Below are 485,651 nucleotides of genomic sequence, written 5' to 3' on the forward strand. Positions count from 1 at the left end.
CAAAAATGGCATTAAACTCGACTTGGAAAACCTTTATCGCCAATCCATCAATACAGTTAACCGCAAAATGCAAACTGTTTTTATCAGTTTGTCGATCTATTTATAGTTATGGAGCACAGGTATGGGGAGGCGCATATTTCGAAGACGTCGACAAACTGTATCGCTATTACATAAAAAGAATATTAAGACTGCCAGAAAGCACTCCGAATTATATAATCGCACTGGAGACGGCATACGAACCGGGATTTATATATACGTATTCGCTTCACTTAAATTATCTAGCTAAGGTGTTATTTGATCTTGAAGGTCATAGACTGCCACATATGCTTGCTGTACAACTACGTAACAAAAACATTTCCTGGTACAAAGATTACATGCTAAGATTGGACGAGCATAATGTATGCAAGAGAAATGTCAACACAAGTAAAAACCATTGGACAGATGCAAGCGAAAAATTACTCCTGGAAATGAAGAACAGGACATACAACTTACATATTAAAAAAGCTAGTCGGAGTGAATATAGATTATTCAAGTTCCTTGATTTTACCGTTGGGCCCATATATTGCAGCAAGAATTACAATCAAGAATATATCACGCTGATTATGAAGGCTAGAGGTGACCTGTTTTGGCTAAATCAGAATAGGTATAGGACTACGAATGAGCAGAGGTGCTCCATGTGCAACATGGGAGAAGCGGAAACATTCGTGCATTTTCTAGGTCGCTGCCCCATATTAAGAAGTACACGAGCTAGACATTTTAACAAAACTGAAATGTTATTTGATGAAATTATTTCAATGCTAAACGGTGGTGAAGATTTTTGTTGGATTAGTTTATGTAGATTCTTGAAAGAAGCTCTCAAATACCGAAATATTCTAATAAATGAATTTAATTATTAACTTAACAAAAATATTATATATATAAATTACTCAATTCTCCAGCTGACGGGTTTTAAATAAAACCATGCTGAATAATTTCTTTATTTACTTTACGAAAAATTGTAATTGTATTTTACTATTTATAACGTTTTTTTTTGGAAAATAAATAAAAGAAATAATAATAATAAAAAAAAAATACAAAAAATATATATAAAAAATTATAGCAGCATCCAGGCATTGTGAGGAATAAAATGAAACCTAAGTCATGCGGCTTAGAGCTATTCGGGTTATTTGCAAAAATACAAAGAAAATATGACGAAAAAATAAAAATCATGTTATTCTAATTTTATTTTCTTGATGGTTTATATAGGAAAGGTTGAAGAAAAAATGTTTGAGTTCTTCGTAATTTTCGTCCAAATTTCACGCAATAATGAAGATATTCCGTTGCAACAAATTTTTCGTTTATAGTTTTCCTATTGGCGAATATTTTTAGAACATTATATTTAATCACAAGGAATTCCATTTGTGGCATAACATTAAAATAATGTTATATTGAATATTACAACATTTGAAACGCATATAAACCGCGTAATAGTGAAAATGACATGATGCGCAACCGATTTTCCAACACAGCGAATCAATCCCTTTTATTTGATGTACAGTTTGTGAAATTCTATTTGGCGGCCACGATGTAGCATCTGTTGCATATTAGGACGCAAAATACTGTAAAATGGTCATAATTTCCACGATGTTTATTTACATTTTATGCGCATCCGATTTCGATGATAACCTTTAAAAAATACATCATTTGATGCCGTTTCATTGCGATCCATCAAGAACCATAGATGTAGCATCGCACTTAATTTTTAGAAAAAATCAATTGTATCTCCGGATTAGCGATAGTTTTGAAATATATGTTTTCGCACATTTTAAATATGCGTTTCGCTCTATTTATCTCAGTAGGAATAACACATCTAAAACGCGTCTAAATACGTGATATTTTCAAAAAAAAAAAAAAAAATGTTGCAGATTTTTGAAATTTGAGGGGTATAATATCCGCCGATCTAGTGGATGGATTTAGACGCGCAAAGGCTTGTTAGATTCAGAAAATAAAAAAAAAACTAAATTCACGCGGGTTTCCACTGAAATCGAATGGCATTTGTAAATTTTGAATCCAAAAAACTGGTTTTTTAGAAAAATTTACGCCCAAAAATTTCGACTTTAAGCTGAGATTGTTGTGAAGCTTTGAAGGCTACACGCCCGAGTTGTACATAAAAAAATGCGTAATCGCGAGTACTGCAATCTCATGATTAGTTTTTAAACGAGTACAGTTGCGCGTCCCGATTAGAGCAAAAATTCAAAAAACCCAATTTTTCAGTCTTCAAATTGTCAGCATCCGTTTGAGATTGATGCAGTGGTTATATTAAAAAATCATACATTAGAAACTTCATCTCTGAAGTGTATTCTTTTTACTTCTTCTTTGGACATTATATTCTACATTGTATTGTAAAGCCACTAACTGAAAATTGATTTAAAAAACCCGTTTCCTTCAACGATTTTTTCCTATTTTTAACATTAATATGACCACAGCTTCTGCTCAAATTATAATTTTAAGAAACCCTTCGGTGAATCGGGCTAAAACAGTTTACAACTGTTCCCGAGTTACAGTACACCATACCTCGGTTTCAACATAAGTTAATTTTCTACAAAAAGGTCGATATATAAAATTGAAATTTGTTTGTACGTTTGTTGGTTTGTTTGTTTGTGCCTTATAGACTCGAAAACCGCTGAACAGATCTCAATGAAATTTTTAGGGTACATTGCTACATGGCCTGGAATGAAAATAGGCAATATCATTTTTTGAAATTTCGCGTTGATCTGGAGATATAGCATCAAAACCGGAGGTACCTACAGACAATTTAGATTTTGTAGGCAAATATCTTTAGAACTATTACAGATACAATCTCCAAATTTTGTATGTGTCACGGAATTTGATGTAGAATTAAATTTACCAAATTATATTCAAATCGATTCAGATTTGGATATAGCTCCCATATACATATATTTTCGGCCGATTTCTTTATTTTATGCACCAAACACGCTATATATGTCCAATTTCGCTGAAATTTAGAATGTGTGATGGATATTGGCCTAGAAATATATGTGCCAATTTATATCGAAATCGGATTAGATTTGGATATAGCTCCTATATATATTTCTGCCGACTTCATGTATTTGAGGCACTAAACACGCTATTTATATCCAATTTCAATAAAATTTGAAACGTGTGACTGAACTTGGTCTAGAAATACATGTGCCAAATTATATCGAAATCGGTTCAGATTTGGATGTAGCTCCCATATATATTTTCGGCCGATTTTTCGTATTTGATGCACCAAACACGCTATATATGTCCAATTTCGCTGAAATTTGGAATGTGTTACAGAACTTGGTCTAGAAATAAATGTGCCAAATTATATAGAAATCGGTTCAGATTTGGATATAGCTCCCATATATATTTTCGGCCGATTTTCCGCATTTGATGCACCAAACACGCTATATATATCCAATTTCGCTGAAATTTGGAATGTGTTACAGAACTTGGTCTAGAAATAAATGTGCCAAATTATATGGAAATCGGTTCAGATTTGGATATAGCTCCAATATATATTTTCGGCCGAATTTCCACATTTGCTACACCAAACACGCTATTTATATCCAATTTCAATAAAATTTGGAACGTGTGACTGAACTTGGTCTAGAAATACATGTGCCAAATTATATCGTAATCGGTTCAGATTTGGATGTAGCTCCCATATATATTTTCGGCCGATTTTTCGTATTTGATGCACCAAACACGCCATTTTTTTTTTTTCAAATTTCGCTGAAATTTGGAATGCGTTACAGAACTTGGTCTAGAAATAAATGTGCCAAATTATATCGAAATCGGTTCAGATTTGGATATAGCTCCTGTATATATTTTCGGCCGATTTCCTGTATTTATGCACCAAACTCGCTATATATGTCCAATTTCGCTGAAATTTGGAATGCGTAATGGTTTAGACATAAATGTGCCAAATTACATCGAAATCGGTTCAGATTTGGATATTACTCCTATATATACGAGTATTTCGGCCGATTTTCTGCATTTGATGCATCAAACACGCTATATGTGTCCAATGTCGCTGAAATTTGGGATGTCTGACGGAATTTGTTCCATAAATAAATTTGCCAAATTATATAGAGACCGGTTCAGATTTGGACACACTATATATGTCCAATTTCACTGAAATTTGGAAAGCGTGACGGAATTTGTTTTAGAAATAAATGGGACAAATTATATCCAAATCGGTTCAGATTTAAATATAGCTCCCATATATATTTTCGGCTGATTTTCTGTATTTTATGCACAAATCACGCTATGTATGTTCAATGTTAATAAAATTTGGAATGTGAGACGGGAGTTAGTCTAAAAATTAATTTGATAAATTATATTGAGATCGGTTCATATAGGAATATAGCTCCCATATATATTTTCCGTCGATTGCATGTTTTTGTATGTTAAATTTGAATGAAATTTTGAAGACTTAACAGTCTGTAGAAGTCATCATTATTTACACAAGTACTTATAGTTGGGAAGGCATTGACCAAGGCTACAGCTATTAAGTATCATATCTTTGAGAGACTTCTTAAGATTTATGTTTTATTATGATATATCTAAATCATTAGGAATACTTATAGGCGGAAAGGCTTTCGGAGGAGTGTTACCTCCTGAAACATACAAAAATACCATAGTAGCTTCATAACAACCCTGAAGAGGTACATAACGCCTTCAAATCTCCTATATTTATTCGTTAAAATATTAAAAACGTTAATATAATTATGCATTCCATTACATTTTATCGTAGTCGGAGCAGCAAAGCGCACCGGGTTCAGCTAGTGTATGTATAAAAATCCAATTGGCCAATTAATACGCTAGGGCACCATGTAATTTGCAATAATGCAACAACAGGGAATGGGAAAATGTAGTTCTCTACACAAAACCCATTATATATTAGGCAGTAGGCCCATTATATATTAGGCAGTAGGCCCGCTATCTAGCAGACACGTTATTGCAATTTGCATCAGGTGGAAGATCAGTAGTTCTATTTCCATATGTAGTCTACTTTGCTGGTATATGCCCTCCATGAAATAAAATATAGACCAAAATATTTTTTCTCTTTCGAGTTGAGCTGTTAGACCTAAGAGATACATTGACAAATTAGGAGTCTACCGAAGTTCCACGCATCCAACCATTACGCTACGTTTCACGGGTGGTTAAGCCGTATTAGGATGTTGTTTTTGTGGAAGACGAAGGCAAAGCTTGGTAACTAGTATATATATCTTTATATAACTTGTTTTGATATATGGGCAATATTATTGAAAATTTAACATCGTTGAAGCCAAGGTTTACCCCTTTATAACTCGCGAATAGTGGTTGTATATTGTACAATTTAAATGCTTTTGGATAAAATGAAATGTTTTTAGACTTGGCAAAAAATATTGGCCTTCAAAGTTGATTTGCGTGGAAGCTGTGGCTATATTTATGTTAAAAAATGGGTAAAAATGGGTTGAAGCCAACGTGTCTTTTTTTGTTTTCTCTCGATTTGTGATTAAACCACACTTTTTACGATTTTCCCGTTAAAGTAAAAGTAGAAGGCAACTAAATAAGGATCATCTCACTAGTGTATAACTTCTCAAAATTTGATCTGCGTCTACCATTAAATGATGCTGACATTTTGAAGCCAGATTTTAAGTGTTTTTTGAAAATTTCTTATAATTTCGTTCCGCAAACAGGTTTTTCAAAAAATCATATATAGGAATGAAGAACTCACGATTCTGATTTATTTGATATATGTGTCGTGAATGTAGCCTACACAGCTTCAGAGAAATCTGTATCCAAATACGAAAATTTTGTGTGAACAAATTTCTAAAAATCATATTTTTCGGGCCTAATTTTTACAATTGGCATTCGATTTACTCGTACTTGATTGCAAATTTTTGATTTTTACGTTGCGGATCTAATAAATCAATACTCGTGAAATTCCATCTACTAAAACGCGAGATACGAGAAATTCCAAGGTAGGAAAATCACCTAATATTGTTTTTGAAAATATCGCGCATTTTATCGCGTATTCTGTCGGCAGCATGCACTGCTATGAAAAAACTAGCGCAGGATCTTCCTTTTTGCGGAAACAAAGATTTAAAAACTTCACTGATAAGGGAACTACATTCATTTTATCCCAAAAATAGTGTGTGATGCTACATCCACGGTTCTTGACTGATTGCCTTGAAATAGGTATATATCGATGCAGATTTTCATGGTGACACTAAAACCGGATGCGGAACGAAATTGTATGAACTTTGGGAAAATTAGCGATGTTTTATAGGTTTTTTAATGCTAAGATACAGCCGATGCTACATCTTAGCGTCCAAATTATATTTCGAAAAATATATACAAATTAAAAGATATGGTCTTGCTGTACATGAAAATCACATGCGGACAAAACGATTTTGATAATTACGCGATTTACACATATTTTAATAATGCATATAAGTTAAAGCAGTTTATTTGAACTCTGTTTCCGTTTAAGAAGTCTAATGATTTATTTCAACAACCCGATAACTTTCCTCAATGGGAAACCTTCTATGTGAATGTAGATAAAGCAAAATCCACCCATTTTCTTGGGAGTTTCAAGAAAAATAAAAGAAGTACTCTTATAGAGTTTTTCCAATATTTTCGACTCTAGAATGCGTGTGAAAACTATTATTCCAAACCAAAATTAGTTTTTGTAACACAAATATGTGCTTATTTTGGCTATAATATCCTAAATACTATCCCGATGATTATAAGTTTGGTCTCATTTGATTCCCCGTGAAGTCTTTATTTAAAACTGTTACTTTTTTGTAATTTTTGACGGGTATATGGAGCTATATTTTCAAAAAATTCGGATTACATTTAAAATTTTGTAAATTTTTTGTAAATTCCGCGAATGCTGAGAAACATTTTACAAGTATTATGCAATCTACTTAATGGCGTCACTTCGTGATAACTTTTTAGTGACAATTGTGCTCAATAAAATAATTAGCGTGTTTATAATAATTTTTTCTTAAAAGCAGAAGTAAAACCGCGATAACATTTGTCCGCAACAACCAAAAATTTGCTCGCGAGCGGATTTGTACTAGGGAATTTTTTCTTAACCTATGTACCAAAAATCGTTAATGTAGCGCGAAAAGAAAAAATTCAATTTTTTGGAAATGGAATATGAAATAATTGGCAGTTTTGCCCATATATACTAGTTACCAAGCTTTGCCTTCGTCTGCCACAAAAACAACATCCTAATACGCCTGAAGTTATCGTGCGCAGAATTTGTCCGATCATTTTTGAACTTTTGTGGGGGAGGTACCTGAAGGAGTGGACCGATATGGCCTTTCTTCGAACTTAAACTAAGTTTGAACACAATATTACGAAGGTAAATTTTTGGAGCGAATCGGCAAATCTGTTCCAAAGTTATCTTGCGCCCCAACCACTACACACGGTGTCATAGGGGTTTTATGCAACATTCATGCTATTTTCTCAGGAAGTATGGACTTGCCCCTGATAAAACTTGTATTGTGGTATTGGGGGCAGTGAATACAAGTTTTTACAACAAAAATTAAAGCGATTCGAGGAACATTTTGCCCGTATGAAAGTGTATATACCCTCGTTAGCATAAATGCTGATGGTATAAAAATGGGATAACATTGCAGATGTTGTGGTGATGACAGATCTCAAAACCAAGCTTTTCCGAAATTTTGGTTTCATTACTTACTCCAATTCGTACATAATTGATAATACCCCAAATACTCGCCCTCATGAGATTGATATTTTATTAAGCAGTTTTTCATTTTATAACGTACTAGCCGGCCCGGTCCACGTTGCTGGCCCTTGGAACAGTTTTATGTTACCTTTTCTTAATTAAACAATATTTTTCTTGCGTCGCAAAATAGTCGGGAACTGCAAGTGACTATAAATAAAACATCTTCAGAAATGTTGGTGTCTATATGAAATTTTGACTGTATGTTAACTGATGACTTGGGGCATGCATTTATTTCATCTGCTGGAATAGTATAACTGGCAGTGTTTGTCTGAAATCTAAACGTGAATTGCTCTTAAATCCTTTAAGAATCGTTCTAAAGCTTCTTGGGAATTTTTATGTGTCATCGTACATGCGTTCCAGATGATAACTTCTATTTAATATTGCATGTGTGCAATTCAATCAAAAGAATGTCCAGTGGCAACTTAAGGGTCGACTGTGTCGTCCTTGCACCTTCTTATAATGTATACCTGATGAAGCAATAGCTATCGATTTGTTGCCTTCTAAACTGAAGACTTGCTTTCCAATAAGACCAAAGCTTCGTTATGCATAACATCCGGTATTTCCATTGATTTGTAACATATTTCAGAAATTGGGAGTGGTCGGATCTTACGGCTAAATTATGTACCCAGGGTTGGGGAAACGGACATAGCCCGTTTCCACCAGGAGCCTTTCCTGTATATCATCTGAAAATGGCATGCAAATCGGTTCGGAAGTTTTGGAGATATAACGTATTTAAAAAATGGGCGTGCTAAAGGGTTTTAAAATAAGGAGGGCATGGGGGAGGTAACCCGTCCCCTCTGAAATTAAAAAAATATATATAGCCTATTTTCACAACGGGTGTTCATGGTGGGCCATCGCTGTACATTCTCTGAAATTTTAAAGAAAATCGGCTCAGTAAAGCAAAGACAGAGTTTTAATAAAATAGGGCAAAGAGGAGGTACCCACCCCCACACAAATTCAACAAAATATATAGCCTATTTTCACCATCATCCCTATCCACTCCCTGAAATTTTCAAGAAAATCGGTTTAGAAGTTTTGGATATATAAGATATTTAAAAAGTGGGCGTAGTCTGGTCCCAAATGATTACATAGGGTCGGAGACACAACCACCATTGTCTCCAAATTACTTTTCTCTCCGATACGTTCGTCAGTTTTCCTAAAATAGCGTTTTTAAAAAATAGGCCCCGCCCCCTTCGAAATGCAAAAAAATATATAGCCTATTTTCACCACCGGTATTTCCTGTACATTCCCTGAACATACAAATATACAAACATACTAACATACACACATTGTCTTTTATATATAAGATTTTGCTTCTCTTGTAAACTTATGGTTAGATACGTCTTTGGGTATTTATGGTGACGATTTACACTTTATACGGTCTCCGACGAATATTTCAATGTGTTACAAACGGAATGACAAATTTAATTATACCTTCCGTATTATGGTGGAGGAGGGTATACAAATGAAATGGTTTCGTTTAACTTTACATAGACAACTTAACTAAATTACAACTTAATTAACAACTTAACTAATTACCAAGCAGAAAAATCTTTCCTCTGGCCATCACAGTGTTTTCAGAACAACAAAGCGGACACGTTTTTAATATTCACGAAACAAGATATGCAACTGTGATGCTCTGATTTTACATTCTTTTCAAGAAATTTAATTTATTTTCTGATGTAATTTTTCAACATTCATAAATAAATTTATGTACTTATTTCCCTTTAGGAATTAATAACTGGTGTACAGCATCCAGTTACAGAGCTCTTTAAATTGTATTTAGGGGTTTTCGTGTCCACTCATGTAAATGTCCATCGGAAAATAGCATTAATTCTAAATGTCGGTTCGAGTTTGAAAACTTTAAAAACGCCATTAGAACACAAACGCCAGAAGTACACAGAAACGCATTCGTTTGCCAATCATTGAAATTGTTTACGTTTGCACAGAAATGTTGTCGCAGTGTGAGAGTGTATGTCTTTATATATCCCAGCAAAAAAGTTTAGGACCGAAATGCTGCACAGTATTGTTTGCGTCAGTCAGGCTTGATTTTAGTTATCATTATTTTGTAATGCATTAAATAATGACTATTTCTTGTACCATTTCGGAGAATAGACAAATAGAGATTATTATTCTTATACGAGTAAATTTACCATACTCAAACATTTCACTTAATACGAAAAATTGAATAGTTTATCTCACGTTCGGAAATGTGTATTAGGATTACCAACTACTACACATTGAATTCATGGCTTTGGGTTTGCTGGGATGCCGTGGCAACCAACGAACGAAAACGGATATTTATCTCTGGACCAATGCCAAGTACATTTTCAAACAAAACTGAATAGCAATGCAAACCCCCCTTAGCGATTATTCGCAAGCGCAATGTAACACCACACCAAATAGATTCTATAGTTAGAAGGATGGATTCCATACTGAAGCACACAGAATTTAATTAGACACACTACCATGAAGTGGTTATGTATATTAATTACGTTGTTCCGTTTAAAAATAATATTGGATCTTTCATCTTTGGTAAAACTCCCATATGTATATTTAAATAATTACTTTTATTCGCTACATCAGAATATGAAGGGTATAATTATATTTGTCATAAAATTGTAGGTCGAAATAGCCATGTCCGTCTGTTGAAATCAAGATACAGCTCGCAATTTTTAAGCTACAGCTTTGTAATTTGGTATAGAAGTTTATATTACCCCTGGGATGTTTGGTATTGAAAGTGGGCCATATAAGTTCACTTTTTTAAAAAGCCCCCATAGAACGGTACCCGATTTTCGCTATATTGAAGATTTTAGCCACACCGAAATGGCTGAAATTTGGTACTTAGTCTTCGTTGGGGGTATAAAACTTTCCACCTGAAATTTGTCGGTATAGGTCCACGTCTTACGCATTTTCAAGGTTTTAGCTTTAATATACCACTGAAAAGGCTGGAATTTCGTATTAAGTCTTCGTTGGGGTATAAAACCTTCCACCGGAAATTTGTCAGTAAAGGTCAACGTCTCCATATAGACCCCAAAGAATGGTACCTCCCCATTTTCGGTATTTTCAAAGTTTTAGCTTTTATATACCACTGAAATGGCTGGCATTTGATATTCTATGAAGGTTAATATGAAGACGTGGACCTATACTGACACATTTATGGCGGATGTTTTATACACCCAACGAAGACTAAATACCAAATTTCATCTATTTCGGATGATAATGAGGACACAATCTTCAAAATACCGAAAGTCGGGAGGGACCCTTCTGTGGAGGCTATATCAAAACGTGGACATGTATTGACAAATGTCTAATTTCTGGGGAAAAGTTGTGTGGCCCCAAAGAAGACTAAATACCAATTTTCAGCCATTTCTTTGTAATAATCAGGCTAAACCCTTGAAAATTCGGAAAATCTAGAAGGACCGTTCTATGGGGGCTATACGAAGGAATGGACCTATACCAACACATTTCAGGCGGAAAGTTGTATACTCCATACGAAGACGAAATGCCAAATGTCAGCCTTTTTTGTGGGATATTGAGGCCAGAAGCCTCCGAATACCAAAAACCGGTAGGAAGCCTTCTATGGCGGCTATATGAAAAATGTGAAACTATACTGATAATTCTCTTCTCTTCAGTCATTTAGGACGATATTGAGGACACAACCTTTAAAATACCGAAAATCGATAAAGAGCGATATGTGAGGGCTATATAATGACGAGGACCTGCACCAACACATTTCAGGTGAAAAGTTGTATACCCCCAACAAAGACCAACTACCAAATTTCAGTGGTTTCTGTGGGATATTGAGGGCACAATCTTTTTATACACCCAACGAAGACTTAGTATCAAATTTCAGCCATTTCAGGAGGATATTGAGGTCACTACCTTCAAAATACCGATCATCGGGGGATACCGTTCTATGAGGGCTATATGAAGACGTGAACATATTCGGATAAGTTTCTGATGAAAACTTTAACATCCCCAGTAAAAACTAAATACCAAATTTCAGGTGGGCTAAAACCTAACAGAAAACTGAATGTTACCGGGGTTCTGCTCATCTGAATCTTTGGTGGATTTATCTGGTGGCAAGCACTTGGGAACAAGACACTACCCAACAAAAGAATCGTTACTAAATAAGGGTTTTTATAGTACTTTTTGGTAGTCGTAACTGCTTACAAAACCCCCTACTAATCCATTATTTTAACAAGGGCATGTCGCCCTGAATTTCTAGTTATTCTATGACCACTATAACTATAACTAGTAATTCTGTGGCCCCTAAAAGTTGAAAAATAAGCTAAAAATTTTCCATTTTTAGAACAGTTAAGGGAAATTGTTTTCAATTTCAACACACTTCATATTTTTATTTCATTTTATTTCGCTCTCTGCTGGATTTGATCATGCGAACTTCTAAATTATAGCCGAACACACTACACACTCGGCCACGCGTACGAAAATTAAGGGTTATTTAAACGCTAACATGTGCATTACCACCATCTGTTCTTTATTTTGTCAATAAAAAGCTCCCGTCCCGACGGTGAGCGTTGAACCCACAATCCTAGGGTTTATAGTCGGACACACAAGCTCTGTGTCACCGTACATAATGGCTAACGGATCCGAATTTTCGCTTGGTACCGTCAAAATTATCAAGTGTGCAAAGAGCTACGTCAATTCTTATCATCGCAGCATTCAAAAGCAACACTTCAGACCGCTTTGAATATGATCCTCGATCTCTAACCTTTGGATATCCTGGAGCAGTTTCAAGTTGCGAGAATGGCTTTTAGACTCCCAGAGTCAGGATCGTAGCAGTTTGGACATGTGAAGGTCTTAAACTTAATTGATAGTTGGCCTGAATCTGGCTGCAGAATATACAAATAGATACAAGACTCCCAGAGTCAGGATCGTAGCAGTTTGGACATGTGAAGGTCTTAAACTTAATTGATAGTTGGCCTGAATCTGGCTGCAGAATATACAAATAGATACAAGATGGAGGAAGGCACCGCGCGGGTGTCTACCGTGAAAATCCATTAATCGAACACCCATATAACTTTATCGATAGCTGTATCGTCTTCCAAGCGGAGTTTCTTTCTAAAAGGAAAACAGCAACGGAGGGCCCGGACTATATAAGACGATAGTCAGACAGCCCTAAAAGCTCTCAAGTCATTGCTGGGTTCCATCAGATGAAATAGCTCTGGGTGGCTAACAATTAAGCCACCGATGTGATACTAAACCGCCAAAATTCATGTGATCTACATTGGGACGGGCACCGCCGATGGCTAATGGAAACTGGATGTAGGATATGCAATCAATCGGGCCTACGATCTCTCATAGTAGAAATGAAATGGTAGAAATAAGATAGATATTCTAAAATTCTCATTAAACTATGTTTGTCTCATTATCCTGTTTAAATTTGCCACAGATATGCAATCAAGGCTTTAGAAAAATACGTACTACTCTCTTTGTTTCTATACCCTTCACCATAGCATGGAGGGTATATTCAGTTTGTTTCTCCGTTTGTAACGCATTCAAATAATCATTGGCAACTTATAAAGAATATACAGTCTGTCGCAAAAATTAGTACACACCAAACAAACAATTAGTTTTATTTGATAGACAAGAAGGTTGTCTTCCGCTATAACAATTAAAAGTGCGCAACATTTGCATACATTAGCAAATGTACGGTTCGGATCCCAAAAAGAACAAAATTTATGTCAGAAAAGTTAGTATACAACGGAGAATCCTCGCGGAACTGTGTACAAAATTCTTGATATTTTTGAACAAAATGAAACTAAATCTGTATGGTATAGCCCGCATATAATAATACCTCTCGATTTTTAAATATTTATAGGAATTTATCTTAACGCCATTTTAACTTTTTTCCTTCCTTATGAAATTATGAAATTAACTTACATTTAAATAACCTTTCCTTTTTACGATTTATGTTGAATCTAATTTCAATATTATAATTTATTACCAGAACATTCCAGAAATACACTACACTGAGTGTTTACTTTCATGGGAGAAAATATGTATCATCAATCACCAATTAGTGCCATTGTTGCGTTTGCAAAGATTTATGAACGAACGACGCCATTAACTCAGCTCTCATCCAACATCGCATTCACTTGTGTCTATGTAAATGTTGCCGCTGTTTTCCCCCCGAACAATGTTTTCACAGCATGTTACACATGATGATGACCATCAGTGTATTCATCCTGGCAAAATGGACGATTGCTAAAGGCACTGCATTGCAGTGAAAACAAATGATGACAATCAGCAGTTCAAGTTTTGCACTTTAACTAAACGATTGGAATAAGAAAGAGAGGAAGAGAGAGAGAGAAAAAGTAAAACTTGTGCAAAGTTACTTTTGTAAAAAATATTGAGATGTTCAAAGGCAAATGTTCCAATAGCTTTATACATTTCCATCAGCTTTATTTGCTTTGGAAATCAAATATGAAAAAATTACTCTTTGCCACGATTAATGTGACAGAAGTTTCTAAAGCAGAGAAGAAAAACCAATTCAATACTGTAGCGACATTATCGGTTTTACTACAGGGCATGCACAGGAAATTGTATTCCGTGCCAGTTCTTTGAATGTGGGGACAAGAAATATTTTTTGTCAATTCTACCATAAAAGATATTTGAGCAGCGAATAGAACAACTCTTATGTACCAACATAACAATAACGTAAAACTAAAAAAAAAACATCAGATGCTTTACATTTTTTTTACATTTTGTAGGTTTCGTTGCTTTCTTTCCTGCAAAGCATCATTCGTAACCAATTGAACAACACACCACAAACATATACAACAAGTCTGTCTTCAAAATATCTGCTTCATTTTTTTATTCCCTCCACCATAGTATGGAGGGTATATTAAGTTTGTTTTTCTGTTTGTAACACATCCAACTAATCATTTGCGACCATATAAAGGATATGTACATACATATATGGTAACATGGGGCGCCTTCGCCACGTTTTTGTTCAAAATGTTCGCATATCGGCATCATTAAAGTTTTTCCAAATATTATTTTTGGTAAGAATATTAGCATGTCTTGACTATAAGTTTTGATATATAAATGATTATAATTTTGATTTTAAAATATTATTTTTTAGAATTTACAAAATGTCTTAAAAGTGGCGAAGCTTCCCACTCATGGGGTAGCTTCGCCATCGACATAGGACATATATCAACGGACTCTAAAACTGGCATTTAGCATACTTCTTCCCCAAATATCAACATTATGCATAAAAGGAACATGTTTTCTATTTAATAATCAAAAATGATTCAAAAATTTACAAAAAGAAACATATTCTAGCCGTTAATTGAAGTAGGTACCTTGAATTTAGGCATAAAAATGAAATTTTTGCCAAATTAGATAGGTTTAGCACAATATTTGATTTCAACTTCACATTCTAGCGTGGTATATCAATAGCATAAACATTTTAAGTTAAATCTGACATATTTCTCACATTAACCCACAACACCCCTATCATGGCGTAGCCGCCCCACCCACTACATAGTTCATAATATGAATATATAGACATTTATAATTACTTTCATCATGCAAAATATTTGGATTTATATTCTTCAGTAGTTGTCTATTAACGGTATAAAATATAATTTTGATATCACAAAAGGTATACAACATATCACAAAATATACCTACCATGAATATTTTTCGCAATACCCCAAAAACATGAAACCGCGTGCATCAGCAATCATATATTTGATAGAAATGCCAATTTTTGGGAGATTATAGATCTTCGTTAAACTCACAATTTTCCCTTTAACGGCATTTCTGTACTTACTTACTTAGCTGGCCCATTACAGAACATTTGTTCTATAGGCCGAACTAAGAAAAGATCTCCAATTCTCTCTATTTGTTGCTTCGCTTTCTGGAATACCGCGCCTTTTCATGTCATCATCCACTTGTTTGCGCCATCTATTCCTTGGCCTGCCAATTCTGCGTGCACCGCCAAGCGGTCCGTGTTTATACACCTTTTAAGCGGGGTCATCATCGCTCATTCTTATGATATGGCCTAGCCAACGCAATCGCTGCATCTCGATACGTTTAACAATATTGATGTCGTTGTACAGCAGATACAGCTCGTGGTTCATGCGACGTCAATATTCACCGTCAACGCAGATTGGTCCGTAGATCTTTCGAAGAATTTTTCTCTCAAACACACCAAGCACTGCCATGTCTGCTTGCGCAAGTACCCCGGCTTCGGAGCCATACATCAGCACGGGTAGTATCAGTGTTTTGTAGAGCGTTATTTTTGTTTGACGAGATGTGGCTTTGTTTTTGAACTGCTTACTTAAACCAAAGTAGCATCTGTTGGCCAATACAATTCTTCTTTTTATTTCACAACTGATGTCGTTTGTTGTGTTTACGGAGGTGCCGAGGTAGACGAAGTCTTTAACTACCTCAATATTATAGGAACCAACTTCCACAGTCGGTCCGAGCTCAATGGACGCATTGCGCGTCGACACCATCAACTTGGTGTTCTCACCGTTTACCGCCAGACCCATTTTAGCAGATTCTCCTTCGACCTTCATAAAGGTATCAGTTACTTCTTTTACTGATCGGCCTATGATGTCTATATCATCAGCATAAGCAAGTAACATGTGACTATTGGTGTAGATTGTGCCACTTCTTTTGACGTTTGCCTCTCGTATAACCTCTTTTGGTACCAAACTCTTCGGAGAGGTTCTTTCCTATTTTAACTGAGGACTACGTGTCAGTTAAAGTCATTTTGCAAAGACGGATGAGCTTTGCGGGGATACCAAATTCAGACATGGCTTGGAATACCTTTGAACGCAGCGGGCTGTCGAAGGCTGCTTTATAATCGACAAAAAGGTGGTAGGTGTCGATCTGCATCTCTTGGGTCTTCTCCAGGATTTGCCGCAGGGTAAATATCTGGTCAATGGTGGACTTGTCAGGTCTAAAGCCGCATTGGTATGGTCCAATTATCTCGTTGACCATAGGCTTTAGTCGTTCGCACAATATCCCTGACACGATCTTGTAGGCAATAGGGAGTAGACTTATGCCCCTATAGTTAGAGCATACAGTCTTATCTCCCTTCTTGTGGACGGGGCACAGGATACTTAGGTTCCAATCGTCGGGTACTCGTTCTTCCTGCCAGATGGTGCTAACTACCTGATGAATACACCTTATCAGCGTGTCGCCTCCGGTTTGGAACAGCTCGGCTGGTAAGCCATCGGCTCCTGCTGCCTTATTATTCTTCAGCCGATTTATTGCTGTCTTTACCTCATCTTGGCTGGGTGGTATACATTCAATACCATCTTCTGGGATTGGGGCTGTGGTATCTTCGTCGTCTTCGCTGCTATTGGATACCAACAGTTTTGAAAAATGTTCTTTCTTTAAGCTGGTGCGTACCTTTGCTGCAACAAGGTAGTGGTCCGAATCAATGTTTGCGCCTCGGAACGATCGTACATCCAACACGCTCGATGAATGTCTTCCATCTATCACAACATGATCAATTTGATTTCTTGTTTTCTGATCTGGAGACAGCCAGGTGCCCTTATGAATATCGAGATGATTAAATCTGGTACTGCTAACTACCATGTTTTTTGCAGCTGCAAAGTCTATCAGCCTCATACCATTGTCAGATGTTTCACTGTGGAGGCTGAATTTCCCGACTGTTGGGCCAAAGATAGTCTCCTTTCCAATTTTGGCATTAAAATCGGCTAGAATGATTTTAATGTAATGGGCAGGGCAACTGTCATATGTTTCTTCTAAGCGCTCGTAAAATATATCTTTGGTCTGTTCTTCCTTTTCTTCAGTGGGAGCATGAGCGCAAATAAAGCTGATGTTGAAGAATTTAGCTTTTATTCGAATTGCAGCAAGTCTTTCATTCACTGGAGTGAAGCTGGATACCAGATGTTTTAGTCTCCGACTAACTACAAATCAGTGCGTCACCTTTAGGTGTTGTTGTGACGCCTTTCCCAATCCATCGTATTTCCTGTATGGCAGTAATATCGGCTTTGTACTTTCCAAGTACGTCTGCCAATGCGAAGACTGCACCTTCTCTATAAAGAGTGCGAACATTCCAGGTGCAGATTCGCAGATCATGGTCCTTAAAACGTTTGGGGGGTTTCTTCAACTTTAGAGGGGGTTGTTTTTCTTTTCTTTCGTTTTTTCATAGTATGCTGTTTTTTCTAGGGGAGGGTTACTAACCCGACGACCAAACCCAAGTTTTTAACGTTCTTATGGGAGAACGCGCGGCACATGTTAGCTCACTACCTTCAACGGGTGTTAAAGGCAGTTCCCCAGGTGACAACACGGGGAGGTCAGTGTCCACTTGAGATGAAAGAGGGACCAAGATAAATCCTGGGCTTTGCCATGTTAAAACCGGTCAGGACCGTTCTTTGGTATCTTCCATCCCCTACGTCGCCCTACGGCATTTCTGTAGCAGTTATAATTATCAAGAAAATCGATGCTGGCCAAGGCGCCCCAGTGGCGAAGCCGCCCCATGTTATCATATATTCTTGATCAGCGATTTAGCCATATCCGTCTATCTGTCCGTCTGTTGTAATCAGTCTAGCGTTCGCAATAATTGAGCTAGAGCGCTATATTTTTGCACCCGAGTGTCTTTTTTCTATAGGCAGGTCAAGTTCGAAGATGGGCTATATCGGACAACTTTTTGGTATAGCCCCAGTGTTGCCGAATTTGACGATTTATCGTCATTTTGACGATTTTTTTTCCCAAAATTGAAAAATGACGATTTGACGATTTTATGGTCCAAAATGACGATTTTTCACGTAATCCAGAATTGCATGAAATAAAAGACTATAACTATATTTTGACCAAAACTTCTCGAAAGACTTTAAGGAAAGCAATGTTCCAAACTCGATTTTATGAGCTTTTTTAACGTTTTATAGCAATTTCCAGGTGGATTGGCTATATTTAGGCACATATCTGGAATACAGGTTTTTTCGTCATCTTCGATTTACATTTAGGATTGTTAATGGATGAAAATCTTCCTTGAAAAGTTTTCGAGATAAAATACTTCCGATGCCCTCTTTAATGACAGTTTTTTGCCGATTTCCGAGTGCCCATCAAACAAAATGACAAACATGGACGATCACACTTCAAGCAAGCGATACTTGAGATAATCTGTCATTCAAAACTGACAATGTGTACCCAGCTTTACATTGCTGCATTACTGCAAAATCGATAACAACAGGGAGAACTATCATCTTCTGAAATCTGTTTATATAGCGGTACTTAAGTGAGATTGGGTTAGATTTATTGCTGTGGGTTGTATATTTTATGTTGTCAGTCTCATTGACAAAACTATCAGCGAAAAATCGCCCTAAAAGGTAACCAAAACTAGTTTTGGATCATGTTGACGATTTTTGACGATTTTCCAAATTTCGTTGACGATTTGAAGATTTTTTTGACGATTTCCGACCAAAAACTTTCGGCAACGCTCTATAGCCCCCATATAACGGTAACTCCCAATTTTCAGTATTTTGGGGAATTTAGCCAATTTTCAGTATTTTGGGGAATTTAGCCACATTTTTTGACCGAACTACTTGTAATTTCACGTTTGGGGTTCCCAGTGGTCACAAACAACACAGATCCATGTTTTGGTATAGCCCCCATATAGCGGTACCTCCCGATTTTCGGTATTTTGTGGTTTTTAACTACATTTTTTGACTAAACTACCTGCAATTGAACATTTGAGGTTCCCAGTGACCGGAAAATATCTCCACCAAAAACCGTCAACATATGTCCAAGTTTTGGTATAGCCCCCATATAACGGTACCTCCCGATTTTCGTTATTTTGAGAATTTTTGCTACAATTTTTGACCAAACTACCTGCAATTGAACATTTGAGGTTCCCAGTGACCGGAAAACATCTCCACTAAAAACCGTGAACACAGGTCCATGTTTTGGTATAGCCCTCATATAACGGTACCTCCCGATTTTTGTTATTTTGAGGATTTTAGCTACAATTTTTGACCAAACTACCTGCAGTTGAACATTTCAAGTTCCCAGTGACCGCAAAACATCTCCACCCAACACCGTCAACATAGGCCCATGTTTTGGTATAGCCCCCATATAACGGTACCTCCCGATTTTCGGTATTTTGAGGATTGTAGCTACATTTTGCGACCGAACTTACTGTAATTTGTACGTTTGAGGTTCCCAGTGGTCACAAAACATCTCCACAAAAAACTGTCCATGTTTTGTATAGCCCCGGTTATAAAGTTACCCCCCGGTTTTCGGTATTTTGAAGATTTTAGATAGCTTATTTTGGTATCAGTGATCACAAAATATCTCCGCCTAAAATTGTGGACAGGAGAGAAAATAATTATTACGTCTTAGTTCAGAACATTTTATGGTGGAGGGTATAAAAAGTTCGGCCCCGCCGAACTTAACGTTTTTTTACTTGTTTTTCTCTCTTCTTTTTTTCAGGTCACCATAGCATACAAACGACAACAAATTACTTTCTATCCAATATGTACCTTACCAATTTCATTACACCATCACAGAATCGTATTTTCGATTTCATTTTTCATGTTGAACTTTCGGACTGGTAGCCATTTGACACCATCCATAATTTTATGGCAAATGTAACTGTGTCGATATCCGCATCCGTCCTATTGACTATATGAAAGCAATGTGAAAGCAAAAACATGTTTACGAAGTTGTTTGTTTTTCAATGATAATTTAAATTGACACTTCTGGGAAATAGGGTGATACAATATTACCAATTGATATCTTCATTTTCTGTCAAAACATATTTTTAACAAGTAAGCCAAGGCTATAGTCGGCCTTGGCCGACCCTGTGATACCTTACACCACTACCCCTGGCAATTAGCTTTCCACAAATCAAAATTTCTTTATGGAACAACTAAACTTATTGTACACGGTGCGCCTTAACTAACTTTAAATGAAAGCTGCTTACACCCGGGAAGTTTTTGCGGATTTTGAAACCACAATGTTCATAGATGAGGAAAATCAAAAAACAAACAAAAATCGCCGGAGGGATTTTTAAATAAATCGCAGTCAAAGTTCACATTTTTAGAGTTTTCTAAGATTTTCACATTTTGGTTTGGAAACCGCAAGTCCTATCTAAATGGGATTAGAGAAAATATTGTAGCTGTGAAAATTCCCTACAAGATTGGCATTTATGATACTTTCGTAGGTTTTACTATTTTTGAAAATAGAAGTTCAAATTGGGACAATGTCAAATTTCACATTTTTAGGTTTATTTTAGGTTTTCAGGATTTTGCTTGGGAACGGCTTAAAGAACATTTTCTTTTTCTTTCTTTCTGAAAATCCTCTACAACATTCTCTTTAGTCCTATTTCGATGGGACTTGAAAATCTTGAAAACCTAATATAAACCTAAAAATGTGAATTTTGACCGCGATTTATTTAATAATTTTTTTTGTTCTTGATTTTATCTCATCTATGAACATTGTAGTTTCAGAATCCGCAAAAACTTCCCAGGTGTAAGTACCTTTCATTTAAAGTTGACTAACGCACCGTGTGTAAGAAATAACTTTGTGGAGTCAGGCACCGTACCACACCAAGCTTAAATAATAATATAATAATTGTATCACAACCATCCCAGAAGGGACAGAGCCGACCATGTGATACCCTACTCCACTACACCTGGACACTATTTTCAAAGGAATTTCTTTTATATGATTGCGACATATTTTGGCCGTCCTGTCACATATACATATATTGATATACATGGTAACATACCAGAGATATAGAATATACATACATACATAGACATACATGCCGTCATTACTGGAAACGTAAGGTATTATTTTCCGTATTTTATAATGTCCAATCGGGGCTTTTCGCTACATATTATTAAAACAAGTTAGGAAGTATCAGTCAGCTATGCCGACGGAGATATACCCTCAGCCTCGGACACAAAGAAAATAAGTAAACTCAATACTTATAACGTCCCCATGGTTTTTTTTTAATTTTTGGGCCAATTTCCCAATTTCCTCCACTGCCACCAACGTCGGACCGACACCAACAACAGCAACAACCTACACCACTATTCGCACAATACGAAGACGACCCGCTCTTAGCCGGTGATCTATCGCAACCCTCATCACTACGACTACGAGGCCTTGTATGCGAATGCAGCACCCAAGGGCCCTCGTAGTATCCATCGGCCGTTGTCTCATCGTCGTTGAAACAGAATTACTATTCGAATCAATTCAAACAGTTGATTGTCTAGTCATCCAGCAATTAGGACCTAAGCACAATCAAAGATGGTGTGGTGGCTCAGGGACTTTGACCCCCAAAAAAATTGTACCGTCGTAATACGGGCCACAAAGACAAAAAAGCAAAAAAATTTAAACAATCCGAGACGAGTCCTTAAACGGCACTCTTTCCAAAATTTGTGTGGTAGGCACCCGAAGGATTGTTCCGATTTAGTCCATATTTGGACGTAATCCAAGTCCCAAAGAATTAATACGATGTACATAATTAAGACCAAACCGGTTTCTACCTTCGAGAGTTATCTTAGGCACTAGTCAGTTTAGTTGGCGTCGTATCAGGAAGTATGGACTTGCCCCAAAAAAATTGCACCGTCGTAAAAAGGGCCGCAAGGCGAACATTTTTCAAACAAATTCAAATTTTTCAAGAAGAGCTGTTAAACTATACTTTTCCCAAAGGAGTGGGCCGATATTGTCCATATTTGAAACTGATACAGGGTGCGGCTAAAGTAACTATATGATTTGTTTTTTAAATAACTATTGAATGGAATGAAAAAAAACAAAATAATTTATGATAAAAAGAAAGTTTATTTTATGTCATTTTTTACATTAATTATGAAAAATAATATCAGTTAAATGAGAACCGTTTTCTCTAACGCAAAAATGTGCTCTTTTTATGGCATTTCGACGCTCTGTCGCATCAATATTTTCGGCCGATCTGCCAGTTCGAGGTCTGCCCGTACGTCTTGAATCTCCGACAGTGCCATATTCAGCAAAATTGGTGATTCAAGACGTACGGGCAGACCTCGAACTGGCAGATCGGCCGAAAATATTGACGGACGGACATGGGTAAATCGACTCCAAATTGTCGGAAATGGATTTCATCCAAACATACTTGAGGTCTAAAATCATTATTTCGATAATCTCGTTGGCCTAAATGTTGAGGGTATAAACAAATATTAAAAGAATTTTAGAAATAGTTTTCGGTGATTTTTATCGAACCGATCAATGAAAAAAGACCCATATTTCGAGGTACTATTATATTACATTTTACCAAAGGTATCCCAAAAACTTCAGGACCTCGTACAGCATTGTAATTTGTAACAATTTAAAAACCAGGAAATCCTTCTTTCATGATTTGAAAACTTTTCTATCGTAATTGCGACATTTTGTAACAAGAAACGCAAATGTAGTTCTATGCAGGAAAATCACAACAACAACAAAAAATTACTTATATGTTAGGCAGTAGTTCAGTTATATATTCATGTTGCTATATTCATGTTGGTTTTCAAGTTTATTTTTGTAGTTTGCCGATATATGTCTCCCAGAAATAAAATATGTATAGTCCTAAATTGAATTTGGATATTTTTTCCCCAAAAGTTTACCCGCTCAGTATCCAAAATTGTTGGCATCTTCGTTGACCAAAATTCTTACCTCGTGTAACAATTTGTCAGTATTAAACTACAACTGCGAACTCTAGCGTAGTTATGGTTACTATACACGCAATTAAAACTGTGGCATATCTGTTTATACTACACGCAGAGAACAAAATATGTTTGATCCAACAATATTCCAAGAGCAAAATATGTATTGTTAACATATTGTTGGATTCCTCATGTAGTATTTTAAATCCAAAAATAGTTTGTGTCAACTGAACAATATTTCTCTCTTTTCTTCGAAAATTTGTTTCTCTTCTCTCGCTATTCGATGCCGTGTTGAAAAAACAATTTTGGTGAGTTGTGGTGTGTTTGTATGACATGCTGCCTTTACCTTTGTTTTTGTGTGTATGTACTTGTGAGACTCTTGTTTTTATTTGTTTCTGTTTTGTTTCATTCTTCTTTCCTTTTCATGTTTGTTATGGTGTTTAATTATTCCTTATGTTGTGGTGGGTTCTTGTGGCTTTTTGTTTGTCTTTGTTGTCAGCCAATGCAGCAAACCATGTATTGTGTTCATCAATGATTGCAATATTATACGCGACATTTATATCCAAGTTATGCGAAAAGTGTATATGAGAAGTATATGCACTCAAATCAAAAATTTCTGGGCTGGTTTTCTGTATTGACAATACTTTTTGTAAACAAAATTAGATTATGATAGTTCCTACAATCGGTATTGTTAACGATTTTAACAATATTGCGGAAATTCGAAAGTTTTTTTTTGTTTTCTATGTTTGGAACAAAAGATGGTATTTTTGGATTTGGATTACAATGTTTGAACAAAACAAATACATTTTTGGAACCAAAACATATATTTTTGTTCCAACAAAAGCGAAATATATTTTTTCTCTGCGTGTAGGCTGTAACTTTGTTTTCTGAGCACGCAGATCAACATAATAGGCTTCTATGGAAAGGTCGTCTTTCATAAATAGCTCACGTGGGTGGGATGTGTCTACCAGGAATAAAGATATAAGATATATATTAAAATGTATCCAATTTTTACGCAAAAGTTACGGTCTATTTCACCCTCTAAAAACTATCTGATCATCCTGTAAAATTGCGAGCATCATTTCTGTCATAAGCTTACACCTTTTTTTTCAAAATTTCGCTCTGATCGGACGATGATTGCGACCTACAAAGCAGATACAAATTCGGATAAAAATTTTGTTTTTGGTCCATTTCACCCCCTAAATATTTCACGATCATCACCAATAACAATAGCGATTTCTGAAATTCTACTAAAAATTGGGCATTTTTGATCGAGAAACTTCAAATTCCTACGACTTCTATTCCATAATACGGGTCAATGATGGCATTAAGATAAGTTAATCATTAAAATATCAGGTGATTGTTATTGCTCTGGGTCTGAGCCATCATACTATCAAAAAAAAACGAGGTCCTTCCTATACACAGAAAGAAACTAGGTGGAATTTCTGTGGCAGGTATAATGAATATTATAAGGAAAAACCAGTAGACATTTCCCGTGGCAAAATAATCATTATTTGCAGGTTCTCGATGGCAGAAACTTTCACTTCTTGGTTCTCCTGAAAGAGAAGAACTTAATAGACCATCTGCATTGCCGAGGTGACCGCCTCATGGTATCAGAAAGTACAAAATATTGCGGTACAAAATTTAAGGTTATCTCCAGTTTATGTCTGTGTAAGAAATCTAACCTATTTTCTTTCTGTGTATAGGAAGGACCTCGTTTTTTCTTGATAGTATGTTGGCTCAGACCCAGAGCAATAACAATCACCTGATATTTTACTGATTAACTTATCTTAATGCCATCATTGACCCGTATTATGGAATAGAAGACGTAGGAATTTGAAGTTTCTCGATCAAAAACGCCCAATTTTCAGTAGAATTTCAAGTTTGTTTTGCACCATCTATCTTCATTCCTCCGTTTGTCTTTAGTTTTTTTTTTATAAAACTAAGAAGAAACTGTCAATTTATGCCAAATTGTTAACGTATTATAGACAATTAAAGTCCACAGCTTTCATAAGGTCTTATTTCCCCGGTATTAAAGTCATAGTTCTACCAATTTTAGCGTTTGAAACTTGAAATAGCTTTTATTTATTCCAATTTTAAAGAATCGTAACAGTAGCATTCAATATTTACATTTTTACTCAAGTTATTAAAAACGTGCTATTCCGATGAAACAATTTAAACCGTACAACTTTTGGGATTTTTGAAAGAAAATTAAAAAAAATTATAACGGTACGTTATCGAAGCCAAACTGTCTGTTGAAAGATACTTCATAAAATTACAAATCAAGATATATAAACTTTCCCGAGGTTATTCCACGGATATCGACTAAACTGAAGTAACAAAAAGCAATTTGAAATGTGCTATTGACATGAAACAGAGCGTATATTGATTTATACACACACACACATCGCTATATCGCTTTATCTCGTCGAGATATGAAAAATGGTTAATAACATTGGGGGTATAGGACGAATATTTTGCTGTGTTACATGAATTTTTAGCAAAACAAACTTATAATACCCGTCCCAAAGTGCACTATAGGTAATTTTCCCAGTATTTGAGGCAAGTCAATTTTGCATTGTGCATTGTGGAGTAGGGTATAAAAAGGAAAGTCCAATCGAAGAACAAAGTCCTGAAAGCGTTAACTAGGTTCCTGGTGTAAGGACAAAGGGACACTAACAGCCATATGCAAGGCTATCTGTAGCTCCATATCAAATTACACAGCCTCAATGTGTACATCTATTTTAAGTGACACCCAATGTCGAAATTTGCAATTTAAAACTTTTTCCGAACCCAAAATAAAACTAAATTTCTCAGCGCATGTGATAGTACTAGAAGGTCCAAGAGTTTGGGAATTTCATCTTGAAGACAACTTAAATGAAGGATAAGATAAAGACTAGTATGTGCAAGCACGGGGTCTAATGGTAAATCCGAAGAGGTGATCATGATATTTTAACTGTCAGAGTTGACAAACATTAACATGGATTGTGGAAAATGTACGGTACAAGAACAGAACAGAACTTCAGATTAGGACCTGGTCTCGAATCGCTTAGATTTTTGTTTACGCAAGTTGTATTCGCTGTCCTCTATACGACGCTGTAAGTTTCATTAGGGGCAAGTCCATACTTCCTGAGAAAATACCCTGAAAGTTACAAAAACCCCTATGACACCGTGTGTAGTGGTTGCAGCGCTTTCGTAATATTCTGTCCAAACTTAGTTCAAGTTCAAAGATGGATTATATCGGTCCACTCCTTCCGGTACCTCCCCCACAAAAGTTCGAAAATGTTCGGAAAATTTGTGCGTACGATAACTCTTGATGGGAGTACCCGATTTGGTCCATACTTTGCACATTATGAAATTTCTACCAGACTTAGATGAGGTTCCAACATGGACTCAATCGGTAAACTCCTTCGAGTACCTCCCACACAAAATTTCGGAAAAGTTCAGTTTAGGACCTGCTCTCGAATCGCCTTGGTTTTTGTTGTAACATCTTGTATTCACTGTCCCCTATACGAATGTACAAGTTTCCTCAGGGGCAAGTCCATACTTCCTGAAAAAATAGTCTAAAAGTTGAAAAACAAACCATAAGCCATATCTGTCCACTCCTTCAGGTACCTACCCCACAAAAGTTCAAAAATGTTCGGAAAAATTGGGCCACGATAACTCTTGATGGGAGTGACCGATTTGGTCCATACTTTACACATTCTCATAATATCTACCAGATATAGATCAGGTTCGAATATGGACTATATTTGTTCACTCCATCCCGTACCTCCCACACAAAATTTTGGATAAGTTCACTTTAAGACCTGCTATTGAATCACTTTGATTTTTGTTGAAGCAACTTACATTCGCTGCCTCAATTACGATGGTAAAAGTTTTTTTAGGGCAAGTCTATACTTCTTGAGAAAACAGCCCGAAGGGTGTAAAAACCCCCTATGGCACCCCCATGGTCTATGTCGGTCCATTCCTTTAGGTACCTTTTCCGCACAATTTTTGAACTTTAATCCTAATCAACATTTTTGTTGGTTCATACGACCAAAATTTTGAAACCCCCTAAATACATAAGTTTTTTTTTTTGTGAAAAAAGTGTTTCAATTTGTACAGGCTGAGGGTATATCTCTGTCGGCAGAGCCGACTGATACTTTTTTACTTGTTTTTAATTCTTTCTTACTTTCCCGAAAATTTACAACTTTTTCACTAAAGTTATGGGACCTCAGTAATCGTGTCCAATTTGTCCATTTTTTTCGTTGGAAAACTAAAAAAAAATTGTCTTCTCCTCATATACTTTATAGGGTAGGAAACGGTTATTTCAATGCGTTACAAACGGAAAAACAAACTTAATATACCCTCCATACCATGGTAGAGGGTATAAAAAACCTGAAAATTGGCGCTACCGTTCTGTGGGAGCTATATTAAAACGTGAACCTGTGTCGACAAATTTCTATGAAAATAGTTTCAATACCTACCAGCACACAAGTACTAATAAAAAACTCTACCAACCCTCGCCATATCTTGCTGTAAATTTATGGAGTTTACTCTTTATTCACATGACCTACTAAGTTCAATAATAAATCATGTAAGCACCATACAATTCCCAACAAACAAATAACGATTAATCTTAGTTTTCTTCCCATTTATTCTGTTACGTGGCCTTTGTGCAGCCAACCACAACCAACCACTCAAGGCATAAAGAAAGTATAATATTGACATTAATATGGATTTTGAGCTTTATCCTTGTCTACTACAGTCGAATATAATGAACAAGACGTAATTGAAATCCGTAGTCTTGCATATATGTAGGTACATACATACATACATACATGCAATATATGCAGATGACAGTGTAATAAAATGAAAACAGGATGTCATCCTGTTCCAGATTAATATAAAGGTAAATATGTATAACAAGGAGGGATAAATACACAGGCTCTCCTAAAACACTAACAAATGAATTGGGGTTGACGTTTTTTCTTTAGCATAAATGAAAGTCAATTTGTCAGAAAGCTTTCAAAGCTATGGAAAGTAATAACATAGCTTACCGCTTAATGACCCTTTGAATTTTTCCACATTAATGAAGGGGCAGAAAAAACAAATATATAATTCCATTTTTAGAGCTTGTCAATATGTCAAACAAATTTTTCCTAGATAAAGATTCAGTGGATACTAACTTAGAATTGACAATATTTTGCCATTATGCTCTGTAGTCACCAAGGCAAACAAGAATTTCAATTCTGATATCGAATTTTACATATTGCTGTAGGATAATGCTGCTAAAACCTTCCAAATGCAGAAATTTGCAATCTACTGTTCTGTGGGGGCTATATCAAAATGTTACTGAAAAATGTTGGGGAGAAAAATGTTTCCCCCTAAAAAAGTCTAGATAGTAAATTTCAGTCATTTCGATGAGATAATATGGCTAAAACCTTCAAACTACAGAAAACCGGCAGGTATCGTTATATGTGGGCTATACTGATAAACTCTCCGGGCAAAGTTTGTGTAGCCCCAAAGAAAACTAAATACCAAATTTCACCCACATGTGGTTACGACCTTCAAAACAGCGAAAATCGGAAGGTACTGTTTTATGGCTAACGTGGATCTATTCTGACAAATTTTTTGGTGAAAGTTTTTAGGTCCCTAAGAGGACAAAGTACGCTTCCATGAGGGCTATAAGAAGGTGTGGACCTATAGTGATAATTTTTTTCTGGAATAGTTTATAAATTTCTGCCATTTCGGTGTGATAATGAAGTTAAAACCACCAAAATACCGAAAGCGGGAGGTAACGTTCTATGGGGGCTATATGAAAGGATGGACCTATACTAACAAAATTCCAAGTGAAAAGATTCATACCCCAACGAAGACTAAATGCCGAATTTCAGCCATTTCGGTGTGATAATGAGGCCAAAACCCCCTAAACTATGGAGGCTATATGAAGGCGTGGGCCGATATACCAAACATCCTAAGAGTTATAGAAACTTCTATATAAAATTATAGAGCTTTATCTCAGAAATTCCGAGCTGTATCTTGATTTCAACAGACTGACCGACATGGTTAAATCGACTTAGAATTTTATGCTGATCAAGAATATATATACCTTAAAGGGTCTTCGACAAATATTTCAATCTGTTACAAACGGAATGACAAATTTAATTATACCCTTCATATTATTGGGAGGGTATAAAAATATCCAAATCAGTCCAGCCGTTCTCAACTGATGCAATACCAACGAACGACATTTGATTTTTATTTATAAAGATTTTCTGCGTGCAGGCTTTCTACGCATTGAGATTCAAAAATACCAAGTTAAATCCACTTCAGAAGGAAAATGTAGCAAAACCCTTTCCAAAACATGAATCAAATTATAGCAATCTCGGTTCGAAAATTTAACAAAAAAAAAACCGTCGAGTTTAGGCGAATAATTTCTCCAGTACTCTTTTATGGGGGATATATCAAAACCTGGATCTAAACTGTCAATTTTTTGCAAAGGATTTTTTTTTTAACATGTTGTAATGTTTTGTACCCCTACCGAAGACTCAATACCAAACTTCAGTTATTCCGGTTGAATAATATGGCTAAAACACTCAAGATACCGAAAATCGAGAGTACAGTACCAAAAAATTTCTGGAGCACAGGTTTGTGACTTCAACTATGACTAACAACCTCTTTATGTATGTCGATACGAAAAGAATTTAGTAGTATTTCATTAATTCATTCATTCATTCATTCATTCCTTCATTCATTCATTCATTCATTCATTCATTCATTCATTCATTCATTCATTCATGCATTCATTCATTCATTCATTCATTCATTCATTCATTCATTCATTCATTCATTCATTCATTCATTCATTCATTCATTCATTCATTCATTCACTCATTCATTCATTCATTCATTCATTCATTCATTCATTCATTCATTCATTCATTCATTCATTCATTCATTCATTCATTCATTCATTCATTCATTCATTCATTCATTCATTCATTCATTCATTCATTCATTCATTCATTCATTCATTCATTCATTCATTCATTCATTCATTCATTCATTCATTCATTCATTCATTCATTCATTCATTCATTCATTCATTCATTCATTCATTCATTCATTCATTCATTCATTCATTCATTCATTCATTCATTCATTCATTCATTCATTCATTCATTCATTCATTCATTCATTCATTCATTCATTCATTCATTCATTCATACGATATTATGGTTGACATAATATCGGAACGAAATGTCGGAGCGAAATCGGCTCGAGTTCGGTTGGGAGATACGGAAGGGAAATTTTTTCTTCCTAATCTTTATACAGATTTCGAACGATTTCGAAATAATGTCGTATGAAAATCGGATGAACCTTCCGAATTTTCGTACAGATTTCTGAACGAATTTGCAAATAATGCTGTATGAATTTCTCTGACGCCTTTTTATTTTACCAATTTTTGTTTGTTATGCTTTTTTATTGGAAGATTGTAATTTAAAATGTTTGTAATGATTTTCATTATTGATATTCAAATTGAAGCTCTACTTTATAGTCGTTATCGGACAGTAGATAATAGATAATATAATACCTGTCTACGGCATTATTTAGCCTGTGAACAAACGAACTTCTTAGCTGTTAAAGTCTATAAGACATGCAAAACCCCTCTCTTCTCCATTCCCCATTAAAATAATCAACATTCAGCAATGTTTCCTAAGGAAACATCAATAAGTCACATTATGTAGTTTTCTCCATGCTTCTACTGAATCCCCAATAACAGCGTAAAAAAGTGTCCTTCTCATAAGATCCAATCAAAACAAATCATAAATATTCTATTACAATATTTCGAGATTTTTTATTAAATAAATAAAGATTACAAAATGTCATCAATATTCATAATAAGTACATACATACATACATAGGTCTAAGTTCCGAATGTGTATTTGTCGCATCATTCTGATTTACATAAAAAAGAACAATCTCTCTCATTTTGTGAGCTTTATGTTGATGAAAGTTCAAATTTCCCTTTCAACTACCAATTACTCATGGGAAATTCAAAGGATAATATTCACAATCATATATGACAGACCACAAATCGTTACTCAAATACAAGCGTTATAAGATTTGTTTAATAGGGTGGGTATAATTTAGTAGCTTAAGTTTGATTATACCTTAACACAAAGGCTAACAATAATTTAAAAATTAAGTTTCATTGTTTTATTTATAAATACACCGAAAACTAGAAAATAATGTTTCGCTTAGCCTCAATAAGTACATTCTTCCTCATGATGGAATCTCTCAAATAAAACGCTTACCGTTTAATTTTGTCACAATTTTTAATTCAAAAGCAAGCGTTTTATTTGAGAGATTCCATCATGAGGAAGAATATACTTATTGAGGATAAGCGAAAAATTATTTTCTAGTTTTCAGTGCATTTATAAATAAATCACTGAAACTTAATTTTCTAATTATTTTTTACAGTGTTTTATAAAAGTTGCTTTGGTGTCCGTTTAATTCAAATCTAGTAACTCATTTTTCACACAGTTGCAGTTGACCAATCGAACTAAAACTTTGCACACTTTTCAGATTTGGATGACATTGAGGGATTTCATCATGAAAAATTGTTTTCTAGTTTCAAGTGCATTTATAAATAAAACACTGTAACTTAATTTTCTTTAATTATTTTTTATTGTTTTTAACTTTTTAGTAAATAAATTTTTTTGACCACTGAGAACCTCATAACAAAATTATAGCCAATTTAGGCCGAAAATGTAGATAAAAACTTTAAAATGCCTGAAATCGTGTGGTACCGTTATAAAAGGGCCATACGAAAACCTGACCCATGTCCACAATTTTTGGTGGAGAAGTTTCAGTACCATTGGGAACTCCAAATGCCAAGTTAAAGCGAAATTTGGGCTAAAAATGAAGAAAAAATCCTCAAAATACCTGAAATCGAGTGGTACCGTTATATGGGGGCTAAAGGCAAAAAATGGACCCATATTGATTTTCGTTTCATATTGTATTGTCATCCAAATCTGAAAACTGTGCAAAAGTTCGATCGGTTAACTGCAACTGTGTTAAAAACGAGTTACTACATTTGAACTAAATCTGATGGTACCGCTATATGGGGGCTATAGGAAAAAATGGACCCATAATGGTTTTGGTTTCATATTCATGTGTTGTCCTCCAAATTTGAAAAGTTAGTTATTGATCTATGTTTTAAGTATACATACATACATATGTTGCCACAAACATCCCCGAAGGGACAAGAGAGTCTTGTCTCATATTAATGTGTTCTCCCCGATTCATATTAGCTCAATGATATTGGACCTACTTTTTATAGCTGAATCCGAACGGCGTGTCATACGACACCACTTGTAGAGAAGTTTTACATGGCTGAAATACTCAGCAAATGTCACCAACATGTCGCCTAGTGGTCTCAGAGTTCGAGAGCTGACGCTGGAAGTTAATAGGTTGGGCGGTGAGCACAAGTGGCTAGATCGTCTGAAGAGTTGTAAAATTGGAGCAGGAATTAGTGAATTGTGTTCAATGGTTAAGTTATTCTCGTACCTTGGAAAGAAGGAAGATTCCTATTTTCACGTTCGGCGTTACTACGCTGACTGATCCTACTCTTCGGATCACAAGTTATTTTAATCGACAATTTTTCAAGCACCCTGAGAGTGACAGAACGAAGGCAAGAATAGTGCGTCGCATTCGATTTTTTCATGCAATGAATGATGTTGCAAAAGCCATCAGGCATGCTAAATCATCCGAAGCGTTGGGCCCTGATGGAATCTCCATGGTAATGCTGAAGCAGCTGGATAAGCCGGAAGTTGAGAATCTTATGAAAGTTCACAAAAAGTCGCTAGCCACCCACATTGTGCCTAAGGTCTGGAAAATGGGCAGGGTGGTCCCGCTACTGACGCCAATCAAATATGCAAGCGAAGGTGAATTCTAGAAACCGATTTTACTCTTGTTGCCAGTGGCAAAGACTGTTGTGGCTTTATTCCTCCCAGCATCAAAAATAGCTATACTGTTGCAGATCATCAACATGGGTTACGTAATTTGCACAGCTCTACAACAGCGCTGCCCGCTATCTAATAAGTCGGGGACTCAACCAGAGCGAGCCGTGTGATAGAACAGTGATGGTGGCGCTTGACTTATCAAAAGTCTCTGATACTGTCAAGCACGCTGTTTGAGGACATTAAGCAGTCTGCCCTCCGCCACAGTTTTAAATGTTGGATAATCAATCTTATGTGTGGACGCCACTCCTACGTGGAATTCCCCGTAGAGACAAATAGGGTAGAGTAATATCTCCGAAACCGTTTAACCTCTACTTTTCCTGCATTTCACCCCCTTCACACGGCATTGAGATTGTTACGTATACGGCGTCAAATACCTTCCGTAATCTATATATATAAATGAGCTTGGTGATAAGTGATTGACTGACTGACTGACTGACTCATCATCAACGCCCAGCCAAAACGGCTAAAGCTAGGAGCTTGAAATTTTACCAGTGGGTCACTGTTGATGCAAATGTGCGAGATAAGGCCGGGTTTTAGAAAATTCGTCCTGGAACCACAAAAAATAACAACAACAAAAATCCTTATTTTTCATTATCATTACGTACTTATTCACTTAGTTGGCCCTCTGCAAGACATGTGTCAAATTAACAATGCTATAACTTCATGATACCGTAAACGATCACACATAATTTCAAATTTTGTAGTTTACTTCTAGGCGCACTTATTTTATCGTAAACCACTAAATAATAGAAAGACAAGACATTTGTTATCTTCCATTGCAACAGATGTCGCAGTTGGTGATAATGATATAAACATCAATTACGCGAAAAATACAAACCGATCCTGATTTAGTTTTCACATAACAGGTGTCGCACAAAAGATTTTCATTCGTTAAAATACAGTTAGAAAAGATGATTACAAATGATGCATTTGTAAAAATTTTGATTTTCAATTTAAAATTAAAACAAAAATTCTTTCAATAAATGATGTTGGGTTTGTTGAACAAATGAGTTGCTGTTGAAGACAACATTAGGGGAATAAATTCAGAAATCGGCCAGAAATAACAACAACTAAAAACTGTATGGACCTCACTTTTTGGTAATAACTAAATGTTTGCAAACCAATGAAAGTGCAATAAAATTGTGCATATTACCACGATTTATTTGCAATTAAGAATTTTATCGTATATGGAGATGTACAGTCATAACTATTCAATTTCAAAATCTGTAATTTGAAGAAATCGCTAAATAATTAATGAAATCAATAATAGGCCCCAGGAATATAGGAATATAGGAATTTGGTATGGAAATCAAGGTTGGGAAGTGGTGCTTCTAAAAGGAAATGGTTTGCAAAATTACCAATCATGTGTACGAAAAGTACTAAATGGTACTAAATTTAGTACAATTTAGATTTGGGTGAACGTAAAGAGCTGGAAACCTGAAATTTGGAATTAAGGTTACTGTTGTAGTGTAGGATTGAGATGTGAGGGTAGTTTTGGAAATTCGTGCTTATGTGTACGAAAAGTACTAAATAGTACTAAATTTGGTACAATAGGAATTTGGGTGAACGGATAGAGCTGGAATCCTGATATTTGGAATTGAGATTACTGTTGGAGTGTAGGATTGAAGAACTTTTGGAAATTCGTACTTATGTGTATGAAAAGTACTAAATGGTACTAAATTTGATACAATGGGGATTTGGGTGAACGGATAATAGCTGGAATCTCGAAATTTGGAATTGAGATTACTGGTGGGGTGTAGGATTGAGGTAGTTTTGAAAATTCGTACTTATGGGTACGGAAAGTACTAAATGGTACTAAATTTAGTACAATTTGGATTTGAATGAACGGATAGAGCTGGAAACCTGAAATTTGGAATTAATATTACTGTTGAAGTGTAGGATTGAGATATGAGGGTGGTTTTGTAAATTAGTACTTATGTGTACGGAAAGTACTAAATGGAACTAACTAACTAACTAACTATAATGGGGATTTGGGTGAACGGATAGCGCTGGAATCTCTAAATTTGGAACTGAGATTACTGGTGGAGTTTAGTATTGTGGAAGTTTTGGAAATTCGTACATAGGGTACGAAAAATACTAAATAGCACTAAATTTGGTACAGTTTCGATTTGGGTGAACGGATAGAGCTTGATTCCTCAAATTTGGACTGAGGATCACTGATGAAGAGTAAGAAAGATGCTCCAAAGGGTTTTTGGAAACTTGAGTGTACGAAAAGTACTAAATGGTACTAAATTTAGTACAATTTGGATTTGGGTGAACGGATAGAGCTGGATTCCTGAAATTTGGAATTGATATTACTGTTGGAGTGTAGGACTGGGGAAGTTTTGGAAATTCTTACTTATGTGAATGAAAAGTACTAAATGGTACTAAATTTGGGACAATGGGGATTTGGGTGAACGGATATAGTTGGAATCTCGAAATTTGGAATTGAGATTACTGGTGGGGTGTAGAATTGAGGTAGTTTTGAAAATTCGTACTTATGGGTACGAAAAGTACTAAATGGTACTAAATTTAGTACAATTTGGATTTGGGTGAACGTATGTATGTAGCTGGAAACCTGAAATTTGGAATTAAGTGGTGGTTTTGGAAATTCGTACTTATGTGTTCGAAAAGTACTAAATTTGGTACAACAGGGATTCGAGTGAACGGACAGAGCTGGAATCCTGAAATTTGAAATTGAGATTACTGTTGGAGCATAGGATTGGGGAAATTTTGGAAATTCGTATTTATGTGTACGAAAAATACTAAATGGTACTAAATTTGTTACAATTTGGATTTGGGTGAACGGATAGAACTGGAATCCTGAATTTTAAGTATTTTAATTTTATTTATTTTAATTTAAAGTATGAATTTTTGTAAACGGAAAGAGTTAGAATTTGCAACCCGTTCGCGGTAGGCTGTAGAGGTAGAATTTGGATTTGGGTGACGGATAGTGTTTGAGTCCTGAAATTTGAAATTAGGATTACTATTGGAGTGTAGGACTGAGGTAGTAAGGGTACGAAAAGTACTAAGTGGTACTACCTGTGGTACAATTTGGATTTGGGGGAACGGATAGAGCTGGAATCCTGGAATTTGGTCAGACTGCTGTTGGAGTATAGGATTGAGATGGAAGTAGTTCTGAAATTCGTACTTATGGGTACGAAATTTACCAAATGGTACAACTTGGATTTGAGTGCACGGATAGCGCTGGAATCCTGTTATTTGGAATTATGGTTACTGTTGAAGTGAAGGATTAAGGTTGTTTTGGAAAATCGAATTGTACAGAATTTGGTATAATTTGTTTTTGTGTAAAGGGGTTTTTGAAATTCGTAGTAGAAAGTTACGAAAAGTGCTAAAGTGTACTTAATATGGAATCCATTGTATTAGGCAAACGCGAAGAGCTAGAAATCTGAAATTTTGAACGAATGGTCATTGATGGAGAGTTAGGAAGATGTACCAATGGGTATTTAGAAACTCGACCTATAAGTGTACGAAAAGTACTAAAAGTTTCTAAATTTGGTACCAATTGCATATTTTTAATGGATAATGCTAGAATCTTCAAATTTGGTATGGGAATCAAGGTTGGGAAATGGCGTTGAAATAAGGAAATGGTTTTGGAAGTTCGTATTTATGATTACGAGCAGTACTAAATTTGGATTTGGGTGAACGGATAGAGCTGGAATCCTAAAGTTTTGAATTAAGATTACTGTAGGGGTGTAGGATTGAGATAGTTTTGGAAATTCGTACCTTTGGGTACGAAAAGTACTAAATGGTACTAAATTTGGTACAATTTGGATTTGGATGAACGGATAGAGCTGGAATTCTGAAATTTGGAACTAAGATTACTGTCGGACAGTAGAATTGAGGTAGTTTTGGAAATTCGTACTTATGGGTACAGAAAGCACTAAATTCGGTACAATTTGAATTTTAGTAAACGGATAGTGTTGGAATTAGGAATTAAGATTACTGTAGGAGTGTAGTATTGAGGAAATTTTGAAAAGTCGTACGTATGGGTAAGAGAAGTACTAAATGGTACTAAATATGGTACAATATGGATTTGGGTGAACGGGTAGAGCTGGAATCCTGAAATTTTTGTTTGGGAAAGAAATGGTACTAAATTTGATACAATTTGGATTCGGGTGAATTAATAGAGCTGGAATCCTGAAATTTGGAATTACGATTACAGTCGAAGAGTAGGATTCAGATTGTTTTGAAAAAGCAAACTTATGGTTACGAAAAGCACTAAATGGTACTAAATTTAGTACAATTTGTATGTAGGTGAACGGATAGAGGTGGAATCCTGCAATTTGAAAGTATGATTATTGTACCCCTGTTGCGTTGAGGATGTTTTGAAAATTGGTACGAAAATTATAAATTGTTCTAAATTTAGTACAATTTTAATTTGGTTTAACGGATAGAGTTTGAATCCTGAAATTTTGAAGTAAGATTACTACTAAAGTGAAGGATTGAGGTAGTTTTGGAAAATCTTACTTATGGGAACGAAGAGTTCGACTTGATACTAAGTTTGGTACAATTTGGAATTGGACGAACGGATACAGCTGGAATCTTGAGATCTGTAATTATTATGGAATTTACTGTAATTATTTTGTATTAATGTTCGTGTATGGCTGAGATATGTCGTCGAAATACGTACCATAAGTATACGAAAATTACTTAATGGTACTCAATTTGTTTTTGGGTGTAGGGACAGTGCTGGAATTTTTATTTTTTGGAGTTAGGGTGTGTATTGGTGTGCAACGTTGATCTCGCTGTTAATGTGTAAGGGTGAGATACGGCTGATCTTTTTGAAAATCGAACTTAAGGGGTACGTACAGTACCAAGATAAAAATAAATATTTATTAAAATTGGTATTAGTGCGACCAAATTTTCAGTGTTTGTCATTTCCATATTATATATTGTTTATTTGTTTTTTTATATCCTTTCCGCATACGAAGTAGCGGGCATTTTGCTAGTGTTATTCATAAAAGGCTGAACTCTTATTTGATCGATCTAACTAACTTTACCACAAGAGAAATATGAAATTCTCCGCTAGCAAGTAAATCTACGGCCGCTCTGTTCACAACATGGACTGTGGAGATGAACACAGAGTTGTATGTCCAGGTCGATGGCAACAGACCACTAACTACCTATCTGCGACAAGCTGAGATGTGGGAACAAGTTCCTCAAGTCCCTAGCCGGCAGCACTTGGGGTGAAGACAATGAAACCTTGTTGGTCACATATAACGCGATATGTCGGTCTGTGGTAAGATATGCGGTGTTAGTGTGGTTGGCGAATATACATACATACATATGTGCAACGCGATGGAACACTATTCAAGCCTGCCAGAACGCCGCCCTGTAAACTGCAACAGGGTGCTGCATCATATCATCAGTAGACATTCTGCGTGAGGAGTCCAATATTCTTTTAGTATTATTACTTGATCGTGTTGTACCGTGAGAATAGGACCCCCACCCAGGCAATTCGGAAGGGATCTTCATGATCCATAAAGATACGTTATAACAGAGAACTGCTAGATTAGGAAGAATATCAAGCAGGTTTGGATAAAATTCGCACAGATCCGTTCCCGGATTACATCCCCAAATACCGCAGCTAAGGAGCGTCAGCTGCCTGCCACACAAGGATTCATGATACCGTGCAAACTATCCGCTCAGCATTCGGCACAGACCCGCACGATACACTGCACATTTTCAACTGCCCTGCCAAGCCTACTCAGCTAATTCCAGTAGATCTGTTGTCACATCTGATCGAAACAGCCACATTCCTACAACTGGAGATAAACACAGAGCCAGATTAAACAGGAAAAGTAGCATACAAACATATAAAATACTGTTACAACAACATAGGTCCATGTTTTGCAATATAACGGTATCACGCGATTGCCGGGATTTTGCGATTTTATCTAAATTTTTTGGCCGAAATAGAGATCATTTAACATTTGAGGTTCTTAGTGGCCATTATACTTCTACACCAAAAATTGTCAATATAGGTCCATGTTTTGGTATATACCCGATATAACGGTACCAACCGATTTTCGGAAGTTTAAGGATTATAGACGAACTATCTGTAATTTATCATTTGAGGTTCTTAGTGGTCACAAAACATCTCCACCGAAAATTGTTGACAGAGGTCAATGTTTTGGTATAGCCCCCATTTAACAGTACCTTTCGATTTTCGATATGTTGAGTATTTTATCTACAGTATTTAACCGAACTACCAGTAATTTGACGCATGAGTTTCCCAGTGGTCACACTAAAAATTGTCAATATAGGTTTTATGTTTTATTTTATCTTATTTCAAATATTTATTATAATAAACAATTACAATAAAATTATATTAAAACAAGTAAGAAAAGTCTATAGTCGGACGGAGCCGACCATGGGATACCCTATACCACTATCTCTGGACAATCGCTCGCCACGGAACATCTTTTCAATGATTGTGAAAATTTAATTATCAAATATAAGAGATGTAATGTATAATACTTATGACCAAAACCAAAAAGTTATCTGGCATGACAAAGACATTTTTGTAGAAGGAAAGGAAAATTTAGTTCACACAAATTAAAATGTAATGACACCCACTTATGTAGTACTACTACTTCCGTTGTTTAACCGCTTCGTTATTGAAATTTTTACCAATTTCACACAAAAGTTTCAGTCCATTTAACCCGCTAAGTATTATCTAATCTTCACGTTGGTTTGCACGCTTCTTCTTCATCATAAACTCAAACTTTGTTTAAAATTTTGCGGGTTATTATTTTGACCTACAGAGCCGCTACAAAATTGGTTACAATTTAGTTTTTGGTCCATTTCATACCCTGAACATTTCACAATCATCACCAAAAACTAATCATTTCTATTCTGGCCCGAACCCAATATCCTCAAAAAATTTGTTACAATCGGTCCATAATTGCGGCTTGTTTACAATATTTAATGGACGGACAAACATCGCTAAGTCGCTTTATCTCGTCGAGATATGAATTTTGGCATACCAAATAAGGGGTCTACGACGAATATTTCGTGGTGTTACATAAACTTTTGGAGAGACAAGAACCCATTATATATTAGGCAGTAGGCCCGTTATCTAGCACTTTATTGCAATTAACATCAGAGGAAAGGTCAGTAGTTTTTTCCCATATGTAGGCTACTTTGCGAAATATATATGTCCTCAAGGAATTAAAATATCGACCAAAAATAAAATTTTTATATTTTTCATACAAATGTAATGGTCCATTTCACCCGCTAAAGAATATCAGATCATCATTCAAAATTGTAGGCATCTTTTTCGACCTATAATCTTACCCGGTGCAAAATTTCGTGACTATTGATGTATAATTGCGACTTCTAGCGAGTTTATTATTGCACTACAAACAAATAACGGAATATATTAGGCTGTAACTCTGTTATCTGATCATGCACACCAACATAATTGGCATCAATTGAAAGGTCAAGCGTTCCACTTTCATGTATATCTCACTTGTCCGGAATGTCACTTCCAGGAATTAAGATATAAGCTGTATATTAAAAATTTTCACAATTTTCACACAAAAGTTTTGGTCCATTTAACCCTCTAAATATTATCCGATCGCCATCTTAAATTGCAAGCTTCGCCTTTGTGATATACTCTTACCTTATTTAAAATTACGCGTTGATCGGACTATTATTGAGACCTACAGAGCCGCTAGAAAATTGCATAAATATTGTGTTTTTGGTCCATTTCACCCGCTAAATATTTCACGATCATCACCAATAAGAATAGGGATCTATTCTGATCTGAACCCGACCTCCATACAAAATTTCGTGACGATCGGTCCATAATTGCGGCCTGGAGCGTGTTTACAATTTATAATGGACAGACGGACGGACGGACGGACGGACGGACAGACACACATCTCAAAATCGCTTTATCTCGCCGAGATATGAAGATTGGTATACCACATTGGGGGTCTCCGACGAATATTTCGCGGTGTTACATGAATTTTTACCAAAACAAACTTATAATACCCTTTTCCACATTGTGGTATAGGGTATAAATAGCACTAGCATCTAAGGCTATCGGCTAAAATGTAGGTCTATGTATTTTCGATATTTTGAGGATTTGTGCTGCATTTTTGTACCTGTAATTTAACATTTGAGGTTTCCAGCGGTCACAAAATATACCAAAAATTGTTAACATAGGTCCAACACGGCAAGCCAATGACATGCTCTTGTTGCAGTACTTGCTCGTGTGTTACCGCCAGAGTCATCATATGGTGGATACATTGATGTCAACGCCTGCACGTTGTCGTAACAACAGAGAATAACGAATTCAAATGAGAGTTATGTCAGCCGTTGTTTAACAAAGGGACATTATTATCCCATCAATTCTCTCTCATTTATTTTGGACACCAATGATTTGAATAGAATTCGAACAGATGCAGTCGCAGATGCCATAAACAGCTATCGTGTGAATGCGGTTCTCGGAGTACATCATCCACCTATTGCAGCTGAAGAACGTCAGCTGACAGACAAATCAGAGTAGGTTTAGCTCAACTACGTTCAGGACGGTGCAGCCGTCCAAATTCCTATAGGGTGAGGATTAATGACGCCATGCATAACATATGCCAAGCATGCGGTACAACCTCGTGCTTTATTAATACAACCAATTAAAGCAGCCACATTCCTAGACCTGCACCGAGCCATAGCCGGGTTAAACAGAAAAACTCTGTATTTTAAATTAAATTTGTCAATCCGTATGTGACACATGGAAATATTAGTCGGAGACCCTATAAACTATATATATATTTTTGATCAGCATACAATTTTAAGTCGACTTAACAATATCCATCTGTCCGTTAGTCTACTTGTTGAAATCAAGACACAGCTCGCAATATATATCAGACTAGCAAAATGCCCGCTACTTCGTATGCGGAAGGGATATAAAAAAACAAATAAACAATATATAATATGGAAATGACAAACACTGAAAATTTGGTCGCACTAATACCAATTTTAATAAATATTTATTTTTATCTTTGTACTGTACGTACCCCTTAAGTTCGATTTTCAAAAAGATCAGCCATATCTCACCCTTACACATTAACAGCGAGATCAACGTTGCACACCAATACACACCCTAACTCCAAAAAATAAAAATTCCAGCACTGTCCCTACACCCAAAAACAAATTGAGTACCATTAAGTAATTTTCGTATACTTATGGTACGTATTTCGACGACATATCTCAGCCATACACGGACATTAATACAAAATAATTACAGTAAATTCCATAATAATTACAGATCTCAAGATTCCAGCTGTATCCGTTCGTCCAATTCCAAATTGTACCAAACTTAGTATCAAGTCGAACTCTTCGTTCCCATAAGTAAGATTTTCCAAAACTACCTCAATCCTTCACTTTAGTAGTAATCTTACTTCAAAATTTCAGGATTCAAACTCTATCCGTTAAACCAAATTAAAATTGTACTAAATTTAGAACAATTTATAATTTTCGTACCAATTTTCAAAACATCCTCAACGCAACAGGGCTACAATAATCATACTTTCAAATTGCAGGATTCCACCGCTATCCGTTCACCTACATACAAATTGTACTAAATTTAGTACCACTTAGTGCTTTTCGTAACCATAAGTTTGCTTTTTCAAAACAATCTGAATCCTACTCTTCGACTGTAATCGTAATTCCAAATTTCAGGATTCCAGCTCTATTAATTCACCCGAATCCAAATTGTATCAAATTTAGTACCATTTCTTTCCCAAACAAAAATTTCAGGATTCCAGCTCTACCCGTTCACCCAAATCCATATTGTACCATATTTAGTACCATTTAGTACTTCTCTTACCCATACGTACGACTTTTCAAAATTTCCTCAATACTACACTCCTACAGTAATCTTAATTCCTAATTCCAACACTATCCGTTTACTAAAATTCAAATTGTACCGAATTTAGTGCTTTCTGTACCCATAAGTACGAATTTCCAAAACTACCTCAATTCTACTGTCCGACAGTAATCTTAGTTCCAAATTTCAGAATTCCAGCTCTATCCGTTCATCCAAATCCAAATTGTACCAAATTTAGTACCATTTAGTACTTTTCGTACCCAAAGGTACGAATTTCCAAAACTATCTCAATCCTACACCCCTACAGTAATCTTAATTCAAAACTTTAGGATTCCAGCTCTATCCGTTCACCCAAATCCAAATTTAGTACTGCTCGTAATCATAAATACGAACTTCCAAAACCATTTCCTTATTTCAACGCCATTTCCCAACCTTGATTCCCATACCAAATTTGAAGATTCTAGCATTATCCATTAAAAATATGCAATTGGTACCAAATTTAGAAACTTTTAGTACTTTTCGTACACTTATAGGTCGAGTTTCTAAATACCCATTGGTACATCTTCCTAACTCTCCATCAATGACCATTCGTTCAAAATTTCAGATTTCTAGCTCTTCGCGTTTGCCTAATACAATGGATTCCATATTAAGTACACTTTAGCACTTTTCGTAACTTTCTACTACGAATTTCAAAAACCCCTTTACACAAAAACAAATTATACCAAATTCTGTACAATTCGATTTTCCAAAACAACCTTAATCCTTCACTTCAACAGTAACCATAATTCCAAATAACAGGATTCCAGCGCTATCCGTGCACTCAAATCCAAGTTGTACCATTTGGTAAATTTCGTACCCATAAGTACGAATTTCAGAACTACTTCCATCTCAATCCTATACTCCAACAGCAGTCTGACCAAATTCCAGGATTCCAGCTCTATCCGTTCCCCCAAATCCAAATTGTACCACAGGTAGTACCACTTAGTAATTTTCGTACCCTTACTACCTCAGTCCTACACTCCAATAGTAATCCTAATTTCAAATTTCAGGACTCAAACACTATCCGTCACCCAAATCCAAATTCTACCTCTACAGCCTACCGCGAACGGGTTGCAAATTCTAACTCTTTCCGTTTACAAAAATTCATACTTTAAATTAAAATAAATAAAATTAAAATACTTAAAATTCAGGATTCCAGTTCTATCCGTTCACCCAAATCCAAATTGTAACAAATTTAGTACCATTTAGTATTTTTCGTACACATAAATACGAATTTCCAAAATTTCCCCAATCCTATGCTCCAACAGTAATCTCAATTTCAAATTTCAGGATTCCAGCTCTGTCCGTTCACTCGAATCCCTGTTGTACCAACTTTAGTACTTTTCGAACACATAAGTACGAATTTCCAAAACCACCACTTAATTCCAAATTTCAGGTTTCCAGCTACATACATACGTTCACCCAAATCCAAATTGTACTAAATTTAGTACCATTTAGTACTTTTCGTACCCATAAGTACGAATTTTCAAAACTACCTCAATTCTACACCCCACCAGTAATCTCAATTCCAAATTTCGAGATTCCAACTATATCCGTTCACCCAAATCCCCATTGTCCCAAATTTAGTACCATTTAGTACTTTTCATTCACATAAGTAAGAATTTCCAAAACTTCCCCAGTCCTACACTCCAACAGTAATATCAATTCCAAATTTCAGGAATCCAGCTCTATCCGTTCACCCAAATCCAAATTGTACTAAATTTAGTACCATTTAGTACTTTTCGTACACTCAAGTTTCCAAAAACCCTTTGGAGCATCTTTCTTACTCTTCATCAGTGATCCTCAGTCCAAATTTGAGGAATCAAGCTCTATCCGTTCACCCAAATCGAAACTGTACCAAATTTAGTGCTATTTAGTATTTTTCGTACCCTATGTACGAATTTCCAAAACTTCCACAATACTAAACTCCACCAGTAATCTCAGTTCCAAATTTAGAGATTCCAGCGCTATCCGTTCACCCAAATCCCCATTATACAAAATTTAGTTCCATTTAGTACTTTCCGTACACATAAGTACTAATTTACAAAACCACCCTCATATCTCAATCCTACACTTCAACAGTAATATTAATTCCAAATTTCAGGTTTCCAGCTCTATCCGTTCATTCAAATCCAAATTGTACTAAATTTAGTACCATTTAGTACTTTCCGTACCCATAAGTACGAATTTTCAAAACTACCTCAATCCTACACCCCACCAGTAATCTCAATTCCAAATTTCGAGATTCCAGCTATTATCCATTCACCCAAATCCCCATTGTATCAAATTTAGTACCATTTAGTACTTTTCATACACATAAGTACGAATTTCCAAAAGTTCTTCAATCCTACACTCCAACAGTAATCTCAATTCCAAATATCAGGATTCCAGCTCTATCCGTTCACCCAAATTCCTATTGTACCAAATTTAGTACTATTTAGTACTTTTCGTACACATAAGCACGAATTTCCAAAACTACCCTCACATCTCAATCCTACACTACAACAGTAACCTTAATTCCAAATTTCAGGTTTCCAGCTCTTTACGTTCACCCAAATCTAAATTGTACTAAATTTAGTACCATTTAGTACTTTTCGTACACATGATTGGTAATTTTGCAAACCATTTCCTTTTAGAAGCACCACTTCCCAACCTTGATTTCCATACCAAATTCCTATATTCCTATATTCCTGGGGCCTATTATTGATTTCATTAATTATTTAGCGATTTCTTCAAATTACAGATTTTGAAATTGAATAGTTATGACTGTACATCTCCATATACGATAAAATTCTTAATTGCAAATAAATCGTGGTAATATGCACAATTTTATTGCACTTTCATTGGTTTGCAAACATTTAGTTATTACCAAAAAGTGAGGTCCATACAGTTTTTAGTTGTTGTTATTTCTGGCCGATTTCTGAATTTATTCCCCTAATGTTGTCTTCAACAGCAACTCATTTGTTCAACAAACCCAACATCATTTATTGAAAGAATTTTTGTTTTAATTTTAAATTGAAAATCAAAATTTTTACAAATGCATCATTTGTAATCATCTTTTCTAACTGTATTTTAACGAATGAAAATCTTTTGTGCGACACCTGTTATGTGAAAACTAAATCAGGATCGGTTTGTATTTTTCGCGTAATTGATGTTTATATCATTATCACCAACTGCGACATCTGTTGCAATGGAAGATAACAAATGTCTTGTCTTTCTATTATTTAGTGGTTTACGATAAAATAAGTGCGCCTAGAAGTAAACTACAAAATTTGAAATTATGTGTGATCGTTTACGGTATCATGAAGTTATAGCATTGTTAATTTGACACATGTCTTGCAGAGGGCCAACTAAGGCCGCCATCAGACAATCTGCTTTTTCACATGTATGTTGTCACTTTGGGCGTACTAATATACAGAACAGCTGATGTCATACATGTGAAAAAGCAGATGGTCTGATGGCGGCCTAAGTGAATAAGTACGTAATGATAATGAAAAATAAGGATTTTTGTTGTTGTTATTTTTTGTGGTTCCAGGACGAATTTTCTAAAACCCGGCCTTATCTCGCACATTTGCATCAACAGTGACCCACTGGTAAAATTTCAAGCTCCTAGCTTTAGCCGTTTTGGCTGGGCGTTGATGATGAGTCAGTCAGTCAGTCAATCACTTATCACCAAGCTCTTTTATATATATAGAAGATAAAGCTTTACAATTTGGCACATTAGTTTCGATTACTCCTCGGATGTTTGGTATTGTACCTCCCGATTTTCGGAATTTTAAAGGTTGTGAACTCACTATCGCACCGAAATGCCTGAAATTTGATATTAAGTCTTCGTTGGGTGTATAAAACCTCCCACCTGAAACTTGTGGGTATAGGTCCCATAGAAGGTTGTGACCCAAACTATCGCACTGAAATTTGGTATTTAGTCTTCGTTTTGGGTGGGAACATTCAAACTGAAATGTGTAGGTATAGGTCAACGTCCTCATATAGCTCTCATAGAACAGTACTCCGGATTTTCGTTATTTTGAAGGTTATGGGCCCAATATGAAACCGAAATGGCTGAAATTTGGTATTTAGTCTCCGTTGGTGTAGGCCTACGTCTTCATATAACCCCCATAGAACGGAACCTGTCGATTTTCAATATTTTAAAGGTTGTGGCATCGCTATAGCACTGAAATCGCTGAAATTCGGTATTAGGTATTCGAAAGGGGTGAAGAACTTTCAACCAGAAATTTGTCGTATATATATGTCCACGTCTTCATATAGCCCCCATAAAACGATACCTCCCGATTTTCGGTAATTTAAAGGTTGTGACCTCAATATCGCACCACAATGTCTGAAATTTAGTATGTACTCTTCGTTGGGGGTATAGAATTTACTACCTCAAATTTTTTGTTGTATATCCACGTCTTCATATTGTCCCCATAGAACGGTACCTGCCGATGTTCGGTATTTTAAAGGTTGTGACCACACTATCGCTACGAAATTGGGTATTTGGTCTTCGTTGGGGGTAAGAAACATTCAACCTAAAATTTGTAGGTATAGGTCCACGTCTTCATATAACCCTCATAGAACGTTACCTCCCGATTTTCGGTATTTTGAAGATAGTGGCCTTAACATCCTACCGAAAAGGCTGAATTTGAGTATTTAGTCTTCGTTGGGGGTATAAAGTTTTTCACCTGAAATTTGTCGAAATAGGTCACCGTCTTCATATAGTCCCCATAGAACGGTACCTCCCGATTTTCACATCCAACCAAAATGGCTGATATTTAACATTTAGTCTTCGTTTGGGGTATAAACTTTTCCAACTGAAGTTTGTCGGTATAGGCGCCTTCGTATAGCCTCTATAGAACGGAACCTGTCGATTTTCGGAATTTTGAAGGTTTTAGCTTCATTATCTAACCGAAATGTCTGAAATTTAGTAGTACGGGTTTTCAGATTGAACAGTACTACGATACCGCTAGACGCAAAGTCTGTTAAAAGAATAGTCTACTGTAGCGACTGTATCTTTTTTTATACCCTCCACCATATGGAGGGTATAATTAAATTTGTCATTCCGTTTGTAACACATCGAAATATTCGTAGGAGACCCTATAAATATATTATTATTATATAATATATTATTGATCAGCATAAAATTCTATGTCGATTTGACCATGTCCGTCTGTCCGTCCGTCCGTCCGTCCGTCAGTCCGTCCGTCTGTCTGTTGAAATCAAGATACAGCTCGCAATTTTAAAGATAGAGACTCAAAATTTGGTACAGAAGTTTTTATTACTTGCAGGATGGTTGGTATTGAAAATGGGATATATCGGTCCACGTTTTGATATAGCCCCCATAGAACGGTACCTCCCGATTTTCGGTATTTTTAAGGTTTTAGCTTCATTATAATACCAAAATGGCTGAAATTTGGTACGTAGTCTTCTTTAGGGGTATAAAACTTTCCTCCAGAATTTTGTCGGTATCGGTCCACACCTTCATATAGCCCGAAAGAACGGTACCTCCTGATTTTCGGTATTTTTAAGGTTTTAGCCTCATTATCCTACCAAAATGGCTGAAATTTGGTACGTAGTCTTCTTTAGGGGTATAAAACTTTCCCCCAGCATTTTGTCGGTATCGGTTCACACCTTCATATAGCCCCCATAGAACGGTACCTCCCGATTTTCGGTATTTTGAAGGTTTTAGCTTCTTTATCCTATCAAAATGGCTGAAATTTGGTACGTAGTCTTCTTTTGGGGTATAAAACTTTGCCCCAGAATTTTGTCGGTATTGGTCCACACCTTCATATAGCCCCCATAGAACGGTACCTCCCGATTTTCGGTATTTTGAAGGTTTTAGATTCATTATCACACCTAAATGGCTGAAATTTGGTACTTAGTCTACGTTGGTAGTATAAAACTTTCCCCCAGAACTTTGTCGGTATCGGTCCATGCCTTCATATATAGCCCCCCATAGAACGGTACCTCCCGATGTTCGGTATTTTGAACGTTGTGGCCTCAATATTCCACCGAAATGGCTGAAATTTGGTACGTAGTCTTCTTTAGAGGTATAAAACTTTCCTCCAGAATTTTGTCGGTATCGGTCCACACCTTCATATAGCCCCCATAGAACGGTACCTCCCGATTTTCGGTATTTTTAAGGTTTTAGCCTCATTATCCTACCAAAATGGCTGAAATTTGGTACGTAGTCTTCTTTAGGGGTATGAAACTTTCCCCCATAATTTTGTCGGTATTGGTCCACACCTTCATATAGCCCCCATACAACAGTACCTCCCGATTTTCGGTATTTTGAAGGTTTTAGATTCATTATCACACCGAAATGGCTGAAATTTGGTACTTAGTCTACGTTGGTGGTACAAAACTTTACCCCAGCATTTTGTCGGTATCGGTCCATGCCTTCATATAGCCCCCATACCTCTCGATTTTCGGTATTTTGAACGTTGTGGCCTCAATATTCCACCGAAATGGCTGAAATTTGGTATTTAGACTTCGTTGGGGTACTCAAACTTCCCCTTTAAATTTGTCGGTATAGGTCCACGCCTTCATATAGCCCCCATGGAAAGGCACCTCCCGATTTTTCGTATTTTGAAGGTTGTGTCTTCAATATTCCACCAAAATGGCTGAAATTTGGTATTTAGTCTTCAATATGATATAAAACTGTTCGCAAGAAATATGTCTGTACAGGTCCACGCTTTCATATTGCCCCATTTCTGACTAAAATTCGTCGGTATAGGTCCACGTTTCGATTAGCCCCCATAGAACGGTACCTCCCGATTTTCGTAATACTGAAGATTGTGACGTCAATATCCAACCGAAATGGCTGAAATTCGTTATTTCGTCTTCCAAGAGTTATAAAATATTCCAGAAGAGTATTATCAGTATAGGTCCACGTCTTCCTATATCCCCATAGAAGCGTACTTCTTGATTTTCGGTATTTTTTAAGTTTTAGCCACATTCTCTTACCGAAATATAGGATATTTGGTATTTAGTCTTCTTTGAGCCTAAAAACTGTCCGTCAGAAATTTGTCGGTATATATCGACGTTTTGAAATAGCCCCCATAGAATGGTGCCTCACATTGTTTTACTGAAATTGCTGAAATTTTCATACACGAAAGGAAACTAATTATTCCATTTTACTTCAATACAAATTGTGGTGGAGGGTTTAACAAGTTCGGCCCTGCCGAACTTAACCCGTTCTTACTTGTTAAATTAATTTCTCGTTAGAATCGAGCTTAATGACCACTGATTTTTGCAAGGGAAAAAGGAAAACCGAAGATTCGAACCCACACAATCACCACTATGTGACATGTTTCGCCTTTGGAAGAGGCTCATCAGACGTATCGGCTGTGGAGCGGTTTCGTTATCATCTAACTTTTCCTCTTTCAAATGCAATTTGTTGATTCATTATATGGCATTAGGCATTTTTAAGATGTTAGCTATATTTGTAATCAAACTAGCTGAAATTTGACATTGAGGTTCTTTGTAATCACAAAACTTATTCACTATAATTGCCAATATACGACCATGTTTTGGTATAGGTCCCATATAGCGGAACTACTCAAAAGTTGACATTTGAGTTTCCCTGCGGTCACGAAACTTTTCCACTAAAAATTGTCAACACAGGTCCATGATTTGGTAAAGGCCCTATATCCTCCAGATTTTAGGTATTTTGTTTCTCGTATGAGCCCTACACCGCCCGCATACAAACATACATCACATATGCTCATTTTAAATCACAACAATAAGTTTTATGTCTATCTACCAGCTTCCATTCCTGTTTCTGTTAACATTTTGTTATTTTATGCCACTAGAAAAGAATTAAATTTTATTATTGTTATAATATTTTTCTTCTGTGCGGCAAGAAATAAAAAAACAGCTTGCCACTTTCGCAGCTACTCTCCCCCATCCTGTTCTGCATTAAAATTAACAATTTCCCTAGAACGCAAAACTAGATATTCATATTTATTATGTTGATCCTTTGATGTTGTCTATGATATCATGGATGTGCATACATACTTATATATGGATAGCATGCACACATACATACATATCTACATACAACATGTGTATTCATTTTTTTTATCACAAATCCTTATTTGGTATTTTGTAATATTCTCGTGCCACTTTGAAGTGTCGTCAATTGGTGTCAGTGACAGAGTTCAAGTGAATAAAGAGATGAGGAATAAAAAAGACAATGGGGAGTAAAATCGTTTGCTGGTTGCTCGTTGTTTTCTTTTATAGCCTTGAATATCTTCTGTTTAGGGGGATTACTGTAAATTCCTTTCAATAAGGCGCGTGTACACGATTTACATACTTTTGTAATGTGAGCGGAGAACGAATGTAAACAATATTGATTATATATTTGTGTGTGTAGTAAATCTTAAGCAATGAAAATGAAAAGTGGGGATAAAGGAATAATATATGTATGTATGTATATATCATCACCGATGGTATATTCAGTCTTCCTGAGGTAATATCCGATAGCCTGATGCTCATAGACTTCGTGGCTTTGAAGTACCAATACCAGATTTAATATCCTGACGTACACAAAGCTTTTTGGTTCTCGCCAGATCTAGCAACCAGAAATCAGATTAAACATGTTGTGACTGACACTCATTGTAGGGCTTACTTCGATAGTGCGACTGTAATTATTTTGGCTCAGTTTGCTTTGAGTCATCGTTAAAAGAAATGATGATCCGTGAAAAGCTTATGCACTGTGTAGTGATGTTGGGTATCACAAGGTCGACCGAGTCCTTTATCCTTTAATTTTTGTCACTTATTTTCCTTTTTATTTTGTTCATTCAACAATTTACGCTAATTTGGTCAGTTAATTGGAAAAGGTAATTTCCTAATTAGCATCCAAGCATAACAACCCATAAAAGTACAGCAAAATTAACTTGAATGGCGCCTTATTTACATAGAACGTCACGCCATTACCTAAACGGTCTTTTTTGATTGTAGTGTTTTCTTTTTGATAACATCAAGGTAAATTGTCAACATCTTATCTGTCACTACCACATGGTAGCAAGGTGTGAGACCTTTAACAGTTGGTTGTCATTTTTTTTGTGAATTTTTAATATTATCTTAATCACCTTTTGACATAAGTTTTGCACAAAAGAACATTTAAATAGTATATAAAGTACTAGTACACTATAAGGAAGCGTTATGTCGGAAGTTTTGCAAATGTTTATAATTACTGGATAACAGCGAGAGTCTGTCATTATGACGTTAGTTATATTGCCAGCACACAAGAGATAAGAATTGGAACGTGGTTTAAAGAAATTATTAAATTTGTCATTATAAACGCCGAACAACTGTCGTTAGTGAATAAATTATAAACGGGATATATGTAGCATCAAAATTAGTTAACACTGAATAGAGGACTTCAGATATTTCGGCGTAATATGCGGCAAAAACCTTTAAAATACAGAAAATCGGTCCTGGTTATACTAAAGGTGGACATGGGAATTTTATAGCTCAAAGGAAAAATAAATACTAAATATTAGCTCCTTCGGTGTGATGAGGCTAAAACATTGAAAATACCAAATATCGTGGACTTGCATTGACAAATTTCTGAGGGAAAATTGTGTAGCCTCTAGGGTTTTGGGTTTTCCCAGTTTTTATCATTCCCTGGAAACGGGAATCAACAAATCGCCATTCCCGGGAATCCGGGATTTCGCGGGAAATTTTAAAATACGAGAGTGGATCAATATTTCCGTTAATTTTTTATCTTCCTATAGTAACTTATATGAAATACAATTGTTTCAAAGAGTTGCGGGCTCAAAAAAAATGACACGTTTTCGCTCTATCGATTAAAAACGGAAAAATATGGAAAAATGCACAATGTTGCCCGGATTTTGCACACACTGACCATTTTCATTATTCAAAGCTAATGAAATCGCTCTATGGAAAGTGGAAAGATCAGAAATTCCAATTTTATGGACCTCGAAAATCGTATGTTTTATTCTTATGCTAGAAGATTGCTTGAAACAAGTAAGAAAGTATCAGTCAGCTGTGCCGACTGAGATATACCCTCAGCCTCGGACCTAAAGAAAAGAAGCAAACACAATACTTCTGACGTTTCTAGGGGCTTTTTGAGTTTTTGAGCCAATTTCTTAGGAAGTATGGATATTCCCCGGAAAAATTGTACCGTTTTAACTAGGGCCGCACACAAAACATGTTGCCAACATTTAAAAAAGAGAGTGTGGGAGATTTCTCCCTTCGACGGTTATCTTACGTACTACACAATGTAGTTGGTATCGGCAGGCTTTTTTTTGAGATTTTGGGCCTTTACCTCAGGAAGAGTGGACTTGCCCTCCCAAAAAAGTTGCGCCGTCGTAACAGGGCCTACAAGTAGAACTTTTTGGAAATAATTTCAAAACTATTGGAGATGAGCTGTTAAACTGCACCTTTCCTAAATTTTGTGTTCGAGGTACCCGAAGGGCTGGACCAACCTGATACATGACTAGATGAAATAATAATTATACCCTACACCACTATGTGGGGAGGGTATTATAAGTTGGTTTTGGCCAAAAAGTTTGTAACGCATCGAAATAATGGTAGAAACGAAACGTAGACCCATACTTATATATACCAAAATGAATGTCTCGACAAGCTGAGTTGATCTGGCTATGTGTGTCCGCCCGTCAGTCCGTCCGTCCGTCTGTCCGTCTGTCCATCTAAACCTTGTAATCACGCTACAGGTCGCAATTTTGATCGGATCGTCACGAAATTTCGGATGTTGATGGGGTTCCTGGAGGGGAAGAAGCCTATTGATTTTGGTGATGGTCGGATAATATTTAGGGGTCGGAATGGGCAAAAAACTTATGTTGATAAAAAGACAACGTTTTCTTCCAAAGCGAATATCTCAGTTTCTGTATGAGGTATACCAAAAGTACAACCTGACAATGAAAGTAGAAAATATCACCTTTCTAAAGTAGGTTCTCGTAGGTGATCAAACAACGAAGATATCACAATAGTCGAAAATAAAACCCAAATTTTCAGTTTTGCGATTTTAATTATAATGACGAATATCACAACTTTGGTTAGAGACTTTCCTAAAGCAAAGCCTGCCCATGAAAGTAGAAGATTCCATTTTTACAATGTTGTCAACTAGGTCGGCGTAGGTGACCAAATAACGGAGATATCGCAATAGTCGGTAATACATCCCATTTATCCATTTTTTTTGGAAATCACGCTACAGGTCACAATTTTGACAATAGGAAAAAGCCTATTGATTTTGGTGATGGTCGCATAATATTTACGGGTCGTAATGGGCAAAAAACTTATTTGGATAAAAAGACAAGGTTTTTTCCAAAGCGAATATCTCAGCTTCCATATGGGGTATACCAAAATCAAAACCTGACAATGAAAGTAAAAAATATCACCTTTCTAATGATGTAAAGTAGGTTCTTGTAGGTGATCAAACAAACAAGATATCACAATAGTCGCAAATAAAACCCAACTTTTAATTTTTGCGATTTTAATAATAATGACGGATATCACACCTTTGGTTGGGGACCATCTAAAAGCAAAGCCTGACTGAGAAAGTAGAAAATCCGATCTTTAAAATTATGCAAAGTAGGTTGGCGTATGTGGTAAAATAATAGAGATATCGCAATAGTCGGTAATACATCCCTTTTTTCCACTTTTTGTGCAATCAAACTACAGGTCGGAATTTTGATCGGATCATCACGAAATTAAATATGAATTATTTTAGTTCAGTTCGCCTTAAGTCATTTGGTATAAACGTCAGATAGGTGAAAACTTTCGTATCTCCCTAAAAGAAATGTTTTCGAGTGAAAAGATAATGCACAGAGGTAGTGGTGTAGGGTATCACATAGTCGGCCCCGTACCGACTATAGCCTTTTCTCACTTGTATTCCAACCTGATACATGACTAGATGAAATAATACGATATGCAAAGTTTGGACCAATCGGAAACTTCCTGCGGGAGTTATCTTGCCAATTTTCAATTTTAGTTGTTGCCGTGAAGGTTTCTTGGAGCTTGTAAGGCATTGTCTCAAGAAGTATGGACTTGCCCCCGACAACATTTGTACCGTCGTAAAGGGGGCCGAAAGGGCAAATTGCTAAAAAATTTATTCGAAAATATTCAGGAATATCCCGTGGTCCAAAATGCTCTTTATATATAGACGAATTTCCGGGGATTATTCCCACAAAAATTTAGATCCGTTAGTCGTTATGTAACCCATTACAAAGTAATGTATACAAAAATAACTACTTATATTACTCATTACTAAGTAATGAGTACGGTGGCACAGAGCTTGTGTGTCCGACTACAAATCCGATGGTTGTGTGTTCAACGCTCACCGCCGGCCGGGTACATAAAAAAACAAGTAAGCAAAGTCTATAGTCGGACGGGGCCGACCATGTGATACCCTACACCACAACCTCTAATCTAATATAAATCCATTGATATAAGAGAAGCCTCCCATGTCCCTACTGGGATGTTTGTGGAACAATTATATAAATAGTTCATTGTGGTTATATATTGTGATATCAAACATATATTTTATACCGGTAGAAATAACTAATATTGAATAGAAATTCAAATAAGTTGTATGCAAACAAATTCATAAATCCCAAAATTATTCATATTCAATTACACACCAAAGAATGTAGTATAAGTCAGCTGCGCTAACGGTGATATACCCTCAGAATCTGACCAGAAAAATATACAAGCACAATAATTATACCGTATAAAAATATATTGAATTTGTATCACCAGTTTGCTTCAAAATACGTGGAATCTGTAGGTATCGAAATGTAAGGCTATACCAAATCAAGTTTTGTAAGCTAACTTCTGAGTTTTGAAAAACTTTGAGAATTATTTTTTTTTTTTAGAAATTTTGTACCATTATCACAGGAAGTATGTACATACTCCGGAAAATTGTACCGTTGCAATAGGGACCATGAAAAGAACTTTCTTCAAAAAAAATCAAATAGATCCGAGACGGGTCCTCAAACTTCACATTTCCCAAATATTGTGTGGGAGGTACTCGAAGGACATAACTGGATGAAATAATAGTATGTGCAAAGTTTGGACCAATCAGAAAATCCCCTAAGAGTTATCTTGAGGATTTGACATTTTTTTAGGTTTCTTGTTTGTTGTTCATTGCTTCTTGGAGCTTTTTCGCCATAATCTCAGGAAGTATGGAATTTGCCATTGCAATTGTACCATCGTAAAGGGGAACGCAAGGACAAGCTGCTGAAAATATTCAAAACGATTCGAGGGGACTCTTAAATTTCACTTTTCTTAATTTTGTGAGGGATGTACTTGAAGGTGTGGACCGATCTATATCTGGAAAGAAATAATAATATATTGAAAGTTTGGACCAAATCGATTGCTCACTTCGACAGATATCGTTTCCACAATTTTTCAGACAAATTTTGAACTTTTGCCCGAAGGAGTGAACCGATATAGCCCATATTTGAAATTAAACTAAGTTTGGGCAAAATATTACGAAGTGTATAGTGCGCACCAGCCAGCTAGACAGTAAGAGAGACAGATGGACGGACCGGGCTAAATCGACTCCAAATTGTCTGAAACGAATTTCGTCCAAATATACTTGGGTCTAAAACCATTATTTCGATGAGGCACATCTTTGGTCGTATTTTGTAGATATTCCCTTTGCCCTAAAGGCCGAGAGTATAAAATAGTTGGCGAAGCGACCAAATGCTGCAATATGTGTATGAAAAATCCATTTGGACAACTGAACTGAAAAATTCTTTGTCATGATAGATACAATTTGTAGCGTGGGAGGAAATTGTGGTTCTCTACACAAAACCCATTATATTTTAGGCAGTAGGACCGTTATCTAGAAGACACATTATTGCAATTTGCATCAGGGGAAATGTCGGTAGTTATTTTTCCATATGTAAGCTACTTTGCCGGTATATGCCCTCCAGGTGCTAAAATATGGACCAAAAATCAAATTTGTATATTTTTCATACAAAAGCAATGGTCTATGTCACCCGCTATATAATATCAGATCATCACGCAAAATTCTAGGCATTTTTTTCAACCTAAAGTCTTACCTCCAGCAAAATTTCGCGACTATTGAGCTGTAATTGCAACCTCTAGCGTGTTTATGATAACACTACAAACAAAAAACTGGATATATTTGACTGTAACTCTGTTATCTGATCACGTACATCAACACATCAATAGAAAGGTCAAGCGTTCCTCTTCCAAGTACAGCTTACTTGCCCGGAATGTCTCTTCCAGGAAAAAAGATATTAGCTGTATATTAAAACTTTTCACAATTTTCACACAAAAGTTGTGGTCCATTTAACCCTCTAAATATTATCTGATCGCCATCTCACATTGCAAGCTTCTTCTTTGTCATATACTCTTACCTTACTCTTACCTTCAAAATCGGATAAAAATTATGTTTTTGGTCCATTTTACCCGCTAAATATGTCACGATCCTCACCAATTAAAATAGCGATCTATTCTGATGTGAAACCGATCTCCATACCAAATTTCGTGGCGATCGGTCCATAATTGCGGCCTGGAGTTTGATTACAATTTATAATGGACAGACGGACACACGGACGGACGGACGGACGGACGGACACACATCTCAAAATCGCTTTATCTCGCCGAGATATGAAGATTGGTATACCACATTGGGGGTCTCCGACTAATATTTCGCGGTGTTACATGAATTTTTACCAAAACAAACTTATAATACCCTTTCCGCATAGTGTTGTAGGGTATAACAAAGAACAGTTGCTAAAAAAAATTTTAAAAAATTTCTAAAAAAATTAAAATCGATCCGAAAGTAACTCTAAAACTTCACGTTTTCCGAATTTTGTTTGGAACTGGTCCTATGCCTGGAACTAATATTACCATATGCAAAATTATGACCGATTCGGTTATTCCCTTCCAGAGTTATTGTGCGCACCATTTTAGCGATAATTGTTGAATTTTTGTGAGGAAGGTACCGGAAGTAGTGTGCCACCGATACGGCCCAACTTCGAACTTAAACTAAGTTTGAAAAAATCTCGAATGCCAAATTTTTGACCTGATCGAAAGTTATCATGCGCACCAGCCAGCAAGCCGGACCCTCTTTAGCCCAATGGTTGAGGGTATAAGAATGGGACTTTAAACTAGAAAATATTCTTTCGCACATAAACCAAACAGAATAAAAATCCGTCGTTATAGTCCATGTTTTTGGTACGGCTCTTATAACTTTTTCCCTGTAAACACTTTTGTAGATAAAAGTTATTTCCAAATCTTTTCTAATTTATTGATTCTGTAAAATCTAATCGAATTCTGATTCTATGGTATAAAAGTGATGGGCATATCTAATACATTCATTCAATATTAGTTGTGATAAATATAAAAAGATATTTCCCGATTTCCCGGGAAATATGATTTTGTTTCCCGGCCAAAACCCTACTAGCCTCAAAGAAGACTAGATACTAAATTACATCTATTTCGGTGTGATGTGCGCCTAAAACCTTTAAAATACCTATACTAAAAAATGTGTGGCGAAAAGCTATTTCAGTGTAATAATGCGGCTAAAACTTTGAAAATTCCGAATATCGGAATCCAGACAACGCGATAATCCGGACACTAACATTGTCCGGATTATCGAGATTATTCTACTCTACAATTTTAGTGTCCGGAATACCAATTGAACTTCTTTATATCCTCCAAATATAAAGAACTTATCTATATAAATAAAAATCAAATGTCGTTCGTTGGTAATGGCATCAGTTGAGAAACGCTGGACCGATTTGGATAATTCTTTTTTAAATGTTCGTCGTAACCCGACATATGTAGGTTTTTATGCAAAGAAAATTTAACCACGCCCACTTTTTCAATTTTCAACTTTAATCTTTTCTACAAAAACTACTGAACTGATTAGTACATATTAGAGTGGTTTTACAAAATCGATGTCGGATTTTTTTATGCGGCACCCCTCTATATTGTTTAAGATTACCAAAGTTTAAGCACATTCCGAATATGTTAACACGTGCCACTGGGGCCTCAAAATTTCCATAGTAATTTGTATGGGACCAAATGTGAATTTTCACGAAATTGCTCTAAAGTCTACATATATTGCCGAATCGATGAGACATTTTTACCAGTTCCTTGCTGTGGCTAGTAAACGAATCCTACAAAGATTTTTTTTTTTGAAAATCGGGAAAGATTTTGATATAGCTTATATTGAAATCCAGCCGATTTTCACAATTTTTTGTAAGATTGCTTGTTAAGCCACAGAAATGAACTGGTAAAATTTTCTCTTCGATTGGACAATAAATATGGCCTTTAGAAAAATTTCGTGAAAATTCACCTTTGGCCCCATACAAATTACTACGGAAACTTTGAAGCCCCAGTGGCACGTGTTAACATATCCGATTGTGCTCAAACTTTGGCAATCTTAAAATCTAACAAACTAAACACTTTAGAGGGTTGCTGCATCAAAAATTCCGACATCGATTTTTTTCCCTTTGAGTTAAACCAGTCTACTACATATTTTGTTGAATTTCGGAAGGGGCGGGGAACTTCCCCTATACCCTATTTCTTTAAAAATGCTATATTTACAATAATTACGAATGTATCGGTTTGGAAATTAATTTGCGAGACAATTGTGGTTGTGTCTCCGACCTTACCTACATATTTGGGGCCCAAAAACTTGACCACACCAACTTTTTAAAATATGTTAGATCTACAAAACTACTGAACTGATTTTCTTGAAATTGTCAGGGAATGTACAGGGATGGCCCCGAAACAGGATACATATTTTATTTAATTCCAGAGGGGGCGCGGTACCTCCCCTATGCGAAATTAAAAAAAAAAACACTATATTTGCAATGCATTGGTTTAAACATTTACGAATTAATCTAAAGGGTGTTTTTTAAGCTAGATAGAACTTCAAATTTTAAAAAGTAACACAAAAAAATAAATTTTGATGAAACTTTTTTTTTATTTTTTTCAGTATACTCTGACAAATCATCATGAATAGACTCACGCTTGAACAACGCTACGAAATTATCCAAATTTACTTTGAAAATCAGTCGTCGATTCGCGCAACTTATAGACGACTTCGTCATTTGTATGACGTTCAGCGATGAGGCGCATTTTTGGCTTAACGGGTTTGTTAATAAGCAAAATTGCCGCATATGGAGTGAGACCAATCCACAAGAGACCCTACAGACTCCATTATATCCAGCAAAATGCACCGTATGGTGCGGTTTTCACGCTGGTGGCATCATCGGACCTTATTTCTTCAAAAATGAGGCCGGAGCTCGCGTTACGTTCAATGGAGATCGTTACCGCACCATGATCAATAATTTTTTTGTTTGAAAATATGGATGACATTGATCCGGAGGAGATGTGGTTTCAACAGGATGGCGCTAGGTGCCATACGGCGAACGCAACCATCGACTTATTGAAATCAAAATTTGGCGATAAGCTGATTTCGAGAAGTGGACCTGTCAATTGGCCTCCAAGGTCGTGCGATTTGACACCTCTCGATTATTTCCTGTGGGGCTACGTGAAGTCACTGGTTTATGCTGATAAACCAGCAACAATTGATGCCTTGGAGGCCAGCATTGTTCGTGTTATTCGTGACATACGGCCAGCAGTGCTCGAAAAAGTGGCCAAAAATTGGACGTCCAGAATGCACTTCGTCAAGAACAGCCACGGTGCCCATTTGCCCGAAATCATTTTCAAATGTTAATGTCACGTATTGATCTTTTGAATAAAGAAAAAATTTGATTACAATTTAATTTTTTGTGTTATTTTTTACAATTTCAAGTTCTATCGGGCTTAAAAAAACACCCTTTACAATCCAGGTATTTCTTTGGGGCCTAAAGACCCGACCACGCCCGCCTTTTTCAATATGTTTTATCTCCAATACTTCTGAACCAATTCCCATGAAATTTGCAGCAAAAGCTCATTGTTTTCCGTTGTTATGTAGATTTTATGAATTTCGGATGAGGTGGGGTACCTTCCCCACGCCTTTCTTTTAAACGATATATGTATAAGCCAAACCTATGATTATATCAGTTTCAGCATAAATTTTGGGAGGCAATGGGTTTGTGTGTATACTAGGTATATATTTGGAGACAAATTACGGGATCACGCCCACTTTTTAAATATGTTATATATTGAAAACTAATGACCACCCCCATTTTTTTCAATACATTATTTTTTGAAAACTACTGAACATAATTTCATGCAATTATTCGAAAATATTCAGGAATATCCCGTGCTCCAAAATGCTCTTTATTTATAGACGAATTTCCGGGGATTATTCTCACAAAAATTTAGATCCGTTAGTCGTTATGTAACCCATTACAAAGTAATGTATAAAAAAATAACTACTTATATTACTCATTACTAAGTAATGAGTACGGTGGCACAGAGCTTGTGTGTCCGACTACAAATCCGATGGTTGTGTGTTCAACGCTCACCGCCGGCCGGGTACTTAAAAAAAAAAACAAAGAACAGTTGCTGGTGGTGTAAACACATGTACTCGCTTAAGCAACCCTTAATGTTCGTACCCGTGGCCGAGTGTGTAGTGTGTTAGGCTACAAAGCAGAAGTTCGTGTATTCAAATCAGGGAGAGGGCGAAATAAAAAAAAATATGAAGTGTGTTGAAATTGAAAACAAATTCCACCTCAACTGTTCTAAAAATAGAAAAAATAACTTTTTAATATATAGCTTATTTTTCAACTTCCAGTGGCCATGAAATAACTACTTATTCTAGTGGTTACATTGGTCATAGAATAACTAGTCACTTAGTGCGACATGCCCTTGTTAAAATAACGGGTTAGTAGGGGGTTTTGTAAGGGGTTACGACTACCAAAAAGTACTTTAAAAACCCATTATTTTTGGAGGACTTTTTTGCTGGGTTGTTTTATAATCGCTATATTAGCTAAACTTATGAGTGCATCGACTTGCAAATTAATTTTCGAGACAACGGTGGTTGCGCTTCCGACCAAGAAAAACGATATTTTTACATATTTCCTTAAATGGAGAGGCTCAACGGTCCATCAGCCATGAAAAATTAAAACATATAAGTCTCAATAAGCGGATGAATTCGACATAACCATTTTTAACTTTTATAATTAGTTCGCTTTAAAAAAAGACAGGGGACATGGACGATAATAAATCCTAAACCGCATCAATGGGCGAAAAAATTCGACAAAGTCCGTGTGAGCACAGAAAGGTTACCGACAAAATCTGTAGATACATTCAAAATCCTCCTTGGTTTGACAATGGACCGAAGAAGTGAGGTAGAAAATACCAATTTTTGAATTGTCAAGCATAAAGTCCATAAAAAGTTGTCAATTAGACTCATTACGACGGGCCAGCAACGCGGACCTGCTAGTTATGAATAAAAATGCTATTAGAATGTGTTCCAAAATTCCGAGTTATTAACTCAAATAGATCTTCTTGGGTTACGCCCGAAATAACACGTATGAAAAATTCAAGAAACAAACTGTTTCGTAATTTTAAAAGGTCCGACTCTTCAATTAATTATTCTAATTATTCTATAGCCCGATCTAAGTTCACTTTAGAATCTCGCATTGCTTATAAATCTTACCTTGTAAAGATGAAAATGGATTTAAAACCAATCCTAGGTCATTTTATGAAATTGTCAATAAGAAAAGGAAGTCCTCCTCTAAACCCTCAGTCATAAACATTAATAATAATAAAGAGTGTGTCAGTGAGAAAGATATTACAGACTGCTTTGCCAATTTCTTTTCGACTACATACTCTGATCAAAAATACCAACAGAATATTCCGTACCCTATCATATTATCTCACTTAACCACATATCAATGCCTTTCCTCCAGGCCAATCAAACCTTAAAAAGTTTACGTTCTTTAAAACCTAATAATAGTCCAGGTCCCGATGGGATTCGCGCAATCAGTCTAAAACACTGTTCAAGTACATCATCAAACATTTGATTTTATTCAATTATTCCATACAATTTGGTAATTTCCCCTCAACCCACAGTGCGAAATATGGGCACTATAGTGGAACTTTACTCATAACTTTTAATGTGAAGAACGTAGGTTACTAAAATTTTCCAAAAATGTTTCTTATAGTTGAGGGTCGTATGTGGATAAATATGGACCACATAGACCTGCGGTTTGCTATAGCCCCCACATATCGGTGGTGACAGTTTTTACGTATTAGGTTAATTTTTCAACCGATTTTGCTGCAAATTGGTATATTGGGGTTTCAGTGGATGGAGAACATGTGTACAAAATATTGTCAATATGTGTTCGCGTATTGGTATAGCCCCCATTGAGCGGTACCAGCCAATATAACATATTTTACAGATTCCAAGCACATTTACCAATCTATTTGTTTGCATTTTGGCATTTTATGTTCTCCGTATGTAAAAAACCGTTTTGCGAAATATTAGCAACGTATTTCCTCGTTTTGCTATAGCCCCAATATGAAAGGGCACCGAGTTTGGTTTACTTTAAAATTTGTCTTCATTGCATAGGAAGTATTCTAAAAAAACAATTCAGAGCATAGATCCTTGCTTTGGCCCCACCCCCCAAGCATCCACATACATTAGTAAATGAAAATAAAAAAAATTATTTTTTATTTTTATTTTTAATATAGTTTCATTGATATAACATAAATTTTGTTTTTTCAAAATAGTCTGGCTTAATCCCATTGTTGTTGTTTTATTATTTTAAAACAACTAATTTATTAGTGGAAAAAGGTTTGGCATTGTTCGCCAAGGGGTAAGGCAGGGAATACTAGTTTCGATCCACGCCACTGGATCTCATCAGTTCCCTTGTTTCTTGTTTGTGGATATTCTCCACCGAAGTTATTTTTCAATAACTTCTTCAACAAGAAACTTTTTATACCCAAACATCAATCGTCAGCTCGAAGTATAAAGGTGAACAAAGAAAAAACTTCTCATTGAAAACATTTCTATTTTGAAAAAACAAAATTGTTTTAGCTATCCCAATAAAAACGACGCCACCAATGTTCGATATAACATAAATTTTACAAATTGAACGTTTCGACTGACGATATGTTTATCTTATAACACCTTCAAATGGCAAATTACAGGTAGTTCTGTTAAAAATTGTAGCTAAAATCCTCAAAATACCGAAAGTCGGGAGGTATCGTGGATCCACGATCTCATTTCAAATTCTAAACCTCAATCTTCGTCTAGTTCATCTTTTAATTGCGCTATTCAGAATTTCCTTACAAGTGCCAAAACCGAAAATATGATCCTACCTTTGTAATTAGACAAAATAAAACAGCGACTTAAATACATACATATAGGATCTACCACATTTATATTTCTATATCACACACACTCATTACATCTATTAAACATAAATCATGCAGCTTCTGTTGCTACACCACACACGGAGTATAGATGCACACTTTCTTAGATTGTTGGCAAATTTATTGGTCCAATAGAGATATCCTGCATTTTTGGCTTGCCGAGCTATTACATAAATGTTATTCATATCCTGGAATAAAACCACCAAAGTCTATGTCAATCATGTATTGTTCATTTTCCTCCTAACTTTACTCACATAAACATTTGATGCTTTCAATTCTTTCGTACCGGATCGACCCGAAACTATAGCTAGCGGCTGCCAACCCAGCATCAAACCTGTGCTTCTACGTAGGTTTCTATGCTGCAACAGCATATGTTGTTACAACAACATTTGATGCTTTACCCTTGTGTAACGCATTGTTGGGGTACTTGCGGATACTTATTTTCGGCACATTCCTCCAAACAGCCGTCCTTTTTTCCAGATTTATGCGATTTATGTTCAGTAGTTGCGAAGGAATTATCTTTTTAACACAAAAATTCATTAATAAATATTAAAAGCATAATATTTGACATTTTTCTTTCCATCGATATTCGTCGGTATGTGCTAACGATTTCTACAATCGGTAACATAAACCCTGTAGGAAGCCTGGGGGCATGTGTTGACATGTCCCCACTTTGTCTACTAATATGGTGACTTTGTCAACATGTTGTCAACAATTGATACTTTTACCTTAATAAGAAGAAGCATTCTTAACATTGACAGCTGATAGCCCAACAAAGCGTCTTTTTATTTTTTCATTTTCTTAATTGTTTGGTGGTTCGTAAAAAGTGTTCTTGTGAAAAATCAATAAAAAAAAATTGTAAAATACCGAGTGTTTAAATAAAAATATATATTTTCAATACCAACAAGTATGAGCAAAAGAAATTATAAAAGACAAGTGAAAAAACAGGCAATTTTATATCAAATTAGAAATTGTGAGACGGCTGAAAACATATGTGGTGAAACATCGACAATTAGAGATTTTGTGGAAGATGTCGACAACATTGTGGAGTCTCATGAAAATATTGTTCCGTCCTTTGAAAATTTGTTGACACCGAAATTAACTTTGCGGGAAAAATTAAAAAATTGGTATATAGAAACCGCGCCTTCCAGAAAATGCTTGGAGCGGCTGCTAGCAATATTGCATGAGGAAGGTTTAGAGGTTCCGCTTTCAGCAGCAGCTTTAGTGGGCAAAAAAACACAGGTTTCTATTAGAAAAGTGTTTCCTGGTAGTTATTGCCATATTGGCATTGAGAATCAACTGAAAAAAGTTGAAAACGTCATAAAAAAAGTATGACGAAATTCAACTGGACATAAACATTGATGGAATTCCATTATTCAAAAGTTCCAGAATCCAACTGTGGCCAATTCTGTTGAAAATAGTTAATTCTGCGGAGAAAGTGAAACCATTTCCTGTAGGAATATATGTGGGTCATACCAAGCCGACATGTGTGAAAGAGTTTTGTAAAGACTTTATGCAGGAAGCTCTTTTGCTGAAAAACGGATTAATTTTGAACGAAAAGAAAATTAACGTTGTGTTCCGCTGTTTATCATGCGACACGCCAGCTAAAGCCTTCGTTTGCGGTGTCCCAGGTCATACTTCAGCTCACGGTTGCACTAGGTGTACACAAGTTTCTAAGAAAATTGACAATGTGCTTACATATAGTACTTCTAGTGGTACTTTAATTTCTGATGAAGACTTTACATGTCGTAAATATCCAAAGCACCACAGCCAAATTTTTAAATATGAGAAATCTCCACTGGAAGAAATTGGTTTTAATATGGTAACACAAACCCCATTAGACAGTATGCACCTTATCGATCTAGGAGTAACAAAGAAAATGCTGATTCGAATCATCAATAATAAAACTCAGGAAAAACCTTCAAAGGAAAATATCTCAAAAATATCGTCAGAACTTGTGAAATTAAAATTTTGTTTTCCAAAGGAGTTCCCACGGAAACCTAGATCTTTCGATGAAATTCACCATTGGAAGGCCACTGTATTTCATCAATTCCTCGCCTATACAGGCATAATTGCTCAACAACGTACATACCGATATTTACTATGAATTTTTGATTTTACATTGCGCATATAGGCTACTTAGTAGTCCGAGACATATTTGCAGTAATGTAAACACAGCTCACGAACTTCTGGAGTTATTTGTTCAAAATTTCCCTATTGTATTTGGTGCGAACAGCGTTTCTTTCAATGTACACAATTTATTGCACTTAGCATCTTGTGCCGAGATGTATGGACCTCTCACGTCATTTTCGGCCTATGATTTTGAAAATAAGCTTCAAACTTTAAAGAAAACATGTGCGAAAGCCATCATCCATTCTTCAACAAATTGTACAAAGAGAGAAACACGAAGTATATGTAGAAACCCAAACAGACAAATTTAAGTACAAAGGAGATATAATTGTAGAAGCCTTTGTTAACGATTGCTTAATTTCATGCAAAGAACCTAATAATTTGTGTTCTGTGAAATCGGATATTTCTATAAAAATTGAAGGAATAATAAAGGAAGACCACGTCTATGTGGAAGGGCGGCGTTTGTTGGACATGGAGAGTTTTTTTCAAGAACCTTTACAATCCTGTGATCTAGGCATTTTTAAAACTAATTTGCTGTTAGGTGAAAAGGAGAAATTTTTATTGTCTGATGTCCAGTACAAATATGTATGCTTGCCTTTCTCTACCAACTTTATAATAATACCAATTCTCCACAGTTGCCTTCCACAAAAATGTCGAACGAACAACCCCAACATTCCAAAGGAAAACTGAAATATTTTTCTCCACCAGGTAATTTTTAACATTACTTTCTCAAAGTTTAGTGCATACTAATGACAAACATCTATTCTTCCAAGATAATTCAAAAAAACAAGGTAACTCCAAATGTCAAGGATGTGAAGAATTGTCAAAAAAGGTCGATTTATATAAAGGTTTGTTTACAATGTCCGTAAAAATTCTTGATTTATTTATATATGTATGTTTTTAGATGCTACTCAAAAACAATACAACACCATAGTCGAAATATTGGCAGAACATAAAGTTTTATTGGATCGCATTGCTAACTTAAACGCGATCACTTCCAATATGATGAGCATTTTCCCAATCAACACCGAAGAAAAACTGAAGGAATTTGATACTATATTATCGACTCAAGCAGACCCATATGTTAGTATTTATCTTTACTGTAGTACCAAGACAATGAACAAAATTTATCTTCTGTTTTTTATTTTATAGAAACGACAGATGAAAACACTTCTTGCTGGCAATGCTGAACGAAACTTACATCTGATATTTGGACATGATATAATAATGAGTTACAATGTTGAAGGATTATTTGGCAAAAATAGATTGCGTGATTTTTCCAATGTCTATACAGCTATAATAGGTAAGCAAATTTATGGTTTTTTTGTTTATAAGTACATGTTTCTTCTTTTCAATTCCTAGATGTTATATCAACATTCAGTGAATCAGCTGATAAGACTTTAAGATCAGCTTTCCAACGGCAGAAAAAGAAATTTTTTAAACAGACAAGTCGCAACAAAGAAAACCAAAAACACGATGATAATTCTGACAATGAAAATTAACTTATTTAAAAATTTATTATTAAAATGTTAAAAGGTTTAGCCAGCCTTTAAAATATTGGCTTTTTTGTGCTTATGTAAGAATATTTGCCTTGCCCTTTATAAAGATAAAAAAGACTGTAATACGCAATTTGTACCTTTTAAGACTTTTCAAGATTATATGTTTTTTCTTTAATAAAATATAAAATTTAAACAAAAGTTTTTTGTCTAATAGTCCTTATTGCGTACCTATATTATCGTATAGTAAGTAAATTTACTAAATATATTGCATTTCAAATGTCATTTCTAATGTCTATACTGACTCACTACCTCCAATGTCTATACTGACTCACTACCTCCATTGTCTATACTGACCCACTACCTCTAATGTCTATACTGACTCACTACCTCCAATGTCTATACTGACTTACTACCTCCAATGTCTATACTGACTTACTACCTCCAATGTCTATACTGACTTACTACCTCCAACGTCTATACTGACTCACTACCTCCAATGTCAACACATGGTTCCTCAGGAACTACTGACTTACTATTGACTTACTAGTTCCATTGTCAGTACTGACTTTCGAATGACACGTTCATACAAAATGTCTATAGGAAATTACATTAGTTGTCTACAGTTTGTCAGTAGTACTGTTGACAATGTCAGTAGTAAGTCAGTATAGATTCACTATTGACATTTCCTACAGGGAAGTTACAGAATAGCACATTCGTTAATTCAACCGAATATTTTCGTTAACTAGCGATGTCGGTTCGATATTAAAAAAAGTTACAGAATCGCACTACTGGTGCAACTAAGCTTTGACTTAGGTACTTAACGATGTCCTGAAAAAACTGCTAAAATTTGACCATTTTCTTCTATAAAATGTGAATGAAATTCGCAGGAATAGTCATAAAACAATTAAAAGCTACATTTTGGGATAAACGAAACCAACATTGACGTCAAATGCCGGTCCTTCTATCAAATTTTCAAAAAATATATACATATATAAGAATATTCCAATGACTTTCTGAAAATGTCGCATATCTTTCAAGCCTGCGCAAACCTGCAGCTATTTTATAGTTTGTCCTTAGAAAAATACCCTACCTCTCAGAAAATGTTCGATTTTTTCTGCAATTCACCACAATACTTTAAAAAACCTCCAAAACTTATGAAAAAAACAAGTAAAAAGTCGTTAAGTTCGAACTTTTTATACCCTCCACCATAAAATAGTCTTAATTAAAATGGAATAATTAGGGTCCTTTCACAATTTTAGGTGGAACAACTTTTCGACAATGGATAGAATCCTACTGCCTCCCACTATTGCTTAAATTACACTGTGAACACAAATGTTGGGGCAGAGATAATTCCTTTTGGAGATGAAAGCCCTTGGTGTGTTTCTATTAAAAACCCCGAAGGACAGATGCGCCGTGAGTCGAACTTCCGCGTTATGGCGTGATGAAGTTTTTGCAAGAGACCCTGTAAGCCATCATGAATTAGCATTATATCTTTGTTTGTTGTTTTTGTAGAGCACTTAAGCAGCAGTGAACAAAGATATACCGCTAATTCCTGATGGCCCACAGGGTCTCTAACAAAAATTTCATCACGCTATAACGCGGAAGTTCGACTCACGGCGGATCTGTCCTTCGGGGTTTATAATGTGCCCCAGACTTTCACCTCCATTTTGTTGCACAGTGTTATCTAATCTAATCTAAAAAAATGTGTTAAGCTAGGTGAAAGGTAGGTACCACAGATGCTATATCAAAGAGTCAACCTATCTAAAAATTTTTTGGCGGAAAAGTTTTATAGCTGCAGGGAACTTCAAGAGTCAAATTGAGGGTAGTTTCATCAAAACAATGTAGACAATTGTAGCTGAAATTTTCAAAATACCGATCATTACAGCTAGTTCGGTTAAAAATTGCAGCAAAAATTCTCAAAATACCGAAAAGCGGGAGATACCGTTATATGGGGGCTATACCAAAGCATGGACCTATGTTGACGATGTTTCGTGGAGATATTTCATGACCACTGAGAACCTCAAATGGCAAATTACAGCTAGTTCGGTTAAAACTTTTAGCTAAAATTCTCAAAATACCGAAAATTGGGAGGTACCGATATATGGGGGCTATACCAAAACATGGACCTATGTTGACGATGTTTCGTGGAGATGTTTCATGACCACTGAGAACCTCAAATGTCAAATTACAGCTAGTTCGGTTAAAAATTGTAACTAAAATGCTCAAAATACCGAAAATCGGGAGGTACGGTTTTAAGGGGGCCATACCAAAACATGGACCTATGTTGACGATGTTTGGTGAAGATATTTCATGACCACTGATAACCTCAAATGGCAAATTACAGCTAGTTCGGTCAAAAATTGTAGCTAAAATTCTCAAAATACCGAAAATCGGGAGGTACCGATATATGGGGGCTATACCAAAACATGGACCTATGTTGACGATGTTTGATGGAGATATTTAATGACCACTGAGAACCTCAAATGTCAAATTTCAGATAGTTCGGTTACAAATTGTGGCTAAAATTTTCAAAATACCGAAAATCGGAAGGTACCGTTATATGGGGGCTATACCAAAACATGGACCTATGTTGACGATGTTTGGTGGAGATATTTCATGACCACTGAGAACCTCAAATGGCAAATTACACCTAGTTCGGTTAAAAACTGTAGCTACAATTCTGAAAATACCGAAAATCGGGAGGTACCGATATATGGGGGCTATACCAAAACATGGACCTATGTTGACGATGTTTGGTGGTGATTTTCCATGACCACTAAGAACCTCAAATGTCAAATTGCAGATAGTTCGGTTACAAATTGTGGCTAAAAATCTCAAAATACCGAAAATAGGGAGGTACAGTTATATGGGGACTATACCAAAACATGGACCTATGTTGACGATGTTTGGTAGAGATATTTCGTGACCACTGAGAACCTCAAATGGAAAATTACAGCTAGTTCGGTTAAAACTTCTAGCTAAAATACTCAAAATACCGAAAATCGGGAGGTACCGGTATATGGGGGCTATACCAAAACATGGACCTATGTTGACGATGTTTCGTGGAGATATTTCATGACCACTGAGAACCACAAATGTCAAATTGCAGATAGTTCGGTTAAAAATTGTGGCTGAAATTCTCAAAATACCGAAAATCGGGAGGTACCGTTATATGGGGACTATACCAAAACATGGACCTATGCCCATATCCTTTGGGATATAAGTTTGTTCATCACTAGGAACCCTAAGTGCCAAATTATAGCTAATTCGGTCTGCAAATGTGGCGAAGAACGTCAAAATACCTCAAATCCGGAGGTACCGTTATATGGGGGCTATACCAAAGAGTGGACCGATATAGCCCATCTTCGAACTTGACCTGCCTATGGAAAAAATACCCTCGCGTGCAAAATTTCAGCACTCTATCTCAATTATTGCGGACGCTAGAGTGATTACAACAGCCGGACAGACGGACGGACAGACGGACATGGCTAGATCGTCTTAGAATTTTATCCTGATCAAGAATATATATACTTTATAGGGTCGCAAATGATTAGTTCGATGTGTTACAAACGGAATGACAAACTTAATATACCCTCCATACTATGGTGGAGGGTATAAAAATGTAAAGAACTTGGAAACATGCTAAGTCGACTTAGCATACTATTGTTTGGAGGCGTCGAAGTTTTAAGTGCATTTCTAGTTGTTTCGCGGGGTAAGTCACAAAACTGAATATGCGGTATTTATCGTGGGATACTTAGCAATGGATCCCAACAATAATATCGTTAGTTCTATGTACTTTAATTTTTGAGTAAAGTTCCACTAAAGTTCCCATATTTCGCACTGTGCAACCGGGAAAAGTTTTTTCCTAATACCTCTGAACAAGTCTGGTAGCTTGTCTGATGTCTCAAATTATAGGGGAATAGCAAAATTAAGCGCTATTTCAAAATTGTTTGCAAAGCACGTAACTGAAGTAATTTCACTTGAAGTCCAACCCATTCTCAGTCCCTATCAACATGGCTTTTATAGCGGTCTCTCTACATCAACTAATCTTATTCATTTTACATCTGCTGTTATAAATGGGTTTGTCCAAAGAAAACATTCAGATAATACCCAGCAACAATTCGGATCCGTTAGTCATTACGTAACTCATTACAAAGTAATGTAAACAAGTTTCTTTTCTCATTACAAGTAAACTGAAAAGTAATGGGTTACTTCTTAAACAAGTAAACAAGTATCAGTCGGCTTTGCCGACAGAGATATACCCTCAGCCTGTGTATATTGAAAAAAATTTTTTTCCAAAAAACGCGTGTATTTAGGGAGTTTTAAAAATTTTGGGCGTTTGAACTGACAAAAATGTTGATTAGGATTTAATATCAAAAGTTTTGCGGAGGAGATACTAAAAAGAATGGATCTCCAGCCACTACATATGGTACCATAGGGGTTTTTTAGAACTTCAGGGATGTTTGCTCAAGAAGTATGAACTTGCCCCTGAAACAACTTTTACCATCGCAATTGAGGCAGCAATGCAAGTTGCTTCAACAAAAATCAAAGTGATTCGAAAACATGTCTTAAAGTGAACATGTATCCGAAATTTTGAGTGGGAGGTACCGGATGGAGTGGACAAATATAGTCCATATTTGAACCTGATCTATATCTGGTAGATATATTAGGATGTGTAAAGTATGGACCAATTCGGTCACTCTCTTCAAGAGTTATCGTACGCACAATTTTTCCGAACATTTTTGAACTTTTGTGGGGGAGGTACCTGAAGGAGTGGACCGATATGGCTTATCTTCGAACTTAAATTATGTTTGGACAAAATATTACTATGGCCAAACTTTGGACCGAATCGGCAGACCTGTTCGAGAGTTATTTTGCCCTCCAACCTCCTCACACGGTGTCATAGGGGTTTTTTGCAACTTTCAGGCTATTTTCTCAGGAAGTATGGACTTGCCCCTGATGAAACTTATACCGTCGTATGGAGGGCAGTGAATACAAGTTGCTAAAGCAAAAATCAAAGCGATTCGAGAGATGTTCCTAAACTGAACTTTTCCAAAATTTTGTGTGGGAAGTACCCGAAGGAGTGGACCTATTGAGACCATATTGGAACCTCATATTACTCTGGTAGAAAGTTTACACTATACAAAGTATGGACCAAATCGGTCACTCCCTTCAAGAGTTATCGTGCGCACAAACTTTCCGAACATTTTCGAACTTTTGTGGGTGAGGTACCGGAAGGAGTGGACCGATGTAGCTCATCTTCGAACTTAAACTAAGTTTGGGCGAAATATCACGAAAACCAAAATTTGAATCGAATCGGTTCATCCGTTCGAGAGTTATCGTGCGCTCCAGCCAGCGGGACAGACAGACAGAAGGACGGACATGGCTAGATCGACTCCAAATTGTCTGAAACACATTTCGTCCAAACATACTTGGGGTCTAAAACCATTATTTCGATGAGGCACATATTCATCGTATCAGAGTGTATATACCCTCCTTAGCCTAAAGGCTGAGGGTATAAAAATATTCCAATGACTTTCTGAAAATGTCGCATATCTTTCAAACCTGCAGCTATTTTATAGTTTGTCCATAGAAAAATATCCTACCTCTCAAAATGTGCGATTTTTTTCTGCAATTCACCACAATACTTAAAAAAACCTCCAAATCTTATAAAAAAATTATTTAGTAGACTTTTAAAAAAGCACATTTTTGTGGAACGAATAGCAACCAAACTAAATTAGATATTACAACTGTATAAACGCCAAATAATTAAAAAATTGTCGAGAATTATAACACCGACAAAAAATATGGTCAATTAGCTTACCATTTGTTTGTATCACTATATTACTTAAGCAAAGCTAGAAGCAATTTTTAAGGAAAATAAATATTGTAAAACAAAGTGCAAGTTTTAAGTGCATTTCTAGTTGCTTCGCGGGGTAAGTCACAAAACTGAATATGAGGCATTTATCGTGGGATACTTAGCAATGGATCCCAACAATAATATCGTTAGTTCTATGTACTTTAATTTTTGAGTAAAGTTCCACTAAAGTTCCCATATTTCGCACTGTGCAACCGGGAAAAGTTTTTTCCTAATACCTCTGAACAAGTCTGGTAGCTTGTCTGATGTCTCGAATTATAGGGGAATAGCAAAATTAAGCGCTATTTCAAAATTTTTTGAAAAGCACGTAACTGAAGTAATTTCACTTGAAGTCCAACCCATTCTCAGTCCCTATCAACATGGCTTTTATAGCGGTCTCTCTACATCAAGATTAGTTATAACAGCAGTTCATTTTACATCTGCTGTTATAAATGGGTTTGTCCAAAGAAAACATTCAGATAATACCCAGCAAAAATTCGGATCCGTTAGTCATTACGTAACTCATTACAAAGTAATGTAAACAAGTTTCTTTTCTCATTACAAGTAACCTGAAAAGTAATGGGTTACTTCTTAAAAAAATTACAAGGCAAACCTACTTACTTTACTCCTCACTAACTAATGAAAACGGTGGCACAGTTTGTGTGTGTGTCCGACTATAAATTCTAGGGTAGGGATAGGTAAGTCGACTTTCGGTTAATCGATTAATCGATTTTTTGCAGTCAAAAATCTAAAAATCGTAGTCGACTTTTGTCTGGAAGGAAAATCGCATAATCGATTATCTTGTGATCGATTTTCGAGTTTGGCCATGGATTATGTGTGTTCGTTTACTCAAAATTTGTACAAATTAGTGATGACATACAAATATGTAATATAATGTAATTCATTTTAATTGACCTGATGGCTTAGAATTATTATAAAGTTGATTAATAAAATAAATAAATAAATTGTTACTGGATGTTGTTCGTTTACTCTACAGCACAATGCAAAAGACCTTACACGATTACAAGAAGTTACTGAACTTGTACAAATTTGTACAAATTGTTGAGTAAACGAACACACCTATTGTTTACTTGGCGGTTTTACACTTTTGGCGGTTTTACAGTTTCAAAAGAAAACTCGAAAATCGACGAATAGTCGATTATAATCGATTTTCTGCGGTTATGAAAAAGTCGAAAGTCGAGTTTTAAGACAACTGAAATAATCGCAAGACCGAAAAATCGCATTTTTAGATTTAGACCATAATCGAATAGTCGAAAAATCGATTATTGCTTTCCATTGCCTATCCCTATTCTAGGGTTGTGTGTTCAACGCTCACCGTCGAACCGCGACTTTTTGTTAATTAAAAATAACAGTTCGTGTTGCACATGTGCACTGCACATTTAAGTTCTTAAGCAACCCTTAATATTAGTGTGCGAGGCACAGTGTGTAGAGTCTTTGGCTAGAAATCAGAGGGTTCGTGGGTTCAATTCGGGCAGACAGCAAAATAAAATAAAGTAAAATAAAAGTAAGAAGTGTGATGGAATTAAAAACAAATTCTCTACATCAACTGTTCTAAAAATAAATTTTTTTCACCTTACTTTTCAACTTCTAGTGGCCACAGAATAACTAGTTATTCTATTGGTCATAAAATAACTAGAAACTGAGTGCGACATGCCCTTGTAAAAATAATGGGGAAGATAGGGGGTTTGTGAGTAGTTACGGCTGCGAAAAATTCCATACAAACCCATGATTTTGGTAGGACTTTTTTTGCTGGGTATTTATACCGATTTTAGTAAGGCATTTGATCGAGTTAATCATACGTTATTGTTATATAAGCTAAATCGTATTATCGTATTTAGCCGTAACTTGTAGAATTGGATTTCCTCTTATCTACAAAATAGATCTCAGGTTATTTCTTTCAAAAATTCTCTGTCTAATTCTATTAGTGTTCCATCAGGTGCCCCTCAGGCTAGTCACCTTGGACCGGTGCTGTTTTTATTATTTGTGAATGACTTGCGTCTCGCTATCCGTAACTCTCGATTTTCGATATTTTGAGGATTTTAGCTAATAGTTTTGACAGAACTGTTCGTACATTAACATTTGAGAGTCCTAGTGATTAAACAACTTTTCCATCAAAAATTGTCAACATAGGTCCATGTTTTGGTGTTGCCCCCCATATAGCCGTACCTCCTGATTTTCCGTCTTTTTGGGGTTTTAGCAACATTTTTACCGAAATTTTTATTGATATTTTTTATTTGACATTTCAGATTGTCAACACTTGTCAACAAGTGTGGACCTACTTTCATATAACCCCCATATAACGGTACCTTCGATTTGCGGTATTTTGATGATTTTAGGTAGACTTTTTATCGAGATAGCGCTCATTTGACATTTGAGGTTCCCAGTGGTCACAAAACTTCTTTGCCAAAAATTTTACGGTCGGATTCAAGACATTTTTATACCCTCAGTCTTTAGACTAACGAGGGTATAACACTTTCATACGGGCAAAATGTGCCTCATCGAAATAATGGTTTTAGACCCCAAGTATGTTTGGACGAAATCCGTTTCAGACAATTTGGAGTCGATTTGGCCATGTGCATCCGTCTGTCTGGCTGGGTGGAGCGTAAGATAACTCTCGAACCGATGAACCGATTTGGTCCACAATTTGGCTCTCGTTATATTTTGTCCAAACTTAATTTAAGTTCGAAGACGAGTCATATCGGTAAAAAATGTTTGAAAAATTGTGCGCACGATACCTCTTGAAAGAGTAACCGGTGTGGTCGACACTTTTCACGTCGTGAAACTTCTACCAGACATAGATGGAGTTTCAATATGGACTCTATCGGTCCACGCCTTAGGGACAAAATTTCGGATAAGTTCAGCTTAACACCTGCTCTCGAATCACTTTGATTTTTTATTAATTCTATTTCGAGTTGAGTTGTTAGGACGTAAGAGGTACATTGAAAAATTAGGAGTATATTGAAGCCCCACACATCATCCTAATGGGTCTCACGGGTGGTTAAGTCCGATCATTAGGCATATTAGGATTTTGTTTTTGTGGCAGACGAAGGCTAAGCTTGGTAACTAGTGTATATGCAATTCATTTTGATAAATGCAAATGCGATATTATGTTAGTTAATTGAAAATCAAAACTTTTCCTATAGTGTCAACTTGGTAATCGCATTTTTCAATGTTCACAAATACTATGGTAAGTTTTATTCCTACGTCATTTGTATTTGCTCTTCTATATAAAATATTTTTGATCATCAATTATTGTCTACTACTAAAGTTTTGACAAGTTGATGGTTGCTTAGAACGCTAAGACGCTGGCAACCTTGACACTTCGTTGTCGGGGACCCAGGTTCGAATCCCAGCCTGGCTCATGCTGAAATTATTTTATTTTTGCCTTTTTAGGATGAAGGTCACTTATAGTGATTGTATTTAATGAATTCTCTTTCGAGTTGAACTGTTAGTTATGACCTAAAAGGTACATTGAAAAATTAGGAGTCGTCCGATCATCAGGGATATTAAGATTTTGATTTTGAGGCAGACGAAGACTATTGATTTGATTTTTGTTGTAACAAGTTGTATTCGCTACTTCCATTACGACGGTAAAAGTTTTTTTAGAAGCATTTCCATACTTCCTGAGATAATACCCCAAAAGGTACAAAACAACCTTTATGCCACCATATGCAGTGGCTGCTGCGCACTATAACTCTCGAACCCATTTGGTCCAAAATTTTGTCTTCGTAATATTTTGTCCAAACTTAGTTTAAGTCGAAAGGCACCTCCTTCCAAAACTTAAAAAATAATGTCACGAAAAATGGTACGCACGATATCTCTTGAACGGAGCAACCAATTTGGTTCAAACTTTGGATCTTCTAATATTTTGCCCAAATTTAGGTTATCATCTAAAATGGTCTATATCGGTCTTCTCCTTAGAGTCCCTTTCCTACAAAAGTTCAACATTTTGTTTAAGTGCAGTTTAGGGTCTGTTCGAAGATCTTATGGAAATGCAACTTGTTTTGGTCCTGTTTACAGCGATATTATGACTCCCAAAAGAAGATCCACTTCCAAAACTGACTATGTTGATCCATTCCTTCAAGTACCTCCGCCGTAACCCCTTCGAACTTTAATTTTAATCTAATAATTTAATTCTAATTTTTGTCGGCAACTTCAAATATACAAAAAGGGCCACAAAATTTTGAAAACCCCTAAATACAAAATTTTTGTGAATGAAAGTTTCAATTCACATAGTCCCAATTTACATTAGGCGAGTTTACTTGCGGCAATTGTCAGTTTGATGGAGAGAGAGGTGAGGTATATGGTAACCCTTTGCCTCTCAACACCCTCTCTCACCCACAAACTGACAATTGCCGCAAGAAAACTCGCCTAATGTAAATTGGGACTTAGACTGAGGCAAACCTGACTGATACTTTTTACTTGTTAGATTCATTTTCTGGCATAATTTAGACATTTGGGGTATGCGTGGTGGAAAATTGTACCTGAACCTCAACCTGTACCTGAAATTGTGGACAAGAAAAGAAACTAACTACTCCATTTTTGCTTAAAATATTTATGGTGGAGTGTATAAAATTTAAGTCCACCACTTTTTTATTGACTCTTTTTTAGTTGATTTTGCTTTGCGCAAAACTGCATATGCGTGAAAGCTATTGGGGATTGTGAGTGGAAAAAAGCAAGCCCCACATCAAAAGTATCCATTGAAAAGAAAACAAGTAAGAACGGCGTTAAGTTCGGCCGGGCCGAACTTGTTATACCCTCCACCACAAGTTGTATTGAAGTTAAATGGAATAATTAGTTTCCTTTCGTGTATGAATAAGACTTAATACTAAGTTTCCGCAATTTCGGTAAAACAATGTGAGGCACCGTTCTATGGGGGCTATTTCAAAACGTCGATCTATACCGACAAATTTCTGACTGTAATTTTTAGGCTTAAAGAAGACTAAATACCAAATTTCCTATATTTTGGTAAGTGAATATGGCTAAAACTTAAAAAATACCGAAAATCAAGAAGTACGCTTCTATGGGGATATAGGAAGACGTGGACCTATACTGATAATACTCTTCTGGAATATTTTATAACTCTTGGAAGACGAAATAACGAATTTCCGCATTTTGGTTAGATATTGACGTCACAATCTTCAGTATTACGAAAATCGGGAGGTACCGTTCTATGGGAGCTATATCGAAAGGTGGACCTATACCGACGAATTTTAGTCAGAAATGGGGCAATATGAAAGCGTGGACCTGTACAGACATATTTCTGGCGAACAGTTTTATATCACATTGAAGACTATATACCAAATTTCAGCCATTTTGATGGAATATTGAAGACACAACCTTCAAAATAAGAAAAATCGGGAGGTACCTTTCCATGGGGGCTATATTAAGGCGTGGACCTATACCGACAAATTTAAAGGGGAAGTTTGAGTACCCCCAACGAAGTCTAAATACCATTTCGGTGCAATATTGAGGCCACAACGTTCAAAATACCGAAAATCGGGAGGTACCGTTCTATGGGGGCTATATGAAGGCATGGACCGATACCGACTAAGTTCTGGGGGAAAGCTTTATACCACCAAAGTAGACTAAGTACCAATTTTCAGCCTTTTCGGTGTGATAATGAAGCTAAAACCTTCAAAATACCGAAAATCGGGAGGTACCGTTCTATGGGAGCTATATGAAGGTGTGAACCGATACCGACAAACTTCTGGGGGAAAGTTTTATACCCCCAAAGAAGACTACGTACCAAATTTCAACCATTTTGGTAGGATAATGAAGCTAAAACCTTCAAAATACCGAAAATCGGGAGGTACCGTTCTATTGGGGCTATATGAAGGTGTGGACCGATACCGATAAAATTCTGGGGGAAAGTTTTATACCACCAAAGTAGACTAAGTACCAAATTTCAGCCTTTCGGTGTGATAATGAAGCTAAAACCTTCAAAATACCGAAAATCGTGAGGTACCGTTCTATGGGAACTATATGAAGGTGTGGACCGATACCGACAAAATTCTGGGGGAAAGTTTTATACCCCCAAGGAAGACTACGAACCAAATTTCAACCATTTTGGTAGGAGAATGAAGCTAAAACCTTCAAAATGCCGAAAATCGGGAGGTACCGTTCTATGGGGGCTATATGAAGGTGTGGACCGATACCGATAAAATTCTGGGGGAAAGTTTTATACCCCCAAAGAAGACTACGTACCAAATTTCAACCATTTTGGTAGGATAATGAAGCTAAAACCTTCAAAATACCGAAAATCGGGAGGTACCGTTCTAAATGGGCTATATGAAGGTGTGGACCGATACCGATAAAATTCTGGGGGAAAGTTTTATACCCCCAAAGAAGACTACGTACCAAATTTCAGCCATTTTGGTAGGATAATGAAGCTGAAACCTTTAAAATACCGAAAATCGGGAGGTACCGTTCTATATGGGCTATATGAAGGTGTGGACCGATACCGACAAAATTCTGGGGGAAAGTTTTGTACCCCTAAAGAAGACTACGTACCAAATTTCAGCCATTTTGGTAGGATAATGAAGCTAAAACCTTAAAAATACCGAAAATCGGGGGTACCGTTCTATGGGGGCTATATCAAAACGTGGACCGATATATCCCATTTTCAATACCAACCATCCTGCAAGTAATAAAAACTTCTGTACCAAATTTTGACTCTCTATCTTTAAAATTGCGAGCTGTATCTTGATTTCAACAGACAGACAGACGGACGCACTGACGGACGGACGGACGGACATGGTCAAATCGACATAGAATTTTATGCTGATCAATTATATATATACTTTATAGGGTCTCCGACGAATATTTCGATATGTTACAAACGGAATGACAAATTTAATTATACCCTCCATATGGTGGAGGGTATAAAAAGAAACATGCTACTTGGGCAATAGGTCTAACCGTAACGATGGTTCGAAATCTACAAATTAATCATTTCAATCCCAATGACATTTACATGAAATAACACTTCTGGAGCACGTTGAATAACTGCCGTATCATTCTCTAATCGGTGAGAAGATTTGTTTGAGATAACAAAATCCACGTCGAAAGCAAATGATATCAGAATAAAATAGATTACGATGATAATGATGTTGATGATGATAATGATGGGGATGGCTGATCTTGTTTGATTTCGCTGCAGCTGCAGATGATGTCCAAGATAAGATTTAACAAGGGAGATTGGTAGATAAGCTGATGGGGAGGAAAATGAAGCTAACAGCAGCAGACACATGGATAAAATTGTACTTTCTTTGAAAACAATCTTCGAAAAAACGAGGGAAAAAGTTTAGATGAATTACATTTATTAAACAAAAGCAACAACAGCAAGCGTTTATTTACCTTGCTTTATAATTATTTAAACAATTTATCAAGAAACACAACAGAACACAACAACAACAAAAAACCTCACATTTATGGCAGCCTCTTTAAAAAACGATGATGATGACGATTATGATGATGAAGATGGCTTGCATGAAACGAAAAAAAAACAAAATAAAATGAAATGAAATGAAATGAAATAAAAATAACGCCACTAACATGAAATGAATGAAATTGTCGTCGTCCATTTCATTTACCAGGTTTTAAAAATGCTTGTAAAGTTTCCAGAGGAACCAGTCCAGACGTGACATTCAAACCGATACAAAGCCATTGTCAGAACATCTCTTTCCTATCGTAATTAATTGAAAAGAACATCATCGGGCGGAACAAAGAAAATTTAAATCCCAGCTGCCCCCACCCTTCCATTACTCAATATTCATTTCATCAGCACTATCCATAGTAACAAAATAAAAAAAAATAAAAAACAGAAAACAGAGAAATCAAAAGGCATATTCATTAATGGAAGAAAATAAAACAGAAAAAAAATAACGATCCTTAATTGAAATTCCCAACAAAGGCAGAAGATATTAATACAAAAAAAGTCTGAGTTTTTAGTGAATTTTTTACCCCAACAAAAGAAAAATAAAAATTAATTGAACCATAGAAAGAAATAAAACAAAAATCAATAACAAAGTATAGTGCAACAAAACAGCCATTGTCACAAATTTTCCACAGTTATAAAAATTTAAAATAAAAAAAAAACCAAGTGGATAAATAAGGAAAAAGTGAATAAAGAAATAATTGTCAATTTAAGTTTGCTGGTGAAATTGTAAAATATTTTTCAAATCATCTTCACAAAGATTTTGCTTTTAAATTATGGCTGTCACAGATGTTAAAAACGATGACGATCCCAATACCAACAACAATTCTGATCAAAATAAAGGTATTTACACTCATTATCAACAAAATAATAATATAAATTATAATAATTAGGTACATATAACATTTGAAATTATTTTGTTAATAACTAAAAAATTTATAATGTGATATTTTTAATAATTATAAGAATTAAGTAAATTACTCTTATGTATGTTTCGAAACTGTTGCGAAATTTTATAAAACTGTTGGCATTTATATTTTAATAATTTTTCAAAGGTCATTAGTTCAAAAAGTTCATTGAAACTTTGACACTTTGTGATGTCCACCATAGAAAATGATAGTTCCGAACCAGTGACAAAAATGGAAAAAAACGATATGTATACACAAATTTCATCATTATTATTTTAAATTTTTAATTAAAAATTCGCTCGGAATTTTCCGTTACTCAATAATAGGTTTGTCTGGTTACCCTAAAATTTGTAACAATTTGTACCAATTGTTGCTGGAAGTCGTCTGTTAACACAAAAAGTTGAGAGCGATTCGAGAGAGACAGTTTGACAGTAAAAGTACTGAGAGTTTGCAAATTCTTGCTGGACAAATTTCTTCCGGCAACCACTTGCAAATCTTTTCTTCCTGAAAACAATCAATCATGTGTTTTTAATTATTCGGTGATTTATGTTTGTGCAAATTGACAACAATTTTATTGTGGAAATAGCAAGCTTAATTGTGTTTTTTTTTTTTTTTTTGTTTTGGAAAACAAAGTTGCAAAATCGAAAATTCCTTTTTTCGGTCATTTTATTTTTTAATTTAAATAAAATATAACATATTTGCTTGCTTTGGTTCTTTTAATGGCCGCAAAATTGGTGTGTTTTGGCAAATCAGCTGATTGCTTGCAAGTTTTTGCAGGGAAGGTGTTTGTTTACTCCTTACTCTCTGAGAAAGTTTTTTGCTGGACAATTCTTGCTGGGAAAGTAACCAGACAGACTATTGCAGATATATTTGATGATATCGATAATGTACTTCTCCCAAACCGTGATAGAGGAAGTTTCTCACAAAAATCCCTTTGTAACGCCTCCAAAACATATAGTTCGTCTGACTAACATTTCCAAGTTATGCAGATTCTGGACGATCGACTTACATAATTAAACGATAGCCTACTGGATTAATTTAAAACCATGCTAAAGACAAGTAAGAATGGCGTTAAGTTCGGTCGGGCCGAACTTGCTGTACCCTCCACCACGAGTTGTATTGCAGTAAAATGGAACAATTTATGAAGAAGACTAAATACCAGATTTTATTGTTTCGGTAAAACAATGTGGCTTACCTTAAAAATACCTAAATTCGGGAGGTACCATTCTATGTTGCCTATATCACAACGTCGATCTATACCGACAAATTTCTAAATACCAAATTTCCGATATTTCAGTAAAATAATGCGCCAAAAAACCTTTAAAATACCGAAAATCAAGAGGTACGCTTTTATGGGGGATATAGGAAGACGTGGACCTATACTGATAATAATTCTGATAATTCTTAACAATACTGATAATTCTCTTCTGGAGTATTTTATAACACCATGGAAGACTAAATAAAAAATTTCAGTCATTTCGGTGGGATATTGACGTCACAACCTTTAGAATTACGAAAATAGGGAGGTACCGTTCTATACCGATTAATTTCAATCGGAAAGGTTTTTACCTCCAACGTAGACTAAATACCAAATTTAAGCCATTTCTGTGGATTATTGAGGCCATAACCTTCAAAATACCGAATATTGGGAGATACAGTTCTATGGGGGCTATATTAATGCGTGGACCTATACCGGCAAATTTAGAGGGGAAAGTTGAATACCCCCCACCAAAAACTAAATACCAAATTTAAGCCATTTCGGTGGGTTATTGTGACCACAACCTTCAAAATACGGAAAATCGGGAGATACCGTTCTATGGGGTCTATATTAAGGCCAGGACCTGTACCGACAAACATATGGGGGAAAGTTTTATACCCACAACGAAGACTAAACACCAAATTTGAGCCATTTCGGTGGAATATTGAGGCCACAACCTTCAAAATACCGAAAATCGGGAGGTACCGTTCTATGGGGGCTATATTAAGGCATGGACCTGTGCGGACAAATTTCTGGGGCAAAGTTTTTTACCCACAACGAAAACTAAATACCAAATTTGAGCCATTTCGGTGGATTATTGAGGCCACAACCTTCAAAATACCGAAAATCGGGTGGTACCGTTCTATAGGGGCTATATTAAGGCGTTTACCTGTGCGGACAAATTTCTGGGGGAAAGGTTTTTAACTCCAACGTAGACTAAATAACAAATTTCAACCATTTCTGTGGAAAATTGACGCCATAACCTTCAAAATACCGGATATTGGGAGGTACAGTTCTATGGGGGCTATATGAAGACAAAGACTAAATACCAAATTTCAGCCATTTTGGTGTGATAATGAGGCTACAACCTTCAAAATACCGGTGGTACCGTTCTATGGGGGCTATATCAAAACGTGGACCGATATAGCCCATTTGCAATACCAAACATCCTAGTAGAAACTTCTATACCAAATTACAAAGCTCTATCTTTAAAATTGCGAGCTGTATCTTGATTTCAACAGACGGACGGATGTTGTAATATTGACTTAGAATTTTACCCTGATCAAAAATATGTATACTTTATAGGGTCTCCGATGAATATTTCGATGTGTTACAAATGGGATGACAAATTTAATTATACCTTTCATAATATGGTGGAGGGTATAATAAGATACGGAGAAACGTATACTAAACGAACTTGGTAGAAGACTGTGTGATCTCGGGACTGATCTCAACTAACTTAATAATCATGTCCTTCGCTTGGAAAAATATTCTTAAGATCTAACTTTTCTAAAATCCGAGAATGGGAACGTGTTAGAAATCATTAGCATCATCTGCGAATCCTTGATCGTCACAAAACCCAAGGTAAACCCATGCATCCCTTTCGATAGTAATAACACTAAAAATTGGGGGGTTAAATTTATATCGCCGTACGACAGTGGTCTACTATTACAGTACAATCGCGAGAATTCGTACCTCGATAAATCGAAATTCTCGATAATTCGTATAAGCTGTTGGTCCCTTGAAGTCATTTCCTTCGCATTTTAAGCTCGCTAAATCGAAAACCTCGATAATTCGCATTTTATACGAATTATCGATGCCGTTCCCTTGGATTACATTATCGAGATTCTACTGTACCTCCTATTGGGTTTAGATTAAACTTCTAAATTTATATCAATAAAAATTTGTCGAACACTAATTATAAATATCTTCAAGAACCTATACATTTAAAGAACAATTGAAAACAAGTTAAGATCGAGCCGAACTTTTTATACCCTCCAACAACAGTTCTATTAAAGTTAAATGGCATAATTAGTTTATGAAAGCACGAAGCTCCTCCACCACGTTGTCCTACCATAACATTGCCCTGTATTGACCCTTTTCCGATAAAATTTTTGTATCCACATTTGGTCCAAAAATGTGACAAAGAACTCACGAAATACAAAAAACAAGTAAGAAAAGTCTATAGTCGGACGGAGCCGACTATGGGATACCCTATACCACTATCCCTGGACAATCGCTCTCCACGGAACTTATTTTCAATGATTGTGAAAATTTAATTATCAAATATCAGAGATGTAATGTATAATACTTATGACCAAAACCAAAAAGTTATCAAGCATGACAAAGACATTTTTGTAGCAGGAAACGAAAATTTAGTTCACACAAACTAAAATGTAATGAAACCCACTTATGTAGTACTACAACTTCCGTTGTTTAACCGCTACGTTATTGAAATTTTTACCAATTTCACACAAAAGTTTCAGTCCATTTAACCCGCTAAGTATTAACTGATCTTCACGTTGGTTTGTACGCATCTTCTTCATCATAAACTCAAACTTTGTTTATAATTTTGCGGGTTATTATTTTGACCTACAGAGCCGCTACAAAATTGGTTAAAATTTTGTTTTTGGTCTATTTCATACCCTGAACATTTCACGATCATCATCAAAAACTAATCATTTCTATTCTGGCCCGAACCGAACCTCCTTAAAAAATTCGTTACAATCGGTCCATAATTGCGGCTTTAAGCTTGTTTACAATTTTTAATGGACCGACACACATCGCTAAATCGCTTTATCTCGTCGAAATATGAATTTTGGCATAATAAATAAGGGGTCTAGGGCGAATATTTCGTGGTGTTACATAAACTTTTGGAGAGACAATATGTAGCATGGGATAAAAATGTGGTTCACTACACAGAACCCATTATATATTAGGCAGTAGGCCCGTTATCTAGCAAACACTTTTTTGCAATTTACATCAGAGGAAAGGTCAGTAGTTTTTTTCCATATGTAGGCTACTTTGCGAAATATATATGTCCTCAAGAAATTATAATATCGACCAAAAATAAAATTTTTATATTTTTCATACAAAAGTAATGGTCCATTTCACCCGCTAAAGAATATCAGAGCATCATTCAAAGGCATCTTTTTCGACCTATACTCTTACCCGGTGCAAAATTTCGTGACTATTGATGTATAATTGCAACTTCTACCGAGTTTATTATTACATTACAAACAAATAACGGAATATATTAGACTGTAACTCTGTTATCTGATCATGCACACCAACATAATTGGCATCAATTGAAAGGTCAAGCGTTCCACTTTCAAGTATATCTCACTTGTCCGGAATATCACTTCCGGGAATTAAGATATAAGCTGTTTATTAAAAATTTTCACAATTTTCACACAAAAGTTTTGGTCCATTTAACCCTCTAAATATTATCCGATCGCCATCACAAATTGCAAGCTTCTCCTTTGTGCTATACTCTTACCTTATTTAAAATTACGCGTTGATCGGACTATTATTGAGACCTACAGAGCCGCTAGAAAATTTGATAAATATTATGTTTTTGGTCCATTTCACCCGCTAAATATTTCACGATCATCACCAATAAGAATAGGGATCTATTCTGATCTGAACCCGACCTCCGTACAAAATTTCGTGACGATCGGTCCATAATTGCGGCCTGGAGCGTGTTTACAATTTATAATGGACAGACGGACGGACGGACGGACGGACAGACACACATCTCAAAATCGCTTTATCTCGTCGAGATATGAAGATTGGTATACCACATTGGGGGTCTCCGACGAATATTTCGCGGTGTTACATGAATTTTTACCAAAACAAACTTATAATACCCTTTTCCACATTGTGGTATAGGGTATAAAAATCGGGCTATACCGCTATATGGGGGTTATATTAAATCGTGGATTTATACCGCCAATTCTCTTTAGGAATGTTTAAGCCATTTCGGTGTAAGAAAGAAGTCAGTCACAACACTTCTCCACCACTTTTTGTCGATATACCCCAAACTTTAGTATAGCCCCCCCCCCCACATAATGGTACCTCCCGATTTTAGGCATTTTAAGGATTTTAGCTACATTTTTCACCAAACTACCTGTTATTTGGCATTTGAAGTTCTCTGTGGTCACAAAACTTCTCTATCAAAAAATTTAAACACAGGTCCAAGTTTTGGTTTGGCCTCCATATTACAGTACATGCCGATTATCGGTATTTAGAGAATTTTAGCTACGTTTTTTAGCGAAATAGCGGTAATTTGACATTTGCTGTTCTTAGTGGTCGCAAATCTTCTAGACCAAACATTGTCAACATAAGTCCATGTTTTGGAATAACAGGACCACAAGCAGTAGCATCAGTATAAATTTTCAGAGGATCTTCGAACAAATCCTAAATTGCACTTAAACAAAAATGTTGAACTATTGTGGGGGAGGTACCCTAAGGAGAAGGCCGATATGGACCATTTTAGAAGTTTAACTAAATTTGGACAAAATACTTGGAGATCCAATGTTTGGACCAAATTGGTTGGTCCGTTCAAGAGATATCGCGCGTACCATTTGAGTGAGGTACCAGAAGTACCGCATGTTGTGGACCTATATTGCACATCTTCAAATTTAAACTAAGTTAGAACAAAATATTACGAAGGCCAAATTTTGGACCAAATCGCTTGATCAGTTGGATAGGGGTTCTTTACACCTTTCGGACCATTTTCTCAGGAAGTATGGACTTGCCCCTAAAAAAGCTTGTACTATCGTAATGGGGACAGTGAATACAAGTGGCTACAACAAAACTCAAAGCGATTTGAGAGCAGCTCTTAAAGTGCACTTTTCTGAAATTTTATTTTTATTTTAGTCCATATTCGAATTTTTTAATAAGATCGAAGAAATATTACAATGTGCAAAGTATGGACCAACTCGGTTTCTGCCTTCGAGAGTTATTGTGAGCACCATTTTAGCGAGAGTTTTGAACTTTTGTGGGGGAGGTACCGTAAGGTGTACACCGATATTGCTCATCTTCAAACTTATGAAGCGCCAAAAATTTGGTCTGCTGACCACGTATTGTACTGTCCCCCCCAATTTGCCGAATTTTCCGGGCTGCTTCTTCAATTCCCAGATCCCATATTCACTAAGATTTTAATCCATATTGCCAAGTTTGATATTTTTACGAAATTTAAACGCCTCTCCGATTTTTTCGAAACCTAACAAGGTTTCCGTTAAGGTAATGCTATACACAAACAAGTAAAAACGGCGTTATATCCTCCACCACGAGTTGCATTGAAGTAAAATGGAACAATTAGTTTTCTTTCGTTTATGAAGAAGACTAAATACCAAATTTCAGCAAGATCGGTAAAACAATGGGGCCAATGTTGAAAATACCGAAATTCGGGAGATACCGTTCCATGGGGGCTATATCAAAACGACGATATATTGACTCAAAGAAGGCTAAATACCATGTTTCCGATATTTCAGTTAAACCTTCAAAATACCGATAACACTGTGCAACATTTTTAAGGTGATTTTGTGCAAACAATTCGAACTGTGGATTTTTTGAAAGTACAGACCTAAACGACCCTAGTTGGGTTTTGTTGTGTCAGATCCAGCTCGTATTTTATGGCCCCATATAAACATGGTTAAATATTGCGTTTTTAAAGAAATTCGGGGCTATATCTCTGAAACCAATGCGAATTTCCTTCTGACATCTGAAGCAAATTTGTAGATAAGGACAAGAATAAAAAATTTGGAGAAATAATGAACTCGAAAAACTACATTTATTGCCACAAATTTCAAAATATATGCAAAAATTCCACAATTTTTATATTATATTTTCTTTTGGAAAAATATTCCCGGGATGTAATATACAACTCTTCAGAATATGTCATTGTTGTAAAATGCCTCTATGCCGTTGTTTTCAGTACATTTTTCAACGACGATTTAATAAAAATGTCAATAATGTAGTGAAATCCGAAATGCGAAAATATACTGTTGGTGTGAACTGGGTTTGAAATACGTGTTGTAAAAGATAGGATGCAAAATACCGCTGAAAAAACATAAAGAAAGCATTTTAGAGTTTCAGAATGTTCTAAAGAATTGTTGAGAACTTTATTTGGAAGATTTTTCAAAAGGTTACTTGGTTCAACTCCCAATAGTTTAGCCGATACTGACCAGAATTTCAGCAATTATGTAAGATTTTCTATATTTTATAGATTTTGATGCCGTAGATGGAGTTTTTTCAAAAGATAAGTTCTACTAGTTTAGGGCTACAATATTGCTAAAGATAGCAAGGCCAAATTCCTATTCATTTCTGAGATAAAGGCCTGATAAATGCAAAAAAGCGTAGATTTAGCCCGGTTTAGATGAGGCCATAAAATCCGAACTGGATCTGACAGGACAAAACTCTACTAGGGTTTTTGTAGTCTAAATATGTACTTTAAAAAATGCATACTAGAAGTTGTTTGCATTTTCAGTGTTGCATAGTGTAATTAAGAGGTACGCTTCTATGGGGGATATAGGAACCCGCGGACCTATACTGATAATTATCCATGGAAGACTAAGTAACAAATTTCAGTCTTTCGGTGAGATATTGACGTCAAAACCTTCAGAATTACGAAAATCGGGAGGTACCGTTCTAAGTACCAAATTTCATTTTCATTTATTTATTCAGTAATAAAGAAGCCTAGGTCAGCCATTTCTGTGTGGCAATGAGGCTAAACCCTTCAAAACACCGAAAATCGGAAGGTATATTCTATGGGGGCTATACTAAGGCGTGGACCTATTCCAACAAATTTCTGGATGAAAGTTGTATTCCCCCAATGAAGACTAAGTACCAAATTTCAGCCATTTCTGAAGAATATTGAGGCCACAACCTTCAAAACACTGAAAATCGGGAGGTATATCCTATGGGGGCTATATGAAGGCGTGGAACTATACCGACAAATTTCATATGGTGGATTATTGTGGCCACAACCTTCAAAATACCGAACATCGGGAGGTACCGTTCTATGGGGGCTATATGAAGGCGTGGACCTATACCAGCAAATTTGTGGGGGAAAGTTTTATACCCCCAACGAAGACTAAGTTTGGTAATTTCAGGTATTTCTGTTTAAAAATGAGGCTAAAATCTTCAAAATACCGAAAATCGGTCGGTACCGTTTGAACCGAGATATCCCATTTGCAATACCAAACATCCTAGGAATAATAGAAACTTCTATACCAAATTACAAAGCTCTATCTAAAAATTTGCGACCTGTATCTTGATTTCAACAGACGTACGGACGGACAGACGGACGTCATTATATCGACATAGAATTTTACCCTGATCAAGAATATATATACTTTATATAACTTATATATAACTTTATAGGGTCTCCGATGAATATTTCCATGAGTTACAAACGGAATGACACAATTTAATTATATCCTCAATATTATGGTGGAGAGTATAAAAACGTCTAGCTGACGTTGTTTTTATCATGCCAATCTTAAAATATTTGTGTTATATTTTCTTTTTTATATCGTCCTTAAGAGTTCCATGTAAAGAACTGTTTTGTAATTTATCGTTAATTTATATTGTACACATTTGTTTTTTTATACACATAAATTTAATTGAAATAAATTGAGGTTTGTACAAACTCGTTTACAAAGAGTCGTATATTCGTAAGATGAACATCAGAATAAACAAAATGATTTTATTATTTTGTAATTTTGGCGGTACATCTTTTCATTTCGCACTCAAATTTCCTAATAATTTAAAACGTGACAATTTGTTGTCAGTATTAGCAGCTTATCTTTCGTTGGTAATAAATATGATCAAGTTAAGAAAATAAAATGTTCTTTATACATATCTGAATAAAATTTCCTAATTATTCATTTATAAATATTGCAGTATAATGAACCCGAATTACTCAAAACTTATTGATATTTAACAAAAGATAATTAACATATTGTTAAAATGAAAATTTTAATATAATTAAGAAGAAACTGTTTCTAAGCGGAAGAAAAATGAAAGCGAAAAAAAGATGCCGACATACTTTGTAAAAGATTTTAATATTTTTACAGGAAAGTTCAATTTACGAATTTTCGGCTGCGCTTGCACAGTCGTAGGTAGGAATGTCGCTAGTTCGGATTAAAGAACAAGTACACGAATATAAGATTTATCTAAGTCCATATCAATAAAGAAAATTTCCGAAAATTTAGTCACCATGGTGAATGAAGACAGATAGAAGGCACTACAGACATAAAGTACAGCAAAAATAAATGTTCGTGGAAATTGAAAAAATTATGAAAGTATAAATCAATTTGCCCACATAAATACGTACATACATATGTATATTGCAGGCAAAACTGTAAAAAATAAAAATCACGTCACACTATGTCGCGAGTTCATGTAAACGGTGACCAAAAATAAAAGGAGTTGGCGTAGGTTGATGAATTTTGGTTGATGAATTTTGGTAGAGGTCAAAAAATTGGTATAGCCCCCATATAACCCTACTCCCCAATTTTCGATATTTTGATTATTTTAGCTAAATTTATAGACCAAATTTGATGAATTTTGAATTGCAGGTTTACCAGTTGACAAAAAAAACTTTCCCGATAAAAATTATGGGAATAACTCCAAGTTTTGATATAACGGTACCTTCCTATTTACGCTATTGTGAAGATTTTACCTAAGTTTCTCGACCAAATTGGGTGAATTTTTGCATTGAGGCATCCCAGTGAACAAAAAACTTTTCTAATAAAAAGTATGAGCATAGGTCCACGTTTTGATATAGTCCCCATAGAACGGTACCGCCCGATTTTCGGTATTTTGAAGATTTTAGCCACATTATCCAACCGAAGTTATTTAGTCCTTTGCAGGGCTGCGAAATACGTACAGAGAATTGTGGGTATTGGTCCACGTTTTGATATAGCCCCCATAGAACGGTACCTCCCGATTTTCGGTATTTTGATGGTTTTAGCCACATTATCCACACGAAATGACTGACATTTTGTGATTAGTCTTCATATATTTTTGTGGACTTTTTGATACATCAACAATTTGTCATTAAATAAGAGAATTTTCAATAAAAATTTTTTGACCGTTTAATGGTCCATTTTTGGTTAAAAATCGAATTTTCGAATTTGACTGTTTTCCATTTTTTTTAAATTGATATTTTTAAAACTCTTTCGTTGCAAAAATATTCAATATGATAAAGTACAAAGCAAAACACTTGTTTCAAAATTCTCTTAATTTATTTCTATCTCATAATTTTACCCAACTATACATCAGACGTACAGCAAAAACGTCATTCGCACATTGGGGTTATTTTCTCTGTAAACCATGCTATAAAAATTCAATATGCTAGAGAATAACATTTCTTTAAGCCCAATTTGTACTTTACCTACAATTGTAATTTCTTATGAATTTTTAAGCTTATTTTGCTTTCATAATTTCTTAACAATAAAACATAACAAAAACGCGTTCATAAACAAAATAATGTGGTTTTGGTTGAAGTTCACGCACGTCACTGTGAAACCAGTTTGAGGCCAACAAAAAATAAATACATTCTTTTCCCTCAACACTGCAGCTGGCCGTTGACTGCCAAACACGTTTATGTTAATTAACCTCTAATTTATTTCCAAGCTCAGGTATGAAAAAAAAATTGGTAACAAAATGTAACAAGCATCACTCAGATATTATTGTTGTTTCGATAATTCCATAGAATTAGAGGAAATAAAATCCGAAATAAATTAGGCTTGTCAAATTTTAATTATTTAAGGGCATGAATGAGGGTTATCAACCAATTTTGCTCTTCTTCATCTTTCACTACTCATTTCAATAACGGTACGGAATATGTCAGGCAATTTTTTTTAAATGGCATAATGTGAATATTTTTGCTACTTGGAAAAAGCAGCAAAAACGATGCTTTCGGTTTAAAAATAAAATCGAATGTCGTTCGTTGACTATTGCATCGGTTGAGAACGGCTGGACCTCTATAATTTTTTTTGTTTTGTTTTTTTTTTTCGAAAAATTGACCACGTACTCTTTACGCTCACTTTTTTTAATGTCACATCTACAAAAGCATTGAACCGATTTTTCTGCAATTTTCAGGGAATGTACAGGGCTATACCCCCCCCCCCCCTATTGTTCAAAAAAATTGTGCGATAACTCTTGAAGGGAGTGAGCGATTTGGTCCATACTTTACACATCCCAATATATATACGAGATGTACATCAGGTTCGAATATGGACTATATTTGTCCACTCCTTCGGGTGCTTCCCACACAAAATTTCGGATAAGTTCACTTTAAGACCTGCTGTCGTATTATCACTTTGATTTTTGTTTAAGCAACTTGCATTCGCTGCCTCAATTACGACGAAAAACATTTTTCCAGGGGCAAGTCCATACTTCTAGAGAAAGCAACCCGAAAGGTGTAAACAACCGCTATGGCACCATATGCAGTGGATGGAGCGCACGATAACTCTCGAACTGATCAACCGATGTGGTCCTAATTTGGGCTTCGTCATATTGAGAACCAATTTGTGAGCATTTACCAACCAAGAGAGGAAATATGAGAGCAAATATTGGAATATGGGGAAAAATAGTGGCTTTCGGATGGAAATAAGAAACTGTGCATGTATCTTATGGAGGTACCTGAACAGTATGAAAAAACTACATTACGAACGAAAATATGTAAAAATTCTTGAAATATTTTTTTCTGTGTAGCAAACTAATTATTCCATATTAGTTCAGAATATTTCATGTCGGACGTTTTTTACTTGTTTTTCATTAGGTAAGTACCTATACGAGGGTTGCACGATAAGTTTCTGGCCTAACGATGAAAACGCGAATATTTACAATCAACAATATTTTTATTGTATTTGAGCGCTTTTACAGCATCTTCTGGCGACGAAAATCATATGTTATATACATTAAATTGAGATAGAAATCATGTAAGGAGTATAGCAAATCATGGACCAATATTGACAATTTTTCTCGGGGAGTTTTACTATGCTATAAGAACACCTAGTACCGGATTACAGCGAATTCGGTTAAACAATGTGTCCATAACAGTGAAGTACCCCAACTCAGGATGATTCGTTATATGGGAACCACACGAAAACGTGGACCAAGGACTCCAATATTTTTGATAGAGAATTTTAAGGCCACGAGGACCCATTGATAAAAATTTCAGTTCGATATATTATCTAGAAGTATTTTTGTCACATCTTCCCATGTAAGTCCCACCACTGTGCACTGCACAGAGGGGAAATGTATGTTAAAAGTTGATTAAAACTCCTAACACGCTCATTTGTAGTCCGATTGACGTAAAATTTGGCACAAATCATATTTTCGGTCTAAAGACTAACTATACAGAAAATAGTGAGAATTGGTCCAGATTTAGATACAGCTCCCATATATATTGGCATCCGAGTTTAGATAAATCATACACAAAAAGCGTTATATACATTTGATAGATCCGGAAAGTTAAATAATGCGTCCAAACTTAGCTGATGTCAAAGTATTCCTAATTTGGTCCAAATCAGTCCAGATTTATTTGTAGTCCCAACATATAGTTTTTATTTAAATTTTTGTTAATGTTGCACCGAAAATGTATCCTAAATTTTCACTAGGACTATGTTGATAGAATTTAGATCAAATCGGTTCAGATGTACATGTAGCTTCCATATATATTTTTTAAACAACAGACAAAAATATTGATTTTAAATTATTGTTTTTTTTTTGAGTGGCAAAATTTGTTTAAACTATTTAAGTCAAGATATATTCAATTATATTCCCCAACCTAACACCTCATAAACTTATAAGTTTTGGTACATATATGATAATCTTAAAAAAAATCAAATTTATTATGTAATATTATAAATACATATATATTTAAACTATTATATAATTGTGAAAATTAAATATACCAATGAATTTGAGTTCTTAAAGATGGTCCTGTAATAACGACAAAGCAGTTGTTGTAAAATGTTGCCTATTTCTCTTGGAAACAATACGTGTTGATACAAAGAAAGGAACCAAGGTAAGAAGAAGCCTGTACAAAACATCCATATTGCAGTCAATTCTGGAAAAAATTCGTATGACTTGTTGTCTATATAAATGAAAATGCTTGTTTCTAGCCTCCGCGGCTTCTTCGGACAATTGCCCTATAGGAACAATGGCATTGTATATCACTGCAGGAGCATGAATTAATATCATATGCACAGTTGTGGACATCGGATGCCAGGGGTACAAATCAACATACAATTTTGCCGTTTCCATTGTAAAGAACTAAATTTATCAATATTAATTTTTGTAAAAGGTTGCTTCAAAATTTTGAAATCATTATTCATATTTTACTTGAAAATAAATCGCTTTTTTCTGAATGTCGCAAACATAGAATTTAGTTTTTATGGTGAATCTGATGTATTCACAAATAAAATAAGAAGTCTTGGCGAACGCTGAAAACAAAATATTTATACATTTTGAAAAATATCTTGCATTATTTTTTTTTGCATATAATTTTTATATTTTGAGCCTAAGTTGAGAAAAATAGATTTTTTCGGAATGGCGCAAATATGCGCAATTTTTTATGATTGAATCTGATATTTGAGACTCAAGCGCATAAAACATTAGAAGAAACTGTGGTCGGGAAACGACGGGAAAATAGACTTTTTCTCTATTGAAATATTAGTAATCTTAAAAACTATCATAAAAAATTTGCATAAAAGAAGATATGTATCAACATTATTAAAGAGCAAAGATGTAAACACAATCTGAAAATTTTAAAAGCTAATCTTATTCGGAGACTGTACAAAAACAATAAATTTTGAAATACATAAATTTTCGCGAAAATAATTTCATATTAATGTTCACCTAATTTCTTAGTATTCGAAAATTTACTTTTTGTTTTCAGTATGGCTGGGTTCAATCGACTGCTTTATTGGATTGGTTAATCTTACAAAGTCGACGATGGTTATAGCACATGCAGAAAAGAGTCAGGTCGTCGTTTATCAACATTTTTTTCTTAAAAAATCGATTTTCATATTTTGAGTTTTGAGCAACTTTAGGCCTATGTTTCCCCTCTGTGCACTGGTTTGAATCGATGTGTGAGAGCTCGCATTGTCTTGATCAGTGTGGTCATTTTAGCATTTTTGCAGCTAAATTTAGCATTATTTTTTTGTATTTAGCCGCAAAATTTCCATTTAGCATTTAGCATTTTTCTTAGCTTTTTTCAATATTAATTTAGCATTATTCTATCCACGAAATCTGAGGTATTTTAGTACCTTTTTATAAAATGTGGATAAGCAAATACAATAAAACAAGTAAAAACGTTAATATTGCCGGGTCGAACTTGTTATACCCTCCACCATGAAATCTTCAGAACTGATATGGAATAGTTAGCATCCCCAAATACTAATAATTCAGTCTTCTAAAAACTTGAAACTACATGAAATAGAGCGGAACCGTTATATGTGGGCTATAACACAACATGGGCATTAGGGATATAACTTTTTGCATTTTTTTGCAAATATCAAAAATACCACCACATAGCCTTGAAGAGCATAAAAAACTATTATGAAATAAGGTGTAAATTTTTCTCTATCGCGAAAAAAGTTTCCGCACCAAATGCATTGAAGTTCAGTAATGCATTTTTTAATTTTATCTGTTATAACAACATATTTGCTTTTCATTAAAATTTTTATTTTTTTGTAATCTAATTTAAAATCATTATCAAACCGTTCTGGACCAATTTGTTCTCAAATCGCGACATTTCGGAGCATATTAGGAACTTTTGACACTATTGCAATTTTTCGTTTTTCTTTATAAACTCGTGAATTTTATATTTATATTTATTGTACCTAGCGGACAAGAGAATATGGTGTCATTTGCAACAAATTCGCGAAAGTTACAGACCGTTTTAATGACTTTGCCTGTGAGAATTGTATTTATTTTCTATAAATATTTATTCTAACAAAGCAAATTTAAAATTTTAAGTAGAAAAAATATCAAAAGGGTTTTTGTAATCACGGTCGGTGCGGGAACTTTTTTCACTGAATCGATCTTAGAAACGCGTTTTCATTATTAGGACAAAATTCCCCACATGGTACTAGTGTTGTATTTTTGTAGAAAACAAATACGACTCTCACAGGCCAAGTCAACAAAAACAGCCTGTAACTTTCGCGAATTCGTTGCAAATGACTCCATATTCTCTTGACCGATAGGTAAAAAAATATAAACATAAAATTCACGAGTTTATAAAGAAAAACCAAACATTGCGATAGTGTCAAAAGTTCCTAATATGCTCCGAAATGGCGCGATTTGAGGACAAATTGGTCCAGAACGGTTTGATAATGATTTCAAATTAGATTACAAAAAATAAAAATTTTAATGAAAAGCAAATATGTTGTTATAACAGATAAAATTAAAAAATGCATTACTGAACTTCAATGCATTTGGTGCGGAAACTTTTTTCGCGATAGAGAAAAATTTACACCTTATTTCATAATAGTTTTCCATGCTCTACACGGCTATGTGGTGGTATTTTTTTGGTTATAGCCCTAATGGGCATATGCACTAAATTTTCGATGAGGAAGTTCTTACCTACTGCGAACTTTAAATACCAAATGACATCCAATTTTGCCCGAAAATGTAAAAAACAAACTAAATCCGATGTGACTGTGATTTATGGTGAAGGAGTTGCTTAACCACTTTGAACCAAAATGACACCCAAAAATAATTTAAATCAGTCGGTACCTTTTTATGGGGCATATTCCAAAACATTGACCTATGTCCCCAATTTTTAATGGAGACGTTTTTTGACAACCCTAAATTCTTAATTTCGGCTTATTCGGTCTGAAAATGTAGCTAAAAACATAAAAGATACCCGAAATCGGTTGGTTCCGTTATATGGGGCTATTCCAAAAACAAGAACCTATGTCCGCATTTTTTGGTAGATAGGTTTTTTTACGACAAGGAACCCTAAATACCAATCTATAACTAATTCGGTCTGAAGATGTAGCTAAAAAATATTCCATAACGTGGACTCTTCGTCCAAACTTTTGGCGGATAAGGTTTTTGGAACCTTAAATACCAAATCATTGCCAGTTCAGCCTGAAAATGTAGCCAAAAACAGCATTATACTTGAAATCGGCCGGTACAGTTTTATAGGGGCTGTATCAAAATATGGAATGATATAGTCCATCTTCGAACTTGACCTGCCTGCAAGCAAAAGACGGATCTTTCCAAAAATTCAGTGTCCTATCTCAATTTTTGTGGATGCCAGAATGATTACCACAGACGGACGGGCATGCATAGATCGACTAAGAATTTTACTCTTATTATGAATATAGGGTCGCAAATAATTATTTCACTGCGCTACAAACGGAAAAACAAACTCAATATACCCACTATACTATGGTGGAGGGTATATTTTATTAAAAAATAACGTTTTTAAATTTAGCATTATTTTTTAGCATTTTAATATTTATTTTAGCATTTTTTAGCATTATTTTAATGCTGATTTAGCTGCAACACTTTTTTAAATCTGGTCACACTGGTCTTGATGCAGAATGATACGTCCTCTCTTTTTCGTTTTTCGAATTTCTCCGGAGGCTTCAGGCCAGAGCTCCGAATACTCGCTCTAGTTCGCTCAAATTCCACTCGCGGGTGAAACTCTTCTTGAATTCGAGCAATTTGAGGGGGTCAAATTGCAACAAAAACTTACCCCAACATCAAATAAACTTGCCCCACCTCCACCAAAAAATTGCACCCATAAAAAACTTACCACCCCCCCCCCAAATTTTCACTCGCGAGTAAATCGGAGCTCTGCTTCAGGCAAACAAATTGTAGTGTACCACTCAGAATTAACCTCCTACGTTGCTCAAGCTGTATAGTCGCCATATGGTAGGTTTTACCGAAGAAACAGGGGACCATTTGCTTCGAAGTTCTTCTTCCATGAACAACTGTCGTTGGATTTGGCTCGCATTCGAAAACCCACAAAGACGATTGCTGTTCAGGTTCGTATGAAAGTTTCAACGTGTGGCTTAAGAGATAGATCCAAGATTCGTCGTCTGTGACGTATTTATTCACAATTTCTTTGCACACAAGATCCTATTTTGAGCGATTGTTAAATTGTGCTGGATCTAACGAAAAATTCCATTTTTGTGGCCAGGTGTTCATGCGATATAAAATGCTAATTGGTGAAAGAAATGTCCAAGGATGTCTATATCTCACGATATAAAACATGGCGCTCTTTCATTATCTTTCATGCACGTGGTAATTTTTTCTGGCACAAGGGCAATTTTTTGTCGAACCTTACGACCTTCGTTTTTAAGCGAGTGTCGACCACGATTGAATTCATTAAACAAGTTTTTCATAGCGCTATGAATGGTATTTTATACAAAGATTTAAGATCGATGCACTCTTGCCGTGATTATCCACGTCGAAATTTGTGAAAAATTATCGGACGAAAACGTTCACAAGTAAAATCAATTTTTTTTGCAAAGTGATTTTTTCAAGTCACTGAAAACAACACAACACATGGTCGTATGTCAAACTATCCTGAGCACGTTTAGACTAAAAACTGTCAAACTGTCAAAATGTCAAATGGCACCAGGCAACACGCAGTCTTGCCTAGGCCAGAAAGTTATCGTGCAGCCCTCGTATAAAGGTTTAAAAATGTTGTATGTAAAAACAAGTAAGAACGGCGTTAAGTTCGACCGGGTCGAACTTGTTATACCCTCCACCACAAGTTATATTGAAGTAAAATGGAATAATTAGTTTCCTTTCGTGTACGAGGGCGGTTCGGAAACTTCTTAGCTTATCAATGAAAGAGAATAGTTAGTTTTTCAAAAATATGTTTATTTTTCATATAATCTCCTGAAACTTCAATACACTTAGTGCAACGCTTTTCTAGCAATTCTATACCTTGATTAAAATAGTTTTCCTCAAGGTCTTCAAAATAGTGGTTTACAACTGTAATTGCATCTTCATTTGAGGTAAAACGCTTGGCAGCAAGGAATTTTTTTAGATTTGGAACAAGTAAAAGTCACTGGGAGCTAAATCAGGAGAATAAGGTGGGTGGTCAAGCAACTCGTACTTTAATTCGTTGATTTTAGCCATTGTTAAAACACTCTTGTGCGCTGGTGCGTTGTCTTGATGAAAAATTATTTTTTTGTGTTGTAAGCCAGGACGTTTTTCTCGAATTTGTACAGTTATTTGATCCAAAAGGTTTGCAATAGTACTCTGAATTTATTTTTTACCCTTTTGCAGATAGTCAATCAATAAAATACCTTTGAAGTCCCAAAAAACCGTTGCCATAACCTTACCAGCCGATTGAATTGCTTTTGCCTTCTTTGGGGGCACTTCCTCCAGCTTCAGTCCACTGTTTGGATTGTTCTTTTGTCTCTGGAGTATAGTGGTGAATCCATGTCTCATCAACAGTTATGAAACGACGCTTAAAATCCATTTTATTTCGCTTAAAACGATCCAAACAAGCTTGAGAAATGTTCATTATTATGCGTTTTTGATCGACTGTTAAGAAATGCGGCACCCATCTTGCAGAAAGCTTTTTCATCTGTAGTTCTTCATGCAAAATTAAATGGACTCGATCATTTGAGATGCCCATCATATTAGCAATTTCACGCACTTTTATTCGTCGATCATTTAATACCATATCATGCACTTTGGCTACAATTTCTGTTGTTGTTGCTGTTTTTGGACGTCCACTACGAGGTTCATCTTCAATGCTTGTACGACCGCGTTTAAATTCAGCAACCCAATTTTTTACTGTTGCATATGAAGGAGCACTTTCACCTAACACATTCACCATATCATTATGAATTTCTTGTCCCGATAAACTTTTTTATGTAAAAATTTAATGACAGCACGCATTTCTATATTTTTCCATTGTAAAAAATTGCGGATGCGTCTTTTTTGAACATCTGTTTTTATATGACGGAGTTGCCAGATCGAAACAAAATTTAACATGTGTTCATAACAGAGATGGAAGTTTCTAAAACACCTAACTTTTTTCTGTTTATACCGCGCTTTTTGTGCTAGGCTAAGAAGTTTCCGAATTGCCCTCGTATGAAAATTTCAACAATTTCGGTAAAACAATGTGAGGCACCATTCTATGGGGGCTATTTCAAAACGTCGATATATACCGACAAATTTCTGACGGACAGTTTTTAGGCTCAAAGAAGACTAAATACCAAATTTCCTATATTTCGGTAAGAGAATGTGGCTAAAACTTAAAAAATACCGCAAATCAAGAAGTACGCTTCTATGGGGATATAGGAAGACGTGGACCTATACTGATAATACTCTTCTGGAATATTTTATAACTCTTGGAAGACGAAATAACGAATTTCAGCCATTTCGGTTGGATAATGAGGCTAAAACCTTAAAAATTCCGAAAATCGGGAGGTACCGTTCTATGGGGGCTATATGAATGTGTTGACCGATACCGACAAAATTCTGGAGGAAAGTTTTATACCCCTAAAGAAGACTACGTACCAAATTTCAGCCATTTTGGTAGGATAATGAAGCTAAAACCTTAAAAATACCGAAAATCGGGAGGTACCGTTCTATGGGGGCTAATCGAAACGTGGACCTATACCGACGAATTTTAGTCAGAAATGGGGCAATATGAAAGCGTGGACCTGTACAGACATATTTCTGGCGAACAGTTTTATATCATATTGAAGACTAAATACCAAATTTCAGCCATTTTGGTGGAATATTGAAGACACAACCTTCAAAATACGAAAAATCGGGAGGTGCCTTTCCATGGGGGCTATATGAAGGCGTGGACCTATACCGACAAATTTAAAGGGGAAGTTTGAGTACCCCAACGAAGTCTAAATACCAAATTTCAACCATTTCGGTGGAATATTGAGGCCACAACGTTCAAAATACCGATAATCGAGAGGTACCGTTCTATGGGGGCTATATGAAGGCATGGACCGATACCGACAAAATTCTGGGGGATAGTTTTTTACCACCAATGTAGACTAAGTACCAAATTTCAGCCATTTCGGTGTGATAATGAATCTAAAACCTTCAAAATACCGAAAATCGGGAGGTACCGTTCTATGGGGGCTATATGAAGGTGTGGACCGATACCGACAAAATTCTGGAGGAAAGTTTTATACCCCTAAAGAAGACTACGTACCAAATTTCAGCCATTTTGGTAGGATAATGAAGCTAAAACCTTAAAAATACCGAAAATCGGGAGGTACCGTTTATGGGGGCTATATGAAGCTGTGGACCGATACCGACAAAATTCTGGAGGAAAGTTTTGTACCCCTAAAGAAGACTACGTACCAAATTTCAGCCATTTTGGTAGGATAATGAAGCTAAAACCTTAAAAATACCGAAAATCGGGAGGTACCGTTCTATGGGGGCTATATGAAAGTGTGGACCGATACCGACAAAATTCTGGGGGAAAATTTAATACCCCTAAAGAAGACTACGTACCAAATTTCAGCCATTTCGGTGGAATATTGAGGCCACAACGTTCAAAATACCGAAAATCGGGAGGTACCGTTCTATGGGGGCTATATATGAAGGCATGGGCCGATACCGACAAAGTTCTGGGGGAAAGTTTTATATCCCTAAAGAAGACAACGTACCAAATTTCAGCCATTTTGATAGGATAAAGAAGCTAAAACCTTCAAAATACCGAAAATCGGGAGGTACCGTTCTATGGGGGCTATATATGAAGGCATGGACCGATACCGACAAAGTTCTGGGGGAAAGTTGTATATCCCTAAAGAAGACAACGTACCAAATTTCAGCCATTTTGGTAGGATAATGAAGCTAAAACCTTAAAAATACCGAAAATCGGGAGGTACCGTTCTATGGGGGCTAATCGAAACGTGGACCTATACCGACGAATTTTAGTCAGAAATGGGGCAATATGAAAGCGTGGACCTGTACAGACATATTTCTGGCGAACAGTTTTATATCACATTGAAGACTATATACCAAATTTCAGCCATTTTGATGGAATATTGAAGACACGATGTGTTACAAACGGAATGACAAATTTAATTATACCCTCCATATGGTGGAGGGTATAATTATACATATCAAGAAAAAAAGAAGTTAGTTAGTTTAGATCAGTGTCGACCACAATATTTCCATCAATACTAAATCATATGTCTATGCATGGGTGCAAAAAACAACAAAAACATGATATTCATCGTTTGTTTATGTATACTTACACTGTACGTGAGGGAGAGAAGCAAATGCAAAAACAACTCAGTGGGCGCCCTCACTATACAAAAAAGCAAAGAAGCTCGCCCCTGGTTTAGATAGTGGCTACGCCCTTGGGTATATGTCCTCGTTAGATTAAAGGCTGAGGGTATAGAAACTGTCATAAAAGTTAACAACACTATTGCTATCTTTAGGACTTACCGACAGTTTTATTTTTTGTCGCTAACATAACGACAAATTTATTACAAAGTTATAAATATTTTAATTCTACCGAGTTACGAGTTTAATTCTAAAGAGTTACGGAATTCCAAAAAGAGATACGGAATCACAAGCAATAAAAGCTTCCCCCAGTAATTTGTACGTTGAGGTCCATGTTTTCATATAGCCCCTATACAACGGCACCGCCCCACGTTCTGTATTTTCAAGGTTTAAGCCGCAAAATCCTGCCGAAATGTTATACAATATTAATATATAAAATTGGCAGTATAGGTCCCCGTTTTGATATAGCTCCCATAGAACGACGCCTCCCGATTTTGTCATTTTGAATGATTAGCCACATTATCTAACCCAAAATAGCTGAAATTTGGTATTTACTCTCCGTTGGGCAAATCATTGCTGAATATCCACGTTTGATTACACTGTGCAACAAAATTCAATTTTTTTTCAAAATGATGGGAAAATCGAATAGATTATGAAAGTAAAGCTAAAAATATGAGACACGTGTATCGGCGTTTTAAAAGTTTACGTCGGAAAGTAACCAAAATAGGCGGGGCAAGTTCCGCCCATTTTTAATTTTTTCGAAATATTCGAGTTAAGATATCTTTGAATCCTTGCATTTTAGGTATATAGTGTCTTTGGCAACTTTACAGAGGAGTATGTGGGAAATATTTTTGTTAAAAATTTTAACCCTCATGCGGTTCATCAAAGGGGTCTTTTTTGTCCTTTTTTCAAAAATCCTTCAAAAACTCCTTAAAAATGTGATTGTATCAAATCCAAATATTCTACAAAATTGTTCGCCATAAAATTTTACTATAGGTCTCAGAATACACCAAATCTGTAACTGTTGTCTAATCGCCAGGAATCTCTAAAAATGAAAAACACGTTTTAGGGTTAAAGTCGGACTTCATCTGAGTTTATTCAAAATTGTCCCACAAAACATACTTTTAGAGAGATGATGTCAGAGACAAAAAAATTCTTCGTCAAATTTCACTATGGGTCACCAAAGAAATGAAATGTCCATTTACATTTTATAGCATGAAAATATCAGTATCAATTTTGCTGGAAAAACATGAAAATATTTCCAAATTTTTTTGATGAAAATTTTTTCCTTCTTTTTTAGAGTTGGAACATGGAAGTAATATGAAACTTGGTTATAGGTGAAAAGTGTCAAAGGATGAAAAATTCTACACCAAATTTCACTATGAGTTTCAAAATAAACTATATATCTATGTATACTATTTCCTTAAAAAAAATAGATTACAAACTTATATATATTAGGATGAAATTATATGTTTTAATTTTGGACTGTTAATTTTACATAATTCCATACTGGATCAAACTCTAGCAAAATCCTTTACTTTTTGGGAATATTGTTAAAGAAAGAAATGTTCCAAATGAAATTTCACTATGGGTCTCTGAATAAAAGAAATATGTAACCATAGCATATAACATTCTTAGCAGCACTTGTTTTTGATATATATGTTTTAGGGCCATATTTCCCAATTTTCATACAGATTGTCGTTGTGATTGGATACTGTAAATATCATATTGATGGGTTTTCGTTGTGAATTCATACAGAAGATGTTGTACGTTCCATTCATAATGCTTTTGAAATATTTGTGGTGCATATATATTTGGAATATAAAAAACCCACATTGGACCTGCCCAAATTGCGTATTTTTAGTACTTTCAACTTTAGTTCCGTAGTTTGGATAAGCCATTGGTTGCTTATATTGTAACTGAAAATACATTAGAGGTCTACAGCTATGGTCAAGTGAAAATATAGGTGTCATATGGGCTCTCACATGCACAATTTGGTGTGGTCCAAAAACTACAATGATGGGACTAACTCCTACTTTGGTGGCATTTACAGAATTAACACTAGCATTTGACATAAATAGCTGCATAATGAATGACCATAACGAACCCAGTTACGATATAGTCATTTATGTCAAATGCTAGTGTTAATTCCGTAAATGACACCAAAGTAGGAGTTAGTCCCATCATTGTAGTTTTTTGGACCACACCAAATTGTGCATGTGAGAGCCCATATGACACCTATATTTTCACTTGACCATAGCTGTAGACCTCTAATGTATTTTCAGTTACAATATAAGCAACCAATGGCTTATCCAAACTACGGAACTAAAGTTGAAAGTACTAAAAATACGCAATTTGGGCAGGTCCAATGTGGGTTTTTTATATTCCAAATATATATGCACCACAAATATTTCAAAAGCATTATGAATGGAACGTACAACATCTTCTGTATGAATTCACAACGAAAACCCATCAATATGATATTTACAGTATCCAATCACAACGACAATCTGTATGAAAATTGGGAAATATGGCCCTAAAACATATGTATATATCAAAAACAAGTGCTGCTAAGAATGTTATATGCTATGGTTACAGATTTCTTTTATTCAGAGACCCATAATGAAATTTCATTTGGAACATTTCTTTCTTTAACAATATTCCCAAAAAGTAAAGGATTTTGCTAGATTTTGATCCAGTATGGAATTATGTAAAATTAACAGTCCAAAATTAAAACGTATAATTTCATCCTAATATATATAAATTTGTAATCTATTTTTTAAGGAAATAGTATACATAGATATATAGTTTATTTTGAAACTCATAGTGAAATTTTGTGTAGAATTTTTCATCCTTTGACACTTTTCACCTATTACCAAGTTTCATATTACTTCCATGCACCAACTCCAAAAAAGAAGGAAAAAATTTTCATAAAAAAAATTGGGAAATATTTTCATGTTTTTCAGCAAAATTGATACGGATATTTTCATGCTATAAAATGTAAACAGACATTTCATTTCTTTGGTGACCCATAGTGAAATTTGACGAAGAATTTTTTTGTCTCTGACATCATCTCTCTAAAATTATGTTTTGTGGGACAATTTTGAATTAACTCAGATGAAGTCCGACTTTAACCCTAAAACGCGTTTTTAATTTTAATAGATTCCTGGCGATTAGACAAGAGTTACAGATCTGGTGTATTCTGAGGCCTATAGTAAAATTTTATGGCGAACAATTTTGTAGAATATTTGGATTTGATACAATCAAATTTTTAAGGAGTTTTTGAAGGATTTTTGAAAAAGGACAAAAAAGACCCCTTTGATGAACCGCATGAGGGTTAAAATTTTCACCAAAAGTATTGCACACATACTCCTCTGTAAAGTTGCCAAAGACACTATATACCTAAAATGCAAGGAGTCAATGATATCTTAACTCGAATATTTCGAAAAAATTAAAAATGGGCGGAACTTGCCCCGCCTATTTTGGTTACTTTCCGACGTAAACTTTTAAAACGCCGATACACGTGTCTCATATTTTCAGCTCTACTTTCATAATCTATTCGATTTTCCTCATCATTTTTTTTGTTGTCGCACAGTGTTATTGGCGTGGTGTGGCGGAGAAGTTTAATAAACCAATTATTTCATTTAACTTCAATACAATTCGTGGTGGAGGGTATAAAGGTTTGGACCAGCCGAATTAAACGCCGTTTTTACTTTTAGTTATTTTGGGTATTTCCTTGAGTGTAAAAAGTTCAGCTTGTACAAACATAACACCGTTTATATTTGTATAATAAAACATTAAATGCGATTTATTACTATGGTATGTTTATTACTAAATATTAATGTTTATATAACGGTTAGATTTTAACCAAATAACATTGTTAATAAACCACTCCGAATGCGGCCAAAATTCAATTCAACAAATCACTTAGCTGTTGTATCTTCCAATAGAAGCAATTCATCCAACGTTACATTGAGATCTTTTAAGTTCCTCTCTACCCAATCGTCTACTTTCTTAACCATTTCCGGAGACAATTCTTCTTTGTAGGCATTCATTTGACCCTTTCGTATAAAATTAAACCTAAGGAAAATAGAGAAATTATTCATATCAGCTTCTTCCACTATGTACGATCACGAAAACTTACTCTTGCCCCTCTGGTTGCAGACCATGCTTTGCGCGAACCTGCTGAAATTCCCATACGTGATTTGTTTTTGGATTCTTTTTCATTTCCTCAAATGACAAATGTTTCAACATTTTCTCCATGGTGGTCTCGTCAATAGTTTTATTCAAAAACAAACAGACGTCCGTAATCACCTGCCGTAAATTCATTTTCATGCGCTCAAAACTGGTGTAGAAAATCCATGGTTCATGACGTAGAGCATAGAATTCGGTTAAATGGAGAAAGGGGTCATGCAATTTGGTGCCCTCAATTTCCTCCAATACATAGCTGTCCAGTGACTTATCGACAAATGCACCAACATTGCGTGCATGATAATATTCCGAGACAAGGGCATCTTTAATGTTGCGGGACACATAAACAACCTGGGAAAGGGTGAGGCACAAAAACAACAACAACAATCATTATTATTATTGTTTCCACACAAAAAACTCTTTGCAAAACATACATACCTTGGGTTTCTTATCCCATACTTGATGAGGCAGTAGCGGTAAACTTAAATGTGTTTTTATGAGGCGAGGTCGGCTCAGTTGCTCAATGGGATTAAAACAATTTTCCAAATCGTTGTTTACCATATAATCGAATCTGAAAAAGGGAATAATTATTATTAGCATTTTTGATTTTTTTTCTCCTCAGCCAAGAATCGTCTTTCCTACTCCATGTATGGCGAACGCAACTCCAAATGTTCCTTTTTGGCCGTTTCAAAATCAAAATTGTTTAGCACCAACCACAGTAGTTCCTGCATCCATGTTGTACCACATTTTGGTAGTGTAACCAGCCACACATCATCTGGCAGCACCTCAACATGTTGAACTTTCTTTATGTATTCTAGACGATCGGTGCGATAGTGCAGTTTACGTTTAGACCAATCTTTTTGTAATAGCTGTGTTGGATAGCGCTCTGGCTGATAATCGGTCAGTGGCATTCCCATTTTAAGTGCGGCGAACGAGTAGAGTGCAACTAACCAACAACACCCATTCAATGCTAGATAACAACTGAACAGATGAACAACAATCTACTCCACAACAACTTGCTGGTTGGCAATCAGACAAGAGAGACAGACATACAATAAAAACTTTAAGTTTATTTGTTTGCATTGTGAGTAGTGAGTGCATAATTTGTGGGTCTCTCATTTCGTGTGGTGAGCAGTGTGACCATATTAGCATTTTTGCGACTAAATTTAGCATTATTTTTATACCCTCCACCATAGTATGGAGGGTATATTAAGTTTGTCATTCCGTTTGTAACACATCGAACTAATCATTTGCGACCCTATAAAGTATATATATTCTTGATCAGGATAAAATTCTAAGACGATCTAGCCATGTCCGTCTGCCCGTCTGTTGTAATCACTCTAGCGTCCGCAATAATTGAGATAGAGTGCTGAAATTTTGCACCCGAGGGTCTTTTTTCTATAGGCACGTCAAGTTCGAAGATGTTTAGGTATAGTCCATGTTTAGGTATAGTCCCCATATAACGGTACCTCCCGATTTTCGGTATTTTGAGAATTTTAGCCACAATTTTTAACCGAACTATCTGCAATTTGACATTTGAGGTTCTCAGTGGTCATGAAACATCTCCACGAAACATCGTCAACATAGGTCCATGTTTTGGTATAGACCCCATATATCGGTACATCCCGATTTTCGGTATTTTGAGAATTTTAGCTAAAATTTTTAACCGAACTAGCTGTAATTTGCCATTTGAGGTTCTCAGTGGTCATGAAACATCTCCACGAAACATCGTCAACATAGGTCCATGTTTTGGTATAGACCCCATATATCGGTACCTCCCGATTTTCGGTATTTTGAGAATTTTAGCTAAAATTTTTAACCGAACTAGCTGTAATTTGCCATTTGAGGTTCTCAGTCGTCATGAAATATCTCCACCAAACATCGTCAACATAGATCCATGTTTTGGTATAGCCCCCATTTAACGGTACCTCCCGATTTTCGGTATTTTGAGAATTTTAGCCACAATTTGTAATCGAACTATCTGCAATTTGACATTTGAGGTTCTCAGTGGTCATGAAGCATCTCCACCAAACATCGTCAGCATAGCTCCATGTTTTTTTTTATGGCCTCCTTATAACCGTACCTCCCGATTTTCGGTATTTTGAGCATTTTAGTTACAATTTTTAACCGAACTAGCTGTAATTTGACATTTGAGGTTCTCAGTGGTCATAAAACATCCCCAACGAAACATCGTCAACATAGGTCCATGTTTTGGTATAGCCCCCATATAACGGTATCTCCTGCTTTTCGGTATTTTGAGAATTTTGGCTGCAATTTTTAACCGAACTTGCTGTAATGATAGGTATTTTGAGAATTTTAGCTACAATTTTGTCTATTCAATAATAATCGTCAATATAGGTCCATGTTTTGGTATATCCCCCCATATAACTGTACCTCCCGGTTTTCGGGAATTTTCAGTGGTCACGAAATTTCTTCACTAAAATTCGTCAACATGGGTCCATTTTTGAGGGTCTACATTGTTTTGATGAAACTACCCTCAATTTGACTCTTGAAGTTCCCTGCAGCTATAAAACTTTTCCGCCAAAAAATTTAAAGATAGGGTGATACCTTTCACCTAGCTGAACACATTTTTTTAGATTAGATTAGATAACACTGTACCACTGTATTATGAACCCCGAAGGACAGATCCGCCGCGAGTCGAACTTCCGCGTTATGCCGTGATGAAATTTTTGTTAGAGACCCTGTGGGCCATCAGGAATTAGCGTTATATCTTTGTTCACTGTGGCTTCAGTGCTCTACAAAAACAACAAACAAAGATATAATGCTAATTCATGATAGCTTACAGGGTCTCTTGCAAAAACTTCATCACGCCATAATGCGAAAGTTCGACTCACGGCGCATCTGTCCTTCGGAGGTTTTAATATACACACACCAAGGGCTTTCATCTCCAAAAGGAATTATCTCTGCCCCAACATTTGTGCTCACAGTGTAATTTAAGCAATAGTGGGAGGCAGTAGGAGTCTATCCATTGTCGAAAAGTTGTTCCACCTAAAATTGTGAAAGGACCCTAATTATTCCATTTTAATTAAGACTATTTTATGGTGGAGGGTATAAAAAGTTCGGCCCGGCCGAACTTAACGACTTTTTACTTGTTTTTTTTTTTTTTTTTTTTGTATTTAGCCGCAAAATTTTCATTTAGCATTTTTTATACCCTCCACCATAGTATGGAGGGTATATTAAGTTTGTTTTTCCGTTTGTTACGCATTGAAATACTCATTTGCGACCCTATAAAGTATATATATTCTTGATCAGGGTAAAATTCTAAGTCGATCTGAGCACGTCCGTCCGTCCGTCCGTCCGTCCGTCTGTGGTAATCACTCTAGCATCCACAAAAATGGAGATAGGACGCTGAAATTTTGGGAAAATGCGTCTTTTGTTTGCAGGCAGGTCAAGTTCGATGATGGGCTATATCGGTCCACGTTTTGGTATAGCCCCCATATAACGGTACACCCCGATTTACGGTATTTTGACGTTTTTAGCTACATTTTCAGACCGATTTGGCTATAATTTGGCATTTAGGGTTCTTAAGTGTCAACAAACATATATAACAAAACTTGTGCACATAGGTCCACGTTTTGGTATAGCCCCCATATAACGGTACCCCCCGATTTGCGGTATTTTGACGTTTTTAGCTACATTTTTAGACCGATTTAGCTATAATTTGACATTTAGGGTTCTTAAGTATCAATAAACTTATATAACAAAAGTTGTGGACATAGGTCCACGTTTTGGTATAGCCCCCATATAACGGTACCCCCCGATATACGGTATTTTGACGTTTTTAGCTACATTATCAGACCGATGTAGCTATAATTTGACATTTAGGGTTCTTAAGTGTTAATAAACTTATATATTAGAAGTTGTCGACATAGGTCCACGTTTTGGTATAGCCCCCATATAACGGTACCCCCCGATTTACGGTATTTTGACGTTTTTAGCTACATTTTCAGACCGATATAGCTATAATTTGACATTTAGGGTTCTTAAGTGTAACTAAACTTATATAACAAAAGTTGTGGACCTAGGTCCACGTTTTGGTATAGCCCCATATAACGGTACCCCCGATTTACGGCATTTTGACGTTTTTATCTACATTTTCAGACCGATTTAGCTATCAATTGTCAAAAATGTCAATAAACTTATATAACTAGTGGACATAGGTCCATGTTTTGGAATAGCCCCCATATAACGTTACCGCTCGATTTCAGGTATTTTGAGAATTTTACCAACAAGTTTTAACCGAATTATCTGTAATTTGAACATTTGACATTTGAAATTCTTATTGGTCACCACACCTCTCCACCAAAAATTGTCAAGAAAGCCCCCATATAACGGTACCTCCCGATTTTCAGTAATTTGATGATTTTAGCTACAATATTAAACCGAACTAGCAGTAATTTGACATTTGAAGTTCTTAGTGGTCACAACACCTCTCCATCAAAAATTGTCAACATAGGTCCATGTTCGGATATAGCTCCCATATAAAGGTACCTCACATTTTTCAGTAATTGGCAATTTTAGCTACAATTTTTACCGAACTAACTGTAATTTGACATTTGAAGGTTGTAGTGGTCACCACACATCTGCATCAACAATTTTCAACATAGCCCCAATATAACGATACTTCCCAATTTTCGGTACTTTGTGGATTTTACTTAAAATGTTTAACCGAACGTAGGTCCATGTTTTTGTATAGCCCCAAAACAAACCTCCCGATTTTCCGTACCTTAGCTTTATTTTTTTGACGAACTTTCTGTAATTTGAAATTTAAAAGTCAACAAAAATTCTGCAACAAAAATTGTTCATTTAAGTTCATATTTTCGTATAGCCCAGATACCTCCGAACTAGCTGTTAATGACATTTGAAGTTCCCACGTTATGTACCGATTTTCGATATTTTGAGGATTCTAGCTAAATTTTTTAACCGAATTAGGAGTTATTTGACATTAAAGGCTCCCATCAAAAACTGTCAACATAGACCCATGTTTTATTATAACCCCTATATAACAGTACCTCCCAATTTCTAGCCCACCAAAAATTGTCAACAGTTAGATATAGGCACCATAAAAAAGGCCTCCCGAATGAAGCATTTTATGTACATTATCTGACATTTTAACGTACTCACTTAAAGTTGGGGACAGGAATGAATATTTTATGGTGGAGGGTATGAAAAGTTCGGCCCGGCCGAACTTAACGCTTTTTTACTTGTTAATTATTAATTTAGCATTAATTTAGCATGGGTGCCACCGTGGTTCAATGGTATGCACACCCGCCTTTTTGGTTTACTAGTTATTTAAAAATAAAATATGCCATCACAGCTCAATGGAAAAACAACGAAGTTTTTCTTTGGTCTGTTTTAAAGGAATGAAAATGTGAATTATATTGTGTTTGCATTTAACCGGATTTAAAGAATCCACAGGGTTTCAAATGTCATTTCCATAGCGCAAACGTCAAATAAATCCTCAGGAAGAAAGTTTACCAGACAAAAAGCTTTAATGCAAACACCGTTTAAGCAAATAAAATAAATGAAGTATAAAACGTTAAGTTTGGCCGGGCCGAACTTGTTATACCCTTCACCATGAACAATTCTGAACTGATATGGAATAACTAGTTTTTCTGTTGGTTGAAAGTACCAATGTCACTATTCTAGTTGGAAAAGTTTTTCGACCACTGGGAACTCCAAATAATTGTGTCAGCTAAAAAGTGAAACTACCTTAAATCGGGCGATACCCTTATATGGGGGCTATAATTTTCCTATGTCCTTAATTTTTGGTTGAGAAGTTTATTTACCACTGGGAACCCTGTATTATTATAGCTAATTCGGTCTATAAAAGTAGCTAAAAACGTCAATATACCAGAAATTGGGTGGTAATGTTAAGAGTTGTGCCAAAGGAACTATATGGAACTATCTCGTTCACTTCGCAGTTCCAATGGCCCACATTTTTTCTTTAAACCCACTGCGTATACTTAATATCACACGTTACATTTCATGATGTTACTCATACGTTTTGGAACTAGTACAAGAAACTAGATTACCCAACTATAGTAATGTTATATGGGGACTATTCCAAAACGTGGATCCTATGCCCACAATTTTTGGTGGAGAAGTTTTTTGGAACCATAAATACCAAATAATAGCTAATTCCGTCTGAAATGTACACAAAAACAACAAAAGAAATCGGGCAGTACCGTTATATGGGGGCTAAACCAAAATATGATCCGATACAATCCATCTTCGAACATGACTTGCCTGAATACAAAAGACGAATCCTTCCAAAATTTTAGTGTCCTATCTAAAGTGATTACTACAGATGGACGGACATTCATATTTCCACTCAGAATTTTACCCTGATCAAGAATATATATAAGGTCGCAAATGACTATTTCAATAAGTTACAAACGAAAAGACAGCCTTAATATACGTTCTATACTGTGGTGGAGGGTATTTTTTATTAAAAAATAACGTTTTTAAATTTAGCATTATTTTTTGGCATTTCATTATTTATTTTAGCATATTTTTGGCATTATTTTAATGTTGATTTAGCTGTAACACTTTTTTAGATCTGGTCACACTGGTGGAGAGTTATAATGCAAAGGTATATCGGAGAGTCATTTAGATTATTACAATAAGTATTAGCTCTATAACTTAAACAAGAAAGGCGTTTAGTTCGGCCAGGCCGAACTTTTTATACCCTCCACTGCGAACTCTATTGAAGTAAATATGGACACATTTCAGTTGGAAAGTTGTATACCCTATTGAAGACTAAATACCAAACGTCAGCCATTTCGATAGGATATTGAGGCCACAACCTTCAAAATACCGAAAATCGGGAGGTACCGTTCTATGGGGATTATCTGAAGACGTGGACCTACACCTACAAATTTCAGTTTGAAAGTTTTATACTCTCAATCTGTCTGTTCGAAGATGCTTTAGAAATATATACCGATGCTGTTCTTTGTGGTCCTCTTTGCAGCGATATTATGTTTTCTGTGGACAAGTCTATGGACGCGATATCTATTGAAAAGATATTGCTCCCAAAATAAGATCCACTTCCATAATGGACCAAGTCGGTCCATTCCTATAAGCACCTCCTCTGCTACACTTTTGAACTTTAATCCTAATCCACTTTTTTCTCGGCAAGCTCAAAAGTCCAAAAAGGACCAGGTGACACTATTCTCGCAGTTCGCCAGACATAACCGATACCTGGAAAATAACGTTACCAGGCAACCCGTAATTTCTCCCATAATTGTCTCCATTAGCATACCGCCGGATTTCATCACCTCTGAACGCCGCACATTCGTCAATAATGGGAAAGCTAATTGGCCGAGTTTCAGAGAGTTCACTAATCACCGCTTCAGAGATCTACCCATTCCTTCTGATGTTCGGGTAAGGGAAAGGACAATTTTTGGTGGAGAAGTTTTGTGACCGCTGGGAACCTCAAATGTCAAATTACAGCTAATTCGATTAGAAATTGTAGCAAAACTCCTCAAAATCCCAAAAATCAGAAGGTAGCGAAGTTATTTTTTATGGAGATGTTTTACGATCACTGGAAATCTCAAATGTCAAATTAAAGATATGTCAATTAAAATTCTAGCTAAAATCTTAAAAATACCGAAAATCGGAAGGTACTGTTATATGGGGGCTATACCAAAAATCAAAAGGTACCGAAGGTATTTTTTATGGAGATGTTTTACGATCACTGGAAATCTCAAATGTCAAATTAAAGATAAGTCGATTAAAATTATAGCTAAAATCCTAAAAATACCGAAAATCGGAAGGTACTGTTATATGGGGGCTATACCAAAACATATGCCGATATAGCCCATCATCGAACCTGACCAGCCCATTGGAAAAACAGACTTATAATACCCTTTTCACACTATAAACAAAGATGTCAATATTATAAGATAGGAAAAGTCAATTGTGAAAAATTAACTGTAGAGGGAGTTAACCTCTGTTGCTAGGATATCATAGCAACATTCTGTTAAACGAAAACTGTTACTCATTGGAATATTGACAAGAAAAACATTAAAACTCAAGTTTGACGGCATTCGCTTTTGAGTTTTTCACTGAATGAACAATAAAAAAAGAAAAGAAATACATTTCAGCCACAAAACACGACATTAATGTTTTTTGCCGCGAGAAATGGGAATCAAAAACGATTGGCATTGCTGTTATCAATTCCAGTGAGTTGTGTAGCCATCTGAAACCAAAATGTGGAACTATTAGCATATGTTTTTGGAAAATGCATTTCTTCTAGTCTTAACTTCTCTACGTTTTTGCTATGTACAAAGATGTCAATATTATAAGATAGGAAAAGTCAATTGTGAAAAATTAACTGTAGAGGTAGTTAACCTCTGTTGCTACGATATCATAGCAACATTCTGTTAAACGAAAACTGTTACTCATTGGAATATTGACAAGAAAAACATTAAAACTCAAGTTTGACGGCATTCGCTTTTGAGTTTTTCACTGAATGAACAATAAAAAAAGAAAAGAAATAAATTTCAGCCACAAAACACAACGTTTATGTTTTCTGCCGCGAGAAATGGAAATCAAAAACGATTGGCGATTTAATGGGGTTTTTATCATTAACATACCCCTGTTGTTGGTAAAATGTTTACATATTTTGTTTCATAAACATTTGTGCATTATGCATCTTTTCCAGTCTTTACAGTTCTATGTCTTTGGTATAAATACACTCGGGTATCACTAGATTTATTACAGCAGACGGACATGCCTAGAAATCGATATAACGAAGTCCGCCTCTACGATCATCGGTATTTGTGTTAAAATCAAGTTGCAACACACTATATTTAAGATACACGCAGAAAAATATATGTTAGAAATATGTTTGGATCCAAACAAATATTTGTTTGGGGCTGATTGCAAACAAATATATGTTTGGATTTAAACATAATTTGTTTGTGTCTAAACAAATATATGTTTGCAACATTTTGTAACATATCTCAATTTAATATGTTTGGGTACCAACATATTTTTTATGTTAGAACATATTTTTTGATGGGTGGAAAGGATTTTTGTCAAAGAGAGTAACAACAGGTAATAAAGAGCTGTGTACATGGTGTAATGCGTAAAACACGCGTGTTTCGTGCTTTGTTGTTGTTAACCAACGTAGCAAGCGAAGAGGAAAAGAAAAAAATGGTATTAATTATATTGGTCTTTTTCGTCAGTGTTCTAGAGAACATCGCTGAGTAAAGACGGTAAAGTGAGTGAATAAATCAGTGTTTTGTCCTTTCTTAAAGAAATTGTGCTTTTTAGTAAATTAAATGTCCAATACATTTTATAATTGAAAGAAAAAGGTGAATGGAAATATTTTATTGGACAAGAAAGAAATCGCAATTAATATTGGTAATTACATCATACATTTTTCTTTTTAAAAGTGCGACTTTTTATAATTTATTTCATTCAGTTTTTCTTTTATTAAAGTGTGTTATGTATTTCCTTGGAATTTTGTATGTACCTATGTGTCTTTGTTGCTTTGCTTTTTTTCTATGCCCTTCAATAACAAACACCCCCATTTATAAATGTGTTTACATGTTAGAAATAGCCAGTGAGCGCTTGCTGAGAGCAAGTGAGCATACACTGCAATGTGTTTCACATTGACATTTACGCTCCCTTGCTCTCAGAAAGCGCCCACTGGTGCATGTGTTTGTTTTTTTTTTTTTGGCTTTTGGGCATTGGTTCTCAGAAATGTTGGTGTAATATACTCTTTCCATTGCTAAACAATGGCATCTCAAAAATAAAGAGAGAATACGTGTGGTTTGTTTATACTTTTAAGTATGAGGGCGAGCATAGCTGCTTTTGGGTTTATATTTGTTTGCATCCAAACATATAATTTGTTTGCACCCAAACATATATTTGTTTGCAAGACCCAAACATAGGTTATGTTTGGGACATAAATGGCTGAAATTTGGTATTTAGTCTTTGTTAGGGCTACAAAAGTTTCCCCTAGATATTTTTCTTTACAAGTCCACGTTTTCATATAGCCTTCATGGAGAGGTACCTCCAGATTATCGGTTTTATCCTCATAATCCTACCGGAATGGCTAAAATTCCGTATTAAGTTTTCGTTGAGGCTACAAAATATTTTCCTTGAAATTTTTGGGTACAGGTACATGTTTTAAGAGAGTTCCAATAGAGTGGTACCTCCCGATTTTCTTTCTTTTAAAGGTTTTAGAGTCATTAACCTACCGGAATGACTAAAATACGGTATTTAGTCTTCTTTGAGGCTACAAAATGTTTCGGTTTCGGTTATCGGTTTTATCCTCATAATCCTACCGGAATAGCTAAAATTCCGTATTAAGTTTTCGTTGAGGCTACAAAATATTTTCCTTGAAATTTTTGGGTACAGGTCCATGTTTTAAGAGAGTTCCAATAGAGTGGTACCTCCCGATTTTCTATCTTTTAAAGGTTTTAGAGTCATTAACCTACCGGAATGACTAAAATACGGTATTTAGTCTTCTTTGAGGCTACAAAATGTTTCCCCAGAAATTTGTGGGTACATGGTACTACGGCATTTTTAAGTTTTAAACCTCATTATCCCTCCGAAATGGCTGAAATTTGGTCTTCGCTGGAGCAACAAAAGTTTCCCCTACAGATTAATCTTTACAGGTCAACGTCTTAATATTGCCCCCACAGGACAACGTTTTGATATAGACCCCATAGAAAGGTACCTCCCGATATTCGGTCTTTTTGCAAGTTTTAGCCTCATTATCCCTGAAAAGTAGCTGAAACCCGGTATTTGGTCTTCGTTGGAGCTACAAAAATTTTCTTAGAAAATTGTCGCTACTAGTTCACTTTTTGATGTAGCCTCCATAGTGCGGTTCCACTCGATTTTCGGCATTTTAACATGTTTAGTCTGATTATCCCTCTGAAGTGAGTGAAAATTGGTGTTTGATCTTCGTTGGACTACAAAAGCTTTCCTTAGAAATTTGTCGCTCCCAGTCGACGCTCCAAAATGGCCACCAAAAAACTGCACGCAGAGAAAAAATATTGTTGGAACAATTATATTCTAAGAGCAAAATAGTGTATTTTAAAATTCTTAAAATATGTATTGTTGGCGCAACAATATATTTTGTGTCATCATGTTTGCTAATAAAAAATATATGGTTGAAACAACAATATATATTTTCAGATTTTTAAAATACACTATTTTGCTCTTAGAATACGATTGTTCCAACAATATCTCTTCTCTGTTTGTGTACCCCCGATATTCGGCATTTCTAAGTTTAAGCCTCATTATCCCTACGAAGTGGCTGAAATTGGTTTTTGGTCTCCTTTGGGAGTACAAGGGTCGGTACAGGTCCACTTTTTAATATAGCCCACATTAAACTGCAACTGCCGATTTTCGGTATCTTGAAGTTAGTATCTGCGTTTTCGGTCTTGGCTGCAATTTAGCATTTACGTTTCCTTGATGCCAGGATATTTCTTCACCAAAAATTGTTTTGGTGAAGCCCTCACATAACGCCACTTCTCGATTTCAGATATTTTTAAGTTTTGATTCAAATTTCCGACCCAAAATCGCTATAAGAGGTAATTCCATCTGGCCAAAAAACCTCTCCACCGCAAACATTGCTGCTTTCGTAACGGAAAGAAAACTAACTAAACACCTAATAACCTCGGAGACCATAAACAGAATTATAATCATTCCATCCTGAAGTTATAGATCTAACCGTACAGTGACACTTAAAAAGTCCCACAGTAATCTTCTTCCCTAACTTATGGAGAGAGAAGAACCCCTACCCTAGGTTCTACGTTGGCAGATCGCAAAACAGATTTCTTCAGATATTCTACATCCAGGTTAAATAAACCATCTGCCGAGAGCCTTCTCAAGGTGGATCATACGACGTTTGCCGATGTGCTGGTAATCGATGTCCTAACAGATTCACCAATTGATAAATCGATCGATTTATCCCTAGCTTACGAGTTGATGGTGGGTGAGAGCCTTAAGGGCTGCATGCCTACCGACAAATAAAGTCAGCGGTCTTGTAGAACAACTTTCAAGTTCTCAAACCAACTCGGCTGCATTCTTGCTATCAGGATATTTGCTCGAAATATGCTACAGCTATCGTTAAGCTGATAAGAGTGTTTGAATAGGGAATTTTCGCAATAGACACCGGCGTCCGTGCCCTCCTCCATCTTGGATCCATCTGCGTATATTGCTTGGAATAATTATAGAGGGTGAGTCAAACCAGAAAAAGGTGGTCATATATTCGCTTGTGTGATTACTGTCGCCAGATTCATGTTGACTATTAATTTAGCCTAAGACCAGAACATCCAGAGGTTGAAGTTTCAGAATTACCTTTAACGCTGCCAGCAAGTGCTTTTGAGTGCTCAGGTGATCAGAGTTAGTCCATGTACCGTTGCTCCGCTTAATACTACCTATGGATTCGGATTCTTAGAAAGTATCATGCAAAATTTTGTCGCTTCGTCTACCCCCTCTCTAGCCACAATAAAGCTGATCCAAATATTTCGCCTAGATTTATTAAAATTCACCTTATGTACATCTCAATCAGTAATGAATGAGCTTCGTCTTACTGGCTTTTTTATGTGATCTCTTAGCTGTAGGACAAAACCGAATTAAAATTTATTTTTAATACAACTCCAACAATTTAATTCTTTGTTACATTATTTAACAACAACAATTCATCTAAAGTTATGTTTATCTTCTCAAGATTATTATCCATCCAAAGGTCTAATTTTTTTACCGTCTCGTTGGATAATTCTTCTTTGTAAGAGTTCACCCGGCCTTTGCGTATAAAATTAAACCTATCGAAAAAAAATATTCATCAGCAGTATTAAAAGATAAAATAATTTCATTTAATTTCAAATCACTACTTACTTAGGCTTCTTCTGTTCAATTCCATATTTACTCCATATCTGTTCATATTCCCATAAATGATTTGTTTTTGGATTCTTTTTCATTTCATCAAAGGATAAATGTTTGAGCATTTTACTCATTGTCTCATCATCGATAGTTTTATTGAGAAACGTACAAATGTCCAATATCACTTGACGTAAATCCCCCTTCATACGTTCAAAACTTGTATAAAAAATCCACGACTCATTACGCAGTTCATAGAATTCAGCTACGTGTAGGAATTGCACATCAGAATCTTCACTTTCAATTTCGCGAAGAACAAAATTTTCCAGGGTATCGTTATCAACGGAATCAAAATTGCGCATGTGATAATAGTCGGAAACGGTGGCGTCCTTTAGATTTCGAGCTACATAGACTATCTGAAATGGAAAAAGCCAAGAAGAAGTAATTTTTTTACGATTATTTCTTTTAACAAAAAAATGGCAGCCACATGAATAACCCAGTACAAAATAATACAAACTACATTCCGCCTTACCAGTATATAACAAAACAATGGGTTATTTCTCTAAAATAGTACAAGGTGATACTGCTTATTTTACTGATTACCAATTAACGAGTATGGCGACACAGAGCGCGTGTGCCCCAAAAGAAATTTCAGCTATTTCGGTGTGATAATGAAGCCAAAATATTCAAAATACCGAAAATCGGGTGGTACCGTTCTATGGAGGCTATATCAAATCTAGGACCGATATAGCACATTTCCAACACCAAACATCCTAGGAGTAATAGAAACTTCTATACCGTATTTGGTATATATATATATATATATATATATATATATATACTATATATCCGCTATAGAGCGCAATATTATATACCATATAATGGTACCTCCCTATTTTCGGTATTTTGAGAATTTTAGCTATTTTTCTTTACCGAACTACCTGTAATTTCACGTTTGGGGTTCCCAGTGGTTACCAAATATCTCCACCAAAAACCGCCAACATAGGCCCATGTTTTGGTATAGCCCCCATATAACGGTACCTTCCGGTATTATGAGGAGTTTAGCTAAAATTTTTGACCGAACTACCAGTAATTTGGCAGTTGAGGTTTCTAGTAATCACGAAATATCTCCATTAGAAACTGTCAACATAAGTTCATGTTTTGGTATAGCCCCATATAACGGTACCTCGCGATTGTCGGTATTTTGTAAATTTTAACTACATTTTTTGAACAAACTATCTGCAATTGAACATTTGAGGTTCCCAGTGATCACGAAACATCTCTACTAAAGACTGTCAACATTGGTTTGAGGATTTTAACCGAACTACCTGTAATTTAACATTTGAGGTTCCCAGTAGTTTCCTCTCCTCCAAAAACTATAAACATACCTCCTCATTGTACCTCCCCATTGTCGATATTTTGGGGGTTGTAGCTGCATTTTGCAACCGAACTACCTGTAATTTGACGTTTGAGGTTCTCAGTGGTCACAAAACATCTCCACCAAAAACTGTCAATATAGATCCATGTTTTGGTATATCCCCCATCAGGGACGTACGCAGGATTTTATTTCGGGGGGGGCCCAACTTGACCAAAAATCATGAAAATTAAAAATGTTGTGTATCGTTACGTAAAGCTATTTTTAAGGGTTAAGCCGATAGCCGTAGTCGCTAGTGCTTTTAGCTATAAGTTTATTATAATTTTTAATTGTAATAAATATTTAAATAAATAAATAAATAAATATTTTTAAGGGTTTTTAGTTGATTTTATGTATATTCAATAACCACAAACTATATACATTCAATAGAGGGAGATCACAATATTTTAGATACAAGATTGAAATTTGGAACTGCTTATAATATACTAGTCATTGGATGTTTAGAATTGAAAACGAACCATATCAGACCACGTTCGGTATAGTTTCCATACTAAAGTTTTTAACCAAATTATCAAAAAGAATTGAAGCAATAACTAAAAAATCTTTCAAATGAATATTACCCATATAGATGTACGTTTTGGTGTATCCCAGATTTTTCAACCACATTAGCTCTTATTTGGCATTTTGGGTTCTAAATCCCGCAGCGAATAGCTTTCGAAAGATTTTCTGTAATTCGAGGCTATTAGCATAGTATTTAAAAATATCGTCAGTAATATGGATTTTGGAAATCCTTTTGGTGGGAGAACTTCCATGAAAAGAGTGGTGAAAATAGATCCACGTTCGAACACAGGGATTGCATTCGCGAATATGTCGAAAAGATATATACAGTGTTTGGAGGATATAAACAGTTCGATCCGACGCCGTTTCTTCTTTAAAGTACATATATCACACACTAACTTCAGTGCCATTAAAAAAGTCTTGTATTATTGTAAGAAAATAATATTCTTTAATGTCATAAAACACCAAAACTTTACTATTTTACCAGAAGTGATAGAGTCCGTGAAAGGAGCCGGGCGTTGCAATCTATGACTCCGAATCCAACTCGAAGTATTGTTTGAGACTACGCAAAAACATGGTCGAAAAAATATCTCTAAAAAGAGCTCGGCAACATTTTAGCTAAATTCTAAAGAAATAGGTTAAGTCGAAAAACTCCATCTAATACATCAATTGTTGTTGTTCCCGCTTATTTCTATCTTAATTGTACGACTAGATGTTTATGGACTCGATGACCTTTAAAACTTTCCAACGACCAATCACTTCTGTCGGCCCAGCGGAGACAAACTGATGAAAATTCATAACTTTTGTTTTCTGTAAAACAAGTAAAAAGTAACAGTCGGGTTTGCCTACAGAGATATACCCTCCGCCTGTATGGGTTGAGACTTTTATATATAGACAGAGCGAATACGGGCTACATAGCCAATTTTTTTCTATAAATTGTGTAGCCAAGAAGTTTCAGAATTTCGTCTCCGGTTTTGGACGTATAAACTTTCCAACAATAATTTCGAAACATTTGGGGTGTATAACTTCACGATTGTTGGCGTTACGAATCAATGCTTATGTTGTGCTCAAAAATGTGACTTCTATGAAAGCGCAAAATGTTTGCACTTTTGTACAACCGACACCGGAAAGTATCGACTGATATAGTCCATTTAGTTGGTCGGCGCACAATGGTTCAGGAATCGATTTTCCTGGCCAAAAATCAAAATTTTGTTTTGCCAAAGATATTTAATATCTATATGGGATTCGATAGTAAACATATTGAAACTAAGAAAACCAAAAAATTAGGCCCAAATATTGGAAGGTGTGGGCGTGGCGTGCCCCTAAAGACGAGCATTTTCCCCATTTTTGGGAAATACGTAATTTTTGCAAATTTCTGTAGAAAGACGAAGCTATTTCTCTGAAACTATAACAGTTATTGTATTCATTGTTTTTTTATGAGGTAGGCAGGATTGTGGCCTTTAAAAATCGTTTTAGTAAATTACCGTAACGTTTACACAACATGATCTATTTTATTTTTCCTCGCGTACTAAATTTTATGAAATTCCAAATTTAGTGGACTAGAACTTTTGTGGAACAACATGGAACAAAGTTCTGTTTTCACAGAAAGATGCCCGAAAGTCTCCTCTTCCAGCTCTTATATACTTGTTCCGTCCGTTTAACACTTTTTCCAATTTATTGAAATTACATGGGTAAAAATGTGTGTTTTTTCTACACAGTTTTTTGATACAAATTACAACTTTTTTGAGTATATGAGTTTTTACACGAGTTATATACGTTTTATTAAAACCCAAGGAGAAATTTTTAATTTTTGAAAAAAAAAATTAAATTTTTTTTGTATTTTTTTTTACAAATTTTTTAAACAAATTTTTCGACATTTTTTCGAATTTTTTTTTTTAGTTTTTTTTTTGTAATTATTTTGTTTATTTGTTGGTATTTGACCATCTTTAATACATAGGAAGATATAAAAACCACAAAAACACTCATATTTTGATGAAAAATAGTTAAAAAACTCAAAAGTTTAACTTTGACCTTGAATTTCTCTGCAACTACCAGACCGAACTTGACCGCTTATAATTCGTCTGAAAGCTGATTGTGTTATCTGTCAAACAAAAAAAGAAATATGAATATATCTCTATCCGTTCAAAAGTTACAGAATTTTGGCCAGGAAAAAACGATTCTGAACCACTGTGCGGCGTAAGATTTAGAGCTTTTGGACCAATCCTGACATACCATGGACTTACGCACTAAAAATACAATATCGCTGTATACAAGACCGCAAGAAGTACCATTGGTCAAAAAGTGCAATGGCTCATCGAACAGCCCTTAAACTACACTAATGTTGAACTTTTGTGAGGGATGTATCCGAAGATGTTGTCCCAAATAGACCCTCTTGGTACTTGATATATGTACGTAATTTTAGGATGTTTATAGTTTCGGTCAAATCGGATAATTGAAATTTTGTGTTGGAGGTATCTGAAGGAGTGAATCGATATAATCCATATTCGAACCTACTCTAGCTCTCGCAAAAATCGAATTGGACTTTGCTCAAGATTTTAGGGAAACATTTTGAAGTCTGGTGCCCTAAGGAAGTTTGGACAAAATATTGTGCGATCCAAAATTTGGACCAAATCTGCTGATCTGTTCGAGAGATATAATGAGCACGAGCCTGGAACTGGAATAAATCGACTCCAAATTGTTTGACGCGGGTTTCGTCAAAACATATGATTAGTCTAAGAACATTATTTCGATTAGGTAAAGTTTTATCGTGATGGTTGAATATCACGGTGCTCTTGAACCAACGTTAAATGAAAGGAGTTTACAACTGGGAAGTTTTTGAGGATTCTGAAACAGCAATGTTCATAGATGAGAAAAATCCAAAAACAAGAAAAAATCGCTGGAGGGAATTTAAAATAAGTTCACATTTTTAGGTATATTTTAGGTATTCGCGATTTTGCTTGGAAACCGCTAGTCCTATCGAAATGGGGCTAAAGAAAATGTTGTAACTTTGAAAATTTGTTTGATTTGTTCCTAGGTTTTACCATTTTTGAGATAAAGAAGTTCAGGTCACATTTTTGGGTTTTTTGTTAGGTTTGCACGATTTGCTTTAAAACGGTAAGTCTTATCGAAATGGGACTACAGAAAGTCGTATAGCTGTGAAAATTCTCTACAAGATTGGGATTCGTAATTTTTTACTCGGTTGTACCATTTTTGAGATATATAAGTTTAAGTTAGAAAATTGTAGTCATGACATTGTTTTATAAGGAGAATTGTCACTCAGTGAATTGTCCCAATTTGAACTTCTATATTTCAAAAATGGTAAAACCAACGAAAATGTCGTACAAAAACAATATTGTAGAGAATTTTCACTGCTACAACATTTTCTTTAGTTATATTTTGATATGGCTTTTGGTTTCCCAGCAAAACCTTCCAAACCTAAAAAACCCTAAAATTGCGATTTTTTTATTTTCTGATCTAAGCTTCAACAGCAACGTGATTTACAATACAAATAACAGCATATTTTAATACAATACCATATAACCAAAGTTTAAGCATTAATTTCGTTTACAGTTGTTTTCAGCTACAAATTTGTTACTGATAGGAAAAAATTCAGATTGGCATGCTATTTATAGCAGATATTATCACTTTATAATACACAACAATACATTTTTCTCCATTATTGTATTCCACTGTTTAGCAACAAATTGATATAAACTAGGAATACAACATTTTGATTAAGGCAGTAAAACAATTTTCTAAATGGTTTTCGAGATATACTCCACGAAAAATCTTTGGTATGTCGTACATATTGTCCAATAGACATTTCATTTTATGTACTTCTAATCCGCACAATACTGAATTTGTAATCGTTTTAAATACAAAATGAGTTTAAAGCCTCAAGACCTTTATATTCATTACAGAATTTCAAAACACTGGCATGGCATAAAGAAGGAATTCAGTTTTACTGGAAGTTTCTCTAAAAAGAGTATTCACACAAAAAGATTAAATATTTCTTAGACAACTTGTGGACAAAGTACATTTTCAGTACAGAACCTTCAGAACAATATCAGTTTTCATTTCAAATTTCAAAAACAAAAATTATTTTAGAGAAAAAATCGTAATAATTTGTTAAAGTAGCTAAAAATTTGTTTAAGTAGCGCGATTATGTTTCTGCTGAAGACCATATAAGGCATCTGAAATTAACATTATATCTTTGTTAACAGTTGTTTTAGCTTATTTATGAAATGGCTTGACTTCAGTCAAATCGAATGAGGATTATTTTCGTAGAGCATTTCGACCTTCTAACTCGCTTCCTTCAATGTCCTTTTCGTCCCTTGTTTCAAGAACCGCTATAAAAGTACCACATGATGACGTTTTTCAGCTTCGAAATGTTCTTTAAAAATGTCGCTCAGAAAATGTTATGTACGACCCTGATTGACAACTAATCGATTTTGTCGCGTTTTCGTGGTCCGTTGTTTGAGCTGTTCGATACAATGCTCAATCACGTCAATGGTATTACGATCTATTGTCCTATCGCGTAGTACGACTCTGGCACACAATTTTATTTTTGAAAGTTTTTTTAGGATATTTTTTATGCAATAACTTAATAAGTAAACGAATACACATAATGATAGAATTAAACCGGTGTAATTTAAAATTTTTGATGCCATATTCAGCAATGTTGAACCCAATAGTAAAGGCATTTTCAAAAATAAAATTGTGTACCAGAGTGGTACTACGCGATCTGACAATAGATCGTAATATCGTTGACGTGATTGAGCATAGTAACCAACATCTCAATAAACAGGACTGCTCCAATTATGTAATAAGTGTGTCCATTGAAAATTCCACAAGCAGCAAATCGTGAACCACTTCATTATGTAATACAATTAGCCGCTGTTATTACTAGTAATTTTTTTAGAGTTAATTCTCTCTTTAGCATTATTTCGCTATAACCTTAATTGATGTCCAAAACTTATGAAATGTTTAAGTTCAAGGATGCAAAACATTCAGGGAGGTACACTTATATGTCATTACTAAGGATTAGAATTTAAGTAAAAAATCGTTGAAAACCCATATAATTTTTTATTTATTTCTCTTTCCAAAATATTCTCGCTTTTTTCTTTTAATAAAAATAAAGGTTTCATTCAATTTGGAAATGGTTTCCTTTGATTTGGAAAAGGTTTCATTTAATTTGGAAAAGGTTTCATTCAATTTGGAAAAAGTTTCATTTAATTTGGAAAAGGTTTCATTTAATTTGGAAAAGGTTTCATTCAATTTGGAAAAGGTTTCATTTAATCCCAAGAAGGTCTATACCGAACAACACTTTCGGGTAACTCAAAGAAGCTCAGAACTGCAATTAAGGGGTAACCCCCAGTTGTAAAGCCCAATTAAAGCCATTTTTCATGATTTTTTCCAAGAAAACTATGAAAAAATGTTAGTAGATGTTTTTCATCTGAAAGAGCATATCTTAATCTACTTTCTGATTTTTTCTTGTAGAAAAATATTACGTAGTTTTGTGGCAATTGACCGTCTACCAAACCATGTGTTTGTTAAAGCGTTTTGTGGTCATCGATCGTCATATATTTTTATATGCTTATTAAGAACATAAAGATCTAGCCCTTCAAGAGATATTGACCCAAGTTTAGGGGCAGTTCGAGGATTATTTGGAAATTTTCTTCGAAGGTAGTCTTTGTGATTCTAATTACAATGATATAATATTGGACAAGTCTATGCCATCTGGCGAAATGATGAAAAGGTTCTACAAAATTTCACGGTGACCAACAAAAATGGATGGTTGGCACAATAACTATCGAAAGAATTTATTCCCAAACTTAGATCAAGTTCAAGATTAATCCAATTTATGGCCAGTTTTGGATCGCGTTGAAATTTTAATAGCTGGTAAACGTTGTGGTCGTTGCTATATCATTATAGACAACATCAAATTCTCAACGGTGGCAAAATACCCCTTAGTAATGCTGGCGACATTTTCTGAGTACTTCAACCATGAATAACTTCTCTTCAAGTGGTAAGAGTGCCGTTCGGACTCGGCGATAAACTGGTGAATCGACGTGCACTCATTGATATGTTACTATAATTACTATAATTACCTTTGCCTTCTTCTGCCACAGTTGATGCGGCAGTAGCGGTAAACATAAATGGGTCTTTATCAAACGCGGACGCTTCATGTTTTCTATGGGTTTAATTGCCGATTCCAAATCTCCATTTAGCATATAATCAAATCTGCAAAAAACACACACACACACACAATTATCGAAATAAATCCAATCACTTCACCTATCCACAACTTACTCCAAAAACGGTGAACGAATTTCCAAATGTTCCCGTTTAGCGGCTTCAAAGTCGAAATTATTCAATACCAACCACAACAACTCCTGCATCCATGTTGTACCACATTTTGGCAGTGTCACCAACCAAACATCATCTTCATATACCTCCAGATTGTATACCTTTTCCACAAATCCATCACTAACACCCCAGTATCGCAACTTACGTTCGGACCAATTTTTCTGCAGCAAATTTGTTGGATAACTTGCAGGTCTATAGTCAAACGATGTCATTGTATATGGAAATGAAATTCCAATAAACATAATTATAATAAAATTTAAATAATTTTTCATTATAATGATGTGTTTGTTGTTGCACCCGTTGTCTTGCTTAAATCGTTGAATAGTGACTATCTATTGTTGAGAATTGTTTGAATTGATTTTAATAAACTGTGATTAAAAAAGAGAGGAATAGTATAGCTCTCCTAATGTATCTCTTGTTGTACAATGTACATACATATGTATATACATATGTGACCTATACGGTCAATTGATGAGTGTCATTATCAATTTGTCCAGCTTGCATTTTTATCGCTTCACGATTGTGTTAGACACAGGCCTGTTGAGACTAGCTCAAATCACATCACATGCCGGCGCCGGTGTCTACTGCGAAAATCCTCATATAAGCTTTACGGTAGCTGCGTTTCAAGCAGAGATTCTTGCCTAAAACAAGTGAAAACGACGTTAAGTTCGGCCGGGCTGCCGGCCTCCACAAACCAGGTTTCTGCTAATTCGTTTGGATAATGTTTCTAAAACCCGAAATTCAGACGATACAGTTCTAAATGTCAAATTATATGCAAATGGTGGAACTATGTCCATATGTTTTGGTAGAGGAGTTTTTTGATCACTTCGAACCCTAAATACCAAATTACATAAAATTTATGACGGAAAACATCGATAAAAATGTAAAAATACCAGAAATCGGGCGGTTTTCCTCTATAGACACTTTTAAACTTGATGTACGGTGTTCAAAGTGTACGATGTTCAGCTTTCTTAATAAGTCTATTCCAGCGTCGCCCATAATATTTCCATTAATCCTAAAGCATGTGTGAATGCATGGGTGAAAAAAACAAACAACCACATGATGTTCATCGTTTGTTTATGTACACGTACCCTGTACGTGATAGAGAGAAAAGCAAATGCAAAAACAACTCAATGGGCGCCCTCACTATACTGTCTTTCCAAGAAGCGCGTCCCATAAGTAATCGCGCTAATGAGTCATTTTAGTTGATGATGGCAGGGTTGTTTAGAGCTTTTGGGCCATTGTTTCAGGAAGTATGGGCTTGCGCTCAAGAAAAATTTTACTATCGTAGTAAAGACCTCGAGGACAACCTGCAGCGAAAAATATTTAAAATGATCTAACAGTACTTTTGTGAAATTTTTTGAAATTTTGTGCGGAATGTATCCGAAGTTGTGGACCGATTTTAGTACCAAATCAGTTTCTTCCTTCGAATGTTGTCGTGTGTCTTATTTTAGAGGATAAAAATATTATTGTTGTTGTTGTTGTAGAAACGGAAATATGTTCATTCGTATCGTGCAGTCCCAATCCACATACGAGTATGTATGGGTATCGTGCTTGTCAGTTGCGTAATTGGTCTAAAACCACTCGTGTTTGTCTTGGCAATGATCTCAGAGTACGACATTAACACTATACGTTTGAACTGCCTGTGCCACTGCATCAATGTGAATGCTATCCAAGGCTGCCTTATAAGCTCAAAACCGTGGACCTCTCTATTCAGAACATAAAGATCTATCCTGACAAAGCCTGTCTACTAGATTATGGCAGGTATGCTCATGGCGGTAACACCTAATCAGATACCATATCGGCAACTTCTTGTTTTGGTGATTCGCCGGTAATCTCTTCGTTTCCCCATGAAGATGGGGAATATCCTTCACTCCGTAGCGCTAATATTTACATTAGGGTTATGACTTTTTACAACCTCGTATTCCTCTATAATATTTTGATGAGTTTTTACCTAAGATTGCATAAAATCTTAATTAGAAAGTGATTCGACGAAAAAATCTTCCGCACACAAAGCTTTTAAAGTTTTTATTTTTCACAACTTTTGACAATTTTTTGAAGTCACTGTCAGATATTTAACTGAAAACAAGGTATAGGGGCACACGACATAACCGTTTGTTTCTCCCTGATTATACCCTCAGCCTTTAGGCTAGAAAGGGTATATATACACTTTGTTACGAAGAAAAATGTGTCTCATCGAAATTACGGTTTTAGACCCCAAGTATGTTTGGACGAAATTAGTTTCAGACAATTTGGAGTCGATGTAGCCATGTCCGTCCGTCTGTCTGGCTGGCTGGTGCGAACGATAATTCTCGAACGGATCAACCGATTCGAACCAAATTTTGGATAGCGTAATATTCTGTCCAAACATAGTTTAAGTTCGAAGATGGGCCATATCGGCCCACTCCTTCGGGTACCTCCCCCACAAAAGTTCAAAATTTTTCTATAAAATGGTGTGAACGATAACTCTCGAAGGGAGCAATCGATTTGGTCCAAACTTTGCACATCGTATTATTCCTTCCATATATATAAATATATATATTTTTTTCTTGCGCAAGTCCATACTTCCTGAGATATTGGCCTAAAAGGTCCAAAAAACCAAAATGCCAAATCCGGAAGATAATTATTGCGTGGGGTTTCTGATTGGTGCAGACTTCGCACACCGTATGATTTCATCCAGTCATGTATCAGGCTGGAATATGGACTATATCGGCCCACTCCTTCGGGTACCTCCCACACAAAATTTGGATAAAGTGAAGTTTAAAAGCTCTTATCGCATTGTTTTGATTCTTTTTTCAGTAGGTTGTTCTAACGGCCTCATTTTTTTTGCCTCTCTTTCAGCCCATATATACTTTTGTACCCGTAACATTCCGTCCGTTTAAAACTTTTTTTTAATTTGTGAAATTAAATGTGTGTTTTTACATACCGTATAAATTATAGCTTTTTTACACTAATGGGCATTTTTTTCAAATATATGAGTTTTTATGAGTTATATGAGTTCTATGAAAACCCAAGGAGTATTTTTTAATTTTGGAAAAATTTTTTTTCAATTTCCTTTTTAATTTTTTGTATTATTATTGCTTGTTTATTTGTGTTTGACCTTTTTTAAATAGTTAGAACATATGAAAAACTCAAAAATACTCATAAAAAAAACTCATAATATGCAAAATATGAAAAAACTCAAATTTTTAAATTTGACCTTGAATCCCTCTGTAGCTACTCTACGAAATCGAATGTTTTTAAAGCACCGCAAAGCTGATTATGTTATCTGTCGAACAAAAAAAGAATTATGAAAAAATCTTTATCCGTTCAAAAGTTACAGAGATTTGACCAGGAAAAAACGTTTCTGAACCACTGTGCGGCGGTCGGAGGTTATGAATTCGGGTAGTCTCTTAACGGAGGTTTTCTGAACCAAACGAAATGACCGGTTGCCAGGACACGTCATTCATCAGACCCGATGTCACATTGGTGATGTCTGGTGAGCTGTGGGAATCTGCTTTTAACCTCGCAGGAGGGGCTTTGTTCAAAATGTAAAGCTATAAATGTGCTCGACCAGCGCTGTACCCCTCTGGTCTTTCTCTAGGACGGAATGCCAAAATGCAAAATGTGAATTGAAATCCTTGATGCGGATCTGCCAAACGGAACAAATCCATGGCTATTTTTCGACAAGGAGGGCGGCGCTGCCACATAACACAAAAGCGTGTAGAGTAAACTTATTGTAAAACTCGTACTTTTAAGTACTCCCACTCACGAGTATTTTTTCACTCTCGAGTAAAATCGAGCAAGCCGAAGCTCTGCACAGAAGCAGCCTTCGTGGTTTTTGTGGGGCAGTTACCTGAAAAAGTGGACAGATATGTCCATCTTCGAACTCGATCTAAGTTTGGGCACACATTTGGGACATTTTTGATTTTTCGAAGAATATGCATATGGTAATATTCAAAAAAGTTTTACAATCGTTGAAGTTGAGGTTCACCATTTAATAAGTCGCGAACTGTTAATATATTTTATAAAATATGAATACATTTATATATATTGAAGTGTTCAAGCTACGATCTCATAATATGGACCATAACAAATAATTTTCGTGGAAGCTGCGCTGGTGGTAATATAAAAAAATGGGAAAAATGTGTTGAAGTTTACAAGTTTTTTTGTGTTCTTTCTTGATTTCTGGCCAAACCACGGAAAATTCAAACCTCTGCTCAAAGAAAGAACTAAAGAGTACCCCTTAGGCAATATGGTTCTAGTGTATGACTTTTCGATATATACACTGCATCCCCCTAAAATCGATGCTGACATTTTGAAGTTTTGATTTCAGTGTTTCTCGAATTTTTCTTATAATTAGATGGTGCAACTAGGTAATAATCGAAACTAGTTTATAGGATTGTAGAACTCGCGATTCCACGTCGTTCGATGTATATCTCATGAGTGTGCTCCATACAGCTTCCTAGTAATAGGAGTCCAAAGGCGAAAATTTGGTGCGTAAATTTTCTGAAAAAACCTATTTTTTGGCTTTAAAATTTACAGCTGTCGTACAGGTACCCCTGAACCCCGCGTGATTTTAGTTTTTTTACGTGCCGGATCTAATGAGCTCTTCCGCGGTCGAATCCATCCACTAAAACGCCGGATATAGATACCTTGAAAGTAGGAAAATCTGCAAAAATATATTTTGACAATTCCGCGAATTGAACCGCGATTTTCTTTGATTATTTTTGCATAAATGTAATCCTTTATACGCGATTATAATATTTGCCAAAAAGGTGTGTCACAAATTGCAAAGATTCAGGAGTAATATCCCTATTTATCCCAAAATAGAATGCGGTGGCACATTCGCAGTTCTTGACGAATCTGTCTAAAATAATTTATATTGACGTATTTTTAATAGGGGGCCATTGAAATCGGATGCACCTTATCATCATATGCATATCGCGTAATTTTGGCCCACTTGAAGGTTTTTTGAATAGTAAGATGCAACTGATGGCACACTTTGGCCGCTGGATGAAACATGGGAAAATCCATGCATATTGATAGACATGGACTCCCTGTATCCGAAAAGCACATGCACCTCAACCGATTTAAACCAATTCGCGAATTATACGGTTTTTAACTTCTATGTTTTTTCTTTGATTGTAATTTCAATATTACTCTCTACTTCTTATTTCTATTGCTTATCACAGAAAGCAAATATACTTTCACGATGACTAATTACTTTTCTCGTAGAAGTTTAAGCAAAATACTTCAGGATTTGAATCGAAATTTAGCGAAATAATAGAATAACTCCCAACATTTATTTTTCAAATTTTTCGCATTTAACCAAAAATATATTTTTGAAATAATTTCCAACAATAAGTTTCCGTTCTTTGTTGTTGCTGTAATATGCAAGTTATAAACGCGATCTTTATAATTTTGGTCTCACATCTTTCTACGCGTTGTCTAGATTCTGTACGTATTTTTAAATTATTTTTTAGAGATTTTTTGGACTCTGATTTAGAATAAATAAAATTTATTCCAAGATTTCGTCAATATTTTTTGATTTTCCGCGAAAATAAAAATAAATTTAGCAACTATTTTAGCATCTACGGATAGATATCAAATGCTGCTAACGATTCATATATACATGTTCTTATTACAACACAATAGGAATTTTTAAATATTTTTTCTTTACAAGAGAGTAAAACCGCACATAACTTTTGAGTGCAGCATCCAATTTTGTGAACGCGAACAGATTTGAAACTACGATTTTTTTCGTAACCCATGTACCAAAAATGGCGGATGTGCTCGCCAAAAAAGTTTTTAATTTTTTTTCTATGTAATTGTAAAGGAAATTTGAAATTTACCATATACCCTCTCTAGCCTAAAGGCTAATCCCATAGTTTTTCCTGTTACTCCTCTTCAGAGCATAGAGCTTTCACTTAGTTGTCGTCCTACACGATTTTTTTTCATCTTCCCATGTAAGGTTGCTTGGTCTTAGTTATGTTTTTTTCGCCGGCAGGTGTTTCTTGGTCGCCCTTGATTTAGTGAATCTTGAGGATTCCATTTAAGAGCCATCCCGGTTAAAACCATGAACAATTCTCCTTACCCAGCAAAAATTCGGATCCGTTAGTCATTATGTAACCCATAACAAAGTAATGTTAACAAAAATAACTAATTATATTACTACTTACTAAGTTATGAGTACGGTGGCACATTGCGTGTGTGTCCGACTACAAATCAGAGGGTTGTGTGTTCAACTCTCACCGCCGGCGGGGTACTTCTTGTTAAAAAAAGAACAGTTGGTGGTGCACATGTACGCGTTTAAACAACCCTTAAAGTTCGTGTGCGTGGCCTAGTATGTAGTGTGTTCGGCTACAAAGCTGAAGTTTGTGTGTTCAAATCCAACAAAGAGCTAAATAAAATAAAAATATGAAGCGTGTTGATATTGAAAATAAATTCTATTCCAGATGTTCTATAAATAAAAAAATATTTTTTTTTTCTTATAGCTTATTTTTATACCCTCAGCATGTATGCTAACGAGGGTATATATGTACACTTTCATATGGGCAAAATGTGCCTCATCGGTAATGGTATTAGACCCCAAGTATGTTTGGACGAAATGTGTTTCAGACAATTTGGAATCGATTTAGCAATGTCCTTCCGTCTGTCTGTCTGGCTGGTCCAAAATTTGGCCTTCGTAATATTTTGTCCAAACTTAGTTTAAGTTCGAAGATGGATTATATCGGTCCACTCCTTCTGGTACCTCCCCCACAAAAGTTCGAAAATGTTCGGAAAATTTTTGCACACTATAACTCTTGAAGGGAATAACCGATTTGGTTCATACTTTGCACGTCGTGAAATTTCTACCAGACTTAGATGAGGTTCTGGTATGGACTAAATCGGCCCTCTCCTTCGGGTACCTCCCACGCAAAATTTCAGAAAAGTTCAGTTTAGGAGCTGCTCTCGGATCTCTTTGATTTTTGTTATAACAACTTGTATTCACTGCTCCCATACGATGGTACAAGTTTCATCAGGGGCAAGTCCATACTTCCTGAGAAAGTAGCCTAAAAGTTGCAAACAGCCCCTATGACACCGTGTGTAGTGGTTGGAGCGCAAGATAACTCTCGAACGGATCTGCCGATTCGGTCCAAAAGTTAACCTGCGTAATATTGTGTTCAAACTAAGTTTAAGTTCGAAAATAAGCCATATCGGCCCACTCCTTCAGGTACCTCCCCCAGAAATGTTCAAAAATGTTCGGAAAAATTGTTCGCACGATAACTCTTAAAAGTAGTGACCGATTTGGTCCATACTTTGCACTTCGTGAAATTTCTACCAGACGTAGATGAGATTCCAATATGGACTCTATCGGTCCACTCCTTTGAGTACCTCCCACACAAAATTTTGGAAAAGTTTAGTTTATGAGCTGCTCTCGCTTCGATTTTTGTTGTGACAACTTATATTTGCTGCCCCCATTACGGCAGTACATGTTTTATCAGGGGCAAGTCCATATTTCCTGAGAAAACAATCAGAAGTTGTAAAAAAACCCTATGACACCAAGTGTAGTGGTTAGAGAGCACGATATCTCTCGAACTGATCAACCGATTTGGTCCAAAATTTGGCCTTCGTCATAAGTTGTCATAGTTTCAGTTCGAAGATAAACAAAACCGGTCCACAATTTCCGGTCTTCCCCCAAATATTTAAAAAAAAAATGTGACTTAAATGGTATGCACGATATCTATTGAACAAATTTGGTCCAAACTTTGGATCTCCTAATATTTTGTTTAAATTTAGTTTAACTTCTAAAATGGAGGCAAAAATGGAGGAGGAAGTACCCTACTCAAAAAAAGTTCAACATTTGTCTCTTAATGCAGTTTATGGTCGGTTCAAAGATCCGATGCTGTTCGTTGTGGTCCTGTTTACAGCGATATAATGTTTTCCGTGGACATGTACATACATACTTCCTGGCGTACTGGTCCAAAAGTTATACGATGACCCAATGAAATGACTAGTGGGCGTGATATCTATCGAAAAGATATGACTCCCAAAATAAGATTTATTTCCATAATGGACTATGTCGGTCCATTCCTTTCAGTGCCTACTCTGCAACACTTTTGAACTTTAATCCTTATCCATATTTTCGTCGGCAAGTTCAAATGTCCAAAAAGGCCACAAAATACAGAAAGGACCCTAAATACATTCAATCGAACCATAGATGAAAGTTTCAATTCACATAGGCTGAGGGTATATCTCTGTCGGCAAAGCCGACTGATACTTTTTTACTTGTTCAACTTCCAGTGGCCATAGAATAACTAGTTATTCTAGTCGTCAAGGAATAACTAGTAATTCTGTGCGACATGCCCTTGTTAAAATAATGGGTTAGTAGGGGGTTTTACAAGTAGCTGCGACTGTCAAACCCATTATTTTGGAGGATATTTTTGCTGGGAAGTTGTGTTCATCTCCATTTTATACGTTTAATCGTCTTTTGTATGGATTCCTGATTCGTTAAATAACATAGCTATATGCTACTGGTGTTGGGCCAGAATATCCTGAGGCATTTTTTTGTGAATATCTGTATTAGACACAAAGCAAGATTTCTCTGTTTGGTTTTCCTGGATATGTGTGACCTTCTCCATAAGGTTGCAGCCGAATGCTGCTCTCGCTTTGTTTAGCCTATTGTTTACGTATGTTTCTGAACCAATATTCGTTGGTACAATGCGTCGCAGATAGCAGCAGCATTGACCTTAGACGTAGAAACTCTTCGTTATTCTTCCAATTAAAAACTCCCAGCTCTGTAATTAGAGATAAGGCCGACTAATGCAGTTTAGATTATATTTTTTGGGGAAATAAATTTTGCACTTTATCAGTATACGATCGAAAGTTGTTGAAAATGGAAGAAATTGAAAACAAGTCATCTGCAAATTTCGAACCTGTCAAAGTTCAATCAGTTTACCATTGAAAGTCGTAGAAAACGGACGAATGTGAAGGTGAAGGTCTTCTGAAATGTTGGAACCTGTCGAAGTTAAACCAAAAACTTATCCCACAAATCTTTTACCCCAAACATATTGGGATAAACGAGTTTGTTATGTACGCGGTGAAATGAATAAATTCCTTGATAAGGTTCATGATGTGGAAGTGTACGATGATGATGTGTGGATAGTTACGTTGCCAAAATGTGGAACAACTTGGATGCAGGAACTACTGTGGCTTGTTATGAATGATTATGATTTCGAAACAGCAAAAAATATCGATTTGGAAAAACGTTCGCCATTTATGGAGTGAGTTGAAAATGGTGCCAATTCTCAATTATTTGGTAACTGTAATATTTTGTTGTTGTTCCATTAAAAGATTCGATTATATTTTTCATCGTGACTTGGAGAGATCTCTAAAGCCTGTTGAAAATTTAAAACGTCCTCGTTTGGTAAAAAGCCATTTGGCCTTACCGCTGTTGCCAGCACAAATTTGGAAGAAGAAACCCAAGGTAATTTTTTATGTTTCGAATTTTATCAAGTTCCTTACTCAAAGATGTAATCCGTAGTTCAAAAGTGGATCTGGCAATCATTTTAAAGAAATAGCTTCTATAATAGCTTTGAGCTCAAAGTTCACTACTGTCGCTTCCCTTCGTTGCCTAAGTAATTAAGAACTAATTTTTAATATTTTCCTAAGGTCGTTTATGTAGTGCGCAGTCCTAAAGATGCCTATGTTTCGGAATATCACTTTTTCCGTCATATGGGTGTGCTGCCGCCCCAATGCTCCCTAGAAAATTATATTAATGGACGAATGTATGACAAAGATTGCAATGAACAATTCGATAATATGTATGATTTTTATAAGTTGCGTTCCGAACCATGGCTATTCTATACCAGTTTCGAACAAATGAAATTGAATTTACGCCAAGTTATTTTGGATGTTTGTAAATTTTTGGGAAAATCCATTGATAACGACAACTTGGAACGCATGTTGAAACATTTATCATTCGAAGAAATGAAAAAGAATCCACGAACTAATCATTTATGGGAAATAGAACAAGTTCGTAAACTTACCAAAAAGGAAGATGGTGATTTTAAGTAAGTGGCGAAAAAGCAAAAAAAAAATAAATACGTTGAGATAATTGTTTCGCATCAAATACAAATTTTCTGTTTTTTCTATTTTCCTTTTAGTTTCTGTCGCAAAGGTGAAACAAACTCATACAAAAAGGAGTTATCGCCAGAGATGGTTCAACAATTGGATGCCTTTGTACAGGAAAAAATATCGAATTATAACATAACTTTAGACGATTTGTTATTGTTAAATGAAAATCGTGAAAAGGTGGTTTCTAAAAAAGTTAGCCAATTAACTCGATTTTGGGAAGAAAAGGTACACGAGCATGCAAAATTGCAATACCGTAAATAGAAGTTCCAAATGTCGAAAATTATTTAGACACATCTAAAATGTCTAATTGATTGGTGGAACTTCACTAGATATAATTTTTCTATAAAAAACTTCTTAAGTATTATGTAGTTCAATTAATGAAATTAAAATAAAATTAAATGATTTAAAATAAAATAAACAAGTAAGAACGGCGTTAAGTTCGGCCGGGCCGAACTTGTTATACCCTCCACCACAAGTTGTATTGAAGTAAAATGGAATAATTAGTTTCCTTTCGTGTATGAAAATTTCAGCAATTTCGGTAAAACAATGTGAGGCACCATTCTATGGGGGCTATTTCAAAACGTCCATATCGACACCTCCAAATAATAGTATGCTAAGTCTAAAAAGTGAGTTTTGCAGGAGAAGCTCTCAAAGTTTGGAAATTTTTTTTAATTTCAGTACTAGCTAAGTCAATATTTGTTTATAACTTCTGTTCGGATTGACCGATCATTACCAAAATTAGACAGAATTTAAGTTAATGGACGTTCGACACCTCCAAATAATAGTATGCTAAGTCTAAAAAGTGAGTTTTGCAGGAGAAGCTCTAAAAGTTTGGAAATTTCTTTGACCTTCAGTACTATGCTAAGTAAATATTTGTTTATAACTTCTGTTCGGATTGTCCGATCATTACCAAAATTTGACAGAATTTAAGTTAAAGGACGTTAAATATAAAAATGTAAAGAACTTGAAAACATGCTAAGTCGACTTAGCATACTATTGTTTGGAGGCGTCGATATATACCGACAAATTTCTGACGGACAGTTTTTAGGCTCAAAGAAGACTAAATACCAAATTTCCTATATTTCGGTAAGAGAATGTGGCTAAAACTTAAAACATACCGAAAATCAAGAAGTACGCTTCTATGGGGATATAGGAAGACGTGGACCTATACTGATAATACTCTTTTGGAATATTTTATAACTCTTGGAAGACGAAATAACGAATTTCAGCCATTTCGGTTGGATATTGACGTCACAATCTTCAGTATTACGAAAATCGGGAGGTACCGTTCTATGGGGGATAATCGAAACGTGGACTTATACTGACGAATTTTAGTCAGAAATGGGGCAATATGAAAGCGTGGACCTGTACAAACATATTTCTGGCGAACAGTTTTATATCATATTAAAGACTAAATACCAAATTTCAGCCATTTTGGTGGAATATTGAAGACACAACCTTCAAAATACGAAAAATCGGGAGGTGCCTTTCCATGGGGGCTATATGAAGGCATGGACCGATACCGACAAAATTCTGGGGGAAAGTTTTATACCACCAACGTAGACTAAGTACCAAATTTCAACCATTTCGGTGTGATAATGAATCTAAAACCTTCAAAATACCGAAAATCGGGAGGTACCGTTCTATGGGGGCTATATGAAGGTGTGGACCGATGCCGACAAAATTATGGGGGAAAGTTTCATACCCCTAAGGAAGACTTGGTACCAAGTTTCAGCCATTTTGGTAGGATAATGAGGCTAAAACCTTAAATATAACGAAAATCGGGAGGTACCGTTCTATGGGGGCTATATGAAGGTGTGGACCGATACCGACAAAATTCTGGAGGAAAGTTTTATACCACCAACGTAGACTAAGTACCAAATTTCAGCCATTTAGGTGTGATAATGAATCTAAAACCTTCAAAATACCGAAAATCGGATGGTACCGTTCTATGAGGGCTATATGAAGGTGTGGACCGATACCGACAAAATTCTGGGGCAAAGTTTAATACCCCTAAAGAAGACTACGTACCAAATTTCAGCCATTTCGGTGGAATAGTGAGGCCACAACGTTCAAAATACCGAAAATCGGGAGGTACCGTTCTATGTGGGCTATATGACGGTGTGGACCGATACCGACAAAATTCTGGATGAACGTTTTATACCCCTAAAGAAGACTACGTACCAAATTTCAGCCATTTTGGTATGATAATGAAACTAAAACCTTAAAAATACCGAAAATCGGGAGGTACCGTTCTATGGGGGCTATATCAAAACGTGGACCGATATATCCATTTTCAATACCAACCATCCTGCAAATAATAAAAACTTCTGTACCAAATTTTGACTCTTTATCTTTAAAATTTTTGACTCTCTATCTTTAAAATATCTTGATTTCAACAGACAGACGGACTGACGGACTGACGGACGTTCGGACGGACAGAAGGACATGGTCAAATCGACATAGAATTTTATGCTGATCAATAATATATATACTTTATAGGGTCTCCGACGAATATTTCGATGTGTTACAAACGGAATGACAAATTTAAGTATACCCTCCATATGGTGGAGGGTATAAAAATAATTTACAAATTCCTTAAAAAAAGACATTTTATGTACCAGTAAGGAAAAGATCAAAGTCGAGCGGGGCGGACTATATGATTTTCTACACCACTGTGAATATGTTAAAAATGGAATAATTAGTTTCAATTCAGTAATGAAAGTACTTAGCTCCAAAATTTTGCAAATATAGGGTGTTTGGTACATTAAATACATGAAATCGGCCGAAAAAACATATGGGAGCTGTATCCAAATCTGAAACGATAATCACTAAAAGCAATAGCGTTTGTCCTTTCGACTGAAAGAAATGACCATCCTCTACTTTCACTCAGATAGGATAAAAAAATGCGACCTGTACTTTGATTACAAAAATACATGGAATACAAAAATACATTACACAATATGGTGTACTACACAGAAAAAACAAATTCATTCAATTTATGAATAGTGTTCAAAAATTGTTTCCAATGTTCAGATTTTTACATTGTATGAAATTCATAAAGCAATAAATACTGGTTTCTTTTTTGAATGAAACTTAAACATGGAATATATGTCTATTTTTTGAACCAATGAACCAATTCATTCATTTCAAAATAATCTTCTTTAAATCAAGAAAAAAGTTACTTATATTCAAAACTATGTTTATATTTTTTATAAATTTATTTTTTCTATAAAAATTTTGTTTTAGTTTTTTTTTTTTTAATTTTGTGATTATTTTGTTCTTTAAACGTTTCTTTTCTAATTGATTTTTTCTAATGAATTATGTATCTTGTAAATCAGAACAATGTGAAACATATGTACATACATATTGAGTCCATCAGCACTAGCTTGAGTTATTAGATTTTGCATTTATATTAAAGAAAAATTGTATATGCGAAATAATGCTATTGATATAGTGAGTGTTTTCCGACAACACACGAAATCTGTAAATGTTTGGTTTGTTAGTGTGGTAGTGGTCGCGTTTTAGGCTGTTGTGCTTTGTTGACACGGAGTCCATTTGCGTGTAGATACGATGGAGGGGAGGAAAGACAAAAACAATAGAACCAAACCACAACGTCTTTATAGCATAGCCGACCAAGAAGAGCGAGCGCTTAAATTGTTTATGTGTGGGTAAAATTACACTGACAGAACAGGGTGATGATTTTCATATTGAGTGTGAAATGAAAAATATATTGTTGGCGCGTTCGCTTTGTATGACTTCAATTGAAAATAATATAAATAACTTCATAATTTGAAAAGTATTTTTCTTCATATGTTAACTTTTTTGAGAGAAAAACAAATTGTATATAAAAATGATTTTTTAAGACTTTCTAAGCATACATAAATTTTTTATTGTTGCATTGCAGACGAGGCATTCTGCGTCATTAAAAATATTAATACAAAACAAAAATCATTTTCAAATTCTTCCCTCCACATATTTGCTGTACAACTGCAAAATCTTTTCTGTGTACCCAAAAATAAACAAATAAAGCGGCATCAACCTGCTTGCATGAAATTCAGTACAAGACTGAAGTAAAAAAATCAAAACATTTGCTCTCTTACTTTGCGTTCGGGTCGCGTGTGTGTGATTTGTCGAAAAACTTCGTAACCAAATCAATACCCACGAACGGGTTTGCTTTATAGGCAAAGCACAAAAACCGGTTTTTGCAAAAAAAAAAAAAATAATGGTGAATGTAGGGGAAACTAGCAAATTTATTTTTGTATTTTAAAAAAATTCATACTTTTGCAAAAATAGTATTGTGTACATGAATACAAAAATTTGTCCATTCACTTTAAAAGAGGTGTGTTCAAATTATGGACAAACAAAAATAATTATGTACGGAATTAGTAAACAATTCATATTTTTGTTTTTTCTGTGTAAAGAACTGTTTCCCACGGCAATCCCAGAAGAGTGGAAACATAATTTTTTATGGAAGAGTGCATTTCGATTCGGTTTATAGCTCAATAATATGAGACCTCCTTCTTTCTTACGAAATAAATCAACTTAAAATATTCTAACCTTCCAAATTGAACAGTGACATTATCGTTGTAGTTTGATTTCTTGATATGTAACTCACACTTCCCATCCCTGACATTAAAATAATAATAATAATATCAACGCACTGGTCAGTGCGATAAATAAAAGAATTGCACACGACATCTTGACACCCGATAAGATTTGAACTAAACATGTGCACAAACGCCATAAACCATAAAATATTCTGAACTAAAACGGAATAATTATTTTCTTTCCTGTTCACAATTTTAGGCGGAGATATTTTGTGATCACCTAAATAAGGTAAAAAAAGCATAAAAATTTATTCAATCGGTCGGCGACCTTATATGGGGCTATATCAAAGTGTGGAGAAGTTTTGTGACCACTGGCAACCTCAAATGTCGAATTGCAGATACTTGGGTCATAAATTGTAGCTAAAATCCCAAAAAAAAACGGAAATCAGGAGGTACCTTTATATGGGGTCTCCACCAAAACATGTACATATGTTGACAGTTTTTCGAATTACAGATACCAAAATATGGATCTAAGTTGAAAATTTATATAGGGGGCTATACAAAAACATACACCTATGTGGACAGTTTTTGGTGGAGATGTTGTGTGACCACTGTGTGTCGAAAATTGTAGCTAAAATACCAAAAATCGGTAGGTACCGTTATATGATGGCTATACCAAAACATGGACCTTTGTTGACAGTTTTCAGTGGAGATGTTTTGTGATCACTAGGAACCTGAACTGTCAAATTACAGGTAGTTCGGTCGCAAAATGTAGCTACAATCCTCAAAATACCGAAAACCGGGAGGTACAGTTATATGGGGCCTGTTCCAAAACATGGACCTATGTTTACAGTTTTTGGAGGAGATATTTTGTGACTACTGGGAACCTCAAATGTTAAATTACAGGAACACACAAAAAAATGGCCTCTCTAACATATCGCACCTGTTCAACAAAAGGGTAGTAACTCAAAATTTGGAAATCTTCCCTTTTTAATAAAAAACCATAGATAATGATCAACTCCATCCACTGTAAAAATCTCACATTGGTTTGTCTACTCTTTCGTCAAAAAATACCGTTATTCCACTCTTCGTGTCTTCAGAGTTACTGGTTAAGTATGAACAGGTTTTTGTCTCTACTAAAAAGTAAGAAATTTTGAGTTGCTTCCCTTTTGTTGATCAGGTGCGATATGTCCCAAACATATTTTATATTTGTTTGCAAGCAGTCCCAAACATAACAACGCCTTTCATAAAGCAAAAAAATACTGGGTTTTCTGAGAGATTAAAAGAAACAATTTTGACGAGTTTTTGTTTTTATTGACTAACAACCACCACACAAAACCAAACAAAGCTGAGACAAATGTTGCTGCTTTTTATTTATTAATTCTTTTAGTTTGTAATATTGTAACTTACCGTTTCTTCTAAAGATTTTCACTGTAGTTGTTATCGTCTTGTAAGCATAGCAGAACAATATGAATCATATGTACATACATGTTGAGTCTATCAGCGATGGGTTGAGATATTAGATGTTGCCTTTATACATATTAAAGAAATTACAAATTTGTAGTTGCGAAGTATTTGACTATACGAACTTTGCTTTTTCGACACCAAACGCACTGTAGTGGTTTGGTTTATCACAACAATTGTTGTGACAGCGGTAGTTGTTGTGTGTGTTGTTTGTTGATAAAGTCGCAATGTTATCGTGAGACGATGGTGGGGGTTGTGTTGTGGTTTGTTGATACATTGTCAATGTGATGGTGATACCGATGAAAATGTAGGGAATAACAGCCCAGCAAAACAATGGTACCGACATCGTAACGAAATCGGAACAATACACATGCACACAGTTCTTTATTATAAACCAGCATTCCGCAGCTGTGAGAGCCCTGTTGTTACTCTCTTTGACCAAAATCCTCTCCACCCATAAAAAATATGTTCTAACATAAAAAATATGTTGGTACCCAAACATAATAAATTGAGATATGTTACAAAATGTTGCAAACATATATTTGTTTGGACACAAACAAATTATGTTTGGATCCGAACGTATATTTGTTTGCAATCAGTCCCAAACAAATGTTTGTTTGAATCCAAACATATTTCAAACATATATTTTTCTGCGTGGGTAGTTCGGTTAAAAATTGTAGCTAAAACCCTCATACGACGAAAATCGGAAGGTACCGATATATGGGGGCTATAGCAAAATATGGACCTAGGTTGACAGTTTTTAGTGGAGATATGTGTGATCACTTAAAACCTCAACCGTCAAACTACGGGTACTTCGGTCAAAAATTGTAGCTAACGTCCTCAAAATTTCGAAAATCGGGAGGTACGGTTATATGGGGGCTATACCAAAACATGGACCTATGTTGACAGTTTTTAGTGGAGATGTTTTATGATCACTAGGAACCTCAACTGTCAAATTACAGGTAGTTCGGTGAAAAATTTTACCTAAAACCCTCAAAATACCAAAAATCGGGGGAACCGTTATATGGGGGCTATACCAAAACATGGACCTATGTTGAGATGTTTTGTTGTTGTTTTGTGACCACTGGGAACCTCAAATGCTCAATTGCAGGTAGTTTGGTCAAAAAATGTAGTTAAAATCCACAAAATACCGAAAATCGGGAGGTACCGCTATATGGGGGCTATACCAAAACATGTACCTATGTTGACGTTTTTTAGTGGAGATATTTTGTGACCACTGGGAACCCCAAACGTGAATGAAATAAATTATAAAAAGTCGCAATTTTAAAAAGAAAAAAATTATATAGAATTCACTCAGTGATGTTCTCTAGAACACTGATGAAAAAGACTAAGGGGTAGTTTACACTACATGTAAATGTCATATGACATGAAATTTTCCATCGTTTTATATTCGCTAATATGTGTAATATTGGAGATTTTCCTTACGCCATTTACTCTGTGCGTCCACACCATCAAAAATCAAAAAAAACTACGTCTCCACATTGGGTAAATATGGAATGTTTTTATTTCGTGTCATATGACATTGATAGGTAGTGTAAACTACCTCTAACATAATTAATACCATTTTTTTTCTTTTCCTCTTCGCTTGCTAGCTTGGTTAACAACGCATTACACCATGCACACAGCTCTTTATTATAAACCAGCATTCCGCAGTTGCGAGAGCCCTATTGTTACTCTCTTTGACATAAATCCTCTCCACCCATAAAAAATATGTTCTAACATAAAAAATATGTTGGTACCCAAATATATTAAATTGAGATATGTTACAAAATGTTGCAAACATATATTTGTTTGGACACAAACAAATTATGTTTGGATCCAAACATATATTTGTTTGCAATCAGTCCCAAACAAATATTTGTTTGGATTCAAACACATTTCTAACATATATTTTTCTGCGTGAGGCTATCCACAATATTTTATTATTATCTATACTTATAAAAGAGTTCAGTAATGATGACTCACTGATTCACTGACTGACTGATTCATAATCAACGCCCAGGCTAAACGGCTGGAGCTAGAATCTTGAAATTTTTTCCTTGGTCCTTGGTCCCAAGGTGTTAGATTAGGCTGGATTTTTGAATATTCGAACTAGAACGGTACGAAAACTACTAAATATGGTACCCTTAGTATTAGGCAAACGCGAAGAGCTAGAATTCTGAAATTTGGAATGAGGTTCACTGATGGAGAGTTAGAAAGATGTACCAAAGGGTTTTCGGAAATTCGAACTATACGTATACGAAAAGTACTAAAATGTACTAAATTTAGTACCATTTGGTATTACGTGAACGGATAGAGCTAACATCTTGAAATTTGGAATGAAAATCAAGGTTTAGAAGATGAGTTGATATAAGGAGGTGGTTTTGAAAATGTGTCCTCATGTGTACGAATAGTACTAAATGGTGCTAAAATGGATAAATTTGGATAAAGTTGGAGTGTAGGGTACGAAATAACGTACAATTTGGATTGGGAAAGGATGGAGCTGGAATCCTGAAATTTAGAATTAGGATTACTGTCGGAGTGTAGGATAGAGGTATTTTGGAAATTCGTACTTTTGGGTACGAAAAGTACTAAATGGTACCAAATTTGGTACAATATGTATTTAAGTGATCCGGTAGAGCTGGAATAGTAAAATTTGGAATTATTGGAGTGTGGGATTGGGATACTTTTGGAAATTCGTACTTATGGCGACGAAAAAAACTAAATTCGTACTGAGTGGTACTAAATTTGGGACAATAGGGATTTGGTTGAACGGATCGAGCTGGAAACCTGAAATTTGGAATTGAGATTACAGTTGGAGTGTAGGATTGGGGAAGTTTCGGAAATTCGTACTTATGTGTATGGAAAGTACTAAATGGTACCAAATTTGGTACAATATGAATTTAAGTGATCGGATAGAGCTGGAATCTTCAATTTTGGAATTAAGATTACTGTTGGAGTGTAAGATTGAGATAAGTTTGGAAATTCGTACTTATGGGTGGTAAAAGTACTAAATTTGGTACAATTTGGATTTGGATGAAAAGGAAGAGTTGGAATTCTGAAATTTGGAATTAAGATTACTGTTGGAGAGTAGAATTGAGGTGGTTTTGGAAATTCGTGTTTATTTGTACGAAACGTACTAAATGGTACTAAATTTGGTACAATTCTGATTTCGGAAAATGGATGAACCTGGAATCCTGAAATTTGGTATAAAGATTACTGTTGGAGTGTATGGTTGAGCTAGTTTTGGAAATTCGTACTTATGGGTACGAAAAGTACTAAACTGTACTAAATTTGGTATAGTTGAGATTTGGGTTAACATATAGAGCTGGAATTCTGAAATCTGATATTACAATTACTGTTGAAGAAATTGAATGAATGAATGGTAGTTTTGGAAATTCGTTCTTATGGGAACAAAGAGTACAAAATGGTACTAAATTTGGTACAATTTGGATTTGGAAGAACGGATTGAGCTGGAATCCTGAAATTTGGAATTAAGATTACTGTTGAAGTGGAGGATTGAGGTAGGATTCGAAATTCGTACTTATGCGTACGAACGGTACTAAATGGTACTCAATTTAGTACAATTTGGGTTTGGGTGAACGGATAAAGCCTGATTCCTCAAATTTGGATTTTTTATAAACTATGAGTGTACGAAAAGTACTAAATTTAGTACAATTTGGATTTGGGTAAACGGATAAAGCTGGAATCCTTAAATTTGGATGAATTAATAGAGCTGGAATCCTGAAATTTGGAATTACGATTACAGTCGAAGGGTAGGATACAGGTAGTTTTGAAAAGTCGTACTTATGGTTACGAAAAGTACTAAATTTGGTACAATATGGATTTAGGTGAACGGATAACGGTAGAATCCTGCAATTTGAAATTATGATTATTGTAGGCCTGTTGAATTGAGGAAGGAAAATTCGTACATATGGGTACGAAAGTTCTAAATTGTTCTAAATTTGGTACAATTTGGTTTAACGGATAGGGCTGGAGTCCCAAAATTCGGAATTAAGATTACTGTTAATGTGAAGGATTGAGGTAGTTTTCGAAAATCTTACATATGGGTACGAAGAATACGAAATGGTACTAAGTTTGGTACAATTTGGAATTGCACAAACGGATACAGCTGGAATCTTGAGATTTGGAATTACGATTACTGTTATAATTTTGTATTAATGTCAGTGTAGGGTTGAGATATGTCGTCGAAATACGTACCACAAGTATACGAAAAGTACTTAATGGTACTTAATTTGTTGTTGTGTGTAGGGACTATGCTGGAATCTGTATTTTTTTGGATTTAGGGTGAGTATTGGTGTGCAACGTTGTTCTCGCTGTTAATGTGTAAGGGTGATATACGCTGATATGTTTGAAAATCGAACTAAAGGGATACGAACAGTACTAAAATAAAAATAAATATCGATTAAAACTGGTATTAGTGCAACAATATTTTCAGTGTTCGCCATTTCCATATTATATATTGTTTATTTGTGTTTTATATCCTTTCCACATACGAAGTAGCGGGCACTTTGCTAGCAATAATTTATAGAGATGCGACATATTTTATCGTCCTTCGGAGAGTAATTTGAATTGAACAATGAACAAAAATCGTTGTTCGTTCTTAAAATTTTGTATGGGAAATGAAGTAATTTGGTCTGTTCCTTTACTTTTGAAAATGGTAAAACCGGCAAAAGTAGTAAAAATTTTAAACTACTCCCATATAAATTGTATGATTTCAGAAGTAAAGGAACGCTTTTCGAGTAAAAAGTGGTAAAAGTTGAAGATTCTTGCACGTAAAGGAACAGAGCTATTATATCGTAATTTGGGTTCGAATAGGGGATAATGAGGCTAAAACCTTTAAATTATCGAAAATCAGGAAATACCGCTGGGAGCCTCAATTCTGCTAAAACCGTCAAAATACCGAAAATTATATGGGGGCTATACCGAAACACGACCTATATTGGCAATTTTTGGTGAAGATGTTTTCTGCCCGCTAGGAACCTTAAATGTTAAATTCTACCTGCACAGTCACAAATATAGCTATAATCTAAATACCGATAATCGGAAAGTTTCGTTATATGGGGGCTATACCGAGACATGCACCTACGTTGAACATTTTTGGTAAAGTAGGTTTGTGACAACTGGGAGGCTATATGGGGGCTATACCAAAACATAGACCCATTTTGACAATTTTTGGTAGAGATGTTTTGTAACCTCTGGCAACCTTAATCGTGAAATTACAGATACTTCGGTCAAATATGTTGCTAAAACCCTCAAAATACCGAAAATTGGGAGATACCGTTATATGGGGGCTATACCGAAACCTGGACCTATTTTCAAAATTCTTGGTGGAGATATTTCGTGAACATTGGGAACTTCAAATATTAAATTGCGGGTAGTCCGGTCAAAACATGTAGCTAAAATCCTCAAAATACCGAAAATCGGGAGGTAACGTTATATGGGGGCTATACCGAAACATGGGCCTAGGTTAAAAATTGTCGGTGGAGATATTTTTCGACCTCTGGGAACCTTAAATGTCAAAATACGGAAAATCGGGAGGTACCGTTATATGGGGGCTATATCAAAACGTGGACCTATTTTAAAAATATTTGGTGGAGATATTTCGTGAGCTTTGGGACCTTAAAAAGTTAAATTTCAGGTAGTCCGGTCAAAAAATGTAGCTAAAATCCTCAAAATACCGAATATCGGGAGGTACCGTTATATGGGGGCTATACCAAAACATGGACCTATGTTGAAAAATTTTGGTGTAGATATTTTGTGACCACTGGGAACCTCAAATGTTAAATTATAGGTAGTCCGTTCAAAAACTGTAGCTAAAATTGACAAAATACAAAAAATCGGGAGGTATCGTTATATGGAGGCTAAGCCAAAACATGGACCTATGTTGTCAATTTTTGGTGGACAGATATTTTGTGACTACTGGTAACCTTAAATGTTAAATTGCATTCAAAAACTGTAGCTAAAATCCTCAAAATACCGTACAGACGGAAATGGCTATATCTACTCAGAATTTTATCCTGATCAAGAATATATACCTTATATGGTCGCAAATGATTATTTCAATGCGTTAAAAAAGAAAAACAAACGTAATATACCATCCATACTAGTGTGGAGGGTATAAAAACTCTTGTATACTCAACGAATTAAAAATTCCCACCTCTGCCAATAAAGATAAGGGCAACTTTTATAGTTTACCATAGCAGATTATAAATTTTGCACGGAAATCAATGTTTTAAGAAATGGAACAAAGTGAAATAAGGTCATCCATCTACAATGTTGGAACCAGTAAAACCAGTTTATCAGTTTACCACTGAAAGTCGTAGAAAACTAAACAAAAGTGAAGCTCTTCTGCAATGTTGGAACCTGTCGAAGTTAAACCAAAAACTTATCCCACAAATCTTTTACCCCAAACACATTGGGATAAACGAGTTTGTTATGTACGCGGTGAAATGAATAAATTCCTTGATAAGGTTCATGATGTGGAAGTGTACGATGATGATGTGTGGATACTTACGTTGCCAAAATGTGGAACAACTTGGATGCAAGAACTACTGTGGCTTGTTATGAATGATTATGATTTTGAAATGGCAAAAAATATCGATTTAGAAAAGCGTTCACCATTTATGGAGTAAGATGAAAGTGTTGCAATTTCCTGCCATTATAATTATTATATCTAGTTGTTGTTGTTCCATTCCAAAGATTCGATTATTTTTTCTATAATGACTTGGAGAAATCTCTAAAGCCTGTTGAAAATTTAAAACGTCCTCGTTTAATAAAAAGCCACCTGGCCTTACCTCTGTTGCCGGCGCAAATTTGGGAGAAGAAACCCAAGGTACTTTTTTCCTGTTTTAAAATTTATGAAGTTTCTTAGTCATAATAGTGCCGCCTAATTCAAAAGTAGTTCTGGCATTCCCGTATTTTTAAAGGATAATGCCTTCAAGAATTTCTTTCAGCTTAAATTTCAAAAAAGGCGCTTCCCTTCATTGACTTACTAATTAACAACTAATTTTAATATTTCAATTAAGGTCGTTTATGTAGTGCGCAATCCCAAGGATGCATATGTTTCGGAATATCATTTTTTCCGTCATATCGGTGTTGTGCCGTCACAATATTCCCTAGAAGATTACATTAATGTGCGAATGTATGACAAAGATTGCAATGAACAATTCGATAATATGCATGAATTTTATAAGTTGCGTTCCGAACCATGGCTATTCTATACCAGTTTTGAACAAATGAAATTGAATTTACGCCAAGTTATTTTGGATGTTTGTAAATTTTTGGGAAAAACCATTGATGACAATACCATGGAACGTATGTTGAAACATTTATCATTCGAAGAAATGAAAAAGAATCCTCGAACTAACCATTTATGGGAAATAGAAGAAGTTCGAAAAATTCCCAAAACGAATGATGATGGTTTTCAGTAAGTAGATCTTGAAATTGACTGGCTATGGCAAATATTAAGAAATAATATTTGTTAATATTCATTTTATTTATAGTTTCTGTCGTAAAGGAGAAACACATTCATACAAAAAGGAGTTATCACCAGAGTTGGTACAACAATTGGATGCCTTTGTGGAGGAGAAAGTATCGAATTACAATATAACACTCGATGATTTGTTGTTGTTAAATAAAAATTAAATAAGTTTTAGTTTGTAAATAGAAAAAGCTTACACAAGCATAGCCGGCCGAACTTTTTATACCCTCCACCATACATTATGTAAAAGCCCTATTTTATCCATTTAGGTTGAACAATATGTACAAAACTTAAAAGTACCAAAAATCGGTCGCTTTTCGTTCTATGGGAACTATAACAAAACATGGACCCATTCCGCCAATCCTCTGCCAGAATATGTGATACCCCCAACGAAGTATATAGTCTTCAGCCAAATCCAATTTTTAGCCATTTCGGTGAGATAATTATGCTAAAAACTCGAAAATCCCGAATATATCAAAATGTGAAACTATAGCAACAAATTTCTGGTCGAAAGTTTTGTACCTCCAACGGAGACTAAATACGAAATAAATTTAAGCCATTTCGGTGTGATAATGAGGCTAAAGCCTTGAAAATGCCAAAAACTGGAAGCTTCCGTTCTATGGGGGCTATATCAGAACGTGAACCTATAGCAACACATTTCTGGGGGAAAATTAAGTGCTCCCAATGAAGACTAAATACGTCATTACAGCGCCATTTCCGTGTGATAATTAGACTTAGGGTGGCGTAGTGCAGTGGATACACGAAAAAAAAGCCACCCTGAAAATTTTGATTAAAAGCTTTATCACCATATTTTTGTCGAATGGTGATAAAATATTACGAATATATAGGGAAAATGTTTATCAAACATGAAAATGTTACTAGAAAGCGATCGATAAACGATTTCAAACAAAAAATGTATTGAAATTTGTTTATGGTTATTAATGAATTTCTGTTGTTAAAATGGGTTTCAACGTTTGTCGCATGTTCTCGCTCTCAAGCTGTGTTTTTTCATGAGATGTGAGTGTCGTTGCTATGTTTATGGCAGGGACGAGCTTTTTTGCTTAGATCGTATAGTGAGGGCGCCCACTGAGTTGTTTTTGCATTTGCTTCTCTCCCTCACGTACAGTGTAAATTAATGAAAACAAACAAAAACATAATATGGTTGTTGCTTTTTTCACTCATACGTTCATACATGTCTTCGCTTTGGTTGTATTTCTGTGGTCGACGCTGGTTTATGGGGATTTTTGCGGAATGGAGGAATGATGCGTTTGTTTGGCATTTGGTTTGCTTATCTACTTGTGCTCGGGTGAAGGCTTGTGTGTATACAATAAGTTTCTTATTGTTTTTCATGAACCTAACAAACGAAGAGGGAAGGAAAAAATGGCACGAGTTCTCATGTTTTGTGTCTTTTAGGTTTGTATTTAACAAAACAAAAAAAAAAAACAACGAAATAATTGTAAATATGAACATTTTTTATCGATTGAAAAAAAGGAATTCAACAATTTTTTTAATCAAGAAAATATTTTGTTTTTATCAAGCAAATGTGGAATATTTTGAAAATATTTTTGTCAATATGTGAAATATTTTATCAGTTCAAGATAAATAAATTCGATAAATATTTTAGTCAATATTACAATTTTATTTTATCAAACTGCATTTTTACTTTGTGATCAAATAATTTTATCGAATTTTGTCAATATGACAATTTTTTTATTGCCGGAAAATCGATAAAGTTTTGGTTGAATAGTGTAGTGTGTCAGACTGTGTGCCTCCTTTCAAAGTGATTTTCGAGTATTTATAAGAGGAGGCTTACATCCCCCTCCGCCATAGTATGGCGGGTATATAAAGTTAGTGTTTTCGTTTGCAACGCATTGAAACAATCATTATATGTTTCCATATCCGTTTGTTGTAAACACTCTGGCGTCCACAATATTTGAGCTGGAACGCTATATTTTGCATCCGAGTGTCCTTTTCCATAGGCAAGGTAAAAAAAATATTTGTTTAAAAAATTAAAATCATAATTATTAGAATGAAAATTTTATTAAAAGGCCTTTAGAAAGGTTCCGGTTAGATCTTTATAGTTAGTTTGATTTTTATGGGCATGTGTATTAGGGATGCACAAAACAGTACTCTAGCGTAAATTTCATTTCGTTTTGGCGCTGAGCGCCTCATATATTCCTGATCAGGATAAGATTCTTAGTCGATATGCCCGTCTGTTGTAATCACTCTGACGTTCACAATAATTGAGGTAGAACGCCACAGGCAGGTCAAGTTCGAAGATGGGCTATATCGGCCCACGTTTTGGTATAGCCCCCATATAACAGTACCTCCAGATTTTCTGTATTTTGAGTATTTTAGCTACATTTTTTAACCAAACTAGCTGTTATATGTCATTTGAGGTTCTCAGTGGTCACGAATCTTTTTCACTAAAAATCATCAACATAGGTCCATGTTTTGGTATAGCTCCCATATAACGGTACTTTCGGATTATCGGTATTTTGAGAGTTTTAGCTACAATTTTTCACCGTACTAGCTCTTATTTGGCATTTTTGGTTCTCAGTGGTCACTAAACTTCTCCACCAAAAATGTTCAACATAGGTCCATACTTTGATATAGCTCCCATATAACAGTACCTCTCGATTTTCGGCATTTCGAGGATTTTAGCTAAAAATTTTAACCGGACTGGCTGTAATTTGACTTTTGAGATTCTTAGTGGTGACGAAACTTCTCACTAAAAATCGACAAGATAGGTCCATGTTTTGATATAGCCCACATATAACGCCTCCCGATTTCCGGTGTTTTGAGGATCTAAGCTGCATTGTTTGACAGAACTAGCCGTAGTTTGACATTTGAGATTCCCTGTAGTTACAAAACGTTTCCACCAAAAACTTTCGAAATAAGTTCACACTTTGATATAGACTCCATATAACGGTACCACCCGATTTTCGGTATTTTGAGGATTTTAGCTAAAATTTTTAACCTAACTAACTGTAATTTGACATTTGAGGTTCTTAGTGGTAACAAAACTTATCCACAAAAAATTGGCAAAATAGGTCCATTGTTTGGTATAGCCCCCATATAACGGTTTCTCCCGATTTTCCGTATTTTGAGGGTCTTTGCTACATTGTTTGAAGGAACTACCAGTAATTTGGCATTTGAAGTTACCAGCAGTTACACAATTTTTCCTTCTCAAAATGTCAAGATAAGTCCGCACTTTGATATAGGCCCCATATTACCACCTGATTGAACACATTTTTTAGATTAGATTAGATAATTTAGGCATTTGGGGTATGCGTGGTCAAAAAATTTTTTGCAGCTAAATTTGTGAACAGGGATGGAAAATAATTATTCCATTTTAATTAAGAATATTTGATGGTGGAGGGTACAAAAAGTTCTTAAACTTAACGACTTTTTATTGATTAGATTAGATAATTTAGGTCGAACAATTTGTGCACCTAAAATTGTGGACAGGAAATGAAAGTATTTATTCCATTTTAGTTAAGAATATTTTATTTTAATATTTTTTTTTTGGTGGAGGGTATGTTTTTGTTCAGCAAAACTTTTCAGTATATATTCAAATTTTTTTGACTAACGGTTCCAGAGATATCACGCCTTGAAAAAGTCAAATTCTGTAAAAACTATATGCAAAGTAATAATCATAACTTCTTTAATATTGGTCCGGATTTAATAAAAACACTGGGTGTCAAATGGCTATTCCACTGCGTTATACGTCAAAATTTATCCTCCTAAAGAAGTTTAACCCTAAAAGTATGCAACAAAAATTTAATTTATGTTTACCTGTTAAGGCGATGATGATTATATGTTTTAATTTTGTTATTTTCTCTTTCGAGACGAGCTAATTCATCAGAAGGTTTTTGTAAATGAAAAAGAATGTCAGAGAAATTGTCATCACAAACCACTACACTACATGTTTCGCACTTTGGTGAGAAGCGCTCATCAGGTGTATTTTGTGCGGCAATCTGACTATGTCTCTACCCTAAATTTTTCCTTCTATATATGCTGAATTTATTGCAAATTTGCAATTAGGAATTCAATGCACCGGATTTTTTAAGACAGATGGCATTGCCAACTCTAACAATCTTATTCATTTACGAGTTTTTTGCAGGGCGGACTTTATTTCCACACAGCTGCAATTGTCTCCCACATGTAGTCACATTTAACTGCCCAGCTAACAATTTTTTCCGAGGGCTCTGATATCAGATTTTTTCTGAGATTTTCTGAATTTTTTTTAGAAATGTGGCCGATTTCTCTAATATTTTCCTAGAAATTGGACCGATTTTCTATAAGTTTATTTTAAGAATCTCTGCACATTTTCTAAAGAATCTTAAGAATCGTCATTCCGAATTCGTTCCGATTTCTAATGGATTTTCTAAGGGAATTTTTTTTCGGTTGATGTCGAAGAACAAAATGACTGGTCATAAAATTCGCATATACAAATTTACAATTTTTTTAATATAAATGCAACATATAATAATTCAAGCTAGTGTTGATAGCTTCGACATACTTCTGCACACTGTTCTACTGTTAATCATAAAATGATAACAACAGGCAAAATCATTAGAAAGTTTGAAATTATAATCTTCCATAAATAGTACATTAAAAGAAAATTGTCTCTGAGTGGGGCTTGTTCGGTACAGTACGACACGTGTTGTGTCAATATCAAAGGCGTCAGCGTCAGAATTGTTTCCGATTTTTTTCAGAAAATCTGAACTTTTCTCCGAATTTTTCCAGAATTTCCTTCCGAATTCGGACGGATTTTCTTAAGAAAATCTAAATTTTTCATCGAATTTTCCAGAATTTACTTCCGAATACGGACCGAACTCGTCGCGAAACACTAATATTTTTTAAGAATTTCCTTAGAAAATTCTTTCCGAATTCGGTGACACGTCCATACAACTTTCGTACCGAATTCGATACAAATTCGGCATCAGAATCGGATATTTTTTCAGAAATTCTGTCCGAATTCGATACGAATTCGGAAAAAAATGTTAGCTGGGTGTACTAGACTGGGAGACAATTGCAGCTGTGTGGAAATAAAGTCCGCCCTGCAAAAAACTCGTAAATGAATAAGATTGTTAGAGTTGGCAATGCCATCTGCCTTAAAAAATCCGGTGCATTGAATTCCTAATTGCAAATTTGCAATAAATTCAGCATATATAGAAGGAAAAATTTAGGGTAGAGACATAGTCAGATTGCCGCACAAAATACACCTGATGAGCGCTTCTCACCAAAGTGAGAAACATGTAGTGTAGTGGTTTGTGATGACATTTTCTCTGACATTCTTTTTCATTTACAAAAACCTTCTGATGAATTAGCTCGTCTCGAAAGAGAAAGTAACAAAAAAAAAATTTAATTTGTTTACGAAATTTTACGGTATCAAAAATTATGTCAACAATGCATAAAAGTGGTATAGATTCAACACGCACTACAATAGAAGAGATAAGGTTTTTTGTTATTTTTTGTCATTCCAGAAATTTTTCATTTTTCACAACCTAAAATGCTTTTTGGTTTTAAGAAAATAGTATTTTATTTTTTTTTTTTATTTTTATTAATTTAATTAACTAAGCTACATATGGTAAAAACCAAAAATGTTTTACATTCGATGAATCCGAGTATCACCCAATCAGAATTCGCGAACTGTTAACATACTCTATATAGTATGACTGAAATTCTTTAAAATTAAGTGTTTTAGGAGGTATCCCATAACGACGACCGTTAAAATTAATTTTCGTGGAAGCCAACACATCATTGTAGAAAAATGGGTTGACGACAACAAGTTTTTTATGTTCCCTTCCGATTTCTGGCTTAACCTTACATTTTATAGACCTATGCCCAAAGAAAGACTCAAAGAATAAATACTTCATGGACAATATGATACTAGTATCTGATTTTTCGATATATCAACTGCATCCACCTAAAATTGATGCTGATATTTTGAAGCCGGAATTTCGGGGTTTTTTAAATTTCTTAATAATCCGGACGCGCAACAAGATAATGTTCAAAACTCATAATAGGATTATAGAACTCGTGATTTTACATAGTTTAATGTATATCTCATAAGTGTGCATCCTAGTAATTGGAATCTAAAGGCCAAAAATTGATGCGTGAATTTTCTTAAAAGAACCTATTTTTTGCGTGTAAAATTTACAAGTGTCATTAGGGTTATGACTTTTTGACATTTTTTCTCAAAAATAATTTACTGTAGTGAGGTAGGTACCGCTATATGGGGGATATACCAAAACCTGGACATATGTCTACAATTTTTGCTGGGGAAGTTTCAGTACCCTTGGGAACCCCAAATTGCAAATAACAGCCAATTGAAGACAAAATCCTCAAAACAACTGAAATCGGGTGGTGCCGCTATATGGGAGCTATAGGAAAAAATGCGCATATATATTGAAATGTGTACAAAGTTTCAGTTAGATTGGTCAACTGCGTTAAAAATTAGTTACTAGATTTGAACTGAATTGGCTGGTACCGCTATATGGGCGGCTATAGGAACAAATAGACTCATATTGGTTTTGGTTTCATATTCATGTATTGTCATCCAAATCTGAATAGTGTGCAAATTTTTCGTTCGATTGGTCAACTGCAACTGTCGTAAAAATTAGTTACCAGATTTAAACTAAACGAACACCACAGCAAGTTAAAATAAAACACTGTAAAAACACTGTAAAAAGGTCCCGCACAAACCGATTATAATTTTTATGATATATGAAATAATGTTATATCTATATACATATCGTCTGCTACGTCGGAAAAGGTCGTAAGTCCACAAAACGTACAAATTTGAGTACGAAAAGGTCGTAAGTCCACAGGAAAATTTATACTTTAAAAGAATACTACAGCTAATGTAGTTGAGATATAATGTTCAACGTCATCCATGGTTGGGGTACAATGTAAAGAACTAGCCTACACCTTTGGATGATAATCGGATGATATTTGGCGGAGCCTGCGGACCAAACTTTTGAACAAAAATGTGATAAATTCTATATTGCAACGAAAATTTACATTTGAAATCTATTTTCTTCTATAAGCGAACTGATTATGGAAGATGGACTTTTCCTTGGACTTGGCCTTTTCATTGATACAAATTGGGATGCTGTATGTGTTCAAATACCTCATATATTGAAAAATTTCTAAAAAAATCAAAATTTTTTACTGTTTTTACTGTCGTATATCTTACTTAACTTTATCAACTGGTAATTTGTGGTTTCTCTAGGGACATTTATTCACATAAGATTAGTTTGTATTCTGAATTCAATAAAGTAATACCTTCTAACGGAGCAATGTTTTTTAATCAAATATGATTCTAAAATAATAATTGATTGAAATGTTATTAAACTAAGAAGACATCATGATTCTTGCTAACAAAGAGCAGTATGAATTTGGAATGGAATTAGACGATGGTTTCATTGGTCTAGTTCCCTATGGTTTTCACGGTGATTCTGAAAGCTCTGATGATAAAATTCCTAAACGCAGGAAGACATTACATGCTGAAGATTCTACATGGTTTGCAGACAAAAACAAAAGATGCTGGGAGTTGGGGCAGAAATACTTGGGAAGACAAAAAAGAACACTATTTGGGATTATAATGTAGCTAAGAAACCACGTACATTAACGGAATTAATCATGAAATTTAATTGAAGGAAAAGGTCGTAAGGCAAAAATGCAAGGTCGTAGGTACAACGTGTCATGTTTTATATTAAATATCAGCCGAACCGGTCCACGTTGCTGGCCCTTGAAACAGTTAATGTTACCTTTTCTTATGTCAATTATATTTTTTGCATCGCAAATTAGTTGGGATATGCAAGTGACTATCAATTACAAGAACGTCGTTAAATTCGGCCAGGCCGAACTTGTTATACCCTCCGCCATGAGTTGTATTAAATTTTACTACAATTAGTTTCCTTTCGTTTATTTAGTTTCCTTTCGTTTATGAAGTAGACTAAATACCAAATTTCAGCAATTTCGGTAAAACAATGTGGCTAACCTTCAAAATACCAAAATTCGGGAGGCACCGTTCTACCCCAAACGAAGAATAAATACCAAATTTCAGCCATTTCGGAGGAATACCGGAAATCCTGAGGTACCGTTCTATGGGGGCTATATGAAGGCGTCAATACCAAACATCCTAGAAGTAATAGATACTTCTATACCAAATCACGAAGATCTATCTTAAAAATTGTATCTTAATTTCAAAAGACGGTCATGGTTATACCGACTTAGAATTTTACTCTGATCAAGAATAATAAATAGGGTCTCCGCTGAATATATCGATATGTTACAAACTGAAAGAGAAATTTATTTATTGCTAAAATATGTACCCAGGATTGGAGAAACGGAATCGTTCGTAAGTTTTATATATATAGCGCATTTAAAAAATATGGCACAGGTGCAACCCGCTCCTCCGAAATTCATCAAAACATATAGACTTATTCCACCAAGGGACATCCCTGTGCATAATCTGAAAATTACATGGAATAAGTTCTTAGGGTCGGAGATTCAACAACCGTTGCCTCGCAAATTATTTTCTGACCGATACTTTCATAACCTTTACAAAAAGCGTTTTTTAAAAAATAGGGCCTGCCCCGCCCCCTCCGAAATTCAAAAAATATAAAGTCTTTTTTCACCTTGGTTGTTCCTTGTACATTATCTGAAATCTTCAAAAAAATCGGTTCAGCCGTTTTTGAGTTTATGCGGAACATACAAACATACACACATTGTCTTTGACATATAAGATTTCACCCAAATAATAATTATCTCATCACCATGTTAACTTGCAAGCTTATTCTTTGTCTTAAACTCAAATCATTCTTAAAATGTCGCTCCGATCGGAATATTACTGCGATCTACAGGACAGCTACAAAGTCGGGAAAAAAATGTGGATTTGGTCAATTTCACACCTTTCGATCATAACCAACATCTAATGGGGTCACTTCTGGTCGGAACCCGATCTCACCACAAAATTTCGTGACGATCGGTCCAAAATTGAGGCCTGGAGTTTTATTACAATTGTTAATGGATGGACGGACGCACATAGCTAGATCGCTTTATCTCGTCAAGATATGAAAAAATGGCAAGGAGAGGGAGTCAACGACGAATACTTCGCGATGTTACACGAATATTGAACAAAACAAACTTATAATACCCTTTCCACATTGTTTTGTAAAGTATAAATATTTTATTTTAAAAACGTCCGTAAATTGTAGGAAAAGGTCGTAAGTCCCTACAAAAATACAAAACTGTACAAGGAAAAGGTCGTAAGTCCAAAGACATCCAATTATCTCCCAAACGCGACGGAATTTTATCAAACAAATTACGGGTATTGAAGCGGAATAAATAAACGAAGAATTCTGCCTTTACCACCATAATAAAATCTTTAATACAGAAAGCGCTGGAATGTTTTTTCTTCCTCCTGAAAAATTTATTGAGAGGGACTTACGACCTTTTCCGACGGAGCAGACGATATATGGGCAAAACTGCCAATTATTTCATATTCCATTTCCAAAAAATTGAATTTTTTCTTTTCGCGCTACATCAACGATTTTTGGTACATAGGTTAAGAAAAAATTCCCCAGTACAAATCCGCTCGCGAGCAAATTTTTGGTTGTTGCGGACAAATGTTATCGCGGTTTTACTTCTGCTTTTAAGAAAAAATTATTATAAAAACGCTAATTATTTTATTGAGCACAATTGTCACTAAAAAGTTATCACGAAGTGACATCATTAATTAGATTGCATAATATTTGTAAAATGTTACTCAGCATTCGCGGAATTTACAAAAAATTGACAAAATTTTAAATGTAATCCGACTTTTTTGAAACTAAAGGTCCATTTACCCGTCAAAAATTACAAAAGAGTAACAGTTTTAAATAAAGACATCACGGGGAATCGAATGATACCAAACTTATAATCATCGGGATAGTAGTTAGGATATTATAGCCAAAATAAGCACATATTTGTGTTACAAAAAACAAATTTTGGTTTGGAATAATAGTTTTCACATGCATTCTAGAGTTGAAAATATTAGAAAAATTCTATAGAAGTACTTCTTTTATTTTTCTTCAAACTCCCAAAGAAAATGGGCGGATTTTGCTTTATCTACATTCACATAGAAGGTTTCCCATTGAGGAAAGTTATCGGGTTGATGAAATAAATCATTAGTCATTTTAAACGGAAATAGAGTTCAAATAAACCGCTTTTACATATACGCATTATTAAAATATGTGTAAATCGCGTAATTATCAAAATCGTTTTGTCCGCATGTGATTTTCATGTACATCAAGACCATATCTTTTAATTTGTATATATTTTTCGATATATAATTTTGACGCTAAGATGTAGCATCGGCTGCATCTTAGCATTAAAAAACCTATAAAACATCGCTAATTTGCGCAAAGTTCATACAATTTCGTTCCGCATCAGGTTTTAGTGTCACCATGAAAATCTGCATCGATATATACCTATTTCAAGGCAATCAGTCAAGAACCGTGGATGTAGCATCACACACTATTTTTGGGATAAAATGAATGTAGTTCCATTATCAGTGAAGTTTTTAAATCTCTGTTTCCACAAAAAGGAAGATGCTGCACTAGTTTTTTCATAGCAGTGCAAGCGGCCCCCAGAATACGCGATAAAATGCGCGATATTTTCAAAAACAATATTAGGTGATTTTCCTACCTTGGAATTTCTCCTATCTCGCGTTTTAGTAGATGGATTTTAACGAGTATTGATTTGTTAGATCCGCAACGTAAAAATCCAAAATTTGCAATCAAGTACGAGTAAATCGAATGCCAATTGTAAAAATTAGGCCCGAAAAATATGATTTTTAGAAATTTGTTCACACAAAATTTTCGTATTTGGATACAGATTTCTCTGAAGCTGTGTAGGCTACATTAACGACACATATATCAAATAAATCAGAATCGTGAGTTCTTCATTCCTATATATGATTTTTTGAAAAACCTGTTTGCGGAACGAAATTATAAGAAAATTTCAAAAAACACTTAAAATCTGGCTTCAAAATGTCAGCATCATTTAATGGTAGACGCAGATCAAATTTTGAAAAGTTATACATTGGTGGGATGATCCTTATTTAGTTGGCTTCTACTTTTACTTTGACAGGAAAATCGGGAAAAATGTGGTTTAATCACAAATCGAGAGAAAACAAAAAAAGTCACGTTGGCTTCAACCCATTTTTACCCATTTTTTAACATAAATATAGCCACAGCTTCCGCGCAAATCAACTTTGAAGGCCAAAATTTTTTGCCAAGTCTAAAAACATTTCTTTTTATCCAAATGAATTTAAATTGTACAATATACAACCACTATTCGCGAGTTATAAAGGGGTAAACCTTGGCTTCAACGATGTTAAATTTTCAATAATTTTGCCCATATATAATTGAAATTTGTTTGTCTGTTTGTTTGTTTGTTTGTGCCTTATAGACTCGAAAACCGCTGAACAGATCTTACTGAAATTTTTAGGGTACATTGCTACATGGCCTGGAATGAAAATAGGCTATTCATTTTTTTGAAATTTCGCGTTGATCTGGAGATATAGCATCAAAACCGGAGGTACCTCCAAAAAATGTAGATTTTGTATGCAAATATCTTTAGAACTGTTACAGATACAATCTCCAAATTTTGTATGCGTGACGGAATTTGATGTAGAAATAAATTTACCAAATAATATTCAAATCGGTTCAGATTTGGATATAGCTCCCACATACATATATTTTCGGCCGATTTCCTTATTTTATGTACCAAACATGCGATTTATGTCCAATTTCAATGAAATTTGGAATGTGTGACGGAACATGGTCTGAAAATAAACGTGCCAAATTATATCAAAATCGGTTCAGATTTGGATATACCTCCCATACACATATATTTTCGGCCGACTTCCTTATTTTATGCACCAAACACGCTATATATGTCCAATTTCGCTGAAATTTTGAATTTCTCAGGGAATTTGTTCTAGAAATAAATGTGCCAAATTATATTGAGATTGGTTCAGATTTGGATATAGCTCCCATACACATATATTTTCGCCCGATTTCCTTATTTTATGCACCAAACACGCTATATATGTCCAATTTCACTGAAATTTGGAGGGTCTGACGGAATTTGTTCTAGAAATAAATGTGCTAAATTATATCGAAATCGGTTCAGATTTGGATATAGCTCCCATATATATTTTCGGCCGACTTTCCGCATTTGATGCACCAAAAACGCTATACGTGTCCAATGTCGCTGAAATTTGGGATGTCTGACGGAATTTGTTCCAAAAATAAATGTGCCAAATTATATCGAGACCGGTTCAGATTTGGACACACTCATATGTCCAATTTCACTGAAATTTGGAAAGCGTGACGCAATTCGTTCTAGAAATAAATGGGACAAATTATATCGAAATCGGTTCAGATTTGAATATAGCTCCCATATATATTTTCGGCTGATTTTCTGTATTTTATGCACAAAATGTGAATGTCAGTCGGGATTTGGTCTAAAAATAAATTTGACAAATTATATCGAGAGCGATTCATATAGGAATATACGTTACGTATGTTCAATTTCAATGAAATTTTGAAGACTTAGGAGTCAGTAAAAGTCATCATTATTTACAGAAGTACTTATAGTCGGAAAGGAATTGACCAAGGCTATGGCTATTAAGTATCATGTCTTTGAGAGACTTCTTAAGATTTATGTTTTATTATGATATATATTAGGAATACTTATAGGCGGAAAAGCTTTCGGAGGAGTGTTACCTCCTGAGACATACAAAAATACCATAGTAGCTCCATAACAACCCTGAATAGGTATATAACGCCTTCATATCTCCTATATTTATTCGTTAAAATATTAAAAACGTTAAAATAATTATGGCATTCCATTATATTTTATCGTATTCGGGGCAGCAAAGCGCACCGGGTTCAGCTAGTATAATATAAAATTATATATTTATAATACGATGATAAAATTAGTGAGAAACAACGGTTATGTCATTTTGGTTATGTCGTGTGCCCCTATACATTGTTTTCAGTTAAATATCTGATTACAGTGACCTCAAAAAAATTTTCAAAACTTCTGAAAAACTTTAAAAGCTTTTTGGGTGGAAGCTTTTTTCGTCGAATCACTTTCTAATTAAGATTTTATGCAATCTTAGGTAAAGACTCATCAAAATATTAATTATTATGCGAGTAATATAAGTTTTTTACCAAAAAAGGATGTGGAGGCACATCCGCATGATGTATTTCTGATGGGTGCTACTGAAATCGGATGCGCATCAAAATCGTATGCATATTGCGCGACTTTTACCCACTTTAAGCTTTTTTGCATCTTATGATGCAACCGACCGCTGGGTGAAACATCAAAATATGCATAAATATTGAAAGAGATTGATTCGCTGTAACCAAAATCGGATGCGCATCAACCGACTTTAACTAATTCGCGAATAAAATAATGTTCAAATTTTTTTGAATGATTGTAATTTCAATATTACTCTTAATTTCCTATCCTTATAAGTTATCACAGTAACCAACTAAGCTCTCGCGATAGTAAAGCATATTTCTTGATTAAGTTTTAGCAGTACACATTAATTATTGTATGGAATTTTAGCGAAATAGTTGGAGAACTCCCAAATATATTTTTTTTCTAATTTATATTTGATGTATATTTCGGCTAAAGGTCAGTGAAAAGACGTTGTTTGTGTTTAGTTTTAAATTTTTATATTTTTATTTTTGTTCCAATATTTCGGTTGACCTCGTCAACCATCTTCAGGGATAAACTACAAAATGAACAATCATTTACAATTTGATAATAACAATTATAACACAAAGATTACATTTAAAGAGAAAAGCCTCTGCTTTCTTACGCCGTTTGAGCTAAACTAAGTTTTTCTTTCTTGTTGTCTTGAGTGCTTGTTGACTATGTTCCAGTATATGTGTGCACAGTGGTCAAACAAAAACAAACATTGTTCCACAACATCCCATACGGGACAAGGGAGACTTCTCTCATATCAATGAGTGCACCCCGATTCATATTTAGCTCAATGATATGGGACCTATTGTTTATCGCCGAGTCCGAACGGCGTGTCTTAAGACACCACTTGTGGAGAAGTTTTTCAAGGCTGAAATACTCAGGAAATGTCGCCAACATTACTGAGGGGTATATTGCCACCGTTGAAAAATGTTTGATGTTGCTTGGCCGAGGAATCAAACCCCCGACCTTCTGCGTGCAAGGCGGGCGTGCATACCATTGCACCACGGTGGCACCCAGTGCCCAGTGCACAGTGGTCAGTATCAGTTTTATAGTTCATTCTAATGTTTGTAGGGATATTTATTATGTGCAACATTTCTAAAGTATATCGTCTTTTGTAATTGCTTTCTTGCGTTAATATATCCACATCTTTGAAATTTGGCGTATGTCCAGTTAATGTGCAATGTGCTGCTAAGGCCGTCTTTTGTTCTAAGGGTTTGTCCGTATTTTGATCCGACATATGTCCGGAAAGTCTGGTTTTTAGTTTTGTTTTAGTTGTACCAACATATACCTTAGGGCATATGTTGGTTCCGTCTCCATTGCACTTGATTCTGTAAACAACATTTCACTTATCCTCCTTTTTTAACTTTGATTTTGTTTTGCTAAATATGTTGTTGACGTTGTTCAAGGACTACGAACAACGTCAACAACATATTTAGCAAAACAAAAGAGCTAACTGGTAATTGTCCTTATTATATATTGGAATTCTTAAACCTCTCCGAGAATCCAGGTACATATGTAAACGCTTTGTATACTTTTGCTTCTTTGGTTTCCTTGACAATTCTATGTTTTTCTTTCGTATGTTTTATTAATTCTTCGACAGTTTTATGTGAGAACTCATTTTAGAATGTCGTAAATCTTTTGTTCGTTTGCCTGATGAAAATGTTCGTCACTTATGCTTAATACTCTATTAATAAAGTTTGTGGCTGTGTTGATTTTTACTCTTCGTGGATGTTTAGAGTTGAAATTTATTAGACGTCCTGTGAGGGTTGGTTTTTGGTACCAGTCTAGTGATAATGAGTTTCCTTGTCGAATTATGATTGAGTCCAAGTACTGCAGATTTTTATTTACTTCCAATTCATGGGTGAATTGTATGTTTTTGTCAAAGGAATTTAGGATATTTAAAGTGTTGTCAATTTCGGTTCTCTTCACAATGCAGAAAATGTCGTCTACGTACTTCGTTATTAGTTTTGGTTTATTCGTCATCTTTTCTATTGCAGCGTCTAATAATTCCTCCATTACGATGTCCGCAATAATCGGTGACGCTGATGATCCCATTGGAAGTCCCTTTCTCTGCTCGTACACCTTGTCATTATACATAAAATATCTAGAGTCTTTGATACAAAGAGTCAATATTTCCATAAAAACGTCCTTAGGTATTTTGGTGTCTTCACTTATAAGATTCCACTGTTCCTTTATTGTCCTTAACGCTAAATTTATAGGCACGCTAGGGAATAACGACACAACATCAAATGATATTAAAACTTCGTCCTGATTGATAAATGTATTTTTAATTCTCGATTTTAGATCCAATGCGTCTTTGATGTTGTATTTTGAAGGTCCGGTCAGATGTTTTAAAATTGCTACTATATATTTGGAAAGTCCATACGTCGGTGAATTAATAGATGAGCAGATAGGTCTTAGTGGTATTCCCTCTTTGTGAATTTTAGGGAGGCCATATATTCCTGGCGCAACTGCTGTGTTAGTGATCATCCTATTTTTCTCCATGGCATTAATTATATTCATATTAAATAATTTTTCCGTCAGTTTGTTGTTTTTGGTTTGTATGTTATATGTACAAATATCTCGCAGTATTTCTTTCATTTTTGCTTCATAATCATCTTTGTTCATCGCAACCGTCGTTCCCCCTTTATCGGCATTTAATATAAAAATGTCTTTATTTTCCTTGAGGAATTGTTTTGTTCTACCCACTGTGTCAATTACAAGTTTATCTGTTTTACTTAATTTAGTCCGTTGTAAGTGGTCGTCAATAAGAGAGACTATTTTCACTCTCGCATTTTCCTGATTCTCTTTGTTGTCAAGTGTTTGTATGCATTCTTAACTCTCAGCAATGACATTCAACAGGGGGAATGCTGTTGTACTTCGGACCCATCGACAGTAACCACTGCACATCATTCGGTATTGTTTTGTTTGTGGAGTTATAGAACCAGTCGTTGCTTTGCATGTTGAGTTGTTTTTGTTTTCTAATTTTACTAATCTAACCAACAAATATATTTGGAATAATATTTGAACAATAAGTTTTTTTCTCTATTGTTGTTGCTCCTATAATATGCAAATTTATATACCCAATCTCTATAAATTCGGTTTCATGCTTTTCTATGCATTGTCTAGATTTTGTAGATATTTTTAATTTATTTTTTAAGACGTTTGTACGGACTCTAGGACAGAATGATTTGGATATACCTCTACACCAAAAAATCGTAGATGTGCCCGCAAGAAATTTTTTTCAAATGGAATTTCAAAAGAAAATTGTTTTTTACCATATACAATTCGATGGTAGATCACAGTCCTTTCCCAAAGTGACGCCACGGATAAATCCTAACGTTGCCATGTTAAAGCCAAATTGTACTTTAACTTTTTATTTTTATTAATTTTATTAATTGACCTAAGGAGTTTTTTATTAAAAAATTATATATAGTGAAGTCCCATAGATCGACCACTATGCGACGATCGTTTCGTTAAATTGTTAAGTTGGCAGCATCGGGCATTTTACAAGTGTCTAGATAATTTTCGATATTTAAAACTTCTATTTACGGTATTGCAAGTTTGCATGTTCATGCGCCTTTTCTTCCCAAAATCGGGCCAAATGTCTGACTTTGTTGGAAACCAACTTTTCACGGTTTTCATTTAACAATAACAAATCATTCAATGTGATATTGTAATTTGATACTTTTTTCTGTACAAAGGCATCCAATTGCTGTACCATCTCCGGTGATAACTCCTTTTTGTATGAATTTGTTTCACCTTTGCGACAGAAACTAAAAGCACAACAAAAAACAAAATAAATTTTATATTTTATACTGTGTAAAAACCTTAACGTTTCTTAAAACTTACATAAAATTGTCACCTACTGCCTGGGTAATTTTTCGAGTTTGTTCTATTTCCCATAGGTGATTAGTACGTGGATTCTTTTTCATTTCTTCAAACGATAAATGTTTCAACATACGTTCCATGGTATTGTCATCAATGGTTTTTCCCAAAAATTTACAAACATCCAAAATAACTTGGCGTAAATTCAATTTCATTTGTTCAAAACTGGTGTAGAATAGCCATGGCTCGGAACGCAACTTATAAAATTCATACATATTATCGTATTGTTCATTGCAATCTTTGCCATATATTCTTCCATTAATATAATTTTCTAGGGAACATTGTGGCGGCAACACACCCAAGGAACGGAAAAAGTGATATTCCGAAACATAGGCATCCTTGGGACTGCGTACTACATATATAACCTTAAATGAGAATGTGGAATGAAATTATTTAATGTAACTGTTCATAGGCGGGAGCGGGCGTAATAAATTAGTCAATGAGTTGTTCCAGATTTGAATTTTGTAAATGTATCCAATATCTACCTACCTTCGCTTTCTTATCCCACAGTTGTGCTGGCAACAGAGGCAAGGCCAAATGACTTTTTATCAAGCGTGGACGTTTTAAATTTTCAATTGATTTTAGACTGCCATCCAAATCATGATTAAGTATATAATCAAATCTAAAAATAATGCAAATAAATGAAAATCTGTACAAAAATCACCGCAACACTTACTCCATAAATGGGGAACGCTTTTCTAAATCCAAATTTTTGGCCGTTTCAAAATCATAATCATTTATAACAAGCCAAACAAGTTCCTGCATCCAGGTTGTTCCACATTTGGGTAATGTAACTACCCACACGTCGTCATTGTACACCTCCACATCATGGACCTTATCAAGGAATTTACCCATTTCACCGCGCACATAACAAATGCGTTTATCCCAATATTCTTGGGGTAAAAGATTTGTGGGATAACGTTTTGGTTTTACTTCGATCGGCTCGATCATTGTTGCTTCCTACACTCACAGAACTTTCCTCTACTTTCTACAACTATTAGGGTTAAACTGAACTAACATAAAATTGATTTTACTAAAAATGCTAATCTCTTATCTATAAATTGCAAAGAACCGTTATCTATAATGACTGAGCTGGGTGTGTATAAATTTAGTTGAAAATGAACTATTTTCCAGAAGAGACACGCGGAAACTTATTTTTTTACGAAGAGAGGAGTTTTCGATTTTTAAATAAATGGGACATGGGACCTTCCTCTTATCACCGTATCGGCGTGGGCTTTTGAATATGCACGAAATTCAGACCTTGCTATCTCGCAAAGGGCGGCCCAAATAACGACATTTTTTTATCCAAAAACCTTATATATAAAAATTGATGTCGATCGGTTAACGTTAACCCGTGCCACCGAGGTGATCTTTGTATCCATAGTAATTTGTATGGGACCAAAGGTGAATTTTTACGAAAATGCCCTAAAAGCCGCATTTATGGTCCAATCGTTGAAAAAAATTTTACCATTTCATTGTTGTGGCTGAAAACAAGTCCTATAAAAATTTGTGAAAATAGGCTCGGATTTTACCACCCGATTTCAGATATTTTGAAGTTTTTAGTCACATTTTCAAACCTAATTAGCTATAATTTGACATGTAGGGTTCCTAGTGACTAAAAAATGTATATTCCAAAAATTATGGACATAGGTCGTTGTTTTCCTATGGCCCCCATGTAACGGCACCTCCCGATTTTCGGTTGAGAATTTAGCTACAATTTTTAACCGAACTGGCTGTAATTTGACATTTGAGGTTCATAGTGGTCACGAAAGTTCTCCACCAAAAACCGTCAACATAGGTCCATGTTTTGGTATAGCCTCCATATAAGGGCACCAACCGATTTACAGTATTTTGATGATTTTAGCTACAATTTTCAACCGAACTAGTTGTAATTTGATATTTGAGGTTCTCAATTGTCACGAAACTTCTCCATCGTCAATATAGGCCCGTCCATGTTTTGGTACAGTCCCCATATAACTGAACCTCCCGATTTTCGGAAATTTGAGGATATTAGATAGCTTTTTTGGCCGAACTACCTGTAATTAGACGTGTGAGGTTCCTAGTTTGCACAAAACATCTCCTCCAAACATTTTCACTAAAAAATGTTCAATATATTTCCACTTTTGGTATAGGACTCAACTAAGCGTACCTTCCGATTTTCGGGGTTTTGACAACATTTTTTACGGAACTTCGCGAAATTTCACATTAGAGGTTCTCTGCAGTCACAAAGGTACCTCCTGATTGAACTCATTTTATAGATCAGTAGTGCGATACTCTAACACATTTTTTGTGTTACCGACAAAAATCGGTAAAATTAAATGCTTATAATTTAGGTAATTAACGATGTTTTTCGGTAAGTTAGCGACGAATAAAAAGTAGCCGTAAAGTTCTACCGATAGCAAGAGTGCTGTCAACTTTTATTTGAACTTTTCATTCATAATTTTGCGTTTTAATGTAACCGATTTTTGTCGGTAACACAAAAATTGTGCTAGAGAATCGCATCACAGATTAGATAATTTAGGCATTTGTGGTATCCGTGGTCAAAAAACGTCTCCACCTTAAATTGTGGACATGAGAGAAACTAATTATTCTATTTTAGTTCCATATATTTTATGGTGGAGGGTATAAAAGGTTCAAACCGCCCGAATTTAACGATTTTTTACTTGTTTATATTTTGATGTGTTACTCACATCTTCCATCCCTGACATTAAAATGTGCCCGCACAAAAACATCAGCGGTCAGTATTATAACTTGGAGGAAGGCCAATGACAGCTTAACACCCGATAAGATTTCAAAATTTGAACACACACGTTCACTATGCCAACGGGTTTTTACCCTGTCACCATGACATATCAAATTATGTTGTTTATTAGAAATTCTATCCACCTTATCTTTATTATCTTGTAAAGAAAGTAAACAGTATAATAGATTGGCTCGACATCAGAATGGATTTCAATAAAAAGCTCGTATATATCATGGACTTTTTATACCCTCCACTACAGAATGGAGACCCAGCGAAAAGTTTCCCAGCAAAATAAATTGGAAGTAGTGCAATGTAGACTGCTTCTATCACGGCATGTTTTGATGCCGTTCAAACGGAGTCGTGAAAAAGGCACTCCAATCCTCACATTTTAACCGCATTTGGATGCAATCCAAAGAATCACATCCACTTGTCACATTTTAACAACATCCGGATGCAGTTCAACGGAGTCGTGAAAAAGGCACTCCAATTCCTCACAATTTAACAGCATCCGGATGCAGTCCAAACGGAGTCGTGAAAAAGGCACTCCGTTCGCTACATTTTATTAGCAGTTGTTAGAGATCCCTATATGTACATAAATCAGATTGTACATCTCTACAGGCAGCGGCTTTCATTTTCCAAAAAGAGATAAGCGTGTTAACATGTCCAAACATTTGTTAATACAAACTAAATAATCTATATATATAAAAAAGGATGATGTTAGTTACTACGCTTATAACTCAAGAACGGCTGAACAGATTTTGACAATTCGCACCAATTCGGAATGGTCTCATAGCAGAAAAGGATAAAACCTAAAAAAATCGCGAAAATTTGCGAACATTTTGCAAAAATATTTTTTCAATAAAGTAAATTTTTCCACAAATTTCTATCGAGTTTCGCGTTTGGAGTAAATCGTGGCACTTATTTGGACAGTTTTTGGCGAAAATTGCATTTGCACCTACTGTGAGGGTCCATTGTACGCGTCTGTTTTGTCAATTTTTGAAAGTTGTATAGAATTTTTTATTCACAATTAAATCTATTTTCATTTATGTTCTAGCGTCTTTTTAGGAAATTGACAGCGAAAAATTGTTAAAAGGGCTTAGTTTAAAGTTTGTAAAGATTAGTGGTGGTTTCGGTCAAATACCGATTGAAAAGACTAAGATGATAATGCCAAAATTGGTTTCCAAGGTTTTGAGGAAAAAGGTACAAATCCACAAAATTGGTGGGTTAATTGAAACATCAAGAGCTCAGAGGTAATTTCATTGGAAGTGAAGTTGTGGCATATATGTATACTTTTTAACCGTAGGTAAAAACATCTTCGAAAGATAAACTTCCGATGTATGCGGTATAATATTTAAGCTGTACCAGATATATTTTGATACTGTTTAGATTCTGTCATGATACAAAAAAATGATGCCCCCACTGTAAAAGGAGTATGAATTCAATCAATGTAGTTCCCGCAGAGCTGGAAGGCAATTACAAACGGCCAAATACATACATACAAACATAGATATGTACATTGGCACTGTTGGTACACTGTATGTATGTCATTCGAAAAAAGGATGATATTCAAAATTGGAAAAAACAAGAAATCGGAGGTACTGGAGATTTTTTTGGTCGAATTATCTGACAAATATTCTTTATCGGCGACATAATTAGTTTGTGATATTAATTTGACTATGTTATTTACGTCGAAATTAAATTAATAAATCGACGACAGTCACGTGTTAGTGTGACAAGACTTGAAGCATCCGAAACACACAAAGAACGGCAACTAATAGAATAGCTCTGTCCATGTTACCAGAGCCATTGCATCTAATACCGAATTTGCAGTGCAATTAGAATTCGGACATGGACCTATGTTGACAGTTTTTGGTGGAGATATTTTGTGATTACTAGAAACCTCATCGGTCAAATTACAGGTAGTTCGATCAAAAATTTTAGTTAAAATACTCAAAATACCAAAAATCGGGAGGTACCGCTATATGGGGGCTATACCAAAACATGGGCCTTGACTGTTTTTAGTGGATATACTTTGGAAACCACTGGGAACCCCAAACCTGATACTTGGTCAAGAAATGTAATTAAAATCCACAAAATACAGAAAATCGGGAGGTACCGTTATATAGGGGCTCTACCAAAACATGGACCTATATTAATAGTTTTTAGTGGAGATGTTTTGTGATTACTAGGAACCTCAACTGTCAAATTACAGGTAGTTCGGTTAAAATTTTTAGCTAATATTCTCAAAATACCGATAATCAGGAGGTACCGCTATATGGAGGCTATACCAAAACATGGACCTATGTTGACGGTTTTTGGTGGAGATGTTTTGTGACCACTGGGAACCCCAAACGTGAAATTACAGGTAGTTCGGTCAAAAAATGTTGTTAAAATCCCCAAAATACCGAAAATCGGGAGGTAGCGTCATATGGGGGCTATACCAACAAGTGTTCCGATATAACCCATCTTCGAACTTGACCTGCCTATGGAAAAAAAGACGCTCGGGTGCAAAAATATAGCGCTCTAGCTCAATTATTGCGAACGCTAGAGTGATTACAACAGACGGACAGACAGACAGACGGTCATGGCTAGATCGTCTTAGAATTTTATCCTGATCAAGAATATATGTGCAAATGATTAGTTCGATGTGTTACAAACAGAAAAACAAACTAAATATACCCTCCATACTATGGTGGAGGGTATAAAAACAGACGAAGGTGGTTACCTGATAACGATCGGATCAAAATGGGTAAATGGTTAAAATGGGTTAATTGATTAAAACGCAAATTTAAATAAGCACTATATTCAGCATTAAATTCAAATTCCTACGATCGCATTCCTTCCTTCAATTGCTGGAGTGAAATGTCGTGTTCAGTGGTGAAAACAAGAATTGCAGAAAAACATCGATTATGACACGAATGATATTATTTTAATTCACTGTGGTACCAAATATTTGCAATTATATCACAAAACGTGTTATTTGCTTAAAAATATATCTTAGTCCCGATTTAGAGTTACCTAATTTTTTTCGCGGCTATTGTCAGTTTATAGAAGAGAGAGTCGAGGAAAATAGAAACACTTTGCCTCTCACTACCCTCTCTCTTCGTCAAACTGACAATTGTAGAAAGTACAATTGTCTAATGTGCATCTGCTTCAAAGATCGTCCTAAACAGTTCAAAACAAAGAAATATTTGCCATTGAACAAGGTGATAGCAATAATAGTATTATAGGTTTGAACCAAAGCCATAAAGTTCTGTACCTAACAAACTGCGAGACGAAGTTCGCCGGGTCCCCTAGTAATTAATATTTAATTTGTGAACATTTTTCCGGCAACTCACCAGAAGAAAATTTCCGAATGGAGTGCTGTTGGAGTACGTGTCGAAATCTTAACTGGTGATGGGAAGACAACCCATTTAGCAAATGAAGCAAAAACAGTTCAGCTTGGAACAAATGCAAGCGGAGGAAACACGCATGTTTGCGATTGAATTCAATGGAGAATTTTCATCATTTGTGTTAATGTAATAAAGTTGTTAATATTTTTGTTTTGCACAAATAATAAATGCATTTTATTTGTTCTGGCATATTTTGTAATGGCTTGCACAATTTCCGCAGAATGCCTGTACCAAACACGTGCTTTGGACTGCCTCCTATTCTACCCCAAAGGGTTAGTTAAAATGCAATGCCAAAGGGTCAGTTAAAATGCAGTGCCAGAGGGTCAGTTAAAATGCAGTGCAAAAGGGTTAGTTAAAATGCAATGCCAAAGGGTCAGTTAAAATGCAGTGCCAAAGGGTTAGTTAAAATGCAGTGCTTTGGAGTGCATCTTTCAGTAGTCACGCTCTTGTAAAAATCATCAGTGAAAATGCATAATTTGATGCACATCCAGATCACTTGTACATATCATTTAACTGCATCTTTGGAGGCAAACATTTTGCTGGGTTGCCTCCAAAGAGGCAGTTAAATGATATGTACAAGTGATTTGGAAGTGCATCAAATTATGCATTTTCACTCATGATTTTTACAAGGGAGTGACCCCGGAAAGAGGCACTCCATTGCACCGCATTTTAACTGACCCTTTGGCATTGCATTTTAACTGAACCTTTGGCACTGCATTTTAACTGACCCTTTGGCATTGCATTTTAACTGACCCTTTGGGGTAGAATAGGAGGCAGTCCAGAGCACGTGTTTTGAATAACAAAATAAAATGCATTTATTATTTGTGTAAAACAAAAATATTAATACCTTTATTAAATTAACACAAATTATGAAAATTCTCTATTGAATTCAATCGCAAACATGTGTGTTTCCTCTTCTCTTCATTTAATCCAAGCTCTAGTGCTTTTGCTTCATCTGCTAAATGGGTTTGATATTGTCTTCCCATCACCAGTTAAGATTTCGACATGTACTCCAACAGCATTCCATTGGGAAATTTTCTTCTCGTGAGTTACCGGAAAAATGTTCACAAATTAAATATTATTTAGTTTGTATTAACAAATGTTTGGAAATGTTAACACGATTATCTCTTTTTGGAAATGTAGAGATGTACAAACTGATTTATGTACAGGTAGGGATCTCTAACAACTGCTAATAAAATGTAGTGAACGGAGTGCCTTTTTCACGACTCCGTTTGCACTGCATCCGCATGCTGTTAAATTGTGAGGAATTGGAGTGCCTTTTTCACGACTCCGTTGAACTGCCTCCGGATGTTGTTAAAATGTGACAAATGGATGTGATTCTTTGGATTGCATCCAAATGCGGTTAAAATGTGAGGAATGGAGTGCCTTTTTCACGACTCCGTTTGAACTGCATAAAAACATGCCGTGAAAGAACTAGTCTACATTGCACTACTACCAATTTATTTTGCTGGGGAGTATTTTATGCCCGTCCGTTTTTATACCCTCGGCCTTTAGGCTAACGACGGTATGAACAATTTGATACGACCAGAAATGTGCCTCATCGAAATAACGGTTTTAGACCGCAAGTATGTTTGGATGAAATTCGTTTTAGACAATTTTGAGTCGATTTAGCCTTGTCCGTCCGTCTGTCTGGCTGGCTGGCTGGTGCGAACGATAACTCTCGAATGGATCAACCGATTTGATTTAAAAAATGGTATCGCAAATGTCCAACCTTAGTTTAAGTTCGAAGATGATCATATCGGTCCACTCTTTCGGGTATCTCCGCAACAAAAGTTGAAAACTTTTCGCACAAATGAGGCTCATGATAAATATCGAAGACAGTAACCGAGTCGGTCCGACACAAAATTTCAGCCATTTTGTGTGGGATAATGAGGCTAAAATCTTCGAAATACCGAAAATCGGGAGGTGCCGTTCCATTGGGGCGTGGTCCTATACCGATAAATTTCAGGTGGAAATTTCAGCCCTTTTGGTGAGATATTGAGGCCACAGCCTTCAAAATACCGAAAATCGGGAGGTGTCTATGGGGACGTGGTCGAAACAGACAAATTTCAGGTGGAATGTTTTATACCTCCAACGAAAACTAAATACCAAATTTCGTTCATTTCGATGGGATATTGAGGCCACAGCCTTCAAAACAGCGAAAATCGGGAGATACCGTTCTATGGGGCCTATATGACGCCGTGGTCCTATAGCGACAAATTTCACGTGGAAAGTTTTATACCCCCAAAATTGCAGCCCTTTTGGTGAGATATTGAGGCTACAGCCTGCAATATACCGAAAATCGGGGGTACCGTTCTAGGGGGCTATATGAAGACGTGGTTCTATGCCGACAAATTCCAGGTGGAATATTTTATACCCCCAACGATGACCAAATACCAAATGTCAGCCATTTCGGTGGGATAGTGAGACCACAACCTTCAAAATAGCGAAATTCGGGAGGTGCCGTTCTATGGGGGCTATATGACGACGGGGTCCTATACCGCAACGCACTTATTACCACCACTGACCTCAGACGAGTTGTAAAGAATATCCCAAATGGACTAAAAACCAAAGTAGAACTGCTGCAAAGTACAATTGTAGTTGGCATGGAGTTGTCCAAGGCATTTGACATCGTCGATTAGAGGATATTTTCATACCCTCCAACATAGTAAGGAGGATATATTAAATTTGTTTTTTCCGTTGCGTTTTCGTTTGCGACCCTAACAACTATATACATTCTTGATCAGGATAAAACTCTGAGGCGTCTGTTGTAATCACTCTAGCGTCCGCAATAATTGAGCTGGAACGCTATATTTTTGATTTTTTTGTATTGAGGATTTTAGCTACATTTTTGGTCCAAACTACTTACAATTGAACATTTGAGGTTCCCAGTGGTCACAAAATATCTACACTAAAATTGTCAACATAGGTCCATATAACGGTACCTCCGGATTTTAGTTACGTTTTCTGACCGAACTCCTGTAAAAACAGGTCCATGTTTTGGTATAGCCCCCATATAAGTGTACCTCCAGATTTTCGGTGTTTTGAGGATTTTAGCTACATTTTTGGACCGAATTACCTGTTATTTCACATTTGAGCTTCCCAGTAGGCACAAAACATCTCCACCAAAAATCGCCAACATATGTTCATGTTTTGGTGTAGCCCCCATATAACGATACATCACGGTTTTCGGTACTTTATGGATTTTAGCTACATTTTTAGACAGAACTACTTACAATTGAACATTTGAGGTTCCCAGTGGTCACAAAATATCTCCACAAAAATTGTCAATATAGGTCCATGTTTTGGTATAGCACCCATATAACGGTATCTCCCGATTTTGGCTACATTTTTGAACCGAACTACCCATAATTTCACATTTAAGGTTCCCAGTACTCACAAAAGGTCTCCACCAAAAAATCGTCAACATAGGTCCATGTTTTGGTATAACGGTACCTCCCGAATTTCGTAAATAAAATATATTTGGTTTTAAGAAACTAAGAATTATCAAAGACATAAGCTATGTTCCAGAACTAAAAAGTTTTTACAATTTTTACCACTTTTACACATTTTGCGTTCCCGTATACAAAATTTATGTGAAAATCGTTTACGACTTTTACAACATTTACGACTTTTACCACTTTATAAAGTACGGGAACAGGCCAATAAATATAACAAGATAGGAAATTTTTTTTACTATCATTCCTCAGTGAATGGCTTTTGAATTTAACATAATGTAGTTTTACGATATGGTTAAATAACAGTATTTTCTTTTATACGTTTTGTACGTATTTAACCGAATTTAACGATCCAATTGGCATGGAATTCTTCTGGAATAGATCCTTGAATTCATTACACTTCACCCCGGTTATCTACCTCTCTGCTTAACTACCTTTCCCGTTTAAATGCCTCACAACCTAAATCCCCAAAGTTTTTTCATGTAGTACCCGTACACAAAATTTATATGAAAATCGTTTACAACATTTACGACTATTACCACTTTATAAAGTACGGGAACAGGCCAATAAATATAACAAGATAGGAAATTTTTTTACTATCATTCCTCAGTGAATGGCTTTTGAATTTAACATAATGTAGTTTTACGATATAGTTAAATATCATTATTTTCTTTTATACGTATTTAACCGAATTAAACGATCCAATTGGCATGGATTTCTTCTGGAATAGATCCTTGAATTCATTACATAATTTCATTTGTGATACCATTATATGAAATTTTCTTCCTTGGTTGCGATTTTAAATTACCTGCAACCTGCATTGTTTCTGTCAAGGGTAATGTTTCTATACATTGTTTCACAAACATTTTTTTGTTGCATGCATTTTGTCTAGTATTATTTCAAAGACATAAATACAACTAATAGCTATATTACATTACGTGTATTTCATGTGTATGTTTTGCATTTTTTACATCTACATGTTGTACACATAGTGTGATCCATATAAAAAATTTCATCTATCAAAATGATGTGTGAACCCATGTGTAACTTTTTCGTTTTAGAGCCCTTCCTATTTTGTATGTACAATAAATAGAAAACAGCTGATTTGTTTGTTTTGATGAAAGCAGAAATTTGCAAAATTAGCTTAAAGAAATAATTTCTTAAAGAAACTTAAATAAATCGATTTGATAAAGGATTTGTTTACATTTATAGGTTATGTCACACAAAAAAACATATACTGGTGTAATAGCAAAAATTATAAATCATATGTAAAATGTCATTTTCGCACACACAAAGAATTACACGAGGAAAAACAAATTCAAAACATACACATGAAATACACGTAATGTAATATAGCTATAATATGCCATTTAGATATGACACCATTAGCCGGATTTAGCGCATTATCAGGTTTTAATTGCTAAATCCAGCCAAAATCTACCAGATTTCCCATACAAAAATAAATCCTCCTATTGAGTGGATTTGTTTTAAATCTGGCATAAATCCTCGTATACAACTCTGTTTTTTGCAACATGTTGCTAGAAAATACAAAAAGTTGCAAGCTGGCACAAGAAACAAGGTAGATGCTTCGGTGAATTGCTACACTAAAAATAATAAGAAAAGTAAAAATTTGTAAACAAGACGGAAAAATCAAATTTGTTTTGATGTACAAAGTTGATTTTAATCAACCAAGACTAATATTTATTATGTCTAAACGATAAAATAATTCGTTTATTTATTTTAGATGGACAAACTGCGATAAATAATTCTTTATTTGCTCTTTAGTTAGCATTAGTAGCATAATGTGCTAACATTTTCAGTATTAAATAATAAATTTGTAATTTGACGTATGTTTTTTGAGACGAATTCAATTTACAAAAAATTATTTTGACGTTTCACATTCGTTCATATGGGCTGATGCATCTACCTTGGTAATTGTGCTATGAACAAAAATCAGCTGACTGCCATTTAAATCCTCCAAAATGTATATCTAAATGCAATGAGATTTGTACGGGATTTATTAAATCCAGTCAAGGATTTACGGCTAGTCTAAATGAGCTATAAGACTATACAAAATGCATGCAACAAAAAAATGTTTACGAAACTTTGTATAGAAACATTACCCTCAACATGTTGCAGTTAATTCAAAATCGCAACCAAGGAGGAACATTTCATGTAATGGTATCAGAAACGAAATTTATGAATTCAAGGATCTATTCAAGAATAATTCTATGTCAATTGGATCGGTAAATTCGGTTAAATACGTAGAAATGTATAAAAGAAAAAAATGTTATATCACCATATCGTAATATAATATTATGTTAAATTCAAAACCTATTCACTGAAGAATGATAGCAAAAAAATGTCTTATCGTGTTGTATTTATGTCTTTCAAAGACATAAATACAACTAAGACATGACAAAATGCATGCAACAAAAAAATGTTTACGAAACTTTGTATAGAAACATTACCCTTAACTGGTTGCAGTTAATTCAAAATCGCAACCAAGGAGGAACATTTCATGTAATGGTATCAGAAACGAAATTTATGAATTCAAGGATCTATTCAAGAATAATTCTATGTCAATTGGATCGATAAATTCGGTTAAATACGTAGAAATGTATAAAAGAAAAAAATGTTATATCACCATATCGTAATATAACATTATGTTAAATTCAAAACCCATTCACTGAAGAATGATAGCAAAAAAATGTCTTATCTTGTTGTATTTATGTCTTTGCTTATTTGTTCTATGTCTTTGGAATTATTTAGTATTTTCCAAGGCACATTTATATAAGGTAGAAGTGACAATCAACTGTGTTTGTTCTTTTTTTGTAAATTAGATTTTCAAAATGTAATAGGGTCTACTCATGAGATTTTAAACTTCGAAATTTGCTACCATAAAATACTTTTTTTCATCCTAAACGTGTGACAAAATTACCTACGACAGTTCTGAATGTTTATATTTACATTTTGATTCAAATTTGTTCTATTTTAGAGGATTTTCAAAATGTATCTACGTTTTTCCTGAGAAAATTTTTAGAACAACACTATTATTCAATATTTTCTTTGACATTAACATTGCAATAACAACAATGTTGTTTTTGTAAATTTGTTGGTGCCTTTGTATTTTCATTAATTAAATTAATGACATATAAGAATGACTGTTTTTCTATTACTAAAAATTATATTTAGCGAAGTCGTCCCATATAATAACCTCTATGCCACGACCATAAGGTCAACATCATCAGACATTTTATATGTGGCTAGACACTTCTCGACACTTGGAACACCTATGTATACGTACAGTATTGCAAATTTGCATATGCGAATTTAAATGGCAGCCTTTTCTTCCCACAATCCAATCATTTGTCTCACTTTTTTAGAAAACAATTTTTCACGATTTTCATTTAACAACAACAAATCGTCCAATGTTAAATTATAATTCGATATTTTTTCCTGTACAAAGACATCCAATTTTTGTACCACCTCCGGCGATAACTCCTTTTTGTATGAATTTGTTTCACCTTTGCGACAGAAACTAAAAGCAAAAAAAAATAAATAAAAAAAAGTTTTTTTTTTGTGCTGAGTAAAAACTTCAACGTCTTTTTTCTTCTTTGCAACTTACGTAAAATCACCGTCAGCTGCTTGTGTCATTTTTCGAATTTGTTCTATTTCCCATAAATGATTAGTTTTTGGATTCTTTTTCATTTCTTCAAACGATAAATGTATCAACATACGTTCCATGGTATCGCCATCAATGGTTTTTCCCAAAAATTTACAAACATCCAAAATAACTTGGCGTAAATTCAATTTCATTTGTTCAAAACTGGTGTAGAATAGCCATGGTTCGGAACGCAACTTATAAAATTCATACATATTATCGAATTGTTCATTGCAGTCTTTGCCATATATTCGTCCATTAATGAAATCCTCCAGAGAGCATTGTGGTGGCAAAACACCCAAATGCCGGGCGAAATGATATTCCGAAACAAAGGCATCCTTGGGATTGCGTACCACGTAGATAACCTTGAATGAGAATGATGAAATTATTTAAAGTAATTATTCATAGAGGAAATAAATTTGTTTCATATAGAATAACAGTTTATCAAACAACTTGTTTCCATTGAGGGCGAAACCTATAGCTCTGCGTGTTGCGTGTGCGTTCAAAAATACAAAAACAAAATACATGTATTTCAAATTGAAAACAACAACAAATACATGTATTTTGTTTTTGTATTTTTGAACGCTCACGCAACACGCAGAGCTATAGGTTTCGCCCTGAAATGAATTGTCGCAAATTTAAATTGAATAGAATGTGTATTTAAATGTTGCGGAGCACTGTTATGTCGGGGCAATTTTATTACTCAAATCTACCTTAGCTTTCTTATCCCAAAGTTGTGCCGGCAACAAAGGCAAGGCCAAATGACTTTTTACCAAGCGGGGACGTTTTAAATTTTCAATTGGCTTTAGACTTCCATCCAAATCGTGATTAACCATATAATCAAATCTAAAAATAAAACAAAAATTAATTCAGAAAAATACATACAAAAATCTATGCCACACTCACTCCATAAATGGGGAACGCATTTCTAAGTCTACGTTTTTGGCCGTTTCAAAATCATAATCATTCATAACTAGCCAAACAAGTTCCTGCATCCAGGTTGTACCACATTTGGGTAGTGTAACTACCCACACATCATCATCGTACACCTCCGCATCATGGACCTTATCAAGGAATTTACCCATTTCACCGCGCACATAACAAACGCGTTTATCCCAATGCTCTTGGGGTAAAAGATTTGTGGGATAACGTTTCGGTTTTACTACGACTGGTTCCATCATTGTTGCTTCCTGCACTCACAGAATGAATGACTTTCGTCTACTTTTTACAACTATAAAGGTTAAAGTGAGCCAAACAGAAAAAATGATTCCCCTAAAAATTTAAATCTTATCTTATGTCAACCCTTATCTATAATGCCTGAGCTGGATGTTATTAAATATATGTAGTTAAAAAATAACTATTTTCCACGAATAGCCTGTGGCAAAATAATTTTTATGGAAGAGTGCAGTTCGATTTGATTTTTATCTCAATGATATGATACCTTTTTCTTATCACAGAATGCTAATGGGGTTTTGAATATGTGCGAAGTAAATCAACTTTAAATATTATAACCTGCCGAATTAAACACGATTTGGTGGTTATAACATTAGGTCTCTGCTCTTGAAACTGAAGGCAGGTAGGATATAATTTCAAGTACCACGGTACGACCTTCTTCTCCTTAGTTTTTCATGGGAGGTTTGTCCTTCCCTTTCTAAGTGGACTTGTGTCAGTAATAGCATGTTTACATACAAGGGGATTTAATAAATCCATTTGATTTCAAATGTCAATTTCATTGCGCATAAGTCAAATAAATCCCCATAAAGAAGGTTAACACTGGGCAACATTTTCAAGGTGATCTTGTGCAAACAATTCGAACTGAGGATTTTTTGAAAGTACAGACCCAAACGACAAGAAACCCTAGTTGGGTTTTGTTGTGTCAGATCCAGCTCGGATTTTATGGCCTCATCTAAACATGGTTAAATATTGAGTTTTTAAAGAAATTCGGGGCTATATCTCTGAAACCAATGCGAATCTTCTTCTGACCTCTGAAGCAAATTTGTAGATAAGGACAAGAATACAATATTAGGAGAAATAATGAACTCGAAAAACTACATTTATTGCCTCAAATTTCAAAATATATGCAAAAATACCACAATTTTTATAAATTTCGCACCGTATCTCCAAAACCGTTATTTTTTCTGAATATTTTCTTTTGGAAATATTCAGAACATGTCATTGTTGTAAAATGCCTCTATTCCGTTGATTTCAGTACATTTTTCAACGACGATTTAATAAAAATGTCAATAATGTAGTGAAATCCGAAATGCGAGAATAAACTATTGGTGTGAACTGTGTTTGAAATACGTGTTGTAAAAGATATCATGCAAAATACCGCTGAAACAACATGAAGTAAGCATTTTAGAGTTTCAAAATGTTCTAAAGAATTGTTGAGAACTTTATTTGGAAGATTTTTTCAAAAGGTTACTTGGTTCAACTCCCAATAGTTTAGCCTATACTGACCAGAATTTCAGCAATTATGTAAAATTTTCTATATTTTATAGATTTTGATGCCCTAAATGGAGTTTTTCGTATGTGTTTTTTTTTTCAAAAGATAAGTTCTACTAGTTTAGGGCTACAATATTGCTAAAGACAGCAAGGCCAAATTCCTATTCGTTTCTGAGATAAAGGCCTGATAAATGCAAAAAAGTGCCGATTTAGCCCGGTTTAGATGAGGCCATAAAATCCGAACTGGATCTGACAGGACAAAACCCAACTAGGGTTTTTGTAGTCTAAATATGTTCTTTCAAAAAATCCATATTAGAAGTTGTTTGCATTTTCAGTGTTGCATAGTGTAATACGACAAAAAGCGTAAGTGTGTATGGCATTAAAGTTCGCACTAAAGAAAGCTTTAGCATATTTATTCCTTTTCATCCAGCATAATCTTGGTAATTTTTTATTTTATAATTAACATTCATACCTCCCATCTCTGACATTAAAATGTTTACTGTATTTGCAGTGCACATTTTGCACGCACAAAAACATTACCGGTCAATATGATAACTACAAGAAATACAAATGACACTTTAACATTCGATAAGATTTCAAAATAGAGATTTGAGCACACAAGTTCACTATGCTAGCGGGTGCTTTCTCTATAACCATGACATTTCAAATTATATTGTTTATTAAAAGTTCTATCCACCGTCTTATCTTTCTTTTCGTGTAAACTCTAGCTATGTTCCAGAACTAAAAAGTTTTTACAATTTTTACGACTTTTACACATTTTACTCGAAAAAGCGTTCCCGTTCACAAAAAAGTTGTAAAATGTTCACTTCTCTTTAAACAAAAATGACGCTGAATGACGCTCTCTTTAAAAACTTTATACACGACAAATTTGGGCAAAGACATAAAGTAATAAAGACCTGACAAAATGCATGCAACAAAAAAATGTTTACGAAACTTTGTGTAGAAACATTACCCTTAACAGATTGCAGTTAATTCAAAATCGCAACCAAGGAGGAACATTTCATGTAATGGTATCAGAAACGAAATTTATGAATTCAAGGATCTATTCAAGAATAATTCTATGTCAATTGGATCGGTAAATTCGGTTAAATACGTAAAAATGTATAAAAGAAAAAAATGTTATATCACCATATCGTGATATAACATTATGTTAAATTCAAAAGCCATTCACTGAAGAATGATAGCAAAAAAAATGTCTTATCTTGTTGTATTTATGTCTTTGTTTGGGCGAGTAAAAAAATAGTAACATGGTTGCCGGCGTCTGATTGGCTGATACGCCGACTTTGACATTTGTTCCACTTTTTTTTGACGTATTTTCCATTTTTCCGTTCCCGAACTATTTCAAAAAACTTGTGTGTGAGAACAAATTTTTTGCAGTTCTCTCTTTTACGAGTTTTACTATTAAAAAGTACGGGAACGAAGCTTCTATAATCGAGTGGGTCGATAACAGAATGGATTTCAATCAACATATCGCATGTACGCTGCAATTTCCGGAGGTGCTGAAGTTTTGCCAAATATTCTTACAGGAGACAACAAGTAAAAAGTCGTTAATTTCGAACCTTTAATGCAGTGTTCACCAGCAACAACAAATTCAGTCGCTGCGTTTGTGTTGGGCACACACACAAGATTATCTATCCCTCTCTAGATAAACATAGTGTGCGTTAATTCATTGGTCCTTGGTCACACTAGATGGTTTCATTGAAACAATTTCATGAAATCCAGGGTTCCTAGGTCGATGTCCATACTAGAGTAAAATCATGAAGTTGCTGTAGTGGGGAACTCGGTTTAAGAATCCCTAAAAGTTTCAATGAAACCACTCTAGTGTGACCTTCGACTTGCTAAAACAAAGAAGACGATCGGTGATGAGAGTATCGTTGGAACTCGCCACAATTGAGATTGTGTGTGTTCACACAGACACGGGTCGCGAGTGGTGATTAACACTGCTTTAATGTCAAATTACAGATAGTTCGGCCTGGCCGAACATAACACCTTTCTTACTTGTTTATTCAAGATTTTTATCAGCTTTTTCTTACCGTATCCGCGTGGTGTTTTGAGTATGTACAACATTAATTAACTTTAAATATGAAACATAATTGGGTGACTATAACAGAATGTCTCTCATCTTGAAGCTGAAAGTCTGATAAACTTCCAAGCTTCACGTTTATTGACGACAGTTATGTGACATAATTTATGAGGGGATCTTTTTCAACGGAATTATGGCCTTCCGCCTATAAAACCACCGGCTGTATTTTGTATTTATGCATTAACACAGTTATTAATTCTCACCACGTAACCGATGAAAAGCATGATGAAATTATAAGGTAATGTAATGAGGCAAACTGACTGCGCCCAGTCGGTCTAATTCATTGTTATTGTGAATTATTCGTATTAAAAGGTAAATAAAAAAATTGTTTGAAAGCTTAAAGTAATTTTAATCAAAATAGTTACACACCTCCCACCTCTGACGTTACAAATTAAGTTCAATGCACCACAAAACTATTATCGATCAGTCAGTCTAATAACTACAAAAACTGCAAATGACTTAACGTAACATCCGATACGATTTCCAAATAGAGATTTGAGTACATAATGGGGTTGCTTCCTAGTCACCATGACATTTCAAACTATAGGTCTGTCTGGCCTCAATATCTCACCAAAAGAGCTGAAATTTGGTATTTAGTCTTCGTTGGGGGTATAAAACTTTCCAAGTGAAATTTGTACGCATATAGCCCCCATAGAACGGTACATCCCGATTTTCGCTATTTTGAAGGTTGTGGTCTCAATATCCCTCCGAAATGGCTGAAATTTGGTACAAAGACCACCTTGGTGGTACCAAACTTTCCACCTGAAATTTCATATAGCCCCCATAGAACGGTACCTCCCGATTTTCCATTAAATTTAATTGTTCCACAAACATCCCATACGGGACAAGGGAGACATCTCTCAGATCAATGAGTGCACCCCGATTCATATTAGCTCAATGATATGGGACCTACTGTTTATCGCCGAGTCCGAACGGCGTGTCTTAAGACACCACTTTGTAGAGAAGTTTTACATGGCTGAAATACTCAGGAAATGTCGCCAACATTACTGAGGGGTATTTTGCCACCGTTGATAATTTTGATGTTGACTGGCCGGGGAATCGAACCCACGACCTTCAGCGTGCAAGGCGGGTGTGCATACCATTGCACCTCGGTGGCACCCAATTGTTCCATTTTACTTCAATAAAACTCGTGGTGGAGGGTATAAAAAGTTCGGTCCGGCCGAACTTAACGCTTTACTCTTACTTGTTATACATATATTTAAGAGTTATCAGTTTGCAAGTCGTATGTTTCCATTCCTTGGGTGAGTACAGCGGCGCCCAACGTTGACAATTTTGGAGAGAAAAGATAGCATGCGTTTTTGTGGCATATAATACAGAATCTCGGCCGAGTCGACGTATTAACGTATACAAATTTTATTTTTATATGGTTTAGCCTGGTCCTGAATTAAGCCAAAATTTATATTACTTTTATTGAGGAGGTTTATTTGGATGACATGAATCACAGGCCCCCCAACAAACTGTTTTATTGGGAGTCGGTAATGGTTTCGACTCCCCCTACTGTGTCGCTCGTGGGTGTTTAACCCCCGGTCCTCGGCGATTCTTGCCCTTCCTGCCCTTTGTTTTTGTCAGACTGGCCAGGGACAGATCGTCAAATCGCACCACAAGGAGATCCACCCTTTTTTACCAATATTAAACACATTTCTTAAAAATCCACTCTTTTAATTCGAATGGTTCCTAAAAGATTTTATTTTTATAATTTATTTTTCTCTTTCCTCTCTCTCTCTTCCAGAACTTTCCACTGAACCTGCCGACTTTGAAAAAGCCGTAGATGAGGCAGGATTCGGCTTATTCAATCTACTGCTGCTGTTCGTGGCCATTCCCGCAACGCTGGCAAATGTTTTTTCAACCACAACCATGGCTTACATTCTACCCATTGCAGAATGTGATCTCAGGTTGACACTGTTCAATAAGGGAATGTTAAATGCAGCCACCTATGCAGGTATGATTGCCTCGGCCATTGTTTGGGGCTACTTGGCCGATACTCAGGGTAGAAAGAAAATACTTGTGGTTGGCTATTTGGCGGATGCGGTGTGTGTCGTATGCAGTTCACTGAGTCAAAATTTCGTAATGTTGGTAACATTTAAATTTTTCGGAGGTTTAATGTAAGTTCCGGACCTTATGATATATCCAGAGATGTGTTTTTTCTATATAATTTTTATTTTTCCATAGAGTCAATGGACCCGGCGCAGTATTGTTTACATATCTGACTGAACTACATGGTTCCAAACATCGTCCTCGAGTATTAATGATATTGGGTATGGTGCAATCGTTTGGTACCTTATTATTACCGATTTTGGCATGGCTGGTATTGCCCAGAGATTGGGAATTTACGATCGATGACTTCAATGGTAAGTTGGGTATACAATTTCGAATAGCCATTTTTGAAATATCCTTGCTTTCAGTTCACACCTGGCAAATATTTTTATTTGTGTGTGCCCTACCCAGTTTGTTGAGCGGTCTGATACTCATAATTTTACCCGAGAGTCCTAAATTTTTAATGTCTCAGGGACGCAATATGGAGGCTTTAAGGGCTTTTCAGAAAATTTACGCCTTTAATACCAGGAAACCAAAAACTTCATATCCGGTAAGTAGGACCAGAAGTAAAGCGAATACATTGAAATATCAAAATATCCTTTTCAGATTAAACACCTCATCGAAGAAGTTCCCACACGGGACACACATATCAATCATGCCATATTCACCATTGAAAATAAATTACAAACGGCCGACTCAGAATCTGCTGCACCCCAAAAATCAAAACGTCCTCAACGCTCAATGTCACAGAGTCTGCGTGAGGGATGGCAACAAGCCCGGCCCATGTTTCAAAAGCCATTGCTCTCTAGGTCCTTGCATGTTTATCTAATGCAATTCTGCATTTTATTGGGGTAAGTAGGGCCTAAATGCATAGATAAGATACCTATAATTAGAATTCATTAATTTTTTCCTCCAGTTTGAATACGATTCGCTTATGGCTACCCCAATTATTTGCCTCAATTGCCGAATTTGAACACGAATTTGCCGACACCGATGAATCGGCTAATCTTTGTGTCATCTTGGACTACAGTGTCAATAAGACTGCAACAGCCATTGCCACATACACTGGAGAATGTACGGCGGTAAGTAATGAACAAAAGTCTGGATTGTTGGTCGAATGGTCTTTTATCGGCTTACTGGTTACAAATGTAATCACCGGACCTCCCGCTACATCATACTCGAATTTATCATCCAACGGGACGTCAGATATACTCTGACATCTCTAAACTCTCCTCCTCATCCCAATGCTGAAATTGAAATCATCAACTTCTACATACCGCCCATTAACAGCATTTGGAACAGTTATACCCAAAGCCTATTCCACCTGCTGCTCGAAAATAACAAAATAGTTCTTGGTATTACCAACATCCAACCGACTCACGTGGTGTGCGTGCTTTCTAACCAGATAGATGAATGCGATTTCACCTCCATCAACAAGGACTTCTCTTCAAGAATTACTGCTAAGTGTTCGAGCTTTCCAGGAATTTTCATCGTCAGTCCATCGCTCTTTCCTATTACATCGATTGCAAACAAAGGTCGCATTAAATTCAGACCATATTCCAATCCTGTTCATTGTAGGGAAACCTAGCAACTCCGACAAACGAATCTTCATGAATTGTAACATAAGAAACAGGAATGGCTTCACACAATCTATAGATTTCATCCTGAGCCCTTTGCCCCTACCCTCATGCGCCAGAAAGTGTGCGAAAATATTTAGGGAAACGGTTCTCAAAGCGGCTAACTGTTTCATTCCGGCCGGCAGAATTTCTTTTATGAGACCAAATTATCCATGCAGGTTATCCAGATTGGTACAACAGCTCAAGTAAATAAAGATCTCCGTGCCATCGTCTTCGATAACGTCGAGTTATCACAGAAGAATGCCAAGCGAGCTGTTATGCGGAGATGCAAGAATCTCAAAGGAGATATGCAACCCATCTTCTTCACATCCAATGAAGTTAAGACAGTTATCTCAAAATCTAAATCATCCAAAGTTCTTGGTCCTGATGGCACCTCAATGCTCATATTAAAGAAGTTCGGTGCAACAGTCCTAGGATAGAGTTATCAATTACGCAATTGGTTATGCCGGATAAATCCTGCCAAATCTAACCGCCCGATTTCTCTTCTTTCACCTGCAGAATCCATGTTGCCCCTATCCCCGAAAGATCAGTTGCAACAAGGTTTTAGGGAAGCATATAGCACAACAACAGTTTTACAGGAGGTTATATCTCCAATGGAATATTGCGCCATTGTTCGATACAGTCGATCCTTCAATGCTAATTTCTGACTTCATTAATTCCACCCATCCAAACCTTAATGGTAGGCAGATTAAACCCGGACTGGGTGCCTCCATAAAGAATCAGGAGACAGGTGAGTAGGGTTAGCTGGGTAGCTAAACAAATGCCGCGTGTCGTGTGGTCCCAATTCACATGCAGTGCATTTGTTGGGCATCGTGTCATCAATTCTGGCCCAATATTAATTGAGGCGACTGCATCTTCCTGGGCTAAAATCACTCATATTTGCCTTGGTAGCTGACGTTCTTCTGCTGCGATGGAAGGAGAATGGTCTCCGAATACGTCAATTCACATTGCTTTGGGCCTCTCTATATTAAGATCATGAAAATTTCTCCTGACGTGCCTGGGGAAGCATGTCCACTAGATCGTGGCAAGGATCTTGTTGTTGTTTTAATGTACCGGTAAAATATTCGTCTTCTCATGGTGTCATGAGAAGGTACTCTGTTGCAGTCCCTAGGGCAGGCACCGAATAGCGTTGTAAACGGTCAACAAGGTTTCTTTATCAGCTCCCCGAGTGCTACAGGCCAGCGACTTGAGAAACTTGTTCCTACTTCTGATCTTGTTAAAATAACTTGCGCACCTCTTCAGATCAGTCAGCGTAACGTCGCCAAACGTGACTGAGGTCCTATCTTCCTTCTTTCCAGAGTTCGAGAGTGACTTAACTGTTGCCCACAATTCACTTATTTCGGATCCAATGTCTTATATTTCAAATCCAACTCTTGATGATGATTAGCTACTTCTTCCGCTTATGCTCACCGACCAACCTGTTAACTTCCAGTGTCATCTCTCTGACTCTGGGGTCACTGAGGTTGGCACGATGAAGTTCATCACGCTCTGCTGATAATCCCGTCGCCTCTACTGGGACGTTTAATCTCACATCGGGTATTCGACCAGCAGGTATATGGCGAGCGGCTACAGCAGCGGTGATGTCTCGGAACGTCCTTTCTGCTACCCGAACACCAGAAGGGTTGGTCAAATCTCTGAAGCGGTGATTAGTAACTCTCTGAAACTAGGCCAATTAGCTTTCATATGATTGATGAAAGTGCACCGTTCAGAGGTGACAAAAATCGGGCGACCTGCTGATGGAGACAATTATGGGGAGATGGTCTGACTTAAGAGAAATGGTATTTCGTCTTCACCTGAAATTTGTTGGTATAGGTCAACGTCTTCATATAGCCCCCACAGAACGGTACCTCCCGATTTTCGTTATTTGAAAGTTCTAGCCTTGTTATCCCAGCGAAATGGCTGAAATTTGGTCTTCTTTAGGGCATAAAACTTTCAAGCTGAAATTTGTCAGTCCACATCTTCATATAGCCTCCATAGAACGGTACCTCCCTATTTTCGGGCTGAAATTTGGTATTTAGTCCTCGTATTTAGTATTTAGTCCTCGTTTGGTATTTAGTCCACGTGAAATTTGACGGTATAGGTCAATATCTGCATAAAGCCCCCATAGAACGGCACCTCCCGATTTTTGGTATTTTGAAGGTTGTGGCCTCAATATCCCATCGAAATGGCTGAACTTTGGTATTCAGTCTTCGTTGGGAGTATACAACTTTTGACCTGAAAATTGTGGCTACAGGTCCACGTCTTCATATGGCCCCCATAGAACATCTCCCAAATTTCGGTCTTTTGAAGGTCTTAGCCTCAATATCCACTCGAAATGGCTGAAATTTGGTATTAAGTCTTCGGTGGGGGTACAAAAAAACTTTCCACCTTATATTTGTCGGTATAAGTCAATGCCTTCATATAGACCCCATAGAACTGTACCTCCCGATTTTCGGTATTTTGAAGGTTTTAGCTTCAATATACCACTGAAATGGCTGGAATTTGTTATTAAGTCTTCGTTGTGGGTATAAAGCTTTCCATCTCAAATTTGACGGTATATATCAACGTCTTCATATAGCCCCCATAGAACGGTACCTCCCGATTTTCGGTATTTTGAAGGTTGTGGCCTCAATATCCACCCGAAATGGCTGAAATTTGCTATTTAGTTTCCGTTGTGGGTATAAAACTTTCCACTTGAAATTTGTCGGTCTTCATACAGCCCCCATAGAAAGGTACCTCCCGATTTTCGGTATTTGGAAGGTTTTAGCCTCAATATACCACTGAAATGGCTGAATTTTGATATTTAGTCTTCGTTCGGAGATATAAAACTTTCCACCTGAAATTTGTCGGTATGGGTCCACCTCTTCATATAGTCCTCATAGAACGGTATCTTCCGATTTTCGGTATTTTGAAGGTTGTGCCCTCAACATCTCACCGAAATGGCTAAAAATTGATATTTAGTCTTCGTTGGGGATATGAAACTTTCCAACTGAAATTCGTCAGTATAAGTCCACGTCTTCATATAGCCCCCATAGAACGGTACCACCCGATTTTCGGTATTTTCAATGGTTTACTTCGCTCGCATGTGAGATCTTGTCCTTAATCAACCGCTCTTAATAGAGATAATTTAAAACTTTCCTCCTGAAATTATATCTTGAAGATATGATCTACATATATTTATCGTTCTGATTCCTTAATTCTGTTCTTTTTTATTTCAGAGTAAAGACGTTTCCGTCGACACATATTTGAACAACATAATTGTATCCATTGTGGGTTTGGTAGGTTATTGCTTTGCCGGACTAATAGTACGTGCCCTTGGACCCAAACGTTTATTAAGTAAGTACCTCAGCCAGATAATCCGCTCAACTTAATTTATTTACTTTTCTCCCTGTCTTTTCTTACAGCCTATGGTCTCTTAATATCCGGTGTTTTGGGTTTCAGTTTGTTTTGGTCCAATAGCGGCTTAACCACATTAATTTTATCGTCTTTGTTTATAACTGTATGCAGTATATCAACTTCTTCGCTACTGGGCATGGTTGTGGCTATATTTCCCACTACGTTAAGGTAAATCGAATCGAAAATCTTTAAAGAGCAATGTTAATTGAAGGAAATTTATTTCAGAACCATGATCGTGGCCATTGCTATGATGTTTGGCCGTTTGGGTGCCTTATCGGGTAATTTAATGTTTCCCGTTCTGGTGGAAATTGGTTGTGTACCACCATTTATAATGGTTGGAGCTGTATTGATATGTAAGTTAGTTTGTTTTTTGGGGAATTTTTGATTCTATGGCATTTCTTTCTTTATTGCAGTTGCAAGTGCCTTATCCTGCATTTTACCCAAAAAATCAACCTTCACATAGGCAACATTATTTGGTAGAGGAATCTCACGAGAAAAGTACTTAATAGATATAAATACAAACATTACTATTTTCTTACTATTTTCATAAGAAATAAATGTGATTTTCATCTTATCATTGTAAATCATAATAGCGAATTAGTTTCTTTAAAATTTTAATTATATTCCAATGTATTGTATGTATATAGATATAGATTTATACAACTAATAATAATTGTAAATAAAATTATAATATAATTTATAAGAGGTATAAACAATTATTCTTATTTGCCCACAATTTTGTAACCAGTTACCAAATGCAAGTGTAAGTAAAACCGCCAAAAACATAAGTAATATGTAACAAGTAAGAACGCCGTTAAATTCGGCCAGTCCTAACTTTTTATACGCTCCACCACGAGTTGTATTGAAGTAAGTATAAAACAAAGTTTAATACCAATGAGACATCGATGTTTTCTACCCATTCCGAATCCGAATCCGAAATACTATGATACAGTTATTTCATTTGAACTACACACATCGTCCATCTTCAAAATACGTAAAATCTGGAGGTACATTCATATTGGGATTATACCAAAATATTAACCTATATTGATCATGTTCTTAGTGGAGCTTTTCTAGTCATTGAGAATCCGAAATAATAGCCACATTATTTCACAAATACTGAAAATCGGAGGTACATTTCTGTACTGACAAATTTCTTGGAGAAAGTTTTGTAGTTCCAAAGAAGACTAAATACCAAATTTCAGACCATTTAGTGAGATAAACCCTTCAAATCTAAAACCTTTAAAATACTGAAAATTAGGAGGTACTGTTCTATGGAAGCTATATTAAAACCTGAACCTATAATGAAAATTTTCATACCCTGCGTTTACAAGTGACATGACAGTTGAGTACATGTATTGATTGTCAAAAACCCAAAACTCGCCTGTGTGACGTAGGCGTCCAGACAACTGCAAAAACAGTTGTAAAATTATGAATGAAAATCGTCGATTTCTTTTTGTTTTCGGTTCAAGTATTCTGTTTTTGTTCATATTCTCTTGTTTTCAACACATTTCAATTATCATATCACTTCTTTTTAACAAAAATGTCAAAAAATTGTTAACCAGACTGTCTGTGAAAAAATTATGAACAGCTGGAAGACAGCCGACAAATGTATGTATGTGTTAGTAAATCAGAGTTGTATTTGAAGACAAACTGTCTGGTGTAAACGCCTAATTAACCTTGCGTTTACACATAATAGGACACTTAAGTACATGTATTGATTGTCAAAAACCCAAAACTTGCCTGTGTGACGTAGGCGTCCAGACAACTGTAAAAACGGTTGTAAAATTATGAATGAAAATCGACGATTTCTTTTTGTTTTCCGTTTACATATTCTGTTTTTGTTTTGTTTCATCCCCGTCCTGTTGTCGCTTTTGTTATTTGAAATAGTTTTGTTTTCATTTATTCAAAAATGTCCATGTTTACTGTCTACGAAAATTACCAGACAGTGCCGAGGCAACTAGCCAAATGTTTGTATGTATTAGTAAATCAGAGTTGTATTTGCAGACAGTCTGTCTTGTGTAAACGCCAAGTAAGGAAAGTGTTATATCCACAAAGGAGACTAATTATGTACAGATTTTCAGACACCTCATTGTAATAATAAGTCTAAAACCTTCAAAATATTAAAATCGGGAGGCACCGTTCTATTGAGCCCATTTCAAAACCTATGGACTTGCAAATTTTTGTGGGAAAGTATTGAAGCTCCAAAAAAACTAAATATGACATTTCAGCCATTTCGTTGAAAAAATGTGGTTAAAATCTTGAAATGTGGTTAAAATCTTGGGAGGTGCCGTTCTATGGTGGCTATATCAAAGTGGACCTATACTGACAAATATCTGGGGAAAGTTTAGTAGCCCGAAAGAAGACATAAGGCCTCGACACATAAGAAGCATGGCATTCTTGCTTAACAGACATGCCTAAATATGTCCGTATTCCCAAAGAATATTACCGAAATACGTCGAGCGTTTTTTATTTCAGGCCCATACCTATATATGGACGTATACCCAGGGCGTGTGTGGTGAAAAAGTAGAACACATGTATTTTTATGAGAACTACCGAAATACGTCGAGCGTATACTTTTTGTAAGTTGAAAAAGTTTAACTTTGACAGAACGTTGTTGTTTGTATGTGTGTGTGTGTTTTGTATTTTAAAAACAAAAGCCCAACAGAACATGAAATACAATTCATTGCCAAGGAAAATTATTTGTTTTACGAATGAAAACATTTAAGTAAGTTTCGGTCGCGGATTATCTGCAGGGATGCCAACTGTTCCGAGGTAAAAATCGCTACAGCCACATACGCACCATAGGTCTGTACCGGTTTTTACCTTAAAACAGTTGACATTCCTGCTTAAACAGTGGTTTTTGTACGTCAAAAATCACCACAAGTAGCGGGAAAACCACCAACTTGGCACCCCTGATTATGTGTTTTAAATGTGATTTTGGACTCAACGTATTTGAGTAATACGGACGCTCAGAGAGCGTTGTTTTGGTAGGTTGGTGAAATATTTGTGTACGTCCCGTCGTTATTTAGGTTTAGCAGTTAAATTGAACAAATTCAACTTTGACAGAACGTAAAATATGTTTTGTATGTATGTACATACATATGTGTTTGTTTTTTATTTTGAAAACAAAAGCCCCAGTTGTTCGGGTAACTAGGGAATAACTAGCAATTTTGCTGGCTACTGGTAAACACCCCTAGTTACAGCCCAATCTACTCGCAATGTTATAGACTGGTGAATTTAACATGGGGATGTCATAGGAAGGGGTCTATTGCCCCCTCACTGCATTACCAGTAACCAGGCAATTCGATAGTCTTGGAAAGTCAATTGTCCCTTCATTGCATTACCAGTAACCAGGTAATTGGATAGTCTTGGGAAACTCAATTGTCCCTTCATTGCATTACCAGTAACCAGTTAAATCGACAGTTAGAAATGATAGCCAAAATCACTAGTATGTTTTGATCAGCTAAATGCATGGTAGAACAAATACAAGGTAAAGTTAATACTACAACAAATAAAACTCGAACAAAAACCACAAAGGAATTTGTTTTTGTTTGTAACGTTACTGCCAGTTGTATTTGTAAACAAAACATGGAAATGTCTATAAATTATTGGAATTTAAAAAACTAATAATTTTTCACATTTGGTTGAATATTTTGGAAAACATGAATGAAAATTCGTTACATTTTCAATTTTTATGTTTCCACATCATTCCACTAGATGCATAAATTCTCGCAGAAAGTAGAATTCTTGCAGAAAAGTTTGGGGTCGCTGGAAATTCATAGAAGAAGGAGAAGCTGTTTCAATGTTTTGTTTTAGAAATCAAAGAAGCACAAGTTTATTAGGGCTTTATTTTTTAAATTTTAACAAAATACCTCACATATTAACAAACGTTGTAACGCCTCTACAAGCGGGGATTTACTGCGCGGCTTATCGTTCGAACTTGGAGGAGGTTACATATTATTGATATGAAGAAGTCTTTCTGAGAAATGGTTTTTTCCGAATGATATATTTTTTTTTCTCAAAAAATATATGCCCCTAATGTACATCGAAATAGAAATAAATGTATAAAATGTCATATGAAATTTGACACTAACGTTACAACCAAGTTCAGTCAGCTGTGTATTGCTGCCACCTTTTCTTATTCTACCATGAGCTAAATGGGTAAATGCTTAACGTGTAACGGATATTATATCAGTTTATAAAAAAATATAATTATAACAGTTAATCTGTATTTGCGCTAACCACGCTTTATTTAATTACATGACGTGTATATACATACATATATCACGAAGGACAATTTTATGTTAATCTTTTGATTCTTGTTATTGAAACTTGTGTGTGAATCCATGAACTAGAACTGTATATTTGGTCCTGGGAATGTTCATCTCAAGTGTCCTTCAGATAATCCAGAAGTACCTGAAATAAAATGTACAAAATGTAGTGAGATAATAAAAAAATCTATTGTCCCAAAAATATCGATACTTACCAAATATTCTTCTGTTCTTCACGTTTGCAGTATCTTCACTTAACAACAAATTTTTGCACATCAACGCATCAAAATACGTCTTTTATAAATTCAAAAAAAAAAATAAATTAACATTTTTTCTATTTTGTTTTCAAAAATAAAAATAATAATTTTGAAAAGAGATTACGAGAGAGAAACATTGTTGATCACACTATCCATCGGTAGTCTATAAAATAGCCAATATATTACACTCCCCATTACCAGTAACTAGTGAATTGACGTGGTAAGCAGTGAAGCCCATTTCCAGTGACAAAATCAGGCTATAGGCTATTTTGTGTGCCATTTTTGGGTGTAAAGTAACTAGGATCAATGAGTAACTAGTTACATAATGTCAAAGTATATAATTGCTATTTCTTGAACAACTGGGGCCCAACAAAACCTGTAGTGCGATTTTCTAACACATTTTTTGAGTTACCGACACAAATCGGTAAAATTCAAACGCAAAAATCTGAATGAGAGTTCAAATAAAAGTTGACAACACTCTTGCTATCGGTAGAACTTTACGACTTATTTTTATTGGTCGCTAACTTACCGAAAAACATCGGTAATTACCGAAATTATAAACATTTTAATTTTACCGACAATTGTCGGTAACTCAAAAAATGAGTTAGAGAATCGCGCTACTGAAATACAATTCATTGCAAAGGAAAATTATTTATTTTACGAATGAAAACATTTAAATATGTTTTGGTCGCGGATTTTGTGTTTTAAATGTGATTTTGGACTCAATGTATTCGGGTAATACGGACGCTCAGAGAGCGTTGTTGTGGTAGATAGGTGAATAATTTTTGTACGTCGCGACATGCGACGTAATTAAGGTATAGCTGTTAGTCATATCTGGGGGCGAAACCTATAAATCTGCGTGTTGCGTGTGCGTTCAAAAATACAAAAACAAAATACATGTATTTCAAATTAGGTCGAACTTGGTCTTTAGTCTTTTATCAGATATGACTTAAGCAAGAATGACATGCTTCTAATGTGTCGAGGTCTTAAAAGTCTAATTACAGCCTGTTTAGCACTTTACCTTTTTGTACTTGTTACCAATAGACAAAATATTTTGTTTGCTTATTTTCAAATTCAATTTCAACTCTTTATTTACAATTCAGTTTAGGTTTTGTATGTACAAATGGTTTACATAGGTAAGTATAACACTTTTTCAAGGTAAGTATTTTATTTTCTTTTTCTGTAGGTATCGTTTTTCATATGTTTTAAAAAGGTAAGTATTTAGGTATAAATTCACAGGTAAGTAGAAGGTTTATGTGTTTAAAGCGTTTACACTGGTAAGTATGAAGGTTTATGTACACAGGTAAGTATGATAGGTAAATTTACAATATAAAATTTTTATGCTTTTTTGTTCTTTTTATGCAATTTCAATGTAAATGATTTGGTGTTTATTCACAGGTGAGTATTGGGTAATTACAGGTAAGTATTTTTGTACAAATATTTCTAATTCAATTATTAACTTTTCACTGTACAATATTTAATATGAATTTAACTTTTTACTTAAAACTTTTTTACTTATAGCTTTTTTAGTTTGAACACACTTCGATCACGACGGGGGGTTGTACGTTGGTTTCGGTTTGATCAGAAAACTTCGAATGACTTTCTTCTGATTTGCATCGTCACATAAAACCTGTTTTGCATTCCAATGGTTTTGGAAATGCAGAAACAGAAATGACAAAAACATACAAATTAGGTTCTAGCTTGCTTGTTGGTATGTGTGTATGTACTAAAAGCATACCGCTATGCTACAGTGCGTTCAACAAGATAGCGCTTACACTGCGCGCAAAGAGAATAGCACTTAAAAATAAAAACAGCGTACATTCATGTACATGCCTCCCCCGCCGTGATATCTGTGAATAAAAGAGTTTAATTAGTAGGCATATTTTTAATTGGGCCTGAAAATACATAGCCTAATTTTGTGTTGAACGCCTTCACATCTCCAATGCCAGCCGGTGTACAGCCCTCCTGGTGAATCGCAGAGAATGTATCGGCTCCCAACTCTAAATCAATGGGAATGTTGCTGCGAGGATCGGGGTCAGCGAGAGCTTGCGGCGCAAAGTAGCCTGTAGGGTCTTCTAACAAAGGGTCGGAATAGGGTCTGCGTGGCAATTCATCGGTAATAAGGGCGTTTACTTTTAAAGCCCACGTGCCGTTTATGTTCCTGGCCATAATCTTGAATGTAGCAAATCGGCGACTCTGATATATTATCGATCTGAGACCAAGCCTTTGGAACGTTGAATAGGCCATTCTGGACATCGTGGCCGACTGACAAATGAGTGCTCGTACAGTCTTCCAAGTATCTACACTGTCGGCTGAGACACGCACAAGGGCTGTGGGGACGAACACCAAATCCCAAGAGAATGAAGGCACCACAATGGGAGCTGGTTGTAAGGTGTTATCTAACTGTGGGGCCCCATGTAATAAGGTGTGGTGTCGATGGTCGCACCTTCTGCAGCTCGTCAAACTGGTGCAGTCCGGTGCCAGATGACTACGGGCCAAACAGTTCCGACAGTACCCTCTCCGTTCAACGGTTTCGTACCTCTGAAAAGCAGACTGCTCTCTAAACCTGGGGCATGTCACGATTGCGTGATCATCCTGGCAGAGCCCGCAGGCATATTGCCAGAAACTCGGCCGATCTCTTCTTTCCTCTCGCTGACTCGATCGGCTTCTTGTTTGTTGTCGTCTTGGTGGCTGTTCTGGTTGTGGCTGTTGTTGATGCTGAAGCTGCTGTTGTTGATGCTGACGCTGATGTTGTTGACGTGGTTGATGTTGTTGTTGGATTGGCTGTTGTTGAGGTTGCTCTGGTTGTGGTGGGCGATTTTGTTGTTGTCGCCTGTTTGGGGGTCTTTCCTCCTCTTCTTCGTCCCAATTATTGTGTGGGAGGTAGGCAGCCATATCTGTAATTAAAAGAGAGAGAGGAGTACCAAGTTTTTTAAGAAAAGGGGGTCCGACTAGTCAGTCGGTAAATAGCTTGACAACTTTGGTTATGGGTCGACTAGAGATGCCAAGCGATGTTTTGATGTCTACAACACGAATGTTATCGTCTACCCCCTTATATGTCTTAACGATTCGCCCCAATTTCCACTCAGTTGGCGACACGCGATCATCTTTTACGACCACAAGATCGCCTTCCTTTAAATTGTCTTTCTGGTATCTCCATTTGTGTCTTCTATGAAGTTCAGTTAAGTATTCATTTTTCCATCTATGGCAAAAATGTTGTGAAATTATTTTAAGTCGCTTCCAGCGATTAACATATGAAAGGTCGGAATCGGAAATATCCGGTTCTGCCGGCTCTAACATCGGTGCCCCAATGAGAAAATGAGCTGGTGTCAAGGGAGCTATGTCGTTAGGGTCGTCACTGGCTGGACTCAAGGGTCTTGAATTCAGACAAGCCTCAATACGAATTAATATTGTAGTGAATTCTTCGAAAGTAAAATTAAGATTTGGAAAGCTTTTACGTAAATGTGTCTTAAAGGACTTAACGCCGGCCTCCCACAATCCACCCATGTGGGGAGCGCCAGGAGGTATAAACTTCCACTCTAAGTTTTGATGAGAATTTTGGGTAATAGCTTGTGAACTGAGATTTTTCATAAATTCTGCTCTATCTTTTTTGAGTAATTCGGAGGCACCGACAAAATTGGTGCCGTTATCGGAGTATACACACGCCGGACAACCTCTACGACCTATAAATCGAGTGAAGGCAGCTAAGAATGATTGCGTCGACAGATCGCTAGTTACTTCTAGGTGGATTGCCTTGGTGGCGAAACAAATAAAAACGCATACGTAACCCTTCGTTATTAAACACGCTCTACCAGTAAAGTTTTTGATATTGAAAGGGCCGGCAAAGTCAACACCAGTATTGAAAAAGGGTCGTGTTAGAGAAGTCCTCTCCGGCGGAAGAGAAGCCATGATTTGATTTTGACTGTGTTTCTTATACAATGTGCAAATTTTGCAGTTATGAATGGTCTTTTTCACTAGAACTTTCAGTTTGAATATCCAGAACTCTGAACGTAGGACTCGAGTCATGAGCTGATTTCCACCATGCATAGTTATTTGGTGTGTAAATTCTACTAGGAGTTGCGATAACTTGGACATATATGGTAACAAGATGGGATGCCTTTCATTTTCTGTTAAGGCAGGTGATTGAACAAGGCGACCATTTGCTCTAATAAGGCCATTTGAGTCAAGATACGGATTTAAAGAAACAAGACCGCTACTCGATGGAAGTTTAGATTTTCTTTGCAATAACTTGTACTCGTTTTCAAAATAATATTTTTGGGTTACCATGATAACTAGACGTTTAGCCTGTTGAATCTCTTCAAGGGAGTAATCGGGACAAGCTCGTAAGTGTCTTTTATAGTATCGCATAGCACATGCATATGCTCGATATGCTCTGTTTAACTTTGAGAAATTTACCAAAGGGTCCTTCTTTAAAAGTTCTTGTCTGGCATCACCAGTAATGGTTGTAAGGGTGAGAACCTTAGCTGATTTCTCTTCTAAGTTCGTATCTAACGGAATATTATTTGAGGGCCAACTAGATTTTTGGTATTTTAACCACTGGGGTCCATGCCACCATAGATTATGTGTTTTCAAATCGATCGGTGAACATCCGCGACTTGCTACATCAGCGGGATTCGCCTCAGAGTCAACATGACGCCATCGATCATTACCAACATTTTCAATAATTTCTGAAATTCTGTTACCTACAAAGGTACTCCAATGGCACGGTGGTTTTTTAAGCCAAGCTAAAACGATTGTGGAGTCTGTCCAATAATAAGATTCAATATTCGATATCTGAAGATTTGATATTATTGTAGAGGCCAATTTAGAGAGAAGTACAGCTCCGCAAAGCTCAAGTCGTGGCAAGGAAATCTTTTTAATCGGTGCGACCCTGGTTTTTGCTGCTAGGAGAAATGTGTCAACACTTTTATTGGTATTTTCTACCCGAATGTAGAGGGCCGCGCCATACGCGCTCTCTGACGCGTCGCAGAATCCATGAATCTCAATTTGATTAGTTGGTGTGTACTTAATCCATCTTGGAATAGTGATAGTGTCAATTGAGAAAGTATTTTTAACAAAGTTTTGCCAATTTAATAGTGTCATGGGTTTGAGAGCGTCATCCCAGTCTATTTTGTCTAACCAAATTTGTTGCATGATTAATTTGGCTACTACTATTACTGGAGCTAACCAACCACATGGGTCAAACAATTTGGCAATCGTAGATAGAACTTCCCGTTTTGTATAGTTAATCTTGTTTTCTATAGAAGGCGATGGGACCGAAAAACTATCCCCCGAAATATTCCATCTGATACCTAGGGTCTTGGTAGAATCATTTTCAGACAGATCTAGCCAATTGAGAGGCAAAAGGTGATCACTTGGCAAGTCTTTAATTATTTTGGGCTCATTTGAAGTCCATTTTCTAAGTTGAAAACCTGCAGAATCAAAGGCAGAAATTAATTCTTTGCGAGAGTCTAACGCTTCTTGTATGGAATGACCTCCCGCTAGGACGTCATCAACATATAAGTTTTGTAAAATAACTGAAGCAGCTCTAGGGTAGATATCTTTTATGTCTTCTGCTAATTTCATGAGAGTACGAAGTGCTAAAAAAGGAGCGCAGTTCACTCCGAAAGTGACTGTCAAAAGCTCATAATCTTCCACTGGGTCAAAAAGAGATTTCCTAAAAAGAATTCGTTGATAACGAGTGTGATTTCTATCCAAGAGAATCTGACGATACATTTGTGTAACATCGGCATTGTAAACATATTTGAAGAACCTCCATTTTAATATTTGCAAAACAAGATCTTGCTGAAGTATGGGTCCAGCGAAAAGATTATCGTTGAGGCTTCTTCTATTTGACGTGGGGCTTGACGCATTGAATACTACCCTAAGTTTAGTAGTCAATCGATCTGGTTTAATCACCGCATGGTGCGGCAGATAGTAATTTGGGGTCTGATATATTTCCTCCCGTGAAAGTTTTCTCATATGTCCCAGCTCTAAGTATTCTAATATCGCTTTGTCATATGAGTCTTTGATTTCTGGAGTCTTTGAAAGTTTTTTCTCCATTCTATAGAACTGTGCGAGGGCTATATTACGAGAATTTCCGAGCTCCTCACAATTTTTAAAAGGTAGGGTAACAATATATCTCCCATCTTTATTTCGTTTTGTTGTTTCTAGGTAGTTTTGTTCGCAGAATGAGTCTTCTTCTGACCTCAAAACTCTTTTTGGGGGCTCTTCCACCTCCCAAAAACGTGTAATAATCTTTTCGATTGAAGTGGTGTTAAACAAAGAAATGTTATGTGGATTTCTAGTGGTTTCGGGTATTGGACCGCCTACTATCCAACCGAATACTGTTTTTTGCGCTAAGAATGAGCCAAAAGATTTTATGGGAGTCCCTATTTCGAAGATTAAGGGTCCTATATCCATTCCTATGAGAAGATCGACAGGTTGACTTATGTGGAATTTCGGGTCTGCTAAGTTAAGACCAATAATATCTGTAAGTTTACTCTTTTCAATATTTTGTGAAGGCAAATTAGACGGAAGGGTCTTCAAAACTGGTGCCCATACATCTAATTCAAAGCTAGGGTCTAAACGAGAACGCAAAGTGAAAAGACAAGATTTTGTAGAAGTTTCTGAGACGATTTGGCTAAGTCCTGTAACATGAACAAGGTTTTTCTTGGTAGGCAATTTTAATTTGTTTCGAAGTTTTTCAGAGATAAAGGTAGATTGTGATCCAGGGTCAATAATTGCTCTGGCATCATATGATTGTCCTCTATTTTCGACCTGTACTATAGCAGTGAAAAGCAAAGTTGCACTAGGGTTATGTTCGAAAACTCTATGCTCTTGTAGAGTCAAGGTTGTAACGTTTTGTGGTTCTGTGGACTGTATTGTGGTTGTGAGAGCTGAAGCACTAGTACTAGGGCGCACTTCATCTCTTGCTAAGTTGTAATTCGGGGTTTGTTGTTGGGTGTCTGTTCCCTTATGTAACATGGAATGGTGTCTCATATTGCAAGTACGACAACCAAACCGACTTTTACATTCTTTGACGCCGTGATTAGACGAAAGACAATTGTAACAAAGGTGTGAGATCTTGACTAAATGAATTCTATCATTTACTGACTTTCCTAGGAACTGAGAACAATCTCTAATAAAATGATTTGCTTTGCAAAGTGGACAATTTTGCGTATTTTGAGTCTTTTGTTGTTGATTCGAAGTTTGTTTATTCACCGAACTCCCCTTATTTTGTGAATTTGGCCAAGTATTAGTATGGAAACTGTTTGCAAATTTTGATTTTTTACTAAAATCAGTTTTTTGTTGAGTGTATTTTGTACTTGTAGGCTTAATATTTCCTACAGATTCTAATGTCTTGAATTTATGGGTCAAATATTTGTTTACCTGCTCCCAGGTGGGCAAAGTTTTGCTGTCGTGCAAAGAGTTTTCAAATTCCTCTAGAAAAGATCGAGGTAGTTTTGAGGAGCAAAGATAAATAAGGATAGGATCCCAACCCTTTACATCAACTTCTAGAGTCTCAAGAGTCTGAATACAACTATTAATGGTACGTTGAAGTTTTTGAATTGTGTTACTTGAATCAAACGCTATATGGGGTAAATTGAAAAGAATTTTGATTTGCTCGTTGACCTGCATCCTTCTGTTTTCATATCGCTCAGTGAGATTCTTCCACGCTAACTCAAAGCCATCGTTTGTAAGTGGGACATGACTGACTATCTCTCTAGCTTCTCCTGTTGTTTTCTGGGTCAAATGGAAGAGTTTTTCAACTTTACTTAGTTTTGAATTTTTAATATATATCGCTGTAAAGAGGTCTCGGAACGTAGGCCACTCGCTGTAACCTCCACTGAATGTGTCTGTGTCACATGGTGGAAGTCTTGAAACAGGTGTAAATTCTACTTCAGTATTGAGTTTTTGCGTCATTTGAGATTCTCTTTTAACTTTTTCTTCTGCTTCTTTCTGCTTAACTAACTGAATTTGCCCATTAATCGCTCCTACAGCATTTTTGTAAATGTCAATAGCTTCTAGATAATGAGTTCTTAGCTTATTTTTGTCAATTTCCTTTTCACCTTCCCCTGGGACATGATCCCTGCATTCTTCATACGCTCTTTTTACTTTGTCATAAACCGAATCTAGCTGAACTCTTGATGCCTCTAATCTATGAAGATCATCTTCTGTGTTTGCTATACTTAAAATCGCTGCATAATCTTTTAAATCATTAAGACAGTTAACAAATTTTTCACGATTAAGTTTGGCCATCTTTCTTTGTAAATTAGATCTGACTTTAGAACAAATTTGCTGAGTCGCAAGAAATGACAAAGTAGTCCAATCAAAGGGTCAAACCTTTTTGTTATTGGGTAAAAAACAGAATCAGAAAATTTTGTCTTAGCAAAATTTTGATGTTAATTCCCAAATAAATTCACGACAACTGGATATTTTGTAGAGTAGAGTAAATGTTTTGTGGAGTACGATAAATGTTTTCTCCAATGTGAGTACAGAGAATTAAAATTATTTGATGCCAAATATTTTCATTCAAAGAACGCAAGAAAAAGTTTTGAAAGGTCGAAAAATTTCAATCAAAATCCGAAAAAAAAATTTCCAAAAATAAGTCGAAGAAAAATGTGTGTTGGGTTATCCAGAAAATTAACAAAGTCCCAAAGAACAGCAAATTGCAGAAATAACAAGGCTGTAATAAAACCCTAGTTAAACAGCAAATTTTATCAGAAAAAGTGAAATGATTTTTTGTACGCAGTTGTTTTTTGAATAATTGTCTAAATCAACAACTATTCTAATGACGCTTTTGTAAATAAATTGTTGAGAGAATGATTTCGCTTTAAACACAGACGAAAATTTTTTGTTTTTTCCAATAATAATTGGTTTTGGGTGGAAATAAAAATGTCTTAGTAAAGAAACGAGTCAAGCCAGAGCAAAATCCCAGCAAACAATTTCAAAGGTGAATTATTTTGGGTCCAAAAAATCCAAATTGTTAGCGAAAAATGCTTTAGAATGTTGTATTGTTGTTTCAAAATGGTTTAAAATTAAAAATTAATTAATTTAAAATCAAAAATTTTTTCAACAAAATATTGCTTATTTGCAAAAAAGACGAAAATATTTTGTGTCTAAATAAAAAATTTTCATCCAAAAAATTTCAAATATGCTGTAAAAATGTATGAGTATCAAAAGTTATATAAATTTTCATCAGATAAGAAAAAGTTTAAAGTGTCGAATGTTTAGGTTAGTTAACCTCAAATTTTTGGGCGCTTGTCCACCAAACGCTTATGCTTATGTACGTAAAAGGCGCAAAATGTTTTTTTTTTCCAATTTCCCAAAATTGATGTATTGGGAAATCAATATGGCGCTTATGTATAAATTATTTGATAAATATGTGCTTTTTCCACGATGAGTTTGTAAATTTTAGGTTATTTTCCAATAAAATGTTTGTTGTGTTGTGTCAAGAAGCGTGAAAACAAATATCAGCTTCCAAAAATGATATAGTTTCCAAATGTATGTTGACTTTCCAAAAAATTATGGCGGGTCAGTGAGCAAGATTTCCAAATTATTTCACGGACGGACAAATATGTATGAGCGAGAAGGTCGACTTTCCACAAGTCTCTCACTAAACTTTCCAATTTTTCCACAAAATTTCTCTTTTTCTTCTTGTATTTAAAAATGCATGAGAAAATTTCCAAAATTGAGAGAAATTTCCAAAAATTCCACTATGTTATGCTTGAACTGTGCATGTATTTGTAAATTGTTAGATTTCCACAAAATGATCTAACCAAATTTACACAAAAAGCTACCTTTTTTAGAAATTTATGTGGATAAATTGAAAAATTTTTGATACAAAATCCCAAATTTCACTAGGTTGTATGTGTTTGTGTGTGTATGTGTGGACGTATGTGTGTGTTCCCACGTTCGCTGGGTCAACTTCAGTCCTCTTTTCTAAGGTTATGTAAAAAACTTGGGTCTTTGCATCCAAAGGTGTCAAGTTGTGATGTAATAGCGAGTTATCGTATAAAGGGACAGTGTCGGGAGTCAAAATTCGCCGTACCCTGTGTTCCTTTTTTGATGCCACGCTCCAAATCAAAAAACTTATTTGTACTCACTTTGCTATGCTTGGTTATAGGGTCTAGGTAAGTATGGGTGGGGGTTTAACCTCTTGTCCGTCCGTCCGCCTTTTCCTCTGCGCCAACTCTCCAACTGATTGTTTGTTGTTGTTTTGTTACGCGTCACGGAATTCACGTTTAGATTTTATTGTTTTGTTTGTGTAGATATTGGTTTGTGGTGTAGAAATTGTCTTTGTTATTTTTTACAAACTTTAGTTTTCTTTTTGTTGGAAATAGTTCACTTTGATTTCAGTGTAATTGGTTTTTTTGATATTTGTGTTTTTGTATGTAAACTTTTTTGTTTAGTATTTTTTAAAACAAATTTAATTTTAATTTTTTTTTTCTTGTAAAATATTTTTTTGTTTAATCACTTGGTAGTTTGTGTGTATATTGTTGAAAATTTAATGTTTAATTTGAAAAAATCTATTTTTAAACTTTTTTGTTTGTTCTTTTGTTTTAGGTTCCACTGTATGTCTTCCACTGATATGTTCCACTGTGTTGCAATTTTCACTGTATTTGTAAAATGTTAGTGGTTTTTTTTCAAATTATTTATTCTTTTTTTCCAAAAATTATTCTCTGTTTTGTTGTTGTTGTTTTAAGATTTTTCTACTTTGCAATTTCACTGTTCCACTGTGTGTTTTTGTTGTTGTAGGATTTTTTCTTTCACTGTTCACAAACTTCTTTTTTTTTCCAAATTTTATTTTTGTTGTAATTGTTAAGATTTCTTAACTTCACTATCTGGCTCGATATGGACCAAATGTTTAGCACTTTACCTTTTTGTACTTGTTACCAATAGACAAAATATTTTGTTTGCTTATTTTCAAATTCAATTTCAACTCTTTATTTACAATTCAGTTTAGGTTTTGTATGTACAAATGGTTTACATAGGTAAGTATAACACTTTTTCAAGGTAAGTATTTTATTTTCTTTTTCTGTAGGTATCGTTTTTCATATGTTTTAAAAAGGTAAGTATTTAGGTATAAATTCACAGGTAAGTAGAAGGTTTATGTGTTTAAAGCGTTTACACTGGTAAGTATGAAGGTTTATGTACACAGGTAAGTATGATAGGTAAATTTACAATATAAAATTTTTATGCTTTTTTGTTCTTTTTATGTAATTTCAATGTAAATGATTTGGTGTTTATTCACAGGTGAGTATTGGGTAATTACAGGTAAGTATTTTTGTACAAATATTTCTAATTCAATTATTAACTTTTCACTGTACAATATTTAATATGAATTTAACTTTTTACTTAAAACTTTTTTACTTATAGCTTTTTTAGTTTGAACACACTTCGATCACGACGGGGGGTTGTACGTTGGTTTCGGTTTGATCAGAAAACTTCGAATGACTTTCTTCTGATTTGCATCGTCACATAAAACCTGTTTTGCATTCCAATGGTTTTGGAAATGCAGAAACAGAAATGACAAAAACATACAAATTAGGTTCTAGCTTGCTTGTTGGTATGTGTGTATGTACTAAAAGCATACCGCTATGCTACAGTGCGTTCAACAAGATAGCGCTTACACTGCGCGCAAAGAGAATAGCACTTAAAAATAAAAACAGCGTACATTCATGTACACAGCCATTTCGGTGAGATAATGTAGCTAAAACCTGCAAAATACCGAAAATCGGGAGGTACGGCACTGAAATATGTATGTTTTGAATTCAAACTAAATAGAATGGGCTAAACACACTTGTACCCAAACATCTTTTTAAAAAAATGGCGAAAAATGTATATATTCGATGGGTTTGGTTTGCTTTAAAAATGAATGAAACAGTGTCATTAAATAAATGAAAGAGTTTCATTAGATAAATGAAAGAGTTTCATTAAATAAATGAAACATTTTTGAAATTCCTTTTTGCGTTTTGTATACCTTGTAAATCTGTTAAGTTAGAAAATTTGTCTTCTAATTATTTTGACGTTATTAAACTAACTAAATTTTTTACAATCATAAAAAGAACACATTTATATATTGGCTACATACATACACTACCGCTCACTTGAATAGAACCCCCCTGCAAAATTTTTTTCAACCTCCATTTTTTCCGAATTATACAATATATGAAATTTTTAAGTTTTATTATATTTTGCTTCATGTGTTTGGAGTAAACATAGTCATTCATTTGCATTCAAATCCAATTTTTATAAGAATTATGCAAGGAAAACAAAATAAAGTCAAAAATTGAAGTAAAAAAAATTGGCTCATTTGAATAGAACCCCCCTTTAAAACTTGGGAATACAGAAAGATTGTAGTAGAATATCGATGCATATTTACTTTATATTGAAAACGAAATACTTTCAGTAATATTCAGTAAAAGTATATCCCTCCTGATTAAGGATACACCCGTATATCCTGCTTTGGCAAGTATTCTTTAAATAATCGGGTGTAATGCCCAACAAAGCTTGCTTTTTTCATTCAACAAGTTTATTTTTGGAAGCGTGCTGTCTCCTTTAGTCGTATATTTTACGCATAAATCATTTTCATAAATTTTAGAGAATATTTACCACTGTAGAATATGGCGGACCCGCAAGGATTTTCGCATTTCTTTTCAAAATTTTAAGTTGTTATGACTCGAAGTGTACAAAAGTTTATAAAATCGTGATGAAATTTCCACACGGGATATCCAAAAATGTTACTCACTACTGTATATGTCTGTTTCAGAACTCCTTTATAAATTGCCGTACGCATTAAGGTGAAGTAAATTGACGCTCATGTCCTTAATAATTAGTAATGTCTTTCAGCACCATAAAAGCACATTCATCGCTACAGAAACAATTTAGAAGATGGTCTTCCATTCAATAGTTATGCAATTGTTTACTTAATAAGGATAGTCCTTACTAATTATGAAGGACTTGGGCGTCAATTTCTTTCGCCCTAAATGCGCACGACAATTTACAAAGTAGTTCTGAAACAGACATATCCAGTAGTGAGTAAAATTTTTGGATATCCCGTGTGGAAATTTCATCACGATTTTATAAACGTGTGTACACTTCGAGTCATAAAAACTTACAATTTTGAAAATAAATGCGGATGTCCTTGCGAGACCGCCATATTCTAGAGTGGAAAATATTCTCTAAAATGTATGGGAATGATTTATGCGTAAAATGTACGACTAAAGCAATGGATCAATAAAGATCGTAGTGTTCGTCTGCGGAACACTAAAGATCGTAGTGTTCCGACTACCGGATAACTTAAAACCGTAGTGTACCACGTGCAAAACAATAAGGTAATGTACCACACATGAGTTTGGTATGATTCCTGAGGAAAATTTAATATTTTATGTTTTTTAATAAATACAAATTAAGAAATAATACTGTTCGACGTTTAGGTAATCATCTGTTAATTATGATTTGTAAGGAAAATTAAATATTTGATGCACAGTTTATACAGTTGGACACTAAGCCCAGCTGATTGTTATGTTTGCCTTCAAAAACATTATTGTGATTTAAAAATACAAAGAAACTTAAATCACAATAATATAAAATCTATTATGTTTGTTGTCAAAAGTTGTTAACAGAACTCTGAATGACCGACCTTCTATAGGCCTTGGTTTGATGGCTTTTGGGACAAGTAAAAAATAATAAATGCACGCAGAAAAATATATGTTAGAAATACGTTTGGATCCAAACAAATATTTGACTGATTGCAAACAAATATATATTTGGATCCAAACATAATTTTTTTGTGTCCAAACAAATATATGTTTGCAACATTTTGTAATATACCTCAATTTAATATCCCAGTGGGAAAATGTAATCGATGGGAATCGAACGGGTAATACAGAGCCACTATGTTTTATTGATTACCGAATACATTATTCGTAACACGGTGCATGTCCTAGGAAAATAATATATTCCTTTATAGTTTCCATAGAAAGCATCGTGTAATCAATGGGTATATTCTTTTATAGTTCTTTAGTAATATATAATGGAATTCATATACTGGAATGCATCGTATTATGTACATATCTATTCTCTTTTTATAAATAATTTATTCCCCCGTATGCCTTAAGTAATTTATTGGATTAAAATAGAAAAACATGACTTTTAATTCATTTTTTTTTTATTTATATTTGGAAATATAAGGATTTTATGTAGTTAAAAAGTATTCATAGAATACAAAAAAGAATATTCATTCATTAAAAACAGAAGTTAAAATAGTTCATTAAATTATGTTTGGGTACCAACATATTTTTTATGTTAGAACATCCCAGTGGGAAAATTGGGAACATATTACATTGAAAATATATTTATTAACGCATTATAAGCAATACGTTCCAAAACGTATCCGTAAGAATCGAGAAAAGAATATAATTGAACAAAAAGTTAAATTATTAAATATATAATAGAAGATACGTTATATAATATACCGTAAAGAATCGAACGAGTAATTCCACTTGACAAAAAATTCATATTAATTACCTCTTACATTCCCACTGGATACGACAAGGGAATGCAATGTTTCTTTTGGTATTTTTTTTTTTGTAATCCCGTTATCTGCCGACGCCTTTAAGTCGCAGCATAAATTTGCCAGTTTTGTTTGTGTCGTGTAACAATAAAGACGTAATTTTGTAAAAAAAAATTTAATGAACTATTTTAACTTCTGTTTTTAATGAATGAATATTCTTTTTTGTATTCTATGAATACTTTTTAACTACATAAAATCCTTATATTTCCAAATATAAATAAAAAAAATGAATTAAAAGTCATGTTTTTCTATTTTAATCCAATAAATTACTTAAGGCATACGGGGGAATAAATTATTTATAAAAAGAGAATACATATGTACATAATACGATGCATTCCAGTATATGAATTCCATTATATATTACTAAAGAACTATAAAAGAACATACCCATTGATTACACGATGCTTTCTATGGAAACTATAAAGGAATATATTATTTTCCTAGGACATGCACCGTGTTACGAATAATGTATTCGGTAATCAATAAAACATAGTGGCTCTGTATTACCCGTTCGATTCCCATCGATTACATTTTCCCACTGGGATATTTTTATGGGTGGAGAGGATTTTGGTCAAAGAGAGTAACAACAGGGCTCACGCTGCTGCGGAGTGCTGGTTTATAATAAAGCGCTGTGTGCATTGTTCCGATTTCAAACCACAACACAACCCCCACCATCGACTCATCTCTCAATGTTATGAGACTTTATCAACAAACCACACACACAACACAAATACCGCTGTCGCAACAATTGTTGTTAGTTAACTGACAAACCGACAAACCAAACAAGTACAGTGCGTTTGGTGTCGAAAAAACAAAGTTCGCATAGTCAAATACTTCGCAACTACAAATTTGTTCTTTAATATAAAGGCAACATCTAATATCTCAACCCTTCTTACAAGACGATAACAACTACAATGAAAATCTTTAGAAGAAACGGTAATGCTAAGTTTACATTTACGAAATTCACTCGATTTCAACTGTCAATTCCATAGCTCAAACGTCAAATGAAATCTCATCTGGATTTCATTTGACGTTTAACCTATGGATTTGACAGTTGAAATCGATTACAAAATAAAAGATAATGAAATAAAAAGCAGCAAAATTTGTCTCTGCTTTGTTTGGTGGTGTGTGGTGGTTGTTTGTCAATAAAAACAACAAAAACTCGCCAAAATTGTTTTTTCAATCTGTCAGAAAAACCAGTATTTTTTCTTTTTTGCTTTATGTTTGGGACAGTTTGAAAAAAATATATGTTTGCTGCAAAATATGTTTAGGACATATGTGTGTTAGAGAGGCCATTTTTTTTGTGTACAAATTAAGATGAGCATGTTATATCCATGTACTTAAAATCACCTGGGAAGTTTTTGCAGATTCTGAAACTGCAATGCTCATAGATGAGAAATATGAGGAAGCAAAAAAATCGCCGGAGGGATTTTCAAATAAATCGCGATTTAAGTTCACATTTTTAGGGGTTCTTTATGTTTTCACGATTTTGCTTGGAAACCGCGCATCCTTTGTAAATGGGCCTAAAGAAAATGTTGTATTGACCTTTATAATAGCTGTGTTCCTTTACTTACCTGAGGTTACCATTTTAACCATTTGTTACCATTTTTAACCTGCAAAGCGTTCCATAACCCCGAAAAGTGGCAAAACTGGAAGCAATTTTTAAGAGAGTGAGAGGGGAGAGAGAGCGAAAATGGCTTTCTCTTCCACCACAGGCTACCAGCAAAATTTCTGCAGGTAGAAAATGGCAGAACTGATTTTTCGACTTTTGTTTGACGGTTATTTCACAAAATGGACGAAAAACCGAAGAAAAAGTCGAACACTGACAACACTAAATTAAAAACTGTGAAATAAAAGACGAAAATTTATTTTTTTATGTTTTTTTCTGGCATTGCTGCCGGATCTACCATTTTTCCGTTCCTTTACTTTTCTGGTAAAAATGTTCATGAGAGAGCAAATTTGAACAATTTTGACACTTTTCTCTTTTACCACTCTCACATTAAAAAAGTAAAGGAACAAAGCTAATATTTTCGTAGGTTTAACCGTTTTTGAGATATAGAAGTTCAAATTGAGACAATGCATTGACTGTATCGCCTCCTTATAAAACAATACAATTTTTTTTTCTTTATTTATTCCTCGTGGGAACATAGGGCATCAACAATACATTTATACAATGATCTATTATGCACAATTGTTTTTATATAATCCCATGATTTATCGATATTTGCCAATTCCTTGAGTACTGTTCTTCTCCAGGACATTTTTGGGCGACCCGGTCTTCTACTGCCCTGCGGATTCCAATCTAGGGCCATTCTCGAGATTGTATTATGCGTCTTCCTCAAAGTGTGGCCAATCCAGTTCCATTTCTTTCTTTTTATCTGCATTGCAATAGGTGTTTCATCGGCTAATCTCCATAAGCATTCATTAGAAATAGTATTTGGCCAAAATATACCACATATGATTCGGAGACATTTGTTGATGAAAGTCTGAAGTCTCTGTATAATTTGCTCGTTATAGAACCAAGTTTCGCTGCCATATAACAATGTAGATTTTACGCAAGCTTTGAAAATTCTCAACTTCGTAGCTCTTGTTATCTGTGTGTTTTTCCACGTTTTTCTCAGCCGACCAAATGCGCTTCTTGCCTTATTAAGTCAGTTTGAGACATCTTCATCGATACTGCCAGCTATGTTCACAATGCTTCCTAAATAGCAGAATGATTCAACGTAAGGAATCGGTTGATTGTCAATTTTGATCGCATCGTCGTTGCGGTTGTTAAGTCGCATTGCATACGTTTTTTTAATGTTGATTTCTAGTCCAACTTATCTTGCTAGTCGAACTAGATCATTTATTTTGTCCTGCATGTCGCAGACCTTGTGTGACAGTAGACAGATATCATCTGCATATGCTAGGTCCTCGAGCTGCCTATTCAGACCCCATGTTATGCCTCGCCTCTTCCGGCACAACTTTAACATTATGTCATCTAACACTATTGCAAAAAGTAGTGGTGATAATGGACAACCTTGACGTACACCAACGTTTGTTTTGAATGGGATACTTAGTGTCCCATTATGAAGTACTTGTAAGTCGGCGTTGGCGTACATAGCCTTTATTATTGCTATTAATTTGTTCGGAATACCCCGTCAGGATTACTGTTGCTAGTACTTTGTATACGCTGATTAGCAGTGTGATTCCTCTCCAGTTTTCGTAAGAACGAAGGTCGTCTTTTTTCGGGATTTTGACAATTATTCCTTTTGTCCATGCAGCGTCCACGTATTCCTCGCTCCAAAATGTTGAGGTGTAGAAGTGGATGATGTTAGCGGTCACTTCAATGTCCGCTAAGAGTAGTGCTGGGGGTATGTTGTCCTCTCCGGCTGCTTTATTTTTCTTTAGTTTAGCAATAGCTATCATTACTTCCTCTTTGGTCGGGGCTTCAGCATTGACTTCCTCGCTTCTTTCTGTGTCATTAACATTTTCAAACGCAGTGGGTTCGTCAGCATCTTCGGTATTCGTAAGTCCTTCAAAATATTCCCTCCATCTGTTGAGTTGCGCTTCTGGAGTTGTCAGTAGAGTTCCATCTCTGTCCCGCACTGGTTGATGTGTATTTTGTTTTTTATTGTTGATTTTATTTATAAGTTGATGCAATTCTCTTGTGTTGTTTGCACCCGCAGCGGCTTCTGCTTCTTTTGCCAAATTTTCCATATACTTTCTCTTGTCTTTTCTTGCCGATCGCTTAACAGCTTTAGCAATCGCGTTGTATTGAGGTTTTTGTGAACTGTCCTCGTTCACCCGCGCTTTCATTACTGCAATTTTAAAGAAAAATTTAATCATCCAATCTTGTAGAGAATTTTCACAGCTTCAACATTTTCTTTAGTCCCATTTTGATATGACTTGCGGTTTCCAAGCAAAATCTTGCAGACTTAAGATAAAAACCTAAAAATTTGAACTGAACCTCTATATCGCAGAAATGGTAAAACCTACGAAAAAACCTAATGGTCAGTCTTGTAGAGAATTTTCACAGCTACAATATTTTCTTTAGACACATTTCGATATGACTTGCGGTTTCCAAGCAAAATCGTGAAAACCTAAAAAAAACCTAAAATTGTGAATTTTGATCGCGATTTATTTAAATAGCCCTCCGGCGATTGTTTCTGATTTTTTTATTTTTCTTATCTATGAACATTGCTGTTTTAGAATCCGCGAAATCTGCCCATGTGTAAGCGGTATTCATTAAAAGTTAGTTAAGGTGCACTGAGCATTTTATTGTTTTATAAGGAGACGATACAGTCAGTGCATTGTCTCAATTTAAACTTCTATATCTCAAAAACGGTAAAACCTACGAAAATATCATTTATGTCAATCTTGTGGAGAATTTTCACAGCTACAACATTTTCATTAGGCCCATTTACAAAGGATTCGCGGTTTCCAAGCAAAATCGTGAAAACCTAAAGAACCCCTAAAAATGTGAACTTAAATCGCGATTTATTTGAAAATCCCTCCGGCGATTTTTTTTTGTTCCGAAAAATATTGTTCGGAAAATATTGATAACAACACAATGTTTGCGGAAATTGTACCTGTAACTTTTTGTATCAAAAACAATATTCCTCAATGAATGCAGTTGAAAGTATGTGGAGGAAATATAATTTAAGAAAGCTGTCACTCTTGACATTTTGTACGTTTCCATAAAAGGTAAACGTTTTAGTGGCATAAGTGTGTACTCAAATTCAGATAATGGGTTACACTGTTGAGTCCCACTAGACATAACTATCTTGTTGTAAGGAGGCTTCCCCATACTTCGTATTCAAATAAAGACTATTCTTAACTCCAATATACAGTTGCTTTGTGTTGTTTCAACTTCGTCAAAATATTTCAGTTGCACACTTATGCATTGTTCCTCGAAAATGCAACTAAATGCATCAGAAATAAAATGATACATGTTTGCTTTTTACCTGCGTTAAAAATGCCTATTTTTTGACTTTTGAAAAACGTAGCTTCGCAGTTGTTAAGTACTATGGCGTTAAGAAACATAACACTTCACATATTTGCAGTCATTTGCCAAGCAACTGACGATACGAAAGTCAGCCACTGACTAACTGATGTTGTTTATGTCTTTATGTGTACATAATTATACAATTATGTCGTTATCTACTTAAATAAAACGAGTAAGAAAAATAACAAAATTGGAAAACAGATGACACTTTGGTCTTAATCATATGGACATTTCCCGAGTATTTCAACCACGTAAAAATTCTCTACAAGTGGTGTCTTAAGACACGACGTTCGGACACGGCGATGAGCAGTATGTCCCATGTTATTAAGCTAATACTCTCACTACCTTCTGGGACAATTGTTATATCAAGTAATAATAACAATAATCAAATTAAAGTGAAAACATTTTTTAAAGTTCGTTTAGAACAAGAAAAAAAAGTTTGAAAGAAAATTAACACATTCATTTTAATGGGAAAAAATTGTATACATACCTTTGTCTTGGTACCCTGTAAATCTAAATCTAATAAGGCACTGTCATGCTGACTTTCATCACAGTCAATGTTTTGTTTTAATACTGGAACAGCTGTTTCAGATTCATCTCCAGGCGTGTTTATACATCCATCATTTTCATCCTGTACCTGAATACCTTCAGATTCATTTAATGTTGTAACCACCGGATCAGAATTTGTCTCTAAAGATTCTTTTTGATTTGCTGCATTTTCATCATTTGGCGGCGACGACACATCGTGATTGACACAATCCGCATTGTTACCTTCATTTGTCCCACTCTCCTCATTGGGCTTTTCAAGACTCTCTGCTTCTGGACTTTCTTTACTATCTCCCTCTAGTTGCAGTTTATTAGGTTCTGCTGATTCCCCCGAGGACGTTGGTTTTTCAATTTCTCCACCTTGCAGTTCTTTATTTTCATCTGCTGTTGCAATCTCTGTATCATCTACAGCTGTTGGTTTTTCACCTTCAACACCCTGTCGTTCTTCAGTTTGATCTGCTGTTGCAACTTCTTTACCATCTGCAGATTCCTTGTTATTTTCTTCTGCTGTTCCAATTTCTATTTCAGCCTCTAAGGCCGTTCTTATGGCATCGGGTAAATCACTAAGAATTTCTTCTGTTGTCTCTAAGGCACTGTTCAAATTCAATTTACAACTATTTACATCTGCAGGTGGATTTTCCTCGAAAATTGTTTCTAAGGGTTATTTTTCTGGAGTTAATATTGACGCATCAACTCCCACACCAGAATCCCGACTTAAGCGATGCGGACTTACTACTAACTTGTGCTGTTCATCCTCTGTAAAACCAAAAAACTCGGATTCACTATCGGTAAAGCCACAAAATTCTGAATTGTGGCCAGGACTATTTGGTGGAGTATCGATAATACCAGACATATCTGTGTTGTTTAGTGAAAATGCCTGCAATTGGCTTTTGCTCAATGTATAATGTCTGGGGTTCGGTGGTGGTCTTGAGGGCTTCATTGAACGCTAAAAGGAAACAAAAAAGGGATTTATTGATCAAAATGATTGCCTATTGGTTTTTCTTTTAAGAAAACTTACCGCTCTTAAATATGAGTCCATATCAGGTCCCAATTTAAACAAAACTTTTCTTCTTACAAGTTTCGGTGGTAATTTGAAAATATTTAACAAAAGAGGATGCTCTTTCGGTAGTTCTATCACAGGTACTTTATAGGTTTCTTGAGAAAAATGCTCCATTACACCATCTCTCATTTCGAGAGCTTGACGCAACTCATCATCCATGTATATGGATGTGTTGTTTAATTTTACGGTTGGCGTCAGCATATGCAAGTCACCTTCATATACATCTGACAAGTGGACACCTTCATCATCAGTGGCGGGTATTTGAATTTGTAAACGTTCAGAGGGTTCTGTAGTAAAAAAGAAAACTTGATATATTTTAATATGTTTTATATATTTTTGTCGATTTTATGTACCACTAGCAGACCCCGGTCCGCGTTGCTGGCCCGTCGTAATGAGTTTTAATTCAAAAGTAGGTATTTTCTACCTCACTTCTTCGGTCCATTGTCAAACCGAGAAGGATTTCAAATTTATCAACAGATTTTGTCTGTAACCTTTCATTTCTCTTACGGACTTTGTCGGATTTTTCGCCAATTTGTGCCTTTTAGGATTTATTATCGTCCATGTCACTGTCTTTATCCTAAAGCGATCTAATAATAAAAGTTAAAAAAATGATTAAATCGAATTCTCCCGCTTATTTAGGCCTATATGTTTTAGCTTTTCATGGCTGATGGACCGTTGAACCTCACCATTTAAGTACATTTGTAAATATATAGTTTTTCTTGATCGGGGGACAACCACCGTTGTCTCGAAAACTAATTTGCAACCTGATGCACTCATAAGTTCAACAAATACACCGATTATAAAATAATAGCCCCGAAATTCGTCTACAAATATATAGCATTTTGGGCCACGGGACATTCCTGAATATTTTCTGAAAATTAGGTTCAGTAGTTTTGGAAAAATAATGTTTTGAAAAGAGTGGGCGTGGTCATCAATTTTCAAGATATAACATATTAAAAAAAGTGGGCCTGGTCCGGTCCTAGGGTGCACACAACTTCATTGCCTACCAAAATGTATGCTGAAACCGATATAATCATAAGTTTGGCTTATACATTTAGCGTTTAACAGAAAGGCATGGGGAAGGTACCCCACATAACAACGGCAAACATTCAGCTTTTGCTGCAAATTTTATAGAAATCCCTTCAGTAGTATTGGAGTTATGACATACTAAAAAAAACAGGCTTGGTCGGGCCTATGGGCCCCAAAGAAGTACCTAGATTGTATATTAATCCGTAAATTTTTATTCCGATACATACATAATTTTTGCAAATATAACGTTTTTTAAAAAAATATCGCATAGGGGAGGTACCCCGCCCCCTCTGGAATTCAATAAAATATGTAACCTGTTTTCGGGGGCGTGGTAAACTTTTCTTTCCAAAAAACTTAAGTTGGGTTATAACAGGATTTGATTTTTATTCATAAAGGTAAGGCCTTTTTTTAAATATGCTCTCTTCAAAATTCAAGAAAATATGCCTGTATATTCCCTGACATTTTCACGAATATCGGTTCAGTAGTTTTGTAGATGTAACATATTTTAAAAAGTGGATATGGTCAAGTCTGTGGTTCCTAAAAAAAATAGGTAAGGTCGGAGACACAACCACAATTGTCTCGCAAATTAACTTCCAAATAGATACATTCGTAATTATTGTAAATATAACATTTTTAAAAAAGTAGGGTATAAGGGAAGATCCCCGCCCTTTCCGAAATGCAACTGAATTTGTAGCATATTTTAAGCGGGGACCATCTCTGTACATTCCCTGGCAATTTCAGAAAAATCGGTTCAGTAGTTTTTGTAGAAATGATAAAAATAGAAAATTGAAAAAATTGGGCGTAAAAGTGGGCATGGTCAAATTTTCTTTGCATAAAAACCCAGGTCGAAAATCGGTCCAGCCGTTCTCAACTGATGCCATTACCAACGAACGATATTTGATTTTTATTTATAAAGATTTAAAAGTTTAGACAAATCGCGATTTTCTTCAAAATCCCCTGTAGATATAACCTAATTAGAAAGTGAGCGTGGTCGGATGTAGTGCGATTCCGTAACTCCTTAACGACAGAATTAACGACGAATGTCGGTAGGTCCCAATTTACATTAGGCGAGTTTACTTGCGGCAATTGTCAGTTTGTGGGTGAGAGAGGGTGTTGAGAGGCAAAGGGTTACCATATACCTCACCTCTCTCTCCATCAAACTGACAATTGCCGCAAGTAAACTCGCCTAATGTAAATTGGGACTAGTTAACGATAATTTTCGGTAAGTGATATTCTGTATACCAATTTTAACAATTTTGTCGGTAAATTTTGTCGTTAATTACCGAAAATTATTATTAAGTTAACAACCAAAAAAAAGTTGTTGTTAAGTCTTAACGACAGTACATTATTGCAATATTTTGTTGATTTCTTTAAAAAACGGCGTTTTTATATGAGCATATTTTATGTTAAATCTCTCAAATAAAACGCTTGCATTTAAATTATGAATGGTGGCAAAATTAAACGGCAAGCGTTTTATTTGAGAGATTCTATCATGAGAAAGAATGTATATATTGAGGCTAAGCGACAAATTATTTTTTGAGTTTAAGTGCATTTCTAAATAAAACACTGAAACTTAATTTTTTAAATTATTTTTTTATTTTTAACTTTTTAGTAAATACATTTTTTGACCACTGAGATCCCCAAATGCCGAATTACAGTCCATTTGTACAGTTGGTACAGTTATATGGATGCTATATTAAACCTTGACCTACGTCCACAATTTTTAGTGGGGAAGTTCCTGGACTATTGAGAACTCCAAATGCCAAGTTACAGCAAATTCGGGCTAAAAATGAAGACAAAATCCTCAAAATACCAGAAGTCGGGTGGTACCGTTATATGGAGGCTATAGGAAAAATGGACCCATATTGGTTTTGGTTTCGTATTCATGTATTGTCATCTAAATCTGAAAAATGTGCAAAGTGTTAGTTCGATTGGTCAACTGCAACCGTGCTAAAAATCAGTTACCAGATTTTAAAAGGGGGTCAAGTTAGACACCGTAAAAACACTGTAAGAATGGACCAATATTATTTCTGATTTCATATTCATGTATTGTCATCCAAATCTGAAAAGTGTGCAAATTTTAAGTTCGATTGGTAAACTGCAACTATGTGAAAAATGAGTTACCAGATTTGAAAAGCAAATTAGATAAAACACTGTAAAACAGTGTAAAAATGGACCAATATTGGTTTTGATTTCATATTCGTGTATTGTCATCCAAATCTGAGAAGTATGCAAAGTTTTAGTTCGATTGGTCAACTGCAACCGTGTTAAAAATGAGTTACCAGATTTGAACTAAACACACACCAAGGCAAGTTAAAGTCCCAATTTACATTAGGCGAGTTTACTTGCGGCAATTGTCAGTTTGTGGGTGAGAGAGGGTGTTGAGAGGCAAAGGGTTACCATATACCTCACCTCTCTCTCCATCAAACTGACAATTGCCGCAAGTAAACTCGCCTAATGTAAATTGGGACAAATAAAACACTGTAAAAATATAATATTTGACATTTCCTTCCTATCGATTTTCGTCGGTATGAGTTAACGATTTCTACAATCGTTAACATAAAGTTACAGAATAGCACATTCGTTAACTCAACCGAATATTTTCGTTAACTACCGATGTCGGTTCGTTATTAAAAAAAGTTACAGAATCGCACTACTGAAGTCACAAAATAAGTACGTAAGGTTGGAGACACAATCGCCATTGACTCGCAAATAAATTCCCAAACCGATATATTCGTATTTGTTGCAAATATTGCATTTTTACAAAAATATGGCATAGGGGAGGTACCCGCCCGATCCGAAAGTCAAAAAATATGTAGCCTATTTTTATCGGGGACCAACCCTGTACATTCGCTGAAAGTTTCAGGAAAATCGATTTAGTAGTTTCGTAGATATAACATATTTAAAAAAGTGGGCTTTGTCCATTCTTAATGCCCCAAATAAGCACGTAAGGTCGGAGACACAATCGCCATTGACTCGGAAATTAATTTTCAAGGCGATACATTTGTAATTGTTGCAAATATTGCATTTTTACAAAAATAGGGCATAGGGGAGGTACCCCTCCCGATCCGAAATTCAACCATATATGTATGTAGCCTATTTCAACCGGGGGCCATCACTCTACGTTCCCTGCAAATTTCAGGAAAATCTATTGAGTAGTTCCGTAGATATAACATATTTATTAAAGTGGGCGGAAAAGTGGGCGTGGCCAATTTTTCTTTGCATAAAAACCTAAACTGGACTATGACTAACATTTCCACAAAAAATTATCCAAATCGCTCTACCCGTTTTCAACTGATTCAATTACCAACAAACGACAATTGAGTTTTATATATAAAGATTATCATTGTCATTCATTACATGAACTTCTAACTCAATGAAACCCTCCTTTTCTCTTGTACTATCACCAGGTACTTCTTCTGGCTTGTCTGTTTCTGATTCAGCGCCAGCTTCATTTGCTTGGTTTCCGTCTACATTTTCAGTCGAAGATTCTTTTTCTTCACTACTTTTCTCCAGCTCTTTCTCATTGGCTGTATGTTGACCACCTGCTGCTGTTTCTATGCAATTATTTGTATCTTCTGCAGTAACCTCTCCATTGGCTAATGGAACTGTAATAATTGCTGTTTCTTCGGTCGTTTGTTCTTCGTTCGAAGTCCTTTCAGTTGTACTTTGAGTTATTGGCGGCTCACCATTTGTATTTTCGGTTTGCTTTTCACTTTCATCATTCCCAGTAGTTGCTGCATCTGTCACTACTCCCTCCTCGGTAAGCTTTTCTGGAGGTAGAGTCTTCTCATTTTCTCCAACAATGGAATTGGTTGTCTCATTAAGAGATTTTTCCGCATCCGATATGGTTGCATCATTACAGCTTTCTGTTTGAATAAGTAAACTATCACCCAGACCCGATTCATTTTCCTGCAAATGTGTTGTATCTGCCGTTTTATTTGCCTCACTTTCCTCCGCAGAACTATTGTTGAGTGTTGTGTCGTGGCTGTTGGCGGTGCTGTTGTTGTTTTCAAATTGACTTGTATTTGCCGTACTTTCCATAATACTTGTACCAATTCCAGAATCATTGATACTCGAAACATCATTTATCACATTACTGCCATTCAAATCCAATAAAGAACTCTCCATTGTTGCGGGCATATCTTCCTCTGTTTGATTTGCATTTAAAGGCACACTATTGGATCTTTTAGGACTTTTCCACAACGTATCAATTTCCAGCTGTAATACACGATTTTCTAAATTGATATATTTTTGTACATATTCCTCGGATAATGGTGGCCATTCTTGATTCCTCTGACATTCTGCACTATCCATATCCTCGTTTTCTTCTTCAGCTTGGGCATCAAGATAATCCTTAACTTTGAAATGTAAACGGAAGTTGATATCCGGCACCAGCGTGTTGTAACGGTGCTCGATGTGATATGTAAATAATTTGTAGTTTCTTTTTGTATCAACTTCTTCTTCATTTTCCAAATCATATATGGTTGCATGTAACCAGCCGGCCGGATGTATTTGTTGTTCCATTTCGATGTTACGCGGTAAGGATTTTGGTTTGACGGGTGTCTTGGGCGGTGCAAAGCGTTTTTCCTCTGTCATCTTTTTGAATTTTTTAGGTTCCAATTGAACTTCATACGGATCGGTCGGTGCATCAAGGGCCCGTTTACGTCCACGTTTGGGTTTTTCTGCTGTTGCTGCTGCCGCTTCCTCGGAAGATTCTTTTTCATTTCTGAAAAAAAATATGAACGTAAACGCAAGTTGCATTAGAAAATTTAACTTTTGTTTTATCAAGATCTACGGTGGGAATCGATGCCTTAGGGTCATTTACTATTGTTGGAGACGGGGAAACCGAATACATATCGGCTTTGACGTAGCTAAGGAAATAATCCTTGATAGGAGTGAATGGGCGCAGGGTAGACCACTTCCTCATAGCCTGTCAATGTTTACTGATGGGTCGATGAAGTCGAGGGAGTTGGTGTGTTTTGTGAAGAACTGAAAATTAGGCGCTCGGACAAAAGGACACAGGCTGCTTGAATTGCGTGATATGGTAACCCTCTCTTATTTTCCCTCCATAGACCCCGAAGCCATGTGGCGGATCATCCTGGACTAAGTTCGGCACATTCAAATAACCCCATTTGCTTCCCTACCTACATTTTTCTCTCCCTTCATTTTCCCTACTACCCCTTTCTATCTCAAGACCATAACGGTAGCTGCGCATCCCATAACATGAAATGGAATTTCCTTGAATTTTTCCATCGTCAGTCAATGACCTATGAAGTTTATTACCGTCATGTGCCGATGTAGAACAAGCTGGAACTGGGATTGCTGCTGGTTGACCATCTGAGTCCATACTCCCTCCATTTTACTCTCATCTTTCCTAGTACACTTGCCTGGGATCACCGTGGTGTACAGCTCGTCGTCGGTCCGTATCAAATTGAGTAAAATTTCCTCCAGGGTATGCTCTTTGGAGCAAGTCGACGAGTTCTCTACTTTGTTGCACTAAAATATCTATGGTCTTAAGAGTTCGGATCCGCAGTATACAGAGTTAGATGTCACTTTTCTAACCCCAGAGACATGTTGAGTCAGATGTGTCGGATGCTGCCCTCAGACACCTCTGATTTAACACGTCACAAAAACTCCATTCGCATCCGCCACCTGGGAAGAAACGCGCAGTAGGAGAATAACATCTCCTAAAGAAGGCTAAAATCTTCTATGGGGGCTATATCAAAACGTGGACCTATACCTACATTTCTTAGCAAATATGTTTTATGTCCCCAATGAATACTATATACCAAATTTAAGCCATTTCGGTGGCGAGCAGTAGGGTTTCCGACGAATATTTCGATGTATTACAAACAACGTGAATATACCCTCCACCCTATGGTGGAAGTACAGAGTACTTTTCTTTAAAAATTTTATTCTAGAATGTCCAGCAGGACATGTGGCTGGCTATTCAACCTAACCTAATTGCCCTTCGATATGATTCTTTACGGTAATTAGCATAATATACTTCTAAAGATTTCATACAGTCAAACTTCGTTATAGACTATCTTGTGTGAACATTCTTTGATCTATAAGAGGTTCGTTATAGAGATGTTTGACTGTATAAGCATTTTACATCTACATCGTGCAGTGCAAAGTATAGCGTCTCCTTATAACAAACAAAAAATATAAATAAAAATACTTGATTAAATGAAATGGATCAAACAATTGGTCTGTTCCTTTACTTTTGAAAATGGATTGTGTCTGAAGTAAAGGAACGCTTTTCGAGTAAAAAATTGGTAAAACTTGAAGATTCTTGAACGTAAAGGAACAGAGCTAATACGAGTATATATATAAAAGTGATAACAAGTCAAAGCAAAACAAAAAGCCGGTGATAACACGATGTATACAAAAAAAGAAAAAAACAAAACAAATCAACTTACTGTTCCTTTTGTTGTTGTATTTCCTGATCGGCATTTGATAGCGTTAATATTTGACGCTCCACTAAACTTTGAACGTAATCAACACGTTTGGAATATATTTTAGAAGAGTTGACCAACAAAAGACCGGCTTCATTCAAAATTAGATCACGATCTATGCCAAGGCGTTCAAACAAATCCAAATACTAAAAAGAAATTTAAAATAAAATTGTTAAAGCAAAAATAAAAAATGCGAAATGGTCTACTTACATATCTTAGGGAAATATTAAAATCTGTTGAATATTCAGCATGTTCTGATAATTCAATTAATAGTAATACAATATTCTTTTGTGATGGCTCCTCTTCTACGGTACGAATTAGTTTGGATACTTTTGAATTGGGATGCTTATCTGCTGCCCGCAGAATGTCATTCAATAGAAGATTATTGCTGTTGTTATCTGTTGGTTGTACAATAAACAAAACGAAAACAATCACTAATATAAATACACCCATATCGATTAATGTAAATGTACATTGTAAATACAATGTTGTAAAGCTAGTTTATAAATTAACATCATTATCATTGAGGAGGGTAAAGGGTCGCAACAAACATAATGAACATTAACACACACATATGCACTCCTTAAAACACGCACTTGTTTGGTTAATGTGTATGTTGAATGTTTTATTTTTTCTTCGTTTGTTGTGCATGCATTTGTTGGACTGTACCTCCCATACATTAATTTTTAGTACAAATCAAAGGTGAATTAATTAAAAAAAGAAATCTTACCCATTATTATTATTCTACAATCCTGTGTTATGTTCCGCCAATAATATACAATTTTTACGCCTACTTATATCCCAAATGTCCCGCCTTTTCAATTATAAGATCCTTTTCATTTTATACTAATTATATTTTTATTTTTTGACTACTAGTTTTATCTTAATATTTGTTTATTTTTACTTTAATAAACAATTTCTATCATCTTATTGCCCCTTCATCATCATGTTAGTATTAGTGTGCATAACACGCTCAACTGTAGCCCAATTTCCATGTATTCCTTAATTATGAATTTATCATTTTTGTTGCCATTTATATTTTTGTTTATCGATTTGTTGTTTTTCATTGAACAATTTTCACTTTCATTTAGAATTAAATAATTTACACTAAAAACATTATTTTTCCTTTCTGTTTTGATCTTCTTTATTCTGTATTAGGGCTTTATTTTTCTCACATATTTACTCGTTGAAGTTTCACTCGCCACTTCATTGTAATAATAAGTCTAAAACCTTCAAAATATTAAAATCGGGAGGCACCGTTCTATTGAGCCCATTTCAAAACCTATGGACTTGCAAATTTTTGTGGGAAAGTTTTGAAGCTCCAAAAAAACTAAATACGACATTTCAGCCATTTCGTTGAAAAAATGTGGTTAAAATCTTGAAATGTGGTTAAAATCTTGGGAGGTGCCGTTCTATGGTGGCTATATCAAAGTGGACCTATACTGACAAATATCTGGGGAAAGAAGACATAAGGCCTCGACACATAAAAAGCATGGCATTCTTGCTTAACAGACATGCCTAAATATGTCCGTATTCCCAAAGCGTGTGTGGTGAAAAAAGTAGAACACATTTATTCTTATGAATATTACCGAAATACGTCGAGCGTATTTTATTTCAGGCCCATACCTATATACGGACGTATACCCAGGGAGTGTGCGGTGAAAAAAGTAGAACACATGTATTCTTATGAGAACTACCGAAATACGTCGAGCGTATACTTTTTGTAAGTTGAAAAAGTTTAACTTTGACATAACGTTATTGTTTGTATGTGTGTGTGTTTTGTATTTTAAAAACAAACAAAACATGAAATACAATTCATTGCAAAGGAAAATTATTTGTTTTACGAATGAAAACATTTAAGTAAGTTTCGGTCGCGGATTATGTGTTTTAAATGTGATTTTGGACTCAACATATTTGGGTAATACGGACTCTCAGAGAGCGTTGTTTTGGTAGGTTGGTGAAATATTTGTGTACGTCCCGTCGTTATTTAGGTTTAGCAGTTAAATTGAACAAATTCAACTTTGACAGAACGTAAAATATGTTTTGTATGTATGTACATATGTATGTGTTTGTTTTTTATTTTGAAAACAAAAGCCCCAGTTGTTCGGGTAACTAGGGAATAACTAGCAATTTTGCTGGCTACTGGTAAACACCCCTAGTTACCGCCCAATCTACTCGCAATGTTATAGACTGGTGAATTTAACATGGGGAAGTCATAGGAAGGGGTCTATTGCCCCCTCACTGCATTACCAGTAACCAGGAAATTCGATAGTCTTGGAAAGTCAATTGTCCCTTCATTGCATTACCAGTAACCAGGTAATTGGATAGTCTTGGGAAACTCAATTGTCCCTTCATTACCAGTAACCAGTTAAATCGATAGTTAGAAATGATAGCCAAAATCACTAGTATGTTTTGATCAGCTAAATGGGTAAATGCTTAACGTGTAACGGATATTATATCAGTTTATAAAAAATATAATTATAACATTTAATCTGTATATTCGCTAACCACGCTTTATTTAATTACATGACGTGTATATACATACACTAGCAAGTGCCCGCTACTTCGTTAGCGGTGAATTCACATGAATATAAAGGAGGATAATAAATAAATAAATAAATTGAAATGCAGAGTATAGTTTCACCCGTTCCTATTTACAAATTCTTTATCCAGTAAAGTACGACAGTTTAAGGTTTTACCACATAATCTTTCTAAAAATCATACCTGTGGTTTTCAAATATATCTACATAAATCGATTAATCAATTTGTGTTATTTTGCTTTATTGATGCCGTGTAGAAGTAGCTAGAAGTTATCAACGGCAAAATTTTGTTTTCAAAAGATGTGGGCCGTAGTATTTTTAAAACTATATTCTCAACGACTGTTGTTAAAACTACATATTCCTTTAACATTTGGTACCCTACACTACTTCGAATATGGCATAACTAAATCCCTTTAGTAATGAAAGTACTTAGCTCAACCGTCACTTCAATGTTCCTCGGAGGGGCAAAACAGTTGAATTGTACTACACTAAGCAGTATTTTATTAAACATGGCTCGATTATCTGCTTACTTACAGTATTATTGGCATTAAAAATAAGTGCAAACAATGACAATGTCTTAAACATATCAAGCAGTAATTAGGAATTCAAATGTATGGAGCTATATTCAAATCTGTAGTGCGATTCTCTAACACATTTTTTGAGTTACCGACAAAAATCAGTAAAATTAAAACGCAAAATTATAAATGATAAGTTCAAATAAAAGTTGACAACACTGTTCCTATCGGTATAACCTTACGACTGCTTTTTATTCATCGCTTACTTACCGAAAAACATCGGTAATTTCCAAAATTATAAGCATTTTAATTTTACCGACAATTGTCGGTAACTCACAAAATTAGTTAGTGAATCTCACTACTGAACTGATTTCATTACACATTTGTTATAAAATAGTTGTTTGGTGGATAGAATATACGGAATCGGGAGAATATATGGGAGCTATATCCAAATCTCAACCGATTCTCGTCAAAAGCAATACCTATAGTCCTTTGGTCAAAATTGCGACCATCATAAATTTTAACCCGGATGATAAATGCGACAAAAGTCCATTAACGGATGGACGGGAACGTATAAATGGACTCAGAATGTGATGCTATGTAGATCATCGAAAGGAACCGTTGACCTATTTCGTTTCCTTTTGCATGTTACATACAAATGCACAAATTGATAATACCCCATAACACAGTGTGGTGTAGGGTATAACAAAAAATTCTAAAATCGACAAACTTTATCATAAGAAGATTTATGGCCAGTTTCATTAATACGATACATATACAAATTCGTTCAAACTACTACCAAACTTTTTTTTTTTTTGAAAAATATATAAAAATGTATGATTCATGTTTGTTTTCAGTCAAACAAATATTTTCTACAACAGCAGGAGTTTGGTTGGTAGTAATTCGAACGGATTTGATTTCCAATCATCATAGAGAAACAGGCCATTAATTAATTATTTTGTCTTAAAATATTCAGCGTTAATAGAAATCTACTATACTATAATCATTCAATAACCATTATTCAAAAAGGCAGATTTTTTTCACTGAAAAGTAAATGTATTGCAATTTTTCTGCAGAGCAAAAATGTATTTAGTTTCGTTGTAATTTTAAATATGTAATGGATACTTTACACGATATGTTTTTACATATGTGTTGAAACTTTTCATATACATTTAGGGTTGGTCGACTTTTGACATTCTTTTTCACATGAACATTGAGGATGTCCGAAGAAAGTATTCTGCGAAAAATGTATACATTTGACTGTTTTAGTTATCTAAATGTTATTTGTATAACATTTATCGTATCTGGACTTTCAGGAAAAGTTGGTCTTAATATCTATATCTATCTATCTCTTCTATATATATAAATGAGGTTGGTGATAAGTCAATTAAGTCAATTCACTAGTTACTGGTAATGGGGAGTGTAATATATTGGCTATTTTATAGACTACCGATGGATAGTGTAATCAACAATGTTTCTCTCTTGTAATCTCTTTTCAAAATTATTATTTCTCTTTTTGAAAACAAAATAGAAAAAATGTTAATTTATTTTTTTTTTCTGAATTTATAAAAGACGTATTTTGATGCGTTGATGTGCAAAAATTTGTTGTTAAATGAAGATACTACAAACGTGAAGAACAGAAGAATATTTGGTAAGTATCGATATTTTTGGGACAATAGATTTTTTTATTATCTCATTACATTTTGTACATTTTATTTCAAGTACTTCTGAATTATCTGAAGGACACTTGATATGAACATTCCCAGGACCAAATATACTGTTCTAGTTCATGGATTCACACACAAGTTTCTATAACAAGAATCAAAAGATTAACATAAAATTGTCCTTCGTGATATATCTTTATATATAAATGAGCTTGGTGATAAGTGATTGACTGACTGACTGACTCATCATCAACGCCCAGCCAAAACGGCTAAAGCTAGGAGCTTGAAATTTTACCAGTGGGTCACTGTTGAGGCAAATGTGCGAGATAAGGCCGGGTTTTAGAAAATTCGTCCTGGAACCACAAAAAATAACAACAACAAAAATCCTTATTTTTCATTACTATTACGTACTTATTCACTTAGTTGGCCCTCTGCAAGACATGTGTCAAATTAACAATGCTATAACTTCTTGATATCGTAAGAGATCACACATAATTTCAAATTTTGTAGTTTAGGCGCACTTATTTTATCGTAAACAACTAAATAATAGAAAGACAAGACATTTGTTATCTTCCATTGCAACAGATGTCGCTGTTGGTGATAATGGTATAAACATCAATTACGCGAAAAATATAAACCGATCCTGATTTAGTTTTCACATAACAGGTGTCGCACAAAAGATTTTCATTCCTTAAAATACAGTTAGAAAAGATGATTACAAATGACGCATTTGTAAAAATTTTGATTTTCAATTTAAAATTAAAACAAAAATTCTTTCAATAAATGATGTTGGGTTTTTTGAACAAATGAGTTGCTGTTGAAGACAACATTAGGGGAATAAATTCAGAAATCGGACAGAAATAACAACAACTAAAAACTGTATGGACCTCACTTTTTGGTAATAACTAAATGTTTCCAAATCAATGAAAGTGCAATAAAATTGTGCATATTACAACGATTTATTTGCAATTAAGAATTTTATCGTATATGGAGATGCACAGTCATAACTATTCAAATTCAAAATCTGTAATTTGAAGAAATCGCTAAATAATTAATGAAATCAATAATAGGCCCCAGGAATATAGGAATTTGGTATGGAAATCAAGGTTGGGAAGTGGTGCTTCTAAAAGGAAATGTTTTGCAAAATTACAAATCATGTGTACGAAAAGTACTAAATGGTACTAAATTTAGTACAATTTAGATTTGGGTGAACGTAAAGAGCTGGAAACCTGAAATTTGGAATTAAGGTTACTGTTGTAGTGTAGGATTGAGATATGAGGGTAGTTTTGGAAATTCGTGCTTATGTGTACGAAAAGTACTAAATAGTACTAAATTTGGTACAATAGGAATTTGGGTGAACGGATAGAGCTGGAATCCTGATATTTGAAATTGAGATTACTGTTGGAGTGTAGGATTGAAGAACTTTTGAAAATTCGTACTTATGTGTATGAAAAGTACTAAATGGTACTAAATTTGATACAATGGGGATTTGGGTGAACGGATAATAGCTGGAATCTCGAAATTTGGAATTGAGATTACTGGTGGGGTGTAGGATTGAGGTAGTTTTGAAAATTCGTACTTATGGGTACGGAAAGTACTAAATGGTACTAAATTTAGTACAATTTGGATTTGAATGAACGGATAGAGCTGGAAACCTGAAATTTGGAATTAATATTACTGTTGAAGTGTAGGATTGAGATATGAGGGTGGTTTTGGAAATTAGTACTTATGTGTACGGAAAGTACTAAATGGAACTAAATTTTGTATAATGGGGATTTGGGTGAACGGATAGCGCTGGAATCTCTAAATTTGGAACTGAGATTACTGGTGGAGTTTAGTATTGTGGAAGTTTTGGAAATTCGTACATAGGGTACGAAAAATACTAAATAGCACTAAATTTGGTACAGTTTCGATTTGGGTGAACGGATAGAGCTTGATTCCTTAAATTTGGACTGAGGATCACTGATGAAGAGTAAGAAAGATGCACCAAAGGGTTTTTGGAAACTTGAGTGTACGAAAAGTACTAAATGGTACTAAATTTAGTACAATTTGGATTTGGGTGAACGGATAGAGCTGGATTCCTGAAATTTGGAATTGATATTACTGTTGGAGTGTAGGACTGGGGAAGTTTTGGAAATTCGTTCTTATGTGAATGAAAAGTACTAAATGGTACTAAATTTGGGACAATGGGGATTTGGGTGAACGGATTTAGTTGGAATCTCGAAATTTGGAATTAAGATTACTGATGGGGTGTAGAATTGAGGTAGTTTTGAAAATTCGTACTTATGGGTACGAAAAGTACTAAATGGTACTAAATTTAGTACAATTTGGATTTGGGTGAACGTATGTATGTAGCCGGAAACCTGAAATTTGGAATTAAGATTACTGTGAAGTGTAGGACTGAGATATGAGGGTGGTTTTGGAAATTCGTACTTATGTGTTCGAAAAGTATTAAATTTGGTACAATAGGGATTCGAGTGAACGGACAGAGCTGGAATCCTGAAATTTGAAATTGAGATTACTGTTGGAGCATAGGATTGGGGAAATTTTGGAAATGCGTATTTATGTGTACGAAAAGTACTAAATGGTACTAAATTTATTACAATTTGGATTTGGGTGAACGGATAGAACTGGAATCCTGAATTTTAAGTATTTTAATTTTATTTATTTTAATTTAAAGTATGAATTTTTGTAAACGGAAAGAGTTAGAATTTGCAACCCGTTCGCGGTAGGATATAGAGGTAGAATTTGGATTTGGGTGACGGATAGTGTTTGAGTCCTGAAATTTGAAATTAGGATTACTATTGGAGTGTAGGACTGAGGTAGTAAGGGTACGAAAAGTACTAAGTGGTACTACCTGTGGTACAATTTGGATTTGGGGGAACGGATAGAGCTGGAATCCTGGAATTTGGTCAGATTGCTGTTGGAGTATAGGATTGAGATGGAAGTAGTTCTGAAATTCGTACTTATGGGTACGAAATTTACCAAATGGTACAACTTGGATTTGAGTGCACGGATAGCGCTGGAATCCTGTTATTTGGAATTATGGTTACTGTTGAAGTGAAGGATTAAGGTTGTTTTGGAAAATCGAATTGTACAGAATTTGGTATAATTTGTTTTTGTGTAAAGGGGTTTTTGGAAATTCGTCGTAGAAAGGTATGAAAAGTGCTAAAGTGTACTAAATATGGAATCCATTGTATTAGGCAAACGCGAAGAGCTAGAAATCTGAAATTTTGAACGAATGGTCATTGATGGAGAGTTAGGAAGATGTACCAAAGGGTATTTAGAAACTCGACCTATAAGTGTACGAAAAGTACTAAAAGTTTCTAAATTTGGTACCAATTGCATATTTTTAATGGATAAAGCTAGAATCTTCAAATTTGGTATGGGAATCAAGGTTGGGAAATGGCGTTGAAATAAGGAAATGGTTTTGGAATTTCGTATTTATGATTACGAGCAGTACTAAATTTGGATTTGGGTGAACGGATAGAGCTGGAATCCTAAAGTTTTGAATTAAGATTACTGTAGGGGTGTAGGATTGAGATAGTTTTGGAAATTCGAACCTTTGGGTACGAAAAGTACTAAATGGTACTAAATTTGGTACAATTTGGATTTGGAAGAACGGATAGAGCTGGAATTCTGAAATTTGGAACTAAGATTACTGCCGGACAGTATGGGTACAGAAAGCACTAAATTTGGTACAATTTGAATTTTAGTAAACGGATAGTGTTGGAATTAGGAATTAAGATTACTGTAGGAGTGTAGTATTGAGGAAATTTTGAAAAGTCGTACGTATGGGTAAGAGAAGTACTAAATGGTACAATATGGATTTGGGTGAACGGGTAGAGCTGGAATTCTGAAATTTGGAACTAAGATTACTGCCGGACAGTAGAATTGAGGTAGTTTTGGAAATTCGTACTTATGGGTACAGAAAGCACTAAATTTGGTACAATTTGAATTTTAGTAAACGGATAGTGTTGGAATTAGGAATTAAGATTACTGTAGGAGTGTAGTATTGAGGAAATTTTGAAAAGTCGTACGTATGGGTAAGAGAAGTACTAAATGGTACTAAATATGGTACAATATGGATTTGGGTGAACGGGTAGAGCTGGAATCCTGAAATTTTTGTTTGGGAAAGAAATGGTACTAAATTTGATACAATTTGGATTCGGGTGAATTAATAGAGCTGGAATCCTGAAATTTGGAATTACGATTACAGTCGAAGAGTAGGATTCAGATTGTTTTGAAAAAGCAAACTTATGGTTACGAAAAGCACTAAATGGTACTAAATTTAGTACAATTTGTATGTAGGTGAACGGATAGCGGTGGAATCCTGCAATTTGAAGCAATTTGTAGCCCTGTTGCGTTGAGGAAGTTTTGAAAATTGGTACGAAAATTATAAATTGTTCTAAATTTAGTACAATTTTAATTTGGTTTAACGGATAGAGTTTGAATCCTGAAATTTTGAAGTAAGATTACTACTAAAGTGAAGGATTGAGGTAGTTTTGGAAAATCTTACTTATGGGTACGAAGAGTTCGACTTGATACTAAGTTTGGTACAATTTGGAATTGGACGAACGGATACAGCTGGAATCTTGAGATCTGTAATTATTATGGAATTTACTGTAATTATTTTGTATTAATGTCCGTGTATGGCTGAGATATGTCGTCGAAATACGTACCATAAGTATACGAAAATTACTTAATGGTACTCAATTTGTTTTTGGGTGTAGGGACAGTGCTGGAATTTTTATTTTTTGGAGTAAGGGTGTGTATTGGTGTGCAACGTTGATCTAGCTGTTAATGTGTAAGGGTGAGATACAGCTGATCTTTTTGAAAATCGAACTTAAGGGGTACGTACAGTACTAAGATAAAAATAAATATTGATTAAAATTGGTATTAGTGCGACCAAATTTTGAGTGTTTGTCATTTCCATATTATATATTGTTTATTTGTTTTTTATATCCTTTCCGCATACGAAGTAGCGGGCATTTTGCTAGTAACGTATATATGGGTATCAATTACAGCTTTTGAACTCCTAGGATTTAAAAAAATACAATTCGAAATGTCATATTTTATTGGTATTTGTGCCATTGATCTTTATTAAGTCTCTCATATTAGTGGACTGTCTTATTCCCGACTTCTGTCTTCAGATGAACCCATAAATTTTCAATGGGGTTAATATTTGGACTTTGGACTTTAGTGTCGATGTCTTCGTTGTAGTTGTATAACAACCAAGTCCTACGTAAATAAGATTTACGTCTGTATAGACTGTCTTGTATTGGTAGAGTTTATATTATAATAGTGTGTCCAGTGTCCAAAAACCCAATGTTGACGTTGTCGATTAAATAATATTTCAATGTTTCCTGCGAAATCCGTATTTTACCAAAGCCCTTGCTTTATATACAACCCCATGCCACAGAAAACGGATTGTATAGACAAAGGACTGCTCTCACCAATTTTATTAACATTGAGTTTGGTGACAGAACAACTGTATTAAAAATACAATTGTAATCATATTTTGTTCAAACAAAAACTGTATGGGGTTAGTTTTTGACGAAATCTACATCCTCAGATAAATGTATAAATGAAAATATTGCATTTTTTTAAATCGCCTTCGAAAAACGTTGAGTATTTTTGTTTGGGTCTATTAACAGCTCTTGAACCAACATTAAATGAAAGGAGCTTACACCTGGGAATAAAAAAATCGCCTGAGCGTTTTTAAACAAATCACGGTCAAAGTTCACATTTTTTGGGGGTTTTTAGGTTTTCACGCCCTATCAAAACGGAATAAAGAAATTGTTGTAGCATCGAAAATTCTCTACAAAATTGTTCTTTAAGATATTTTTGTAGGTTTTACCATTTGTAAGATATAGATGTTCAGATTAGGACAATTCACTGACTGTATCGTCTCCATATGAAACAATGTCATGACTACAATTTCCCTACTTTAACTTATATATCGCAAAAATGGTACAACCTAGGAAGAAATTACGAAATTTTCACAGCTATAAGATTTTTTTACTCCCATTTTGACAATACATGCCGCTTTCAAGCAAACTCGCGAAAGCCTAAACCTAAAAAAAAAACCTAAAACTGTGACCTGAACTTCTATATCTCAAAAATGGTAAAACCTAGGAACAAATCGAATGAGTAATCCTTTGTCTATACGATTCATTTGTTAACATCGATTTCGTTTACAGAACAACTCAATTAAAAACAATTAAAAACAAAAACGGTATGGGGTTAGTTTTTGACGGAATCGACATCCTCAGATGTAAAAGAAAATCTTGCAATTTTTCTCAAAAATCGACTTCGAAAAATGTTGAGTATTTTGGTTTGAGTCTGTTGACAGCACTCAACATGAGTAATCCTTTGTCTATACACTTCATTTGTCTATGCCCATACAATAACTTACAGTTCTCCGAACTTTACAGTATGTATTGCATTTTTATTTTCCAGGGCTGTGAGAGGGTTGCGCCATATTTTTTGGGCTCCGTCGTAATAGTGCAACATAATTTTCATCTCATCAGAAAATATAACGTCATCAAAGTACTTTAACGGGCTTGAAATCTTCTTAGTAGCAAATCTGATTCGTTGCTTTATATTTTGCGGGGAGAGAACTTTTTCCTAACCCTTCGTGATGAATACTTGTTATGTAATACTTTTCTGCCTTTTTCACGTAACACACATACTCCAAAATCGTTTTCAATTACAGAACCAATCTTTAGTCTCTGGTTTGGGGACTATTATTGATTTCATTAATTATTTAGCAATTTCTTCAAATTACAGATTTTGAAATTGAAAATTGAATAGTTATGACTGTACATCTCCATATACGATAAAATTCTTAATTGCAAATAAATCGTTGTAATATGCACAATTTTATTGCACTTTCATTGATTTGCAAACATTTAGTTATTACCAAAAAGTCAGGTCCATACAGTTTTTAGTAGTTGTTATTTCTAGCCGATTTCTGAATTTATTCCCCTAATGTTGTCTTCAACATCAACTCATTTGTTCTACAAACCCAACATTATTTATTGAAAGAATTTTTGTTTTAATTTTAAATTGAAAATCAAAATTTTTACAAATGCATCGTTTGTAATCATTTTTTCTAACTGGATTTTAACGAATGAAAATCTTTTGTGCGACACCTGTTATGTGAAACAAAATCAGGATCGGTTTGTATTTTTTGCGTAATTGTCTTTCTATTATTTAGTTGTTTACGATATAATAAGTGCGCCTAGAAGTAAACTACAAAATTTGAAATTATGTGTGATCTCTTACGATATCAAGAAGTTATAGCATTGTTAATTTGACACATGTCTTGCAGAGGGCCAACTAAGTGAATAAGTACGTAATAGTAATGAAAAATAAGGATTTTTGTTGTTGTTATTTTTTGTGGTTCCAGGACGAATTTTCTAAAACCCGGCCTTATCTCGCACATTTGCATCAACAGTGACCCACTGGTAAACATTCAAGCTCCTAGCTTTAGCCGTTTTGGCTGGGCGTTGATGATGAGTCAGTCAGTCAGTCAATCGCTCATTTATATATAAAGATATATCACGAAGGACAATTTTATGTTAATCTTTTGATTCTTGTTATAGAAACTTGTGTGTGAATCCATGAACTAGAACAGTATATTTGGTCCTGGGAATGTTCATATCAAGTGTCCTTCAGATAATTCAGAAGTACCTGAAATAAAATGTACAAAATGTAATGAGATAATAAAAAAATCTATTGTCCCAAAAATATCGATACTTACCAAATATTCTTCTGTTCTTCACGTTTGTAGTATCTTCATTTAACAACAAATTTTTGCACATCAACGCATCAAAATACGTCTTTTATAAATTCAGAAAAAAAAATAAATTAAAATTTTTTCTATTTTGTTTTCAAAAAGAGAAATAATAATTTTGAAAAGAGATTACAAGAGAGAAACATTGTTGATTACACTATCCATCGGTAGTCTATAAAATAGCCAATATATTACACTCCCCATTACCAGTAACTAGTGAATTGACATGGTAAGCAGTGAAGCCCATTTCCAGTGACAAAATCAGGCTATAGGCTATTTTGTGTGCCATTTTTGGGTGTAAAGTAACTAGGACCAATGGGTAACTAGTTCCATAACTTTGTCAAAGTAGATAATTGCTATTTCTTGAACAACTGGGGCCCAACAAAACCTGTAGTGCGATTCTCTAACACATTTTTTGAGTTACCGACAAAAATCGGTAAAATTCAAACGCAAAAATCTGAATGAAAGTTCAAATAAAAGTTGACAACACTCTTGCTATCGGTAGAACTTTACGACTTATTTTTATTGGTCGCTAACTTACCAAAAAACATCGGTAATTACCGAAATTATAAGCATTTTAATTTTACCGACAATTGTCGGTAACTCAAAAAATGAGATAGAAAATCGCGCTACTGAAATACAATTCATTGCAAAGGAAAATTATTTATTTTACGAATGAAAACATTTAAATATGTTTTGGTCGCGGATTTTGTGTTTTAAATGTGATTTTGGACTCAACGTATTCGGGTAATACGGACGCTCAGAGAGCGTTGTTGTGGTAGATAGGTGAATAATTTTTGTACGTCGCGACATGCGACGTAATTTAGGTATAGCTGTTAGTCATATCTGGGGGCGAAACCTATAAATCTGCATGTTGCGTGTGCGTTCAAAAATACAAAAACAAAATACATGTATTTCAAATTAGGTCGAACTTGGTCTTTAGTCTTTTATCAGATATGACTTAAGCAAGAATGACATGCTTCTAATGTGTCGAGGCCTTAAAAGTCTAATTACAGCCATTTCGGTGAGACAATGTAGCTAAAACCTGCAAAATACCGAAAATCGGGAAGTACGGCACTGTGGGGGCTATATGAACACTGAAAGAAAAATGCTTCGTTGTATGAATGAACGGGTTTCATTGATTTTTTTCATTGATGCTATGAAACGTTCCATTAATATAATGAAATGCTTCATTCATGCAATGAAACTTTACGTTATTTAAAATTCAATGATTTTTGGTTTCATTGTATAAACGAAACGGATTTCATTGATGCAATGAAACTTTTAATTTCTATAAATTTAAGAAAAATATGTATGTTTTGAATTCAAACTAAATAGAATGGGATAAACACATTAGTACGCAAACATCTTTTTAAAAAAAATGGCGAAAAATGTATGTATTCGATGTGTTTGGTTTGCTTTAAAAATGAATGAAACAGTGTCATTAAATAAATGAAAGAGTTTCATTAAATAAATGAAACATTTTTGAAATTCCTTTTTGCGTTTTGTATACCTTGTAAATCTGTTAAGTTAGAAAATTTGTCTTCTAATTATTTTGACGTTATTAAACTAATTAAATTTTTTACAATCATAAAAAGAACACATTTATATATTGGCTACATACAAATGTATGTAAAGAATAACATATATAGATATGTATGTATGCATGAATATTTGCCAAAACTAGCAGAAACGTCATCAACTGTACAAAAATTCGCTACTGTCGCCGATTGGCGTTGTTATACATAAATATTCATCCACATTAAAAAGAATGCTCTTCTCAGTTCTTTGTTATTGTTTGTATTGTCGTTTATTGAATTCCATTTGTGGTTGTGTGTGAGTATTTAACAAGCAGAAAAAAGCAAAACAACCACCGCTTTCTTATGCTAAGTTTACATTTACGAAATCCACTCGATTTCAACTGTCAATTCCATAGCTCAAACGTCAAATGAAATCTCATCGTGATTTCATTTGACGTTTAACCTATGGATTTGACAGTTGAAATCGAGTGGATTTCGTAAATGTAAACCAAGCATTAGCTACATCAAACAATGTTCAAGAACATTGTTTTAGTTTGCGCTAAACCACAGTAAAGTGTGGATGAAAAAAAAGTTATTTTACGTCTGGTGTTTTCAACTTTAAACTGTGATGTGTTTAACGTGAAAAGAAACTGTAAATATTATTTTCTAGGTGTTCAGTTGTTCTTTTACGTGAATTTTCATTTATATTTTTCTTGTAATGGAAGTGTACAATTGAGGGAGTTGACCTGAAGTGGACTGTATCGGGAAGTGGATGCGGTTTAGCGGTGGCAACTCCCTCAGTTGCAAACATTAGCGGGTGTGCGGGAAAAATAAAAGATTTTTTTTGTTAATGTGTTGTTGTAGCGGCAGAGTTTTATTGCTTCTTGTTGTGTTGGAGGTCTTGGTACAAGTGAAGTACAATATATTTGATGCAGACATTTGCAGTCATTTTTGTTCTTTGTTTTTAAATAGGAATGAAATGGAAGTGGTAACCTTTTATACGTAGAGTGAAACCTCTTTGTATAAACGGTTACCAGACTAAAAATTAACATATGTTTAAGATAAATATGGAATAAACTATTATAACTCAAGTTTGTTGAACTCGTTTCAACAGGAAGCATTCAATGGAAATCTAAAGATGAGTGGAATGGCGGAGAAACTGTTACCATTGGCCAACGAAGCATCTTTTACTTAGAAAAAGAAAATGTTGTATAGTTTTCTGTCCAACGGCGAAAGTTAAAGGTAAAATAATGTTTAGAAAGAAAACCAGATAAATTACTAAAAATTGTTTTATGGTTTTCAATTTTGTTACAGATGGCAACGTCCAAAATGATAATTAATGTGAAATGAAAAGCCAAATATTTGTTAAATTATTTTTTGTAGTTTTTATGTGTTCGTTTATTTACTTTTTTAATTTTCTTTATAGTTGCAATGGAGATAAAAAATAGAAAATCCAATGATCAGTGGAATTACGGAGACTGTCCGTGGCCAATGAAGCACTACTCCCTTAAGAAAAAAATGTTGTATCCTAACATCGTGGACGTACACAGGGGATGACTCAGCGGCAAAAGTTAGAGGTAAGTTATTGTTTAGAAAACCAGTCAATTTATTAGTAATTTGTTTATTGTTTAAATTTTACTTACTGATGACAACACCCAATACTATCATTAATGTGCTTAAAACCTGAGGTATTAAGTATGACTTGTTGTATTAATGGTCAAAACTAATTGCAATAAAATTAAATAAACATATTGAGCATTGACTTCATTTTTGTTCATTACGTGAGTATGAAATGACTTCATAACATGAATGAAATCCTACGTTGCACGATGGGGCCAATGGCAGGTTTTCGAGGCAACAAATCACTGGGGCAAGCTAGACCTTCCAAATTTTGTACAGATGTTTATAATGGGCTTAGAAACTAATATGCCAAATTTGGTTCATATCGGTTCATATATACATATAGCTCCCGTATATATGTTCGCCCGACTTCAAGCAATTTATGGACCAAACACGAAAATTCTGCCCAATTTTTACGCGATTTGGAAAATACCACGGAATTAGGACTACAAATAAGTTTGCCAAGTTATATTGAAATCGGTTCAGATTTTGATATTGCTCCCATATATATATTCTCGCCCGATTTTAGGTATTTGGCCACCAATCCCGCTATGTATGTCCAATCTTGATGAAATTTGAAATGTGTGACGGATTTTGGTCTAGAAACATTTTTGACAAATCATATTGAAATCGGTTCAGAATTGGATATAGCTCCCATATATATGTTCGCCCGATTTCAGGCAAATGATTGACCAAGCATGCTAATTCCATCAAATTACAATAAAATTTGGAAAATGTTACGGAATTCGGGCTACAAATAAGTTTGTCAAGTTATATTGAAATCGGTTCAGATATAGAAATAGCTCCCTTATATACATATGTTCAAATTGCATGGTTTTGTCTGTGGTCTGTTATAAGTTAATAAAAAAGGTTCCAAATTTAGTAAAAATCGGCTAAGATTCCGCCACAAAAGCCAAGTTTGTCTGCGATACCTTAGAAATTATATATTATTATATACGTCTATTAAATTTTTCCGAAATCCAATTGATAACATCAATGGGTTTCCGATTATTCTCCAACCAAAACATAAAAATGTCCATATTTTTTAATTTTATTACGACATCTGAAATCAAATTTTTATGAAAAGGCGCAGCTAGGCGCAGCTAATTTTTTCACAAAATGATAGTACACATTAATACCTTTCACCACATATATATAACATCCTAGATCTACCTAGATCTCAAAAGTTATACTCCAGAGAACACATGGATAACAAAAAAGACATAACATCTTAACACAAAAATACATTTACCACACATAACATTTTTATTGTTTGTTAACACTATCTTATTTTACATAGCCATTGAAGAGCTTTCCATGTTTAAAAAATATAAAAATGTTGAAATGTTCTTTTTGGCGCCTAAAATGCTTTCACTACTTATTTATAATGAATGTCGGAAAATTATGTATAAGAAAATATGTCACCATTGCCAGATCAGTATGTCGCAATGTGATGTTACCAGATTGATTTATTTTTCATTTTTAGTGATTCAGAGTGTTGGCAATCGAAATCCGTTTTTATTTTTTTCAAATTGTTCACTTCAAAAATTGACTTTTTGCCTCGAAAACCTGCTATTGGCCCCATCGTGCGTTGTATCAATGAAATTTGTCATTGATTTTGAGCCAACGTAAGGCTTCATTGCATAAATGTGTAAGTAAGTAAGTGTCATTACAACAATGAAAGTATTTCATTGCATTAATGAAAAAGTTTCATTGAATTAACGGAAAAGTTTCATTGCATCAATGAAGGACTTTCATTGCATTAATGAAAAAGCTTCATTGCATTAATGGAAAAGTTTAATTTCATCAATGAAGAAGTTTCATTGCATGAATGTAGGAGTTTCATTGCATTAATGAAAAAGTTTTATTGCATTAACGAAAAAGTTTCATTGAATAAATGAAGGAGTTTCATTGCATTAATGAACAATTTCGTTAATTTTACTTCAATGAAACTCAACGAAACTTTTTTCATTTATTCAATGAAGCTCTACGTTGGCTTAAAATCAATGACAAATTTCATTAATACAACGTAGGATTTCATTCATATTACGTAGCTTTTTCTTTCAGTGAAGGACTTGACCTATACTAGCAAATTTTAGGGAAAAAGTTTTGTGTGCCCAACGAAGACAAAACACCAAATTTTAACCATTTTATGCTAAAAGCTTCGAAATACGGAAAATCGGGTGGTACTGCTCTATGGCGGCTATAAGAAGACGTGGACCTATACCGGCAAATTTCAGGAGAAAATTGTATACCAACAACGAAAACTAAATACCAAATTTCAGCCATTTCGGGGGCGATATTGAGGTCACAACATTCAAAACACCGAAAATCAGGAGGTACCGTTCTAGCGGTGCTATATCAAAATATGGACCGGTTATAGCCCATTTTCAATACCAAACATCCTAGGAGTAGTGGAAGCTTTTGTACCAAATTATAAAGCTCTTTCAGCTCTATCTTAAATATTGCCAAAGATGTAAATAAACAATTGTGCAAAATTATCGATAGATGGAGTTAATCTCTGTTCAAAGATTTAAATATTCTAGGATGGAAAAAGTCAATTGTGAAATTTAACTGTAGGTGGAAATAACCTCTTTTGTTGCGATATCATAACAATATTCTGTTAAACGAAAACTGTTATTCATTGGAATATGTGTGTTCGTTTACTCAAAATTTGTACAAATTGTTACTGGAAGTTGTTCGTTTACTCTACAGTACAATGCAAAAGACAAAGCGGAACACAAGAGAAGATATACATATTTTTGTTAATCGAATGAAATGCATAAATAATAGGATCTATTCACGAACAATTTCATGCTAATTAGATGACTAAAATTTGTAAAAATACAAATAAAACTTTCAAAAATAACATAATGCTGGATAACCATGCTGTTAACTAAGAATACTAACAGGGAATGTTAGTAATCCATGTAATTCACTACGAAAAAGCCCCATCTTATAATATTATATGTATATCTTTGGATATCATAGCAACATTCTTTTAAGTAGAGACAAAGATGTTAATTCATTAAGAGTGGAAAACTCAATTGTTACCATTTGTCAATAGATGGAGTTAAGCTCTGTTGTTACGATATCATAACACTATTCTGTTAAGTAGTTTAACATTTCAGGCGATTTTAACCACTAAGTTCATACTCAATGTACTGGAAACTGCTATGGAATACAATACTGAGTCCAAATCTTTGCTTTCCTACAATTTATATAAGCCTAATTGCGATTTATTGAGGTTTTTAACATTAACATACCCCTGTTGTTGATAAAATGTTTATATACTTTGTCTTATAAACATTTCTGCATTATGCATCTTTTCTAGTCTTTATATTCTATGTCTTTGGTAGAGAGCAATGCACAATTACCAGGTAGATGCATCAGCCAACAACTACAACAAAAACCAGTTCTGTACTGTGAAATGTCAAAAATGTTTTCCAAAGATATTGAAGAAATAAGACTAGACAAAATGCATGCAACCAAAAAAAGTTTATGAAACAATGTATAGAAACATTACCCTTAACAGAAACAATGCAGGTTGGGTCTGACCCAAGAGAAATGGTATTTCGTCTTCATTGGGGGTACAAAACAAAAAATTTGTTGGTATTGGTCAACGTCTTCATATAGCCCCCATAGAACTGTACCACCCGATTTTTCAAGGTATTTTCAAGGGTTTACTTCGCTCGCCTGTGAGATCTTGTCCTTAATCAACCGCTCTTAACAGAGATAACTTAAAACTTTCCTCCTGAAATTATATCTTGAAGAAATGTGCCTAAACGGTCTATATTTATCGTTCTGATTTCTTAATTCTTTTCATTTTTATTTCAGAGTAAAGACGTTTCCGTCGACACATATTTGAACAACATAATTGTATCCATTGTGGGTTTGGTAGGTTATTGCTTTGCCGGACTAATAGTACGTGCCCTTGGACCCAAACGTTTATTAAGTAAGTACCTCAGCCAGATAATCCGCTCAACTTAATTTATTTACTTTTCTCCCTGTCTTTTCTTACAGCCTATGGTCTCTTAATATCCGGTGTTTTGGGTTTCAGTTTGTTTTGGTCCAATAGCGGCTTAACCACATTAATTTTATCGTCTTTGTTTATAACTGTATGCAGTATATCAACTTCTTCGCTACTGGGCATGGTTGTGGCCATATTTCCCACTACGTTAAGGTAAATCGAATCGAAAATCTTTAAAGAGCAATGTTAATTGAAGGAAATTTATTTCAGAACCATGATCGTGGCCATTGCTATGATGTTTGGCCGTTTAGGTGCCTTATCGGGTAATTTAATGTTTCCCGTTCTGGTGGAAATTGGTTGTGCACCACCATTTATAATGGTTGGAGCTGTATTGATATGTAAGTTAGTTTGTTTTTTGTGGAGTTTTTGATTCTATGGCATTTCTTTCTTTATTGCAGTTGCAAGTGCCTTATCCTGCATTTTACCCAAAAAATCAACCTTCACATAGGCAACATTTTTTGGTAGAGGAATCTCACGAGAAAAGTACTTAATAGATATAGATACAAACGTTACTATTTTCTTACTATTTTCATAAGAAATAAATGTGATTTTCATTTTATCATTGTAAATCATAATAGCGAATTAGTTTCTTTAAAATTTTAATTATATTCCAATGTATTGTATGTATATAGATATAGATTTATACAACTAATAATAATTGTAAATAAAATTATAATATAATTTATAAGAGGTATAAACAATTGTTCTTATTTGCCCACAATTTTGTAACCCGTTACCAAATGCAAGTGTAAGTAAAACCGCCAAAACATAAGTAATATGTAACTTTTTATACGCTCCACCACGAGTTGTATTGAAGTAAAATGGAACAATTAAACGCCTTCCGCCGCACAAACTGAAGAATGTGACTTTCTATAAAACAAAGTTTAATACCAATGAGACATCGATGTTTCTACCCATTCCGAATCCGAAATATTATGATACAGTTATTTCATTTGAACTACACACATCGTCCATCTTCAAAATACATAAAATCTGGAGATACATTCATATTGGAATTATACCAAAATATTAACCTATATTGATCATTTTCTTAGTGGAGCTTTTCTAGCCATTGAGAATCCGAAATAATAGCCACATTATTTCACAAATATTGAAAATCGGAGGTACATTTCTATTGGTGCTACATCAACACGTAGACCTATACTCTGGGAGAAAGTTTTGTAGCTCCAAAGAAGACTAAATACCAAATAATGTGACTAAAACCTTCAAATTACTGAAAATTAGGTGGTACTGTTCTATGGAAGCTATATTAAAATCTGGACCTACATATACTGAAAATTTTCTGAAGGCAAGTTTTATATCCACAAAGAAGATTAATTACAGATTTTCAGCCACTTCATTGTAATAATAAGTCTAATGGCCTGGGTACATAAGCCGCTCGGCTTTCTTGCTAAATTCATTTCTGGTAAAAGACCAAAGACCAAGTTCGACCTAATTGAAATGTGGTGCTGACATTTCTTTATTCCTTTACCAGAAAAGAATTAAGCAAGAAAGCCGAGTGGCTTATGTACGCAGGCCTTAAAGGCCTCGAAACATAAGAAGCGTGACATTCTTGCTTAAAGGCCTGGGTACATAAGCCATTTCGTTGAAAAAATGTGGTTAAAATCTTGGGAGGTGCCGTTCTATGGTGGCTATATCAAAAAGTGGACCTATACTGACAAATATCTGGGGAATGTTTAGTAGCCCGAAAGAAGACTAAAGGGGTGAGTACATAAGCTGCCTTGCCTGCTTACCTTGCTTGCTTCTGATAAAAGAATAAAAAAGAAAAGGGCAACCCAGTTCGAAATTTTCTCGGCCTTCTTTATTCTCATGGTACAATAATACATGTAGCATTATCAAGCCAGCTGATGGTAACATAATGTGTCAATTGCATTGAATTGATGTCAAATTTTGACATCTTATGTTACCAACAATTGCCGATGCGGCTACCTGTGTATTTGTACCATGTTTATTCTTTTATTTTTATTATGTCAGAAATGAAGCAGGAAAGCAAGGCAATCAGGCAAGGCAGCTTAGTCTGTGTTTAGACACACAAATTTCTCGGGAAAGTAAATTGAGTTTTTGGGAGAGAGCGGAGAGGAAAGAGCTCCTCAATACTCTTTCCTACCCCCTATTGCCTAAAAACTGAATTTACTTTCCCGTGTGTCTAAACACGGACTTATGTACGCAGGCCTTAAATGTGCGAATAAGAAGCATGGCATTCTTGCTTAAGGGCGAAATCTATAGCTCTGCGTGTTGCGTGTGCGTTCAAAAATACAAAAACAAAATACATGTATTTGTTGTTTTCAATTTGAAATACATGTATTTTGTTTTTGTATTTTTGAACGCACACGCAACACGCAGAGCTATAGGTTTCGCCCTAAGTCATATCTGCTAAATGACTAAGTCCCAATTTACATTAGGCGAGTTTACTTGCGGCAATTGTCAGTTTGTAGGTGAGAGAGGGGGCTGAGAGGCAAAGGGTTACCATATGCCTCACCTCTCTCTCCATCAAACTGACAATTGCCGCAAGTAAACTCGCCTAATGTAAATTGGGACAAAATACCAAGTTCGTCCTAATTCAAATGTGATTCTGAAATCTTTTTATTAGGTCGAACTTGGTCTTTAGTCTTTTATCAGATATGACTTAAGCAAGAATGTCATGCTTCTAATGTGTCGAGGCCTTAAATCTGAAAACAGATACAACGTTTGATTAAAGTTTTGCGTCGGGCGTCGAGAAAAAAACAACAACAACAGGGCGACGACGATACCAAAGTCCAGCGTTTATCTGTTTGCCGGCATATATTTCAAATGAATTCAAATTCATTTGAAATATATGCCGACAAACACATCAACGTCGGACTTTGGTATCGTCGTCGCCCTGTTGTTGTTGTTTTTTCTCGACGCCCAACGCAAAACTTTAATCAAACGTTGTATCTGTTTACAGCTTAAAAGTCAAATTACAGCCATTTCAGTGAGACAATGTAGCTGAAACCTGCAAAATACCGAAAATCGGGAAGTACGGCACTGTGGGGGCTATATGAAGGAGTGGACCTATACTAGCAAATTTTAGGGAGAAAATTTTGTACGCCCAACGAAGACAAAACACCAAATTTCAGCCATTTTGGTGGGATATTAAAACTACAACCTTCAAAATACCGAAAATCGGGAGTTACCGTTTTATGGGGGCTATATCAAAACGTGGACGTATACCGACAAATTTAAGGTTTAAAATTTTAAACCCCCAACGACGACTAAATACCAAATTTCAACCATTTTAAGGGGATATTGAGGCTAAAAGCTTCGAAATACGGAAAATCGGGAGGTAACGTTCAATGGGGGGGATATATGACGATGAGGACCTATAGCGAGAAATTTCAGATGGAAAGTTTTATGGCCCCATCGAAGACTAAATGACAAATTTCAGCCAATTTGGTGTAATATTCAGTTCACAACCTTCCAAATACCAAAAATCGGACCTATACCAACAAATTTCAGGTTAAAAATTTTAAACCCCCAACGACGACTAAATTCCAAATTTCAACCATTTTATGCTAAAAGCTTCGAAATACGGAAAATCTTGAGGTACTGCTCTTTGGCGGCTATAAGAAGACGTGGACCTATACCGGCAAATTTCAGATGGAAAATTGTATACCCACAACGAAAACTAAATACCAAATTTCAGCCATTTCGGGGGCGATATTAAGGTCACAACATTCAAATTACCGAAAATTAAATAAAAAAACAAATAAAAGTAAAGAAACAACTTTTAGCCACAAAACACGACGTTTATGTTTTCTATGTCGACATATGGGAAACAAAAGCGATTAACATAGCTCTTATCTATTCCAGTAAATTGTTTAGCCATCTGTAACAAAAATATGGAACTATTATCATATGTTTTTGGAAAATGCATTTGTTCAAGTCTATAGCTCTGTTCCTTTACGTGCAAGTTTTACCACTTTTTACTCGAAAAGAGTTCCTTTACTTCTGAGACCATACAATTCATATGGGAGCAGTTTACAACTTTTACTACTTTTGTCGGTTTTACCATTTTCAAAAGTAAAGAAACAGACCATTTATTTCTATACGTCTTTGCTCAAAAACATTATTTTGATTTAAAATGCAAAGAAACCCAAGTCACAATAATATAAAATCTATCTCTATTGGTTTAGTTTGGCTTTTAAAAGAGATAGAAAGTCCAAAGGTCAACAAAAATTAAATCAAAATATAAAATCTTTTATGTTTGTTGTCAAAAGTTGTTAACAGAACTCTGAATGGCCGACCTTCTATAGGCCTTGGTTGTTACCACATTGAAGAAATAAGACTAGACAAAATGCATGCAACAAAAAACCAAATCCAATATGGAATCTCTCAAATAAAACGCTAGCCGTTTAATTTTGCCACCATTTATAATTTAAATGCAAGCGTTTTATTTGAGAGATTCCATATTGGATTTGGTTTCATATTCATGTATTAGGTGTGTTCGTTTACTCAACAATTTGTACAAATTCGTACAAGTCCAGTAACTTCTTGCTTTCGACTAAGCTCTTTTGCATTGTACTGTAGAGTAAAAGAACAACATCCAGTAACAATTTGTACAAATTTTGAGTAAACGAACACACATATTAGCTGTGTCTTTTTACGTGATAATTAGTAATAATTATTACTAATGTTGCAGATTTTGACAGTTGTATAAAGGAAAAGTTGCCGAAAAAAATGTTTCAGCAACATTTAGTAAGTAAAAAGACACCCCAAATGTCATCCAAATCTGAAAAGTGTACAAAGTTTTAGTTCGATTGGTCAACTGCAACTATGTCAAAAATGAGATACCAGATTTGAAATGCAAGTTAAAACACCGTTATATGTTTTGTACGTATTTAACCGAATTTAACGATCCAATTGATATGGAATTCTTCTGGAATAGGTCCTTGAATTCATAAATTTTGTTTCTGATACTATTACATGCAATTTTCCTCCTAGATTACCGATTTTATCTGCAACCTGCATTGTTTCTGTTAAGGGTAATGTTTCTATACATTGTTTCATAAATATTTTTTTGTTTCATGCACTTTGTCTAGTCTTATTTCTTCTATGACTTTGTATACGTTAACGTGACGGCAACAACAACATTTCGCTCATTTACTCAAAGAGTGACACATCTCAAAAAATCAAGTTTCGAGAAAAACGCGTTTTAAGTTGGCGATTGAAATTTGACTTCCCAAATTATAAAGATTATAACACAAAAAGTAAAATAACCACTTACACCATATTTTGTAAACAGCTAGCTAGATATCAGTGCTAAATGTCTGTGCAAGATTAATCATGATTGGAAGTGTTTTAGTGCTTCATAAACTCAAAAAACTGTTTTGTTGAATTATGCCATACTTGTAGTAAATCAGCTGTAACTCTTTGAGTTTTAGAGATATCGGCGTGAAAATTTGACACAAGATGAAGTAGAAGTCGTAGAAAAAATAGAAATTGCCAACTCTGAAAACGCATTTTTTTGAATTATGTCACTCTTTGAGTAAATGAGCGATATGTTCTCTTTATTCTCATCTGTCGTGGTTTAGCAAAGGAAAGACTCGCTCAGAGAGACTAATGCACAAAATATATTGAGCACCACCGGTTTAACATAATGTAATTTTACGATATGGTAAAATAACATTTTTTTCTTGATATGGAATTCTTCTGGAATTGATCCTTGAATTCATAAATTTTGTTTCTGATACTATTACATGAAATTTTCTCCTTTGTTGCGATTTTAAATTACCTGCAACCTGCATTGTTTCTGTTAAGGGTAATGTTTCTATACATTGTTTCATAAACATTTTTGTGTTGCATGCATTTTGTCTAGTCTTATTTCTTCTATGTCTTTGAGAGAGTGTACGAAAACTCGGAACTATACCCAGCAAGCACTTTCTATCGCACATTAGCCGAAGCAGTCACTCCCAGGCGATAGAAAGTCATCTCCGGTGAACTTTTGTATTGAGAAAGTCATCTCCGGTGAACTTTTTGTATTGGGAAAGTCATCTCCGGTGAACTTTTGTATGGGAAAGTCATCTCCGGTGAAATTTTGTATTGGGAAAGTCATCTCCGGTGAACTTTTGTATGGGAAAAGTCATCTCCGGTGAACTTTTGTATGGGGAAAGTCATCTGCGGTGAACTTTTGTATTGGGAAAGTCATCTCCGGTGAACTTTTGTATTGGGAAAGTCATCTCCGGTGAACTTTTGTATTGGGAAAGTCATCTCGGGTGAACTTTTGTATTGGGAAAGCCATCTCCGGGGAACTTTTGTATTGGGAAAGTCATGCCCGGTGATCTTTTGTATGGGAAAAGTCATCTCCGGTGAACTTTTGTATTGGAAAAGTCATCTCCGGTGAAGTTTTGTATTGGAAAAGTCATGCTCGGTGAACTTTTGTATTGGGAAAGTCATCTCCGGTGAACTTTTGTATTGGAAAGTCATTTCCGGTGAACTTTTGTATTGGGAAAGTCATCTCCGGTGAACTTTTGTATGGGAAATGTTATCTCCGGTGAACTTTTGTATGGGGAAAGTCATCTCCGGTGAACTTTTGTATTGGGAAAGTCATCTCCGGTGAACTTTTGTATTGGGAAAGTCATCTCGGGTGAACTTTTGTATTGGGAAAGCCATCTCCGGGGAACTTTTGTATTGGGAAAGCCATCTCCGGGGAACTTTTGTATTGGGAAAGTCATGCCCGGTGAACTTTTGTATTGGAAAAGTCATCTCCGGTGAACTTTTGTATTGGAAAAGTCATCTCCGGTAAACTTTTGTATTGGAAAAAATCATGCTCGGTGAACTTTTGTATTGGGAAAGTCATCTCCGGTGAACTTTTGTATTGGGAAAGTCATGCCCGGTGAACTTTTGTATTGGGAAAGTCATCTCCTGTAAACTTTTGTATTGGGAAAGTCATCTCCGGTGAACTTTTGTATTGGGAAAGTCATCTCCGGTGAACTTTTGTATGGGAAAAGTCATCTCCGGTGAACTTTTGTATTGGAAAAGTCATGTCCGGTGAACTTTTGTATTGGGAAAGTCATCTCCGGTGAACTTTTGTATTGGCAAAGTCATCTCCGGTGAACTTTTGTATTGGCAAAGTCATCTCCGGTGAACTTTTGTATGGGAAAAGTCATCACCAGGGAACTTTTATATTGGAAAAGTCATCTCCGGTGAACTTTTGTATTGGAAAAGTCATCTCCGGTGAACTTTTGTATTGGAAAAGTCATCTCCGGTGAACTTTTGTATTGGGAAAGTCATCTCCGGGTAACTTTTGTATTGGGAAAGTCATGCCCGGTGAACTTTTGTATTGGAAAAGTCATCTCCGGTGAACTTTTGTATTGGAAAAGTCATCTCCGGTAAACTTTTGTATTGGAAAAATCATGCTCGGTGAACTTTTGTATTGGGAAAGTCATCTCCGGTGAACTTTTGTATTGGGAAAGTCATGCCCGGTGAGCTTTTGTATTGGGAAAGTCATCTCCTGTAAACTTTTGTATTGGGAAAGTCATCTCCGGTGAACTTTTGTATTGGGAAAGTCATCTCCGGTGAACTTTTGTATGGGAAAAGTCATCTCCGGTGAACTTTTGTATTGGAAAAGTCATGTCCGGTGAACTTTTGTATTGGGAAAGTCATCTCCGGTGAACTTTTGTATGGAAAAAGTCATCTCCGGTGAACTTTTGTACTGGAAAAGTCATGCCCGGTGAACTTTTGTATTGGGAAAGTCATCTCCGGTGAACTTTTGTATTGGAAAAGTCATCTCCGGTGAACTTTTGTATTGGAAAAGTCATCTCCGGTGAACTTTTGTATTGGAAAAGTCATCTCCGGTGAACTTTTGTATTGGCAAAGTCATCTCCGGTGAACTTTTGTATTGGCAAAGTCATCTCCGGTGAACTTTTGTATGGGAAAAGTCATCTCCAGGGAACTTTTATATTGAAAAAGTCATCTCCGGTGAACTTTTGTATTGGGAAAGTCATCTCCGGTGAACTTTTGTATGGGAAAAGTCATCTCCGGTGAACTTTTGTATTGGAAAAGTCATCTCCGGTGAACTTTTGTATTGGGAAAGTCATCTCCGGTGAACTTTTGTATTGGGAAAGTCATGCCCGGTGAACTTTTGTATGGGAAAAGTCATCTCCGGTGAACTTTTGTATTGGCAAAGTCATCTCCGGTGAACTTTTATATGGGAAAGTCATCTCCGGTGAACTTTTGTATGGGAAAAGCGATCTCGCATTCTAATCGATGAAGTCTAACCGTTCGGGAAGAAATGAACCACGTCCACGACACTACTTTTAGCGATAAAATTGGTTGGACGAAAAAAAATTATTTTTTATTTTGTTTTTTTTTTCTTTGTTGTTATTCTTTAACCCAGATATGCCCAATGTCCTATATGTAGTACACCCACAATTATTGTTGACATGATATTTTACTGTTATAGAAGTACCGTTTTCATGTTGACACACTCAGTACTCATTAATACCTCGTGGGAGATTTACTGATCCCATTATTTTTTGCTATTTTACTATTGTTGAGTTATTGAATAATTAATTAGTGATATTTTCAAAATTTTGACAAAAGTGAATAAATACTATATCTTCCTCCGATTTTTATTTATAAAGAATTGCTTGAGTGTTATATGTTTAAACATTTAGTTATTGATTTTTAGTTTTGCTGTTGTGACACCTTAAATTTTGGTGTCCTATATGTATGACATTGGGCATATAATATGATATATACATATTTGACGTATTTTCCATAGATGATTCTATAAATATAACTGAAATGCTTACTTGAAATAATTGCTCATGTTGGATACGTTCATTTGCGTCTTGGTAATGCTCGAAATGGATAGCGTGGATAGTCTGGGGCCTAATTATGTGAGTCGATATCGAGTTTTTTCGAACAGAGTACCCATAGTTGGTATGATAACATTCGGTATCGAGTAAAATTATCGAGTTATCGATCAATTTTCTGCGAGACATTTCTCGTTGCTACATTACCAATGTCGATGGTCAGACTAGCAAGGTTTCTGGAAACCAATTTCGGTAAAGTTTCTTTTCAAGTTTCGTTAGTGTCCACACACGTTAACGTGAAATTGAGGATTTTTGCGTGTCCTCTTTATTTTACCATTCGCGTTTGTTGTGTTTCTCATAACATAAAAACAAAAAAAGACATAAATAAACCAAAAAAACAACATAAAATAATTAACATTAATAATTAAATTAATATTAATAGTTAAATTTTCACTATTTCATTAATTAAATGTTTTTATTAAATCTTTTTATGTCTGTTTTGTTGTTAACCTTTGCTTGAGAAAATAAAAATGAAAGAAAATGGAAGAAAAAATCTTGCAACGAAAAACAAGAAGAGGCAACATAACAAACACAGAAAACCATGTACATGGGTTTCACTACTTCATACCCCTCGCCTATAAACTTGACGTCGCCATGTTGAAATCGTGCTAGTCTGACCATCGACAATCGTAAACAAGCAAAAGGAAAGTAAATGCAAGAAAAGTAATGTGCAAATTGAATCTTGCTTTCGTTTATGCAAAAAACAGATAAATTAGTTAATAAATGTGAAGATTTCTGAACAAAGTAAGAATAAAAAATTGTGTTGAGAAATAATAGCAAAAGTGAAACAAAAATAATTTTCGTATTCAATTTAGGAAAATTTGTGTTTGCAGTCGTTTAAGGAAATAAGAGGAACATGTAAGTATTTCTGCGAAAAACAATGAAAACAAAATTGAAGTTGTTATTTTTTAGGACTACAAAAGTAAACAGAATCAATTTTAAACAAAAAGCGATTATGGCAGAATTCATGTCCCAACATCCATCTTTGGCCAAAGGAAAATTTAGTTGTCCAGAAGCTCGGGCATATTCAAATCGTTTATGGGAGCAAATTGCATCTAAATTAAATGCCGCGGGGCCCCCAATTAAGAATACAATATTGTTTAACAATTTTTGATGTAACACTCTGACACAGACCTAAAAGGAAATCATTCCCTACAGTATATTGGAAACCGCCACTTCCCAAAAGGGACAACGTTGCTGCCAACTGCAAAATTGGGGGGACAGATTTTGAACTTTGGCACGAAAATTCCAAACAAGAAAGTACATAACGGGAAGCCTCTTTTGTCAGCCTGAATCTTTGTAGAAATCTGCGAAGAAATATAATATACATTTTAAATTGATCAATTTATGATTTATACTTTAAAACACGCATCTTACGGTAAAGATGAAGGTTCACTGTGTGAACGAATTTGTTTACGAATTAAATTAATGTTGTCATCTTCTTCGTCAGAAGAAGATAACAAGAATAACACAGATGGATCCATTTTATTATTTTAGCTCTGTTCCTTTACGTGTAAGAATCTTCAAGTTTTACAACTTTTTACTCGAAAAGCGTTCCTTTACTTCAGACACCATACAATTCATATGGAAGCAGATTACAACTTTTGCTACTTTTGCCGGTTTTACCACTTTCAAAAGTAAAGGAACAGACCATATATGTTCATTTCTTATAAAAATTGCGCCAATGTTTCTAATAATTCTGCCAAAACAACCGTACGTTTATTAAGGTAGATGCATTAGCAATATGTCACAACAATTTAAAAAGGATTTCCAAACATTAATACTGTTCTTATTTTCTTACCACAACTTTATTCCGAAATTATTATTCAAAGTATTTTTCAAAAAATTTCACAAAAATTTACATTTTTTCATTCATAATAATGCTTTTTTTAGTTTTTGTTTTAAAATAAATACTTTTTCGGCATCTACCTATAATTATGTTAATTAAAGAAAATATAGGCTTTCACAGTTCGATTACCGGTTTTCACAGTTCGATTACCGGTTACTATCGAAAAAATCGATAACAATGCTTAAACGTTTTCGATCGAGAATTATAATGCCGTTTCTTTATCGTATCGAAAACAAATTCACGAGTAATTTCTCGATCGAATCGACTCACATAATTAGGCCCCTGATCAGAACTATCAGAGAAATAATTGTATTTCCCAATCGTAGCACACTGTGTCGATATGGGGGTACATAAAACTTGGCATATTCAGAAGCATAATGGGGGAACTATAGATCAACTTTCTTTTGAAAGATATATCGCTAAGATTCTATTTTTGGATCCATCGCTTAGTGTAAATAACGAATTGCGTTATGATCGATTGGGCCAATTTATCGGAAATGGGTAATTTTTCAGGAAAATTCTACAGCAGTCTGTCATCAAAGAAGCCTGTCATAAAAAACCTTTACTATATGCCGAAAATGTGGCATAGGATTACATGTAAATTTTGTTGTGTCATATCACACACAGGTCATGTGCCCAATGTCCTATATAGGACGGCTTCAAAAACCACTTTTTTCAATAAATGTTTAAAAACCAATAAACACCGCGTTTTTTTTTTTGTCCTTTAATGCAAAATAATATAAAAATACTTTTGAAATCATCAAGACCAAACAATAGGCATATCTGGGTTAAATTTTTATTTTTTTATTATTCAAATTATTTTTCAAACTGTTCTGATATTTCCTGGTCTGGGGATCAAACCCATGAAATTAAGAATGCAAAGCGAACATGCTTTCCACTGCACCACCGTACCATATGAGCATCAGATTGACTAATGTCTTATATTAGTTCAAGGTTGTACGCGACTTAAATGAACGTAGACAATCGAAGTGTCTGCATAGGCCAGAGAAAGTGTCTGCCCACGCGATATTCGTAAGTAGTAGCATTATTAGTGTAAACAAGCAATAATAGCATTTCGATCTCCTTTTCTGACACTAAGTAGTTATTCAAGAAGTTCAAAATGGGACAGTAATTGATTCCCCCAGACATGTATGGACAGATGCATTTATTTCGAGTTGGTTAGTTATCGACCTTATGTCATAAATTTCAATGTAATTGATAAACAAAATTAAAAAAAATAGATTGAAATTTATTCAAATCATATTTGGGACAAATCATATTAGGAACATTACACGGACGACATATAAAATCCGCATCCACCACATCTTAGAGGTTGCTCCGGACTCGTAGGGACTATTTTGCTGCATGCTGCGTGAACGCAGCCCCCAGTATCTCGTCGTCCTTATCATAGGAATACGCGACTACCCCGTAGTCTCTCCAACACGCAACAATTAACACCAACCGTCGCTGTTCCAATCCCTAAAAATGTATCCTTTTTATACCCTCCACCATAATATGGAGGGTATAATTAAATTTGTCATTCCGAAATATTCATCGAATAACCTATAAAGTATGTACATATACTCTTCATCAGGTTAAAATTCTAAGTCGATATAACCATGTCCGTAAGTCCGTCTGTCTGTTGAAATCGCTATTTTATAGAAAAGAAGTTCAGAATGCTATTGCTTCTAATAGAGGAAACTCGCTCCCATATCATGGTAGAACAAATATAACGTAAAGTAAATACTACAACAAATACAACTCAACAACAATCACATAGAAATTTGTTTTTGTTTGTAATGTTAGTGCCAAAGGTATATGTAAACAAAATAAGGAAATGTCTATAAATTATTTGAATTAAAAAACTAATAATTTTCACATTTGATGAATATTTTAAAAAACATGAATGAAAATTCGTTAAATTTTCAATTTGAATGTTTCCACATCATTCCACTAAATGCATAATTTGTCGCAGAAAGTAGAATTCTTGCAAAAATGTTTGGGGTCGCTGGAAATTCATTGAAAAGGGAGAAGCTGGTTCAATCGTTTGTTTTTGAAATCAATTAAGCACATGTTTATTAGGGCTTTATTTTTTCAAATTTAACAAAATACCTCACATATTGACAAACGTTGTACCACCTATACAAGCGGTGTTTTATTGTGCGGCTCGTCGTTCGGACTTGGAGGAGGTTACATATCAGTGATATCAAGAAGTCTTTCTGGGAAATGGTTTTTTTCGGAATGAAATATTTTTTCCTCAAAAAATATATATCCCTAATGTACATCGAAATAGAAATAAATATATAAAATATTTATGTTGTATGTGTTGTCACTTTGGGTATACATAATATATACACACAAGGATGTCAGCAGAGGTGAATCGTACAATTTCTTGGACAATATCATCACATCACACAGCGGTGAACTGAAGAAATATGTATTTTGTTTCTCATAAAATCCTAGCTCCAATTATTTTGTCATTGGAATGTTATTTAATCTTAGCTGATCTACGATCTGCTAACATTCAATTTAGTACCGGTTGGAATTTGAAAAAAAAAAAATATTGTAGCAAGGCAAATTTATATAAGGTAAATGCATGAATGAACAAATGTACAAAAACAACATTGTTGTTAATGAAAATTAGTTGTCAAAGAAAATATTGAAAAATAGGGTCGTTCTAAAAATGTTTTCAGGAAAAACACAAATACATTTTGAAAATCCTCTAAAATAGAACAAATTTGATTGAAAATGTAAAGCATTCAGAATGTAAATGTAAAGCATTCAGCATTCGTAAGTAATTTTTATTACACGTTTAGGATAAAAGCAGTATTTTATGGTAGCAAATTTCGAAGTTTCAAATTTCATGAGTAGACCCTATTACATTTTGAAAACTAAATTTAAAAAAAGTAAAAATACAGCTGATTGTCACTTCTACCTTGTATAATATGCCTTGGTTATAAACAGACGAAAATGCTCTGTGAGTCAATTTACATCACAAATGTATAGTCCTATGAAAATTTTCATTAGTAAATTCTTTGTTATTCTCTTTTAAATTTTCATTGACGTCCACATGCTTATATGACATTATATGAAAAAAAATAATGTTTTCATTGGTTTGCATTGGTTTAAGAGTTACGAATTTAAACACTAACCCCCTGTTTTTGAAAAAAAAATTTATTGTTCTCACACGAATTGTCAAATTTTGTAGATCGATTTACTCGCTTTAGCGCAAATGTAGAGCGCTGATTTTTAAATGACGAATTTTTAGCGATGTATTAAACGGGTATACGAAAAATGGATGCCTAAATTATTACGAATATAGACGAACGAACAAAAATAAGTTACAAAAACTGGGGGAAAGAATAATTTCAGATTACAGAACCTTGTGTACAGAGTTTCACCCCCTTCACACCTCTCACCTATAAACCCATTTTCATGTTAATGAACATTTTCATAGTCTGGCATAAGACATACTCTACACTTACACCCTGTTGAAAAACATAAGGAATCTTTGCATTTTTCTCTTTAATATTTTTCAAAATTAAATTTGTTATCAAATTTTACAAGTTATTGAAGAAAAAATTCATTTAAAATCAAACTTTCATGTTGCCTTTAAAGCAAAATGTATGTAGGTTGAAGAGTTACATTTTAACGACAATACATTCCGAACAAGTTGATATAATATAGCCAAAAATACTCAAATATATCCAAACTTAAAATCTCATTTTAGTCGTTTATATTTTGACTTTCAAAGAAACGTTTTTTTTTTTTCAAATTACTTGCTTGATTATTGCCATCTTTATGTTTTTATATATAATATATTTATGTATTTTACATTAATCTTTATACACATTTTGTTTTTGTTTATTATTACCATTAAAAATATTGTTTTTCAGTACTTGAACTTACACTTGCACTAATGACAAGTTTAGTTTTTGTTATTTGTTTTCTTTTTGAATATAGAAATATGTATATCTAAATAAAAATTATAATAAAATTTAAAAAAGTAACCTGTTTAGTAACCTATTTATATATTCACTAATAACTAATGTCAGAACATCATAAATTGCCCAACCACACCTGAGGTTATTCCATGCTATCAATCACACTGCACATGATCCGATCCAATTGATGGACAGCATCGGATTTATTGTTATTACTTGAATCCTGTGAGTCGACTTCCATTTTAATATCACTATCACTCATATCGTCATCGGTGATTTCAGGCAGGTCACTAAAAGCCGTATTCACAATATCACAAACACGTTCTAAATGCTTTTCGAAACGTGTTGTGGTCTCTACACGCTGGCGTTTTTGCGTCTCCATCATGACTCGCAGCGTTTCACGAGCTTGATGGGGGCGAAATTCGTTAAGCAAGTGGTGCATATGGACAAATAGTAAACTTAGGTCATCAATCTGCAAACATAAGAACATGAAGAGAGCATTATAAATTTCAAAGATGCGTTCATTGCAGCAACCGAACCTTTTCAGTTCTTCTCGGACTATCCGGATATTGTATTAGCAAATCTATTAAATCCAAAAAGTTTACAAACAATGAATGATTCAGTTTCTTCAATTCTTTTCGTCTATCAAAGTGCAGTGGTATGAGCCGTTTGATGTTCTGTGATTCCAATGAGCGTATCATTTCCTCATTGTTATACTGGATGCCAAACATACTGTAGCCATCTGGAATGGGTGGTGGTGGTCTGGGTGCTCTATTGCGTCTGATATTCTCCTCAGAGAAGAGATTTATATATTGAGATGGTGGTAGAGGCAAGCTCATCACCTGTGACTCCTGCTGGGCCATTTTTGCAAGTTTATTGTATTTCCTTGCCTAATTAGTTGTTGTTTTTTATTGGTGTTTCTAATGGTATGACTTGTTTTAATCTCAATTTTTATTTTGAAAAGTTTTGAATAATTATTTGTTATTTTATTTCTAATTATTGAAAAACAAGACTAACACTTCGACTTTCTTCTAAAACTAAACAAATGTCACAATTCTTCTTCTTTTCTTGGGAAATAGTCATTCACATTGGAGTGTCAACAGTTTGACGTATGGCGTCTCTCATAGTATACGTCTTTGCTGTTAGGCCAAAACCTATAAATTTGCGTGTGCGTATAAAATAAAATATAATTTAAAAAAATAAGTTTCAGTGTTTTATTTAAAAATGCACTAAAAACTAGGAAATAATTTGTCGCTTATGCCAAGTTTATACTTGTGCTCCAAAATCCACTGGATTTCACAAAATCCTGAAATACACCCCGCTGTTTACACTTATTTTTTGTTGATTTCAAACATATCACAATGATGCAAGGTAGATGCATATGCGCAGCTGATCGAACATGAATTTTCAAAACAAGTTGTTTTAAATTGAATTAATCATAAAAAAATATACGACAATATAGAACTTTACAACTTTATTTGGAAAATTATCCTAAAATTATATATATATGGTATTAATTGTGTATAGTACTAACAAATGAAAAAATAAAAAAATGATTTTATCGTTAAGATTCATAATAATAAATTTTGATAGATAAAAGTTGTGCTCAGAACCTGCACAATATTAGTACTTGCAGTAGTTTTCCCGTTTAGTGCTAAAAATACGTTCCCGTACTTCGAAATCTAGCAAGAATTGCACTTCTCTTTAAACAAATATAGCGCCGAATAACACTCTCTTCTCCTGTTTTCTGCCATATAATTTTGGCCTAGTAGAAACTAGCAGCAAGCATGTTCATTAGCATCTAATATGATAACTGATACGTTGATTTTGACATTTATGCTGGAGTTTTTGCAATTTCCGTCATTTCTCCGTTCCCGTATTTTTTTAAGAAATTTGTATGGGAAAGCAATTTTTGAAAATTTGCTCTTTTTTCTAACATTACCATTAAAAAAGTACGGGAACAATGAAAAATAGCATTGTAACAAAGTAATTTAATATTTTTTTCACATTGTTTACAAATTTTGATACTAAAATTGTTTGGGGCAGCAATTGACCATCTACCTTGTTTATTGTGATACGTGAAAAGTGTTGCAACTTTTGGTATTTTTTTAGTCAAAAACAGGGTTGTATAACATGTGTACTGTGATTTCGATGTTGATTTCGCTGAAATCACGAAATGAGATGATTTCATTTTTGTATGCGAAATCATGATAAATTTTGCTTGATTTCGCGCGAAATCACGAAATGCCTTCGAAATCACGAAACGACGCCGAATGTAAACCAAACATTAGCCCCAATAAATATATTCTTTCTCATGATGGAATCTCTCAAATAAAACGATTGCCGTTTAATTTTGCCACCATTTATAATTTAAATGCAAGCGTTTTATTTGAGAGATTCCATCATGAGAAAGAATATATTTATTGAGGCTAAAGGGGTGTTTACACTATCTATCAATGTCATATGAGCTGCCACTTCTTTTATCCATTCGACATCCTTTATGTTTGTCAAAGTCCATACTACTTTTAGTTTTTGCGTTCTTACTAGCATAAAATTTCATATGACCACAAAATATAAATCACGCAAATAACACAATTTATATTGTTACGGAATTAGATTTAACTAATCTCCGTGTTGACGTTGTTTTATTCCCCAGTACGATTTGTACCAAATAAAACAGGGTTCGTTTTAGATTACGTTTCTACAATGCTTTATTTACTTTATTACACTTATTCAGAACCGACTTTAATTAACAAGCACGCAGCAAGTCTCTAGTTAGCACGCAGCAATTCTTTAACCGATCTGTTCAGTTCAACGCTTAAAACACAACTACTGCCATGTTGCCATTCGTAACTCTATTTATACCCAAAATCTCCTTGGTCTAGAAATTTCTAGAAATCTGGCAACACCTCGAATCTGTGCAGCGCACATTCGCACTAAGCGAACATCCATACTCACATACATACAAGCACAGTAATGACGTAACTACAACAACAAACAACTACACGAAATACAAGAAGTAGGAACTAAACGATAATTACATTATTGTTGTAAAACAAAACAAACAAAAGAACATTAACAAAAGGTAATGTAACGACTAGAATGATGAAGAGAGTTCTACATGGTAGTTGTTGTTGCTTAAATAAAGTAACTGCGTAATAAAAACTTTACGTTACAATTCAAATTTTTAAATTAACGGAAATTAAACTAAACTAACTTAAACCTATCAGTTACATTCGTAACATTGCCTCCCGCTTAAGCCTGTTCGTCCCGAATAGGCACAGTTCCTGGTTGATGTCGAAGGCAATCATAAAGTCCACGCCAAGTATAACTTCGTCCACAATATCGGCCACTATAAAATCGAAATTTACCGATTTCCTACCCATACTTAGCCTTTGGTAGGCCTTTCCATGCACCGGGGTCTTCTCGCCTGTGGCCGTCCGCAATTTGACTCCATTTAACGGCAATACCTTCCCTTTTACCAAATCCGGTCTAATAACGGACAACGGTCTGGGAATTGTTGTCCTCAACTTGCAGCCTCCGCACGTTGTAAGCTTTAGGTTTCACCAGCATCTTCGCGGTTTCTTGCGCCAGGGCAAATGATACGGTTTCTGCAAATGTTCCTATCGGTGCCGCATACGTCGCAAATTTTATCTCTGGGTCACGAATACCACTTGCAAATGTCTCAATCTTTATGCGGTCCACCAATGGATGTGTCTCTCCTGGATATGCCAACTGCGCCAACCGCTCTATATCAGCCGCAAAGTCTTGTAAGGTCTCATTTGGCTTCTGGACTCTTCCCCTCAGTTCCATTCGGTAGATCTCTTGCTTGTGTTCACTACCGTACTTACGTTCAAGAGCAGCCATTATATCTCCATAGTTGTTCCTAGAAGCGGCGGGAATACTCTGTAATACGTCAGCAGCATCACCTTTCAATGCCATCAGGAGTGATACAGCCTTGTCGTTGTCGTTCCACGAATTTCTCGAAGCAACCGTCTCAAATTGTAATTTGAAGACATTGAAAGAGGTTGAGCCGTCGAACACAGGAGGCTTGATTTTTAACGTGTTATGAATAGCTCTCACTACGCCACCTTTGATTTCCAGTTCCGACATTTTCTTTTCTATGCCCAGAATCTTCTCATCTTGAGCCAGAAATTTCTCGTCAACAGACAAAATCTTTTTATCCAACTCTTTAATTTGTACCTCCACGTTTTCTACTCTCTTTTCAATCACCATCGTGATGTTCTCGAGTTTCTCGTTAATTGTTCTAGAATTTATCTCTAGTTTCTCTTCCATGCCCTTAGCGATTTTTCTAGAGTTCTCTTCTAACTTTTCCTCTAAGTTGTCGTCGAATTTGGCAAATCTTTCCTCCAATTTTCTGGAATATTCTTCACTCTTTCTAGAATTTTCTTCGCTCATTCGACAATTTTCTGCTTTCATTTCCATCATAAGTCTGGAAGTTTCTTCGCTCTTTCTGGAATTTTCTTCCATTTTAGCATCTAATTTCTCCATCATCATAGCCAGCATTGATTTCAAATCGTCACCCCTGGCAGCTACCGACGAAACTTCCTCAACGCTGGATTCGCCCTTTGCCGATAACTCGACTTCCTCCTTCTCGAACTCATATTCATCGATGTTCATTCCACGGCGCTCGAACTCTTCCAACAAGCGTTTTTGTAGTTCGGCCTTGTTGCCAGTAGAACACAACTCCAACTTACTTAGCTCCTTCTTCAAGTCTTCCACTCGCAGATCCTTAAACTTCATTGTAGGATGATCGTAATCTCACTGCTGACACCAATTGTTACGGAATTAGATTTAACTAATCTCCGTGTAGACGTTGTTTTATTCCCCAGTACGATTTGTACCAAATAAAACAGGGTTCGTTTTAGATTACGTTTCTACAATGCATTATTTACTTTATTACACTTATTCAGAACCGACTTTAATTAACAAGCACGCAGCAAGTCTCTAGTTAGCACGCAGCAATTCTTTAACCGATCTGTTCAGTTCAACGCTTAAAACACAACTACTGCCATGTTGCCATTCGTAACTCTATTTATACCCAAAATCTCCTTGGTCTAGAAATTTCTAGAAATCTGGCAACACCTCGAATCTGTGCAGCGCACATTCGCACTAAGCGAACATCCATACTCACATACATACAAGCACAGTAATGACGTAACTACAACAACAAACAACTACACGAAATACAAGAAGTAGGAACTAAACGATAATTACATTATTGTTGTAAAACAAAACAAACAAAAGAACATTAACAAAAGGTAATGTAACGACTAGAATGATGAAGAGAGTTCTACATGGTAGTTGTTGTTGCTTAAATAAAGTAACTGCGTAATAAAAACTTTACGTTACAATTCAAATTTTTAAATTAACGGAAATTAAACTAAACTAACTTAAACCCATGGCACAATTACCCAGGTAGTGGCATCGTAAAATTTTGAATATGTTATGTCAAAACTTTCTTTATGTTGTTGGGGAAATTACAACAAAAATAATTTTTTATAAAGGGATTTGACTTTTCATATTCGATCAGCTGGTGTGATACCACTACCTGGTAGTTCTGCCATGCTTAAACCTATCAGTTACATTCGTAACAATATTATTAAAAACTTTAATCGCACTCACATTTTCGTTTTCTTTACCTATTTCCTTCATTTTTTGGTTAAATTGTTTTCTTCAAACAATTAATTTCTCAACTGCATACGAAAATACATGGCCGAGTAGAGCGCTCCCTAAATGAACAATTTACATATGAGTTGCCACATCATTTTGATAGATGAAAATTTTCATAGTGATCACACTATAGCTGTGTTCCTTTACTTACCTGAGGTTACCATTTCTACCATTTGTTACAGTTTTTAACCTGCAAAAAGTTCCTTAACCCCGAAAAGTGGCAAAACTAGAAGCAATTTTTAAGAGAGTGGAGAGAGATCGGAAATGGCTTTCTCTTCTACCACAGGCTACCAGCAAAATTTCTGCAGGTAAAAAATGGCAGAACTGATTTTTCGACTTTTGTTTGACGATTAACGACGAAACTGGACGAAAAACAGAAGAAAATGTCGAACGCTGACAAAACTAAATTAAAAACTGTGAAATAAAAGAAGACAATTGATTTTTTTATGTTTCTTTTTGACATTGCTGCCAAATCTAAAATTTTTCCGTTCCTTTACTTTTCTGGTAAAAATGTTCATGAGAGAGCAATTTTGACACTTTTCTCTTTTACCACTCTTACCATTAAAAAAGTAAAGAACAAAGCTTATGTGAACGGAAAACAAAAGGAAATCGATGATTTTCATTTATAATTTTACAACTGTTTTTGCAGTTGTCTGGACGCCTACGTCACACAGGCAAGTTTTGGGATTTTGACAATCAATACATGAAGCAGAGCTCCGAATACTCGCTCGAATTCCACTCGCGGGTGAAACTCTTCTCGAATTCCAGCGAGTGAATCGGAGCTCTGACATGAAGTCAACTGTCCTGTCATTTGTAAACGCAGTGTTAAGGCATCGACACAAAAGAAGCAAGGCATTCTTGCTGAAGTCATATCTGATAAAAGACTAAAGACCAAGTTCGACCTAATAAAAAGATTTCAGAATCACATTTGAATTAGGTCGAACTTGGTCTTTAGTCATTTACCAGATATGACTTCAGCAAGAATGCCTTGCTTCTTTTGTGTCGGTGCCTTAACACTGCGTTTACAAATGACAGGACAGTTGACTTCATGTCAGAGCTCCGATTCACTCGCTGGAATTCGAGAAGAGTTTCACCCGCGAGTGGAATTCGAGCGAGTATTCGGAGCTCTGCTTCATGTATTGATTGTCAAAATCCCAAAACTTGCCTGTGTGACGTAGGCGTCCAGACAACTGCAAAAACAGTTGTAAAATTATAAATGAAAATCATCGATTTCCTTTTGTTTTCCGTTCACATAAGCTTTGTTCTTTACTTTTTTAATGGTAAGAGAGAAAAGTGTCAAAATTGCTCTCTCATGAACATTTTTACCAGAAAAGTAAAGGAACGGAAAAATGGTAGATCTGGCAGCAATGTCGTCTTTTATTTCACAGTTTAAAATTTAGTTTTGTCAGCGTTCGACTTTTTCTTCTGTTTTTCGTCCATTTTCTACTTCATTGTGAAATAATAGTCAAACAAAAGTCGAAAAATCAGTTCTGCCATTTTTTACCTGCAGAAATTTGTCAGGTAGCCTGTGGTAAAAGAGAAAGTCATTTTCGCTCTCTTTCCTCTCTCACTCTCTTAAAAAATGCTTCCACTTTTCGGGGTTAAGGAACGCTTTGCAGGTTAAAAATGGTAACAAATGGTAAAAATGGTAACCTCAGGTAAGTAAAGGAACACAGCTATATTTTGTTCTTGTTCATGTTCTTTTCTTTAAACACATTATTATTTCACACATTTTTACAAATAATACCAAAAATTTGTTAACCCTACTGTCTGTGAAAAACTGATGGACAGCTGGGAAACAGAGGACAAATGTATGTATTGGTCTGTTCCAGAACTGCAAGAATCTACTAATATTTACTATTTTTTCCGATAACATAAAGGAAAAAATGTTATCGTAGTAAGAAATAGTAGATTCTTGCAGGTTCTGGAACAGAGCATATGTGTTAGTAAATCAGGGTTGTATTTCAAGACACCTAATTTCATGAAATTATTTTATAGCTCATTTAGTCCCGCGTGAATTTCATTAAAAAATTTCATGAAGTTAGGCGTTTTTAAATCGAATTCCCCACTACAGCAATTTTATGATTTTACTCTACTATGGAAGTCGATCTAGAGACGCATAATTTCATGCAATTTTTTCAATGAAATAACTCTAGTGTGGGCCGGGACTTAGACTAGCCATAAATCCTCGACTGGATTTAATAAATCCAGTACAAATCTCATTGCATTTAGATATACATTTTGGAGGATTTAAATGGCAGTCAGCTGATTTTTGTTCATAGCACAATTACCAAGGTAGATGCATCAGCACATTTGATCGAATTTGAAACGTCAAAAGAAGTTTTTGTAAATTGAATTCGTCTCAAAAACTATACATCAAATTACAAATTTATTGTTTAATACTGAAAATGTTAGCACATTATGCTACTAATGCTAACTAAAGAGCAAATAAAGAATTATTTTATCGCAGTTTGCCCAGCTAAAATAAATGAACGAATTATCTTATCGTTCAGACATCGTAAATATTAGTCTTCGTTGATTAAAATCAACTTTGTACATCAAAACAAATTTAATTTTTCCGCCTTGTTTACAAATTTTTACATTTTAAATTATTTTTAGTGTAGCAATTCCCTGATGCATCTACCTTGTTTCTTGTGCCAGCTTTCAACTTTTTGTATTTTCTAGCAACATGTTGCTAAAAACGGAGTTGTATACGAGGATTTATGCAAGATTTAAAACAAATCCACTCAATAGGAGGATTTCTTTTTGTATGGGAAATCTGGTAGATTTTGGCTGGATTTAGCAAATAAAACCTGATAATGCGCTAAATTCGGCTAAAGTCCAATTTACGTATGCACCTTAAATGATTTCGTTTTACGAAATCCTAGAAACAAATGAAGTGTATTTACATCTGTTTTTTGCATCATTTGCTTACGCACACAATTGCACATACACACGGATACAATAACACATACACACACACACAATAATTTTAATTCCGAAAAATAAGAATTTCACAACACTAATGTTTACCAAATCACTTGACTTAATTCAAAATTACAAAAATATAACGTTTGCAAGTTTTTTTAATTATTTATTTACACTTTTGTCATCGTTTGAGTATTTTTGTTTTTCTACAACACACACGAACAAACAACGACATCATAAAACAGTTGCATTTTTTGGTCGTTTATGACGAAAAAGCAGGGTTGCGTATAATAGTATGGTGTTTTCGTGCGTTGTTTAGAATAAATGACGCAGCTATCGTCATTTATTTGTGTATGGTAAATGACGCAAAATGTTGCCTGTTTTAGCAAATAAATGACGAAACAGCCCTAAAACCTGTTTTTCGTGCTAATGTAAAAAGCACATAATGGTGTCATATCTAAATGGCATATTATGAGGGCCAAACCTATAGCTCTGCGTGTTGCGTGTGCGTTCAAAAATACAAAAACAAAATACATGTATTTCAATTTGCATGTTCATAAACGTTGTGTTTTGTGACTGAAAGTTGTTTCTTTGCTTTTTTATTTAACAAAAAAAAAAAAAAAACAAAAGCGAATGCCGTCAAATTTGAGTTCAAATGTTTTTCTTGTCAATATTCCAATGAATAACAGTTTTCGTTTAACAGAATGTTGTTATGATATCGTAACAACAGAGGTTAACTCCACCTACAGTTAATTTTTCACAATTGACTTTTCCTATCTTATGCTTGTACTATGTTTACATTTACAAAATCCACTCGATTTCAACTGTCAATTCCTTAGCGTATACGTCAAATGAAAACTCATCTGAAATGCACTGGATTTTATTTGACGTTTTAGCAATGGAATTGACAGTTGAAATCGAGTGGATTTACAAACAAAAATATTTTTTTATAAAGGGATTTGACTTTTCATATTCGAACAGCAGGTGTGATACCACTACCTGGGTAATTGTGCCATGATTTAGATTAAAAAAACCCATGGTATTTTAAAGTCAATCCAATTCTATATACGTCAAATAAATCCTTGTCATAAATATATATGTATACGGTACGAAATTAATATTTGATAAAGCTTATACCCTAGACAGACGGCAGAGTTAATTTGCATTAAAAATGTCCTAATTTGAATTAATTTTCACCCTGACAGACGATAGTATCTGCATTTATGAAACAGCTGTTTGTGTTGTTTGTTTGTACCCAGCAGACCATTTCATAAAGCTTTACAAAAGTTCGCCAAAATATGCGAAACAAATACACTTTCTACCTTTGATCTTTTCACCACGATGAAGCAAAAATAAATTTAATTTATTCGCGATATTTTTGAGTCTTTTTAATATTTAAAAATATTGCAAAACTTTAAAAAAGAGTTGAGGAAGATATAATTTTCGATAGAATTGATATGGTGGGTAATGACATTTTTTGTGAAAATAAAAATTTGAAAAAGAGATTTGTTAGAAGGCTTGAAAAATGATTAGCTGCTATTCTACTCACGAAAGACCACTACTTATTTTGAAGAAACACGAAAATTGCTGATTTGCTTTCCCTTTTTATTTTCTTAAACATGGAAATTTGACAAAAGACAATTGATTTTCAACAGCATTGCCATATTGAAATTGCTAAATTCAGTTTAAATTTCCTTTGATTTTGTGCATTAAGAATGTGGATAATGCACGAATTAATTTGAATTAAGGCAGTTAATGCAAATTAACGCTGCCGTCTGTCTAGGCTATTAGCGTACTATTTGATTCCATATCATGGTACAATTATTACAGGTAAAAGCAAGTGTTGTTGTACAACAATCGGTACAACAACCACATAGAAATTTGTTGTTGTAAGTAATACTAGTGTCAACTTCATTTTTGAAAATTGTAAACAAAAATATAAAATGTCAATATGCTTTGAAGTCTCATAAATATTGGTTTAATGAAATACAAATATATGTAAATTCAATAAATGAATTAAAAACTAATTAAACTAACATCAATAATAATTCCACGTGGTAATTTTCTTCAAAAATGCTGACAATGGTAAGTAACACTGCATCTAAATATCCAGAATTACTAATAATTCATGGTTAATTTCAGATGGGGCACATTGAATCACAATTTTCAATTAACCAAATCCAAATATATTATATGCGAAGAAAAGATAAAATCCACGACTCAATTTGGGGCCACCGTGGTGGAATGGTTAGCACGTCCGTCTTGCACTCAGAAGGTCTGCGGTTCGAATCCCAGGCCAAGCAACATCAAATTTACAACGGTGGCAAAATTCTCCCTCAGTAATGCTGGCGACATTTCCTGAGTATTTCAGCCTTAAAAAACTTCTCTACAAGTGGTGTCGTAAGACACGCCGTTCGGACTCGGCGATAAAAAGTAGGTCACATATCATTGAGCCAATATGAATCGGCGTGAACTCACTGATATGAGAGAAGTCTCCCTTGTCCCTTCGGGGATGTTGTGGGAACATATGTATGTATAATGAAATTTATCAACATTAATGAATAAAAACCGTTAGAAACAAATCAAGAAAGCCGATGGTGAGGCAGTACGGCAGAAAAGAAAACATATTTGCTGTAATAGGAAATGCAGCCGATCTTATTGCCAGGATAAGCAAACATCTCTATTTCTGAGTCCTTATACGGCATAAACAAATGAAACATCTCAATTCGATATATAAAATATATTTTATTCTATGTATGTACATAGATTTTAAATAAAATCAGTGTGTTTGGACATTATCCCCAAAACTTGTTGACTGAATTTCCTAGATGCAAAATGGGTTCACTATTTTCATCCTACAACGAACGGAGTTTAAACGTGCTTATAGTAAGTTTAGATTTACGAAATCTGAACGTGGGTTTATGCTCTGTTTAATCCATTGCTTGACGTTTTGTGTAGCTAAAAACAACAACCACATAGGATTGCTTTCGTGATGCCAACCACAGCAACACCTGAGACGAAACTGCTGTTCTGATACCTCTTCCTTAGTAAAAGGGGCATGCTAGGGATATTTTGAACAAATCTGCTTCGCCATAGTTAGCCAAAATAACACGGCTGAGGTTCCATAATAGAAGGTTAACCATACTCTGCAATTATCTTATTCCGTATAATTCACAGTGCATCCAATATATTGAGATTCCATTCATAATGTATTCCATCAGATCCTTGTCTGCAATGAGATATTTTTACGTGCATAAATACCCCCTTTCCCATGAATAAATATAGCACTGACCTGTATCCGCAAATTCCTGACACACCATTTTAAACGGCCTTTTGTTCTCTTACACCATTCGAAAGTTGCATTCTGCTGATCTATTTATTCGAAGTTCGCATGTAAGTATTAGCCGTGAAGTCTATAACTTCAAAATATGTGTTTTGTGTTTGTTTATCAGAAAGTAAAAAATATAAATATTAATTGACAATTAACGAAAATAACAACATGTATTAAACTTCATATTGTTTTTGACACTAGTATTACGGGTGAATCTAATTAGCTGGGACTTGCTTTTACCTGTATTATTGTACCATGATTCCATATCATGTTTTTGTGCTTGGTTTACATTTACGAAATCCACTCGATTTCAACTGTCAATTCCTTTGCGTATACGTCAAATGAAAACTCATCTGAAATCCATTGGATTTCATTTGACGTTTAAGCAATGGAATTGGCAGTTGAACTCAAGTGGATTTCGTAAATGTGAACTTACTATTGTTCTTGCTGTGAAAAACCATCTGCATACAGTTTTGATCTGGAAAATAGATAACTTCCGTTATAACCTATTTATATAATATATGTATGACGTTTACGAAAAGTAATTGACATTTGAAACCCATGGAGTTTATCAAATCCGGTTATATGTAAACTTACTATATGTATGTAAACTTCTGAGCAAAAAAGTTTGGAAGTAGTACAATGCAGAGTTATGATTTCAATACATCTTTCGACGCAGTCCACACGGAGTTATGAAAATGCACTGCGCTCGATACATTTTGGAAGCACTCGCTTAAAGATCCCTAGCCAAGCAAGCCAATTTTTTGATCCCTTAAAATTCTAAGAATTTGTTTTATAAAAAATAAAGAATGATGAAATGATGAAGCAAACTAATGTTATGAACATTGCTGTAATTCACGAGACGCAAATTATTTTTGAAGTGGAGTTGGAGTTTTTTTGGAAATCTGAACTGAAGTAGGAGGAAAAATAAAAAACCATTTGAATGATGAAGCATTATCAATTTCGATGTTATAAAAAGCAGAGTAGAGGAAGTAAACTTTGTTGCGATCAAATTTAATGGAGAGTTTTTATAATTTGTGTTAATGTAATAAAGTTAATATTCTTGTTTTACACAAATAAGCAATGTATTTTATTTATTTTGGGATATTTGCATTGGCTTGCATTTTATAAATCTTTAGACTGCATTTAAATTCAATCCAAAACACTACATCAAAGGCTGTAATTTGGATCGAAAATGGAGTGCATCCTAGTCGTGTGCCGTGGGAGCAAAATGGAGTGCATCCTAGCTGCGCGCTCTCTTGTAAGATTCATAGGTGAATTCATAGGAAAAGATGTACTCCAGCGCAAACTTTTTGCTGGGATATTAAAGCGCTCGGCACATACGGTGCATTGAGCGTTGCGTTACAACAACCACATGAAAAAAGTGTAAGTTATAACAAGTTTATTGAAAAACAACAATGTGGCTGACGCATTAAAGTTAAACATAATTTAACTTTTTTTTTTTTTTTTTTTTTTGATTGATATGACCGTATATTATATTTTCATTTAATAAAAAGTGTTTCCACCGGGCTGATTCGGTCAGTTATTTTTATGGAATAAATAAAACTAATTTATTTCATATTTAACTCAACGTTTCGTTGGTCTTTTTCCAACTTCTTCAGGAGTTTTTTTATTAGAAAATCCTACGACAAAATTACATTGTTGTTCAAATACATTTTTCAGATTATCGTTTTTTGTTTACTTACAATTAGTTTTCAATACCATTGTTAGAATTATTTCTTAAATTATATAAAAAACCGGACATCACAACACAGAAATTTGTATAATTTTAAAAATAATTACTAAAAATATATAAAAAATATTGCAGCAAAAAAATCCTTAATCTATATCACAGAGCCGTCGTTGTTTAAATAATCGCAACTGAATATTGAAGGTTGGTGTTGTCTTTATCTTCTTTAGTGTTTATTGATTTGTATAATCTCTCTTGGATCCTCAAACTCTCAAGAGTGTATCTTTTATTCTCTTTGTATTCCTTGTCTAATATTTTTATATTCGTAAAATCCGCATTGTGTCCGAATTCTTTAATGTGTTGAGCTAGAGCTGTATTTTCTTTGCCTTTCTTTACATCGGCTTCATGCTCGTTTATTCTTATGCTCAGCATCCTTTTTGTTGTTCCGACGTACACCTTATTGCACGTCTCCCCTTGCTTCCCCTTGCAAGTTATTTCATATACGACGTCACATTGTTTGAGTTTTTCGGTTTTTCTTTTCTTAGTAAATACTCTCTGCAATGTGTGGTTGGATTTGTATGCTATTGCTACTTTGTTCTGTTGTGTTGTTGCTATTGATCTAATGGTACTGTTGTCAGTAAGCTTTGGTATGTATGGTAGACTCAGAAAGAGTTTCTCTTCTGTATCTTTGCGTTTTACTTGTTTGATTTTCATCCGTTCAAAATGTTTTTTTATTAGATTGTTAATCATGGGTAATGGATAATTGTTTTTTAGCAATATTGTTTTGATTTTATTTGTGTTTTCTTTTGTATTTTCCATATCACTGAGACAAAATATTTTTTGTATTAGATTGTTAGCCGTGTTAATTTTCATAGATTTGGGTTGATTAGAATAATAATTTATCATTCTTCCCGAAGAAGTTGGTTTTGTATACCAGTTTGTTTTTATGATGGAGTTTTCTCTTGAAATGGTCATGTCAAGATATGGTATTTTTTTGTCCTGTTCGAATTCCACCGTAAATTGTAACCTTTTGTGATAAGCATTTAGAAGTGTAAGGGTTGTGTCTACGTGTTGCTTGTCTATGATGGCAAATATGTCATCTACATATTTAGACATTAGTTTGATTTTTATATTATTAGTTTCTAGTTCTTGGATCACGTCATCTAAAAGGGCGTCCAAAACAATATCGGCTATTGTTGGTGACAATGGATTGCCCATAGGCATGCCGTATGTTTGTGTGTAAATTTTCTCGTCGTATTTGAAATAGTTGTTGTCAATGAGACAAAATTGCAATAGACCCAGGAATCTTCTTTTTGGAATCGTCGTAAATTGTTGCAAGGTTTCCCATTTGTCAAGAATGTTTTTTATTGCTAAGTGTATAGGTATATTGGTAAACAATGATACCACGTCAAAAGAGACAAATATGTCGTTTTTATCCAAACTTAATGTGTTTAATTTATCCTTAAGTTCCATCGAGTTTTTTATATTGTATTTCTCGGAGATAATGTTTTTTAGAATTTTACCTATGTATTGCGATAAGTTGTAGCAAGGGACTTTATTTGAGGACGATATGGGTCTGAGGGGTACACTTTCCTTGTGTATTTTTGGTAGTCCGTATAATGAAGGGGCTTCAGCAGAGTGACATGTCATTCGAAATTTTTCGTTTTTGGTTATGTAATTGCACTTTTGTAAATCTGTTATTATATTATTGTTTGTCTTTTGTAGTTTTTCTGTTGGGTCCGTTCGAATTGTTTTATATGTAACTCTGTCGTTTAGTAATGATTGCATTTTTTCCGAATATTCATTTTTATATAGTATCACTGTTTTATTTCCTTTATCGGCTGTAGTGATGACAATGTCGTTATATTGTTTTAAGAACTTTTTGGTCTGTTCATATACCCCAACTATGAATTTTTCCACTTCGTTATTGCTCATTTTTCTTTTGTGATTCGATATACGACCAGCTATTTTTGCTCTGATTATGTCTTTTTCTCGGTCATCATTTATTGTTTGTATCCACTGTTCTAGATCGGCGATCAGTGGTATTGGATCAAAGCTTCTTTTTGTAATTGGGAGAGCAAATTTTTTGCCCATGGATAAAATCCACTTACTCTCTGTTGGAAATTGTATGTTAGTATAGTTGATGAACCAATCCTCATTATACTGAAAGCCTATTTTGTTGAATTTATCTTTTTTCAATTTATTAAGTTTGGATAAATGTGTCGATTTTGCTTTGTTTTTAGTATGCTTAAACCTTTTCCATTGTTCTTTTTTAAATTTTGACAGTTCTGTTTCGTCCAGTGTATTTTTTAATTCTTTTTCCATATTATCTACTTGTACTTTTGCTGCTGTTATGTTGATGTGTGTCTCTTTGATTTCTATGTTGAGTAATTTACACTGAAAATTGTACTCTGCTTTCTCAACCTCTATTTTCATTTTTGTTGTTTTGACTAGATTTTTCGTTTGTTGTGTTGAATGTGTGATGTGTGAGGGAGTTATTCCTAATTGTCTGCATTCCTGTAGAAACATTGAGCGCGCTTTTTGTTTCGCCAGTCTCTCAATTGCTCGACAATATGTTTTCAGATGCTTTGTTGTTTCAATGTTGTATTTGTATTTTATATGTTGAAAGAAATCTTTCATGTTTGTTGGTGTTTTTGATCGTTGAACTTTCCTAATTCCTCTTCTTCCTTCTATGCGGCGGGCCCTCCGTCGTCTTTATTTTTGATTGTTATGACCGTATATTATATTTTCATTTAATAAAAAGTGTTTCCACCGGGTTGATTCGGTCAGTTATTTTTATGGAATAAATAAAACTAATTTATTTCATATTTAACTCAACGTTTCGTTGGTCTTTTTCCAACTTCTTCAGGAGTTTTTTTTATTAGAAAATCCTACGACAAAATTACATTGTTGTTCAAATACATTTTTCAGATTATCGTTTTTTGTTTACTTACAATTAGTTTTCAATACCATTGTTAGAATTATTTCTTAAATTATATAAAAAACTGGACATCACAACACAGAAATTTGTATAATTTTAAAAATATATAAAAAATATTGCAGCAAAAAAATCCTTAATCTATCAGCCCAATCATGAACATCATCTCACCGTGAGTTTTCTCACTCTCGCCTCCTCCCTTATTATAAACATCATAAGGGAGAACAAAACTCACGTTCGTGAGAAAAGTAGCTATCATAAATGTCAAAAAAGTGAGAATGTGAGGCAATTTTCTCTCATCACAGAAATCAAGGTGAGTTGAACAAAAAAATTTAACTATGGACATTTTTTATAGAAAAAATCGACAAGAAACGAATCTTTTGCAATGATAATCAATTGTATTTATTTGTGTTTTACGTTAAATGTAACAAATAAAAAACAATTAGAAATTCTTTTGGCAACTATACATGTTCATCCGTGTATCAATGAAGCAAGGAAGACCTCAATCGAGTTTGGCGTAATTTGGAGGTGGAGTTGAAGTTGGCTTCAGAATCATATGATGAAAACAGGAATGGAAGAGGATCCTATCAGGAGCAACACCTTTCTAAAATTTTTTTTTGTAGGTACTTCCAAACTTTGCGGCCACTCAAGATGATAAGTGACATATTTTAAGTGCCTTTGTATTGTTCTTTGTTCGCTAAGGTTCCCAGCAAAATTTTCGATGCCAAAGATTCTATTCAAGCATGAGTGCAAGTTATATGTCACCTTTTTACCATCTTCGCCCATTCTTTTTACAAGACTGTGACCCCTAAAAGATCCAAATTCATTCAATAACCCAGTGGAATGGTATCTTAACAACCACCTTGGCATGGCATATTCCACGAACAAGCCACAATAGGAAGGATTAAATAAATAGAAAAGAGCATGTTTATATTATATAGCCTTTTGCAGGGTTAACCTTCTTGAAAATTGAGAAATTGTATTTAAAATCCATGAAATTGGTTCAAATGTTGAATAGGATCCGAATTTCACGAATTGTACTTAGCATTCATATGATTGGTCCTATTGCTGGAGAAGAGATCGGATGTTTCACGTATTGTATTTATTTACAATTCTTGAAATTCCTTCCAAATGCTGAAAATGGGATCTTTCACAACTTAATTTGAACTAATACAAAAGATCCAGTGAGATATTGGCATCGCATGGAACGACTTCCACAAAATTTTGCTTGGTTTTCTTTGTATTCCTCAGCGTTTGTCGTTTCGCACATCATTCAAAATGCAATATTAAACATTTTCATTTCTTTTTGCCATATATGGCCTGTTCCCGTACTTTAAAAAGTGGTAAAAGTCGTAAAAGTTGTAAAAGTCGTAAACGATTTTCATATAAATTTTGTGTACGGGAACGCAAAATGTGTAAAAGTGGTAAAAATTGTAAAAACTTTTTAGTTCTGGAACAGAGCTTTAATGACCTTTAAACGGTTTTTGTTCACTTTTTTGCAAATTGCGGAAATTCTTCTGGCGTAAATAAACAATTTTTACATACATATGTATGTATCTGTCAAAACAAAACAAAAACAGCTGTTACAGATGTTGCCACATATCAAACATTTAATATTTTTATCAATTACCAAGTATTTTTAAAGTGGATTGTTGATAAAAATTATTTTTCGTTTTAGAAATATTAATTAAATTTAAAATAAATTAATGTTTTATAAAAAAAATTACGAATTTAGTTATTGCAAAATTATTTGTAAATAAAATAACGATATGGCAACGCAAATTATATTTTCAAGGGTTCACAAAATGCGGCACTATTTTCAATTTTCAAACTTGTGAAACCCTCTTCACTTTTTTCGCTCCTCCCTTGTCATTTGTGATAGGTCGAGACGTGAGAAGTGAGCTGCAACTCACTCGTGAGAAGCTCCCTACGTGAGTATTCATGATCGCTATGTATATCACAGAGCCGTCGTTGTTTAGATAATCGCAACTGAATATTGAAGTTTGGTGTTGTCTTTATCTTCTTTAGTGTTTATTGATTTGTATAATCTCTCTTGGATCCTCAAACTCTCAAGAGTGTATCTTTTATTCTCTTTGTATTCCTTGTCTAATATTTTTATATTCGTAAAATCCGCATTGTGTCCGAATTCTTTAATGTGTTGAGCTAGAGCTGTATTTTCTTTGCCTTTCTTTACATCGGCTTCATGCTCGTTTATTCTTATGCTCAGCATCCTTTTTGTTGTTCCGACGTACACCTTATTGCACGTCTCCCCTTGCTTCCCCTTGCAAGTTATTTCATATACGACGTCACATTGTTTGAGTTTTTCGGTTTTTCTTTTATTAGTAAATACTCTCTGCAATGTGTGGTTGGATTTGTATGCTATTGCTACTTTGTTCTGTTGTGTTGTTGCTTATCGCAATACATAGGTAAAATTCTAAAAAACATTATCTCCGAGAAATACAATATAAAAAACTCGATGGAACTTAAGGATAAATTAAACACATTAAGTTTGGATAAAAACGACATATTTGTCTCTTTTGACGTGGTATCATTGTTTACCAATATACCTATACACTTAGCAATAAAAAACATTCTTGACAAATGGGAAACCTTGCAACAATTTACGACGATTCCAAAAAGAAGATTCCTGGGTCTATTGCAATTTTGTCTCATTGACAACAACTATTTCAAATACGACGAGAAAATTTACACACAAACATACGGCATGCCTATGGGCAATCCATTGTCACCAACAATAGCCGATATTGTTTTGGACGCCCTTTTAGATGACGTGATCCAAGAACTAGAAACTAATAATATAAAAATCAAACTAATGTCTAAATATGTAGATGACATATTTGCCATCATAGACAAGCAACACGTAGACACAACCCTTACACTTCTAAATGCTTATCACAAAAGGTTACAATTTACGGTGGAATTCGAACAGGACAAAAAAATACCATATCTTGACATGACCATTTCAAGAGAAAACTCCATCATAAAAACAAACTGGTATACAAAACCAACTTCTTCGGGAAGAAAGATAAATTTTTATTCTAATCAACCCAAATCTATGAAAATTAACACGGCTAACAATCTAATACAAAAAATATTTTGTCTCAGTGATATGGAAAATACAAAAGAAAACACAAATAAAATCAAAACAATATTGCTAAAAAACAATTATCCATTACCCATGATTAACAATCTAATAAAAAAAACATTTTGAACGGATGAAAATCAAACAAGTAAAACGCAAAGATACAGAAGAGAAACTCTTTCTGAGTCTACCATACATACCAAAGCTTACTGACAACAGTACCATTAGATCAATAGCAACAACACAACAGAACAAAGTAGCAATAGCATACAAATCCAACCACACATTGCAGAGAGTATTTACTAAGAAAAGAAAAACCGAAAAACTCAAACAATGTGACGTCGTATATGAAATAACTTGCAAGGGGAAGCAAGGGGAGACGTGCAATAAGGTGTACGTCGGAACAACAAAAAGGATGCTGAGCATAAGAATAAACGAGCATGAAGCCGATGTAAAGAAAGGCAAAGAAAATACAGCTCTAGCTCAACACATTAAAGAATTCGGACACAATGCGGATTTTACGAATATAAAAATATTAGACAAGGAATACAAAGAGAATAAAAGATAGACTCTTGAGATTTTGAGGATCCAAGAGAGATTATACAAATCAATAAACACTAAAGAAGATAAAGACAACACCAAACTTCAATATTCAGTTGCGATTATTTAAACAACGACGGCTCTGTGATATAGATTAAGGATTTTTTTGCTGCAATATTTTTTATATATTTTTAGTAATTATTTTTAAAATTATACAAATTTCTGTGTTGTGATGTCCAGTTTTTTATATAATTTAAGAAATAATTCTAACAATGGTATTGAAAACTAATTGTAAGTAAACAAAAAACGATAATCTGAAAAATGTATTTGAACAACAATGTAATTTTGTCGTAGGATTTTCTAATAAAAAAACTCCTGAAGAAGTTGGAAAAAGACCAACGAAACGTTGAGTTAAATATGAAATAAATTAGTTTTATTTATTCCATAAAAATAACTGACCGAATCAGCCCGGTGGAAACACTTTTTATTAAATGATAATTTAACTTTTTTGGGACAACGCGTGTCCCAACGTGTCACTAAACGGACCGAATGTGCCGAGGGCTTTAGTGACACGTTGGGACACCCGTTGTCCCAAAAAAGTTAAATTATGTTTAACTTTAATGCGTCAGCCACATTGTTGTTTTTCAAAAAACTTGTCATCACTTACACTTTTTTCATGTGGTTGTTGTAACGCAACGCTCAATGCACCGTATGTGCCGAGCGCTTTAATATCCCAGCAAAAAGTTTGCGCTGGAGTACATCTTTTCCTATGAATTCACCTATGAATCTTACAAGAGAGCGCGCAGCTAGGATGCACTCCATTTTGCTCCCACGGCACACGACTAGGATGCACTCCATTTTCGATCCAAATTACAGCCTTTGATGTAGTGTTTTGGATTGAATTTAAATGCAGTCTAAAGATTTATAAAATGCAAGCCAATGCAAATATCCCAAAATAAATAAAATACATTGCTTATTTGTGTAAAACAAGAATATTAACTTTATTACATTAACACAAATTATAAAAACTCTCCATTAAATTTGATCGCAACAAAGTTTACTTCCTCTACTCTGCTTTTTATAACATCGAAATTGATATTGCTTCATCATTCAAATGGTTTTTTATTTTTCCTCCTACTTCAGTTCAGATTTCCAAAAAACTCCAACTCCACTTCAAAAATAATTTGCGTCTCGTGAATTACAGCAATGTTCATAACATTAGTTTGCTTCATCATTTCATCATTCTTTATTTTTTATAAAACAAATTCTTAGAATTTTAAGGGATCAAAAAATTGGCTTGCTTGGCTAGGGATCTTTAAGCGAGTGCTTCCAAAATGTATCGAGCGCAGTGCATTTTCATAACTCCGTGTGGACTGCGTCGAAAGATGTATTGAAATCATAACTCTGCATTGCACTACTTCCAAACTTTTTTGCTCAGAAGTTTACATACATATAGTAAGTTTACATATAACCGGATTTGATAAACTCCATGGGTTTCAAATGTCAATTACTTTTCGTAAACGTCATACATATATTATATAAATAGGTTATAACGGAAGTTATCTATTTTCCAGATCAAAACTGTATGCAGATGGTTTTTCACAGCAAGAACAATAGTAAGTTCACATTTACGAAATCCACTTGAGTTCAACTGCCAATTCCATTGCTTAAACGTCAAATGAAATCCAATGGATTTCAGATGAGTTTTCATTTGACGTATACGCAAAGGAATTGACAGTTGAAATCGAGTGGATTTCGTAAATGTAAACCAAGCACAAAGACATGATATGGAATCAAATAGTAGCTTTATCAAATATTAATTTCATACCGTATACATATATATTTATGACGAGGATTTATTTGACGTACATATAAAATTGGATTGACATTTAAAATACCATGGATTTTTTTAATCTAAATCATGGCACAATTACCCAGGTAGTGGTATCATACCAGCTGTTCGAATATGAAAAGCCAAATCCCTTTATAAAAAAATATTTTTGTTGTAATTTCCCCAACAACATAAAGAACCATGGTATAAGTAAAGAGGTAGATTTAAATGAAAAAAATCTATAGAACCCTTGTTTTTCTTCAATTCCTAAAACTTCAAAATAAAAGCAACAAGTGGGTTTGTTTACAATGTATTTTTTGAACATTTTATAAAAAACGCAAAAAATGAATGAAGAGTTAAGTTTTCTCCACATAATCGAGCTGTGAATATGATAAACTGATTGTTTCAATGCAAATCTCACCAATTTCTTCCATACAAATGGTCTAAAAACAATTTTAAAAATCATTGAATTCGATTGTTTTTAAAATTGTTTGGCATATTATTCAAACACCACACACACATACCACCGACGTAGCCAGGGGGGGGGCCCGGGGGGCCCGGGCCCCCCCCGAAATGATTTTAGTTCCCATAGGATATTAGCTTATGTTACAATTTTTTTAATTTTTGAGTAAAATTTTAAGCTGTTTTAAATTGTTCAAGAAATATGTAAAGTAGTTGGAAGCATTACAGAGAATTATTTAACTACATTGGTATACTTATTGTTCAACATATTTGAAAATATAAAAATAATGAACAAGTTAGACTTTTTGAGCAATTTTATGCATAGTTCTTCTTAAGTTTTAAGGTGTTGTTTAAGCGTTTAATCGGAATTTTAGGTTGACGGTGTTACTGAGTTCAGAACAATACGTCTATTTGTATTTATTGAACGTTTGTTTGTAGGTCGAATACTCTGGCTAGGCAACATCCAGAAAAAAAATTTTTGCGACATTTTGTTTTTGAAATTTTTTATAAGAGCAATTCAACAATAAAATGTAAAACTATTGCTTAATCTTTGTGGTTTTAATTGTTTGTCTATTTTCTCTAACACGTTTTTATAATGAACTATTTTGAAATTCATAACAATTACAAATTCTTTATTATGTTTGAAATTTGCAATAAAAAAAACTATGTATATCAACCATTTTTTATGATATAATTTCTGTTCCACCGCAGTGTCGTAAATGTCTATTGGACAAAAGGATTTTTCTGTCGAATTTTTATGTTTTGTTCGACCTTTCGAATGTTAATAAAATCAAGATTATTGAGCTTGAGGTCAATGTTTATATTTTATTAGCTGACCCTGGTGCGCTTCGCTACCCCGAATAAGGTAAAATATATTTTGACAAATTTATTTGTAGGCCAATTTTCGTCACTCATTGCGACTTTCATTAAAATCGGGTATATAAAGCGTTTTTGGTGCATCAAATACATTAATCGAAGGAAAATATATATGGGAGCTATATCCAAATCTGAACCGATTTCAATATAATTTGATAATTTTATTTCTAGACCCAATTCCGTCACACATTCCAAATTTCATTGATATTGGACATACATAGCGTGTTTAATGCATAAAATACATGAAATCGGCCGAAAATATATATAGGCACTATATTCAAATTCAATTCTAGACCATTTTAGACCTATTTATTTCTAGACCAAATTCCTGCACACATCCAAAATTGGGAGACATTATCTGTTACCGTTCTATAGATATTTGCATAAAAAATCTAAATTTTTTGGAGGTACCTCCGATTCTGATGCTATATCTCCGGATCAACGCTGAATTTCAGAAATTTTTATAGCCTATGTTACTTTCAGGCCATGTAGTGATATACTCTGAAAATTTCAGGAAGATCAGTTCAGCGGTTTTTGAGTCCATAAACTTCAAACAAACAAACGTACAAAAATTTTTCTACTTTATATATATTGATTTATTACATATTATTTCCAATATTTCAAAATTACAATGAATTTCATCTTCAGAGATTTTTCTGTCGATTACTCTTTGAATAAAACCAGAAGAAAACGTCATAGAAACCCACAGCAATTGTATTTTGGGAAGTATTTTCAATGGATGCACATTTCTAGAAATGTTAATTTTTCCTGCTTCGGTAAAGGACCTTGTGACGACAAACGAAATCTAAAAACTGATCGGAAACAGGTTCTTCTTCGTCAACATCTCAACAAGTACCACTCGATTTTGCGGACAGGAATATACCCTGAGCCTGTGTGAATTGAAACTTTCATCTGTAGACAGATCGAATAGCCACTACACAGCCAAAATCCTTAAACCCAAAAACTATGCATTAGGAGCTTTTCAGAAATTTGTAGCCATTTCAGACGTATGAACTTGCAAACAAAATAGGGATTTGTATCATTGATCACAAGTGTTGCGGAGGAGGTATGGAGAAATGGACCGGACCGACATAGTTCATTTTTGGAGTAGATCTTATTTTGGGAGTCATTCCTTTTAAAAGATATAGCGCCCACCAGTCATTTCAGTTCGCCACAGTATAACTTTCAACTTTTGACTCTTATGTCAGGAAATATGGACTTGCCCACGACAAACTTAATACCGCTCTAAATTGCACTTAAACAACTATTTTGAAGGTTTGTGAGGGAGGTACCATGGCCCATTTTCGAGCAAAAACAAAGTTTGGAAAAAATATTACTAAATCCAAAGTTTGGACCAAATCTGTTGCTCCGTTCAAGAAAACTCGCGCATACCACTTTAGCTAAAATTCTTGAAATTCGGGGGGAAAATACCAGAAGAAGTAGACCGAAAAGCACCATCTTCGAATTTTGTATATATAAGGCTTGCTGATATATTGCGATAAACAAAGTTTGGACCAACGCAGTATCCGGTTCGAAAGTTGTCGTGTGCACTAGCCACTACACATGATTACCTTAGGTGTTCTTTACAGCTTTCGGGCCATTTCCCCTGGAAGTATAGACTTGCCTCTGATAAACTTGTACGGTAGTAATAGGAGCCCCGAGAACACTTGTTGCAAAAAAGCAAAGCGTTTCCAGAGAGTTTATTTTATATTTACTTATAACTAATTATTAGCATAAAGGAAGTCAAGCCATGACCATTGAAGTCTTAAGCTTACACAGGTTATCCATAGAGGTCTTAAAATGCACTTCGCTGAAAATTTTTGAAATACTCTGCGGAAGTTTGCCGAAAGAGTAGATAGATCAAAATATCACGAAGGCCAAATTATGGACCGAATCGGTTGATCTGTTTGAGAATTATCATGCTCCCAAGGCGGCTACCCAGACGAACGGTCATAGCTAAGTCGACTCCAAGTTTTCTGAAACAGATTTCTTCTAAACACCTTTTGGCCCTAAATCCACATCCGATGAGGCACATTTTGGCTAAAGGCTGAGAGTATAAAAAATGTAGATTGGGAAAAATTGTGTTTATGGATTTTTGCTAAAAGAATGTATACATGTATAGACCTTGGATTGGGCGACATAATTTCATTTTAAACGAAGTTAAGACTGGATTCCAGAGATTCCCTTGTTCCTGATAAATTTATGAGAAGATCCAGAATTTCTATAAGTGAAGTCCGACGACTGGACGCCAAAATTAATCTATTGACAGATGTACGATTTGGCGACAGAATTTGTCATTTACATAACCGCTATTAGGTGCTAGAATTTCTTGATGGATAGATTAACTATTGCTCAGCATTAGTTCTCGGCCTTCAGAAATTCTTTGCGATATGTAGACATCGGAATTTTGCATATTTTTGAAAATTGTAATGTTAAGATATTTGAAATTTAAATGTTATGATATTTCTAAGGTTTTCCATTGTATTCGCTTTCTTTTGGCCTTACCGAAGTGATATCACTGAATTTCATAACATTCACTGTAGTTGTGAATTATTTGATAAATGATCCGCCGAAAAATATATGGGATTGTTTTGACCATATATTAACTGTGACATATTGTCAAAAAAGTTCTAAAAGATAAAATTGGCCAAGAAGTCTTGCGCCATATGAACTGAAAAATAGTATTGAAAATTATTTCATCAGTAGAATAAGTCTAAAATAAGGTTTGCATCTTTGCTAAATATGACATTTTCGCTAACATGAACTTTCAAAATTTTGCTCAGGTGGGCCCCCCCCGAAATGAAATCCTGGCTACGTCCCTGACACATACACAGTTTGTTTATATTGTTTTGAAGTTTTAGGCATACTCGAATGAAAAAATTTAAATTCACATAAAGCTTTGGCTAACCTTTCTTATTAAACCATGTAAAGAACATTTAGACATAACATATTCAAAATTTTACGATGCCACTACCTGGGTAATTCTGCCATGATCTAAATGTACTGTAATGTTAGATATTTATTTATCCAATCTATGGTTTTGCCTGGACACCTGTTGTTCTTTCACACTAAAACGATTGAAATGTCGTTTTAAGAAATCCTTTCGCGGAAAAGTCTGTTCTAATAGGATCATGGCCCAATAATAGGTCCTCCAAAAACATCAGATGATTTCGATTTTAGCTGTCAAAATTCATATTTGACATTTGAATTCGCTTTGAGGTACAGAAATGTCAAACTGTACAGAAACAGGTAGATGTATCTCTAAAAAAGAAAATAAATAAACTTAATGTTGTAGACGTAAAATTTCAACATTTGTTGTGTTTTGTATGAGAATTTAATTTACAATAACTTATTTTAGCAGTTCAAGTTCGATCAGCTGGTATATTCGGTTTCGTCAAACAAAAATAACTCTTCTTCAACTTTTTCTCGCAAAATGTTTTGTATGTATCTACCTGAATTGACAGAAAAGAAATTCGCCTGAAAAATTTTTTTCGCTTCTGTTTATGAATTTTGACATTTAAAATCTTTGTTTTTCTTTGAATTCGCTTGCTGGATGACCTATAATTGGGCCATGAATAGGATAAGCTCCCCTGAACCGGAATTCTTCAATTACCTGTAATGATGTGTGTGTGTGTGCATTAAAAAAAAACTCACCACAAACCAAAGCCCAGAGTTGTATTTTAACACGTGAAGAAATAGCATAGCGTGGCATCCCTGCTATTCAGTAGCGAGTGAAACTTCAACGAGTAAATATGTGAGAAAAATAAAGCCCTAATACAGAATAAAGAAGATCAAAACAGAAAGGAAAAATAATGTTTTTAGTGTAAATTATTTAATTCTAAATGAAAGTGAAAAATGTTCAATGAAAAACAACAAATCGATAAACAAAAATATAAATGGCAACAAAAATGATAAATTCATAATTAAGGAATACATGGAAATTGGGCTACAGTTGAGCGTGTTATGCACACTAATACTAACATGATGATGAAGGGGCAATAAGATGATAGAAATTGTTTATTAAAGTAAAAATAAACAAATATTAAGATAAAACTAGTAGTCAAAAAATAAAAATATAATTAGTATAAAATGAAAAGGATCTTATAATTGAAAAGGCGGGACATTTGGGATATAAGTAGGCGTAAAAATTGTATATTATTGGCGGAACATAACACAGGATTGTAGAATAATAATAATGGGTAAGATTTCTTTTTTTAATTAATTCACCTTTGATTTGTACTAAAAATTAATGTATGGGAGGTACAGTCCAACAAATGCATGCACAACAAACGAAGAAAAAATAAAACATTCAACATACACATTAACCAAACAAGTGCGTGTTTTAAGGAGTGCATATGTGTGTGTTAATGTTCATTATGTTTGTTGCGACCCTTTACCCTCCTCAACAGAGGAGGAAGCCAGTCGGCTAAAAATCGGCGGCGCGCCGCCGCCGCTCGTTTTCTTCGAGTCGAGCCGCCGCCGATTTTGTCGGCTCAAATCGGCTAAAAATCGCCAGTCGTCAAATCGGTAGAAACGGCGCGCGCCGATAATTTTCAGCAAAAATCCATGAAATTTCGAGATATACATAGTCCCGGTCCACACTAGACTAATTTCATTGAAAAAATTTCATGAAATTTTGCTTTCTGAGCAATTTTATGAAATTTCTGTAGTGGGGAATTTGATCTAAGAACGTCTGATTTCATGAAATTTTTTAATGAAATTCATTCTAATGTGTACCGGGACTATGTTTTAACTACATGTTAACTAAGCTGAAATTTAGCCGCGAGTCGGTAAATAAGTCGGCGCGCCGCCGCCGATTGTCTTGCACAGACGTGAGCGAGCGAGCCGAAAAAATCGGTCGGCTTCGTTGTCTGCTCCTCAATGATATGTATTTACAATGTACATTTACATTAATCGATATGGGTGTATTTATATTAGTGATTGTTTTCGTTTTGTTTATTGTACAACCAACAGATAACAGCAGCAATAATCTTCTATTGAATGACATTCTGCGGGCAGCAGATAAGCATCCCAATTCAAAAGTATCCAAACTAATTCGTACCGTAGAAGAGGAGCCATCACAAAAGAATATTGTATTACTATTAATTGAATTATCAGAACATGCTGAATATTCAACAGATTTTAATATTTCCCTAAGATATGTAAGTAGACCATTCGAATTTTTTTATTTTTGCTTTAACAATTTTATTTTAAATTTCTTTTTAGTATTTGGATTTGTTTGAACGCCTTGGCATAGATCGTGATCTAATTTTGAATGAAGCCGGTCTTTTGTTGGTCAACTCTTCTAAAATATATTCCAAACGTGTTGATTACGTTCAAAGTTTAGTGGAGCGTCAAATATTAACGCTATCAAATGCCGATCAGGAAATACAACAACAAAAGGAACAGTAAGTTGATTTGTGTGCCAAATTTGTTTAGTTTTTTTTTTCTTTTTCTTTTTTTGTATACATCGTGTTATCACCGGCTTTTTGTTTTGCTTTGACTTGTTATCACTTTTATATATATACTCGTATTAGCTCTGTTCCTTTACGTTCAAGAATCTTCAAGTTTTACCAATTTTTTACTCGAAAAGCGTTCCTTTACTTCAGACACAATCCATTTTCAAAAGTAAAGGAACAGACCAATTGTTTGATCCATTTCATTTAATCAAGTATTTTTATTTATATTTTTTGTTTGTTATAAGGAGACGCTATACTTTGCACTGTACGATGTAGATGTAAAATGCTTATACAGTCAAACATCTCTATAACGAACCTCTTATAGATCAAAGAATGTTCACACAAGATAGTCTATAACGAAGTTTGACTGTATGAAATCTTTAGAAGTATATTATGCTAATTACCGTAAAGAATCATATCGAAGGGCAATTAGGTTAGGTTGAATAGCCAGCCACATGTCCTGCTGGACATTCTAGAATAAAATTTTTAAAGAAAAGTACTCTGTACTTCCACCATAGGGTGGAGGGTATATTCACGTTGTTTGTAATACATCGAAATATTCGTCGGAAACCCTAATGCTCGCCACCGAAATGGCTTAAATTTGGTATATAGTATTCATTGGGGACATAAAACATATTTGCTGAGAAATGTAGGTATAGGTCCACGTTTTGATATAGCCCCCATAGAAGATTTTAGCCTTCTTTAGGAGATGTTATTCTCCTACTGCGCGTTTCTTCCCAGGTGGCGGATGCGAATGGAGTTTTTGTGACGTGTTAAATCAGAGGTGTCTGAGGGCAGCCTCCGACACATCTGACTCAACATGTCTCTGGGGTTAGAAAAGTGACATCTAACTCTGTATACTGCGGATCCGAACTCCTAAGACCATAGATATTTTAGTGCAACAAAGTAGAGAACTCGTCGACTTGTTCCAAAGAGCATACCCTGGAGGAAATGTTACTCAATTTGATACGGACCGACGACGAGCTGAACACCACGGTGATCCCAGGCAAGTGTACTAGGGAAGATGAGAGTAAAATGGAGGGAGTATGGACTCAGATGGTCAACCAGCAGCAATCCCAGTTCCAGCTTGTTCTACATCGGCACATGACGGTAATAAACTTCATAGGTCATTGACTGACGATGGAAAAATTCAAGGAAATTCCATTTCATGTTATGGGATGCGCAGCTACCGTTATGGCCTTGAGATAGAAAGGGGTAGTAGGGAAAATGAAGGGAGAGAAAAATGTAGGTAGGGAAGAAAATGGGGTTATTTGAATGTGCCGAACTTAGTCCAGGATGATCCGCCACATGGCTTCGGGGTCTATGGAGGGAAAATAAGAGAGGGTTACCATATCACGCAATTCAAGCAGCCTGTGTCCTTTTGTCCGAGCGCCTAATTTTCAGTTCTTCACAAAACACACCAACTCCCTCGACTTCTTCCATCATCGACCCATCAGTAAACATTGACAGGCTATGAGAAAGTGGTCTACCCTTCGCCCATTCACTCCTATCAAGGATTATTTCCTTAGCTGTGTCAAAGCCGATATGTATTCGGTTTCCCCGTCTCCAACAATAGTAAATGACCCTAAGGCATCGATTCCCACCGTAGATCTTGATAAAACAAAAGTTAAATTTTCTAATGCAACTTGCGTTTACGTTCTTATTTTTTTTTCAGAAATGAAAAAGAATCTTCCGAGGAAGCGGCAGCAGCAACAGCAGAAAAACCCAAACGTGGACGTAAACGGGCCCTTGATGCACCGACCGATCCGTATGAAGTTCAATTGGAACCTAAAAAATTCAAAAAGATGACAGAGGAAAAACGTTTTGCACCGCCCAAGACACCCGTCAAACCAAAATCCTTACCGCGTAACATCGAAATGGAACAACAAATACATCCGGCCGGCTGGTTACATGCAACCATATATGATTTGGAAAATGAAGAAGAAGTTGATACAAAACGAAACTACAAATTATTTACATATCACATCGAGCATCGTTACAACACGCTGGTGCCGGATATCAACTTCCGTTTACATTTCAAAGTTAAGGATTATCTTGATGCCCAAGCTGAAGAAGAAAACGAGGATATGGATAGTGCAGAATGTCAGAGGAATCAAGAGTGGCCACCATTATCCGAGGAATATGTACAAAAATATATCAATTTAGAAAATCGTGTATTACAGCTGGAAATTGATCCGTTGTGGAAAAGTCCTAGAAGATCCAAAAGTGTGCCTTTAAATGCAAATCAAACAGAGGAAGATATGCCCGCAACATTGGAGAGTTCTTTATTGGATTTGAATGGCAGTAATGTGATAAATGATGTTTCGAGTATCAATGATTCTGGAATTGGTACAAGTATTATGGAAAGTACCGCAAATACAAGTCAATTTGAAAACAACAACAGCACCGCCAACAGCCACGAAACAACACTCAACAATAGTTCTGCGGAGGAAAGTGAGGCAAATAAAACGGCAGATACAACACATTTGCAGGAAAATGAATCGGGTCTGGGTGATAGTTTACTTATTCAAACAGAAAGCTGTAATGATGCAACCATATCGGATGCGGAAAAATCTCTTAATGAGACAACCAATTCCATTGTTGGAGAAAATGAGAAGACTCTACCTCCAGAAAAGCTTACCGAGGAGGGAGTAGTGACAGATGCAGCAACTACTGGGAATGATGAAAGTGAAAAGCAAACCGAAAATACAAATGGTGAGCCGCCAATAACTCAAAGTACAAATGAAGAAAGTACAATTGCCATGGAGGCTACTGAAAGGACTTCGAACAAAGAACAAACGACCGAAGAAACAGCAATTATTACAGTTCCATTAGCCAATGGAGAGGTTACTGCAGAAGATACAAATAATTGCATAGAAACAGCAGCAGGTGGTCAACAAACAGCCAATGAGAAAGAGCTGGAAAAAGGTAGCGAAGAAAAAGAATCTTCGACTGAAAATGTTGCCGGAAACCAAGCAAATGAAGCTAGCGCTGAATCAGAAACAGACAAACCAGAAGAAGTACCTGGTGATAGTACAAAAGAAAAAGAGGGTTTCATTGAGTTAGAAGTTCATGTAATGAATGACAATGATAATGGTACATAAAATCGACAAAAATATATAAAACATATTAAAATTTATCAAGTTTTCTTTTTTACTACAGAACCCTCTGAACGTTTACAAATTCAAATACCCGCCACTGATGATGAAGGTGTCCACTTGTCAGATGTATATGAAGGTGATTTGCATATGCTGACGCCAACCGTAAAATTAAACAACACATCGAAAGATGTAACCATATACATGGATGATGAGTTGCGTCAAGCTCTCGAAATGAGAGATGGTGTAATGGAGCATTTTTCTCAAGAAACCTATAAAGTACCTGTGATAGAACTACCGAAAGAGCATCCTCTTTTGTTAAATATTTTCAAATTACCACCGAAACTTGTAAGAAGAAAAGTTTTGTTTAAATTGGGACCTGAAATGGACTCATATTTAAGAGCGGTAAGTTTTCTTAAAAGAAAAACCAATAGGCAATCATTTTGATCAATAAATCCCTTTTTTGTTTCCTTTTAGCGTTCAATGAAGCCCTCAAGACCACCTCCGAACCCCAGACAATATACATTGAGCAAAAGCCAATTGCAGGCATTTTCACTAAACAACACAGATATGTCTGGTATCATCGATACTCCACCAAATAGTCCTGGCCACAATTCAGAATTCTGTGGCTTTACCGATAGTGAATCCGAGTTTTTTGGTTTTACAGAGGATGAACAGCACAAGTTAGTAGTAAGTCCGCATCGCTTAAGTCGGGATTCTGGTGTGGGTGTTGATGCGTCAATATTAACTCCAGAAAAAGAACCCTTAGAAACAATTTTCGAGGAAAATCTACCTGCAGATGTAAATAGTTGTAAATTGAATTTGAACAGTGCCTTAGAGACAACAGAAGAAATTCTTAGTGATTTACCCGATGCCATAAGAACGGCCTTAGAGGCTGAAATGGAAATTGGAACAGCAGAAGAAAATAATAAGGAATCTGCAGATGGTAAAGAAGTTGCAACAGCCGATGAAACTGAAGAACGACAGGGTGTAGAAGGTGAAAAACCAACAGCTGTAGATGATACAGAGATTGCAACAGCAGATGAAAATAAAGAACTGCAAGATGGAGAAATTGAAAAGCCAACATCCTCGGGGGAATCAGCAGAACCTAATAAACTGCAATTAGAGGGAGAGAGTAAAGAAAGTCCAGAAGCAGAGAGTCTTGAAAAGCCCAATGAGGAGAGTGGGACAAATGAAGGTAACAATGCGGATTGTGTCAATCACGATGTGTCGTCGCCGCCAAATGATGAAAATGCAGAAAATCAAAAAGAATCTTTAGAGATAAATTCTGATCCGGTGGTTACAACATTAAATGAATCTGAAGGTATTCAGGTACAGGATGAAAATGATGGATGTATAAACACGCCTGGAGATGAATCTGAAACAGCTGTTCCAGTATTAAAACAAAACATTGACTGTGATGAAAGTCAGCAGGACAGTGCCTTATTAGATTTAGATTTACAGGGTACCAAGACAAAGGTATGTATACAAATTTTTCCCATTAAAATGAATGTGTTAATTTTCTTTCAAACTTTTTTTCTTGTTCTAAACGAACTTTAAAAAATGTTTTCACTTTAACTTGATTATTGTTATTATTACTTGATATAACAATTGTCGCAGAAGGTAGTGAGAGTATTAGCTTAATAACATGGGACATACTGCTCATCGCCGTGTCCGAACGTCGTGTCTTAAGACACCACTTGTAGAGAATTTTTACATGGTTGAAATACTCGGGAAATGTCCATATGATTAAGACCAAAGTGTCATCTGTTTTCCAATTTTGTTATTTTTCTTACTCGTTTTATTTAAGTAGATAACGACATAATTGTATAATTATGTACACATAAAGACATAAACAACATCAGTTTGTCAGTGGCTGACTTCCGTATCGTCAGTTACTTGGCAAATGACTGCAAATATGTGAAGTGTTATGTTTCTTAACACCATAGTACTTAACAACTGCGAAGCTACATTTTTAAAAACGTCAAAAATAGGCATTTTTAACGCAGGTAAAAAGCAAACATGTATCATTTTATTTCTGATGCATTTAGTTGCATTTTCGAGGAACAATGCATAAGTGTGCAACTGAAATATTTTGACGAAGTTGAAACAACACAAAGCAACTGTATATTGGAGTTAAGAATAGTATTTATTTGAATACGAAGTATGGGGAAGCCTCCTTACAACAAGATAGTTATGTCTAGTGGGACTCAACAGTGTAACCCATCATCTGAATTTGAGTACAAACTTATGCCACTAAAACGTTTACCTTTTATGGAAACGTACAAAATGTCAAGAGTGACAGCTTTCTTAAATTATATTTCCTCCTATCATTTTAGATTCAACAATGGCATGAACATCTACGACCAATTTTGGCCAAATCAAGAGAACGGCATCATTTCGATGTGTTTCAGTTGGGCACCGAAATCATTGACACAATACAATCCACAAATAATCACACAAATGAACCGTACGCCATCAGCGGTAAACCAGAAGCAAGTTTTGATGATATTATGGACAATAAGGATCGCTCGTATGTATCACGTTATTTCTTGTCAACATTATTGTTGGCCAATCAGAGTAATGTTAATATTAAAGTGGAAAATAAAACAAGTGAAAGGCCCTCAGCATGGTCGGATATTAAATTGAAATTATTGAGTACAAAACGTCATACTGTCGCGATAGAAGATAATATAGGTATGATAACAAGCAGTAAACGGAAACAGACTGCTGCAGAAGAAGCTGAAGAATCCCAACAATTAAAGAAAAAGAAAGTCAAATCAAAGAAGGAGGAGGACGTTCAAGAATCTTTGCATGATGAAGATGATGATGAACCTTTGGTTAAGCTGAAGACCACCACACCAACCAAACGCCGCTCTAAGGAATCTCCAAGTCGCCAGCATGAAAAGAAATTCAAAGGACTTACATTATCACCTGCAAAAACAACAACCAACACACCTCAAGCAGCCAAACATAAAACGCAAGAAGAGGCTTCATCAGTGGAAACAAGTACACCACAACAACCTTCCAGACCCAAGGAAAATCTAATTGTTAGTCAAGAAATATTATCGCCCATAACGGAATTACCCACTACCAGTAGTCAGGCGGCATTGGCGACACAACATCAAGTAAATTTAAATAATATTCGAGTTAAATTACAACCCATAGAGAAAATACCCTATCAAGGAGATGATTATGATTCGGGTATTTTCTCTTTGAGTGATGCATCTACACCTTGATAGATTCGGAAGCTTTATGTGTGTTTGTTTCTACTTACATAGTACATATATGTTTATAATTTATGTTTAATTTAGTTTGTAGAATATTTGTTTATTGTTTATGTGGTACAAATTTAATTATAATTTAATTTTAAGTTTTATTATTTTGTATTTCAATTTGCAACTTAATTTGATTAACATTATTTTGAAAGTTATTATGTTTACTACATATTTTCGTAAGCTTTAACTTTTTTATAAGGAATTTAACTTACATTTTTTAAAATAATTCTATAAAAAAGGTGTGTCGTTTAGTAGAGAATAGTTTAGTTTTTAAGTTTTTTTATTGGTTTAACTTTTAACAGTAATGATCTTAGTCTATATGTGTATGTATAAATAGGTTTATTCTTTGTCAATTGTATGTCTGTGAACGTGTATCTTAAACATGATATTTGAAAGGCTATACAATTTTCAATACTAATTTCATATCAAACTTAATGTTTTAAGGCAATTTTTTGTTGAAATGCTCGCCTTCGCAACTTTCGTTGTTTAATCCAAACTCCCGAAATATGAAATTATGTGGCGAGCTCCTGGAGCCAAAACTGAATTTCCAAGAAATCGCTCTAAAACCCCCATTTTTATACCCTCAGCCTTTAGAGTAATGAGGGTATATACACTTTGATGCGGCCAAAAATTTGCCTCATCGAAATAATGCTTTTAGACCCCAAGTATGTTTGGAAGAAATCTGTTTCATAGCCTCATTACCACGACCACGGCCTTACAACTAAACTCGTTTAGGCACCGTTAAGCATGTGTTGGCCTAGTTGAGACACAATTTACGCGCATACACACACATACATTGGACATTAGTTAATACCCCTATTTAATAAATAATTTTAATTTCGTTTTCAAAAGTTTTTAAAGTAGTTTTTTTTTATTATTCAAGTTTAATTTCTAATGACAATAAAGAAAATGAAATTTCGAATTTATACCATCGGTTTGATAAGATACTGAATCGTGATAATGACTGGATTACACCAAATGCAAATCCCTAAGATCGTGCTGTAACCCAAATATAACTTTGCAAATCGAGTTTCAGTGCAGTAAAGTTTTGCAGATTTCGCGTCTTATCACATCATCGGTATCAAAATTTTTATTACCATTAGTTTTAATCTACGGTTTTTTCTTTGCAATTTTTCATTACAGATTTTAGTACAAGAAAATAGAAAAACCTATCAGGATCATAGAAAAAGTCCAGATTGGGCATATGCCTGACATTTGAGTTATAACCTGGTAATAATGTGTACAAGAATTTCCCTTAGATATACGATACACAAGTATTGAGATACTTTCAAAACTGCAATATTGTAAATATAGGAATAATAGTTATCTGTAGCAATATGAAATGTATAGGTAAAATAATCACAAGATTTTTAATATTTCAAACAATATTTACAATATTTTTGTTTCGAATAACCTAAATTTATTTTTTTACAGATTTTTTATATTACGATCTCGCGTTTTTTTTTTCATTTTTAACAATAAAACTCAGATTATTTTGCCTGCTGCCATTTTAAAATATGTATTTATGTACAAAGAGTGTTTTTTTTATACACCATAGTGATAGAATGAAAATTGTAAAATTTATGCTAAGACACGATTTTTTACAAATACATAAGTCATGTATTTTTCTTTGTTTTAAAAAACAAACAGGAATACATAAAAATACAAAAAAGATCACAACAAAATAACTCATTTTCAAAAATACTTAGTATATAATACTAATTAACATATAAAAAATGCGCTGAAAAGTTTGAAAAGATTATATTATTTTCAAAATATAACAACACCATCAATGGAGGTAACACACTCATTAGGAAATAACTATACAGGGCAATCATGAATAACAATTCAAATTTGAAATACATGTATTTTGTTGTTGTTTGAATAACGCACATCAAACACACAATAATTTTGGTATTGCCATAAAAGAATTTCACTTTTTAAAATTATTTTTCTTGCGGAAAAATTCCAAGAGAAATATTCATAATTGCCCTGACAATTTACTATGGAAAAAGTTACAGGAATTTAAACCATTTAAATCACCAACTCCCAGAACACATTAAGGCTGATGAGAAAAAGTAGCTGCTGATGTTGGCTCGAAAACGAAATTGATTAACTAACAATTCATGATGTTTAAAAAATATATTTTAATTTATGCTGTTCCAGAACTGCATGAATCTACAACTTTTCAGTACGATAACAATTTCCTTTATGTTATCGAAAAAATAGTAAAAATTAGAAGATTCTTGCAGTTCTGGAACAGACCATTAATTATATAAATTATATATTTTTAAAGCAAATATATTTATTACAATTTCATTTTCGAATCGGCATCAAGAAATTGGCCGACTTTCGTATTGTCAGTTGCTTTGTATTCGTGCATGAAACTAGGGGTTCTTAAATCGATTTCCCCACTACTGCAATTTCATAAAATTACTCTAGTATGGAACTAGATTTAAGAACCCCTAATTTCATGCACGAATACAAAGCAACTGACAATACGGAACTCAGCCATTGTGTGTAGAATACACATTCATTTTATTTCGACATACAGAACAGGCTGTTATTTATTTCAGTTTGTAACTATTGTCTCGGGCTACAACTTCTCTGAACATCTTATTTAGAAAAAACTCCGTTTTCATGGTCAAAAAAATCGAAAACGTAGAAAATTCTCCATTTTTTTTTTTTTTTTTTTTTTTTTTTTGATAGTTTGGCCTATAACTGCTAAACCATTGAGATTTTATATCCAATACTAAGGCAAAAATTGTAGCCAAGACAATAGTTTAGAACTCTCTAGTCCATCGCAAAAGCATTGGAACGCTTCTTCAGGCAGATATGATGGACCAGAGAGTTCTTAACTATTGTCTTGTATACAATTTTTGTCTAAGTATTGAACGAAAATCACAATGGTTCAGCTGTTATAGGCCAAAATATCAAAAAAAAAAAAAAAAAAAAAAAAAAAAAAAAAAAAAAAACAGACGAAAAATTGTGAATTTTCTACATTTTCGTCCATGAAAACGTAAGTAAGATGTTCAGAGAAATTCAGCCACAAATTTCAAATAATTTACGAAATATGAGCCTAAGACCTGCAAGTCAAAATGTATAAGCTCAATTTTCACCGTAGACGTATGGTCTAGTGTCCTTTTTTGCTCAGTACAATCCCAAGAATTACAAAAGCGAAGCGCTCCTTAAGATGTTCAAATTGAAGACAGTTGTCTTCCTTTTTAGAAATTCATATAATGACTCTTTTTTCCGAGACTCTTTTTGCTAAGCAAACCTGCTGTGCGAGTACAAGTACGAAATAGAAACAGCTAACGGCTCTTTACGACATTTTTCTATAAAACCATAAGACATTGTATGTTATATGACTATAAAGTTCCTTTTTACCATTCATCTATATATTTTGAGAGTTTTTTTACGAAATCCAGTACAAAGTAAAGTACTATTTTATGTTCTACCACCCGTGATGAAATTAAATTAAGATCCAATTTTCTTTGGAGCAACGCTTTTGGGGTATATTTTTAAACACCAAATGTATCATATTTTGGAAATTATCAAATCCGTTGATTTTTGTCTTCTTGCACAACCTCTCGACTTTTCAGCTCATGTTTTTTTTTTATAAATTATGAAGTGTTTCAAAAATTCTCAATTCCAATTCAAAATGTTCACCGGTTGGAATTTTCACTTTTTTCGCTATTCATCCTATTATAAATGAACAGAGAGTGGCCAAAAATATATATATTATGCTTAATATCGAAAATAATGTATAAAATACGTTGTTCTATATTTTAATTTCATTTATAATGAGGCGTGTTTGTACAAAATTCTCTCAAGTGAACATTAAGAATTGGGTTTGATATTTATTATATATATGTAAATAGTGAGGCTTCTTTTTTGAGTTTTATTTTTGTAAATTTTTATTTTTTAGTTTATATTTTTGGGATCCTTTATAATTTGTGTTTTGTTTGATTTATATTAATTTGTTTGAACATGTTTTGATTTCTGTTTTCTTATTCCATTCAGTTGAGTTAATGTTTATTTTTTATTCTTGATGTCGATTTCATAAAATCATATCAATAAAATTAATATCTATCAATTATTTCTATCGACATCAACAAATTATTGCCTATCGCCATAAACTGAGTTAAATGGTCATTTTTCTTTTTAGTTTCCAGGGTTAATTTATTTTTTTCGTTTTATTTACTTGGGTTTAACTTAGTTCTTTTTTATTTTGAAAATATTTTTGTTAAAAGTTTTCTTTTTTGCAAAAACTGTTTGAGTTTAATTCATTATTTTTTCTTCGAGGTTTTCATTTTATTTTCCTTTATTTTTTTTTTCAAATATTGATTTATTTTTGCCTCCTTCACTAGTTCAGAGAGTTATTTTGTAACAAAATTCTACACAAATTAAAATATCTATCATTGCCAGTTCACTAATGTTCTATGAACTTTGTAAAAAATGTAAATAATGTATTTATGTATATAGCTACTTGCTAAGTTTTAATGCACTTTGTAAACATTTCCATTATTTACTTTTTAGAATTTTAAAAACATAGCTTTAATATTAAAATCAGAAGATATAAAATCTATTTTTATATTAAAAAGTTATAAAACAAAAACAAAGTTTAATAAAAAAAGAAAAAAATATACAGCAGATTTTTTATTTAAAATTTAAGTTATTTTATAGGCATTTAACTTTAATTCTCAGCCTTTTTAAAATAGTAAAAATCGATATAAATTACACAAATCTACTAGACTAAAAAAACCAAGCTCATAATAATGAACATAAAACAACGAAATGAATCTGACGGACTTCGCCGTGACAAAGAATATAACTGAAACTTCTGGACATACATCAGAAAGAAACCTAAGTGATCACGTTGTGATAGATGGAAGGCGCTCATCGAGTACGTTGAACTTACGATCGTTATGAGATGAACAAATTGACCCAAATGACTAGCACATGACATAGTTTTTGTGCGCACAGCCTCCTGTAGAATCGAACAAAGACATCTGGTGTCAGATAGAGATACTGGCTAAGGTTATGGGAAGAATGTTTATGGTATATCCGCAAAAAATGTCATGGAACCAATCACAGGAGATGTTATTAAATGAAAGTAAACAGTTCTAACTGAATGAAGTCCTTTTGTTTTGATCTGAACCATTGATGGGCAGAAATGCTCTGCCTCACACACAAAAGTGTAAAAAATACATGAGTCTCTCGCAATTTGCCCACCATTGATCTAAACCAACTGAAGTATGTATTATGAGACAGTTGGAGTCGATGGGTTTCCAGCTCCACGATGAAGTAGTAATTTAACAGCTTTTTCTCGAAGCAGTCCACAGATTGCCACGACAGATTTTTATTTTACTTTTTATGCAAGACAATTTGTTCTAATTGCTCAATAACATCTTAAGAAATGCTTCCTTACTCACTTCTATAGAGTTATGTAAACGCCATAACCAATATTACCAATATTCAAAATAGACAAAATCCTCGTGACTTCTTGTACAAATGTTAAAAGATGTAGTCCATAATCACTTGCAATCAAGATTTAACTACATACTTTTTTGCGCACAACATTCTGCTGGATCCATAACCCGATGATTGAAACCTAAGCACCCTATGCCACGTTCACGAAATAATGTGTTCCATCTACAGAGGATAAATCTCTTCACATTGCTCTTCAAACAGTTCCGCGTGTTGTGTCAATTATCAAATAAATCGTAAATGATCGGCCAACAAAACCGACAGTCATCGAGGTCCATTTCGTTAATGTCAAAGTCTAGCTGAATAATTACTTTCCAAATCTCTAAATAATACTTTACATATTGTATAACAAACATTATTACCTAAACAAACGTTTTTATTTGCCAGAAAATTGTAGCAAAAGTTCATTGACTGTCAGTTTTGACTGATGGTGTGTACTCCCCTTAACACATTTTTTGAGTTACCGACAATTGTCGGTAAAATTAAAATGCTTATAACTGCGGTAATTACGTAATTACCGATGTTTTTTGGTAAGTTAGCGACGAATAAAAAGTAGTCGTAAAGTTCTAACGATAGCAGAAGTGTTGTTTACTCTTATTTGAACCATTCATAATTTTGCGTTTTAATTTTAACGATTTTTGTCGGTAACTCAAAAAACGTGCTAGAGAATCGCACTAGGCTAGGCTAGGTTCCCATTTATGAAAATAAATTGAATTCTATTGAAAATTAGTTGTTTCTAATGCCATGTCCATACCAGCAATTGAATAACGTCGTTCGTTCTCATAATTACGTACACGAATTAACCCGTTCATACGACATGGTACATCATTCATAGCAACATGATTCATATTTTCATAGTTTTTGTTTACTGATTTTAAAGAAAGTTTCAGCCAAAAGACGAGAAATGTTAATTGAATGAACTGAAAAAATATATGTCCTTCTTTCAGATATCTATTTAATATCTATACTTATAAAAGAGTTGAGTAATGATGACTCACTGACTGACTGATTCATAATCAACGCCCAGGCTAAACGGCTGGAGCTAGAATCTTGAAATTTTGGGTGAGTGTCACTCTTGGTCCGAAGGTGTCAGATAAGGCTGGGTTTTTGGAAATTCGAACTAGAACGGTACGAAAAGTACTAAAAGGTACTAAATATGGTACCCTTAGTATTAGGCAAACGCGAAGAGCTAGAATTCTGAAATTTGGAATGAGGTTCACTGATGGAGAGTTAAAAAGGTGTACCAAAGGGTTTTTGGAAATTCGGGCTATAAGTGTACGAAAAGTACTAAAAATTACTAAATTTAGTACCATTTGGTATTACTTGAACGGATAGAGCTAAAATCTTGAAATTTGGAATGAAAATCAAGATTTAGAAGATGAGTTGATATAAGGAGGTGATTTTGAAAATGTGTACTCATGTGTACGAATAGTACTAAATGGTACTAAATTTATTACCATTTGGTATTACGTGAACGGATAGAGCTAGAATCTTGAAAATTGGAATTAAAATAAGGTTTAGAAGATGAGTTGATATAAGGAGGAGGTTTTGAAAATATGTACTCATGTGTACGAATAGTACTAAATGGTACTAAATTTGGTACAATTTAAATTTGGGCGAACTGATAAAGTTGGAATTCTGAAATTTGGAATTACTATTACTGTTGGAGTGTAGCTTTGAGATATGGAGGTAGTTTTCGAAATTTGTATATATGGGTACGAAAGGTACTAAATAGTACCAAATAAGATACAATTTGGATTTGGGGGAACGGATGGAGCTGGAATCCTGAAATTTAGAATTAGGATTATTGTCGGAGTGTACGAAATTCGTACTTTTGGGTACAAAAAGTACTAAATGGTACCAAATTTCGTACAATATGAATTTAAGTGATCGGATACAGCTGGAATAGTGAAATTTGGAATTAAGATTGCTATTGGAGTGTGGGATTGGGATTCTTTTGGAAAATCGTACTTATGGCAACGAAAAGTACTAAATTCGTACTTGTGGGTACAAAAAGTACTGAGTGGTACTAAATTTGGTACAATTACGATTTAGGCGAACGGATAGAGCTGGAATCCTGAAATTTTAATTAAGGCTGATGTAGAGATTAGTGAATTTTGAAAATTCGTACTTATGTGTACGAAAAGTACTAAATGGTACTAAATTTCGTACAATATGAATTTAAGTGATCGGATACAGCTGGAATAGTGAAATTTGGAATTAAGATTGCTATTGGAGTGTGGGATTGGGATTCTTTTGGAAAATCGTACTTATGGCTACGAAAAGTACTAAATTCGTACTTGTGGGTACAAAAAGTACTGAGTGGTACTAAATTTTGTACAATTTGGATTTGAGTGATCGGATATAGCAGGAATTATGAAATTTGGACTTAAAATTACTGTTGGAGTGTAGGATTGAGGTAGTTTTGGAAATTTTTGGTTATGGATGCGAAAAGTACTAAATGATACCAAATCTTGTACAATTTGGATTTGGGTGATCGGATACATTTGGAATCCTGAAATTCGAAATTAAGACTACTGTTGGAATGTTGGATAGAGGTAGGTTTGGAAATTTGGATCTATGGCCACAAAAAGTACTAAATGGTACTAAATTTGGTACAATTATGATTTGTGCGAACAGATAGAGCTGGAATCCTGAAAATTTGCAGTAAGGCTACTGTTGGAGAGTAGAATGGACGTAGTTTTGAAAATTAGTACTTATTTTTCTATGATGTTATTTTTCGGCTTAAGGTCAGTAAAAAGCGTTGTTTATTTTTGATGATTTTCTTTATTTATTCCGATATTTCGATTGACATCGTCAATCATCTTCAGGGAAATTCGTTGAGAAAAGCTGTTGGTTTCTTTCACCGTTTGTGCTAAGTTTAGCACAAACGGTGAAAGAAACCAACAGCTTTTCTCAACGAATTTCCCTGAAGATGATTGACGATGTCAATCGAAATATCGGAATAAATAAAGAAAATCATCAAAAATAAACAACGCTTTTTACTGACCTTAAGCCGAAAAATAACATCATAGAAAAATTACAATACAACAGGTCAACAATACACAACAAAAAAAAAAAAAAAAAAAAAAAAAAAAAATTAGTACTTATGGGTGCGAAAAGTACTAAATGGTACTAAATTCGGTACACTTATGATTTGGGCGAACGGATAGAGTTGGAAACCTGAAATTTTGAACTAAGCCTACTGTTGGAGAGTAAAATGGAAGTAGTTTTGAAAATTTGTACTTATGGGTACGAAAAGTGCTAAATGGTACTAAATTTGGTACAATTTGGATATAGGTTGAACGCATAGAGCTGGAATCCTGAAATTTTTGAATTAAGACTACAGTTGGAGGGTAGCATGGAAGTAGTTTTGAAAATTCGTACTTATGGGTACGAAAAGTACTAAATGGTACTAAATTTGGTACAATTATGAGTCAGACGAACGGATAGAGCTGGAATCCTGAAATTTGAATTAAGGCTGATGATAGAGACAAGAAAGGAAGTAGTTTTGAAAATTCGTGCATATGAGTACGAAAAGTACTAAATGGTATTAAATTTGGTACACTTATGATTTGGGCGAACGGATAGAGTTGGAATCCTGAAATTTTGAACTAAGCCTACTGTTAGAGAGTAGAATGGAAGCAGTTTCGAAAATTCGTACTTATGGATACGACAAGTACTAAATGGTACTAAATTTTGTACAATTTGGATTTAGGCTGAGCGGATAGAGCTGGAATCTTGAAATTTTGAATTAAGGCTGCCGTGGAAGAGTAAAATGGAAGTAGTTTTGAAAATTCGTACTAATGGGTACGAAAAGTACTAAATGGTACTAAATTTGGTACAATTACGATTTGGGCGAAAGGATAGATCTGGAATCCTGAAATTTTGAACTAAGGCTACTGTTGGAGAGTAGCATGGAAGTAGTTTTGAAAATTCGTACTTATGGGTACGAAAAGTACTAAATGGTACTAAATTTGGTACAATTGTGATAGAGCTGGAATCCTAAAATTTTGAATTAAGGATACAATTGGAGTGTAGAATGGAAGTAGTTTTTAAAATTCGTACTTATGACTACGAAGAGTACTAAGTGGTACTAAATTTGGTACAATTACGATTTAGGCGAACGAATAGAGCTGGAATCCTGAAATTTTAATTAAGGCTGATGTAGAGATTAGTGAGTTTTGAAAATTCGTACTTATGTGTACGAAAAGTACTAAATGGTACTAAATTTGGTACAATTACGATTTGGGCGAACGGATACAGCTAGAATCCTGAAATTTTGCATTAAGGCTACATTTGGAGGGTAGCATGAAAGTAGTTTTGAAAATTCGTACTTATGGATACGAAAAGTACTAAATTGTATTAAATTTGGTACAATTACGATTTGGGCGCACGGATGGAGCTGGAATCCTGAAATTTTGAACTTAGGCTACTGTTGGAGAGTAGAACGAAAGTATGTATAGTATAAGTATAATTTTTTACAATTTGGATTTGAGTGAACGAATAGACATGGAATCCTTAAATTTGGAATTGAGATTACTGTTGGAGTATAGGATTAAGGTAGTTTTTGAAATTCGTACTTATTGGTACGAAAAGTACTAAATTTGGTACAGTGGGTTTTTGAGGGAGCGGATAGAGCTTGAATACTGGAATTTTGGTATTACTACGGTTGGAGTGTAGTATTGATACGTGGAGGTAGTTTTTGAAATTCGTACTTATGGACACGAAATATACCAAATGGTAGAATTTGGATTTGAGTGCACCGATTGCGCTGGAATCCTGTTTTTTGGAATTTAGGTTACTGTTGAAGTGAAAGATTAAGGTAGTTTTGGAAAATCGCACTTATGGGTGCGAAGAGTACTTAATGGCACTCAATTTGTTGTTGGGTGTAGAGACAGTGCTGGAATCAGTATTCTTTGGATTTAGGGTGAATATTGGTGTGCAAAGTTGGTCTCGCTGTGAATATGTAAGGGTGAGATACTGCTTATCTTTTTGAAAATCGAACTAAAGAGGTACGAACAGTACTAAAATAACAATAAATATTGATTAAAATTGGTATTAGTGCAATAAAATTTTCAGTGTTCACCATTTTTAATTTTATATTGTTTATTTGTTTTTTATATCCTTTCCGCATACAAAGTAGCGGGCGCTTTGCTAGTTAAATTATATTTGTTTCATTCATGTTTTCTATTTTTTCTCACAATTTTGGAGTTTTCAGCACATTTTTTATTTTTTATTTTCAAAATTAACGAGAGAGAGACCTGCCAAAATAAACTTTTTGGTATACAGACTTTCTGGCAGGAATTTGATTTTTGTTTCTAAATTTGTACGCGAATTTGAAACGATGGGCAAGAAATGCAACCGCAATAAAAGAAAAGAGAAAATTTGCTATGATTTGAATGTGTACTAGTCGTTAAACCGTTTACTTTTTATTCATGTTTTGCAGTTTTTCTAAAAATGTTTGGGTTTTTAATGCATTTTAAATTTTATATTTTTTCTGTCATAATTAATTTATTTCGATAAATTCTCTCATTTGTTAGAGATGGGACATATTTTATCGTCGTTCTGAGAATAATTTAAATGAGAAATGAAGTAATTACATCGTAATTTGGGGTCGAACAACGAATAGAGAGCGAAACACCGTCAGTCTGAACAAGGCATAAGAATGAAACTTGAATGTATGGTAAAAACCAAATATTTTTTGCAATTCCATATGAAAAATTAAAAAAAAAAATTGCGAGCTCATCTACGATTTTTGGTATAGAGATTAAGGAAAAAAATTTGGTTTCAAATCCGTTCGAGTTCACAAAATTGGCCGATTCGTACAAAAGTTATAGCGGTTTTAATCTCATACAAAGAAAAAAATATTTAAAAATGTAATTTGTTTTTATGAGAAAATTTATGCATACATAAATCGTTAACAGCATTTCCATATATATATTCGTAGATGTTTATATATTTACTAAATTTATTTTTATTTTTTCGAAAAATCAACATACAGTGATAAAAAATATTGAAGTAGATCCAACTGTCCCAGAGTTCGTACAACCTAAAAATATGTTAAAAATATCAACAGAATCTAGACAATGCATAGAAAAATATGAAAACAAATTTATAGAGATTGGGTGCAAAAATTGCATATTTAGCAACAACAAACCAGAAAAAAATCAATTGTTAAAATATTGTTCCAAATAACAGCATTTTTTGGTTTGATCAGAAAAATTTGAAAAAAATATTTGGTAGTTCTCATACTATTTCGCTAAAATCCCATACAATAATTAATGTATACTGATAAAACTTTATCAAGAAATATGATTTACCATCGCGAAAGCTTAGTTGTTTACTGTGATAACTTATAAGGATAGGAAATTAAGAGTAATATTCAACTTACAATCATTCAAAAAATATGAAAATTAAAAAGCCTGTCATTGCGAACTAGTTACAATCATTTGATGCGCATCCGATTTTGGATACAGCGAATCAATTTCTTTCAATATACACAGACCACATTTATTGTCCAATCGATGAAAAAGGTTTACCAGCTCATTGTAGTGGCTAAACAAGTAATCCTACAAAAAATTTTGAAAATTGGGTCAGATTTTAATATTAAAGGGCCCATGGAAACTTTGATGCCCCAGTGCCACTTGTTAACATATTTCGATTGAGCTCAAACTTTCGCAATCTTAATTTTTAATAAAACTAAACATTTTAGGAGGATGCCGCATAAAAAAATCCGATATCGTTTTTGTTTTCCTTTGAGTTAAAACCAGTCGAATCTATACTTATAAAAGAGTTCAGTAATGATGATTCAGATCAATCCGAATCCAGTCCAAACATTCAACCTGCTTCCAAAAAACATTAAAGAGAGTAAAAGTCGCGCAATATGCATACGATTTTGTTGCGCATCCGATTTCAGTAGTACCCATCAAAAATACATCAAGATGCACCTATTTCAAAATGAGTCAATAAGATGTGCCTCCACATTCTATTTTCGGTAAAAAAGTGTATCATAATAAAAAAAAACTTAATTCACGCGGTATTCAAAGGAACATTAATTACACTTGCAACTTTTACACGCAAAACATAGGTTTTTAAAGAAAATTTACGCATCAAATTTTGGCCTTTGGACTCCAATTAATAGGATGCTGTACGTAGCACACGGTGTAAAGTCACGAGTTCTATAATCCTATTATGAGTTTTGAATATTACCTTGTTGCGCATCCGGATTATAAAAAAATTCAAAAAACACCGAAATTCCGACTTCAAAATGTCAGCAAAATTTTTAGGTGGATGCAGTGGATATATTGAAAAAAGAATTCTGAAAGGGAGAAACTCAGATCCATCTATTGTAAAACCTTTTTGGGTTTTACCATCTATCTATATATATAAAAATGGTGTAAAAAATGTATAGTAATTCATAAAATGAGAACGGCTAGGCCGATTTCTGTAAAATTTTTTGTCAGTTATTCGTATTTTCGAGGAGAAGGTCTTTACGGAAGAAAATTTTGGAAAATCTCTCTGGGAAAGTCGGAAAATTGGAAAAATCGAAAATTGAGTTTTTGTATGAAATTTTATTCCTTAATAGCGAGACGAAGTTCGCCGGGTCCGCTAGTATAAATATATTTATTCAAAAGTAAACAATTTTTTGCATACAAATTGTTACTTTTCGAATTGTTGGTGTACAATGTAGATACAATTATTGTACTGTATATATATCTACCTGTTTTATAGAAATGTAGTAGGCATAGATATGTATACCTGTTTTATGTGAAAAATATTTTCAATATTTTTCCATTCCATTCTAAAACTTCAATAAAGAAACTTTATCAATATAGAACCACTGCGTGTTTCAAACTTTCCAATACGAATTACAAATAAAATAATTCGAATAACAAATAATAATTCGAATTACAAATGGAATAAATCGAATTACAATTGAAATGTTTCGAATTACAAATCGGATTCTCGAATTACAACTATAATGATCGAATTACATCTGAAAAAGAAAAAGTTTTTCACGGCCTAAAGGGAATGTGTTTTTACTAAAGATTGTGGATTGTGCAAACTTCCATATGCCCATACTTGTGAATATTTTGTAGACACTTGCAAAATATTCATTGTAGACATAAATAATATTTTTACAATATAGCATTGAAATATGAGTTTCAATATTTTTCATATGTACAGACAATTTTAACATTTTCTTCAACTTGAGTTTTTACTACCTTAACCCTCCGTTGGACACGAGTCTGGTCAGGCCTTTTTTATTTTATTTTGCATTTTAAACTGGTTTACGATAAAGCTGTGAAGCTGAGATTCCAGGTAGCTTCATGAAATTTTCTTACCTTTCAAATGAAGGAAATATGAAGTCAAAAAGGTCACCAGAAAAGGAGCTACAGGGATTTTTTGACATACATATCACATTCGTAACACATCAGTCTGGCCAGACACCTCCAATTTTTTATAACAAATTTTCCGAAATTTTTCTTAAAATTTGATTTTTCCTAGATTATTTGACAAAATGAATACCCTTTTATGAAACTTGTCGCATTTCACCCTACCATGTCTTCAAAATTGCACAAAAAACGGTCGCAAAAGCAGGATATGGGTTTGAAATCAGTGAGTGTACCGCAACCTAAAAAAATCACTTGCAAATAGGGTTACACTTGTATTCTAGACAATTATACACATAACTGGACTAATAAAACCCATTACTTAGCTTTTCTGCTCTTTTTGTGGGGTGGATTGGTCCAAATATAGGATTCTCCACATGAATTATACGAAAATCCTTAGGATATATGTATGCCTTTATTTACCTATTGATATCATCGTTATTGCACTGCAATAAGCTGTAAAGTTATAAAATAGACACTCTTCACTAAAATATAGTGCTTCAAAATGAAATATAAATAGGATTTTCGAGCATAGAGACAAGAAAACTACGAATTTTTTACTTCGTAGGCATATGTCCTGTTTTACTAACTTGATAATATCATTTAAATTTATAGTTTTTCGGCATGTTTTTTGACAAAAAAGGATTATTACTTAAAGATTGGGGTCCTTTAAACATATTTTACAACTTTTTATTTGAAAATGTTAATTAAGTTTACTAAAAAAATATAAACAATTATATGGGTCTGGCCAGACTCATGTGTTACGAATATGACAAACAATATGGGTGTCCAACGAAGGGTTAAATAAACATTGGGTAAAATATAAATTGTGTTCCTCATTGACCAACCAAGACTCCAACGGAATACTTTAAAATTACAACAAAAAATTGTAAGTGAAACTCATGAAGCCATAGCAGGCAGGCGAGTATTCTAAAGTTGTGACACTACCAAAATATTTGAAAACACACGATAATGCAACGCATGCGTAGCTGGTAAAACTCTTGCACCCATACAACACCACACACACAAGGACTGTCTCCCCCAGTACTTTTTCACTTTTCTTACTACCTGCTGTTTGCCTGTTCGTCGCCCAAGCAATTTGTCGTCCAAAATATTTTCTTTTGTGGAACGTATTACGGTTGTTTAAAATAGTAGGAGGAGGAATTTTGTCAACACCTTTACACACTACGATAATGGCAACCGTGAAGAAATAAATGATAAATTTATTGAGAAATTATATTTTATTTGATAAAAATTCGTTGAACATAGAACCTGTTAAATGAAATAATTAATTTGGTGTGATTTATTCACGGTATATGTTGGAGTAATTGGTACAAGTCATAAAATAAATGAATCGATTAGTTTTTGTAAATATTTTCATTAACTGTTGAATATTTAAGTAGTTTTTCATTTGTGGAACAACTGCCAGGGTTGTATTCTGTATTATTCTCCCTACCCACATTTTATTTTACAAGTCATTATAAGCTTGTCCATGTATTTGTAACATTTTAATAAAAAAGTGAACGAATTAGTATTTCATGGGCTGGATTCATGTTCTATGAAAATTTGAATTGAAAAATATTTCCTTTATATATTTTTTTTTTCATTGTTTCCGTTATAAAAGTTTTCATTTCACATTTCCATAGAAACAAAACAAAATTGTTACGCCAGGCATTGAAACATCTATACGTTTTTGCAAGAGAGTGAGACAGATCTGATGATAAGCCATATCTGAGTAGAATCTATTAACCCCGTTTGCGATTACCCGGATTTAATAAACCCACTTGGTTTCAAATGTCAATTCCATAGTCCCGGTCCACACTAGAGTGATTTCAATGAAAAAATTGCATGAAATTATGCGTCTCTAGATCGACTTCCATAGTAGAGTAAAATCATAAAATTGCTGTAGTGGGGAATTCGATTTCAGAACGCCTAATTTCATGAAATTTTTTAACAATGAATGTAAACAAACAAAACGATCCCATACCAATCGCACAACGCCACAAACTTTTCAGCTTCACTGAATCGTTTCATTCTCACAACCAAAACAAAACCACAAACTTTTCAATGTAAAAAGATGAAAACCGTACGATTGCTCAAATGTACTTCCTCTATGCTTTTGGCAAACGTTTGCCGTGCGTTATGGTCAATAACACACAACCCTAGAAACTAACATCAACATACCACAGTGAATATTTTATCAACCACCAAACGTTTTTGATTTATTCACATGTGTTTAGTACTATTCAGTTTTTTATCTGCTCTTGTGGAGTTGAGTACTTTTCGCTAATCGTTTTGTTCGCACTCGCGAATGTAAACAAAACGAAACTAAAAAGCGAACTCCGCCAGCGTGGGTTATGTTTCGTTTTGTATTGTTCCTATGGGAAATACGAAACGAAACGATTGGAAATGTTTAATTAATTCTATTTCGAGTTGAGCTGTTAGGCCTTTAGAGATACATTGAAAAATTAGGAGTCTACCGAAGTCCCACGCATCCAATCATTATACTACGTTTCACGGGTGGTAAAGCCGATCTTCAGGTGTATTAGGATGTTGTTGTTGTGGCAGACGAAGGCAAAGCTTGGAAACTAGTATATATATCGCACTTCATTAGATAAATGTATATGCGAAATTATGTCAGTTAATTGAAACTCCAAACTTTTCGTATAGTCCTGCTTGGTAATCCCATTTTTCAATGTTCACAAATACTATGGTAAGTTTTATTCCTACATCATTAGTAATTGCTCTTCTATATCAGAAGATTTTTATTTTTGATTTGATCATCAATTATTGTCTACTAAAGTTTTTGACAAGTTGATGGTGGCTTAGAACGCTAAGACGCCGGCAACCTTGACACTCAGTTGTCGGAGACCCAGGTTCGAATCCCAGCCTGGCTCATGCTGAAATTATTTTTTATTTTTGCCTTATTAAGGCGAATGCCATTTATAGTGATATTTAATTATTTCAATTAACTGACATAATTTCGCATATACATTTATCTAATGAAGTGCGATACATATACTAGTTTCCAAGCGTTGCCTTCGTCTGCCACAACAACAACATCCTAATACACCTGAAGATCGGCTTTACCACCCGTGAAACGTAGTGTAATGGTTGGATGCGTGGGACTTCGGTAGACTCCTAATTTTTCAATGTATCTCTAAAGGCCTAACAGCTCAACTCGAAAGAGAATTAATTAAATATCACTATAAATGGCCTTCGCCTTAATAAGGCAAAAATAAAAAAAGATTGGAAATGTTATTTAAAGTATTTTTACGTACGCTGTTTTTTAATGAAATTCAAGCTAGTGTGGACCGGGACATAGCGCAAACATGAAATAAATCCTCATAAAAAAGTTTAACCCGGCAAAAGTTTCTAATTCAAACGTTATTTTAGTCACTAAATATGATCGGTTTCAATTTCTGACCTTTTCAAAAGCTTCGAAATAATTGCATACATATATGGTCTGTTCCGTATATCCGTGCATAATAATAAATACATATGTAACAATATAAATTGCTTTGCAATCGTGTATTTGGGGACAGTGCACATTTCCAAGTTCTTAAGTCGATGGTCAGACTAGCACGAGTTCAACATGGCGACGTCAAGTTTATAGGCGAGGGGTATGAAGTAGTGAAACCCATGTACATGGTTTTCTGTGTTTGTTGTGTTGCCTCTTCTTGTTATTCGTTGCAAGATTTTTTCTTCCATTTTCTTTCATTTTTATTTTCTCAAGCAAACGTTAACAACAAAACAAGCATAACAAGATTTAATAAAAACATTTAATTAATGAAGTAGTGAAATTTAACTAATAATATTAATTGATTTATTATTACTGCTAATTATTTTGTGTTGTTTATTAGTTTATTTATGTTTGTTTTGTTTTTATTGGTATGAGAAACACAACAAACGCGAATGGTAAAATAAGTCGATGGTCAGACTAGCAAGGTTTCATGAAACCAATTTCGTTAGTCGATGGTCAGACTAGCACGATTTCAACATGGCGACGTCAAGTTTATAGACGAGGGGTATGAAGTTGTGAAACCCATGTACATGGTTTTCTGTGTTTGTTATGTTGCCTCTTCTTGTTTTTCGTTGCAAGATTTTTTCTTCCATTTTCTTTCATTTTTATTTTTTCAAGCAAACGTTAACAACAAAACAAACATAAAAAGGTTTAATAAAAACATTTAATTAATGAAATAGTAAAAATTTAACTATTAATATTAATTTAATTATTAATGTTAATTATTTTATGTTGTTTTTTGGTTTATTTATGTCTTTATTTTGTTTTTATTGGTATGAGAAACACAACAAACGCGAATGGTAAAATAAAGAGGACACGCAAAAATCTTAAATTTAACGTTAACGTATGTGGACACTAACGAAACTTGAAAAGAAACTTTACCGAAATTGGTTTCAAGAAACCTTGCTAGTCTGACCATCGACTAAAAGTTTCTTTTCAAATTTCGTTAATGTCCACACACGTTAACGTGGAATTTAAGATCTTTGCGTGTCCTCTTTATTTTACCATTCGCGTTTGTTGTGTTTCTCATACCAATAAAAACAAAAAAAGACATAAATAAACCAAAAAACAACATAAAATAATTAACATTAATAATTAAATTAATATTAATAGTTAAATTTTCACTATTTCATTAATTAAATGTTTTTATTAAATATATTTATGTTTGTTTTGTTGTTAACGTTTGCTTGAGAAAATAAAAATGAAAGAAAATTGAAGAAAAAATCTTGCAACGAAGAACAAGAAGAGGCAACACAACAAACACAGAAAACCATGTACATGGGTTTCACTACTTCATACCCCTCGCCTATAAACTTAACGTCGCCATGTTGAAATCGTGCTAGTCTGACCATCGACCAAGGAATAAAGAGGACACGCAAAAATCTTAAATTTCACGTTAACGTGTGTGGACACTAACGAAACTTGAAAAGAAACTTTAACGAAAATGGTTTCAAGAAACCTTGCTAGTCTGACCATCGACTAAAGAGTTTTCCACCATCTCACAATGGCCTATTCTACAATTCACATTCACACACAGTGATATAGGGTATTCTATGATTCCACAACTACCTAAAAAGTACAATTGCGCTACCAGTGTTGATACATACAGGGTTGCATTTTTATGTACCACAATTGTGCATGGTGTTGGCCATATTGTGGATGGTATTGCAACACAGTGTTGTACAATGTAGTAGTTTTTTGTGTGGCTTTGAATGATAAGTATATATAAAAAAGAAATTTTGTGGTACAAGTTTTTCGATGATGTGAAAAAATATAAAAATATTAATTAATGACGAGATAAATTACAAATTATTTGTTTTCTTTATAAAAGAAAACTTAAAAGGAATTCGTGCATTGTGAAAGTTTATGAAAAAAGTTGCAAAATAATTAATATCGAATTCAATGCCTCCCTTTGTTATGTTGTACATAATTCAAAGAAGAAATGGTAGACGACAACTCTCTTCAATACATACATACAACAGCAGCAGCATTTAATTGATTCTTTGTATACGGAGGACTGGTGTGCGTGTGTGTGTAATGTGTATATTACCAAAAAAAGTGTACATAGATATAAATATATACAAAGAAGAAGAATAAGAGAAATGAATTATCCTAAAACAAATCTTAAAAATTTATTAAGTCAATCCTGAAAAAGAAAAATCCATCATCCAGGTCCACAACTTGTTGGTGTTGCTGGTCCATATACTGATTCACCGTGTCTTCTTTTGTCTCTTGTGCCGTCTTCGTATATCGGGTGTGTGTGTTTGTGTCTCTACTTCTGCCTTGCCTGGTAAATCTGAGAACAGGTTTCGTCGTGATGTATTTGGAACATGAACATACCACACAACACTGCTGCTAAGCTCTACGACTACTATATGGTAAGTATTTTTTCGGTGGTAGATGCATAATTTTTTATTTGATCTTTTTTTGGACAATGAATCTCTATATGTGCCCTTGTGATTTTATCCAATAACATGGGTTTCTTTAAGAAGCAAATATACACTTGGTTCACTTTTTCGTTTCAAATGCATAAATATTAAATATTCATTACATATATACATACTGACTGATATGGTTGGTAGTTGCTTTCTGAATGCTTTGCCTCCTCCATAAAACAAAAAATTCTTCTTTCCATATGAAATGGGAGTCGAGTCGTCCCCCTCAGGTATAGTAAAATTACATTTATTCAAAGAAAAGTTTTGATAAATTTGTTTTGCGGAATCACAACACACACAATGCTTTTGTAGCGCTTATATTTCAAAATCTAAACAGTGTTGCGAAACTACCAATAACCGACCAACCTCCACCCATTTTGTTGTAATGTCGTCGTCGCTTCGTATAATATTTTATTGCAGCAGAGCTCAATAGAAAGCCAGAGAACTCAAAATTTTCCGGAATTATGTATGACGATGATGATGGACTACAAGTTAAGTTACTTTTAATTGTTGTAGCCTCTTAACATTTTGTGGGAATTTTTAATTTAGAAAAGAGTTTGGGATGTTGATTTGAGGAAAATCTGTGAAATTTGATTATTAAATTTTGTACACAAACATTGGTATTTCCATCTACAGTAGGAAATGTAAAAAAAGAACTTCGTAGAAGCAGTTACTTTTCACAAACGGGTCGGAATGTGGACACCACCGACCCATATGTATAGGGGGGAGTCTCATTTTAATCGTTCTACTTGTGTGGCAGTAGTTTTAGCAGACTCACATATCGCTCATTTACTCAAAGAGTGGCATAACTCAAAAATGGGTTTTTTGAGTTAGCAATTTCTATTTTTTCTACAATCTTGCGTCAAATTTTCAAGTAGGTATCTCTAAAACTCAACGAGTTATAGCTTATTTTCTAGGAGTTTGGCATAAATCATCAAAAAAGTTTTTTGCATTTATGAAGCACTTAAACACGTCAAGTCGTGCTTAATCTTGCACAGAAATTTAGCACTGATATCTGGCTAGTTCTCTGCAAAATATGGTCCAACTAGTTATTTTAGTTTTTATGTAATAATCTTTTTAAGTTGGGAAGTCAAATTTCAATCGACAACTTAAAACGCGTTTTTCTCGAAAATTGATTTTTTGAAATGTGTCACTCTTTGAGTAAATGAGCGATATTTAATCGAAGACGGAACGCGACGCCAAAATTCGCAATCATCCGCATACATTACGATCTCAATGCCAGAATTTCAGAACGGTGGAGGTTAAACAGTTCCGGAAATACCACACCATCTTGGAAAACTCCCTGCATCACTCTACGTGTCTTGGACTTCTTGCTTATGACCTCCACAAACGGCTGGCGCCCACACATATAGTATTATTATTCATCGTTTCAAATACAGTTGGAAGAAAGTCTTCTCTATGTTCTCAAACTACTTGGCATGGTTGACAGTATCGAAGGTCTTCAATAGGTCAAGAGCACTATGAATGGTTCAATCTCTCGGTCTGCGTTCTGATTTAATCCTCGACTGATATGTGTACACATGGTTTGTAATGCTTTTATGGTGCTATGTATTTTCCGGAATCCACGCTGATGTTGGACAACTAGGAAACTGCTTCTCATTAAGGGGATGCGTAGTGCCTCCCGAATCTTCGCTACAGGCCCCCATTTGATAGGATCTGTCATTATCACGCCGATCTGTCTCTTCAGCACGGAACACCGAACATAATAACCAAAAAAAAGCCAACTACCCTAATTGGCCTACGAAACATTCTGATGTTCGGATTTTTCGAGACATCAATACTGCAGTTGCCGCTAGCTATGTACCTGCTGGTCAAGTACCCGAAGTGAGACCAAATTTATTAGTAGAGATGTTGCAAGAATACTAAATGAAAATAATAAGTTGTTTGATCAACAACGGAAGTCATAAGCTTGCACATTGAGCACAAGCAAAAACATTAGCTAGGTAATCTAAAGAAGCTGCAACAAGGAAGTTGTGGGAATAGAAGGGTCACTCTTGAAACCTGAAAATAATTGTCTCGGCTACTGATTTGAAGGTTTATTTAAACATCCTAAGCATTGCGTCTCTGCGGATGGTAATGCTCAAAAAGCTAGATAAGTCAGAGCTTGAGTCATTTTTTAAAGTTCCTAAGCTTTAATTTCCCATTATCTTACTATGACCCGAAACCCAGCAAAGTTTCATGACATTGCTTATATCGTGCAGAGCTTTCCTGCAATCAACGATAACTCGAGAATTTATGGCCCAAGGCTTGAGGACCGCTTTACTATCGACATATGTATATAGTCACCGGTCCTGCTGCTTTGATGGGTTCTCGCAATAAACGCAGGCGTCGGTGCATTCCTCTATCTTGAACACAACTGTATGTATGTATTTCTAGAACGTCCAGAGAAGAATTACCATTGGTCCATGTGCCCCCACTTGGAAAAAATGCGGATAATGAGTCAAGGAGGTGGGAATATAATCGCTTACGCAACACCTGTTATTTAATACAAACTAAATATCAATTAAGTTTAAGACTTTCGCATGTCCGAAGGGTGAGGTCCGCCACGATCCTGACTCTCGGAGCCCTAACAGCCGTTCTCGCAGCCTGAAACTGCCTGAGAAATGATTGTATTGTAGTCCTTTGCGCACTTGACAATTTGGACAGTAACACTTAATTCCCAAGTGTTTGCCACTAGACAAGTCGACCGTAGGTTAAGAGGGGCAGGACAACGGTTACATACAGTCAGAGAGTGCATGATTTGTGGTTCAGTCCCCAACATTTTGCAAGTAGAGTTCTTCCAGGAGTAGAGTGGGACTTATTGCACTCTTCGTCCGCTATCCGATAATCCTTTTCCATGTCAAACGGTAATCCAGGATTGCACCGAGATATTTGCTATCGCAGAAAGTGTTAATTGGGAATCAACTTTATCTCTTTCCATAGACTGGGTATGTGCAAGTAACCCAGGCAGGACTTGAAAATCTCCGCCGATCCTTAGTACTGAATCCGCCACATTCTAAGGCATATATCGGTATTATTTCAGTTATATTGCTCTTATTATCCAAGCCTGCCTGATGGGCTCCTTGGTCTAGAGGTTAGGTTAAAAACACATAGCTGTTATAATTGACACCTACTTCACTCGGACACCCAATGGTGTGTTTCTTGAAGAATGAGAGAAAATAGCAAAATAGGAATAAGAAAAGAACTTTAGTTATTAAGAGTAAATGTTGGATATTCCCCGTGTTGCGGCAGGTTCCTCTCTTCTCAACCATTTCAGGCTCTTGGAATAGGGGTTCTCGTGAGTGATTTGCATGTCTGAAAGCTGTTAATCGCCAATTGAAGTTTTGAGAGGCAAGTTAATCTGTCTATCAGTTGTTCATCCTCTACAGTTCGGGGTTGATTGATTGTGACTTGTTGTAGGCAGAACACCACCAAAGTCCGCCGAAGTGAACCCACGATAGCAGATCGGGAGAGTCCAGGAACCGTCGCTCCACTTGATACTATCTATGGTTTTCGGATCTATAGATAGTATCTTGCGAAACCTAGCCACTTCTTTGACTCCCTCTATATGCTCATATATTGAAATTAACCTTCTACGAACAAAAGGAAAGTCAGACCATTCACCCTACCAACGCTGGACGGAGTTACTCTTGAACTCTCCTCGAAAGCCAAATACCTCGGGATCATTCTGGACCACCAATTAACGTGGAAAAGAAATGTCGAGGAACGCGCCAAGAGAGGTCTAATAGCTCTATACTCCTGCAAGAACTCCATAGGCAAGAGTTGGGGTCTGAAACCAACGGTCATCCACTGGATCTATATGACCATAGTACGCCCAATTCTTACCTATGGCTCTCTGGTATGGTGGAATGCTCTGAATAAAACTACATATCTTAGGAAAGTGAACAGCACCCAAAGAGCGGCATCACTTTTAATTACTGGTGCCACGCGGAGCATTCCACAAGCGGCTCTAAATGTACTACTTGATCTACATCCGCTGGACATTGTAGTACAGGAACAAGCAGCAAAGAGTGCAATCCGGCTCAAGGAGCTAGTTTCATGGCGCAGTTCCGAGTATGGTCGAACTGCAATCCTACGTCGATTTGAACTACCAATAGCCTCGAGGAACATCATTGACTATATATCACCACAAATGTGCTTTGAGGAAACGAAGGTGCACATACCCCATAGGGATAAGTGGACACAGAGCAGCCCACCTCTAGACGGTATAGAGATCTATACTGATGGCTCTAAGATGGAAACAGGCACAGGAGCAGGTGTCTATAGCGAATCTCTCAATATACAAATATCATACAGGCTGAACGAATATTGTAGTGTCTTCCAAGCCGAAGTTTTTGCAATCAGGAAAGCCGTGGAACAGATTAACAACTTGAAAGAGGACTTATCTGGACCGGTGACTATCTTTGTCGATAGCCAAACAGCCCTTAAATCACTCAAGTCCCACCATATCAAGTCCGCGGCGGAGTCCTAGACTGCAAATTCGCTTTGGGGTCACTAAAATCAATCGGCACCTTGTGTTGGGTCCCAGGACACTGCAACATCAAAGGGAATGAAGCAGCCGATGAACTTGCACGCTGCGGATCGGAGTCACCAAACATCGCAGTTGACAACTCCATCAAGCCACCACTGTGCCACTTCATGGGAATAATATAACAGGACTGTCGGGATAAGTTTCGACAACTCTGGCAAAATACGTCGAGCTGCACCACTTCAAGGGCCATCTGGCCAACACCATCCAAACAGAGAACCGCCTCACTGTTCACGATGAAGAAACCCGACCTGAGGCTAGCAGTGGGAACTATTACTGGTCACTGCAAAATTAGGGCAATGACGTGCAAATGGGAAGAAGGCTCGGCTGAACACTGCAGGCTGTGCGATGATGAGGAAGAACTAGAGACCAACGAGCACCTGTTATGTAGTTGTCCTATGTTAATCTCCAGAAGACTGCGCACCATAGTAGAACATACAACCCAGTCCTTAACAGCATTCTGCAAAACAGATCAGCATTCTGCAAAACTTGCTCTATCTCGCAAAGGGCCTGATATGGCTCCAACAAACAGTGTTTAATCAAACACAAACTACAACCACAAACATGCAATAATCCGAAAACTCTATCCACACTCTACCAGCTACCACCATCTACTATCTTCTTCTTTCTCTCTTCAGCTATCTACCAGGATGAACACAATGGACCTTAAGGTCTCCGAGTGGAGCGTCCTTTAACCTAACCTTCTACATATTTTCAATTTCGACTTTTTTGCATAGGTGATTAGATAAGAGTCCTCATAGCAAATCATTGGATTATTGGTAAGGGAATCCATAGCTCCCTCGGCATTTTCAATTGTGTAACGTAACCTTATAGGTAATAAGCCCACATAAATATATGATTATAGAAACATTCGTCTTCGAGCCAGGGTGTAGCTCGGTAACCGTTTTATATAGTCTGGAATCACTTTCTCGGGATTCAACTAGTTTTATGTTTACAATCACTTTGCTGGGTGTGGCGGTTATCTCTTGCACCTGAAATGCCCAAAGACGTAACCCTTTGCGCACGACATATATTTAAGGGACTAACCGCTTTGGTCCATACTTTGCACATTGTAATACCCCTACCAGGCAAATATCAAGTTCGAATACGGACTATATCTGTCCACTGTTTAGACCAGATCACGAATCATCTTTATTTTTTATGCAACAGGCTGTTCTCTCGAGGTTTCTTTTACTGTGGTTCAGGTGCAAGTCCATACTTCCTGAGAAAATTTAAAAATCGCATACGGCCAACATGTGTAGTGGCCGGTGAGCAGAACAACATTCGAACAAGATACTGTGTTGGTCCAAAAATTCAGAGACGATTCTTATCGGTAAATTCGTTCCAGTATATCGCCCACGAAAGTACAAAACATTTTTGCTGAAATGATACGTGCGACATCTCTTAAACGGAGCAACCGTTTTGGTTCAAACTTCGGATCTCATATGTAATATTTTGTCCAAACTTAGTTTAAGTGCGCTAATGGGTCATATCCATTCCTCATATACATTCCTCCTCAACAATTTTTGAAATTAATTCAATTCCATATATTTGTCGCAAGTTTGTAAGTCAAAAAAGAGCTACAAAATTCTGTAAACCATCCCCTAAATACACAATTTTCAATTTACACAGGCTGAGGGTATATCTCTGTCGGCAATGCTGACTGATACTTTTTACTTGTTGACCATGTACCTACATTGCATTTTTTTATGTAAGGCTATTTCTGAATCCATCTGTTTTGGGTCTTTCCCAAGATTTACAGAAATTTTCGATTGTTCTGACTATACCCGGGAGCGTAATGAAATTATAAGGTAGCGTAGAACGCCAGCGTCATTGTTTCAATCTGTCAAATTTGTTGTTATTGTGAATAAATTGTATGGAAACGTAAACAAACATTTTGACATTTCGAAGAATTTTCGGCCAAAACAGAGTTGTTGTTGTTGTGCTACTTACGTGACCTGGTAAAAAGATCTTGCACGGGAGCAAGAATATGGCGCTAACCAGCTAATGCACACTTTTCATATTCAACATGATCCTAATGATCCAAACATTTCTATTGCATATGCTCCAAGCACTGTTAATATCATGCGTGTGCGTGTGTTTGTTCGAGTAATTTTATCTCGTTCATCAATTCGATATCCAACATTCCAAATTGTGAAACATTATTTTCATTCTTTATCACACTTCATATATGTTTTATCACACACGTATCTATTAACTAAGGAAATAATTAATCAAAATGTTTACCCAACTATTTTATTTGGGCTACAATTAAAAAAATGTTTGTCGATTTTATTTTTTGATCACACAATGGTTTCGCTTTGTTGATTTCTCTGTTTTGTTTAATAATTGGCTATACCACTTTATAATGGGCACAGGAAAATTTATCGAAGAGCACAGCTGCCAAAGCGTAGCGGCAGCAGCAGCAGCCACACCAATGGCAACTGAACAAAAAGGAACTTGGCGGCTGCTGAGATTTTGTTCATTCACCTATTGATTAGTAGTAGTACACTCCAGTTTGTTGTTTTTGTTATAAGTTCCACTTCAATAAATGCCATTAGTACAATAGGTTACGAGGATATGAGGTCGAGTAGAAAAAAATAATGTGCTAAATATATATCCACTTTATTATTGAAATAAACGGGGAAAAGTCTGAAATAGTTGTTGTATTGTGGAAGGAGATGATGGTTGGATAGACGGATGGATTGGCTGCTATTCACACAAGTATGAAAGAAAACAATAGTTGAAAGATAAATGTAAAATCCAATTCTGTTTTAATTGAAAAAAGGTATTTTTTCTTCAATTATTTTTGCAGCAATCACTTTGGATCCATTGGAGTCCTGAATAATGTTGAGAAATTTGGCTAACGAACGATGTTTTCAAAATGCATCAGAGTTGAATGCCGTTAACGAAATACAAATTTAAATAATATTGAACCATTTTAACAATTTTGATCATTAACATGTGAACAATTTCCTTTAACTTTCTTTGACATGCACTATGAAAAATTGAATATATACCTAAATGTCCTTAAATAGTTGCAGACTTGTAACATGGACTGCATTTTTGAATTTTGGGGAAACGGGTTATCAACTTGTTTTTAAATTCCCTTACCTACGCTCCTACCGAGTAATCATAGTCTTCCACAATCGTACAAAACTTCTTTCCTAAAATATTTATTATATTTTTTTACTTTAGTATTCTTAACACATTCCCTTTCTTGCTCTCTATTTGCATTACAGGTACCCCATCAAAGGATAATGAGTGTCCAATGCAGAAAAGGACTATCAAGACAACTATAAAATGTTGACTTCAAATGGTTTCATCATAATAGAAGTTTAAACATCCATCCAAGTTGTAATGGCAAGAAAGTGTTGCTGCATAGCTTAATCAGAGGAACTTTTGCTCCCCAAAATTAAAAAAAAAAAACGAAAATCGCCGCATAAGGTTTTGATGAATATTCTTCACAAATAATACTCATAGAGAACAAAAACGAAACGTCCATGCAAAACATCAATTGAATGAATGTGAGTGAATGATTAATATAATCATGAATTCAAACATTATAAAGCTGTATGATGTTATTGATGAGAATGCAGTAAATGTATGCAACGACGATTACCCTTTGTTGGCATCTACCACTGTTGGGAAGGCGGCAGATAACAAAAAAGAATTCGAAACGTGTCAATGTTACTTAAAACATAATTATGCTGTGTGGGAAGAGCACAATATTAGTAGTAGACAGCAGGAAGAGGAGGAGAAAGATGAGAAGACGAAGAAGGAAAAAGAAAATGCAATATGGCTCATATTGAGGCAGCAGCAACAGCAATTGAACAGTGGTGCTGATCTAATGATAGATTTTAGCAGATGTTTGTGTGATAAACAGAGACAGAATAATTGCCAGATACATTACTACCACAACAGCAGCAGTGCTATATTAAGGAATACAACAACAGCAACAACAAACTCCAGCTCAAAATACTGCTCATCACAACAACAACATTCAATATCATTAACAACAATACCACCACCAACATTACTCGAGCATGGCAAAGAATCGCCACATCCACAACAACAACAACAATCCACATTACCCACATTATTTAAGCCATCTTGCACTCATGAGGATACTTATGCTGCTGTACCATATTTAATATTAGACAATTCGAATACATGTAAATTTATATCAAATAAGGAAAAAACTACATTAACTGTCGATAAATACGCATCATCTACAACAACAAATTTCATTTCATCATCAACAACAAGTATGCACGCAACGCCGGCTGATGCATGTACTAAGAAATTCCCAATATTGTATAATGTTAAGCATCATCAATCCAAGAAGAGAAAACATCACTCGAATACAACGATGATGATGATGAACAAAAACAGTGATGACCATTGTAAGCATCATCTCATCAGTACACGTGACAAGAATTTAGTTGAGCGCTGCTTAAATTATTCGTCTGACCATTGCAATTGGTTGTTGAAAAATAATCCATTTCAACCCCACAATGGTGGTGGTAGTAAGCTACTGAATTTATTTTTCATTTTACTCTTAACGTTAGCACAATATTTTGGCAGCACCCAAGGTCTATTGGTTGCAAAATCACCCCCATTTAGTTTAGACTCATCGTCACCAGTTGATTCTGTTTCTATTGACTCGAGCGATTTTGCAATGCAATCGCCTCACACCAACAACTCTAGCAGTGCTAGTTCGCTTAACAATAACTTCGCCCTAACGAAAACTTCCTACGATCAGAACGATGGTGGTCTTGGTGACAACTTTCCTTCGAGTAGTAAAAGTTTAAGTATATCATCGGCTGCTGGTAGTGGTGCCTATCTGGATAAACTGGACAATTTGGAACGTAGTTTGGCAGCTGTACTAATAAAAGTAGCCTATGGTACGACTTCTACCACTAAACGCAGTATACCCGATAACAGTTATGCCTCAAGTCTAACGACAATTGCCACACCCCTGCTGACAACACAAAGATATCACGAAAAGTCACGCCAGCCCCAATTGAATGTTCACCATCGTAACTACGAACTTGATTTGGAAAGAGATCATGCCTTGCCAACCACTGCCCCAAATGCCGATATTTTAAAGAGTAACAGTAATCCCACATATCCTAATCCAAATCGCCATCATAACAATGATCGAGATCGCCATAGACATTTGATTAACTCAACACCACTGCCATCACTGCCAGAAGTATTAAAGAAATCGAATGGTCACACGCCCACCATACCCATGTTTTCAGGTGCCGATATACCCTCGTACTCACCACCAGCCAGATCGTTTTTCACACCTCCACTGCCGCCAGAATATCAACATCCATTTGCCGATAAACCCACCCTAAGGGGGACAAATAATGAGGGAGGAATTGTACCCAATACCGGTAGCTATATTAACCGCCGTCCCATACCACCGCCAAGTCTAATGCCTGGTCATGAACGTATACCATTTAGACCACCTGATTTGGCAGGTGGCTCAACAAGCGGTAATACGAACACAAACATGTCCCCGGCTCAATCACCCTCTGCTGGCAGTGGTAGTAGTCTCTCATCTTCGGTTAATCCTCATTCATCGTCATCATCATCCGGTGTTCACTTGGATGCCGAACACAAAAAATCCTCTAATAATGCCACTAAGAGCATAAATGTCGAATCTCCACCACCCGATGTCAAATCCGAAAATGGAAATCCAGATGCTGCTCAGGGTTCATCGTCTGGTAGTATGTTCTTGGATTCGTCGGATAACTATCGCAACAATTACAATTCCAAAGTACGAAAAGAGGTGCTACCGAGCATACAACGTATACTCAGCGGTTCAAATGGTCGCAAAGGTGACATACCCGAAGTATTATTGAAACAGGTAACAACAAGGCCAAACTATCATCAACCACCCTCATCGCCGGTTGTAATCAATACATATTTGAACCAGAACGGTGATACAAGTGTGGTGGATGCCACCAGCGTCGATAGCAAGCAAAACATCAACAAAATTAAAAATATGAAGGATATTGAAGGTGGTGTGGATGGGTTGGGTGGCGCGGATGGTGGTGCTGCTGCCGCCGATACACCACAGCAAACGGAAATCACAACAAAATCCGTAACTGGTGCAATGTTTGGCGTTCCTGCGAATGGTTCAACATCAACGCCTTCGGCTGCTGCCATTGGCGGTATGAAAACTAACACTGTTATTGTACCCACATCTCGTACGGTGTTTGCTTCAAACAACTCCCCCTCATCAACAAACAAAGGTGATGATGCATCGTCGACATCATCTTCCACACTAGCGGCAGCTTCAGGTCTGGCCACCTCATCCCTAGCCTGGAACATACATGTTTACTTATCGGTCATACTGTTTACCATACTGGCCGTTTACTCACTGTACAAAATGGTTACTTACAATAAGCTCACACATCTATTCTCCCAATCGTATTTCCTTTGCATCCACATTATATTGATAACCATTTGTTCAATACGCACATTTTATCTCTGCTATGACGCTTACAATATTCATTCCAGTTTTCATATATTCGTTTCGGAAATTTTACTAAATTTACCAGCCACATTCCTGACTATATCCTTTGCCGTTCTAATACTTTTCCTCTCATTGAAGTCGTTGAACCATAAGAATCGTTATTCGGCTCTGATTCGACCGCTGACGGTAGTTGTGGGCTGTGGGGTACATGTAATGTTGTGTATAACATTACATTATGTGGAATCGTATACTTTGCAGAATCATCAACAACAACAGAAACTGCTGATGAAGAGACATCAACAGCAACAATTGCAGTCCTATGTGCATCACAATTTTGCCCAACAGCAGCAGCAGTACGCATATTTGGAAAGCATGGCCTTCAATTCTCCACTATCGGCGGCATCTGCAGCTGGTCAAACGGCTGGTGGGTATCAACATTTGGCTGCTGGCGTGGCCCCACTGCCCCCAAATCCTCCACGAGTTCTGTCGTTGATTTGCCAAATTATCTACATTTTTGTTTGCTTTAGTTTGGGTCTTCTATATTTGTATCTCTATAGGATTTTAAAACGTGTCTTAAGAAATAAATCTCAAAATTATATACATGGCTATCAGAACTTGTCGTATGCCATACACATTACCATAGCCACTGCCTTATTGTTTGTGCTGTTGGCAGCTCTACAAATATTCGGTGCTATAAGTATTTCCTCCACCCGGCCAATGATATCCCAGGCAACAGCCGAAATTGATTGGTTTCAATGGGGTTACCAATTTTCATTGCGTCTAATTGAAATAGCCATTATTACCCTGATTTCGTGGGTGACAGGATTGAAGACAAATACAGGGACGAATACAGTTAACATTAATTTAACCAATAATGAGGCACGTATTGTGGGCGGGCATATTGATACAAATTCTATGTATAATACAAATGCCAGTATGAATCCAAGACGCCTAAAACAGAATGTTCACTATAGCCAATATAGCCATCCCAATGTGACCAATTTCTTCTTGCCTTATACCTCCAGTTCTAGTCAAGAACAATTTGACATGGATTATCCGGCGCGTATATAACTCGAACAGAAAATGAATCAATGGTATTGAAAGGATTCCGATGAAGAAGAAGAAGAGAAGAAAACTAAGTGGTGAGGTCGTGCCCTCCATACAAGGCATCAAGGAAAAAGCCGCCAGCTGCAGCTAACCACCTACCAGCCAGCCAGAAGTTGTCTGTCAAGCTTTCAAGTTCATTCTATTACATACACAGTCCGCAATCTTGTCTCATAAAATTCCCCCAACATTTTTACAAACACTAAAAAACAAAAGCGTTAAAAACTTTTCACAATATACTCCAAAAACAAAACAAGAAAAAAATATAAATATATACATAGATTTTTTCGTGACATTTTCCCCCTCTTTTTTATATATGCAATATAATCATAATCGCGACATAATGTATACAATTAAATAAAAATCACATATTTCCCTCTCTTTTTACAAAAACAAAATTAAAAATGATTTTTTTCATTTTTATTATTATTTTTTTTTTTTTCGTTGTTTATATATAACTCTGTGTATTGGATTTTAATATAAATAATAATAAAAAAGAATTTTTTATTTATAAAAAAAAAACAATATATCATTTACACACCGCTCTTTTTTATTCGATTATATATAGTAATAATAAATTTTGTTAATATTAAATTAAAATGAAACAACATTTTTTAAGAACAGGAAGAAAACAAAGAAGAGAAAAATATAGAATTATTAAAATAATACAAAAAATATTGCTTTAAATAAAAACAAAAATACGCAAAAAATAAATAAAACACATAAAAACATTTGAAAGAAATGTGAATTCTCTTTTTATTAATAAAACAAAAAGTACAGAAAAAGTTATCGAAAAATCGCATTGCTGATAGATCGATTAAACAAATTATTGTATTGATTAATCACAATTTCTGATTAATCAATTAATTGTAATTTATTTTGTAATTATTTGTTAATCAGAATATCCGATGATAAATCGATCAAAAATTTGCTTACACAACAAAAAACAATTTATCTCTAAGCTAAAATTGCATAATTATTGTTAGTATTTAACTGTAAATTTTACATACTGTACATTTGTTAGTAACGACAACATATTTTTTAAGTTTAGCATTTAGTAATTAATATATAAACAATTTAAATAAAAACATAATTTTTGATAATAAAACCGAAAAACAAAAAATACAAAAATAACTATTTTTAATTATGATATATGATAATTACAAAAACAACAAAAGACAACAAACAAATGCAAACTTACAAATAGACTCATATAAAACAAATGCTATTCAAAAAAGACAACAAAAACAAAATGGCAAATGAACAAAAAAAACTGTATTCATTCGTGCGTCCTATACGAGCACCTAAATAGTTCTCTCATTGCAACGAACGTGACCAGCATAAAACAAACAATTTATATAGTATATTAAATTAAAGATATAAACTTTTTTTCTTTAATTAATATTTTTCTCTTTGTTTTTTGATTATAATTTGCAGTCAATAGAAGGATTCTTTTTACATAACTCTTTAGTATAAAAAAACATTCTCAACGATCAATAACAATCTTGCTGGTTGCATTTTTGATTTTTAGTTGTTTTACTTATACACCTAGGAATCGACATTCTAGTAACATCACGAAAATAGCAAATATTTTATAAACAAGTAAAAAAAGTATCAGTCGCCTTTTCCTGACGGAGATTACCCTCCCTAAAAAATATTGGGAATTTCAGAATTTTGGACGTATGAACTTGCTAATCCAAAATATGGATTTGGATTAAAGTTCAATAGTGTTGGGGAGGGGCTACCTGACCATATAGTCCATTTTGGAAGTGGGTCTTATTTTGGAATTCTTCCTTTTCGATAAATATCGCGCCCACCACTCATTTCAGTTGGTCACCGTATAAGTTGAGCTTTTGGACCATTATATCAGGAAATGTGGACTTGTCCACGAAAAACATAATATCGCTGTAATCAGGACAACAAGCAGTACCTTCGGTAAAAATCTCCAAAGGATCCTCAAACAGTCGTTAAACTGCACTCAAACAAAAATCTTGAGGGAGGTGGAGGTACTACCCTAAGGGTGGATCGATATGGCCCATTTTCGAAATTAAACTAAATTTGGACAAAATATTGGACCAAATCAGTTGTTCCGTTAATGGTAGCTGATATTTTTGAACTTTAGTGGATGGAGTGGACCCATAAGCAAAGTTTATGGGTAATGAAAAAGCAGACGAATTAGCTAGACAACGATCGCAGTCTACAGATCTAGCAATCGCAGACGCATCAAACCACCCATTTGTCACTTTTTCCAAAATATTGAGACGTTCTCTGACGAAAGAGCCCGTGAATTATGGCATACGGGTATGTTCTGAGACACACTTCACCTCTCACTTCACTCCTCAAGCATTTTGTTCACCCCAATTACGCTGATTTTTCGAGGATTTTATGGAAGCCCCAAGAAATTCGCAAAAAATAGGAGTAAATGGGGTGAACAAAATACTTGAGGCGTGAAGTGAGAGGTGAAGTGTGTCTCAGAACATACCCGAAAAACTTTATATACATCTGTATATATTTTAAATATGTAATACTTTCGAAAGTTTAGTAACATTACATTTAAATCAAATATACTACGCTTCGAATACAACTCTGCGTTACAATAGTCTGACGACTGGTTGGTTGACTACAACGAACGAAGACCAAAAAGAGAATAAATGAAAAGAGCACCTCCTGTGTCGACGTCCAGCTCTGGCTTGCAGCCGGCATATATTAGTTTAATATAAAAAAAAAAATAAAGAAAATCCAAGGGGTCGAACATCTTTAAAAATTGATTTAAATATTAAATAGCAAAAATAGCATCCAAGCCCACTGTGCAATTTTTTGATATATTTTATTAAATAGCTGATAAAACAACAAAACATACAAAAAACGATTTTTTCAAATTTGGCCAATATCAAAGAAGTTATGAAGTCACTTTTTCCAAAATATTGAGACGTTCTCTGACGAAAGAGTCCGTGAATTATGGCATACGGGTATGTTCTGAGACACACTTCACCTCTCACTTCACGCCTCAAGCATTTTGTTCACCCCAATTACGCTGATTTTTCGAGGATTTTATGGAAGCCCCAAGAAATTCGCAAAAAATAGGAATAATGGGATGAACAAAATGCTTGAGGCGTGAAGTGTGTCTCAGAACATACCCGATAATGAACCTAGTTGCATTGTGTCAAGATCCATCTGGCCAACTCTGCCAGCCAAAAGAACGAACTCTCTGTTGAACCTGAGTAAAGTTGAAGTTAGAGTAATGACGGGAGTTTTTACACTGCTATATCAGGGCCTTCAACATCAAATGGGACGATGACTTGACTGACTACTGCAGACTTTGTGTGGATGAGGAGGAGACGGAGACGATCGAGCACCTCCTGTGTCGACGTCCAGCTCTGGCTTGCAGCCGGCATACTATATTAGTGGGTGTTCACTTTCCACCATGTCTAACCTTCTATTCAACTGTGGAACCTGCTCTGATCTAGAACATCATCTGAAATCTGAAGTGGCTGCGACAGCGCAACCTGAACACGTGAGCCGTATTTCCAAATTTCTTCCAACCATCACCATCCAAACTTTTTCTTCCTTAAAACTACCTTCCTTTTTATACCCTCCACCATAAGTTTGTTAAGTTTGTTTTTCTTTTTGTAACACATCGAACTAATCATTTGCGACCATATAAAGTATATACATTCTTGATCAGTATAAAATTCTAAGACGATCTAGCCATGTCCGTCTGTTGTAATCACTCTAGCGTTCGCAATAATTGAGCTAGAGCCCTATATTTTTGCACCCGAGTGTCTTTTTTCCATAGGCAGGTCAAAATGGCCTATATCTATATATATGTATATGTCTATATATATGTCTTTTCAGTACTTTCCTTTTATTTTTCTTGGAAAATCACAATGGACCGGAAGGTCTCCGAGTGACCCAGTCACAATTTAGTGACTGCACATCCCCAAAGCTAACCTAACCATGCACCAACACAGTATCCGGTTCGAGAGTTGTCATTTGCAACCGCCATTACACATAATTACCGTAGGGATTTTTTACAGCTTTCGGGTTATTTCCCTAGGAAGTATGGACTTACCCCTTAAAAAACTTGTATCATCGTAATAGGGGCCTCGTATAAGCTGTTGCAAGAAAAATCAAAACGATTCGACAGGAGGTTTTAAACTGCACTTTTCCGAAATGTTGTATGGGAGATATCCGAAGGAGTGGACCGATATAGAAATATTGCGATGTGCAAAGTATGAACCAAATCGGTTACCATGGCCCATCTTCGAACTTGATCTAAGTTTGGACAAAATTTTGTACCGTATCGGTTGATCCGTTCGAGAGTTATTATTACAAACGAACGAACATTGCTGAGTCGACTCCAAGTTGTCTGAAACGGATTTCGTCCTAAACATACCTGGGGTTTAAAACCATTATTTCGATGAGGTACATTTTGGTCGTATGAAAGTATAGATCCCCTTGTTAGCCTAAAGCAGAGACGAGCTTCTTTGCAAAGAAGTATAGTGAGGGCGCCCACTGAGTTGTTTTTGCATTTGCTTCTCTCTCATTTACAGTGTAAGTCAGCGATGCTCTCCCTCATATTTAAAAGTGTAAACAAACCACATGTATTCTCTCTTTATTTTTGATTTGCCATTGTTTAGCAAAAAAGGAGTACCTCACCACTACTAATACTCCAACTTTTCTGAGCATCAATGGTGTCCTGCCAGCAATTGGAAATGAGTTTCGCACTCCCTCGCCTAAGAGGTCACTCCGGAGACACGCCAAGGAAGATCGTTGGTGAATTACACAAACAATTTCCATAGCCTTGCGTATGCGTTTTATCGCGTATGCCGACACTTCGGAGTGACTTCTGAATGACTTCCAAGGCGATTGTTTACATTTATCTAATGATTCAACACATTTGAACTACCATAGAACATTTTCTATCTGTTGATTATATGAGGCGGTGGTGCAGTGGTAAGCATACTCGCTTTGCACTCTGAAGGTCCGGGTTCGCTTCCCAAGTCAGGCAACAAAACATCACATTTTTAAAATGACAAAATTAAATTGCAAAGAATAATTTCTCTAAAAGAGAAGAAAAATAAAAAGATAAATAAAACTAAAAAAAATTAAAAAATAAATAAAAGTAAAAAAAAATTAATAAAAAAATAAAAATAAAAATAATCAAAAATAAAAAGATTTAAATAAAAATAAATAGAAAAAAATATTTTTTTTAATTTCTAGAACTATCGCGGAAATGATCTTCTAGAAGCGTCGCTGGAGTGACTTCCAAGACGACACGCCGGCGTGGTTCATTTCTTCACAACGGAGGTCACTTTAGGCTGACTTCTGCGACTATCGCCGCGACTGTTTTCATCGCCCTGGGCGACACGCCTAAGTCACTTCCGCGATAGTTTTTGCTTGCAGGGAAAGGATGTATAACACAGATTTGAGAAAATATATTGAAGATTCTCGTGTATAGAAGAGAGATAGTTTGCCATTATATGGTACAATATTTTATTCTCGCTGAAACCAATTAAGACCCTTAAGAAGAGGAAGAAACAGACTTGTGGGCTCGGTTTGGCAGAAGGTTTTCAGAGATTGGATCGTGTGTTCACCCATGATTCGTAGTCTCTGCGTCGCACAGTGCGAAATATCGGAACTTTAGTGAAACTTTACTCAAAAATTAAAGTGCATAAAACTAATGAGATTCTTGTTGAATTCCATTGCTAAGTGTCCCATGAGAAATGCCACATACTCAGTTTTGCTATTTACCCCGCGAAACAACTAGAAATGCATTTAAAGGTTGCACTTTTTTACAATATTTATTTTCCTTAAAAATTGCTTTTAGCTTTGCTTAATTAAAAGAGTGAGACAAACAAATGGTAAGTTAGTTGACTATAGTTTTTTTTGTCGCTGTTATAAGTATTGACAATTTTTTAATTGTTTGGCGTTCATGGAATTGTAATATATAATTTGCTATTCGTTCCCCGAAAATGTGTTAAAAGTCTACCAAAACATTTTTTTGTTTACATTCTTCGCAGGTTCGCGCAGGTTTGGAGATATGCGACTTTTTCAAAAAGTCATTGGAATATTCATATATGTATGTACATATGTATCTATATTTTTGAAAATTTGATAGAAAAACCGGCATTAGGCGTCATTGTTGTTTTCGTTTATGCCAAAATTGATTTACCATTACTAAAAATGTTGATTTTTAAAGTTTGAAGACTATTCTTGCTAATTTCATTCACACATAAACATATCCACAATCGAAACTTTCAATTTGTAAAATGTATGCCATATCACACTTTACTAAAAATAAAAAATCTCCAGAATATATATTTTAGATTTTCATTTGTTAATGTTTATGGATATTTGGAGGAAGGACGGTTAGGGTCAAAGCAAGGATCTATGCTGTAAAATTTTCTATTAGAACATTTTCTATTCAACGAATACAAATGTTCAAGTTAACTAAACTTGGTTGGCAATAATTACCTAATACCTTTAAAATATCTCAAATAGGGGACTCCTCATATTGGAGCTATAGCAAAACGAGAACCTACGTTGCTAATAGTTCGCAAAGCGGTTTTCTACCTACGAAGAACGAAAAATGCAAAAATACAAACAAATAGTTTGGTAAATGTGTTCGGAACCTTTAAAATATGTCATATCGGCCGGTACCGCTCAACGCGAACAGATATTGACACTATTTTGTACCGATGTTCTCCATCCACTCACTACTGAAAACCCATAATACCAATTTGCAGCAAAATCGGTTGAAAAATGAACCTAATATGTAAAAACGGTAGCATCCACATAAGACCCACAAATATAAGAAACAGTTTTGGAAAATTTCAGTAAGCTACGTCCTTTACATTAAAAGTTCTGAGTAAAGTTCCACTAAAGTGCCCATATTTCGCACTGTGCGTCGTGAGCATTGGACAGCTACATAATAAGTGTTTGATTGTTTCTGTTTTCTCTTCTTATTCACATAACATGCAGTAGTCAACAGTAACGTCTATTTCTCATTTGCAGGACTTTGATCTTATTCTGCAGTGACCCGTGATTATTCCTACCGTTAATTTCAGGTCGGATTTTTTCATGGATTAGTTCTTCGCTTGTAGAGAATGGGCCAGATTGCCTTGGATACCTCAAAATTAGGTTCGTTGTGCTGAATCTGGATAGCATTGTATCGATATCTTTGTTCCAACTTCCGCGTGAAATAGCATAAGGATGGCTTGATCTAGTAGTCGACTTCAATATCGATTGACTCCGATCCGCAACGCACTTTTTCATTTCCTTCAATGTTGTAATGACCCTGGACCAAACCAACACAAGTGGTGTTCCATGGTGTTCTTACAATCCAAAACCGCTGCAGACTAAATGATTTAAGCACCGCTTGACTATACATATACTACATAGCCGTAAACTGTGGGTACGCTGTAGACGCCTGCTCCTGTTCCCGTTTCCATTTTGTAGTTGGGGAGTTGTGAGACCAGGTCTCTCTGCGGTATTTGTACAATAAACTAGTCGGAAATGTATGTCATATACATACGTCACATGTGGCTACACTACGCCTAACCTACGTCACAGTTTCTAACGGGCCATCTCTGATAGCCTGGGGGTCCTGTCAATAAATTGTTTGCAGTTATTCACTGGCTTTCTATAAGCGTGCTTGTTCTTCCATTTGCAGGCCTTTAGGGGGATGTGAGGGAGTGGTCCATCCCCTCCCTTGCAACCTTATCCGCCAGAGCATTCTGTCTGTGAAAGATGCGTATCGGCTACGACTGTATTTTTTCCTGGAACAACTGAGGAAGACGTCTCACTGTTCGACTGATATGCGATAACCATGGTATTCATCTCATCGTCTGAGATGAGTTGCTCACGGGAGAACTTTCCCAGCTCAGACCGAGCAAGCTATTCGTTAAGGCACCCATATATCAAAGGGGCTCCGTTCTAATACTGTACTGCAATCCTAAGAGCAAAGAACGTGTTCGCTTAACACCCCGGTGGGTGTTAGGGGATCTCTAATTGACAACAAAATGTCCATTTCACCTGTCATGTTTAGAACAGTTAGGCCTTGCATGTCCTCATTAGCGGTAAACCCATTTCCAGACTTCATTTCAATTGAAATCCCATGAGGACGCATCGGCATGGATGACTTCGCGATCTGGACGACAATAAAACGAAATGTAGTTGTTATTTTCGCAGCCGGGAATGCCATAGAACGACGTTGCACAATCCCCCCGACCCTATTAACTAACCGGACACATCGCCAATGTGTGGAAATTTGCTTCTATTTTGGATATACGATCACAGGGTATATACCGAGCGACTGCAGCAGTGTTGATGTCCCGGAAATTCTGCCGACTACCCGAAGTTTTAAGGGCAAACTCTCTTGCCAATCAACTTACCCGTAGTTCGGGAAAGTAATGGCATTGGTTAGGTTAGGTTTAAGGATGCGCAGCTACAATTTATCATAGCTGCTTCACTCGGAGACCTTTTGGTCCATTGTGTTTATCATCCTGAAAATATATAAGAGATTGGAAACAGAAAGATTCACAGCAGGAGAAAAGAGTTTCATACATAGGGAGATTCATACATAGAAGAAAGGGGAAGAAAGGAAAATAATTTTGTTAATATATATGTATAATGTTCGACCTCATATTAGAATGAGAGAGTCAGATTTGCGGTTGTGTCGCATAGTTTTCCCATACTGGTAAAGTTGACAATAATCACAGGATCTATTGAGGAGACACCAGTTGGAGTAGGGATTTCGTAATCACCTAGTAGTCTCCGCCTGGCATAACTTCTGATTAATTTCGAATATCAGTAGTGCAATTCTCTAACTCAGCGCCAAAAATCGGTAACATTAAAATGCAAAATTATGAATGAATATTTTAAATAAAAGTTGATAGTACTATTGCTATCTTTAGAACTTTATCCCCCATTATTATAAGTCTTCTTTTGTTATAGTTTCGATTTACCGAACAGATTTATAGCGTTCCGGTTAACTTAAAGTTAAAAGTGATGATTGAATTTCAAGGAGGAGCTTCTTGTCATTAACTTTCAATGTGAAATTTATATTTGGTATGTTCCTTTACTATTGAAAGTGGTAAAACCGGCAATAGTAGTACAAGTTGTAAACTGCTCCCATATGAATTGTATTGTGCTTGAAGTAAAGGAACGCTTTTCGAGTAAAAAGTGGCAAAACTTGAAGATTCTTGCACGTAAAGGAACAGAGCTATTTTAATGCCTCAAAATTAGTTTATTTTGCATTTTCAAATCCATCAGATAGTAAAAGAACACATGTAATAATGGCCCTATGAGTACTTTTTTCGATCGCAAAGTTTCCGAAAAATATCGTTTTTCATTTTATTTTTACAGATTTTTTTTGTAACTCAAAACAGTAGATCGTCCGTATGCCTTTTTCAGAATCTCAAAATGAACCTATCTGGTCTGTCCGTCCTCCTCTCTGTTCTGTTATATGAATTGTCGATAGTTTTCATACAGCGTCCATAACACAGTTTAACGATTTTGTGACCCCTACCTCGCTGTTACTGTTTTGGCGCGACAGTACGCAGTTCAAACCATCAAAGTTGAATGTTCGATTTTTTTTTTAATTTTGCCTGTTAGAGCAAATACTATTTTTTTAAATTTTATTGATTTTCTCTTTGGAGTTGAGCCCAATGCAAAAAGCAAGTGGAAAAGAAAAGACAAAGATTCAAATTTTTTAATACCGAGGATATTTTGGCACGGGATGATAATCATATCTACAGGGTAGGGTGTCCAAAAACCTGTTTATCATACAAAACGGTTGATGTGTGTGTAGGACTTCGCTAGATATCAATTTTTCAATGTAATCTCCTTAGATCATAAAGCTCGATTAATTAAATTAATTAAAAATGCTTCAAATTAATTAAAATCTCATAAATAATGGCCTTCGCCCCTAAAAAGGCAAAAACTTAAACTTTTCGGAGAAATTTTCAAATTTTTGAAAACCGGAATTTTTTTTTTAACCGGTTTAAATCGGTTTTGTTAAATAGATACAAAATTGCTCATAATTGATAAATATTTGATACAAATTGTCCGGCAATTGGAAATTCATTCATAATTTTGCGTCATGGTAGAACAAATACTGTAAAGTAAATACTACAACAAATACAACTCAACAACAACCACATAGAAATTTGTTTTTGTTTGTAATGTTAGTGTCACCTGTTGGAATTGGAATTTAAAAAACTTCCTTTTTCAGATGATAATAAAGCTCGATTTCCAACGAGAAATTAATTAAAAATTAAAAAAACTAATATTTTTCACATTTGATATAATATTTTGGAAAACATAAATGAAAACTCGTTATGTTTTCAATTTGAATGTTTCCATATCATTGCACTAAATGCATAATTTCTTGCAGAAAGTAGAATTCTTGCAAATATATTTGGGGTCGCTGGAAATTCATTGAAAAAGGAGAAGCTGTTTCTATCTTTTGTTTTTGAAATCAAAAAAGCACATGTTTATTAGGGCTTTATTTTTTTTCAAGCTTAACAAAATACCACACATATTAACAAATGTTGTACCGCCTCTATAAGCTGTGTTTTAGTGTGCGGCACGTCGTTCGGACTTGGAGGAGGTTAAATGTCTTTGATATGAAGATGTCTTTATGGGAAATATTTTTTTTCTGATGAATGTATTTTTCTTCAAAAATATATATCCCTATTATACATTGAACATAGAAATAAATCATGGCACATGGGGCAAGTCCATATGTCTTAAGAAAACAGCCCGAAAGGTGTAAAAAACCCATATGTAGTGGCTGGAGAGCACGATAACACTCGAACTGATAAACCGATTTGGTCCAAAATTTGTCCTTCTCCATATTTTATCCAAACTTAGTTTCAGTTCGAAGATAGGCAATACCGGCCCACAACTTTCGGTACTTCCCCCCAGTATTTAAAAATGTCACTAAAATGGCATGCACGATATCTCTTGAACGGAACAACCAATTTGGTCCAAACTTTGGATCTTTAAAATGCCCATACCGGTCCTCTTCTTAGGGTACCTCTCCCACAAAAGTTCAATATTTTTTTTAGGTGCAGTTTAGGGTCTGCTGGAAGATACTTTGGACATGTATACCGATGGTGTTCATTGTGGCTTGTTTAAAGCGATATTATGTTTTCCGTGGACAAAGTCCATGCTTCCTGGCATACTGGTCGGAAAGTTATACGATGACCCACTGAAATGGCTAGTGGGCACGATATCTATCGAAAAAGTCGGTCCATTCCTTTAAATACCTCCTCCGCAACACTTTTGAACTTTAACATAATCCACATTTTTGTTGGCAAGCTCAAATGTCCAAAAAGGGCCACAAAATTCTGAAAAGACCCTAAATACATTCGTTCTGTCCGTAGATGAAAGTTTAAATTCACATAGGCTGAGGGTATATCTCTGTCGGCAAAGCCGACTGATACTTTTTTACTTGTACACAAAATATTTTTCAAATATAAAGGCATCCGACATTTATAACTTTGTGTTAGTTAAGTTTAGTTTACTTTCAAGAATACAATTATAGTGAAATATCAAAAATATTAATATTTTTTTTTTAAATCGATTAACCTAATTTCCTTGCTTACATTCCTCTTATTTTGATTTCCTTGCTTACCATTCCTCTTATTTTGATTAACGTTCATGTGCATTTCAGTTCAGAATCCTTCTGTTGATTATGCTGCAATTTATTATAAACACACTTACTCACTCATTGCCTATTTTGCCATACTATTGTACAATTTCAATTAAATTCACTACAAACAAAATAAAATTTCATCTGTGCATTATTAAAATATATTTATATATACAAAAAAAAAAAAAAAACAAATATAATTAACAACAAATATAAATAGCGGCAGTCTGACTGTAGAGAATGTGAGAACTTTTTTGAATCATCATTTGAAAATTAACAAGGAAAAGAAAATAACATTTTTACAAATACAAAAAAAAACTGAAATTAGATGCTAACACTTTTACAGTACGAAATCAAGTCTATTAAGAAATATTGTAAAAATAAAAAAATCAATGCATACATCATTTTAAATAAAAACCCAATTAAATTAAAAATATATTCAAACTATTTTATTTCCATTATAACTACTTCTGTAGTGTTTTAGTTGGGAGATCAGGTGGTAAAAGGATGGAGGTCAAGACTATAATATTCCCCAGAAAGTCAATCTTGAGGCATTAAAAAAGCGCACAGCATCCTCCAATCGTTAATCTATTGATTCCGTTACTTCGTATTGTATTGATTTGGTTACTATACAAGTAAGTCATTGCCGGTGTTTAATAGCCTGTTTCACTAAGACGATTCGAATACAAATTCGTTCGAACTACTACCAAACTTCTGTTTTCTGAAAAATATTTGAGTTGTTTATTTTTTCAATCAAATAAACATTTCCTACAACAACAGGAGTTTAATAGTAATTCGAACGAATTTGAATTCGAATCTTCTTAGAGAAACAGGAAATATTTTTTTTTTGTTTTGAAGAACTGAAATAATTCAAACACAGGTATTTAAAAATTATTTAACTATTTATTATTCACAAGGAAAATGATAAAATCCGGCGAAGGGTACGGTACATATGATGAGAGGGAAGAAAGGTTTTTTTTCTAAATTTTAAAACTTAATATGATTTATAAAACACTAATCCGAATCACTATCCGTGGCTGGTTTATCCTCACCCTGTTTGTCATCAGTCTTGTAATGGCGATATTCTTTCTTCAATTCCCACATATTTTTGTGTGGATTTTTCATATTGTAATCACAAACTTCTTTAAGAATCTCTTTCAAATAGCCAATAGGTTGTTTTGTGATTTTAACCAAATCCTTGATATTGTAGTATTGATGTTTTTCGAATGCAAGAAACAGCATATCCATAACGGCATTTTTGTCATCACGAGCCTTTTTGCCTTCAGCTTTTTTGCGTTCGCGGTATTCAATCTACGGAGAAAGAAATTAAGATTTTAGTGGATGTAACTGATATCAAGAAGTTGTGGCATGAAGTTCAAGTTTATACATTCCAACACAGTTATAGATTTAGACGTTGAAAGTTAAAATAGGAAATACATCCTTATAAACCTGTTGTAGTGTACAACCAAATACTCCATATACCCAAAACATTTGTACTACTTACATTGTGAGCATGATCTTTGACTGGTTTAAAGTTCTGAACAATTTTATCAATTGGCTGCACTTTTCTAACCGGCACAGAAGCCTTCCGTATAGATTCCAATTTTAATTTCATATAACAATTGTCAGCAATTGGTCTACATTCTAATTTTTGTACTATTCTACCTTCCATATATAATTTCTCGGATCCTTGTGTGCTACTAGCTGATGAGGAGGTATCTTTACTACTCCCACTGCTTCCCGCCGATTCAGGTGGTACCATATGTGAGAATACACCTAATGTCTGTTTTGTCACCACCGACACATCCAGTATGTGTTCTGTGGGTATTTCTTCTTGTGGGTCCAATTTTACTACGGCTTGTGATAGACTTAGTGACACTTGAGCCTTCTGCCCGGGAGTTTTACTGATTCTCAGCTTGCCCACGTCCATATTTGACGGAGCCTTTTCCCACTTTTGCGCGATATATTTAGGCACTTTAACTAACCATACTCCCCGCCCAGCGTTGGACAAATCCAATTCTTTGTCAACAATTGGTATTTTAATATCTTTATCATCTTTCGAGGACGTCATTTCTAACACAATTGCGACTGACTTTTGCAACACACGATTAAACAAACTGCCAGCTTCTCGTTGCAGTACGATAGGGATTCGTAAGTCGATTTTTTATGGTAAAATAAACAGTTGACACGTCATGGAAGGTTGCCAGATGTGACGATTTTATGATGTCTTTGTTTGTGTGTGTTGTAGAACTTTTGTATTGGGAAAGTCATGCCCGGTGAACTTTTGTATTGGGAAAGTCATGCCCGGTGATCTTTTGCATTGGGAAAGTCATGCCCGGTGAACTTTTGTATTGGGAAAAGTCATGCCCGGTGAACTTTTGTATTGGGAAAGTCATCTCCGGTGAACTTTTGTATTGGGAAAGTCATGCCTGGTGAACTTTTGTATGGGAAAAGTCATGCCCGGTGAACTTTTGTATTGGGAAAGTCATGCCCGGTGAACTTTTGTATTGGGAAAGTCATGCCCGGTGAACTTTTATATTGGGAAAGTCATGCCCGGTGAACTTTTGTATGGGAAAAGTCATCTCCGGTGAACTTTTGTATTGGGAAAGTCATGCCCGGTGAACTTTTATATTGGGAAAGTCATGCCCGGTGAACTTTTGTATTGGGAAAGTCATGCCCGGTGAACTTTTGTATTGGGAAAGTCATGCCCGGTGAACTTTTGTATTGGGAAAGTCATGCCCGGTGAACTTTTGTATGGGAAAAGTCATCTCCGGTGAACTTTTATATTGGGAAAGTCATGCCCGGTGAACTTTTGTATTGGGAAAGTCATCTCCGGTGAACTTTTGTATTGGGAAAGTCATGCCCGGTGAACTTTTGTGTTGGGAAAGTCATGCCCGATGACAAAAGTGTAAATAAATGGTTAAAAAACTTGCAAAAGTTATATATTTTTTAATTTTAAATTAAGTCAAGTTAGTTGGTAAACATTAGTGTTGTGAAATTCTTATTTTTCGGAATTAAAATTATTGTGTGCGTGTGTGTGTGTTATTGTATCCGTGTGTATGTGCGATTGTGTGCGTAAGCAAATGACGCAAAAAACAGACGAATTTAAATGTGGTTTTGTTAATAAAACAATATTTTTATTATTTTGAAGTGTTTTTGGAGTATTTTAAAGTGACAGCTTCCAAAAAATTACAATTCCACTTGAGAAACCAAAAGTGGTTTCATTCCGAAAAAAAATTCGTTTTTCGGTTTCTGAAGAAGCTAAATACGGAATCAATTCCACTTTCGATCGGAATGTGGCCGTTCATTTTTGTCATTCATCATGCAACCACAAAATGTTTTGTGGTTGCTGGACGGTTGGATAGTTATCGATAACTGCGAAATATCGACATTCAAAACTGACAATGTGTACTGCTCTTTACATTGCATTTAAATTCAATCCAAAACATTACGCCAAAGGCTGTGATTTGGATCGAAAATGGAGTGCATCCTAGCTGTGTCCCGTGGAAGCAAAATGGAGTGAATCCTAGCTGCGCGCTCTCTTGTAAAATTCATAGGTTAATTCATAGGAAAAGATGTACTCCAGCGGCAATTGTTCTAGTGATTTAACTGCATCCGCGGATGCAAACTTTTTGCTGGGAAATAATACATCTCGGTAGCTACAATATATTAGTGGTAAATAAAGACATTATTTTGATGTTTTTCATGAAAATATAGGTTGACAAATTGAAAAGACGGCAATACCAGATTCATTATGTTTATGATTGAAAACAATCTTTTTAAGACCAAATAAAATAAAAATAATACAATATGTTGTGAATTGTGTTTTAAATCTGAAATATAATGGAATTTTGTGTGTTATATGCGGCTAGAAATAATTTTGAAATTGAACTTGCACTGGCATTTGTAAACACACAAGAAAACTGCATGCCAGTCGAACACTTTTTCGGCATTTTCGAGTATAATAAGTATAATACATGTAGTCAATTGGCATGTGTAACTGCAGGGTGAAGTCAAAGCAAACGAAAAACGTGTTTCAGCACACATTCAGCCGCGGCTGAATATGTGCTGAAACACGATTTTCGTATGCTTTGACTTTTGACTTAAAGCCGGAAGATCATGCAAATCCTCTTATGTGACGAGGCCTTAATATTTGGTCTGTTCCTTTACTTCTGAAAATGATAAAACCGGCAAAAGTAGCAAAAGTTGTAAACTGCTCCCATATGAATTGTATGGTGTCTGAAATAAAGGAACACTTCCCGAGTAAAAAGCGGTAAAACTTGAAGATTCTTGAACGTAAAGGAACAGAGCTATTGTCTATAGTCACAAGCGCAAAGAGGGGGTCTCTCTTCACTGCTCTTTCTCAAAACCATGGTACAAATATACAGGTAGCCGCATCGGCAATTGTTGGTAACAAAGGATGTCAAAATTTGACATCAATTCAATCCAATTGACACATTATGTTACCATCAGCTGGCTTGATAATGCTACCTGTATTATTGTACCATGCTCAAAACTCAATTTTCTTTAGTCCCGGTCCACACTAGAGCGATTTCAGTGAAATAATTTCATGAAATTATGCGTTCTTAGATCGAGTTCCATACTAAAGTAATTTTATGATTTTGCAGTAGTGGAGAACTCGAGCTAAGAACGCCTAATTTCATCAAATTATTTCATTGAAATCACTCTAGTGTGGCCCGGCTCAAACGATCGTATCGGCGGCGTTTTATGCCATTTCACCTCTAAAGTCTGTATCAACGGCGCTCTCTCCATCTAGTAGTCAACACTGTAGTTTCAAAAATGTCAATTGGAAAAAAATTAACGAGACACGAAGATTATAGAAAAAGGACACACGTTACAACGCAAATAAAGATTATAGTTTTTATTAATAATCTTGTTTATTAATAACTTTTTGATAGTTTTTCGGTAATTTGTACTATGCAACAATGGAATAAAGTGCCGTTTATAGAGCGAAAAAAATTGTAAATATGTTTACGACAAGAACACAATAAAACGAAACGCAAAAGAAAACGGATAGAAAAAGAAATACAGTGAACACAAAAAAAAAGAAAAATGTTTTATTATCGAGCAGACTTAGATTACATTTGCTTCAGCCGCTATGTCCTAAAGCAACGAGTGCGATTAATATTCAGCAATTTTAGCAGTTTAGTGTGGAAGTAAAGGAATTTGTAGTGTAAATTAACAAAAAAAATACAACAAGTTATCCCATCCCATCAACTCGTAGAGTTCAAGATAAGAACGTCTGCGACTTGCTGGGCTGTCTAGTCGATTTGTTTTGCTTTTATACGTGTGGTGGATAGATAACTTTGACGCAAAGAGAAAGGAAATTGGTAGTGATATTTGAAGCGCCACGGCACGGAGAGCGAGCTAAGCTGCTCGTGTACAGTTATTGCTACACGTTCACGCTCGGCTTTTTATACATTGCGATATGTCCGAAAAAAATGGACAAGGAGCAGCAGTACAGTGGACGAAAGGAGGGGCAACGGCAGCACAGAAACAACAAAATCAACAGGGCATTACGACGCCCATTTATAATGCGAATGTGGGAGCAGCATTGGGTCTGACAACGGCGGCAACGTCTGGCGCTTTATATGGGGCTTCGAATCACATAACTGGTGGCAGTCAACATGATGTAGTGTCGTATGCATCGGCACGCTTTCAAGCACCGCCGCCTTTGGAACATAGCACTGCAACACCGACGTCACATACTGATTCGACTTCTAATGTACCTGTACCCAGTGGTTTTGTGCCGCCACCATTTGCTGCTGCATCTACTGCTGCTGCGACAGCTTCAGTCTTAACACCAAATCCATATGCTGCACCCGCTATAGCGACACAAAATTCACTGCTTACCAGTGCAAGTAATCCACATGGTCACCAGTCTGTAACAATAACATCTCAACAATTTCCCGGACAAACATTACCACCACCCACGTCACATCATGTCCATCCACATTTCGGCATGGATCAATTTCAACATTTAAATGTTCAACAACAATTTGAGTTGAGCAAATTAATGGCAGCTGCTTCATTCGGTTCAAATCCAATTGGATCGATTGGTCCAACAAATTTAACAACTTCCAGCAATGGAAGTGGTGCGCCTTCTGTATCTACAACGGCACCAACAACATCCTCCGCACAATCAGCACTTTCACCATCATCTACTCAATCATCTAGCCGTCATGGACATACATTACCATTTACCAATGTTGGAGAAATAGCAGCACCTAGTGCCAATGCTGGTTCCATCAGTAGCCAATTAGCCGAGCAGGTCATTAGCACAATAAGTACAGGGAGTTCTGGTTCGAAATTGGCTCCAACACCCATACATGGACGTTTAATGGGTTTAGGTGTTAACGCACCGGACGAAGAGAAATTACGTCGCATACAAGAAGTTGTGGAATGGGGAATAAGGTGTGTATGAAAAAGAATGTATATATTACATATAGTGTAATCTTTTACAATTGATTATTACATTTTCATAAATGTGCTGATTTGTTAAATCAAATTCTGATAAGAATGCAATGTAAAATCTAATAGATACTATTGTCGTATAAATGTAATGATGCATATCATGTTGTTTACAATTTGTGTTAATGTGTGTATAGTTTACTTTTATAGATAGTATTCCCACAATTACGATGTTACATTTGTATTCATTGAGATTTCTAATGAAATTGGTTGTAGTTTTGGATTTATGAGTCTGTTGTTAGTGGTATCTGTCTGTACGTACACTGAAAAAATTCGAACTGTTGTTTAATGTTGCGCCTGAATGTATGCAGCACTCTATAATAACTTTATAGTACATAGTAAAACAGTATATTTTTAACCACGGATAAATTACACACTGAAAATACACTACCTTCCTCTAAGAACTATAAATACTATTTTTTATCACAAGTCATTTATAGTACAATAATGATATAGGTTAAGAACTTATATTCAAAACTTTATTCGTGTGGATTTTGAAAAAGAAAAAGAAAAAACTATTGTAATACATTTTTTCATTTTTTATTATTGCCACTTAGCGATCATGCCAAACAACAAATTGTACAAATATTGGATCGTATATCAACTCTAAGACCAGTAGAAAAGCTTTTGCTCTATTTACGTTTGCCCGGGGAGCAGCCTGAAACAGGTAAGATTTGCCAAAAATTAATAATATTTGTTTGATTATTAATAACAACTAATTTCCGCATATAGACCCCTTGCGCCAACCTCAAAATCCCCTAGGAACTCGTTCAGAAATTAATCACACCATTAATTGGGTACGGACACATTTGGAACAAGATCCACAAGTGTCCATACCCAAACAGGATGTATACAATGATTATATGTAAGTAGATAAGGAAGTATTTGTTTTTTTGTTTTTTTTTTTTTAATATTCCATCCTTTAATTTGTCGACCTTTTTCCAGATTGTATTGTGAACGTTTAAATATTAAACCATTATCTACGGCCGATTTCGGTAAAGTCATGAAGCAAGTTTTTCCTGGTATAAGACCCAGACGTTTGGGTACTAGAGGGCATTCACGGTATTGTTATGCAGCTATGCGTAAAACAAGTAAATTACCAGCACCACATTTGCCAACCCTGACAACAACAAAATCCTCAATTAAAGGAGGCGATTCTGATGCTGCTGCAACGGAAACTGGAGATAAGTTTGTCGATAAAATTGAAGAGGATGAAGAAGAATCTTGGTCCGTAATAAAGCAATGGGCTGAAAATGTTCTACATGTAAAAGTTAATGATGCCAATGATTTGGCAAATCAGATTAAAGCCCATGGTTCCTTGCCACAGACATCATTCACTGGTACAACCAAAACTGGCAGTCATATCATACATAAGAAGTATGCACAAAGAGAACCAAAAGAAAAACGTGTTATGGCGGTAAGATGGTAGAAAAAGTAAAAATGGTACACAATAACATATCGTTTGTGTTTATTTGCAGGATATGGGTCCCCTAAAGAAGCGTCGCAAAAAGAAACGCAAAGGCTCATCATCATCAGAGTCCAGTTGCCACCAATCAAATACATCGTCGGTAGATCAAACTGTGGGGCAAATTCAACCTCAGTTGTCACCTGCCAATAGTTCGAAAGGTAGTAGTCAACGCAATACCACATCTCCATCCCTAATACTAGATGATGGTCAAAACAAAATGAAAATTGTTAAGATAAAACAGGAAATTGTTGATTCTCCAGGTTATACAACAGCACCGGCGCATTCAACAGATAATGATTCCTCCAAGCATATTCCCATATATCACTCTCATCTAAGCCAGAGTCAACAACAGCAAACAATGCCAATAAATTTGGCAGCTGAAACCAGAGGCGGAGTCAGACCTGCTTCTACAAGCTCGGCAAGTAGCGCTTTTGAACATATTCGTTCACCTGCAATGTTAACAACAAATAACACAACAACGGCCGTAAAAAATTTAACACCAAAAATTATGGAACTTGCTGTAGAAAGTCAATCATCAACGCCACCACCGTCGTCATCACAATCCCAGACGACAATACAAACTGCTACCATAAAGCAAGAAGTTGGTGTGGAAGATTATAATACGACTAATATCTTTTGTAAAAAAGTACGCAAAGCCCAGGAAACTAAAAGTTTCTGGCCAAATTCCCCAACATCAAATAATCGAACGGCAACTGCTTCCATACCTAGTGCTTCCAGGATAAATCTCCCCATTATAACCACAACAGCATCCACACCACCTCCAGTGGCAGCAAGTGTTATAACATCGCCGAATAACAATGGCAGTAGTAGCAACAATTCCAGTGCCTTGGATTCTAGTGCAGTAGTACCAACATGTTATTCAATGGGACCTCCGGCACAAATGGCTCCATCAACCAGCCCAAACAATCATCATTCCTCGCTACATGAGGATGCCATGGGCCAACCTAAAGTTGTTTCAAGAAATTTGCAACAGTTGCGAGCCAAGAAATTATTAGCCGTAAATCCAGCAGCATGTGAACCGCCGGATTTAAGTGCTGCCGTAAAAGAAGCCGCTGATCTACCCGAGAATTTGGGATTGCCACGCGAAAGAGTTATCAGCATTTGCAATATGGATAAACATGAATTAGATGACTACTTTTTGCCCGAAGAAGAAAATTCTGAAGATCAAGAAACCGAACTGCTTCAATATTTTCAGATGGGAGACGCTGAGGAAAAATTAACAAAAAATTCTTCCTCCGATGCTAAGCGACACAGTTATCCAACAGTCACACCGATGATATCAAATTCCGCACCTACATCGTCAACATCAAGCACGGTGTCTATGTCTGGGGCGACAATTTCAACGACAACAGCCGTTGGAACCACAAGACAATCTTTAACAATGGTGAATACCAACAGCATTAAGCGTGATAGTAATAGCTCTTCAATAAGCAACGAAATGAGCAATTCAAGACCAGTAACTAAGCAGCTGTCACAGCAGGCACTTAACTACTTGAAAAACGCAAATGCATCATCATCGTCGTCGTTGTTCTCTGCAAGCAACAGCAGGGAGTCTTGTGGAAAATTTGTATCTTCATCAAAGCATTTAACATCTGCTGTTGGAACTGCCTCAGCGTCTCTAGAACAATTAACACAAAAGCATCATCAACAACAGCATCAGTTGCAAACTCAACAACATCAACAATTGCAGCAACCGCCTCAACCACCCACAAAGGTTTCATATAAACGTAAAATAAATTTAAATACTTCATCATCATCCGATATATCAGCGGCAAGGAAAAATTATGGTTTTTTACCGATATCACCGAATATTAATACGACATCATCTACTACATCGTTATCGGGTCACAGAGGTGGCGGCAGCAATACTACTGGATTTTTTGCCAGTCCCAATTTTAATCGTCTACTAACAAAGCAACAGTCTTTAGATTCAGAATCATCTTCTGATCCCATGATTGGGGCCACACGTAGAAGACGCACTTATATGTCAACAATGACATCGGCTTCAGCACCACCCAGCCCTTCCGTTCTAAAACAACAACACGAACAACAATTATTTGCCTTGTCAAATAACGTTTTACTAGATCAATGGCCATCATCATCGGCAAACACAACAACCTTTAACAATTTGCAAGGTTCCACTCAGAATCATCCTGCTGGCATAATTGATCAAAATTCGTTAGATCTAGATTTATTTGCCGAAGCAGCGGCAGCAACAGCATCATCAGTCTGTGGTGGCCCTCAAAGTCATCAGCACTCTGGTTCTGCACTGGCGACACAACCGTCTCTCAAAGAGAACGAAAGCATTATGAATGAGTTGACGCAACGTTCACGTTCTGTGCCGCTGTCTCAATTACAACGCTCCCATTCGCCTACGTTTAATCGGGCATTTCAATTGAACTCCGTAACGGCTACTGCTTATTCGGCCTGCAATTCATTGGCCCAAACTCCAATACCCACCGAGTTCATTGACTCGGTAACAATGCTATCAGAAAATAGTTGCAGCCAACAAAGCTCCTCCATTAAGTTGGAAGATGTTAGTAATGTTGTTGGATCAGATTCGACAGCATTACTGGATGAAGTGGATGTAAATGAGATTTTATCTTCACCAGATTTTGGCAAATTTTCAAACATGACACAATCTGGTGGAAGTTCTACGGGTACAAAAACTTCGTGTTCATCGACGGGATCTTCTTCGGGTTATAGCAGTGCTGGGCAATTTTCTTTATCATTAAGCAGTTATGGTAGCAACGGAAATGGAGTAGGTGGTGCCATTATGTCGTCATCGAATGCTTCAATTTCTAGATCTGTACCTTCAACACCGTTGCCCCATCATAATCCGTCATCTTGTATGCCGGGTAGTGGTAATAACTTCTATCGGCGTCGTTTTGCCAACAATTGTCAACCACTGGGAAGCAATTACTTTTCATCGACGGGTAAATATGGTTATGGCAATATGAACACAAATTTATCTAGATCGGCTTGTGACATATCCAAATCAATGCCCTCCACACCAATTACTACTACACCGAGTAGTTTTCGTTATAGCCCAACAGAATTTACCAGAGATTTTCTTATAAATGGCAATACTATTGATGATAGTCTAACTTCGTCATTTGGTACCGTTGGTACAGACAATTTAATGGGTTCAGATGTTGTGGGAGTAGATGCGCCGCTATTAAATGAAGATGATTCTCTGATTAATGGACCAAGAAGCAATACCGATGTTATTTCTCCTGATTTTTGTGCACAATCGGGTGATTCATCTGTTTTACTTGGAAATAATAGTGGATTGGGAGCTGCACCGGCGACCGCAACCGGATCGAACTGTGGAGGTGAGTCATCCGTTGTTATTGGTGTAGGACCAGATTTATTGGACAATTTGTAGAATTTGCCTGAAGAGCAAGTCAAAAGAAAACGTTTAAAGCCGCAAAAATCCCATGACTCCATAATGGAAGAAACGATTTTAGTCAATGATTCGTCAAACCCCGAGATAGAACAAGACGAAGATAATGATGACAATAATGGAGCAATGAGTCTTTTGTTGGCTGAGGTTGGAAAACTTTAAACGAATGTGGGTGGTGGTAAATGATGACATTGTGTGGAGAATTTTTTTAAGGAGTAATAGTGTTTGCATTAACTTAACAAATAAGGGACCTAAACTATAACCTTGTGAAATGCAAAATTTTGGCGGGAAATATTTTCATTATTTTTTAAAGCGAAAAAGATAGATAGATTGAAAACTATTCAATTATGTGAAGTTTAAGGACTGTTTTAGAATGGTTTTAAATTTTACCTCAAGTTTTTTTTGTGTGGTTTTGACTACAATGACTACTTGAATGTCTTTTCATGCCGAACAAATTCTCACATCCTGCAGCATTATCATATTTTTTATTTAAAAAATTGTGGAGTTTTGTTTGTTTCAAAAAATAGTACTCCTTGTAGCAGCATGGGTTTGATGCTAGGTTGGCAGCCGCCGAGACGTATATTTCATGGAATTATCTGGATCTTGACACAGAGGAATTCCAGAGTCAAAAATTCTCCAGCCTGGACTGCCTGCGTACAAAAGAATCAGGAGGCAGTTGAGTGGTGTTAGCGCATGCGGGGCATGTTCAGGCGGCTGCATCATCTGGATGTTAACTGGACTAAAACTACTCGGTTTTGTCTTGGAAGCTGGCGATCTTTTGCTGCGATGGATGGGGTTGGTCTCCAAGTACGGCATTCACACTGTACCTTTGTACTGCCTGTACAACTGCATTAGTGTGAATGATATTCAAGTCTGCCTGATAGGCTCGTGGATCTAAAGGTTCTCGCTTATACCATTGGATCTCTCTCTCCACATCATGTAGATCTCTCCTGACGTGCCTGCATGGGGAAGCCTTTCCACTAGATCCTGACACGGATACTCACGGCGGTAACAGCCAAGCACGTAGTGCATCGAGAACATGTTGTAAAATCTTCGTCATGAGGAGGAAACCAGTTGCGATCCTCAAGGCAGTATTCTGTCATGTTTGAATATTTGCATACCACGCCGGCGCCGCATAGACCGTGCCGCACTCCGGTCAGCACCCCAAGTTCCGCCGGCCAGCGAATTAAAAACCTGTTTCTACGCCTTGTCACAAATAGCTGTGGCTGCGTGGACGACTAAAACATGATGTCGAACGTTACACCCAATTTCTTGGCGTAGTCAGTGCTCGGAATCAGGACACCATCCACCTATATGTTCAGGGGGAGCCTCATTTCAGACGTTCAGGTGGTGAACAGTGTGGCAGGAGATTTAGCGGCGGATATTTTTATATTCCTCTGGTGGAAGAACTGCACTAAGTCAGCTAGGTAGACGTTTTGTGGTTCGTTTTTGTTGTTGTTGTTGTTGTAGCAAAGCAAATATGTTTGTTCGCCTATCGTTTTCAATTAAAAAATTCTTCAATCTGCTTCTGGAGTTTGTGGATTTTCAGACAGGCTGAGGCTACATCACCCCGTTTTGGTAAACTCCCTGGCTGACTTCCGTATCGTCATTTGCTTTGTGTTGTTTAAACGTCGTCAAAATATTTCAGTTGCATACGCATGCATTGTTCCTCGAAAAAGCAACTAAATGTATCAGAAATAAAAATGAAACACGTTTGCTTTTTACCTACGTTGAAAATGTGTATTTTTGACGTTTAGAAACACGTAGCAGTTGTTAAATACAATGGCGTTAAGAAACATAATACTTCGCATATTTTCAGTCATTTGTAAAGCAACTGACGATACGGAAGTCAGCCCCTATTACTGAATTCCACATTATCCAACATTTCAAATACGGCTGCAGGGAAGTCATCTATCTCTATGTCCACGCACAGTTTGGCATGGTTGACGGTATGGAAGGCCTTTAATATATCAGGAGACACCGGATTACTCGGAGGAATTACCGACCAGGAGCCGTCACCCGAACAATTATGTGTTTGTGTTTCGTTTTGAAATTTTGCCACACGCACGGTGAACTTTTTTGTTGGAGGTAAACATTTCCAAGGTTAATCTAGACTTCTAGAACGTATAGGATAGGATGTTTGCAGATTTGGTGACTAAGATTCCCTTGATCGCTACAATGAAATCTTACGATTTAAGAACCTCAGCATCCAGATGCTCAGGTAGTCAGCTTCTCGAGGTATGGGTCCCGAAATCTTTCAGTTATCACAAGAAGAACACTCGTTGGATACTTTCCAGCTATTAGGAATGTGTCAAGGGCCGATTTTAAATCTAGCTTCATTGTCCCTCTACTTATTGTAAGATTAATCTACAGATGTACTCCGTTAGGACCAACGGTCGCACAGCCTGACAATATGCTTCGGAACCGCATCTTAAAAAACATAAATGCATAACAAAATGTTCCAATTCCTTTTGAATTAACCGGTAGAAAAGTTGTTTATCTTTTGCCGTCGTATGGTGATTTATGGTATCTTGCATCTTTGGATTTTGATCAAATATTTTTTTATTTTCTATCCCCATGAAATCGCAGCGGTTGGAAAGCATATTGCAACATTTCCAATGATAATCTAAACTTCTAGAAGGTATAGGGTAAAATCCGTTTGATTGCCTTCTTGATTGCGAAGATTTCTGTCTGGTAGGATGCTACCAATATGCACAAATATCTTTTCTGCTTGAAAACACGAATTAAAACCAATAAAAATTCTCCACTAAAACAATTTGATTAAAAGTTACCAATTTTGAAACCAACTACGTTTTCTCCAGTGTCTTGCTCTTCAGTAAATTAAATTAATGTACCCGAGAATTTTCATACATATTGATGAGTAAGTATGTATACAAAAAGATTGCAGTAGAAAAGTGAAATATGTAATAAATGTTGTTATTTATATATGTAAGTGTATTTTATATGCGTTAAGAATATATTTACTTTAGTTTTGGAAAATGTTTTAGTTTTTTTCTCTTCTTCTTCTTTGTTTGTTCGTTTTTTTAGCTTTAAGCAAACTATTGGAAATTACTATTAGTTTTGATTTTCCTTTTGTTTTGTTATCGAAAATGTGAAATGTCCTTAAATATCATACAAAAAATTTTTGTAAACCATGTAAACGTCTGTGACGTTATTAAAGAAACAAAAAAACATAAACAAATGGCCTTTGGCCTTTTTGTAAACATTAGTTTTGCCTTTGACAATTTTAAATATATAATAATAACTGTATATATGTTGTATTTGTTTAATATACCTATTATTTCATTTTTAATTATTAAGTCTAAAAATGGCCTACGATCGATCTATATTTTACTATTGAGAATGAATTTTGTTTATATTTGTGTGCTTGTCAGTCAGCAAATAAGTATAATGTGTTTTACATACACTTTTAAGAATGGTATATTACAATAACAATGAACATTTTAAATATACCTTTGTAGTGTGATAGATTAACATTAACAATTTTAATGATTAAATAAACATATGCAGTAGCTGCGTTTTATTTTTTTAATTATACAAAGAATTTTAATGGTTTTTTTATTTTATATTTTTTTAAAGAATTTTTAAGTTTTTCATGTGCTTATCTCGTTCGTCTTCTTTTTTTCCTACCATGAGAAGCATATATAGGACCTTGGTCCAAACTTTGTATATCGTTATATTTCCCTCCCCCCGAAAGTTCAACAATTTTATATTATTTGCAGCTAGAGTCCTTTTTATACCTTCTGCCCTAAAATGGAGGGAACAAATTGAATACTCTACCAGCTGACGGAAAAAATTTGAAAAATTTTTTTAAATTGTAAGTTTTTCCTAAGTAGCCGGCCTTCGGCCAGGGATTTAGGACTTTCTCCTATGGACAGGAGCCAATTTAGGGCACGAAAACAAAATTTTTTTTAATTTAAAATTTTTTCTTACTTTAACAAGGGAATTTTCGGAACTTAAGAGGCCCAATATCTCGGGAAGTATGGACTTCCCCATGGAAAAGTTTACATATTTGTGATCAGGACAACAAGATCTACCTGTGGTAATTTTTCCAGATTTTTCCGCCAGGTGGGAGAGTATTCTATTTATGCCAGATGGAGGATATAATTACATTTGTCATTCCGTTTGTAAGACATGAGCTTTCACCCAGAAATTTACCAGTATAGATCCACGTTTTGATATAGCCCCATAGAACGGTATCTCCAGATTTTTAGTATTTTGAAGGTTTTAGCCGCATTTTGACCCTAAATGGCTGAATTTAACTATTTAGTCTTCTTTTGGGCTACAAAACTTTCTACCAGAAATATAGGTTTACGTTTTGATGTATCCCCCATAGATTGATACCTCCCGATTTTTGGTATATTAAAGGTTTTAACCTCATTATCATATCGAAATGGCTGAAATTTGGTATTTAATTATCGCTGGTGGATATAGTTTTGATATAGGGATATTTTAGTATTTGGTCTTTATTGTGAATAAAAAAAAACATTTCTGCAGAGAATTTAAGGTATTGGTTCACACTTTTATATATAAGGTATATAAGGTTTTAGCCACATTATCCAACCGAATTAGCCCCATAAATTTGTCGGTCCACTTCTTAATTAGTCCCAATAGAATGGTACCTTCCGATTCTTGTATTTCTAAAGCTTAGCCACATTATCCAACCAAAATTTGCTGAAATTTGGTTTCAATAAAATTTATGGTGGAGGCTATAGAAATTCGACCCTGCCTAGACTATCATTTTGCTAATTTTACCTATTTAGTTTACATACTGCTGCTGATAATAATAGCATTCGTCATATTTCTTAAAATCTTACTGCATGCACAGTTGTCCACTCCTCTCGGTACATCCCTCACAAAAGTTCAACAAATTTCGCTTAACTGCAGTTTAGAACACTTTTCGGATATGGTTGAATTGTGCGTGTCGCGTTGTAAACAACAACCACATGAAAAATGTGTAAGTGATACCAAGTTTGTTCTAGAAGTTTTCCTGTGGTTGTTGTCACTCAATGGACTGTATGTGCCGAGGCCTTGAGGTCCTCGAGAAATGTTTCCTAAAATCTTAAGCGATCGGCACATACGAAGCGTTGAGCGTCACGGTACAACAACTATATGAAAAAAGTGTAAGTGATGACAAGTTTTTTGAAAAACAACAATGTGGCTGACGCATTAAAGTTAAATATAATTTAACTGTTTTGGGACAACGCGTGTCACTAAACGGTCCGTATGTGCTGAGGGCTTTACGGCACGTACGGTCCGTTAAGTGCCGCATTACAACAACAACATGAAAACTTCAAGAACAAACTTGGCATCACTTACACATTTTTCATGTGGTTGTTGTTTTCAACGCGCAACGCGTCGCACAACGGACCGTATGTATTTGACCCTTTAGGCCTCGACACAATCGATCCTTTTGTTCCGGTCCACACTAGCGTGAATTTTATTAAAAAAATTGCATGAAATTAGGCGTTTCTAGATTGAGTCCCATAGCAAAGTAAAATCATGAAATTGCTGTGGTGGGAAATTCTATCTGGAAACGCCTAATTTCATGCAATTTATTAATGAAATTCACGGTAGTGTGGACCGGGACTTAAGCGCTCGGCACATACGATGCGTTGAGCGTCGCGGTACAACAATCACATGAAAAAAGTGTAAAGCCCTCGGCACATACGGTCCGTTTAGTGACACGTTGGGACACGCGTTGTCCCAAAACAGTTAAATTATGTTTAACTTTAATGCTCCAGCCATGTTGTTGTTTTTCAAAAAACTTGGCTTCACTTACACTTTTTTCATGTGGTTGTTGTAACGCAACGCTCAGCGCATCTTATGTGCCGAGCGCTCAAGTGATGCCAAGTTTTTTGAAAAACAACAATGTGACTGACGCATTAAAGTTAAACATAATTTAAGTTTTTTGGGACAACGGGTGTCCCAACGTGTCACTAAAGCCCTCGGCACATACGGTCCGTTTAGTGACACGTTAAGACATGCGTTGTCCCAAAACAGTTAAATTATGTTTAACTTTAATGCGTCAGCCATATTGTTGTTTTTCAAAAAACTTGGCATCACTTACACATTTTTCATGTGGTTGTTGTAGCGCGACGCTCAACGCACCGTATGTGCCGAGCGCTTAAAGCCCTCGGCACATTCGGTCCGTTTAGTGACACGTTGGGACACGCGTTGTCCCAAAACAGTTAAATTATGTTTAACTGTAATGCGTGAGCCATATTGTTGTTTTTCAAAAAACTTGGCTTCACTTACACTTTTTTCATGTGGTTGTTGTAACGCAACGCTCAACGCAACGTATATGCCGAGCGCTTTAATATTTTAAAAGAAATTTTTTTAACAATAATATTATTATATTAATTTATTTTTATTTGAGTAATAGCGATCCCTTTTATTTATCTATTATATATTTGAGTTTGGTGATAAGTGATTGACTGACTCATCATCAACGCCCAGCTAAAACGGCTAAAGCTAGGAGCTTGAAATTTTACCAGTAGATCACTGTTGGTGCAAATGTGCGAGATAAGGCCGGGTTTTGCAAAATTCGTCCTAGAACCACAAAAAATAACAATAACAAAAATCCTTATTATTCACTGTTATTACATACTTATGTACTTATTTGGCAACACATTTGTCAAATTAAATGCTATATTTTCTTAATACCGTAAAATATCACAAACAATTTCAAATTTTGTAGTTTGCTTCTAGGCGAATTTATTTTATCGTAAACCAATATATATTGGAAAGACAATGAAGGTTGTTATTTTCCATTGCAACATATGTCGCAGTTGGTGATAATGGTGTAAACTTGAAGTAAGCTATAAAATTTTGCTATAAGCTATATAATTTTGTTTTCACATAACAGGTGTCGCACAAAAGATTTTCTTTCGTTAAAATCCTGTTAGACAAAAAATGATTACAAACGATGAATTTGTAAAATTTTTGATTTTCAATTTAAAATTAAAGCAAAAATTCTTTCAATAATGTTTGGTTTGTTGTACATATGAGTTGCTGTTGAAGACAAAATTAGGGTATTAACCCCCAGTTTTTGTAAAAATTTTTATTCTTCTCACACGAATTGTCAAATTTTGTAGATCGATTTACTCGCTTTAGCGCAAATGTAGAGCGCTGATTTTTTAATGAGGAATCCTTAATGATATATGGAACGGGTATATGAAAAAGTAGATGTGTATGTCATCTGGGGGCTGAGCTATGAATGCCTAAATTATTACGAACGAACAAAAATAAGTTACAAAAACTGGGGGTAAATTCAGAAATCAGTCAGAAATAACCAAAATAATTTCTATTAAAAAATAGTTTTAATGTTGAGATTTTCTTTATAATTGTGTCAGTTCCGCTAACGAAGTAGCGGGCATATGCTAGTTCTTTATATAAATCATGTTATATTAATCGAACTATAGTTTACAGCCCTTAAGGCCTGGGTACATAAGTTGCCTCGTCTGCTTGCCTTGCTTTACTGCTTAATTTCTGACATAACATAAAAGAATAAAGAAGGCCGAGCCAATTTCGAACTAGGTTGCCCTTTTCTTCTTTACTCTTTTATTTTTGTTATGTCAGAAATGAAGCAGGAAAACAAGGCAAGCGGGCGAGGCAGCTTATGTACCCAGGCCTTTAAGGCCTCAGCACATACGGTCCGTTGAATGATACTTTGTGACACGCGTTGTCCCAAAAAAGTTAAACTATGTTTAATGCCCTCGGCACATACGGTCCGTTTAGTGACACGTTGGGACACGCGTTGTCCCAAAACAGTTAAATTATGTTTAACTTTAATGCGTCAGCCACATTGTTGTTTTTCAAAAAACTTGGCATCACTTACACCTTTTTCATGTGGTTCTTGTACCGCGACGCTCAACGCATCGTATTGCCGAGCGCCTAACTTTAATGCGTCAGCCATATTGTTGTTTTTCAAAAAACTTGGCATCACTTACACCTTTTTCATGTGGTTCTTGTACCGCGACGCTCAACGCATCGTATGTGCCGAGCGCTTAACTTTAATGCGTCAACCATATTGTTGTTTTTCAAAAAACTTGGCATCACTTACACCTTTTTCATGTGATTTATGTAGGTTAGGTTTAAGAATGCGCGACCATATTTCATCATAACCGCTTTACTCGGAGACCATAGATCCATTGTGTTAATCGTGAAAGTAGAAAGAAATGGAGGGATACATACGAAGGTTTCGTAGTAGGAGAAGATGGTTAGGTAGATAGCGTAAGTGTACAGATTGAAGAGAATGAAAAATTTAGAATTTGTAATAATTTTTTTTATCATAATCACCCATTAAAAACAATACACTCAATTTTGTGTGGATCTTGCACTATTTTCCCAAAGCCATTTGCACGACTTTGAAAAACGGACAAAGTTTGCAGGGTCTTTTGATGTGACTCCAGTGAGGGTAGAGATTTCGTAGTCACCCAGTGTTACTAATGGGTACTTTACACGATACGTTTTTTACATATGAGTTGTCACTTTGCATATACATTTTGTATGGGAGAAGTGACAACTCATATGCAAAAAACATATCGTGTAAAGTACCCATAAGCACTCGGCAGCGACATAGCAGATGCTCAATCGTCTCTAACTCTCCCCCATCCCCACAAAGCCTACAGAAGTCAATGCCGGTATCATCCCACTTGCAAGTTCTTGACCTGATGCGACAGTGATCTCCGTCTTACTAAGCGAATGTAGGGATAGAGTTCTGCGTGCCGATATAACGGCCAGATAAGTTTCGCCACCCGACACTATATGTATCCTAGAATAACTTTTCAAGCTCACCAATGAAGTGACACAACGGCGGCCTCACAAAACGTTCTGTCTGAATGTTTCCGGATTGCGAGCCCAATGTTGCAATGTCCGCGTACCCAGCAAAAGACAACTGAGTTTTGAATATTGCCAAGTAAACGTCTACACTTGTGAACAATTTCTGATTTTATTGTGCAGGATTTAAGAGCTTTTAGCGCAAACTGGACTACTTGCCTATCCGCACAAACTAAGCCGCTGCCGATCAATTCAAGGGTCTTCACTATTGCAAAGATTTCCGCTTGAAAAACACTACAGTTGTTATTCAATTTATATGAAAATCGAATACTATGCTCGTCACAGTATATTCCTTATCCACTGCCCTCCTCCACCTCCATTTTTGAGCCATCGGTGTAGAAGGCCAATCTATCCGAAAAGGGTTCACCATGCTTCCATTCACCTCTCTCTGGTAGGTAGATTTCCGCCGTATTGAAGTCTAACACTGGTGCAATATAGTCGCTAACATTGGAACCGACCTGCTGACCGGTCGCTTCTAAGATGCTTGCGTGTTCTACTTGTGAAGATCGCCATTCCTGAATCTCATTTAGTATTATAGCACTCCGGGAGACCTGCAATTGAATCACCACCTCCAGAGGCTGAAGATTTAGCATCGCGTTAACGGCCGCTTGTGGTGTACTTCTTACAGCAGAGAAGCCATCCGCTGCACACTTCCCACCTTAGTTAGGTATGTCGTATTTTCGAGCGCTTTCCACCAGACCAGGCATCCATATGTTAAGATGGGACAAACCACGGTAGCATAAGCCAGTATATAATATGTGGTTTGAGTCCCCAGCTTTTGCCGATTGAGTTCTTGCAGGAGTACAAAGCAATTAAACCTTTCTTAGCTCGTTCCTCAGTTTTTCTTTTCCATCGCAAATGTTGGTCCAGAATAATTCCTACGTACTTCGCCTCCAGAGAGAGAGAGTCAATTGCACTCCGTCATAACAGGTAGGGGGAAAATGGCCAAGTTACGTTTTTGCCGGATTTTACGCCTAGGCCGTTACGATGCGCCCACTTTGAGAACTTGACTAAGGCCACTTGCATTAATTCAGACAGAGTGGATGGAAACTTCCCACTTATGAGAATGACAACGTCATCATCGTAGGCGACAATTTTCGTCCTGATCGTATCAAATTCTCTGATAATCTCGTTTATCACCAGAAGCCATAACAGTGGTGACAACACGCCTCCCTGGGGTGTACCTCTATTACCAGACCTTCTAATGGAGCTCCCTCCTAATTGTGAATTTATGATCCTGCTCTCCAGCATCCTGTCAATCCAATGAATGAGGATGGAGGAGACACCCAGATTTGATAGCGCGTAGTGGATAGATTCTAGCTTAACGTTATTAAACGCTCCCTCTATATCTAAGAACGCACCTAGCGTGAAGTTTGAGTCGTACATATTCTTTTCGATGTGGCCCTCCACTTCATGCAGTGCGGTCTCGATAGATTTTCCTCTAATGCATTGATGACCAAAAAACACTAATTTGCAGATTATACATTGCGCATGTATGAAGATGAAAAATCCGAACACTAACAAACCAACGTTCTTCTCATCGACTGATTTGCAAAATGTAAACAACACGCCAACCTAACGAAGCCACACGAAGATGTTTACTCTATACGTGTGAGTACGATCGCTTTGCCTATGCCCGCGGACATAGAAAATTTGTTGTTGCTGTACATTAGAGTCTAACGTATGCATGCTGTGCTTTACTTATTAGATTTGGTATAAAATTGGATCTCAATTCCAGATCCCATAGTCCTTCCAAGACTTTCAACAGAAATGAAGAAAGACTAATTGGTCTGTAATCTTTGGGTAGAGAGTGGCTAGGTTTCCCAGCCTTGGGGATGTAGATCACCCTTACCTCCTTCCACGTACTCGGTATGTGCGAAAGCAACAAGCATGACCTGTATATCTCCATAAGGTGTGGAATCAATGTTGTGGACGCATACTGCAGCATCGCCGGGTTGATCCCATTAGGGCCAGGAGACTTGTAGGGCTGGAATGTGCTAATCGCCCACAGAATTTTAGAGTCACTTATTAACCTATTGACAAGTCCCACCTCTCCATCTGTACGGATCCGACGTCCACACCACGCTTCCGTGGTATTGTCAAAAATCTTGCAGCCGGGGAAGTGGGTGCCAGTAGGTCCAGGGTCTCAAAGCCAGAGTTAGTCCAAGATTCAACCCCACGCTTAATGCTCCCTATGGTTTTTGGATCCTTCAAGATCATCTTGCGGAATCTGGATGCAGAGTTCACTCCTTGCATCGACTCACTGAATTTTATCCAGGAGTTCCTTTTAGCTTTCTTGACTTCGCTATTGTACCTGTTAAAACACACCCTGTACGAGTCCCAATCCGCACTAAGCTTAGTCCTGTTTGCTCTATTATATGCCCGCCTGCTGATTTTTCGAAGATTGGCGAGTTCTTTATTCCTCCGCCGCATTACCAACTGCCTCAGTTGAGTGGACTTTGACAGATTCTGGGAGTTGAGGCTGTCGTCAGCTTTTTGAAGTACAACCAATCAGTTCTTCTCGGATTCCTATGAGGTCTTTGCCGTTCACCGCTAAAATAGACTGGAAAAAGTATCGTTTTATGGTCAGAGAAAGACCAATCCTCCGATACCCGCCAGCCCCTAATAGACGATTCTTCAATATTAGTTACCGTTATGTCTATGACCTCTTCTCTAACCCTATTATAGAATGTAGCCGTATTGTCCATATTGCATATTCTGAGATTATTACATAAAATAAAATCGAAAAGTGACTCACCCCTTGGATTGTTATTACTGTTCCTCCAGTGAAAATGATGAGCATTGGCATCGCAGCCCAATATTAGGTCACACGCGCTCACGAGTTCCGTTACCAGGTTCGTACTCCTTTGTTGGGTGGTTCGGGGTCTTCAAAAGGTAGGTAGACCGCAGCCAGGAGAAGTGCTTTCCGCGAGCTCGACTCCAGTCTGACAGTCGTCATATCTCCATCGCTATAATTTAAAATATGGATTAAATTTAGGCTCTTTTTGGCAACAATGCATGTTCTAACCTTCACTCCACTTGTGGAGGCAAAAATTTCGTAATTTCCATTGCTTAGTCCAGCAACTCTATTTTGATACAAAAAGGGTTCCTCGACCAAGGCAATGTCAACATCGAATCTAGAAAGGGAGAGTGAGAGTTCAGCCGCAGCGGCCCTAAAGTGGTGCACATTAATCTGGACTACTCGGACCCCCGACTGCTTAGCTCCGTGCGCCATCACTTTGGGATACGGAAGCGCGCCCATCCCATCCCGAGGTTCAGCACTCCCTTACAGGTCCGAATATATTCAACGCTCTTTTTGAACACAGAGAACTTGACCACAAAACCAGACCCGTCCTTGAAAGTACTAACTACCCGCCAGTCATCCGTTAGGAGTCCGTGGTTCTGTTTTGCCAGTAGTTTCAGTACCTCGTCAGCCTCCATTACTGGAGGCGGTACCCGACCCCGTCGGAGCTACTAGGCACAGTTTTGACTTGGTCGGTGTCGTCTTCTTCTTTGGCTTTGCAGGTCCCACCACCCCAACAGCATTTTGTTGTTGAGGGATTAGTGAGTCCTTCGTGGCCAGTGTACCAGGGGGCTCCGACTCGCCCTTCGTCTATATCCTTAATGAAGAGGAAGCTCGACTTACTTGAGATCCTGGGTTTGATATTAATGGTTTCCTCACCGACTTGCCAACTTCATCTTCCGATTTGTTGTCCGCCGGGTTGGAGAGAGGGATGCGGTCGATTGGCAGAATTTTCTTGGGTATATGGGAATACATGGCATAAAATTTTTCTCATAAACCCAAGTTTCAGACTAATCTCCCTAAAATCCTTCTCTGTCACCTTGTTAGGGTCACTATTAACGAATCTATATAAATAGTTATATGATCGCCGGTAGAACCTTTTGTGGTTTTTCTCCTTGATGCTAGCCTCCCTTGAGGGCGAGGTAGGAGAGTTCTGCTCGCCTTCCACAATCACAATCACATGCGCAATTGCATTTTGTCTGGAGAGGGTAGGGTTCTTATCGGCAGGTGCGATGTCGGTTCTGGGGATGAATGGGACTCCTGTGACACAGCGGTCCCTGCGTCGGCCGGTGACAACACTTGCCTGTCGGAGGGAGTGTGGATCACTGTGTTTTTTACCTCCTCGTCCGACATGGGCGTGTTGTCCCAGTATCCATCTGGGTCGCTGTCATCACTGAGGCCAATTGTGTCACTTCTTTCCTCCAGAAGGTTCATTAGATCAGTTTTAAGCTCCTCACTATACCGTCTGAGTCTTAGGTTCAGTCTGTCAAGTGTTAAGACGTCCCCTCCCTGAATACTGGCGTTAGATTCGTGTTTCCGTTCATTGTCCGTGTTCATAGCCTGGTCCTTCAACAGTTCCTGGGGAATAGAGTTTTTGTTTGTTTTGTTGTAATAATGAATCCATGAGATATAGACCCAGCAAAATGTTCGATGACAGATCATGAGTTGAATCATAGGTGCAAGTGACTTGTCATAGGTGCAAATTTAGGTGAATCACCGATGAAATTTACAAGGGAGTGACACCTGATTTCACCTGTTCATTGTCATGGCATTTTGCACCAGTTCATTGTCATGACATTTTGCACCAGTTCATTGTCACGGCATTTTGCACCAGTTCATTGTCACGGCATTTTGCACCAGTTCATTGTCATGACATTTTGCACCAGTTCATTGTCATAGCATCTTGCACCGGTTCATTGTCATGGCTTCTTGCACCAGTTCATTGTCATGGCTTCTTGCACCAGTTCATCGGTATGGCTTCTTGCACCAGTTCATTGTCATGGCTTCTTGCACCAGTTCATCGTCATGGCTTCTTGCACCAATGCTTTGGATCCGGATTTTTGCCAATCAGAAATAAAATTCGCAATACAATAATGTAATTTGTTGAATTAATAAGAATACAATGCGCAGATGATTTGTATCGCCAGATGTTATTTTTCTTTATTTTGTATGTAATTTTCAAAATTATATATTATATTAATCTGCAATATCATATTTATCTCTTCCGATGGCTGCAAGATACTTCTTTCAACTTGGGGGTTCCGTTTTTCCAATATTCGATAAATTATGTGTCAATCTCTGAACCAAGCTCATCGTTTGGGAAATCTAGTATAAATTTGAATTCTGTTATTTTATTTCAAAAGAAAAAGCTTATCCTGTAATAGTTACCACGTTATGGTCTCTTTTATACTTATTTTACCGATCTCCTACTTTGCTTCTCTCACTTTGCATGCCATGCTTGTGATATCGTGATCTTTCCATTGGAGTTTTGTTCCCTCGGGTCGCATAACGTCAAATGGCTCGTATTCATATGTCGGTGGCATCTTTATCCATCCTGTTAACATGGCCCAACCAACCCAATAATTGCAGCTCGATATGTTTTACTATATCGGTGTTGGTCGGCTGGGGAAGCTCGTGGTTTATAGACCGGGTCTTTTTCATACTTCTTTTTAATATCCACAAAACGAAACAGGTTTCCAAACACAAAATATATTTTTCTTTTGTTTTATATCAATTTACATTGTATTTTTAATTAAAATATATAAATTTTGCCACTATCGACCACTTTCATCTGACTTTTATTTTCATTTTAACAATTACTTTTGCAAGTACATAATTATTCGGGTATATGAGTATTTGATAATTTATTGTGCGGTTACTTATCAATTTATTTGAACTCATGATAATATTGTGACAAAGATCGGATCTTTCACGACTTCAATTGCACTCATGAAAATTCGATGAAAAAAATCGGATCTTTCATGACTTCGATTGCACTCATGAAAATTCGATGAAAAAGATCGGACCTTTCACGACTTCAATTGCACTCATGAAAATTCGATGAAAAAGATGGGATCTTTCACGAAATCATGATTTCACATGGAATCACTTCCATTTAATTTTGCTGGGGAATTAATGGGGGAAGAAAAGTCGATCATGGCATAGCCCTCCTTACCATTACAAGGACTAGACAGCTTCGTTGAGGCGTCCAGGTATCAACAAGGCTCGGTTATACTACAGTCGGTACCTTACTGCAAACCTTTAGAAACGTCGATTGGCACGAGTTCGCCTGACACCCCGGCATTAGGGGATCTCAAATTAGCAGGAGATCTCTGCTGGACAAACTTTGGTTCGCTCACAGCTTTTCTCATTCAAAGACAACGTGTTTGTAACGTTGGATGTGTTTTCGGCTTCACCTATTCCAGTGTGTGGAGTTTACACCTTTTTCAATTTGAATTATTCCATTTGTCCCGGTCCACAATAGCGTGAATTTCATTAAAAAATTTCATGAAATTAGGTGTTCTTACATCGAATTCCCCACTACAGCAATTTTATGATTTTACTCTACCATGGAGGTCGATCTAGAGACGCATAATTTCATGAAATTTTTTCAATGAAATCACTCTAGTGTGGACCGGGACTTTATAATTCGAAAGGTTTTATTTGTAAATCGAAAAACCAAACACAAAACCAAGGCAACCAAAAATTTTGTAATTTTCTGTTTCAAATGGCATAATTCGAATTTCAAATGAAAAAAATCAAATTACAAATGGAAAAATTCGAATTACAAATGGAATTTTTCAAATTACAAATAAAAAGTTCAAATTACAAATGGAGAAATTCGAATTATATGTGAAAAAGTTGTAGTTGTAATTCGAATCATTTGAATTGTAATTCGACAGGGGTCGATCCTGCTCTTGACGTGAGAATTTCACTGACAGGAAGTTCCTTCTTAACTATCAGCTCAATTATGAACGGCCTCTCACCGTGAGTTTTCTCTTTCTCGCCTCCTCCCCTATTATAAACATCATATCGCCGTGAGTGATGTTATGTTCTCACTGTTCCCTTATTATAAACAACAAGAGGGTGAGCAAAACTCACGTTCGTGAAAAAATTAGCTATTACAAATGTAAAAAAAGTGAGAAAAAGAGGCAAATTTCTGCTAAAATTTCTCACTACCGAAATCAAAGTGAGTTGAACAAAAAAATTTAAGTGTGAACATTTATTTTAAAAAATACGAATATTTTGTATCTGTAATGATAATTAATTGTATTTTATGTTGAAAGTAACAAAAAATAATAAGAGATTTTTTATGTTGTGAGGTTATTGTTGACCTTTGGACGCTATTTTCTTTGGTTTTAATTTGGCTTGAGGTCAACTTAAAAATTTAAAAACAAATGGGCGTTTTTGTTTTTATTCTTATAAAAAGAAAGAAATATCATTATTATAAATTTCTACCATAATGTTTATAGTTGCATAAAACGAATGTTCTTGTTTTTTAAAGCTTAGGACATTGACCGCTAACATTTTTTCAGAGTTCTTTACGAATTCGGTCTGAATCTCTGAATTCTTTCAGAATTTGGTACAAAATTGGGTCTACCTTCAGTTCCAAGAATGGCATGTAACTATCCACCGGAGTTATATGACTAGGTTTGGCATCGCACCATTAAAAGACGCAGAGTGCTGTGCATGGTGCTATCAATATTTGCCTAAGAATTTAGACGACTGCAATATCCCAAGTATAGTTGAGCAAAAACTACTCTGGTTTGTTATGGACTTTATTCGCACTATATTTGTTTACATTAGAACCTGCGACTATGTGAAAGCTATTCAAAACTACTTGAAATGCTTGTTGAGCAATTGTTATTCCTAGAGAGAGTAATGTACACGATTTGGATCTTTTGGGGTCGCAGTCTTGGAAAGAATGGGAGATGGTGCTAAACACAACTTCCACTTCATTTCCTTGGTATTCCTCAGAATTTGCCATTTCTGTTATCACCCAAAATGCAACATTAAACATTTACTTATTGTAGCCATTTAATGACGTTTTTAAACGACATTTGTTCACTTTTTTACGATTTTCCAATAAATTTCACGAATTCTTCAGTGTAAATAAACAATTTTCACATATCTGCCAAAACAAAAGAACAGCTGTTACAGATGTTGTTTTAATGTTGTATTTTCTTTTACCATTATCCATGTACTTTTACAGTGGATTGTTAATAACTGACATTTTTCTTGCTAGAAATGTTTATTAATTTGAAAATTTATTTATTTTTTATACAAAAAATAAGAATTAATTAATCTCAAAGTTATTTGTGCAAAAAAGACGGTATGGCAACACAAATTATTATTTCAAGGGTTCACAAGTCGCGCCATTATTTTCCATTTTCCGACTTGTCAACCCTTGTTCACTTTTTGTGCTCCTCCCTGCTCAATCATAATAGCTCGAGCAGGTGAAAGTGAACTGCAACTCACTTGTGAGTAGCTCCCTACGTGAAGATTCATAATCGCTATGTATGTGAATATAGTTCCCATCGCTGATAGTTTCGGTTTCAAAATGTAAAAAAAAATGTAATTTTTGTGAGTAAAATAAACAAAATAATCAGGTCAATCAGGAATATTTCCCTCGCAATTTTTCCGCACGGAAAATAATTTTTATACCCTCAGCCTTTAGGCTAAAGAGGGTATTTACACTTTGATACGACCAAAAATGTGCCTCATCGAAATAATGGTTTTAGACCCCAAGTATGTTTGTACGATATCCGTTTCAGACAATTTTGAGTAGATCTAGCAATGTCCGTCCGTCTGTCTGTCTGTCTGTCTGGCAGGCTGGTGCGCACGATAACTCTCGAACGGATTAATCGATTTGGTTCAAATTTTGGGTATCGAAATATTTTGTCCAGATTCGATTTAAGTTCGAAGATGGGCCATATAGGTCCACTTCTTCAGGTACCTCCCCCACAAAAGTTCGAAAATGTTCGGAAAATTTGTGCGCACGATAACTCTCGAAGGGAATAACCGATTCGGTCCATACTTTGCACGTCGTGTAATTTCTACCAAACTTAGATGAGGTTCCAATATGGACTCAATCGGTCTACTCCTTCGGGTACCTCCCACACAAAATTTCGGAAAAGTTCAGTTTAGGACCTGGTCTCGAATCGCTCTGATTTTTGTTTACGCAAGTTGTGTTCGCTGTCCTCTATACGACGCTGTAAGTTTCATTAGGGGCAAGTCCATACTTCCTGAGAAAATAGCCTGAAAGTCACAAAAACCCTATGACACCGTGTGTAGTGGTTGGAACGCAAGATAACTCTCGAACGGATCTGCCGATTCGGTCCAAAATTTGGCTTTCATAATATTTTGTCCAAACTTAGTTCAAGTTCAAAGATGGATTATATCGGTCCACTCCTTCCGGTACCTCACCCACAAAAGTTCGAAAATGTTCGGAAAATTTGTGCGTACGATAACTCTTGAAGGGAGCAACCGATTTGGTCCATACTTTGCACATTATGAAATTTCTACCAGAATTATATAAGGTTCCAATATGGACTCAATCGGTAAACTCCTTCGAGTACCTCCCACACAAAATTTCGGAAAAGTTCAGTTTAGGACCTGCTCTCGAATCGCCTTGGTTTTTGTTGTAACATCTTGTATTCACTGTCCCCTATACGAAGGTACAAGCTTCCTCAGGGGCAAGTCCATACTTCCTGAGAAAATAGCCTGAAAGGTACAAAAAAGCCCTATGACACCGTGTGTAGTGGTTGGAGCGCAAGATAACTCTTGACCGAGTCTGCCGATTCAGTCCAAAATGTGACCTTCGTAATATTTTGTGCAAACTTAGTTTAAGTTTGAAAATAAGCCCTACCGGTCCACTCCTTCAGGTACCTCCCCACAAAAGTTCAAAAATGATCGGAAAAATTTTTCGCACTATAACCTTTGATGGGAGTGACCGATTTGATCCATACTTTACACATTCTCATAATATCTACCAGATATAGATCAGGTTCGAATATGGACTATATTTGTCCAATCCATCCCGTACCTCCCACACAAAATTTTGGATAAGTTCACATTAAGACCTGCTATTGAATCACTTTGATTTTTGTTGAAGCAACTTACATTCGCTGCCTTAATTGCGATGGTAAAAGTTGTTTCAGGGGCAAGTCCATACTTCTTGAGAAAACAGCCCGAAGGGTGTAAAAACCCCCTATGGCACCCCCATGATCTATGTCGGTCCATTCCTTTAAGTACCTTTTCCGCAAAATTTTTGAACTTTAATCCTAATCAACATTTTCGTCGGTTCATACAACCAAAATTTTGAAACCCCCTAAAAAGTGTTTCAATTTGCACAGGCTGAGGGTATATCTCTGTCGGCAAAGCCGACTGATACTTTTTTACTTGTTTAAAGTGAAATTCTTTTAAAATCAACGTTGAAAACTACTAGAGTCACTTAATTATGGAATATTCTCGCCGAATCGGCGAAAATATTAACTTTTTAGACATAAATATGGAAATAAAAAATTGTGAAATTGGGGAAAGAGAACAAATTCCGCATGGAATTTTTATTCATGATTGCCCTGATTTACTTTAGGGGAACCGCTTCCAATCAGTTTTTGGTCTATGAGGACATGGAGATCTCAAGGATGCTGAGTTTTTTTCACCACCTGACCCAGCAACCTTATTTTTATAAATATATGACTGTTGGCTAAGAAAATGTCTAATTGGAAGTTCCTGAGGCCCGGAAGATTTTCTACCATTTTTATTCTGTTTTGGTAAGCATATCAATTTTTAGTTTATGTATTCATTTTTTCTGCAAATTTAAAAAATATACATTTTTGTATATATTAGTCAAAAATTAATTAAAAATTAATAACCTATGAAAAAATATTGTAATATATAATACTAATAAAATAATTAGTTACAAAAAAACAATTTTTTAATGTAATGTAAATACATACAAATTATATCAAATATTTTTTCCGGCATAAGGAAGAAAAAGGAATGTTAAAAATTAATAATTGTGCCTCAGGCTTTATTGTAAAACAAAAAATAAACAATTTTACAATAACATAAATAAAAACATTACAAAACAAATAATACAATTATTCTTATATAAATATTTACTATACATATAAATATATTCTTATATATTTATATTTCATAGGAAAATCCATACATACACGACGGCATATTGCAGACAAAAAAAAATAAATATATTCATATTAATAACTATTATAGTAGGTCTTTACATAAGAAAACATTTTTTTTATGTATAACATATACAAATACATACAAATTTTAAATAATTAGTTTAGCTTTTTCTTAAAAATACCTATGTAATATTGAATTGTCATTAACGAACTTTTAAAGGGACCCCTACCAACTATTTGTTCTTGTTTAATTCATTTGAGAAATGATTCCAATTAAATTTTAGTACTTTATGACAAATAAAACAACAACAAAATTATTAAAAAAAAACGATAATAAACAAAAACTCAATTGTGAAAGACAGGTAAGTAAACAAGTAGAAACGGAGTTAAATTTGGATAGCATATCTTGACTAAAATGCTCTGTTTCAGAACCTGCAAGAATCTACTAATTTTTACTTACTTACTTAGCTGGCCCATTACAGAACATTTGTTCCATAGACCGAACTAAGAAAAGATCTCCAATTCTCTCTATTTGTTGCTTCGCACTCTGGAATACCGCGCCTTGTCATCTCATCATCCACTTGTTTGCGCCATCTATTCCTTGGCCTGCCAATTCTGCGTGCACCGCCATGTGGCTCGAATTTATACGCCTTTTTAGTGGGTTCATCATCGCTCATTCTTATTATATGGCCTAGCCAACGCAATCGCTGCATCTCGATACGTTTAACTATATTGATGTCCTTGTATAGCAGATACAGCGGTTCATACGACGTCGATATTCACCGTCAACGCAGATCGGTCCGTAGATCTTTCGAAGAATTTTTCTCTCAAACACGCCAAGCACTGCCTTACCTGCTTGCGCAAGTACCCAGGCTTCGGAACCATACATTAGCACGGGTAGTATCAGCGTTTTGTATAGTGTTATTTTTGTTTGACGAGATGTGGCTTTGTTTTTAAAGTGCTTACTTAAGCCATAGTAGCATCTGTTGGCCAATACAATTCTTCTTTTTATTTCACAACTGATGTCGTTTGTTGTGTTTACGGCGGTGCCGAGGTATACAAAGTCTTTTACTACCTCAAAATTATAGGAACCAACTTCAACAGTTGGTCCGATCCCAACGGACGCATTGCGCGTCGACACCATCAGCTTGGTCTTCTCGCCGTTTACCGCCAGACCCACTTTAGCAGATTCTTCTTCGACCTTCATAAAGGTATCGGTTACTTCTTTTACTGATCGTCCCATGATGTCTATATCATCAGCATAAGCAAGTAACATGTGGCTATTGGTGTAGATTGTGCCACTTCTTTTGACGTTTGCCTCTCGTATAACCTTTTCAGGATGCTCAGGTTCCAATCGTCGGGTATGGCTCTTCCTGCCAGATGGAGCTAACTAGCTGATGCATACACCTTATCAGAGTGTTGCCTCCGGTTTTAAACAGCTCGGCTGGTAGGCCATCAGCTCCTGCTGCCTTATTATTCTTCAGCCGGTTTATTGCTGTCTTTACCTCATCTTGGCCGGGTGGTATACATTCAATACCGTCTTCTTGGATTGGATCTGTGGTATCTTCGTCGACTCCGCTACTATTGGATACCAACAGTTTAGAAAAATTATCTTTCCATATCCTTAGCACACTATCTGTATCAGTTACCAGATTACCTTGCTGGTCTCTACAGGAGGATGTGCCAGTTCCAAAGCCATCAGTTTGATGTTTCACTCTTTGGTAGAGTTTTCGGACTTCATTCTGTCTCGTGTACATCTCGATTTGTTCACACTCCCGCTTTTCCATCTCTCTCTTTTTCCTGCGGAAAAGACGTTTCTCCTCTCTCCTTTTCTCCCGACACCTCTCTCGTGCGCTACGCGTTGCTACTGATTGTAAAGTAGCCCTATATGCCGCATTTTTCTCTTCGGTAGCAGCACGACACTCCTGGTCATACCATGGATTCCTTGGTGAAGGTCTCTGGTATCCAAGTACTGATTTTGCGGCTGTTTGCATGGAGTGGGCAATGTTTTGCCATTGTCCTGATTTGTTATCGGGACGAGGAGTGCTTTGATTAAGCAGTTGGGCCAGTTGAGTGGTGCTGTGGCTATCTGTTGTGATTGCAGCTTACCGATGTCAAACTTCCGTGTTGTGTCTGTTCGCACTTTGTTTGCTACGTTTAATCTGGTACGTACCTTTGCCGCAACAAGGTAGTGGTCCGAGTCTATGTTTGCACCTCGGAACGATCGTACATCCAACACACTTGATGCATGTCTTCCATCTATCACAACGTGATCAATTTGATTTCTTGTTCTTTGATCTGGCGACAACCAGGTGCCCTTATGAATATCGAGATGCTTAAATCTGGTACTGCTAACTACCATGTTTCTTGCAGCTGCAAAGTCTATCAGCCTCATACCATTGTCAGATGTTTCACTGTGGAGACTGAATTTCCCGACTGTTGGGCCAAAGATATTCTCCTTTCCAATTTTGGCATTAAAATCGCCTAGTATAATTTTAATGTCATGGGCAGGGCAACGGTCATAAGTTTCTTCTAAGCGCTCGTAAAAAATATCTTTGGCCTGTTCGTCCTTGTCTTCAGTGGGAGCATGAGCGCAAATAAAGCTGATGTTGAAGAATTTTGCCTTTAATCGAATTGCAGCGAGTCTTTCATTCACTGGGGTGAAGCTGGAGACCAGATGTTTTAACCTCCGACCAACTACAAATCCGCAACCAAACTCATGCTTTGTATCATGGCAGCTATAATACAGTGCGTCACCTTTAGGTGTTGTTGTGACGCCTTTCCCATTCCATCGTATTTCCTGTATGACAGTAATGTCGGCCTTGTACTTTTCAAATACATCTGCCAATGCGTAAACTGCACCTTCTCTATAAAGAGTGCGAACATTCCAGGTGCAGATTCGCAGATCATGGTCCTTAAAACGTTTGCGGGGGTCGTCAACTTTTGAGGGATTTGTTTTTCTTTTCTTTCGTTTTTTCATAGTAGGCTGTTTTTCTAGGGGAGGGTTACTAACCCGACGCCCAAACCGAAGTTTTTAACGTTCTTATGGGTGAACGCGCGGCACATGTTAGCTCACTACCTTTAACGGGTGTTAAAGGCAGTTCCCCAGGTGACACCACGGGGAGGTCAGTGTCCACTTGAGATGAAAGAGGGACCAAGATAAATCCTGGGCTTTGCCATGTTAAAACCGGTCAGGACCGTTGCTTGGTATCTTCCATCCCCTACGTCACGTAATTTAAAAACTATTCTTCATATTATATCAATAACTTCTAATTTCAGTGCGAATTGATTTGTCCGCGGCATTCCATCATGCGTTAACGCAGCTTCGGTGAATTGGGGAAAATTTAAAATTTGGCAACATTATTATGAAAAACATCAATGATAAATCGACGCCTCCAAACAATAGTATGCTAAGTCGACTTAGCATGTTTTCAAGTTCTTTACATTTTTATATTTAACGTCCTTTAACTTAAATTCTGTCAAATTTTGGTAATGATCGGACAATCCGAACAGAAGTTATAAACAAATATTTACTTAGCATAGTACTGAAGGTCAAAGAAATTTCCAAACTTTTAGAGCTTGTCCTGCAAAACTCGCTTTTCAGAATTAGCAAACTATTATTTGGAGGTGTCGAACGTCCTTTAACTTAAATTCTGTCTAATTTTGGTAATGATCGGTCAATCCGAACAGAAGTTATAAACAAATATTGACTTAGCATAGTACTGAAGTTCAAAAAATTTTCCAAACTTTGAGAGCTTCTCCTGCAAAACTCACTTTTTAGACTTAGCATACTATTATTTGGAGGTGTCGAAATGTAGAGACTGTTTAATTTAGGTAGTTAGAGGGCTAATGAAATCATTTAAAGAAAAACCTATTTATAGAGCTGAAAATCGGGATAGAAACGCCCAAAATAATATCTTATGGCGCAGAAATGCGCGGGCTCATGGAACATATCCAAGATAAAGCTAATCTTTGGACAACGATATCTGCAGTTATGGTTGCAAAATGGATGTAAAAGTCAGGTTATACTGTAATCATAAACATTATGCCTGTTCAATAACTTTGCAAGTAAAAAGTTTTTGCAAGTTCTTGCAACTACTTGCAAGACTTCTCAATTCTCTTTTACTGAACAAGTTTGTTATCGAACAGCATTTTGTAAAAGTTTGTGCAAATTTGTACAAACTTTTGGGTTATCGTACAGACCTATTAACTTGCGAAATGCAAAATTTTATGTTGGTACTATTTATAATAGTCCTGTGGTAAATCCCAAAATACCAAAATCGTGAACTTTGTTTTCTGACGAGAATAAAGTCTATACTTAACGTTGTCCCCAACACAGGTTTGAGTCCGTAAGATATGACAAGCGTTGTTACACGGTATTGACAGTAACATTTTTAGAGCCTCTGGTCTAAAGCATAGGCATGAAATTTTTTACTCATTTATGGAAATATATGTAGAAGGAAATGTATTTCTTTATCCGTTTAGGTCTAATATAATGGGTATATAAAAAATTGGGCATTATAGACTCAATAAGATATTAACCCGGTGTTGATCCCAACCAGGCACCGGACGTTGTGAAGTTCTGGATACTTTAACACTGTTGGGAAGTTCCACAAACCGATCCAGATTTTAATTTTATTAAACATAGATGGTCCAAGCGATATCTTAATATACAAACCTCTCGATATTTTACATCCCCTAGACCTCAATAGTGCACTTCTTGAGGTATGGGGCCATATGGACTATTATAGACCTATTCCTCACGTAGCTATACTATTAAGTGCATATATCATGTTTAATTGTTATTCTGATTCAAAAAGGGAGACCCCATGAAGTTATATGATTATACTATATATTATATGATTAAAATAATAAAATATGGTATTATTTACTATAATGTACTAATATAAATAGGGTGCATCATTTAAGCTGTGAGTAGGATTTTCGGGGTAGTAGCAATCTTTTGATTTTTATTTCCCAAGGGTGTACATTTTTTAACATATTCCGATATAAGTTTCAACTGTATGCCCAATCTTTTATAAAACATCAGTTTATTTCACTCTCAGTTGAAAATAAGCCGAAATATTGCAGCCAAGGCGAATTTAACAATGTGATCCAAAAGGCGAATTTAGGCGAATTCAGACTGTAGTCTTCATTTGTTGTCAAACATTTTTACGCGAAATATACACAAAAAGTAAAAGAAAACGGTAAAATATTCTTCGCGAAGCTTAAATAAAGATGTTGTGCACAGTTATTCTTAAAAGAAGCGAAATATTTGTTATTTATTTTTGTTTGAAAATATGTTTTGACAGCAAATGAAGACATCAGGCCTGTTCGATAACTTCGCAAGTAAAAAGTATTTGCAAGTTCTTGCAACTACTTGCAAGTTCTGTCAGTTCTCTTTTACTGCACAAGTTTGTTATCGAACAGCATTTTGTAAAAGTTTGTACAAATTTGTTGATTGACATTTGTTGATAAATTAGTTTTCGTAGAATTTTTTTGTATTTTAAGCGGGGTACACACGATCAGTTTTGACTGTCGATTTTTCGGAAATATCGATAAATGTCAAACTGTCCAGCATAGAGCTGGCAAAAAAATCGATGGCACTATCGATAATATCGATTGTTATTTAAAAATTCAATATCGATGGATAGTTCTGCCTATCGATATTATCGGAATAAAAACCCCTAACCTGAAATTCATTGAAATAAATAGAAAATTCGCTGTTTTTCGGTTATGTGTGTGTAAGAAAGTAAGTCCGTAGTCACACGTACACATTTTTCGGTAAAATAAAATGTATTTTTTTACATTTTTTATAAAATAAAAGCATTTGTTTATTCTCCTTTACATTTCTGTGAACTACTTATGCATAATTTCAAGAAAATCATTGACATTTCCGCCATTTTCATCTCCAAATTAATGGCAATGACAACTTAACGATAATATCGATAGCAATCGATATTTTAAAACATTATATCGAAAATATCTAATGTTGGGAATATCGATGGTTTGCCAGCTCTAGTCCAGCAACCACAAAATATTTTGTGGTTGCCTGATGACTAAAGCTGGGTACACATTGTCAGTTTTGAATGACAGCTTTGTTGGTGCTTGCTTGTGGTTGCTGGACGGTTGGACAGTTATCGATAATTGCAAAAAATCATCATTCAAAACTGACAATGTGTACTGTACTTAACAAAAATGAACGGCCACACTGGCAAGCAACCGATTATTTGAGCAAAACTGACAGTCAAAACTGATCGTGTGTACCCCACTTTACATCGATCTCTTATACTATGTTTACATTTACGAAATCCACTCGATTTCAACTGTCAATTCCATTGCTCAAAAGTCAAATGAAATCCAATCGATTTCGGATGAGTTTTCATTTGACGTATACACAAAGAAATTGACAGATGAAATCGAGTGGATTTCGTAAATGTAAACATAGTCTAAAGCTCTGTTCCAGAACTAAAAAGTTTTTACAATTTTTACCACTTTTACACATTTTGCGTTCCCGTACACAAAAGTTATATGAAAATCGTTTACGACTTTTACAACTTTTACGACTTTTACCACTTTATTAAGTACGGGAACAGGCCATTAGTTTTTATGTGATTAAATGTACATCCGCGTTGTGTGAACTAAATAATTATATCCTTGTTGTGCTAAAATACATGCTCTGTTCCAGAACCTGCAAGAAGCTACTACTTTTTACTACGATAACATTTTTCCTTTTATGTTATCGAAAAAAGTAGTAGATTCTTGCAGTACTGCAACAGACCAATAATTGCCGATGCCTACAAAATATAAAATAGTGTTAAAAGACAAAAAAGCCATTGAACTTTTGAATCATAAAAAATATGAATCTGAAGTTTTCATGATTAGTGATGTAAATAGCGGTTGTGATGAAACTAGAAGTGAATGCAAACAGAGTGCAATGCGCAAAACTATTGCACAAGAAATGCTATATAAAGTAAGTTCAATTTACAAAATTAACTGAAAAAATTATCACTAAATTTCTACTTTTCATAGATGCCGCAACTCCAACGACACATTCATTCAAGACGGTTCGCGAAAAATCATATAAAGATGCGAAACAATTATAATACCCCGGTTACACTTAACCGGATTAACCCAGTGAGTTTGGATTTCAAATGTCAATTCCATAGCGCAAACGTCAAATAATTCCTCTCGAAGTGGGTTAACCCGGCAAAAAACTCTAGTGTAACCGTACTTTAAAAACAAAAACGTAACTGTAAATATAATTATTTTAATTATACTGTTACGGAATTAGGTTTAAATAATCTCCGTGTAGACGTTGTTTTATTCCCCGATACGATTTGTACCAAATAAAACAGGGTTCGTTTTAGATTACGTTTCTACAATGCTTTATTTACTTTATTACACTTATTCGTAACCGTCTTTAATTACTAAGCACACAGCTTGTATCTAGTTAGCACGCAGCACTTCTTTTACCGATCTGTTCGGTTCAACGCTTAAAACACAACTCAACTCGTCATTGCCAGTTCCCCTGTATTTATACCCCAAAGTCTCCCTGTTCTAGAGTCCTCTAGAACACATATGGCAACACCTCGAATCTGTGCAGCGAACACACAGACGCACATTCGCACTAAGCGAACAACCATACTCACATACATACATGGGGGGAATACAATTGGACGACAAGCACAGTAATGACGTAACTACAACAACAAACGGATGCAAGAAATAAAGAAGTGACAAACTAAACAATAATTACATGACTAAAAGCACATTAATGAAAGGTAAAGTAACATCTAGAATAATGAAGAGAGTTCTACATGGTAGTTGTTGTTGCTTAAATAAAGTAACTGCGTAATAAAAACTTTACGTTACAATTCAAATTTTTAAGTTAACGGAAATTAAACTAAACTAACTTAAACCTATCAGTTACATTCGTAACAATACCATAGAGTGAAAACATAAATCACTAATCAACTTAATTTAATTTAAAAAATAACAATGATAAAATACACTACACATTTTGTTAATTTATAACTAAATCTCAAAATATGAACTGAATTTATAAAATTTTAATAAAAACTAAAAAATATATATGTGAGCTTGTTTTAGTCCCAATTTACATTAAGTCCCAATTTACATTAGGCGAGTTTACTTGCGGCAATTGTCAGTTTGATGAAGAGAGGGGTGAGGAATATGGTAACCCTTTGCCTCTCAGCACCCTCTCTCACCTACAAACTGACAATTGCCGCAAGTAAACTCGCCTAATGTAAATTGGGACTTACTTTTACAAGGGTAAGCTTAAGATAATAGGTGTGTTCGTTTACTCAACAATTTGTACAAGTCCAGTAACTTCTTGTAAACGACTAACTAGGCGTTTACACTAGAAAGTTTGTCTTCAAATACAACTCTGATTTACTAACACATACATACATTTGTCGTTTGGCTACCAGCTGTCCATCATTCTTTCACAGACAGCCGGGTTAACAAAATTTTGACATTTTTTATAAAAATGTGTGAGATAATAATTGAAATGTGTTGAAAACAAAAGAACATGAACAAAAACAAAATATGTGAACGGAAAAGAAAAGGAATTCGATGATTTTCATTCATAATTTTACAACTGCTTTTGCAGTTGTCTGGACGCCTACGTCACAAAGGCAAGTTTTGGGATTTTGACAACCAATACATGAAGTCAACTGTCCTTTCATTTGTAAACGCAGGGTAAGGTATTTCGCATTGTACTGTAGAGTAAACGAACAACTTCCAGTAGCAATTCGTAAAAATTTTGAGTAAACGAACACACATACTATTAGTCCCAATTTACATTAGGCGAGTTTACTTGCGGCAATTGTCAGTTTGATGGAGAGAGAGGTGAAGTATATGGTAACCCTTTGCCTCTCAACACCCTCTCTCAACCACAAACTGACAATTGCCGCAAGTAAACTCGCCTAATGTAAATTGGGACTTAATTGCATAAGCTTGTTCTACAATTACAAGGGTAAGCTTATAACAGCTTTGTTCCTTTATTTTTTTAATGGTAAGAGTGGTAAAAGAGAAAGGTGTCAAAATTGTTCAAAATTGCTCTCTCATGAACATTTTTACCAGAAAAGTAAAGGAACGGAAAAATTGTAGGTCTGGCAGCAATGACAGAAAAAAACATTAAAAAAAATCAATTTTCGTCTTTTATTTCACAGTTTTTAACTTAGTGTTGTCAGTGTTCGACTTTTTCTTCGGTTTTTCGTCCATTTTGTGAAATAATCGTCAACCAAAGTCGAAAAATCAGTTCTGCCATTTTCTACCTGCAGAAATTTTGCTGGTAGCCTGTGGTAGAAGAGAAAGCCATTTTCGCTTTCTCTCCCCTCTCACTCTCTTAAAAATTGCTTCCAGTTTTGCCACTTTTCGGGGTTAAGGAACGCTTTGCAGGTTAAAAATGGTAACAAATGGTTAAAATGGTAACCTCAGGTAAGTAAAGGAACACAGCTAACAATGATACACAAAATAATATGTGTGACTGGAGTATTTGTGCCATGAATGGACGCTAGAGTACGGCTTTGTTCATAGCTGGCTTATAAACAAGGGTTCCGTTTCGATTTTTCTACAATTATAGGTGTGTACGATAACTTTTCCAGCAATAATTACTCAGTCAGTTCCAGCAACCTCTCTCAGTGAATTTTACTCTCTCAAGCAAGAAAAATTGCAGAAAGTTATCGAACAGCATTTTGCAAAAACTTGCAAGAAAATCAGCTGTTTCCGAAAATGTATGAAATTTGTTTTTGTTTCTTTCGATATTTTAAACCAAACGGAACAAAAACATAAATTTTAAAATTGCAGTTTACTTATTTAATGCTTTAATCCTATCCACAACGCTTCAGAATCCAAAAAAATTTGCAATTGTGAAATTTTCTTGGTCAAAAATGTTAACATTTCGATTTGTTTACATTGAACAGGTGATTAAAAATCAGCTGATCAGACTTGCAAATTTTTGCGGGACAAATTTTCCCAGCAAAAATTTGCAAGTTCTCAGTCACAAAACTCTCCAAAAATCTCTCCAAACTCGCTTTCTTTTGCTGGATAATTTTGTTATCGAACAGCATTCAGTAAAAATTTGTACGAATTTGTACAAATTATTGGGTTATCGTACACACCTTATGACATAATCTTTTAACAACTAATTTCTCAAGTCTTTTATAAGTCCCAATTTACATTAGGCGAGTTTACTTGCGGCAATTGTCAGTTTGCTGGAAAGAGAGGTGAGGTATATGGTAACCCTTTGCCTCTCAACACCCTCTCTCACCCACAAACTGACAATTGCCGCAAGTAAACTCGCCTAATGTAAATTGGGACTATGCTTAAGGCTTATGTTGATAATAGTCCGTTCAGACTATACCCTTATACGATGATTAAGGGCATTATCTCGATTTAACTGTTTAATCCAGCCAAATCCACCCTGATCTACCATACAAAATTAAATCAACTCAAAATTTGGATTTGTTTTAAATCAAACGTTAAATCGAAATATTTTGATATACAACACTCCAAAAAATGCAACTATTACAGTCTGTACCAATAGCTGTGTCTGGTTACCCCATGGTAGAATGATAAAAGGTAGTCGCATCTGTCAAATTTATATAAATACAACCCTGTATGTCTGTACGGGAGCGTGTCACATACAGAACAACAACAATACGGCATGGCATTTCACAACAAAAACAAAATATATTTTGTTTATATTTTGAAATACATACATGTAAAATGTATGTAAAAAAACCTTTATACGTACTTTTTGTGAAAATAAAAAAAGAAAAAACCAAAACAAATCATTGTTTTGTATTTTTGAAGCTGGCGCGTCATCGGATATGGAGACCAAGTGCTGAAAGATGGGCTATGAACACTTAGAATGAAAGACACAAACTGATTTCCTGGTGCAAAATATGTTCTATGTTGGCATGCTATTTGTTTGGCATGTGGAACATATAACGGGAATTATATGAAGACAAGAGCCGAATACTTCGCTTTCCTTAAAATACTGCAAATAGTCCCCATCAAAATCTCTTGAAGAAATCCTGTTTGGCTCTCCTCAAGAAATCTTTAGCAAATTACGTTCGTTATCCTTTATGGCTCGTCAATTTGTTAGTTTTAGTCAAGTACATCTTTGTGTTTTTTTCGTACCTACTGTAAATATTAACGTTAATTATATTGAACACCAAAACACCATAGTTTTTATATCCTTTTTGGGACGTGTAAGTACGATAATTATTGTCATAATTTTTATATCCTAAAAATCTTTAAAGAAAATCTATTTTTGGTCCCTTTCAACCTCCAGGAATATACGTTTATTATGCATATTGGTCCTCCTTTTGAGCTTTAAGCAAACGAAGGTACTATAAACACATACATATGTACCTATGTTTGGACGAAATCGGTTTCAGAAAATTTGGAATCGGTTTAGACGTGTATGTCCTTCCGCCTGTCTTTCTGGAACGCGCGGGAACCTAATGTTTTCACCAAGCTTAGTTTAAATTCGTAGATCGGTCCACTCCTTCCGGTACCTTCCCCAGAAAAGTTTAAACATTTTCGCTAAAATGGTTTGCACAATTAATCTCGATGAGAGCAGCCGATTTGGTCTATGCTTTGCACATCGTAATATTTATTCCAGACGTAGATAAGGATCCAATATGGCCTATATCGGTCCATTCCTTGGGGTACCTCCCACACAATATTTCAAAATTATTCTCAAATGTGCCGGTGAAGGACATGCGTCGGATTGTTTTGAAATCTTTACAGCAGGTAGTCCTCGTGGCTTATATTACGGTGTACAATGAGTAGATTGATCCATTTGGTCCAAAGTTTACACATCGTAATACGGCTTTCATACTTACTTCAAATTTGAAAGTGGATATCATATATGGAGGTACCTATTCACAAAAGTACAAACTTTTTTCCTGTTCTCGGATAAAATTCTAAAGTTTATTTATCATAGTTTTTGAAGTTCTTACTACAATAGTATTACATTATGTTTGGGAAGTACATTCTCCTCGAGATGATAGTTGCAAAAAACTACACATACAGTATCGGCCAAAACTAAAGCACCCCCTCAATAAATTTTTTTGAAATGATAATTTTTTTATGAAAACTAAATTATAAAGTTATTTTTTATTTTTCTTTTTATTTATTTATATCTTTATAATTGAAAAATACAAAAATAAGGAGATCAGAATTTAATAAACAAAAGTTAAAATTCAAAAAACATTTTAGGTCGCAAATATAAGCGGACAAAACTAAAGCACCCCCCCATTTGAGGTACAGCAAAAACTATTGAAATCAATATTTCGTTGCTTATCCTCTATTCTGGATGACACAATCACATCTTTTAGGCATAAAGGATACAAAATTATTAATTATTGCAGGCGAAATAATCGGTTTTCGGAAAATTTAGCTTAAATCCTCAAAATACTGAAAATCGGAAGTTACCGTTATATGGGGGCTACACCCAAACGTGAACCCAGGTCCACGATTTTTGGTGAATATGTTTTGTGACCACTATAGGGTTTTGGGTTTTCCCGGTTTTTATCATTCCCGGGAAACGGGAATAAAAAAATCGCCATTCCCGGGAATCCGGGATTTCCCGGGAAATTTTTAAACACCAGAGTGGATCAATATTTCCGCGATTTTTTATCTTCCCATAGTAACTTATATGAAATACAATACTTTCAAAGAGTTGCGGGCTCAAAAATGGATGACGCGTTTTCGCTCTATCGATTAAAAACGAAAAAATATGGAAAAATGCACCGTGTTGCCCGTATTTTGCCTACACTGACCATTTCCATTATTCAAACCTAATGAAATCCCTCTATGGAAAGTGATTTGGCTCAAAAAATGAAGTTGTTGATCAGAAATTCCAATTTTATGGACCTCGAAAATAGTATGTTTGATTCTTATGCTTAAGATTGTTTGAAACAAGAAAGAAAGTATCAGTCAGTTGTGCTGACGGAGATATACCCTCAGCCTAGGACCTAAAGGAAAGAAGCAAACACAATACATCTGACGTTTCTAGGAACTTTTTGAGCCAATTTCTTAGGAAGTATGGATTTGCCCCAAAAAAATACCGTTTTAATTAGGGCCGCACACAAAAAAATGTTGCCATTTAAAAGATAGAGTGTGAGAGATTTCACCCTTCGACGGTTATCACACGTACTACCCAATGTAGTTGGTATCAGCAGGCTTTTTTGAGATTTTGTGTTTTTACTTCAGGAAGAGTGCACTTGCCCTCCCAACAAAAGTTGCGCCGTTGTAACAGGGCCTTTAAGTAGAATTTATTGGAAAGAATTTCGAAACGATTTGAGATGAGCTGTTAAACTGCACTTTTCCTAAATTTCTTGCCATTTTAGTTGTTGTCGTCAAGGTTTCTTGGAGCTTCATTATCTCAGGATGTATGGACTTGCTCCTGACAAAATTTGTACCGTCGTAAAGGGGCTCGTAAAGACAAATTGCTGAAAAAAATTCAAGTCAATCCGAGAGGAGCTCTAAAACTACACTTTTTCCGAATTTTGTGTGGAACCCGTTCTATGCCTGGAACTAATATTACCATATGCAAAATTATGACCGGTTCGGTTATTCCCTTCGAGAGTTATCGTGCGTACCATTTTAGCGATAATTGTTGAACTTTTGTGGGGATGGTACTGGAAGTAGTGGACCACCGATATGGCCCATCTTCGAACTTAAACTAAGTTTGTAAAATCTATTCGAATTCTGATTCTATGCTATAAAAGTGACCGGCATAGTTTATTCATTAATTCAATATTAGTTGTGATAAATGTGAAAAGATATTTCCCGATTTCCCGGGAAATATGATTTTGTTTCCCGGGAAAATCCCGTAGCGAAAAAATCGAGAATTCCCGGTGCGGGATTTCCCTACCCAAAACCCTAGACCACTAGGAACCCTAAGTACCAAATTACAGCTAATTTAGTAGGAAAATGTGGCTTAAATATCCGAAATACCGAAGATCGGAAGGTACCGCTATACCAAAACAATAGCCGATATTGTTCATATTCATCCAAAAATGATGCTACAGCATTCTCTGGTCAAATACTAAATCCCTTAGGTTTAAAAATTAGCAAAAGAACGAATTGCAAAAGAACGGTAGACGCCGGCTTATTCAGTCGACGACCAGCAAAACAGCTTCCGCCTCCATGTTTTACAGCGTCTTTGCAATATTTAGGATTTAACGGTTGCCCATTTGGTCCAAGCCTTTTACCATCTGAATACTTTAAATTAAACATAGATTCATCGGAAAACAGTTCAAATGGGTCTTGGCGAATGCCAGTCTGGCTCCTTCATTTTTAGTCGATATGAAAGGTTTTTTTTTGCTGGTCGTCAACTGAATAAGCCGGCGTCTATCGTTCTTCAGCAATTCGTTCTTTTGCTAATTTTTAAACGTTAGCGTATTGTATTTGACTAGTGGATGTTGTAGCATCATTTTTGGATGAATATGAACAATATCGGCTAATGTTTTGGTATAGCCCCCTTATAGCGGTACCTTCCGAACTTCGGTATTTCGGATATTTAAGCCATATTTTCCTACTAAATTAGCTGTAATTTGGTACTTAGGGTTCTTAGTGGTCACAAAACATATCCACCAAAAATCGTGGACCTGGGTTCACGTTTGGGTATAGCCTCCATATAACGGTACCTTCCGATTTTCAGTACTTTGAGGATTTAAGCTAAATTTTCCGAAAATCAATTATTTCGCCTGCAGTAATTAATAATTTAGTATCTTGTATACCAAAAAGATGTGATTGTGTCATTCAGAATAGAGGATAGGCAACGAAATATTGATTTCAATAGTTTTTGTTGTACCTCAAATTGGGGGGTGCTTTAGTTTTGTCCGCTTATATTTGCGACCTAAAATATTTTTTGAATTTTAACTTTTGTTTATTAAATTCTGAATTCCTTATTTTTGTATTTTCCAATTATAAAGACATAAATAAATAAAAAGAAAAATAAAATATAAATTTATAATTTAGTTTTAATAAAAAAATTATCATTTCAAAAAAATTTACTGAGGGGGTGCTTTAGTTTTGGCCGATACTGTATAAACCAGAATTATCTCTCTTTATCCATTGGAATAACCTTGGCTGGAACGCTAATAACTATCGAGCGGAATAACCGATATTTCTTCCAAACTTGGTTTTTATTCGAAGATGGTCCAAATAAGTCCATGTTTTGGTTTAGCTCCCCATAAACGCTCACTCCGGATTTTAGGTATTTTGAAGATTTTAGCCACATCAGTATAGGAATTCTGTAACTTTTATCGATTGAAAAGTTGTTAAAATTTCTTTTGTTTTTGTAACAACTACAAAACAAACAAATGAAATTGTTGTAAAATAAACAATGAGTAAAGTTGTTAAAAAGTTACTGAATAGGGGGGCAGAACTAGGTTTACTTCTTTTATTTGTGTCACAGACTGAGCAAAGCCGACAATAAGCACTTCCGCTCGTCGCTAATAAATTTTTCGCTCCTTGGAACATTTATAAATTAAACAATTCCGTCACAATTCTATTTGTTATATGAATATAAGCTATTTTTCAATTATTTAACTATTCGATTTCAATTTGATGTATATATGTATTTTACAATGACAAATGTCGTTTTGTATGTGTTTGTGTACAATGTTTACCATGTCAAACAACATCAGTTTGACAATGAATGTACTTCAAATTCAAAACATGAAAAAAATTTAAATCAGCTGTTAGCATGAAATTACCTTTCTTGTTATACCATGGGTTACCCTAAAATTTGTAACAATTTGTACCAATTGTTGCTGGAAGTCGTCTGTTAACACAAAAAACCAGCAAAAGAGAGCGGTTCCAGAGAGACATTTTGACAGTTCTTTCACTGAGAGCTTGCAAATTCTTGCTGGACAAATTTCTTCTAGCAAGCACTTGCAAGCTCTTCTTCTTCTTCCTGAAAACAATCTATCAGCCGTTTTTACTTTTTTGTTGATTTATGTTTGTGAACATTAAAAACAATTTTATTGTGGAAATAACATAGTCTAATTGTATTGTTTTATGGAGAACAAATTTGTAAAGTGGAAAAATACTTTTTTGTTTTATTTTCTTTTTATTTTTAATAAAATACAACGCGTTTGCTTCCTTTGTTGGCGGACAAATTGTTCTGTTTTGGCAAGTCAGCTGATTGCTTGCTGGTTTTTGCTGGGAAGGTGTCTGTTTACTTTTTACAATTTTCTAGCAAAAGAGAATAAAAACCCCTTACTCTCTGAGAAAGTTCTTGCTGGACAATTCTTGCTGGGAAAGTAACCAGACAGACTTAATATTGGCAGCTATGTTCACGTGTCGTTTATTTATGACTTTTTGATCTTTTTTCTCAAAAATTATTTCCTGTAGCGAGAGTGAATGAACTTTTGCCTATTAATGCCAAAAATAACAACGTTCATTCCATTTAATTATTAAAAAAGGTCACGCACAAACCACTTTAAAAAAAATTTGTTTGGAAAATCCCATGGCACAATTACCCAGGTAGTGGCATCGTAAAATTTTTAATATGTTATGTCAAAACTTTCTTTATGTTGTTGGGGAAAAATTTATAAAGGGATTTGACTTTTCATATACGATCAGCTGGTGTGATACCACTACCTGGTAGTTCTGCCATGGAAAATCCTATGCATGGCCCATGGTACAATTACCAAGGTAGATGCTTCAGCCCAGCTGATCGAATCTAAAACGTCAAAAAACTAGGAATTCGCCATGAAAAACCATATGATTCGGTAAGTAAGAGATAGCATGTGTTCGCTTTATAGACAAACACAAGCGACAAAAAGAGACAACAAGAGACCATTTGACGAAAAATTTGACATTTTACCATGGCCCAATTATAGGTCCTCCAGCAAGCGAATTCAAAGAAAAACAAAGATTTTAAATGTTAAAATTCATAAACAGAAGCGAAAATTTTTTTGAGGCGAATTTCTTTTCTTTCAATTCAGGTAGATACATACAAAACATTTTCCGAGAAAAAGTTGTAAAAGAGTTATTTTTGTTTGACGAAACCGAATTACCAGCTGATCGAACTTGAACTGCTAAAATAAGTTATTGTAAATTAAATTCTCATACAAAACACAACAAATGTTGACATTTTACGTCTACAACATTAAGATTATTTATTTTCTTTTTTAGAGATACATCTACCTGTTTCTGTACAGTTTGACATTTCTATACCTCACAGCGAATTCAAATGTCAAATATGAATTTTGACAGCTAAAATCGAAATCATCTGATGTTGTTTGAGGACCTATAATTGGGCCAAGCATTTTACATAACAAAAAAAGTTGCTTTGTTGTAGCAATTCTCCGATGCATCTACCTTTGTAACTAGAGATGTATAGTTCATGAACGAACTAGTTCAATTGAAAGATCCAAAAAGAACGATCAACGAACGAACGATTCACAATCTAGTTCAGCATGTCATTCACATAAAGTGACGCCATCCTCTGTGCTAAGTGACGCCTTCGTAATGTAATAAGTTTTGTTTATGTTTTGGATCAATTTAAGAGCATCCCAATATATCGAATCCATCCCAATATATCGAATAGAAAAAAGGAAAAAATAAAAAGAAACATACATACAGTGATAATTTCTACAAACACACAACGTAAGATTTTTTGCCGGCCACTTAAATGAAATTGTAATTACATTTTTTTCGAAGGATGTTTTTTTCTAAACTTAATCTTTCTTTATGAATGGAATAAAAATATCTAAATGTAATATTTTTGTAGTTTAATTATACTATTCTAATGTTTGTTCCTATTTGATGTATGTATGTATGTGTTTTCATCAAGAGAACGATTAAGAGCTCGTGAACGATTCTGATCCAAATGATTGAACTGGATAGTGAACTATGAACTAGATTACTGAACTAGTTCAGTTAAAAGAGCTGAGCTATTGAACTAGATCTTTCAAATGAACTAGATTGCACAACTCTATTTGTAACTGTACCATGGCATGGCGCAATAAGTCTGTGTTTAGACTCACAAATTTCTCGGGAAAGTAAATTGAGTTTTTGGGAGAGAGCGGAGAGGAAAGAGCTCCTCAACACTCTTTCCTACCCCCTATTGCCTAAAAACTGAATTTACTTTCCCGTGTGTCTAAACACGGACTATAGAAGGTCATCCAATCGGCAAATTCACTAAAAAATACAACTCTGCACCTTTATTTGTTGTCAAAAGTTGTTGCTGCTGCGAATAAAAATTATTTCGCCTTCATTTTGTTATTTGGCCTGTTCCCGTACTTTATAAAGTGGTAAAAGTCGTAAAAGTAGTAAAATCGTAAACAATTTTCATATAAATTTTGTGTACGGGAACGCAAAATGTATAAAAGTGGTAAATATTGTAAAAACTTTTTAGTTCTGGAACAGGGCTATTATTAAAAATGTTTATTAAGTCCCAATTTACATTAGGCGAGTTTACTTGCGGCAATTGTCAGTTTGTAGGTGAGAGAGGGTGCTGAGAGGCAAAGGGTTACCATATGCCTCACCTCTCTCTCCTACAAAATGACAATTGCCGCAAGTAAACTCGCCTAATGTAAATTGGGACTTATATTTGATTTATTTTATATCACACAACAATAAAGGCCACGAAACACAAAGATTATGGCAAAACAAATCGACGCCTCCAAACAATAGTATGCTAAGTCGACTTAGCATGTTTTCAAGTTCTTTACATTTTTATATTTAACGTCCTTTAACTTAAATTCTGTCAAATTTTGGTAATGATCGGACAATCCGAACAGAAGTTATAAACAAATATTTACTTAGCATAGTACTGAAGGTCAAAGAAATTTTCAAACTTTTAGAGCTTGTCCTGCAAAACTCGCCTTTCAGAATTAGCAAACTATTATTTGGAGGTGTCGAACGTCCTTTAACTTCAATTCTGTCTAATTTTGGTAATGATCGGTCAATCCGAACAGAAGTTATAAACAAATATTGACTTAGCATAGTACTGAAGTTCAAAAAAAATTCCAAACTTTGAGAGCTTCTCCTGCAAAACTCACTTTTTAGACTTAGCATACTATTATTTGGAGGTGTCGAAATGGAAACAAAGGCACATCAGTAACATGTAAGGTAAGAACTAGAATGATGAAGATGTTTCTACATGGTAGTTGTTGTTGCTTAAATAAAGTAAACGCGTAATAAAACTTTACGTTACAATTCAAATTTTTAAATTAACGGAAATTAAACTAAATTAACTTAAACATATCAGTTACATTCGTAACATAGCCTCCCGCTTAAGCCTGTTTGTCCCGAATAGGCACAGTTTCCTCTCTGTGGTATGGGCATTGGTAACACTGCCTCCCGCTTAAGCCTGTTCCCCATGACCTGGCACAGTTCTCGTTCCATAGCAAGCCAACCGTTATAGATGTACCACCTTCATCTTTGATCTAGGGCTGTCGCTCTTCTGTATGCGATACACGACGTCATTTATTTTCGTTCATTTTTCCCGAATAAAATTCTGCTGGGGTTCGAGATGTGGAGTCATGAATGGCCGACCTATAGGCTAGTAGAAATTTTGGAATATGTTCATCCCAGTCTCTTTGGCCGCTATCTACCACCTTTCGTAGATGCTCTTTCAGGTTGCGATTAAATCTCCTGAATTATACTGTTGCATGTGGCCTCGACTCTTCCGGGTTGGACCTTTAGCTCTTATACACCTCTCACAATTGGCAATCCAGTCTGCAATGGATTTCTGACAGCCGAACCAGTAGAACCTCCGCTTTATCTTTTCAGCAGTCTTTGTTACACCAAGGTGTCCTCCACTTGGCCCATCGTGAAACTCTGACAAGACATATTTTATTTTGGAGTCTGGTACGACTATCAAGTTACGGTGAGTTTTTCCATCGTCGCTCTCCCACTTACGATGTAGGCACCCATCTATTAGAAGTAGACTGTTCCACTGCGTCCAATAAGATTTCAAAAGGGGGCATTCGGGCGCTATTTCTTTGCGACTAGGGCGTTCGCCCATTTCCATAGCAGAAATTATTTTGCCTACTTAGCTTACTTAGCTCCTTCTTCAAGTCTTCCACTCGTAGATCCTTAAACTTCATTGTAGTAGAATTAGGTTTAACTAATCTCCGTGTAGACGTTGTTTTATTTCCCGATACGATTTGTACCAAATAAAACATGGTTCGTTTTAGATTACGCTTCTACAATGCTTTATTTACTTTATTACACTTATTCGGAACTGACTGTTATAGCTAAGTACACAGCTTTTCTCTAGTTAGCACGCAGCTATTCTTTAACCGATCTGTTCAGTTCAACGCTTAAAACACAACTAACTCGTCATTGCTAGTTCCACCTGAATTTATCTAAAAATTCCCTCGTTCAAGAATCCTCTAGAACACGTCTGGCAACACCTCGAATCTCTGCATCGAACACACAGATGTACATTCGCACTAAGGGGTAGTTTACACTATATGTAAATGTCATATGACATGAAATTTTCCATCGTTAAATATTCACTAATATGTGGAATATTGGAGATTTTCCTTACGCCATTTATTCTGTGCATCCACCCCAACAAAAATATAATAAAATTACGTCTCCACATTGCCTCCGTGGGTAGATATGGAATGTTTTTATTTCGTGTCATATGACATTGATAGAAAGTGTAAACAACCCCTAAGTGAACAACCAGACTCACATACATGGGCGAAGACACGATCAAAAGGTGCTTCATCAAAATAATGGTTAATACTATGTTTACATTTACGAAATCCACTCGATTTCAACTGTCAATTCCTTTGCGTATACGTCAAATGAAAACTCATCTGAAATCCATTCGATTTCATTTGACGTTTGGGCAATGGAATTGACAGTTGAAATCGAGTGCATTTCGTAAATGTAAACATAGTACATATAAGACCTCCATATACATGTGTGGACGAAATCAATTTTAGGCTGGTTAGAGCGCACGATAACTTTCGAACCGGGTAAGCGATTTGGTTCAAATTTTGTACATCCTAATATTTTTACCAAACTTAGTTTAAATTTGACGATGAGCTATATCGGTGCCATCCTTCGGCGACTTCCTCACAAAAATAAAAAAATGTTTGCTAAAAAATGGATCGCAACATAACTCTACAAAAACCCCTTCAGCTCCAATTAACTGATGGGCATTTAAAGTTACGAAATTAGAATCCGATTTTACCGAAACTTTGCACATCGTAAAATGTATTGCATATGTACGTCAACCTACCATAGGGTCTATATCGGACATCTTCGGATACCCCCTAACAAAAGCTCAACATTTCGCAAATGTGCAGTTTAAGAGATGTCTATAGACAATTTAAAAATGTTTACTGAAGGTGCTCCTTATGATTCTGTTTTCAGCTATATTTGGGATTATTTGAACGTAAATTCTCCGTGAGTTTTCTCACTTTCTCCTCTAAGTCGAAACGACAGAAAGACAAAACTCACGGGGAGTTTTCATTCAGAATAACCCCCATTTTTTCCGTGGGAAACTCTATACTTCCAGACTTAATGGTCCAATAGCTCTAACTAAATGGCTTGTGGGCACGATAAATAAGAAGGGAATGAATCCCAAAGTAAGATCCACTTTCAAGATGGACAATGTTAGCCCATTCCTTCAGGTAACCACTTCGCAAAAGTTCATCACATTTGTGCTTCAATCCAAATCAAATTTATTAGGAAAAAGGTAGGCATTTACTCGGAGTGTTCACAATCGTCAATATGAATACCCAAAAATTCTCGATATTTTTGTCGACAAGTAAGTTCATGCATACATACGTCCAAATAAGGCCACAAAATTCTGAGAACCCAAACATCATTTTTGAGGAAAAGAATACCGGTTGTTTAACCGGCATTCGATCTGTCCATAGATGCCTCAATTCGCACAGGTTTAGGGTATATACTGGTTACTGGTTTCAGTATAATATGCAGTCGAAATCGCTTATAATAGCTTTGTTCCTTTACTTTTTTAATGGTTAGAGTGGTAAAAGAGAAAAGTGTCAAAATTGTTCAAAATTGCCCTCTCATGAACATTTTTACCAGAAAAGTAAAGGAACGGAAAAATGGTAGGTCTGGCAGCAATGTCAAAAAAAAAAAACATAAAAAAATCAATTTTCGTCTTTTATTTCACAGTTTTTAATTTAGTGTTGTCAGTGTTCGACTTTTTCTTTGGTTTTTCGTCCATTTTGTGAAATAATCGTCAAACAAAAGTCGAAAAATCAGTTCTGCCATTTTCTACCTGCAGAAATTTTGCTGGTAGCCTGTGGTAGAAGAGAAAGCCATTTTCGCTCTCTCCCCCCTTTCACTCTCTTAAAAATTGCTTCCAGTTTTGCCACTTTTCGGGGTTAAGGAACGCTTTGCAGGTTAAAAATGGTAACAAATGGTTAAAATGGTAACCTCAGGTAAGTAAATGAACACAGCTAAAGTCATAGTTTATAACGACATATCGGTTATAACGAAGAAATCCGAAAGACCCATATTTCTGCGACCATTATAGTCCACCCAAATATCGCTTATAACGGATATAGCGAACCATTCCGTCGGTCCCCCGACCGTCGTTATAAGCGATTTCGGCTGCACCACTCAAATATTATGTGGGAATGTTGTCTTGATAATAAAAAGTCGATTTAATGTTTATTAATTGAAAAATGTTTACTCGGCGAAAGTTTTTTCAACAAAGTTTCAGCAAATGTTACCAAATCGCATTACAGCTTTCAATTTCATAGCTCCCCGCGCGGTGCTCTTGAAGCAACTTTAAATGGAAGGTGCATACACCTGGGAAGTTTTGGATTCTGAAAATATAATGTTCATAGATGAGAAAAAACAAAAAAAGCGCTCTGGCGAATTTTTTTTTTGTTTTTTGATTTTTTCTCATCTATGAAGATTGTAGTTTCAGAATCCCACAAACTTCCCATTTAAATTTCCTTAAAGAGCACCGTGTCCAATCCATTTTGAGAAACAACAAATTGTAATAGTACGTTTATATATAACAGGATTTAACAAACCCACTGGGTTTCAAATGTCAATTCCATTGCTTATATTTCAAATTAATCCTCATAAAGAAGCTTAACAGGCCAAAAGGGTATAATATAAACATGGCCTAATATTTGTTCAATAAAACTTTTATTTCAATAGTCCCAATTTACATTAGGCGAGTTTACTTGCGGCAATTGTCAGTTTGATGGAGAGAGAGGTGAGGTATATGGACTTTGTCCCAATTTACATTAGGCGAGTTTACTTGCGGCAATTGTCAGTTTCTGGGTGAGAGAGGGTGCTGAGAGGCAAAGGGTTACCATATGCCTCACCTCTCTCTCCTACAAAATGACAATTGCCGCAAGTAAACTCGCCCAATGTAAATTGGGACTTTGGGCTACTAAATATACAACTTATGCTAAGTTTACATTTACGAAATCCACTCGATTTCAACTGTCAATTCCATAGCTCAAACGTCAAATGAAATCCAGATGACCTATGGATTTGACAGTTGAAATCGAGTGGATTTCGTAAACGATCTGCTTCATCGAACTGCATTGAGGAACAACCAAAATCGAAGAGCATACCATCCACACTGTGCGGCTTAACATTGTTTTCGTCGAGCAAATGAGGTAAATCGGAAAATTTACCCAACAATGGAACCAGACGTGCTTCATATTCACTACTCATTTGTTTAGCAAGATCATACGCCACAGGATCAGAAAATATTCTCCATTTAATTTCACTAAGGGTCACGGAACAAAATAAATCTGTAACTGCAATATTAATCAATAAACAAATTTGTATAAGCAAAATTAAAAAAAAATACGTTTTGCTTACCTTGGAAACATTTCCGAATTGTGTCAATTTGCCCTATAAACCTTCATGTTAGGAGTTTGTCGTCAAAGGAAAAAAAATTCTCCATGATATTTAACTATGGGTCCTGGATATATTTACGGCCAATAAAAATTAATCATCAAATTAAAATAAGAAACTCCCTCTTTCTTTCAAATAAAACACAATGACTTTTGTTTTTTTTTTTACTCAAAAAACCTCTAATAAGTGGCAAAAACCTTGGTGTTAGATGTTAAACGGTTTTAATGCTAAGCGTAAAAGTTGTCCATTACTTCATATGCAATCTGTCTTTCTAATACGTCTTTAGGGCGACATAATTCAAAAAAGTCTGATAATAATTTTTTTCTACTCTTACCCCCCGTTTACACATGCAAGTAACTTGCAGACAGTTGTGTATACATATTATAGTCGAAACTTCAATTTTTTAGAACTGACACCGGCATGTGTAAACGTTCGGAAAAAATTTGAAGTTACTTTCAAAGCACTAACATTGATTACTGACAAGGGGGTATGTACAAGAATTGTCCTGCGAATTTCTTGTCACATTTATGGAACAAGTTTGTGACCGTTTTTCAAAATTGTTTATTGACAATTTGAAAATAAACACAATTCACCCAGACTGATAGGGGTTCAATTTGAATTTTGGCTTTCTGTTTCGGAAAAACATTCGAAATAAAAATAAATATGGAGGAGATTGTTATGTCAATGTTGGATGTAATGCGTCGGTGCATCTCCCTTCTAACAGAAAGGAATCCATCAGTAGGTTCGTAAAAGTGAAAGTTGTATGAGGAAAGTTGTCCAAAATTGTGTTTATTTACAGATATAAGACAACAACAATTGGACAAAGAAAAGGAGGAATGTATTGAAAAGGCCTCATTTCAAATAAATATATTGAAAAAGAAATTGGCGGACGTGGAGGAGGCTCTAAAGACGCGAGGAGGAAAGCGGAAGAAGAGAGGGAGCAGCTTGCAAATCAATTAAGAGAATTACAACGGCCAACAAAAAAGTCTCCATGTACACCGCTTACATCCGCTAATCCGCCACCCGTCGTCTCACAAGAATTACAACGGCCAACAAAAAAATCTCCACGTACGTTTTGTTACTTTTTATAAATGTGCCTTTGTTTCAATTAAAAAAAAAACACATAAACCTCGCACATTAATTGGTGACCTCGCGTTTTAAATCGTTGCATACAAAAACCAAATACAAAACTAGTGTAACAATGCCCTCGGAAAATTCGGATCAATTAGCAGATGGTCGGAATGAAAATTCTCAAGCCCGAAATGTTGCTGTTTCTAGTGTCCACAAGCTGCCTCCATTCTGGAAAGAAAATCCAAAACTATGGTTTATGCAGGTTGAAGCTATTTTTGCAATTTCTGGTATCACTCGCGATGAGACCAAATTCCAATATGTTGTAGCAAATATCGATTCAAATTTTCTTCCTCACATTTGTGATATTTTGGAATCCCCTCCTGCTGATGGTAGATTTGTTGCCGTTAAAAATCGCCTTATGGAAACATTTTCCGAATCTCAGGAATCAAAACTCGGCAGACTGCTGAAAAATCAAGAATTAGGAGACCAAAAGCCATCGCATTTGCTGCAAATTATGAAAAATCTTGCTTCTGGTCAATTAAATGACGCTGTTCTCAAGACACTCTTTTTGGAACAACTTCCAGAAGATGTTCGGTCTATTTTAACAATAAGTCAAGTAAACGATTTGTCTTCGTTAGCTCTGCAAGCAGATAAGATCATGAGCCTACGTTCTTCCCACAACTTTATGAAGTAACTGCTGCAGCTGGCAATATTGATCTGACCAAAATATCCCGTCAAATTGAAGCTTTAGAAAAGAAATTCAACAACTTTTCTAGAAACCGCTCTCAGACTCGTTCAGACACAGGTAATAACAGCAAGTCGCGTAACAGAAGTAAATCACGAGGCAGAGACTGGTGTTGGTACCATAATCGGTTTGCTGAAAAGGCAACAAAATGCGTGTCCCCATGCTCTTTCTCAAAAAACTAGAGGACCACTCGGAAGTTGCGACAATTCCAGATTACAGTGGTATCTCGTGTCGCCTTTTTGTTAAAGATAAGCTTTCCAACAGAGATTTTTTAATTGACACCGGAGCCGATCTGTCTGTAATTCCTCCGAGCTTCGAGACTTCAAAAACGTCAGACTGTGGTATTAAAATTTTTGCTGCAAATGGTACTTCAATTCGTACTTTTGGTCAGAAAATTATGAATTTAGATTTTGGATTACGCAGAAATTTTTCTTGGACCTTTATTATAGCAGATGTTACAAAACCCATCATTGGTACTGATTTTTTACACATTTTCATCTTCTTCCTGATCTTAAGCGTGAAGCATTGATTGATGGCAAAACTGATCTGCAAGTTTCAGCGAAAATTTCTAAATCTCCGTCACTAGGCATAACAACTTTCGTAAAAAATGAATCTGTGTACAACAAATTGTTAATGAAGTATCCAGATGTCTATCAAGCCTCCACTCTTCCTGGAATTAAAACGGAACATGGAATATATCATCATATTGAAACGACTGGACCACCCGTATATGCAAAACCACGGCGCTTAGATCAAAATCGTTTTAAAATTGCCAAAAAAGATTTTGAGTATATGCTCAAACATGGGATTATTAGATCATCAAGTAGTAATTGGTCGAATCCTCTTCATATGGTTCCCATGTGTGGATAAGAAGTGATCATGTACTTAAACCTCTTGAGCAAAAATTTCATGGACCTTACAGAGTGATTAAAAGATTTCCAAAATATTTTACCCTTCAAATCGGATGCAAGACAGATAACATCACAATTGATCGACTTAAACCAGCATTTACAGAAATTGAACATTTTGAAATTGATTTAAGTCAACAGATCACCCCTATCAAATCGAAAGAGAAATCTGGAAGGAGGTACTGTAGGTGCATACTTTACAATGTTTGTACTTGTAAACTTACATCACCTTTTCTTTGAATTTTAAATTGACAGAAAAATACTTTTTTCTTTTTGAAATTATAATTTTCAGTTCTTGTATTTCATTCGAACCAAATATACGTTTTGTTACTTCTTATAAATGTGCCTTTTACTATGTTTACATTTACGAAATCCACTCGATTTTATCTGTCAATTCCATTGTGTATACGTCAAATGAAAACTCATCTGAAATCGATTGGATTTCAATTGACGTTTGAGCAATGGAATTGACAGTTGAAATCAAGTGGATTTCGTAAATGTAAACATAGTATTTGTTTCAATTAAAAAAAACACATAAACCTCGCACAACTGCATAAAATATTCACATATACATTCACAAAAACTTCAACATTTACTTTACAAATAAATGGCCTGTTCCCGTACTTTATAAAGTGGTAAAAGTCGTAAAAGTTGTAAAAGTCGTAAACGATTTTCATATAAATTTTGTGTACGGGAACGCAAAATGTGTAAAAGTGGTAAAAATTGTAAAAACTTTTTAGTTCTGGAACAGAGCTAATGTAAGCATTGCTGTTTGTTGTCATTATAAAATAAAATAATAAATTATAAATCATATATTCAAATCAAAGGAAAAATTGAATTTAATTTTAACGAAGTGAATTTGCTGTGATTATAAAATAAAATAATAAATTATAAATCTTAATGAAGAAGTGAATTTTAATTTGTCAACATGAAAGAAAAGAGGACCATAAATGAAAAAAGAATCACGAGGGATCCATACACAGTCCCGGAAAAAAAAGTTCTTATGGAAAAAGCTTTACGGTCGACAGAAGAATATGGGAAGGAAGTGAATGTGTTGGGTATCCCTCCTATGAATATTGTCGAGCAATGGTACCCAAGAAGCCCCATGCGATATGTTGACTCAACGCGGATTCATTTATACAACTTCTTTTCAAATAAAAGCGAGGAATAAAAGCTATGTATCCTATCGTTTGACGCTTTAAATATAAATGAAGTGTTCTGCTAATATGTGTTCGTTTTAACGGGGTTGAAATCCAAATGGACCCTTTACATAGGAACCGACACGCGCAAAAATTCTGGAAGATACATGCCAACGGCAGAGCAACTCCATGAGATGATACGCAACATTTACGATACAGCAGAAAGCATCGGGGTAGTGATCGTTGCAAACGTCTGCGATGCAATGCAAATACACGTTGGCATGGTACCAAATTATTGTTGTGCCAACTTCTATTATAGAGGAAAAATATGGATGTTTGACATCATCCATTTAATTGTGAACATGGTTGCAAAATTCACGACTGGGAAGGTGAAATATAATAAATCAGTTCTTCCATTTCAATATATGCAGAAAGCAACCGGAATAAAAGATAATTTCCTACCATCATATTCGTATGGAACTTTTTCATTTCAAGAGTACGAGAGGATGTTCAATACACAAATTGTAGGTATACTTAAAAAAAAATTACCATTCCTTGGCCAATTTATTCAAATTCGTTTCGATGACAACAAAATTAATACAAATAGGAGGAACCCTAGAAGCAAAAAAAAAGTAATCGCTGATTACAAAGCAATGTTGGAAAAAATGGAGTACGTGAATAGGGGCCTTTTATACGCTACATTAACGGCGTAGGAGGAAATAAAAATGCGCACTGAGCAAAATCCAAGCATGCGTGGAGTTGAAAACGCGAAGGCAAGGTTTGATGCTTGCATCGAATCCACCGTAACTTTACACGAAGCCTACAAGTTATTCCTGATGGAATCAAATTTCACAAACTAATAAATTACAAATTACTAGTGGACCCGGCAAACCATGAAACCCAAACACAATGTTCTACCTAGGTTCTAACATTAATTGCAATTAATTACCAATCTTGTATGAATTCCATTTATTCTACAATTTAATACCTACCACAATATTTTATTGAATAATATTTATTAGAAAAAGTAATAAACAAAATTCTTTCACATCAAATCTATATATATAAAATTGAAATTTGTTTGTACGTTTGTTTGTTTATGCCTTATAGACTCGAAAACCGCTGAACAGATCTCTCTGAAATTTTTAGGGCACATTGCTACATGGCCTGGAATGAAAATAGGCTATATTATCGTAGACGGGGCAGCAAAGCGCACCGGGTATTGAACATCCTCTCCTTATATAATAAAATACGTATTTTTTGTAAATTTCTGGAGGAAGAAAGACCTATTTCTTGGAACGTATAAGAGAATATAATAAGAATATAAATTAAAATAATGCCTAAATGTGTGTAGATGCAATTGAATATACTTGTAGCAACATTGTTTAGAACAAGACTAGTTCTGCATATAACCGAATATAAAATAACAGATATATAAATGGATTAACAAAAAACATTTCTTATAAGGGAATATATTTCTTGTTTGGTCGAAATTAGTTTAAATTATTTTGGCAATAGATTATTTTAAATAGCCAAAAAAGTAGGATCCCTTCAAAACAAAAGACACAAGCAAAACATTACCAACACTGCGAAACAAAAGACTTAAGACACAAGCAAAACATTACCAATCATTCCACATTAGGGTGGAGCGATTTGAACACCACCACGGGCGCCTGCAGTTTCTGATTCTTGGGATTGTACTGAGCAATATGTCTACGGTGAAAATCGAGCCCCCGGATTTTGACTTGAAGTTTTTTTTTCAAGGTTTTTGGATATATGATATATGTAACAGCCAAACCACTGAGATTTTCGATCCAACACAAAAACAAAAATTGTAGCCAAGACAATAATTAAGAACTCTCTAGTACACAGAAAAAGCATTGGAACGCTCCTTCAGGCAGTGCTGTTTTGTTGTTTCTCTTTTCACAATTTTTTTCTGATAGCAGTTTCAGACAATTGCAGTAAAAGTGCCACTACATAATACAAACACGAAAGCGCGGTAGAAATGTGCAAAAATATATGTTTTCTCCATAAAAAGTATTGCAAGTAAATAACACCATTTCCTTTTATATACTTAAGGTTGCGATGAAGATGACGGCGAAAAGGCAGTTGCAGCCAAAAAACAAAAGCAAAAACGTCAGTATATATTTATGTGCAGAGGTACCGCGCTAAACATCCGGAGTCTGAAGCAGGCACTTCAATACACGACCCAAAATACAGCCACGAAGAGGAAGACTTTGTGGAAAGGCGGGAATTTTTTTTTTCATTTTTTTTTTTTTTTTGATTTAAAGTTGGTCAATACCTGCATATTGTGGTAATTAATTTCTATAAAATATTACTTTATTCGAAAAAATACATATTTACAAAAGATATTTTCTTAATGTATTGAACATAAAATATTGAAATATTAAAACTTTACCTTATAAATACACGATGTTGCTTTTTTGCAAGCTCTTTATTCCACATCAAATCTGGAACGTATTGATGTTGTTGTATTCGTTTTGTGGGGTAAAAATCGTAAACTACTTGATGCCAGTGAGCCGGAAGCGGCCCGGCATAGCGGGCAATTGTAAATGTATCCTCCAAACTGACAGTGTTGGCTCGATTTGTGCTCTGAAAAGAGAAGAGGGAAATATTAATGTTAAATTTGAAGAAAATCAGGGGGTTATGGCGTTATGGCCACTTACAAATTTTACAAAATCCAACATTTTTATACTGGCTTTCCAACTTTGTTCCAAATTTGTTTCAATGTTCTTCCAACTTTGTTCCAAATTTGTTTCAAAGTTCTTCCAACTTTGTTCCAAACTTGTTTCAAAGTTGTTCCAAATTTGTTTCAAAGTTCTTCCAAATTTGTTTCAAAGTTGTTCCAACTTTGTTCCAAATTTTAGCTTTTAATTTTAACTGTGATTTTATTTATTTTCCTTTAATTATTTGTTATTTATTGTATTAATATTGCCTATTAAAGACTAAAATAATTTGTATTCCATTTAAATATTGAAAAAGTTCCCGCACAAACCACATTCAATTTATGTGATACATGGAATAAAGCTATATATCATCACCTGAAATGCCCAAAGACGTAACCCTCAACGTAACCCTTTGAGGGTTACGTCTTTGGGCATTTCAGGTGACGATATGATATAAAATTATATGTATTGTTACGGAATTAGATTTAACTAATCTCCGTGTAGACGTTGTTTTATTCCCCGATACGATTTGTACCAAATAAAACAGGGTTCGTTTTAGATTACGTTTCTACAATGCTTTATTTACTTTATTACACTTATTCAGAACCGACTTTAATTACAAAGCACACAGCAAGTCTCTAGTTAGCACGCAGCTCTTATTTAACCGATCTGTTCAGTTCAACGCTTAAAACACAACTCAACTCAATGTTGCCATTCGTAACTCTATTTATACCCAAAATCTCCTTGGTCTAGAAATATCTAGAACATATGGCAACCTCTCGAATCTGTGCAGCGAACACACAGACGCACATTCGCACTAAGCGAACAACCATACTCACATACATACAAGTAGACAAGCACAGTAATGACGTAATTACAACAACAAACAACTACACGAAATACAAGAAGTAGGAACTAAACGATAATTACATTATTATGGCAAAACAAACAAAAGAACATTAACAAAAGGTAATGTAACGACTAGAATGATGAAGAGAGTTCTACATGGTAGTTGTTGTTGCTTAAATAAAGTAACTGCGTAATACAAACTTTACGTTATAATTCAAATTTTTAAATTAACGGAAATTAAACTAAACTAACTTAAACCTATCAGTTACATTCGTAACAGTATGTAATAATATGACGAGAAAATTGGTGAGAAAAAAAGGCTTATGTCATTCTGGATATGTCGTGTGGCTTTAACGATTGTTATTTATCTGCTTAAAGTGACTCCAAAATTTTTTCCAAAAAGCTCATCTATAAAAACTTTAAAAGTTTTTTGTGCATGAGCTTTTTTCTATCGAATCACCTTGTAATTAAGATTTTATCTAATCTTATGCAAAAGCTCATCAAAATATGACACAGGGATATGAGGTTGTACAAAAGTCATAACCCTATTATTTACATTTTTCAAATAACTGTAAACACAAACACTCACAAAAACAAACAGAAGCGGAAAAATAGAAAAAATGTTTAATAAAAATAAAATGGATGTAGCTTTAATTTAATATAAATTGTAAACAACATATTTAATAGCAGTTTGTCAGATTATTTTGTGCAGTATTCCATTCCATTTGTAATTTTCAAGCAATTCTTTTTGCAAATTCGCGTATGGTATACGTAAACAAAGATCAGCTGACTGGCATATTATCAGTGTTGCCGTTCGAAAAATGATTTTCGGCCCAAAATTTTCCTAAAAACGGCCCAAAACTAAAAATTAAAACAAAAATATATATTTCTCATAGATACCTTTTATTACATTTAGAAAAATCGAAAAAAATATTGTCTTTTTTACGTAAAGGTAGTATGTCGTAAATTGTCTGAGATATAATGATTGGAAGTCAACAATTTATTGTGATTTGAATGTAGCATATAAACTTTAAGTGCGTGTTTCTCGAAACGGCGTTTTTGAAGTCGGTGCCAACGATAGCTCTAAAACGAATTGACCGATCTTCATATGACCTTATTATATTATTCATGTGAGCTTATAAAATACATAAAACGCTTGCCTTTAAGCGAGACAGATTAAAAAAATTATTTTGCCCAATTTTTTGACAAAAAAAAGTCAACTTTTTTCGGTAAAGTCGAAATTTTGACTTTGACAGCTCAAATTTTTTTAAGAATATTTTTTTTAAACTCTGTTTTGTCAGGTTCCTAAAACGCTTACAAAAATATACTATGGTCGGCCCATCCGTTTTCGAGCTATCGTTGGCACCGCAAAACGCTTTTACAAAAAGATGGTTTCGCAGATAGCCATTTACCTCAAGAATATGCACTATTTTTCAACAACAAAAATTCCAAAGGCAATATAAGATGTGTTCTTTGAGATGAAAAAAGTATAGTTTCACAGAGTACTAGCAAATTCCAATCTGTTATTATTAAATCCGGGTCACATTCTACAAGTCTGAGAAAATGTAATACCTGGTTCATAATAGGCAAAACTTCGTATGAGGTTACCTTATATGTAGTTATTGTATTTAGTAGTTTAAGGGCCATTATTACATCCTTTCTTTTACTATTGGATGAATGCATTAAACTATAACAAAAGAAGAGTTGTAATAAAGGGGGGTACTTGGGTCACTTTTATAGTCTATTCTCTTATTATTTTGATCTAGGAATTTAACTCCAAAACAGCAAATTTTATTTCAAACTTTTCATTTTCTATTAATTAAGAGTGCATAAATGTAATTGTCAGCTTTTGTGCCTACAAATATTTATGAAGTTTCGAGCTGGTACGATTTATTTTTGTAGTCAATGTCAATGTCTTTTTTATTTATTTTTTATAAAAAAAGACAATTTGAGTTGACACTCGGATATAAATAGGATAAACCTGAACTATCTGCTTGAAATTCATTCTTAAGGTTTTTAATTATAGGTAAAATATATGCCAAAAATAGAAAAAAAAAACCTCTAGCTTGGCATGATTCCGTTGCCACCAATTATGAACTTTTTTTATTTATGAACACAATGCATGAATCTTTACCAAATACTTAAGTATCACGAAAAATATATTTCAAAACCCGGGTAACTAAAAGTTAAAAGTGGCAATTAATCTACTAGGAGGACCTTCTTGGCATTAAGTTTTAATGTGAAAATTATTTTTTTAATGCCACCAAATTGCTTTATTTTACGTTTTCATATCCATTCAATAGTAAAAGTAAGCATGTAATAATAGCCCAAAGACTAATATTTGATATTTTATAAAATATTGTTTAAAATTATTAGCATGAAAACGGCCCAAAAGGGATTTGGGCCGCCCATCGGCCCAAAATTAAAAATTATTTTTTATTCGGCCCAAATTTGGTCCGAAATGCCCAAAACGGCAACACTGCATATTATATCATTTTAGACTAGTATAAACACCTAGGATTTGAAAGTTGGATTTAGAAATCGAGTCGATTTAAAATGACTAGTCTAAACGGGCTATAAGCTTATTATAATATAATTCTCATGCTTTTTTGGTATGTTGGGTGTATACTTGACAACATGTCATTGTCAAAAATAGCTCTGTTCCAGAACTAAAAAGTTTTTACAATTTTTACCACTTTTACACATTTTGCGTTCCCGTACACAAAATTTATATGAAAATCGTTTACGACTTTTACCACTTTATAAAGTACGGGAGCAGGCCAAATGATTGCATATGTATATGTACACATGTAAATAAAAACATGTATGTATGTATGCCGGTTACATTTAGAATTTAAATGAACATAAAACTTAAACTTGAGACCGAAAATTCTGTACACACACAATGGTTTTGAATGGCATCCTTGCCTGGCTTCAGTAGTGGGACCACCCTGCCCACTTTCCAGACTGCGGGAACGATGTTGGTGGCTAGCGACAGGTTGAGAACTTTAGTGAGATACTCCACTCCCGGTACATTCAACTGTTGCCTTGGATGATTTAGCGTTCGTGATGACATTTGCAACATCATCCATTGTAAATTGTGGGGGTTCATCCTCAGCTTAAAGAGATCTAATGCAACGTAGTACTCTTCTACCTGTTTCAGGGGTACTCGACAAACTGTCGAGTGAAATAACTTGCGCACCTCTTTGGATCAGTCAGAGCAACGTTACGTGACTTAGGTCCTATCTTCCTAACTGTTGCCCACAATTCGCTACAACGAGGGGTAATAACCCATTAAGGAAAGCATGAGAACTTAGTTTAAATGTCCCACCCAAAAATGTGAGAAAGCATTTGACATTGGAGAAAGCACTTAAATTGGTTTTGAGGAAAGTAGAATAAAATGCATCAGAAACCTATACTGGATAAAGATAGCCAATATTCAAATAGTTGGCGAACATACTAATAATGCTCCAATTTTAAAAGTCTTATGACAGGGGTGCATTGTATATACAGCACATTGTTTACAATAAAGGAAAAGGGAGAAGTTGGGGGTGTTCACTAGTAAATATTGTTTATTATAATAGGGGTTTAAAAGAGGAAACAAATAAACTTTGTTTATTGTTGTCACCGCAATCTTCCGACGACATTATAACCAGACCCAACCTATATCAGAAGTATATGTTCGTACATGTCATCCCAAAACTTACCTAAATTACAATACAATAATAACATAAATTGTTTTGTATTTGATTTTATAAATCGGTTTTGTTGTAAAATCGACATAGGAATATTATTAAATACTGTATCTTGACATCTAAGTATTGTTGTTACGAGGGCGGCACATCATATACATCCAAATTCCGATTATATTGAATTTTTAGAAAAATATGCGTGTATGTATGCGTACATGTGCATGTAAAGGGTTATTATAAAAATTAAACTGTGTTGGATTGTTGCTCTTCTGCTACTTCATTTGTTATTGGTGAAATGTATTTTAAGCTTAAAGATATAGTATTAACATAAAAAATAAAGAAAGATAAAACAAATATAAAATCCTAACAACGCATGCGCATGTTGCTAGTCTAACTTAATTTCTAATTTTAATTATTCAATTCGTACAATATATGCGATATAGTACCACTAGATTCAACATTACTAAGGGCTATATTAGCCAAATGAGGTTCATAACGGCGAATGCTCCGCTTTGCCGTTGTGGTATAAATCACCAAATTGCGCAGAATTAGGGCAGCGGTTAAACGGATGCTTTTTGTAACGGGACCTTCATTTTCATCCATCAGCTCTTTGCTGTTCATAAAGTCGGCAGTATGGCGCTTGATGGCCTGTAGTGCTGACGAACCCATTGTCGCTTGAGAGGATGTGGATCCAGAAGAAGAAGGCGATGATGTATTTGTGCGCTGTGATAATTCAATGTTACGTACAATGGTTACGGGAGGCTTTGAGGGTGCTATATTATGTGCACCAGTTGCTATTCTGCGCTGAACAGCTGCTCGAAGACTTTCCACAGTTAAGTGACGATCGATTAGATGGGTCATAAGAGAAAAACGTTTTCGCGGTATACCATCACATAGTCCTGGACCAATTCCCCATTGACAAAATATTTCAGCCGAGGGATCCAAATGATCGGGTGCATGTTGAGTGCACACATGATGTTGTAAATCATTAAGAGATTTGAATTTTTTACGTGGACAATTACGCCAGTCGCAAATGAAGAGCCATTGGGCATCCGCTGCCGTTAGTTGGGGCACAACGGTTTGTGGCTGTGCTGTAGGGGGTTGCGTTGATGGTGCTATGGGGGGAGTTGTTGAGGGCTGAACTGCAGGCATGGGCGTTGTGCTGCCGGTACCAGAAACTGCGGTGGTGCCAGTACTGCTGGTTGTATTCGATGTCGCAGCATTTGTGATTTGAGAAGAAGCAGGTGCTGCTGTCGTTATTAAACTTCCCGCAGTTGTAACCGAGCTGGTTTTTGTGATATCTTCTTTTTTGTTATCCTTTTCCAAAGTTGTAGGATTTGGTATGACGCTTGATGGATTAACCATAAGAGCTGGGGTACTAGATACAGAGCCACTGTTACTGTTGGTATTTACAGCTGCTACTAATGGCGGCGGTCCACTGCCTATATTTGGTGGCAATTTCACTGTTGGCAATGAAGGTTTAATAAGCGTCGGTGGTGGCGGTGTTCCTTGTATTAAGGGTTTTTTATTCGGATTGGCTATTAAAGAGGGTGGTGGTGGGGCAGATTCCATAGCCTGTAATGAATTGGGAGAATAAAGTAACAAAACTGTATGTACGTACATATATAAGTTGTTATTACAGTCGAACCTCTCTATAACGAAGTTTCTCTATAATGTACTAGCGTCGATCCCCAAGTGCTACGTTATAGAGAAGTTCGACTGTATATGTAAAGCGTAAAGAGCAACACAAAAGCAACCACCAGCATATCATAAGAAATAAATAGTGCAAATGAGGATTAAGCCTCTAATGGCATGATAGCTTCTTGGGAAACAACAACCATTTCCATAGAGTTTTCCGAATAAGCCAATATGTATTAAAAGCTTTCTACTATATAAACCATAAGGGCCAAACCTATAGCTCTGCGTGTTGCGTGTGCGTTCAAAAATACAAAAACAAAATACATACATGTATTTCAAATTGAAAACAACAACAAATACATGTATTTTGTTTTTGTATTTTTGAACGCACACGCAGAGCTTTAGGTTTCGCCCTGAAATACATGCATTTTGTTTTTGTATTTTTCAACGCACACGAAACACGCAGAGCTATAGGTTTGGCCCTGAGAAACAAGCAATGCTAAAAAATTAGAAATAAAGCAAATTTGTTTGGGCCAAAAAGTAAAGCAAAAAAAGATCTTATGCAAAGGGAAAATAAAAACAAAATCTGTGGCAAAAGGCAAATGAATATGAATTGGATATGTAATGATCCTCTCACAGAAGCACAGACCTTTGCTGGCAACATCTCTGGAGCTTTAGGTGTTAATATAGCTGAAGCAGTCACAACATTTGGATTAATATGAGGTTGATGTTGTTGTTGCTGTTGTAATTGTGACTGTTGGGAAGAATGTTGTTGCTGATGTTGTTGGGGCATAACAGAAAATGAAGATATTTTTTGTTGTATTATAGATGGATGTTGTTGCTGTTGTTCTAAGACAGCTCGAATTTGTTTTTGTACCTGTTGTGTTTGTTGTTGCTGTGAATTTACCACTTGCGGATGTTGAGTTGTTATAATTGTTTGAGGATTTAGCTGACATTGTTGTGGTGGTGGCTGTGCTTGTGTAATTACCGTTTCCTTGATTTCAATTGCCCTTCCAGCTCCAAGAATTACATGGCGTTTCTCTGATGGTCCTGAGATAATATGTTGCTGTATAATCGATTGATGTTGTTGCAACTGGGGTATGGCCACCGGTGTGGGTGGTGTTGATGTTTGTTGTACAATGGACACTCCTTTGTTGATGGTATTTATACGTGATATAGTACCGGGCTGCTGAGAAACATTGGAAGTCGTTTGAGGTACCGGTTGATGGAGTTTAATGGTGGCCGGTATTTGATTTAATTGATTCAATAAAGATGGCGACATTTGTCCGGCTTGAATTTGGTTGGTTGACTGTTGTGGTGGTTGTGTTGAAATTGTAGGCGCCACAGTGGGTGCTGTGGCTGTTTGTATAATTTGCCTTGGCTGAATGTGTGTGGCCGCACCTGTTTGGGGATTAATGAAAATCTGCTGTGGCGTTTGTGGTCTTTGGGTGACAAGAACCTGTTGGCCCTGAGGTGTTGTCATAATCATTTTCTGCGGCTGACCTTGAGTAGTGGTGGTAATGATTTGTTGTTGTGTTCCTTGTCCCGATAAAGTATTTTGTTGTAATATTATTATGGTCTTAGCACCGGTCGATTGCTGTTGAGGTGTTTGTGTCACTAAGACAGTCTGCGTTGGCTGTGGCTGAGGCGGAGGTTGGGGTGCTGGTTGAGCCACTAAATAAGTCTGACCCTGTTGATTGGTGGCCAGCACGTATTGCGTCGGAGCTTGGTTGGCCGTTGGCTGCATAACCTGTTGTATAATTTGTTGCTGCTGACTGTTATCCGCCATGGGTTTCTGGTGAACTATAACTGGTACAGTCTGTAGTCCTTGATCGGTCTTTATTGTTGCCATTGCATTGGGCAATTGATGTATGGTCGGTTGTCCCGGTCCTGCTGTTTGATTGATTTTTAATTGCGGCACTTGGTTAGTTTGGAAAACCAACTGACGAGGCATAGTTCCAGCAGAAGTTGATTGCTGCACAATTAGTGATGGCTGTGGTAAAGATGGCGTTGGATCTTTACTAACGCTTGGTGTTGTTGTTTGAGTAGCTGCTAATTCTTCTAAATCTTCATCCTCTAAAATGGATGCCGCCATTTCAGCATATAAGTTGGCTGCATTTTTTGATGGTGTGACTGGAGTGTCCTCCTTAGGCAGTTCTCCTGCTAAACGTTTGTTTTGATGTGGCGGTTCTTCCAGTTTGCGTTTCTGTATTAAACCTGCTGGCACGGGAGGATCGATCATTTTCTTATCCAAAATATCCACTAACATTTGATTTGCCAATAATATGGGTCTCCCCGATGCATCTTTTGCCACGTTTGCTCCACTAAGTGGTGCCAATGGAGGTGGTGTAGACTCAGTTATATGTTTTTTCTCTAAAGCCAATTGTGGATTGAGCGGTTTAATTGTGGTCTGACCAACTTTGACAGGTGTATTCTGCATTAAAGGATTATTAACCAATGCCGTGATGGCAGTGCTGGGAACTTTTATGGGTTGAGGTGGACCTGTCGTTGTTTGCTGCGACAAAGTACTACTGCTGGTAGTATTCGTAATTGTAGCTGTGGTGTTAACCATACTAGTTGCAGCTCCTGTGGTGGTTGTAGTTACCGAATCCTTTTGTTTTTGCTGCCTTTGATTTACCTTATTTGCTAGCAAACTTTTGATCAGAGAAGTTTGCGACGCTTGTGATTGCGATGAAGTTTGATTATTCGCTTCCGGTGATTCTATTAAGGATGCACCATCAACCTGAGATTGAGATATGTTTGGTACTACCGCTTCGGAAGACGAATCTTCAATTTTTTTAGGCGCTTCCGATTCTTCTATATCCATTTTTTCCTCACACTTGATGTCAATAGATTGTGTATTTGCAGTACCATCGCTAAAATTTGTTGTTTCAGCCACATCAGATGTTGTTGGCGGATTTGCAGAAGGAGCTGCCACTTTAACAGTTTCTCCAGTACCAGTTGATGTGGTATTTACCACTACATCGCCACTACTGACTGTATTGGAAGTTGTGGTTGGTGCACTTTCTACTTTTATTTTCTTTTTTGTTTTACGAGCCGGAGAAGAGTTCTCATTTAGCTTGCCGGCCGGAGAATTCGGACCACTGGCAATGGGCTTTTGCTGCATCGGAAGGGGTTGTGCCCGTATTCGTATTGAAACATAATACAATCCAGGCAGCTCTGTTCCATCCATTTTACGTACTATAGCAGGACCCACAGCCGCAGTAAAAAGCAATTTTACCAATTTAGGAAACTGCATGTGATTCACCACGGAATGTTTGCCCGACTTTTGGCAATGTGACAAATACATACGATATAATTCCTGTTGTTCGATGTGACACTCGTTGCTGGACACACGTTCAAATGTGGCACCCAACCATGCCAAGGCGTATTGTTCATCATCGTGGGTAAAATTTTGTGGAGACATTTGTGAATTAGGTGTTGTAATATGCGGATGTGATGTTTGGGGCTGTTGAACTTGTTGTTGCTGTTGGAAATGTATTTTTTCCACAGGAGCAGGGACCGCACCGTGAGAAGAATGAAATGGAGGAATAACATCACTACCACTCATTTCACCCAATATTCCGGGTGGTTGATTGGTTATTATTTGAGTTTTATGCATAACCTGATGAGGGTTATTGGATTTTTGTATAACAACAGCATTCTGCAGATTAGCAATATTTTGCGCCACCATTGGCAACATATTACCGGGTACTGTCTCAACCACCCGCATAAGAATACAGCCATCTGTACCATAGGACTGAGCCTCAACAGAAATCAATGAAATCAATTGATCCACAATGCCTCGTACTTGCATCATGGAATTACAACTTTTTGTACCCAAGCAAGTTAATGCATATATAGCCTCTAAAGTAAATATCAAAAGCATTATATCGTTGAGCGACAAGAAAAGTGATATTGTGTTGTAAAATTTTGCATTCAAACATTTCAATACGTAATCTTCGTTGGCCTCCCGTTGGCATAGTTTATAGAGAATTTCTAAGCAGTTTATTATAACACCTCGGTCTGGACCATCGATGCCATCAACTATGGTGGCCATAAGGCAGCGGCTAAGATCATCAATTGTGGGGTCTGCTAGATCCAACTCCAATGCAATATTGCCCGTTATTTCTAATGCTTGTATATGGACATTGCTCCATCTTATATTGGAACTCATAACCAAAAATCTTAGAAATGTCTTGTTCTTTACCAGAGCTTGTATATTCTCAGGGAAAAAACTGACATTACGCAAAATCGATACCACTTGGAGTACACGTTGACCCACATAATCATGAGTTCCCAAACCTCGTCGTAAATTTAAGAAATACAACTCCTTACAATCGTGCCATAGCCCATCTTCATCTACATCTTGTTTGCCATCATCCCAATCATCAATTATCCCAGATTCTCTCAATGATTGCTCATCTGTATACAAGTCTAGTATTTGTGGTTGATCATTCAACAAATCATACCAGAAACCATACAAAGAATGATGCCTTACTCCATTGTAGACATGTTGAAATAGCTTCCTCATAGTATAATCACAATATACTCCAGTATGGGCTAGTAAAGCATCCACAAGTTTTGGATATTCATTTACTTTCAAAGTGTGTTTGCTTTCATTTGCCATTAGGGTACAGGCATTAATTGCAAAATCCTGTTCATTGGGTAACGGCGAGAGTAGTGATAACATAAGTTTTTCATATGGCGATGATTTATGCAGATCTGTTGACAGCTTAAATTGGCGCCTCCGATCCATATTAACATGATGTTGTTTATAATTGTAGGTCATGGCTACATTATTTGCCGGATTTGCACCAGTGCCGCCATATACACTTGATGGATAACGGGAAGAACCTTTGCTACCTCCTCTGCCGCCCATGAATTCTGCCATATCAGCAGCATCCATGGCATCAATTTTTTCAGGATCTTCGCCGAAGTAATATACACGTTCATATTTTTCCAAATATCGTCGATATATGAATTTCAAACCGGCCGAACCATTAACTATTTTCTCTTTCCATCCCAGTTCCTTTAGTATTTCATCCCATTGATCTCTTGAATTTACTTTTAAAAATCCACCACGTTCAGTGACCTCACAATACAGACGATGAAGATCTACTTCACGACCTGTTATTCTGGGTATGTTCCTTATTATTGTCCTACAAAAAAGAAATATGGGAATTATTTGAGTTAAATACACATTTAGTATAACACCTATTTTAAATAAATATAAGTTATGTACACTTGTAGACTGGATGTGAAATAATGAAATGTATACTTGAAATTTCATTAGCTATGGTAATATTGCAGAACGGACACTACCAAGTACCAACAAATAAGTTATTATCAATTCCAAAGCAATGGCGTTAAAATTAAAAACACGCAATAATACTAAGAACTTGTTTGCTTATTGGCTTAATAATTCATCCGGTTAAAAATGAGACACTACATTTGATGAAATAAACAAAGGCCTAAATCCAAGCATCCCTACACACTATGAACACTATGTCCCACACAAACCCACATGCAATAGTATGAATACTCACCCTCTTTTCTCATGGAATAGCTGCAAATCTCGATAAAATTCTTCAGGTGGCTTTGGAGGATTTTTTCCTTTAATGGTTGTTGTAGCTGCTGATGCATTTTCCGATTTATCCTCAGATTGTTTGTCTCCACGATTTTGATTTCGTGACCTTAATGGTGTCGTTCCAGTTGGTGTCGTATTTGTAGAAGCACCAGTATTTGATGAATTTTCACTCTGAGGCAAAGCGGTTGCCTTCGCTGTTTCAGTGATCAACATTCTTGTTTCTTTTTTACATTGGTTATCGAAAAATTAATAATTTTTATTTCAGAAAAATGCAACAACAGACGAAGAGGAACGCGTAAAATTTAATGCCGCCGCCATCTGTCATGGTAAAAACCGTGTTCGTTGCCAATCATAAAAAATGACACAATACTGTGCAGTTGGCAAGTCAGAAACATTAAGCGGGTATGGCGACGCAAGAAACTAAACCGTCGATTACACATGCCAGTAACTTGCAGACAGTTGTGTATACATATTATAGTCGAAACTTGATTTTTTTTGAACTGACACTTGCATGTGTAAACGTTCGGAAAAAATTGAAGTTACTTTCAAAGCACTTACGCTGCAGTTACACGTGCCAGTAAACTGGTGCCATTTGAGTACATGTATTATACTCGAAAATGCCGAAAAAGTGTTCGACTGGCATGCAGTTTTCTTGTGTGTTTACACATGCCAGTGCAAGTTCAATTTCAAAATTATTTTAAGCCGCATTAACACACAAAAGTGCATTATATTTCAGATTTAAAACACAATTCACAACATATTTTATTACTTTTTATTTTATTTCGTTTTAAAAAGATTGTTTTCAATCATAAACATAATGAATCTGGTATTGCCGCCTTTTCAATATTGTATAATCCCAGAGGGGAAATTATTTGCCAACCTATATTTTCATGAAAAACATCAAAATTATGTCTTAATTTACCATTAATATATTGCAGCTACCGAGATGTATTATTTGTATTTCATAACCTTTTTGAAAATATGCATTAAATCTTTGCATTCTTAAAAGAAACAAAAAAAATGTACATGGATTAAAAAATAGTCTCGGCAACTCTTTTTTTCATTTTCGACATATCACTGGCAGCCAGTTCAAAATTTTACTGGCATGAAAAATCTAGTGCCAGTGGAGTAGATAATACAAAAAAATGTAATTGTGCTAGTAAAATATTCCCAACAAAACAAATTGGAAGTTGTGCATTTGGAGTTATGGTTTCACAACATCTTTCGATGTAGTCCAACAGAGTTATGAGAAATGCACTCCGTTCGATACATTTTATAATCGGTGCTTTAGAAATCCCTACAAAACAAAAACAGTTGGTTGATCCCTACCCGTCGCTGCCGACATAATTTCTTCAAAGGAGAAAACAAGTGTGCATATATTTCGAAGAATTTGTTATAAAATAAAAATACAAACTAAAGTTGCGAACATTTTTTTCTCGACGCCCAACGCAAAACTTTACTCAAACGTTGTATGTGGTTTCAGCTTTAGGATGACGAAGCAAAATCAGTTGCGCTTGGATTAAATGGAGAACGGAGGAAGTACACTCAATTGTGATTGAATTTAATAGAAACTTTTTTAATTTATGTTTATGTAATAAAGTTTATTTTATTCCTTTGAAAGCAACTGCTTATAAAATGTATCGAACGGAATGCATTTTCATAACACTGTTGGACAACATCGAAAGATGTTGTGAAATCATGACTCCAATTGCACAACTTCCATTTTTTTTGCTGGGTATGTATTGAATTTTTCGAGCTGTTGCTGGCATGTGTAAACGCTGGGTTGCATTGATTACTGACAAGGAAATTTTGTCGGCAGTGAGGTTGATAGTTTGTGTGGTAGTGAATAAGTGTTATCCAATAATTACACAAGTAACTTGCAGACAGTTGTGTATACATATTATAGTCGAAACTTCAATTTCTTCGAACTGACACTTGCATGTGTAAACGTTCGGAAAAAATTTAAGTTATTTTCAAAGCACTTACATGTATTACTGATCATGGTATAAGTAAAAAGGTAGATTTAAATGAAAAAAATCTATAGAACCCTTGTTTTTCCTGAATTCCTAAAACTTCAAAATTAAGCAACAAGTGGGTTTGTTTACAACACCAATTTTGAGCATTTTATAAAAATCGCGAAAAATTAATGAAGGACCAATGTTTCTCCGCATAATCAAGTTGTAGATATGATAAAATGTTTGTTTCAATGATAACCTGACGAATTATTTCCATACAAATGTTCCAAAAATAATTTTAAAAATGATCGAATTCAATTGTTTTTAAAATTGTTTGACATATTATTCAAACACCACACACACATACAAAGTTTGTGTATATTGTTTTGAAGTTTTAGGAATACTCGAATGAAAAAATTTAAATTGACATAAAGCTTTGGCTAACATTTCTTATTAAACCATGTTACTGATGAGGAAATTTTAACGGCAGTGAGGTTTTTAGATGGTGTAGCAGTGAATATGTGTGAGGGCATTGGTATTTTTCGAACTGTCACTTGGTCCCGGTCCACACTAGCGTGAATTTCATTAAAAAATTCATGAAATTAGGTGTTCTTAAATCGAATTCCCCACTACAGCAATTTTATGATTTTACTTTACTATGGAGGTCGATCTAGAGACGCATAATTTCATACAATTTTTTCAATGAAATCACTCTAGTGTGGACCGAGACTTGCATGTGTAAACGGGCGGTAAAGGGTAGTACACACCATCCCAGCAAAAAATTTTGGAAGTTGTGCATGTGGAGTTATGATTTCACAAACATCTTTCGATGCAGTCCACACGGAGTTATGAAAAATGCACTCCGTTGGATACAATTTATAAGCAGATGCTTTGAAGATCCCTACAAAAAATAAGACAGTTGGTTGATCCCTACCCGCCGCTGGCGAAATCATTTATTCTACAAATAAGAGGGAGTGTATACATTTCTAAGAATTTGTTATAAAATAAAGAAATAAAAACTTAAGTTGTGAACATTTTTGCGATAGTTCACGAGACGGAAATTTTTAATGGAGTGGAGTGCAGTTGGAGTCCATGTCGAAAGCTGAATTAGTGATGGAAAGGCAACATAAAAAACCTTTAGGATGATGAAGCAAAATCAGATGCGCTTGGATTTGTTGGAGAACGGAGAAAATAAACTCAAATTTGATTAATTTAATGGAAACTTTTTTAATTTGTGTTTATATAATAAAGTTCTTTTTATTATTGTTTTACACAAATAATAAATGAATTTTATTTATTCTAGGATATTTCGCAATGGCTTGCATTTTTATTGCATCTTTAGACTGACTCAAAATGCAATCCGAAGAGTGCCTTTAAATTCAATCCAAAACACTACATCAAATGCTTGGTTTACATTTACGAAATCCACTCGATTTCAACTGTCAATTCCTTTGCGTATACCTCAAATGAAAACTCATCTGAAATCCATTGGATTTCATTTGACGTTTTAGCAATAGAATTGACATTTGAAATCGAGTGGATTTCGTAAATATAAACTTATTAAAAAGCTGTGATTTGGATCGAAAATGGAGTGCATCCTAGCTGTGCGCTGTGGACGCAAAATGGAGTGCATCCTAGCTGCGCGCTCTCTTGTAAAATTCATAAGTGAATTCATAGAAAAAGATGTACTCCAACAGCACGTGTACTGTACACTTGTAGCGATTCAACAGCATCCACGGATGCAAACATTTTGCTGGGTGTGATCTACTTTTTGACCACACACGCCCTGGGTATACGGACGTATATAGGTATAGGCCTATGCCGTCAAACAGATCAACGCTGGACTTTGGTGTCGGCGTCGACCTGTTGTTGTTATTTTTTTCTCAACGCCCAACACAAAACTTTACTCAACCGTTGGATGTGTTTTCAGCTTTATTTTGCCATGCCCACTACAATGTCCCGGTCCACACTAGAGTGATTTCATTGAAAAAATTGCATGGAATTATGCGACTCTAGATCGACTTCCATAGTAGAGTAAAATCATAAAATTGCTGTAGTGTGGAATTCGATTTAAGAACTCCTAATTTCATGAAATTTTTTAATGAAATTCAAGCTAGTGTGGACCGGGACAATGGAACTCGATCAAAGAGCGCATAATTTCATGAAATTTATTTCGTCGTGTAGCACGGATTAGAAAATAGCTATGTACAGTCAGGGACAAAAGTTTACATACACCCCCTAAATCCCGGGTATTAGGGTTAGTAGTGATTTTTATGAAATTCCAAGTATGCAGTTTTATTTCGTCTCACTAATAAACAATATTTAACAGAACAAAAGTATATTCCATAATACAAATAACGGTAAATTTTACAAAAACCTAAAAATGATGGGGACAAAAGTTTACATACACCCCAAGGAAATATGCGTATTGCCGTGCAATTTATGGAATTAACAGCAAAATTTATACATTTTATTGTTTTGGCGAATGCCTCTGGGTGTTTGAGATATATTTTAGAGAAAAGAAAATAATTTTTGGGGGTCAAATGCCGTTATTTAAGGTCAAACTTCTTGTATAGCTTGTTAAAGCTGCACTTTAAAAAAAAACACAAAATTAGTGTCAGATTACAAATTTTGAGACCCTAGAAAGCGTTGGAGTTGTTCTTGTGCAAAATATTACTTCTTGGACGTCGATAAATGCCCGCTTTTCATCAGATTTCTCAGGAAGTTAATAAATTCCGCGGAATTCTTGGTGCAAATTACATATAGAAGGCCTTGAATTGTCTTGTAATATGGTCTGATACAATCCTCTGGCATCAATTAACTCAGAAATGTACAATTATACGAAACTTTTCGCCCCTATAGTGACGGTAATGATCATAATACGAAAACGACGTTGTTCACAGTACAAATTTCATGCTTTTTTGGTAGTGCTTACATTTTGATTCTTTGGAAGCTTCGGGAACAGGTTTGTAACAGAATATTTCACATTTCTGATTCAATTGATACCAGAGGATTGTATCAGACCATATTACAAGGCAATTCAAGGCCTTCTATATGTAATTTGCACAAAGAATTCCGCGGAATCTATTAACTTGCTGAGAAATCTGATGAAAAGCGGGCATTTATCGACGTCCAAGAAGCAATATTTTGCACAAGAACAACAGTAAAAACGGCCAAAACGACACAAAACTTTACTCAAACGTTGTATGTGCTTTCAGCTTTACTAAGGTATATACATTAGCAATTTGTTACTACAAAGTCAAAAAGTTTTACAAAAATAAATAATTTCGTACAGTTTTCTAGCACAACTTCATTCCGAAATTATTACCCAAAGTATTATTCCACCATTTCAACAAATATTTACATTTTTTCGTTAATAATTTTGTTTTCTAGTTTTTGCTTTAAAATAAACAAATTTTTTACCATCTACTTTCTTAACCCTGCGTTTACACATGACAGGACAGTTGAGTACATGTATTGATTGTCAAAAACCTAAAACATGCCCATGGCAGAACTACCAGGTAGTGGTATCACACCAGCTGATCGAATATGAAAAGTCAAATCCCTTTATAAAAAAATATTTTTGTTGTAATTTCCCCAACAACATAAAGAAAGTTTTGACATAACATATTCAAAATTTTACGATGCCACTACCTGGTAGTTCTGCCATGAACATGCCTGTGTGACGTAGGCGTCTAGACAACTGCAAAACCAGTTGTAAAATTATGAATGAAAATTGTTTTGCTGCATACCAGTCCAGGGGCTCAATTCTGTTTCTATGAAAATGTGAAATGAAAACTTTTATAATGGAGAAAGCTGTCAAATGAAAAAAAATATAAAGAAAATATTTTTCATTTCAAATTTTCATAGAACAAGAATCCTGCCCCTGTTGTCTTTTTTGTTATTTGAAATAGATTTGTTTTCATTTATTCAAAAATGTCCATGTTTACTGTCTACGAAAATTACCAGACAGTGCCGAGGCAACTAGCCAAATGTTTGTATGTATTAGTAAATCAGAGTTGTATTTGCAGACAGTCTGTCTTGTGTAAACGCCAAGTAATGCTCTTTGGACAACACATAGGTGTTCATAGTTCGATTTTTTCATTCATGAGCAAATTTTCGATCGAATCTAATGTCGTAATTAGGCCCCAGGGCGACGCCGACACCAAAGTCCAGCGTTGATATGTTTGCCGGCATATATTTCAAATGAATTTGAATTTTTCGGCAACATGCCGAACAGTGTAAAAACGGCCAAAACGACACAAAACTTTACCCAAACGTTGGATGTGTTTTCAGCTTAGAGGTAGTTTACACTATCTATCAATGTCATATGACACGAAATAAAAACATTCCATATTGTCCCAATTTACATTAGGCGAGCTTACTTGAGGCAATTGTCAGTTTGTGGGTAGGAGAGGGTGTTGAGAGGCAAAGGGTTACCATATTCCTCACTTCTCTCTCCATCAAACTGACAATTGCCGCAAGTAAACTCGCCTAATGTAAATTGGGACATTTACCCACGGAGGCAATGTGGAGACATAGTTTGTTTACATTTTTGCTGGTGTGGACGTACAGAGTAAATGGCGTAAGGAAAATTTCCAATATTACACATATTAGCGAATATAAAACGATGGAAAATTTCATGTCATATGATATTTACATATAGTGTAAACTACCCCTTAAAAATTTCCGCAAGTAAACGCACCTAATGTAAATCGGGACTATAAATACAACCCTGATTACAAAGAAATTATGTCAAAACAGAGAACAGAAAATGACGTCGTCTCGTAGACGAAGTCCAGTGTGTGAAAGAGCTCATAATCTTTCCCTTCCTTCTTTCCAATCATTTTCTATGTCATTCTCTCTCATCTTCATGTTTGACGAAAAGTAAATAAACGAAGAATTTCCCAGATAAAATCTTTTTTCCTGCCAAATAATTGTCAAATGCGGTATACTCTTATAATTGGGAAGCTGTTATTGCCTGAATAACAAAACAAAACATTATTAATATCAAGTTTGAGGTCGTTTGATAACGAACGATTGGAAAATGGAGGTAGGGTAACTAGTCAGATATACATAATACTACGTGTTACTAACTTTCAAACATTTTCCATAGCAAAAACAGACGACATTGGAGTCTTTGAGTAAAGATGAAATTATAAACAAATACAAGGGTCTATTGGGCATTGCAAAGAAAGCAAAACAGGCTAAAGATGGTAAGTAAAGTAATTGAAGGTCGGCAGGTGAAGGCAGGTGATTTAAAATACAAATTGGTGGGTATAAATGGTGGTTGAATAGGGAGAGAGTGAGTGTGTTGTGTATGAAGATGTCATTACTCCCTTATCAATAATGGTGTTTTGTTTTTCATGGTACTAGGCTTATTATTATGTTAGAGAGTAAATTCATGTTGGTCTAATGAACTAGGAATGAGGAAGTTTGCGGATTATAGGAAAGATCCGCTCTAGCGCCGGCTATATCAAGTCTAGCAGATGTATGGGAACATTACAGTTATTTTGGCTAGAATGCGTGAAATGAAAAATTTGACAGTGAATTCTAACTCAAACTGAAGACCAACTTAACTTATGCCACTAATTATATTTTGTAACAACTATTTTCTTTATATTTCAGAAATGTTTGAAGAGAACCGCAAGCTAAAAGAACAGCTGCAGCAATGCGAAACCCAAAAGGAAGCTGATAAAAATGCCCTTATGACAATGAAGGAAATGTTGGAAGCCTACACAGAACATAAACTACAACTAACAACACAGCTAAGTGAATTGGAAAAGCGGCGAAAACTAGAAACGGAGCAACTCGAAAAGCTAACAATAGAAAATGAAAGTCTAAAACGTCAGCTAAGCCGCTTAAATGACGACAACGATTCATTACTAAGAGATATTGAAAATATGGAATGCCAATTGCAACAGGTCAGTGGTCTGGGAAAGGAACAAAAACAACATTTAGTATTGTTGGAGCAAGAAATAAACCAGCTTCGTGAAGCTGAAAAACAAAATAAACTGCTAATTGAGGAAAACAATGAACTATCCAAGTCCTTGGATGAGCTGAAAGAAAAATATAGCTTTATAAAGGAAATCAATACAGAGCAGAGACATAAATTTAATGCTCTAAAAGATAGATTTATAGAGGTACATAAAAAGGTGAAGAAACTCAAGGAGTGTAAACGTATATTACTGGAAACCCAACATGAATATGCAGATTCTGTATCGCAATGGCAAATGGAAATAATTAAAGCATCCAAACTACTGTGTCAAGAATTGGATAGTTTGAAACTTGAAAATTCAAAACTTTTAGAAAAGTTGGAAAACCATAAGCCAATTGAGATAATAATTGAGAAAATTGGCATGCTAATGGAGTTATCGGAGAAGGTGAAATATGAATACAACACAATCGCCAGGGAAAATGCGGAATTAAAGGAGAAACTATACCAAACTAATTTGGTGGATCCTTCTTTGACTACTGGAAATGTAGAGATATGTCAAGAAAAAATAAGCCATCTTTTGGAACTGAGTAAAATAGCTATGTCAGATTACCATAACTTGAAAAATGCTTATGATAATTCTCAGAAGCATAATGCCAGTGAAAGTCTTATACAAAATATTGTTCCTAAATTGGATATACTAAATAGTTTAGTTGATAAGGTGAAAAAAGAATATCTGCAAAAATCCGAAGAGCTCTCACGTTTTAAAGATGGAAAAGAAATTATCGATGAGAAACCTGATAAAAAAGAAAGCTCTATGGATTATGAAGAAAAAATTAAATTAATTGAAAAACTTGAAGAAAACATTAAGAGATTGACACTGGAAAAAACAACACTACAAAAAGATATTGAAGCAAACAAATCATTATCCCAACAAGAAAAGGAAAATGCATTGCAATTAAAAGAGGAACTTGAGAAAAGTAAGAAATCTGCCAACGATTATCATCAAATGTACAAACAAAAAGAAAGGGAACACTATGAATTGCTTGATGAAATGCGAGAACTAAACGAAGCCCTTAAGGCCAGAGGAGATTTAATATCCAGACAACAAGAGGAACAACATGTGTTGAAAACGGAACTGAAAACCAATGCCGACAAATTACAAGCCATACAACAAGAACTTAACGCTAAAGAGAAGCATTTGAAGGAAGAACAAGAATCTTTGGAAAAATTAACAAAGACCCTTGAAGAATCCAGCCAAAAATTAGAAAAACTAGAAACCACAAATGGCCTAAATGAAGAAAAACTGCGCATTCTAAACACTGAATTAGCAATGCTAAAAAGTTCTCAAAACAATGCCGATATTTTGGATAATCAAAGTGATATTTTATCCACCTCCACAATTTCACGGGCCGAAGAATTGCAACGACTCAAAGATGTTGAAGACTCTTTTGAGGAGAAATACAACAAGCTTAGAGCGATTGCAGCGAAACTAAAGAAAAAGCTGCAAGATGAAATTAGTGTTAAACAGGATTTAGAAAATGAACTCAAACAAATGCAATCAAATGAAACTGAAGCAAAGAATCAAATTAGAGATTTGCAAAAGAGAATAGACGATTTGGATATGCAATTACTGGAAAAACAAAAACTCGCTGATTCCCTGAAAAATGAAAATCAAAAACTTAAATCATCACGAAAACAAGCAAATGTCCTCAATTTAGAAATAGAAGCTGCCGAAAAATCTCTTACTGAAGTTAATAATAAACTTGCCAAACGTACCACTGAACTAGACAATGCCCAAGAGGAAATAAAAACTAAAGATCTAACCATCAATCAATTGCGCAAGGAAATTGAATTGCTCGAATCCTCCAAGGCTGCCGAGACTAAACACTCGCAAGAATTAAAAGAGCAAATTGATCATTTACAAAAAACCCTAAAAGATGCCGTTCATGGCAAACAACAAGCCATGGAAACGTCTAAAATTCTTGAACAAGATATTGAAAATCTTAAAATGGAATTGGAAGCAGCTAAATTTGAATTATCAAGTGCCACATGTAATTTAGAACAATCCCTCTCGGCGCTTAAAAACGAAAAGGAACTTCTAGTGGAACAGCTCTCCACCATTCAAACAAAATTCTATGAATGTGAACAGAAACTCAAACATGCCGAGAGAGCAACAGAAGATTTACGTGTTGAGTATTTAGACTATAAAGTGAAGGCCCAAGCTGTTCTAAGAAAAAATCAAAACCGTGATTCCACCAAAGAACGTGAATTGGAAGAAGAAATTGTTACGCTTAGAGCAACAGAAAATCAACTGAAAACCACCATTGATACACTAACAACAAAATTGAAAACTTTGGAAAATGAAAAAGATCACCTGTACGAAGAACAACAACAATCCAAACAACGTTGCAGTGAGTTAATGCAATTGGTTGAAGAAATGCGCAAACAAAACGATTTGCTAAATCGGGAACTACAACAACATATAAAACAACAAAATGAAATTCTTAAACAACATCGCCAACAAATTGAAACAATGGATGAATGTCATAAAGATCAAGTTAAGGCTCTCAATGCCAATCATCAAAGGCAAATGGAGCAATTACGTAAAGATTTGGCAGCCAGTAATTTACGTTTACCAACCACAATAGGTGGTGGTGGCGGCGTTTCTTCCACCATCTCAACAACACGTTCCTTCAATGATCATCAGCACATTGCTGCTGCAGGTGATCAATCAAATTATTTACTAATGGAACGTGAAGATGCCGAAGGTTCTGAAGAAGCTGCCGAGACATTGGCCTCATTGGCTGCCTCTAGAAAAATATCAAATGCTTCATCGAAACGTTCCCACGACTTTATGCCATTGGATGAACTCCTAAATACACCCATTAATGCCATTAACAGTGAAACACTCATCAACAGTAATCCCCTAAACATTCCCGACAATTTGAATAACAACACCGATCTATTACAATTGGAATTAAATTCCACCAAAGAACGTTTACAAAAGCAAGAAAGTCGTGTACGTCATTTAACGGCATTGCTGGCAGAAAATGAACAGGATTTGGCAAAGTTAACGCAGATGAATGATATGCTTAAGGAGGAATTGCGTAGGCAGGAACGTTCAGCTGAACGGGAACAGCATTTACATAATTCAGAATATGTTAAAAATGTCATTTTGAAGGTGAGTAGTCTCTTGAGTGGTATTGCTTTCAAAGGAAATTTTTTGTATGTTTGAAATTGGAGGAATTGTTAGGAAAACCATTCTATGTGACAAATCCAAGTTAGGGGAGAATACCAAGTTTAAAAACGGGTACACGGAAGGCACTTATACGATCTGACAGAACACGAAAAATGCAATCAGAACAGAAAGCTGTACTTGCTAGTCCCGTAGACAATGAACGCAAACAAACGAATCTATTCCCGTACCAATCACACACAGTCACAAACTTTTCATTTTTTTAATAGTTTCGTCCGACTTCGTGCGGTTTCTTTCAAGTTCAAGATTGAAATCTGACGACCGGGAAATAAAGTGGGTCCGCATGTGGGGTTTGAGATTTTCGACTGTCAAAAGGTTGTATGTAATTAATTAATTTGCCATGTTTATTAGTGGTAAACATATACATAATATTACCAGAAACAAAGGCTGATTTCATAATTGCAATACACTATTTTCTCATGCGTATTATTGGTTCAATTTTGTGCATTGTTTTATCTATTTTTTAATTTTTCTTTTAGTTTTTGACTCTCAATAATTCTGATGAGAAGACACGATTAGTACCTGTTTTGAATACACTGTTAAAATTAAGTCGAACCGAAACCGAAATGTTAAATTGTGTTGCCAAAGGTCAAAAAGGTAAAACATACAAATTATTTTTTCATTCCCTCTTGTAAATATTAAAATGTTTTACTTTTTTTCATACGTACGTATGCAGTTGCTGAGACGAATACACAGCAGCGCAGTGGTGGATGGGGTAACTTTTTACCTTGGAGCGGTGGTGGTGGCGGTGGCAGCAATAATAATTAATTTTTAAATATAAAACTTGACTCCTGTAAAATAGTCTATATTGTTATGTATTTTGTATAGTATTATGTTCACATAATAATACCATTATTTTTTTTTTTGGTATAACTAAAACATAAAAACAAAATTTATTAATTGTCACACGGTAATTTTTTGTGTTTTGTATTTATATTTATGTATGTATGTATTTCTATTTACGTAATGTTTTGTGTTTATTTTTTTAAATAGTAATAATCTTACATTACAAATGTTTAATATAAAATTAAAACGAAGAAAAGGCAAATATAGAAATATAAATTATAATTTTTACAAAGTCCAGCATACATGTGTTAAACTAATATATTATGTTATATATATATGTATAAGCTAAGTTTGTTATCCATACCCCTTTTAGTGAGTGGTATTGGGTTCTGTATAAAATATGAAAATACTTAAATCGATAATGAAATCATTTACAAAATAAAATCTACATAATTAAATCACATGTTTGTTTTGTTTATTTCTAGAATATGCCATCAATATTAAACAAGAATGGGATGGGAGGAAATTTCGAAAGATTTGCTTTTGGGTTTAAAATATAAATTTAATACATTTTAATTTTGTTTGTTGAAGTTTTTTTTTTGGAAAATTTACAAAGGGGGTTATGAATGAAATTTCCCGTGAGTTTTGTCTTTCCGCCGTTGCGACTTAAGGGAGAAAGTGAAAAAATTGACGGGGAATTGCCGTTCATGATAACCCCCAAAATGTCTCGGGCTAATATTTAGTAAAATATTTGAAAATTTCGGGTTCTGTAGTGGAATTTTCTAACTCATTTTTTGAGTTACCAACAAATGTCGGTAAAATTAATTAAAATGCTTATAATATCGGTAATTAACGATATTTTTCGGTATGTTAGCGACGAATAAAGAAAGGTCATAAGCCAGCATTTTTTGAAAGTTTTAATGGAATTCGAGTCTTTTTTGACCCGACTGCGCTATTAAAAAGCTGGGAGAAAAACGTAACGTTGGGCGACTCTTCTAAACAAATCACATATGAGTCTTCCTTTGTCATTTTTGACCTTTTTCTGATGGTATATAAAGTCTTTTTCGAATCATATTTTAATCATTTATTGGAGAGTTGTTGATTAATTTGCTACTCTTTTTTGAGTCATGATTATAAGTCCCTTAACGAGTCATGTATCAGTTTTTTATAAGACGAAGAAGAAAATATCAAGAACAAATTTTCTTTTTTTATTCTTCTTTTTGTTTCTTTCATTAATTTTGTTTTCTTTCTGCTTTGCTGTGATTTTCAATTAATCCTTTATGTTGCGGTGGTTAGTATACTGTTTCTTCATTTTACTTGGCAAAACCTGGACATGTATTGTGTTTGTCAATGCTTTTAATATTATGCGTGTCATTTATATCAAAGTTTTGTAGAAAGTGTATATGAGAACTATATACAACCAAACAAATCAATCACTATTTAATCACCTATCGGTTCAAAATCTGAACAGAAGACATAATTCTAATCACTTTTCAAACAACTGCTTGATCCTTTTTCGATTAAGCATTTTTCAATCTTCAGATGATCAAAATGTGACAATAAATAACGAAAAAAGAGTCACCTTTTACAGGCCTCAATGATTTATTTTCGATTGCTATACATTTTGTTATTTTATTTTAAATTGAAATCTTTTTAATCATTATAGGGAGTCACTTTCGAGTCCCTTTCTGATTGTACAAGGGATTTATCAGTTTTTGATCACCGAAAGGACTCCGCAATGTGATTTTTCAAAAAGCAATCATCCAAATGCTTGCTGGGAAAGTTCTACCAATAGCAATAGTATTGTCAACTTTTACTTGAAGTTTTCATTCATAATTTTTAGTTTTAATTTTACCGATTTTTGTCGGTAACTCAAAAAATAAGAGAATCACACTACTGAACATATTACTGAAAAAAAAACTTCTTTTTTGATATTCTTGCCTATAAAAGCCAAAAAAATGGTAGCCAAGACAAAAGTTAAGAATTTTCTAGTACTTTTGCGATGTATTGCATACATTGGACGCCCCTTCAGCAGTTTTGGTCGCATCAAAGTGTATGTAAATACCCCCTTTAGCCTAAAGGCTGAGGTTATAAAAATTGTTTTCTGCAATAGTAAGATAAGATACATTTTACCGAACTATGATATAAATAGGTCAAAAATCGGTCTAATGGAAAACAGTTTTAAAGCATCCATGTGTTTGGAACAAATCGTGGTCTGTTCCAGAAGCTGCAACCTGCTAAGGACAAATTTAAAGACTGCTCTTTGATCGTTATTAGACTAATACCAAGTGTAGTCTACGGCCCGCTTACAAAAACAAAATTATTTTAGTTACTCGCCAAAATATTTTTTTTTTCAGCAATTAAGCACAACTTTTGAAATTTCCTTTATCACATTCTCTTAACTGGTTTTACTTGTTGCAATATTTTCGCTTTAGAAAGATTTTTATAACCTCAGGTAGGTATACCATGATATAAATTTCAACGATGTTCTTATACGACTTGATTATGGGATATATAATTAAATATTGGTGAGATGCTTATTTGAACTAGAAGCAGATAACTATTAAATATACAAGTACAATACCTACTTACATACTGTAGTTATATTGTTGAGATTATGAGAATAATAAATTGAAACAAGATCAAAATTACAGGGCTTGCACTGCAGAATAGATTTACATACAAGTTCAGCAATTGTAATCGAAAATTTGACTTTGTTATAAAAAAATGACATAACATACAATTTAACCGAAGCTTGTACATATAATTGTTGTTGACGGTAATAGTGTATCGGCAAAGATTTAATGTCTTATATAATTTATTTAATTATTCCTAATTTTACTTACATTTAAATCAGTTTTTAATTCTCATTTTGCTATACCGAGGAAAAGCTACTAGTTTATTGCCAAACTCCGGCATAGTTTCCAACTAAAGTCGCTGGTAAAGGACCACCGGCGGCAAAGAGACGCATTCCAGTACTGTCATAACAATGGGTATATATTGCGGGTACATACTTAACATTATAGCCATCCATTTCATCTTCGGGATACTTCAATTTAAAGAAAAAATTTTGAATAAGATTTAGTTCTTTTTTTTAATTTTAATTTAATCTATTTATGCTCATGTAAAAACCTAGGCCATAGGGTCATGATAGGTTCAATACTGTTTGTTAGCAGTTAAAGCAAATGTTAACATAACTATACTTACCACAATACCTTTGCTGCATTTTAATGTTACAGTGCGTGATGCATTTACACTACTCTCCAAATATTTTCCAGCACGTATGTCATAGAATAAAAGCATTCCCAAGCCAGTACCAACCGTTAGTAAATTGCCTTCGAATGATGTTGCACGTATTCCACAACCACTATAACGTGAAGTTATTTTTTTGATAGTCTACAATAAAACACAAAACATGACGTAGGTTGGATCTTGTTTCCAATTCAAAAATAGACTTACTTGCAATGTTCTGGTATCCAATAATATGGTATAAGAACGACATCCAATAGCATACAGTCCATCACTGTGGTATGCTATGCTAACATTGTCTTGACAATTTGGCAGTTTACGTGAAAGTTTCTGTTTAAATGTCTCAGCATTAAAGACGTGTATATAACCGTTTAGGGATAAGGCGGCAATTTCCCGAAATTCTTTATTAAAACATAAAGAACGTATCTAAAAAACAAGGAATATAATCAACAATACCAACACCTCCCAATAGCATAAACCGATTTATTTTTTACTTACTCTCTGAGCAGTGCGACAGTCTCGAACACACAAAGGATTAATTGTGGCTACAGTTGGGCAAAATTCCTTACCACCATCGGGAAATTCCATATGTTCCTCATTGACACGCCACAAAGCCATCCGTGAATCCTTTGATCCGGACACAATGAATTGATCGTCCAGCCAACACATTCCCATAATTAGATCCCTATGACCATTTTCACCCACACAAATAGGATCTAACGTTGGCAGACGATATATAGCAATATCAGCCGAATTTCTAGCTCCAGTGGCTAAGTATGTACGGCTTGGATTAATTTCAATTGCATGTAGGCCGCCTTGTACTTCAGGATGATTAGGGCGATTTGTCGATAACGTAGGAATTGCATCAACGCGTCTCATATTCACATCATAAACAAGGAGCTGTTAACAACAAGATTCTCATTTTATAGCCAACACCACGACATGCTCTCACCTATTTACCTTATTGCATTTAGTTCCAAATATAACCTGCCGATTGCTTAGCCATTTCGAACAGAAAACTTTATTAATATAGCCCAAGCTAATTTGTGTTTCCCGCAACATATCATGTGTCAATACATAGCGGCTTGTTTGTTCAAAGTTAAAGCTTCGTCTCTGTAAGATGGAAGATAGTTGATTAATCTTGTAAGTTAATGGTTCATTTATAACTTTAATGCTATACTTACTTCATTCAAACCATTCTCCCTACTGCGAATAAAATCGTATACATTATAGGATGTATGTAGAACTTCTTCCTGTTGTTCCGGCGTTTCTTCATCACTACCGGAGTCTTCATATGTCACAAAATCATCGGGTTTATCAGGTTTACGTCTACGTTCTGCCCTCAATGCCCTAGATTTTGCTCGTCTTTCTTCCAGACGGGAATTAATATGGCATGAAGGATACGTCCCTACGACACTATTTCGTATGGTCTGAACCATGCCATTGAACATTTTGTGTTGGATAATTTTCTAATAACTCAATGGGCCACTAAAATGTTATTGAAAACAAGAGGAAAAAATATAATTTTTAACAAAGATTTTTATTTTTATAGGGATACGCTAGTCGACTTTTGATACGTCGAAGGTTACACGAGAGTGATTTCATAGAGACTTTAGGAATTTCAAGATCGAGTTTCCAACTACAGCAATTTCATAATCTCTCATCTAAAGCCACACCTTGAAACTTTCATACTAAACTTTCACAAGTTTTGTGAGAGAGCGATGAGGAAAGAGCCCCTCTATACTCTTTCTTCGATGCTCTCACCCAAAAAGTCACGGTCCCCACTAGCGTGAATTTCATTAAAAAATTTCATGAAATTAGGCGTTCTTAAATCGAATTCTCCACTACAGCAATTTTATGATTTTAATCTACTATGTCCCGGTCCACACTAGAGTTGTACAATCTAGTTCATTTGAAAGATCTAGTTCAATAGCTCAGCTCTTTTAACTGAACTAGTTCAGTAATCTAGTTCATAGTTCACTATCCAGTTCAATCATTCGGATCAGAATCGTTCACGAGCTCATAATCGTTCTCTTGAAGAAAACACATACATAGTCCCAATTTACATTAGGCGAGTTTACTTGCGGCAATTGTCAGTTTGATGGAGAGAGAGGTGAGGCATATGGTAACCCTTTGCCTCTCAACACCCTCTCTCACCAACAAACTGACAATTGCCGCAAGTAAACTCGCCTAATGTAAATTGGGACATACATCAAATATGAACAAACATTAGAATAGTATAATTAAACTACAAAAATATTACATTTAGATATTTTTATTCCATTCATAAAGAAAGATTAAGTTTAGAAAAAAAAAACATCCGTCGAAAAAAATGTAATTACAATTTCATTTAAGTTGCTGGCAAAAAATCTTACGATGTGTGTTTGTAGAAATTATCACTGTATGTATGTTTCTTTTTATGTTTTCCTTTTTTCTATCCAAAACAAGGCACATTGAATAGGTAATGGATTCGATATATTGAGATACGATGTGTTTAAAATGCTCTTAAAATTTATTTTTATTACAATGGGGGATAACACTTTACATTGATCCAAAACATAAACAAAACTTATTATATTACGAAGGCGTCACTTAACACAGAGGACGGCGTCACTTTATGTGAATGACATGCTGAACTAGATTGTGAATCGTTCGTTCGTTGACCGTTCTTTGTGGATCTTTCGGTCGGCGCGCTCAGTGAGCTATTGAACTATAATGAACTATATTGACTGATCTAGTTCATACGCTCTTTTCAATGAATCGTTCAATTGAACTAGTTCGTTCATGAACTATACAACTCTAGTCCACACTAGCGTGAATTTCATGAAATTAGGCGTTCTTAAATCGAATTCCCCACTACAGCAATTTTATGATTTTAATCTACTATGTCGATGGTCAGACTAGCAAGGTTTCTTGAAACCAATTTCGGTAAAGTTTCTTTTCAAGTTTGGTTAGTGTCCACACTCGTTAACATGAAATTTAAGATTTTTGCGTGTCCTCTTTATTTTACCATTCGCGTTTGTTGTGTTTCTCATACCAATAAAAGCAAACAAAGACATAAATAAACCAAAAAAACAACAAAAAAAAATTAACATTAATAATTAAATTAATATTAATAGTTAAATTTTCACTATTTCATTAATTAAATGTTTTTATTAAATCTTTTTATGTTTGTTTTGTTGTTAACGTTTGCTTGAGAAAATAAAAATGAAAGAAAATGGAAGAAATAATCTTGCAACGAAAAACAAGAAGAGGCAACATAACAAACACAGAAAACCATGTACATGGGTTTCACTACTTCATACCCCTCGCCTATAAACTTGACGTCGCCATGTTGAAATCGTGCTAGTCTGACCATCGACTATGGAAGTCGATCTAGAGACGCATAATTTCATGCAATTTTTACAATGAAATCACTCTAGTGTGGACCGGGAGTATGGAAGTCGATCTAGAGACGCATAATTTCATGCAAATTTTTCAATGAAATCACTCTTGTGTGGACCGGGGCAAACTCAATTTTCTATACCATAAATTTTGCGCTTGTGACTACTGACAAAATATAAGCTTTGTTCCAGAAAGTATTTCTACGACTTCTACATACAGATAACGTGGCGTTCACACAATGTTTTATACATTGTGTGACCACTATGAAAGTTTGTGACAGTTTGCTCCTTTTCTAAGTCGAAGGTCACACTAGAGTGGTTTCATTGAAACTTTTAGGTATTTATAGATCGAGTTCCCCACTACAGCAACTTTATGATATCACTCTACTGTGAAACTCGACCTAGGAACCCTTGTTTTCATGAAATTGTTTCAATGAAACTTTCTAGTGTGACCTTCGACTAACTAGAAACCAAGGTAATACCCCGTTTATATATAACCGGATTTAACAAACCGACTGGGTTTTAAATGTCAATTCCATTGCTTATATTTCAAATAAATCCTCATAAGGAAGGTTAACCCTGCAAAAGTCTATAATATAAACGCCGTGTAAATTCATACAAGGTATGTGCATGAATTACAACAACTAACAAATTTACAAAAACAACATTGTTGTTCATGGTAGAACAAATATAAGGTAAAGTTAATACTACAACAAATACAACTCAACAACAACCACATAGGAATTTGTTTTTGTTTGGAACGTTAGTGTCAAATATAAATGTAAACAAAATAAGGAAATGTCTATAAATTATTGGAATTTAAAAAACTAATAATTTTTCACATTTGATTGAATATTTTGAAAAACATGAATAAAAACTCGTTAGATTTTCAGTTTGAATGTTTCCATGTCATTTCACTAAATGCACAATATCACGCAGGAAGTAGAATTCTTGCAAAAATGTTTGGGGTCGCTCGTAATTCATTGAAAAAAGAGAAGCACATGTTCATTAGGGCTTTATTATTTTCAAGTTTAACAAAATACCACACATATTAACAAATATTGTACCGCCTCTATAAGTGTTTTTTTAGTGTGCGACATGTCGTTCGGACCTGGAGGAAGTTACATGTCAATGATATGAAGGAGTCTTTATGGGAAATTGTTTTTATTTCAGATGAATAATTTTTTTCTTCAAAAATATATATCCCTAATATACATCTAACATAGAAATAAATATATAAAATGTCGTATGAAATTTGACACTAACACTACAGCCCAGTTCAGTCAGCTGGGTATTGCTGCTACCTTTTCTTGTTCTACCATGATTGTTGTTATTGAAAATTAATTGTCAAAGAAAATATTGATAGGGTCGTTCCAAAAATCCTCTAAAATAGAATAAATTTGAATCAAAATGTAAATATGTATAATGCATTCAGAACTGTCGTAGGACATTTTTATTGCACGTTTAGGATGGAAAGCAATATTTTATGGTAGACAATTCCGAAATTTCAAATTTCATGAGTAGACCCTATTACATTTTGAAAACTAAATTTGCAAAAAAAAGTAAGAACACATCTGATTGTCACTTCTACCTTATATAAATATGCCTTGCTAGAAACTTTTTTAGATTAGCACATTATTGGCCTGTTCCCGTACTTTATAAAGTGGTAAAAGTCGTCAACGATTTTCATATAAATTTTGTGTAAAAGGGAACGCAAAATATGTAAAAGTGGTAAAAATTATAAAAACTTTTTTGTTCTGGAACGGAGCTTTTACGAAATTCTAGAAATAAATGAAGTTTATTTACATTTGCTTTTTGTGTCATTTGTTCACATATACACACTCACACAACACACAGACACGATAATTTTAATTAGAAAAAAAAACAGGAATTTCACAACACAAATGTTCGTCAACTGATTTGACTTAATTCAAAAACAAAAAATATAACTTTTGCAAGTTATTTTAACAATTTATTCTCACTTTTCTTATTGTTTAAGTATTTGTGTTTTTCTCTATCATACAACAACATAAAACAGTTGCATTTTTCGGTAATTTATGACAAAAATATCAGGGTTGCGTATAATAATATGGTGTTTTCGAGCGTTATTTAGAATAAATAACGCAGCTATTGCCATTTATTTATGTATGGTAAATGACGAAAAATGTTGCCCGTTTTATATGTGTGCCCAATTGTAAACATCCTCCAAGCATTTGGAAGTGAGTTTCTCACTTCCTCTACCAAAAGTAATCGCATTCTGACCATGGTATAAGTAAAGAGGTAGATTTAAATGAAAAAAATCTATAGAACCCTTGTTTTTCTTGAATTCCTAAAACTTCAAAATAAAAGCAACAATTGGGTTTGTTTACAATGCATTTTTTGAGCATTTTATTAAAAACGCGAAAAATGAATGAAGAGTTAAGTTTTCTCCACATAGTCGAGTTGTGAATATGATAAACTGATTGTTTCAATGCAAATCTCACCAATTTCTTCCATGCAAATGGTCTAAAAACAATTTTAAAAATCATTGAATTCGATTGATTTTAAAATTGTTTGGCAAACACCACACACACATACACAGTTTGTTTATATTGTTTTGAAGTTTTAGGCATACTCGAATGAAAAAAATTTAAATTGACATAAAGCTTTGGCTAACCTTTCTTATTAAACCATGATTCTGACCTTCTTTTCTATAAAAGAGCGATCATTTATCGTTTTACAATAACAAATGTATTGCTGTCCTTTTTTGATCTTCTTGAAGAACTATCTAGTGCCAGAAAAGGAGATCGAAATTCTATTATTGATTGTTTACACAAACAATGGCCACTACTTACGGCTATCGCGTGGGCAGACACTTTCTCTGGCCTATGCAGATACTTCGATTGTTTACGTTCATTTAAGGCGTGTACAACCTTAAACTAATATAAGCCGTTAATCTATCTGATGTTTATATGGTATGGTGGTGCAGTGGTAAGCATGTTCGCTTTGCATTCTTAATATCACGGGTTTGATTCCCAGGCCAGGCAACATTACTTTTTTAAAATTACAAAATTCATATAGACGACAATTTCAATTAAGAATAGTTCCAAGGGTAATTGGAATAATAAAAAAATAAAAAAACAGAGAAATATTTTTTTTTCGTTACAACCAATTTTATCGCTAAAAGTACTTTTAGGATGTCTCGAAAGCGGCTTTCAGACGTAGTGTCGAGGACATGGTTCATTTCTTCCCGAACGGTATGCCTACTTCAATTAGAATGCGAGATCGCGGATGTGTGTGTCGCCTGGGAGTGACTGCTTCGGGTAATGGGCGATAAAAAATGCTTGCTGGGTAAATACATGTACACATAGCCCAGAAAGTCTGCGTTCACCTTACTACTTTTCAAAACTTGTCCTGTCCTAGGGACCCCTAACGTTTAGAGTGGGAACTACGTCACTGACGGTGCTGGCTGGCTGACATATCTGCACGGCGGTAGCTCAGTCTGTGGGGCCGCAGTTCTTGCCAGTAACAGTAGACCTCGTTAGGGTGGACAAAAAACTAAATTTCTATTGCCAGCTGGATGTCATAAGAAAACAAGCAACAGCATCATCATTTACTATGCTCTCTGTGGTTTGATTCGTATTGGTTACTTTGGCACTACTTCGATGTCATGTGTGCCGGAGAGACTCCCACCCCACCATGGTATCCCTGGTCTTCACTAATCTGTGGGATACCCCTTACTTCCCCCACCTGCCTTTTATCTACGTTTTCTTACCTTTATGAAACTTTTAGTTTGCCATATTGAAAACTCTTTTCAAATTTCAAGAATCGTTATAAAATGCTTTATTTACAGCCATCCAGACCCGCAATCCAATTCATTTACTATTCAAAATATTTTATTTTAAGAAAAATTCAAAAAAGCATATTTTTGATTATCAAACAAGGAAGAGAAAACGCATTATCTGATTACTTTTAATTTGATTAATTTGATCAGTTTAAATGCCAAATTCAAGTAGAGGCTAATGACAAAGTATACCAATAATAATGAAAATGGCAATGATTATGTATTATACTATGTTTCCATTTACGAAATCCACTCGATTTCATCTGTCAATTCCATTGTGTATACGTCAAATGAAAACTCATCTGAAATCGTTTGGATTTCATTTGACGTTTGAGCAATGGAATTGACAGTTGAAATCAAGTGGATTTCGTAAATGTAAACATAGTTGGTCTGTTCCTTTACTTTAACGCTGCGTTTACAAATGATAGGACAGTTGAGTTCATGTATTGATTGTCAAAAACCCAAAACATGCCTGTGTGACGTAGGCGTCCAGACAACTGCAAAAACAGTTGTAAAATTATGAATGAAAATCGTCGATTTATTTTTGTTTTCCGTTCACACAATTTGTTTTTGTTCCTTTTCTTTTGTTTTCAACACATTTTAATTGCTATCTCACTTAATTTGGCAAAAATGTCAAAAATTAGTTAACACGGCTGTCTGTGAAAAAATGATGGACAGCTGGGAGACAAACGACAAATATATTTATGTGTTAGTAAATCAGAGTTGTATTTGAAGACAAACTGTCTGGTGTAAACGCCTAGTAAAAAATGGTAACAGTGGCAAAAAATGGTAAAAGTGGTGAACTGGTCTCATATAAATCGTATGCTTGTTAAAGTAAAGGAACGCTTTGCAGGTTAAAAATGGTAAGAAATGGTAACCTCAGGCAGGTAAAGGAACAAAGCTAGTATTAATCTCTTGTCTTTTTCTTCTTCTTCTTGCAGGTTCCCACATCCGTAGCCAGGAGAACGCAATTATCACAGGCGGCTGACGATGTTGATTTAAGACCGTGTTTAGACATTCAAACTGGAAAGAAACTTTTTCTTCTCAATTTCTTTTAAAATTTCCTTGTTGTTTAGACACGGAAATCATGTTTGTGTCGATTTTATAATTGTTCTTATTCTTCTTCACACTCTTTTTCTCATTGCGCTGTTCAAAAACAAAGCCAAGGCAAAATTGTAATGAAAAGTAAAAATGGACGTGTGTGATAAACAATTAATTATTAAAGAAACCTTTGAATTGCATTTTAATTTTGATATTTCCATAGTTTTTCCTCCGAATGGGTTTTTTTTTTTTTCAATTGTCTCCGCTGTTGTTTGTTTCTCGACAGAGAAAATAAAATGAAAGAAAATGCAAAAACAAATCTGCAGCCAACTTCAGGTTGTATACGAAGAAAAACGTAATGAAACAGAATTTGCCAGTACAGAGGTGTGTGTACCCCCTCTTATTCCTCTCTACTCCCTCGCCCATAAACTCAATTTTCTTTCCCATCAACTTTCCCTGTATAAACAGAGACTAAGGAGATGGTTGGCAAAATACGGCTCTTCCCAATCGGTAAGTATATTTTAGTATTTTAGTACTAGCTTCATAATTGCTCTGTGTTTATATGTACCCATTTGGAAATTGGCCTAAGTGCAGATGGTTTTGGTTCCACTGTTCAACAATGGGGCCGCGTGCGTCGATGCGCTATGCATTTTCGGAAAGGGCATCGAAAATGCTTCTAGACCCCACTTTCCAAGAAATTCTAGATATGTTAGTATGTCCGATATTATGGTGTTTATATGTACCCATTTGGAAATTGGCCTAAGTGCAGATGGTTTTGGTTCCACTGTTCAACAATGGAGCCGCGTGCATCGATGGGTTATGCATTGTCGGAAAGGGCATCGAAAATGCTTCTAGATTCCACTTTCCAAAAAAATTCTAGATGTGCTAGTAATGTCGCCTATTGTTGAATTAAAATGCACCCATTTGGAAATTGTTATATGCGCAGTTGATTTAGGGTATCCATATTTGAAAAAGTCATCAGAAATACTTCAAAGAAATGTTGGACTTTATTACAAAACATTTGCACACAAATTAGGTTTGATTGTGTTTTGGTATCACAATAATTATTGGCGCCAGAAATGCTCACCATACTCAAAAACAACACAGTGTAACCCATTGAAAACATTATGTATACGTTGATTAATAGACATCGGATTTTTGCATATTTTTTATTTCTCATCCGATTGGACTCATATTTTGGATCTAGGTGTTTTAAGGGCAATTTTGCAAAAATATGCAAAATATATGCAAAATATATGCCAAAAAATATGCAAAAAAATATGCAAAAAATACATATATAGAATATGCAAAAAATATGCAAATTCTGCAAACAGTTTTTGGGCGAAAATCGTCATAAAAGTCGTAAAATTTACAATTAAAGTTGGAAAAAATTCTCAAAAAACCTTTAAAGTGTCCTTAATTAAGACTGTTGGCCATTTAACGTCGATTTTTTAGCAGATTATTGTTATTGATTATTGTTATTGATAATACTATTTTTTATTGTTAAACTATGCAAAAATATAAAATTTGATAAAATATCAATCAAATTCAATATTTTCTTTGTCTTAATTTGTAGCTTTAGGCTGGTTTTAACTCAAAGGGCAGAAATCTATGTCGGATTTTTTTAGACGGGGGTGCCGCCCAAACTGTTTACTTAGATTAGATTTTAGATAGATTTAAGACTAAGATTGCCAATTGAGCACCATTGGAATAAGTTAACACGTGCTACTGGAGCCTCGAAGTTATGAAAATCTCGTTTCGTCTCTCGTATCTGTGGAACGGTTGAAGCTATTTGCCCGTATTATGCATTAAATTAAAGGTCATTCTGTTTATTTTATATTCAAAAACAAAATGCGTAAGTATTACTGAATTCGAGATAGAAAACCAGTGTCCCGATTACGCCTTAGGGCGAAAATTGAGCCTATCTGGGTATAGCCGACTACTTGGAAAACGCATTGTTTTAGTTGTTCGTCCTCTGTAATTAATTGGTTGTAATCTGTGGTGAGCTCGACTCGGAGTTAATGTGACTTTTTTATGAATTTCGAACAGTTGTCCTTTTGTAAGTTTGGGTCGAATATTTCCGGAGAAGTTTCCATCTTCGCTTTGTTAAGATTTTTGTCGCCATTTGACTCTTTACGGTGTCTTGCACTGTCGAATCAAATAATGCTAAGCCAAGAATTCAGGACTAAGATACCACAGGTGATTTATCATTCTTTTATTTCATTTTTCTGTCTATGTTTTCGTATTTCAATATATTTTCAATGAGGTCTAGGTCTTCTTTTGATGCTAAACGCTTCGTAGAATCTGATGAACCATCTGTCCCGAAAATAATCAAGCGCGGGTCCAGCAAGAACTCCTAACCATGAAATTGTCATTGCTGCTGGACCCCTGTAAAGTGTCCTATAGGAACGTTAGTCGTATCATTTTATCTACAGTAGAAGCTCTCGGAGAGGACCCCAACAAATATAAGATCCTTAGAATCTTTATCCGTTTATTCCGGAGAATAAACAGTGAAAAATACTCGCAACAACTTCAAGGAAGATACCCCAAAACAAGGCTATTTGCGTGCACTGGCATGGAAAACTATTACCAGATATTCCCAAAACAGTGCAGAAAGAACTGGTTGCTGTTCTGGTATCATCTGGTATGGGGGTAAAGAACAACTCCTGGGCGTTCCTGAAACTGACAGTAGCTCAGGGGAGAAACAAGACTTAGCAGTGTACGAATGCCTAGAATAATGGGGTCTTACCAGGTTGAGCAGATGTTAAGTCGAGAGCTTCTGTATCTGCGTACAGACTTATAAGAAGTATTATTGAGAGGGATTTTTGACTGCAAGTTTGGCAGCACATCCGGACATCAACCAAACATATTCACGCGATTTCTATAAGAATAGTCTGCGATTGAAAAATCCAAGTTCGATGTAGGCGAGAATGTTTTAAAACTACTTCCCAGCTGACTTCCCACGAAAAAGAGGTCGTAGAAGCACTTTGTGTTTCCAACTTTCGAGCCTGGTTTAACGCGCCCAGAACGTTTTTTTTATTTTGTATTAAACGACAACAACTGAGTGTTATAAATGAGAGTATGGGTTATTGATTTTACAAAACGTATAATGAAAAAGATAATGTTTATATAGATATAACAAAGGATGGGTTGGGTAAACATAATCAATAGGTTGAAAAGGATTAGAGACAATAGATTGAGTTTAATACAAAAAATAGTGAAAACGAAATTCAGAAATATTTTTTGGTCCAAAATAAAACCTAAACCGCATTGAAGATTTATTGTAATACGAAACAAATATCAGATAAAGGAAATAACAAAATGATAAATCATCGGTGGTATCTTAGTCCTGAACTTGTTTGCCTGGCATTGTTTGATCAAACATAGTTCAAACCACCGTAAAGAGCCAAATGCGAAAAATATCTTAACAAAGCAAGTAGAAGATGGAAAAAACCAAAGTAACAAAAGAACAACTGCCGAAATTCCCAGAAAAAGTCTACCAGACGTAATTACAGGGAATACTTACTTGTTGTTTAAGAGATTAAGCATTAACTCCGAATTTCTTGAAAAAGATCCTGCAACTTGACCACAAAACATCAATTAGCAGGAAGGGTAAAGGATGGTAAACAACTTGAAAGTTGTGAACGACATAGCAGAGCAAGGAGTCGAGTTCATCACCAAGTAGTCATTTTACCCAGATATCTCCAAAATCACATTATGTCAGTCCCTTAAATAAATTTAAATATGAACAAAATGTAAATGACATTTGTTTTCATTCCCAAAAATTGATAACATGGGAAGAAATAAAAAATAATTAAAAAAATTAAGTTAGAATGTTTTATTTATAAAAGCATTTAAAACTAGAACATACTTTTTAATGATGGATTCTCTCAAATAAAACGCTTGTCGTTTAATATTGCCACAATTTTTAATTCAAATGCAAGCGTTTTATTTGAGAGATTTAAACATTAAAAATTATTTTCTAGTTTTTAGTGCATTTATAAATAAAACACTGTAACTTATTTTTTTAAAATTTTTTTATTTTTAGCGCATCGACGCACGCGGCCCCATTGTTGAACAGTGGAACCAAAACCAACTGCACTTAGGCCAATTTCCAAATGGGTACATATAAACACCATAATATCGGACATTCTATCATATCTAGAATTTTTTGGAAAGTGGGGTCTAGAAGCATTTTCGATGCCCTTTCCGACAATGCATAGCGCATTGACGCACGCGGCCTCTTTGTTGAACAGTGGAACCAAAGCCAACAGCACATGTTTTTGGTTATTTTGATAGTTCTGACCTTATAATAAAATTTGTGATTCAATTTGTTATCCAATTTTAATTTATGATGTGCTCTCTGAATCGCCCTGTTACTGGTGTGCGTCTTTGCTAAAATTAAATTTTCCAATTTAAATTCCAATTTATTTTCACACACATGATGATGTGCAGCTTTCGTTCAAGGGAGAATATGTGTTTATGGATGTTTTGCAGTCGTCGATTGATTTTAATGTTAGTATTGTAGTTAATTGGTTGTCTCGCAATGGACTCTCAATTAATACACAAAAAACTAAAGTGATGTTCTTCGGGAACGTGCAGGATGATTCAATAAATGTTTCCATTTATAGTACGTCTATAAATGTTGTAAGCTCCATGAAGTGTCTTGGTTTGTTTCTTGATAGTGCTTTAGTGTTCGACGTGCATGTTAATTCTTTAGTGTCCAAGGTAAACTTCATTTTAAGGAAGTTATATTGTTTGGATTTAGTTCTGCCTAAGAACATAAGAATTCAATTGGTTCATGCACTCATAATGCCTCATTTTGTGTATTGTATTGAGGTTTTAGGGGTTTTGTCTTACGAAAGTTAAAACTTCTGTTCAATAAAGTTATGCGCTATGTTTATCATGTTAGATGTCGTGATCATATTTATCCGTATGTTAAAGAGTTCCTTGGTTGCACATTTGCACTCTGTTCCAGAACCTGCAAGAAGCTACTATTTTTTACTACGATAACATTTTTTCCTTTATGTTATCGGAAAAAATATTAAAAATTAGTAGATTCTTGCAGTACTGGAACAGACCATTGATAATTTTGTGAGTATTAGGTCAATGTTATTCTTCTATAAAGTATATAAAATGCAGACACCTTCTACTGTATTAGACCTTTTTACATTTTCCAGATCGAAGAGGAACAAACAAATACTTGTGCCGTGTTTGACTCCATTGTTGGAGAAGTCTTTTCTTGTAAGAGTATCTCGTGTATTTAACACTTTGCTACCAGAGCTTAAGATATTTAATTCCTCTTTAAATTGTTACAAACGAAAGTTATATGAGCATTTTAATAGCAGTGTAATATAAAATTCATGGTTTCTTATGTTAATTTGTTATCGAACTATAATTGCATGGCTGGTTTAAGACTTTTGCTTTAACATTGTATTCATTTGTTAGATTTATTGTTTTAAGAATCAAAACATTGTTAAATTTAAGTTTTTGAGAGTAGTAAATGTATAGTGGTTTTTGGAACCGATCATGGCCCTATGGGCTAGGTTTTTACATGAGCATACACATAGCCCAGAAAGTCTGCGTTCACCTTACTACTTTTCAAAAATGATGCTAAAACTTTAATAAATAGGTAAATGAGATCAGTTTTTCTTTCATAAATATGTTATTGGGACTCTTTACTACCAGAATAAAAAGAAAAATTCCAGAAAATATATTATTATTACGAAGATAACGGTAAAAAAGTGTTACAACTGCTAAATTAGAGCCCCAAAAAGTCTGCGTTCACTTTGAATGTTGCAATAATACCGTTAGTTTTTTTTTGAATTTTTTTGCAGTTTTCTCCCATTTTTAATCAATATTGTCACAACTGGTCATTCTGTGAGGTCGTTTGCACACTTAACTTAAACAAGAATGGAAAACAAGGGCAAAGAAATTGGCATCGATAAATGGAAAATTCTAGGTAAATAATGGAAAAAGGTATCGAAATATTGGCGAAACTGTAGATAGAACATATTAGTCTATACATAGAGTGATAATTAACTATAAACAAATCGGAATTTTGAAGTCAAAGCCCAGATCTGGACGGTCAAAGCTCAGTTTTGGACGGTCAAAAATATTATCAGATCGGGAGGAGAGTAACATAACTAATATAGTTAAAACAAACAGTCCGATAATTACTTCGAAAATTATTGAAAATGTGAAAATGGCATCCAAAAAAAGTATTTGTGCACAAACAGCCAGAAAAATACTGCATAAAGCTGGATATCACGGTATAGTCGCACGGCTAAAGCCGTACATATCACTAGTGAACAGGCAGAAGCGTATTGAATTTGCTAATGAATACATAAACAAGCCTCCAGTATTCCGGAATCAAGTCATATTTTCGGACGAAAGCATGTTCTATATGTTTGCAACAAAAGGACTTCAAACTGTTTGGAGAAAACTCGAACAGCGCCTGAAAAACAAAATCTTGGTTTACACTGTAAAAAATGGCGAGGGTGCTGTTTTGGTTTGGGGGTGTGTAGCAGCTTCTGGAGTGGCCCAACTTGTATTTATTGAATCGACAATGGACAAGTATGGTTACCTAAACATCATGAAGCGCAATTTGAACCAAAATGCAGAAGAACTTGGCTTAGCTACGAAATTTTGGTTGCAACAACATAACGTTACTGCGAGATTGTAAGGTTTTGGCTCCTATATAATGCCCAGATCTGGGTTTTGACGTAAAAATTCTGGTTTGTTTATAGTTAATTATCACTCTATGTATAGACTAATATGTTCTACCTAGAGTTTCGCCAATATTTCGATAGCTTTTTCCATAATTTACCTAGAATTTTCCTTTTATCGATGCCAATTTCTTTGCTCTTGTTTTCCATTCTTGAAATAAATTACTTTTTTAAGTTAAGTGTGCAAGCGACCTCACAGAATGACCAGTTGTGACAATATTGATTAAAAATGGGAGAAAACTTCAAAAAAATTCAAAAATACTAACGGTATTATTGCAACATACAAAGTGAACGCAGACTTTTTGTGGCTCTAATTTAGCAGTTGTAACACTTTTTTACCGTTATCTTCGCAATAATAATATATTTTCTGGAATTTGTCTTTTTATTCTGGTACTAAAGAGTGCCAGTAACATATTTATGAATGAAAAACTAATATCATTTACCTATTTATTAAAGTTTTAGCATCATTTTTGAAAAGTAGTAAGGTGAACGCAGACTTTCTGGGCTATGTGTAAATAAATAATAATAATACAATTTGATAGATAAAAGTTGTGTTCAGAACTTGCAAAATATTTCTACTTGCAGCAGTTTTCCCGTTTAGTGGTAAAAATGCGTTCCCGTACTCCAAAATCTAGCAAGACTTGCACTTCTCTTTAAACAAATATAGCCCCGAATTACACCCTCTTATCCTGTTTTCTGCCGTACAATATTGGCCTAGTAGAAACTAGCAGCATGTCATCTAAATACTAGAGCTGGCATTCGATATTTCCAAAATTAGATATTTTCGATATTTTATTTCAAAAAATCGATAGCTATCGATATTGTCGTTTATTTGTCCTCACCATTAATTTGGAAATAAAAATGGCGGAAATGTCTATACTTTTGTTGACATTTCGCAAAAGTACTTCACAGAAATATAAATAAGAAAAAACAATTGCTTTTATTTAATAGAAAGACACAAATGCTCTGTTCCAGAACCTGCAAGAAGCTACTATTTTTTACTACGATAACATTTTTTCCTTTATGTTATCGGAAAAAATAGTAAAACTTAGTATATTCTTGCAGTTCTGGAACAGACCAAAAAATCAAATTTACTACCCTGAAAAATTTTCCTACGAGCTTACTTTCTCACAGCCACAAGACCGAAAAGCAGCGTAATTTCTATTAATGGCTTTGTTCCTCTACTTTTTTAATAGTAAAAGTAGCAAAAGAGAGAAGTACTCTCTTCTCTCAGAAAACTGTGAAAATTGCTCTCACATAACAAGTTTTGCACAAAAGTAAAGAAACGCAAAAATAGTAGATCTGGCAGCAATGTCAAAAAACAAACAAGGCTGCTTAAAAAAATAACAAAGAAAATAAATTTCACTGTTTTTTATTTCACTGGTTTAAATTTTAATTATTTTATTTCATTTCTTTTAATTGTAAAATAAATGTCAAATCAGCAGTTTGACAGATTTTCAACTTTTTACACAACGAAATTTGTCGAGCAGAAAGTAGTAAAGGAGAAAGCCATTTTGGCTCTATCTCCTCTCTCACTCTCCTAAAAATTGCTTCCAGTTTTACTACTTTTTGGGGTTAAGGAACGCTTTCCGAGTTAAAAATGGTAAAACTTGAAGAAACTTTAACGTAAAGGAACAAAGCTAATATCGATAGAAAAAGGTATCTATCGATTTTGAATTTTAAAAATATAATCGATATTATCGATAGTACCATCGATTTTTTGCCAGCTCTAGTGTGTACCCCACTTAAGTAAGCGGGGTACACACGATCAGTTTTGACTGTCGATTATTCGGAATTATCGATAATTGTCCAACCGTCCAGCAAGCACAAAATATATTTTTTTTTTTTTATTAGTAGTATTTTTTTTATTTGAGTCTTCTTCTTTTCGGTAATAAGTATATACATAGCGAATGGTTGACAAGCTAAAATCTTAGAACTATTGTTGTCTTGTTCTATACTACAGTAAATTAATGAAATTAATGCTACATGCGAAATGTGACAAAGCGTAATGAAAAATAAATAAACAAATTAATAGATGTAAACATAAGGCTTGCTCACGGCCTCAACAGTGACGATCAGAGCAAATTTGTCTGAAATAATAAATAAATATATTAACACTTAAAACTAAATAACAAAATCGAGCTGTTCAATACAATAACAAACAGTGTTTATGTAGTATTAACTAGAAAATAAAAGTTGTAAATATCACAGATAAGGATAATTAGCGATAGCTCATGTTAATTGAGCTGTAAAATATTAACAGTTAAGAAAAGTTGTGCATTTGATTCGAGTAGTTACACTATATATTAACTAGATGGGTTAACTTAAAGAACGTACTATCCTCTATGGGATCCAGGTACTGATGTCTTGTAGAATTGTGGCAGTGTGTAAGTTTCCATATCGTTGTTAAGAGGCTCATTCAGCACACCAACCGGCGATAAGTATTCTGTGTCGTTCCAGGAAGAATATTTTTCCATGTCGTATATTATGGACATTAGTGGGTTTTCGTGTGTGGCTAGCCCTTCTACAAATTTCCGAAGATGATATTGCGCGTACTTACAAAATGGAACAACGTCAGCTGCGTTGTAGATGTAAGTATTTGAAAATTTTTTAATTTCATTTTCATAATGTTTATTGACGCACTTTCTCAGTATCTTCCTTTCTAGAATCTCCAATTCGTTGGCAACTATTGGCGATATAGAAAACCAGATCGGGATTCCGTAGGCTAGGATGGACCTGATTGCCACTTTATACAGGAGAAGTTTGGTTCTCTGCGGTAGGTGTTTGTTATTTAATATATATGAAAACCTCGCTAATATTCCTTTCACTTTCTGCAATGTAGAGCGAACATGCGGATTAAATTTTAGCAGATTATTGAAGTTCACACCAAGATACTTAATGGATGAACAAAATGGTATATCAACTCCATCTAAGGACAATTTCAGTGATTTGCTTTCAGGAACGAAGTATCTTGGGCACTTCCCTGAGGCATTGCGTATGCAAATTGCAGCGGACTTAGATGCGTTGATTTGAATTCCCCAACTCTTGCAATAGTTGTTTATTCTTTGTAGATGTGCAGCGGCAAAATTTAATGCGTTTGCAGGTGAAGGACTATGGGCATAGATGAGACAGTCATCTGCATACAAAATGGCTTGGGACTGACGACCGATGTGTGGAAAATCATGCAAAAATATGTTGAAGAGAAACGGGGCAAGTATACTACCTTGCGGCACACCACTCTTCACATCTCCCGTTGTGGAATTTGTATCTTTAATCTGTACCATGAACTTACGGGTGTTGAAGAAACTTTGCATGATTTTTACAATGAAGGGATCTATACCCAATTGAATCATTTTATATAGAACCCCGATGTGACAGACCGTGTCAAATGCTTTCCCTTAAATAAATTTAAATATGAACAAAATGTAAATGACATTTGTTTTCATTCCCAAAAATTGATAACATGGGAAGAAATAAAAAATAATTAAAAAAATTAAGTTAGAATGTTTTATTTATAAAAGCATTTAAAACTAGAACATACTTTTTAATGATGGATTCTCTCAAATAAAACGCTTGTCGTTTAATATTGCCACAATTTTTAATTCAAATGCAAGCGTTTTATTTGAGAAATTTAAACATTAAAAATTATTTTCTAGTTTTTAGTGCATTTATAAATAAAACACTGTAACTTATTTTTTTAAAATTTTTTTATTTTTAGCGCATCGACGCACGCGGCCCCATTGTTGAACAGTGGAACCAAAACCAACTGCACTTAGGCCAATTTCCAAATGGGTACATATAAACACCATAATATCGGACATTCTATCATATCTAGAATTTTTTGGAAAGTGGGGTCTAGAAGCATTTTCGATGCCCTTTCCGACAATGCATAGCGCATTGACGCACGCGGCCTCTTTGTTGAACAGTGGAACCAAAGCCAACAGCACATGTTTTTGGTTATTTTGATAGTTCTGACCTTATAATAAAATTTGTGATTCAATTTGTTATCCAATTTTAATTTATGATGTGCTCTCTGAATCGCCCTGTTACTGGTGTGCGTCTTTGCTAAAATTAAATTTTCCAATTTAAATTCCAATTTATTTTCACACACATGATGATGTGCAGCTTTCGTTCAAGGGAGAATATGTGTTTATGGATGTTTTGCAGTCGTCGATTGATTTTAATGTTAGTATTGTAGTTAATTGGTTGTCTCGCAATGGACTCTCAATTAATACACAAAAAACTAAAGTGATGTTCTTCGGGAACGTGCAGGATGATTCAATAAATGTTTCCATTTATAGTACGTCTATAAATGTTGTAAGCTCCATGAAGTGTCTTGGTTTGTTTCTTGATAGTGCTTTAGTGTTCGACGTGCATGTTAATTCTTTAGTGTCCAAGGTAAACTTCATTTTAAGGAAGTTATATTGTTTGGATTTAGTTCTGCCTAAGAACATAAGAATTCAATTGGTTCATGCACTCATAATGCCTCATTTTGTGTATTGTATTGAGGTTTTAGGGGTTTTGTCTTACGAAAGTTAAAACTTCTGTTCAATAAAGTTATGCGCTATGTTTATCATGTTAGATGTCGTGATCATATTTATCCGTATGTTAAAGAGTTCCTTGGTTGCACATTTGATAATTTTGTGAGTATTAGGTCAATGTTATTCTTCTATAAAGTATATAAAATGCAGACACCTTCTACTGTATTAGACCTTTTTACATTTTCCAGATCGAAGAGGAACAAACAAATACTTGTGCCGTGTTTGACTCCATTGTTGGAGAAGTCTTTTCTTGTAAGAGTATCTCGTGTATTTAACACTTTGCTACCAGAGCTTAAGATATTTAATTCCTCTTTAAATTGTTACAAACGAAAGTTATATGAGCATTTTAATAGCAGTGTAATATAAAATTCATGGTTTCTTATGTTAATTTGTTATCGAACTATAATTGCATGGCTGGTTTAAGACTTTTGCTTTAACATTGTATTCATTTGTTAGATTTATTGTTTTAAGAATCAAAACATTGTTAAATTTAAGTTTTTGAGAGTAGTAAATGTATAGTGGTTTTTGGAACCGATCATGGCCCTATGGGCTAGGTTTTTACATGAGCATACACATAGCCCAGAAAGTCTGCGTTCACCTTACTACTTTTCAAAAATGATGCTAAAACTTTAATAAATAGGTAAATGAGATCAGTTTTTCTTTCATAAATATGTTATTGGGACTCTTTACTACCAGAATAAAAAGAAAAATTCCAGAAAATATATTATTATTACGAAGATAACGGTAAAAAAGTGTTACAACTGCTAAATTAGAGCCCCAAAAAGTCTGCGTTCACTTTGAATGTTGCAATAATACCGTTAGTTTTTTTTTGAATTTTTTTGCAGTTTTCTCCCATTTTTAATCAATATTGTCACAACTGGTCATTCTGTGAGGTCGTTTGCACACTTAACTTAAACAAGAATGGAAAACAAGGGAAAAGAAATTGGCATCGATAAATGGAAAATTCTAGGTAAATAATGGAAAAAGGTATCGAAATATTGGCGAAACTGTAGATAGAACATATTAGTCTATACATAGAGTGATAATTAACTATAAACAAATCGGAATTTTGAAGTCAAAGCCCAGATCTGGACGGTCAAAGCTCAGTTTTGGACGGTCAAAAATATTATCAGATCGGGAGGAGAGTAACATAACTAATATAGTTAAAACAAACAGTCCGATAATTACTTCGAAAATTATTGAAAATGTGAAAATGGCATCCAAAAAAAGTATTTGTGCACAAACAGCCAGAAAAATACTGCATAAAGCTGGATATCACGGTATAGTCGCACGGCTAAAGCCGTACATATCACTAGTGAACAGGCAGAAGCGTATTGAATTTGCTAATGAATACATAAACAAGCCTCCAGTATTCCGGAATCAAGTCATATTTTCGGACGAAAGCATGTTCTATATGTTTGCAACAAAAGGACTTCAAACTGTTTGGAGAAAACTCGAACAGCGCCTGAAAAACAAAATCTTGGTTTACACTGTAAAAAATGGCGGGGTGCTGTTTTGGTTTGGGGGTGTGTAGCAGCTTCTGGAGTGGCCCAACTTGTATTTATTGAATCGACAATGGACAAGTATGGTTACCTAAACATCATGAAGCGCAATTTGAACCAAAATGCAGAAGAACTTGGCTTAGCTACGAAATTTTGGTTGCAACAACATAACGTTACTGCGAGATTGTAAGGTTTTGGCTCCTATATAATGCCCAGATCTGGGTTTTGACGTAAAAATTCTGGTTTGTTTATAGTTAATTATCACTCTATGTATAGACTAATATGTTCTACCTAGAGTTTCGCCAATATTTCGATAGCTTTTTCCATAATTTACCTAGAATTTTCCTTTTATCGATGCCAATTTCTTTGCTCTTGTTTTCCATTCTTGAAATAAATTACTTTTTTAAGTTAAGTGTGCAAGCGACCTCACAGAATGACCAGTTGTGACAATATTGATTAAAAATGGGAGAAAACTTCAAAAAAATTCAAAAATACTAACGGTATTATTGCAACATACAAAGTGAACGCAGACTTTTTGGGGCTCTAATTTAGCAGTTGTAACACTTTTTTACCGTTATCTTCGCAATAATAATATATTTTCTGGAATTTGTCTTTTTATTCTGGTACTAAAGAGTGCCAGTAACATATTTATGAATGAAAAACTAATATCATTTACCTATTTATTAAAGTTTTAGCATCATTTTTGAAAAGTAGTAAGGTGAACGCAGACTTTCTGGGCTATGTGTAAATAAATAATAATAATACAATTTGATAGATAAAAGTTGTGTTCAGAACTTGCAAAATATTTCTACTTGCAGCAGTTTTCCCGTTTAGTGGTAAAAATGCGTTCCCGTACTCCAAAATCTAGCAAGACTTGCACTTCTCTTTAAACAAATATAGCCCCGAATTACACCCTCTTATCCTGTTTTCTGCCGTACAATATTGGCCTAGTAGAAACTAGCAGCATGTCATCTAAATACTAGAGCTGGCATTCGATATTTCCAAAATTAGATATTTTCGATATTTCATTTCAAAAAATCGATAGCTATCGATATTATCGTTTATTTGTCCTCACCATTAATTTGGAAATAAAAATGGCGGAAATGTCTATACTTTTGTTGACATTTCGCAAAAGTACTTCACAGAAATATAAATAAGAAAAAACAATTGCTTTTATTTAATAGAAAGACACAAATGCTCTGTTCCAGAACCTGCAAGAAGCTACTATTTTTTACTACGATAACATTTTTTCCTTTATGTTATCGGAAAAAATAGTAAAACTTAGTATATTCTTGCAGTTCTGGAACAGACCAAAAAATCAAATTTACTACCCTGAAAAATTTTCCTACGAGCTTACTTTCTCACAGCCACAAGACCGAAAAGCAGCGTAATTTCTATTAATGGCTTTGTTCCTCTACTTTTTTAATAGTAAAAGTAGCAAAAGAGAGAAGTACTCTCTTCTCTCAGAAAACTGTGAAAATTGCTCTCACATAACAAGTTTTGCACAAAAGTAAAGAAACGCAAAAATAGTAGATCTGGCAGCAATGTCAAAAAACAAACAAGGCTGCTTAAAAAAATAACAAAGAAAATAAATTTCACTGTTTTTTATTTCACTGGTTTAAATTTTAATTATTTTATTTCATTTCTTTTAATTGTAAAATAAATGTCAAATCAGCAGTTTGACAGATTTTCAACTTTTTACACAACGAAATTTGTCGAGCAGAAAGTAGTAAAGGAGAAAGCCATTTTGGCTCTATCTCCTCTCTCACTCTCCTAAAAATTGCTTCCAGTTTTACTACTTTTTGGGGTTAAGGAACGCTTTCCGAGTTAAAAATGGTAAAACTTGAAGAAACTTTAACGTAAAGGAACAAAGCTAATATCGATAGAAAAAGGTATCTATCGATTTTGAATTTTAAAAATATAATCGATATTATCGATAGTACCATCGATTTTTTGCCAGCTCTAGTGTGTACTAGAGCTGGCAAACCATCGATATTCCCAACATTAGATATTTTCGATATAATAGTTTAAAATATCGATTACTATCGATATTATCGGTAAGCTGTCAACACCATTAATTTGGAGATGAAAATGGAGGAAATGTCAATGCTTTTCTTGATATTTTGCACAAGTAGTTCACAGAAATGCAAAGGACAATAAAAAATTGCTTTTATCTTATAAAAATATTAAAAAAATACATTTTACCTTTCCGAAAAATATGTACGTGTGACTACGGGCTTGTTTTCTCACACACACAAAACCGAAAAGCAGCGAAATTTCTATTTATTTTAATGAGTTTTGGGTTGGGGGTTTTTGTTCCGATAATATCGATAGGCAAAACTATCTATCGATATTTAATTTTTAAAAAACAATCGATTTTATCGATAGTGCCATCGATTTTTTGCCAGCTCTAGTGTGTACCCCACTTAAGTAAGCGGGGTACACACGATCAGTTTTGACTGTCGATTATTCGGAATTATCGATAATTGTCCAACCGTCCAGCAAGCACAAAATATATATTTTTTTTTTATTAGTAGTATTTTTTTTATTTGAGTCTTCTTCTTTTCGGTAATAAGTATATACATAGCGAATGGTTGACAAGCTAAAATCTTAGAACTATTGTTGTCTTGTTCTATACTACAGTGAATTAATGAAATTAATGCTACATGCGAAATGTGACAAAGCGTAATGAAAAATAAATAAACAAATTAATAGATGTAAACATAAGGCTTGCTCACGGCCTCAACAGTGACGATCAGAGCAAATTTGTCTGAAATAATAAATAAATATATTAACACTTAAAACTAAATAACAAAATCGAGCTGTTCAATACAATAACAAACAGTGTTTATGTAGTATTAACTAGAAAATAAAAGTTGTAAATATCACAGATAAGGATAATTAGCGATAGCTCATGTTAATTGAGCTGTAAAATATTAACAGTTAAGAAAAGTTGTGCATTTGATTCGAGTAGTTACACTATATATTAACTAGATGGGTTAACTTAAAGAACGTACTATCCTCTATGGGATCCAGGTACTGATGTCTTGTAGAATTGTGGCAGTGTGTAATGGGCCGATTCCGTACAGCGAGGCGAGTCATGTCGCGTCGTCTATCGTCTCTGCGACAAAATTTAAAAAATGCACTACGTACAGCGATAGAAAATAATCGTCGATAACAAGTTATTTTTATTTATTTTTTATTTTATTTTTATTCGTTAGTAAAAATGAATGGCGACAGCTAATTTGTTGTCGGTGGAAAATGAACATTACGGCGACAAAATTTGACGTCGTCGTGCGACTTTTGCCATACGTAATGGAAAAATTGCAACTGGCAACGCGACACGACTCGCCTCGCTGTACGGAATCGGCCCATAAGTTTCCATATCGTTGTTAAGAGGCTCATTCAGCACACCAACCGGCGATAAGTATTCTGTGTCGTTCCAGGAAGAATATTTTTCCATGTCGTATATTATGGACATTAGTGGGTTTTCGTGTGTGGCTAGCCCTTCTACAAATTTCCGAAGATGATATTGCGCGTACTTACAAAATGGAACAACGTCAGCTGCGTTGTAGATGTAAGTATTTGAAAATTTTTTAATTTCATTTTCATAATGTTTATTGACGCACTTTCTCAGTATCTTCCTTTCTAGAATCTCCAATTCGTTGGCAACTATTGGCGATATAGAAAACCAGATCGGGATTCCGTAGGCTAGGATGGACCTGATTGCCACTTTATACAGGAGAAGTTTGGTTCTCTGCGGTAGGTGTTTGTTATTTAATATATATGAAAACCTCGCTAATATTCCTTTCACTTTCTGCAATGTAGAGCGAACATGCGGATTAAATTTTAGCAGATTATTGAAGTTCACACCAAGATACTTAATGGATGAACAAAATGGTATATCAACTCCATCTAAGGACAATTTCAGTGATTTGCTTTCAGGAACGAAGTATCTTGGGCACTTCCCTGAGGCATTGCGTATGCAAATTGCAGCGGACTTAGATGCGTTGATTTGAATTCCCCAACTCTTGCAATAGTTGTTTATTCTTTGTAGATGTGCAGCGGCAAAATTTAATGCGTTTGCAGGTGAAGGACTATGGGCATAGATGAGACAGTCATCTGCATACAAAATGGCTTGGGACTGACGACCGATGTGTGGAAAATCATGCAAAAATATGTTGAAGAGAAACGGGGCAAGTATACTACCTTGCGGCACACCACTCTTCACATCTCCCGTTGTGGAATTTGTATCTTTAATCTGTACCATGAACTTACGGGTGTTGAAGAAACTTTGCATGATTTTTACAATGAAGGGATCTATACCCAATTGAATCATTTTATATAGAACCCCGATGTGACAGACCGTGTCAAATGCTTTTTGTATATCCAGGGATATGGCCACGGTACAACTTTTCCTTCTTAGATTTGTCGTTATGTCGTGGTGGAATTTAAGGAGAGCGTGATGAGTGGAATGCCCTCGTTTGAAACCAAATTGGAAATTTGAAATTGCATCAAGAGTAAAACTGTTTTCAATTTTCTCTTTCAGAATCAGTTCCAAGATCTTGCCGATATTTGATAAAAGAGAGATAGGACGGAAACCCTCAACATTGTTACTGCATCCTTTCTTCTTTATGGGTATAATTTTGGCAACTTTCCATTGCGTAGGAAAATATCCATTATTGATGCAGTTATTAAAAATGCAGGTAAGTAGGTTGACTGTGGAATCTGGAAATTTCCTGATGATAAAGTTGGAGACCCCATCAGGACCACAGGATTTCTTTGAGTTTACGTTTACAATAATGTTTCTTATTTTTTCAGGGGTGACAAAATGGTATGTATCTGGATTTTCCAGCGCATTAAAGCACAAAATATTTTGTGGTTGCCTGATGACTGACAAAAGTGAACGGTCAAAACTGATCGTGTGTACAGTCAAAACTGATCGTGTGTACCGCACTTAATTGTACCATGCACTAGAGCTGGCAAAAATAATAATATCGATTATTATTTAAAAATTCAATATTGATAGATAGTTTTGCCTATCGATATATTATCGGAATAAAAACCCCTAACCTGAAATCCATTGAAATAAATAGAAATTTCGCTGCTTTTCGGTTATGTGTGTGTAAGAAAGAAAGTCTGTAGTCACACGTACACATTTTTCGGTAAAATAAAATGTTTTTTTTTTCATTTTTTATAAAATGAAATGAAATGAGTGGCAACGCTATGCTGTGGTAGAAGTGAATTTTTTTGCCTCTTAGTTGGAATTCAGAAAAAGTAATCTATTTAATAAGAGAGTGAATTAAAAGTGCCAAATTTTCATAAAAAAATAGTCGTAACCTCTCAAATATATGAAATTTCGAAGTGACTTTGCTGCAATACACTAATTTAATTAAAGTGAAAAACAAAATTTTTTGCACGCTGCCATTTGTGTTTTTTTGCTGTTTGGAATCACCGAGTCCAGAAATTTCAATTGCGGAGTAGCCGTCGATCTATTGGGATATTGTTGTGTGAAATATTAGTACTGATTAAAATTGAAACTTCACGCCGCCTGCAAAATTTAAAATTCTACGCCGTCAAAATCTTACTACACGCTGTCAAATCTTTTTGCCGGCGTTATTTTTTTTTTATGCCAGCACTGTTCTCCAGCCCAACTAATCAAAAGTAAACAACATCATTTCATCGTCATTTCAATCAAATCGACTATTTTTGTTCATCTGAAATTCTTACCTAAAAAGAAAATAAAAATAAACGAAATGACATATCCTTGCGGTGTATGTGATACTGATACTACGGGGACAAAAAGTATAGAGTGCGGATCTTGTGAATTGTGGTTTCATGCAAGCTGTGAAAAAGTGCCAAAAACATTGTTTGATATGTTGCACAAATACAAAAACGTCAACTATACTTGTGCCAAATGCTTGCAAAATCCGCCTGACAATTCTGATGATTCCTTGAAGACAGAAATGCGTAAACAATTTGCATCTATGAAAGATTCCTTCCAATCTCTTTCTACTGAAATGAAAAATGAAATTGCGGAAGTGCGGACGGATCTGTCGAAAGGGCTACAAGAAATCAAGGAGGACGTTACAAAATGCAAAGAACTTGTTGCTTCGCATGATGTTGCTAATAAAAATCGGTTTATTGAACTTGAACTGCAGAACCATATGTTACACCATAGATTGAATAGAGCTGACATTATAGTAACTGGGCTACCTCAAGATCTGAATAATTTAGATGATATGGTTGTTAATATATGTGCCTTTTTAAACGTTGGCATCGCACCTGAACACATCAACAAAGTCATGTACATAAAAAGGCGTAGATCAATACTGATTAAATTCAACTTTGTAGAGAAGCGTGATCAAGTTATGAATGCCTATTACAAGTCTAAATCACTCAAAGTGGCTGACGTTATTGGAGGATCGGCTGAAACTCGGGTATATTTAAACGACAATCTGTCATACCTGGCCAGTAAACTGCTGAATATTTGCTTGAAGCTTAAGAGAGACAACAAAGTTACAGCTTTCCGTATCATAAATCGTGAAATTCTTAAAGCGCAAATAACCCTCCCCAACCAAGAATCCAAGGAGTTGAATCTACATCAATGTATCGACTTTTTCAAAACCAATTCCATTTCTTTTTGATACTATAATGTCTTTTTTACCTTGATTTCACTCTCTTATGTTTTTTTTTTACCAATATTGTATCTCATATTTCCAATTAAGTGGCTGTGCCACTGTAAATGCATTAATTGTTTCATATTGAAATCGCTTGTTTTGAATTTTTCAACATGATATGTATAGTTCATTTAAATTCGACCCCCCAAACATATGAATATTGTATAAAAATTGATGACTCATAACCTAAATCTTGGTCCTGTAGGCACTGATAATCAAATAATAAAAAGATTAACATCGACTTTTTCCAGAAATCTGAATATTGGCCATGTAAATGCCCAAAGTCTATGTCCGTCTAACTCTAACATGAAATTGGAAGAATTTAAAAACACTTTTAATGATTCCGGCCTAGACATAATTGGAATTTCTGAAACATGGTTTAAACCACACATGTTCTCTAGTTCTCTATCAACTCCCAATTATAATCTGGTTAGAAATGATCGTCCTTCTCGTAGAGGTGGCGGTGTCTGTTTATACATTGCAAAGCATTTAAAGTATAAGGTGGTTTTCAGGGGAACTCGGTATGGTACTTGCGAATCGTTATTTATTGAGATATTTGGAAATAATACTTCGTTCATTGTAGGTGTTGTGTATCTACCAACTGGTGCAATTGATGTTTTCGAAGATCTACATATGGACATATTTGATCGTTACTCTAATATTGTTATCATGGGTGACTTCAATTACAACCTATTTGAACTGGCCAAGTCATATAATTTTCGTACTGTTACTGATAGATGTGGTCTTCACTGTTTGCATAATTCTCTCCCAACTCATTTATGCCTTCGTACGGGAAACAGCTCATTACTTGATTATTTTTTAATCTCTGAACCGTCTTTTAGTGCTCACCATTGTCAATTGCAATATCCGTTCTTTTCCTCTTATCACAGCTTCATATTCTTGTCTGTTGAATTTTCATACCAGTCGAGACAAAATTGGATAGAGTTTAAAGACTACAATAGATTTAGAATTGAAAACTTTATACATCTCATTGAAGAAACTGAGTTGCTTTCTATATTTGATACCAACGATGTTGATCACCAGTTATCTATAGTAAATCACGTCATTAACTTACTCCACACACAAGTTCCTTTAATTAGATGTAATCGTGTTTCTAATGATCATGCTTGGATTAACTCTCCGGAAATAATTCAAGCCAGGAGGCTAAGAGATAGAAGTTACAGTACTTATCTTCGCAATCCTACTGAAGAAAACTGGAAGAATTATACCCGCTTAAGAAATAAGACAAAGTCAAGAATAAGAAAAGCCAGGTTTAAATACGGAAGTGGACTTTTCTCCAATGTGAGTGGTTCCCAGATGTGGTCTAAATTACGGCAGTTGGGCTGTACCAGCAAAGAAAACTCCGCTTGTGAAGAAACTGATGTTGAAAATATTGCAATTGATTTCCTGGACAACATGCGGCCTGCTGACGATATTTCCTTCAATTTTGATGAAGTTGTGGATCGTTCTGACTCTTTTTCATTTCGCTCTGTATCAGAGTGTGAGGTATCTATTGCTCTGAATTCTATAAAATCAAATGCTTTAGGCTGTGACTTGGTTCCTATAAAATTCATTAAACTGATTTTTCCATTTGTCTCTTCTGTTTTGCTACATTTGATCAACACGATTCTTACTACTTCTAAATTTCCTTCTGCTTGGAAGTTGGCTCGGGTGGTACCAATTCCTAAGGATGATCGTGATTCTGCTAATACATTTAGACCAATTTCGGTACTACCGTCCATGTCCAAGATTGTAGAGAAAATTATGAAAGACCAAATACTAGAGCATTACCAACGCCACTCATTTTTCAGTCCGTTTCAGTTTGCTTTTCGCAAACATCATAACACTACCTCGGCTGTACTTGCTATTACAGATTCTGTCAGGCAGCAGTTAGATGTGCATCATAGCTGTACGCTGGTTTCTCTAGATCTTACAAAGGCATTCGATCGCATTAGCCATGTTATTTTGTTAAAAAAAATTCGTGATCATTTCAACTTCTCAAAAACTGCATGTAAATTGATTTATTCCTACCTCTTAGATAGAAGACAATATGTCTCAATAAAAGGTGTAAACTCGAGTGTGGGTTTTGTGACTTCCGGTGTTCCGCAGGGATCTATTTTGGGACCTATTCTGTTTCTTTCCTACATAAATGATGTTGTTTCTGCTATGAATAGCCCCGTTTGTCAGCCCTACGTTTTTGCGGATGATATATATTTATTATTCAAATCATATTCTTCTGTGGAGTCTATAAATGCCCACCTCCTATTCGTCTCTGACCTATTCTCACTAAGCAAGTTAGAAATAAATCCGGTAAAAACTAAAGCAATGTATTTTCATCCTCGAAATAGTACCTCGTACCCTAACATAATGGTCTGTGGACAGTCTATTGAGTTTGTTGATTCTCTAAAATGTCTCGGTATATTGGTTGATGTTGATCTAAATTTCAATGACCACATAAATGGAATTTCGAAAAAGATTTGTCTTATTTTGAGAAGACTTTACAATTTAAAAGCTTATACCCCAAGGAACATAAGAAGACATCTAGCTTTTTCTTTATTGATGCCCTTAATCAATTACGGTCTTGAAATTTATACTGGGACTTGGTCCTATAACATAGACTTAGTTGAGAAAATAGTGCGTAAGATTGTCCGGTATGTTTTTCAACTGAGAGTACATGACCATGTTCGAGTAATTGAGCTAACTTCTGATTTACTTGGATTAAGTTGTCGTGATTACATAGATCTACGTACAGTCTTACATTTCTATAAAATTATGAAATCACAACAACCTGAAATTTTAGTGAGTGAGTTCGCTTTTATACATTCCACTCGTAATGTGCAAATTGACGTTCCCATATCTCATTCTTCTGCCCTTGATCATTCATTTCTAGTGCGTGTTTATCGAGTCTGGAATTATCTACCTAACTCGCTTAAAATGTTTTGCTACACTGACCATACTTTTAAAAAGAAATTAAAAGCGTTCTTAAATGGTGTTCCTATTTAATTTGAATTTCTTGCTTCCAATTCAATTTTTATATATTGCCGCAGCAGGACTCTTTATTACTTTTTTCTTATTTTTTCCAATATTCATTTGGCCGGGGGGCCGTATATCAACATTATTGAATTAATTTTTTTAAATGGCCTTCTGCCATGGAATCTAAATTTTAATTGTAATCTCACAATACATGTATAATTGGCCTTGTAGGCTTTCTTTGTATTGATAGCGAATAAATAAATAAATAAATAAATAAATAAAATAAAGTCAGTTGTTTATTCTCCTTAAATTTCTGTGAACTACTTTTGCATAATTTCAAAAAAATAATTGATATTTCCGCCATTTTCATCTCCAAATTAATGGCGATGACAACTTAACGATAATATCGATAGCAATCGATATTTTAAAATATTATATCGAAAATATCTAATGTTGGGAATATCGATGGTTTGCCAGCTCTAATCTCTGGTCCTCACAGTTGGAAAAAACGTATTTTGGGTATTCTACACGATATGTTTTTTACATATGGATTGTCTCTTTGGATATACATTTTGTATATAAAAAGTGACAACCCATATGTAAAAAACATATCGTGTAGAATACCCATTAAATGCAAATTTTGGGCGTTCTGTGTCACCCTGTATTTTTGATAACTTTTGTTATCGTTGCGAAGTTTCGTTGCTATCTTCACGCAGGTCGCATATAGATCTTTTTTTTTTTGCAAGTATAGTTAGGGACTACCCCCAAAACTAAAAAATCTTGCCTCTCTACCTCCTCGAATCGCACATAAGTGCGGTTATAAAAGACTGTTGTTCGTTGGAGCGTTTCAGTTCTACAAACTATTCACACCGCAACGGTCAGCATACATTTCATAACGTAAAACATGCCTGAAGAAAAGAAAAAGTTACAAGATGAGTTACGGGAAATACTCGGTACTGATGAATATCCTCTTGTTAAGAAAACTAAACTTTGTGATTTGACTGAGGAGCAATTAGTTACAATGTTAACAGAACGACAAATAACCGTAGAGTATCCAATTGACCGTCTTTTATGCGAAGCATTGCTTATGAGTGTTGTGGAAAGTGACACAGTGGCTTTGGTAGAAGTGGTAAAAATTGATTCCTTAACGGTTTTACAACTGGAAGAGGCAATAAAAAAAGTTTCAAAACCAAGAAAAACCATACGTGAAATACAACAAGAACTGGCGAAAAATTGTGGATTTGGCGATGACATCATTTGGGATCAGTAAGTATGGCCGACTTCCGTATTGTCAGTTGCTTTGTATTCGTGCATGAAACTAGGGTTCTTAACTCGAGCTCCCCACTACTTTAGAACCCCTAGTTTGATGCACGAATACAAAGCAACTGACAATACGGAAGTCAGGTCATTAATCAATTATTTAAAACGTAATTACTTTTTGCGGACACATTATGCATTTGCCTCATACTTTGGCTCAAAGTGTAAATTACTTACTAGAACTTGTATAAGATGTATATATAAGATGTAGCTATGTAGATATTGATGACATGTCATTATTCTGTTACTTTACAGATTGAGCAAAAAAGACAGCGAAATTATGAAATCCAAAATCAAACAACTAATTCCAGACCAGGAAACCGGCCAGAAGGCCATTGAAAAAATGCGAGAGAATATTTTCGAAAGTCTATGGGCACAAAGTAAATATCTATGGTGATTATTTGTTTATTCGTTATGAGACTAAAAATATCCATTTTCTACAGGAAAATATACAAATTGTAATTCAGTCACGTACATTTTCTATGTTATGGTAACAGAAGAAGTAGATTTTAATGCTGCACCTGATTCTACAAAGTATTCCTGTCATCCGGTTTTTCGTTGCAGAAAATGTGTTGGTATGTATCAAGTCCCTTGTCCCTTCTGGGATGTTTGTGGAACAATTATTATTATATATCTACATACATACATCCATTAAAATCACTGTAGACACAGTATTAAAGTTCTCATATTTAAGACCTCACTGTGTGTAGCAAATAATTAACCACAAATGTGAATTGTAAATCACAACATTTTTACAAATAATTTTATTTACATTTGTTCTTTCTAGCCGGCAATGATAGTCGTTCTTGCTGCATGGTGTATGTAGATGAGACAGGACGTGTGTATCAAGATTGGAAATCTTTTGTTGAAGACAATGTTTTGCCTGGCGGTACTATGGTATCACCTCGACGTGGAGTATACAATTTCGATAGAAAGGGCGATGTGATTTTGGATGTTTATTGCACCCCAAGTGGCACAACAGGGGCTAAAATTATGAATGTCGCACAAACAAGCTCAGCAGTATTGGGTGTTGGGGCAGCATGTGTGCCAATAGCTGCACTTACTTTACCCGTTGCCGCACCGGTAATGGCAGTAGCTGGGCTTGTCGGTTTAGGTGTTGGAGCTTTTTCAACCATAACATCAGCTTTAAATTTAAGTGATCGCCATAAACACGAACAATCCATTAGCATAACGGATAGTCAAGCTAGAGGCAGTTATTTGGGTATTGCAGGTGGAGTTCTTGGTATGGCGGCCGCAGGTGCAACACGAGTGTTAAATTCCATGGCTGTTGCAGGGAAAGCGACTGCGGTAAGTGAAATGATACTTTGTTGTACATAGTTTCATATAATTTAATTTTTTCCCAGGGCATTGAAGTAATTGTTAATGGTATTAATATATCAACAATACTTGTTTCTGGTACTGGCATTGCTAATGGCGTTTTGGATATCATATTTGTAAGACGATTTTTATTGAGCTCGAATATCTCAAAATAAAATAAATATTTACGTTTGTTTCTTTCTTTATAGAAATACAGAGACGATGATAAAATTTCTACAATGGATGTATTGCAATTGTCTGCTTCGTTAGTGCTCTTCACACATTCAGTCTACAACTTCCAATTAGCATCACAAATTGCTAATGAGGCTCGCACAAACTCAATCAGAAGTTATCGTGAAACTTTAAGTAATCGCCAGAGGTGAGTTTAGAACCCTGTTACTTATCCGAAAAAAAGGAATTTCTTTTAAATTTATTGATTACTCCCTAGACGCATGTTCGATAAAATGTCCAAGGAAACCGTTCGTATTCGTGGCGATACTCAAGGAAAAATGGATATAATACGAAATATTAATAAAATACCAGATCGTCAATACTTGAATGATTTATTTAAAGTAAACAAACGTTTAAACGAAGCCAAGGTACGACCTGCATTTGGCAAAGGCGATGAAGCTGTTGTCCTTAATAACGAAATGCCTGTTGATACAGCATCCCTACGCCAAAATGTTAATTTATTGGAACAAGTTTCACAACCAATACCAGCAACGCACACTGATAATAACCATACACCAGCTGTGGCTCATACAGCACGTCTATTGTTAAATGGAAAAGTTGGTGGTGTTAACGGCGCAGACGGTCTACTAAATTTAGAAGAAACCCTTAATGACCGAGAAATTAGCGGATCATCCGGTAAAACAATGGAAGTACTAAGAGGTCTGAGTGTTATTTTGCCCACTGGTGGAATCATTGAACTCATTCGATTCGGTGAAAGGTTTTTGACACAAGTTGCCGATGGCGAAAAATTCCAAGATGTCATTGAGGCTATGGCTTCAAAACTTCCTGAGAAAGTCGTAGTTTTTGTTTTTGAATTAGCACAGCGTTTCATTGAAGACATGATGCCCGAAATTGCTCGTGTTTTGAAATTTAACATATCGACCGAGTCCGCGTTATATCGTATTCTTAAATATATTTTAACAAGAATAGAAAATTGCACCTATGAATGCATTGTCACAAAACGCCAGGAAATATTACAATATTTAAGAAGATATTATCTCTCATTAAATTGCAATAATACTCAAGCCAACTCGAAAAAATGTAGTAAATGCGATGGTTGGTATTATATATGCCAATTATAGATTAAACAAAAATATTATAAAATATCCATGACATTTTAAGTCTTCTTTGGTGCCTTATTTACACAAATACACACGCGTGCTCAACGTTTCTAAATTCACAAAATGTAGATACTTATAAGCAAACATATCAAAAGCAATGCTTTTAAAACTGTAGTTACTAAAAATAATTATCTTCCCAATATTTATTACTTAATTTAATCTTTAATTGTTAAACTACAAATTTTCGCGTATGTTTATCATTACTTATAAGCAACTCATTGTTTTTGCAATAAAGTGTAATAAGATATTGTATACATTTTATATTTTTATGGGCCGATTCCGTACAGCGAGGCGAGTCATGTCGCGTCGTCTATCGTCTCTGTGACAAAATTTAAAAAATGCACTACGTACAGCGATAGAAAATAATCGTCGATAACAAGTTATTTTTATTTTTTTTTATTTTATTTTTATTCGTTAGTAAAAATGTACGGCGACAGCTAATTTGTTGTCGCCGGAAAATGAACATTTCGGCGACAAAATTTGACGACGTCAGGCGATATTGCCATACGGAATCGAAAAATTGCATTTGACAACGCGACACGACTCGCCTCGCTGTACGGAATCGGCCCATTATTTCTACTGCAGTTTTGAATTCTTTACCCGCCTTCAATAAATACGTTTTGTGTAATTCAGTAACTAAATATATACACGAAAAACTTTAAGATTTTTGTCAATCCAATTTTGAGATGATTTGGGGTTAAATCAACACAAAAATCGACAATGCTATTCTCGAAATATGAATGTATCGCCATAGATATAAAAACTATACGAGGGCTAATAGATAAGGGTATTATTTACAATTAACCATTTTTGATGACAAAAATTCGCATTTTTTATTAGGCCAGAAACTTATCTATTGGCCCTCGTATACCGTGTTGTGCATATCAAAAGCAACAAATCCAGTATTCTGAATTAAACCAATATTTGGATCCGTTACAATTTTTTAAAATGTAATATTTTGTGCCCAGCTGTTTTTTGTTACGTACAGAGAGCTTTCAACAAGTTGTTACTGTACTTTGTAGCTGGATGGGATAACAACAACAACAATATTGACTGATCCTCGAGAATGGGGATCAGTGTTGCCGTTTTGGGCATTTCGGCCCAAATTTGGGCCGAATAAAAAATAATTTTTAATTTTGGGCCGATGGGCGGCCCAAATTAATTTTGGGCCGTTTTTATGCTAATAAATTTTAACAATATTTTATAAAATTTTATAAAATATCAAATATTAGTCTTTGGGCTATTATTACATGCTTACTTTTACTATTGGATGGATTTGAAAACGTAAAATAAAGCAATTTGGCGGCATTAAAAATATAATTTTCACATTAAAACATAATGCCAAGAAGGTCCTAGTAGTTTAATGGTCACTTTTAACTTTTAGTTACCCGGGTTTTGAAATATATTTTTCATGATACTTAAGTATTTGGTAATGATTCATGCATTGTGTTCATAAATAAAAACAGTTCATAATAATTTGGTGGCAACGGAATCATGCCAAGCTAGAGTTTTTTTTCTATTTTTGGCATATATTTTACCTATAATTAACAACCTTAAGAATGAATTTCAAGCAGATAGCTCAGGTCTATCCTATTTATATCCGAGTGTCAACTAAAATTGTCCTTTTTTATATAAAAAAAATAAATAAAAAAGAGCATGAATATATTGACATTGACTAAAAAAATAAATCGTACCAGCTCGAAACTTCATAAATATTTTTAGGCACAAAAGCAGACAATTACATTTATGCACTCTTACTTAACAGAAAATGAAAAGCTTGAAAAAAATGTGCTGCTTTGGAGTTTTATATTAAATTACTAGAACAAAATAATAAGAGAATAGACTACAAAAGTGACCCAAATACCCCCCTTTATTACAACTCTTCTTTTGTTATAGTTTGGATTTTGCGTACAGATTTATAGCGTTTCGGCTAACTTAAATTTGAAAGTAATGATTAATATTGAAGGAGGATCGTATTTGTATTAACGTTTAGTGTGAAAATTACACTTTTAAGGCATCCAAATTGTTTTTTTTGCGTTTTCAAATCCAATAGTAAAAAAAGGATGTAATGATGGCCCTTAAACTACTAAATACAATTACTCCATATAAGGTAACCTCAAACGAAGTTTTGCCTATTATGAACCAGGTATTACATTTTCCCAGACTTGTAGAAAGTGACCCCGATTTAATAGTAACAGATTAGAATTTGCTAAGACTCGCTGAAACTATACTTTCTTTCATCTCAAAGAGCACATCTTATAATACCTTTGCAATTTTTGTTGTTGAAAAATAGTGCATATTCTTGAGGTTAATGGCCATCTGCGAAACCATCTTTTTGTAAAAGCGTTTTGCGGCACCAACGATAGCTCGAATACGGATGGGCCGATCATACTATATTTTTGTATGCGCTTTAGGGACCTAATAAAACAGAATTAAAACAATATTTTTTTTAAAAATTTTGAGCTGTCAAAGTCACAATTTCGATTTTAACGAAAAAAATTGACTGTTTTTGTTAAAAAATTTGGCAAAATATTTTTTTTTTTAATCTGTCTCGTTTAAAGGCAAGCGTTTTATGTATTTAATAAGCTCACATGAATAATATAATAAGGTCATATGAAGATCGGTCAACTCGTTTTAGAGCTATCGTTGGCACCGACTTCAAAAACGCCGTTTCGAGAAACACGCACTTAAAGTTTATATGCTACATTCAAATCACAATAAATTTTTGCCTTCCAATCATTATATCTCAGACAGTTTTTTTTGCGATTTTTCTAAAAGTAATAAAAGGTATCTACGAGAAATATATTGCTCTGTTCCAGAACCTGCAAGAATCTACTATTTTTTACTACGATAACCTTTTTTCCTTTATGTTATCGGAAAAAATAGTAGAAATTAGTAGATTCTTGCAGTTCTGGAACAGACCTTATATTTTTGTTTTAATTTTTAATGTTGGGCCGTTTTAGGTCATTTTGGGCCGTTTTTAGGAAAATTTTGGGCCGAAAAATAATTGTCGAACGGCAACACTGATGGGGATTGCAAAACAAAAGCAACAATAGAATATTATTAGAAATGATTATGCTATTTGTTTCTATAAGATGTACTTTTGACTTAAATTTACTTTTTGGGGCATGGTAGTGTCATTTTAGAAAGAATTTGCATTGTTATCCTCTAACAGTGTCGCCACTTTCTACCACTTTTCCCATGGTCTGGAGAAAATATCATAATACCCCCAAATAAAATTGTTTCCCCTCGTATAACAATTTAAATTTTAAAATATTCATTCCGAAAGTGGTTTAATATCAACCGTTCTTTTGTTTGCCGTATAATAAAAAAGTTACACAACCGAATATTGGCAAACACAATACATCCTGGTGTAAACCCCTTGAGGCCATCGGCACATTGTGGCTAAAAACGTCGGGGAAACTTTAAATTTAATGCGAATACGAACTTCCAAGAATTAGTTGGGACCTCTTATTTCCACTATATGGGCTATAGTACTTCGCAGAAGAAGCTTTGAAAACAATTTGAAAAGTTATACAGCTCCCAACTCAAACGACACAACGGTCAAGAATCCATTGTTTCAATCAACAGTGGGTAATTTATCGACATATGGCTAAATAATTCAGGTTTTTATATATTTTGTTATTAAATCTTATTTTTAATATAATTTATTAAAAATAAAATAAAAAATAAAATTGGGTCGCTTAAACCATATAAAACATTGAATTTTCTTCCAGTGTTTCACAAATTGTGTTCCTTTGGGTATGACAATGGTTTCTTGGAGCAACTTGCAACTAAATTAAATGCCGCGGGGCCCCCAATTAAGAATAAAATATTGTGTCGAAAGGTAAGAATTCAAAAATGGATCTGTCTGTTTACCAATAGATTGTACACAAATTGTTAAAGAAAGTTGTCTGTTATCACACTTTGTTTACATTTCTTAACTAAGAACTTGCAAGTTATTGCTATAGCAATAATTTGCAAATAACTAGACACATATAATATTATGGCAAACAAGAAAGTACATAACGGAAAGCCTCTTTTGTCAGCTTGAATCTATGTAAAAATCTGCGAAGAAATATAATATACATTTTAAATTGATCAATTTATGATTTATACTTTAAAACACTTATGCTAAGTTTACATTTACGAAATCCACTCGATTTCAACTGTCAATTTCATAGCCCAAACGTCAAATGAAATCTCATCTGGATTTCATTTGACGTTTAAAATTTTCACTTTCCAGAAAACACAAAGGGGGTTATTCTGAATGAAAACTTCCCGTGAGTTTTGCCTCTATGCCGTTTCAACTTAAAGGAGTTTTCACTCATAATAACCCACAAACTATTCATGAAAATCTCACCTCCTTAAATGTACTGGCAATTAATTTTAAACGTGTATTCACGGTATTAGCCAAGAATACTGATTTCAACATTTTCTCCGGCAAATGTAGATTACGCACTAACCAATAGGACAACTGGGTTGGATCTGTGGGCATTGTGTCGATTTTGTGCTGCGCCAATTGCGTACGAGCTTTTTCAATAATTGTTGTCATATTATGTGTCTCGTAGACATGGGCCGGCCATTGTGTAGTGGCGGCCTGAAAACGTCTATAGGGTTCTTGCATTGACGGATTATCTCGAAAACGATTCATTGAACCCATATTCATTTGTTTCAATGGTTCGGGTAGATAAATATCGGGTAATATTTTAACAAAACCCGTACATTTCATGCGGTGATGTGAATTTATGTATTCAAGCGGTCTGAAAGGAAAATATGTTTTGGATTATTAGCCAGTACATGTTTCTCAAATTTCCCCCGCATACTTACACTGTCAAATCATTAACTTTTGTCACAAATCTCTGCAATGCTCTAGACTTGATCAATGTATTGCCACGATCATCGGTTCCCAACTCGTAAATTTGACAAGTAACACCATACAGTAAATGGTCGTTTTTCCTCTCAGCATTTGCGGCATTGTTATTTGTCAGTGTGGGAAAACAAACACCAAACAGAATGCCATTTTGTGCATCTATGTCACCTTCTATTATGGTTGTGGAGCTATCAACCATAAACGGCAGAACTTCACCAGGAAACAAAACGTGTTGATGGATAAATAAACGCAATTTGATATATTGATCGGCATCTAAATAGTTGACACCAGAAACACGATTCATATTCGGTCCCAAATAAGAATGTTCTGCCGGAAGATTTGTATCAAAACGTACCGCATTTTCATTCATTTCCTCTTCTTGTTCCATTGTCATATTGTCTTCTTCATTGGCCTCTTCACTTTGACTATGTTCAGCATCTTTTTCTTTCCTAAAAAAAAAAAATCAATCAAATTACCATCACCGCAACCTGCATAAAATCGTTACCTACTTGAAATTTTCACGTTTCGTTACATTATCAGCGCCATCGACAATTTCTATCCATTGCTTGATATCTTTTAATGAATATTTGTGTTTCCTCTCTAAATGCTCTTCAATGCGGGTGGCACGATCGAACATTTTTGGACATACTCCACAACTGTAGCGTTTTTTGCGACTGGAACATATTACGGATATTAGTCAAAATTTTACAATATATTCTGAAGATCATACCTACCTAACTTTAATGATTTTCAGCGGTAATGTTGAGGAGTCACTGTCCATTATGGAGTTTTCATTTTCATCCATATCGTCTTCTTCCTCTCCTTCTTGGGTGTTTTCATTTTCTTCCAGTCCATCATCTTGAGAGTTTTCATTTTCGTCCAATTCTTCGGGTGAATCTTCACGTAGTTCTTCTTGGGAACATTTGATGTCGTCGTCTCTAAAAGAATGGGGGTGAAGCGCAGCAGACGAACAACACTATCTTGACATACTGCAACCAAACACTGTTCATCCCTGGTCATGCACAAGAATGTTATGGGTACTCCCACTTTATCCACTGTCAATTCCCCAGCACGTATATCATAATGACGTATACAACCATCTAAAGATGAGGTAATTATTTTATTCTCATTACTCAACACCGTTGTAATGCAATGTTTAGCTTCACGCATCATTTCTACGGGTTCGAGCCGCCGGGTACGTATATCCCAACAAAAGACAGCATTATCTCTACCACCCGATCATGACGTCTTCCTCATCCACAATTTTGTTGTGAGGAATAATATCATAATATCAGACTGGTGGCAAAGAATACACGTTTTGTTTTCCACAGTTCTACCCTTTTGGCTTTCGGCAGTCTTCCAGTCAATTCTATCGTGTCTTTTCGAGGAAATGGCATACGTTTTGAAATGCTTCTATCTGTTGATTTATCTAGTTGGAGCTATAAAGATCACTTTGCCCCTTGGGCATTTGAGAAATCTAGCGTGGTGGAAAATAAAGGCGATTCCTCAAAAGTTCTGTTTCAAACTGCAATGTCCGGCCATTACCCAGCAAAAAAAAATGGAAGTGGTGCAAGTTGGAGTGAGGATTTCATTACATGCATGGATGCGCTTCCAGTGGACTAATGAAAAAGGCAATCCTTTTCCTCACATTTGGATTACATCCAACAAGCACTTTTATGTATAAACGATAAAAAATTCAATTTTCATTCAACAAATGAAATTAAAGTAAGAATAAAATTAAAATGTCTTATTAATGGCCTGTTCCCGTACTTTACAAAGTGGTAAAAGTCGTAAACGATTTTCATACAAATTTGGTGTACGGGAACGCAAAACTCGTAAAAGTGGTAAAAATTGTAAAAATGGAGTGCTTCCTAGCTGCGTGCTGCGGAAGCAAAATGGAGTGCTTCCTAACTGCGTGCTGCGGAAGCAAACTGGAGTGCTTCCTTTCTGCGCGCTCCCTTGTAAAATTCACTGAGGAATTCATAGAAAAAGAAGCACTTCGTGACACTTGCACCAGTGATTTAACTGCTTCCGTGGATGCAAACTTTTTGCTGGGTATTAGCATGGACGTTTCACCGTGTTTTCCGTCTGAGTAGAGAGTGATGTTTTCTATAGCAAAAAAAGGGATTACTCTTATATATTAAAATTTTATGAATGGAGAAGATAGGAATTAATACAAACCTCTGTGTTATCCGTGAATATCTTCCCTGGACATTATGGTTTCTGCGTGCCGTAAATATTGATTGGATACAATTATTAATTCGCAAATAAGGTACAGTACGACATTGAACACCATTGCAAAGAAATGAAAACAGAAACGATTTCAGAGAAGTGTATTTTATAGCACATCGCAAAAGAATTAGCGTCGGTGTTTCTGCCACTACTGCTCATAAATTGAAGAGGGCAAAGTGGAATTATAGAATAATATTGGCATGGTAGGTTTAAATACAATGCTCAGTTTTCGGCCTTAAAAAGAACTGATGAAAATCCTTATAATAAAAGTGAAATGGTTTTTGACATCGAAATTGAAACGAAGGTAAAATGTTTCTGCTGAAAGTAATGCTTTACATTGTAACGATAAAAGATACTTAAAATAATGAGGTGAGAGTAAAGGTGGCAATTGTCACAGACAAAAATGTTCTAAAAAATCATCCATATATATATGTAGATGAAACTTATAATGATGCAATTAACATTGAAAAAGTTACAGAAATTTACAGAAATCAATAGTTGGAACTTTCAATCTGGTGAATATAATAGAAGGTAATGGAAGGGAAAGATAACAGCAATAGAATTTTATAGGAAGAACCTGAAGAAGATATGTATTTATGCAGTGTTTCCAAATTCGTCCATGCATTTCTATTGGACTTCGTGGTAATTTGAAAAATGTGGTGTCCACTTAGTTAAAATTTATTGAAGCCTCCAAAATATACAAATAACGCCACAATATACATGTGCGTTGTACAAATATAAAATAAAATTAGCATTAACTATATGTATGTATATGATGAATGCAACATGAGAAGATATTGTCTATCGTAATTAAAGGTCATGTAGTTTATAAGGGTGCACCATTTGTTTCACAATTTTGTTTAAGCCGTTGCTAGATCAGAAATTTACTATCTCAATGTATTACCCATGGTACAATAATTCATAGGTAGGCCAGGTATGAGAATCGCCAAAAAAATACAACCCTGTCGCTATGGCTTAAAACGTCACAATTGTTTTGATGAATGATAACGGATGAGTAAACTAAGAAGAAGAAGAACGAAATGTTGAAATGAAAACAAAACAGAGTTGAATTTTTTGATCAATAATAAATATCAACTCTGCATGTCAACACGGTTTTGACAGATTAAGCCATAACAAAAAAAATTGTAATCAGCTGTTAGCTGTGGCCTACCTAAGAATTATTGTACCATGGTACTACCAATATATGTACATATAGATATAAATAACATCAAAATTTTTCCCACGGAATATACGTAGACATTAAAATAACAATGGTATTGATGAGTTGTAATCAATAATCTGAAGTCATTGTACATGAGTAAATTCCACAATAGAATTAATTTGAAACGCAAAAACTTTTCTCCTATTCAATCAAATGTATTTCTTCAAAACTAAAAAGTGATTTCATGGCACTTAATACATTTTTGCTAAAAATATTACTTTTACGAGTAAAATTCTTTATTGCAACATTAAAGTAAAGTGTTGAAAATGGAAAAAAACGAAAATTTTTTATGTATATCTTGTGTTCCCATCTTTTGAATATCGATTAGTTTGGCTATCATCGTGGATAACTGAAAGGAATCATTTGATAAGCAGCTGTTCCATTCATGGTGGGAATTTGTCCTCCTTAAAGAAAAGTTGTAGATGCAATGATTCGGTGTTTTCTACTGCTGCGTCATATCTTGACTTTGAGTACAAAATTTTTGCATACGTCATATTGGGTCTCGAACAGAATGATACTTCACATCCAAAATGTTCGATAGTGTAATGAGTCGAACATGATGATACATACATATTTTCATTATTTTCCAGAAGGTGCAGCAATGATTCTATAGTTGCCACAAAGCATTTTTGTAAGTGAAAGGATAAATTTCGCAAAAATGTGAGGAAATTAGTTAAAATCAATATTTTTGCTCCATACAAATGTCGTCTTTCGTTGAACAGAAGATTCATAAAGGGTATTGTTTGTCTAATAATTTCTATTGTAGCATTTATTCCTGCATCACTATTTATATTTCTTGATTGCAACAAATTCCTAACTCTGTCATTTAAAATGTTTTCGTAATGTCTTACATCAACACGTGTGTATCTATATTTCGCTGTTAGGTATATCCCTGTTGTATATGTCGATAGTACATTTCCATTGGCCTGTATAGCAGGATTGCCATAATATATATCCGATAGAAGCAAAGATTTTATAAAATTGTGGAACAAATGCATTACATCGAATGCCCACCGCATTCCGTATCCTGGTACAGCCGCATACATTTGGTGACCATGAACAATAGGTTGCAATAAGTTTAAATGTGTGTGTTGGCAATCACATACTGTTAATACGACGTTTGCATTTATATCTGTTGCCGCACGGTATATTGTGGTCAACATTTGTTGAAGGTCGTCTTTATCAAACGTTTCCCTATAATGAACACCCATAAAAATTTGCCAATTACCGCAAAGGCTGGTTAATAGGAACATTTGAACTTCTTTGTTGTTGTAAAGTTTGAACCCATCAAAGGAAAGCACGCATAACCTTTCTTCTTCGGTTTTTTCTGATAAAATTGTTCTTAAAACTGCTGTTGTTGTTTCGTTAAAACCCATTGGGCACTGCGGGTATAATGCTTCCAAATCTTCAGCCGATTGAAGTCGCAATGGCATACGTCTCTGTTGTGTTTTGTATTTTTTTTTTTTGATGATAATAAAGATATCATTATTGCTTTCCTCTGCACTTCATTATATGGAGGATTAATAGAGCCATTGATAATGTCTTCGAAAATTTCTTCCCAATTAGGTCGTGGTACCTGTAGTTCAGGTCCGAGTACCGGTCCTGGTACCTGTACTTCAGGTCCGAGTACCGGTCGTGGTACCTCTAGTTCAGGTCCGAGTATCGGTACTGGTACCTGTAGTTCAGGTCCGAGTACCGGTCCTGGTACCTCTAGTTCAGGTCCGAGTACCGGTCCTGGTACCTGTACTTCAGGTCCGAGTACCGGTCGTGGTACCTCTAGTTCAGGTCCGAGTACCGGTACTGGTACCTGTAGTTCAGGTCCGAGTACCGGTCCTGGTACCTCTAGTTCAGGTCCGAGTACCGGTCCTGGTACCTCTAGTTCAGGTCCGAGTACCGGTCCTGGTACCTCTAGTTCAGGTCCGGGCACCGGTCCTGGTACCTGTACTTCAGGTCCGGGTACCTCATCATTTTGAATATCTATGAGTTGAATGCTATTTATTTCATCATCATTGAATCCCTCAAAGTCAAAGTCAATACTCATTCTATCATTTTCATCATTAGGAATTTCAACATTATTTTGTTGTATTCCGTTAACCTCAGCATTGGCAATTACCATTTCAATATTATTTTGTGCTTCTTCTTGTGCTCTGATCGCATCAAGGTTGGGCAGATATGGCTGAGCGCCTTTAAAAATTCTTTTGGTTGCTGGTGAAATATCACAACCATTAAAATGTTTGTAGCAAATACTTCGCAATTCATTTTCCTGCCGTATTGTGTGGTACTTTGCCATTAACAATGGTATCCACTCTTTTCTTACGGCGTGCATAGTTCCATATTGCATTGGGTCTTTGGATCTGCAATTTGGCACACAGCAACGTCGAATGTTTGTCTGTTGAATAAAAACAAACAGATAAAAATCGATTTTAACCATTATATGAGGGCTGTATCGATACGTAGGCCTATTCTGAACAATTCCTAGTAGAATATTTAGTAACCTTAAAAAAATATACCAATTTTCATTCAATTAGGGGTTATAATGAGGCTAAACCTTTCAAAATATCAAAATCGGGAGGTACCGCTATATGGGGTCTATATGCATCTTACTGACACAATTAGGGAGGCTGTTGATGCTGGTAGTTTTGGTGTTTTGGTAGCTCTTGATCTATCGAAAGCTTTCGATAGGGTAGATTACCAACTTTTGATTAAGAAATTGAAAGATAATTTTCATTGCATATTCAATTTCCATATTCAATTTCTTTATTCTGGTATAGTATCCACCTTGCGCAAGTTGTACTGTAGCAATTTGTATTTGCCGCAATTTATTCGGAAACGTCTTGCATTTGCTTTGCTTATGTCTCGTGTGTCATATTGTATTGAGATAGTTTCTGGCACTTGCCAGGACAATTTAAGAAAGATTGAGAGGTTGTATAACATGATTTTGCGTTTTGTTTTTAAGTTAAAGCGTTATGATCATGTCTCCAGCTACTCACTGCATTTTTTGGGAGTTCCCTTTAACATATATGTTGAACAACGTTTATTGAAAATGTTTTATTCTATACTCCACACTAATTGCCCTGAGTTGTTGCGCATCAAGTTCATTTTTTCGCGTGGCAAATAATAGACACAGCTGAATCAACTGAATCAAGTATAACAGATAAACGTATATCTGGATATTGTAAATATATATTAACCATAGCTTAATATTTCTATTTTACATACATATATTTTCTATAAAAAAAAACTTCGAACTTAACAACTAAAATAGTCTATGTTTTCTTTTTAAGTGGCTTGGGTTTGAAACGATCCAATACACTGGGTTTTGAAATCATCATACCAGTGGTATGAAATCATCACCACCATCTTCCACTTTGTGGGCAGCAATGATTTTCTTCTTCGCCTCTCGAACATCGGCAATGAATTCCTAAAATAGAGAGAAATAACACATTAATTTTTTATTTATCGGCATTAATTTTATATTTAGTTGCTTGCTTACCTTACTCTTTTCATCCTTGACAATTTGTTTGTTGCGTGTCGCATTTGCACTGCCACCTTTGCCTTTCATTTTTCTTCTCGAATTCATTTGAATCTCTGGCAAATGGCCAAGACACCTTTTTGTGATACCTCTACTTGATTTGCCTCGCAATTGATATTCCGTTCCCTGACTTTTGGTGACCACATTGACACCACATCGGCATTGGCAGCATTATCCTCTTCCATTGCTGAGGGTTCTTCTGCATTGGCATCATTGTTGGATGGTAGAGAGACACGTCTAACTAATATCCGTGGGTAATTCGGATCAATGCCAGCATCTTTTATTTGCTGTTCTTCTTCTCCTGCTTCGGGACTCAAATCCAAAGTATGGCTTCTGCTAGTACTAACACCATCAGCTGTTTCATTTTCCTTATGGCTATGGGGTTGTTCTTCAACAGAGTTATTGATGTTGGTAGGTCCCTTCGACATTTTTTCTTGAACAATAACTTCATTTTGGAGGTTTGAGAAAATGAGTATATGAATCAGAACCAATTTGATAATTTTCGAATGTTTCAAATACAGCCCGAAAAAGGGGTTGTTTGTTTGAATCAATCGAATTGCAAACACTCATATACATGCAATGGTCTGGACGGTAGTTGTATTCACAAGGCAGTACATATAATTTTTCTAAAAAGAGAAATGCCGGTCAGTTTTGGAAGCAGGACAATATTTTACTAAAGTTACCTGGATGGTAATAAAAGAGAATATTGATGATGTCCTGGTCGCCCCATGTTATCCTTAGTTTGTATTCCTTATGTATAGGAAGAACATGTTCTTCCCATTTAAAATGTCGCATTCGCGTTAGATTCATGAGCATAACGCCAGAATTGACTCCAAGCGGGCCATAATAGGGATGCCTAGCGAACCTATTGTACCATCCAATGTTTGCATCTTCATGCTCTGGAGTTAGAGCAGCAATTTGACTTTCGTTGAATTTTGTAAAGAAATTCCACACATCTGTGGCCACTCCACTCGGAGACCTTGTGGTCCATTGTGATCATCCTGGGTGTTGAGTAGTGTTGAAAATTGATATGTAGTTGATGGTTGTAGGTGAAGTAAGTAGTTGCAGATCCGGTTGTGGTGATGATAGATACTGGTGATGGAATGAAAATAAGCTAAGGAGATGGAGATTAGTTTTGGATAGCAGAAAGTAGACGGAAAGTGAAGAGACAGGGGAGAAGTAGAAAGATAATAAGAGAGTGAAGGAGAGATTGGGATTGCTTATTTCCAAAAAACTTACATACAAAACTGTGTACGTTGGTAATAACTTTGGTTCTGTTGAATGTTTGTTTGTAGAAGTCATTGTGAATTCGGGTACACTATTAATTGGTGTAGTGTACTTGCCCAATGGTAATTTTTCGTCGTTTGAAGCTGATCTTTCTGATCTCTTTGTACGGTACAATAATGTAATTATAATGGGCGATTTTAATAACAATTTGTTTGACATTTCGTCAGCTTCTTCAGTTCGGCATGCATGTTCTAGAATTGGATTGACAATTCTGCATAATAATTGTCCAACACATTTCGACACGTTTCACCAGTCTACATCATTGATTGATTACTTTTTAGTATCGCAGTACGATTCTATACAGCTTTCGGGTCAAGTTTTATGTCCAAATATTTCGAAACGTGCCCTTATTTTTATGTCTATTAAATGCCCGCTTAGACGCAATGAGGCCTTTTATGAATTTATTGATTACAATGACTATTGTATTCAAGAGTTGGAGGAAAAGGTTAATAATTCTGGATTGGAATCAATCTTAACCACTTCCTGTGTTGAGGACCAGTTAAACTTGCTTAATCAAAGCTTAAACTATATTCACACTGCGTTTCCTAAGAAGGTTAGGAGAATTAATTTCAGCACTGAAAATTGGATACATTGCCCCGAAGTCCGTTATAGCCAATCCTTGACTGATCTGGCATACAAAGCTTTCCTTGAAAATAATTCCGAGGATAGATGGAAAGTTTACTGTAAATTAAGAAATCGTACAAAGAATCTCAAAAGAAAACTTAAGAGGAAAGCACATTCTCGACTTTTCGAATCTTGCACCGGTCCAAAGGACATGTGGAACATTTTTAGAAACTTTGGTTTAATCGGCAATAGCTCAACGGATTCTGTGAATGATGCAATGGACGCTAATGAAATGAATATGCAGTTTATTAATAATCAATTAGATCCTCAAGGTGGGCTAGAGGATTTGCTACATTTCCCTGATAATGATGACGGGTTTTCTTTTTCATGTATCATCCACAGTGAAATGGTTGATGCATTTGCCAAAGTAAAATCTAATGCTGCTGGCTGCGATTATTTCACAAAAAAATTTATTAAACTGGTTTTTCCTCACATATCAGGATTTTTATTACATATTATTAATTCTATTATTCAGACCTCCACATTTCCATCTGCTTGGAAGACGGCGAAAATTAATCCGATTAAGAAAAAAATACTTTGTCTCCTGAATATCGACCTATTGCCTTGTTACCTGTTCTTTCCAAAGTGGTAGAATATGTTTTACGAAAGCAACTTATATCGTACATTGAAAGAAAGTCATTGTTAAACGATTGTCAGTGCGGGTTCCGAAACGGTAGAAGTACTAATATGTTGCTTGTTGGTTTAACCGATGCTGTAAAAAGGCATCTCGCAAACAATAAGCTTTGTGTCTTAGTCTCCCTCGATCTGGAGAAAGCTTTTGACCAGGTAGACTATCTCTGCCTCATGAGTAAGCTTAGCAATGCATACCAATTTAGCAAAAATGCATGCAAATTAATGTATTCTTAACTTCACGGTAGGAAACAATTTGTTTCTTTGAAGAGCAACTGTTCTAATATACTTCCAGTTAAGAGTGGAGTTCGCCAAGGCTCGGTGTTGGGGCCACTTTTATTTATAATGTTTATGAATGACCTGTTCAGTCAGTTGGAAAGTTGGTGCGTGCCTTATGCATATGCCGACGACGTTCAACTCCTTTTTTCCGGTGATTACACTTACATAAATGTTTTACAATCCAAAATTGATCTCGGTATGAACATTTTAAGTGACTGGATGTCGGCCAATCGACTTTGTGTTAACGTTTCCAAAACTAATGCAATGCTATTTGGAAATAGGGATTTCTCTAATTTCCATCTGACATACCAAGGAGTAAATATTAACATTGTACACAATATGAAATGTTTGGGCGTTATATTAGACGACAAACTTACATTTGAATCTCACATTAATTCTGTGGTTGCTCGTATAAATTGCACTCTTCGACAATTTTATCACACTGACTTAGTCTTACCACGTCATATCAAAAAAAGACTAATTCAAGCTCTTGTTATCCCCAACATCCTATACTGTTTAGAAGTGTATTCGGGCACTCAAGCTACATACATGTCTATGCTTGAGCTTGCATTTAACAGAGTAATGCGCTACTTATATTCCCGTCGACGCTTTGATCATATATCACCATATGTACGCAGTTTCTTGGGCTGTTCTTTTTGTAGTTTCATCAACCATAGACTTTTGTTATTGTTCTACAAAGTTTTCAAACAACAATCACCTCGGTTTTTAACGAATTATTTTACTTTCTTACATTCGGTTCGAATAAATCAACTAATCATACCACTAATAAGACCACCTATGAATGATTTGTTTGCAGTTAGAGTAGCTCGGTTGTTTAATGTACTCCCAGATGACTTAAAAATTTTTTGTTACTCTTATACCGTTTTCTAGAAAAAACTGCTTCAACACTATTCCAGACCTATACAACCTTAACCAATTCTTCATTTCTGATTGATTTTCATTTATATACAGCATCATAATTTGTATTCGATTTGCGAATTGTTTTAACATTGGAGTAGCTACGATGTAATGAAGAACTTTCTAAAAAAACGCAAGAGCAAACCGTAATCAAAGTAATTAGATCTCCAATTTCTAGCTTTAACAATTTTTTCCCCTCGCGAAAATTGATTATCATTTACATACATACCACATCATATATCTGTTAATTATTATCAACATTAAAATTTTTATATTGTATTATTAATTTGTATTCAATTTACAAGTTGCTTTAACATTGGAGTAGCTATGATGTAATGAAGAATTTTTTTCTAGCTTTAACGAGTTTTTATCGCTGCGCGAAAACTCATTATCATTTGCATATCACATCATACATCTCTTAATGATCATTTCATAATTTAACCAATAACTTATACGATATATTTATTATTAATCTGTTGCTTTAAATTTGGAGTAGCTATGACGTAATGAAGAATTTTATAAAAAATTAAAGAATATAACTGTAACCAAAATAATTAGATCTCCAATTTCTAGATTTAAGATGAATTATATATATGAAATTGTTTTTAGAGTAGCTATGATATTTAGGTGGATTCTTTGTAATTATATAAATTGGCCTCAAAATTGGCTTCAATTGCAAAGCAAATAAATAAAATAAAAAAAACAGATGATATTTAGAAGGTAGATTAACTAATATACTTAAGTTAACCCGCCCCATAGGCATTTAAGGCCTCTGCAGTATCCTAGCAAGGCTGTGGGGTCGATAGAGGGGAAGTGAGACAGGGATTCCGTCGTGTGAACGCCAAAAAGGCTGTGTCTTTTGGCCCTCAGTATTGGACACATACAGAGAAGATGTTCAATTGTCTCCGTCTCCTCCACGTCCTCACACAGCCTACAGTAGTCACTGCTGTTGTTATCCCATTTGCAAGTCATAGATCTAATGTTGCAGTGACCAGTAATTATCCCAACAACAACTCTGTATTGCGATTCTGTAACTTTTTTAAATAACGAACCGACATCGGTAGTTAACAAAAATATTCGGTTGAGTTAACGAATGTGCTATTCTGTAACTTTATGTTACCGATTGTAGAAATCGTTAACTCATACCGACGAATATCGATGGAATGAAAAATGTCAATTATTAGATTTTAATATTTATAAATGTATTTATAAATTGAAATCTATTTCTTCGCTACTTTAAAACAAAAGCGCTTAAAGGAGGAACAAATGACTGCTTTTTGACGGAATCTGCCTTAGATAAGAGTCTGCAAGTATCAAGGATATGGTCAATCCCTAAAGCGTCAAATATGTATGTACATATGTGTGTATTTCTAAGCGACAAATGTCCAATGTATAGTTTTTGGTGGTTTTGTTTCAGGATATACATATGTACATAGGTTATTACATTCCACGGAATATCGCTGCAACGCAAAATACCCAGCAACATGTTTGTGGCCAGAACATTAGTTGAATCGTGAGTGCAAATGATACGGGACTACGTGAAAGAAGTCATAATTTTTAAGAGGGCATGGTGCCGCGAAGTTTGCTCTAAAGATGTCAGTAAAGAAGATTTTCTTAATATGTTTTCAGTATTTTTAAGCAATAAAAGCGAATATTCTAGGATAAAAAGTAAAAATAATCATTCCGGATCATTGGTCAGAGGGTCACTCCTTATTGTGCGTGTGATTTAAAAATAATAAAATAAAAAGGGTGAAATATTATTGGTAATTAAATCGCAGTTTTTTTTAATTACAAAGTTAAGGTCATATTTTGGGGTGTATCAGGAAATTGGAACAGCGAAAAAAAGAAGAGCTAATTTCACCACATGAAGATTGAGCTTTGAAATTTTACATGACTTAAGCTCCTTCAGTGATGTTCGTGGATCCACGTTACCGTCATTTGACTTTACACGTTTTGTCCTCAATACGGCAATAATGTCAACGGAAGTCTTCTAGAAAGCAGTATGCAATTCTTTGAGTAGGTCCTTTATAACAGTTCCACCCTTGAGTCCTTTTGAAGCTTTAGCTAATGTTTTTCTTCTTTAAGAAAATTGTGTACTCTTTAGCGTAGCCTTCAGAAAAAAAATTGTCCTGAATAAGCGGAGTTTACCTTCTATACCGCCATATTAACATAAATCAGCTAAGAAATCTGCTAAGTATTGCCATAAGAGACTGTCGTTAAGTCTTAACGACTACATTTTTTTGGTTGTTAACTTAACAACAATTTTCGGTAATTAACGACATATTTTACCGACAAAAATCGTTAATATTGGTATACAGAATAGCACTTACCGACAACTATCGTAACTACCGACATTCGTTGTTGTTGTAGCAGCATATAATGCTGGGTTGCATATAATTCTGTCGTTAAGGAGTTACGGAATCGCACTACGATCTCCGACTTGCACAACGAGAGAAGGGAAACAGTTCCACGCGCCGAGATTACCGGCCAGATTGATTTTGCAACCCGACATCCAGGAGCATCTACCCAAATTATTTTGGTTTTCGCAACGTAGAACCTGTAGTGCGATTCTGTAACTTTTTTTAATAGCGAACGGACATTGTTAGATAACGAAAATATTCGGTTGAGTTAACGAATGTGCTATTCTGTAACTTTATGTTACCGATTGTATAAATCGGTAGCACATACCGACGAATATCGATAGAAAGACAAATTGTCAAAATTATGTTTTAATATTTATTATTAGCGCAACCTGAACGCGTAATTTAATTCAACTATTCTGCCTACCATTAAAAATAAATCTTTTCTCCTACTCTAAAACTATTACTCCACTCTTAAACATTCTTGTAATCTATTCGTTCTTTCACTTTGCTAACAACTTTCTCTTTTTGTGTTTTAATATTTTGAAAGAAATGACAAATGGGTGGTTTGATAGAGTCAGCGATAGCTAGGTCTGTGGACTGCGATCCTCGCCTAGCTAATTCGTCTGCTCTTTCATTACCAAGATAGTCGCGGTGTCCTGGTACCCAGCATAGCCGGAAGTCTTTAGTTAGCGTTCCCAAGGCTGATCTACACTTAAGGACGACATCGGATTTGATGGCTTTAAGAGCCGCTTGGCTATCCACAAAGATAGTCACCGGTTCAAAGATTTCTGCATCCAAACTTTTTATCAACTCCGCTGCCTTCCAAATCGTGAAGATTTCAGCCTGGAAGACACTACAGTTGCTGTCTAGCCTGTAGGTGTACTCAAGAGATAGCCTTTCACAGTAGACGCATTCAGTATTGCGTTCAGAGCAGCCTGTGGTGTGTTCCTTGTGGCTCCAGTTATGAGGATCGAGGCTGCTCTTTGTACCTTGTCAAGCCTACCGGATGTCGATTTTTGGCGCAGTGAGTGCCACCAAACAAGAGAACCATAGGATAAAATGGGTCTAACCACAGTGTTATACTACCAGTGTATAATCGATGGGCTTAGGCCCCAACTTTTCCCAATAGAATTCTTACATGAATAAAGTGCAATCAATCCTCTCTTCGCCCTTTCCTCAGCATTCCTGTTCCATCGCAATTGACAGTCCAGGGGCTCAATTCGCCGAGCTTACACTTTCTCGTGAACATTACCAGTTCTGTCTTGGTTGGGTCTACTCCAAGGCCATTGGCCTTAGCCCAACGCGACACCGTCGATAATGCTCCTTGCATAATCTCCGAAATGGTTGACGGAAACTTACCGGAAATCAGTAGTACAACGTCGTCCGCATAGGCAACAACTTTTATACCTTGATTGTCCAGATCAGTCAAAATATTGTTTATAACAAGTAGACCCAGTAACGGTGAGAGCACCCCTCCTTGGGGGTTGCCTCTAGTTACTGTTTTCCTAATTTTTGTCTCCCCAATGCTGGAGTTTATAATTCTGCTTTCTAGAATATTATTTATCCAGCAAGTTAGAGGTTCAGGTGTGTTAACTTTCTTAAGTGAGAGTTTTATGGACTCAAGTTCTACGTTGTTAAAAGCCCCTTCTATGTCTAGAAAGGCAGCCAAGGTAAAGTTTAAGTTTTCCATATTCCTCTCAATGAAGCCACCACCTCATGCAAGGCAGACTCCACAGATTTGCCTTGGATATAGGCGTGCTGTGAGTTGCTTATAGAGGCGGTGTCAACATGGCTCCTTATCTCCAGATCGATCAGTCTTTCGAGAGTCTTAAGGAGAAAGGATGATAGTCCTTTGGTTCAGAGTGACTTGGTTTTCCCGCTTTGGGAATGTAAGTAACTTTTACCTCTTTCCACAGACCCGGTACATATAACAGAGCCAAACACGCCCTATAGATCTCCTCCAGGATTTGATATGAACGTGGCGATGCAAATTGAAGCATCGCCGGCGTTATACCATCCGGTCCAGGTGACTTATATGGCTTGAAAGTGTTGACAACCTATTTAACCTTATTTCTGTTAACCACCTTGTCAATGAGATCCATAGGCTCTTGAATTTGTAAGTCATCACATTCACTATTGAAGATGTCCGCATCCTTACAGCCTTGGAAGTGGGTCTCTGCCAGGAGGTTAAGAGTCTCAGTAGCAGAGTCTGTCCACGCACCATCTTGCTTCTTGATACTTCCGATGGATTTAGGGTCCTTGGAGCGTAATCTTCGAAAACTAGCTGCGTCGTTGACTCCTTCTACTGACTCACAGAAATTAACCCAAAATTTTTACGGTCCCATTAAGATCTATGTGTACTGTTTCTATATTAATATTAAGAGTTGAGAACTCGTTAGTTCCGTGTACTTATCCCAGTTTGTTCTTCGCTGGTACCTATAAGGAATTTGGCGACCTCCGTCCAAAAAGACATCAAAGAATATCTTCATATGGTCCGAGAAGGAGCATTCTTTAGATACCCTCCAACTCCTTATGACGGAGTCATTTAGATTAGAGAGGGTTAGGTCGATGACCTCCTCCCTATCCCCAATTTTAAAGGTTGGATCATTACCCCTGTTGCATATTCGTAAATTATATGATAAAATAAAATCGAATATAGACTCACCCCTTTTGTTGGTGTCCTTGCTGCCCCATTGAAAATGGTGAGCGTTTGCGTCGCATCCCAGGATCACGTTGCAGGTACCCATCATGTCATCGAGCAGCCGTCGGACATCCAGATTTGGTGGGTCTGGGGCCTCAAAAGGCATGTATACGGATGACAGTAGCGTAGCCATCCCCGTACCATGCTCCAGCCTAACAGTGCACATGTCACCGTTCCTGTAATTAGATAAAAAGATTAGATTTAATCTCTTTTTACCTACTATACAAGTCCTCACCTTGTCCCCTTCGGACGCGGCGAAGATGTCGAAATTGGCATTGTTTAGTC

General features: G+C 35.3%; 20 protein-coding genes and 4 long non-coding RNA genes across 27 annotated transcripts; 11 read left to right on the forward strand and 13 right to left on the reverse strand.

The window, feature by feature from the left end:
• Positions 1-33,602: 33,602 nt before the first annotated feature.
• On the reverse strand, positions 33,603-431,659 carry DCAF12 (DDB1 and CUL4 associated factor 12-like protein). Of its 2 annotated transcripts, XM_073987294.1 has the most exons (7): positions 431,233-431,645; positions 431,009-431,161; positions 430,547-430,948; positions 430,259-430,474; positions 430,007-430,195; positions 429,696-429,848; positions 33,603-33,613 (listed from the first exon to the last, which is right to left on the reverse strand). In XM_073987294.1, exons 1-6 carry the CDS (start codon positions 431,497-431,499, stop codon positions 429,699-429,701), a joined length of 1,377 nt encoding a protein of 458 aa, XP_073843395.1. In that variant the 5' UTR covers positions 431,500-431,645; the 3' UTR covers positions 33,603-33,613; positions 429,696-429,698. The 2 variants fall into 2 exon arrangements, with proteins under 2 accessions (XP_073843395.1, XP_073843387.1); XM_073987286.1 differs by lacking the exon at positions 33,603-33,613 and having other exon boundaries at positions 426,906-429,848; positions 431,233-431,659.
• Positions 65,421-68,465, forward strand: LOC141390723 (uncharacterized). Its single transcript, XM_073963660.1, has 5 exons — positions 65,421-67,476; positions 67,542-67,616; positions 67,673-67,851; positions 67,921-68,071; positions 68,131-68,465. Exons 1-5 carry the CDS (start codon positions 67,356-67,358, stop codon positions 68,268-68,270), a joined length of 666 nt encoding a protein of 221 aa, XP_073819761.1. The 5' UTR covers positions 65,421-67,355; the 3' UTR covers positions 68,271-68,465.
• Positions 81,773-195,745, forward strand: LOC141404037 (uncharacterized). The gene is made up of 10 exons (XM_073987274.1): positions 81,773-82,426; positions 189,722-190,094; positions 190,162-190,340; positions 190,395-190,576; positions 190,633-190,877; positions 190,943-191,108; positions 194,861-194,978; positions 195,047-195,206; positions 195,264-195,391; positions 195,452-195,745. The coding sequence occupies exons 1-10, from the start codon at positions 82,360-82,362 to the stop codon at positions 195,499-195,501; spliced, it is 1,668 nt and encodes a 555-aa protein (XP_073843375.1). The 5' UTR covers positions 81,773-82,359; the 3' UTR covers positions 195,502-195,745.
• Positions 107,825-109,187, reverse strand: LOC141390724 (luciferin sulfotransferase-like). Its single transcript, XM_073963661.1, has 4 exons — positions 108,851-109,187; positions 108,647-108,779; positions 108,162-108,559; positions 107,825-108,097 (listed from the first exon to the last, which is right to left on the reverse strand). The coding sequence occupies exons 1-4, from the start codon at positions 109,123-109,125 to the stop codon at positions 107,941-107,943; spliced, it is 963 nt and encodes a 320-aa protein (XP_073819762.1). The 5' UTR covers positions 109,126-109,187; the 3' UTR covers positions 107,825-107,940.
• On the reverse strand, positions 120,718-129,716 carry LOC141390726 (sulfotransferase 1E1-like). Its single transcript, XM_073963664.1, has 4 exons — positions 129,321-129,716; positions 129,119-129,251; positions 121,094-121,491; positions 120,718-121,020 (listed from the first exon to the last, which is right to left on the reverse strand). Exons 1-4 carry the CDS (start codon positions 129,647-129,649, stop codon positions 120,864-120,866), a joined length of 1,017 nt encoding a protein of 338 aa, XP_073819765.1. The 5' UTR covers positions 129,650-129,716; the 3' UTR covers positions 120,718-120,863.
• Positions 138,226-143,698, forward strand: LOC141390725 (sulfotransferase 1E1-like). The gene is made up of 4 exons (XM_073963662.1): positions 138,226-138,622; positions 138,693-138,825; positions 139,011-139,411; positions 139,505-143,698. Exons 1-4 carry the CDS (start codon positions 138,348-138,350, stop codon positions 139,734-139,736), a joined length of 1,041 nt encoding a protein of 346 aa, XP_073819763.1. The 5' UTR covers positions 138,226-138,347; the 3' UTR covers positions 139,737-143,698.
• Positions 169,651-171,256, reverse strand: LOC141390727 (sulfotransferase 1E1-like). The gene is made up of 4 exons (XM_073963665.1): positions 170,842-171,256; positions 170,655-170,787; positions 170,130-170,530; positions 169,651-170,053 (listed from the first exon to the last, which is right to left on the reverse strand). The coding sequence occupies exons 1-4, from the start codon at positions 171,114-171,116 to the stop codon at positions 169,822-169,824; spliced, it is 1,041 nt and encodes a 346-aa protein (XP_073819766.1). The 5' UTR covers positions 171,117-171,256; the 3' UTR covers positions 169,651-169,821.
• Positions 182,860-184,673, reverse strand: LOC141404062 (sulfotransferase 1E1-like). Its single transcript, XM_073987319.1, has 4 exons — positions 184,329-184,673; positions 184,136-184,268; positions 183,387-183,787; positions 182,860-183,299 (listed from the first exon to the last, which is right to left on the reverse strand). Exons 1-4 carry the CDS (start codon positions 184,601-184,603, stop codon positions 183,092-183,094), a joined length of 1,017 nt encoding a protein of 338 aa, XP_073843420.1. The 5' UTR covers positions 184,604-184,673; the 3' UTR covers positions 182,860-183,091.
• Positions 200,735-210,995, reverse strand: LOC141404056 (uncharacterized). The gene is made up of 2 exons (XM_073987306.1): positions 209,679-210,995; positions 200,735-202,466 (listed from the first exon to the last, which is right to left on the reverse strand). The coding sequence occupies exon 2, from the start codon at positions 202,462-202,464 to the stop codon at positions 201,436-201,438; it is 1,029 nt and encodes a 342-aa protein (XP_073843407.1). The 5' UTR covers positions 202,465-202,466; positions 209,679-210,995; the 3' UTR covers positions 200,735-201,435.
• Positions 216,514-221,024, reverse strand: LOC141404072 (uncharacterized). The gene is made up of 2 exons (XM_073987348.1): positions 220,702-221,024; positions 216,514-220,629 (listed from the first exon to the last, which is right to left on the reverse strand). The coding sequence occupies exons 1-2, from the start codon at positions 220,942-220,944 to the stop codon at positions 220,345-220,347; spliced, it is 528 nt and encodes a 175-aa protein (XP_073843449.1). The 5' UTR covers positions 220,945-221,024; the 3' UTR covers positions 216,514-220,344.
• LOC141404035 (uncharacterized) lies at positions 224,970-229,018 on the reverse strand. The gene is made up of 4 exons (XM_073987259.1): positions 228,964-229,018; positions 228,444-228,631; positions 228,198-228,379; positions 224,970-226,501 (listed from the first exon to the last, which is right to left on the reverse strand). The coding sequence occupies exons 1-4, from the start codon at positions 228,965-228,967 to the stop codon at positions 225,100-225,102; spliced, it is 1,776 nt and encodes a 591-aa protein (XP_073843360.1). The 5' UTR covers positions 228,968-229,018; the 3' UTR covers positions 224,970-225,099.
• On the forward strand, positions 257,061-260,952 carry LOC141404076 (uncharacterized). Its single transcript, XR_012412941.1, has 3 exons — positions 257,061-257,525; positions 257,597-257,639; positions 257,694-260,952. It is a non-coding gene; the product is annotated as an uncharacterized lncRNA (long non-coding RNA).
• On the reverse strand, positions 262,141-263,632 carry MED7 (mediator complex subunit 7). The gene is made up of 2 exons (XM_073987334.1): positions 263,114-263,632; positions 262,141-263,046 (listed from the first exon to the last, which is right to left on the reverse strand). Exons 1-2 carry the CDS (start codon positions 263,435-263,437, stop codon positions 262,717-262,719), a joined length of 654 nt encoding a protein of 217 aa, XP_073843435.1. The 5' UTR covers positions 263,438-263,632; the 3' UTR covers positions 262,141-262,716.
• Positions 289,673-299,504, forward strand: LOC141403899 (uncharacterized). 2 transcript variants are annotated; one of them, XM_073986993.1, is made up of 8 exons: positions 289,673-290,166; positions 290,942-291,129; positions 291,194-291,375; positions 293,102-294,522; positions 294,589-294,929; positions 295,002-296,003; positions 296,864-297,652; positions 298,946-299,504. In XM_073986993.1, exons 1-8 carry the CDS (start codon positions 290,163-290,165, stop codon positions 299,012-299,014), a joined length of 3,996 nt encoding a protein of 1,331 aa, XP_073843094.1. In that variant the 5' UTR covers positions 289,673-290,162; the 3' UTR covers positions 299,015-299,504. The 2 variants fall into 2 exon arrangements, with proteins under 2 accessions (XP_073843094.1, XP_073843083.1); XM_073986982.1 differs by lacking the exon at positions 298,946-299,504 and having other exon boundaries at positions 296,864-298,726.
• LOC141403909 (uncharacterized) lies at positions 316,887-330,197 on the forward strand. Its single transcript, XM_073987001.1, has 2 exons — positions 316,887-317,589; positions 325,438-330,197. Exon 2 carries the CDS (start codon positions 325,731-325,733, stop codon positions 329,757-329,759), a length of 4,029 nt encoding a protein of 1,342 aa, XP_073843102.1. The 5' UTR covers positions 316,887-317,589; positions 325,438-325,730; the 3' UTR covers positions 329,760-330,197.
• Positions 342,338-343,613, reverse strand: TfIIFbeta (transcription factor TFIIFbeta). Its single transcript, XM_073987015.1, has 2 exons — positions 342,959-343,613; positions 342,338-342,765 (listed from the first exon to the last, which is right to left on the reverse strand). Exons 1-2 carry the CDS (start codon positions 343,523-343,525, stop codon positions 342,469-342,471), a joined length of 864 nt encoding a protein of 287 aa, XP_073843116.1. The 5' UTR covers positions 343,526-343,613; the 3' UTR covers positions 342,338-342,468.
• LOC141403920 (uncharacterized) lies at positions 346,217-356,406 on the forward strand. Its single transcript, XM_073987027.1, has 5 exons — positions 346,217-347,889; positions 348,504-348,613; positions 348,679-348,811; positions 348,892-349,363; positions 349,425-356,406. Exons 1-5 carry the CDS (start codon positions 346,904-346,906, stop codon positions 352,821-352,823), a joined length of 5,100 nt encoding a protein of 1,699 aa, XP_073843128.1. The 5' UTR covers positions 346,217-346,903; the 3' UTR covers positions 352,824-356,406.
• LOC141390728 (uncharacterized) lies at positions 366,638-369,635 on the reverse strand. The gene is made up of 2 exons (XR_012409462.1): positions 366,895-369,635; positions 366,638-366,831 (listed from the first exon to the last, which is right to left on the reverse strand). It is a non-coding gene; the product is annotated as an uncharacterized lncRNA (long non-coding RNA).
• Bap170 (Brahma associated protein 170kD) lies at positions 407,683-415,237 on the reverse strand. 2 transcript variants are annotated; one of them, XM_073987048.1, is made up of 3 exons: positions 414,824-415,237; positions 410,152-414,436; positions 407,683-409,211 (listed from the first exon to the last, which is right to left on the reverse strand). In XM_073987048.1, the coding sequence occupies exons 1-3, from the start codon at positions 415,075-415,077 to the stop codon at positions 408,045-408,047; spliced, it is 5,706 nt and encodes a 1,901-aa protein (XP_073843149.1). In that variant the 5' UTR covers positions 415,078-415,237; the 3' UTR covers positions 407,683-408,044. The 2 variants fall into 2 exon arrangements, with proteins under 2 accessions (XP_073843149.1, XP_073843140.1); XM_073987039.1 differs by having other exon boundaries at positions 409,924-414,436.
• On the forward strand, positions 421,557-427,260 carry GCC185 (GRIP and coiled-coil domain containing 185 kDa). Its single transcript, XM_073987231.1, has 5 exons — positions 421,557-421,872; positions 421,936-422,035; positions 422,448-425,938; positions 426,493-426,610; positions 426,690-427,260. Exons 1-5 carry the CDS (start codon positions 421,867-421,869, stop codon positions 426,779-426,781), a joined length of 3,807 nt encoding a protein of 1,268 aa, XP_073843332.1. The 5' UTR covers positions 421,557-421,866; the 3' UTR covers positions 426,782-427,260.
• A 15,362-nt stretch (positions 431,660-447,021) lies between the features above and the next one.
• LOC141390729 (uncharacterized) lies at positions 447,022-448,388 on the forward strand. Its single transcript, XR_012409463.1, has 5 exons — positions 447,022-447,410; positions 447,484-447,614; positions 447,675-447,799; positions 447,866-447,937; positions 448,095-448,388. It is a non-coding gene; the product is annotated as an uncharacterized lncRNA (long non-coding RNA).
• Positions 448,389-453,716: 5,328 nt separating this feature from the next.
• On the forward strand, positions 453,717-455,914 carry LOC141390730 (uncharacterized). The gene is made up of 7 exons (XR_012409464.1): positions 453,717-454,133; positions 454,513-454,643; positions 454,704-454,828; positions 454,895-454,966; positions 455,124-455,262; positions 455,616-455,772; positions 455,888-455,914. It is a non-coding gene; the product is annotated as an uncharacterized lncRNA (long non-coding RNA).
• A 5,482-nt stretch (positions 455,915-461,396) lies between these two features.
• Positions 461,397-464,957, forward strand: LOC141404029 (uncharacterized). The gene is made up of 7 exons (XM_073987244.1): positions 461,397-461,985; positions 462,292-462,416; positions 462,480-462,611; positions 462,824-463,344; positions 463,401-463,490; positions 463,563-463,732; positions 463,802-464,957. The coding sequence occupies exons 1-7, from the start codon at positions 461,624-461,626 to the stop codon at positions 464,664-464,666; spliced, it is 2,265 nt and encodes a 754-aa protein (XP_073843345.1). The 5' UTR covers positions 461,397-461,623; the 3' UTR covers positions 464,667-464,957.
• A 4,054-nt stretch (positions 464,958-469,011) lies between these two features.
• On the reverse strand, positions 469,012-470,920 carry LOC141390731 (protein cereblon-like). The gene is made up of 4 exons (XM_073963667.1): positions 470,313-470,920; positions 470,088-470,252; positions 469,536-470,027; positions 469,012-469,468 (listed from the first exon to the last, which is right to left on the reverse strand). The coding sequence occupies exons 1-4, from the start codon at positions 470,381-470,383 to the stop codon at positions 469,054-469,056; spliced, it is 1,143 nt and encodes a 380-aa protein (XP_073819768.1). The 5' UTR covers positions 470,384-470,920; the 3' UTR covers positions 469,012-469,053.
• Between the last annotated feature and the right edge of the window lie 14,731 nt (positions 470,921-485,651).

Source organism: Musca autumnalis, unplaced genomic scaffold (genome assembly GCF_047663935.1).
Source record: "Musca autumnalis isolate F117 unplaced genomic scaffold, ASM4766393v1 scaffold_1, whole genome shotgun sequence".
Taxonomy (NCBI): Eukaryota; Metazoa; Arthropoda; class Insecta; order Diptera; family Muscidae; genus Musca; species Musca autumnalis.

What these genes read in the sequence shown, in the direction of transcription:
- LOC141390723 (XM_073963660.1), top strand. Translation starts at nt 67,356, where the DNA reads ATGCTTGCCTTTCTCTACCAACTTTATAATAATACCAATTCTCCACAG. An exon ending in GAAATATTTTTCTCCACCAG is followed by an intron (nt 67,477 to 67,541) that starts GTAATTTTTAAC and finishes TATTCTTCCAAG; the next exon opens with ATAATTCAAAAAAACAAGGT. An exon ending in AAAGGTCGATTTATATAAAG is followed by an intron (nt 67,617 to 67,672) that starts GTTTGTTTACAA and finishes GTATGTTTTTAG; the next exon opens with ATGCTACTCAAAAACAATAC.
- LOC141404037 (XM_073987274.1), top strand. Translation starts at nt 82,360, where the DNA reads ATGGCTGTCACAGATGTTAAAAACGATGACGATCCCAATACCAACAAC. An exon ending in CAATTCTGCATTTTATTGGG is followed by an intron (nt 190,878 to 190,942) that starts GTAAGTAGGGCC and finishes TTTTTCCTCCAG; the next exon opens with TTTGAATACGATTCGCTTAT. An exon ending in ATATTTCCCACTACGTTAAG is followed by an intron (nt 195,207 to 195,263) that starts GTAAATCGAATC and finishes AATTTATTTCAG; the next exon opens with AACCATGATCGTGGCCATTG.
- LOC141390724 (XM_073963661.1), bottom strand. Translation starts at nt 109,125, where the DNA reads ATGGGAATGCCACTGACCGATTATCAGCCAGAGCGCTATCCAACACAG. An exon ending in TTGCGTTCGCCATACATGGA is followed by an intron (nt 108,780 to 108,850) that starts GTAGGAAAGACG and finishes TCCCTTTTTCAG; the next exon opens with ATTCGATTATATGGTAAACA. An exon ending in CTGCAACCAGAGGGGCAAGA is followed by an intron (nt 108,098 to 108,161) that starts GTAAGTTTTCGT and finishes TATTTTCCTTAG; the next exon opens with GTTTAATTTTATACGAAAGG.
- LOC141390726 (XM_073963664.1), bottom strand. Translation starts at nt 129,649, where the DNA reads ATGAAAAATTATTTAAATTTTATTATAATTATGTTTATTGGAATTTCA. An exon ending in ATTCGTTCACCGTTTTTGGA is followed by an intron (nt 129,252 to 129,320) that starts GTAAGTTGTGGA and finishes TGTTTTTTGCAG; the next exon opens with ATTTGATTATATGCTAAATG. An exon ending in ATTGAACAGAAGAAGCCTAA is followed by an intron (nt 121,021 to 121,093) that starts GTAAGTAGTGAT and finishes TTTTTTCGATAG; the next exon opens with GTTTAATTTTATACGCAAAG.
- LOC141390725 (XM_073963662.1), top strand. Translation starts at nt 138,348, where the DNA reads ATGTTGGAACCTGTCGAAGTTAAACCAAAAACTTATCCCACAAATCTT. An exon ending in AAACGTTCGCCATTTATGGA is followed by an intron (nt 138,623 to 138,692) that starts GTGAGTTGAAAA and finishes TTCCATTAAAAG; the next exon opens with ATTCGATTATATTTTTCATC. An exon ending in TTTGGAAGAAGAAACCCAAG is followed by an intron (nt 138,826 to 139,010) that starts GTAATTTTTTAT and finishes TATTTTCCTAAG; the next exon opens with GTCGTTTATGTAGTGCGCAG.
- LOC141390727 (XM_073963665.1), bottom strand. Translation starts at nt 171,116, where the DNA reads ATGATCGAGCCGATCGAAGTAAAACCAAAACGTTATCCCACAAATCTT. An exon ending in AAGCGTTCCCCATTTATGGA is followed by an intron (nt 170,788 to 170,841) that starts GTAAGTGTTGCG and finishes CATTATTTTTAG; the next exon opens with ATTTGATTATATACTTAATC. An exon ending in TGTGGGATAAGAAAGCGAAG is followed by an intron (nt 170,531 to 170,654) that starts GTAGGTAGATAT and finishes TTCTCATTTAAG; the next exon opens with GTTATATATGTAGTACGCAG.
- LOC141404062 (XM_073987319.1), bottom strand. Translation starts at nt 184,603, where the DNA reads ATGATGGAACCAGTCGTAGTAAAACCGAAACGTTATCCCACAAATCTT. An exon ending in ATGCGTTCCCCATTTATGGA is followed by an intron (nt 184,269 to 184,328) that starts GTGAGTGTGGCA and finishes TTTTATTTTTAG; the next exon opens with ATTTGATTATATGGTTAATC. An exon ending in GCAGCTGACGGTGATTTTAC is followed by an intron (nt 183,300 to 183,386) that starts GTAAGTTGCAAA and finishes TTTTGCTTTTAG; the next exon opens with TTTCTGTCGCAAAGGTGAAA.
- LOC141404056 (XM_073987306.1), bottom strand. Translation starts at nt 202,464, where the DNA reads ATGGCTGCCTACCTCCCACACAATAATTGGGACGAAGAAGAGGAGGAA.
- LOC141404072 (XM_073987348.1), bottom strand. Translation starts at nt 220,944, where the DNA reads ATGCTGACGCCAACCGTAAAATTAAACAACACATCCATATACATGGAT. An exon ending in TGGACTCATATTTAAGAGCG is followed by an intron (nt 220,630 to 220,701) that starts GTAAGTTTTCTT and finishes GTTTCCTTTTAG; the next exon opens with CGTTCAATGAAGCCCTCAAG.
- LOC141404035 (XM_073987259.1), bottom strand. An exon ending in TTAATATTTCCCTAAGATAT is followed by an intron (nt 228,380 to 228,443) that starts GTAAGTAGACCA and finishes ATTTCTTTTTAG; the next exon opens with TATTTGGATTTGTTTGAACG. An exon ending in ATACAACAACAAAAGGAACA is followed by an intron (nt 226,502 to 228,197) that starts GTAAGTTGATTT and finishes ATTTTTTTTCAG; the next exon opens with AAATGAAAAAGAATCTTCCG.
- MED7 (XM_073987334.1), bottom strand. Translation starts at nt 263,437, where the DNA reads ATGGCCCAGCAGGAGTCACAGGTGATGAGCTTGCCTCTACCACCATCT. An exon ending in GTCCGAGAAGAACTGAAAAG is followed by an intron (nt 263,047 to 263,113) that starts GTTCGGTTGCTG and finishes TTATGTTTGCAG; the next exon opens with ATTGATGACCTAAGTTTACT.
- LOC141403899 (XM_073986982.1), top strand. An exon ending in AATGAATGACAATGATAATG is followed by an intron (nt 294,523 to 294,588) that starts GTACATAAAATC and finishes TTTTTACTACAG; the next exon opens with AACCCTCTGAACGTTTACAA. An exon ending in TACAGGGTACCAAGACAAAG is followed by an intron (nt 296,004 to 296,863) that starts GTATGTATACAA and finishes CTATCATTTTAG; the next exon opens with ATTCAACAATGGCATGAACA.
- LOC141403909 (XM_073987001.1), top strand. Translation starts at nt 325,731, where the DNA reads ATGATTAATATAATCATGAATTCAAACATTATAAAGCTGTATGATGTT.
- TfIIFbeta (XM_073987015.1), bottom strand. Translation starts at nt 343,525, where the DNA reads ATGACGTCCTCGAAAGATGATAAAGATATTAAAATACCAATTGTTGAC. An exon ending in TCAAAGATCATGCTCACAAT is followed by an intron (nt 342,766 to 342,958) that starts GTAAGTAGTACA and finishes CTTTCTCCGTAG; the next exon opens with ATTGAATACCGCGAACGCAA.
- LOC141403920 (XM_073987027.1), top strand. Translation starts at nt 346,904, where the DNA reads ATGTCCGAAAAAAATGGACAAGGAGCAGCAGTACAGTGGACGAAAGGA. An exon ending in GTTGTGGAATGGGGAATAAG is followed by an intron (nt 347,890 to 348,503) that starts GTGTGTATGAAA and finishes ATTGCCACTTAG; the next exon opens with CGATCATGCCAAACAACAAA. An exon ending in AAGAAAAACGTGTTATGGCG is followed by an intron (nt 349,364 to 349,424) that starts GTAAGATGGTAG and finishes GTTTATTTGCAG; the next exon opens with GATATGGGTCCCCTAAAGAA.
- Bap170 (XM_073987039.1), bottom strand. Translation starts at nt 415,077, where the DNA reads ATGTTGATCACTGAAACAGCGAAGGCAACCGCTTTGCCTCAGAGTGAA. An exon ending in CTATTCCATGAGAAAAGAGG is followed by an intron (nt 414,437 to 414,823) that starts GTGAGTATTCAT and finishes TCTTTTTTGTAG; the next exon opens with GACAATAATAAGGAACATAC. An exon ending in CAGAGATGTTGCCAGCAAAG is followed by an intron (nt 409,212 to 409,923) that starts GTCTGTGCTTCT and finishes AATTCATTACAG; the next exon opens with GCTATGGAATCTGCCCCACC.
- GCC185 (XM_073987231.1), top strand. An exon ending in AGCAAAACAGGCTAAAGATG is followed by an intron (nt 422,036 to 422,447) that starts GTAAGTAAAGTA and finishes TTTATATTTCAG; the next exon opens with AAATGTTTGAAGAGAACCGC. An exon ending in TGTTGCCAAAGGTCAAAAAG is followed by an intron (nt 426,611 to 426,689) that starts GTAAAACATACA and finishes GTACGTATGCAG; the next exon opens with TTGCTGAGACGAATACACAG.
- DCAF12 (XM_073987294.1), bottom strand. Translation starts at nt 431,499, where the DNA reads ATGTTCAATGGCATGGTTCAGACCATACGAAATAGTGTCGTAGGGACG. An exon ending in GGGAGAATGGTTTGAATGAA is followed by an intron (nt 431,162 to 431,232) that starts GTAAGTATAGCA and finishes TCCATCTTACAG; the next exon opens with AGACGAAGCTTTAACTTTGA. An exon ending in ACTGTCGCACTGCTCAGAGA is followed by an intron (nt 430,475 to 430,546) that starts GTAAGTAAAAAA and finishes CTTGTTTTTTAG; the next exon opens with ATACGTTCTTTATGTTTTAA.
- LOC141404029 (XM_073987244.1), top strand. Translation starts at nt 461,624, where the DNA reads ATGCCTGAAGAAAAGAAAAAGTTACAAGATGAGTTACGGGAAATACTC. An exon ending in CGAAAGTCTATGGGCACAAA is followed by an intron (nt 462,417 to 462,479) that starts GTAAATATCTAT and finishes CATTTTCTACAG; the next exon opens with GAAAATATACAAATTGTAAT. An exon ending in ACTTTAAGTAATCGCCAGAG is followed by an intron (nt 463,733 to 463,801) that starts GTGAGTTTAGAA and finishes ATTACTCCCTAG; the next exon opens with ACGCATGTTCGATAAAATGT.
- LOC141390731 (XM_073963667.1), bottom strand. Translation starts at nt 470,383, where the DNA reads ATGGATGAAAATGAAAACTCCATAATGGACAGTGACTCCTCAACATTA. An exon ending in ACGAAACGTGAAAATTTCAA is followed by an intron (nt 470,028 to 470,087) that starts GTAGGTAACGAT and finishes TTTTTTTTTTAG; the next exon opens with GAAAGAAAAAGATGCTGAAC. An exon ending in AAAGTTAATGATTTGACAGT is followed by an intron (nt 469,469 to 469,535) that starts GTAAGTATGCGG and finishes TTTTCCTTTCAG; the next exon opens with ACCGCTTGAATACATAAATT.